Genomic DNA, 512,555 nt, shown 5'->3' with positions numbered 1-512,555 from the left:
CATTCATACATACACATTCATTGCCCATATCTAGATGCATCTCATTTAACAATAACCTTAATTCTTTATGTCCGGACTCAATACAACCTTTCCCTTATTTGAGGCGGTAAAAAAACCCTCAGCACTGGTGCATTAACCTTATTGAGGGCGGCAACAAATTCCTCAGAACTGCAATAACTAACTCTACTTGAAGGCAGCAAAAGCTATTCCTCAGAACTGCAATGACTAACCTTACTTAAGAGTGACAACAAATTCCTCAGAACCGCTCTGCATCTGATCTTGTTCCAAAAACAGTAAGTTTGGATGGTGTAAGTCCCAAAGGGACAAATGGCCCCATGGGCAGTCCTCCTCCGACACTCCAGTAGAGATTTCAAAAGGTCTCTTACCTCTTGATTGGCATCTTGGCGTTTGAAGGGGAACGGTCCGTAGTAGTTGTTGCTGTCTCAGCCAGGCGTTGCCATCAGAGACACGGCACCAAAATTGTGGAAGAAAACAAAGTCCTCACTCTGAGTTTGAAGCAATAAGCCAGAGGCAGCTTTATTACGAGCAATTGTAATTGCACGGGAGGGTCCCTAGGCAGGTCTCCGCCAGATAAACAATTAGGACAAGCATTTATACCTTTTGTTACATGTAGTAATAATCAACAGCTGCATTTTGTTTATACATATTCCTTTCTGACATCTTACTTTTCTCAGCAATTTTCTGCTACAGTCTGCGTTCCTTTCTTATCTAACACAAGGTCACAATAATCTCTCACAGTTTTTTCCCACTCACCCAGGTCCTACATTAAAGTCTCACGTTATTAAATAGAAGAGTTAGGCTGACTCTTGCTCTTCCTGGAAGACTAAGATGGCTGTGCTTTTCTCAACTTGCACAGGTTCAACAAGGACAAGTGCAGACTTCTGCACTTAGGACGGAAGAATCCCATGCACTGCTACAGGCTGGGGACCGACTGGCTAAGCAGCAGTTCTGCAGAAAAGAAACTAGGGATTACAGTGGACGAGAAGCTGAATATGAGTCAACAGTGTGCCCTTGTTGCTAAGAGGGCTAACGGCATATTGGGCTGCATTAGTAGGAGCATTGTCAGCGGATAGAGGGAAGTGGTTATGCCCCTCTATTCAGCACTGGTGAGGCCACATCTAGAGTATTGCATCCAGTTTTGGACCCCCCCCCCCCACTACAGAAAGGATGTTGACAAATTGGAGAGAGTCCAGTAGAGAGTAACAAAAATTTGCGGGTGGGGCACATGACTTATGAGGAGAGGCTGAGGGAACTGGGCTTGTTTAGTTTGCAGAAGAGAAGAGTAAGTGGGGATTTGATATCAGCCTTCAACTACTTGAAGGGTAGTTCCAAATAGGATGGAGCTTGGCTGTTCTCAGTGGTGGCAGATGACAGAACAAGAAGTAATGATCTCAAGTTTCAGTGGGGGAGGTCTAGGTTGAATATTAGGAAAAACTACTTCACTAGGAGGGTGATGAAGCACTGGAATGGGTTACGTAGGGAGGTGGGGAATCTCCATCCTTAGAGGTTTTTAAGGCCTGGCTTGACAAAGCCTTGGCTGGGATGATTTAGTTGGTGTTGGTCCTGCTTTGAGCAAGGGGTTGGACTAGATGATTTCCTGAGGTCTCTTCCAACCCTAATCTTCTATGATTCTAACCCATCACTAAGGGACCAGTATGGTGGCCCACTGAGTTGGGTTCCAACCTGCGGCCGAGGCGATGCACTCAAAAGCTGGATATAAAGAAATCTGGTTCTCTTCCTTCCATAAGCTGCCTGGGGCACCATGTTCTACATTTATTATCATCATCATCGGTGATTCCTCAATTCAAAGATGATCTCTACCACAGATTTACATATGGGTCCTGAGATAACTCACGAGCCCAATCCTGGAACCACAGATCTGCCCGCCGTAGGTATAGACATTTCCTGGAGGGTCAGCTGCCTGCTGGGAGAAAGTTCTTTCTTTTTCCTTCCTTCTCTGTCTCTTTTCAGCTTCCAGGGCAAGGCACTTCTCCTTGAAGCGGACCACTACTTGATGGAGGATGTGGCACCATTGAAATCAGTTGGTGGCTTGCTCCTCCCAGCTTGTGATGTCTACATCAGTTTTCCTGAGATATGCTTTCAGTATGTCTTTGTAGCATTTCCTCTGACCACCATGGGATCTCTGAATGGATGAGCTGAGAGTAGAGGGCTTTTTTTGAGAGGCAAGAGTCTGGCATCTGCACACAATATCCAGCTCAGCAGAGTTGGTGCATGAAGATCGTTGCTTCAATGCTGGTGACATTGGCTTTAGTGAGGATGCTGGTGTTAGTGCGCTTGATGTGAAGGATCTGCCGGAGGCATTGTTGATGGTACCTCTCCAGACTCTTGAAGCGCTGTCGATATGTCACCCAGGTTTTGCATCTATAAAGTCAAGCACTTCTGCTCCCTCGGTAGCCAACTTTCTCAAAACACAAAAATCAACAGTGAGATCCAGCACAGGATCCAGTGCACATGTGCTTGTTTGGGGAAATTGCTCTGATGTGTTTTCATGGACTGTGACCTATGGCAGGACACCAATATCCAGTCTATAAAACATTTATTATAGATGGGTCTGGTAGCACTGCCTGTTATTAAGGTTGCCTGACACTTCCCATTGTAAGACCAACTTTTCCGTTGCGCATCACTTGGACTGCTTGGGCTGAAATTTTCCATGGTGAGAGTCTGCCTCAGGCTGTTTTGTTGTTTGAGCCAAATTGGTTCAGCCATGCCCAGTTTAAAAAAACAATTCTTGAGACTTTTTCTTTGAAAAGCTCTGCACGCTCACCCATGCTTTGGAGCTGGGACTTGAAATTGGCAGGGATGTGGCCTTTGTCCAAATGTGGCCAAGTTATAAGCTCTTGAAAAATTACAGCTTACATATGCTCAAGAGAGACTTGCTTGACGTTAACAGCTAAAATCCCTGAAGAATGTGAATAAATGGTATGGTCATGTAATTAAAGAGTATGTCATAATGCATACTCAGAATGGGTCTGCAAGCAGATTGCACAGACAATCTTAATTCTAGCATTTCGTAACTTCTGAGCAGGAGTGCTGGAACAGCGGGTGCCAGGGGGCCATGGCCCCGTCACTTGTAAGGGAGAGCACGGGTGTGTGTGTGGAGAAGAGTGAGTCGGGGGCGGGGTCTTGGAGGGAAGAAGCAGTGCAGGGCCAGGGCCTTGGAGGAAGGGGCAGTGTGAGGGCAGAGCCTCAGGGGAAAGGGGCAGTGCTAGGACAGGGCCTCGGGGGGAAGGGGTGATGCAGGGGGGCAGGGCCATGGTTCAGGTGGCCCCCCCAATTTTGGCAAGCTTCCACCACTTCTGCTTCTGAGTGCTTGACTTTGCAACCTTACTAATGTTCTTTTAACTCTTTGTGTGTAGTGTAATATAATAAAAGTATCTGAAGGTTTCAGTGTAATTATATGTGTAACCATGCACATCTGTATGTGTGTGGCACTGTGTCCCCCACGTTCTCTCAGCATGGTCTCCCCAGAATGTCCTGTGCTCCCACCAGTGTTCTGTGCCCTCCTGTTTTCACACCTGTATCCACTTGTGTCCCCCAGTGTTGTTTCCCCATCTTACCTTGTGCTCTGTGGCCCATCTCTGGGGCAGCTAGCATCCTGTCCACCCTTAGTGCATGTGTTTTTCCTCCTCTGCCACCTTATGTGCTCTGTGGGTCTTCTCTCCCCAAAAAGGGGTATCTGTCTCCCCACTGTACCTTCTTCACCCCACTGAGATGGGGGACTGGCAGGTGTCCTCTATGCCTTCTCTCTCCAGTGCCCCGGGCTGCTAGGGAAGGGACTCTTCCCTCTTTCTTCCTGTGTGTGCATCCAGGAGAAGGAAGCTGGACTCTTTCTTCTGACTTCCACCAGTCTGCCTCTACCTTTTAGCTGGTGAATGAGCTCTTATCTCTTCTCATCAGCTGTTATGGGCCCCCCTACAGGGTGTTAGGGAGAGTGTTGAGCCTTCTGCACACAGCAGCATTTGGGGAACTGGAACTGTCCTCCCTTTCCCAGGCTTTAGTGTTAGGGAGAGGGATGATGATCCCCATATCCCATATAATTAGGCCTATGAGTGTGAGCTTGGAGTTTCATGAAGGTAACTCATGAGTTTCATGAAGGTAACTCTATTCTCTTTTTCAAGTAATGTGGAGGCACCATAAGTGTGGGAGGAGCTCCACTGACAGTGGATTCAGTCTCCAAAGTGCAGCAGAAAATGATTAGTTGGTTCAAAAGAGAAGTGAGTTCCCATTGGAGGAGCCAGGTATCTGTGCTTGTGTCTCTCTGTCAGGGCAGACTGCTGAGCCCTGATTAGGGGGCGGAGCTAGGCAGAGGAGGGGGCCTATAAAAGCGGCCGCCCAGCCAGGCAGCGGCACAGCTGATCGCAGCGGCCCAGGAGCCGGCCAACAGGGCTGCTAACAGGGGAGTTTGAGTGGGAGTTCCCATTGGAGGAGCCAGGTATCTGTGTTTGTGTCTGTCTTTGTGGTGCTTGTGTCTCTCTGTCGGGGCAGACTGCTGAGCCCTGATTAGGGGGCGGAGCTAGGCGGAGGAGGGGGCCTATAAAAGCGGCCGCCCAGCCAGGCAGCGGCACAGCTGATCGCAGCGGCCCAGGAGCCGGCCAACAGGGCTGCTAACAAGGGAGTTTGAGTGGGAGTTTGCAGGGGGAGGCGGAAGGGGGTGGCACCGCGTGTCCCGTGTCCCCCAGGTAAGAACGCCGAGCGAGGCTGAGCCAGCAGCAGCCATGAGCCAAGCAGCAGAGGATACAATGAGGATGATTGCATGCAGCAGCTGCTGTATGTACATGGTCCTTGAGGGGGACCCAGAACAGTACTATGTATGCATGAAGTGCCGCCTAATAGAGCTGCTGGAGGAAAAGATCCAGGGTCTAGAGCTGCAGGTAGAAATCCTGGTAGAGCATAGAAGGGGGTTCGAGCAGCTGATGGAGCAATGGCAAGCTGTTGCTGAAGGGGAATGCTCAGAGGTACAGGGGGAAGCAGGGGCTAAGGCCAGTGAGGGGGGACTGCCAGATGAGGAATATGGGCAGTGGAAGCATGTGACTGTGAGAAGCAGGCAGGGGAAAAGGAGAGCCAGTGAGGGAGAAATAGAGCTAAGGAACAGGTTTGAAGGTTTGGAGAATGAGGAAGGGGTACAGCAGGTGGTAGCTGACAGCAGGAGGGCAAGGAAAAAGGTGAGGAGCCAGGCCAGTCCGATAGAAAGAGGGGAGGAGTCGATGGAGGCAGCACCAAGTTTGGGCCCAGGGAGGATGCAGGATGGCTTAAGGGGAACCACAAGGGATGGTAGGAATGGAAGGAGCTTGCAACCAGGGGGGACGGAGGATAGGTTAGAGGACCGCACTGTCCCCAGGCAAAGGCAGGTCTATCTGATTGGGGATTCCATACTGAGAAGGTTGGACAGGCCTGTGACCAGGGCCGATCCAGAGAACAGAAGGGTGTGCTATCTACCGGGCGCTAAAATACGGGATGTGGACCTGAGGTTGAAAAGGATCCTAAGAGGGGCAGGTAAGAACCCATCGATCATCCTTCATGTAGGAACGAATGACACGGCTAGATTCTCGCTAGAGAGGATCAAGGGAGACTATGCCAGGTTGGGTAAGACGCTCAAGGAAATCGAGGCTCAGGTGATTTTCAGTGGGATTCTATCTGTCCCTAGGGAAGGGCGCCAAAGGGGTGACAAGATCGTGACGATAAATAGTTGGCTGAGGGAGTGGTGTTACAAGGAGGGCTTTGGGATGTATGGGCACTGGGAGGCTTTTGGGGACAGAGAACTGTTCTCACAGGATGGGCTCCACCTAAGTAGAGAAGGAAGTAGAATTCTAGGAGGGAGACTGGCTCATCGGATTAAACGAGCTTTAAACTAGACATTGGGGGGAGACGGTTGGGAGATGTCCAGGTACTCTCCATGCCAAATTTATACATTGAGAGGCAGAACAACAGGATAACAACTGATATAGCCAGAGGGGGAGGGTTAGGTATAAGGAAGAGGGGGGGGACGGATACTAGACCGACAGGTCATACTGGTAGTATTGTGTCCCTACCAAGTTGGGTGAAAAGGGTGAGAGGAGCCAAACAGCAAAAATTAGGATGTTTATTCACCAATGCGAGAAGCTTAGGTAACAAAATGGAGGAACTGGAGCTCCTGGTCCGAGAATTGAAACCGGATATCGTAGGAATAACTGAAACATGGTGGAACGGTAGCCATGACTGGAGTACAGGTATGGAAGGGTATGTGCTGGTTAGGAAAGACCGAAACAAAGGTAAAGGTGGGGGAGTAGCATTGTATGTCAATAATGAGGTGAAATGTAACGAAATAACTAGCAATGCAAATGATAATACGGAGTCTGTTTGGGCAATGGTGACATTGGGGAAGAAAACTACTAGAGCGTCTCCTGGGATAGTGATTGGGGTGTGCTATAGACCGCCTGGATCTAGCCTGGATTTGGATAGAGAGCTCTTTAATGTTTTTAAGGAGGTAAATACTAATAGGAACTGTGTGATCATGGGAGACTTTAACTTCCCGGATATAGATTGGGAAACAAATGCTAGTAATAATAATAGGGCTCAGCTTTTCCTAGACGTGATAACTGATTAATTCCTTCATCAAGTAGTCGCTGAACCGACGAGGGGGGATGCCATTTTAGATCTGATTTTGGTGAGTAACGAGGACCTTGTTGAGGAAATAGTTGTAGGGGATAACCTTGGCTCGAGTGATCATGAGCTAATTCGGTTCAAAATAAATGGAAGGATAAACAAAATTGCATCTGAGACTAAAGTTTACGATTTCAAAAGGGCTAACTTTACTAAATTAAGGCGACTAGTTAGGGAAGTGGATTGGACTAACATATTTAGGGATCTAAAGGCGGAAGACGCCTGGGGTTACTTCAGGTTGAAGTTGCAGGAGCTGTCAGAGGCCTGTATCCCGAGAAAGGGAAAACGGTTTGTAGGTAGCAGTTTTAGACCGAGCTGGATGAGCAAGCGTCTCAGAGGGGTGATTAAGAAAAAACAGAAAGCGTACAAGGACTGGAAAATGGGAGGGATCAGCAAAGAAACCTACCTTATTGAGGTCAGAGGGTGTAGGGAAGCAGTGAGAAAGGCAAAGAGCCGGGTGGAGATGGACCTAGCGAAGGGGATTAAAACCAATAGCAAAAGGTTTTTTAGCCATATAAATAGGAAGAAAACCAAGAAGGAAGAAGTGGGACCGCTTAAAACTTTAGACGGAGTGGAGATTAGGGATAATCTTGGCATGGAACAATATCTAAACGAATATTTTGCCTCAGTCTTTAATGAGGCTAATGAAGGGCTAAGGAAAAGTGGTAGAGGGACTGATGGGAATGAAGATATGGGGGTAGACATTACGGTATCTGAGGTAGAAGCCAAACTTGAACAGCTTAACGGAAGTAAATCGGGGGGCCCGGGTAATCTTCATCCTAGAATATTAAGGGAATTGGTGAGTGAAATTGCAAGCCCGTTAGCGATGATTTTTAATAAACCTCTAAACTCGGGGGTGGTACCGTTCGACTGGAGATTAGCTAATGTAGTTCCTATATTCAAGAAGGGGAAAAAAAGTGACCCAGGTAACTACAGGCCTGTTAGTTTAACATCTGTAGCATGCAAAATCATGGAAAAAATTATAAAGGAGAGAGTGGTTACGGACCTTGAGGCCGATGGCAACTGGGACAAATTACAGCATGGTTTTATGAAAGGTAGATCGTGTCAGACCAACCTGATCTCCTTCTTTGAGAAAGTAACAGATTTTTTAGACAAGGGAAATGCGGTGGATCTAATATATCTTGATTTCAGTAAGGCGTTTGATACGGTACCGCATGAGGAATTACTGGTTAAATTGGAAAAGATGGGGATCGAAATGAAAATCCAGAGGTGGATAAGGAGCTGGTTAAAGGGGAGACTGCAGAGGGTCGTATTGAAGGGTGATCTGTCGGGTTGGAGGGGGGTTACCAGTGGAGTTCCTCAAGGTTCGGTTTTGGGTCCGATTTTATTTAAACTATTTATCGCTGACCTCGGAACCAAAAGTAGGAGTGGGCTGATAAAGTTTGCGGATGACACCAAGTTGGGAGGTATTGCCAATTTGGAAAAGGATCGGGATATCCTCCAGGGAGATTTGGATGACCTTGTAAACTGGAGTATTAGTAACAGGATGAAATTCAATAATGAGAAGTGTAAGGTTATGCATTTAGGGATGACTAACAAGAATTTTAGTTATAAGCTGGGGACGCACCAGTTGGAAGTAATGGAGGAGGAGAAGGACCTAGGAGTCCTGGTTGATCGTAGGATGACTATGAGTAGGCATTGTGATGTGGCCGTTAAAAAAGCTAATGCGGTCTTGGGATGCATTAGGCGAGGTATTTCTAGTAGAGATAAGGAGGTGCTAGTCCCGTTATATAAGGCGTTGGTGAGACCTCATTTGGAGTATTGTGTGCAATTTTGGTCTCCCATGTTTAAGAAGGATGAATTCAAACTGGAATGAGTACAAAGAAGGGCCACTAGAATGATCTGAGGAATGGAAAGCCTGTCGTATGAAAGGCGACTTGAGGAGCTCAGTTTGTTTTCCTTAACCAAAAGAAGCATAAGAGGAGATATGATTGCACTCTTTAAATATATCAGAGGGATAAATACCAGGGAAGGAGAGGAATTATTTCAGCTCAGTGCTAATGTGGACACGAGGACAAACGGATATAAATTGTCAGTTAGGAAATTTAGGCTTGAAATTAGATGAAGGTTTCTAACCATCAGAGGAGTGCAATTCTGGAACAGCCTACCGAGGGAAACAGTGGGGGCGAAGGACCTCCATGACTTTAAGATTAAGCTGGATAAGTTTATGGAGGGGATGGTATGATAGGATAATGGGTTTAGTCAATAGGTCAATAACGTGCCACACTGGTAATTAGTACAAAGGGTCAATGTTGGGATATTGTTAGCCTTTTCCAGAGGGTCTGGCTGGAGAGTCTTGCCCGCATGCTCGGGGTTCAGCTGATTGCCATATTTGGGGTCGGGAAGGAATTTTCCTCCAGGGTAGATTGGCAGTGGCCCTGTGTTGCGTTGCAGGCGGGCCGGATAAAGCACAACAACCAATATGATTGCAAGCTGAATTGTTTATTATTTACAATTCATCATATTATATAGGCTTTTTCATATTAACAAACGTCAGACACACCAACATTACATTGCTGCTGATTGGTTCTTTGTCTGATACACACACTTTTCACATGCATGGCCCTTTGCTTACTGGTTTCCCATTTCCCATGCAACTTATCTGATTTCAATTAGGCCACCTGGCATTTGCCTTGCTCTGGCAGTTTCCTACTTTTTCATAACAACTTTATTTCATCCCTCTATTCTTGTTGTCCTGCTGCTGTAACTTTCCACCAAGGCAGCATAGGAATAATGTAACCCAACAGCCCTGGAGGTTTTTCGCCTTCCTCCGAAGCATGGGGCAGGGGTCGCTTGCTGGTGGATTATCTGCTACTTGAAGTCTTTAAAGCACGATTTGGAGCATTCAATAGCAGAGTCAAGGGAGAGAATTAGTTCATGAGTGGGTGGATCGGCTTATGTGGCCTGCATCTTGCAGGAGGTCAGACTAGATGATCATAATGGTCCCTTCTGATCTTGAATTCTATGATTCTATGAAAAACAGGTTGATCATCTTACAAAAAAATCATTTAATACTAATGCAGACTAGACACTTTTAGAAAGAAAAGCCTGCAAAAAATAAAACCTTCCTGAAGTCTTTAGAGAATACAGTTTTTGAGCTGAAGTTTTTTATTGTCTAGGTCTCCTAAAGATACACCTCTACCTTGATATAATGCAACCCGATATAACACGAATTTGGATATAATATGGTAAAGCAGTGCTCTGGGGGCGGGGGGGGGGGGCTGTGCACTCCGGTGGATCAAAGCAAGTTCGCTATAATGCAGTTTCACCTATAACGCAGTAAGATTGTTTGGCCCCCGAGGACAGCGTTATATCGAGATAGAGGTGTACTTGACAATAACATTTTTCAGTTTGCTGGATGAAACATATGATCCTCAAACTCTGTGTTTCTGACTTTGGATTTATTAACTGGTCCCTAGATAGTGAAAGTCATGCAAAACATTCATTGCCACAGTAAAAAAAAAAATCTATTGCTGTTTCTCAGTATCAGTAAAAACTAGAGACAACCCGTGACTACTGATATGAGGGGGCAGAGTGAGGGCAGCCGGCTTCAGCAGTGTAACTGAGCATGCGCAGTCCATGTGATGCATCTCCACCTCCACCCCATGAGTCCCTTCTGGTAAAATCATAGATAACAGGAGAGTCACAGACTGCACCAAGCCATGTCAAATTGTGCCCAATGTATCAAGCTGTTCAAATATGCACAAGTAAAATCAACATGTCTGCTGGTAACAAAGTTGTGTCCTTTTACCCTGTACCCTTTTGCAAGGTACTGTTTGCAATAAACAGTAAAACAAACATTTAGATGCCCCTTGTCCTGCCTCAACAGAATCAGATTGCCTACAAACTCAAACAGGAATTGTTCCTCATGGAACAAGATCTACATAGGCTGCAAAAATATAACAACAATGTTGTGTCTTTTGCTTTTTACACAACATACATATGTGAAGGGACAACATGGAAAGATGAGGTCCAAACATCCATGTACACTAATTATATAGAACATGCAAAGCCTAGTTATGTATATACACTGCTGCTTTGAGTGGATTCTGGTGGATTCTGAAACACAGAAGACAATTAGGCCTCTAGAGGACCCACAAACTGTTTAAAGGGATATTACCCAAATCCTATACACTACAAGCTCTTTATATGAAAACAAAGATAAAGGAGGGGTCAGTTCACATAAGCCTCGTTCATTAGTGGAGGAGATGGGTGCTATTAGTGATATCTGCAGCATGCACTTCAGAGTGAAAGGGCTGTAGCCTGAAGAAGAGGACAAGCAGGTGAGGAGGCAAATGCTGAAAGGAAAATGTTAATGGATCAGGGTAAAACAATGAAAGCCTATCCCTGTTATTTCGTAAACTCCAAGGTCTGGAGTTAGTATAATGTTGTCCATTGCATTTGTTTGCAACATCAAACTGTGACAATAGCGAAACTGGTATACCATTTTCAGTTCATTTCAGAGGACACTGGTGGTTTACAACCTGTGGTTTGCAGACCCTGCAGGTCCGCGCACTATGTCTAAAGGGTCCGTGAATGGTTGTTGTTACCATAGAACAGTGGGTCTCAACCTTTCCAGACTACTGTACCCCTTTCAGGAGTCTGATTTATCTTGCGTATCCCAAGTTTCATCTCACTTAACAACTACTTGCTTACAAAATCAGACATAAACATACAGAAGTTTCACAGCACACTATTACTGTAAAATTGCTTACTTTCTCATTTTGTCTGTATGAAATTTTGGTTTATACTGGCTTTGCTAGGTTCTTATGTAGCCTGTTGTGAAACTAGGCAAATATCTAGATGAGTTGATATACCCCCTGGAAGACCTCTGTGTACCCCCAAGAGTATGTGTATCCCTGGTTAAGAACCACTGCCACAGAACAGTGATTTTTTAATCTGCAGTCCACAGACGACAAGAGTCCACAGACTATGTCTAGGATTTCCAAAGGGGTCTGCAAATGAAAAAAGGTTGAAAACCATTGTTTTACACCATGAACTATTATCAGAGGTGAAAGTAAGCCAGTCCGGTCCGGTACAGCATATCTGTAAGAGCTGGTACACAGCTGACCATACCGGCAGGGCCGCTGATGAGGGGGGCCCAAAGGGAGCAGCTTCCCCACGGCCCGGCAATTGAAAAGGGCCTGGGGCTCCTGGCTGCCGCTGCCACTACCACTATCATGGGGCTCCAGTGGCGATTTAAAGGGCCTGGAGCTCTCGGACACCACCACCACGCCGGCAGCCAGAGCCCCGGACCCTTTAAATCGCCACCTAAGCCCCAGGGTAGTGGTGGCCAGGAGCCCAGGGCCCTTAAAATCATTGTGAGAGGCCTGGCAGCACAGGCTAGGCAGCACTGAAGGGCTGGCTGGGGAAGTCACCAGAACCCCTTCCACCCGAGGCCCCACCCTTTCTGGTTGAGCCCTCCCCCGACCTGGCTCAGGACCTCAGCCGCCCTGCATACCAGTAAATCCCTTAAGTTACTTTCACCCCTGACTATTATGTAATTGATGGTTTTTCCTTGAGAGTTGCTGAACTGTATGATGGGGCAGTACCATAGTTGCACCACAGTTAAGATAGCATTGAAGTTACTGAAGCTATTGTTCACCCCTGCACTGTGCACATTTATGGTGTCATTTAAACAAGTAGCAATAATCCATCTCAACAGTCTATCCTAAAAATAACAGAGAAGCACCTAACAACTTAGGTCTGTGTGTCCGGAGAAAGGCCAGGGTTGCTAGTATGTTATTTTAATTACTTGAGATTCCGTTTAAGTTACATACTTAACACTAAGCAGATGGGCCATTGTTATTTAAGCCTGTCAGGCGCAAGATAGATAGATAACTTGAATTTCTTAACAAAAACAGCTGAGACAGAGGAGTGATTGTTTGCTGCAATACTTGCTGTATTTGAATATATCGTTTCCTAGTACACCAGAAAAATATGGTTACATGCACAGATAAAGACTGTATTTTATTATGTTCATTAACAGCTAACATTATCATACAAAGCCAACAGCATTTGATTTTATGGCTGGCCATGTGAAGATTTTGTAACAGAATAAAGAAAATGACTGTCTTTGTCACTACTTTATATTATGAACAGTAATCCACCAGGGCATCTTTTTAAAAAATGTTTTGTATCATAAAAAAGTGTTCTCAGGGCAGAATAAATGGGATATATTAGGTAATATTAATGTAAAATATATAACTCCCACCCCTGATCCCTGAAATATGTGAGTGGTTGAATTAACAGCCTAGCTTGTTACCTAGAAACTGGGTTAATGTTATTCAGATCCACCAAGCCAAATGCTGGATTTAACCCATTCCATCATTTTGTAAAGACAGGCAGAAGTTATGAGAGTCTGTTACTACATGCAATAACCTCATCAGCTGCCATTCTTACAGACTTTTCCCTTCAGTACATCTATGTTTTTGTATATAAGCCCTACTACTTCTTAGACTATGGGTATGGTCTTCCTTAGCAGTTCTGACTAACATAATTTTCCCTTGCTGGTAAGACACAAGCCTTTCCAATATGGCAGATCTACCAATTATGTCACTAGGGGCAAGTGACCCTAAGAAGCCCTCTATGATGTTGTCTGATTAAAATATAGTTAAGCAAACCATTGTTGCTACCACTACCATATAATTGCAGCAAATCTGATACAAAGTACAATACATAATGTGATGGGTTTGGTCACAGAGACCCCCTTGGGGCTGTCACCTGATGTGCTGAGACTACCTCTGAGCCAGTTTTCTCTGCCAGTTTGGGCCTCCAGAACCCTGCCTTGTTGTGCCAGACATGCAAGCTTGCTGCAACATGGACCTAGGGTCTGAGCCACGCCCCCAAAGCAGCAGACTTAAATGAAAACAGCTTAAGAAGTGCTCCTGTCTCCAGAACCCGAACACCCAGCTCCCAATGGGATCAGAACCCCAAAAATATCCATTTTACTATGTATAAAGCTTATACAGGGTACACTCATAAATTGTCCGCCCTCTATAACACAGATAGATATGCATAGCTATTTGCTTTCCCAGGGATAGTTCAGTGGTTTGATCATTAACTTGCTAAACCCAGGATTATGAGTTCAATCCTTAAGGGGGCCATTTGGGGCAAAAATCTGTCTGGGGATTAGTCCCCCTTTGAGCAGGGGGTTAGACTAGATGACCTTCTGAGGTCCCTTCCAACCCTGATATTCTACTCTGAGTTAATTAATAAACAAAAGTGATTTTATTAAGTATAAAAAGTAGGATTAAAGTGGTTTCAAGTAATAACAGACAGAATAAGGTAAGTTACTAAGTAAAATAAATCAAAATACGCAAGGCTATCTTAATGCACTAAGGATCTAGTTACAAATACTAACTTCTCACCCTAGATGTTATCTCAGGTACAATCCTTTTCACACCAACCTTGTAGTTTATGGCCTGGGTCCAGCAATCACTCACATCCCCGTAGTTACAGTCCTTTGTTCCAGTTTCTTTGAGTCATCTCTTTGAAGTGGAGAGGCCATCTCCTGAGCCATCTAAAGACAAAATGGAGAGTCTTTCATGGCCTTTTATATTCTCTTTCTTGGGGGCAGAAACAACTTTGTTCTTCTGTGAAAAATCACAGCAATAAAATGGAGTTTGTAGCAACCTGGGCAAGTCACATGCCCATGAATGATTCAACTTTTTGCAGGCCAACACCATTGTTTACATGTTAGTTTGAAGGTTCCCAGGAAAGCTCAGATGTGGATTGGAGTCTCCCAAAATCCATTGTTAGTTAAATTCTCCCAATTACTTGAATAGCCCTTTCACAATATATTGGCCAAACCTCCCTTATGTGTTTCCTACAGCAAACACTCCAAATACAAGCATAGAGCCAACACTCATAACTTCAGATATAAAAATGATACATGCATACAAATAGGATGAATATATTCAGTAAATAATAACCTTTGCAAAGAAATGTTATATGGCATATCTAGCACAAAGCATATTCCAATTATATCATATTTACACTCATAAGCATATTTCCATAAACATATAGAGTGCAACATCACACATGGCCAGAAAAGGGTTAAACAGCTTGCAGGCTGAATGACCCAAAGCCAACCTTTAAAGTCACGTTAGAAAGGTATGCAAATAGTAATTAGAGCCATTCATGGTAAACAGGCTAGAACTTTGAAATGCAAACCTATATTGTTAGAAGTTAGAAGTGATACTAAATGTGTGTATCTTAGATCCTACCCATGTAAATAGACAGTTCCTGTATGTCACTATAGCTACTAATTCAGAGATCAAAAGGGAATATTAACATTTAGATGATTCATGGGTGAAATAATGTCATTGTCTGTATGTCTCTTTGAAGTTTGTGATAGATTGGCTAATGGATAAATTGCCCTATGTTAATTTATGTAACTAATTACTCGTTGTATTTAGAAAACAGAAGGTTACATCAAAAGCCTATTGTTTACCCAGGACTGCATGGTCAAGTGGATGCTAGAAAACTGTATAAAAGACTGTTGGGTCCTGATTCTATTATTTCAGATCTGCTTGAAGCTTCATACAGGGGAAGCTTAAGCCATAAGGTCTGAGATCCCAGTTCTAAGCTGGAACACCCTGCAATGATATTGTACATTGGACTATAACCTATGAAGTATTTCTGAAAGAATTCTTTGCAACTACAAAGCTCACCATATCTGCTATGAATCTGAACCTCAAGAACTGAACTCATGTCTGTATGCATATTGATCTTTTAACCATACTCGCTCTCTTTTGTTTATAAATAAATTTTAGTTTAGTTAAGAATTGGCTGTATGCGTGTATTTGGGTAAGATCCTAGAATCATAAAATTGGAAGGGACCTCGAGAGTTCATCTAGTCCAGTCCCCTGCACTCAAGGCAGGACTAAGTATTATCTTCTAGACCATCCCTGACAGGAGTTTGTCCAATCTGCTCTTAAAAATCCCCAATGATGGAGATTTCACAACCTCCCTAGGTGCTTAAGTACTCTGACAGTTAGGAAGTTTTTCCTAATGAGCAGGAGAATGCAAGGGGAGGACTCCTGTCTCAGACTGAGAAAGCGGGACAATCAGCGAGTTATCTTAAGTGCCTATACACAAATGCAAGAAGCATGAGAAACAAGCAGGGAGAACTGGAAGTCCTGGCACAGTCAAGGAACTATGATGTGATTGGAATAACAGAGACTTGGTGGGATAACTCACATGACTGGAGTACTGTCATGGATGGATATAAACTGTTCAGGAAGGACAGGCAGGGCAGAAAAGGTGGGAGAGTTGCATTGTATGTAAGAGAGCAGTATGACTGCTCAGAGCTCCAGTATGAAACTGCAGAAAAACCAGAGAGTCTCTGAATTAAGTTTAGAAGTGTGAGCAACAAGGATGATGTTGTGGTGGGAGTCTGCTATAGACCACCAGACCACGGGGATGAGGTGGACGAGGCTTTCTTCTGCCAACTAGCAGAAGTTACAAGATCACAGGCCCTCGTTCTCATGGGAGACTTTAATCACCCTGATATCTGCTGGGAGAGCAATACAGCGGTGCATAGACAATCCAGGAAGTTTTTGGAAAGTGTAGGGGACAATTTCCTGGTGCAAGTGCTGGAGGAACCAACTACGGGCAGAGCTCTTCTTGATCTGCTGCTCACACACAGGGAAGAATTAGTAGGGGAAGCAAAAGTGGATGGGAACCTGGGAGGCAGTGACCATGAGATGGTCGAGTTCAGGATCCTGACAAAAGGAAGAAAGGAGAGCAGCAGAATATGTACCCTGGACTTCAGAAAAGCAGACTTTGACTCCCTCAGGGAACTGATGGGCAGGATCCCCTGGGAAAATAACATGAGGGGGAAAGGAGTCCAGGAAAGTTGGCTGTATTTTAAAGAATCCTTACTGAGATTGCAGGAAAAAAACATCCTGATGTGTAGAAAGAATAGTAAATATGGCAGGCGACCAGCTCGGCTTAACAGTGAAATCCTTGCTGATCTTAAACACAAAAAAGAAGCTTACAAGAAGGTAATAATAATAATTGGAGATATACCAATCTCCTAGAGCTGGAAGGGACCTTGAAAGGTCATCAAGTCCAGCCCCCTGCCTTCATTAGCAGGACCAAATTTTGCCCCAGATCCCTAAGTGGCCTCCTCAAGGATTGAGCTCACAGCCCTGGGTTTAGCAGGCCAATACTTAAACCACTGAGCCATCCCTCCCCCTGAGTGGAAGAGTGGACAAATGACCAGGGAGGAGTATAAAAATATTGCTCAGGCATGCAGGAGTGAAATCAGGAAGGCCAAATCACACTTGGAGTTGCAGCTAGCAAGAGATGATAAGAGTAACAAGAAGAATTTCTTCAGGTATGTTAGCAACAAGAAGAAAGTCAAGGAAAGTGTGGGCCCCTTACTGAATGAGGGAGGGAACCTAGTGACAGAGGATGTGGAAAAAGCTAATGTACTCAATGCTTTTTTGCCTCTGTCTTCACAAACAAGGTCAGCACCCAGACTGCTGCACTGGGCACCACAGTATGGGGAGAAGGTGACCAGCCCTCTGTGGAGAAAGAAGTGGTTCAGGACTATTTAGAAAAATTGTCGAGCACAAGTCCATGGGGCCAGATGAACTGCATCTGAGGGTGCTAAAGGAGTTGGCGAATGTGATTGCAAAGCTATTGCCCATTATCTTTGAAAACTCATGGCGATCGGGGGAGGTCCCAGCCGACTGGAAAAAGGCTAATGTACTGCCCATTTTTAAAAAAGAGAAGAAGCAGGATCTGGGGAACTACAGGCCAGTCAGCCTCACCTCAGTCCCTGGAAAAATCATGGAGCAGGTCCTCAAGGAATCAATTCTGAAGCACTTAGAGGAGAGGAAAGTGATCAGCAACAGTCAGCATGAATTCACCAAGGACAAGTCATGCCTGACTAACCTAATTGCCTTCTATGAGGAGATAACTGGGTCTGTGGATGAGGGCAAAGCAGTGGATGTGTTATTCCTTGACTTTACCAAAGCTTTTGATACGGTCTCCAACAGTATTCTTGCCGGCAAGTTAAAGAAGTATGGGCTGGATGAATGGACTATGAGGTGGATAGAAAGCTGGCTAGATCAACGGGCAGTGATCAACGGCTCCATGTCTAGTTGGCAGCCAGTTTCAAGCAGAGTGCCCCAAGGTTCGGTCCTTGGGCCGGTTTTGTTCAATATCTTCATTAATGATCTGGAGGATGGCATGGACTGCACTCTCAGCAAATTTGCAGATGACACTAAACTGGGAGGAGTGGTAGATACGCTGGAGGGTGAGGATAGGATACAGAGGGACCTAGACAAATTAGAGGATTGGGCCAAAAGAAACCTGATGAGGTTCAACAAGGACAAGTGCAGAGTCCTGCACTTAGGACGGAAGAATCTTATTCACTGTTACAGACTAGGGACCGAATGGCTAGGAAGCAGTTCTGCAGAAAAGGACCCGGGGTTACAGTGGACGAGAAGTTGGATATGAGTCAATGGTGTGCCCTTGTTGCCAAGAAGTTTAACGGCATTTTGGGCTGTATAAGTAGGGGCATTGCCAGCAGATTGAGGGACGTGATCATTCCCCTCTATTTGACATTGGTGAGGCCTCATCTGGAGTACTATGTCCAGTTTTGGGCCCCACACTACAAGAAGTATGTGAAAAAATTGAAAAGAGTCCAGCAGAGGGCAACAAAAATGATTAGGGGGCCAGAGCATGTGACTTATGAGGAGAGGCTGAGGGAGCTGGGATTATTTAGTCTGCAGAAGAGAAGAATGAGAGGGGATTTGATAGCTGTTTTCAACTACCTGAAAGGGGGTTCCAAAGAGGATGGATCTAGACTGTTCTCAGTGGTACCTGATGACAGAACAAGGAGTAATGGTCTCAAGTTGCAGTGGGGGAGGTTTAGGTTAGATATTAGGAAAAACTTTTTCACTAGGAGGGTGGTGAAGCACTGGAATGGGTTACCTAGGGAGGTGGTGGAATCTCCTTCCTTAGAGGTTTTTAAGGTCAGTCTTGACAAAGCCCTGGCTGGGATGATTTAGTTGGGAATTGGTCCTGCTTTGAGCAGGGGGTTGGAGTAGATGACCTCCTGAGGTCCCTTCCAACCCTGATAGTCTATGATTCTATGAATGTCCAACCTAAACCACCCTTGCTGCAATTTAAGGACATTGCTTCTTGTCCTACCCTCAGATGTTAAGAAGAACAATTTTTCTCCCTCCTCCTTTTATGTATCATAGAATCATAGAATGTCAGGGTTGGAAGGGACCTCAGGAGGTCATCTAGTCCAACCCCCTGCTCAGAGCAGGACCAATCCCGAATGTACTTGAAAACTATCATCATATCCCCTCTCAGTCTTCTCTGCTCCAAACGAAACACACCCAATTTTTTCAATCTTATAGACTCATAGACTTCAAGGTCAGAAGAGACCATTATGATAATCCAGTCCGACCTCCTGCACAATGCAGGCCACAGAATCTCACCCACCTACTCCTGTAACAAACCCCTAACCTATGTCTGAATTATTGAAGTCCTCAAATTGTGGTTTGAAGACCTCAAGCTGCAGAGAATCCTCCAGCAAGTGACCCAGGCCCCATGCTGCAGAGGAAGGCGAAAAACCTCCAGGGCCTCTGCCAATCTGCCAGACCCCAAAATTCCTTCCCAGCCCCAAATATGGTGATCAGTTAAACCCTGAGCATGTGGGCAGGACTCATCACAGCACCCAGGAAAGAATTCTCTGTAGTAACTCAGATCCCACCCCATATAACATCCCATCACAGACCACTGGGCATACTTACCTGCTGATAATCAAAGATCAGTTGCCAAATTAATTGCCAAAATTAGGCTATCCCATCATACTATCTCCTCCAAAAACTTATCAAGCTTAGTCTTGAAGCCAGATATGTCTTTTGCCCCCACTACTCCCCTTGGAAAGCTGTTCCAGAACTTCACTCCTCTAATGGTTAGAAACCTTCGTCTAATTTCAAGTCTAAACTTCCTAGTGTCCAGTTTATATCCATTTGTTCTTGTATCCACATTGGTACTAAGCTTAAATAATTCCTCTCCCTCCCTGATATTTATCCCTCTGATATATTTATAAAGAGCAATCCTATCTCCTCTCAGCCTTCTTTTGGTTAGGCTAAACAAGCCAAGCTCTTTGAGTCTCCTTTCATAAGACAGGTTTTCCATTTTTCAGATCATCCTAGTAGCCATTCTCTGTACCTGTTCTAGTTTGAATTCATCCTTCTTAAACATGGGAGACCAGAACTGCACACAATATTCCAGATGAGGTCTCACCAGTGCCTTATATAACGATACTAACACCTCCTTATCTTTGCTGGAAATACCTCGCCTGATGCATCCTAAAATTGCATTAGCTTTTTTAACGGCCATATCACATTGGCGGCTCATAGTCATCCTGTGATCAACCAATACTCCGAGGTCCTTCTCCTCCTCCGTTACTTCCAACTGATGTGTCCCCAATTTATAACTAAAATTCTTGTTATTAATCCCAAAATGCATGACCTTGCACTTTTCACTATTAAATTTCATCCTATTACTATTACTCCAGTTTAAAAGGTCATCCAGATCTTCCTGTATGATATCCCGGTCCTTCTCTGTGTTAGCAATATCTCCCAGCTTTGTGTCATCCGCAAACTTTATTAGCACATTCCTGCTTTTTGTGCCACGGTCAGTAATAAAAAGATTAAATAAGATTGGCCCCAAAACTGATCCCTGAGGAACTCCACTAGTAACCTCCTTCCAACCTAACAGTTCACCTTTCAGTATGACCCGTTGTAGTCTCCTTATCCACCTTTCAATTTTCATACTGATCCCCATCTTTTCCAATTTAACTAATAATTCCCCATGTGGAACCATGTCAAATGCCTTACTGAAATCGAGGTAAATTAGATCCACTGTGTTTCCTTTGTCTAAAAAATCTGTTACCTTCTCAAAGAAGGAGATCAGGTTGGTTTGGCACGATCTACCTTTTGTAAAACCGTGTTGTATTTTGTCCCAATTACCATTGACCTCAATGTCCTTAACTACTTTCTCCTTCAAAATTTTTTCCAAGACCTTGCATACTACAGATGTTAAATTAACAGGCCTATAGTTACTCGGATCACCTTTTTTCCCTTTCTTAAAAATAGGAACTATGTTAGCAATTCTCCAGTCGTACGGTACAACCCTTGAGTTTACTGATTCATTAACAATTCTTGCTAATGGGCTTGCAATTTCATGTGCTAGTTCCTTAGAATCATAGAATCTCAGTGGAGCCTCCAAGCTGGGCAGTTGGGAACAAACCCCTCCCCCCCACAAAAAAACTGCACACCTGGTCGTCGTCGTCATCCACCCTGCTCCCACGTGGCTTCCCTTTGCTTCCCGGCCGTGACTGAAATTTGAGCTTGTATATGTTCCATGCAGGTTCAGGGGTGGCCGAGAAGCCTATCTGCTACTCAGCCTTCTCAGCCACCCCAGAACCTGCCTGAACCATAATAAAGAAAGACATCTGGTAGCATGGAAGGCAGGGAGGGAAAGAAGAAGAGGTATTCAGCGGCGCAGCTGTAGCACCTGTGTGGGAAGGTACCGCACGTGTCTGGATGATATTTAAGGAGATGTGTATATTTACTGGACAATATGTTGTATAGTCTGAATCAAAGCAGGGTTGACAAGCAAGTTTTTTTGACTACACGAAGTATGTATATTCACCAGTTTGCCTTAGTACACATGTAAAAATAAGCATTATAAGCAAACACAATGGAAGCCTGTCCTGAGGATGTGAAGGCAACATGGAGCCAGTACACCAGGGGATAAATCCGGGGGAGGTGGGTCAGTCTGACCTTTTTATTCTTCACTTCTACTTAGCGTATACTCAATGTGCCTCAGGTGACACATGGCCAGGCTCCATAACTGAATTTGGTCAACTGGTTGAATCATTAGCTTCCCCGGCCCGGACTGGGTACTGATAGGAAGTGTGACGTGATAAATGCAGATCCTCCACTAAGAAAGCAAAAAGGACAGTGTCTTTTGCATTCACAAAAGGGGGATCCCAGCCATGTTGGTTAGAGATGCTGGGAAATTGTTTTAGGTGTGATAAACTACTTCAGACTTTTAGCCTGCTAAAGTTCAGTTTAGATTCTAGGAAACATGTTATAATTTATATATATATATATATATAACCATTTATATATCTATATATATAACCATTTCTGTTTCCATCATTATCTTTATTATCTATCTCTTAAAACTTAGCTTTTGATAATAATAACCTTATGATGGTTTTCACGCTATATCTCAGGGCTGTGATGTTATACTGGAGCTGATTCTCAGTTGAGCCAAACAAGCTGGTGTGTGCACTGTTCTTTTGGGAACAACTTACTAGGTCTCTTCTGTGCAGCCTTTCTCAAACTGGGGATCTTGACTCAAAAGGGGGTCACAAGGCTATTGTAGGAGGGTTGTGAGATAAAAAAAATTGTGATAACCTTTAGATCCTTTGCATTTCATTGCAGCGCATAAATAGTTAACCCTAACATGGGGTTACCATATGTACATGACCTTGTTTTTGGTCCAAAGGGTGGCATGGTATAGTATTGCCACTCTTACTTCTGAACTGCTGCTGGTGGCCAGAGAGTTGTGGCTGCTGTACCCTGCCCCTCTTCTCCCCCTTGTGGTGTCCTCTATTCGGTATCTTGAAATATGGTAACCCTATATGTACAGTAATTTGCTATCACTTTTTTGGGGTCAGGGGATCAAGCCTGAAATATTTTCAAAGGGGCTGGACACTGCAGGGGAATACTGCAAGGGGGTTCTGGGACTGAGATGCACCTATTGTTAACCTGCAAGGCAAAGTAGGGCTGGCAGAAACCTGAGGAAACTGTTTGGGTAGGTAATAGGCTGGTGTTGTCAGGAAGCTGACACACCCAGTTAAGCACAAGCAAATCTTCCTCTTGCTGGAGGCAGGGGAGAACAAGGTGACTCACAGTTCTGGGCACCCAGAGAAAGCGTCACAGCCATACTTGATTTTAAATGGAGCCAGAGATTAATTTTTCCCTAAATTCTACTAAGCAGAAAATGACATGGATCTACAGAGTTCTTAGCACAGCTTTCGAAACTCTGCACTCCATCAAGGTTTCATGCAAACATCTCTAAATTAAAAAATAAATAAATACATGTTTTGTTAGACAGAACTGTTCTAAGTATCATAATACAGAGCTTTTAAACTGTTATTCATGGACCACTTGTGGTCCTCAGAGAGCCATCTGGTCATTTGATCATGGCTCTCCTCATATTTAGAAGTCTAAAAATGGCATTAAATACTTCCATAATGTTACTTTTCCATGTCAGCAACTGCTGTAGTTGCCAAAGTGATGTAAGTGAATGAGGAGGAAATCCACATGATCATGAAGATGGTATTATGTGGTCCAGGAGAGTCTTGCTATCAAGATATGGTCCTCCCTATTAAAAAAAAAAGTTTGACAGCCCATCAAAAGAATGAATAGAGAATAGGTCAACTGAGTCTGCTCCTGCTACTACTGAAGGAAATGGCAAAACTCCCATTGGTTTCTTTGGGAGTTGGATCACATCTTTTTTGAGCTAGTGGCAGAAAAAAATATCAGATATTCATTAACAACATCTGTCTTTTTAACAAGTGGGATAAACACAGGATTGGAGTAGTGTCAAATCCATTATAAATGCTGAAGAAATCAACTTCAATGGACAGGTCATGTCTGAAAATAGCCTATTCAGAACATGTGTTTGTTTGCACAGGAACAAGAGAAGCAAAAAAGTGCCAGTGCCAATGTTGGCTAAACAGTAAAGTAAAAGAAGCAGTGAGAGACAAAAAAGCATCCTTTAAAAAGTGGAAGTTAAATCCTAGTGAGGAAAATAGAAAGGAGCATAAACTCTGGCAAATGAAGTGTAAAAATATAATTAGGAAGGCCAAAAAAGAATTTGAAGACCAGCTAGCCAAAGACTCAGAAAGTAATAGCAAAAAAAATAATTAAGTACATCAGAAGCAGGAAGCCGACTAAACAACCAGTGGGGCCACTGGATGATTGAGATTCTAAAGGAGCATTCAAGGATGATAAGGCCATTGCAGAGAAACTAAATGAATTCTTTGCATCTGTCTTCACAACTGAGGATGTGAGGGAGATTCCCAAACCTGAGCCATTCTTTTTAGGTGACAAATCTGAGGAACTGTCCCAGATTGCGGTGTCATTAGAGGAGGTTTTGGAACAAATTGATAAACTAAAGAGTAATAGTCACCAGGACCAGATGGTATTCACCCAAGAGTTCTGAAGGAACTCAAATGCGAAATTGCAGAACTACTAACTGTGCTTTGTAACCTAACATTTAAATCAGCTTCTATACCAAATGACTGGAGGATAGCTAATGTGATACCAATTTTTAAAAAGGGCTCCAGAGGTGATCCTGGAAGTTACAGGCCGGTAAACCTTACATCAGTACCAGGAAAACTGGTTGAAACTATAGTAAAGAACAAAATTCTCAGACACAGAGATGAACATAATTTGTTGGGGAAGAGTCAATATGGTTTTTGTAAAGGTAAATCATGCCTCTCCAATCTACTAGAATTCTTGGATGGGGGTCAACAAGCATGTGGACAAGGGAGATCCAGTGAATATAGTGTACTTAGATTTTCAGAAAGCCTTTGACAGGTCCCTCACCAAAGGCTCTTAAGCAAAGTAAGCTGTCATGGAATAAGAGGAAAGGTCCTCTCATGGAATGGTCATTGGCTAAAAGATAGGAAACAAAGGGTAGGAATAAATGGTCAGGTTTCAGAAAGGGGAGATGTAAATTGTTGTGTCCCCCTGGGGTCTGTACTGGGATCAGTCCTAGTCAATGTATTCATAAATGATCTGGAAAAAGTGGTAAACAGTCAAGTGGCAAAATTTGCAGATGACACAAAACTACTCAAGATAGTTAAGTCCAGAGCAAACTGTAAAGAACTACAAAAGGATCTAAAAAAATGTGATGACTGGGCAGCAAAACGGCAGATGAAATACAATGTTGATAAATGCAAAGTAATGCACATTGGAAAATATAATCCCTACTGACAGGTTTCAGAGTAGCAGCCGTGTTATTCTGTATCTGCAAAAAGAACAGGAGTACTTGTGGCACCTTAGAGTAACAAATTTATTTGAGCATAAGCTTTCGTGGCTACAGCCCACTTCATCGGATGCATAGACTGGAACATACAGCAAGAAGATATTTATACATACAGAGAACACGAAAAGGTGGAAGTAGCCATACCAACTGTAAGAAGCCAATCAACTGAGATGAGCTATCAGCAGGAGAAAAAAAAACTTTTGAAGTGATAATCGAGATGACCCCTAGAAGGTGTGAGGATACTTAACATGGGGAAATAGATTCAAGCAGTGTAATGGCCCAACCATTCCCAGTCTCTGTTCAAACCTAAGTTAATTGTATCTAATTTGCATATTAATTCAAGTTCAGCAGTCTCTCTTTGGAGTCTGTTTTTGAAGTTTTTTTGTTGTAAAATTGCCACCTTCAAGTGGTTACTGTACATATATAATGATGGGGTCTAAATTAGTTGTTAGCACTCAAAGAGATCTTGGAGTCATTGTGGATAGTTCCCTGAAAACATCTACTCAATGTACAGCAGCAGTCAAAAATGCGAACAAAATATTGGGAATCATTAAGAAAGGGATAGATAATAAGACAGAAAATATTACATTGCCTCTGTATAAAGTCATGGTACGCCCACATCTTGAATGCATACAGATGTGGTCACTCCATCTCAAAAAAGGTATATTTGAATTGGAAAAGGTGCAGAAAAGGGCAACAAAATTATTAGGGCTATGAAATGGCTTCCACGTGAGGAGAGATTAATAAGACTGATGACTAAGGGGGGATATGAAAGAGGTCTATAAAAACATGACTAGTGTGGAGAGAGTAAATAAGGAAGTGTTATTTACTCCTTCTCATAACACAAGAACTAGGGGTCACCAAATGAAATTAATAGGCAGCAGGTTTAAAACAAACAAAAGGATTTTTTTTTCACACAATGCAAAGTCAACCTGTGGAATACCTTGCCAGAGGATGTTGTGAAGGCCAAGACTATAACAGGGTTCAAAACAGAACTAGATAAACTCATGGAGGATAGGTCCATCAATGGCTATTAGCTAGGATGGGCAGGGATGGTGTCCCTAGCCTCTGTTTGCTAGAAGCTGGGAATGTTTTTGGAGAGTGTTGGGGACAACTTCCTTGTGCAAGTGCTGGGAGAACAAACTAGGGGATGTGCTTCTCTTGACTTGCTCTTCACAAACAGGGAAGAATTGGTAGAGGAAGTAGAAATGGGTGGCAACCTGGCAGGGGTGGCTCCAGGCCCCAGCACGCCAAGCACGTGCTTGGGGCGGCATACCACGGGGGGCGCTCTGCCGGTCGCTGGGAGGGCAGCAGGCAGGGTGCCTTCGGCAGCATGCCTGCGCAAGGTCCGCTGGTCCCGGGGCTCCAGTGGACCTCCCGCAGGCATGCCTGCGAAGGGTCTGCTGGTCCCGCGGCTCCACCGAAGCTGTGGGACCAGCGGACCCTCCGCAGGCACGCCTGCAGGAGGTCCACCGGAGCCGCAGGACCAGCGAGCGGCAGAGCGCCCCCTGCCACACAACGCCGTGCTTGGGGCAGTGAAATATCTAGAGCCGCCCCTGCAACCTGGGCGGCAATGACCATGAGATAGTCGAGTTCAAGACCCTGACAAAAGGAAGAAAGGAGAGCAGCAGAATATGGACCCTGGACTTCAGAAAAGCAGACTGACTCCCTCAGGGAACTGATGGGCAGGATCCCCTGGGAGGCTAATATGAGGGGGAAAGGAGTCCAAGAGAGCTGGCTGTATTTTAAAGAAGCCTTAGTGAGAGCGCAGGAACAAAGCATCCTGATGTGCAGAAAGAATTGCCTTCCTTGCTACTGGCTAACACCGGCCTGGTGCAGAAAAACATTTGTTGTGGCACAGGTGGGCTGTGGAGTTTTTATAGCATGTTGAGGGGGCCTCCAAAAGGAAAAGGTTGAGAACCCCTGTCCTGGATCACTATCATGTGAACTCCTGGATCACTATAACAGTCATGGAGTCACAGTCAGTCCCTTCAGACCTTCCAGTCTATCTTGCTACCCAGACAAACTGGATTTAGTGATAAATGGTCACTTGCACCCCCCAAAAAATAAAAATCCCACAATATTCAGATTGCTTCCAGTCCCAAGAGACCAGTCAGCCACTTACCTACCCTTGGGGGAATTCTGTGCCAAAAAATTAAAAATTCTGTGCACAATATTTTTAAATTCTGTATATTTTATTTGTCAAAATAACACTATATAAACAAGCCAGTTTCAATTTTTTTGATAATTTATTTCAAAATATCTGTCAGCAAGTATGTCTAACAATACAGACAAAAAAAGTCAGGAATTATTTTTGGCAAATAGACTTCTTATTAGGAATATTGATATAGAACCTGAGTAATTCATTTAAACTACAACACAGAAACATAGTTCTGCACCCCCTAGAAGGAGTGCAAAGGCTTGGGGGAGTCAGGGGTAATGAAGGAGCTGAGAAAAAGGGAGGGAGCCTGGAAATGAACCTGGAGGGTTGTTGGATGTGGGTGGGAGTAGTATGGAACAGTTTCTTTGGGGCCGGATTGTTAGGGAATTGATGAGCCTCCCCCATGCAAAGCTGTCTGACCCTGAGCCTCTCCCATTCAGTCAGGCACATCTGCCACTGTTTCTGTGTGTGTCTGCACCCCCCCATACCCATATAGCCATGGAACCTGCCTCCCCATGTGGTCCTAGAGCCTCCCTAACCCCCTATCTACATGTGGCCCTGGAGGCCCCCTGTCATCCCCATGTGGCCCAGAGCCCCCTTTCCAATTCAGCTCCTGGCTCAATACTATCACCCCACTAGCTCCTGAGCCCACACCCATCTGTACCCCCACTACTCCTTCTGAACTCCAGTCTGTAACCTTCCCAGCAGCCCTGTGTGCCCCACTATGCCTTCTAATCTGGCTCCACTGGCAGGTTGCTGTAATGAATGCAGCCAGCTGCTAGCTGTTACAGCCAGTCAGCCAGCTGGTGGGTGAAAGGCAGAACTGCAACACTTTGTGGGCACAATGTATGTTCTGCAGATAAAAAAAAAATCTACAGCAGACATGAATTCTGTGTGTGCACAATGGTGCAGAATTCCCCCAGGAGTAACTTCCCCAGATTATTGGTATCCTAGATCTTACACCAGATTCAACACCTGTAGCCAATTCTGTAATAAACCATCTAAAGGTTTATTAACTAGGAAAAAGATATGAGAGTTATTTACAGGTTAAAGCAAGGGCAAGGGTAAGGGATAGCTCAGTGGTTTGAGCATTGGCCTGCTTAAACCCAGGGTTGTGAAATCAATCCTTGAGGGGGCAATTTGGGGATTGGTCCTGCTTTGAGCAGGGGGTTGGACTAGATGATCTCTTGAGGTCACTTCTGACCCTAATAATCTATGATTCTATGAAAACACACATGAGTTGCCATCTAAATCCTAAGAGTGACAGAGTTGTAGTTTAAAAAAGAGGAGTCCTTGTTGTAGTAATGTGTCAATTCAAGTGCCTTTCAGGGCAGACCCAAGAGATAATCTCTGGCTTCAGTTTGGTGGCTCTGGCCCTGTGAGAGTCAAACAGAGAAGAGACATAGAAAACTTTCCTTGTGACTCTGTTTTATTTCCTTATTCAGCTTCCAAGTCCACACAATGAGCCTCCTTGCACTCCGCATGTCCAAGGTGCAATAGTACATTAACTAATTCTTTGTATTGTGATGTTCCTTGATGGGCCCATCTGATTTTGATAGTCCTTCTGGATGGGCAGGAGAGGGACGACTTCCATGCCTGGGTTCACAAGTTCAGAGCAAACATTTTCAAGGTTATAAAGCAAAACTTACATATTTTCTTATAGCACGTAATACCAATATTACAAGTGAGATACATAGAATCATAGAATCATAGAATCTCAGGGTTGGAAGGGACCTCAGGAGGTCATCTAGTCCAACCCCCTGCTCAAAGCAGGACCAAACCCAACTAAATCATCCCAGCCAGGGCTTTGTCAAGCCTGACCTTAAAAACCTCTAAGGAAGGAGATTCCACTACCTCCCTAGATAACCCATTCCAGTTCTTCACCACCCTACTAGTGAAAAAGTTTTTCCTAATATCCAACCTAAACCTCCCCCTCTGCAACTTGAGACCATTACTCCTTGTTCTGTCATCTTCTACCACTGAGAACAGTCTAGATCCATCCTCTTTGGAACCCCCTTTCAGGTAGTTGAAAGCAGCTATCAAATCCCCCCTCATTCTTCTCTTCTGCAGACTAAACAATCCCAGTTCCCTCAGCCTCTCCTCATAAGTCATGTGCTCCAGCCCCCTAATCATTTTTGTTGCCCTCCGCTGGACTCTCTCCAATTTAGCCACATCCTTCTTGTAGTGTGGGGCCCAAAACTGGACACAGTACTCCAAATGAGGCCTCACCAGTGCTGAGTAGAGGGGAATGATCACATCCCTCGATCTGCTGGAAATGCCCCTACTTATTCAACCCAAAATGCCATTAGCCTTCTTGGCAACAAGGGCACACTGTTGACTCATATTCAGCTTTTCGTCCACCGTAACCCATAGGTCCTTTTCTGCAGAACTGCTACCCAGCCATTCGGTCCCTAGTCTGTAGCAGTGCATGGGATTCTTCCGTCCTAAGTGCAGGACTCTGCACTTGTCCTTGTTGAACCTCATCATATTTCTTTTGGCCCAATCCTCTAATTTGTCTAGGTCCCTCTGTATCCTATCCCTACCCTCCAGCGTATCAACCACTCCTCCCAGTTTAGTGTCATCTGCAAACTTGCTAAGGGTGCAGTCCACACCATCCTCCAGATCGTTAATGAAGATATTGAACAAAACCAGCCCCAGCACCGACCCTTGGGGCACTCCACTTGATACCGGCTGCCAACTAGACATGGAACCATTGATCACTACCCGTTGAGCCCGACCATCTAGCCAGTTTTCTATCCACCTTACCGTCCATTCATCCAGCCCAGACTTCTTTAACTTGCTGGCAAGAATACTGTGGGAGACTGTATCAAAAGCTTTGCTAAAATCCAGAAATAGTACATCCACTGCTTTCCCCTCATCCACAGAGCCGGTTATCTCGTCATAGAAGGCAATTAGGTTAGTCAGGCATGACTTGCCCTTGGTGAATCCATGCTGACTGTTCCTGATCACTTTCCTCCTTTAAGTGGTTCAGGATTGATTCCTTGAGGACCTGTTCCATGATTTTTCCAGGGACTGAGGTGAGACTGACTGGCCTGTAGTTCCCTGGATCTTCCTTCTTCCCTTTTTTAAAGATGGGCACTACATTAGCTTTTTTCCAGTCATCCGGGACCTCCCCCGATCGCCATGATTTTTCAAAGATAATGGCCAATGGCTCTGCAATCTCATCGGCCAACTCCTTTAGCACCCTCGGATGCAGCGCATCCGGCCCCATGGACTTGTGCTCGTCCAGCTTTCCTAAATAGCCCCGAACTACTTCTTTCTCCACAGAGAGCTGGTCACCTCCTCCCCATACCGTGCTGCAGAGTGCAGCTGTCTGGGAGCTGACCTTGTCTGTGAAGACAGAGGCAAAAAAAGCATTGAGTACACTAGCTTTCTCCACATCCTCTGTCACTAGGTTCCCTCCCTCATTCAGCAAGGGGCCCACACTTTCCTTGACTTTCTTCCTGTTGCTAACATACCTAAAGAAACCCTTCTTGTTACTCCTAACATCTCCGGCTAGCTGCAACTCCAAGTGTGATTTGGCCTTCCTGATTTCACACCTGCATGCCTGAACAATACTTTTATACTCCTCCCTGGTTATTTGTCCAATCTTCCACTTCTTGTAAGCTGTTCTTTTATGTTTAAGACGAGCAAGGATTTCACTGTTAAGCCAAGCTGGTCGCCTGCCATATTTACTTTTCTTCCTACACATCGGGATGGTTTGTTCCTGCAACGTCAATAAGGTTTCTTTGAAATACAGCCAGCTTTCCTTGACTCCTTTCCCCGTCATGTTATTCTCCCAGGGGACCTTGCCCATCAGTTCCCTGAGGGAGTCGAAGTCTGCTTTTCTGAAGTCCAGGGTCTCTGTTCTACTGCTTTCCCTTTTTCCTTGTGTCAGGATCCTGAACTCGACCATCTCATGGTCACTGCCTCCCAGGTTCCCATCCACTATTGCTTCCTCTAGTATTTCTTCCCTGTTTGTGAGCAGTAGGTCAAGAAGAGCTTTTCCCCTAGTTGGTTCCTCCAGCACTTGCACCAGGAAATTGTCCCCTACACTTTCCAGAAACTTCCTAGATTGTCTGTGCACTGCTGTATTGCTCTCCCAGCAGATATCGGGGTGATTAAAGTCACCCATGAGAACCAGGGCCTGTGATCTAGCAACTTCTGTTAGTTGCTGGAAGAAAGCCTCGTCCACCTCATCCCCCTGGTCCGGTGGTCTGTAGCAGACTCCCACCACGACATTACCCTTGTTGTTCATACTTCTAAATTTAATGCAGAGACACTCAGGTTTTTCTGCAGTTTCATACTGGAGCTCTGAGCAGTCATACTGCTCTCTTACATACAACGCAACTCCCCCACCTTTTCTGCCCTGCCTATCCTTCCTGAACAGTTTATATCCATCCATGACAGTACTCCAATCATGTGACTTATCCCACCAAGTCTCTGTTATTCCAATTACATCATAATTCCCTGACTGTGCCAGGACTTCTAGTTCTCCCTGCTTGTTCCCCAGGCTTCTTGCATTAGTGTATAGGCACTTAAGATAAGCCGCTGATTGTCCCGCTTTCTCGGTCTGAGAGAGGAGTCCTCCCCTCTTGTAATCTCTTGCTTGTGCAGCATTACAAGCATTGCATACAATCTAAACACTAAATATATTCTTATAAGACTAATACCTTGTGACTGTGGTTCCTTGATGGGCCACACTGAGAATATCACACTCATGGCAGACGCCAGGAAATAGGGCAGACAGTCCTATTAGGGGGAGGGATAGCTCAGTGGTTTGAGCATTGGCCTGCTAAACCCAGGGTTGTGAATTGAATCCTTGAGGGGGCCGTTTAGGGATCTGGGGCAAAAATCTGTCTGGGGATTGGTCCTGCTTTGAGCAGGGGGTTGGACTAGATGACCTCCTGAGGTCTCTTCCAACCCTGATATTCTGTTCTATGATCCTCAAAACTGATGGTTTATTCTATAATTAGTTTCACCAAGCCAGTGAAAAAACAGCGTGTGTAATACCACACACTGGTTAACAAGAAGCCAAACACGGCCCCCTTTAGGCAATCCAGCCCTTGGCTCCTATCCAGACCAGGGCCGGCTCCAGGCACCAGCTGAGCATACATGAGGTTTACCAATCCCAAAGGACCAGACACTTATCCCCAGGTCAATGAGTCTCAGATCTTGCCCAGTAATCATGTTGATGCCAATCCTTTAGTAACTAAAACTAAAGGTTTAATAATAAAAGAAAGAAGAGAGAGTTACAAATGATTAAAAGATCAATATATATACAGAAGTGACTTCCAGTGTTCCTTGTTCAGGATCACAGCATTGATGGAATAAACAGTAACTGCTGGCTTGTAAAAGTCTCTCTGGAATCATTCCAACAGGTCAGAATCCAAATGCAGTTTAGATGTAAAGTCTGTTAGAGTCTTTCCATGCATTTTCCAGTTTATTCCAAATAAATATGTCTTATGACTTATACTTTCCCTGTTCAAGGTTTAAGCAGACTAGAGATGGCAGGATCAAGCCTGAGGCTTCTCTTTTATAGCTCTTCTAGTAGGCTGACAAGCCTCCTCATAGAAATGGTCACAGCAGGGCCTTTCCCAATCAGGGCCGACTTTAGGAAGTGTGGGGCCCAATTCGAACAGTTTTGACGGGGCCCCGGCAGGGATGACTAAGAAAAAAAACCACCTTTCATTTCTTCCATGTATTATTTACTTTCCATGACCATATAAATAATAACAATTATATATACATACATTACATCATATATTATAAATATCAAATATCAAGTTCATTAAGAGGAACTTTATTGTACACCTCACCTATATGTTTTTAAAACTTTATCTTCCTTGCTTTTTGTTTGACAAAATCTTTCAGTATATTGCCTAACTCTAAGCTTTTCATTACTTCACATTCAATTGACATTCAGTTGACATGATTGCCGAATTGTTTAATCAGTCTTCCTGCATTGTTGATCACAGATATGTTTTAATTAAATTTAGCTTCGAGAAACTCCTCTCTCCTGAGGCTACAGTTACTGGAATAGTCAGGAAGATTCGAATTGCTATAAATAAATTTGGGAATGCTGTTGATCGGTTATTATATGCATTCTATGCATCTGATGAAGTGGGCTGTAGCCCACAAAAGCTTATGCTGAAATAAATTTGTTAGTCTCTAAGGTGCCACAATTACTCCTGTTCTTTTTGTGGATACAGACTAACACGGCTGCTACTCTGAAACCTGGCACACACAGGGTGACCAGATCACAGAAGTAAAATAGGACCCGCCCCCTCCCCGCTCGGCCCCACCATCACACCCCTCTTCACCCCCTAGTCCCCCACTGACTTGCTGCGTCCCTCCTAGTCAGTCCCCCACCCACCACTCGCCTCCTTTCACCTTCTCCCTCCCCTGCCAGAAACGCCCATGCCTGCCCCTAGAACCTCTTTGCCCACTCGCCGCTCTCTCCCGACTCGCCGCTGCACCCCCCCCCCGAGTATATAGCCTCATTCAAAGACCCAGGGGTCACTATATTACTGCACACAGCAGTCAATCAATGCAGTTGTAGATAAATCTCTGCATTATGCATTTTTGTATAACTTTTACATGACTAGAACAGGAGTACTTGTGGCACCTTAGAGACTAACAAATTGTATTGAACCTTGGTAATATGTTATAGCAGGCCCCTAAGGTAGTGTAATTAAGGTAAAAGAAAAATGTCTTTTTGCTAGAAGCAGAATAAGATCTTCCCTCCACTTTGTAATCAATTGCCCTATTGAATGAGGTGTGAATGAGGAAGGCATGGAAGGCAGCACCTCCAGACAGCTGCAACCCTTGGAGAGGGGCTGGGAGCCAGACCAAGGAGAGCTTTGCCCAGGGCTGAGTGGGACGGAGTTTGGGTGCTGGGTGCAGGCTCCGGGCTGGGGCACGGGGTCGGGTGCAGGAAGGGTGGAGGGGTGCAGGCTCTGGGAGGGAGTGCAGAGGGGTGAGTGCAGGCTTTGGGACAGAGTTTGGGGGCTGGAGGGGGGTACTGGGGGGGAAGGGACTGTCATATGGCTTCCTTCCTCCCCCCTCACCATAGCCTCAGTGGGGGATGGAGCTGCCCCTTGCCCAGTGTTTGCAGGAGTGGTGGCTAGGGGGAAACCCAGACAAACTCTGGTTTTACTCTTTTGCTGATGGGTCACTTAAACCCCTTACAAACTCCTTCCCGCCTCTCTCATCCCCCTTTTCTACTGGGCTTGTTTGTTCTTTTCGGTGGAGCCAGATGAAAACCACATACCCCAGCGAGAGCAACAGGCTGGAAGACTAGACTGAACCCACCACCCAGCCTAGTCCATCCCAGAGCCCAGGACTGAGGGCAAATGTCCCCCCACCCCCAGGCCACCTGCTTCCACTCCTGGCCTCTCCCAGCACGGCCAGTGATTCTGTGTGGCTGCATCGGGTGGGATTTCAACCGGACCCCCCACCCCCCTGCTAAATTCACCCCTGTTTTGCAACCACTCTGCACCAAGAGTACCTTCCTTCCCTGCCCTAGAGCTTCTGGATGGCTAGAAAACTGAGCTGGGCATTTGATTGATCTGGAATATTATCATGCTCCCCCCCAAAAAACCTTAATATCCACACAGCTTTGGGGGAGGCTATTCCCCCCCCCAAAAGTTGGTCTATTTTATTGTTGCAGGGCAAATGAAGGAGCCATAGTTTAATGGAAATATTCAGCCCCTACAGTGGTCTTGCAGCAGGGAAAGCAGAGTTGATGGGAAGGGAACTGGTTTGGATAGGAGCCCTAGTCCCCTTCCTTTGCAAAATAATTTGGAAAGGGGAATCAGATCACTCCGTGCCTCAGTTTCCCCTTCTGCAGGGGGTGGGAGAGATAAAAGTCTCAACCTGCCATGTTGCAGACCTTTCGCATTGTCCCCTCTTGATGTATTTGATTTCCTCCTCCAAACTTCCCTCTCTCTCTCACCTGGAATTCACTGCACTAAGTACCGGCTCGGGGCTTTTTTCCTGGGTTACATGATCCCAACTTTAGTTTTGAAACAGACACAGGCAGGCACAAACTCACCCTCAAATAGCAACACCACCGAAAACCACAAAACCGACCCAATATTACAAACCTACCGGGAATCACAGGGTCAAATACTCACCACTGGAAGCCCCAGCAGCTGCTCAGGTGACTGAGGTCCACTGCAGAGATTCCTGTCTCCCACCGGACCAGAAGCTCCCTCGGCGTCTCCTCCAGGTGAGTGTTGGGGGGGAGGGGAGGAGAAGGAAGGCTGCAAAGTACATGTGCCTTCTCCCCCCTTCCCCCTCCTGACCTGAAACACCCACGCTGCTGCCTCTGCCTCAGCCCTCTGCCGGCCAGCATCTCTCGTTGCCTAGCAACAACAGCTGCTGCTTCTGGGAGACGCAGAGCTTTGCTTCTGGGAGAGACACTGCCAGCGTGGGGCCCTCTCAGGCGCGGGGCCCCAATTCGGAGGAATCGGGCAAATCGGCCTAAAGCCGGCCCTGTTCCCAATGAAGAATAGACAGTGCAGATCACCTGTGGATGATTGCTTTAAAGCCAATCTTCTATTTCCTATGCATATACAATTAAACTAGCTACACACATTCACATAAGGCAGGGGTCCCCAACGCGGTGCCCACGGGTGCCATGGTGCTTGCGGGGGCATCTAAATGCACCCACGTCCTGGCCGGCAGTCGAGCATCCGCCAAAATGTCACCGAATTTCGGCGGCATTTTGGCGGCGACGCCTCTCGATGATGCCGCTTGCCGCTGACAAGCAGCGTCATTGAGAGGCGTTGTCACCGAATTTCTGCGGCATTTCGGTGGGCCGCTTGCCGCCGACAAGCGAGGTCATCGAGAGATGTCACCGACAAAATGCCGCAGAAATTCGGCGGCATTTCAGCAGATGCTTGACCGCCGCCACGGTCCTTCGTCTGGCGCCAGCCAGACAAAAAGGTTGGGGACCACTGACATAAGGCAATTAGCCAGCCCTCCATTATAACATAGATAGTTAAGCTGAAGACAATGTAGATAATATCAGTTTCCTGCAGTGTCTTACATCTTTAATCTTAAAGTTAACCCGCACATAGTCACATACATAATTAAGACAATTAGGACATGAAAAGGGAATTAAAATCTACAGATTAATCTGGTACATTGTTAAACTTCTACCCCTGATTTCACCCCGGTGACATTTCCCTGAATTTCAATTTTCACTGGTATGATGGGGGTAGTAACTAACAGTCCAATAGACACAGGTTACCCCTGTACATTTAGCCTGCATTAACTGGCTACGCTTCACTAATTTACTCGAAATGAGGGTGATAGAATCATAGAATATCAGGGTTGGAAGAAATCTCAGGAGGTCATCTAGTCCAACCCCCTGCTCAAAGCAGGACCAATTCCCAACTAAATCATCGCAGCCATGGCTTTGTCAAGCCTGATCTTAAAAACCTCTAAGGAAGGAGATTCCACCACCTCCCTAGGTAACCCATTCCAGTGCTTCACCACCCTCTAAGTGAAAAAGTTTTTCCTAATTTCCAACCTAAACCTCCCCAACTGCAATTTGAGACCATTACTCCTTGTTCTCTCATCAGGTACCACTGAGAACAGTCTAGATCCATCCTCTTTGGAACCCCCTTTCAGGTAGCTGAAAGCAGCTATCAAATACCCCCTCATTCTTCTCTTCTGCAGACTAAATAATCCCAGTTCCCTCAGCCTCTCTTCATAAGTCATGTGCTCCAGCCCCCTAATCATTTTTGTTGCCCTCTGCTGGACTCTTTCCAATTTTTTCACATCCTTCTTGTAGTGTGGGGCCCAAAACTGGACACAGTACTCCAGATGAGGCTTCACCAATGCCGAATAGAGGGGAATGATCACGTCCCTTGGTCTGCTGGCAATGCTCCTACTTATACAGCCCAAAATGCCATTAGCCTTCTTGGCAACAAAGGAACACTGTTGACTCATATCCAACTTCTCGTCCACTGTAACCCCTAGGTTCTTTTCTGCACAACTGCTTCCTAGCCATTCGGTCCCTAGTCTGTAGCAGTGCATGGGATTCTTCCGTCCTAAGTGCAAGACTCTGTACTTGTTCTTGTTGAACCTCATCCGATTTCTTTTGGCCCAATCCTCTAATTTGTCTAGGTCCCTCTGTATCCTATCCTCACCCTCCAGCGTATCTACCACTCCTTCCAGTTTAGTGTCATCTGAAAACTTGCTGAAGGTGCAGTCCATGCCATCCTCCAGATCATTAATGAAGATATTGAACAAAACCAGCCACAGGACCAACCTTTGGGGCACTCCACTTGATACCGTCTGCCAACTAGCCATGGAGCCATTGATCACTACCCATTGAGCCCAACGATTTAGCCAGCTTTCTATCCACCAAGGAATAACACGGCCACTGCTTTCCCCTCATCCACAGAGCCAGTTAGTTATTTTGTCACCATCTGGGCCGAGTCCTTGGGGAGTGGGGTCCTCCCTCTGTCATGCAGCTTCTTTATCTCCATTGGAGCGATCTTCCACGAGACCTCTCTAGGCTGCCGGTCTTCTACCATGACCTCCTCCGGACCTGGAAACTGGTTTCAGCCACCAGGTCTGTGGCGGCTGCCAAGGGGGCAGATCCATAGGTGGCAGGTTCGTATAATTTTTGTTGGTGCCCAAAATGGTGGTGCCCCCCCCCCCGCTCCCACCCTGTAATATAAAATGAAGCTACAACGCGTCAGCACCACAAGATTACAAGAGTCAATTAAAAATGGAAAGTCAGAAGCAGCACTTGCCTGCTTCAATATATGGTATTATATTTTGTTGCACCTGTTGTGACAAAGTGGGAATGTTCTTAATGTTTTCTCTGAATATTGTGTGGGTGCCTCAGTTTCCCCTGCAAGGTGCCAACTGAAGGTGTTGGGGACAAAGAGATCAGGTGGCCTCCTTGTCCAGAAGAGACACAAAGGCTAGAGGAAGGAGTGTCAGTTTGACACTGGCTGGGGAAATGGGGAGAGGCCCAGAACTTGGGTCTAGGCTCCCCACCCTCCAAGATGGACCTGACTAAGGGGTCCTGTTTTCTGTATCTACAAGCTCTGTTTTAGACTGTGATCCTGTCATCTAATAAACCTTCTGTTTTACCGGCTGGCTGAGAGTCACGTCTGACTGCAGAGTTGGGGGACAGGGACCTCTGCTTGCCCCAGGACCTGCCTGGGCACACTGACTGTGGAAAGCGCACAGTGTGGAAGGGCATGCTGAATGCTCCGAGGACAGACTCAGGAAGGTGTAAGCTTCTTGCCCTGCAGACAGTATGCTCAGAGAGAGGAGGCTCCCCCAGAGTCCTGACTGGCTTTGTATGGAGTAGTTCCAAAGCATCCCAGCATCCCCTTCCACACCATGCACTTCCCGGAAGTCCGCACAGGCATTGACACTCTCTCCTCTGACCTTTGTCTCTTTTCCAGGCATTAGGAGGCCACCTGATCTCTTTGTTCTTCACCACCTTCAGTTGGCACCTTGCAGGAGAGTGGCCCAGGCCATCAGTTGCCCGGAAACAGGGTTTCGGACATTCTCTGTGCAGACAGCATCACACTGGCACTCTAGGGCTCTACAACAATCACACACCCTTATCCCACCATCTAGATCCTTGAGAAATGCATAGGGAAAACTGAGGCACCCACACTGTATTCAGAGAAAACATTAAGAACATTCCCACTTTGTAACACCTGTATACTTTAAAGGGTGTAAAATAATCAAGTATTGTGCTAAACACAATGATACGCCAAACTGACCACCAAATTTAAGTTGCACATTTTTCCCCTCAAGTGAGGGCTCTGGGGGGAGGGATAGCTCAGTGGTTTGAGCATTGGCCTGCTAAACCCAGGGTTGTGAGTTCAATCCTTGAGGGGGCCACTTAGGGATCTGGGGCAAAAATTGGTCCTACTAGTGAAGGCAGGGGGCTGGACTTGATGACCTTTCAAGGTCCCTTCCAGTTCTAGGAGACTGGTATATCTCCAATTATTACCTTATTACCTCTGGGGTGGGGCTGGGGATGAGGGGTTCACAGTGCAGGAGGGTGCTCAGGGTTGGGATGCTGGGGGCACAGGCTCTGGGGTGGGGCAGGGCTGGGGATAAGGAACTTGGGATGCAGACAGGCTTCACCAGGGCTAGGGTCAGAGAGGTCTCCCCCTCCTTACTGGCAGCAGCAAGCTCCAGGGGAGGGACCCCTCTTATCCCCCCCCCCCCCCCCCCCGCAGAACACTCACTCTGAACCACGGTCACTGCACATGCTCCTAGGGACTCTCTCAGGTCCAGAAAGCCCATTCACCTCCCCTATGGTGGGTACCGGGGGGGGGGGTTGCCATCACATGTGGCCTCCCCTGCTGCTGCCCCTCACCATAGCCTCACTGGGGATGGGGGATGGGACTGCCCCTTGCCCAGCATGGGGCAGGAGTGGGGACTGCAGGGTGGTGGCTGGGGTGGGGGTGTAGGGTGTCACAAAATTCACCCAAACCCCAGCTGGTCAGGTCTAGGAAGCTCCCCTCCTCCATCTCCCCTGTGGTGGGTGGGTGCTGGGGAGCAGAAGGGGGGGTGAAACTGCCAGCACATGTGGCTTCCTTCCTCCCCTGCTGCAGCCTGCTTCCCCTCACCCTTGTCTCACTGGGGATGGGGCTGCCCCTTGCCCAGCATTGGGCAGGAGTGGAGGCTGCGGGGGGAGGGGGTGGATCACAGGGTCAAACCTCACCGAAGCCCCAGCAGCTGCTCAGGTAAGTGAGGTCCACTCCAGATGTCCATCTCCTGGCCGGAAGTCCCCTTGGCATCTCCTCCATGTGGGTGCAGGGGGAGAGAGCTCCCAAGCACATGTGTGCCTCCCCTACCCCCCTCCTCTCTCCCTCTTCCCCTCCCCTGGTGCTCCAAGAGGCTGCCGGCCGCTGATCTCCATAGCCTTAGGCAGAAGCAGCACAGCAAGGGAGAGAGGCACCGGCTGTTTTCTTTCAGGCAGGGAAGCTCCAAAGCGGGGGAGGGCCCACTCCAGGCAGGGCCAGGGGAGAAACCCAGCTCCAAATATTGGTGGAGCACAGCCCTCAGCCTTGAATATTCCTGGTGCTCGAGCACCTTGAGCCCAAACCTGCCGCCCCTGGGCGGATCTCCTTGCGGAGCCCCTGCGCATACTTCAGAAGGTGAGGGCCACTTTACTGCCCACTGCTCGGGTCTTCCTCGACCGGGTCCTGTGAGAGGGCATGCCCCGCCCACACTTCACCCCAGGTCCTTTGGACCTTTTCATTGGGCCCCTGCCCCATGGACCTGCCAGGACATCCCACTCCTTTACTATGAGCCGTCTGCACAAGTTGCAGCTGGTTCAGTTCCAGACCGTGCCATGAAAACATTTGTACACGCTCATGCTCCACACCCTTCATGTCCTCACCCTCGTGTCTCGCCCTGACATGAAGTGGCGGGACCTTCTGCCACCTCTGGAGAGTGAGGCATCCCAGTGGGCCAGCCTATATTCCACCCTGGTCCTGAGGCCACCAGGGACATCAGCTGGCGGATCCATCATGGAGCCGTGAGCACGGGCATGTACTTGGCGCGGTTCACTCCCCTCCTGGACACCTGCCCCTTTTGCGGTGTGAGGGAGACCCTGGCACACATATACCTTGAGTGTGCCACGTTGCAGCCCCTATTCCAGCTCCTCTTGGATCTATTATTACGTTTTTGGTTGCACTTTTCCCCTCACCTGTTCATCTACGCACTCCCCATCCGTGGCCCCACAAAGTCGAAGGACCTCCTTGTCAACCTCCTCCTAGCCCTGGCCAAAATGGCCATCTACAAAACCAGGGAGAGGAGGTTGGCCGATGGTTTCCTGTGACTGGGGGGCCTATTTCTGCTCCTCTGCCCATTCACGCATACAGGCAGAGTTATTCTGGGTGGCATCCGCTCACTCCCTTGATACCTTTGAGGAGCAGTGGGCACTGTCCGGGGTTCTCTGCTTGGTGTCCTCATCCGGTTCCTTCATTTAGACCTGTCACCTCACTCCCATTCCTGTTATCTCATTAGTTGTCCCCAGCAATTATTTGGTATCACGGATCTGTGGAGGGGAGGTACTTTAGCACTTCCTGGATACCAACAGGACTACTCTGCCATACCCAGCAGGCCAGTGTCTATATCACACAAGATATAGATAAACATTTAGCAACTATTCTTTGATTCTTATCCATACAAAGTGAATGAGTTGGGGAATGATAGCTTAATTAACATTTCTTTGATATCCATTATGATAGACCCAGGCCAGTTGGGAACAACGAAGTAGTCCTATTAGTATCCAGGAAGTGGGCGGGCGAAGCCCGCCCACTGCTAAAGGACCTCCCCCCAGCCTAAGGGGAGGATCCACAGGTCTGGGATACCAACTAATTACATGGGACAACCAATGAAAAAAACAGGATCGGGAGTGAGGTCATAGGGCTAAACGAAGGGACCCTGATGGGGACACCGAGCAGAGAACCCCAGACAACGCCCACTGCTCCTCGAAGGCGTCAAGAGAACCAGTGGACGCCACCCAGAGGAACTCTGCCCGGATGCGTGAACAGACGGAGGAGCGGAAATAGGCCCCACAGTTGCAGGAAATCCCGTCGGCCAACCTCCTCTCCCTGGTTTTATAGATGGCTAGTTTGGCCAGGGCCAAGAGGAGGTTGATAAGGAGATCCCGCAACTTTGTGGGGCCACGGATGGGGAGTGCATACAGGTGAGGGGAAAAGTGCAACCAAAAACGCAATAAGAGATCCAAGAGGAGCCAGAACAGAAGCTGCAACCTGGCACACTCTAAATAAACGTGCGCCAGGGACTCCTTCATGCCGCAAAAGGGACAGGTGTCGGGGACAGGGGTAAACCGCGCCAAGTACACCCCGTGCTCACGGCCCCATGAAGGAGCCGCCAACTGACATCCCTGGCGGGCCTCGGGACCAGGGCAGAGTATAAGCTGGCCCACCGGGGCTCCTCACCCTCGAGAGGTGGCAGGGTGGGTGAGGTAGTGAAGAGTGTGGAGCACGAACGTGTACAGATGTTTCCTTGGCGTGGTCTGGAACAGAACCGGCTGCAGGTCGGGCAGCCGGCTCGCAGTGAAAGGGCGAGGGGGTCGATTGGGTCCACGGGGCAGGCGCCCGATACAAAGGTCCACGGGGCCCGGGGTGGAAGGTGGGCAGGGCGTGCCCTCTCACAGGACCCAGTCGAGGTAGGCCCGAGCAGCGGGCAGTAAAGCGGCCTTCACCTCCAGAAGTACGCACTGGGGAGTACGAGGGCTGGAGAGCCCCATGCGCTGAGCGAGCGTCAGGGGATCCAGCCAGTCTCCCCGGTCATAGTCCAGGAGGTCTCCGACCCTGGTGACTCCTGCCAAGACCAGCCTCTGGCGCACCGTGGGGGACTCCGCCACCTGCACACGGAACTGGGGGTTGTGTAGCAGGGGCTCCGCGAGGAGATCAACCCCCACGGTGGCCGCCACGGACCTGGTCGTCGAAAAGAGCTTCCAGGCCCGGAGGAGGTCTTGGTAGAAGACCGGCAGCCCAGAGAGGTCTCGCAGAAGACCTCTCGGATGGAGATAAAAGAGCTGCCGGTCGTATCGGAGCCCTAGGAAGCGGTGGAGGAAGGCGTGGGCCAATACGCTCCACGACGGATTACCAGCACCATACAGGAGCCTCTGCAGGGCCTGGAGGCGGAAGACGTGGACCTGAGTGCGCAGGCACTTCAGGCTCTGTCCCCCCTCCTCCAGGGGCAGGTGGAGGACCTCTGCAGAGACCCAGTGCGTCCCTGGCCAAAAGAGCTCCAGAACCGCCGTCCAGAGGTTGGCCAGGAAATCCGGGGCCGGGACCAGGGTGTTGAGCCGGTACCAGAGCATGGACAGGACTAGTTGATTCAGCACCAGCGCCCTCCCTCGGAGAGAGAGGCACCGGAGTAGTCCTGCGCATTTCCAGAGCCGCGCCCTCACCCCGCCCTCTAAACCGTGCCAGTTCTCTGGCGGAGACGGATGCGTGGCAGAAAGGTAAACGCCGAGATAGAGCAGCGGACCCGCGCTCCACCGGATGGCCTGAAGCGCGGGTGGGAGGGAGCTCGCCTGCCACCCGTCCCCGACCACCAGGCCAGAGCTCTTGACCCAGTTGATCCGGGCGGAGGAGGCCGCCGAAAAAATGGCCTGGCAAGCCTCCACCCGCGCCAAGTCGCCCGGGTCCTGGACCACGAGGAGCACATCGTCAGCATACGCCGACAGGACCAGCCGCAGCTCCGGCTCCCGGAGCACCAACCCCGTCAGCCTCCGATGGAGGAGACAGAGGAAGGGCTCGATGGCCAGAGCGTACAGCTGACCCGAGAGGGGACACCCCTGCCGCACTCCTCGCCCAAAGCTGACCGGCTCGGTCAGGGCCCAGTTGAGCCTGACCAGACACTCCACGGAAGCGTACAGCACCTGGAGAAAACCCACAAACTGGGGTCCGAAGCCAAACGCTTGCAGAGTGCCCAGGAGATACCCGTGGTCCACCCTGTCGAACGCCTTCTCCTGATTCAGGGACAAGAGGGCGAACAACAGACCATCCCTACACCCTAATTCCAGAAGGTCCCGGACCAGATACAGGTTATCAAAGATCATGTGGCCCGGGACAGTGTAGGTCTGGTCCGGGTGGACCACGTCCGTCAGCATGGACCCTAGCCGCATCAAGATGGCCTTCGCAACGATTTTGTAGTCCGTGCTGAGGAGCGAGATGGGACGCCAATTCTGTAAATCTTGAAGGTCCCCCCTCTTCGGCAGTAAGGCGAGCACGGCTCGCCTGCACGAGAGAGGGAGGACCCCGCCCCACAAAGACTCGGCCCAGACGGTGACTAGGTCTGGGCCGAGGACGTCCCAGAACACGCGGTAGAACTCCACGGTCAGCCCGTCCATGCCCGGAGATTTATTGGTGGGCATGCGACGGAGGGCTTCCGAGAACTCGGCCAGAGTGAGAGGCAGCTCTAGCCGGTCCCGGTCGCCCGCGCTGACCGTCGGGAGTCCGTCCCAGAGCACTTTGCAAGCGTTAGGATCGGTCGGATCTGGGGAGAAAAGAGTCGCGTAGAAGGCCCTGGCCCTCCCGCACATCTCCGCCGGATCCGTGAGGGGGGTGCCGTCCTCCGCCAGGAGGCAGGTGACGTGCTTTTTGGCCCCCCTCCTTTTCTCCAGGGCGTAGAAGAAGCGGGAGCCGCGATCCATCTCCCGAAGGAGGCGGATGCGGGATCGAACAAAGGCACCTCGTGCTCGATGATCTTCGAGGGCCCGGAGCTCCTCCCGCTTCTCCCGGCACGCTCCGCAGAGGGATGGATCCTCGGGGCTGGTGGCCAGATGCCTCTCCAGCTCCAAGACCTCCCATTCCAACTGCTCTATCGCCACATCCCTCCATCGGCTGGCGCCCCAGGTGTAGTCGCGGCAGAAGAGCCGGGTGCACACCTTCCCTAGGTCCCACCACCGCCGCGCCGAGGGAAAGGTGCGCTTCTGCCCTCGCAGGCCAGCCAGAACTCCCGGAAGGACGCCATGAAGCCTGCGCCCTCCAGCAAACTATTATTAAAGTGCCAATAGGCTGGCCCCGGCCTCTCTGCGCAGAGAGAGGTCGTCACGGTGGCAAGGTGGTGATCCGAAAAGGGGGCCGGCCGAACACTGGAGGAGTGGGCTCGTGAAAGGTGGAAACGTGACAGGTAAATGTGGTCCAGCCGGGAGTGGCGCGACCGATGGGCCTCCACCCGGACGAAGGTGAACGTCGAGACTTCGTCCGGGTGGTGGTCGCGCCAGACGTCCACCAGGGAGTGGCGTTCGACGATCTCCCAGAGGACGAACGCGGCGGCCGGGCACTGCTCGGTCCCCGAGCGGTCCCGTTCCTCGACGGTGGTGTTAAAGTCCCCGCCCAGGACCAGGCACTCATGAGGATCCAGGGAGCCGAGGAAGGCGGACGCCTCCTGATAAAAACGCAACCTCTCCGGGCCCAATGTCGGGGCGTAGACGTTGATGAGATTAACCACAAGCCCCTCCATGCGGACCCAGAGGTGCAGCAGGCGTCCCGGCACAGCTTCAGCGACCCCCAGCACCTCGGGCCATAGGTTGGGGGAGAACAGGGTCGCCACTCCTGCCGAGCGAACCGAGAGGTGGCTAAAGTAGACCCTGTCCCCCCACTCCAGCCGCCAGCTAGCTTCAGCGGCCGGATCCGTATGGGTCTCCTGCAGGAAAACCACAGAGTACCCCCCCCCCCCCCGTCCCGAAGGAAGGAGAGCACCTGGCTCCTGCGGAGACCCATCCTACAGCCCCGGGCGTTCAAAGTGGCAAAGATGATCGGGATCCTCGCCGGCAGACATAAGAACATAAGAAAGGCCGTACCGGGTCAGACCAAAGGTCCATCTAGCCCAGTATCTGTCTACCGACAGTGGCCAATGCCAGGTGCCCCTGAGGGAGTGAACCTAACAGGCAATGATCAAGTGATCTCTCTCCTGCCATCCATCTCCATCCTCTGACGAACAGAGGCTAGGGACACCATTCTTACCCATCCTGGCTAATAGCCATTTATGGACTTAGCCACCATGAATTTATCCAGTCCCCTTTTAAACATTGTTATAGTCCTAGCCTTCACAACCTCCTCAGGTAAGCAGTTCCACAAGTTGACTGTGCGCTGCATGAAGAAGAACTTCTTTTTATTTGTTTTAAACCTGCTGCCTATTAATTTCATTTGGTGACCCCTAGTTCTTGTATTATGGGAATAAGTAAATAACTTTTCCTTATCCACTTTCTCAACATCACTCATGATTTTATATACCTCTATCATGTCCCCCCTTAGTCTTCTCTTTTCCAAACTAAAGAGTCCTAGCCTCTTTAATCTTTCCTCATATGGGACCCTCTCTAAACCCCTAATCATTTTAGTTGCTCTTTTCTGAACCTTTTCTAGTGCTAGAATATCTTTTTTTAGGTGAGGAGACCACATCTGTACACAGTATTCAAGATGTGGGCGTACCATGGATTTATATAAGGGCAATAATAGATTCTCAGTCTTATTCTCTATCCCCTTTTTAATGATTCCTAACATCCTGTTTGCTTTTTTGACCGCCTCTGCACACTGCGTGGACATCTTCAGAGAACTATCCACGATAACTCCAAGATCTTTTTCCTGACTCGTTGTAGCTAAATTAGCCCCCATCATGTTGTATGTATAGTTGGGGTTATTTTTTCCAATGTGCATTACTTTACATTTATCCACATTAAATTTAATTTGCCATTTTGTTGCCCAATCACTTAGTTTTGTGAGATCTTTTTGAAGTTCTTCACAATCTGCTTTGGTCTTAACTATCTTGAGTAGTTTAGTATCATCTGCAAACTTTGCCACCTCACTGTTTACCCCTTTCTCCAGATCATTTATGAATAAATTGAATAGGATTGGTCCCAGGACTGACCCTTGGGGAACACCACTAGTTACCCCTCTCCATTCTGAGAATTTACCATTAAGTCCTACCCTTTGTTCCCTGTCCTTTATCCATTCTCAATCCATGAAAGGACCTTTCCTTTTATCCCATGACAGCTTAATTTACGTAAGAGCCTTTGGTGAGGGACCTTGTCAAAGGCTTTCTGGAAATCTAAGTACACTATGTCCACCGGATCCCCCTTGTCCACATGTTTGTTGACCCCTTCAAAGAACTCTAATAGATTAGTAAGACACGATTTCCCTTTACAGAAACCATGTTGACTATTGCTCAAGAGTTTATGTTTTTCTATGTGTCTGACAATTTTATTCTTTACTATTGTTTCAACTAATTTGCCTGGTACCGACGTTAGACTTACCGGTCTGTAATTGCCGGGATCACCCCTAGAGCCCTTTTTAAATATTGGCGTTACATTAGCTAACTTCCAGTCATTGGGTACCGAAGCCGATTTAAAGGACAGGTTACAAACCTTAGTTAATAGTTCCGCAACTTCACATTTGAGTTCTTTCAGAACTCTTGGGTGAATGCCATCTGGTCCCGGTGACTTGTTAATGTTGAGTTTATCAATTAATTCCAAAACCTCCTCTAGTGATACTTCAATCTGTGACAGTTCCTCAGATTTGTCACCTACAAAAGCCAGCTCAGGTTTGGGAATCTCCCTAACATCCTCAGCTGTGAAGACTGAAGCAAAGAATCCATTTAGTTTCTCCGCAATGACTTTATCATCTTTAAGCGCTCCTTTTGTATTTTCATCGTCAAGGGGCCCCACTGGTTGTTTAGCAGGCTTCCTGCTTCTGATGTACTTAAAAAACATTTTGTTATTACCTTTGGAGTTTTTGGCTAGCCATTCTTCAAACTCCTCTTTGGCTTTTCTTATTACACTCTTGCACTTAAATTGGCAGTGTTTGTGCTCCTTTCTATTTGCCTCACTAGGATTTGACTTCCACTTTTTAAAGGAAGTCTTTTTATCTCTCACTGCTTCTTTTACATGGTTGTTAAGCCACGGTGGCTCTTTTTTAGTTCTTTTACTGTTTTTCTTAATTTGGGGTATACATTGAAGTTGGGCCTCTATTATGGTGTCTTTAAAAAGGGCCCACGCAACTTGCAGGGATTTCACTTTAGTCACTGTACCTTGTAACTTTTGTCTAACTAACCCCCTCGCAGCAATCCGTCGGGCCGCGCAGCAATCCGTGACCAACACCGTAGGTGAGTAGAGAGCTACGGAAGAGGCAGACCCGCCGGTAACTTTTGTCTAACTAACCCCCTCGCAGCAATCCGTCGGGCCGCGCAGCAATCCGTGACCAACACCGTAGGTGAGTAGAGAGCTATGGAAGAGGCAGACCCGCCGGTAGGCCGCGGCAGCCTGCTTCCCGGTCCTCTTACCCTCCCCCATGAGGGCCTTTGCGGCCCGGAGCGCTGGAGCGCAAGTTGGACTTTGTTATGGGAGCCACGGAAGTCTTCAAGGAACTCCCGCAGCTCCTCCCTCAGTGCATGGGGGGGCGGGGTAACGGATCGATGACCGTCCCCCAGCGGGGCCCCGTGGCTCACCGAGGCGGGCAGGCAGGGGACAGACCCTCGACGTGGCGTCCGATGGGCTGATGCCACGCGGTCTGCCCCGCTCCCCAGTTCAACAGGGGGCGGCGGAAGGAGAACAGCGGCCCCTGATGGGTCAGGGCAGAGAAAAATAACTAAGTCTGCACCCTGAGGACTATCCCCAGGGGCGGCAATGGCATCACAGGAGGTGGAGGGGACAAGGGTGGGGCCAGGGGTCAGTTGGCCCACACCCAAGAGGGACACCCCCTGGGAATCGGGTCCGGGTAGCGGGGCACCGGCCCTTGCCTCAATGGGCTCGGTGGCTGTCAGTGAGGTGCCACCTGCAGCTGGGCTGATGGAAGACCCCAGGGGACCCTCAGAGGCAGGAGCAGAAGCAGCAGTCAGGGGAAGGGAACCCAGGGACAGGGGGACCGAGGTGAGGTCACACAGATCGAGGCCCGCTAGCAAAGGGTCGTCCTCCCCCTGTGTAACCGGGGTCAGACCCAGGGCCTCGATCTCCTCATAGATGGAGGGGAGATAGCCGTCTGCCACCCTGGGACCCTCCCCTCCAACACCCGAAGCAACGCCCACCTCAGTGCTCACGGGGGCTTCAGATGACAAGCGGGCAAGAGGGGCTCCCTCGGGGGCTTCCTCGAGAAGGGACTCCCGGAGCAGGGGCAGCATCACCGTCCGGTGCTGCCACGTCGTGCCCAGCCGGCACCACAAAACGGGCGTCATCAGGGGGCAAGGCGGAAGGCTCGTCATCGGTATCCCCCTTCCTGCTCTTCCGGGGGGTCTCCGAATCCGAAGAAAGTAACGGGGCCTGAGCCTTCCGCTTGCCCCGCTTCCCCTGCACTAAGGACCAGCCATCCATGGCATCATCCGGGGGCTGGCTAACAGTGGTCAGGGCTGGGGGCAAGGGCGAAGGCTCAGAGTCTCGGGGAAGCAATGGAGGGGCAACAGGAATGAGGGAGGAGTCTCCCTGGGGCGGGCCCTCTCCCACGCCCGGCGGTGACAGGGCCGGCGCCTTGCCGGGCCTCTGGGGTCCCGGATGCTCCTCCGTGCTGGGCCAAGGGGCAGTCCCTCCGGACGTGCCCCATCACCTGGCAGAGGTAGCACCGGGCCTCCCCCGTTGAATAATGCACCCAGTAGCGGGCTCCCTGGTAGGGGACCACAAAGGACCCCTCGAGCGCCTCTCCATCACGCGCCGCCGGCGGCAGTTGAAGCTGCACTTGCCGGCGGAACGAGAGGATGTGACGGAGGGCAGGGTCCTTGCAGCCCAACGGGAGAGGGCTGATGACGGAAATAGGACACCCCAGGGCAGAAAGAGCGGGCAGCAGGGCGGCATTGGGCAGGAAGGGAGGAACGGAGGTCAGGATCAAGTGGACCCCCAGGTCTTCCAAGGGCTCCAGGGGCATGAACACGCCCCCCACCGCTAGACCCGTCTCTACTGCCTCCTGGGCAGCGGCCTCCAATGCCAGGAAGAAGACCACCCTCCCATACATTTTGGAGGCCGCCATGATGGCCGTGGGCCCCACCACCCTCGCCAACGCCCGCACATAGGTCTCCACGTGGGGCGAGGCGGGCACCAGGAGGCAACGGATGCCGTGCTTCCTGGTCAAGGTGGGGAAGGGGCCCCGGCCACTAAAGATGGTAGCGGAAGCGGCGGGTGGAGGAGCAGCGGCAGGCGGGGGGGCCACCGCCACCTGGGCATACGCCCTGGGGGCCGGAGGAGGGACACCTGTGGAGCTGGTAGAGGGAACAGCGGGGAGGGATGCCACGGCCGGAAGCGGGGCCACGACAGTGGGGGTAGTCCCTGCCATGGAGGGCTTGGTCTTTTTAGCGGGGCCCTTACCCTTCTTCCCACCCCGACCTTTCCCACCGGCTGGGGGGGCTCCCCCGAATTGGAAGGGGCGAAGGACATGGCAGCAGCGGACGCCTCCCCGGTACTCGCCGGTGCCGGTGCCCCAGCGGGGGCAGTGGCAGGTAGACCGGCAGCGGCGGTCGAGGTAGAGGCTTGGGGAACGGACATGGGGATTTCCGGAGGAGGGGTGGTGGGAGCATCGCAAGGGGTCTCCCCCACCGCGTCCCCCACCATAACGAGAGCGGGGAGGGGGACAAACAGCGAGGGGAGGGGAGGGAAGGGAAAGGAGGTGATCACCCCTCCCCGCTAGGCTGCAGGCAGGGGAGGAGGGTGCCAGAAAGGGAAGGCTAAAGGGGCGTGGGGAGCAATCGAGGACCGAGGGGTGGGAGGGTGTCAGGTCACCAACCCATAGGGGAATTCCGGCTCCTCTAGTTGCACTAGGGGATCAGGGGGGCTAACAGCATAGGGGGGGTGCAGTGAACAACGGCAAGCTCAAATGGGGAAAGGGCACAAGCGCATGGGAGGGGGCATGGGCACACGAGGAGAGGGGCTAATCAGGGCCGGGGAATCACGGGGGGGGGGGAAGTTGAGCGAGGAATGGGGCAGAGGGACCACAGGGTAGCTGCAGGGCTGGGGCAGGACAATCAGGACCGCAGAGGGAAATGGGTGGGGCAGACAAATGTGGCAAAGGAGAGGGGGCCAGGCCAAGGGAGTGGGGGTGGGGGGTGCGCCCACGGGCACTTGTGCAAAGAGTCAATGGTGGCTGCTGCTGCTGCAGGCCCAAACGATAGAAATGGGCATGGCAAGCCAGGTGAACAGCTCAGTCCCAGAGGCAGGAGATTGAGGTAGAGAGAAAACAGCCAGCGGGGGTGGTGGAGGGGGCAACGATGGTGGTGGGGGCGAAGGGGGACACGGATGGACCGGGGGCAGGCTCCACGCCACACCCCCAGTGTCCCAACAGACACAGTCCAACCCCCCACCACAAGAGCACAGTTTGAAATATACTCAGTCCTGAAGTGCCCACTCCACGGTGGTCTTCAGAGTCTCCATGAGGTCCTCCAGCAGCAGGCAGTCCCCTCCTCCTCCTCTCCCTCCTCGGGGCTCCAGCAGCTCCCCAGCAGCAAACACAGCAGCTCCAGCAGCTCCAGGTGGTGGTCTGGTGGCCAGGCAGGAGGGACCCCGCTCAGAAGATGGTGGTGGTGGCGTCCTCAGCAACAAGGGCTGGAGCTGGGGTCCCTCACTCCCCTCCTCCGGGGAGCAGGCTAGCAGCACCCCCCCCCCAGGGGCTGTAGGTGGAGTAACAGCAGCAACTGGGTGGTGGTGGGGGAAATCTACTAGCCAGCCAGCAAGCAGGTAGCAGAGAAAGGGGGTGGGTGGTGGTGTCTAGCCCAGCCAGGGGAGCAGCCCGAGCAGCAGCAGCAGCGAGGGCCCAGCAGGAACAACAGCAGCAGCAGCTGCTACCTCCTACCCTCTCCCTCCTACCCTCCACAGCAGAGTAGCCCTATTAGTATCCAGGAAGTGGGCGGGCGAAGCCGCCCACTGCTAAAGGACCTCCCCCCAGCCTAAGGGGAGGATCCACAGGTCCGGGACACTAAGTAAATACGTGGGACAACAAATGAAAAAAAAACAGGAGCGGGAGTGAGGTCATAGGGCTAAACGAAGGGAACCAGATGGGGACACCGAGCAGAGAACCCCGGACAACGCCCACTGCTCCTCGAAGGCGTCAAGGGAGCCAGTGGACGCCGCCCAGAGGAACTCCGCCCGGATGCGTGAACGGACGGAGGAGCGGAAATAGGCCCCACAGTCGCAGGAAATCCCGTCGGCCAACCTCCTCTCCCTGGTTTTATAGATGGCCAGTTTGGCCAGGGCCAAGAGGAGGTTGACAAGGAGATCCCGCGACTTAGTGGGGCCACGGATGGGGAGTGCATAGATAAACAGGTGAGGGGAAAAGTGCAACCAAAAACACAATAGGAGATCCAAGAGGAGCCGGAACAGGGGCTGCAACCTGGCACACTCTAAATAAACATGTGCCAGGGTCTCCTTCACGCCGCAAAAGGGGCAGGTGGTGGGGACAGGGGTAAACCGCGTCAAGTACACGCCCGTGCTCACGGCCCCGTGAAGGAGCCGCCAACTGACATCCCCGGTGGGCCTCAGGACTAGGGCAGAATACAGGCCGGCCCACCGAGGCTCCTCACCCTCGAGAGGTGGCAGGAGGTCCCGCCATTTCGTATCGGGGCGGGATGCGAGGGTGAGGTAGTGAAGAGTGTGGATCACGAACGTGTACAGATGTTTTCGTGGCGCGGACTGGAACAGAACCGGCTGCAGATCGGGCAGCCGGCTCGCTGTGAAAGGGCGAGGGGGGTGATTGGATCCATGGGGCAGGGGCCCGATAAAAAGGTCCACAGGGCCCGGGGTGGAAGGTGGGCGGGGCGTGCCCTCTCGCAGGACCCGATCAAGGTAGGCCCGAGCAGCGGGCAGTAAAGCGGCCTTCACCTCCTGAAGTACGCGCCGGGGGGTACGAGGGCTGGAGAGCCCCATGCGCTGAGCGAGTGTCAGGGGATCCAGCCAGTCTCCCCGGTCATAGTCCAGGAGGTCTCTGACCCTGGTGACTCCTGCCAAGACCAGCCTCTGGCGCACCGCGGGGGACTCCGCCACCTGCACACGGAGCTGGGGGTTGTGTAGCAGGGGCTCCGCGAGGAGATCGACCCCCACGGTGGCTGCCACGGACCTGGTCGTTGAAAAGAGCTTCCAGGTCCGGAGGAGGTCTTGGTAGAAGACCGGCAGCCCGGAGAGGTCTCGCGGAAGGCCCCTCGGATCGAGATAAAGGAGCTGCCGGTCGTATCGGAGCCCTAGGAAGCGGCGGAGGAAGGCGTGCGCCAATACGCTCCACGCCGGACTACCCGCACCATACAGGAGTCTCTGCAGGGCCTGGAGGCGGAAGACGCGGACCTGAGTGCGCAGGCACTTCAGGCCCTGCCCCCCCTCCTCTAGGGGCAGATGAAGGACCCCTGCAGAGACCCAGTGCGTTCCTGGCCAGAAGAACTCCAGAACCGCCGTCCGGAGGTTGGCCAGGAAATCCGGGGCCGGGACCAGGGTGTTGAGCCGGTACCAGAGCATGGACAGGACTAATTGATTCAGCACCAGCGCCCTCCCCCGGAGAGAGAGGCACCGGAGTAGTCCTGTCCATTTCCAGAGCCGCGCCCTCACCCCGCCCTCTAAACCATGCCAGTTCTCCGGCGGAGACGGATGCGTGGCAGAAAGGTAAACGCCAAGATAGAGCAGCGGACCCGCACTCCACCGGATGGCCTGAAGCGCGGGTGGGAGGGAGCTCGCCTGCCACCCGTCCCCGACCACCAGGCCAGAGCTCTTGACCCAGTTGACCCGGGCGGAGGAGGCCGCCGAATAAATGGCCTGGCAAGCCTCCACCCGCACCAAGTCGCCCGGGTCCTGGACCACGAGGAGCACATCGTCGGCGTACGCCGACAGGACCAGCCGCAGCTCCGGCTCCCGGAGCACCAACCCCGTCAACCTCTGATGGAGGAGACAGAGGAAGGGCTCGATCGCCAGAGCGTACAGCTGACCCGAGAGGGGACACTCTGTCGTACTCCTCACCCGAAGCTGACCGGCTCGGTCAGGGTCCAGTTGAGCCTGACCAGACACTCCGCGGAAGCGTACAGCACCTGGAGAAAACCCACAAACTGGGGTCCAAAGCCGAACGCTTGCAGAGTGCCCAGGAGATACCCATGGTCCACCCTGTCGAACGCCTTCTCCTGATCCAGGGACAAGAGGGCGAACGACAGACCATCCCTACACCCTAATTCCAGAAGGTCCCGGACCAAATACAAGTTATCAAAGATTGTGCGGCCCGGGACGGTGTAGGTCTGGTCCGGGTGGACCACGTCCGCCAGCACGGACCCTAGCCGCATCGAGATGGCCTTCGCAATGATTTTGTAGTCCGTGCTGAGGAGCGAGATGGGACGCCAGTTCCGTAAATCGCGGAGGTCCCCCCTCTTCGGCAATAAGGCGAGCACGGCTCGCCTGCACGAGAGAGGGAGGACCCCGCCCCGCAAAGACTCGGCCCAGACGGTGACTAGGTCTGGGCCGAGGACGTCCCAGAACACGCGGTAGAACTCCACGGTCAGCCCGTCCATGCCCGGAGATTTATTGGTGGGCATGCGACGGAGGGCTTCCGAGAACTCGGCCAGAGTGAGAGGCAGCTCTAGCCGGTCCCGGTCGCCCGCGCTGACCGTCGGGAGTCCGTCCCAGAGCACTTTGCAAGCGGCAGGATCGGTCGGATCCGGGGAGAAAAGAGCCGCGTAGAAGGCCCTGGCCCTCCCGCATATCTCCACCGGATCCGTGAGGGGGGTGCCGTCCTCCGCCAGGAGGCAGGTGACGTGCTTTTTGGCCCCCCTCCTTTTCTCCAGGGCGTAGAAGAAGCGGGAGCCGCGATCCATCTCCTGAAGGAGGCGGATGCGGGATCGAACAAAGGCACCCCGGGCTCGATGATCCTCGAGGGCCCGGAGCTCCTCCCGCTTCTCCCAGCATGCCCCGCAGAGGGATGGATCCTCGGGGCTGGCGGCCAGACGCCTCTCCAGCTCCAAGACCTCCCGTTCCAACTGCTCTATCGCCGCATTCCTCTGTCGGCTGGCGCCCCGGGTGTAGTCGCGGCAGAAGAGCCGGGCGCGCACCTTCCCCAGGTCCCACCATCGCCGCGCTGAGGGAAAGGCGCGCCTCTGCCCTCGCCAGGCGAGCCAGAACTCCCGGAAGGACGCTACGAAGCCCACGTCCTCCAGCAAACTATTATTAAAGTGCCAATAGGCCGGCCCCGGCCTCTCCGCGCAGAGAGAGGCCGTCATGGTGGCAAGGTGGTGATCCGAAAAAGGGGCCGGCCGGACTCTGGAGGAGAGTGCTCGTGAAAGGTGGAAACGTGACAGGTAAATGCGGTCCAGCCGGGAGTGGCGCGACCGATGGGCCTCCACCCGGACGAAGGTGAACGTCGAGACGTCGTCCGGGTGGTGGTCGCGCCAGACGTCCACCAGGAAGTGCCGTTCGATGATCTCCTGGAGGATGTCCACGGCGGCCGGGCACTGCTCGGTCCCCGAGCGGTCCCGTTCCTCGAGGGTGGTGTTAAAGTCCCCGCGCAGGACCAGGCACTCATGAGGATCCAGGGAGCCGAGGAAGGCGGATGCCTGCTGGTAAAAACGCAACCTCTCCGGGCCCGATGTCGGGGTGTAGACATTGACGAGATTAACCACAAGCCCCTCCATGCAGACCCGGAGGTGCAGCAGGCGGCCCGGCACAGCCTCGGCGACCCCCAGCACCTCGGGCCGTAGGTCGGGGGAGAACAGGGTCGCCACTCCTGCCGAGCGAACCGAGAGGTGGCTAAAGTAGATCGTGTCCCCCCACTCCAGCCGCCAGCTAGCTTCAGCGGCCGGATCCGTATGGGTCTCCTGCAGGAAAACCACAGAGTACCCCCCATCCCGAAGGAAGGAGAGCACCTGGCTCCTGCGGAGACCCATCCTACAGCCCCGGGCGTTTAAAGTGGCAAAGATGATCGGCGCCATGAGGAGTGCTGGGGGGGATCCTCGCCGGCAGACACGCCCACGGCCTCCGTCGGGCCGCGCAGCAATCCGTGACCAAACCCGTAGGTGAGCAGAGAGTCACGGAAAAAGCAGACCCGCCTGTAGTCCGCGGCGGCCTGCTTCCCGGTCCCCTTACCCTCCCCCATGAGGGCCCTCGCGGCCCGGAGGATCAGGTGGAAATCCCCCCACCGCTGGAGCGCAAGATGGACTTTGTTGCGGGAGCCACGGATGTCCTCAAGGAACTCCCGCAGCTCCTCCCTCAGCGCATGGGGGGGCGGGGTAACGGATCGACGACCGTCTCCCAGCGGGGCCCCCGTCACAGCCCCGTGGCCCACCGAGGCGGGCAGGCAGGGGGCAGACCCTCGACGTGGCGCCTGATGGGCTGACGCCACGTGGCCCGCCCCGCTCCCCAGTTCAACAGGGGGCGGCGGAAGGAGAACAGCAGCCCCTGATGGGTCAGGGCAAGGAAAAACAACGAAGGTCGCGCCCTGGGGAGTATCCCCACGGGCGGCAATGACATCACGGGAGGTGAAGGGGACAAGGGTGGGTCCAGGGGTCGGGTGGCCCACACCCAAGAGGGACACCCCCTGGGAATCGGGTCTGGGTAGCGGGGCACCGGCCGTCGCCTCAGTGGGCACGGCGGCCGTCAGTGAGGTGCCACCTGCAGATGGGCTGATGAAAGACCCCAGGGGACCCTCGGAGGCGGGAGCAGAAGCATCAGTCAGGGGTAGGGAACCCGGGGACAGGGGGACCGAGGTGAGGTCGCTCAATTCGAGGCCCGCTAGCAAAGGGTCGTCCTCCCCCTGCGCAACTGGGGTCAGACCCAGGGCCTCGATCTCCTCATAGATGGAGGGGAGATCGCCGTCCGCTACCCCGGGGCCCTCCCCGCCAACACCCGAAGCGACACCCACCTCAGCACTCGCGGGGGCTTCGGATGGCAAGGGGGCAGGAGGGGCTCCCTCGGTGGCTTCTTCGGGAAGGGACCCCGGAGGAGGGGCAGCGTCACCGTCCGGTGCTGCCACGTCGTGCCCAGCCGGCACCACAAAACGGGCGTCGTCACGAGGCAAGGCGGAAGGCTCGTCATCAGAGACCCCCTTCCTGCTCTTCTGGGGGGTCTCCAAATCCGAAAGATGTAACGGGGCCTGAGCCTTCCGCTTGCCCCGCTTCCCCTGTACTAAAGACCAGCCCTCCATGGCATCATCCGGGGGCTGGCTAACAGGGGTCGGGTCTGGGGGCAAGGGCGATGGCTCAGAGACTCGGGGAAGCAATGGAGGGGCAACAGGAACAAGGGAGGCATCTCCCTGGGGCGGGCCCTCTCCCATGCCCGGCGGTATCTCCGCCACACCCTCCTCCACAATGGCGGACCGAGAAGGAGGAGGGGCAGCTTCAGGTGCCGGGCAGCCAGGGGCACTGGCGGTGACAGGGCCGGTGCTTTGCCGGGGCTCGGGGGTCTCGGACGCTCCTCCGTGCCGGGCCAAGGGGCAGTCCCTCCGGACGTGCCCCATCGCCCGGCAGAGGTAGCACCGGGCCTCCCCCGTTGAATAATGCACGCAGTAGCGGGCTCCCTGGTAGGGGACCACAAAGGACCCCTCGAGCGCCTCTCGGTCACGCGCCGATGGCGGCAGTTGAAGCTGCACTTGCCGGCGGAACGAGAGGACGTGACGGAGGGCGGGGTCCTTGCAGCCCAACGGGAGAGGGCTGATGACGGAGATAGGGCGCCCCAGGGCAGAAAGGGCGGGCAGCAGGGCGGCATTGGGCAGGAAGGGAGGGACGGAAGTCAGGAGCAAGCGGACTCCCAGGTCTTCCAAGGGCTCAAGGGGCACGAACACGCCCCCCACCGCCAGACCCCTCTCTACCGCCTCCTGGGCGGCGGCCTCCGACACCAGGAAGAAGACTACCTTCCCGTACATCTTGGAGGCCGCCACGATGGCCGTGGGCCCCACCACCCTCGCCAACGCCCGCACGTAGGTCTCCACGTGGGGCGAGGCAGGCACCAGGAGGCAACGGACGCCGTGCTTCCGGGTCAAGGTGGGGAAGGGCCCCCGGCCGCTATAGATGGAAGCGGAAGCGGCGGTTGGAGGAGCAGCGGCAGGCGGGGGGGCTGCCGCCACCTGGGCATACGCCCTGAGGGCCGGGGGAGGGACACCCGCGGAGCTGGTTGAGGGAACAGCGGGGAGGGATGCCGCGGCCGGTAGTGGGGCCATGGCAGCGGGGGTAGTCCCCGCCATGGAGGGCTTGGTCTTTTTAGCAGGGCCCTTACCCTTCTTCCCACCCCAATCTTTCCCACCGGCTGGGGGGGCTCCCCCCGAATCAGAAGGGGCGAAGGATGTGGCAGCAGCGGACGCTTCCCCGGTACTCGCCGGTGCTGGTGCCCCAGCGGGGGCAGTGGCAGGTAGACCGGCAGCGGCGGTCGAGGTAGAGGCTCGGGGAACGGACATGGGGGTTTCCGGAGGAGGGGTGGTGGGAGCATCGCGAGGGGTCTCCCCCGCCGTGTCCCCCGCCATAACGAGAGCGGGGAGGGGGACAAACAGCGAGGGGAAGGGAGGGAAAGGAGGCGACCACCCCTCCCCGCTAGGCTGCAGGCAGGGGAGGAGGGTGCCAGAAAGGGAAGGCTAAAGGACCGAGGGTAGCAAGCAAGGACCCAGGGGCGGGAGGGTGGCAGGCCACCGACCCAGAGGGGAATTCCGGCTCCTCTAGTTGCACTAGGAGATTAGGGGGGCTAACAGCATAGGGGGGGGTGCAGTGAACAAGGGCAAACTCAAATGGGGGAAGAGCACAAGCGCATGGGAGGGGGCATGGGCGCACGAGGGGAGGGGCCAATCAGGGCTGGGGGATCACAGGGCTGGGGGGGGAAAGTCGAGCTAGGAACAGGGCAGAGGGACCACGGGGCTAGCTGCAGGGCTGGGGCAGGACAGTCAGGGCCACAGAGGAAATGGGTGGGGCAGACAAATGCGGCAAAGGAAAGGGGGCCAGGCCAAGGGGGTGGGGGTGGGGGGTGCGCCCACGGGCACTTGTGCAAAAAAAAAGTCAATGGTGGCTGCTGCTGTTGCAGGCCCAAATGGTGGAAGTGGGCGTGGCAAGCCAGGTGAGCAGCTCAGTCCCAGAGGCAGGAGATTGAGGTAGATGGAAAACAGCCAGCGGGGGTGGTGGAGGGGGCAACAATGGTGGTGGGGGCGAAGGGGGACACGGATGGACCTGGGGCAGGCTCCACGCCACACCCCCGGCGTCCCAACAGACACAGTCCAAACCCCACCACAAGAGCACAGTCTGAAAAATACTCAGTCCTTTAGTGCCCCCTCCACGGTGGTCTGCAGAGTCTCCATGAGGTCCTCCAGCAGCAGGCAGCTCTCTCCTCCTCCTCTCCGCCTCGGGGCTCCAGCAGCTCCCCAGCAGCAAACACAGCAGCTCCAGCAGCTCCAGGCGGTGGTCTGGTGGCCAGGCAGGAGGGACCCCACTCAGAAGATGGCGGTGGTGGAGCCCTCAGTAGCAAGGGCTGGAGCTGGGGTCCCTCACTCCCCTCCTCCGGGAGCAGGCCAGCAGCCCCCCCCCAAGGGGCTGTAGGTGGAGTAACAGCAGCAACTGGGTGGTGGGGGGGGAAATCTACTAGCCAGCCAGCAAGCAGGTAGCAGAGAAAGGGGGAGGGGGTGTCTAGCCCAGCCAGGGGAGCAGCCGGAGCAGCAGCAGCAGCGAGGGCCCAGCAGGAACAACAGCAGCAGCAGCTGCTACCTCCTACCCTCTCCCTCCTACCTTCCACAGCAGAGTAGCAGAAGGGAGGTCTTTTGGCCACTGGAGAAAGAGTTTTCTGTTCCCTGAGTGACCAGAGCAGGGGCTGCTCCAGGCTTATGAGAACACCTGACTCCAATGAACCTGCTAAGAGTTGGGTGAGGCTATTAGCACCTGACTTTAATTGAGGCCCCTCTGATGCTATAAAAAGGCTCAATCTAGTCAGGCCAAAGGGAGCCAGAGGAGAGGAAGTGTGTGTGAGGAACTGGGAGCAAGAGGTGTGCAAGAAGCTGAGAGTGAGTAGGCATACTGCTGGAGGACTGAGAAGTACAAGTGTTATCAGACATCAGGAGGAAGGTCCAGTGGTGAGGACAAAGAAGGTGTTGGGAGGAGGCCATGGGGAAGTAGTCCAGGGAGTTGTAGCTGTTGTGCAACTGTACCGGGAGGCACTCTAGACAGCTGCAGTCCAAAGGGCCCTGGGCTGGAACCCGGAGTAGAGGGTGGTCCCAGGTTCTCCCCAAACCTCCCAATTCCTTATCAAACACAGGAGAAATTGACCTGGACTGTGGCTTCTACCAGAAGGGAAGGTCTCTGGGCTGTTTCCCGACCCACAGGGTGAATCTGTGAGGTTAGCAAATCCATCAACAAGCGCAAGACCTACCAAGGTAGAGGAGGAACTTTGTCACACCATACATAAGTGAATGGTCTTGGTTACAGTCATAATGCCTCCTTTTAAGTTGTTATGGGTCATACACAGATTGTCTGGTCTCCAGTGCCATATACCTTGTGATGCTATACTCCATATTTTTATAAAAATGTGTTTATAAGTGGATATGATGTAACTGGAATATGCTTTATGCAAAAGGTCTCTGGATATGTAAGGTATCATATCAAAAGTATATGATATGTAAGGTATCATTACAAAGCTTATAATCTACTGAGTGTGGTCATCCTATTTGTATGAATGTATCATTCTTGTATCTGAAACTCAGAATATGAAATATAACTCTGAGGTCCCATTGTAATTATGCCAAGTGTGGGCCATGAATGGTGGTTTGGAATTTTGATGGTTCCCATTATCCAGGACAATTGGTTGTAAATGGCTGTGTTTACTTGTAAGACTTCCTGTATACTTGTGTGCCAGTGAGTGGGTAATGAAGTCTCACAGGACATGTGATCATGTCATCTGAACTGGAATCCATCTTTAACCTGGTGGTTTTCCATTGAGAAGAAGGGGTGGGAATCAGAGAGGGACAAAGGATTCCCACTTTGTGCCAAAGCTATTAAAGGAAGTGGAACAAAACAAACGGGGTCCCAGTCATGTGGAATCTCCTGCTTTTCACCTAAGATGCCTGCTGGAACTAACGAGGGCTGCACTAGGGGAAAGGATTGGGCCCAGACTAGGAAGGAGTCTATTCTGTGAAAGAAGCTTACTGGAACTTACTTGGTAACTTACTTTGTTCTCTCTGTTATTACTTGGAACCACTTAAATCCTACTTTTTATTCTTAATAAAATCACTTTTTTATCATTGAACCTAGAGTAAATGATTAATACGGGGGGAGCAAGCAGCTGTGCACATCTTTCTATCAATGTTATAGAGGGCGGACAATTTATGAGTTTACCCTGTATAAGCTTTATACAGAGTAAAACCGATGTATTTGGGGTTTGGATCCCATTGAGAGCTGGGTGCTGGAGACAGGAGCACTTGCTAAGCTGTTTTAGTTAAGTCTGCAGCTTCGAGGGTGTGGTTCAGATCCTGGGTCTGTGTTGCAGCAGGTTTGCATGTCTGTCTCAACAAGGCAGGGTTCTGGAGGTCCAAACTGGCAGAGAAAACAAGGTAGTCTCAGCACATCAGGTAACAGTCCCAAGGGGGTCTCTGACCAAACCTGTTATATACCTATTTTGAGCAAAACTAACATACAGGTGAACTGGTCTGGTCTGCAGCTATGAGCTTGTTAGTTCTTAGCTAATGCCTACAGTTTTGGCAAGAGTTGTCACCTGGTTTGCCAGCATCACAACTGGATCTCTCTGTCGCTGCACAGTAGCTGTTGTAGAAGAGACCTGGGAGAGATGCGTTGCCTTGATCCCCTCACTCCCACTTCCAGCCCTTGAACTTGCAATCCTCCATCCATACAGAGCTCCAGAAGAGGGTCATCTTTGTTAGAAGAAGGGCAGGGGGGAGGGAGGGAAATGATGAAGTGCAGGTGGTGCTCCTCTTTTGCATAGAGAAGAGGGGAAGATGTGGGGATGGTATTTCTCCATATGTGCTTCACCTGGATTGATTAATTCTTGTATCATGAGAAAGAGAGAACATGCAACATGGGGCTGATCAATACAGTTCCCAGTGCTGATTCCCTCTGCAAGGCCAGTTCTGAGAGAGTTTCAAAGTGAATATTGCTGCATTCTTGCAACACCCAAGCATATAGAAACTCCAAGCTTATCTCAGTGCAATACTCCCATAATAGGCACACTTTCCCCCCGCCCATAATTCATAAAAGGAAACCAGACTAAGTAGTAATCTAGTAAATGTGGGTAAAAACCATGATCACATAGTCTCTGCTCTGTGTTGTACTTCACAATTACAAGGAAGCTTGGTATTTTAGCCCTTTGTCTGCACAAAGGTACTGACATTCTTTGCTCTATTAACCAATATATCATGGCTGTCCACAGTGTTTTTTCCACAAAATGATCTGTTTATAGATGGAAGAGATTAGACCCCTAAAATCCATTCCTCTCCACCACAGGGACAGGATCCAGTCCCCTGATGTACAGAAAAGGAAACAAATTGCTGAGATAGTTACATAAACTAGGGACTCAGAAGCATTATAGTCATAGTAAGTGATCTAAGAAATATTTGGTTAAGTACAGATTCTAAAGAGTTATTCCCAGTAGCCCCTGTTAGTCCAGGGGAGGAGCCCTTCGGAACTCTCCAAACCTCAGGGTAGGCAATTTGGCTAGGTCCTGCTCCCACTGAAGTCAGAGAAAGGGTTGCTATTGACTTCAGTAGGAGCAAGATTAGGCCTAGGACAGCAATTAGCTCTGATGAATCAGTATTAAAAATAGACAAACTCATTCAGGCAGTTTTACCTATATCAAAATATTATTTTCTATTACAGAAGGTTAATTCCTAAAAAGACACCAGGATTAGGTAACAAATTAATTTGCTACTTGTATTCACAAACTCTTCCAGATGGTTTAGTTCTCATAACCCACCATAATTTATTAATTGTGAAGTGAGAAAACACATGAATCAGCTTCATGTGCTAGAAGTAGGGCATTGTCATGGCAACAAGATGCAGCATGTTTGCTACTATTTATGTATGGTTTGTTTTGTACTGAACCTTAAATTACTGCTTGAAACAACTGAAATTAGAAATGTCTTGTTTTGAACTCTTCCCCCATTTCAGTATATTTTTTTAAATGCTTAAAAATAAACATGTAAAAGTCTGTGAGGTCTCTCTCAGAAAATGGCTAACTATATGCAGTTAATGAGACTACTCAGAAACAGAGGGCTTGATTCCAATTTCACAGCAATATTCTCCACTGTAACACTAATTCTATGGATTAACACCTGATTTATATTAGTGTGAGATCAGGGTCAGGCCTTCCTTGCAACTTCCGACTGGGGAGGTAGAGGGCGGGGGGGGGGGAAGGTTTTTTCTGAAAGGAATAATGCCATACTATACATCACATAATACATGTTAAGGCAATAAAATATTATACTTTCTTAGGCTCAGTGTGGACATATTTAAAAGTTAAATGATCAAACTAAATTGTAAAGGGTTTTTATTTATTGATTTAAAACAGCTATTCTTATAAGAATTTATTTTCAGATGAAAGCTATATTCCATGCATTTTATGTACCAGTAGTTAATGATTTTCTGGGAGTCAACCTTTACTTTAGTTATTTTTAATTATTCACCCACCTCCTTACAGTGAATGATCTAAACCAGTGGTCTCCAACCTTTTTGAATTTGAGGGCAACTCAGGATCTACTGTGCCCCTTCTCTGTGGCCCCGCCCCTTCCCCAAAGCCCTGTCCCACTCACTCCATCCCTCCACCCCCGTCGCTCGCTGTCCTCCACCCTCACTCACTTTCACCGGGCTGGGGCGGGGGGTTGGGGCTTGGGAGGGGGTGCAGGTTCTGGGCTGGGGCCAAGGGGTTCGCAGTGAGGGAGGAGGCTCTGGCCTGAGCCTGGGGGTTGGGGTGCAGGAGGGAGTACAGGATGCTGGGGCTGGGACAGGAGGTTGGGGTGCAAGAGGGGGTATGGGGTGCTGGCTCTGGGAGGGGGATCAGGGCTGGGGGTTGGGGTGCCTCCCACTGGACAGCACTTACCACGGGTGGATCCTGGGCGGCAGTGCAATGAGGCTAAGGCAGGCTCCTTGCCTGCCCTTGTCCCACACCACTCCCGGAAGGGGTCAACGCGCCTCTGCGGTCCCTGGGAGGGGAGAGGGGGGCACGTGGCTCTGTGTGCTGCGCCTCTTGGCAGACACAACCGCCAAAGCTCCAGTTGGCCACGGTTACCCATTCCCGGCCAATGCGAGCTGCGGGTATGGTGCTTGCAGGCAGGAGCAGCGTGCGGAGATCCCTTCCCCTCCCCCGGGGCTGGCGGGCATGCTGGACGCTTCTGGGAGTGGCGTGGGCCACGGCAGCGGAAGCCCTGCTACACCACCAGAGATCATGATCGACTGGGAGAGTCCCCAGGATCGACCACTGATCTAAACATTGATTTTAAAGATTTTAAAGAACAACTAGGGATTTTAGCTGGTTTGATATTTTTGAGTGCCCAACTTGAGGCATTGTAAAGGGGCCTGATATTCAGCAATTTCTGAAAATTAAGCTGCTTTGAGGTGTCTCAAGTTGGATGCCCCAAAAATGGAGACATCTAAAATCACTAGTCACTTCTGAAAACCTTTAATCTGGAGTCCAACTAGGATATTTTACCACATCCCACACATACTAAAAAAATTTCTGGTTCATAAAAATAGGGCCAATTTCTTGCACTGGTGCAGCTCTGCTGAGGTGTAACTAAGACTAGAATTTAACTCATGACGTATTGTACTGACTTTCTTGGCCACTGCCACTATTCCATAGAACATAAAAATTGGAAATGAAAGAAACCAATAAGGTCATCTAGTCAACCCACCTGATAGTGTGCCCTACAATATATATACTCAAATGTTTTGTTAATTCCCATTATTTTAGATAATTATAATTAGAGTTATCTTAGGAGTCTGTTGTTCAGTCTTATAGAACTCACCATCAGAATGTTTTACCTGATGTTTAATCTACCTTCGTTTCTTATTTTTGTCCTAGGACTCTTACACAGGACCCTCTTGTACCATGCTAAATAATTCCTCTCTTGATTTTGAGCCTGATTGTCCTTTCCTTCCCATGGAAAAATCCACTTTTTGGAAACTTATGGAGATTCCTCCCTGTAGTGAGTCGGTGTGGCTCCCCTCCTGCCTGGCAGAGGGAGCTGCCCTGCCAACACCTCAGTGGGCGGAACTTCCGCCCCCAGTACCCGCCCCCCGGAAGTCAAGGGGCGGGGCAGGAAGTAGAAAAGGCGCACGCCCAAGCTCAGTCAGCACCCAGCCATCGCCGAGAGCAGACGTGCCTGCAGGAGCTCCCGGCTGGGAGCCCTCCTCGGCCCAAGGTAACTGCCCTGCCTGGCCGGAGCTTCCCCTCGCCCACTACCCAGAGGAGCCCGCGGAGCCTACCCGGAGCCCGTACTGGGAGGAGCCCCCAGTATTGCCGAGCGCCCGCTTCGAGGAGGAGCCCCCTCGGCCCTGCTGTTACCCAGAGGAGCCGCCCGAGCAGTCCTGGCCCAACTTCCCAGAGGAGCTGCCGGACCTGCCGCCAAGCCCTCCACCGGAGCCGATGCAGACCGACTGGCCTGAACCGGGTGCGACGGACGAGGTAGGCCTTGAGGGGGAGATGGAGTGTAGCCCGGGGGTAGCCGACCCTTGTCCGGCTGAGGGCACGGATGTGCCCATGTCAGTGTGTTGCGGCCAGGATCCCCACTGACTTCAGCGGGTCCACGCCGCTGCTAGGGCCCCGGGCTGGGACACAGTGGAATGGGTGGGCCTGTGTCCCCCCCTGCCACGCCACTCACGGGTGGCAGTCTCCCCCTCAACCCTGCGCTCCGGCATAGAAGCTTGCACTTGCCTGTTGCTGCTCAGCCCTGCCTGAGGGTCTGGGCTAGAGCTGCTGTTTTGCTGCCCCGCCCTGACTGAGGGCTTGGGCTTTATAGACTTGAACTGCTACTCAGCCCTGCCTGGGGGTCTGAGCTCTGCTTCTTGTTACTGCCCGCCCTGAGCTAGGGCTTGGGCTTACAGACTGAACTGCTGCTCAGCCCTGCCCGAGGGTCTGAGCTCTGCCTCTTGCTGTTGCCCTGCCTTGCTCCAGAGGGCCAGGGCTTATTTGAACTACTGTTGCCCTGCCCTGCTCCAGAGGGCCAGGGCTTATTTGAACTACTGTTGCCCTGCCCTGCTCCAGAGGGCCAGGGCTTATTTGAACTACTGTTGCTCTGCCCTGCTCCAAAGGGCCAGGGCTTATTGAACTGCTATTGCCCCACCCTGCCCCAAAGGGCCGGGGCTTATTGAACCGCTGTTGCCCCGCCCTGCTCCAGAGGGCCAGGGCTTGTTGAACTGGTGTTGCCCCGCCCTGCTCCAAAGGGCCAGGGCTTGTTGAACTGCTGTTGCCCCGCCCTGCTCCAAAGGGCCAGGGCTTATTGAACTGCTGTTGCTCTGCCCTGCTCCAAAGGGCCAGGGCGTATTGAACTACTGTTGCCCACCCTGCTCCAGAGGGCCAGGGCGTATCGAACTGCTGTCGCCCAGCCCCTGCACCAGAGGGCCCAGCGGTTTTAACCTTGTGTCCCGTCACTCCTAGAGACTAGCCGAAGAACAGAATGGAGTCGGTGTGGCTCCCCTCCTGCCTGCTGGAGGGTCGAGCCCCGACCAACCGATTACACTCCCCTCTTTCAATGTAGAGGCATCTAGGTCTTCATAGAATCATAGATTATTAGGGTTGAAAGGGACCTCAGGAGATCATCTAGTCCAACCCCCTGCTCAAAGCAGGGCCAATCCCCAAATCGCCCCCCTCAGCGATTGAGCTCACAACCCTGGGTTTAGCAGGCCAATGCTCAAACCACTGAACTATCCCTCTCTCTTGATCCTTCTGCTCTGTGTCTTCTCCACCCCTTTGCAGCATGTTTAATGTACTTATATGGTCTTCTGCACAACTCTAAGAGAAGTGAGGAGTTTGTGTTGATTGAAATATCATTAATTCTGGTGCAAATTTCATAACAGAAATCCCTCCGGTTAGCTAGGGTGTATACTGCATGATATATTTGCTACCTGGCTCCAATCTCTCCTCCCCCAACACTTCCCTTCCCAGCCTGCACATCTCTAAATTGCATGGTAAGCTCATAGCTCCACAGCATTTTGGAGCAAGCCTCCCAACCTTGAGTTAGTGGGGCTCAAACTTGTGCTTTAAAACCAGCAGTGTAGATAGCACTTTGGACTTGTGGCTGGGGCTGGAGCTCAGGCTCTGAAACCTAGGGAAAGAGGAGGGCTAGCATAGGCTCAAAGGGTGGGGGGTCCATGCCACAAAGCTATTGTTCCTCTTTTCTGCCCTCTCCACCCTTGTTTATCAAACATCTGTAAGTAGAGGGGAGTATTCAACTGATGGTATTTCCATCATTTAAATATTTGTAGATGATGATCATATCCCACTTAGTTATCACTTAGGGTACGTCTACACTACAGGATTATTCCGATTTTACAGAAACCGGTTTTGTAAAACAGATTGTATAAAGTCGAGTGCACGCAGCCACACAACGCACATTAATTCGGTGGTGTGCATCCAGGGTCCGAGGCTAGCGTCGATTTCTGGAGCGTTGCACTGTGGGTATCTAACCCGTAGCTATCCCATAGTTCCTGCAGTCTCCCCCACCCCTTGGAATTCTGGGTTGAGGTACCAGTGCCTGATGGGTCAATAATCATTGTCGCGGGTGGTTCTGGGTACAGCCTCACCCCTCCCTCCGTGAAAGTAGCAGACAACCATTTTGCGCCTTTTTTCCTGGGTGAACTGTGCAGACGCCATAGCACAGCAAGCATGGACCCTGCTCAGCTCAATACCGCAATCTTGGACATTGTAAACACCTCACACATTCTCATGCAGTCTATGCTGAACCAGGACCTGCAAAGCCAGGCGAGGAGGAGGCGGCAACGGCAGCGCGGCGATGAGAGTGATGAGGACATGGACACAGAATTCTCTCAAACCGCGGGCCCCTGCGCTTTGGAGATCCTGATGGTAATGGGGCAGGTTCTAGGCATTGAACGCCGATTTTTGGGCCCAGGAAACAAGCACAGACTGGTGGGACTGCATAGTTTTGCAGGTGTGGGACGATTCGCAGTGGCTGCGAAACTTTCGCATGCGTAAGGGCACTTTCATGGAACTTTGTGACTTGCTTTCCCCTGCCCTGAAATGCCAGAATACCAATATGAGAGCAGCCCTCACAGTGGAGAAGCGAGTGGCAATAGCCCTCTGGAAGCTTGCAATGCCAGACAGCTACCGGTCAGTCGGGAATCAATTTGGAGTGGGCAAATCTACTGTGGGGGCTGCTGTGATGCAAGTAGCCAAAGCAATCATTAAGCTGCTGCTACGAAAGGTTGTGACTCTGGGAAATATGCAGGCCATAGTGGATGGCTTTGCTGCAATGGGATTCCCTAACTGTGGGGGGGCGATAGATGGAACCCATATCCCTATCTTGGCACCAGAGCACCAGGGCACCCAGTACGTAAACCGCAAGGGGTACTTTTCAATGGTGCTGCAAGCACTGGTGGATCACAAGGGACGTTTCACCAACATCCACATGGGATGGCCGGGAAGAGTTCATGACGCTCGTGTCTTCAGAAGCACTACTCTGTTTAAACGGCTGCAGCAAGGGAATTACTTCCCAGACCAGAAAATAACAGTTGGGGATGTTGAAATGCCTGTCGTTATCCTGGGGACCCAGCCTACCCCTTGATGCCATGGCTCATGAAGCCATACACAGGCAGCCTGGACAGTGGTCAGGAGCTGTTCAACTACAGGCTGAGCAAGTGCAGAATGGTGGTAGAATGTGCCTTTGGCCGTTTAAAGGCGCGCTGGCGCACATTACTGACTCGCTCAGACCTCACCCAAACCAATGTCCCCTTTGTTATTGCTGCTTGCTGTGTTCTCCACAATCTCTGAGAGTAAGGGGGAGACCTTTATGGCGGGGTGGGAGGCTGAGGCAAATCACCTGGCTGCTGATTACGCACAGCCAGACACCAGGGAGATTAGAAGAGCACACCAGGAAGCGGTGCGCATCAGAGAAGCTTTGAAAACGAGCTTCATCACTGGCCAGGGTAGGGTGTGACTGCTGTGTTTGTTTCCCCTTGATAACTCCCCACCCCCCTTGATTGACTCATTCCCTGTAAGCAACCCACCCTCCCCCTTCGATTACAGCTTGCTTAAGGAAATAAAGTCACTATCGTTTAAAAATAATGTATTCTTTATTAATTCATTATAAAAAGAGGGAGATAACTGAGAAGGTAGCCCGGGTGTGGTTTGGGAGGAGGATAGGCGGGAAGGAAAAGGACACTAAAAAAAATTCACAGTAATGACAGCCTTTTAGTTGGGCTGTCCATGGGGGTGGAGTGGGCGGGTGCACGGAGCCTTCCCCCACGCGTTCTTACATGTCTGGGTGAGGAGGATGTGGAACATGGTGAGGGTGGTTATACAGGGGCTGCAGCGGCACTCTGTGATCCTGCTGCCGTTCCTGAAGCTCCACCAGACGCCGGAGCATGTCAGTTTGATCACGCAGCAGCCCCAGAGTTGCATCCCGCCACCGCTGATCTTCATGCCGCCACCTCTCATCTCGAGCATCTCTCCTCTCATCTCGAGCATCTCTCCTGTCCTCACGTTGGTCCCTCCTGTCCTCACGGTCACTGGCATCTTTCCTGTACTTTGCTACCACGTCCTTCCACTCATTCAGATGCGCTCTTTCATTGCGGGTCACTTCCATGATTTCGGAAAACATTTCGTCTCGCGTCTTTTTTTTCCACCACCTTATCTGAGATAGCCTTCGGGACGGAGTAGGGATGCTTGAAAAATTTGCAGCTGCATGAGGGAAGGAAAAAAAGGAGAGAAGTATTTTAAAAGATACATTTTAGAGAACAATGGTTATACTCTTTCACAGTGAACAGCACTATTCACCTTACATAGCACATGTGATTTCACTACAAGGTCGCATTTTGCATCTTAATATTGAGTGCCTGTGGCTCTGGTGTTACAGATATCACAGATGCAGGTCCGGGCATCAGATTTCAGCTTGCATGCAGCCATGGTAAGCCACTGTCTTTCGGCTTCTGCAGCCTTCATATATACAGTGCTTTACCCCTCCCCACACCGCATGGCTGGTATCATGAAAGCTCACTGCTAATCTACCCCCTTTCCCCCCCCACCACATGGCTGGTAGCTGGGAAGATCCCTGCTAGCCAAACGTGGAAAAGCTCTTCGCTATTTCGCTCCTCCCCTCCCCCCACTTGGCTATGTGCAAGGAAGGATGTGCAGGCCACGAACCCAGTAGGAAAATGGGCATCTCTGTCCCCTTAATTAAATTCCTGATTTTCAACCAGGTTACCTTGAATATCTCTCTGCTGAGGCTAACACAGCGAGATAAAGAATGGATGTTTCTTGAATGCCAGCAATCACCGGGACCATACGCAGCTATGCTTTGTCATGCAATGATACCCGATTACTTGCTACATGCATGGCGTGGTAAAGTGTCCTACCATGGTGGACGGAACAAGGCCGCCTTGCCCAGAAACCTTCTGCAAAGGCTTTTGGAGTACCTCCAGGAGCGCTTCATGGAGATGTCCCTGGAGGATTTCCGCTCAATCCCCAGACATGTTAACAAACCTTTCCAAGTAACTTTACTGGCCACGAATGCATCCCAAGTCCTCAGGGCAAATCAATCATTAAATAACGCTTGCTTTTAAACCATGTTTTATATTTACAAAGGTACACTCACCAGAGGTCCCTTCCATGGCTTCATTGTCTGGGATAGTGGCTTGGGAGGGCTGGGAGGGTAATTCCGTCTGGGTCAGAAAAAGCTCCTGGCTGTTGGGGCTAACGGAGTGCTGTGTGCTCTGTGCAAGCTCGTCCTCCTCTTCTTCATCGTCATCTTCCCCGTCCGCATAATCCTCAGCCATGGCTGAGATTACAACCCCGGACAGGGGTGGGGTAGTTGTGGCGCAGCCCCTTAAAATTGCATGCAGCTCAGCGTAGAAGCGGCATGTTTTTGGCCCTGCACCGAACCTTCCGTTTGCTTCTTTGGTTTTCTGGTAGGCTTGTCTGAGCTCCTTAACTTTCACACTGCACTGAGTCCCTGCTGTGGCCTTTTTCCATCATAGCCTTGGAAATTCTTTCAAATACTTTTTCATTTAGTCTTTTGGAACGCAGTTCTGTGAGCATTGAATCCTCTCCCCATATAGCGATCAGATCCAGTACCTCCCGTGCAGTCCATGCTGGAGCTCTTTTTCGATTCTCAGGAGACTGCATTGTTACCTGTGCTGATGAGCTCTGCGTGGTCACCTGTGCTGATGAGCTCTCCACGCTGGGCAAGCAGGAAATGAATTTCAAAAGTTTGCAGGGCTTTTCCTGTGTACCTGGCCAGTGCATCCGAGTTCAGATTGCTGTCCAGAGCGGTCACAGTGGTGCACTGTGGGATACCGCCCGGAGGCCAATAACGTTGATTTGCAGCCACACTAACCCTAATCCGATATGGTAATCCTGATATTAGCACTACTCCTCTCGTCGGGGAGAAGTACAGAAACCGGTTTAAAGGGGACTTAATATCGATATAAAGGGCCTCGTAGTGTGGACGGGTGCGGCATTAAAAATCGGTTTAAACGCGTAGTGTAGACCAGGCCTTAGACAATGAACACTGCAATCTTTATTCATCATGAGTATTTAATCAGCCATTAAATCATTGTTGTTCTTTCTGAACTCTCCCCTATGTACTTACAACTTTTCTGGTAATAAGGTGCTCAGAACTGAGTGCAATATTGCACATACCATCCAAGTAGTTTTGTAGATGTTTTGAAGTTGTTTTTGATGTTAGATAACTATACATGTGAGGCTGTTCTAAATTGGTGTGGCTCTGCTGAATTCAGTGGAGCTGTACTGATTTACACCAGTTGAGGATTTGATGTATGGAATCCAAAATGCTGAAAATAGGGCAGGAACTCTCTTTACTAGATGTTTGTACAGCACCTAGCACAATGGGGATCCCAATCTCCACTGCAGCCCCAAGTGCTATTTTAACACAAATACTCTACATTTTGTTGCAGTCCTAGAGGAATTCCATTTCCAATCAGAGATTCACATACATTCACCTCTAGCAGCCACTATTTTGCTTGTAGTTTTCTCTTCTACATCACATAAATAGATTTCTATCATCTCCCAATTATCTTCATCTCCCCCTCATGCACTTTCATTGGTGTATTTTTCCCTTTACATCCTCTCAGAATTACTTTATCAATTCACATGGCTTATTACTCTTTCCCTGCAATTATTTGTTATACTCACTTGTGACTTTTCTTACATAAGACTGTCTTCAGGACAGGATCTGTCTTTTTCAGCATTTCTACTGTACCTAGTACAACGGGGATGTTGGGCCCTACTGCACTGAAAATTAAACATTTTAATTTTATTATTAAAAAGTCAGACTATTTTATTACCCTAGTAAAATTAATGAACAAAGTAATTTTGAACTCAAGACTTATGTCAAGGTACAGTTAATAAATGTTCACTGACTATTACTAAACTGGTGTTGCTGAACTTCATCATAAAGTTAATTAAACAGTGAAAGATGTGGGCAGCCTCAAGCTGCATTGCTTAATTTCTCCATGTTGCCAGATACCCAAGGCAAGCAAGATTTGAGAGTTGTGAACTAAAAGTGTTTGGAGAAGTCAGACATCTAGAAATACTGGTCTTATTTTCAACAATTGTTTGCTCTATGTCAGCCAGAGTCAGCTATAGGCCTGAGCTGGGTCTAGATTTGGATTTCAGATAAGACACAACAAATGAATGTGCCAAACAATCGGAGGATAACATTAGCAAGAGCACATGTGTGATACATGAGGCCGGCTATACATTCAAAATGAGAACTTCAAAATTCAGGCGTGTTCTGATCCAGAGTTTTGGCTCAGATCATTTTAAAGAAGAAGGACAGAACAAAGTTTGCATCCTGATCCAGATGTCCTCTGTCATAGGTCTCCTCCCCCACTTGGAGCTGTTGGGTTCCAAGATGGGGACCTGCATGGACTCCTCTAAACTAAAATTCTAGTTTAGATCCGGTTCTTGCTGCCACCAGTCAGTTTTTAAGTGTCTGACACATTGCCTGTCCCCCAAACTTCCCCTGGGGAACCCAGATTCAAACCCCTTGAATCTCACCAGAGAGAGAGAAACAGCCAGTTCCTCTCCCCGCCTTCCCTCTCTCCAGCCTGCTCCGGAGAGATTACACACCGAGTCAAATCCTTGACTCAACACAAAGAGGGACTCACCTCCCCCTCCCCTTCCCTAGTCCTGGAGAGAGAGACCTTGATTCAAACTCCTTGAATCAAACAAAGAGGGATTCACTTCCCCCCCCCCCGCCTTCCCCTGAAAATCCAAACAAGGGAAGAAATCAATCAAGTTCTAAAAAAGAAAAGATTTTATTAGAGAAAGAAAAAAGTACACTATCTCTGTATTACCAGGATGCAAAAATACAGGGTTTAACTTATAAAAACTGGAGAGACTTCCCCTCCCTCCTCCTCAGAATAATCAGAGTAACAGCAAACAGAAATAAAGAATTTCCTTCAGCAAACACACAATTGCAAATGTAGAAATCAAATTATAAGACTAATCCGCCTTTCTAATTAATACTCACTATTGGATAGTAGGAACTACTCCAGGAGAACTTGGAGACATGTCTGGCCTCTCTTAGATCCAAAGAGAGAACACAGAGCCAACAAGGAACACAGACAAAGGCTTCCCTCCACAGAGATTTGAAATTATCCTGTCCCTTGATTGGTCCTCTGGTCAGGTGTTTCTCAGGTTACTGAGCTTGTTAACCCTTTCCAGGTAAAAGAGACCTTAACCCTGATCTGTTTATTTATGACATCCTCGAAGTTTGGGGGTATTTGGAACCAGGATTAATTGTGGTCTCTCTATTTCCAACAGACATGATGGCATCTGTAAATAGCACCTTAATCCCAGTCTACACTAAGAAATGGGACCATTGCTGTCAGTGGTTTCTGAAAAAGATTGTCATCTATGATCCCATTTCCTAACATGGACTGGGTTTAGAAGGTGCTATGTAAAACAGACAGCTATCATCACAAGTGTCATCACATTACTGGAAATAGAGATGAGCCACAATTAAAATCCTGGATCAGAACACCCCTGAATGTTGACATTCTCAGCTTAGGCATATAGACAGCCTGCTGTATAACTGGTTGTATTATGGTAGTGACCAGAGGCCTGAGGCAATATCAGGGCCCCATTGTTCTAAGCATTGTTGCAAATCTAAGACCAGAGACAATTTCTGCCCCAGAATACCTGCAATCTAAACAGGGAGGAGATATGTCAAAGGAAAAAAAGTATTTGATGTTAATTATACTTCCATTTACCAAAAATGAAACTTTGAGTGGTATGTGTAAATTCAGTGATTGTGAAGAGAGACAGCTTGACAGCTACATTAGACTGAATCCTCTATCCACTGAACAGGAACAGAACTGCTCTGCCAGTGTGCCTCAGCAATAAAGTGGCAGACCATCTCTAGCAGTAAGAAGGTAGTTTAATCTACATGCTAGGGCTGTCAAATGGTTAAAAAAATAATCACAATTACTTGCAAGATTAAAAAATAATCGCGATTAATCGCAGTTTTAATTGCATTGTTTATAATAGAATACCATTTATTTAAATATTTTTGGATGTTTCTACTTTTTCAAATATATTGATTTCAATTACATCACAGAATACAAAGTGTACAGTGCTCACTTTACTATTTTTTATTACAAATATTTGCACTTCAAAATAGAAAAGAAATAGTATTTTTCAATTCACTTCATTCAATCCCTTTATGGTGAAGGTGCAACTTACAAATGTAGAATTGGTTTTGTTTGTGAGTGCAGTTATGTAAAAAATATGTAAAACTTTAGAACCTACAAGTCCACTCAGTCCTACTCAGCCAATCACTAAGACAAACAAGTTTGTTTACATTTTCAGGAGATAATTCCACTACTTTGCCCTCTCCCCCATATCTGCCCAGGAGGTTGTCATGGCCACAGGAAAACCCTCTGGTGGCCACATGCTGCCACAGTAGCTCCATTTGGTAATATTTTCCTTACCAGTGTTTCTCAATCTGCTGAGTTATTCAGTCTCTCAAAATACACATCTTTCAAAGCTGTCATTGTTTTGACCACTTAAATGAATATGTTCCTAACTTGTCGTTCCTAACATGTTATTGTCACTGCTTGAACTAAGCCTCATGCTCTTTAAATTCACAGTATCTGGATTGACAGATTTAATTTTAAGGCAGGTCTACACTATGGGGCTAAGTTGACCTAAGTGATGTAACTCCAGTTACGTGAATAATGTACCTGGAGTCGACTTATTGCAGTGTCAACACCACGCTGGATCAACAGGAGAAACTTTCCTGTCAACTTACCTTATGTTACTCGTTCCTGTGGAGTACCGGAGTCTACTGGAGAGCTATCGGCGGTCGATTTAGTGGTCTTCACTAGATTTAGCGAGTCTTCACTAGACCCACTAAATTGACCGCCAATGGATTGATCACCACACGTCAATCCTCCGGTGTGTGGAGACAAGCCTCAAATGGCTTCTTCATGAACAGAAGGTGGCTAGAATGACTTGCAAAGGATTTTTATTTAAGTGAGGCCTATTTCCTTTTTCCTTCTTTATGATGTATAAAGAAGGCCTGGAGGATTTCCTCATCTTTTGTTTTGTTGGAGAACCACTGGGAGCCATAGGGGATGTTTATTGTGAGTTGGTAAGGCCTTCCTTTATTCAAAATGTTAAAGAGTTATTGACATTAAATAAGTGTTAACACAAACAAACATCTGCCTCCTGTGGTCAGAGTGTACTGACATTGTATTCCAGTCACAAATGCACAGAGCACAATAGACTGCTGTGGTTTGGGACTTAGGGGCCAAGCAACAGGAACAACAGCAATGGTTAGTTCAACAAGTCGTATTGATGCAGCCCCGGGGATCTCTGGAAGCTTCTCCATCAGGGGGCCTAGGCCCAAGACCAGGCGCCCCCCCTGGTACCCATGAAGCTCACAAAGATGGGCCCTCAGGATGACCCAAGGCTTTTTTGACAACATTTTAGTGGGTGATGATAGCTTTACAATGGCCCTGTGACCAGTGGACCATCCTGCTGTCACCCTACCTGACGGGGCCAGTGCGGGCCGCATACCATCTTGGACTACCTCATCATCACCGAGAAGACCTTTTGCCAGAGGTTCTGGGGGAAGAGGTCCCCTCCAGGGGCCCAACTCTGGGTTGTTGCCCAGAAACTATGAGACCTGTGTTGGAGGTGGCTAAAGCCAGAACGGTGGATGGGAGTAGAGGTGGCTGAACTCATCCTGGTGGAGAAGTTTGCCCAAATCCTCCTGAAAGGGGGTAGAGACTGGGTGCTCAGCCATCAACCAGAGTCACTTATCAATACCATGTGATTGATGGAATACTATCTGGCAGCTGAGATAGCTCTAACTCCAGCACCTGAGCTATTGCTTGACTCCAGAGGGACCCCTCGACAGAAAGGGGAAGCCAGCCAGGGGAGACAGACACTAGACAGGGTGCTCCCCAAGGTCCCAACCTATCAGGGACCCAGCTAGCCCTCTAGTCCAGGGCTGGGAGTCCAGGACAATCCCTAGGCCCGCCAACCTCGGCCCAAACATAAAACTTGGGAGCCCCAAGGGTCTTCCCTGCCCAAAAGCCAGGAAGGGCAAGAGGACCAACCAGGTTGCCAGGTGTACAGTTTTCAACCAAACATCCAGTTGAAAAGGGACCCTCCCCAGCCTGGTGAAAATGAGTGCGTGAGGGTGGGGGAGAGCAAGTGACGGAGGGAGAGAGGGAGCAGGGCGGGGCCTCAGAGAAGGGGCAGGTCAAGGATGTTCGGTTTTGTTTGGTTAGAAAATTGGCAACCCTAGGCCAGGCCAAGCACCTGGGGGAAGACATCCCCAGAAGCCCAGCTCCCAATCAGCAGTCCTGGGACTGACCATGGGGGGCCTGTTTCTTTTGTGGGCATCAGGGCCACGATTATCAGGAATGCCCCTATATGGAGTGCTGCTTTGGGCAAGTACGGATGACAGAGAGCCATCCTCGGAAGCACACCTTAGCAAAAGCAACAGTTCCTGTTCAAATAAATGGGACCAATGTAATAGGCCTAGTAGATTCTGGGTGTGGGCAAACCCTGGTCCAGGAAGGCTTGTTCCCCAACCCTGAAGCCTCTGGAGAAACCATCTTCCTGCAGTGCATTCATGGGGACATTAAACCCTATCCTGTGCCTGGGTAGAGGTCACCATAGGGGATTTCCCAAAGGTCCTCATAGAAGGGCTAGCTCCAGCCCTAGCCTACCTCATTATCTTGGATCAGGATTGGGAGCACTTTTCCAACATATTGAGGGGATGTAGACATGCTCCTGGAACCCAGAGGAAGTGCCTGAGGGAACCAGGGCAGGCAAGGAACTCTGGCTTGTGACACTGGCTGGAGTAGGCAAGAAACAGGACGCCAGGGTGGGGTGTGTGACACTGCACCCCATATTCTTCAGTGATATTATTATATGATTATGGCATACTTCTGATGTATTTTATGCAAGATAAGTCATGTGAGATAGCATTGGAAAAGTTATGATTTACTGAATATGATTATCCTATTTGTATGCATGTATCATTTTTGTATCTGATGTTAGGAATATTGACTATGTATCAGTATTACAAATATGTTTACACCTGGGGAACACCCACTAGGCAAAAGACTGTCAGTCTAGATGGCTGGCTGGGAAGGGATCATTTAAGTTAAAGAACCATTAGGAAGAACAAAGGGTCTTAGGAGAAGCTAATCTCCCACTGGGAAGCCTTTCTGAGGCTCTGACTCATGGCTGCTTTGACACTACAGGGTCATGTGAACAGGTCACGTGGTATTGGACTCCATCTTGGAATACCAGTGTTTTTCCACTGACTGGCATGGGAACCAAGCTTTGAGACAAAAGGTTCCAGCCATATGCAAAAGCTATTTAAGACAGGTGAGTGATATCATCAAGGTTCTTCTTTGATTTTCCCATCCAAAGAGTCTCTTGGAAACACCTGAGGAACAAGGACTGAACTGGGGGGAAGTGCTGAACCCAGCTAAAGGGAATTTTAGCCTGTGAAAGGAACACCTGTAAGCAAGTGCAGGTGGCCCCTTAAGAATCTCTTCAGCCTGCTTGAATCATCATTTAGGGTGAGAATTTGCTACTTATATCCAATCTCTTTAGTATATTAAGCTTAGGTTGCGTGTTTTGTTTGTTTGCTAGGTAATCTGCTTTGATCTGTTTTCTATCCCTTATAATCACTTCAAATCTATCTTATGTAGTTAATAAACTTATTTTTGCTTTGTCAAAAACCAGTGTGTGGGAGTCATAACTTGGGACAGAAAGCACATTTCATGAGCTTATGCTGTACAGATCTCTGTGCAGCACAAGATGGTATAATTTTGGGTTTACATTCCAGAGGGTGGTGTGCATTTGAGCAGTTGGGCAGTTCCTTAGCTGTAACCTCCCCATGCAGAGCTGATCACAGCATCTGTATGTACTGCAGCTCAGTGTGTCCCTACCTGTATTTGTGCTGGAGCCTGGGAGAGGACTTGGCTGGCTGGTCACAGCAGTACAGTGTAAGGGAACACAGGATGGTTGGTCAGGGGGGCTCAGTGATACCCCAGTTCCAGGTGGCACCCCAGGAAAAATCTGTCACGGGGGTTCCAGCCAAAAGCAAGTGTTGCCAGAAAGTCCTCCTAATGAGAAGACATTACAAACCCTGCTCCAGGAAGGGGATTTAATGACCCAAGAGACAGATTTTGTGAAGGTCCAGAGGGAGGATGAGACCTTGAGTAGTGCACATGAACAACTCCCAGTGGTTAATGGCAAGGTTGTAGACCCCAACTGGGCTGCGCAGTACCCCCACTTTGAGCTCCAGGAGCAATGACTATATTGGGTGGAAAAAGACCATTGGATAGGGGAAATGTGGTCACAACTCCTCATCCCTCAGCCACATTAACCAGAAATCATGCAACTGGCCCATGCTATCCCCTCTGCAGGCCACCTTGGACAGGAGAAAACTCTGCCCAGATCTTTGACCACTTCTTCTGGCCTGGTGTACATCAAGAAGTTAAAAACTTCTGCAACTCCTGCCCTGAATGCCAGTTAGTTGAGCCCAAAGGTGAGGTGAAAGCCCCCCTCATCCCTCTCCTGGTTATAGATATCACCTTTGAATGAATTGATATAGACTCATAGACTTTAAGGTCAGAAGGAACCATTATGATCATCTAGTCTGACCTCCTGCACAACGCAGGCCACAGAATCTCACCCACCCACTCCTGTAACAAACCCCTAACCTATGTCTGAGTTACTGAAGTCCTCAAATCATGGTTTAAAGACCTCAAGGTGCAGAGAATCCTCCAGCAAGTGACCCAGGCCCCATGCTGCAGAGGAAGGTGAAAAACCTTCAGGGCCTCTGCCAATCTGTCCTGAAGGAAAATTCCTTCCTGACCCCCAATATGGTGATCAGTTAAACCCTGAGCATGTGGGCAAGACTCACCAGCCAGCACCCAGGAAATAATTCTCTACAGTAACTCAGATCCCACCCCATTTAACATCCAATCAGACCATTGGGCATATTTACCTGCTAATAATCAAAGATGAATTAATTGCCAAAATTAGGCTATCCTATCATACTATCCCCTCCATAAACTTATCAAGCTTAGTCTTGAAGCCAGATATGTCTTTTGCCCCCACTTCTCCCCTTGGAAAGATATTCCAGAACTTCACTCCTCTAATGGTTAGAAACCTTCATCTAATTTCAAGTCTAAACTTCCTAGTGTCCAGTTTATATCCATTTGTTCTTGTGTCCACATTGGTACTAAGCTTAAATAATTCCTCTCCCTCCCTGATATTTATCCCTCTGATAGGATTGCTCTTTATAAATATATCTCCCCTCAGCCTTCTTTTGGTTAGGCTAAACAAGCCAAGCTCTTTGAGTCTCCTTTCATAAGACAGGTTTTCCATTCCTCAGATCATCCTAGTACCCCTTCTCTGTACCTGTTCCAGTTTGAATTCATATAGACCTTGTCAACCCTCTGGAAAAAAGTGCCACCAGATACAAACACCTGTTGGTGATAGTCAATTATGCTACTCGCTATTCTGAGGCAATCCCACTACATAACACCAATGCAAAGACTGTTGCCACTGAACTATTGAAAGTCTTTGCTTGAGTAGGAGTTCCCAAGGAGATTCTCACTGACCAAGGCACAAACTTCACATCCTGCTTGATGAAACAGGTCTGTGATCTGAAAATAAAGAGCTTCTGTACCTCAGTTTATCACCCACAAATGGATGGCCTGCTTGAAAGCTTCAATCAAACCCTGAAGCAGATATTGAGAAGGTTTATACCAGAAGAGCTTTTTAATTGGGATCAACTGATCCCCTCTCCACTCCTGTTTGCCATTCGGGAAGTCCCACAATCCTCTACTGGGTTCTCGCCATTCTAGCTCTTGTATGGGAGACGGCCCCGGGGAACCTGGTCTGGGAGATGTGGGAAGAAAAAACTCCAAGAACTCAGAATGTCCTACAATATGTGTTGAGACTCAGGGGGAAACTTGAGACTGTGGGAGTTTTGGCTAAAGAAACCCTCCTCACCACCCAACAGATTCAGGAACGCTCCTATAATAAGGGAGCACAGGTACACACTTTCAGGCCAGGCGATTGGATCCTCCTTCTACTCCCGAGTACAGAGTCTAAACTACTGGCCAAGTGACAGGGGCCCTACGAAATTGTGCACCAAGTTGGGCCAGTCGATTATGAGGTTAGACAGCCTGACAAATGGAAGCCCACCCAAGTCTATCAATTCAACCTGGTGAAGGTGTGGAAAGACTAAGAAAGCCCCATACCTCCCTGAACCAGACCTGGGGCCCCAAATGCCTTATGCCCTGTCACCAGAGGCTATACAGGTGGGGGAACAACTTCATCCTGAACAAAAGGCCCAGCTGCAGAGCCTAGTGAAAGCATTCCCTACAGTGTTTTCCTCCAACCAGGAAGGACCCACCTCACGCACCACCACATCCAGACCTAACCTGGACAGATTGTCCAGGAAAACCACCGGCCACTTCCCTGCAAAGTGCATGAGGCAGTAAAACAGGAAGTCTATGTTGGAGCTTGGGGTCATTGAGGAATCCCACAGTGAGTGGCAAAGCCCTGTCATATAAGTCCCAATGCTGGGTGGCACTATCCAGTTTTGCATCGACTTCAATGTGATCTCCAAATTTGACTACTACCCCATGCCCCATGTGGATGAACTACTAGACCGTTTGGGCAAGGCTCAGTATATCACATTAGACATAACAAAGGGGTATTGGCAAATCCCACTCACACCAGAATCGCAAGAAAAAAACACTTTGCCACTCCATTTGGCCTCCAACAGTTTAGAACTATGCCCTTTGGACTCCAAGGAGCATCCACGATGTTCCAATACCTTATGGACCAGGTTTTGAACTTGTAAGCCACAGCCTATTTAGATGATGTAGTCATCTACAGTTGAACCTGGGAACGACATCTGGCCCAAGTTGCGGCCATGCTTCGCTCCCTGAAGCAGGCTGGACTAACAGCAAACCCTGAAAAATGTAAAACAGGAAAAGAAGAAACCACCTACGTGGGATACATTTTGGGGGAAGGCCAGATACAGCCCCTTATATAGTTCAGGCCCTCAAGGACACCCTGTGCCCTACCACAAAGAAACAGATCAGGAGTTTTCTGGGACTTGCTGGCTATTACCACTGGTTTGTACCAAGGCTCTCGACAATTGCAGCCCCTCTGACAGATCTGGTTACAAACAACAGCCCCAAGAAAGTGCACTGGTCTGAGGCCTGTGAAAAGATCTTTCAAAGATCTGTACAGAACTGGTCCTATTCAGTCCAGCCTTCTCCAAAGAATTCATTTTGCAGACGGATGCTTCTGATGTGGGACTGGGTGCTGTTTTATCTCAGGAAATTAAGGGGGAGGAACACTCTGTGTTTTATTTGAGCTGCAAACTGTTCCCACAAGAATGGGCCCACTCTGTCAGAGATGGAGGGCCTGGCAGTAAAATAGGTCATAGATTCACTCCGATTCTATCTCCTGGAAAACCCATTCAAATTCTTCACCAGACATGCCCCATTAAGATGGCTAAACACCATAAAGGACACAAACACCCGCCTGATGCACTGGTACCTGACTCTCCAGCCCTACGTGTTCCAAATTCAGCATTCAGCCGTGAAAGCCCACCAGAACTCTGACTTCATTTCCAGGGAATGAGGGGAGCAATTGGATGGCCCCAGCTCTTCTGGTTCCATCTTGAGGGGGAGGGTGTGTGATGGGGTGTACAATCCACTTTGGGCAACAAGGGGTTAAAGGATTATTTTGGGCTCAGCCAGCCCCACCCCTCCACACCTGCAGCAAATTCTTCATGTATTGGAGGAATTAAAAGGCAGAGAATGAGCTAATTTGGTGGCAGAGCTGGAGGTGAACAGACCTACAGCTCCAGCAGTACAGAGTAGGGTGACCAGGTGTCCATTTTTTGATTGGAACACCCAGTCGAAAATGGACCCTGGTGGCTCCAGTCAGCACCACTGACCAGGCCATTAAAAGTCCAGTTGGCAGTGCTGCAGAACTAAGGCACACTAGTCCCTACCTGTCCTGGATCCGTGCTGCGCCCCGGGAGCAGCCAGCAGATCTGGCTCCTAGGTAGGGGGGCCATGGGACTCTGCATGCTGCCCCCACCAGAGCACCAGCTCCACACTCCCATTGGCTGGGAACCAGAGCCAATGGGAGCTGTGGGGACAGTGCCTGCGGACAAGAGTAGCACCGCATGCAGTATCACTTGCCATGCCTCTGCCTAGGAGCCGGACCTGCTGGCCACTTCTGGGGCACAGCATGGAGTCAGGAAGCCTGCCTTAACCCCCCGCTGCGCCTCTGACTGAGAGCCAACAGAAGTAAGCCCATGCCCCAGCCCTGAGCTCCCCCAAACCCAGACCCCCCCTCCTGTACCCCAAACCCCTCATCCCTGGCCCCACCCCAGAGCCTGAACCCCCAGATGGACACATCACCCTCCCTGCTTCCCAACCTCCTGCCCCAGCCCAGAGCCCCCTCCCACACCCTGAACCCCTCTGCCCCACCCCCCTGTCTGGAGCCCCCGGCTGCACCCCAAACCCCTCATCCATGGCCCCATCCCAGATCCCACACCCCCAGGCAGAGCCTTCAGCTCCCCTGCACCCCAGCCCTAGCCCACAGCCCCCTCCCGCACCCTGAACCCCTCATTTCTGGCCCCACCCCAGAGCCCACTCCCCCAGTTAGAACCCTCACCCCCTCCTTCACTCCAGCCCAGCGAAAGTGAGTGAGGGTGTGGGAGAGTGAGCCACCGAGGGATGGGGAATGTAGTCAGTAGGGGGCAGGGCCTCAGGGAAGGGATGGGGCAGGGGGTGTGACCTCGGGGAAGGGGCAGGGCTAGGGTGTTTGGTTTTGTGCAATTAGAAAGTTGGCAGCCCTAGTGCAGAGCAGAGGGAAGTCTAAAGGCTCTCACACAGCTGCCCAAAGGGGCCCTCCCTGAGACAACCAGAGAGGGAAGTATCCTCTGGACCTTGGAAACTCCCTCTTACTACTTTTGGTTTGAATTTCCCCACCAGGGGAAGGCCTTGGCCTAAGCTGACACTGACAGGGAGATGGGACACAAGAGAAAGAGGCCCTGGGAGGACAGCCTTAAGCGGCCTTGGTTGCCAGACTACTGGTGGCTCAAAGGGCCCTGGGTCAGAGCCCGGTGGAGTGGGAGGGCCCGGGCTCCCCTTCCGACAACCCCCTAGGCCACGGTCTCCAACTAGACCCCGAGTGAGGACCGTTACAAGGGGCCACACTGAGATTGCTCAGGGCAAATTACAAATAATGGGGGCAGATGATCCCCAGCACAGGTAGTTATTCTAATAATTAGATTCACCAAGCCAACAACAAAACAGTTTCTACAATACCCTTATTGGTTATCCAGAAGCCAGAAAAAACACAGCTCCCGTAAAGCAATCCAGCCTTGGGCTCCCACCTAGACAGCCAAGTCAAATATGATGAGTATTACTGAAAATCTTGTTAATCATATATAAAGTTCTACCAATACCAAAGGATCAAACACATTACCCACCAGGTCAATGAATATTTCAGATCTTACCCAAATACATGCATACAGCCAATTCTTATTAACTAAACTTAGATTTATTAAAAAAGAAAAGAGCATTGGTTAAAAGATCATTATACATACAAATATGAATAAAGTTTGTATGTCATTTTCATAGTAGCGATGGTGAGCTGCTGAGTTACAAAAAGCTGCTTCCAGAATCAATTAATCAGGCTCTAGTCCAGATATGCAGTCCATATATAGAGAGTTTGTTTTAATTCTTCCATGAGAAGTAACAGGGTAATCCAGACTGGACCTGGAGACCCGAGTCTTGTGATTCAAGCTTCCCCTGACCAAGCTTAAGTAGATCTGAAATAACAGGATCAGGTCCTTAGAGTTCTTTTATACATCGCTGGCAGATCATCAATAGCCTCTTGACATTGTTAATCTCTAACAAAATATAGGTAAACACAGAACAATAAAATCATTATCTTCTTCCAATTCTTTAACAATACAGGTCTACATTTCAAAGCACTGGTCTATCTAACATGGCTTTGCTAGCTATTTATAAGGAACAGCCCTAATTGCCATTCACAAACTTTTCTAATATGTCTTTAAAGATTGAATTTGGGTCATTTAATCTGCTGGTTGCTTAACCCTTTTTGGCTCAGTGTCACACTTGGATAATGGTGTGGAGAGTATTCTTACAAAATTTACAAATGACACCTACCTGGGATGGATTGCAAGCAGTTTGGAGGATGGGAATAGAAATCAAGGTAGGTGGAAAATGAAAAAGGAAGAAAACAAATTTCCTAGATTCCTAATTTCTATACAGAATTTTAAATGTTCTTAAGTTTAAGCATTTAGACTAGATATTCTTATAGCAAAGGGCAAAGACCCAAGAAGATGCCATACTCTGACCAAATGGTTTAGATCATCAAATTGACTTTTTGGGGACCTTGGATCTCTAGCAGTCTTCCTGTCTTGATTATTTTAATTTTCATAAAATTTAGCTCACAGAAGTTGGAGATGGGCAATAGCGGGTGGGATAAAGGGGAATAGGAAGAGCTATTAGGTTAACTAGTCCCAATTACTAGTACAGGATGATTCCCTGCTGCAGTGGTTCTCAGATCAGTGCGTGGATTACCCTGGTATACATAACCTGTTCTGGTGACTGACAGAGTGAAATATTTTGAGCTCCAAACTGCAGGATTGGATTTTTTGAGAGAGGGCCCATAAAACAATTTATCTGCTCTGAAGTGGTCTGCAGGAAAAAAACATTTTTGCTTTGCCTTTAATGGCCTCTATCTACTATTTACTGAAACAGAAATAGTCTGTAAAGACTTTCGCTCATGTGACCCCTCACAGAAAAACCCATGGCAGGGGCCTTGAGGGAGTGGAGATAATAGGGAGGAAGGTTTCAAGGTTCACTAATTCCTTCAGCCAGTACTATTTAATATTTTCATTAATTACATGGATAATGGAGTGGAAAACCGTCGAATTGTGGAAGTCAACGCAGGTGGTTTCGGAGAGAAGGCTTTGGATTCTCTGACCATGGGATGGTGTTCCAAGAAGGATTGCGAGGCAGAGACAGGCTCCACCTAACGAAGAGAGGGAAGAGCATCTTCCCAAGCAGGCTGGCTAACCTAGTGAGGAGGGCTTTAAACCAGGTTCACCGGGGAAAGGAGGCTAAAGCCCTGAGGTATGGGAGGAAAATGGGATACCAGGAGGAAGCACGAGCAGGAGAGCACAAGAGGGGAGGACTCCTGCCTCAAACTGAGAAATCAGGACAAGCAGCAAATTATCTTAAGTGCTGTGACAAAGTTCCTCCTCTACCTTGGTGGGTCCTGTGCTTATTGGCAGATTTGCTCGCCTCCCTGTGGGTCAGGAAACAGCCCAGAGACCTTCCTCTCTGGTAGAAGCCACAGTCTAGGTCAATTCCTCCTGTGTTTGATCAGGAGTTGGGAGGTTTGGGGAGAACCCGGACCCACCCTCTACTCCGGGTTCCAGCCCAGGGCCCTGTGGACTGCAGCTGTCTAGAGTGCCTCCTGGTACAGTTGCGCAACAGCTATAACTCCCTGGGCTACTTCCCCATGGCCTCCTCCCAACACCTTCTTTGTCCTCACCACTGGACCTTCCTCCTGATGTCTGATAATGCTTGTACTTCTCAGTCCTCCAGCAGTTTGCCTACTCATGCTCAGCTTCTTGCATGCCTCTTGCTCCCAGTTCCTTGCACACACTTCCTCTCCTCTGGCTCCCTTTGGCCTGACTGGAGTGAGCCCTTTTATAGCATCAGAGTCAGAGCCTTAATTAGAGTCATGTGCATAAAAGCCTCACTCGACTCTTAGCAGGTTAATTGGAGTCAGGTGTTCTCATTAGCCTGGAGCAGCCCCTGCTCTGGTCACTCAGGGAACAGAAAACTGCTTATTCAGTGGCTAGTATATCTCCCTTCTACTACTCTGCTGTTCCCAACTGGCCTGGGTCTATCACAGTGCCTATACACAAATGCAAGAAGCCTGGGAAACAAACAGGGAGAACTGGCAGTCTTGGCACAGTCAAGGAATTGTGATGTGATTGGAATAACAGAGACTTGGTGGGAAAACCAACATGACTGGAGTACTGCCATGAATGGATATAAACTGTTCAGGAAGGACGGGCAGGGCAGAAAAGGTGGGGGAGTTGCATTGTATGTAAGAGAGCAGTATGATTGCTCACAGCTCCAGTATGAAACTGCAGAAAAACCTGAGAGTCTCTGGATTAAGTTTAGAAGTGTGAGCAACAAGAGTGATATCGTGGTGGGAGTCTGCTATAGACCACCAGACCAGGGGGATGAGGTGGACGAGGCTTCCTTCCGGCAACTAACAGAAGTTACTAGATCACAAACCCTAGTTCTCCCATGGGGGACTTCAATCACCCCAATATCTGCTGGGAGAGCAATACAGTGGTGCATAGACAATCCAGGAAGTTTTTGGAAAGTGTAGGGGACAATTTCCTGGTGCAAGTGCTGGAGGAACCAACTAGGGGCAGAGCTCTTCTTGACCTGCTGCTCACAAACAGGGAAGAATTAGTAGGGGAAGCAAAAGTGGATGGGAACCTGGGAGGCAGTGATCATGAGATGGTCGAGTTCAGGATCCTGACACAAGGAAGAAAGGAGAGCAACAGAATACGGACCCTGGACTTCAGAAAAGCAGACTTTGACTCCCTCAGGGAACTGATGGGCAGGATCCCCTGGGAGAATAACATGAGGGGAAAGGAGTCCAGGAGAGCTGGCTGTATTTTAAAGAATCCTTATTGAGGTTGCAAGAACAAATCATCCCGACGTGTAGAAAGAATAGTAAATATGTCAGGCTACCAGCTTGGCTTAACAGTGAAATCCTTGCTGATCTTAAAAACAAAAGAGAAGCTTACAAGAAGTGGAAGATTGGACAAATCACCATGGAGGAGTATAAAAGTATTGCTCAGGCATGCAGGAGTGAAATCAGGAAGGCCAAATCACACTTGGAGTTGCAGCTAGCAAGAGATGATAAGAGTAACAAGAAAGGTTTCTTCAGGTATGTTAGCAACAAGAAGAAAGTCAAGGAAAGTGTGGGCCCCTTACTGAATGAGGGAGGCAACCTAGTGACAGAGGATGTGGAAAAAGCTAATGTACTCAATGCTTTTTTTGCCTCTGTCTTCATGAACAAGATCAGTTCCCAGACTACTGCACTGGGCAGCACAGTATGGGGAGGAGGAGACCAGCTCTCTGTGGAGAAAGAAGTGGTTCAGGATTATTTAGAAAAGCTGGATGAGCACAAGTCCATGGGGCCGGATGCACTGCATCTGAGGGTGCTAAAGGAGTTGGTGGATGTGATTGCAGAGCCATTGGCCATTATCTTTGAAAACTCATGGCAATCGGGGGAGGTCCCAGATGACTGGAAAAAGGCTAATGTAGTGCCCATCTTTAAAAAAGGGAAGAAGAAGGATCCGGGGAACTACAGGCCAGTCAGTCTCACCTCAATTCCTGAAAAAATCATGGAGCAGGTCCTCAAGGAATCAGTTCTGAAGCACTTAGAGGAGATGAAAGTGATCAGGAATAGTCAGCATGGATTCACCAAGCACCAGCAAAACAAGCAGGTGCTTGGGGTGGCAAATTACCAGCGGCGGCATAATGCTGGGGCCCCAGCTCCAACCTGAGGCAGTGTCCTGGGCTGAATCCTGACCGCCCTGTTGTTCTCTGACCAGGTGCCACCGGGGCTGTGTGGCAGGGCAGTGGGAGCCAGCTCAGTGGGGAGCGTGTCCCTGCCGCTCTCCCACGGACAGCGGACAGCCCCCCTCAGGCAGGAGCCAGTCACGGAGCACAGGGGGTGGCGGCGGAACATAGCAGCAGGCGGACTGCTCCTCCAGCGCCGGCTGTGGGCTCCTCCTTGGCTTGTCCCCACCTCTGCCTCCTTCTCCTCCTCCCCCCTGCACTGCCTCTTGCCCAGGGAGGAGGGGAGTGGCAGCCTTGGCTGAGCTGAACTCGTGCTGCTGCGCAGGCCGAGCCCGTGGCCGGCTCGCAGAGGTCCCGGGGAGCAGGAGGCCCGGGCACACTGCCCTGCGATCACCAGCCACCGGCTGCTCTGCCCTGGGCCCTGGCAGCTGAACCCCGCAGCCGCCCCAGCACACTCCACGTGAGAGCTACAGGCGGTGCCCCCCGCCCGGCTGTCTCTGTCCCCGGCCACACCGCAGGTTGACCACCCGGGACTCTGGGGTGTTGCTGAGGCTGCCCCAAGCCAGGTTCCCCGGGGTCCGCTGCCCCTCCAGCCACAGGGGCCCTGGGCCAGTGTGGGCAGGGCCGGTGCAAGGATGTTTCGCGCCGTAGGCGAAACTTCCACCTTGCACCCCCCACTTGCGCCCCCGCCCTGAGGCACCCCCCCGTGGCAGCTCCCCCCATCCTCCCTGAGGCGCCCCCCTTGCGGCAGCTCCACCCTGAGGCACCCCCCGACCCCAGCTCACCCCTGCTCCACGCACGAGCACCCCAAGTGCCCCGAGCACGCCATTGCTGTTTCACTTCTCCCACCTCCCAGGGTTGCGGCGCCTAAGCTGATTGGCGCTGCAAGCCTGGGAGGTGGGAGAAGTGAAGCAGCGCACCCCTGCCCGTGCTATGGGAGGAGGCAGGGCAGGGGTGAGCTGGGGCGGGGAGTTCCCCTGCATGCCACCCCCTCCTTACTTGCTGCAGGTGGCCCTCCCCGCGCTCTCCTGCCCCAGCTCCCTCCGCCTAAATGCCGGCGGCGACTGCGGCGGCCAAAGATCCGGCCGCCGCGGTCACTGCCGAAGAAAATGGCGCCCCCCCAAATCCCAGCACCCTAGGCGACCACCTAGATCGCCTATATGGCCCTGAGTGTGGGAGCCAGGCTGCAGCCCTGCTCTCAGAGCCTCCTCCCCTCCTCGCACTGCATAGCAAGACGTGGGACCATAAGCAGGGCTGCTACAGCCATTTCAGACTGGGATTGGTGCCAGGGGAGTGGAGGTGATTGTGCCCTGGCTGGAGGGACTGGGCAGCCCCCTCTCCCCCTCCCCCAATGCCCGCTGCTTGCTCCTGCCGGCACGGGGCTGTGACACCCAGCTCAGGAGGGCAGCGCCAAGCCCCCGGGCGTGCTCGTGGGGAAGGAGGGACAGGAGGCAGAGCTGTTTGGTGTCATCCACGCAGCTCCAGGCCCCTCTGACTACACAGCAGTGACAGCCAGGCTGGGTAGCCCACCAGCAGCGTGACTTGGTCCAACCTGCACAGACCACATGAGCCCTGAGGTTGGCACAGATGTCCCGCCTATGCCAAGGCCTCCGGCACAGGGGCAGCCCTAGCTCTGCCCAGGCAGACACAGCCCAGCTCACTCCTTGGCTGGCCCAGTGAGTAAATGAGTACACTAGTAGGAAATTGTTTTATTTCACTAACTACAAATTCTCTGTTTTCATTTTTTTTTAAATTCTAAACAGTCAAAAACAAAACAAAACAAAAAATTGCAAAGTGCAAACGTGTAAAAGCCAAAGAAAAAAGGGGAGAGCAGCCAAATTTTTTTTGCTTGGGGCGGCAAAAAACCTAGAGCTGGCCCTGTACCAAGGGCAAGTCACAATGTGATGCTATGACAAAAAAGGCTAATATTTTTGGTGTATTAACAGGAGTGTTGTATATAAGACACGGAAGATAATTGTCGCTATCTACTTAGTACTGTGTCCAGTTTTGGGTGCCACACTTTAAGACACATGTGGAGAAGTTGGAGTGAGTTTAAAGGAGAGCAACAAAAATGGTAAAAGGTTTAGAAAACCTAACCTATCAGGAAATGTTAAAAAATTGGTCTTGAGAAAAGAAGACTGGGGTGGGGAAGGGGGGACAGACACCCAATAACAGTCTTCAATTATGTTAAGGGATGTCATAAAGAGGATGGTGATCAATTGTTTTCCACGTCCACAGAAAGTAGGACAAGTAGCAATCAGCTTGAACTACAGCACGGGAGATTTAGATGAGATATTAGGAAGAATTTTCTAATTATAAGGATAATTAAGTATTGGAATAGACTGAAATAGGGTCACAAAGAGGTTCTGGTATCCCCCTTATTGGAGGATTTTAAGAATAGGTTAGATCAGGGATTGGCAACCTTCATCAACCTCATGGCCTATCAGGGTAATCCAAAGGTAATGCAAATGTCGTGGGCCATAAGACATTTTGTTTACGTTGACTGTCTGCAGGCACAGCCACCCACAGCTCCCAGTGGCCACAGTTCGCGAGCAATGGGAGCTGTGGGAAGCAGCGGCCAGCACATTCCTGCGGACAATCAACATAAACAAAATGTCTCATGACCCACCTTCGGATTACTCTGATGGGCCACGTGCCAAAGGTTGCTGACCCCTAGGTTAGATAAATACCTGTCAAGGATGGTCTAGATATACTTGTTCCTGCCTCAGTGTGCACAAGCCTGTGTGTGTGTGTGTGTGTGTGTGTGTGTGTGTGTGTGTGTGTGTGTGTGTGTGTGTGTGTCCTGGAATGGATGCTCTCTTGATATCTCTTCTGGCCTGTAGCAAGGTCAAGCACTCACCAGCACGGCGCCTCCTGCTGGTTGTCTGGAAATTACCTCTTTTCCAGCGTACGGCGCGCCCTCTGCAGGCCAGCGTCTCACCTGCTGCTGGCCCCATGTCCCTCCCAGAACCTGGTGCCCTTTACCTCAGGGTTCTGCCCCAGTTTGGGGCTGCAAAAAACCTAGAGCCGGCCCTGCACCAAGGGCAAGTCATGACTCACTAATCTAATTGCCTTCTATGACAAGATAACTGGCTCTGTGGATAAGGGGAAAGCAGTGGATGTGTTATTCCTTGACTTTAGCAAAGCTTTTGACACGGTCTCCCACAGTATTCTTGCCAGCAAGTTAAAGAAATATGGGTTGGATGAATGGACTATAGAGTAGATAGAAAGCTGGTTAGATCATCAGGCTCAACAGGTAGTGATCAATGGCTCCATGTCTAATTGGCAGCCGGTATCAAGTAGAGTGCACCAAGGGTCACAAACAATTTAAGACTATCAAGATAACATGATTCCATTTTTTAAAAAGTCTAAAATATTCAGAGTGAAAATATTATTTATATAATATTGCACAGCACGTTACATCATGTTTTGTTGATGTTATCAGATATTACTGGGGCCACTTTAATTTATAATATGCATCCAGTTCTTCTGGGATTTATAAGATTTTGGCAAAAAAGAGATCATGATAATTTGAGTCACTTTCTTCATCTCCATTTACCTGTTAAAGTTTCCTCAAGATTTCCACCAAGTTCTAGGCGAGCAAGAACACCATCAGCATTGGTAATTGTACATGCTACAGCTGTGTAAAGAGATTTTTTTGTTTTAGTAACAACACAGTCAGACACAGGAGGCCTCAACAAGGGCTAGGAAAAATCTCTATTGGAGAAGAGAGTCGGAGTTTTAAAATTAAAGGTTGCCACCTAGTGGTAGGTCCAGGAAGTGACTTTTGGATGTAGATGGGATTTAATAATACATCTTTTTTTGTGTTCCATTTAAGATTTTAAAAATACGTATTGTGACATTTCACTCCATAGTCTTTATGAAAATATGCTTATGATATGAGTATGACATAATTGAAATATACTTTATGCAAGATGGCTCATGTGAGATATCATTGGAAAGGTTATGATTTACTGAATGTGATTATCCAATTTATATGCCTGGATCTGAAGTTAGGAATATTAACTATGTATCTGTATTTCAAATGTGTTACTTTGGGTGTCACCTCCAACCAGCTCTTCAGGTACAACAGTGGAAAAGCCAGACAGGGCTAATGGGCCATTAGCAGAGACAATGGACTTGAAAGAACTTAGTCTTCCTGTGGATGCTCCAGACAGCCTGCAAGAATGGCTGCCACAGCCCTGCAGAGATATTGGCCTGAGTCATCTGCTACTGGACCCACCCATTGGAATGCCACTGGGAGACAAAATGTTCCTGCCATACACAAGAGCTATATAAGGCAGGGGAGTGACATCATCATGGTTCTCCTCTGCCTCCCCACCCTAAGAGACACTCAAAAACACCTGGAAGCAAGAACTGAACTGGGGAGAGAAGGGTTGAGCCCAAGCTGGAAAGGTGTCTAGCTTGTGAGGTCTCAATCTGGAGACCAGTACATCTGCCTTTCAAGACATTCTGTAATCTGCCTGCAACAATATATAGGGTGAGAAATAACTATTTACAAATAACTATTTGTAACCAGTTTTCTTTAGTGAAACAAGCTTAGTTTGCATGTTTGGTTTTATTTGCTTAGTAATCTGCTTTGTTCTGTTTACTATCTCTTTAACTTAAAATCCACCTTTTGTAGTTAATAAACTTATTTCTTGTTTATAATATAACCCAGTTTGTGCAATTCATAAATGGGGGGGGGGGGATAGGAGGCTGTTCATACCTTCCTCCACATTGAGGGAGGAGGAGGATTTCATAATATACCTTTGGATCTGCACTCCGAAGGAGGTGGACGCCTGAGTGCTGGGGCAAGCCCTTAAGCTGAGCCTTCCCAGAACTGATCACAGTGTCTGTTTAATTCTGCAGCTGTGTGTGTGCTGGAAGAGACTTAATAGCCTGGCTCAGCAAGACAGGTAAAAAAGGCTCAGTGGTATCTCAGCACATCAGATGGCATCCTAAGGGGTCCAACCCATCAGACGTATCTTTGCACTTTCATTAAACTTTTCTACAATAATGTGGTCAGAAAAAAACTCTGTTCTTAAATGGTTTTATTCAAGATCCTAAAACGTGGATTTTTAATTCCCTTAAATATTGCCTGCCTAGGTGCTTTATAGAAATTATGTACTGTATGTTACTTAGGCTATGTCTGCATTACAGACCTTACAGTAGCATTGCTGTATCGCTGTAGCTGCACCGCTGCAGCTGCACCACTGTCAGGTCTCCTATGTAGCTGCTCTATGCTGGTTAGAGAGAGCATAATTAAACTTCTCCCAATAAGCAGCATTAGCTATGTCTGCAGGAGATGTTTTCCTGCCAACATAGCACTGTCCACACCAGTGCTTTTGTTGGTGAAACTTATGTCAGTCAGGAGGGTGTTTTTTCACACCCCGTGACCAACAAAAGTTTTGCTGACAAAAGTGCTAGTGTACGCAACATCATATTTACAATTCACTCTTCCACAATACACTTTTCCTTTGATTCCTCTGCTACGCTGAAGAATCTGTGTAGTATCCACTAGATGATGATAATGTTTATATGATGGGAAATTTTTGGAAGATTTTATTTGCCATCACTTGTTTCCATCAACCATTATAATAGTAATTAGCGAACATGCTAGTTCCTTATTTATTAAAATTTCCTTCGCCTATGGGCTGAATTTCATGTTTAAGGGACAAACCTGTGCTGGAGTGGTGTGAAGCTGCTTTGCCCCAAAACCAAGCTGCCAGAGGCAAGAGCTAGTTCAGAAGCACAGGATCTCCATGAAAATGGTCCTGACTATCAGGGATCCACAGCTGAACTCAGACCCATCTTCTTGCCCTCAGCTGATTGAACTAATGAAGCTAGCCTCCTGATGGCACATTCTGAAACCCTGCATCAACCCTGGCTGCTCAATAGTTTTCCATGCTTGCAGCTGTATTCCTGCTTGCTGTCCCCTGGTGCCTGGGTTCTGATTCTGGCTCTGACTCGTGACTCCTTCTTCCTGGCTCTCTGCTCTGGCTCCCTCCCTAGACTTGGGAACTCAGCTCCTGATTTGGGCTCTGGCCACCACTGCTCCAACCACTAGGCAAGCCTCCCACCCTATTAGGCAAAAATGTGAGTGGTCTGATCTATAATACTGGCCTCCCCTTGGGGGCAGGCCCCAATGGTTTCTTCTGTTCACATGGTGGGAGTAAACCCCCATGCCAATAGAATGATTGGTGGTGGGGAAAGCTCTGCATGGAGATTTCCTGTCCCAGATCTCCCTACATATTCTTTTCCATGGGAGGAAATGATGTGGGCCAGCATCATTATCTATCTGATGAGAGTAAATGCTTTCTCAGCACCCTCATGTTCTTTCATAATGCTGATTCAGGCCGTTTAAACAGTTCTTTATTCACTGAATATTTTGCAGATGTCCATTATTTTCCTGTAAGGCCCTAATGGATTGTTTGTACATATTGTTCATTAGCTCTCATATTACAGCTGTATGGTGCTCTTACTTTTTCTCTTTTATATGCAGATTATATGTAAGGTGGGCCATACATGGTGTAAATATATACCTATGCCACTTTCTAAAATAGACTTTGAAGTAAAAAGCCACAATGTTTCCTTTGGAATCATTATGCTCTATGCTGTCTATGACTACTTGGAGCTGATCACCCATTTTTGGATAATAAACATTACATCACAACAGCCACTAAAGAATGACGTTGAAGCAGCTGTTGCAAATGCTCACAGAAGGGCATCTCTTCCTCTTTTTGATGATTCTATTAAGCAAGTTAAGCATGTGAACTGGTTTGAGACTAGACTCCTATGACTGTACTGGAAGTCTATTATAAAATTTATTGAAACATTTTTGCTCCTTTAGCTTTGATTTTGCAAGTGAAATTTATAATTAGACCAGAAGAAAAGGATTTTGGAGTTTCCAGAGCAAAATTATTTGCTATTCAGGGCATGTCTACCCCTACAATTATTGCACAGCAGTAGTATAAGGGGCCTACCATCAATCACGTGTAGGCCCCGCCCTCTGACACCTCAGGCCCCGCCTGCCTGTCACCCTAAGACTGGCCCCCCGGGGGTATTAGATGGACACATGACCAGAAGCAAAAGGTGTCTTGTGATCCCTCTAAGAACTCCTCCCACAGCCCTCTACCAATCAGGATGGGTTTTGGCCGAAGAGGACCTCCCCAAGAGCAGATTTGACCAATCAGGGGGAGTTCCAGGGCGGGGTGACCCACCCAGAAGAGGGTCATGTGACCCCCCTCTAAGAGCTCCCCCTACTGCTCTCTACCAATCAGAGTGCAGCACCACCCCCAGAAGTCTCAGTGCCACGTGGAAGAGGCCATTTTGTTCCAAGAATGCATGTTTTAGAAATCATGGAAATGCTGAGAGGAAACATGGACTCCTTCACCACCCCGTGAGAACTTCAGACTTTGTTTTAGCAACAAGAGCCTTTGACCGCCCATGAAGAAAGCGACACATCAGCAACAGTTTCGAGGAGGAGGAGGAGACGGGTGCAGTTGAGGGGAGCCCTTTGGCCCAGCTGTTGAAGGATATGCCAGAACCCAACTCCTCAGGAGGAAGACCACCCCTATGGAGGAAGGCGACCATGGCTCATGGGAATCACCGGTGGGCAAGGTGAATGGAAAAGACGTCATTCTGGTAAACATTCAATTAAGATGTGACTGTCGAGGATGGGGGTGTAATGGGGTTAGGAACTGAGTCAGGGTTGCACAAATCTAAAAACAAGCAGTGGTGGCTTACGGTTGTTTCTTTTCTGAAAATCTCTCGACAGCTCAACAATGCCTTTCTAGAGGCCCTGGAGGCCCTGGACAGCATTGCATCAGACAGCAAAGACAAACCAGTACAAATAATTGACGAGGACACTGAGGATGACAGCTACATGGATTTAAGGAGGAGGAGGCTTGGCATGGAACTAACTGAGACAGTGCCACGTCATGAGCATAAAAAGTCATGTGTTCTATTCTACGTGTTGCTGTTTATGCTGTCCTTAATCACTGCCTTAGGAAAAAAGCTTTTTGAAGATTGTGAGGGCTGTGTCATAGACGCGCCAGCCCAATGACACCATGACTGTGTGAGTTGTACTTTGGAGGATATAAGCTGCAAGCTCCGAGGCCTGTGTTAATTGTGAAAGTAGAATGAATTATATTGTAAAAGTAGGATGGATTTAAAAAATGCTGTATATACCTTTAAGCAGAAATAAGGAATGTTGAAATACAGGTGTCAAGGAAAAGAAACATTAAGGCATAAACAATGAGTCCGCTTAAGCTAATGGTGGAACATTAACCGGAGAGTGGTAAAAGTTAGTAAGGAAATTAACTATGTATGTCTAGCCTCAGGTAAACTTGTCAGTTCTGCTTTCTTTGTCCTCTTGTTAAGTTTTATCTGTATAATATAAGGTAGTGTGGGTCTTGCATGGCACTCACATTATCTGGGTGTATTAGCAGAGCACTGTGCTAATAAAACAGAGTGGTCTGACAAATTGTGAGTCCTGGGTCTGACTTTGACAGTGCTGACCTGCGTTTGGAAAGCTTATTAAACACTTTTATTGCAATAAGTTATGCTTTGCAATGTCTGTGCCTAACCCAAGAAAATTTAGCACAAAGGGTGACCTTGGTAAATGCTGTGCAATTCAGTTGAGACCCTGACACTGTTTTAAAGAAAATGACCAAACCTGCTTACAGCATTATATTGACCGTCTGGTCCACAAAAAAAGTTTAAAAACCCCGCTTAAGAAAAAGACTATTTGTAAGAAATCTAAAAGGATTAAGTTAGAGAATGGTGAGGGGAGACACATACGATATAAAACGTGGTAGCTGTAAATAAAAATATCTATTGAGAAGGGCTTTGTGACTATCTGTGTTTCTATTAGAAGGTCTGTGTGGCCCTTAAATAAGATAAAAGTTTTGATGGAGCATCTTGGCTTGTTTTCAAGGGGCTATGTGTCTTTTAAATAAAAAAATGTTTTGTGAGAAACTAGATCATCTGTCTATGTGTAAAAGAGACCCATTTACAGCAAAAAAAGCTGAAATGTGTATAGTAGAATCTTGTGCAGAACCCCCACCCCACCAATGTGTTTAAATTAAAAGAAAAAGAAAAAAAAGGCTTCTATATAAAACAGGGATGTTTGAGATGTGTGTTTGAATACCATAGAGCTAGATGTGATTACCCACCGTTGTTTCCATCAGGGTTAAAAGTATTACTGATCAGTAATTAAGTTTGATGAGAGTACACCCACAGTAAGGGAGGTGGGTGAGGATGGTGAGCTGTGATTAATATTAAATTAAATAAAACCTCAGGAGTTCATGGACGCTATTGAACAGTTTAAATATAACCCCAGGAGTTGGTAGAACTCTATAAAACTCTAGAAAATGGTAGATGAAATTTAATGTTGATAAATGCAAAGTAATGCACTTTGGAAAACATAATCCTAACTATACATATACAATGATGGGATCTAAATTAGCTGTTACCACTCAAGAAAGAGATCTTGGAGTCATAGAATCATAGAATACCAGGGTTGGAAGGGACCTCAGGAGGTCATCTTGTCCAACCTCCTGCTCAAAGCAGGACCAATCCCCAACTAAATCATCCCAGCCAGGGCTTTGTCAAGCCTGACCTCTAAGGAAGGAGATTCCACCACGTCCCTAGGTAACCCAATCTGGTGCTTTACCCGCTCCTAGTGAAAAAGTTTTTCCTAATTTCCAACCTAAAACTCCCTCACTGCAACTTGAGACCATTACTCCTTGTTCTGTCATTGTGGATAGTTCTCTGAAATCATCCACTCAATGTGCAGTAGCAGGCAACAAAGCAAACAGAATGTAGGGAAATCATCAAGAAAGGGATAGATAATATGATAGAAAATATCATATTGCCTCTATATAAATCCATGGTACGTCCACACCTTGAATATTGCATGCAGATGTGGTCGCCCCATCTCAAAAAACATATATTGGCATTGGAAAAGGTTCAGAAAAGGGCAACAAAAATTATTAGGGGTATAGAATGGCTTCTGTATGAGGAAAAAGCAGCAAAGAGTCCTGTGGCACCTTATAGACTAACAGATGTATTGGAGCATGAGTATTCAGTATGGAGTATTCACCCACGAAAGCTCATGCTCCAATACGTCTGTTAGTCTATAAGGTGCCACAGGACTCTTTGTTGCTTTTACAGATCCAGACTAACACAGCTGCCCCTCTGATGTATGAGGAGAGATTAATAAGACTGGGACTTTTCAGCTTGGAAAAGAGGCGACTAAGGGGGATATGAGAAAGGTCTATAAAATCATGAGTGGTACAGAGAAAGCAAATAAGGAAGTGTTATTTACTCCTTCTCATAATATAAGAAAAAGGGGCCACCAAATGAAATTAATAGGTAGCAGGTTTAAAACAAACACAAGAAAGTATTTTTCATGCAACTCACTGTCAACCTGTGGAACTCCTTGCCAGAGTGTGTTGTGAAGACCAATACTATAACGGGGTTCAAAAGGGAGCTAGATAGATTCATGGAAGATAGGTTCATCAATGGCTATTAGCCAGCATGGTCAGGAATGGTGTCCCTAGCCTCTGTTTGCCAGAAGCTGCGATTGGATGACAGGGCATGGATCACTTGATGATAACCTGTTTGTTTGTTCCCTTTGGGGCAACTGCCATTGGCCACTGTCAAAGGACAGGATACTGGGCTTGATGGACCTTTGGTCTGACCCAGTATGGTCATTCTTAAGTTTCTTATGTTTCTTACTTGACAGTTTAAATACACCTCTACCCTGATATAACGTGGTCATGGGGAGCCAAAAATCCTTAACGCGTTATAGATGAAATGCCATTAAATCGGGGTAGCAGTGGCAGGGCTGCAGTGGTGATGTAAAGAGCCCAGGGCTCCGGCTGTGAGGAGGCCCAGGCCCTTTAAATTGCTGGCAGAGCCCCGCTGCCACAGCCCTGGGGTAGCAGCAGCAGGGCTCCAGCGGTGACTTACAGGGCCCAGGGCTCCCCACGGCAGATGGCGCCCCGGACCCTTTAAAGCACTGCCCGAGCCTGGCTGCTACCGCGCTATATGCAGACCTGTGTTATATCAGGTCGCGTTATAGCGGGGTAGAGGTGTATAACCCCAGGAGTTTGTAGAACGCTATTGGACAGTTTAAATATAACCCATGATTTGGTTGAACGCTATGGGCCACTCTTTATAGCAACTCAAAGTCATTAAAAATATATTTACAAAAATAAATATCGGTCTAACCCAAAACTGAAATGTTTAAAGGGTTTACAACCCTCCACCATACTTTTATAGAACAAGCATTTGCTGTAAAAACATTTAAAAGCTCTGGGTATTTGTATGGTGTTTACTATGGTTGTGATAAATCCATTTTATTTCAAAACAACCCAAAACTTTAAGCATGAAAGAAACATGTTTAAAAATAAAAAACAAGACATTCATTGATATCAGTAACATTAGGGATTGTTGTATATGGTGATTTACTGTTTAATACTGTAAGAAGGCCCTACAGTGCTGTTTTTTCATTGAAAAAGAAAAATGTATTTTAACTAAAAAAATGAGAGAGAGAGAGAGAGCAGCCCAGTTGTGCAGACAACTTAATTCCCCCACCCCTCAGATCACAAAAGGGAACTTTGGGGAGAGGTGCCTAATTTCCTTAAGTATCTAATAATTCAGAATTGTACGTGATCAAATCCACCTGCTAACTACAGACTCTGAAACAAAGAGTTTGGATGGTATAAAAACCTTAGGTTTTTTGACGACTGTCCTCTTTCAACAGAAACTATCTTGAACAGAATAGCTGCTGGCCTGCAAGACTAGGTATGCTGCTTGTTTTTAACTCTGAAAATATATATTTTATAATGTCACTCTTTGTCCATGCTGTCCTTACTAAATAATGGTACTTATCTTTATTGCAGTGTGATCTGTTTAGTATGGCAATAGCAACTTATAGATGCTTTTCGCCATGGCCAGGTAAAACCCCATTTTTAACTATAGTTATGCATAATACTGTTACATTTAAAAACACCAGATATAACACAGATTGCATAGGGGAATATTGGGGAATAATACTAACTAAAATTTTTGCTTGTTCTTTAATCCAAAGGCCCAAATACACGTTGGGGAAAACAGAATAACCATGTGCCAGCATCCCTTTACTCTGTGGAGGAAGATAACTTTCTGCAATTGGCTTTTAAAAGCGTGTGTGTTTTTTAAAATATTTTTAATTATTTAGTGTTTAAATTGTTATTGGTAATTCAGGGAGCCTATGCTAGAGATAGATGTGGATTTTAAAAAATATTTGGTTGCAAACTGTTGATTTGGTGTGTTTAAAACTGCTGGGAGGGGTTTATGTGTGTGTCATTCAGGGAGCCTATGCTAGAGATAGACATGGGTTTTTTGAAGTATTTGGTTGCAGACTGTTGATTTGGTGTGTAGGGGGCGGGGGTTGTGAGAGAGATTCAGAAAGCCTATGCTAGAGATAAGTGTGTGGGGTTTTACAGTATTTTGTTTCAAAACAGTTTGGTTTTTACTCTGCAAAATGTGATGTGTTTTTAAAATGGGTTGTTTTAAAATTAGTGTTTTAAATTGTTCTTGGTGATTCAGGGGGCTATACAAGACATAGTTATGGTGGGGAATTTTAAAAAGTATTTTATTGCACTTTGTTTTTGGGTGCATGGTGGAAACATGTGCTTGTATTTAAAAAAGTCTAGGTTTATGAGAAACACTAGTGGTAGAAATAAACCAAAACCTGTGTTTGTTGTACAGCCTGAAATGGATTATTTTGTTTTAAAACTATCACTTTTTAAATAGAAAAACACCCTAATGAATATTTTATTTTTCAAGTTTACAAGACAGTTTCATGAGTTTTATAATAATAATGTTATCTGCTCCACAGAAAGGTCAGAACATGAGAGATCCTTAGACCAGAGGGTAAACAAATCAAAAGAAAAAGGAAAGAGACAGCTGAAAAGGAAAATTCACCAGCATCAATGGCTGACAGATGGATGAAGCCCAATAAATATGTTTTGCTTATTGTTTTGGTTATTTTATGAGGTTTTGTATTTTAAGCAAATACATAGGTGTAGGTGAGACAGATGGTAAAGTTAAGTTTTGTAAAATGTTGATCTGATCTAAATTGGAAGATCTCTGTTTTTCTTAATCAGGCAGCTCTCCTGACAATGCTGTAGTCAGAACTACAGGGACACCTCCACCAGAACTGCCAAAGAACCAGAAATCTGCTCTGAGACCTTTAATAATAATAACAACAACAACAACAGCGCCAAGAGCACAGATGAAGCACCAGGGCAGTCCAAAGCATGTATATGTCAAACCCAAGGACAAAACAAAAGACTTTGGTAAAAAGCAACCACGCAAACCAGGGCCAGTGCAAGGATGTTTCGCGCCCTAGGCGAAACTTCCACCTTGCACCCTCCCCCGTCCCCGAGCCCCCGGCCTGAGGCGCCCCCCCACAGCAACTAACCCCCTCCGCCCTGAGCACACCCCCTGAGGCATCTCCCAACCCCCCCACCCTCCACCCTGAGGCACCCCCCCACCCCAGCTCACCCCTGCTCCACCTACACCCTGAGCACACCGTCACTGCTTCACTTCTCCCACCTCCCAGGCTTGCAGTGCCTAAGCTGATTGGCGCCACAAGCCTGGGAGGCAGAAGTGAAGCTGCTCACCCCTGCTCCGCCTCCTCCCCTTCACTTCTCCTGCCTCCCAGGCTTGCGACACCAATCAGCTTAGGCGCCGCAAGCCTGGGAGACGGGAGAAGTGAGCAGCCACGGCGTGCTCAGGGAGGAGGTGGGGCAGGGGTGAGCTGAGGCGGGGAGTTCCCCTGCGTGCTGCGCCACCCCTTACTTGCTGCAGGCGGCCCTCCCCATGCTCCCTGACCCAGCTCCCTCCGCCTAAATGTCGGCGGTGACCGGGGCAGCTGAAAATCCTGCCGCCGTGGTTGCTGCTGAAGAAAATGCCACCCCCCAAATCCTAGTGCTCTAGGAGACTGCCTAGGTCGCCTAAATGGTTGCACCAGCCCTGACACAAACACAACTGCAGTTCCTCAGTGGTCAGCAACACACCAAACCCCGAGAAAACTGTGAGGGAAAACACACACATTCACAAACCCGGAGCATGTGCTTTAGGGGTTGTGAATAAAAAAACAAGGACTGAAAGCACCTGAAATGCTGGGGTATCTCCTTATGAAGTATCTGAAAATTATTATGAACCACTCTCCCAACACAATAAGCTCGGCACAGCTCTTCGGTATTCTAAAAAGATTTAGGAAAAATATGATGCTTCATTCAGAAAGCTGATGGATGCTGTATCCTCAGGGGTGCTAAAAGAAAGGAGGACTGGAAACTACATCAAAAATGCAAAAGCTCTTGTGGCTGACTTTTTGAAAAATACTTCAATTTTTTCAGAGGGTGGCTCTGAGCAGGCGTCGTGGAAAGGGGCCAGGAGAAAGACGCATCCTCAAGGGTACACATCAGCTAAGGCATAAACAAAAGGGGGATAAACGTTTGGGGGATAAACGGACGGCTGCCCAAGAGTTATGGGCCAGGGTCGCTGTAAAATTTTTTTAAAAGGCTAAAGAGGTGATGAGGAGAAAAAAACCAAAAGAGATGTCCCCTATTGGAGGCTCTCAGACTGATGTGTCTGAGAATGGGGAGGCGGAATCTGACCTGCAGGGTGGTGGTGACTCTTAAACAGAGTCTGATTTAGAAAATTCCAAAGAAGGCCCTCTAGATGGTTCCCTCTCTACTCCTGATGATCCTTGTGGTGACCCCTTGGAGTCTGACACTCAAATAGTGTCTGACATAGAAGACGCAGCTCATGGTCCCATAGAGGAACCCCCAAGTAACCCTGAAAATGCAGATGCAGACCCCCCCAAACAAATGTGTATATGGAGTGAGTGAGAAGTTGGCAATGGGAATTACCTAGATTTGGGGGTTTGGTGTATTGTGAGGAATTTTATTTTTTCAATCTTGTCTGAATAAATTCAGATCAGTAGATCGTCAATGCCATACACAGGGGGATAGAGTTAGTTCTCAATGATGTTAACAGTAGGGTAGCCCCTAACTATTACGTTCAGTTACACTTAGAGAGTCGTAATTTAACCAACGCTTTGTTTTCAGTAAGAAGAACTAGGGATGAGCTGTCTGCTGAAGACTTCTTAAATCAGACCTCAAAGCTGTTACAAACTAATAGAGAGATGCATGTCGATGGGATGTCGGAGAAAAACTCAGTTCTCGCTTTTTGTTTGGGTGCAGCAAAATCAAATACTTTATTATTTCTCCAGTAATTACAATGGAGGGAGAGAGTGCCATAGGACACAGGGTCACCCCAGTCCCGGACAGGTCTCTCAACTGGTAAACAATTACAGCAAGCCTTTACACCTTTGTTACAGACAATTTCTAGCAATAATGCAGACGGTAAAAAGCAACAAATACATTTTGTTTATACATAAGCCTTTCTGCTATCTTATTTGTCTCACTCCTAAAAGACGCCAGCCTGCATATTTGCAAGGTCGTAATAACTTTGTACACAGTTCTTGTCCTCTCGCCTCGCACAATCCTTGCTTCTACAAGTCTCACGTCATTAGGGTTACAGTATGGCCTGACTCTTGCTAACTGACTGACATGCATTAAAATCCCCTTCAAATCCTTGTTAATTATTTCCCTGCTTCCACACTCCCCCCTTTTGTACTTCTAGTACAACAAATATTTTCAATCTCTATTTGCATTAATTCGTGGATTTCAGATTCTACATCAGATGTTTCAACCTTAGGGGTTTTGATTGGATGTAATGACAATGCATGATTAGCATGAACATGAAAGGTATTTCTATTATTACATTTTTTCAACAACAACAATATAATCCTAAGCTAACTAACAACACTACAAATAATAACATTCCCATAGGAATAATATAATGGGGCTGTTGTACAATTTTGGTTACAAAGCACAAGACATCATACTTAGTACATAAAGTAGACACTCTATAAGCTTTATGAAAGGCATTCTTTTCAGCTTGATATATATTCTGAAGCATGTGAATTTGCCCTTGCAATTCAGAGATTCTTTAAACCTCTGGTAACAATGAAAGCAAATTTTGAAACTGATCAGGCACTACTCTGGTCCAATTAAAATATACCTGAAATCTAAGAGCTACTTGCAACATTCTATCTGCAGGCCAGTAAATGATATAATTGCCTGCAGCAGTGGTAAGATCAATATGTATATCTTGCAATGTGATGGCTTTAACGTACACACAGCTATCATTAGCTTGAAAAAGTGGGTGTCCCATCAGGGTAGTTCCTTGACCTCCACCCTCTCAGCAAATATTGTCATAAACAGTGACAACTTCCCCTGGCTTCAGTTTATAGATACACTGAGCTGTGGTGGTTCTAACGGCCAAAATGTCCATTGACTCTCTATTCTTATCCAAAATGTCAGGTGTTATTTTAGGGGTACTGTCTATAAATCAGGTAGGTATACCAGGTGGTCTAATTTCCCAGATGTCTTGGTAAATAATTACAGTCCCACATGCATCCTCCCCATGGACCCAGCAGGATTCCGGTATGTGGGAGCCCACACCCACCCTTCCATATGCTTGGAAGGAGCACTGTGAATGTCCACACTTCCATCCAGAAAGTGTCCAAGTATGTCTTCATGACCACAGATCAGATGGTACTCCTGATGCGTCTGTAAGGGCAGTGGGCCAAGTCTGGTCTAGATCCCACTGCAATGCCTTCCCAGCCTCAGTGATATTCAATACCATCTCTATCAGCAACTTCTGGGTCATAGAACTAAGGGTGGAAATGACATGTAACTCACCAACTCCAGCCTGTACTTAAGATAGCTGAGCTTCAAAAATAAGGCTAGTGGCCTTTTCTAGTTGGCCCAATTTCTTATCGTGTTCTTGGCCTTTAAAAATATTCCAAATGGCTTCTACACTATTAGCCCCAGCCCACAGGGATCTGCCCAATTTCCTCTTTTTCCAGGTTCTCTGTTGTGCTAATCTAATGGCAGCCCCTTGTGAGCAATTTGGGTATGTAAAAGTGATCTAAAAACTGGATAAAGGCAATGTCATTTAAAATCCAATTAGGGAGGGCAATACATACTGAAGGATTTATCCAAAACACAGGGCGCAGCCTGTAGAATAAACCCCAAAATCCAATCAATACCACATTCCCAAGCATGGGTCCCACAATTTTTTTTTTTGCCAGCGTGTAATCCTTTGCTTCGTCACCAGGGTCAGTTCTTAATGTTCTTTTCAGTCAGGAATTCCTGGACTTTGGCAATTTCAGTGGAGTGTTTCTTCTTCTCCTTTCCCGAAGCAGTCGTTGTTCAGCATCCTACAGGGGAGATTACCAGGACAACACCCTGTAATGGTTTTGCTTTTTCTAGAAAAGTTCAAAGGCACAGTAGGTCTGTCAGTGGACAAGGGAGAGGTTACACGCACGTCACCTTGTCCTTTTTCCTGCTGTCCAGAAGCACAGTGGAACTAGAAGAAAGAATAGGCTAATCATCAGTAGGAAAATTCTCCTGATGTGGAGGGGTCTTTTTGCAGTGAGAATCCTGGGTCCAAGCAGTCAGTCTGTGGCACTTCACAGTGGTGTTGGTAGTCAACAGGACTTGGAAAGGGCCTTTCCAGCGTGGAGCCAAGGCAGTCTTTCGTTGATGGATCTTTATGGAGACCCAGTCTCCTGGTTCCAACGAGTGGCAGGGTTGCACAGGATCCTTCGGTAGTGCTTCCTTCACCTGTGTATAAAAAGACTTAACACATTTCATTAGTGCCTGACAATACTTAAGCATTGTATTATCCATCAAATGAATGTCCATCTGAGCTCAGGTTAGTGGGGGTGCAGCTTGTAGTCGCATTGGGCGTCCTGTCAAAATTTCATGAGGGCTGAGTCCAGTCTTTCGATTGGGAATGGCTCTCATACTCATCAGTGCCAAAGGAAGGGCATCTGGCCACTTTAAGTTTGTTTCAGCACAAATCTTGGCCAGTTTATTTTTTTTTAAATCCCGTTCTGGCGTTCCACTGTCCCAGAAGACTGTGGGTGATGAGGGCAGTGAGCTGCACATAACTCCTTTACAATCTGTCCAGTAAAATGAGTTCCACGATCACTGTTGATACTCACAGGGATGCCAAAACATGGTACAAAATCTTTAAGCAAAATTTCACAACAGTCCTGACATCTGCTTTCCTGCAGGGAAAAGCTTCAACCCAATTGGTAAATACATCAACTAAAACTAATACATATTCATAACCACAACATTTAGACATTTAAATAAAATCAATCTGAATATTTACAAAAGGTCCCCAAGGAGAAGGGTGGGCTTTTTTTTTAACCTACAAAGGAAACTTTTACTCTTTACTTATACACCTTCTTTTATACCATGAACACATAAACATTACTGTTATACAGTACATTACTCTTATTATTCAATGTATGCCACATATACCCTTTCACTAAAATAACCTCATTACAGAACTTTGGAACAACAAGCCAGGACAAGCACACCCACTTTGAGAAGTTCACTTAATATAACCTCTAGTCCAATAGCTTTCCACCATCCCCAGCCCTCTGGCTAGAAGTCTGAGGTAGCCAGAAGGATCCCCTGTACAATATGGGGAGTGGGTTAACTTTTCATGTCCTTGCTTCCAAAGACTGTCAGTATGCAAATTTTAACAACAATTCTTAATTAAAAGATTTGGCCAATGTAGTTTCTTTCTCTTACTTAAGAAAATGTATTAGACTTTAGTATATCACATTTTTCTGATGTAACCAAACACTTTGTATTCTAAGTTGAACAAAACAAGTATCTGCATTTCAATCCAACACTTCCGCTTGATTTCAAATCAGACCATCTCATGAAAATATTAAACACAACAATTCTGGCCACGAGACAAACACCACAAGACAGAACATAGAACACACAACATAATTTTGACTGTGCCAGTAAATCATGGTACGTTGAATGCTATTCAGCTGGCATTAGTTTTCTTTGATTATCTGAAAGACAAAAACAGAGGTCCACCCCTTCTGGGCAGTCAATCATTGCTTAAAATATACAAATACTCTTGTTGATTTCAGGCAAAATAGAGGAATTACCCCATATGTCCTCGTATGGGTTTCATAGGCAGCCCTGGCTTCAGTGGCCTCTATCTTATCCGTTAGTTAATTTGCATTAACACAGATGCTTTCTGGCTTGCTTTTTTTACTTTTAACTCCTGCTTTTAAAAACTGAAAGAAAACATCACCACTTATAGTGCCTTTAGAGCCTAATAAAATTTTCATTACATAGCACTGTATACATTCTTCAACTGATTTAACAAAATTGTTCATAGCCAAATGATTGCAATCTAATCATTTCTTTGCCTGAATTTATTTACAAACATTTTAAAGACACCAAAAACTTTTCTCTTTAGCATGTTTACAAAGTTCAACTGCTGTTCCCTCCAGCAACTACAGAGTCAACTTTTCACTTTCCTGTAAATCACCTGCGTTGTCTTCCAACAGCCACTTATCAACTCAAATCACCATTCCAAATATCCTCCTGAGTATTTGAAACAGTGGGGGCGAAGGACCTCCATGACTTTAAGATTAAGCTAGATAAGTTTATGGAGGAGATGGTATGATAGGATAACGGGCTTAGTCAATAGGTCAATTAAGTGCCACACTGGTAATTAGTACAATGGGTCAATGATAGGATATTGTTAGCCTTTTTCCAGAGGGTATGGCTGGAGAGTCTTGCCCGCATGCTCGGGGTTCAGCTGACCGCCACATTTGGGGTCGGGAAGGAATTTTCCTCCAGGGTAGATTGGCAGTGGCCCTGGAGGTTTTTCGCCTTCCTCCGAAGCATGGGGCAGGGGTCGCTTGCTTAAGGAGTGGGTGGATCGGCTTATGTGGCCTGCATCTTGCAGGAGGTCAGACTAGATGATCATAATGGTCCCTTCTGACCTCGAATTCTATGATTCTATGATTCTTATATTCACTTACTCCTTCTTTCCACTACACCCTCAAAAGTTTCCAACCTGTTCTCCAATCTCTCTGTCTGTTGCCTGCCTGCCTGGGCCCGATCCTTCTTTTCTCGCTGAGCCGTCCCTTCCATTGGCACCAATTTGCTCCACTACCAGTTTAGCTAGGAGGGTGGGCTTCTCAACTAGCCCTCACCCTTCTGGTCTTTTCCCTAAAACATTTCTACTCACAAGACTACCCGAGTCCTCCCTTGTAAGGCTTGCCACCTGGGCAAAAATACATGGCCATTGGGTAAAGGACATTTACTTAACATATAATCCAAACCACTTTAGGGGGTCTACCCAGAGACCCACCCATTTGTCTGCTGACACTTAAACAGAAAAGAAAATTACACAGAGAGCAGAGAAAATTACAGTCTAAGCCAGATTTTCTACTTCTATTACATTGTCCGTTACAGGGGGCGGGACAGAAAGATCTCAATACAACCTCAGAGCTTCATCGCACACATGGCTTCCACTCTGAGGAATTACTAACGAGAAGTTCAGTTCCGCTCACACACCCAACGCCCAAATGAACAGAGCAGAAAAACAACAGTAACCGGTTAAACAAAACAGAACAAAACCAGATAGTGTTTCCTTATTCTATTAGGGCTTACCTTTAATCATGCTATTCTTAAGATATAACACCAACAGCACCAAACAAAACAAACATAAAATAACAAGGGTAAAACAGATAGATGGTGTAAATTCTGCAGGGCTCCCCCATTCATAATTGCTCACCAAACTGTAACAAATTTCTGTTACCAATTTATCCCTCATGTCAGGTGATCAGACTGACACTGCAGGAGGTTGGGGGAAGAAAACACACCATATAACCAAATTTTAAAGCTTCATTAAAATAATAAAACAACAATGGAGAGTGTTGGGAATGCTCCCACCTCACTCAGGAAAAATATGAATGCTCCAAGCCTTAAGCCACTGTAATACTCACACATGTCCAGCATGGCTACGTCTGTGTATTACGGTCAGAGAAGGGGGAATAGGTGGATGGGAGATTATCCTGTATACAGCTTGTTCAGAATTTCCAACATACTTCTGCTCTTGGGATGGCTGTTCTTTTACACCCTGGAATCTCCTGCAGTGTCTCTTTCAGAGATTCCAGTTCAGGTCAGCTGCCCTGTGGCTTTTCCAGTGTCACCAAGCCATACCAGCTACAGAGTTGCAGAAGCACGCTGTTGGATCTCACTGGAAAGTTAAGCTTTGCAAATGTAATTTCAATTCTGTAACTTGTACTGCCTTTGGTTTGCCTCCGTCTCTATTTTTCCACAACCAGCTGGGGCTGAAAGCAGTTTTTCTTTGCACTTAGCATAGTCTGTGCTGAGTCTTGACCTTGAACATAGAGCAACTTTCCCTTTATCTCTGGGACAAGCTGAATTTCAAATTAACCCGTTCCTAGACAAATTGCTCACACTGTGTCAGAGGCTTTTCTTTGGTGATTAAAAGCTCCTCTGAGATATATGATCTTATCTAGATTGAAGGTACCTTCTAATGGGCATTGTTTAGATGGATTTTCACAAGTGTGAAGATTCCAATCCTCTAAATACCTGCAGGTTTTAGGACCATAAAGTACGTACATGTAATATGCTGGGGTACCCTTAGGGGGTGAGGTGGAATGTTTAGACTGTCCCTCACCCATTTTCCACTTACACACACAGAGAGGGTGCCCTGTCCGCGCTAGCGGCTCAGAAACTAAGGATCTTTCCCTACAGGGCACTCACACAGGAGAGACTCTCAAGGAAGACTACGACTCTCCTACACCTCCCTTCAGCAAAGAGCGTCGGCTAGTCTCTGGGAGACGGCGCCGCTTACTCTGATTGCATCCAGTGAGATAATCAGACTGTCAGTAGCCCACATGGAAAGGAAGGGGAGGGAAGATGGGTTCACATGCTCCTAGACCCAGATAGCTTCCTCGCCGGACTATGCCAGGCCGAGTCAGCCCACCATGGTTCGGATCTCCTAAAGATCCACTAGTTACCGGGCTTGCATTAGAGTAGTCCTGATCATGAGCATTCGCTTCACAGGGTATTCTGGGCGTCTTCCGGTAACAGCCACTCACACTGGTGTACACACACACACACACACCAAGGCCTCTTTTTTTTCCTTTTTAACCTTTTTTTTCTCTTTTTCTTCTTTACCTCTCTTTTTTTTTTTTTTAACCACGATGCATCTTTACCTGGTCCGAACCAATACCATGAGGTGGTATGACAACCCCTCTTGAGGCAGTAAAAACCCCTCAGCACCGGTGCATTCTAATGCATTTACCTATGCATTACCTTATGCATTACCTTGTTGGCCAACTCAGCAGTTCCCAGTACTGCTATAAACTAACCTTATTGGGGCCTTTCCCCAATACCACTCTGCATCTGATCTTGCTGCACAGTCAATAAGTTCAGATGGCGTGAGCCCAACAGAGACAGACGTCCCCACGGACAGTCCTCCTCCGATACCCCAATAGAGATTTCAAAAGGTCTCATACCTCTCATGTGGCGCCATGGGGTTCGAAGGGGAATGATCCGTAGTAGCCATCTGTGGGTCCGTGGGCGTTGCCATCCCGGACAAGCCCCCAAATTGTCGGAGAAAAACTCAGTTCTCGCTTTTTGTTTGGGTGCAGCAAAATCAAATACTTTATTATTTCTCCAGTAATTACAATGGAGGGAGAGAGTGCCATAGGACACAGGGTCACCCCAGTCCCGGACAGGTCTCTCAACTGGTAAACAATTACAGCAAGCCTTTATACCTTTGTTACAGACAATTTCTAGCAATAATGCAGACGGTAAAAAGCAACAAATACATTTTGTTTATACATAAGCCTTTCTGCTATCTTATTTGTCTCACTCCTAAGACGCCAGCCTGCATATTTGCAAGGTCGTAATAACTTTTTACACAGTTCTTGTCCTCTCGCCTAGCACTATCCTTGCTTCTACAAGTCTCACGTCATTAGGGTTACAGTATGGCCTGACTCTTGCTAACTGACTGACATGCATTAAAATCCCCTTCAAATCCTTGTTAATTATTTCCCTGCTTCCACAGGGACATTGTGCCTTATTGTGACAGTTGTAAAAAAACATGGTCAGGGATGGCTGTAGAGTTGTAAATTCTATCCTCAGTAGTCAAATTATCCATAAAAAGAGACAGTTTTTAGTAGACCTGACTTACACCGGTAACAGTCTGTGTTTTGTGGGCGGGCTCTTGGCTGTCATGTCCGACTGTAAACCCACAGATGTGGAATTGTTAGATGGGGCGAGAAAGTTGCATGAGAAACTGGGGTGGTCAGATCAAAAAAAGATTATGCTCAGCAATGTAGCATCCTTTGAACAGCATTTAGGAGTCAACATACAGGTGGTGCTTTATGCGGCGAAAGGTGGGTGTTTTTTTTTAAAAAACAGACAGTGTACCTCAAGACTTTTTTCATCCTGTTGCACAATGGGCTTCTGGATGTGAAAAAGTTGTTCAGTGCAAAAAATTCTTATGAGTTTTGCCACACGTTGTACAGTCACGACCACTCTTGCAGGTATCATTGCCGCCTCTGCGTGAGTGCGATGTGCTCAGAGAGTGTGGGCATGCAGCTGAGGTGTTCTAGCTGTAGAATGTATTGTCGCTCCAAAGAGTGTTTAGACAGACACATTGACTGCACATTGAAAAAACAAGTTGAATGCCTGTCTAAAACTTTATGTGATAAGTATTAGTCTTACAAGGAGAAGGGGCACAGGTGTAAAGGGAGGCGTTGGAAGCAGTGTCAAGGTTTGATTACTGGTGATGTAGACAGCCACCTGCAGTTTATGGATAGCATTAGAAAGCCCAAATCATCAGAAAAGTAATTTTTTTATGATTTTGAATGCATGCAGGAGACAGGGTTGCATGTGCCAAATTACATTTTTGCTATGTCCCTAAAGCCAGAAAGTTTTGCTATGTCCCTAAAGCTGTGAATTTCAGGGCAGTGAGTGTCTTTCTACATTTGCTAAGACCTTTATTGACAAAAATTTCCAGTACTACACATTCCTAGTGCACAATTCTAAAGGTTACGAAGCGTACTTCATCGTTAGATAGTTACTGAAGGAAAAGATGTGCATAGAACTGATAACTCAGGGTAGCAAACTAATGTGTGTGAAAGTTAAGGCCCTGGGCATTCGGTTTATAGACTCTTAAAACTTCTTGCCTATGAAGCTTAGCAAGCTCCCACAGGTGATGGGGTTGGAAGGTTGCAAAGGGTATTTCCCACATTTTTTTTAACACTTTAGAAAACCAAAATTACGTGGGGCCTATGTCCAGTGTGGAGCACTATGGCATAGACAGCAGGATGCCCAGGAAGAAAGCAGAATTTCTTGACTGGTATTGGGACAACAGATATGAGACGTTTGACTTGCAGAAAGAGCTCGTGTATTATTGTCAGCAGGATGTCAACTTTTTGAGACGGGCCTGTATCCTGTACAGAGAACAGATCATGAAAATGACAGACGGGGGATATTGTAGAGAGAGGCCCTCGTAAATTCACAGAGGTAAAATTGTGTATAGATCCTTTCCGGTACATAATGCTGGCATCTATCTGCATGGGTATGTACAGGTTTATGTTTTTGCAGCCTAACACAATAGCTCTTCTCCCTCCAGACAACTATCACAGGCAGAAAAACAGATATTCGACCCCCTCCATTCAGTGGCTGTTGCATACCGCTCACAAAGAATATATACAGATATGGCATGCTTTATGGGTGCCCTACTTTCTAGACAATTACGCCGTCGTTAACAGGGTATGCACAGCCTTTGAGTTTAATGTGTGTTTTTTCCAGGGCTGTGTCACCTGTTATTGTGAAAAAGCACAGAATCCTATGTCAGGGACAACTTTTGGATTTCTTTATTACAAGACGCAGCTCAGGACCGACTATCTGAAAAGACTTGGTTATGTAGTGAGGACCCTCTGGGAGCACAAGTGAGCGGTCATGATAGAAACAGACAGGGAGCTTGCAGATTTCTTAAACAAATTCCAGCTGCCTCAGGCTCTCATGCCTAGGGATACTTTTTTTGCAGGGGAGGACTAACACTATCCACCTATATTACAAACCTAACTCCGGTGAAGAAATCTACTATTATGATTTTACCAGCCTGTACCCTTTCATAAACAAAACCAAAGAATACCCTATCGGACATCCTGATATAGTTCATGACAAATTTGGACCCCTCACAAATTATTTTGGAATTGTGAAAGTTAAAGTGTATCCCCCGTGAGGCCTCTTTTTCCCATTGTTACCTGTCACAGTGGGTGGAAAACTTATGTTCCCACTGTGCCAAACCTGTACAGAAACCAAGCAGTGGGAGACGGGCATCCATACTGACAAAGAGAGGGCCATCCTGGGGACTTGGTGCATGGTGGAATTGAACACGAAGGGGCATGCGGGGTGGCTAAAATCTATGAAATCTGGCATTTTCAAGAAAAAATCTGATAAACATTTTCAGAGTACCTAAAATTACACCACTGCCAAAAACAAGAGTCTTCAGGGTATCCCAGCTGGTGCACAGGTGAAGAAAAACAAAATAAGTAAGTTAACGATTTCTACCGGTAAATTCAGGCAAAGAACAAACCTACCCAATACCAGCATCGTGAGAGACCCTGATGAACTCTTTCAGTACCTGTTTTCTCCCAATTATTAGGTTTCATACTGTGAGTTTATCGATGATGAAACAGCGTGTGTGTCTTGGAAGCATGCAAAAGATCGCTACTCAGTCTCTGGCAATACCAGTGTCTTCATATCCTGTTTTACCACTGTTTATGTCTGCTTAGAACTATACAACCTGCTAGACAGGCTGCAAGAGCAGTGCCCATACCACGACTCAGTGGTATTTGTGAAAAGGGAGGGTGACTGGAACCCTCCTCTGGGGGATTATTTAGGAGACCTCACAAGCGAGATCCCGCCAGATCAACACATCACCGAGTTTGTGTCAGCTGGCCAAAAAACATATGGATACAAGCTGTTGGGAGGAAAGGCCTGTATGAAAGTCAAAGGGATTACCCTGAATGTAGCAAACTATGAAAAGATCAGCTTTGACAGTTTGAAAGATCTAGTTCTGGACTATAGGGAGGCACTGGGAGAGAACATCCCAAAAAAGATAGAGGTGCAGCAGCCCTCTACTGTAAGGAACAAAAATCAGTGGCAAATAGAGACAAAGACCCTTAAAATGCAGAAAGTCATTTACAATAAGAGGGGCCTTGGAGAAGGGTTTAAAACCCTGCCCTATGGCTTTTGAAAATGGATATAAGGTGGAAACACCCCTTTTCTCTAATTCTCGCCTAACAACTACGAGAAAAGTTATTTTATAAAAAATGTGTTGGATAATGCCAAACGAACATTATCTGTTATGCCGAAGAACATTGTGTGGTGTTACAGTTGCCCTTTATCAATTTTGTGGAGGGGCTGCCCGATGCTTTTGATGATGGCCTACTAATAAAGTAAATATTATTATCGTAGACGATCTGATGAACTCTGCTTGTGAAAGTGGTGAAATTGAGAAAGCCTTTACCAAGTACGTGCATCACAGGAACTTGAGCTTTACGTATATAGTTCAGAATGTATTTTGTCAGGGAAAAGAGAGTCACACGATTAACATAAACACAAAGTACATGGTTCTGTTAAAAAACCCCAGAGATAAATTACAAATCGCTATGCTAGCTCAACAAATGTACCCCGACAAAGCGCAATACTTTCTAGAAGCTTTTGAGGATGCTACCAAAAGACCTTATCCTGGTGGTGGATTTAAATGCTTCTACAACAGAAGCTTATAGACTAAGAACCGGTCTTTTCCCTCCAGACTGGCCAGCGGCTTATACTTTGAAAAGAACAACTGCCGGGTATAAAAATAAATGAATTATCAGCAGGCCTTTTTTAACAGCCAGGGTTGCTGACTGAAAACATATCTAGCTACGTGAAGAAAAACCTGGTCCTTTTAAAATTACTTAGCAAATCGTCCCCACAGCAAAGGAAGGCTATGCTGTGTTCAGCCTCTGACGATTTAGTAGCATCCATCTCAGAAATAGAACTCAATACCTTAAAAGGAAATGTACCTTTGACACAGAATCAAGTGTGTGTGCTGAAAAAGAAACACACATTTATAAAATGTGTAATAATAATGTGTGTAATAAAAGGGTTTCACTTAAAAGAAAGAAGCATCTGGTGAAGCAGTCCAAAGGGTTTATCAGACCTCTGTAAAGTTTTGCTATCCCTCAGATAGCGGGGCTTTTGACTAATCAACAATGGAGTATGCAGAAAAAAATGTACCTGGTGCCCAGCCGCCAGTTGGAGCAATTAAGGGCTCCCCCTCCGTTGGAGGAAAATATGAGAAGGACCACAACTCGCTTACTGGATGCTTAAATGAAGTCTGTTCTTCAAAGGACTGACTTATCCGAATACAAAAAGGCTAAACTTTACAGTGCCATGCTTCAAAGGTACCTAACATACATGAAGCAGAGCGATGCGGATAAAGGGAAAATAAGTCTGTTTCTACCGAGTGTGGAGGGGACACATTCATATTGACAAATTTGAACAAGTTTTATTAATCGCCTGATTTAACACGACCTTTTACAGCCACCTGTGAAAATGTACACCATGACCCCTACCATTAGGGAGTCTGAGCTGGTTCATTCTTCCTTTTTGTCCTTTTCCAGATTTTCTTCTTGAGATCTGTGTCTCAAACACAAGCAAAAACAGCTTATGCATGATATATTTACTCCCACAGGGCTACCAATGTGTAAGTTCCAAAAGGTCTCTAGAAAGGCATCGTCGAGCTGTCCAGAGTTTTTCAGAAAAGAAAAGTAGAGGTAAGCCCCCCACTGCTTGTTTTTAGATTTATGCAACCCTGGGTCGGTTACTAACCCCATTACACCCCATCCTTAAGTCTCAACCGTCACTGCTTAATTGTTCATTTACCTGAGCAATGTCTTTTCCATTCACCTTGTCCACCATTGACTCCCATAAGCCATGGTCCCTTCCTCCAGAGGGATGGACAACAAGAGGCCATCACACTTCTTGAGCTGCCTCATAAACGTTTGGGTTTCAGGAATGGGTTCCAGCGTATCCCTCAACATCTGGGCCAAAGAGCTCCCCTCAACTGCTCCCTCCTCCTCCTGTCGCTGATGTAGCACTTCCTTCATTAGTGGTCGAAGGCCCTCGGAGCTAAAACAAAGTCTGAAGTTCTCACAGGGGTGGTGAAGGAGTCCATTTTTCCTCTCAGCATTTCTACAATTTCTAAAACACACATTCTTTGAATGAAATGGCCTCTTCCATGTGGTGCTGGGACTTCCAGGGGAGGTGCTGAACTCTGATTGGAAAAGGGCACTAGGGGAAGCTCTTAGAGGCATCATGTGACCCTCTTCTGGGTGGGTCACCCTGCCCCAGAACTCCCCTCAATTGGTCAAATCCACTCTCAGGGAGATCTTTTGTGGCAGAAACAGATCCTGATTGTAGAGGGCAGTGGGCGGAGTTCTTAGAGGGGGCACACAACCCTCTGCTGACCCAGTCACCCCACCCTAGAACACCCCCCAATTGGTCATATCCACTCTCAGGGCAGTCCTATGGGGGGCAAAACTGATCCTGATTGGTAGAGGGCAGTGGGAGGAGTTCTTAAAGGGGTCACATGACACCCTTTGCTTCCAGTCATGTGTCCATCTTGACCCCAGAAGTAATACTCCAGTGGGGTGGGTTTTAGGGTGACAGGTAGGTGGGGCCTGATGGGTCAGGGGGCGGGGTCTACATTTGATTGATGCTTGGCCCCTTATACTACTCACTGGAAGCTGAGTTGTAAATCTACAGTGCTCCAGTATGTCACACTCACTGACCATGTAGACCCTGCTGCTACATACTCAAAGTTCCTTACTGCACATTGACATACTGCTGATTCACACCTCAGTATGTCAATGCACACTAGGGAATTTCTAGTGCGCAGCAGCAGTTTCCACATAGACAGTCAATGCATGGCATGCTGCAGCACTTGCTGCACAGGCTGTATAAGTATAGACATGCCCCCATGCTACCTTTTACAAAAAAAGATGCAGGCTGTATTCAGTCTGTCCCTTAGGTATTTGTATGCCCCTGCCTCCCCATCACCATAGTATCTGAGCATCTTACAATACTTAGTGTAGTTATTCTCACAACACCTGCTGTGAGGCAGGAAAATATTATTTTTCCCCATCTGAAAAATGGGGCTCTGAGGTACTAAGAAAAATTATGGCAAAGCAGGAAACTAAATGCAGCTCTGCCAAGACCCATGTTAGTGCCCTAATCCCTGGATCATTTTTCCTCTCTGCAGAAGTAGAAGTACAGAGCAATATAAAAGACCTTCCAGTAAATGTATCCCCCATCCCTGAATTTAGGTTGAACTCAACTACCCAATCTAAGCCCATTGACCACACGATCAGGGTGACTTAGTTCCCTCCTTACCCCATGTATAACCTTCTCATACACTCAATTAAAAGTATATTTAGTACATTAAACACTTAACACCATTCCCAAGAATAGAACAGAGACCTTCCAAACAATACAACTTTCAATGCCTTATAAACCTACACTGAGGCAAAGTGAGAAATATGCCAATGAGATCTGTCCACAGGTAAGAGTCTCTTCAATTTGTCCCTTTTCATTAACAAGGGGACCCAGAGGTGTTCCCTACAGGCCTTCCAGTTCTGGGGTTTACAGGGGATATATTAACTCTAACTTATGAAAGTAGGAATCATAAAAAAAAATCACATGCTCATGCTAAATCTCATCCTGACTTTTCTGTATGACAATTCTGCAACATGCAGTGCCTTCTGCAGCCCTTACATAGACTGGAGGACTTAAAAGGACACCCTCAACTTAAAATCTAGTCCATTTCAGAAAGTGGCTTTTGAAATCATTTCAGGTGATACATCTGCCCCTGAGTCCCCCTGACAGTTTTTGTGGTTTTACAATCACATTTTCCTAATTATAAACATGTTTATTCTTTTTATGTCTGAAAGATCCATAAAAGAACAGGGGGGGAAGATTTAGGCCCTGAGCTGTAAGTGCTTGCAGCATCTACAATGAAAACAAACTATATACAAAGTGCTGAACAAAACAGACAAACTGAAAATAGAGATGAATCACTTCACCACCACCTTTGATTTTCAGGTATACCCAGCTGAGGTGTTTCTGTATCACAGTAGGTTTAAAAAAGAGAAGGCAGACAGGAATTAAGCTGAAGGTGTCCCCTTGGCTCCAGATAAGTAGAAAAATATTTTATGGGAATTTGAAATCTACTTCAGAGATGATTTTTAAACAGCAGGAATTTGTTTTATATTTTGAAAAAGTACCCACAAGTCAGTGAACATGCACTCTGCCTTATGAGTATTTTTTTCTTCTTTGTTTTTTCCCCACACATGCCCACCATCATATTCACACTAGAACAGCAGATTGCAATGCTACTGGTAGAAATCACAAAGGAGCTAATGGGGTGTATGAATTGAATAAAACTGGAATCAAAGAACAGCAGTTCAGCTAGTATTGTTTGGATTTCATTCACAAATTACCATCTCCTTTCCTTGCAATAAATTTAAGATCCAGACTAGGGGCAATATCTCACTATGCACCCACTCCCAATAACCACATTGACCATGCATCCGATAAAGTGGGTATTCACCCACGAAAGCTCATGCTCCAATACGTCTGTTAGTCTACAAGGTGCCACAGGACTCTTTGCTGCTTTTACAGATCCAGACTACCACTCTGATACACGGCTACCCCTCTGATACAATAACCACATTGTGGAATTTGGGAAAAGTGCAGACATCTTAGTCTTCCATTAAGAGCAAGAGTCAGGCTAAGTCTTCTATTTAATAACGTGAGTCTTTAATGCAGAGCCTGGACGAGTGGGAAAAACTGTGAGAGGTTATTTTGATCTTGTGTTAGATAAGAATGGAACGCAGACGGTAGCAGAAAATTGCTGAGAAAAGTAAGATATTTGTTTATACATATTCAGGAAGGAATATGTATAAACAAAATGCAGCTGTTGATCATTACTGTAGATAACAAAAGGTATAAAAGCTTGCCCTAATTGTTTATCTAACGGATACCTGCCTTGGGAGGGGGAATCTCTGTCCGTGTGTATTCTCCCATGCATATTGCAATTACTCGCAATAAAGCTGCCTCTGGCTTGTTGCTTTACACTCAGAGTGAGGACTTTGTTTTCCTCCACAACATTAATGAGAATTACGTGCAGGCATGATAAAAAAGGACAGAATATTCTTCTTGGGTAGGAATCAGAAGAGTATAGTCTTACCGGCTTTAACAATATAGATTACCCTGTCCACTAGATGTCTCCATGAGTTTATGAAAGCCACATACAAGAAGCCATAGATATGGTCACTTACTGATTAGGATGTATCCAGCTTCAACTGATAAAACCAGGAAATATCATGATTGACTGAAATAACTTCTTTTTACTTCAGCTTTTGGAGGAACTTCAAATGGTACATAATAGGCAAAACATAAATGAACGAATTCAGTCTTTCAATGCACATTAAGATTAAGAAAATGCCCAAAACTAGGGTTACCAGATAGCAACTGTGAAAAAATGGGACAGGGAGTATGGGGTAATAGGAGCCTATATAAGAAAAAGTCCCCAAAAATGGGACTGTCCCTTTAAAAAACAGACATCTGGTCACCCTACCCAAAAGAAAAAAAATCAAACCAACAGGATGTAGAACCATCTTGAAGTTTCGATGTGTAGTGAACATAGCCTAAAGTCGTGACTGTTTTATTTTTTTAAATGAAGTTGTGGGTAAAAATTAAATACAAATATATGAAGCAATTCTCTAGCATATACATATATACAAGGGCTGCAAATTCAGGTTCCCAGGAAGCCAGATATTGGACATGATTGTGTGGGAAATAGCAGGAGAGTATTAGTATAAACTGATGAAAATCAAAATTTTTCAGCCAAAAACTGCTAAAAGCTGAACAAATTTTTGTTTTCAGCTGAAAACTTTAAAAATGAAACATTTTCTAAGAAAGCAGATACTTTCCATGAGAACTAAGTTTTTTTTAAAAAAAGCTAATTTTCCATTTAAAAAAGTGTCAATGGAAAATTTTTGATCAACTGTACTCATATCACATAACCAGTGTGATAAACTCAGGTCAGACAGCTGCAAGGGAGGGGTAGGAATCAGTCCCAGAGAGTTAAAAGGCCCTCCCCCTTATCAACTGGGAGGCAAGTACAGGTCAATCAGGTTCAGCTGAGAAAGGGTTACCACGGTAGCAAATTAGAATCAGCTGAGGGGGAGCTACCTGAAGTTAATTAGGATCAACTGATTCCAACTTAGGGCTGTCTGAGACCTTTTTAAACCCTTCCCTGGGAGGAAGGAGGGGGCAGAGCAGAGAGAGAAGGAGCCCTGCTGCCAGGAGTGTTGGAGCAGCAAGACAGCAAGCCTTACCAGGAGGAAAGGCAGCACTCTCTCCCACAAGGGAGTAAAAAGACTCTAAACAGGACTGGTGGAGATACGGGGAGCAGCCTTCCCCTGTGTCCCAAGGGGAACCATATTACCCAAGCCTATCTCACCAGGGCTAAAAGCAGCAGAGGCTGGGGAGACTGAGAAGGTGCCTTGCCACACCAGGTATACACCCTATATACACACATAGATTAATTAGAGCACCTGAAGCCAGTCACCTGATAAAACCCTCCTGCTTCAGTCATACAGTTGAAGGAGCTGAAGCAGAGTGGTTTGGTGTTGGAGCAGAGAGCAGTTTGAAGGAGAGCAGTTTGGAGGGAAACAGAGGAGAGTTTGGAAAAGTGCTGTGATGGGCCAGAAGACCAAGACCCTAGGTAAAGGGAAACCCGGCTTGTACAGAGCAGAGGGACTCCACAGGCACAAGGGGTTGGAAGAAACCTGCCCAAGCAGTGAGAGGCCAAGCTGAAGGGCCAGAGAGGGAAGTAGCCCAGGGGAAGGAATCGCTAGTTCAAGTGATTTACTGCTATCCCTAGGGCTCCTGGGCTGGGACCTGGAATAGTGGGCAGGCCCAGGTCCCTCCTTCTCCACTCCCCTTCTCTGGGATACTAGTGGGACAGTTAATACCCCAGATCAGGGGCAAGAAATGGTGCCCTGAACATCCCCACAAGAAGAGAAAGCGCGGGACCCATCATAGTAGTGCCGGCAATTTGCCACAACTGCCAGAATTCCATAAACGACAGTTTGAGAACATCTGGAATAGGATACAGATTGCTCACACTTACTGCAATACCTTAAATCAATTAGGATCTATAACTAGATATATACCTGAGCAAAACTCCAGATAAGAATGATGGATAATAAACAAGTGGCTAATAGCATCAAACCACTTTTCTCACCCTTGATGTTTCAACATGTTTAGTCTACTGCTAGTTAATGGAGATGTGAATTTCTATAGCATCTCTAGCTTACACTGGATTAAGGAATGGGTTCTAAAGGATTCTAAGGGTTAAGGAAGGATGTTCTTTGCAGAGGGAGTGGAGATGACAAGACTTGGCTTCAATCCCTTCTCCATTGCCCCCTTCTAGTAAAACAAAACTCTTCCCACTTCCTTAGCCCTCCCATACCTTAATGGGTGCCAAAATATGCCTCCCTTCTAATGCTCTGATAGGTGCTCAGCGGGAGACTGTCTTTTTGGCTACTGGGCCCTGCTCTTATACATTGCCTGCTTCAGCACAGTTCTTCAGTCCCTAAGTCCGACCTGCCACTATTCTGCGGGTCCTCAACCCAAAAAATGGACAAGATCCAGCAGAAAGGGGAGGTGTTCAGGTTCTATAGTGATTACCATGATACTAATGCCATGAATAGATTGAAAGGGGCAATGGCAGCAGAAGAGAGGTGTGTGTGTGTGGGGAGATGGGATGGAATGAGATTAATTCCAAGTTTGAGTCCCAAGCTACTATATCTCCCAAAGGCCAGAAATCCTCCATCCTTCATGGCATAGGACTCCCTGCTGGCCACACAAAAGTAGCTACACACAGTCACCACAGTTCTCTAAGAAGTTCCATACACTCATATAGCAAGGAGGTGTGGCCCTCCACCAAGACTGACGGAGGAAGCCCTATCTACTCCCTGGTAGGCTAAACCTGGCCATCCACCCCATTGGAAGCAGAGGGGCAGGACAGGAAAGGTTAAAAGGCAGGCCCTGCAGCTCAGTTGGAAGGGAGTTGGTGAAGGAGACGGACATGTCCCAGCCATTGCTGAGCCCAATGCCTGAGGATGGGCCCTGCAGCACCGAGGATCCAGAAGGACTGTCTGGTTGACCAGCTGATGGGAGCACGGAGGAGCTACTGGAACTTCCATGGGCCATTTACCCCAGGGTGACTGAGGAGCCCCATGAACTAAGGGGTCATAGGAAGTAGCCCAGGGACACCAAACAATAGTCTGATTATGTAGCCTGAATAATGGTCAGTGTGTTGCAATGGGATTCCTGCTGACTCAGTGGTGAAGCCCTCCACCATTCTCATGGCCCTGGGCAGGAACCTAGTGGAGTAGGGTGGACCTAGGCCCCCCTATCCCTTGTGGCCACCCCACCCTAGGGTGACTGCACATCTTAGGCAAAGAGGCATGTGTTTGTCTGCCATCTGCCTGGGCACCTTAGACTGCCAGAAGGGCCAGATCCCTATAGCCTGCTTATAACTCCACCTGCCTATGGGGTGCTGTTGCTCTGCCCTGCCTGCGGGCCCAAGCTCCCTAGACTGTTTGGTACTCCACGCTGGCTGAAGGACTGAGCTCGCTAGATTGATTACCATTAGGCCCCTACAGTAGGCTGCAGCTCTATAGACTGCTTACTGCTCGGCCCTGCTGAGAGGGTGGGGGAGTCCAGAGCCCAGAGACTGCTAATTCCCTTAAGCATTCTAGGACAGCCATGCAGTAGGAAGAGGTTGTGGCTCTCTGCAAAGACTGATTGGGCGGGAGGACTACAGGACCTTACAACCTCATATAGGTAACCCATTCCAGTGCTTCACCACCCTCCTAGTGAAAAAGTTTTTCCTACTATCCAACCTAAACCTCCCCCACTGCAACTTGAGACCATTACTCCTTGTTCTCTCATCTGGTACCATTGAGAAAAGTCTAGATCCATCCTCTTTGGAACCCCCTTTCAGGTGGTTGAAAGCAGCTATCAAATCCCCCCTCCTTATTTTCTTCTGCAGACTAAATAATCCCAGTTCCCTCAGCCTCTCTTCATAAATCATGTGCTCCAGCCCCCTAATAATTTTTGTTGCCCTCTGCTGGACTCTTTCCAGTTTTTCCACATCCTTCTTGTAGTGTGGGGCTCAAAACTGTACACAGTACTCCTGATGAGGCCTCACCAATGTCGAATAGAAGGAAATGATCACGTCCCTCGATCTGCTGGCAATGCCCCTACTTATACAGCCCAAAATGCCGTTAGCCTTCTTGGCAACAAGGGCACACTGTTGACTCATAGAATCATAGAATATCAGGGTTGGAAGAGACCTCAGGAGGTCATCTAGTCCAACCCCCTGCTCAAAGCAGGACCAATTCCCGACTAAATCATATCCAGCTTCTTGTCCACTGTAACCCCTAGGTCCTTTTCTGCAGAACTGCTGCCTAGCCACTCGGTCCCTAGTCTGTAGCACTGCATGGGATTCTTCCATCCTAAGTGTAGGACTCTGCACTTGTCCTTGTTGAACCTCATCAGATTTCTTTTGGCCCAATCCTCCAATTTCTCTAGGTCCCTCTGTATCCTATCCCTACCCTCCAGCAATACTACCACTATTCCCAGTTTAGTGTAATCTGAAAACTTGCTGAGGGTGCAATCCACACCAGCCTCCAGATCATTAATGAAGATATTGAACAAAACTAGCCCCAGGACCGACCCTTGGGGCACTCCGCTTGATACCGGCTGCCAACTAGACATGGAGCCATTTATCACTACCCATTGAGCCTGACGATCTAGTCAGCTTTCTATCCACTTTATAGTCCATTCATCCAGCCCATACTTCTTTATCTTGAGGGCAAGAATACTGTGGGAGACCATATCAAAAGATTTGCTAAAGTCCACTGCTTTTTCCTCTTCCACAGAGCCAGTTATCTCATCATAGAAGGCAATTAGGTTAGTCAGGCATGACTTGCCCTTGGTGAATCCATGCTGACTTTGTAATTCAGGGGTGGGAAAACTACAGCCTGTGGGCCACATCCAGCCCATGGGACAGGCCTACCCAGCTCCCGAGCTCCTCGCCTGGGAGGCTAGCCCCCTGCCCTCCCTCCATCCCCCCTCCCGCACTGACTCAGCTTGCTCTCGCTGCTGCCGGTGCAATGCTCTGGGCTGCGGGGCTGTGAGCTCCTGGGGCAGCGCAGCTGCAGAGCCGGCCTGACCCGGTGCTCTGTGCTGCATGGTGGCAGTGGCGGCAGCGTGGCCCAGCTCCAGCTTGGTGGTGTGGCTGTAGCGCCACCAGCCACCGGTGCTCCAGGCTAGGGGGTGCTCCAGGGAGCAGGGGGAGTTGGATAGAGGGCAGAGGAGTTTGGGATGGTGGGCAGGGGACGGGGGTGTGGATGGGGCAGCAGGGGTTCTGGGGGGGTTGGCTGGGGCAGCAGGGGGCAGTCAGGGGCAGGGAGTCCAGGGGCAGTCGGGGACAGGGAGTGGGGTTGTGTGGATGGGGCGGCATCCCAGAGGGGCCATCAGGGAACGAGGGGGGGTTGGATGGGGCAGGAGTCCTGGGCGGGGGGCAGTGGTGGCTGCAGAAGGGAGGTGGGGGCAGGGCCACAACCCCCCTCTCCTAACCAGCCCTCCATACAATTTACAAAATCCGATGTGGCCCTCAGGCCAAAAAGTTTGCCCATCCCTATTGTAATCTACATTTGGCATTTTTCTTACAGGTGGACACTATTGAGAGATGCTCTTACCAGCCTAGTGCAGCTAGTTATCAACTTCCAACTGAAGTGGAACGTTCTGATTTCTATATTCCATTCCTTTTATTCCAGCATTCCATTCCTTTCTTCTGTCACCTCAAAACATTCTGCTTGCTAACATTACATTTTTTCTTTTCAGGTAGAATTGTCCAGTTATTAATCTTTGGGCCAAAAATCAATAAATCTGTTTTGGGATTACAGGAACTCAGTAATAATTCACAGCATCACTCTGTCTGTTTGGCATTAGTGATGTGGGAGACCTAGAAATGTAACAAAGGTTATCACTCACTGATTAAAATTGTTCTATTATCCTCAGGATCTCTAGTTCATTTCCTTCTTTTGAAGCCTGGAGAAAAAGAACTAGCTAACTATCTAAAACTTAGGTTTCAGAGTAGCAGCCGTGTTAGTCTGTATCCGCAAAAAAAAAACAGGAGTACTTGTGGCACCTTAAAGACTAAAATTGATTTTAGCATGAGCTTTCATGAGAAGTGAGCTGCAGCTCCCGAAAGCTCATGATAAAATAAATTTGTTAGTCTTTAAGGTGCCACAAGTACTCCTGTTTTATCTAAAACTTGTAAAGCCAACAAATACATTAAGGAAACAAACCAATGTCATGTCATACACTTGTATCATTAGGATTATACGGAATTAATCTGTTAACAGCTTGGAACCTGAAGAAACTGACAAGTCCTTCCTGCTGTACTATGCTACTACAACTCAGTCTGTCTTCTCTACCACTCAACAGAAGTTTTTGCACTCTAAAGTCACTTCAGTAATCACTTATCAATTTGAATTTACCCCTGAATATTGTCAATTTGAAAATCCGTTTTGCTTGTTAAAACTGTATATCTATAAATGTTAAATTGGACTATATGTAATGCTGAACAATATAATTGTATGGTTCCTATAATTAGGCCAGTCTACTATTGGTTAATAATAATGTTATATTAGTACCAGATGTTAGTCCTGGTTATTTAATTAGCTACAATAAATTATTTTTCTACAAGTATTTTAACATGATTAAGCAAAACAGTGGTTCAAGGGAGAACACTAGATTTATTTATGTGTAAACAAGGGAGTATACCAAAGTTGTTTTGTGCAGGCTAGACCATGGGAGCTGATCATTCCTGGCTTTGGGCAGTGCAGTGTTCCTTGGAGGGAGCTCACAATGTAATTAGGGAGCTTCGCTATTTTGGATTATTACTAGAATTGGTCTGATAACTACTGAGCTGGGTGTGTGCAGGCATGGGTTCATTAACATCTGGAGCAGAGATCCCCATCATGCTGTGCTTCCCTGCTTTTCTGGTCCCAGAGTTCCGTGCGGTTCTTGCCTTGGAATCTCTGTTCTCCATTCTGTATGCTAATGGAGATGCCTCCTTGTCCCAACTTTGATGAAAATGAGACTAGGGGAGTTTCCTTAATATTATCATCCTCATCCCAGGGGTTTAGGTGTGTCTCCCACTGCATTTTCATTGCTTTTTGTAAGTCTTTCTTCTGATGCAGATTTGGTTCAAGCAGAGGTGGGGAATGAAGGTGTCTTTCGTGAGTCAGACAGGCTGGGTACTGTGCCCTGGTTCCCCAAGAACACAGAGCTGCTAGGTAACACTATTTACATCAGGTGCATTTTTAGCCTATCACCCCTTTTAGAACCCAGGCTGGCCTTTCACCACTTTTAGAACTTTAAAATGTGAACAAATACTACTATCGCCAGTTATTGAATTCCAGTAGTTACCAAGACCATCACAGATGTTGATTATTGCACATCTTGATTATTTATGAAGTATTGATTTCTTATAAAACACACCACTAACCTTATTACAATTTAAAAACAGATGAGTAATGATTAGAAATGCTATTTATTTGTTAAAATTACAAAAATATCTGCAAGTTAGACCTTCATATTTAACTTTTAACCAATCTTTTTGTGCAAACTGCATTTCTGATCTCTACTCTCATATTTTATTTAGGCATATGTGGCATTTTTCTAACTCCAATGTTTAAGAAAGCAAGTCAAAGCCACTACTCTCTTTTTGGATCATACAGGCCTCCATTCCCGCTGCTCCCTTCCTATTGTGCAAATATGAAAAAAAAAAATCTCATTATGTACCTTGGAAACTGCTGGGTTTATTTTTTGCCTGGTAACACTTGGCCACATTTTGATACTGTTGCTCACGCTCAGTGAGTAGCACCTTGCTCTACAAGTAGTTCCGCTGTTCTACTTTGCATCTGGTGTAATTGCTGTTGATACTATAGCCACATTGATTGTGAAATAAAGTACTATTCATCATGAGGAAGGGTATCAGAATTTGGCCCATTGTTTGTAGCAGAACTCTTTTTGTTTTCTTGTGGTTTAAATTAATTTCCTATGAGAAATGGGTGGTGAATCTAGTAGTTTTCTATCTCAGTGGGCTTCAGCAGCTTCTTTAGCAGCACCCTCAAAGTGAATCTTCTTTGTATTAATCTATGCAAAGTCTCCCCAAGTCTGGTTTTGTAGGGCCTGATCTAAAGCTCACCATAGTGATCTAAAGCTCACCATTCTGGACTTTAGCAAAGCTTTTGATACAGTTTCCCACAGTATTCTTGCCAGCAAGTTAAAGAAGTATGGGCTGGATGAATGGACGGTAAGGTGGATAGAAAACTGGCTAGACGGTCGGGCTCAACGGGTAGTGATCAATGGTTCCATGTCTAGTTGGCAGCCGGTATCAAGTAGAGTGCACCAAGGGTCGGTTTTATTCAATATCTTCATTAACGATTTGGAGGATGGTGTGGACTGCACCCTCAGCAAGTTTGCAGATGACACTAAACTGGGAGGAGTGGTTGATACGCTGGAGGGTAGGGATAGGATACAGAGGGACCTAGACAAATTAGAGGATTGGGCCAAAAGAAATATGATGAGATTCAACAAGGACAAGTGCAGAGTCCTGCACTTAGGACGGAAGAATCCCATGCACTGCTACAGACTAGGGACTGAATGGCTGGGCATCAGTTCTGCAGAAAAGGACCTAGGGGTTACGGTGGATGAAAAGCTGAATGAGTCAACAGTGTGCCCTTGTTGCCAAGAAGGCTAATGGCATTTTGGGTTGTATAAGTAGGGGTATTTCCAGCAGATCGAGGGATGTGATCATTCACACAGCCTATGAAGAGCTGGGTGATAGGATGCTGGGTTTTTTTGTTTTCAGTTGCTGAATTGCATTAATGAAAGCTAAATGGATATTAAATATTTCCCTGCTTACTTTTCCATGTAAGCAAGTGCAGTCATTACAACAGAGATGTAAGTGATTGTAAATAAGATGGGGAGATGATCCATAAAATAATGTGGCCCAACCTACAAAAAGATTTGAGACGCAGCATCCTGTTCTATTCTAGGTCTACCAGGTGGTAAGTTAATAAAACAATTGTTAGTAAACCTATGCTTCTTTCTTTTTTGCCATGGTGTCTTGTCTTCTCCATTCCTAAATAGAGGCTTAAACCACAAATACGAGCTATTATTTCTAGGATACTGTGACAAAGTGAGGCTGGAGGCTGCAAGAGGGTGCTCCTATTGGGTTCCAGGAGATGGGCGGGCACAAAGGGCTCACAGGGCAGGGGCCCAATGAAAAGGTCCAGAGGGTCTGTGGTATAGCATGAGCAGGGAGCACCCTCGGCGACTGCCACAGACCTGGTTGCCAAAACCAGCTTCCAGGTCTGGAGGTGGTCCTGGTAGAAGACCAGGAGCTCAGAGATGTCTCGTGGAAGACCTCTCAGATGGAGATAAAGGAGCTTCAAGTTGTCTTGGAGCCCTCAGAAGTGGTGCAGGAAGGTGTGCGCCAACATGCTCCATGTGGAACTACTTGTACTATAAAGAAATCTCTGCAGGGCCTGGAGGCAGAAGACATGGACCTGAGTGCAAAGGCAGGTCAGGCCCTGTCCTCCCCTCTCCAAGGGAAGACTCAAGACCCCCACAGAGACCCAGTGCAGTTCTGGTCAAAAGAACTCCAGAACCTCTTGACCCGCCACCCCACATTCAGGGCCAGCCCTGCTGATTCCAGCCTCTGGCCAGTCTGCACTAAGGCAGGAGAGCCAGCCGCAGATTCAGATCCCACCCGCCTCTGGAGAGAGGTGGGAAGGGTCATGAAAGCCTGCGGGGGAGCCCCATCTAAGCTCACCCCTGAACCTCGAATTTTGCAGGGGTCATAGAATCATAGAATCTCCAGGTTGGAAGGGACCTCAGGAGGTCATGTAGGTCCAACCCGCTGCTCAAAGCAGGACCAAACCCAACTAAATCATCTCAGCCAGGGCTTTGTCAAGCCTGACCTTAAAAACCTCTAAGGAAGGAGATTCCACTACCTCCGTAGGTAACCCATTCCAGTTCTTCACCACCCTACTAGTGAAAAAGTTTTTTCCTAATATCCAACCTAAAACTCCCCCTCTGCAACTTGAGACCATTACTCCTTGTTCTGTCATCTTCTACCACTGAGAATAGTCTAGATCCATCCTCTTTGGAACCCCCTTTCAGGTAGTTGAAAGCAGCTATCAAATCCCCCCCCCCCACTCCTGTTTCTTGACCCTGCCTTTGGGTACACTCTTGCTATCACAGCCTCACAAATTAAGTCTACACTGCATAATTTCACTTATCACCCATATTGTGTTATTGCACTGTGATTCACATTCTACTTCCACCTTTCTGATATACTTTGTATTTGCATTAATACTACTGTGTTACATTGTGTATAAGGCCACCAACCACTTAATACATTCTATCTAAGATTGTTGACCATTCTATATAGAAGCTACTATTTTATTTTGCATTTCCTTTTGGTATGTTTTACATTCCACACTGTATCTAGAGTTGTTCCTATATAAAGTTGAGTTGATTAACTGTACTGTATCCCATTGTGCTAAACCCCACTTACTGTACCCCACTGTTAGAACTCCCTACACTGTTCAATAAGAACCCCCCCCCCCACCATCATTGTCTATTGTAAACACCCTATACATCCCATCCCATCATATTTCATTGTTAAATTCTCACCACTTCCTTTTTCCTTTAATAAAGAAATTAATTGGCACCCCACCTGTGTGGTAATTGCTCCCCAAGATCCCATATACCTGCTGGCAGGGACATGGCGTCACGAAATCTAAAAGGATTGTCTTTTAAATAAAAAAAGTTTGTACAGCAAAAGCTGAACTGTGCATAGTAGAATCCAGGGGAAGGGGGTGGGAAGACAGGAGAACAAAAGTGTGTTTAAAACAGGGATGTTTGAGACATGTTTTTGAGTACAAGAGCTGACTCACCCTGTTGAATTGATGGTTTAAGCACACCCTCACTGAAATAACAGTGGTAACTCTGTTGGCTTCAACCAGTTACTCCTGTGGGAATTCTGCACCCCAAAAAAAATAAATTCTGTGCACAGTATTTTAACATTTTGCAAAATTTTATTTGTAAAAATAACATGCCTGTTTCAATTATTTTGGAAGGTATTTTGAAATAAAATTATCAGTAAGTCTGTAACAATATAAAATTCCCCCAGTAGGGAGTTAAAGAAACCCTAATGACAACCCAGTTCCTACTTTTCTGCTCCCTCCCCCTGACAGCCCAGCCCAGATACTCTCAGACGTGCCCCAGAGACCAGCTGTGCCCCCCCCCCGCCCAGATAGTCACACCCCCTTGTTACCCCACTATTTGGACTTAAGGTATCCCAGTACTGGCCCACCTATCCAAATGGAGAGAAAAGTGGTGATCCATTCTAAAGGAATTTCCTGGATATTGCCAGGTATTTTGTCTCTGACCCGCAGAGGACTTCCCAGAGCAGGCTAATCCTGCTAACCCTTGAAAGGACATGGATACAACCTTCCACTCAAAGGATTGTCATACAAGCAATAGTTCTTCGAAAAAAAACATTTTATTTATTTGAGAGAAAATTAGGTGATTACAATATATTTAGTAAAGCAAGAAAGAAAGCAGTACAGTATATAGTAGGCAGTAAGGCACAATTACATTACATTTTAAGATTATACATTCAATTGACCAGAAGACTACACAGACTATGAGACAAATACAATGATGAGAGTTGGTACTGTCCCTGCCAGCAGGTATATGGGATCTTGGGGAGCAATTACCACATGGGTGGGGTGCCAATTAATTTCTTTATTAAAGGAAAAAGGAAGTGGTGAGAATTTAACAATGAAATATGATGGGATGGGGTGTATAGGGTGTTTACAATAGACAATGATGGTGGGGGGTTCTTATTGAACAGTGTAGGGAGTTCTAACAGTGGGGTACAGTAAGTGGGGTTTAGCACAATGGGATGCAGTACAGTTAATCAACTCAACTTTATATAGGAACAACTCTAGATACAGTGTGGAATGTAAAACATACCAAAAGGAAATGCAAAATAAAATAGTAGCTTCTATATAGAATGGTCAACAATCTTAGATAGAATGTATTAAGTGGTTGGTGGCCTTATACACAATGTAACACAATAGTATTAATGCAAATACAAAGTATATCAGAAAGGTGGACGTAGAATTTGAATCACAGTGCAATAATACAATATGGGTGATAAGTGAAATTATGCAGTATAGACTTAATTTGTGAGGCTGTGATAGCAAGAGTGTGCCCAAAGGTTGGGTCAAGAAACAGGAGGAGGGGGGGGAAAATGATAGTGGCAACTGATGAGAGATGTAGCTGCAAGCAGCGAGAGACTCTGAAGCCCTGCGAGGTAAGGACAACAGAGCAGTGCGGGGGGGATTGGGGAAGTTCAGATGGTGATGCAGATGTGGGGGAGAAAGCAGCAAGGGGTTTGGGAAGTTCACAGGGGGAGATTGTAGCAGCAAGAACCTTATCTACCCTCTAACTTAATTAAACTGACATAAAATGACAAGCAGCTTCTACAAAGTAATAAAACAGGTACAGAATACAATCAGGCAATGACTTCTTAAATCTATCTTAACCAATGACTAGGCAAAACAACAAATATCACAATTCTAAGCAAACTACAACAAGCAGCTATATGGAGCAACAAAACAACGAACTATAGCAAGGCAGGTGAGACTTACAAGCTTTATAATGTTAACAAACTATGACTTATTAAACTAAAGAAACAAAATCTATGGTGCACCTTATGCTATGGGGAAGTTACAGAGGGCAGAGTGGTATGTGCCCAGAATACATCTCTCAATGCAGCCCCCAAGGAAGCCAAGGGAGGTGGCTGCAGCAGTGGATACAGCTGAAAACAGTGAGTCCAAGGCAAAGCCCACAGGAGCAGAGCTTAGCAGCAGCACAAACTTACTTTTAGTGGCAGAGTGCCACGGAGTTTAAGAGAGAGGTTTTAAAACACAGACCAAGGTTTAGCTTGAGTCTGTGTGCTGGGGAGACAGAGCCAGCAGCTAAAATAATAAAATAAAAGTACAGAAAGTTTCACAGAGGGATTCTTACCAGCCCCCAAGGCAGCAGCAGAGGCAGAAGCAGGCACAGCAGCAGCATCAGAGGATGCAGAGAGGACTCAATTTGTTCACAATAATCAGGAGATCTCTCAGGCAGCAATTCGTTCTTCGTGGGGGACGGTTCAAAAAACAGGGGTATGCTCAAAAATAAAACAAGAGTGGAGAAAGGACCCCCAGAACCCCCTGGCTGATCAGACCAGGCAGCAATGCAGGAACCTTTCTGAAGTCTGTTCAGAAAATGTCTGTTTATAAAGGCAAACCTAGGCAGCTTCCCACCAGTAACTCTGATTGGTTCCCCTTCTTACAGGGAGGAGAGCAGGCAGGGAAAAACTGCAGGTACATGCCTGGGCAGAGTCCTGTTCTTTTGAGTCACCTATTGCACATGAGGTCTATGACTCATGCCCAGGATCTTAAAAACAGAATAGGTCTTGCAGCTCTGGACATTGCCTACTCTACACCAAGCCCAGGTTTTAACAAGGTGATAACAGGACTAACCCTTTGAACAGGGCAGTGGTCCCACTTAGCACAAGTGGCCATCCCTTTGAGAATGGCAATGGCTCTTGTTAAACAACTTAAGGGGCCTTTCCTTTGAGAAGGGCAGAGGCCCTGGTAAATAACTTAACAGCCAGGGAGGGGCGGCCACAGAGGAGAACAAGAACAAAATGGAGTAAGGGGACAGCTTTAAGAAACAAAATGGAGCTGTAACAGACAGGTACATACTGAACTTTTCATACATATGCATAAGGCCTCTAATACAATAACATTGGATATATTACAATATAACATACAAGTACTCCATTGCATATGCATAAAACAGCGCTACAATATAGCATTAAAGAAACTTTGAACAATTAACAATTACCATTCTGTGAGTAGTGGCCGGCCGCTCACAGGGTGGGGTAGGTCACACTCAAAAGTAGGCATCCAGCTTTATTGACAGACACACACAAGCAGTCTCTTAAAATAGACAAGAAATCAGACTTACACTTCTTCACAACTTCCTCTGAGCATCTCAGTCCTTCTGTTCCGCCAGTCTCTAATCCTATCTTTTTCTTCTATTGCTGCTTCCTGGTTGCTTTCTTGATCTTCTCTTTGTATTCTTCTCTTGATCATCATCATCTTTTTTATTTCTTTCTCTCTAGCTTGCCAACTGACTCCTTATGTTCAGTTTCTGGCCTCCTCTGATTGGTTGATCTTTCATGCTGAATGCTCCCTGAGTGGGTGGCAACCTGGCAGCTCTGCCCTGACATCATAGCTACACTCCTCCTTGCCCTAACCCCTATCTGCAGGTGTTTTGGAGTGAGTTGAGTCACACTTCCTGAACTTTATTCAACCTTTGTTTCTTACTTGTTATTGGTCAATTTAGTCTATGTCCTCCAGCTTTGATGTTTTGTAATAGAAAATCCATGTCCACCATTTTGGATTTTTAGCTCCAAATTATCATTATTTATAGCTTATCTAAAGCATCCAGCCTAAAACTAACTACTGTCCCCTACAAACTAAAGCACTCTGATGCTATCACTTTGTAATGCTAATTAGGAGAGGTAAATTGTTCATGATGTTTCTCCCTCCCTCTCTGACTGTCAGTATTTCTATCCAGGGTGCTGCAATCTATACAGGATTCAAGCAGATGAAAATCTCTGGTAACACCCTTACCCCAGAGGCCAGCTGTGCCCCACCTCCAGCCCAGACATTCACAGACCCTACCCTCCTAGAGCTCAGGGATTCAGAGTGAGAAACAACCTGATACTGGGTCCTGGGCTTGCACGCACGCCAGGTTTCCTGAGCGCTGCCACCTCCTTCCTTTAGAGCTTGTTGGGAACTGCAACTGCTGGGAACCCTCCAGCTCCCTCCCACTGGCCTTGTCTTCTATTTGTGAGCTGGGCTCTGCCAGGTCCAGCGGCCCCTAGTGGTGGCCAACATCTCTGCAGCCCATTTCTCTGGGGAAAAAAAGAAAGTCTGCACACCCAACATTAATTTATGCAAAATTATGCGTTGCACAGTGGTGCAGAATTCCCCCAGGAGTAATCCAGTCTGTAGATCTAGGTCTAGATGTGATTATCCACCCTTGTTTCCATCAGGGTTAAAGGTATTAGAGATAAGAATGCTATGAGTCAGTCTTTCTAGCAACTCAAAGTAATTAAAAGTTTAAAATAATATATTTACAAAAATAAACAAAGATCTAACCCCAAAATGAAATGTTTCCAGGATTTATAAACCTCCACCATACTTTATAAAATAAGCATTTGCTGTAGAACAAACAAACATTTAAAAGCTATGGGTATTTGTTGGGTGTTGGGTTGTGATAATCCATTTCATTTCAAAACAAACCAAAACTTAGAATGAAAGAAATGTTTAAAATTAAATTAACAAACAAACAAAAACCCCTAAGACATTCATTGATATCTGCAAGGTCCCCCCAGTCAGGAGAGAGTATAGTAACATTAAGGATTGTTGTGTGTGGTGATTTTACTGTTTAATACTGTAAGAAAACCCAACAGTGCTCTTGTTTTTTATTTGAAACTGGGAAATGTATTTTAACTAAAAAGTAGGCAAAAGCATCTAAGTTGTGCAGACAATTTAATTTTTACCTCAGATCACAAAAGGGAACATTTTGGGAGGGATGCCTAAATTCCTTACATATCTATTAATTAAGAGTTGTAGTAATCAAATCAACCTACTAACTAAAGACTTTGATGTTTGTTTTAAACAGAGTTAGGATGGTATAAAAAAAAACCTCATTTTTTTGGAGAATGTCCTCATATAACAGAAACTATCTTGAACAGAACAGCTTCTAGCCTGCAAGATGAGGGTTTTGGGTATTCACCTGCTAAACCCTCAGTTATGAGCTCAATCCTTGAGGGGGCTATTTAGGGATCTAGGGCAAAAATCTGTCTGGAGATAAGTCCTGCTTTGAGCAACACTAGATGATCTCCTGAGGTCCCTTCCAACCCTGACATTTTATGAGGTATGTTGCTTGTTTTTAACTCTGAAAATATGTTATATAATGTTACTCTTCATCCATGCTGTCTTTATTAATAATTATGCCTATTTTTATTGCAGCGTGGTCTGTTTAGCATGGAAACAGCAACTTCAAGCTGCATTTCACCAGGGCAAGGTAAATCCCCATTTTTAACTATAGTTGTGCTTAATACTGTTTAATAAAAAACAAACAAACAACTGGTATTAAACAGGTTTTATAGGGGGGTTGATGCATTTAGGGAATAATACTTACTAAAATTTTGCTTGTTCTTTCACCCAAAGGCTCAAATACACATGGGGGAAAATAGAATAACCATGTGTGAGCATCCTTTTACCCTGTGGTGGAAGGTAAATTTCTGCAATTGGTTTTTAAATGTGTGTGTTTTAAAATGGTTTAAAACGGTTTAATGTTTAAATTGTGAATTAGGGGCCTGTGCAAGACATAGTTATGGTGGGGGAGTTAAAAAGTATTTTGTTGGAAAGAAGGCGTGTGTTTAAGCCAACATGAGATCACGCTGAACCATGCTAAGCACCAATGACTAAACTGTTCTAAAATTCTATGTCGGGTAAATTCGGCCAAAGAACAAATCTACCCTGATTAACTCTTTCAGTACCTGGGGTGGTCAGATCGAAAAAAGATTATGTTAGGTGATGTAGCAGTGTTTGGACAGCATTTACAAGTCAATATACAGGTGGTGCTTTATATGGTGAAAGGAGATGTGGGAGGTTTTAAAACAGGGGGCCCAGTATCCTCCAAGACTTTTTTCATCCTGTTGCACAATGAGCATTACTCTTTTCAGAGGGCATAAAATTACACCTCCATCAGAAACAAGAGGCTTCACGATATCCCGGCTTGTGCATGAACGAAGAAAAACAAAATACATATGTTAATGATTTCTACTAGAAAGAAGGCGCGTGTTTATGCCAACATGAGGTCAAGCTGAACTACGCTAAGCACCAATGACTAAACTGTTTTAAAATTCTCTGTGGAGTAAATTCGGCCAACGAACAAATCTATCCTGATGAACTCTTTCAGTATGTGTTCCCCCCAAATTCCAAGGTTTCATCCTGCAATTTTATTGATGATGAAACAGCATGAGTGTCTTGGAAGCATGCACAGAACCACTACTCTGTGTCTGGCAATACCAACATTTTCATAGCTTGTTTCACCACCTCTTACACCAGTTTAGAATGATACAAGCTTCTAGACAGGCTGCAAAGGTGCCTGTACCATGACACAGACTTGGTGATATTCGGGAAAAGGGAGGGGGACTGGAACCAACTATGGGGGATTATTTAGGGGACTTCATAAGCAAGATCCCAGCAGATCAACACATCATGGAGTTTGTGTCAGCCGGTCTGAAAACACCACTGGTACCATGCTGTTGGGAGGAGAGGCCTGTATGAAAGTCAAAGGGATTACCCTGAACATAGCAAACTGTGAAAAGATAAACTTTGACAGTTTGAAAGCTCTAGTCCTGGACTATAGAGCAGACCTGAGAAAGAACACCCCAAAAAAGATAGAGGTGCAGCAGCCCTCTCTTGTAAGTAACAAAAATCAGTGGCAAATAGAAACAAAGGCCCTTAAGAAAACACAGAAAGTCATTTACAAAAAGAGGGTCCTCAGAGCAGGGTTTTAAACCCTGCCCTACTGCTTTTGAAAATGGATACATGGTGGAAACACCCCTTTTCTGTAATTCTCGCAGGGTCTAGCAACTGCAGAAAAAGTTACTTTATAAAAAATGTGTTGGATAATGCTGAGCGAACATTGTCGGTTATGCCTGAGAACATTGTGTGGTATTACAGTTGCTGGCAACCTCTGTATAAAGGACTGCTTGGTAAATATCCCTTTATAAATTTTGTGGAGGGGTTGCCTGATGCTTTTGATGATGACCGGTTGTTTCCTACCAATAAAGTAAATATGATTATCTTAGATGATCTGATGAACTCTGCTTGTGAAAGCAGTGAAATTGAGAAAGCCTTTACCAAGTACGTGCATCACAGGAACCTGAGCATTATGTATATAGGTCAGAATGTATTTTGTCAGGGAAAAAAGAGCCATGTGATTAACCTAAATGCAAAGTACATGGTTCTGTTCAAAAACCTCAGAGATAAATTACAATCACAATGTTCACTTGGCAAATGTACCCCGGCAAGGCGCAATTCTCTCTGGAAGCTTTTGAGGATGCTATCAAAAGACTTTATGGCTACCTGGTGGTGGATTTAAATGCTTCTACAACAGAGGCTTATCGACTAAGAGCCGATCTTTTCCCTCCAGATTGGCCAGCAGTTTATACTTTGAAAAGAACAACAGTCAGGTATAAAAAGAGATGAATTATCAGCAGGTCCTTTTGAACAGCTGGGGCTGCTGACCAAAAACATGTCTAGCTGTGTGAAGAGAAACCTGGTCCTTTTAAAATTACTTAGCAAATCGTCCCCATAGCAAAGGAAGGCTATGCTGTGTTCGGCCTCTGACGATTTAGTAGCAGCCATCTCAGAAATAGCACTCAATACCTTAAAAGGAAAGGTACCTTTGATACAGAATCAAGTGTGCGTGCTGAAAAAGAGACACACATTTATAAAAACTCTGTATAATAAAAGGATCTCTCTTAAAAGAAAGAAGCATCTGGTGAAGCAGTCCAGGGGGTTTATTGGACCTCTGTTAAGTTTTGCTATCCCTCTGATAATGGGGCTTTTGACTAATAATTGAATATGCAGAAAATAATGTACCTTCAGCCAAGCTGCCAGTTGGAGCAGAATGACAGTGACTCGCTTACTGAATGCTGAAATGAAGTCTCCAAAAGACTGACTTAGCCGAATAAAAAAGGCTAAACTTTACGGTGACGTGCTTCAAAGGTACCTAACTTATGTGAGGCAGAGAGATGTGGATAAAGGGAAAATAAGTCTGCTTCTACTGGAACAGAAATGTAGTGTGACTGCCAGACCCGCAGAATCACCAAAGACCTCTGACTCTGTTGCTCAGGAGGTGTTGGATAACGTGAATAAGCGTTATAAGAAAAATGCATTAGTATTGCTAACTAAGCTGAGTCAGGATAAAAATATCTCTTCATGGAATGATAAAGGGGCTTTTGTGTACAAAGGATCAGTGGTTAATGGTTCTAACATGCTCGACTTAGTCAGGGCCACCACCCAGACATGCTCTGTTGCTAGCAGATGCGAACCTAAAGGTTGGGATGTGCTTATGAATACTATGGAGGAACTGAATGTACCATCTTCCATCATGAGCATCATGGCCAACAGAAATCTTTTGGAACATCTGAAGATCTCGACCACTAACACCAGAGTTGATCAAGAAACAACACCATCAACACCTTTTTTGTCTTCTAAAAAATGAAAATTGGCTAAAAGACCCATGGTTCAGTGTGCAATGTTTTTCATGCTCTAAAAATAATTTTAAAACTGTAATGTTTTGCTTTAAATAAACCACTTCTATACTTTAAAAAAAATAATATCTACATGTACTTTCTCTGAATTGGTCATTGTAAAATAAGCAAACAAACAAACAAGCAAAACGCCACCGGACATCAATTGTCTTTAAACCCCTCATCTGGGGTGCTTTATTGAGAAACATGGCTATGAAAGTTGTTGCAAGATACACGTCTGGGTTTGTTGAAACATGTTTTGAGCGAGCCTAGGCATGCCCAAGAATTTACATTTTATATTTTTTACAAAATTCATCACCATCCAGTCATTTTGCACTACGTCGTTAGAATACAATTTTAAAATCTGGTCAAAAGATTGAAACGGTGATGTAAGAAAAACATTCAGTGATAGCCACTGGCGATGGAGCAGGGGTCTTGTAATTGTCTAGTGTGAAACGCAATGTCAATGGCATTTTTGTTTAAAATTTTCATAATGCTTCCATGAAACAACACGCTGTTCGGGGACTGCCTGTATGAGTCAAAAAACTCTCTGTGGTTATTCTCCACCAGGTACAAGGTAAGGTTCACCCAGTTGGTTGAGAGTATATGTGTTGACTACCAAACCTAGGGATCTCCAAGACAACCTGTCATGAGGGAACCAATCGCAAGGGAACACATCTAAGAAATTCTCTTTTGTGTAAGGGTCTGCTGATAAGACAAGCAAGAGCTGTACAGTGTCCATATTCACAGATAGTCAAATAGAACATTTCTCCTCTGATTTGTCTCGATGATGTTGTCAAAAAAACCATACGTGATCATATTGACGGTGACTATCAAAACCTTTGCAAAACGTATTTCTGCTTTCAGGTTCCCAGTTTTAATCAGGGAATCGTGATCGGCTTATTGCTGGTTGGGAGACCAGTCAAAAGAAAAGAAGGTGTAACCCTGTGCAAACACCTCACGGTCGATTAATGGAGAATGATCTTTCATGTGTTTACCAGCTGTCTGTATCAGATTCATGTACTCTCTCAGACAGTGCCCAGCCTCGAAGTCTGGTTGCAGAGGCTTGGCTAGTATCTGTTCACCATTCACATACAAGGCCACAAAATCAGTATCATAATGTTTAAAGTGAAAGGGTTTTTTAATGTAACTTCCGCTAAAGGCATCATGATCCACAAACCCTAGGATGAGCATTTTGGGTAATTCCCAAGAACAGGTTCTCCTGGTTACTGATTCTGCTGCCTGAAGCGATGCTGAAGACTTTCATTCCCCCACGGTCCGCAGGATATTTAGTATTAGTGGTAAGCAGGGCCTCCAGCTGCTCCAGACAGATGCCGGGGCCACCCATACTTTCTTCACAAAAAGGGATGCTGATACAATGTGCAGTGTAAAGCCTTTGTCTGCATCGCTCATTAAGCAGATGTCTTTACTGCATGTCAGTTTAATTTTCACATCCACTCCATTCAACAAAAGTTTTTCTTGAAAAAACAGGTCACTGTACAGATGACCCAATGGCTCTATCGTCTTGCTCAGGGTCTGCCTCACAAACCTGCTTTTCCCACCATCCAGCTCCATTGCTTCATGTTGTCCAGGAGAGTCTTTGTAAAACAGGCCGGCAGAAAATTGTGTGGTGAGGGTGTCATTGCTATAATTGAGTATCAATTCTATAAAGGCCCTCTATGGGTAACAGTTGTTGCTTTGGCTTAGGAGGTGGTCTCCCAATGTCACATCCAACTGACTAAAAATAGGCATCATGGGGAAATTCACAAGGCCTGCTTCACCCTGCTAGTAAGTTCAATTCTATCTCTTTTTACAATCTTGCAACAATGGTGTTGTTTAAATCCATATAATCTATGCCATTCCCTGACATAAAATAGTCAATGGGAGCAGCCTCCTTAATGGCTGATAGAAGCAGCACCTTATTGAAGATGCTTTTCTCAATGCTGGTCTGTGTAGGGGCTATTTGGAACAAGACTAGTTTGGATTTGGTGCACTTTTCAGATCTACAGTGAACAAGTGATTAAAATATGTCTCTTTTACTATGTGGAGAGTGTCTCCTCTTTCGCCCAGTCTTCCTCTTGGTCTTTTGCTTATGGCCAGCCCTGCGCATCAAAGCTGTTTTTTAAAGGGTTTTGGGGGACCCATGAGTCACAGGTCTGATGCATTTCTCTTCTGCCTTTTAATGTACATCAGCCCCCAGCCCTCTTTTGCAGATGCATTCCCAATATTCTCCAGAACAGAGCAGGAGACATGGTCTAGGTCTCTAGTTATGTTATGAGTGGCGGTTTTTACATGGGGTTTAATAATCTCTAGCCCTCTCCTCTTTTTGAATGAGGTTATGGAATATTCTGCCAACACCAGCCCCATACGTCACAGGGGCCCCATGATATCCAGGAAGGGCGTATCCAGCCTGGGCTTTGTAATAGTTGCTGTAGACAGTGGGGTCACTGTAATTTTTCAGGGTCACCATTATTGACTGGGACATAATGCGGTTTATCATAGGTGATGGTGACAAACTCATTGTTCCTTCCTCAGAGGGGACGCAGCGTAACAGGGGAACAGAAAAGTCCCCCACAAACTGGTGTTCTACACTATCCATGTATAGACACAAGGAGTTGAAACACTGTGATGTCTACTGAGAAGGGGATTATTTGAATGCTGTGCTTGTGGTCTGAACCCAGGATATTAGCTAGCTCCCCACCGATAGAAAACGTATAAACAACACCAGTGGATTTAAGTCTAACTTTTCATGACCACCTCAGGCGGTCCAGGATGACAAGCCATGGTACTGTTCATATGATCCAGTAATTCGGGTGTGGACGAGTAATAACTCATTGTAGGATGAAACTCGATGCCTTATTTCCAAAGGTGATTTTGAAAGGGGTGTCTTCATTGATACTTTTCCAGCTGTGTGGATATTGTATTTCCATTAACCCCACCTCCCAGGCACCCGGGAAATCCTAGGACTTAATTATCTGTATTGCAAAGTTTGAACTGGTGTTTTGTGGAAAAGCCCCAGAACTGGCATTGCTGGGCAAAGTGATATAAAAGCCGCCATCACTCTTTTTTTTTTCCTCTCTCTTTGCAGGATGAATCGTTTGCATTCACGTCTAAATGTCACAGAGTTGAGAAGCTTCCACTCTACTGTTAAATTTATTGGGCCCCCAACCATTTCACCATAGCTGCTTTTTTCTTCCTTTTCCTTTCTCTGCTAGAATATTTTCAGTCCCATAAATCCTGTCCTGTTTGGGGTTTATTTTTTGTAATTCTTCAGGGTAAAAAGACCCAGTAACTGTCTCACCCTCCTAATCTTTTAATCAGTATACAGGTCTCTGGTCCCTAGTTAAGCTTCATCCACTATGAATATCTCATCGGTAAACATTTGTTCATAACCTTTTTCAAAAGCTCCTTTGGTTATAGATAGTTGCAAGTGATCACCTTTTCTAAAAGGGGCAAGAATTGGTTTTATTTTAAAACCATCTTTTTAAACCATTTTCCATATCTTCAGAGAATTTGAGAGGTTAACATCAACAGGTCTGGTACATATAGTTCTGTGAAAGCTCAGGTTGTAACTCATTATAAACTCAGGTAACACACTGATGTAGCGAAAGGTGTTGTGGGCTGTAAAATATTTCCACATCCTAGATTTTAAAGTTCTGTTAAATCACTCGGCAACCCTCGCTTTGACTTCATTATTAGTAACAAAATGGTGAATGCCATGTCACTTTCACAATCTGCTTAAAGGCTTATTTAAAAATTCTTTTCCCCGATCAATTTGTAATTTTTGAGGCATGAGACCTTCGCTGAAAATAACTTTAAAGGCCTTGGATACTTCACCATCCATCTTGCCTTTTAGGCCTAAGACCCAGGCATATTTGGATAGAATGTCTATTGCTGTTAAGATGTACTTAAGACCGCTGTTGTGTTTGAAGAACCAGTGCATAGCCACCAAATCTGCCTGCCATTGCACACCTACATCTGAAACAACAGTCTTGTTTCTTTTAAACTGTATTTGAGACAATTTGTGTAAAGTGTAAGCTCCTGATCTGACAGCCAAGCTGTTTTCTATTCAAAATTTCACTATGCTTTTTGCCACTTGAAAAAGGGGGTTAAGCCCTCAGAATCTCCCAACTTCCCCAAGGGGTATTATATATTTTCTTCAACAGAGCCATCTGTGTAGACATGACTGTTACTTGTAACGTCTTTTACTAACACAAGTATGGAGGGGACACGTTCACATTGACAAATTTAAACAAGTTTTATTAATCACCTGGTTTAACATACCAGGTGCCTTTTACAGCTGCCTGTGAAAATGGACGCCATGGCCCCTACCACTAGGGAGTCCGAGCTGGTTCATTCTTCCATTTTTTTTCTTTTCTGGATTTTCCTCTCAAGATCCACATCTCAGACATGAGAAAAAACAGCTGATGCAGGACAGATTTACTCCCACAGGACTACTGATGTGTAAGTTCTCAAAGGTCTCTAGAAAGGCATGGTTGAGCTGTTGAGAGATTTTCAGAAAAGAAACAGCTGTAGGCCCCCACTGCCTGTTTTTTTAGATTTATGCAACCCTGGTTCAGTTCTAACCCCATTATGTCTCATCCTCGACCATCACTTCTTATCGTTCATTTATCTGTGCAATGTCTTCTCCAGTCATCTTGTCCACCAGTGACTCCCAGGAGATGCGGTTGCCTTCCTCCAGGGGGGAAGACAATGAGATTCTGTCAAGCTCATCGGTCTGCCTCATGAGTGCTTGGGTTTCAGGATAGGGTTCCAGCATACCAATCAATGGCTGACCAAAGGGCCCTCTTTGTCGCTGATGTAGCGCTTTCTCCATAGGTGGTCGAAGGCCCTCAGCGCTGAAACAAATTCTGAAGTTCTCACAGGGGGAGGTGAAGAAGTCCATGTTTCCTCTCAGCATTTTCAGGATTTCTGAAACACACATTCTTGAAATGATATGGCCTCTTTCACACTGCGCTGGGACTTGTGAAGGATGGTGGTGCCAGACAGCCAACCATCAAGCTCAGAGACCAGGGGGTTCTGGCCCTAGACCACGTGCTACTCTATTGCGATTGGTACATGTTTCCCTTCTGGGATGGCCTAAAGGGAAACATGTACCAATCTGAAACTGGTTCCGATTGGTAGAGGGCGGTGGGGTGAGTTCTCAGAGGGGTCACACAGCCCTCTTCTGGGCAGGTCACTCCACCCCAGCACATGTCCATTTTTGGTCAAATCTGCTCTCGGGGCAATCCTACGGGGGTGAAACCCACCGGGATTGGTAGAGTGTGGTGGGAGGAATTCTTAGAGGGGTCACATGACCCACTTCTGGAGGGGACACTCCACCCTGGAACTTCTCCCAATTGGTCAAATCCACTCTTGGACTGTTTCTACAGGGATGAAACTCACCCCAATTGGTAGAGAGCAATGGGAGGAATTCTTAGAGGAGCCACATGCAACCCCTTGCTTCTAATCATGTATCCATCTTGACAGCTGGAAGTAATACTCCAGGATGCAGGTGGGTCTTATGATATCAGGTGAGCAGGGCCTGAGGGGCCAAGGGGCAGGGCCAACCTAACATATGGGCAGGGCATGATGGGGTCATGGAGCAGGTCCAATGTTTGATTGATGGTAGGCCCCTTATAGTACTTACTTCTAAAAATATTACAACTTGCACTTAACACCTTTCTTCCAAGGAGCTTTACAAACAATTAATTAGACATCCAGCATCTCTGTGAGGTACTTTTCTCATATTTTTTTTAGTGTGTTGTACTCATTATACTGGGCCAGGACACTCACAGAGAGATTAGATTTGTCTAAAAAGAGATCCTGATGACAAGATACTTAACAGTGCTCTGTTGTATAAATCATGAAGCAAAGGTCAGAGAAGCCATTAATGTGTCAAGGCAGCTGTAATAAAAGACATATCCTGTAGGGACTTCTCACTGAGAAAAGATAGACAGGAAAGAACCTTCCACTTTCTTAATTTTGCAAAATGGTCAAATCCTTCTATGTCTCAGCAGACAACATGCCAGCTACTGAAAGTTGTATAATTAGCAGTCCAGTCTCACTTATCTCATGTCTAGAATTACCATACTTGGGGATGGTGGTAAAATGACATAGCGCTACTGCAGTCTACTCACCAGCGGGAGGCACAGTAGTTCAGAGAAAAGGACTAACTTCAGGAATCAGTTGTGAGAGTGTAGTGCAGGGGAGGGGTAGTAGTGGTACTAGAAGAGACAAGTAGTGTTATTTTTATTTCAATAAATTAAAGCTTGCAATTTTACTGAGAGGATTCTGACTACATACTACTTAGATGGGCAAATAAAAGGGTGATAATAGCAACAACAAACCCAATTGAAATTGTATATGAACAGAAATCACATTTAAAGACAATACAACAGTCAGAATGCCAGCACTAGGAACAGCAGCCTGAACAACAGGTTGCCACCTAAAAGGAGCACAATGATAAGGACTCCCAACACTAGTACTACTCACTCTAAACATGACAATTCACTACCAGATGATCCAGAAGAGACTTAGTTTTCCTCTGTCAAGACATACATTTAGCAGTTTACCCCAAAACACCCAACCCAACCAAACATTTATTTAGAGGCAGTGGGCCAGATCCTCAGCTAGTGTAAATCAGGGTTGCTTAATAGACTTTATTGGAGTTACACTAATTTACAACAAATGAGATCTGGTTCACTGAATCTTAACATACATTTATTTTAATAATCACACTTCAGTTTGCATAGCTGCCATATTATGATAGACTGGATCTTACTTCCTTAAAGATCAGAGACTGTACTGGAAACTGCAACTCAAAATGACTTACAACCTATCAACATCTGTGTAAGGGACTTCCCCACACAACACACACTCTTGTGATTTATCTTTCAGATGTACAATAGATATCTCTATTTTAAATGCCTGAAGCTTTAAGGACATGGTATATTAATAAGGAGGAATGTAAACAAATTAGCACTTTTGACCACTATTGAAGCAAAACAAAATGAGAGAATATACACACCTCAGTTCTCTTCAGAAATCACAACTGTAGCCCCTCCCTCCAACCTTGCTCCTGACAACTGTACAGCATACAAAACGAAAAGCTGAGAATCAATGACAATCAGTTTAGACCCTACCTCCACTACCAAGAGTCCCAAGGATACTTCGGAGGGACCGGAGGCAGTGGCCAGTGGACTCAACCCTGGGGATGAAGTGATGGATGAAGAAGTGGAGCTGGAGGACAATGTGGAGCACACAACAGGGTGTCTGGTGGTGCGGTGAGTTAGGAACTCTTTTTGACTCCGGAAGGGTCTAACCAGTCCCAGCATTCTCGCTTTGGCACACATAATGCAGGAGGAGGAGCTCTGCTAAGTGTTCATTTTGTTTTGATACTGCACAGTGAGAGGAGATTGAGCTCTCATGTACTTTGTTATATGATAGAGAAGGGATAAGGAACAGAAATTAACAAATGAGCTTATGCAGCTATGCAGTGGGGGCATGGCGGAAAAGTTTGTTAATGTACACAGGTATGTCACTGGAATCCTCCATAGTGATCTCTAGGAAACTTTCCTGTAGGTATTCTGTAATCCTCTGCCAAAGATTCCTTGGGAGAACTGCCTTGTTTCTCCCCCTGGTGTAGGAAACTTTGCCACGCCACCAGCAATTATTTCTGAAGGGACCAGAGTGGCACACAGGTGAGAAGCATATGGAGCTGGTCTGAAGCCACTTGCATGCAGGAGATGCACCCTTACATCCTGGTTTACCCTTAGGAAGGAGATATCGGATTTAATTACCCTAGCCTGTGGAAAAGGGTACCAATATTCAGAATAGTGTCCCTAGCGGCTTGTAGTAACTCCCTTCACAAACCACCCATTGTTCCTTCTTGCCAATTTCTACGTGCTTCCCCCTCCCCCCCGGGTGAACTCATCATATTTGGGACTTGTGCTGAACTGTGTGGGAGCCAAGGGATGGGTGAGACAGAGGTGTGTGTAACTTTTGTGATTCACGGCTGTGAGCGCACTCAGAATACTATCTCTGTTCATTGTTTTTTTGGCTTCTGCAGATGTGCCCTTGAGGACCCACTTCTCCACACTGGCGGAGTGCCTCCATCAGATAAGGCAGCAAACCAGGAGAAATAAGAAGGATATGTTCCGCAAAGTGCTGCAGTCAACAGATACAGCACATAGTGAAACAAGAGCATGGAGGGAGACAATTAATGAAAGACTCAGGCTGGATAGCCTGGAAAGGAGACAGGGGCAGGAGCAGGGGTTAAAGTAACTTAAAGGACTTACCAGTACTACAGAGCCCTGCGGAGGGGGAAGGGCCTCAACCGGAAGAGTCGTGGCCTCTATCGGAAGAGGTGGGGCCTTTAAATCCCGGGGCTTTTAAATCAGGATTTAAAGGGCTCGGGGATTCGGCTGAAGCTAGGAGCTGGGCCCTTTAAATCACCCCCAGAGCTATCAGCTGCAGAGGCAGCTGGGAGCCCTGTGGTTTGGGCAGGGGCAAAAGTAATTTACATTTCTTACCCATATGGTCCAATCGCAAGCAACCCACCTCTCCTATGTACTTCATGGATCCCTCCCATTGCATGACATAGATAGAGAAAATAAAGCTACTATTACTACTACCAGTACTATCTGTAATAAAACTTTACTATTGGAATAAGCCTGAAAAAGTGAAACTCACTGTCACATTTTTCTCCGTGTCGTCCCTCCTCCTCCAGCCAGGCTGCCAACACTAGGCTCTGTGCTTTCTCCCTGGCACTCAGCAGCCGCAGGGGCTTCCCTCTAGCTTGCAGCAGGGAGACTGGCTAAGGGAGGGAGAAGCCTGCCTCCTGCATAAGAACAGTTTAAACTCAGCCATTCCCTGCACAGTTCAGTAACATTTCAAAGAGGATCTGCAAGCAGTTTGGACATCACAACCATGATCCTCTGCTGGGGAGGGAACGGGATAGATTTGAACTTGGAAATGGTTCCTGATTTTGATTGTGTTCTTTGTATATAGGAGATCCCCCTCATTCCGGGGGCAGAAAAGAACTGCCCCTGCCATGGTCACACACACCCCCACAACAACAACTGGGAATGAAATTAACAAGGATGCCAGAAATGGCTCCTAACCTTGGGGGGCTGAACTGCATAGGGACAAGCTGAGTTTAAACTGTTCTTATGCAGGCAGCAGCAGCAGGCATCTCAGCCAGTGTCCCTACTGCAAGCTAGAGCCTAGAGGAGAACCCCTGCTGGGGGTGGGGAGGAATGCAGAGCCTTGTCTGCAGCCTGGCTGGAGGAGGGGGAGGGAGGAGACGAGAAACCAATGTGACAGTGAGTTTTCCCCTTCCACCTGATTTTATTAGCTCTGGATTTAAGCTGTGCAGCCAAATGCTTGTATTTGTTGTGTATTGGAGAGATCCCCTCATCCTGGGAGCAGAAAAGGACTGCCCCTGCCATGGTCAAACACACCCTCCCCCCAGATACTGTGAGTGAAATTAACAAGGATGCCAGAAACCACTCCTAACCCCCGGGGGCTGAACCACTCAGGGAACAGCTGAGTTTAAACTATTCTTATGCAAGGGACAGGCTTCTCCCTCCCTCAGGCAGTCTCCTTTTCTTACCGGTCCTCCGTACCCGCCCGTACTGGCTTACTTTCACCTCTGGGCAGGAGTGGATGATAGATAGACAGGAACAGATGATAAAGCTGCTGGAAGGCCAGACAGAGCTGCTCAAGTCCCTCATTACGCTGCTCCTCCTGCAGGCAGTACAGAATGCCATTTCATACCTTCACCAAACTCCCCCACTGCATTCCTTGCATGTTCCTGGTCCCTCACAATACCCTGTGCATTCTATGCCTAGGGAGCGGTTTCACAATGAAAGCTGGAGTTACATCTGTGAGAACCCTAACTAAGAGACTGTTCCTCGTTGCCATGTCCCTTTTGATCAAAAAATTGTGTTTTGTCCTGTTTAATAACTTGAGTCTTTGAAATAAAATGAGTCTTTATTTGTGTCAGACACGTCGGTCAGTGCAAACTTTCAAACACAGTGGCTATAGGCAGGAATATTTGCTTAGTACAATTAACGCGCAAGAAGAAAGCACTACAGGGGTCATTCAAGGCGGCAAGTAAACATTGCCTGGCTATAAAAGTCCAGTGTTCCGAAAGATGCGTGCATCATGCACATTCCTCTCTTCCAGTGGATGTGAGGGAGAAGAGGTAGACTCTGGAGGTGGCCCTTAAGAACTGTTAGCAAAGATCATATATAATTATTTATAGAACCTCACTTGAGCAGCTGCTTCTTTGACTATCTTGTGGGACTCATTAAAAGCATGCTTGATGCTCAAATAAGTTCCTGTGTTTGGTGAGTTGGAGAGAGTGTGTGTACTTTAAAGAAGTTACAGGATTTGGAAAGTAAGATAAAAGATTCAGAACTATTATGGAGTTACTCACTGCTCCCCAGGATCTCTTACAAACTGAAAAAATTATGACAAGAAGCAGAGTAGCCTCTGCTCACTGCAGAGAAAGAAATAAGGAAGTTAAACAGGGAAGAGTTAGAGTGCATTTGAAAAAGGAAGGGAAAAGAGAAGAATAAGAATATTAGATGTTCAAATGGCATGTGATGAAGTTACTTGTCCATAGCTACTAGCCAAATGTAGTATTATAAGGCCAGCTTCTTAGCTGGTTGGCATAGCACCATTTACTTCATTAGTGAAATGCCTACTTACATCAGCTAAACAGCTGGCCCTAAATCTTTAATTGTCTGTCAACTATAATTTACATTAAATGATTGGACATTATTGTTTACTTCATTGTTGTGTGAATCCTATTAAAAGAGGCAACAACACTCAAATTAAGTGTTTTCCAGGTTCACACTCCGGAAGCTTGTTAGATTCCCAGTTGGTTCTGGGAATATGCTGTAGTTGTGACCAAGCACACCTTTTTTCCCTTGTCTGTGCTTTGCAAGAAGGTTATGAGCTTTCCTTTCATATGTGAACATGGGCACAGTTATCCATGCCCTGGTCACCAGAGAGTGGAATGCAGCACTGGACTCTTCATGGTGCAACACCTGAAGCCCATTTGAAAACTTCAGCTAGTGCGGCTTGTGCTGGCGTGCTTGCTAGATGGTGTTTTTCACAGGGACCATCATTATACCTATGTTGTATGTTCTGTGCTGGCTCCAATTTGTTTCCACCTGCAATTCAGTGTTGTTTGTGACCTATAAAGCCATAACTGATTTAGGCCCTGTACTCTGTGCCTGTCTTCATGGCAGTTGAGAGCAGCCAAGACCCTCAAGCTAACAGCCTCCTGGTTTAAACCAGAAATCTAGTTGCATCTGGACCCATGCAAGATGTGGTTATGCTGGCTGGCAAAGGAAAGCACTTGAAGGAGTTTGCAGTCACTGTGTAGTTCTCCTTGGATTTAGGTGCAGACCAGGGCCACCCAGAGGATTCAGGGGACCAGGGGCAAAGCAATTTCGGGGGCCCCTTCCATAAAAAAATTGCAATACTATACAATACTATATTCTTGTGGGGGCCCCTGCAGGGCCCGGCACAAATTGCCCCACTTGCTCCGCGCCCCCCCCCCCCCCGGCGGCCCTGGGAAAAATAAACCTTCTGCATCTCGGCACAAACCCAGTTTTGAGAAAACTTCTTTACAAGGTATCACTGGTTCTCAGCATCAGCTAGTGCTAAAAGGCACTAAAGCTCATTAAAAGGGTTGGACAAATATTTTCCATCAAAACTTTTTCTGGATCGAAAACTAGGGTTTTATAAAAACCGGAAAAAAAATCACGGACAATGTCTACTTTCCTTCAATATTTGTTGTGTTTTTTTAATTGAAAAGCTGAAATTAGTCTGCCAAAACCTGAATATAGTTTGGGGTTTCAGAAGTGTGTGGCCAAATATTTGCTGCTTGCTGTGTTTGATTGTTTAAAGAAACAATAAAAAAATTCTGCTTAAAAAAAATCCAAAACTTTTGAACCACCTTGGCTTGTGATCAAACACCTGAGCCCATCCAGTCAGAGATTTTTCCAGGTTTCTGATACTCTGCTGGCTTCCTTGACTCATATCTGACTCCATAACTTTGGGTTCATTTAGATTAGAACATAAGAACAGCCATACTGGGTCAAACCAAAGGTCCATCCAGCCCAGTATCCTGTCTACCAACAATGGCCAATGCCAAGTGCCCCAGAGGGAGTAAACCTAACAGGTAACGATCAAGTGATCCCTCGCCTGCCATCCATCTCCACCCTCTGACAAACAGAGGCTAGGGACACCATTCCTTACCCATCCTGGCTAATAGCCATTAATGGGTAATGCATTTATCTGTTTCCTAGAGACTGGCTCCATGGGGTCCCTCACAAACTGGAGATGGTTACTGTGGGTTTGTCTTATGTACATACTTCATGAACTGAGCATTTGAGCTTCTTCCAGAATCTGGGATGAGCTTATGTTGTGAAAACTGAAATGCTCAAAATAGCACATGCATGTGAATGGACACAGGGTGCTAAAACTGAATTAACCCAGGGGTTCTCAAACTGGGGGGTCAGGACCCTTCAGGGGGTCACGAGTTTATTACTGGGGGTCACGAGCTGTCAGTCTCCACCTCAAACCCCACTTTGCCTCCAGCATTTATAATAGTGATAAATATATAAAAAAGTGTGTTTAATTTATAAGGTGGGGGTCACACTCAGAGATTTGCTATGTGAAAGGGGTCACCAGTATAAAAGTTTGAGAACCACTGAATTAACCCCTCTGGAGCCTCAGGAAATGTAGGGGAAGGGGGGTCTCCCTTGGTAGGGTTGGGAAGGATATTGCTCTTCTCATGTGATCCCTCCCCCAGTGGCTAATTTTAAATGAAGCTACCGTCCCCTGACATGAATCTCCCTATGGCACTGAAATTAAATATAGACTATAATTTGGTATTTGAGAAGTGAAAGGGATGGTAGCCCTAACGGAAAAGCTAACAGCTTGGCTCTTCTGCAAGCCTCAAACTGCTGAATGAGCTTTAGGGTAGGGAAGGCTGTGCCTCCCAAACAGCCTGGCCCTGCCCGCATCTGACCCTCACCCACTTCCTGCCCCCAGACTGCCCGCCCCCTCTCAGAATCCCCAACCCATCCTGCTCCTCGTCCCCTCACCATCCCCCAGAGACCACACCACCACCACCACCACCCTGGGACCCCACCCCTGCTCCCTGTCCCCTGACTGCCCCAACCCCTATCCACACACCCCTGCCCCCCACTGAGTCCTGACAGACCCCCGGAACGCCCACGATCCAACCCCCCATTCCCTGTCCCCTGACCGCCCCCCCAATCTCTGCCCTCTCCCTGCGCCCTTCCTGTCCCCGGGACTTCCTGCCACTTAGCCAACCCCTCCGGCCCTGGCCCCTTACCCCCAGCTCTCCCCTCAGCCCATCCAGCAGAGTCCCTGGACAGCTGCAGCGTGGCTCCGGCGGGGCCCCTGAGCTCCGCCCTGCTCAGAGCTGCGTGGTAAGGGGGCGGGGCTGTGAGCTCCGCCCTGCTCAGAGCCACGTGGTAAGGCGGCGGGGCTGCGAGCTCCACACTGAGCGGAGGGAACTCAGGCCTCTCTGGAGCTCGCAGCCCCGCCCCCTTACCACGCGGCTCTGAGCGGGGTGGAGCTCAGGGGCCCCGCCGGAGTCACGCTGCAGCTGTCCAGGGACGCTGCTGGATGTGCTGAGGCTCCAGGAGAGGGGCAGAGACGGGGTCGGGTCGGGCTGGGGCCGGGGAGGAAGCGTCAGCCATTCTCATGGGGGCCCCTGCAGAGCCCGGGGCCTCGGGCAAATTGCCCCACTTGCCCCCCCTCTGGGCAGCCCTGGTGCAGACAAACACAGAAAATTCAGAAAATAATTTTGGAGTTCTCCTGGATGGATTACTCTCTGATGCTAAGCTCTCACATACTAGTATCCATGAATAATGCTTTCTGGCATCTGCATTTGGCTAGGAGACTCTCCCATCCTGGTGGACAGTGACCTGGTTTCAATTATACACAGTTTAATCACATCTCTACTGAACTACAGCAACGTGATATACCTGGGCATGAAGCCATCAGCCTTTAGGAAACAAACTATACCAAATGTTGCTGTGAATATCCTCAGCAACACAGGCTACTAAAAGCACGGAGTTGTCCTCCACTCTCTACACTGGCTTCCCATAGAATATTGAGTTAAGTTCAAGGTCTTGGTCCTTAGCTTCAAAGTGACTGATGGCCTCGGCCCAGGAGATCTAAAAGGTTATCTAAAGCTTTTAGATGAGGACAGTAATTGACAGCTCTGTTCCTCAGGCAAAATGGAGACACCCACCACAAGGGGAAAGCTCATCTGTGCAGGAGACAGATCCTTCTCGAAGGCTGGTCCAAGACTGTGGAACGAACTCCCACAGGAACTAAGAACCACCTCAAACCTCAAATCTTCTGTTCCATGGCATGCTTCTTTGACCTGCCATCACTAACATAAATGTTTAGCAGCACTTAACTATAATGAAAAACTTCCAAACCCTACGAAAAACTAATCACACAAAATTTTCCCCCTGGGGAGAGGATGTGTGAGAGAGAATGAACCACTAGTGCCAGATGCTACTTATGTTAATACACTAATGGAAGGTGCTCAGGTACTATGTTGATGACAATGGTATAAAAACCTGAGAAGAATAGATACAGGTTGGGGCTGACAGCAAGGGCATTTTCAGTGCTGGACTTTTCACTAGGAAACTTGCTTTCCTCCCTTGATCTGACAGATTGAGTCTGTTAACCTACGGAGCATGCTACAACCTCTATTCTCTCAGGTTTTCAAGAAGGGTATTGGTTGAGAAGAGTGTAAGTGGGTGGAAATTGCAGCCCCTGTGGGGGTGAGGAAGAAGTTCTACTTCTTATCAGTTTATTATGCAACTGTTGTATTTGTTTTTGTACTCTTCATATACCTGGGAGAGGCCTGTTTTATAAATAATACTATCAATAATGAGGAAAAATAACACATAGCAATATCTCTGCATGTATTATGTCTGGATAATTGGTCTGCACAATGGGCTGCCTGTTGCTTTCTGGGTGGATTTTAAGGTGCTGATTTTAACTTATAAAGCCCTAAATGGCTTGTGACTGGCCTATTTTAGAAGCAATCTTTCCTGTTTGATTCTGTGGCAGCTCTGAAGCTGGGATGCCCTCAGCTAGGAGGAAAAGGAGTTACTGGCTGGATCTACTACATAAGGGTTCCTAAACCTTGTAATTTAATTCCTACAGCATCGTCCAAAATAGCCCTTATCTGTTAAGGTGAAGGGTGTGCTGAGGGTTGGTGTTTTATGAGCCAAGGGCTGTTAATTATGACTGGGATGGGTTTTTGTTCCCTTAAGGGTTTTGTGGGAGCTGCGGGTTTTATCTTTTTTTTTTTATTAGTATGAGTGCTGTGATACAGCATGGCCAAAGGGCAGCAGGAGAGGGTTAGAAGGGAGCCTTATTCCCTGTAAGGGGAAGAAAGTTTGCTATAGATTAACTAGAGCACTTGACGCCAATTAGAGCACCTGAAGCAAATTAGAGCAACTGCAGTCAGTCACATGATAAAAACCCATGCTTCAATCAGACAGTGTGGGAGTAGGAGCAGCAAGAATTGGTGTTGAAGCAGAGGACAGTTTGGAGAAGTGCTGTGGTGGGCTAAGAAGTCCTAGACCTTAGGTAAGGGGCACCTGGCTTGTGCAGAGGGAGGGCAGGAAGCCCCCCACAAGCTGAAGGCCAGGAGAGGGAAGTAGCCCAGGGGAAGGAACCGTCAGTTCAAGTGGTTCATCACTATCCTCAGGGTCCCTGGGCTGGGACCTGGAGTAGAGGGTGGGCCCAGGTCCCTCCTTCTCCACTCCCCTCCTCTAGGACACTAGTGGGGCAATTAATATTCCAATTTAGGGGCAAGAAATGGTGCCCCGAACCCCACCCCCCAAAGAAGAGAAAGCGCGAGACCCATCGTAATAGTGCTGGGAATTTGCCACAGTGCATTTTTTATACATAGCAAGGGCACCTGGAGACCTGGATTAATGTATCTTAAAATCTATTATATAAATATTAAACAAACATACCTGCTCTGTGAAACTTTCTGGGTGTGGCTTGGTAAGAAAGGAAGGATTGTCTAGTGCAGAGATCGGCAACCTTTGGCATGCAGCCCATCAGGGAAATCTGCTGGTGGACCGGGACGGTTTGTTTACCTGCAGCATCTGCAGGTTCGGTTGATCGCAGCTCCCACTGGCCACCGTTCGCCGTCCCAGGCCAATGGGGGCTGCGGGAAGTGGCATCCAGCACATCCCGTGGCCCACGCCACTTCCTGCAGCCCCCATTGGCCTGGAATGGCAAACTGCGGCCAGTGGAAGCTGCGATCGGCCAAACCTGTGGACGCTACAGGTAAACAAACCATCCCAGTCCGCCAGCAGATTTCCCTGATGGGCCGTGTGCCAAAGGTTGCCAATCCCTGGTCTAGTGGTTAGGACACTAGACTTGTGACACCTGGGTTCAATAAATGGGTATAGTAGTACTTCCCTATTTCACAGAGGTGTTTTGAAGACAAAGCCAAAGACTGTGAAGTTCTCATATATGACAGTAGTGGGGACCATTATAAATACCCTACATAGGTAGCAGGAGTTCATATGAGCCTCTTCTATGGTTTCAATTCAAATGGCTTTACTTTCCCTAAGATTTTACTTTGAATTTCAGCTCAAATTGAAACTCAATCAAAAATCACTCCCATTTCACAGTGAATTCCACGTCTTGAAACAGTAAGTCTTCCCAAATTCACTTAAAACTGTGCATTGATTCTCTCAATCATGCCTAAGCCTATAGAACAATTTGGAACTGAGTTCCAAGTTCATTACAAAAACAGAACTCAGGCAAGATTCCTGTAGATTCAGATCTTGTAATCCAAGTTTCACACAACTATATCTCTCTCTCAGCCTGCTGCATATGCAGTGACATAGGTATGGAATCTGCCATAACTATATTGCCAAGCTGAGTCTAAAACAGCCAACAGTCAAGAGTGCTGAGGGAATTGGCTGATGTGATTGCAGAGTCATTGGTCATTATCTTTGAAAACTCGTGGTGAGCGGGGGAAGTCCCAGATGATTGGAAAAAGGCAAATATAGTGCCCATATTTAAAAAAGGGAAGAAGGAGAACCTGGGGAACTACAGACTGGTCAACCTCACCTCAGTGCCTGGAAAAATCATGGAGCAGCTCCTCAAGGAAACCATTTTGAAGCACTTGGAGGAGAGGGAGGTAATCAGGAACAGTCAACATGGATTCACCAAGAGCAAGTCATGCCTGACCAACCTGATTGGCTTCTATGATGAGATAACTCGCTCTGTGGATATGGGGAAAGCGATGGACATGATATATCTTGACTTTAGCAAAGCTTTTGATACAATCTTCCACAGTATTCTTGCCAGCAAGTTAAAAAAGTATGGATTGGATGAATGGACTATAAGGTGGATAGGAAGCTGTCTAGATTGTTGGGCTCAACGGGTAGTGATTAACAGCTCAATGTCTAGTTGGCAGCCGGAATCAAGCAGAGTGCCCTAGGGGTCAGTCCTAGGGCCAGTTTTGTTCAACATCTTTATTAATGATCTGGATGATGGAATAGATTCCACCTTCAGCAAGTTCGCGAATGACACTAAGCTGTGGGAGAGGTAGATACGCTGGAGGGTAGAGATAGGGTGACCTAGAAAAATTGGAGGATTGGGCCAAAAGAAATCTGATGAGGTTCAACAAGGACTGCTACAGGCTGAGGACCAACCGGCTAAGCAGCAGTTCTGTTGAAAAGGACCTGAGGATTACAATGGATGAGAAGCTGGATATGAATCAGCAGTGTGCACTTGTTGCCAAGAAGGCTAACAGCATATTGGGCTGCATTAGTAGGAGCATTGCCAGCAGATAGAGGGAAATGATTATTCTCCTCTATTCGGCACTGGTGAGCCTACATCTGGAGTATTGTGTCCAGTTTCGGGCCACCCACTACAGAAAGGATGTGGACAAATTGGAGAGAGTCCAGCGGAGGGGAACAAAAATTTTCAGGGGACTGGGGCACATGACTTATGAGGAGAGGCTGAGGGAACTGGGTTTATTTAGTCTGCAGAAGAGAAGAGTGAGGGGGGATTTGATAGCGCCTTCAACTACCTGAAGGGGAGTTCCAAAGAGGATGGAGCTCAGCTGTTCTCAGTAGTGGCAAATAGCAGAACAAGGAGCAATGGTCTCAAGTTGCAGTGGTCCAGGTTGGATATTAGGAAACACTATTTCACTAGGAGGGAGGTGAAGTACTGGAACATGTTACCTAGGGAGGTGGTGGAATCTCCATCCTTAGAGGTTTCTAAGGCCCGGCTTGACAAAGCCCTGGCTGGGATGATTTAGTTGGTGCTGGTCCTGCTTTGAGCAGGGGGTTGGACTAGATGACCTCCTGAGGTCTTTTCCAACCCTAATCTTCTATGATTCTATGAACATAGTAAGTGATGTAAACCTATTGAACTATAGAGAAATGTCAAAATGAACACTTAATTTATACATCTATAGGTATTTATACTGGGTGTAACACTGATATCCAAGTGTCTGTCCCTTGATTGTGAATCCACATAGGGAATGTCTACTCTGCAGCCAGGAGCATACATCCCAGCTTGGGTAAATAGACACTTGGTAGCTCTGCTTGAGCTAGCATGCTAAAAATAGCCTTATATCTGGGGGTAGCTTGGACAGCAGGTTGGACTAGCCACCCAAATAAGTACCCCGGGGGTCCAGGTGAGTTTTTACTCAGGTGGCAAGCCTTAACTGCTACCCGTGCTACCCCCATCAACACTGCTATTTTTAGAGTGGTAGCTCGAGCAGACTTAGCAGGTGTCTGTCTACCCAAGCTGGGAAGCACCCTCCCTGCTGTAGTGTGGACATACCCTAACATTGAGGGTATGATTAGTTGGCTCATTGGAAGTAGCCTTAGTTCTGACAATAAATGTGAGAAAAGAAGGAAAAGGGAGAGGGTAGGATAAAGGATGTAATATGCTTAGAGATAGAAGAGGGAAAATAATTAACTGACTTGTACTGGCTAACATTGTGAGAGCTCTTTCTTATAGTCAGTGAAAATATTTTCCATATTCTCACAGTATGTCTGTCAGATGCTTAACTATCCCAAGTTATTTGTCTACAGTTATCCTCATAGGAGTTGTGTAAATTGATCTGTAGGATGATTTTTTAGGAAATACTATGTAGAGACTATCCTTTCATTCTGACAACTGAATTTTTTTGGTCTCAAAAAAGCTATCAACCCTCTCAGGTTAAAGTAGGGAACATTTCACATGAGATTCTGAATGAAGATTCCATATGGTTTTTTTACATCTGACTTTGTCTCTTGCATTCTGACCTTCTGAAAATTCTAGAGTGATTTTTCTTATCGGCTTTCTATATTCCTTATTCTTGGACAAATATGAAATATTGGCTCTTTTAGCTTCTGTGTCTGGAACGTAACAATACATGTACTGCAAGGGTGTGCACTTACAGAGATGGTAAAACACAGGCAGCAGGCACTCAGATCTTGCCATGTCATGAAAATGAGTTTAGCTGAAGTCAAGAAAAGTCTGATACTCTTTCTTAATGTGGAAGCAACAAAGAATCCTGTGGCACCTTATAGACTAACAGACGTTTTGCAGCATGAGCTTTCGTGGGTGAATACCCACTTCTTCTTAATGTGGGGCACTTATGGTAGTGGAAAGCAGATGCAGACTCCCCTCTGGGGTGGGTGAGCAGGAAGCTAGCACGGCCAAAAAAGTGGATATTATTGGCTGAGGATTGGTTTGACCAGGGACACAACAACTGACTTCAGTGGGACTGTTGAACGAAAGGACTGCAAGATTAGGGCTGTATGTAAGAAACCAGCTAACATCTGGTTGGAAACACATTTCATGTAATGCATATTATATAACTGGTTAAAATTTGTCATTCAAAATTTTTTTTAAATGAAAAATGGCCTTTTTACAAAACTGAAAATTTTCATGGAAAAAAAATCAACTGAGTTTTTGATTTCAAGGAAAATTAAAACAAAAAAAATTGGTTTTCAAAACCAAAAATTACAGTTTTTTATATTTTAAGTTCCCTTCCCTCCTTTTCTTTTCCCTCCTTGTAGACGGGTCGGACTCACCCCCAAGGCGGCTCCTGCTGGTGACTCCAGGAATTAGCTCTGTCCAGCACTGGAGCGCCCTCTGCAGGCTGGTGATCCACCTGTTCTCAGGCCCGAGTCTCTCCCTGGACCCCAGTGCCCTTTTACATGGGGTGCTGCCCCTGGCAGTAACCCCTTTCTTTCAGGGTCTCCCCACCCTCAGGGAACCCTCTCCCTCTGTCCCCACTTTGCCTCAGTATTGGCTACTGTCAGTCATTGTCTAGCCCCACACTCTGGGGCAGACTGCAGTATCAGCCTATTCATCACAGGCAAAGGGGTTTGGACCTGCTGCCTTGGCCTACTCCTGGGCTGTCCTCTGCAACCCCCAGTACCCGTTAGCCCTTCGCTAGGCCGCAGCCTGGGGCTTTCTAGGCTGGAGCTCCCCAGCTCCTCAGCCTTTCCCCAGCCCTGCTTCACCCTAGGTACCTTGCCTATAGCCCCTGCAGCCAGGCCCTTCTTCCTTTTCAGGCAGAGGAAGACTGTCCTGGCTTCTAGCTTCCCTGGCCTTCTTATAAGGCCCTTGGCTCAGTTTGGGGGGTGGCCCCAGCTGCAGCCACTTCCCCAATCAGCCCAGCCTAGAGCAGCAGCTCTCAAGCCCTGCCAGGCTGCTTTTTAAACCCCTCAGGGCAGGAGCAGGGGTCACCCTGCTACACTCCTCCATTCTTTTTTCAGGGCAAAATGGAAAAAAAGGCAAGGAAAAAGAGAGAAAAAGGAGGTCCAGGGAGAAAAAGATAAAACAAAGACAGAGAACACAGAAACAAAAAATTGAAATATTCTGTCGGCAATTAAAATCAGAAAATTTATATTTTTAATTAAAAATAAAAGGAAATGACTTTTTTGAAAAAATTTTACAAACATATTTACCATTTTCCAACCAGCTCTAATATTTCATAAATTTTAAAATCTATTTTATTGGACACATCTGAGATTTTGTACAAGTTAACAGAGACAGTTCGAAACAGGGCTTGTTTCCTCTTTTTTTAATATGCCCAGCTAACAGAAAATGAACTTTCAATGCAATTTTAAAGTGCTTAATATGAGAAGGCCACAATATTTTTAACCATTATTTTCAAAATAGTAACTTTTTTCATATAGTCCAGCTTTTGCTATTTTTATATTTATACAAATAAATGTAATAAGAATTCAGTTGCAGCACCGTTAAAGTGTACAGAAAATAAACATAACATTTAATTTATCTATATGTGTTGCCCTTCTTTTGAGTGGTATTAGATGTTAGGGCCCTGCAGACTAGCTTCCCATTGGAGGAAAAATCAGTGAAGCAGTGTGAGTAAATTCTTAGTGCAACTTATTTATCTTAAACTATACCTAGTCCTTGAACAGAGGCAACCTCAAACAGCACGCAGGCAACATCTTTCCGAAATCTCCACCAAAACACTAATGCCTAGTTCCCAGAGAGCAACTGTGCTCCAAAAATTGACTCTAGTTAGAGATATTAGGGGTATGTCTACACTACAAAATTAGGTCAAATTTATAGAAGTTGATTTTTTAGGAAGCGATTTTATATAGTCGATTGTGTGTGTCCCCACTAAACGCATTAAGTTGCATTAAGTCGGCGGAGTGCATCCACAGTACCGAGGCTAGTGTCAACTTTCAGAGCGTTGCACTGTGGGTAGCTATCCCACAGTTCCCACAGTCTCCACCACCCACTGGAATTCTGGGTTGAGCTCCCACTGCCTGATGGGGCAAAAACATTGTTGTGGGTGGTTTTGGGTACATGTTGTCAGTCGCCCCTTCCTCCATGAGAGCAACGGCAGACAATCGTTTCGTGCCTTTTTTCTGTGAAGACGTCATACCACGGCAAGCGTGCAGCCCGCTCAGCTCAGCCACCACTGTTGTGTCCTGGGTGCTGCTGGCAGCAGACAGCACAATAGGACTGAAAACCATCATCATGCTTCTGCTGCCACTCTGCTCTCCTGCTCTGGCAGCAGACGGTGCAGTAGGGCTGCAAACCATCATCATGCTTCCGCTGCCACTCTGCTCTCCTGCAGATGCCATACCACGGCAAGCAAGGAGCCCGCTCAGATCACCACAGCAGTTATGAGCACTGTAAACACCTTGCGCATTATCCTGCAGTATATGCAGCACCAGAACCTGCAAAAGTAGGCAAGGAGGCGATGGCAGCACGGTGACGAGAGTGATGAGGACATGGACACAGACTTCTCTCAAAGCATGGGCCCTGGCAATTTGGACAGCATGGTGGTAAGGGGGCAGGTTCATGCCATGGAACACCGATTCTGGGCTTGGGAAACAAGCACAGACTGGTGGGACCATGGGCGGCAGGTTATATATTTGTGTGGGGCCCGGGCCCCAGCAATATTCAGGGCTGGGCGCCCTGCTCCAGCAATAGTTGGAGCTGGGTCTCTTCCCGCCCCCCCGGTCCTGCCTGGATCGGCCCCAGCCACCGCAGGTCTCCCCCCGCCGCCGCGACCCTGCCTGGAGCAGGTCCCAGCCCCCGCCTGCCACCCCCCTCCGCGTGTTCCCCCCCCCCTCCACCGCGTTGTGTTGCGTCCCTGCCTGACAGAACGCAGCGCGCCTCTCCCCTGCCTGCTGCCCGGAGGGCTCCCAGCAGATTTGCTGTCTGCTGCCGCAGGGTCCTAGTGCCTGCCCTCCGCCAGTACTGGCAAGGCAGGCTGCCCTTACCCTGAGCCTCTCCAACCCCAAACCCTCAGCCCCAGCCAGAGCCCTCATTCCCCCCGCACCCTAATCCTCAGCCCCAGCCCTGAGCCCCCCACAACATGAACCCCTCATCCCCTGCACCCTAATCCTCAGCCCCCGCCAGTGCCCTCATCCCCCCGCACCCTAATCCTCTGCCCCAGCCCTGAGCGCCCCCACATCATGAACCTCTCATCCCCCCACACCCTAATCCTCTGCCCCAGCCCTGAGCGCCCCCACATCATGAACCCCTCATCCACAGCCCTCACCCACAGCCCAACCCTCTTCCCTAGCCCTGAGCCCCCTCCTGCATCATGTACCCCTCATCCTCAGCCCCACAGTCCTCACCCTGCACTCCCTCCTATCCCCAAACTCCCTCCCCCTTCCCACACACCCCTTCCCAACCCCAAACTCCATCCCAAAGCCTGCACCCTTCACCTCCTCCTGCACACCCACCCCCTGCCCCAGCCCAGAGCCTGCACCCAGCACCCTTCCTGCACCCTAATCCCCAGCCCAGGATCTGCACCCCAGACCTCCCCCGCCGAGCCCCCTCCCAGAGCCTTAGGCAGGTGGGGGCGGAGTTGGGGGGGCAGAGTTGGGGGCGGGTTCTGGGCCCCACCAAAATTTTTACAAACTTGCCACCCATGGGTGGGACTGCATAGTGTTGCAGGTCTGGTATGATTCCCAGTGGCTGCGAAACTTTCGCTTGCGTAAGGGCACTTTAATGGAACTTTGTGACTTGCTTTCCCCTGCCCTGAAGCGCAAGAATACCAAGATGAGAGCAGCCCTCACAGTTCACAAGCGAGTGGCGATAGCCCTCTGGAAGCTTGCAACGCCAGACAGCCACCGGTCAGTTGGGAATCATTTTGGAATAGGCAAATCTACTGTGGGAGCTGCTGTGATCCAAGTAGCCAACACAATCACTGAGCTGCTGCTATCAAGGGTAGTGACTCTGGGAAATGTGCAGGTCATAGTGGATGGCTTTGCTGCAATGGGATTCCCTAACTGTAGTGGGGTGATAGACGGAACCCATATCCCTATCTTGGCACCGGAGAACCAAGGCAGCCAGTACATAAACCGAAAGGGGTACTTTTCAATGGTGCTGCAAGCACTGGTGGATCACAAGGGATGTTTCACCAACATCAATGTGGGATGGCCGGGAAAGGTACATGATGCTCACATCTTCAGGAACTCTGGTCTGTCTGAACAGCTGCAGGAAGGGACTTACTTTCCAGACCAGAAAATAACCGTTGGGGATGTTGAAATGCCTATAGTTATCCTTGGGGACCCAGCCTACCCCTTGATGCCATGGCTCATGGTTGTCAGGAGCTGTTCAACTATAGGCTGAGCAAGTGCAGAATGGTGGTAGAATGTGCATTTGGACGTTTAAAAGCACGCTGGCACAGTTTACTGACTTGGTTAGACCTCAGTGAAACCAATATTCCCATTGTTATTACTGCTTGCTTTGTGCTCTACAATATGTGTGAGAGTAAGGAGGAGACGTTTATGATGGGGTGGGAGGTTGAGGCAAATTGCCTGGCCACTGATTACGTGCAGCCCAACACCAGGGCAGTTAGAAGAGCACAGCAGGGCGTGCTGCGCATCAGAGAAGCTTTGAAAGCCAGTTTCATGACTGGCCAGGCTACGGTGTTAAAGTTGTTCGTTTCTCCTTGATGAAAACCCGCCCCTTTGGTTCACTCTACTTCCCTATAAGCCAACCACCCTCCCCTCCCACCTTAGATCACCACTTGCAGAAGCAATAAAGTCACAGTTGTTTCAAACTCATGCATTCTTTATTAATGCATAGGGGGATAACTGCCCCCTATGCATTAATAAAGGGGGGATGGGGGGATAACTGCCAAGGGATAAATAGGGGGATAACTGCCAAGGTAGACCGGGAGGGGTGGTGGAGGAGGGAAGCACCGGGTAGGGTGGTGGAGGAGGGGAGAAGGGAAGGACAAGGCCACACTGCACTTCAAAACTTATTGAATGCCAGCCTTCTGTTGCTTGGGCAGTCCTCTGGGGTGGAGTGGTTAGGTGCCCTGAGGCCCCCCCCTCCCCACATTCTTGGGCATCTGGGTGAGGAGGCTATGGAACTTGGGGAGGAGGGTGGTTGGTTACACAGGGGCTGCAGTGGCGGTCTGTGCTCCTGCTGCCTTTCCTGCACCTCAACCATATGCCGGAGCATATCAGTTTGCTCCTCCAGTAGCCTCAGCATTGCCTCCTGCCTCCTCTCATCATGCTGCCGCCACCGTTCCTCTTGCTACCGCCACGTCTCATCTTGATCCCGCCACCTCTCATCTCGTGCGTCCCTCCTGTCCTCGTGTTCATTTTGTGCCCTCCTGGACTCTGACATTGTTTGCCTCCATGCATTCTGCTGGGCTCTTTCAGTGTGGGAGGACTGCATGAGCTCAGAGAACATTTCATCATGATTAAATTTTTTTCACTTTCTTATCTGCGCTAGCCTCTAGGACGGAGATGATAGTGGTAGCATTGAAACATTTGCAGCTGCGGGTTGGCCATTTAAAAGGAGGGGCTAAGGTTTTCAGGGTTAACGTGCAGCACAAACCCAACTAACCCCCCCCCCCAATTCTCTGGGATGATCACTTCACCCCTCCCCTCACTGCGTGGCTAAGAGAGGGGATGATTTCTTTTCAGCCACAGGCACACAGCCCTGCAGGAACAGCCACCTCTGAATGTCCCTTAATAAAATTCCCCTATTTCAACCTGGTGACCATGAATGATATCACTCTCCTGAGGCTAACACAGAGAGATAAAGAACGGATGTTGCTTGACTGCATTCCAATAGCTTTACTGGCTGCAAATACATCCCAAGTCTTCAGGGCAAATTAATCATTAAACACGCTTGCTTTTAAACCATGGTGAATGTACCTTTGTAAATATAATACAGAGGTGCCTTCTCCGCCTTCAAGGTACGGGAGCCTGGGTTGGGAAGGTAATGTCTCCAGGGTGATAAACAGTTCCTGGCTGTTGGGGAGAACGGTTTCTCTGCTTATCTGCTGTGCGCTATCTTCAACCTCCTCCTCCTCATCATCTTTCTCGTCCCCAAAATCCTCATCCCTGTTGTGTCAGACTCTCTTTCAGAAGTCCACGTACAGGGGTGGGGTAGTTATAGGGGCACCTCCTAGAACTGCATGCAGCTCATGATAGAAGCAGCATGTCTGGGGGTCTGACCCAGAGTGGCCATTTGCCTCTTTGGTTTTTTGGTAGGCTTGCCTGAGCTCCTTAAGTTTCATGCAGCACTGCTGTGGGTCCCTGTTATAGCCTCTGTCCTTCATGCCCTTGGAGATTTTTTCAAATATTTTGGCATTTCGTCTTTTGGAACTGAGTTCTGAGAGCACGGATTCGTCTTCCCATACAGCGATCAGATCCAGTACCTCCTGTTTGGTCCATGCTGGAGCTCTTGCGATTCTGGGACTCCATGGTCACCTCTGCTGACAGGGCCAGCTCCAGCTTTTTTGCTGCCCCAAGTGGCGAAGAAAAAAAAAAGAAAAACCCAATTGAGCTGCTGCCGAAGTGGAAGAGACGGAGTGAAGGACCCGCCGCCGAATTGCTGCTGAAGACTAAAGCAGAGCGCTTGGGCTGCTGCCGAAGTGCTGCCAAAGACCCGGACATGCCGCCCCAATAATGGACAGAGTGCCGCCCCTTTCTATTGGCTGCCTCAGGCACCTGCTTCCTTCGCTGGTGCCTGGAGCCAGCCCTGTCTGCTGATGAGCTCTGCATGGTCACCTGTGCTGATCAGCTTGCCACGCTGGCCAAACAGGAAATAAAATTCAAAGTTCACGGGGCTTTTCCTGTCTACCTGGCCAGTGCATCTGAGTTGAGAGTGCTATCCAAAGCAGTCACAATGGAGCACTCTGGGATAACTCCTGGAGGCCAATACCGTCGAATTGCATCCACACTACCTCCGAATTCGACCCGGTGATGTCGATTTCAGCGCTAATTCCCCTCTCAGGGAGGAGTACAGAAATCGATTTTAAGACCCCTTTAAGTCGACAAAAATGGCTTCGTCGTGTGGAAGGGTGCAGGGTTAAATAGATCTAACGCTGCTAAATTCAACCTAAACTTGTAGTGTAGATCAGAGCTAGGGCAGACAGCAAATTCACTTGCTACTTCCCACAGCTCCCCCATTCTGTAAAAGAAACTGCCTCTGAAAACTGACAGTAATATAGCCTCTCTTCTAGGCTGTACACTGCTAACATCCTACCTAAGACAAAGATCGTATAAAACTGTGTGTAAAAGCACCACCTAGTGGCTCCAACCATAATAATATAAATTGTAAAAACAAATATAACCACCTCACCCAATTTCTTTTTATTTGGTGTCTGGTTTATTTGGTGTTTTTCTGTCCATGGAACTGTCCTGTTTTAACCAATTTCAGTGTAACTTAGGAACAAGTTAGTTAAAAGATAATGTTCCTTTTTTGGTAAGAAACATCCCCTTTGCAAGTGTTTTAGAACAGGAAATCTTTGTGGGTTTTTTGTTTGTTTATTTTTCTGGCTTGCATTTTAAACATTATAATAAGAGTAAGATTTAAAAGCCAATCTCATGATTTTTGAGGTCTGATTCATGATTTTTGAATGCTTGGAGTTGGCAGTACTGTAATTGACTTCAAACCTGACTGAGCCCTCTGGATGCAAATTATAAAATAATGATAATGATGGGATCTGACTTTCTTGAAAGATCACAACACCCCAGCTTTTATAGTCTTGCTTCACTGCTGCAGCTACCTGCTGTTTCTTAAGGAAACAGTGGACTGGAGGTGTCTTCTGCTTTATTTAGGGAATATCAATGAACCTCTGCTTTATTTATTCTCCTAGACCAAATATAGCATATTTTGGTAACTATATTTTTATTCTTTCATAAATTGTAAATGTAATATCTCATTTCCAGAAGATCAATAGTTTTTAACATACATACAGCCTCAATGAGAGTACTACGTATTATTTTGTGTAGTATTGCTTTCTCGTGCTTTTATTAAAAACATAAAATAAGAAATAAACCTGATACTTGGCTTCATTCCTCTCGGTTTCCAGACATTATGCAACTTATATGCCTTCCACACTTTTCTGCATTTCATCATTTTGACAACTGATTTCATGGGAGTTGAAGGTACTCAGTACTGTATAGAATCAGGGTCTTTTGGTGTAAAGAAGGGTGCATGTTGTACACCCCAATTAACATGAACTACAGCCTCACATGAATGAGTTTTTGCATAGATTTTTTAGATCTGGGCATAATAGAGTGAAGCAATCCATTACAGTGAAAACACCTTCTCTGTCACCCCGAGGCTCTAGTAGTCCATGTGGCTCTAATATGACCTTGCTTGGGGAACCTGCTCTTTTACCAGCTTCAGCAGGTGCTGCTGCCACCTCCTGGTGACTTTTTTGGCTGCTACTAGGCCCGGTTTGGGGCTCCTAATAGAAAGTTAGTTGAGCCCTAGTCTACATAGTTGAGTGATGCTGTCATGAGCTGATGCATCCCTCTGGCAGGTCCAATCTGATGTGAGGCAATAGGGCACTCCCTTTAGCTCCACCTGGCTTCTATGGAATAGGTCCTTCCTTTCTGTGCTTTCTGTCTACCCCAAAAGTCATATATTTTCTCTTGATCTCCATCATAGTCAAGGCTATAGTTTTGTTCCCCCTCCCCATTGACTATAACATTAGAGATATTCTGAAAGTGAGATGGCCGATGGTAAAGTTGTGATGAATTTTCCAATGCCAGTACTGATTTCACTTCACTCTTCTGGTGCTCCTGGAAAAGCTCCCTTGTGGGTTGTAATTAGGAAATATGTGGCAACTTGTTTTAAAAACTGCAGGCTAGATGCAATCTGATGGATCAGATCGCTTATTTTGTTTATTGTTATTTTAAGTTCATTCTTTAAACATGTCATAGCTGCTGTGATTTATTTATCCTGATATCTAGCATAAGACTGAACGTGTTTTCCCTGCAGCAGGGGAGATTTGACTAGCTCTAAAACTTTTTTCATGAGAGGTATGGGTGCTTTGCCCAGAGCTTTATTTCCTTCCCTTCAATCCAATAGCACTAGAACATACTGATCCCGTCCTTGCATCAGCCAACAAGATTTCCATAGTCTCTAGTTTACAGCTTTGAACCTGTAAGTAAGGGAGATGATTCTTTTATAAACAGATTGGAAGACTGTTTTGCCTTTTACAGCAGTTTATTTCACTTCTTTTAGGCCCGTTTTCAGACTAATATTTCTTGATGGCCCTTTAGGTGAATATACTTTCAGTCCTTCTTTGGCCTTAGAGACTTAGCTTTGAATTATGTTATGTAATAGCAGTATTTATGTGGCTTTCCCCATGATGAACACTCAATGTATAGAAAATCTTAGCATATAAAAAAGCTGTCATTACATAAATAAGTTATTTAATGTTCAGGAACTTTGGGTTGGTGAGTGAATAGTTTGCATTGAGCTACAACCATTTTTAATTAATTCTAAAATATATATCTTAAACTGTAGACTGGTAGATTATAGCAAGTTATAGTCATCTAAAAAGGATCATGTTGGGAATGCTTTGTGTTATATTATTTTTTTAGAAAAAGACAAACATAAAAGATAAACAGGATAGTTTTATGAGATATCTGCCAACTTAATAGCAACCATAGGAGTTTTCTTTAGATGCTCATGTTGTATCTGTTTTTGAGTCAAAATTATTTTAACAAAGAAGACAAAAATGTACTATTTGGGGAAAAACTGTTTCTATTCATTTTACAGTTGGTACCTTTGAAATGCTGTAGAGCCTACACAGAGCCACTCAGATGAAGTGAAAATAATCCTTTTACCTTTTGTATCAATTGGCAGGGGGCACTGGTACATTCTTTTCTGGTATCTGAAGATTCTTTAAAAGATATAATTGTTTGATTTTTCACTAGTCTGAAACTCCTTGCCTTGATAAATAAAAGAAAATTAGATTTCTTCTTCAACTATTAAAATATTATCCAAGTCTCTAGGAGAGCTACAAAGTTCATGTTACAGTGAAAGTCCTCTAGACCTTGTCCCTTAGGGTACGTCTACACTACAAGACTATTTCGAATTAACTTAATTCGAATTTGTGGAATCGACCTTATGAAGTCGAATTTGTGTATCCACACTAAGGACACTAATTCGACTCTGTGAGTCCACAGTAACGGGGCAAGCGTCGACTTTGGAAGCAGTGCACTGTGAGAAGCTATCCCACAGTTCCCACACTCCCCGCTGCCCATTTGAATTCTGGGATTTCCCCCCAATGCATGCTGGGGGGGAAAATGTGTCGAGGGTGGTTTTGGGTAACTGTCATCATTGAACCGTCAATCACGCCCTCCCTCCCTCCCTCCCTCCCTGAAAGCGCCTGCGGGCAATCTGTTCGTGCACTTTTCTGCTCAGTGACAGCGCGGGCGCCACAGCACTTTGAGCACAGATCCCGCTGCAGTTATGGCCGTTGTCAACTCCTCGCACCTTATTGTCCACCTCTTCCACAGTCAGCTGCTGAGAAATCGGTCTACTTTTCAATGGTGCTGCGAGCACTGCTGGACCATGGGGGACGTTTTACCAACATCAACGTCGGGTGGCCAGGCAAAGTTAATGACGTGCGTGTTTTCAGGAACTCTGGTCTGTTTAGACGCCTGCAGGAAAGTAGTTTCTTCCCGGACCACAAAATAACTCTTGGGGATGTGCAGATGCCTATAGTGATCGTCGGGGACCCAGCCTACCCGCTAATGCCCTGGCTCGTGAAGCTCTGTGCAGGCGCCTTGCACAGCGACAAGGAACTCTTCAAGTACCAGCGAGCAGTGAGCAGCGTGACCTGTGACTGTTCAGTTTCTTTACAGAGAAGCTGAACCTGCCCCTGTTTCTTTACCAAGTGACTGTTGACTAGCATCTGCAGTTACATACCCCGCCCACCCCGCTTCCCCAACTTCCAACACACGTTTAAAAATAAAATACATGTTCCACTGTAACTTTACAAAGGTTTCTTTATTGATGACTTTGCGTTACAGGGTTGAAACTGGGACACGGACTGTGCTGGGTAGGGTGTGCAGTGATGAAAAGACCGCCTGTAAACTCGAGGAATGACAGGCTCCTGCTCCCAGAGCGGTCTGCAGTGCCGGACTGGATGTTTCAACGGAGCCTGCCATCCCTCCTTTTTGGGACTCTGTGTGCGGGGGCTATGTGGCCTTTTGGCGGGGGAGGACGGATACAGATTCCTCTGCTGCGTGGCTCTGTGGTCCAGGACAGGGACCGTTGCATGAGATCTTTAACCCCCTTCCCCCGCTACAAAGTCACGTACCACCCCGCCCACACAGAACCTGCAAACCACCTCCCATACCGACCAGGGTGCGTACTGACTGCAGTGTGTGTGTGACGTGCTGCTGATCCTGCCCCCATGTCTGTACCCTGGTAAAGGTGATTGTCCTGTCAAATTACCAACCCCCTTCCCCCCCTTCAAACACAGTCTCCTCTAAAAGAACATGACAGAAACAGTAATTAACAGAAAAGTATTTTTTATTATCAACTAGACAGTTAGGGGATGAAACTGGGATGGGGGCTTGGGTGAGGCGGGAAGGAAAGGACTTCTCAAAATTTAGGGTATGAGAGCTTTTGGGTACTTGAGCACTCTGCTGGGGTGCAGTGACAGTTTACACGGCCTCTGGCGCCCCTCCTTCTGGTTATTTTGGGTGAGGGGGGTATGGGACTTTGTGGCGGGGGAGGGCGGTTGCAGATACACTGCAGGGGAGCTCTGTCCTCCTGCCTGAGGTCCTGCAGAACATGCACAAGGCGCAGGAGCATGTCCATTTGCTCCCTCATTAGTCCAAGCAGCGTTTGAGTCGCCTGCTTGTCTTCCTCACGCCACCTCTCCTCCCGTTCGCTGTGTGAGCGCTGGTACAGAGAGAGGGTCTCCCTCCACTGGCTCTGCTGGTCTGCCTCGTCGAGCACCCCATAAGTTCAGCAAACATCTCGTCCCGTGTCTTTTTCTTTCACCGCCTAATCTTTGCCAGCCTCTGTGAGGGGGATGCTGTGGCAGGTCTGGAGACAGTCGAAGCTGTGTGATGGGAAAAAGGGAGTGAATTCCTTGCAAAGATAAATTTTTGCGAACAATGAACACAGTGTAGTCTGTCTCTGTGAATTCTGGGTTGAGATCCCAGTGCCTGATGGGGCAAAAACCATTTCCGCGGGTGGTTCTGGGTAAATGTCGTCAGTCATCCCTTCCTCCGGGAAAGCTACAGCAGATAATCATTTCAAGCCCGTTTTCCCTGGATTGCCCTGGCAGACGCCACAGCGTGGAAACCATGGAGCCTGTTTTGCCTTTTGTGCCTGTCACCGTATGTGTACTAGATGCCGCTGACAGAGGCGGTCAAGCAGCGCTACACAGCAGCATGTTCTTGCTTTTGCATGACAGCAGAGATGGTTACCAGCCATACTGTACCATCTACCATACCATAAATTGGTAATAAGATGGGCATGGCTACCAGTCCTTTTGCACTGCACCATTTGCTGCTGTCATAAGTGCCCCTGGCTGCTCTTAGCCAGGCGCAAAAAACAAAATTGGGAATGACTCCCAGAGTCAATCCCTCCTTTTTGGTATCTAAAAATAGAATCAGTCCTGCCTAGAATATGGGCAAGTGTACTAGAGAACCAGTGTATCAGAGAACCAGAGAGCACAGCTGCTCTGTGTCAGATCCTGCATAGATTATGAGCTGTATGCTATTCACAGGGGGTGCTCCTGCAACAACCCCACCTGTTCATTCCATTCTTCCCCAGCCTTCCTGGGCTACCATAGCATTGTCCCCCCACTTGTATGATGAAGTAATACAGAATGCAGGAATAAGACACAGTGACTTGTTAGTGAGAAATGAGTGGAAGGCAGCCTCCAGTTGTTATGATAGTCCAGATAGGACATTAAGGAGTGTGGAGGAGAGGAGCCCAGCATCCTGCTGCTAGTCCAGGGGCAATTGAATCTTTTCTTTACACATGAAGGGTGGGGGCTGATGAAGCTCAGCCCCCTGTTGCTATGACGACGATGGTTATCAGCCATACTGTACCATCTACCAGGAAAAATTAGGGCCAGGCGCTCTTGATCGACCTCACGGATGCTAGTTGGCATGGTTACCAGTCCTTTTGCACTGCCCCATGTGCCAATAGGCTGATGATGACGATGGATATCAGCCATATTGCACCATCAGCCACCCATGGCGGGGGGGGGAGCAAGGATGTTGGTGTTCAGTGCTGCAGCATCCCGTCTATCTTCAGCATTCAGTAAAGATATGGTGACATGTAAAAGCATCAACAGAGGATTGTTTTCCCTTTCACTTCGGGGGGGGTGCGTAAATTGCTGAGCTATGCCCTGACCCACCGCGGACACTGTGTTTGACCCTAGAAGCATTTGGATCTCAGCCAAGAATGCAAATGCTTTTCGGAAACAGCAGGAACTGTGGGATACCTTGCATCCTCAGTCCCCCCTCCCTCCATGAGCATCCATTTGATTCTTTGGCTTTCCGTTACACTCGTCACGCAGCAGCATGCTGACTCTGTGCTATGCCATCTGTCCGGAGTTTTTTTAAAAATACTTTGGCCCAGGCGTAACATTACAGTAATTCCCCTAATTAGATGCCGGAGTCTCCGAGCGAGATCACCCTGAGGACGGTCACTGAAGGAGATAGAGAGCGCATGCTGCGTGAAAGCCAGCACAAACCAGGGCCCTATGCAGCCGTGCTCGGGGAGGCAATGCTCCCTGAGTACCTCATGAAAGCCTGGCGCGGAAAAGTGTGCTACCACGGAGCACCCAATAAGGCAGCTCTCCCCAGGAACCTCCTGCGGAGGCTTTTCGATTACCTCCAGGAGAGCTTCGTGGAGATCTCCCAGGAGGATTTCTGTTCTATCCCCATATATAGAGAGACCTCCTTTTCACATACTTCAGATTCCTGTTATATTAAGAATAAAAGTTTACATGGTTAAAGCACTTACCGACTGCTCCTTCCCCTGATTCAGGGTCCGGGTTAACGGCCGGGGACGGTTGGTGGGGGATCTCCGTGACGGTGATGAAGACATCATGGCTGTCGGGGAAACCAGCGTTGTAAGCGCTGTCGCCTGCCTCGTCCTCCACAAACGCTTCCTCATCTTCCCCGTCGGCGAACATCGCCGAGGAACTGGCCGTCGACACTGTCCCATCGTCAGAGTCCATGGTCACTGGTGGGGCAGTGGTGGCAGACTCCGTAGCGTCCGTTTGCCGCTTTGATTTTTTGGTAGCCTTGTCTGGGGTCCTTGATTTTCACGCGGCGATGCGTTGCATCCCGGCTGTATCCTCTGTCTCTCATGGCTTTGGAGACCTTCTCATAGGTCTTTGCATTCCGTTTTTTGGAGCGCAGCTCCGAAAGCACAGACTCCTCGCCACACACACCGATCAGATCCAAGAGTTTCCGGTCAGTCTATGCTTGGTCCCTCTTTCTATTCAGAGATTACATGAACTCCTCTGCTGGAGAGCTCTTCATCGCTGCCGGTGCTGCTAAGCTCGCCCCGATGTCCAACCACGAAATGAGATTCTAACTGTCCAGACAGGAAAAGGAATTCAAATTTTCCCGGGACTTTTCCTGTGTGGCTGGTCAGAGCATCCAAGCTCGGACTGCTGTCCAGAGCGTCAACAGAGTGGTGCAGTGTGGGATAGCTCCCGGAGCTAGTAAGTTCGATTTGCATCCACACCTAGCCTAATTCGACACAGCCATGTCGAATTTAGCGCTACTCCCCTCGTCGGGGTGGAGTACCAAATTCGAACTAAAGAGCCCTCTAGGTCGAATTAAATGGCTTCCTGGTGTGGACGGGTGCACGGTTAATTCGAATTAACGCTGCTAAATTCGAATTAAAGTCCTAGTGTAGACCAGGCCTTAGATTATTCTTGGGGCATTCCGCACCAAAAAAATTAAAATTCTGCACACACTATTTTAAAATTCTGAAAAATTCTGCAAATTTTATTTGTCTAAATAACACTACATAGTCACACCAGTTTCAATTATTTTGGTAATTTATTTCAAAATACCTGCCAGCAAGTATGTCTGTAACAATACAGACACACAGGAGTAGAGAGTAGAGAGTTAAAGAAACCCTTATGACAACCCAGTTCCTATTTCACTGCCCCCTTCTCTGCCCCCAGAGCCCAGCTGGGGGGGGGGGGGAGAGGGGCAGACACCCACAACCCCTCACCGCCAGAGCCCAGCCATGGTGCACTCCCAGCCAATAAACCCAACCCCCCATAGCCTAGTTTCGGGGGGCCCCGGCCCAGATACCCCCTCTCCCCCAGAGCCCACCAGCCGTGGGGCCCCCCTGGCCAAGACACCTGCACCCTCTATGCCCTGAGCCCAGCCGCCCTCCCCCCCAACCCTAGGGTGACCAGACAGCAAGTGTGAAAAACTGGGCACCTATATAAGACAAAGCCCCAAATATCGGGACTGTCCCTATAAAATCGGGACACCTGGTCACCCGACCCAGCCCAGACAGCCACTTCTCTCCCCCACAGAGCCCAGGGATCCAGAGAGAGAAAGAGAAGGTTACTCACCTTGTACAGTAGCTGAGGTTCTTTGAGATGTGTGTCCCTGTGGGTGCTCCACTTCGGTGTTCGTGCGCCCCTGTGCTAGTAGTCGAAGACTTTTGGTAGCAGTGCCCGGTTAGGTCACACGTGTGGTCCCTGCCTTGCACTGCTGCAGGCAGTTAACCGATGCTGTGCGACTAACCTCCACTCAGTTCCTTCTCTACTGCAGAGACTAATAAGGAAACTCCGAAGTAGAGAGGAGGAAGGAGGGTATTGGAGCACCCACAGGGACACATATCTCGAAGAACCTCAGTTACTGCACAAGGTGAGCAACCTTCTCTTCTGCTTCAAGTGCGGTCCCTGTGGGTGCTCCACTTTATGTGACTTCAGAGCAGTGTCTTCCGATGAAAGGAGGGGCTTCGGACTTGAAGTTGTGACCTCCAATAATACAGAGCATCCGAAGAAGGTATCAGGTGTTGCCTGTTGCTTTAAGGCATAATAATATTGTCTAAAGGTATGGGCTGAGGCCAAGGTAACAACTCTACAAATGTCCATGATAGGTACATTGTGCAGGGAAGCCATGGAGGCTGATAAGGTTCTAGGGGATTCGCTCACATCCCACATATGGGATTGGCAGTCGCATTGATGATAGCAATTATGGATCTACTTGGAAAGTCTTTGTTTATAGATGGTGCTCCTTTGGGAGCATTCAGTGATGGATAGAAACAGTCTGGGTGATTTATGAGATGGTTTAGTCCTGTCTATGTAAGAAGCCAATGCTCTCTCAACACCAAGATTATGAAGTGTGTAATGTGTTCTATCTGGTTTGGGGTGTGGTCTGAGGGAGGCTTTATCCTCAAAGAACACTATGTATGGGGGTTCTGGCATGAAAGCCCACAGTTCTCCCACACATCTGACAGATGTCATTGCCACAAGAAATACTACTTTCATAGAACAGTGTAGCAGCGATTATGTCATCATGGGTTCAAACAGGGAAGAGGTGATGATCCGAAGGACCTGGTTCAGGTCCCATGGTGTAGTAGGCTCACGTAGTTCAGGGTAGGCATTACTGAGTCCTCTGAGGAAACACTGGGTCAGTAGATGGGTAAAAACGGGATGGCAATCCACCTTGGAGTTGAATGTTGTGATAGATGGACTTTTATTGAGCTCCTGGATAGGTCTGACCATTTGAGTTCTAATAGATAACACAGTATAGAGGGTAATGTCCCTGGGATGGAAGTCATCCGTTTTAGTTGACACCAGGCCTTAACTCGTCTCCCCTTCAGGGTCTATGGGTGACAGTTCATTTCTGTTCATCTGTGTAACAGTATATTTTGTACGTCCTCTGAACAGGTTAGCTCAGGTTCCGTGAGCCATGCAGAAGCCATGCTCTGAGATGGAGTTTCTGTGGATGCAGGACATGGCCTGAGTCCTGGGACAGCAGGTGAGACAAAAGTGGAAGTGTGATTCATGGATGTACAGTTATACTGAGAGGGTAAGGATAGCATGGTTTGGCAAGGCCATGCTAGTAGAATTACTGTGGCCCATCCAGCCTGATCTTGTGGATCACTCAGTTCAAGAGAGGAATAGGAGGGAAGGCATAGAGAAGGGGAGCGTTCCACTTGAGGAGGAATGCATCCCCTAACGACTGCACACCGAGATCTGCACCAGAATGAAAATGAGGGTGTTTGGTATTTTGTGCAGTTGTAAAAAGGTCTACTGTGGGGAACCCCCAGTGTTGAAATACATGCAGGAGTACTGTGTTGTCGAGCTCCCTTCACGATCCTGAGAAATTCGACTGCTGAGGTATCTGCTGTGGTGGAGTGGATATTGTGTCAATAGACCATCATCAGGGTTTTATGCCTTGCACACAGAGGTACTGTGAGTATGCTCCCCCTTGTCTGTATATATAATACATACAAACTAAGGCTTCAAATAGCCTTGTCTTTGATGAGTGGCAGGAACTGGGAGGAAGCATTGTGGACAGCTTGAAGTTCCAATAGGTTTATATGTTGAAGGGATTCTGCAGGGGACCAGTGGCCCTATATAGAATGTGGGTGCAGGTGTGCTCCACATCCCAGGAGTGAGGCATTTGTGGTCTGAATGAAGGGTGCCCCCGTTCATATGTTGGTCAGTTTTGCCCATCAGAGAAGGGGGTCCTTTATTTTGCCCGATATCGTGGGATGCTTGTTTATGCTGTGCCTGTGTGGAACAAAGCTGATAGGTAGCCTTCTTTGTAGGCAAAGGATGTTTAATCTGGTGTGTCTGACAGCAAATATTGTGGCTGCCATGTGGTCAAGGAGTTGGGGGCAAGTCTTGGCAGATACCTCTGGGCTGTTTTGCGCAGTGGGTATGAGGGTGGTGAGAGTGAGAGAACATTGTCTCAGTAGTGAGGCTATGGCCTCAATAGAGTTGAGATGGGCCCCAATGAAGTCCAGCTCTTGCACAGTTGTTAGAGTAGGCTGGTCGGTATTTATTAGGAAACGCTGATTCGTGAAGAGGGTTACCACCTGTTCGGTGGCTTGCAGTGCTGCCTCCTGGGTTGACGCTTATAGTGTATGGAGTGACCATCTCGAATCGTTGTGTTTCTGACTAACTTGTTGAATTATCGGAGGTCGAGTACTAGTCTCCATCCACCAGAGTTCTTGTTCGGGGAAGTTGATGGTTGGGATGCAGCAACTTGAGAAGTAGATTGTTGTCCCCTCAGGGCCTGTGTCTGTGACCCTGTGAATCAAATCACCGCTTTTGTTGTGAATACAGTGGACAGTGGTATTGTTGGGATGTAAAGTAATTCCTCTATTTCCTCTTGGTTGGGGGTTATAGGTTTCCAAGGATCGGAGAGTCACTCATGAGTCCATGAGTGAGTGAAGTGAGTCATCTGTCTTTTTGGCAAATAATTTGGGGTGGCAAGTCTTCCACCATGGATTGCACCTCTTCGGGGAAGCCAGAAAGATAGAGCCATGAGGCCCTTCTCAGTACAACCACCACTGACACAGATGTTGCAGCCCTGTCCTCAGAATCAAGTGCTGTGAATTGTTCTTCCTTGTCCTTGGCAATGAAATTAATCAATTCGGATATTTTTGGGTAGTCTGTATTGTTGTATTTTGTTAGTAATGTCACATAGTTGGCTAGGTGGAGGTGAGGTGTAGCCAAGGAGTAAGCCTTATTGCCAAAACTGATCAAGTCTTTTCCAGTTCTTATCATGAGTTGTGTTTCTGGGCTGTTGTTGCATGCCATGTCACTGGACTGCATTTATCACTAAGAAATTAGGCGCTTTGTGAACTCTGCACCTTTTGTTGGTACACACCTCCTGTCAGACCTCCCGCCGGCTGGAGGGGCAGCCACAGGGGTCCGCAGAATGACCCTTACAGGGTCCATCAGTACCTCATTCATGTGAAGGGCAATTTTTTTGTTAAACAAAGTGGATGTATGCAAAAAGTCCACTACCCCATGCTGTATCACGGGGACCTCCTTGAGGGAGAAGTCCAGAGAGAGCCACCCTCTCAAATAAGCCATGGAAGAGTTTGAAATCATCCCCTATATTAGGGAGAGGAGGCATAAAGGCATTGTCCAAAGGTGTCCTCTTTGGACAATGATGGCAAGTGGGTAGGTGATGCCCCTTGTGTGGGGCATATGACTCATGGATTCCAGTATGCCCATTGGGATGGGAGCAGCATAGGGGGTCCCTATATCACTGTAAGTACCTGGGGACAGCATAATATGCCCCAGGAGAGACTCCTGGGTTGACTGACTCCTGATAGATAGGAGCCAGTGAGGGAATAGCTCTCTGTTCTTCCTCCTTCAAATAAGGAGCGAGATAGTGAGTGGTGTTGGGGATGCAGAGAGACTTGGTGCCGAGGGTATCATTCTCGTATCAGTACCGTGGATAGCGGGGTCGGGGCAGAGCCGAATACCAGAACCCTCTGTCTGAGGAACTCCTGCTGTGCTGGTTTGATTGGCCCTTGTGGCTTCCTCCTTGTCAGTGCCAGGGCGGAGGAGAAGGTGGTGCTGTTGGCCGCGCCTCTGTGCATGTCAGGCATGCCTTTGAAGAAGCCACCTTTTGTAGCAGTGCTGTGCCACCATTTGTAGATTGCGGTGCGGAGGCACGGATTTTGATTTCCCCTTATTGCCTGTGTCGGAACCAGCTCTTGTAGAGTCTCTGGCTTTAGCGGTGCCGGTGGTGCTGGGATTTTACCCTACTTCAGCTCCTGGCGCTGACAGCACAACTGGTATTGGATGCCTGCCCGCAGAATGAACATACATCACAGTGCGGAGGCACGGGGTTTTGATTTCCTTGTAGTGCCTGCAACGGAGCCTGCTCTTGTACAGTCTCTGGCTCTAGTGGTGCCAGGGGTTTCCACCACCTCAGCTCCCGGCGCTGGATGCCTGCCCACGAAGCGGCCGTAGATTGTGGTGTGGAGGCACAGGGCTCCAACCTCCCCTCAGTGCCTGCGCTGGAGCTGTCCTCTGCAAAGTCTCTTTCTGTAGCAGTGCTGGAGCTCTCAGCTACCCCTGCTCCTGGCTGCTGACAGCGCAGCTAGTGCTATTATTATCCGCAGGACGGCTTTTTTTTTTTTTTTTTTTTTTTTTTTTTGCCGATTCTTGTGGTGGGGACCCAGGTGCTTCTTCGAGCAATGCCCAGCAGGTCACTCCGACGTGGGGTTGGAGACAGGACCCCTGTCCAAAGCCGCAGTTGGCGAAGTATGTGTGGGGAGAGATCTTTCCATTCTGTGCCGTTCTGGCCATGAGCCTGAGGCAATGCAACACTCTGTGGCATGCCTGCTTCGCCCAGGAGCAAACACCGACTGTGGCTGTCAGGGGCAGGCACTGTGAGCCTGGAGGAAAGGCGCTGAAAGCCTGGGAAACCAGCCATTCCCATGCGGGGGGGCTTTTGCCCCCAAAACAGATGTTTTTCTGAAGTTCCTGGCTGTGAAGATTTTTTTTTTAAACCAAGGAGAAAAGAGAAAAGAAAAGGGAAACAAGCTAAGTAGCTAATAATAAGAAAAGTAAGTAACTGACTGCAACTAATTAACTACAAAGTAGCAAGGCGCTGCTGATTGCTCCAACTCCTAACCAAGGGCGGTAGAGAAGGAACTGAGTGGGGGTTGGTCAGACAGCGTCAGTTAACTGCCTGCAGCAGCGGAAGGCAGGGACCACGCATGTGCGACTCAACTGGGCACTGCTACCAAAAGTCTCCGACTACGAGTGCAGGGGCGTACGAACACCTAAAGTGGAGCACCCTCAGGCAGGGCTGGCTTTAGGAACTGCGGAGCCCGATTCAAATACCCCGCGGCAGTCTGGGTCTTCGGCAGCACTTCGGCAGTGGGGGAGATCCTTCACTTTCTCCGGGTCTTCGCAGCACTGAAGGACCCCCGCTGCCAAAATGCCGCCGAACACCTGGAGCAAGTGAAGGACCCCACGCCGCCAAAGTGCCGCCGAAGACCCGGACTGCCGCCAGATGAGTAAAAAAATTTAAAGGTGCCTAAGGCGCGGGGCCCTCTTAGGCGTGGGCACGGGCCCTCCTAGGCGCGGGGCCTGATCCCCAGCCCAGCCTAAAGCAAGATGGAGATTCAGTTACAGGAGGAGACCTGCTCAGCCTCAGGTTGGAACATGCCCAGTATGGACAGAATCTTGGGAATTTAGCTACTAAAATCTGAGGCAGCTCTATTAAGCATGTGCAAACTGCATTTTTTCAAAAGCTTTTAACTTGGTCACATTTGGTTGGATTTTCCTGGGGATGGCAAAAAAAAGCACATCCCTGACACAAACGTCAAATTTCAAGTCCCGTCTTCAAGGCTTTGGGCACGATGACAGCTTCTCAAAAAGACCAACAGAAATTTTTACAATGGGCAAAGTAATATATTTTTTCTTAGCTTTGGTCTCAGAAAAGGAGGAACCATTTTGAGTGAAAGTTTCCAAAATAAATTCTGGCTGAAGCAATATGGAAAATTTCAGCCTACATGGTTAAAGTTAAGGGCCTTATAATGGGAAGTGCTACAAGTCCCACCTATAATACACACACATACTGATGGTGATGGAGTCTCCTGTTGAATTTGATAGATGAGCTACAGTCACTCATTGTGGGTCCTGAGATGAGACCAAAGACCAATTTCAGTTAGGTAAATTGTAGCAGAATGTGCACTGCTTTTAGCTTTATGCCTTGCACATTTCCACTTGATTGCAGCAATCCGCAAGAGCTCTCAAAGTTTTTCAATCTGAGATGGCAGAGCTGTTGTCATTAAGTTTTATCATGGGCTAAGAGCTCCCAGGTGTTGAGGTTAACACTGCATGATTGGAGGTTGGCCTTGAGAGTGTCTTTGTAACATTTTCTTGGTCTACCTATAAAACAAGTTCCAGCCTGCAATTCTCTATAGAAAAGCCTTTGATATTCTACTGTCAGACATACAGACCACATGACCACACAATCTGAGATATAAATCTTCAATGCCTGTGATGTTGCAGAAATCAAGGACCTCTGCGTTTGGAACAAAATATTGCTATTTAATGCGAAGTATCCACCTTAGACATTGTAGTTGGAACTGGTCTAAGCATTTTATGTGGTGTTGATACACAGTCCACATATTGCAGCGGTAAAAGCAGGGGCGGCTCTAGAGCCCAGCGGGGCAAGCACCCGCCTGGGGCGGCCCTTTCCCAGGGGGGTGGCAGGCTGGGCCGGTGGACCTGCCGCAGTCATGCCTGCGGGAGGTCCACCGGAGCCCCGGGACGACCAGCGGACCAGCGAACCGTCCGCAGCTGCGGGAGGTCCAGCTGAGCCGCGCGACCAGCGGACCCTCCGCAGTCATGCCCGCGGCAGGTCCGCTGCTCCCGCGGCTCGGGGGCGCCTCCCGGGCATGATTGCTTGGGGCGGCCAAATTTGTAGAGCCGCCCCTGGGTAGAAGAGTGTGATGATGACAGTGTTGTGGTAAACATCAATTTTTTTTGCAGTCTGACACTGTGTTCGTTCTGGAGATGACACTGAAATTTTCCAAAGGCATCACTGGCTTCCTCAGTGTGCTTTGTAATGTCATCATCAATCATTGCATCTCATGAAATGACACTGCCTAAGTAGCAAAATTTGTTATTGACCTTGAATAGTACATTGTCGACAATTACAACTGAAATAGTTGCAGTACTTCCTGATTGTGACTAGACCATGACTTCTGTCTTCTTTAGGCTGATTGTTAAGACAAAACATTTTGCTGCACATGCAAACCAGTCAGTGAGCAACTGCATGTCCCTGAAGTTATCAGTGAATAATTGTCTCCATAACTTTTGTCTTTGCACACAGGTGATGCAGATTTAAGACACTTCCATTCATACAGTACTGCATATAAATGCCACAGTCAATGATGCTGAATGCACCTATTAGAACTACTGCAAATATGATACTAAATAATGTTGGAGCATTTGAAGATCTCAACAGGAGTACCATCTGGACCTGCTGTTTTGCTATTTGTCATTTGCTTGACAGCTTTTTGTACTTCTGTTGGTGAAAGAGACAAACTTCGGAGTTTACACAGAGCTCTTATTCAGGTCTAGTTTCTCTCACCAACAGAAGTTGGTCCAATAAAAGATACTACCTCACCTACCTTGTCTCTCTAATATCCTGGGACCAACAGGGCTACAACAATACTGCATGCAGCTTGCCATACATCAGATATGTTCAGTGGAATTGAAAGTTGGTCTTGAATTGGAAGTTATTCAGGATTATGAAGTGCTGCTGCTGCTGAGGTGGACAGCCAATTCAGAACCTTATTAAAGTGTTCATATAACATTTTCAGAATTTGTCCGTGATCGGTTAGCAGCAGTGCCTCATCTGCATTCCAAATTGGGTGGTACCATTAGATTGTGGACTGTACATGGTGTTCAGCTCATCAAAAAAACATCTGGAGTCTTTTTGGTCTGATGCTGTGTGTATTCTTCCTTCTCTATACTTAATCCTAACATTTTCTTGGCCCCACAGTAATGCCAAAGTCACTATAATCATCCTGATACAGACAGTGATTTAAATAGGGGAAGATCTGAGAGATTATGTATAATCTCCTTAGAAAATGGCAGAGGCTGAGGGGAGAGAAAAGGAAGGGGACAACTTGATAAGGGAATTTTTCAAAGCAGGTCAATTTTAAATAACTCCTCCCCTTTGAAACATTCCAGAATACCCAATATTCTTGTATAGGGAGATTTGAGTAAAGTTTTCTATTATTTCTATTTTTTTAAAGTATGAAAGTATTATCTTTTATTAAAACCCTTACTAGAGATTTCAGAGCCATTTTGCACCTGTATTTCTCCAAGTGTTTCATTTTTTCCAAACAATTAATATATTTGGTTGCAAATTAAGCATAGATGATTAAGCAAATACAGCTTTAGATTTAAAATTAATTGAATATGAACTCAATATCACTAACCTTAAACATTAAAAATGAGTCAGGCCCCCAAAAATCATGACTGACTTAAAAATTAGTCTTAAAATTGAGGTTCTTTTTGTTTCCCTTCTGGTTTTTGAACATTCCCTTCATGCTTTCCAACTTTTCTCAATAACCATGAGGGCTAGAAACATTTTTTTTTTAAATGAAAGCTGAGCTTCTCACATGAATCAGGAACTGGGGTTTTAGAAAAACTCCAGATATCCCAAAACTTTATTTTTAAAAATATGTTTTATTTAAAAAAAAATTAGCATACTGAAACAGCTCACTTGATGTAAGAAAAATGTAATGGACCTAATTCTCTTCTCCCATCAGTGAGAATCAGGAGCAGGTCCACTGAATTCAGAGGTCTTGCACACACATAAGTAAAAGAATCAGACCTATTGTTGAGTAATAATAACAAATTAAAGTTGTCAGCATTATAACAATTATAGTAGTAATGCAGATCAGGTTAACAGGATGCATCACTTAAAAAACCAAAAACACCACACTGTGTCATGAATCATAAAGCAACATAGAGGGGAAAAAATTAACACATTCCATCACTGTACAATACTGATTTAAGATACAGCATCCATCATCTTTGCAAGACAATTTTTATAGTGAACATATTTCTGTTGATTTTCTTCTCTGACTTGTTCTGTGGGCATGTAACATTCAAGAAGGATATTTTTACACTCAATTTTTCACTTGCATACTCCTTAGTTTTGTACTGGACAAATATCCCATTAACAAGTATTGGAAGTGGATTACAGAGGTTAATGTTATTTACGTGGAAAAGAATTGAAAGACTGAAGGTAAATCATATGTAGTTAATAGCATGGACTAGATAAGTGGCATTATAAGGCAGCATCACCCATTGAGTCACATGGAATCATAATTTGGATGGAAAAACAAGTGATACAAAGATAAGATTTTGGAAAGTTAAAGAATACTAATGAGAGTATGAAGAGGTTAAATTAACATTTATAAGTATCTAAATTAACATTTATAAATATCTAAAAAGATAGCTAGCCCCTCTACTCCTCAGAGTGACTGTCAGTAACCTGTCTGCCCAAACAAGAATACCATGTACTGGCATGCTGATTTTCTTTTTGACACCGACTCCAACTAGAAAGGCAAATTCTGAATTCACAGAAGAGTTGGTGGCAAGTCTTGTGCTATTTAATGTTTTTTCTAAAGTCCCAGTTCCTGGAGCCATGTCAGTACAAGAAAATCTCAGTTTTCATTTAAAAAAAAAAAAAGGAAGATTCTGACTCCTGTAGTTGTGGTGAAAAGCCTGAAAACATGAGCTGAGTGTATCCCAAAGGAACCAAAAACTAAATATAAAGAACCCCAAATTTATTATTTATTAATATTATATTATGAGTTTTAAACCAATCTTGATTTTTTTGGTTGACTAATTAATTTTGAACACTAGGAGTTGATATGAGTTGGATGAGTGGCTATAACAGTACACTATTTAATCTGGAGTAGTTTTAATAAGTATTTCATGTTGTTTTATTTCATTAATGACCTGTAGAAGCAACACACATTTGCTTATATTTCATACATTACTTCAATGATTAGATCACATGAATGTTCACTACTGTTGATTCACATTTCATGCATATGCATCTGAACTGTCTTCTCCCTCACTCCCTCTGTCCCTCTACAACAAAATATTGAGGACTTGAGATATTAAGACATAGGTGATTAGTAAAGATTAGTACAAGTTATATATAGTACTCTTTTGTTACTGCAGTCAAAACAGGTCAATTCCTGCTATTGAGATCTATTGCATAACACATCTTGCTAGATATCTTTCTCATCTTTGTTGTCTTAATCAGACACTTTTAAAACACCACTTGTATTTTGGATTTTGAGGCCAAGTTGATAAAAACATATGTATACTCCTTCTTTAGGTAGGAAGTACTTTTTTTAGGGCTTTCAGTGTAAGTGTGAGTTTATCTAGAGAGGTCATTTTGAGGAATCAGGTTATTACTATGAGTCACTGTAATTAACAATAACTCTAAACCACCGTGCCTTATTTAAGATTTGTTCTTACCTACTACTTTGCACGTATCTACAGATTTAAAGATGTACAAGGTGTAGGAGTTACGTCATCAAAACATTGTTCTGAGTTTTAACTGTATGATTCCTGGTAACTGATATGGATTACACAGTGTAAATGCATTTGAAAAGGTTTCCTTTTACCAAAGGAAAAAAGCTATAGTACATAATGAGAACTAACATTTAGTCTTTTGACTAGAATTTGTGTCTTTGGAATTTCTAGTGTGCCAGTTTTAACAAGGTTTCAAGGATCAATGTGAGCAGAGAATTTTTGTCTGAGTTCTATGCAAGCAACTCCTTGGAGAGGAGGGTAATCTGTATCATGGTTGTAGCTACTAGAGCAGGGGTAAGCAAACTTTTTGGCCCGAGGGCCATATCTGGAAATAGAAATTGTATGGTGGGCCATGAATGCTCACAAAATTGGGGTTGGGGTGTGGGAGGGGGTGAGGGGTCTGGTTGGGGGTGCGGGCTCTGGGGTAGGGCCAGTAATAAGGAGTTCAGGGTGCAGGCTGGGGCAGAAGAGTAGGGGACAGGAGGGGGCAGGGCTGGGGATAAGGAGTTTGGAGTATAGGAGGGGATCTCGGCTAGAACCAAGGGGTTCGGAGGGTGGGAGGGGGATCAGGGCTGGGGCAGGGAGTTAGGGTGCAGGAAGAGGTGCAGGCTCTGGCTGGGGATGCGGAGTGGGAATGAGGGGTTTTGGGTGCAGGAGGGTGCTCCGGGCTGAGATTGAGGGGTTCAGAGGGCAGGAGAGGGATCAGGGCTGAGGCAGGGGATTGGGGTGTGGGGAGAGTCTCAGGGGTGCAGGCTCTGGGCAGTGCTTACCTCAAGCAGCTCCCGGAAGCAGCGGCATATTCCTTTTCCATTGGAGTGCCGGAGGGGGCCATTGGAGCACGTAGGAGCTGGAGGGGGGGCCATACCGCGGCTTCCGGGAGCCACATTGAGCAGCCCCTGACCTTGCTCCCTGGCTGGAATAGTGGAGGGGGGCAAGCCCCAGACTCCGCTCCCCAGCAAGAGCTCAAGGGCCAGCTTAAAATGGCTGGTGGGCCAGATCCATCCCGCAGGCTGTAGTTTGCCCACCCCTGTACTAGAGGTACAATCCTATTATGGACAATAGTTTTGTTTAATCCTGGGTTCATTTACACACAAGAATCTTATGGAAGCCCCTTCAACAACCACAAATAATAGACCTGCACTGCATTCTCTACTCAGGCAAAATTCCAGATGCATGAATAATAACTGTAGGGTATGGAAGACTCTACTTGAGTGATGTTACAGAGAACAAATTAATTTGTAATAGATCTAATAGGTAATCCACATTTTTCTTATTTGCTTGCAGTGTTATTGTAGCCTGTTGGTCCCAGGATATGAGGGACAAGATGGGTACGGTAATATATTTTATTGGACCCACTGCTGTTGGAATAAAAGAGAAGTTTTGAGCTTCACAGATCTCTTCTTCAGGTCTAGAAAGATGGGGAAAGATAACCAGACTGTCATGGTTAAAAACAAGGTGGGACAGATTGTTAAGCATAAGGGGTTAAGATATGTTGCGGGCTACCTCTTAAAATGAAGTGGGTAATTAACATCTTCAGTCATAAGACAAAGGAAAGTTAGTAGGTTACAAATTGTAATGAAACAATAAAACCAATGTCTTTGTTAAGTCTATGATTTTTATTGTATAGCAGCATTATGAATTTAAGTTCCCAGGCTCATCTTTTGAAAGCGTTGTGCAGGTTTCCTTTGAGGATGAGGACTGAGAAGTCAGCAATGGAGTGATCCCCTTTGTGAAAAGTGTTTGCCACTGGGTGGTAGGGTGTTTTTGTCTTTTATAATTTTTCTGTGAGTTCACTCAAGAGTGTAGTATTTGTCTGGTTTCACCCATGTAGTTGTTATTGGTGCATTTGATACACAGGATTAGGTTCACCATACTGTGATAGGCATGTATAGGACCCACAAAGAGTATCGTGGGGGGTAATAATCATTGTAGCAGTGAAGATATGTCTACTGGTTTGAATCTGTTGTTATGGCAGGGTCTGGTGCCACTTTGAATTGATGTGTCCTGGTCTGTGGGGGGCTTACTTCTGATGATGAGCTTGGTGAGGTTGGGGGATTGGTTGAATGCCAGGAGAGGGAGCTCAGAAAAGATTTCTTTCAGGATGCAGTCCCCATCAAGTATAAGTTGTAATTGCTTGATGATGTGCTGTATGGGTTCCTGAGTGGAGTGATAGTGACTGCACACCTCTAGTTGTCACTTAAGGATTTGGGTTTTTTTTTTTTAAATAGAAGCATGTTCCTTTAGGGTATTTGAGAGGCCTGTTCCATCATGTGATCTACTTCTCTGGTGGAGTGTCCATGTTTGGTGAAGGCAGGTTTAAGTGTGTTAAGTTGAGTATCCCGAACTTTCCCCTCAGAGCAATTTTTGTGGTGTCTGAGTGCCTGGCTGTAGATTACAGAGTTCTTTGTGTATCTGGGGTGGTTACTGGATCTGTGGATCTTGTATACAGTTGGCTGTAAGGTTACATTGCTGAAGCTGATTGTGGCATCCAGGAAGTTGATGCTAGTGTGGGAGTGTTCTAGAGTTTGATGGATGTGTAGTGGTTGTTGAAGTTGTGGTGGAAATCTGTGAGGCAGTGAAGGTAGTCTGTCCAGAGGATGAAAATATTATTGATGTATTGCAGGTATGTCATCCATTGTGTGGTGCATTTTTCCAGCAATTCTTTCTCAAGTCAGCTTCTGAAGAGGTTGCCATATTGGGTCAGACCAAAGGTCCATCTAGCCCTGTATCCTGTCTTCCAACAGTGGCCACTGACAGGTGCCCCAGAGGGAATGAACAGAGCAGGTAATCATCAAGTGAGCCATCCCCTGTCGCCCATTCCCAACTTCTGGCAAACAAAAGCTAGGGACACCAACCCTGCCCACTCTGGCTAATTGATGGACCTATCCTCCATGAATTTATCTAGTTCTTTTTGAACTCTGTTATAATCTTGGCCTTCACAACATCCCATGGCTGTGCCCATGTTTTGGGCAAAGTTAAATGTAAAGTTGTTATGGGTGAGGTTGAAAAGAATGAATTTGGTGATGTGTTTGGGATGGACATGATCTTATAGACATTTGAGGCAGAGAGCAAGATCATCATGGTGCTATTACCTCACCCATCTCATTTCTCATTTAGGAGGCAAATTACCAGGCAAGGTATTAATTTAATAGTTTCTTTTTTTTTTCCTATAGCACCTTGATACAGTCTGCAGTCCTGTCATCTTTAAATACTGGGTGAAATCGTGGTTCCACTGACATCAATAAGAATTTTGCCATTGATTTCCACAGTGCCTGGATTCACCCACTATGATTAAGTGATCAGTATAAACCTACTATTATGTACCATTTCACCTGTCCCCACATCCATTTATTTGAGATGCATCCCCATCCTGGTCAGATAAAACCTAATCCCTTCTCCTCACCTCACACCTTTTGATGCAAATTAATTGAGAATACCATATTTAAATAAATACAGCAGGATTTTTAAACCATCTTCCACTTTTTAGCTATTTGAAGAGAAAAAACTGAAAGCATTAGAGTGTTTTTCCACATCTGAAATGCAGATTTGTTTCACATATTTATATTAAAGCAATTTAATAGATGTAGTAGTTACAAGTTAAGGTTGTATATTTTTAATAAATTAGTAAATAGCTCTAACCATTGAACAGGATTATTTTTGGTAGTGATAAGAAAGCTACAGTTGAATTAAACATGTATAAATAAATATTAAGCATATAAATAATGCATATATATAAATTGCATTTACAAAAACATATGTATCAAGAAGGTTAAGTTTATCACTGTGCAGCATTTCCACCATACCTTGGTAGAAGTCTGTTTTCGCTGTTTAGCATGATATACTTGAAGCTAGTTCAAAACACATAACATATCTATATGTAAAAAGAAAGTTAGTATTTAAGGCATGGTTACCAACCTGTTAACATAATGCCAGAAGTTATTTCACTTCAGTTCTAACCGCTAGGCAAACTATACAATGTGTGACAAGTCCTTTGCCCACCCCTCTTCCTGGGGCTCACTAGCTTCCCCAGTAAAGCTCAGAGAGGCTTCTAGTTCTGCAGCACCCATAGCTTTATTTATACAATGTTCTCCCACCACCAGTGTTATACTATATACAGAGCTTGCAGGCCTGATAATCTCCTCTCCTAAACAGAGAATGCCCTCAGCCTGGAGACTGACCTTCCCCTGGCCATTCCCCCTTCTTCTGGCTGCCAGTCAGCCTTTATAGCCCTTGAATCCTCAGGCCCACACGTGCAGCCAATGCTAAAGGCCAGGCACCAGGCTTCTCCCCAGCCCCAATCTATTTCCCCTTATTGGGGCTGGCTGAGCAGGGGCTAATTAGGTGCCTTTGCACCAGCACCCTACTACACAATAAAGTTTTTTGCTTTTTATATTCAGCTACCATATTAAAAAGTATTTAAAAAAATACTTCCATCTGTTTCTAGAAAACCAAACAAGAACATTCACCAAAGCAAAAAAAGGTACGATCCAAGAGAAAAAAAGTGTCAAAGTTCTCACCAATCTTAATTCTGCCCTGTATACTTCCACCTATCCATCATATATGGGCTGGATCCCATACTGGTATCAACTCCCCTCCCAAATGCAGACCAGAGACAACCTTTATATCTGTCACAATGTGGGTTTCAGTTGTTCCTCTATTTCTACTGATTGATGAACTCTTCAACATCTAGCCACCTTCCCAATACCACCCTCTATGTCTACCCAACTCCTTACTGATGCCTACCCTCAGGATGTGGCCTGGAGATGCCAATTTACTAGTAAACTATATCTGTCATCCTGAAACAAGGTGCAGCAAAGGAGAAAAATGGGTTATAACAAAACCCCACGTTATGATGCTCATGCAAGGAGTTCAGGCTGGTGTGGTCACCTTTGCTGAGAATTTCCTGCCTTTTTCACATTTTAGTATTCAAGCTCAAGTTTTATTCAAGATTTTGCTGTGATTGTGTGGTGGCTCCAATGCTTACAATAAGATGTCAACCATTTAGGAACATGTGGAAAAACAATTTGGTAGTGGCATGACAGCACTAAAATTAAACTTGTGTCACAACTTCTGTTTTAAGTCTTAGGTTCTTTAACACAAGAATTTTATGGAAGCCCCCTGAACAACCATAAATAATATGCCTTGGACTGCATTCATTACTCAGGCAGATTGACTCTTCTAAGTCCTCTAAAATGGACATTCTCAGTTGGATTCCTCTGAAATTTGCTGTGCCTCAACTGGGTGCAATATTGGGTTAGTGACCCAAATTTGGGGTTATTTGAGATAGAGGTTCTGGAGATATAATCCCACCAACATAGCCATTTTTCAAAAAGTTTGTAGGTGGTTGGTTTGGTTTTTTGCATAGAGCTAGAGACCAAATTATTGCTGTGATGTAGGTCAAAATGGTTTCAATCTGTCAAATTTTACATAAGGTAGTGCATGGCACCCACTAAATCTTTTGGGGACCCAAACTGAGAACAGTATTTAAGAAATATATATCTTTTCCACTCTACATGCACCAATACAGAAAAATGCCATTCCCACTATTTTATAGGCTTTAAATTTTGACTCTTGTAAGTGCTCTAAAATCTGAATGGTTACTCAGATTGCTTTGAAATGTGATGTGCCTCATTGGGGGGGCACCGGGTGGTGTTAGTGGCTTGTGATTTCCTTTGTAGGAGGAGGAGGGAGGTTTATCTCTGGTTTTGTAACTTTAAGGTTTTGCCTAGAGGGGAGATCCTCTATGTTCTTGAGTCTTTTGTTATTCTGTAAAATACTTACCATCCCGATTTTATAGAGGTGATTCCTTTACCTTTTAATTAAAATTCTTCTTTTAAGAACCTGATTGATTTTTCATTGTTTTAAGATCCAAGGGTTTGGGTCTGTGTTCACCTGTACCAATTGGTGATGATATATTCTCAAGCCTCCCCAGGAAAGGGGGTGTAGCAGCTTGGGGATTATTCTCAAGCCTGCCCAGAAAAAGAGGTGTAGGGGTTTGGGGGGATATTTGGGGAAGGTAGGGCTCCAAGTGGCCCTCCCTAAATGTTTGTTTAAATCTTGGTGGTGGCAGCGTTACTTAATCCAAGGAATAGGGGAGTTTTTAACCTAAGATGGTAGAAATAAGCGTAGGGGATCTTCATGAAGGTCCCCATATCTGTACCCTAAAGTTCAGAGTGGGGAGGGAACCCTGACAGGCCTAATCCAACTCCCACTAACATCAACCAAAAGACTACCCTTGACATATTGGGAATTGGATCATATCCCATCAAAATAAGTGGATTGAAACACCCAGGAAAAGTCTTCACAATACTAATTGTGGTGCATTAAAAAACAAACTAACCACACACAAACAAAAAAAAAAACAACAACACTTTTTCATTTTTTAGCTTACAACTACAGTTTTAGCTTTGCATTCCTATCTTTGATCCACAATGTCAATTGTTTTTCCTGAGAATATAGAAGAAGTCTGGTTTCATAACACAGGTGTCTACAGTTGCATGAAATTATATGACATTTTCTAGCTCTTGCACCATTCCATCCTAGATTTCAAATTTTTTGTGCCCCAAATTTACAGTTTGGATTAAATAAATTAAATAAAATGGTGATTCATGACAGAATGCTATCTGGTGTCTTCATATGGCTTTAATAAATTCTCTGCAGACAAGCAAAGTATATTATGGATAGTGCATTCTCTCCCACCCCAGAACATTAAAAGAATCTTCTCTAATAGACAACGTTTGCACCTTTGATAGCATTAAAATCTTCATTCAGATCACCTTATACTAGTAGTCCTTTCTTTCCTTATAACCTCCTTTTGTAAAATGAGAAAAGCTCAAATTCCTGAGTGCAAGTATAAGGAATTATCTTCTAATGTAAAAGTCACAAGTTGACTTACACCAGAGCAATGAGATTGGAATACAAATAAGACAGTAACCTGAGGATTCTTGATGTCACTTTTTTTTACATCCTTCCCGTTCTTTCCCAATAGGATATTTTACTTTTTGAGCTCAAAGGAATGGACTGCCTTCTCAGTTGAGATTATCTGAGAATATTACTCCTGGGGGAATTCTGCACCAAAAAATTAAAAATTCTGCACACAATATTTTAAAATTTTGCAAAATTCTGCATATTTTATTTGTCAAAATAACAATATAATCACACCAGTTTCCAATTATTTTTGGTCATTTATTTAAAAATACCTGTCAGCAAGTATGCTTGTAACAATATAGGCAACAAATGTTTTTTGACAAATAGACTCCTTAATAGGCATATTAATACAGAACTGAGTAATAATTTGTTTAAACTTTATTTCCTGCACCCTCCAGAAGCAGTGCAAAGGCTTGGGGGAGTCAGGAGTAACAGAGGAGCTGAGGGAGAGGGAAGTAATGGCTGGGAAGGAGCCTGGATGTGAACTTGGAGGGTTGTTGGGTACGGGTGGGGAAAAAGTACAGAACAGGGTTTTTTGGGGGGCAGGGAGGGATTGTTAGGGAGCTTCTCCCATGCAGACTCTGGCTAACCCCCAGCCCAGGGGTAGGCAACCTATGGCATGGGTGCCGAAGGCGGCACGCGAGCTGAGTTTCAGTGGCACTCACACTGCCTAGGTCCTGGCCACCGGTCCAGGGGGCTCTGCATTTTAATTTAATTTTAAATGAAGCTTCTTAAACATTTTTAAAACCTTATTTACTTTACATACAATAGATTAGTTATATATTATAGATTTATAGAAAGAGACCTTCTAAAAACGTTAACATGTATTACTGGCACGCAAAACCTTAAATTAGGGTGAATAAATGAAGACTCGGCATACCACTTCTGAAAGGTTGCCAACCCCTGCCCTAGCCTCTCCCATTCAGTCAGGCACATCTGCCCCTGTCCCCGTGTGTCCTTGCACTCACAAGTGACCACAATCAAGGCAGTCATTTGAGACGACTTCCCCCAAAACACAAAGGATTTCAAATGGAAATGCATCTTTTTTAAATTTGTGATAGTGCTCAGAATGTCCTTTGTGCTGTCTAAAACATAGTAACTAGTAGCAGGTGTTGCAAATCTCTTTATGCAGAAAGGGATACAGTAGACCAGCAGAGCATGACGGTTGATGGCTGAAATCCTTGTTAATTCAATGTCTTTTTTTTTCTTTTGTTTATATTATAAACATTTAATTATAGGGTACTTAGGTGGCTTGTTCCACAAAGACCACCAAACAGCCTTCAAATAGTGGCTGTTTTGCTACTACTATTGACCTTAGCTGGATTTGAACCAGTGATGTATCAATACCCAAACCTTGTGCAGCATTTTTCCATCAGTAGCAGAGGGGCTGTCTTTCTAAGTTGCTGGGGGTACTTGACCCCTGCCCCAGACCCTGCCCCCACTCCAGCCCCTCCCTGAGCACACCCTGCCCCTGGTCCTCCCCCTGGCACCTCCTGCACACCACTGAACAGCTGATCTGCAGCGGGCAGGAGGTGCTGGGAGGGGCAGGGGAAGAGCTGATGCGGAGGCTGCCAGCGGAGGGAGGTGTTGGGGGGGGGGCTGCCGGTGGGTGCTAGGCACCCACTATTTTTTTTCCCCTGTGGATGCGCCAGCTCGGGAACATTCATGGAGTCAGCTCCTATGATCAGTAGCTCTCAAACTGCTTTACAAAGGAGGTCAGCATCATCATCTCCATGCATCCGATGAAGTGGGCTGTAGCCCACGAAAGCTTATGCTCAAATAAATTTGTTAGTCTCTAAGGAGCCACAAGTACTACTGTTCTTTTTGCGGCTACAGACTAACATGGCTGCTACTCTGAAACCTGTCATGTTACAAGTGATATCCAGAAAGGTTAAATGACTTTCCCAATAAGCCTGTGGCAGAGCCAGGAATAGAATCCAGGTCTCCTGAGTCCCAATCCAGTTCTTAATCCATGAAGCCATACTGCCTAGTATGAAAGATTGTCATTTCCAACATTGTTCTGAGCCAGTCAGTCATCTTGACTAAACATCTCCTATCAAGAGGATCTTTGGGCTGAGTGAACATGGGCTACTGAATTATTTTTTCACCCTCAAAGTGCATCTTCCAGGTGCAGCTAAGATCATCCTTTCCTTTATATTGCTAGTCATATCTAGAATTAGCTGAATCCTGTGCCTCTGGAAAAGTAGTACTTCACTCTTTATATGTAATTAGGTTGGTTTGTCTTTGTTTTGGCAACTCCTTTCCCCAGTTGCCTCTTACGTTCATGAGAGGAAAAGAACTTTTGATCTCAGGCAGTATATGTAAACCTTTCCACTCCTGCTGAACAAAATTTTAACAATTTATTATTCCTGTAACTTACCTGAAAACCTATCTATTTTCCTAAATCTTTGCAAGTCAATTTTTACCTGGCATTGGAGTGTAGTCTTTAGAGGAGTCTTCTGCTGTAACTACATACTCTTGGCTTCTGAAATAAGAAAAAAGGAGAGAGAAAAAAACCTCAAACACATTGTTAAACAAATGGTATGTGTTCATATGAAAATCATATAACAAATCTGGTTTCTCTTCTTAGGTTCTGCCCTAAGAAAAGGTTAGTAGAAACCTGAAGCATAATGTATTTTTTTCTAAATATTTATGACGACTTCCTAGACCAACTGCAAAAAAGCAACAAATCCTGGTGGAAATGATTGCTGAACTTAACTTGTAATCAAAACTACACTTTTAATAATTTTTTACAATCCCAATAGCATCACTGGGATTCAAAGCTATCTTTGGAGAGAGTGTTGTCTCTTGAGAATCCATAAGAGGGGGATGGGGACAGGGACACGAGGCAGGACACTGTGAAGGCTCTTCCATCAGACTACTCCTAGAATAGATTCAATAACTAGCAAGACATTTTTTCTTTATCTTACCACTCTCACAACTGTCACAGAGCCTTCCAGTTCCAACATTCCATCTTTCTTGCATAAAGAATCAAAATAACACTTGAAAACAAGTGTAACAGAGAGGAACAAAATAAAACAGGTTGCTTGGGGAAGAACACAGTGTTTGGAACCACTTTCAATTACTTATATTTCTGCTGCCTGTTCTGTTTAACTCGGAAGAAATTTTGCACTGGAGCTATGCTACCAGAAGGCTTAGGTTGCAAGACAGTAGGGAGACAGCAGTCACTGTGCAGACAACCCTGCAAAGCTACATCAAAACTACAGTAGCATTAGTGAATCTTATTGTGTTCAGGAGATTTGAGTGGTCTACCCCCCTGCTTTTGTCAGGAGGGGGGCAAACTCCACACTCCCTCACCAGAAGACGCTAGCGAAAATCTGTAAGGGGAATGCTATCTCCCCAGAACCCCTTCCACAGGCTTTCCTATAGCTAGGAATTATGTGGATTTTTTACTTTTTTTCCCACAAAACCTCTCAAGACTGGCTTGTATACCTCAGTATAATATGAGGGGTAGAGTCTAATGTGTCTGCTGTTAGAGCACAGTACAAGCACTATCACAAGTTTTAAAATATGCATTTCCATTTGAAATCCTTTGTGTTTTGGGGGAGGTTGTCTCAAATGACTGCCTTGATGGTGATCACTTTGGTGGACATTTCCTTTCCCACCCTTTTTCTGTCTTGCCTATTTGGACTAAGCAGTTTGGGGGCAAGGACCATCTTACTATAGGCAGGTCATCATTACAAACATTCGCCAGCATAGCTATGTCAGGTGGGGGTGCAATGAGTTAGAATTTTTGCTGATACAGCTATGCCAGTCACAAGCTCCTAGCATAGACACGGTTATGCTAACAAAGTATGCTTTTGCCAGTACAGCTAATTTCACATGAGAGCAGGAGAACAAGCTATGCAATCAAAAGCATATGTTTGCTGGTATAGCTGAATGTACACTTATAGCTATGCTGATATACAAGTTTCATTGGTTAAGGGCATGGGGGGAAAACGCCACATCCCTGACTGACAGCTATTCTGATAAAAACACCAGCGTACATGCAGTAATGCTGATAGAAAAGTACTATTATCATTTGGCGAGGTGGTGCTCCTATACCAGCAGAAAAACTCTTTGGGTCAGTGGCCACACTAGGGAGCTATGCTGGCATAGCTACGCCAACACAAACTCTGTAGCTTAGACATGCCTAGAAATGCTTTGCCCATAAAATATATTAATATACTTATACTGGCAAAGCGCTTCTAGCATAGATATGGCCTATCTGTTTTTACAGCAGTTAGTATAGTCAGTTGGGGGTCTCTAGACGTTATTGTAATACAATAATGTAGTAATGACGGAGCCGAGTCGGTCAGTCTGTTTCTGTCCAACGGGGCTGTCCATGTCTATTTATTATAAGTGGTTATATAAATCATGCTATTATACGCATGTACAAACTAAAGCCAACATCTTGCCCCCTCGTCTGGTTGGTGCTTTTGCACTATGTACTCCAGAAATACACACTTTATCAGCGCTAATCTATGTACCTCCTGACCGGAAGTGTGGGGGGAGTGTGGGAACCATTTCAGCCGCTCTAAATCCAGGGGCGGCATTCCAACCCCCTTAGCGCTTAGGAAATGTAACGTTCCTACATCCCCTCCTTTTCTGTTTTATCGACCCGTGCCTGGTCCGCATGTTTCAGGATTTTATAGGCATACATGACGGCTTGGGGTGTAGGCAGGGGTTTGCGCCGAGAGGGTGTAAAACACAGCCCATTTATGTTAGGAATACACTGAGCTAAGCAACAAAAACCAATCAAGCAGGCGGTAACAATCAAAACATATTGCAGAACAGTTCGGACCCATCCCATGGATGGTAGCCACGCCCAAAGGTTATCCCACCATGATGGGTTCCTGTACTGCTGAATGTGTTGTGCCAATTCTTGGAGGTTATCTATGTGTGCTTGAATCCGTTTAGAATTGTCTGTCAGATTAAAACAACACATGTCATATACCTCTTCACAACCCACATGGCTAAGCAATAGCAGATAATCAATTGCTGCTCTATTATCTAATATGGCATTGCGAAGCTCCTCCTGTTCTTGATTCAGCAAGGCTAAGGCAGCAGATGTGTAATTAATATTTTTCGCTAGGGCACATGCCAATCGACTGAGCTGTTGATGATTGGCTACTCCTAACGCAGGGAGACCCACCAAGGAAACGGCCAGAGAAACGTACTCGGCCTGACTGAAAAGGCTGACATGGGCATTGTATTCTGGCCTCATGGTAATTGAGCTTCGCCGGCATCGGGTACGGGTCTCATTAGTGCGGGAATCAGTCAACACTGACCTCGTGGGGAGTATCAATGTGAGCCTACTTAGGCAACATTGAGCTTCTAAAATATTGGCCAAAATATAATTAAAAGTCCTCTGACCACATGTAAAAAACCAACCCTCCGGTAACGCGATGTGCCCGTAATTGCTGGACACATTTTGAAAGCACGTACAATTCCATCCTGGGGTATCCACCCGCAAGCATCCTTTTGGGAGCTTGTGACGTGTGCAATTAACCATCCGTGCACAGGTCAAATTGGCATGATTGGCTACCCGTGGGGTAAAAAGGGACAAGGCACCCGCGGGTTTCACATAAGTGGCTTGGCCCCACAGGCTCATAAAAGAATATTGAATCTCGGTGGCATTCATAAAATTCAACATCCCCAATGCATCTGCAGCATCGCCTGGTGCCTTACATACTGGGACCAGGCAGGTGCCCAGCAGGCCATACATCTCAGGGGCCTGCTGTAAACAAAAGGAAGATTGATTGGCAAGGATCGCAAGTCAAGCCCATATATTATAACGCATGCGGCTATGCAATTCGGGTTCGGCCCCAACCAATGACACACAAAAACAACACAACAATATGGTACAGAATTAGCAATTAAACAAGCAAAAATAGCAACAGTAAAATTTTCGGGGGTAGGCTTGGCCTTGTTATTCTCCAGCATTTGCTGAGCCTGCTGCGCCAGTCGTTTCACCTGCCCCCAGGTAACCTTTGGTGCCATCTTTGTGGCTCGGCACACTGGAAAGGTCTCGGTTAGGGTCAGATTAAAGTTGGGTATCGGGTTCTTGAGGCTTTGATGCCACATCATTGTGCCACGGTCGCACATTCTTGGCAGGGACCCACAACGGACCTGTGGGAGTAAGCACAGCGGCATGCCCTCGTCCCCAGATTATCAATGGAACGGGGTCATACCAATTAGGGTCTGGGCTCTGCCTATATTTAACAGATGGGCATGGGAGCGGGGTTTCCGTCTTAAATGTCATTCAGTGGCTGTAAAATTCTGAAAGATATTTAAAATATTTAGGGTGAACAATACTATCGCTAATTAATTTTGCTTGGCTCCCATGATTGGCCCATCATCCCCCACTATTTTATTTTGCTTTTTGTAGGTACTCTTTAAGTGTATAATAGATCCATTCCACAATGGCTTGACCTGTGGAATTATACAAAATACCAAAAACGTGATTAATTTGCCACTGCGTGCAAAAATCTGCAAATCTGTAAAAAATGTAGGCGGGGCCATTATCGGTTTTTATTTATCGGGGGGGCGGCCCATTACGGCCACCGCAGCAAAAATGTAATTAATTACATGTTTGGCCTATTTGCCCCATTGGGGGGTGGCCCAAATGTAATGAAAGTAGGTATCAATGGTAACATGTAAATATTTCCAGGAAAAAAAAAGCGTAACATCCATTTGCCAAATTTAATTAAATAAAAGGCCGCAGGGATTAACACCCAATTCGGGGCAATAAAAAAAAACTTGCACAATGATTACAAATTAAAACAATACATTGGGCTTAAAGTAGGGGAATCATAAAATGCTTCACTAAAAATTTAGCATTTAGATGAAAAAATATATGACTATCAATGGGATCCGAAAAGAACAGAATGGGTTAACTGAAAAGCCAAAAAAAAAACAACCAAAACACTGACTCAGTCAAGGACACCGCTTAGCAGAAGGGAGGGCTTGGCGAACAGCCAAGAAGAAGCTGCAATGAAAACGGCAGGACTCGGCCAGGCAATAGCAAAATATATTAGCCAAAAAGGGAAGGGAAAAATCACCATCCGGGTCCATGAGTCCCCTTGGTGCTGCTATTTTGGCATAAAAGCCCAAATCTAAACATAAATACTTCCCACATAATCACTATCTATTACCCTGGGAACTATCTAAATGCCATATTTTCCGGCATGGGAATGAGGGAGGATCAGCCCCATCGTGCCCGGGGGCAGGGGTCCAAAAAATTAAATAAAAACCACCACCACCTCCCTGGGAAAAATAAGCTCCCTATCTTTAAAACAAGGAAAAATCATTAAAAAAACAATCTTCAAAACCTATTATCATAAACTAATAATCATATGGGATAAAACTGGAATTTGGGATTCCACACTGCAGGAGTCCCATGGGTTAAATGCATGCATTAATCGCTCTAAAATCATGGAGCGTTCGCCATTCACCAGATTTTACTTGATAACCAAAACAGGCGAATGCCAGGGACTAGTGGATTCTTCCACATGGCCCGCCTGGTATTGTTCCTCACATAAGTGATACAATACAAAAAACTTTTTCTGGGGCAGTGGCCACTATTCCACCCACACAGGGGTACTGGTTAGCCATACAAGGGAAAGGGCAATAAACTCAATCATAAATGGTAAAATATAAACAAAATAAATTAACTAAAAAAGGCTAAGAATAAATTTCTGGCCTCAATCATAAACAGTAAAATGCAATAACAAGTCTCTTCCCCATAGGGATACAGCAATATCCATGATGTAGGGTTTAAGGAAAATCTCCTTTCCCCCTTCTCTCAAAGTTATAGCAATCCATCGGGTGCTTTGTTGAGCAGCCTACAATCTGCCCACTCCCCAAATGGCTGGCACTTCAAACCTGTCCCAGGTGAATGGCCACTGCCAAGCGGAGATGACTGTAACATCAGCTCCAGTATCCTCCAGTCCCTCAAGGGGGATACCGATAAGCGAGCTTCCTCATTAATTCCCACTGGGCATCAGGATTATCTGCCTGCTCTCATATAGCGGCGAACTGTCCTGCTCCATACAATTGCTCGGGAGTATAGGCCCCCCCCCAATGCCTGCCCCTGTTGAAATTCACTATCCCAAATAACATACTGTGCGGGGCTTAAAGGCATCCTACAAAAATCCTTCCAATCTTGGGGGAGCATGCTATATCCATTTGCAGTCCCTTCTAACATGCCTCGGGTAAAGGTGGATTCCAATCCAGACTCGGTAACTGCTCGCTTCGCCTCTCTAAGAACAGAATAGGGGAGGGCTGTGAAATTCACTATGACCTCCCCCTCTGCATTGCCAGGGAGATGTGTTACTGGGAAGGCAGCCAGTAGCTCTGTTATCTCTGTGGAGCTCTGTTCTGTCTCCTTGCTACTTAATTCTCCCTCGCTGCTCAATTCTTCCTCGCTGCTCAATTCTCCCTTCTCCTCCCTGTGTATCAGTGCCTGAAAGGGAGACAGCCGATGATTCAGCTGTGAAGTGCCCTCTGTACCCGGGCATGCATCATGGCAGTCGGGTACCGCCTGAAGCGGCTTGGGAGGCAAGATCCTAGGGTAAGGAGGGGGGACCCAAGGCGCGGGGGTGAGAAGGCTAGCCCTGGAGGACGCTCCAATCCCGATTGTCTCCAGAGCCTCCTTGCATCGCTGCCAAAGCAGGAGCCACTGCACCGCAGCTCTAGGCTCTGCGTGCAGTGTCGCCCCTATTTTTATCCAATCATCTACCAACAATGACCCGCGATCCGGGTACCAAGGACATTGGCAATTAATTTCCATTAACAACTGTTCTAACTGGCTCAGGGAGGCTGGCCCGCCAGCCTGTTTTAAAATAGCACTCAACTCTTTCGCATGAACTTTCTGCCGAGTTGATAAATTCCCCCCCATACTCACGAAATGAAGCTTTTCTAGCGGAGGTCCGTGCACCGGGGGCTGTTCCAGCCGATGAGCAGGGGGTATCACGTCGGGGTCACCAGATGTAGTAATGACGGAGCCGAGTCAGTCAGTCTGTTTCCGTGGAGCCGCCCCCAACGGGGCTGTCCACGTCTATTTATTATAAGTGGTTATATAAATCATGCTATTATACGCATGTACAAACTAAAGCCAACATCTCGCCCCCTCATCTGGTTGGTGCTTTTGAACTATGTACTCCAGAAATACACACCTTATCAGCGCTAATCTATGTACCTCCTGACCGGAAGTGTGGGGGGAGTGTGGGAACCATTTCAGCCGCTCTAAATCCGGGGGCGGCATTCCAACCCCCTTAGCGCTTAGGAAATGTAACGTTCCTACACAATAATAGAAGTATTTTTCCAGTGACTGCAAGAAAGCAGGGAGATGTAACTAAACCCATGCAAAGACAGGTTCACTTTGGTTTAATGCTACAGTAGGGTATGATCGATCTCTGAACAAAACTTGTTTAAGATCACATCTCAGATTTCAGAGCCACAGATGAATAAAGATGGCCATTGCTGGAGGATAGGGTAGATTCCAAGTTTTGTTATTAGAAGAGATACAGCTAAAGTTAAGGTTGTTTTGGTTAAATTAAATGTATATCTCCAAGCTTTCTAATGTTTGGGTGTGTTAAAAATGTGATCTTTAAACAAAAAATTCAGCCTAAGCTTTACTGTTATTCTGGAGAAACTATGGTATTCTTATTTTTTTCCTTTAAGTCACTGATGAACGTTTACTATTTTAATTTAACATTAAGGGTTTTTTTTGCCAGGAATTTATTTAGGTACCTTATAAAGTGTAAAAATTGCTTAGCAACATGAATTTCTGTACAAGCTTGTTTTATCCCCCTCCCAGAATGTGACTCTCTAGCACTGTTCACTCCCACAATCAGTTCTCATTCTCCTCACCACCAACCCAATCCACTTGGTTCCACAAACTATATATATATATATATATATATATATATATATATATATATATATATATATATATATACACACACACACACACATACATACACACACATACACCCCATACAACATACACACACACTGAAACTGCTTATAACAAAAATCCATAGAGGCTGTAATGTATCCTGAAATGGCTTATAACCAAGTTTTGTCAAGTACCCCAACACTGGTCAAAGGCTCCGGTTCTCAGCATGACCAACACATCATCAGTATTTGAGATCCTTATTTGAAAAAAGTATCCTAAGTGTCCACCCTGATTTGCCTTTAAGCTTTTTCAGTAAAGTTCTATGCTAGCCTAGGAATTTGAACCTTCAGACAGATTGATTTCGTTCTGGCAAAATTAGACCATAGATCTGGAGGCTGCCTTTCAGCAACTCATGTCCAAATCTTAAAAGTAGGGCCCTACCAAATTCATGGTCCATTTTGGGTCAATTTCACAGTCATAGGATTTTAAAAATCATAAATATTGTGATTTCAGATATTTAAATCTGAAATTTCATGGTGTTGTAATTGTAGGGGTCCTGACCCAAAAAGGAGTTGTGGGGTTATTGTACAAGGTTATTGTAGGGGGGTTTGCAATACTGCTACCCTTACTTCTGCACTGCTGCTGGCGGCGGAACTGCCAGCAGAGCTGGGTGGCCAGAGCTGCCACCAGCAGAAGAGTAGAAGGATGGCATGGAATGATATTGCCACCCTTACTTCTACACTGCTGCCTTCAGAACTGGGTCCTTGGTCAGCAGCTGCCACTCTCTGGCTGCCCAGCTCTGAATGCAGCACAAAAGTAAGATTGGCAATACTGTGACCCCCTTAAAATAACCTTGTGACTCCGCTGCAACTCCCTTTTGGGTCAGGACCCCAATTTGAGAAACGCTGGTCTCCCCTGTGAAATCTGCATAGTATAGGGTAAAAGCACACAAGATCAGATTTCATGGGGAGAGACCAGATTTCACAGTCAGTAAAGCATTTTTTATGGCCATGAATTTGGTAGGGCCTACTTAAAACCAATGCACTAAAAGTAAAGGAGTATACTGGTAGTGAAGAATTTTAAATAACGAGCTGGGACACTAAGATTTCACAGCTTAGAGCTAGGTTTAAAGGAAAAAGCAGTTATATCAGGGGTCTCAAACTCAAGATGACCATGAGAACCACATGAGGACTAGTACATTGGCCCGAGAGCCACATTACTGACAGCCCCCCACCGCTGCCCTGATCCCCGGCCTCACTCAACCCCTTCCATGAGGCCATGCCCCTGCCCTGCCTCTTCCCACCCCTTCACTGCCCCCATTCCAACCCCTTTCCCAAAATCCCCACCCCAACTCCGCCCCCTCCCTGCCCCTGTGGCAGGGGCTCAGGGCAGGGAGTTGGGGTGTGCGGTGCAGGAGGGGTGAGGGGTGCGGCAGGGGGTTCAGAGCAGTGGGTTGGGGTGTGGGGTGCAGGAGGGGCATGGCAGGGAGATCAGGGCAGAAAGTTGGGGTGTGGGATGCAGGAGAGGTGTGGGGTGCATCAGGGAGTTCAGGGAAGAGGGTTGGGTGCAAGGTACAGCAGGGGGCTCAGGGCAGGGGGTCAGGGCAGTGGGTGGGGTGCAGGTGGGGAGTGGCAGGGGGTCAGGGTGCAGCAAGGGGCTCAGGGCAGGGGGTTCGACTGCAGGAGGGGCTCACGGGGTGGGCTCTGGCCCGCCCCTCCCCCAGGGGCAGGGCAGGCTCCCTGTCTGTCTGCCCTGCCCCTGCACTGCTCCTGGAAGCGGCTGGACATGGGGGAGGAGAGGCGCAGGGGTGTGTGTGTTGCTGTTGCTTCAGGCACCACCCCCAGCATCTCCCATTGGCCGGGAACGGGCCAGAGCTGCTCTAGGTAAACACTGGGGGGAGGGTGGAGGAGCCGCAAGGAGCTTGCGGGCCACAGAAAATAACATGCGGCCCACAGGCTGCGTGTTTGAGACCCCTGAGTTAAATAGGACATCTATAAAATTACAATATTGTATTTAAAGATTTGCAAGTTTGCAAAAGTTATGTTTGTACCTTATATTGTCATTTGAGTTTTAGAATCAAGTGATTATGAAAGCAAGAGTATTCAAATGATTATTTAAAGAAGAGCATTTAAAAAATTTCTCAGAAGCCTTACAACCAAGATTTAAATTTGGTAAAATTCTGCAGACTAGATCAAGGTCCAAACGAAAGCACAGTTTTGTTACAAAGAATTTTTTTCTTCTGAAAACAGTGGAATTATAATCATGCTGGCACGCAGAGCCTTTTTGGAATGGACAAAGTGGACTAGACCCAAATAAGAAACTGGCAATAATTCTGAGTGAAAGTTCTTTTCTCTTCCTACAAATAAAGTTATCTTTCTACAAATAAAATAATGTAATTTATTTCTCATCTCTCTGCTTTCAATGAAAGGGGCAGAGTTAGCATTCTTTTTTCAGGCAAGAGGAAAAACTATACTGATTTGTTGACCACTTCTCAAGGCAACAAAATGGTACAGGCCACAGTATACTGCTCAATAGATGGCATCTTGTTGTCACACAAAGATGTTAAATTAAATTTTACCATTATATTAGGCTAAACCTGAAACACACCAAGAGAAAAAGTCTTTGAATTCAGATTTGATTTTTTTAGAATAACTGTTGTTTCCTAGAGCCTATGCGACCTCCATTTGTTCACCTAGAACAAATTTACTTCAGCCTGGAATGCTTTTGAGTCTTCAGTAACTATTTGCTTACACTTAGCATAGCTAACAGTGTTTGTTATTGAAGCTCAGACATAAAATAGTTGAAGGCTTTGCAGGATCAGGGCCTGAGTAAACAGAAATAACTCAAGTGTTTATACTTAAGCATGCCTGCTTGCAGGATTGAGGCCGTAGTCTTAAGGGAGTAACTTTGGAGACAGCAAATGATTTTCCTCGTATTGCTACCATTTCCACAGGATATGTATATATTATACAAAAGAAAAATAAATGTAACTCATTTCACTGGTTTCTGGTCTGAAGTCCCCTGTTGACTACCAGCCACGACAAGCAGTGATTATTTTAAAAAGTGTAGGTCTGAAACACTGGAACAAGACCAATAATATATTGTTATATTTAGCAAAAGATAATACAAGTGAGAATTTGTAAGAGAGAGATGTACGTTCCTGGGATGGAAGAGTTGCTGAACAGAATCCAGCAATAGGTAGGCATTGAGTGGAAACCAAGGAAACCCCCACCCAAAGCCATTGAGGCCAAGTACACATCTAACAAAAAGTTACCAGGGCACACAATACACACAACAAGGCATTTTAGTCAATCATTTCATGTCTCCCTCCCTACCATTTTATACATTACATTAACTGAAGGTTCTGAACGCTTACTCTCCCACCACACTTCCTCTTTTGTTGCTGCTCCACACTGCTACCAAAAATAGCAGACTCTGTAGAGACTTCAGCTCAGATGCAACTGGAATCGTAACCTGCTCTCTGAAGATTCACATAAACCCAAGCTGCTTAAATAGCTGCTCTCTTCACTTTGTTGCTCCAGGAACTGATTAATCACTTCTCTTCATGAGATCACCAACTATATCTACACTATTATTATTTCCACCCTACATTTTTCCTCCTCCCACAAAGAAATGTATCTAGCCTCCCTTCTTAAATGCAAATCCTTCACCCCTCTCTTCCACCCTCTTCTTCCAGAGGCACACACATCTATGATCTTTTCATAGATATTGCTGCTGTTACCACCAGTTATTCAAGAACTCGTTCTGCTTCCACTAAGAAAGGCATCTGTAACCCTTGTGAATAAACCATTACTGCTTTCAACTCCCCTAAAAAAGCCCCCTTTCCCCTCCTCCTCTCTCCCAAAGCATCATCCTTTGTAACCCAAACCCTTATATCCCGCTTCCGCCAAACACGTCTAGGCCTCTTCTCCCACAGTGTCTGTGCAGAACTCCCCTCATAAACACTAAGCCCCAACAGCTACCACCCAGCCCCCTCTTCTACCCCCCACAACCCCTCGTATCTCCCCTATGGTGTGTGTGTTCCAAATCCTTGGTTTATATCCTGCTTCTGCCTCCAGCCACCCCACCCCGCTCACCCCAGAACCCCCTCCCCACTTTGGCTATGATGAAAGCTGCTAAGTGATTGGCTGCGAGACTGCATCCTCTCTGTGTGGGAGGTGCTGATTGGCGGAGAGCGGCCGCGAGTGGCTGCCTCTCACTGAGTGTCTCAGGCAGTGTCAATGGCTCCTCCTGCCACGGAGCAGCTACAGTCTTGAGGATTGCGGGGCTCCTTTAAGAGAGGGTTTTTGGGGGGGCTGGGGAGGGGGGAAGTGGAGCGAACATCCCCCATAGCGAGCGCCCGGGAGACCCAGGCGGCCCCTGTTCCTCCATAGCGAGCCGGGGAGGAGACGGCAGCAGCGGCGGGACCCGCAACTGGAGACACCCTCCCCGCCGCCGCCGTGAAGCGGCCACCCCCGGGGCTCCCCTATCCCCCCCCGAAGAGGCACCGTTTGTCGGAGGATCAACCCCCCCCCCTCCCCTCCCGCCACCCACACGAGCCGGCAAATGAACTCGGTCCGAGCCGCCAACAGGAGACCCAGGCGAGTGTCCAGGCCGCGCCCGGTGCAGCAGCAGCAGGAGAGAAACAACGCAGCCGCCGCCGGGGAACGGGGTAAGCGAGCCTGGCTGTGGCGCGGAGGGGCCCTGCCCGAGGGGAAGGGGGAGGCCGGGGTGATGCGGCCTCCCTCCCCGCGTCGCCCGGCCATGCAGCGCCAGGAAAAGCCCAGGCTGCTTCACCCTTGGCTCCTGCTCAGGCCGCGCTTTGTTTGGCTTGGGCTCTGCCCCGGCTAGGGCTGCTGGGCCCTACAGCCGAGCGGCGGGGGACTCGGCTCGGCTCTTCCCCCAGTTCCGGGGAGGGTTTCGCCCCCCCCCATGCGGGGGCCGCAGCTGCTCCCCTTTCTCCCCGGGGGAGCCTCTCATTGAGGTCTGTGGGCGATCTGCTAGAGCTGGGAGAAGGAGGGCACAGCGACCCCCGTGATGCAGAGTGAGGGACTAGCCCCCTGGGCCGAGGGGGATCTGCTGTGCCTGGGGACATGAGGAGATAGTAACCAGGCTGCTGGAGTAACCGAGTAACTTGTGTTGACACCGTCTCCTCTTCTCCACCCCTATCGTTTAAATGGTGTCTCAGGGAGACGGCGGCAGCCGCCGCGGCTCCTCTCTCTCTGCCTCTTCCCAGTCTCCTGAGCCGCACAATGTTTGCTGCGCAGTTTGGATTTAGTGCTTTGGTTACACAGCCCCGAAGGGGGAGGGGGACCCATTACAGCGAAGCATTTCAGTGTAACATATCGGCCATTTATTTACCTCCACCTCGCAACTCTTCTCTCCCTTCACCCGATATCCCCTCACCACGTTTGTTCCTCTTGAGAAAAGCTAGTGTCAGGATCCGGGGTGGGAAACGGTAGGTGCTGACCAAATGCATCTGAACCCTGGTTGTTTTGTGTGTGTATGTCGGTCCAGGGCCTAGTGCAAAAATGTTGTCAATTTGAACCTAATCAGGGCAGCACCATTGTCTAAAAGGGCTGAGAATTCACCGAGGTGGGATTCCGCCTCTAATGGAGACGGTAGCAGAAACGCTGGAGCCCAGGTTTTTGTTTTTGGGGTTTTTTTTTTTTTTTTTTTGAGGGAGAATGGTTCCTTGATCACTTAGCTCTGTAACTGTTGCCATATTAATTAGCTGGTTTGTGTGTGTACAGTATTTTCAGGGGGTATATTTTAAAGGAGAGATGGTGGTGGGTTTGAAGGAGACATTTTGCACGTCTTCTCTGGTGGATTGGATTTTAAATTTTTTATGCATTGGCTGTCACACCTCTCGCCTGATAAAGGGAACTGATCTGTGATGCTGTTTTAGATGTACAAATGTCTTTTTAAAATAAAAAAAGGTTTCATTGTGAGCTGAATGTCTTTTGTTTCTGAGTATCTGGGATGTTACATTAGAAGCAAGATGTATTCACAACAGAGATACATTTAGTGTTTTTATGCAATCAAAACACTAAACTGTATACAAATGAAGTAAAGAATTTAAGATGAAATATTTTAAATTCTCTATTTCTCCCTTCTATTCTTTTCCTTCCTCCTTCTCTATGTCCCCACCACCACCACACACATTGGTCAGAACTAGGAATGTTACTCAGACCAGATCGTTGTGTATATAACTAGAGGATGTGATGTCTTATGCCCAATTATGGAGTTTGTGTAAACCTTTACAAATCTTCAGTAATTATATAATTTAAAATTACTTTTCTTATAAACTGATATTTAAAACATTTTTATTTCCTCCTTTTGTGTGACACTTTCATCTCCTATGTTATACATAATGTAAGTTTTTTTTTTTTTTTTAATTCTCCTGGGTTGATTGTTTTTAAAAACAGAATAATTTTGTAAAAGAGAAAAATTACATAGTTATAGGTAAATGGGTATGACTGTTCAACCTTAGGGTTCTGCTAATCATCTCAAACCATACTAATTTGTTAATTATATGAGCAGAAACTTTTTCAGTTAGAATGCCAGGCTGTAAATTAATTAGTCACGTTACATATTTGAGGAGGTCTGTGTACCCTGAAATTCTTGGACTACTTATTTAATGTTGTTTACCACCTACTGATGATGAAGGAAATACACCTCTACCTCGATATAACCCTGTCCTTGGGAGCCAAAAAATCTTACCGCATTATAGGTGAAACCATGTTATATTGAACTTGCTTTGATCCACTTGAGTGCGCAGCCCCGCCCCCCTGCTTTACCCTGCTTTATATCCAAATTCGTGTTATATTGGGTGGCGTTATATCGAGGTAGCGGTGTAGAACAACATCAAGTTTCACTGTTTAACTTTTTTCCCCCTCTTCCACTTTGTAAGTTTGGCTTGATCCCAATCTGATTATAAATTGTTGGATGTTATATCAGTTTTATACTAACATTTAGAGCATCTCTGCCATGCTTGTTTTTTTCGTAGAGGTGTAAACTTCCATGAACATTGGTTCAGGCTCTAACAGGAGCTTTTCCAATGGCTTTCAAGGGAGTTGGACTGGACAGTATTGAGGATAGTCAATAAAGTAAATAAAATATTACAGTATATTAAGGGATTAGAGAAATGTCATTAAATAAATCAGTGGTGTATTTTCATTTTTATTACTACCTTCAGTTTTGGTCATCATCTGAATAAAAGTAATAGAGAAGTGAGCGATGTAAAATTATTAGTAAAAGGCTTTCATCTGAAAAGAAAGATATATAATACTGGGATCTAGTTTAGAAAGAAGAGGAGCAAATGTGATAATATATAAAATAATGAATGGTATTTATTTGTCTTATGCCTTAATATAGAACCAAGCCAATGCATTGTACTGTTTATCTGTACAACTTCTTATTGCTTGAGACAAATGGTGTTGTTTATATAGAGATCAGACCTTTTATATATTGATGCTTTACAGCCACAACAGCAACAACATTTAAACAAACTTGAGTAATAACTAAAGGTTATACCTCCTGCTACAGGAAATGAATGGATTACTAGGTGGAATCAAAAAGAAATCTTTCACCCATGGTACATTATAGGGGTTTGAATGACAAGGGGTTTGCCAATGCTTCGCTGTGTGACTTGACACAACCCAGTATTCTGGTATTTCATATTTGCAGTGTAGTATCATCATATCATCTCCACATTATAAACTATTAGATCACAGAAGCTGGTAACCAGTGGGTTCTTTTGTTTGCAATGTGAAAAGGACATAATCATAAGCAAATGCAAATAAAAAAAAATAAACCTGCTCCAGCATATATAACTGTGTCATATAGCTGTGATGTGGTTAAGGCTATGGTGTAGTTGAATCCTTTCATCTTCCTCTGAAACATGTGGGACAGACTTCTTTCAGAGACAGGATACTGGACTACATGGACTTTTTGTTCCATGCTTAAATATTCCCACATTTCCTGTGTAGTACCATTGTTCACTAATAGAAATAATTGCTATAATTTGTGGAAGAAAACAAGGTTAGACCATATCTAAAAATTCTTGCTCAGTACATAGCTTAAAACTGTTAGCATGAGAAATGACACAGAAGATACGTGCTTTTTCCCCTTGTTTGCAAAAAGCAGCTGTTTTATATATATTCATTCATTCTTTGTGTCCTAGTCCTGCATATGCTACTGGGTGTAATCCCATTGAAACCCAGGGGTTATGTCCAGAACCAAGTTCTTAATGGAATTGAGGATCCTATATTGTAAACTGAAAGTATACCTTGCAAGTTTGTTTGATTTTTGATTCTACCTGTGTCTTTACCAGTGATGATTTCATGTTTTCTTCCAGTTAACTGATAATAAAAAAAGTTAAATGGTGTAGAGCCAATAACATTGGCATAACAAAAGGTGTGTGTTAAAATTGATTTTATTTTGGTGTGTTTGTCTGAACACTCTTATTTTGGAATAAAAGTGGCTAAAGTCAGTTCAGTCACTTTTATTGTGAAATAAGAATGTCCCCACACAAACACACCAAAATAACTGAATCAGTTTCAGTTTGTGTATAGATCAGCTCCGAGATGGCAAGAAATCAGAGAGAAATACTAGAGGTAGAAAGAAATTTAATGTTTTTTCTTGTTCCTTAAAAATCACATCTGGCTAAGAAAAGGTGATATGTTTATACAGGGATCTGTATTCCTTATTCCTCTAAAGGGAAATTTTGAAAAAGTATCTTAAATAAAATAAGTGAAAGTTATACACTCGGTTCTGCAGTACTGCTTTGGGCCCAAATTCTGTGTTGTGAATTGTGGGATGCAGGGTTTGATGCCTAAGTTAGTAAAAATACTGTCATGCTGTTGTTGAAAAATCAAAGGCAAGTTTGTCCATTGTCCATATCAAGACATATCCCTCATCTAGTGGCCACAAAGACATTTTCCATGATTTGAGAATAGTTGGGTCTCATGCCAACACACAGGGTTCCAAGTCTCCCTCATTTTGTGTGTGCGCGTGGTTTTATTTTTATTTTGTGTGTGTGTAATCCCAAACCTTACTTATTTTGGTTCTGGCTTACAAAAGCTTTTATTTTTCATAGTTGCTTAAATTTCCTTTTTTATAGATTAAAAGAGAGAAATCTATGTATCTAAAAGGGTGTCATAAGGAGGTGGGAGAAAACTTGTTCATCTGAGCCTCTAAGGATAGAACAAGAACAAGAAGCAATGGGCTTAAACTGCAGCAAGGGAGGTTTAGGTTGGACACTAGGAAAAAGTTCCTAACTGTCAGGGTGGTTAAACATTGGAATAAATTGCCTAGGGAGGTTGTGGAATCTCCATCTTTGGAGATATTTAACAGTAGGTTAGATAAATGTCTATCAGGGATGGTCTAGACAGTATTTAGTCCTGCCATGAGGGCAGGGGACTGGACTCGATGACCTCTCGAGGTCCCTTCCAGTCCTAGAGTCTATGAATCTATGTTATATATACAGAGACAAGCAAATACATTTCTGTAACATTGCTAAATTTTGTTATGTGATTGCTTTTTATTTTACTTTTTTTAATAAGAAACAAAGCCAAATATATTTGACGTAGGAAAAATAATTCAGTAACATATGATGTATGTGGACTACACATCCACAGTAAGGGCAAAGAATAAGATATACATGTAAATAGGAAAAATATTTTGTTTTGGAATAGGTATTGTAGAGTAAAAGTGATCAAGAAAAAGTAATGTTTATTACCTGTTTGATATTGCCATTACTTAATCTTTTGACATTGTTTGTTACGCTTGTCTCATAATTGTTATACTTCGGCTAGTTTTTAGCTTAAAATCTCCATTGGTAGTGTGAGTGGTGTACGTAGTGGTGTAAATATGCCTGGTGAGTTTATTACTTGCATAGATGATCGGTACATAGCTCAGACATCTTTGTTTTAGTTCTTTACTGATCAGTGAAATTAGTCTCCTATGAATATCAGAGAAAACAATAAGTTAAATAACCTCTGAAACATTGCTTTCCATCATTTTAAAATGTAGCATTTTTTTACAAAATTTTTTAAAAGGAGACTTTTAAAATTTTGTTTTATTAGAGCAAGCTAACAAACATTAAGTGTGCAGTCTGAATATAAGTATTTTAAACTTGCCATATAGGAACCAGTTGTTACTAAATTTTACTACTTTCTGTAGCATGGTGCTGCTGGGCTGGGGTCCCTCCGGATGGTTAACGTCGGTTAATGGTAAGCCTAATGCTTACCGTTTAACCTTTTATATTCCTAATGGGGAGACTAGGATGGAAGACACACTTTTCCAGGCGTAGATTTATTATCCATCAAGTCCAACTGTTGCCTTATGAGGTATTAGCTCATATGATCTATGCTTTGATTCATATTGCTGACTGCAAAGTTGATAGTTAATAAGGCTATTATCATCCATAATTGTTATCAAAGAGGCTCCCAACTTCATTTGTCTGATCCATGCATCTGCTTTATCAGCAGAAATATAGATGAGAGGGGAGGCAGTATTTGCTTCTTGCACAAGAGGTGCCTTGCTCCAAAAACTGACTCACTTTTGTATGTCTACTGTGTGAGAGTCCCAGGATGGAAATACATTTTGAGTAGGTGGAGTATACAAACTACTATTTCAAATTTCCTGCCCAGATTGACCGAGGTCTCACCTCTGATATTGGAGTCAGCAGCGCTTGATGTCTTGGGTGACTTCAACATCTAGGGCAAGAAAAGAAGAGGGATTTCATGGTCATCATGTCTATTGTATGTGTATTCCAAGTGGCTGGTTTCATTTCACTCTGCTCTCTAAAGTGCACGTTTTCTGGCTCTCAGCTTGGGGTGCATATGCGGGGTAGGGACGAGGATTACACTTTTGTCATCATTCATTCACTTGCAGTTTGAAGTTTGTGGCCACTTTTACTACTATTGGGGTGGAGAATGCATTTAATTGGCTTGTCTACAGAATTAATGGGCCTATGTGCATTTCAGTGCTCTCTGTGGAAGACTATATTCAGCATATGTTCCTTTCTGTTGGTTATCATGATTGTATTTTGTCCTTGGCCATTCAAACAATGGCTCTTCAATTTCTTTTTAATATGTAATCCTCATGTGTCACTGTGCTTCGTGCATGCCCTGCACCAGATGAAATGTGGCAGTTGTACCCAAAGTAGCAAAAGCTAATTTTTATGATGATAGTGCTAGTGGATAATGGAAAGGAACATCTTTCTCCTTTCACTTTTACTGTTGGTGAAGACCCAAACCATGGAATTTATTTTCAGGTGGGCAAATCTTGCTGATTTTGAGCTGCTTCTAAGTGTGGAACCTGGAGAAGACAATTTGTCTTCTGTGAGTTTTGGCAAGTTTGGATACCTGTAATGCTAAATGTACTGCCTATACTCTTTTAAAAGAAACAAAACAAAAAAAAATTAGGTTTTGCCTATAATTTATAAACTGGACTTCTCTGTTTCATGGCTGATTAAGATCTAGCTAGAGTGAGGAATTGGGTTCACTGTTGTTTGAGATTATTAGCACCTCTGTCCTAGAGAGCCAGGTGCCAGCTTCTCTTGTGTAGTGACTAGACTTTTGCTCAAGAAACCGTCTCTTGACATTGGTGTTCTTTCCAACCAACGCCCCATCTCTGACCTTTCTCTTTCTGGACAGGTTTATTGAGAAGATTGTGGGGAGGAAACTTTGGCCTCATTTGAAGTCTTCAAGCTGATAGGTGAGGGAAATCAGCTTTTAACTAAATACTGTATGGAGACTGTGCAAGTGAGGTCCATTGTTTTTGTTTTACACTTATCAGTATTCTTTGATACCATTGACTATGAGGCTTTGTTGACTTGCTTGCTGACCGGGTTTAGCATAGGCAAGGTCACATTTCAGTGTCTGTTCCCCATGGGATGATCCCACATTGTAACATTAAGTAATGACTAATTTGACCCAAGGGCTTTCTTTTGCGAATTCTATTCTATCACCCCTTTATAACATGTATATGTGGTAGCAAACGGATATAGTTGGACAATCTAAGTTATGTAGCATTCATTATATGGGTGATGTGTGGCTCTGCATCTGACTCAGACGTCATATTCTCCCACTAGGCAGTGTCTAGTTGAGATAAGTTCTAGAACAGAACATCCTGAACATCCTGATTAGGGATCTGGGGCAAAAATTGGTCCTGCTAGTGAAGGCAGGGGGCTGGACTCGATGACCTTTCAAGGTCCCTTCCAGTTCTAGGAGATTGGTATATCTCCAATTATTACCTTTATTACCTGACAGAAGCTCTATCCAGACAAAATGGGAGTGATTCTGGTTTGTGGAGGAAAGCATCTGGAAGGGGTTGCTAGGGGTGTTTTCTCTTCTGTGTGTTGATCAGATAGTTCACAATTTGGGATTGCCCTGGATTTTCAGATCGTGGTGGTGAAGACGCTTCTCACCCTAAATGCTCTATTTGTGCGCTTATGATCTTTTCTCTAAGATGTGGACCACTCCACAGTTTCCCATGTCTCAATTGTCTCCAGATTGGATATGGGCACTGAATGCTACGTGGGACTACTCTTGATAACAGCTCAAAAGCCATAACTAGTGCAATGTGCATCTGCAAACTTCCTCAGAGGTGCCAGTCATAGGGAGTGTATTCCATCTGTTTGCTGAAGTCTATTAATTTCAGGTTTGCTTCTGGAAGAAACTCAGGTGTTTATAGACCTATAAAGTCATAAATGGTTTGGTCTTTGCTTCGGAAACTGCCTTTGTATGTACTTCCATGACTGCTGAGTTGGTTTACTCATAGTCTGTAGCAGGGGTCAGCAACCTTTGTCTCGTGGCCCATCACAGTATCTGCTGGTGGGCTGCAAGATGTTTTCTTTACGTTGACCATCTGTGGGCACAGCCCCCCGCAGCTCCCAGTGACCAAGGTTCACCGTTCCCAGCCAACGGGAGCTGCGGGAAGCAGCACAGGCCTCAGGGATGTGCTGGGAGCTGCAGGGGGCCATGTCTGCAGGCAGTCAATGTAAACAAAACGTCTCGCGGCCCGCCAGCGGATTACTGTGATGGGCTGCGTGCCAAAGGTTGCCGACCCCTGGTCTGTAGCTTTGAGTGGCTGGAAGCTGGAACTAGGACATTCTTACATAAGAACATAAGAAAGGCCGTACTGGGTCAGACCAAAGGTCCATCTAGCCCAGTATCTGTCTACCGACAGTGGCCAATGCCAGGTGCCCCTGAGGGAGTGAACCTAACAGGCAATGATCAAATGATCTCTCTCCTGCCATCCATCTCCATCCTCTGACGAACAGAGGCTAGGGACACCATTCTTACCCATCCTGGCTAATAGCCATTTATGGACTTAGCCACCATGAATTTATCCAGTCCCCTTTTAAACATTGTTATAGTCCTAGCCTTCACAACCTCCTCAGGTAAGGAGTTCCACAAGTTGACTGTGCGCTGCGTGAAGAAGAACTTCCTTTTATTTGTTTTAAACCTGCTGCCTATTAATTTCATTTGGTGACCCCTAGTTCTTGTATTATGTGAATAAGTAAATAACTTTTCCTTATCCACTTTCTCAACATCACTCATGATTTTATATACCTCTATCATATCCCCCCTTAGTCTTCTCTTTTCCAAACTGAAGAGTCCTAGCCTCTTTAATCTATCCTCATATGGGACCTTCTCTAAACCCCTAATCATTTTAGTTGCTCTTTTCTGAACCTTTTCTAGTGCTAGAATATCTTTTTTTAGGTGAGGAGACCACATCTGTACACAGTATTCGAGATGCGGGCGTACCATGGATTTATATAAGGGCAATAATATATTCTCAGTCTTATTCTCTATCCCCTTTTTAATGATTCCTAACATCCTGTTTGCTTTTTTGACCGCCTCTGCACACTGCGTGGACATCTTCAGAGAACTATCCACGATAACTCCAAGATCTTTTTCCTGACTCGTTGTAGCTAAATTAGCACCCATCATGTTGTATGTATAGTTGGGGTTATTTTTTCCAATGTGCATTACTTTACATTTATCCACATTAAATTTCATTTGCCATTTTGTTGCCCAATCACTTAGTTTTGTGAGATCTTTTTGAAGTTCTTCACAATCTGCTTTGGTCTTAACTATCTTGAGTAGTTTAGTATCATCTGCAAACTTTGCCACCTCACTGTTTACCCCTTTCTCCAGATCATTTATGAATAAATTGAATAGGATTGGTCCTAGGACTGACCCTTGGGAACACCACTAGTTACCCCTCTCCATTCTGAGAATTTACCATTAATTCCTACCCTTTGTTCCCTGTCCTTTAACCAGTTCTCAATCCATGAAAGGACCTTCCCTTTTATCCCATGACAGCTTAATTTACGTAAGAGCCTTTGGTGAGGACCTTGTCAAAGGCTTTCTGGAAATCTAAGTACACTATGTCCACGGATCCCCTTGTCCACATGTTTGCTGACCCCTTCAAAGAACTCTAATAGATTAGTAAGACACGATTTCCCTTTACAGAAACCATGTTGACTATTGCTCAAGAGTTTGTTTTTCTATGTGTCTGACAATTTTATTCTTTACTATTGTTTCAACTAATTTGCCCGGTACCGACGTTAGACTTACCGGTCTGTAATTGCAGGATCACCCCTAGAGCCCTTTTTAAATATTGGCGTTACATTAGCTAACTTCCAGTCATTGGGTACGAAGCCGATTTAAAGGACAGGTTACAAACCTTAGTTAATAGTTCCGCAACTTCACATTTGAGTTCTTTCAGAACTCTTGGGTGAATGCCATCTGGTCCCGTGACTTGTTAATGTTGAGTTTATCAATTAATTCCAAAACCTCCTCTACTGACACTTCAATCTGTGACAGTTCCTCAGATTTGTCACCTACAAAAGCCAGCTCAGGTTTGGGAATCTCCTAACATCCTCAGCCGTGAAGACTGAGGCAAAGAATCCATTTAGTTTCTCATAATGACTTTATCATCTTTAAGCGCTCCTTTTGTATTTTCATCGTCAAGGGGCCCCACTGGTTGTTTAGCAGGCTTCCTGCTTCTGATGTACTTAAAAAACATTTTGTTATTACCTTTGGAGTTTTTGGCTAGCCGTTCTTCAAACTCCTCTTTGGCTTTTCTTATTACACTCTTGCACTTAAGTTGGCAGCGTTTGTGCTCCTTTCTATTTGCCTCACTAGGATTTGACTTCCACTTTTTAAAGGAAGTCTTTTTATCTTTCACTGCTTCTTTTACATGGTGGTTAAGCCACGGTGGCTCTTTTTTAGTTCTTTTACAGTTTTTCTTAATTTGGGGTATACATTGAAGTTGGGCCTCTATTATGGTGTCTTTAAAAAGGGCCACGCAACTTGCAGGGATTTCACTTTAGTCAATGTACCTTTTAACTTTTGTCTAACTAACCCCCTCATTTTTGTATAGTTCCCCCTTTTGAAATTAAAGGCCACAGTGTTGGGCAGTTGGGATGTTCTTCCCACCACAGGGATGTTGAATGCTATTGTATTATGGTCACTATTTCCAAGCGGTCCTGCTATAGTTACCTCTTGGACCAGCTCCTGCACTCCACTCAGGATTAAATCTAGAGTCGCCTCGCCCCTTGTGGGTTCCCGTACCAGCTGCTCCATGAAGCAGTCATTTAAAGTATCGAGAAATTTTATCTCTGCATTTCGTCCTGAAGTGAAATGTTCCCAGTCAATATGGGGATAATTGAAATCCCCCACTATTATTGGGTTCTTAATTTTGATAGCCTCTCTAATTTCCCTTAGCATTTCATCATCACTATTACTGTCCTGGTCAGGTGGTCGATAATAGATCCCTAATGTTATATTTTTACTAGAGCATGAAATTTCTATCCATAGAGACTCTATGGAACCTGTGGATTCGCTTAAGATTTTTACTTCATTTGAATCTACACTTTCTTTAACATATAGTGCCACGCCTCCCCCTGCACAGCCTGTTCTGTCCTTCCGATATATTTTGTACCCCGGAATGATTGTGTCCCATTGATTGCTCTCAGTCCACCAGGTTTCTGTGATGCCTATTATATCAATATCCTCCTTTATCACAAGGCACTCTAGTTCAGCCATCTTATTATTTAGACTTCTGGCATTTGTGTACAAGCACTTTAAAAACTTGTCCCTGTTTATTAGCCTGCCTTTTTCTGATGTGCCAGATTCTTTTTTATGTGACTGTTCATCATCTGATCCGGCCCTTACATTATATTTCTCATTCCTCTGCTCCTGACTATAACCTGGAGATTCTCTATCATCAGACTCTCCCCTAAGAGAAGTCTGTGTCCGATCCACACGCTTCTCTGCAGCAGTCGGCTTTCCCCCATCACCTAGTTTAAAAACTGCTCTACAACCTTTTTAATGTTTAGCGCCAGCAGTCTGGTTCCACTTTGGTTTAGGTGGAGCCCATCTCTCCTGTATAGGCTCCTCCCATCCCAGAAGTTTCCCCAGTGGATAGTCCTTGAGTTAGAAATTCACTTCCCCTCATCGCCCAAAAGAACCATAGTATGTTTTAAAGTATCTGGAATAAAACCTGTCTTTTTTTTGTTTGTTTGTTTGTTGTTTTTTTTGGTCAGGCTTCTCATTGAATGTCATCCTATGGGAATGATGTTTCAACTCTTTGTGTTTTCCATTAATAAATTCTTGTACTTAGAGAAGGCTTATCAGTAGATTTTTAAAATCCTATACATTAGTTAATGTTGGTTATTTCATGTTGTCTTGAAAGACTTTTTACCTATATAAACAAATTGTTTTCACATCAGTTTCTTTTAGAATGTGCTTACTAATAAAGTATAAAAAGTCAGCAGTTTTATGTGTATTTAAAAAAATGCTATGACTAAGACAACATGTATGCTCTCATTTTCAAGGGTGATGAGCAAAGTATGAAAACTTAGATAGTTGTCATGAAAATGGAAATAATGCATTTATGGCCTAATCAAAAGTCCATTCAAGTCAGGTGAAAGAATCCCAATGATTACAGTGATATTTGGATCAGCCCTTAAATGACACACATGGTCAAAACAGCCAATTTCCCATTTCTTCAATTGCTTATCCATTTACTGTACATTTAGCTAAAGCTTTTTTTAAAGTAAAATCTGAATTTTATGAAGTAAAGATCTCAGTAGCTGTTGATGAAACAAACTGTCCTAACAGGTCAGCTTTTTAAATGACAAAGCATGTATTACTTAAATAGCTAGATAATGGAAAATGTCTCTTCATGTAACCAAATATCCACACATCAGTGATTAAACAGTGAGAGTCTTGGGAGAAGAAACTTCCCATGTTAATTTTTTTTTCTTATCACACTAGCCCTGTGAGTACAGCTGGTTGGTTGAATAGTGGTCCTATAGTTATGGCTGAAGAGGCACTTTTCCCAGTCTCTTTATTTTATTTATTTATTTTTATTGTTTAAGGAAAGCTTACCTTCTGCTCAAATTTTTCATGTTTATTCTGAGTTCAACAGTAACTTTCTTTGGAAATCTTGTTATAATTCAGTGTTGTCCAGTTATCTGAGCATGGGCAAGTGATTGTGAGTATTGTTTTTGTGTCTGCAATTTAAGCATCATATTACAACATCAGACTTCGCACATTCTTACTGTAGTCTTCCGAGGAATGTAGACCTCCAGTGTTATGCCTTAGGTGTCTCCAGAGTGGGGCAGAGCCCAACCCCTGCTGGCAGCCCCAGCAACCCAACACCAAGGCAGTGCATCCTGGAGCAACAGAGAGGGGGAGGGGCCGCTACTTCCATCCTCCTCCACAGCGGAGGAGGCTGTGGCTGCAAGAAAAGCCCCTGGTGGCCTCATTTGAGGAATGCTGTTTAATCCATCCATTTAGTAGCAGCAGCAATGGTGAGAACTCATCCCGTCTAAGTCAGTCTCCTAAATGAAGTTTGAATAGCTAAGCTTAATTGGAATTAAATACAGTATTAACATTATTACTCCTGGGGGAATTCTGTGCCTAAAAATTATGCAAAATTATGCAAATTTTATTTGTAAAATAATGCAATATAATCACACCAGTTTCAATTGTTTTGGTAAGTTATTTAAACTACAATACAGAAAAAAAGTCACAATAACTATTCAGAATTTCCTAAACACGTGGAAGTTAACTTACAAATACTTTTGTAACTGATACCCTGCATTCAAGTTATTATCCTGGATTTTCATTTAAATTACATTACGGAACACCAAACAGGAAAAAAAAGTAGAATGTCATTTTAAATTGCTCAGACTTTCACACGTGAAAGTCATACAGTTTTGCTAATCATTGTCCTGGACCTAGCTGGGTACTTTGGGAAGTACTTGTTTCTGATTGTCCTGACATTTTATTGACTGCTTGGTAAAAGTTTTATTTGCCCTCAAAAGTCTTTTTTTTTTTTTAAATGGGTAAGTAAAAATCTACCCCCACTATACCACTTTGGCACAGGAAAAAAGTGAGAAGGTGCATAGATCTTCCTAGCTGATTCCCTTACTGTCATTTATAAGGCTTTACATCACTCTGGCAATATAGGGGCCTTAAAGCTTCTACAGGTTTTTATGCTCCTGGGAGAATTGATTGAGAATGGGAATAGTTAACTAACAATAGAATAATTAACAATGTTAATATACAGACAGGTTGCTACATTTCTGCCTATGTGAATGAGACAGCAACATTAACAAAATGTGGGTTCGTTTTTGTAAAAAAAAAAAAAAAAAAATTTTTGCTTTAATTACAATTTTTTTCAGTAACATGATACTAATATTTAATTGTGGTTTTTTTTCAATTCACAAGAAGTTACATTTTACTAGGCAGGCAGGCTGCTACACTTGTGCCACTTCTGCATAACAAAAAGACCTACCCTCCTCCACGCCCTTTGAGCCACAGTATCAAGAGGCTTGTTGGCCTGCACCCTGATGGTGATCAGTGTCTCCCCTGCAGGCATGCATGCTGAGCTCCCCTCTCCCTGAAGTGATTCGCATCTCTGAAGCTGCTCCAGGCACTCTGGAACAGATGTGCTGCAGGGAAAGAGATGCCTGTCTCTCTCCCTCCTCCCCCCCCACCCCCCGCAGATTTCTTTAGCATTTTTCTGTGGGGGGGGGGGAGACACAAAAATATGCGGGCCATATGAATTCTGTACCCCCGGATGGGTGCAGAATTCTGTCAGAAGTACATTATTAACTACAAGTATTTTTTTTTTATTTTTTTCACCTTGAAGCACCTTCTCCACTTTTTAAAGCAAAAAACAAAACAAATTGAGAATTTCACTCAAGTTTTCTACGGTGAAGTGAGCTTGGTCATACTATACTAATGTTCACCATTATGTAAGTGAGCTGCAGCTCACGAAAGCTCATGCTAAAATAAATTTGTTAGTCTTTAAGGTGCCACAAGTACTCCTGTTTTTTTACAAAATATACAATGACCAGTGAAAATATATTGAACATTTAATAGGAAGTTTATGTTTGCTGTGTGATAAACTCAGGACAGACAGCTGCAAGGGAGCGGTAGGAGTCAGTCCTAGAGGGTTAAAAGGCCCTCCCCCTTATCAACTGGGAGACAACTACAGGTCAATCAGGTTCAGCTGAGAAAGGGTTACCAAGGTAGCAAATTAGAATCAGCTGAGGGGGAGCTACCTGAGGGTAATTAGGATCAGCTGATTCCAACTTGGGGCTGCCTGAGACCTTTTTAAACCCCTCTCTGGGAGGAAGGAGGGGGGAGAGTAGAGAGAGAAGGCAGCAGGGCTCCAGGAGTGCTGGAGCAGCAAGACAGCGAGCCTCACCAGGAGGAGAGGCAGTACTCTCTCCCACAAGGGAGTAAAAATACTTTAAAAAGGACTGGTGGAGAGACGGGGAGCAGACTTCCCCTGTGTCCTAAGAGGGACCACATTAACCAAGCCTGTCTCACCAGGGCTAAAAGCAGCAGAGGCTGGGGAGACTGAGAAGGTGCCTTGCCACACGTGGTGTCAGGGGTGGGATGTGAGTGAGACTTCGTGGCAAACTGTCTCGGGGCAGGGTAAAGCACCCCTCCCCCCCAAAAGGAAGATGTAGTAAAGGCATTGGTGCAGGCCACTGCCGCCCAACAAGAAGCTACCAGGGTGCAGATAGCTGCCCAGCAGGAGGCAGTGCGAATCCAGCAGGAGACAAATCAACTCCTGATGAGCCAGGCGGCTCAGGATCGAGCCACCCTGCATGAGGTGGTGAACCAGCTAAAGGCCCTGACCACCCTAATGCATGGCCCCCATGGGACTCGGCCCCTGCATGCAAGCCACTACTTACAGAAGATGACGATGGATGATGACGTGGAGGCATATCTCCTTGCGTTTGAGAGAACGGCCCGGCGGGAGGCCTGGCCCCAAGACCAGTGGGCCAGTATCCTGGCTCCTTTTCTGGGTGGGGAGGCACAGAGAGCCTATTTTGATATGACAACAGAAGCAGCTTCAGATTACTCCCAGCTAAAGGCGGAGATCCTGGCGAGGTCTGGCGTGACGACAGCTATAAGGGCACAGCGGTTCCATGAGTGGAAATACCAAGTCAACAAAGCCCCGAGGTCCCAGCTGTTTGACCTCATCCATCTAGCCAGGAAGTGGCTGTGCCCCGAGACCCACCGGCCAGAGGAAGTCGTGGAAACTATAGTTGTGGACAGGAACATGAGGGGGCTACCGCCGGACATACGAGGATGGGTCAGTCAAAATGATTCCCTCCTCCTATGATGAGCTAGTTGCCCTCGTAGAGAGACATCTAGCAGTGCAGGAACACTCTCGGATCACTGGGGAAGGGAGGCGCCAGAATAGGAGGCAAGTCTATGTACCAAGGACCTGAGTTGCCGTAGCTCCGGGCCGACCTGTGGCGGGGAGGAAGGAGGCCGAAGAGCGGCCAGAGTGCTCAGAGGGGCTTGGGGACTGGGAGAGAGAGACTCGGGGGGTAAGGCCTCACAGGCCGAAAAATAAGGGGCTGCCCTGAGCAGGGTACCGATGTTATGCATGTGGAGAGATAGGGCATATAGCTGCTCAGTGCCCAAACCTAGAGGAGCCCATGCAATGCGACCTGGGAAACCTAGAAGAGCCATGTGACCTGATAAATCTAGTAGGGGTAGCGATATATCTATGAGGGACTATTAGGGCAGTCAAAATGAATGGTTTAAAGACCACCGCGTTAGTAGACTCAGGAAGTGCAGTCACTCTGGTCTCAGGAAAGCTGGTCGGGTATGATCAACTATCCCGGGCCAAGTGCACAGGAATATCCTGTATCCATGGGGATGTCAATTACTACCCGACGATCCCAGTAAAAATAGAGGTCCTGGGAAACCCCACTAAGGTGATGGTGGGGGTGGTCCCGAAACTCCCTTACCCAGTCCTCATAGGATGAGACTTCCCAGGGTTTGGCAGTCTACTTCCTGGAGGGGAGTCAGAAGAAGATAACACCCCAGAGAGCAATGGGATGGCCTTGATAGTTAGCACCCCCCCGGCCTTCCAAGAATTTGCCCAGGATTTATTCTCGCCCCCTGGGAAGACCAGGAAGACTCGGTGAGAAAGGAGGGCAGATAAGAGGAGGGGAACGAGAATCTTGACCCAGAACCAGAAGCCTATACTCGTAGGGGAGAGAGTTGGCCTGACTGACAAGGGGACTAGACAGGAGGTTGGTGAGCCAGCAGCCGGGCCCAGTTCCCCAGGGACCTCCCTCGAGGGGGAGGGGGAAATAGAACCCCCTGAGTTTGGGCAAATTGGACCTTCACTAGAGAATTTTGGACAGGATCAGGCCAATGATCCAGTATACCATAATATTCGCAAAGAAGTAGTTGAGGTGAATGGGGTCCCTGTGGAAGGAAGAGCCAAGGGCCCAGGGCCGTATTATATGATCAAGTCGGGTTTTCCCCATTCGAACTGTTATATGGTCGCCACCCCCGCGGCATACTGGACATTGCTAAAGAAAGTTGGGAAGAACAGCCGAACCCAGGGAGAAACCTCATTGAGCATGTGTTGCAGATGAAAGACAGGATAGCCCAAGTCACTCCCATAGTGCGGGAACACATGGAGAGGGCACAAGGGGCCCAACAAACATACTACAATCGCCAAGCGACGGTCCGAAAATTCCAGGTGGGAGATCGAGTACTCGTACCCACAGCGGAGAGCAAGCTCCTGGCCAGATGGCAGGGGCCATACGAGATAATAGAAGCCATCGGAGAGGTCGATTACAAAGTCCGACAGCCCGGACGCCGGAAGCTGGAACAAATCTATCATATCAACCTGTTGAAACCGTGGCAAGACAGAGAAGCTCATGTGGTCACTCTAGGGTCACCTCCTCCCGAGAGCAACCCGCCTGGCCAAGTGGGAATATCCCCAGAATTGACCCCTGACCAACGAACTGAGGTGATCAACATGATCAAATGCAACCAGGACGTGTTCTCAGAAAAGCCAGGCAGGACTACTGAGGTTCACCATCACATCCTCTCAGAGCCTGGAGTGAAGGTGAATGTCAAGCCATACCAGATCCCGGAGGCGAAAAGAGAAGAGATCAAGACAGAAGTCAGGAAAATGTTGAAGTTAGGAGTCATTGAAGAGTCTCATAGCCAATGGTCAAGCCCAGTGGTCCTAGTACCTAAACCGGATGGCAGTATGAGGTTTTGCAATGACTTCCGGAAACTGAATGAAGTGTCCCAATTTGATGCGTACCCAATACCCCGGATAGATGAATTAATTGACCGACTGGGGAAAGCACGATTTTTGTCCACCTTGACCTGACTAAGGGTTATTGGCAAATTCCGTTGGCCAAGGCCGACAAAGAAAAGACGGCCTTTTCAACACCAGAGGGACTGTATCAATACACTGTCCTCCCTTTTGGTTTACATGGGGCTCCTGCAACCTTCCAACGGCTCATGGACAAACTGTTGCGTCCACATGGCAGGTATGCAGCCACCTATCTTGATGACGTCATTATACATAGTCCAGATTGGGAGACGCACTTGGGGAAGGTGGAAGCAGTCCTGGACACCTTGAGGAAGGCGGGGCTGACTGCAAATCCCTCCAAATGCGCAATTGGGCTAGCAGAAGCCAAATACCTTGGGTATATAGTGGGGAGAGGCGTGGTGAAGCCCCAACTCAACAAGTTAGAGGCAATACAGAATTGGCCCCGACCTGTCCGGAAGAAACAGGTCAGAGCATTCCTGGGGCTGGTTGGGTACTACAGGCGGTTCACCCCCCACTTCACCACCAGGGCATGCCCGCTAACCGACCTAACGAAAGCCCGTGGCCCAGACATAGTAAGATGGTCTAGCGTGGCTGAGGAGGCTTTTGCAGATCTGCAGACCGCGCTCTGCACCGACCCAGTGCTGGTAGCTCCAGACTGGGAGAAAGAGTTTATCTTGCAAACGGATGCCTCTGAGGTTGGGTTGGGAGCAGTTATTTCACAAATGGTTGGAGCGGAGGAACACCCAGTCCTGTTCCTCAGTAGGAAACTCCTGCCCAGGGAACGTAAATATGCCATAGTAGAGAAGGAATGCCTGGCCGTAAAGTGAGCCATAGAAAGTCTTCGCTATTACTTACTCGGACGGAGGTTTACCCTTGTCACGGACCATGCTCCTCTGAAGTGGATGCACCAAAACAAAGAGAAAAATGCGAGAGTAACAAGGTGGTTCCTGTCACTACAAGCCTTCCACTTCAGAGTACAACATAGGTCCGGACTCAAGCGTGGCAACGCGGATGGCCTTTCAAGGGTGCCCTGTGTCCTAAGGGGGACCACGTTACCCAAGCCTGTCTCACCAGGGCTAAAAGCAGCAGAGGCTGGAGAGACTGAGAAGGTGCCTTGCCACAGCTGCCTAAGTTAATATTGCAGTGGGCGATCTAACTTTTCTACATTTCATGCCTTATTATGGAGTTGCTTATGTCTAGTCCATAGTTAAGGTTGCATAAAAAATTTTCACTTTAACAGGAGCTTTAAACTTTTTTTTTTTTAAAAAGAAACCTAAATATAGAACGTATGCTTTGAATACTTCTAGGATTTTTGTTGGTCGTTTGATAGAAGTTGGGTTAGATTCAGAAAAAATAGTAAGTGTTAATAAATGACCCCTTTAAATCTTTTTACTGGATTGTCTCACCTTGTTTCAGACACCTTTTGGAAGAAATCTAAAATGCTCTATGATCTGTGCTTTTCTTTTCTTACGGTGATTAATACAGAATTGGTTATAAATGAATGGTATTTGTCAGTGTTGTGGTTTTCACTTTCTCCGTAACTGAAAAGAAATGTTCCTATTAAAGGTGACACAAGGTCATTGTAAGCAATGTCAGGAATAGATTCCAAGATTTAAGCCATGGTAGGCTTAAATCATAGCTACTCACCCATAGGCTTTTCAGATAGGATAAACAAAGCACATTCTTTCTCTGTCCAGTATACTCTTTTATTAGAGCCAGGGATAGAACTCAGTTTCCTGATCTCTCCAATATGTGACTGCTGTCCAGCAAACAAATGTGTAAAGCAATGGACTCCCTGCTGCAGCCAGGTTAGAACAGTTTGGGTGGCGTTCTAGCTTGTACCCACTGGTAATGGTTGGGACCTTATGCCATTTGAGGATAGCTGGAGTACAGCAAAATCCATCTATTTTCTCTTCTCATCCTGACATGTCCCTTGCACAAGAGGCGGTGGGGTGGGTAGAAGATGAGTATGCTGACTCCATGTCTGCTGGGGGAATTCTCAACAGGGTGTGGATGGTTTTTCCTTCCTTTGGCGTACCTAAGAATCTGTCTCAAAGTATTGATTGTGGCCTTTGTGAATTAGAGAGTTTGGTCCTGAGGCTATAAAGATTGGACTCCCTGACCCTACAATATGGCATTTTTAAACAACCCACTATCACTCTCCATCCCACATAATTTTGAAAATAACTGGAATTAAAACTTGGTGTGAAGTTACTATGCAAAATTCCATTTTGTCACTTGCCTGCTGCAAGTAGCTCTTCGACAGAGGAAAATATTATTTCAGCCTAAATGTGAACCTTTCTTTTTAGCTTTTATTTGTTTATCAATATTTTGACTGTAACAAATACAATTTTAACAGATGATAAAATGCTTTAAAAAGCATATTTTAAAAATCTACAATATGTGATAGAAACATCTTTGATAAATGATTGCCTCCAAGTGTATTGGCAAGCAGTCCAGAAATTTAAGATTTCACTTTTCATAATCCCCTTCTGTTCAGTTACTTTGGTTACAGCATTTGCCCAAGATCGTACATGAAATTTGGGGCACTCAGGAGTAAAACTTGGATCTTCTGACTCCAGACTGCATGTTTTGACCATGAGACCCTGCTTCCTCTGGATCAGTTAGCAATGACTACATGCTGGCAACAGTCCTGTTTTGGTTGTAACTGGCCCAGTTTTTACAAAAACTTGATCACAGCCAATTTCCTGGGATGCTGGCATCAGCTTTTTAAAAAAATGTAATACTAGCCCCCTGCATCTAAGAACAGCAGTGCTGAGTGGGTGGGAGGCTAGCTGGTGAGAGCGCTACCTCCCTTCCTCATTCCTGCCTCAGACTTTCCTTGTGCTGTTCCTAGCTCAAAACAGAGAGCACAGTGTAGCCCTAGACCAGGGGTGGCCAACCTATGTCTCCGGAGCCACATGCGGCTCTTCAGAAGTTAATATGTGGTTCCTTGCATAGGCACTGACTCCATGGCTGGAGCTACAGGTGCCGACATTCCAATGTGCTGGGGGGTGCTCACTGCTCAACCCATGGCTCTGCCACAGGCCCTGCCCCCACTCCACCCCTTCCTGCCCCCTCCCCAGAGCTTGCCATTCCCTCATTCCTCCCCCCTTCCCCCAGAGCCTCCTGCACACCACGAAACAGATGATCAGGAGGGAGGGGGAGGCGCTGGTGGGTGGGAGGCACTGTGAACAGGGTGGGGGAGCTGTTGGGGGGCTGCTGACGTATTACTCTGGCTCTTTGGCAATGTACATTGGTAAATTCTGGCTCCTTCTCTGGCTCAGGTTGGCCACCCCTGCCCTAGACAGTCACTTCCCACCTGCTCAGCAGAGACATCCTCTTCCCCTATTAGTGCCTCTCTGCTCACACTACAATCTCTCAACTCACACTAGGCTTAGAATGCTTTATAGGAGAACTCAAGAATGACTTCCCTGGAAAATCCTTCACTTTTAGCGAGTTCCTCTTACAACATGTCCTGATGCATTCTGGTAACTGAAGGGTAGGAACTGTATGAGTGGAATCCTGCCTCCATTGTTGGAGATATTAGGATAATTATCACCTCCATCCTCCTTGTTCCTTCCCCCCCGCTTTTTTTTTTGTGCTTTTGTCCCATGCTCTCTCTGTGTCCCTGTGGAGATGGCCTCTCACTTTCTGTTTGTAGGGCTCCTTACTGCAGCTTTTAATGGAGTTTATTCTTCTGTGCTGTGCCTGCTTTTTTTTCCCCTTGTCTCTTCTTTGGGCTGGATCTTTTTCATGCTCTCTCCTCTTTCTGTGATTGTTCAGCACCAGCCTGCACTGGGTCTGCTCCGCTTCTTTGAGAGTGAGGAACTCTCATCTCCCACAGTAGAAGAGTTTTTTTTACATTCTTTTTTTCTTCCTTTCATTTAGGTTGAATTTCGTCACTTTGACACCATGTAGTGTGAGCTGAAAAATGCCAGACTCCAAATGCTTTAGCAGAAAGCTTCTCCAGGTTCTGGTCCCTGATGACAGTGGGAGTAGATGTCTCATATCCTTGAGAGTTTGATCTAGTGTCCATCTTTCCTCCCCTGTCCGTGACAGGCACAATCCTTCACAAGATTGTAAAATCCAGGTCAGCTTGTTAGTTGTGGAGTGGCCCAGGAATCCTTAGTTTGGGGAGCTGCCTAACTTCTTCCTTGATCAATCTCTCTGCATTCCCCCCAAACAAGGCTTTGACCAACAGTTCACGGGGAAACCTGATAATCTGTTTGGCAACCTGATGGCATGTTTTTAGGTAGTTGTGTGTGAAGTAGCAGCAGTTTTCAGAATGGATGCTTTCCGCACTGGTGTACCTGTGATGTCTGCATGATCTGGTAATCTGAGGTAATTTCAGATCATAGAATCATAAAAGATTAGGGTTGGAAGAGACCTCAAGTCATCATCTAGTCCAAACCCCTGCTCAAAGCTGGAGCAACCCCAACTAAATTATCCCAGCCAGGGCTTTGTGAAGTCAGGCCTTAAAAACCTCTAAGGATTGAAATTCCACCATCTCCCTAGGTAACCCATTCCAGTGCTTCACCACCCTCTTAAATGATGCATGGGAGGAGGAGAATCCAAATCTTTAAAATGCAATGTTCTCGCATTTTTGCCACTTTTCAGGGTAAAATATATAAAGATTTGAATGACTAAGTGTCAGCTATTGGGGGGCCTTGAGAAACAACAACAAATGTTGCTCCATGGGTTCCCATCTGGAGACAGTGACCTCCGAGCAGCTCAGAAGCTAAAGCTGAGAACTTTTGGGTGTACACAAAGCTCTTAACTCATTGGGTTACAATTGGGTGTTAAATGCTGTTAACAAATGCTTCTTTCTGAAGAAAAGAGAGTGTCTTGAGAGGTGCCTCCCCTTAAAACTGTCTTTCTAATTGCCGCCATTTTATCTTGGTCTTGGTCTTCACTTAAAACTTTCACCGGCATAGTTATGTTGGTTTTCTCCCCCCACCCCACCCCACCCCACCAAAGGTTAAATAGTGAATAAACTTGTTCCTGTCAAAATGTTTTTTTGTTTCCACTTGATCATAAGGTTTGTCTCATTCTCCTTTGTGCACAAAGGAAACTTTGCATATGGATAATGGCATAGAGAGTACATTTATAAAAGTTTGCAGATGGTACCAAGCATGGAGGTGTTACAAGTGTTGGAGGACAGGATTAAAATTAAAAATTATCTTGACAAACTGGAGAAATGGTCTAAAATAAATAGGATGAAATTGTATAAGGGCAAATGCAAAGTACTTCATTTAGGAAGGAATAATCAATTGCACAAATACAGAATGGGAACTGACTGCCTAAGAAGGACTACTGCAGAAAAGGATCTGGGGATTTTGGTGGATCGCAAACTAAATATGAGTCAACAATGTAATACTGTTGCAAAAAAAGTAAACATTCTGGGATGTATTAGCAGGAGTGTTGTAAGAAAGACAAAAGAAGTCATTCTTCCACTCTACTCAGCACTGATAAGGTCTCAACTGGAATATTGTGTCCAGTTTGGGAAAGCTGTGGACAAAATTGGAGGAAGTCCAGAGGAGAGCAACAAAAATGATTAAAGGTCTAGAAAACATGACCTACAAGAAAAGAGTGGGAAAAAATTGGGTTTGATCTGAAGAAGGGACATAAGTCTTCAAGTTGTTATAAAGAGGAGCACGATAAATTGTTGTCCTATCCTAAGTGGATAAAGAGAAGAACTAAAGGGCTTAAATTGCAGCATGGGAGATTTAGGTTACATTAGGGAAAAATTCCTAACAATAAGGGTAGTTAAGCACTGGAACAAATTACCTAGGGAGATTATGGAATCTCTGTCATAGGAGGTTTTTAGGAACTTGTTAGACAAATACCTGTCTGGGATGGTCTTAGATCAGTGGTGGGCAACCTGCAGCCCATCAGGGTAATCCGCTGGCGGGCCGCCAGACAGTTTTACATTTGCACGGCTGCCCGCAGCTCCCAGTGGCAGTGGTTTGCTGTTCCCGGCCAATGGGAGCTGTGGGAAGTGGTGCGGGGACGTGCTGGCTGCCACTTCCCACAGCTCCCATTGGCCAGGAATGGCGAACCTCGGCCACTGGGAGCTGCGGGCAGCTGTGCAAATGTAAACAAACTGTCTGGCGGCCTGCCACTGGATTACCCTGATTTATATAATCCTTAGTCCTGCCTCAGTGCATGGGACTGGAATAGGTGATCTGTGAAGGTCCCTTTAAGTCCTACATTTCTATGATTCTATACATCTGAAGAGAACTTTGAAAGTTAGAAAATGAAGTGGTTTTTTCGTTTGTGAAGTGTGCATGTTTTGTTTTGGGTTGTTTTGGTTTTTTTTAATTTTCTTTTGATGTGTGAGAGTTCTAGGAAGAAAAGCTTAACAGTTCCTAGAGGTTTTTTTTTTCTTGTTGAGGTGACAACTGGATTAAGGAGGCCAATGTCCTAGATAAACAAGAATTATTCTGTGAGAAGGGTCCCTTTCTTAGGATGAGAGGGGAATGCTTCCCTTCTTAAACTGAACAAGGCAGTCACTTGAGCATCCTCATATACTTTTTCTTGTCTTTTTGAAGTGGTAGATTGGTGGATGCTACTTTTTGCAGGCTGGTCTGGTAATCATCTTCAGTTAATCTGGTTGTCTGTATCTGTTATAAAATTGGATATTAATGCAGAAGTCCCTGATATCTTTACTATTCTCCACCATCCCTCTGCACCAGTAATGTCTTAATTTCTTGTAGTCTCCCTAGAAAACTATATACGGTAATGTTTAGATGGTGGTAGAGTTACGATTTTGAACTAAACTATTTAGTGCTATATATGTTTTAGCCCTAGGTTCATGTGTGTGTGTTTGGATGGGGTTTTTTTTCTTTTGATAACCAGATACAGGGGTATAAACCTTGAAAGGGAATGTCAGATCAGTATGCAGGGGTGGCAATTTTAAAGCCTACTGTGTACTTTATCTTATGGATTAAATGGGCATATTGCTGATCAGTCATGATGGCTTAAATAATACATTTTTGAGTAACCATACTGCATTCTCCTTGGTGAAATAAATTGCTATTTTTTCATAGAAACTTGTATTTAGTGTAACTGTTTTTGCTGTTTTCATACCAATACCAAGCGGTCTTATTCTCAAACAGACTCATGAAAAACTTTAATCAAACAAAAATAAAATTAAGCTGATCTATGTAACCATGACATCTTAAGCATCAGGGTCAAATTTTTCAAATGTCAGCCACCCAATTCAGAAAGTTAGCACTAAACTTGTATCTCCTTCCTTTCTGTTTCTGTGGAGATACAGAATGAGATTTTGAAAACTGTCTAGCCAATTCACATGAATGTTAATGAAAATTGTGTCTTATAGGAATTGGGTATCCAAGTCCCTCTGGCAGCTTTGAAAGGCTCAGCCAGAATAGTAATTTTTTTTGGTAAACTTAAAAAAAAAAAAAGGGGGGGGGGGGAACGGACACACACAGAAAAAAAAACCCTTGAGATACCCTTCTGTCAGATTCCATTAATGAATTTTTAAAGGCTCGTTATGTTATACAGTAGTGTTTTCAGGATTCCTTTAATAATATTTTCTCTCTTCTCCCCCTCCTCCCTACAAACTTGTAGCCTTTTGTCTTTCCTGGTTTGCCCCTCTGCTTTTCATCTTTACCATATATGGTGTCAAAGAAGTGCCACGGCTGCTGCGTGGAAGGGGAGATGTAGGAGATCATTCTGCCTAGCCACTTAAGAGTTGAATAATCTATTACCGCATGCTTCCCCTGCAGTTGAAGCTGAATATTATGCTGCTGGAAAAGATGTGTAGCATGTATTTCCAGCAGCCTCTGAGGGGAGCGACATATCCAGACTAGCCTGCTACTGGAAGGAGGCAGCTTGCTGTCTCAAATCCAAAGACACAGAAGTAGAGGAGAGTTAAATGAAGCTCACTGAATATCCTAACTGAGGGTAGGTGTTCTGGAGCCTCCATCTCTGTGTCTAAAAATGTCTGCAAATGGCATTCCTACTTACCTGTCTCTAAGAGATTTTCACTCTGGGCAATAAGTGGAGGTAACTCAAGGACTAGATGCAGTGCTGGTTTCTCCCAGAGGTGCTGTTAAAGCAGAGAGCAGAGATCTAAAGGAAACTTGTGGATGAGCAGAAAGTGGCAGTGAATATTTGGCCATTTGCCTGTTATGTCCCATGCAGTGGGTGGATGTAGGGCATTGGAGGTAGGTGTGAATATGACAATATCAGCTTCCATGAGTAAGAACTGAAGGTCTGGGATTCAAGAGTTGATGGGTTAGTATAGGCCTGTAACTTAACTTAAAAAAATAAAAATACCCTGACAAACTTATAAGCCAATTGATCTACATTAACAAACTGGTTTTAAATAAGTTTTATTTAAAAATACATCTAGTCAAATTGATGTAAACCTCCAAAGTTGGCACACTTAAAACAGTTTTATCCTGGCTTAAAATTATGTCTGTGTTGGAGGTTTACATTGGTTTAACTAGACTGATTTGAAATAAACTTAATTAAACCAGTGCAACTTTGATAAAGTAGTCTTGCTTAATAAAACACCTTTCACAGTGTGGAGAAGTCTTTTTTTCCTTTGTGAAAGGAAAGCGTACAGGGCTGATCAGTTTGACTTACCATATACAGTACAAACTTTGTTATCTGGCATGTTGGGGGAATGGGGGTGCCTGTAAGTAAAAAATTCCGGTTAACTAAGAGGGAGGGAGTTTGGGTGTGGGAGGGGGCCCGGGGTTGGGGCGAAGGAAGGGTACAGGCTCTGGGAGGGAGTTTAGGTGCAGAAGGGGGCTTAGAGCGCAGGAGGGGGTGCAGGGTGCTGGATCTAGGCGACACTCATCTCGAGCAGCTCCTTGCAAGCTGTAACATGTCCCTACTGCTCCTAAGTGGAGGTGTGGCTAGGCGGCTCTGTGCACTGCCCCCAACCGCCCTGAGCGCTGGCTCCACCTAGGAGCAGCAGGGACAGGTCATCGCTTACAGGGAGCTGTCCAAGGTGAGCGCTGCCCGGATCTGGTACCATGCACCTCCTGCCTCCAGAGCCCATACCCTGCACTCCTGCGCCCCAGCACTGAGCCCCGTCCTGCACCCAAACTCCCTCCCACACCCCCTCCCACACTCCAAACTCCTCCTGGCTGTTCCTTCGCCTATGAGCAGCAGGGGCATGTCGCCAGTTCCGGTGAGCCACGTGGAGCCAGGTAGGGAGCCTGCCAGCCCCACACCAACCGGACTATAAACCAGACTTTCAATGAAGATCAGAAATGCCAGTTTATAGAGCTTTCCAGTTGGTAAAGTGCCGGATAATACAGCTTTTACTGTAGCTTGTGTTTTCAGTTGTATTTGATTCACTCTACTGTAATGTCCTTTGATGCTTTGTATAGTATTGATGTCCCTTTACAGAATGCTTGTGGGTTTGCATAATATTTGAGACACAGAGTGGTCTTAAGTGTTTTTTGTGTGTCCTGATGGCAATATGTACCTCCCTTTGGAACCCAGGAATACCTGTGATCTTTCCCTTCCCTTTGTTGTGTGTTCTTTTTGGCACATAAGAGCCAACAGCTGTGATCAAGTATAAGGTAGAACTTATTAATGTTCCATTGCTAGTACATTAAGGGTACATCTACAGTACAAAATTAATTCAAACTTATTTTATTCGAATTTTCGGAAGCGATTTTATACATTCGGTGTTGTATGTCCCTACTAAAGCGCGTGAATTTGGCGGAGTGCATCCACAGTACTGAGGCTAGCTTTGAATGTCGGAGCAATGCACTGTGGGAAGCTATCCCACAGTTCCCGCAGTCTCTGCCACCCATTGGAATTGTGGGTTAAGCTCCCAGTGCATGATGGGGCAAAAACATTCTCGCAGGTGTTTCTGGGTGTGTGCCGTCACTCGCTCCTCCCTCCGTGAAAGCTACAGCAGACTCCATACTACCAGCAGACGGTGCAGCACCGTGCACCGCCTTTCTTCTGGTACTATGAATCCACCTCGCATGTACTCTCATCTTTTTATCTACTGTTTCATCTAACCATTTCCCGCCTTTTTTCGGCTACCGTGAACTGAGCCGCACAGCTTCCGCCGCTTTTTCCATGTTGTCGGTCCTGGGCTCTCGTGGAAGCTACAGAAGGCAACAATTCCCCGCCGTTTTTCAGCCATCATGAACAGAGCCACACAGCTTCCGCCACAAACTCTGCTCACGTTTCCGCCACAAATTCTGCTCTCGCACTCTTGCAGCTCTAATGAGCTTCCTGACTCTGTGAAAGCTACAGAGGACAACCATTTACCGCCTTTTATCGGCCATCTTGAACCGAACAGCTTGTTTCACACCCTTTTTCCAGGATTAACCGTGCAGGCACCATAGCGCAGCAAGCATGGAGCCAGCTCAGATCTCGGCTGCAGTTTTGACCATTGTAAATACCTCGCTCATTATCCAGCAGTGTGTGCAAAGCCTGCAAAACCGGGTGAGGAAGTGACAACGCAATTACTATACTGATAAGGACATGGACACAGACATTCCTAGAAGCACGGCATGTGGCAATTGGGAGATGATGCTGGCAGTGGGCCTGGTTCATGCCGTGGAACGCCGATTCTGAGCCCAGGAAACAAGCGCAGACTGGTGGGACCACATAGTGTTGCAGGTCTGGGATGATTCCCAGTGACTGCGAAACTTCCGTATGCATAGGGCCACTTTCATGGAACTTTGTGACTTGTTGTCCCCTGCCCTGAAGTGAAAAGACACCAAAATGAGAGCAGCCCTCACAGTTGAGAAGCAAGTGGCCATAGCACTGTGGAAGCTTGCTACGCCTGACAGCTACTGGTCAGTCAGGAATCAGTTTGGAGTGGGCAAATCTACTGTGGGGGCTGCAGTGCTGCAAGTAGTCAACACAATCATTGACCAGCCGCTATCAAGGGTAGTGTCTTTGGGAAATGTGCAGACCATAGTGGATGGCTTTAATGTGCTGGGGTTCCCTAACTGTGGCGGGGCAATAAATGGAACAGATATCCCTATCTTGGCCCCTGCACACCGGGGTGGCCAGTACATAAACCGCAAGAGGTAGGTACTTTTCAATGTTGCTGCAAGCACTGGTGGATCACAAGGGACGTTTCACTGACGTCAACGTGGGATGGCCAGAAAAGGTTTATGACGCTTGCATCTTCAGGAACTCTGATCTGTTTGAACAGCTGCAGGAAGGGACTTACTTCCCAGACCAGAAAATTTCTGTTGAGGATGTTGAAATGCCTGTAGTTATCCTTGGGGACCCAGCCTACACCTTAATGCCATGGCTCATGAAGCCGTACACAGGCACTCTGGACATTAGTAAGGAGCGGTTCAACTATAGGCTGAGCAAGTGCAGAATGGTGGTAGAATGTGCTTTTGGACGGTTAAAAGCGCGCTGGCGCAATTTACTGACTCGGTTAGATCTCAGCACAACCAGTATTCCAATTGTAATTGCTGCTTGTTGTGTGCTCCACAATATGTGTGAGAGTAAGGGGGAGATGTTTATGGTGGGGTGGGAGGTTGAGGCAAATCGCCTGGCCGCTGATTACGTGCAGCCCGACACCAGGGCAGTTAGAAGAGCACAGCAGGGCGCGCTGCGCATCAGAGAAGCTTTGAAAGCCAGTTTCATGACTGGCCAACTGTATGGTGTGACAGTTGTTTGTTTCTCTTTAAGTTACCCGCCCCCTACATATATGAAAGGAAATAAAGTCTAAATTGTTTAAAAACTGTTCTTTATTATTTGTTGCACAACTCATGGAGAGAAATCAGAAGGCAGACTTGGGGAGGAGGGTTAGGGGTGTGGAGGAGGAGGGAAGGAGAAGTTGAGAAACCAAATCAAAAGTTCTCATATGCTAGCTTTCTGCTGCTTGGACGATCCTCTGGGGTTGAGTGTGTGGGTCCCCGTAGCCTCCCCCCTCATGTTCTTGGGTGTCTGGGTGAGAAGGCTATGGAAGTTGGGGAGGAAGGAGGGCGGTTATACAGGGGCTGCAGCGGCAGTCTGTGGTCTTGCTGCCTTTCCTGCATTAGATCCATCATAAAGCGGGGCATGTCAGTTTGCTCCCCCATGAGCTTGACCATAGCATTGTGCCTGCTCTCATCTCATGTGTCCCTCCTCTTTGTGTTCCTGTAATGCTTTACAGGACTCCGCAATTGTTTGCCTCCATGCATTCAGCTGGGCCCTATCAGTGCAGGAGGACTGCATGAGCTCAGCGAACATGTCTTCCCAAGTTTGTTTTTTTCCTGCCTTCTAATCTGGACCAGCCTGTGGGACAGAGTAGATAGGGGCCGTGTTGAAACATTTGCACCTGCGGGAGAAGAAAAAGGGAGGGTAGTATTTTAAAATATACATTTCAGAGAACAAAGGGGACACTTTGGTGTGAGTAAGCCATCACACGCATTAGGGCAACAGAATTCATTCATTTCAATATTTTCAAACTGCTTGGACCCCTTTCCCATAGCAAGCAATGCCTGGTGGGTTTGCCATAAAGGAGGAGCCTGCAGACTCTCTGGGATGATCACTTCACAGAACACCCAACCACCCCCTGCACTCACTGCGTGGCTCCGATGAGGCTCTGAGCAGGGATGAGCCCTTTAAACTATACACGAACAGCCCAGTGTGTCTGGGTTCTTCCTCCCCCACCCCGCGTGGCTCCGATCAGGCTCTCACTCACCAGAAGTACCTTCTCCAGGGTCATGGTCCGGGAGCCCACACTGGGAGTGGGGGGGAGGCTATTGGCTCCAGTGTTAAGCATAATTCCTGGCTAGATGGGAAAACGGATTCCTCACTTGCTGCCTATGCACTGAGCTCCTCCTCCTCTTCGTCCTCCAATGACTCTTCCTCCTTGCTCCGTGCAACTCCCCCCTTGCAGGTGTCCACGGACAGTGGTGGGGTAGTGGTGGCATCACGCCCCATAATTGCATGGAGCTCACGGTAGAAGCAGAAGCTGTGACCCAGAGCGTCTGTTTGCCTCCCTGGCTTTTTGGTATGCTTGCCTGAGCTTCTTGATTTTTGTGCGACACTGCTCTGTGTCCCTGGAGTAGCCTCTTTCTGTCATGGCCCTGGAGAGTTTAGTGTACATATTTGCGTTCCTTTTTTTGGAACGTAGTTCTGCCATAAGACTTGTCTCCCCAACATGCAATGAGATCCAGTACCTTCTGTTTGGACCATGCTGGAGCTCGTCTGTGAATGCGGGACTGCATGATCTCTTGTGATGGTGGACTCCGCATGGTCGCCTGTGATGGAGGACTGTGCTGATGGTCACCTGTGCTGATGGTGATCAAACAGGAAATGAAATTCAAAAGTTCCCGGGGCTTTTCCTGCCCCACCTGACTAGTGCATCGGAGTTGAGAGTGTTGTCCAGAGTGGTCACAAGGGAGCATTCTGGGATAGCTCCCGGAGGCCAGTAACGTTGAATTGTGTCCACAGTACCTTTAACCAGGGATTGTGATCTCGATTTAAGCACTACTCCACTTGCCGAGGTGGAGTACAGAAATCGGATTAAAGAGCCCTTTAAATCGAAAAAGCCGGTTTGGTCATGTGGACAGAATTTTTTTTTTTTTTCCGAATTAACTCTGCTAATACCGAAATAACAGACTAGTGTAGACCAGGCCTAAGTTTAGGATCAGTGTTCGATGTATCAGGGATTGATTTATCGCGTCTCGTCTGGACGCGATAAATCGATCTGCTAATGGACGCCCGTACTCCACCTTGGCAGGAGGAATAATCGGAGTCGACTGGGGAGCTGCGGCAGTCGACTCACCACCGTGAGGACGGCCATGTAAGTCAAACTAAGATACTTTGACTTCAGCTACGCGAATAGCATAGCTGAAGTTGCGTATCTTAGTTCGAACCCCCCGCTAGTGTAGTCTATGCCTTTAACTCTATTATTGCATGGTCTTTGGACAAGAGTTTGAGCAAATTGGAGTAGATAATATGCCATTCTGATGGTCACAGGGTGAGGCTTCCAGGAGAGAGAGAGAGAGAGAGAGAGAGAGAGAGTGTGTGTGTGTACACTTAACTGGGAAATACAGAAAACTCTGTTTATCCTGTGATTTAATTTCAGTGGATAATTGCAGTCTCGTCTATAATCTAGCTAGGGTAAAACTGAGTACACTTTAAATATTCAACTTCCACCCCCCCCCCTTCTTCTCTCCCAAATGCTTTAGCTGTATAAAGCAAACTTTTATTACCTTTAAAATCATGTAGTATGCTATGGAGATTGGAGAAACATGCAAGGACACTTTCTTGTGTCTGAAGACTCTTTGGAGGTCCCTTGAAATGAGTGAAAAACCAACTTCTCTGGCCATGTCAGTTTCATGTGGATAGGTTAGCAGGTTCCGGAAACCTGTTTTGTTGCCTTCTACATACTTCTGTGGGCGGAAGAAGTTCATGACATCTTAGGAGCCTTACTTAAATTACAAGGAATACCTGAACTCTTCTTTGTATTTAATTACTATAAATTTATACTAGTAAATGAGTCATTTAAAAAAGATCTGAAAATAAAAATCTTTAAAAATCAGATGTCTCTTTCTTCATTACAATTAGGGCTGTTGATTAATCGCAGTTAACTCATGCGATTAACTCAAAAATTAATCACGATTAATTACAGTTTTAATCACACTGTTAAACAATAGAATGCCAATTGAAATTTATTAAATATTTTTGGATGTTTTTCTAAATTTTCAAATATATTGATTTCAATTACAGCACAGAATACAAAGCGTACAGTGCTCACTTTATATTACTTTTGTTTATAAATATTTGCACTGTAAAAATGACAAAATAAATAGTATTTTTCAGTTCACATCATACAAATACTGTAGTGCAATCTCTTTATCGTGAAAGTATAATTTACAAACGTGGATTTTTTTTTTCCTGTTTCATAACTGTACTCAAGAACAAAACAGTGTAAAACTTTAGACGGGGTCGGCAACCTATGGCACAACCGCCAAAGCTGATTTACTGTGGCAAGCTGCTGCCTGGGGTCCCGGCCTGAATGGACGGAACCCCGGGCCGGCAGCGAGCTGAGTGGGGCCAGCCACTGGGACCCTGGTTGGCAGGGGCCAGCTAACAGAAACCCAGACCGGTAGCGGGCTGAGTGGCTCAGCCCGCTGCCGGCCTGGGGTCCCACCCGCCGGTCCGCTCAGCCTGCTGCCAGACTGGGGTTCCTTCCACCGGCTCCTCTAAATGTAAAATGTATTACTGGCACGTGAAACCATAAATTACCGCGAATAAATGAAGACATGGCACATCACTTCTTCTTCAAGTGCTTGCTCATATCGATTCCCATTGGGTGTGCGCGCGCCGTGTGCACGTTCGTCGGAAGATTTTTACCCTAGCAACACTCGGTGGGTCGGCTGGGCACCCTTCTGGAGTGGTGCCGCTATGGCACCGGATATATACCCCTGCCAACCCATCCGCCCCTCAGTTCCTTCTTACCACCCGTGTCGGTTGTTGGAACAGTGGAGTGCGGCTTAGCTGACCTCCACTTCCCTAGCTACTCATAGTTCTCTCGTTAATTCTTGTGTATATAGTTCAGATTTATATAGTTGTAGTTAACTTTATTCGTTTGTAGCATAGTTAGTGTATATAGTTCAGAGAGGTTTGGGGATTATCCCCTTCCCCGCACCCGGTGCCGGGGCCTACGCCCAGTTCACCAGGTTTCAAACCGTGCTCGGGCTGCCACAAGCCGATGCTGATAAGAGATCCCCACGACTCCTGTCTTAAGTGCCTCGGGGATCTCACCTAACAGATAAGTGCCGCATTTGTAAGGCCTTTAAGCCGAGAACAAAAAAAGGAGTGGGACTTTCGTCTCAAGCAGCTATACTAAGTCGGACCGCCCGGCACCGATACCTGCTGTGGCACCGACAATATCGGCACTGTCGATTCCGGCCACACAAGAGCCGTCGAGTCCGGTGCCTGAAAGCTCCCCGTGGTTGAGCTCACTATTCTCTCCACGCCGGAGACATTTTCCACGGCGAGGGAGTTGATTGCAATGACAGTGTCTGCGCTGCCTCAACCCCCGGCACCACCGGTGCGGGTTATATAGTCGATCAGCAAGCCTGCCTTGATCATACCACCCTCCGTCGGCACCGCAGAGCGGCACCGTTCACGATCACGGTCCCGCAGATGTTCTCGGTCCCGTCGCCAATCCAGGTCCTGACGCCACTCACAGTTCCGGCACCGTTCTCCATTTCGGTACCGGTCGTACTCGCAGCACCGGTCAGCGTACCGTTTGCCGGCCCGGTACACTCGGCACCGATCCAGCTCCCGGCACCGCTCCAGGCACCGTGACTCCCGTAGCCACTCCCAACGTCGAGTCTCGAGATCTCGGTTGACCTTCCGGCACCGCTCCGGTCGCAGGTCCCGTTCTCGCTCCCGGTACCGGTATGCCTCCCAGTACCGATCCCCGGTGCCACGTCACTCGACGCCAGCTAGAGAGGGAGACTCTGCCCAGGGCTTTTCAGCTCCTCCATGGCCATCCAGACATGCATCAGTGTCGTCCCGCGCGGACAGTTCATACGCGCAGGACTGTGATTCGGATGTGCCCACCAGAGTCTTCCAGGAACCCCAGGCCTATGACCCTGGCCCCCATCAGTGGTCATTCTGGACACCTTGGGCGTACCACCAGGCCAAAGGCGTACCTGTGATCCCATCTCGCTCTGTTCCGTCAGAGCACTGGGTGCCACAGGCACCAGTTAGCCGCCCCCCTCCGACCGGTACGGAGGAAGCCCCGTTTCAGCCACCGGACTCCCAGATCCCACCGGAACAGGAGGTCATCCAGGAGCATGAGCCCACACAGGACCCGCTTGTCCCCGGCCTTTCTTCTTCCTCCTCCCCAGATGAGGCGGTGGCAGGAACGTCCTCCTCGGGCCCTCCTCCAATCGACGGGTGGCACTCAGTATGAACCTCCAAGTGGAGGAAGTCTCGGAGATAGAGGATCCGGTCGTAGACATTCTGTCGGCTGACGCCCCCACCAGAGTGGCCCTACCGTTCATTTGGACGATCCAGGCCAATGCGGATACCATCTGGCAGTCTCCAGCCACTATCCCGCCCGCGGGCAGGGGAGTCGAACACAAGTACATGGTACCCTCCAGGGGGTACGAGTACCTATATGTACATCCTCCCCCCGGCTCCCTTGTCGTCCAGTCCGTCAATGAGAGGGAACGCCATGGCCAGCAGGCACCAGCCCCTAAATCGAAGGAGGCTAGGTGAATGGACTTACTGGGCCGTAAGGTGTACTCGGCAGGGGCCCTGCAACTCTGCGTAGCAAACCAGCAAGCCCTGCTTAGCCGCTACAATTACAACACCTGGGCAGCGGTGGGCAAATTTACGGAGTTGGTTCCTCAGGACTCCCGTCAAGAGTTTGCTGCCCTCCTGGAAGAAGGGAAGAAAGTGGCGAGAACTTCCCTTCAGGCCTCGTTGGATGCAGCTGACTCCACTGCCAGGACTCTGGCCTCGGGTGTTGCCATGAGGCGCATTTCATGGCTCCAGGTGTCCCCCGGAGCTGCAGCATACTATACAGGACTTGCCCTTCGATGGCAAAGGCCTGTTCTCTGAAAAAACTGATCCTAGGCTGCAAAGCCTAAAGGACAGCAGGGTCACTATGTGCTCTCTCGGCATGCACACGCCGGTGACTCAGCGCCAACCTTTCCGTCCCCAGCCTCACCGCCCTTACCCTGCGCCTAGACAAAGACAGGACCCCAAGGGGGCCAAAATCAGGGTCCCTCTAAACCACCAATGGGGCCAAAGCCTAACTTTTGAAGGCATGCCCGAGGACGTTGTACCAGTTATTACCCAGGATCCGTTCCCTCCCTTTTACAATCATCTCTCCTTTTTCCTCTCTGCGTGGTCCCATCTAACCTCAGATTGTTGGGTCCTACGCACGGTGGAACTTGGGTACCGCCTCCAGTTTTCGTCCCCCACCCTCCATCCTCGTCCCTCTGTAGGGACTCCTCTCACAAGCAATTCCTCTTGCAAGAGGTGCGGACGCTCCTCACCATCGGAGCTATAGAGCAGGTACCAAAGGACGAAAGGGGCAAGGGGCTCTACTCCCACTATTTCCTAATCCCCAAGGCGAAGGGAGATCTCAGACCTATCCTAGTCCTGCGGGAACTCAAGTTCATGATAAAGCTGAAGTTCCGCATGGTATCCATGGGGACTGTCATCCCATCCTTGGATCCCGGAGACTGGTATGCCGCCCTCGATATGAAGGGCACGTATTTTCACATCACCATTTATCCTCCACACAGAAGGTACCTCCGGTTTGTGGCCAACCGTCGTCATTTCCAGTTTACGGTTCTTCAGTTTGGCCTCTCTACAGCCTCAAGAGTATTCAAAGTGCATGGCTGTAGTCGCCGCCTCCCTCCGCCGCCGTCGGATACATGTTTTTCCGTATCTAGACGATTGGCTCATTCGAGGGACCTCCGAGGCCCAAGTTGCCAGTCATGTGGGCATCGTCAAGGACCTATTCCTGCGTCTAGGCCTGATGGTCAATATAGAGAAATCCACTCTGATTCCCACACAGAGAATAGAATTCATCGGGGCCATCCTGGACTCCAATCTCGCCAGAGCCTGCTTACCTCAGCCTCGGTTTCAGGCGATGGTAACAATTATACAAGGTCTATGGAACTTCCCGACAACTTCGGCTCGCACTTGCCTAGGTCTCCTGGGTCACATGGCTGCCTGCATGTTTGTAACCAAACATGCCAGGCTTCGCCTCCGTCCACTCCAATCGTGGCTCACCTCGGTGTACCACCCGGGCAGAGACAGCATAGACATGATCGTCTCGATCCCCCTGAGCATCCTAGGCTCCCTTGACTGGTGGTCGACGCCCTCCCTGGTGTGTGCAGGGATGCTGTTCCATCCACCTCACCCCTCGGTGTCCCTGATGACGGACGCCTCATCTCTCGTCTGGGGTGCTCACCTTGGTCAGTTTCGCACTCAGGGCCTTTGGTCAGCTCAAGAGCTGGCCTTGCACATCAATGTCCGAGAGCTGAGAGCAGTCCGCCATGCGTGCCAGGCGTTTCAGCAGCACCTACAAGGCCGTTGTGTCTCAGTGTTCACAGACAACACAACGGCCATGTATTGCATAAACAAGCAGGGAGGAGCACGGTCCTCCCCTCTTTGCAGGAAGCTATCCAGCTCTGGGACTTCTGCATATCCCAATCGATAGACCTGGTAGCGTCCTTTCTCCCAGGGGTCCGGAACACTCTGGCAGCTCGCCTCAGCAGATCCTTCCTGTCTCACGAGTGGTCGATTCATCCGGACGTTATCCATTCCGTTTTCCGGAAGTGGGGCTTTCCCCGTATAGACCTCTTCGCTTCTTGCGAGAACAGGAAGTGCCAGACGTTCTGCTCATTCCAAGGCCTCTCCCCGGGCTCGATCTTGGATGCTTTTCTGATGCCGTGGACGAGCCATCTGCTGTACATTTTTTCCACCGTTCCCGCTGGTTCACAGGGTCCTGATAAAACTCCGCAAGGACAGAGCGCATCTGATCATGATCGCTCCAGCGTGGGCCAGGCAGCACTGGTACACCATGTTGCTAGACCTGTCGATAGCCAACCCGATTCCCCTGCCTCTTTGCCCAGACCTCATAACGCAGGATCATGGCAGACTTCACCACCCAGACCTGCAATCCCTGCACCTCACAGCATGGCTGCTGCGTGGCTAAACTGATCCGAGTTACGTTGCTCTGCCTCGGTACAACAGGTTCTCCTGGGTGGTAGGAAACCTTCCACTTGGTTAACATATCTGGCCAAGTGGAAGCATTTCTCCTGCTGGTGCGAAATGCACAATGTTACTCCCACCGAGGTCCCGATACATTCCATCTTGGACTACCTCTGGTCTCTCAAACAGCAGGGCCTGGCGGTGTCATCATTGAGGGTACACTTGGCAGCCATCTCTACCTTCCACCCAGGGGAGAGTGGCCGCTCCGTATTCTTGCACCCTATGGTTTCTAGGTTCCTCAAGGGCTTGGAGCGCTTATACCCCCCAAGTTCGCCACCCCGCCCAAATCTGGGTCCTCAACCTGGTTCTAACCAGACTTGTGACTGTCCCATTCGAGCCTCTGGCAACCTGCTCGCTGCTATACCTGTCCTGGAAGACATTGCATCGGCCAGGCGAGTCTCTGATCTTCAGGCTCTCACGGTGGACCCACCGTATACTGTGTTTCACAAGGACAAGGTGCAGTTGTGACCACATCCGGCCTTCCTCCCTAAGGTGGTGTCGGCCTTTCATATCAACCAGGATATCTTCCTTCCGGTCTTCTTTCCAAAGCCACACTCATCGCGACCGGAGCAACAATTGCACTCCCTAGACGTCTGTAGGGCACTCGCATTTTATATCGAGCGGACAAAACCCTTTTGTAATGCCCCAACTCTTCGTTGTACTGGCAGACCGAACGAAGGGCCTACCTGTCTCCTCCTAGAGGATTTCATCTTGGGTGACGTTGTGCATCCGCACCTGCTGTGACTTGGCCCATGTTCCATCGAGCCACCTCACTGCACATTCCACCAGGACTCAGGCTTCTTCTGCTACCTTCCTGGCTCACGTACCCTTCCAGGAGATATGTCGCGCAGCTACCTGGTCCTCGGTCCACACCTTTGCCTCACATTATGCACTGGTCCAACAGTCCAGAGATGATGCAGCCTTTGGGTCAGCAGTTTTGCATTCTGCAACATCTCACTCTGACCCCACCGCCTACGTAAGGCTTGGGAATCACCTAATTGGAATCGATATGAGCAAGCACTCGAAGAAGAAAAGACGGTTACTCGCATTTGTAACTGTTGTTCTTCGAGATGTGTTGCTCATATCCATTCCAAACCCGCCCTCCTTCCCCACTGTCGGAGTAGCCGGCAAGAAGGAACTTGAGGGGTGGATGGGTCGGGAGGGGTATATAGCCGGTGCCATAGTGGCGCCACTCCAGGGGGCGCCCAGCCGACCCACCGAGTGTTGCTATGGTAAAAATCTTCCGACGAACGTGCACGCAGTGCGTGCACACCCAATTGGAATGGATGTGAGCAACACATCTCGAAGAACAACAGTTACAAAGGTGAGTAACCGTCTTTTCTGAAAGGTTGCTGACCCCTGCTTTAGAGCCTACAAATCCACTCAGTCCTACTCAGCCAGTTGCTAAGAGAAACAAGTTTGTTTACATTTATGGGAGATAATACTGCCCGCTTCTTATTTACAACGTCTCCTGAAAGTGAGAACAGGTGTTCACATGATACTTTTGTAGCCAGCATTGCAAGGTATTTACATGCCAGATATGCTAAACATTCATATGCCTCTTCATGCTTCGACCACCATTCCAGAGGACATGCTGCTGATGCTCATTTAAAAAAAAATGCACTAATTACATTTGTGACTGAACTCTTGGAGGAGAATTGTATGTCTGCTGTTCCACGGTTTTACCCACTTTCTGTCATATATTTTGTGTTGTGGGAGTCTCGGATGATGACCCAGCATATGTTGTTTAATTTAAAAACACTTTCACTGCAGATTTGACAAAATGCAAAGAAGGTTCCAATATCAGATTTCTAAAGATAGCTACAGCACTTGACCCAAGGTTTAAGAATGTGAAGTACACTTCCAAAGTCTGAGAGGGACGAGATGCGGAGCATGCTTTCAGAAGTCTGAAAAGAGCAACATTCTGATACAGAAATTACAGTTCGCTCAGATGTGATCATCTGACTCAGATAATGAAAATGAATATGCGTCAGTCCGCACTGCTTTGGATCATTATCGAGCAGAATCCGTCATCAGCATGGACGTGTCCCCTCTGGAATGGTGGTTGAAGCACGAAGGGACATACGAATCTTTAGCGCATCTGGCACGTAAATACCTTGCGACGCCGGCTACAACAATACCATGCGAAGGCCTGTTCTCACTTTCAGGTGACACTGTAAACAAGCGGACAGCATTATCTCCTGCAAATGTAACCAAACTGACTGCAGTAGGACTGAGTGGACTTGTAGGCTCTAAAGCAGTGGTCCCCAACCTTTTTCATCTGGTGAAATTTTATTTTTGAATGCAGTTAATTTTTTGTACAGAATTCTACATTTCTAAGTTCAACTTTCATGATAAAGAGATTGCACTACAGTATTTGTTTTAGGTGAATTGAAAAATACTGTTTCTTTTGTTTAACAGTACAAATATTTTTGTAATAAAAATAAAGTGAGCATTGTATACTTTGTATTCTGTGTTGTAATTGAAATCGATATATTTGAAAATGTAGAAAACATCCAAAAATATTTAAATGAATGGTATTCTATTGTTTAACAGTGCGTTTAGTCATGATTAATTTTTTTAATAGCTTGACAGCCCTAATTATAATGTATAAGGAGAAACTGAAAAGTAGGGAGGTTTGTTATGTTTATTTTTAATCTTAGGAATGCCAAGTCCAACCTTGCCTGGAGGTAGCGGGGGCTCTCACAAGATGTGTATAGTTAGCTCTCACACATTAATTGAAGCAGGAGGGCTTATAACACAGACTTCCTTTCTCCAAAATATTGGTTAGCCATTGAAGTTAACCCTGGAATTTTTTTTATATGTAGTCTGACTGAGGTTTCATTGGCTATATTACATGTTGCACTGGTTTAACTAAAATCTGTTTTGGATGAGCTGTTTCAACCCCCTACATGGCCTTCTTTAAAGTGATGTAAAACTGACTTATATTGAGGTTTAAATCAACTTAAATGTCCACACAGGGGTTTGCACTGGCTTACTTAAATCAATCTAAAATAAGTTTTTATTTAGATTGTGCAACTTGTAATCAAGACATGGCCTCTAAATCCTTTCCCCTCTGAATAGTTCATCTTTCATTGTCTTGACCATTTAATTAGTTCTAGTGCTCAGAGACTTCTAGGCTAAATGTATAATTTAAAAAAACAAGCGAAATTTTTTAACTCTTCAGATCTTGTTTATACATCATAAAGAAACAACTAAACAAAAAAGCACAAGATCAGATTTGTTTAATATCCTTTACATCTTATCTTTAAGATAATTTTTTATTCATAGTACTGAAGATTTAAACTACTTTAAAATAATAAATATAATTTTAATATAATTAAAATGATTTTACTGCAGTCATTCCAAATACTATCACTTGTTTGGGCTGAGTAAAATATATATTTTTTTCTATAGCATCACTGGTAAGAGAGCAAATTTCTGTGCTTGAGCTAATAGATTTGCGTGTTGGCTTTGCAATGCCTTGTTTAAAACAAATTTTAGGATTTTAATTGCACAAAAGTCCAGAAATTCAAATTTTAGCTCAGGGAGAATCTTAACTTTGCCCCAGTGTGTGTGTGTATTACAGTAAGATCTTTTATTACATGGTCATGCAACACACAATAAATAAAATTGTTTATTATGAAAGAACATACAATTCAGCATATTTAATCTCATTAGAGTAATATAGAAAAAGTGTGTTGTATTACTGTATATTGAAGCTGCTGTCTAATCTTTCATCTCTTATACAATAGTGGGTAGTAAGACTCTATTGTAATTCACAGGAAGGAAGAGTTATGTTTGCTGTGAAAACCTTAATGTTGGATTTCCTAATTTCTACAAGGTTAGTGCATAGTTCAGGTTGATATTTCAAGTGCTTTTTGTATGCTATTTTCTTATTCTAAAATGGCAAAATTTAAAAAGGAGAAAGTGTGTTTGGAGGCAGAGTAGGTAGGGAAATGGCAGTAGTTTATTCAGATTAGTATTTCATAATAAAATGAGCCTACACTAGGCTTTGGAATTTTTAAAATTCAGTCTTGCTTGAATGCACTGAATCTTGGGCTATTTTTAATTGAGTTCATGGTTAAGATGCACCCAATGGAAAAATAGGTTTAGCATAATTTTCTAAAACAATTCTGGGGTAGAATTTTGTCATGCTTTTTCTCAGCCTACGGTTGATGGGTGTTTTTCTAATATAAAAAAAACACAGTCATTTGAGACTAGGACAATCAAATATATTTACTTATGGCTAAACCTCACCCAAAGTTCATCCCCTAGAATTTCCTCCAAACCAATACGAGCAACACTCTACACCAGGGGAAAAGAAATTGCACATGCTAGATGTGTCTGGGACTTTGGTTCAGTCCTGTCGATGTATTCAAACTGTTTCTCCATCTATTTCTGGCTACTCTTAAGTTCAGACCATCTCTTCACAGAGAATTATCAAAATGGATAACAGGATGTATCTTGCTCTGTTATCAGCTGGTTGGTGTACCTTTCCCACAGAATGTTAAGCTCAGTTCACCAGAGCTCAAGTGGCATGCTCTGCCTGCTTCAGGCCTTTGCGGATATCAGAAAACTGCAAAGCAGTGACATGAAGTAACCCACTAACCTTTGTTAAGCACTGCTTTTTGGACTTAGCAGCCATATTTAATGCCAAGTTCAGAAGAGTAGTTCTTCAACTGCTGTTTTGATTGTTGTAGCTGACACTCATTCCCACCATTCTGAAGAGATGCTGCTTGCCAGTCACCTACAGTGGAATCCACACTGACACATACTCTAAGGACAATTACTTACTCTGTAGTAACTGTGGTTCTTCAAGATGATGATGTCAGTGTAGATCAGGGGTCTCAAATACGCGGCGGCCCACGGAGCTCTTCCCTGCGGCCTGCCAAGCTCCCTGCGTGCCCCCCCCCAGTTACTTCCTGTCGCTGCCAAACTCCCCTCACCCCCACCCCGAGTTATTTTATATGGCAGCTAAGCTCCCTGCGTGCTGCTCCCCAATGTTTGGGGCCAGGTCTTTCCCCTGGCCTCGCCTGCCACCCCCACGCGCCTCCCCCGAGTGTCCCCCGGCCTCACTTGCTGCCCCCTCACCGCCCCGAAGCCCCCTCACCACCCCGGAGCCTGCAGCTCATGGAGACTCCGCCCGGCTCTGCCAGCTTCCGGCATCACCTGCTGCCGCAGGGTCCTAGTGCCCCCCCTTCACTAGGGCCAGGACTCTCCAATGCCCCAAACCCTTCATCTCCAGCCCCACAGCCCTCACCCCTGCACTCCCTCCTATCCCCAAACTCCATCTCAGAGCCTGCACCCCCACCCCCTGCCCCAGCCTGGAGCCTGCACCCAGTACCCAAACTCCATCCCAGAGTCTGCACCCTGCACCCCAGACCCCCTCCCCCACCCAAACTCCCTCCCAGAGCCTTAGGCAGGTGGGGGCAGAGTTTGGGGGAGGGCACGTTCTGGGCACCACCAAAAGTTCTACAAACCTGCCACCCCTGGAAGAGGCAGAGCAAGAGTGGAGTGGTGGTGCAGCCCAGTGGGGGGGGGGGGCTTTACTGAGTGTTTATATTTCATTAAAACCGCTTGGAAATGACTTCATTGGAAAAAAAAGACCACTCATGGAAGAAAAGAGAGTTTTTCAGAGGTAAAATATAAAATTCAGTGCCTTATTTGCTGTTCCCAAGGAGTATAACGTGTGTCGGCACTACAACACGATGCACCGTGAAACATATGATGCATTCACTGGAATAATCCGAGAGGAAAAAGTTCAGCAACTTAAAGCAGCATTTGCGAAGCAAAGCAATTTCTTTTCAGGGATTAACAAGTCTAGCGAAGATTCAGTAAGAGCAAGTTTTGTGATAAGCGAAATGATAGCTGAATCATCATGACCTTTTACAGAAGCCTTATTCGTAAAAGAATGTCTTATGAAGGCCAGCGAAATTTTATGTCCTGATAGGAAGAAAGTTTTTGAAGACATAAGCTTGTCTGCCAGTACAGTTGCCTGCAGTATAACAGATTTAGCTGATAATGTGCAAAAACAATTGATTCAAATGGCAAAAGACTTTGAAGCATTTTCAGTTGCTCTTGATGAGAGTACAGATGTATCAGATACCGCACAGTGTGCAGTGTTCATTAGAGGTGTGGCAATTTGAATATAAATGAAGAATTGCTAGACTTAATGCCATTGAAGGGTACCACAACGGGACGTGACATATTTCAAGGACTGGAAGAGTGCATAGAAAAAGCTGCGCTGCCATGGAACAAACTCGTATCTTTGGCTACGGACGGTGCACCATCAGTGTGCTCTGAAAATGTTGGTGTGGTTGGATTACTGAAGACCAAACTGAAAAGTCTCAATATACCAGGAATTAGCTTCACCAGTATACATTGTATTTTGCACCAAGAAGCCCTGTGTAGTAAAAGTCTACAAATGAAGGAAGTCATGGATGTAGTTGTTAAAACTGTTAATTTTATACGTGCACGAGGGCTGAATCACAGACAGTTCACTTCTTTTCTAGCAAGTATGGACAGTGAATATGGGGAACTTCTGTATCACGCTCAAGTTAGATGGCTGATTTGTGGAAGCGTTTTTTTGTACTTAGAGAGGAGATTGATTCCTTCATGAAAATGAAAAACAAGGAGGTTCCACAGCTTGCTGATTCCACTTTTATCTGCAGCCTTGCTTTTCTAACAGATGTAACTGATCACCTGAATGCACTGAACTTGAAACTTCAGGGTAGAAAACACGTGATAACACAGAGGTATGACACTGTTAAGTCATTCAAAGTCAAGCTTACTTTGTGGGGGAAACAGCCTACTGCTGGCAATTTGGTTCATTTCTCGACTCTGAATTCCTTAGGTAAAGTTGAACCCAAATCCTTGAAAGAATATTCAGAGATCATTCCTAACTTACACAAACAGTTTGATGTGCGGTTTAAAGATTTCAAGGCACTTGAACCACATTTTTCAAATTTTTCCACACCATTTGCTGTTGAAATTGACTATGTTGCAGAGGAAATGCAGATGGAGTTAGTGGAGCTTCAGTATGACACCATTTTGAAGCAGAAGTATACAGATGTTGGAATTCCAGAATTCTACAGGTTTCTTTCATAAGAAAGATTTCCCATGTTACTCTCTGCTTCTGCAAGGATAATGGCAATGTTTGGAAGTACATATTAATGTGAACAGTTTTTCTCTTCCATGAAGATTAACAAATCCGTGTTAAGGTTAAGGCTTATTGATGAACATTTGAAAGCAACGCTGATACTGGTTTCATCTCAGGATATCAAACCTAATATTAATGCTCTGGTTGATGCAAAATGCTGCCAGCTAAGTGGCCAAAAATGAAATGACTGTCAAAAATAGCATTGACTTTTCACATTACAGTTAAAGAAGTTGTTAAAAAAAAAAGTTGTTAAATTGACTTTTAATAGCATACTATATTTTAATACTATACTACATTACTCTTCTCTTTTTTTTTCTGCCTACTTCCAGGCGCTTCCCGCCGCCAAACAGCTGTTGGTGGCGCTTAGCACTTTCCAGGAGGGAGGGGGGGGGAGTGGAGTGCCGTGCACTCAGGGGAGGAGGTGGAGAAGAGATGGGGCGGGAGGGGGGGCCTCATGGAAGGGGTGGAGTGGGGGCGGGGCCAGGGGCAGCGGGGGGGAGGTGTCAGTGATGCGGCCCTTGGGCCAATGCACTAGTCCTCATGTGGCCCTAGTGGTCATTTGAGTTTTAGATCCCTGGTGTAGATCTACCAATCCACTGCTGCTTTTTGGAGTTCTCAGCTATCACAGGTTTTGAATTGAGAGAACTGAGAGAGAGTCACAGCTGCTTCTCCCTTTATGCTTGCATAGGAGAGCAGGAGGAGGCAGAGTGAATGCAAGCCCAGGATCCTGCTTTTCAAAAGACTCTGATCTCACACAAGAGGTGCATGCATGCCTATAGTTAGATCCACACTGACTACAACATCTCATTGAACTACGGTTACTGTAGAGAAAGTTTACACTTTCTCCAGACTCAGAAAAAATGGTAACAATGGCTGTGAACTCTTTCTCTCTTCCCCCTCATTCATTTTATTGTGGTGAGAGTCATCATTAGGCACTAGTGTTGAGTTAGCATTAAATAGTTAGTTGCTGATCATTTTAGTGGATGGAAGAGGGAAGAAAGCTAACAGGCTGTGGGCTTGAATTGGGGGGTTGCTGCCGGGAAGTAAAGAAGAGACATAGAGAAAGGAGGATGGAGAAGCTAGAAAGAAAAAGGAAATAGTAATTGTCCTAAAAGTGAGAGTATTTCCCTACTAAGAGATGTTGAATGTAGCAGTAAGATACCAGACTTTCTAGTGATTGTTTACTTACTGCATAAAGGCCACATTCTCTTAATATTCATTCAAAAATCCCATTGACATCAATGAGAGTTCCTTTTTGGTTGGAGGAAAATATATAATATGACATTCATACACTGGCTCATGGACAATAATTGAAAATGGAATTCAGATTTCTCCACATAATGCGCTTGACCTTCCTGCACTAGCTGACTTGTTGCTTCCAGCTCAAGTATACGAGTCTCCCAAGGTAGACCTGCTATTATACCAGAGCTTGAAAACCCTGCTGTTCCTGGTAAGTGCCATCAGCTTCTGCAGACTCAGTTTTACTTAGGCCTGGTCTACACTATAAACTTAGGTTGACAGAAGCTGCCTTACATAGACCTAATAATGTATGTGTTTATACCTCTAGGTCTCTTCTGCCGACCTAATTTGCCTGCTATGTCTGCTTAATTACTCCACCTCCACGAGAGGTGTAGGGCGTAATTTTATGTTGGTGTCGTTGGGTTGACATAAAGGGAGAATAGATGCAGAGTTGTATAAATCGACTGAATTGGCCTCCAGGAAGTATCCCACAATGCTTTGCTGTGACTGCTCTGGTGATCGTTTTCAACTCTGCTGCACAGCAACCAGTTACACAGGAAACAGTCCCTCCTGTTAAAGATCCAGGAACTTGTGAATTCTCATTTTCTGTTTGATCAGCCTGGAGAGCTTACCAGCCCAGCTAATCATGGTGACTCAGTGCCCAAAACATGCTCCAGCCTGGAGTAAACAGGAGGTGGTGGATCTTATTGGTCTGTGAGAACTAAAGTGCAGGCCTGTGCACCAGCCAGAGAAATGTTAATATCTACAAGAAGATCATGTAGGACATTGAGGAAAAGGGCTACAGCAGAGACATGCAGTAGTGCCATGTGAAAATCAATGAACTTTGGCAGGCATACTAGAAGACAAGGGAGGCAGTTGTACTGCATTCTGCACTGCAGACATGATGCTTCTACAGTGAGCTGCATGCGATTCTAAGCTGGGACCCCACTACTACCCCCAAAAGTAGAGTGGATACCTCAGAGGAGTCTGAGTATCGGGCTGCCTGAGTCAACAACAAGGAGAAAGTTTTGGACAAGGAAGAGGAGGAGGAGAATGGGGAGACTGGCGAGTGGGGGATCCATTCTCCCTGAGAGCCAGGAGCTGTTTTTAACCCCGGAGCAGTCCAGACAGTCACACGACAGCATCGTGGCCGAGTGTGATGCCGGGAAAGGCACCTCTGGTGAGTGTGCAATTCCAGTCAAACTGTAGGGGTTATATGCTCTTATGTATAGCTGAAGAAAAAGTGAGATACAGTGAGTATCTGCCTCCCAGTGGTCGCTCCAGCTATGCAGACTATTTATGTGCACAGAGATGACCCGGGAATCCTCCATGGAGATCTCCAGGAAACTTTCATGGAGGTACACCTCTACCCCAATATAACGCTGTCTTTGGGAGGCAAAAAATCTTACCGCGTTATAGGTGAAACTGCATTATATTGAACTTGCTTTGATCCACCAGAGTGCGCAGCCCTGCCCCCCCGGAGCACTGTTTTACCACGTTATATCCGAATTCGTGTTATATCTGGTCGCATTATATCGGGGTAGAGGTGTACTCTGCAATCCTTTTCAGAAGGCTTCTGGGGAGGGCTGCCGTATTTCTTCTACCACAGTAGGACACTTTCCCATGCCACTCCAGTATTATTTCTGCTGGCATCATTGTGGTACACAGCATAGCAGGATAAGCACCAGGTCGTACCCAGATGCTTTCAGCATCTGCTCCCTTGCTGCCTCTGTTACCCTCAGGAGACTGATATCACATAGGGTCACCTAGGGAGATGGTGGTAGTTTTCATTACAAGTGCTCATACCGCAAACAATAGAGCATGTGATCCTCCACCCATCATGATTTCTGGGTCCCTCTCAAACACAATTTCCCTAACATGCCAGTGGTTTGAGTGGCAGGGATCGGCGTTGACCTAGGAATCTGCAAGCCCTGGACAACCGCTACCAGCAGCGTTAAGGGAAGGGGGAGTGTCCTGTCTTCTCTCGCAGCCACATCCTCTCTTCTCCCTATTCTCCCTCAGAGCCTCCTGGGACAAAGATCAGACTTTGGGAGGTTCAACACTGGTCCCCAGTCTCTGTGCACTATCAGTGTTGCTAAGGGAAGGGGGCATTGCACACCTGTGCTTCCAATACGGGTTGCTTGCATGTTGCATTACAGTACCTGTCGCCCATATCCCTGGGCCATACTCACCATGGCTGGAACAGCAAACTGGTTCATTGAATAGCTGGGAATACTGATTATGTTCTGGATTTCACTTCAGTGGAATAAGGGGAGTGATTTTTAAATACTAACTGTATGCTAGACCTAGGGTATACACTGACAATGGTTGCCTTGTGCTTTGCATGCCTTACTGTGGAAAGCTTGGCCTTCAGCGAATCTTCACACCAACGGAGAGACTTTCCCAGATTAGAAGATGAAAAAAGAAAACACATCATGTTCAATGAGATAATGAATGCCCTGGAGATAAGAGCCTGGAGGATTTCATTCTCTGAAAAATTGGACATGGACATGGAGAACAGGAGAGCATCCCAGGAGCATGAGCGTGCCATGCAGGATGAGATGCTGCGGATTATGAAGGACCTATCATACATGTTGAGGCATCCAGTTGAACTTCAGAAGAGACAGCAGAACAGCCTGCAAACATTGCTATATTCCCACTCCTCCCCCAAACGTTCCAGGAGGAGGGGTGGGGAAAAGAGCAATATCCCTTCCACACAACACGAGGGTCGGGTACGAAGAACAAAAGCCAGCGATCTGATGACCTTTGATGGGCAAGACTGCTGTGCTTTTACAGACAAGCTGACTTGGTTTCTCCCTTCCCAATTTTATTACACTGTTTGTCTAAGGTTAAATTCTTTTCCTGGTCTTTCAGTTTCTTTGTGTTTGTGCAATAAAAGTAAATGTTTTGAGATTGAAATAGTCTTTTATTTATTCCAAGCATAAGGGTCATTACTGAAATGGGTTTTCAAAGCATCCCGCAGTTGCAGAGCTCCTCACTGGGCTCTTCTTATTGCTGCTCAAAATTAGCAGACAGCCTCTCTGCCTCCACACCCCACTCCTGTGGAAACTTCTCTCCCTTTGCCTCACAGATGTTATGGAGCATGCATCGCATAGCGATAACAATGGTGATATTGCTTTCACTGAGGTCTAACCTAGTAAGCAAACTGTGCCCGTGACCCTTTAAACATCCAAAGGCACATTCCACCACAGTCCTGCACTTGCTCAGCCTATTGTTTAATGGCACCTTACTGCTATCCAGGTGTCCAGTGTACAGCTTCATGAGCCGTGGGAGCAAGGGGTAGGCTGGGTCTCCTTGGATCACAATTGGCATTTCAACGTGGTTATTTTGTGATCTGGAAAGAAAGTCCCTTCTTGCAGCCTTCTGAACAGATCTGTGTTCCTAAAGATGTGCACATCATGCACCTTTCCTGACCATCCCACGTTGATGTCAGTGAAATGCTTCCTGTGATCCACCAGCGCTTGCAACACCAGCTGTTTGAATGATATTGCAATGTTCCACACGGCAGCTTCTGTCTCATCTCTGGAAATGCTGCAAGATAAGATGCAAGGTGTTTCTAATGCTCACAACAATAGTGCACAGCTGAGTGGGATCTGTGCTTCTTGGACTATGGTGTATGCCCGGCTAAGCCAGCCTTTTGAAAAAAGGCGTGAAAAAGTACAGGGTGTTTGCTGCTGAAATCAGGGTATGTAGGGAGGGAGGAAACTGCATCATGGGAGGTCAAAGCCATGTTCCTATTTCCCAATGCAACAATGTTTTGGTCCCATGAGGCATTGCAAGTCCTTCCCAAAAACCTCTGCAGTTAGTTGCACTGTGGGATATCTACCAACAGTGCACTGCTCTCTTCATCAATGCAAGAGCTGCTAGTGAAGAGGCAGTCCACTGACACAATAAGCATGGTGTGGACATGCACAACTGACTGAATTACTGTGGCAGCTGGATGTCGACTTAAGTTGACTTAACTTTGTAGCGTAGACATGCCCTTGGAAAAAGTAAGTCTGCAGGCTGACAACCGTGGTGTTACTGCGTCTGCCTATAACTTTGCCAAATTATAGCAGAGTGAAATTGACGAGATTCTGGTCAGCTTCACTATTATTAAGAACTTTATTGGCAGCAATGAAACTGAGAAGAATTGAAACATTTCACTCTGCTGTCTCTTGGCAGAGCTTTGAGCGGCACTGGAGGCATGTATTGGAGCTTTGCACTAGGGAAGAGGACTCATTGAGGTGATTGTAGGGTATTCCCTTATATTGATGTGTCCATTTATTGCCTCTCACGGACTCTGTCATGGCCGGGATGCCTCTGTGCTGTCCTACTCTTTATTCTCCATCTTCCAGGTCTTTTTACACAGACTCCATATCCTTTTGCTCATCCAATCACCGCACCCCTTCTTCTGGTCTGGGTTTATTCAGATAAACTTAAAAGTAAAACTCAGTCTTGAACCAAATCCATTCATTTTATCCTGTTTTGGGGTCATTTCCTGGCCTTTCCTGCCTCTCTGCTGGATCCTGCTCACTCCTAGCAGCTTCTTATTTCCCTGAGTATCTCCCCACTCAGTGCAGCTTCCAGCTGCTCTTCATTGGTGAATCACTTGATTCCTGTCAGGTGTGGCTCATTATGTAATCAGGGTTGGCTAGCCCCAGCTTCTCCAGTCTTTGGAGCAAGCCACCCTGTTACAGCCTCCGTTCAGCAGCCAAAAAGCAGCCGTAGGGGCTGGGAGAATCTGGAATGAGAGAGGTGGGTGACAGGAAGAGAGAATGCTACTTCTTTCATCAAGGAGCCAGAGAAGGGCTTGATTTTCTGGTGGAGGGGTATGTGTGGAGCATCAAATATTGGGTAACTATTAGCAAGAGTCTGATATTAGCAAGAGAAGGTAGGTTAGGTAATACCTTTTATTAGACTAACTTGTGTTTGGTGAGAGAAACAAGCTTTTGAGCTCCACAGAGCTATTCTTCAGGTCTGGGAAAGGTACTAAGAGTGTATTTAGCTGTGACATGGGATTTAGAGGCAGCATTCTCCCTTTTTCCAACTGCTTTTGGGGCATAGTTGGCTTCTCACATGTTCATGGTCCCAAGGCAGAGGCAAGTCCCTTTACTTTCAGTCTACAGCTAGTAGGTTTAGAGACTGGCAGGTATCTGCTTACATTTCCAAATTAATGGGGATGTTGATGGGGGGGGGGGGGGGGTGAGTGGGAGAGATTTAATTTATTATCTCCCATTCTGTGTCTGTGCATATTCCATGCAAAATAACTACATTAAAAATCATTAAGGTTGCAAAGTCAAGCTGTGAAGAGTTAGGAAATGCCAGAATAAAAGCTACCCATGCAATTCTAATTCAGCTCCAATGTAAATATGCATGTGATGAGAAATCATTAATTACATTACTGCATACTATGTGTTCTGAACCGTTGCCTTATTCAGTGTACCAAGTGTTCAGTATTTCTTTTTATCTCTATCGTTCATCATATGGCTCTATGCCTTATTTACTGCACATCATCTTAACCCTGCTCTGAATGAGCCCTTTATTTCTTCAGAGGCTTTTCTGTGGTACTCATCATTGTATCTGAATGCTTCATGGTTACAAATTAGCCCAGAGGATACATTAATTAATAAGATAGGGAAATCTTAACCCTATTTTAGAGAGAGAGAACAGAGTATTAGGAAGATGAAGGACTATTTTTTCAAAGATAGCCACTAATTTTGGGTACTGGTAGTTAGAATTAACTATTGGCATGGACAGCCATCTCTAAAATGTGCTTGTTACTGGAATAGCTTAGCTGAACGTTCAACCAAGTAAAGCACACTAACCATGAGGAAGAACTTTTGTATATCTGGGAACCAAGTTCAGCACCAAACTAGGCAGAGTAATTCCAATTCAGGACAGACAACCTAAAAGTATAATAATAGATCATTCTGTGTTGTCATCAGGTACCCCTCCTCAGTGGAAGTTGAATTCTAGGCACTTGAAGAAACAGCTAGTCCTGCCCCAGTCTGTTGTACTTTCTCTGTGGTGGTTGTTGAAACATAACCAATTTAAAAGCAAGCATGCTGGAACATAGGGGGAGGGATAGCTCAGTGGTTTGAGCATTGGCCTGCTAAACCCAGGTTTGTGTGTTTAATCCTTGAGGGGGCCATTTGGGGATTGAGTTGGGGATTGGTCCTGCTTTGAGCAGGTGGTTGGACTAGATGACCTCCTGAGGTCCCTTCCAACCCTGATATTCTGTGATTCTATGATCTTCCTTCCAATGGCTCACCATCCTTTGGAATCCTCTACAAGGATCTCAGTCACTTGTCAAAAAGGAAGATTATAGCCATCAGTCATTCTGTGCTTCCACCACAAATTTAAAAATGCCTGATTTGAGGATATAGTTGGACAATGCAGACTCCATCCTAAATCTAAATAAACTAAAAGAAAGTATATGACCAAGGAAAATCGGCTGTTGATAGGACAGTATGGGCAGAGAAATGTAGACTCTTAACCTAGCCAGAGCACACAACACATATTATGTGTACCTTGTATTACTGTTAGTTTGCATTATATCTTCCACCCCCGCCCCCAATTCCATTACACTATTGTGTCTTGTCATAAGCCATGACTATAAGCTCTTTAATGCAAGGATCATCTCTTTTCTACATGTTTGAACTGTGATTAGCACAATTGAGTCTCTCAGTAGATGTTACTATATTATAAAAAGTACTGGAATGATTAAGCAGTCCCAGATATGCTTGGGAGTTTAGAAAACTAAAAGCGGATTAAATTATGACAAGATTACTCAGTGGAGGTGATCATAAATAGAGATGATGGCTACAAAGGCTAGTGAGGAAAAAAGAAAAAAAATTAGGTATTTCAGCAGGACCAGAAAGAAGATTAAAGAAGCACATGTACCATTTAAAAACTATTATAGTGCAATATGTAGATGAATTAGCTGTGAGAACAATCTTAAGTAGGCTTGGTGGAATTTCATTTTTATTATTTTTATAATTATGACTGATAATATTGGTCTATTTTTAATTTTTTTCAATTTGTATCGATTTAAGTTTTCACAGTTGCAGGATATTATGGGAGAGTCAGGCAATTATTTGACAGTAGATGTTGAGATTCAAAAAGTTAAAGCTTTATAACCATTAAAACACAAACTGTCAGTCAATATAACGTCAAAACATACAAAGTAAATCTCCTTAAATCAAACTCAAAGTTATCAAGCAACATTTTTCTTTTTTTGTCTATCTGTAAATTTCAGTTGTTGTCAATGGAAATATTTTTGTTGGTTTGTGTGTATACAGTGAAACCAACATTTAATTATGAAAATCTAATCCTTCCAAGCCTACAGCCGTCCATACTGTTTGCATACCTAATTTTTAATGTAAAAAACCAAGTAGAACAGTCCCCTTCTCCTCTTTGGAAAAGACTTTCAGAATGCCTTTATTCATCATAAAGAAGTTTAAAATGTGGGCTTGTGACTTTTTTTTTTTAAATCACTTTGCAGGTCTCCTTTAACATAGACTTTAATTTTTTTAAGATATAGTTAAGAAAAAGTGAAGGGTCCATTCTGACCTCAGCTAAAAATGAATGATTATTAATTTATCCCTCAGCATTCAGTTTTAAGGAAAGTCTTAATGCTACTTACACTGAATTCTTCCTTGTTATAAAAGGCTTATTGCTTGTAAGCCTAGTAGTGGAAGTAGAGTGTTGCACTTCTATGCAGTATGTTCTTGGCTTTGTAACGCTTTGCTCCCCTGGCCAGCAGCATCTGGGAGTGGCAGACAGCAGGGATTCTGCACAAAAGGCTCTGTCCAGCCTTTTAGACTAGAATGGTGATGCTGTGGGAACTGGGTCTTGCGAATAGGAGGCAAGGTGCCAAACTTGTTTGTGTTTTTTTTATGACTGCATATCAATAACTTCAATTAATGCTTAAAATATTTAGCATTGTTGTATGTAGTGTTGTTGTAGCCATGCTAGTCCCAGGATATTAACGAGGTGGATAAGGTAATATCTTTTATTGGACCAATTTCTCTTCTGTTCTGGGACACCAAGTATGTTTCCCAGGTCTGAAGAAGAGCTTTGTGTAAGCTCAAAAGTGTCTCTCTCTCACCAACAGAAGTTGGCTAGTAAAAGATATTATCTTGCCAACCTTGTCTCTAAACTATTTAGCTACTCCTGGGGGAATTTTGCACCACTGTACAATGTAGAATGTTGCAGAAATTAACATTGTGCAGGCAGAATTTCCTTTCCCCCACAGAAATGGGCTGCAGTGCTGCTAGCTGCCACTAGGGGCCACTGGACTCAGCAGAGCCCAGCTTGCACATAGAAGACACTGCTGCGGGGAGGGAGAGGGAGCTAGAGGGTTCCTGGGAGCTGCAGTTCCCAGCATGCCCTGAGGGAGGGAGAGGGCAGCGTGCAGGAAATTCTGTGCAAGCCTGAGACCAAGCATCAGGCTGTTTCTCCCTGTAGATCAGTGGTCCCCAACCTTTTTCATCTGGCGGGCGCCAGACGAAGGACCGTGGCATTTCGGTGGCCTTTCGGCGGATGCTCAACCACCAGCCAGGACGCGGGCGCATTTAGATGCCCCCGCGGGCACCGTGTTGGGAAACCCTGCTCTAGATCCCTGGGCTTGCGGGAGGAGGGTGGAAGTGGAGGGCGAGTGTCTGGGCAAGGGGGGCCTCACAGATGGGCTCTAGGGGGGAGGAGGTTCAGGTGCATTGGCTGGGGAGATGGCCCTGCAGGTGGGACCGGTGGGCGGGGGAGGGGTTGTGGGTGTCCGGCCCCCCTGGCTGGTCTCTGGGGGAGGAATGGGGGAGAAACAGGATTGGTTATCCTAAGGGTTTCTTTAACTCTCTACTCCTGGGAGAATTTTTGTGTGTGTCCATATTGTTACAGACATACTTCTTGTTAGGTATTTTAAAATAAATTAGCAAAATAATTGAAACTGGTGTAATTGTGTAGTGTTGTTTTGATCAATAAAATTTGCAGAATTTTATAATATTGTGCGCAAAATGTTTAATTTTTTGGTGCAGAATGCCCCCAGGAGTATATTTAACTCACCAATATCAAACACTTCACATTACCTTGTATTTGACTTCCTGCTGGCAAAATGTGGTTTGTTCTATAGATATTCCTGTGTTGTTATTTAACAAATATATTGGCTTTGTCTGTTTTAGAAAATGTTATCTGCTTTACAGCCATTGTAAAGCATCAATAGGTATGTCTACACATCACAATAAGCCTGGGCTCTGACTCAGATTTGAGCCCAAGGCCGCAGCCGTCCACATATAAATCAGTCTGACTCTGGTCACCAAGCACTCGAGACCTGTGACCTAGTATCCTGCTAGGAAGGGTGCATCAGAATCTAAATCCTGCTATGACTTGGGTCCAGGGCCTGTCAGTTCTGCCTTATGGACGCAGCTCAAGCAGAACGTCTGCATAGAGCAGAATGGACGTGCTTGTGCAGCTGTGAGACCTGGGTCCAGCAGTTGTAAACCCAGTGTTATAGTGCACTGTGGACTCTCAGGTACAGGCTTGGAAACACCGAGTCTACAAGCTTGGGTCCTACAGACATGGATCTGCAATACCCTACATAAGCATGTTTTTATAATGAGGAACAGGCACTTTCACGTGGTGCTATGAGATGGTGAGGTACAGGCTTCTGAAATATCCTTGACAGCATGTGTGTTAGCTAGCTTCATGAAAATCTGAACCGCATATTTTGATGCTGCTAAAGATGCAGTTGGTTTTGGGGAGTGGTGAGAGATTATTAGCACACCAAATGTACTAATTCTCTTCCCTACATCCCTTTCTCCTCCCTATCCTCTACCCTGAAAAAGAAAACCAGCCTTAGTACTATCAAGACGTCATTATGAAGTGACTTCAGTTATGGCTTAAGTGACTAGGGAGGGGGCCAAGGAATACTAGGTTGCTGATAATTGTTATAGCATCCTTCGAATACTGGTAAAGTTGGCATTTCAGAGCTCTGCAGGAATGAGGAGCTGTATATTCGTTAGAACTCAACAACCCTTGAACTTTGGGAATACTAAAGCTACAGGAGCGTTTGATTATTAATTATTTGAGCATTGCCTGTTCCAGTACTTGTATGTTATTTGGGACGTCCTTTTGAGCAGCTAATTCTCCAAGTGTGGAAAGCCTTTGTGTGTGGCATTTTTTTTAAAAAAGGGAAATTACTTGCCTTGTAATTTTAAAGATGTCTTTATAAAGGATTATCCCCTACCCACCTCCTTTGTGCCATTAGCAATATAGCTTTTTAAGGTGAGTGTTCTGGGTTACCTCTGGAGCCATTTTACTTATATTAACACACTTCAATTTTTTTTTCTAGAATCTTTCTAATATCTACAAGCATCCATTAGTTTAATGGGGGGTCTTAATTCCTTTCAACAACAGGAAGTGGCTTGAATGTCCAGGGGTCTCTAAACTGCATGCACAGTTGTGCAGAACCTTTGAACCAACCAAAAGGTGCCTCAGAGGGTAAAATCACTGAACAGCTAGCAGAACTTCTTTGCATAATTTTTTCTGGAGGCACAGAACCCAAGAGGCATGGAATTACTTGGCAAATAATTTTTCTGGACCTTCCTGTATAATACAGAGGAAAAAACTACCTACACTTTGAACATACTTTCTGAGCATGAACAGTGGGCATCTAAGATTCCAGCAAAGACTAATGAAACCTCACTCTCTTGACGTTACTGAACCAGAGCCTACTGGTCAAGTTAGAAAGGAAATAACATGGATTGCTGTACTCAGGCTGCAGGTGGGACAATTTGCATTAAGAAGATTGCAAAAGTTAAGATTCAAACTCTACTGTGTTTCACATACAGCATATATTACTTTCTGTTCCTGCTCAGTCTCCCTGTTTGCAATCCCCACTGTTTTAATTTCTTCAGGTCCCTTTTGAAGTTTAATTCTGCCCTTGTGTGCATTTGTTCCATATCCAATCTGATGGTGTCTGCATATTTGATCATGTCTGAATTTATATCAAAGGAGCAGCAAACAAAGTCACATATTAAGCAAACATGCATACATAAAGAAGTGTATTTTTATATCTGTTTTTTTTTTCAATCTAAGGAATCCTTAGTATTTTTAGATTAAAAAAAAAGCAGACAGGACAACAGAACTAAATTGCAAGGGACTTGGAGAGAGTGGAGCAGTTGGGAATGTTCAAGAACAAGGGGAAAAGTGAGTACTAATTATAGAATGGAAGCAGTCACTCCATAGTTAAGATTTTCCATGATAAACCTTTTAAAAAAAATACCCCACTCTTTCCCCACAATTTCTCTAAAAATAAACCAATACCACTAAAATCCAACATGCCACATCTAATTTTGGGGTGGATTTTTTTGGAGGGGGGGGAAGTCAGAGAAAGTTTAATAGTAGTGGATGGAGTTTAAAATATTTTCCTATTGACTGAACTGAACATTTTCTCAGTTGTATTTGGAAGGAGAATGAAGGGGAGTTGTAGGGACCAGAGAGCATAAAGGTTAAGGTGCATATAGATTTGGAGAAGTATGAATGATGGATGCAATCTGGGACGGGTAGTACAGGGAGCCAAGAGTGAGATGGTGTGTGGGTGAAGGAGAAAAGGAGATGGACAGAGAAAGATAGTCTTTATCCATGTTACACTGGTTTCTTGATATAAATTTTTAAGCATTTAGTTTTCAATTTAGGTAAAAGATCGCCAAACTTTAGAATGTCTGCAAATGAATAATTGAGACCCAGCCAGTACCTTTGTCTTGTAATCCACCACTCACTCACTATCAACCAACCTGATTTACATTGCCCCTCAAAGTAGGTTGCCACCTAAAACTGGTAGAAATAATACTTTAAGTTGAAAATAACAAGTTGTTTGATCATAAAATCCCACATCCTAGTCAAGGGATCCATGGTATTCTAAAACTAGCAAATACTACAGCATTGCTTATTACAAAAAAAGAGGCATGTTAGTTGCTACACAGTATAGTTAATGTACTGTGTTAATGATAGCTGCTTTCAACTACCTGAAAGGGGGTTCCAAAGAGGATGGATCTAGTGGTAGAAGATGACAGAACAAGGAGTAATGGTCTCAAGTTGCAGAGGGGGAGGTTTAGGTTGGATATTAGGAAAAACTTTTTCACTAGTAGGGTGGTGAAGAACTGGAATGGGTTACCTAGGGAGGTAGTGGAATCTCCTTCCTTAGAGGTTTTTAAGGTCAGGCTTGACAAAGCCCTGGCTGGGATGATTTAGTTGGGTTTGGTCCTGCTTTGAGCAGGGAGTTGGACTAGATGACCTCCTGAGGTCCCTTCCAACCCTGAGATTCTATGATTCTACTCAAGGCCCCATAAATAAGGCTGCGAGTTTGTCACGGAAGTCACGGACTTCCGAAGCGGCCGGTGCACCTGGTGGACTGGCCACTGCTCCCCCCCACCCCCACCCCCTCACAGCAGAGTTCGGGTGTGGGAGGGACAGGGGTTTGGGGCATGGGACAGGGTGAGGTAGGCTTTGGGTGGCCCCTCCCTGAGGGGCTCCCTGGAAGCGGCGACATCCGCCTCGCTTAGCTGCTAGGTTGGAGGCATGGCTAGGCAGCTCTGCAGGCTGCCTCCACCCAGAGCACTGGCTTCACAGCTCCCATTGGCTGGGAACTGCGGCCAATGGAAGCTGCGGGAGCGGTGCCTGCAGGCAGAGGCAGCACACAGAGCTGCCTGGACATGCCTCGGCCTGGCAGCTGAGCGAGAGGGGGATGTCGCCACTTCCAGGTAAGCGCTGCCCATAGCCCTCCTCAACCCGTCCTGTGCCTCTGCCCCCTCCCACACCCAAGCTCTGCTGCTGTTGCAGGGAGGGGGGAGGCGTGGAGCCAGGTAGGGAGCCCACCAACCCTCCCCTCCCCCCACACCAGCAGGTGTCCCAGGCCACACGCTGCCACTTGCCCCCCCACCAAGCAGCTGGGCTGCCCTCCCCCAGCACCTATGAGGCCCCCAGGCAGCCCCCCAAAGTTTTATTCACTGGTATTTTTAGTAAAAGTCATGGACAGGTCACGGGCCGTGAATTTTTCTTTATTGCCCATAACCTCTCTGTGACTTTTACTAAAAATACCCATGACTAAACGTAGCCTTACCCGTAAACTCTGCTGTAAGCTTAGATGTAAATTCTGTGACATGGTCCTTGGATACCGTGGCATTTTGATGTAACAAGCTGAAATTTTGCAGCAGCTTAAATTTTTTAATGACTTTTATTGAACTTAATATGAAACCGTAAACCTTTTTATTTTGATCTTAAATCCAGAAGTTTAATTTTGATCCCCTATTTTAACTTTTCACTGTTCTATACATTTCTGTAACTGCAATGCATAACTGCATTGCCAAAGTTGTTGGGAAAGATTTGTCTTAAACTGTTTATATAGCACTTAGTGTAATAGCATCCTGGTCCAATTATAAAGTAGGTACTACTAGAATAATAATCATGGAACGGTGGGGGCTAAGCAGATTAAACTGGATGTTTCTGCTTAAATTGTCAGCAGTGAAAATAGTTAAAGATAACAATTTAAGTGTCAGGATTAAGGTTTCAAACTTATTAAGATAATTTATGGGGGCATTTCATGCTGCATATTTCAGAATCCTAGGAGCCAGAAAAAAAAAATTACAGTAAAAATGTGTTTTCGAGTGCTTGTCATGTCTATTCCATTCTAGGTGTGTGCACAGTTGTTGAAGACTTTTGCCTTAGTGGTATCTATAGGGTTGGCTATGGTGCCCCCTGGAGTGCCGCGCTCATGCGTTGGTATATCAGGCACCGCCGGCCCTATGCCCTCTCAGTTCCTTCTTATTGCCTGTGGTGGTTGGTCAGAGTACCTCCATTGCTTTGCAAGTGGTCAGCTGTTTTCTTACTCTTCGAACCTCATGTTCCAGCAGTAAATAGTTTGTTTTATTGTAGATTAGTTAGTAAGTAGCTGTTAAGTACTGTAGTCAGTCAGTTAGGGTCCTGGCAGGAACTTTGCCCCAGGCAGGGCATGCACAGGTCTCCAGATTTTAAGCCCTGCTCTGACTGCAACAGGCCTATGCCTGTTAGTGACCTGCATGGTAGCTGTCTGAAATGCCTGGCGGAATCCCACGTTAAAGAAAAGTGTTGCATCTGTAAGAACTTTTGTCCCAGGACACAGAAAGAATTCGCTTCAGGGCCTTCCTCATGGAGGCCGCTCTTCACCCAGACTCTGAGCTGGCCCAGCCAGACTCAACTGCCAGCACTTCGGCCTCAGTGCATAGCGCCCCCCGGCACCAGGCTCTACTCGACACTGATCCCCATCATCGGCGCCCAAGATGAAGACGAAGAGGAGGGATCTGGCACCAAGCAAGTCAGATCAAGGGGCATCAGGCAAAGGACTGTGCTCGGGCTGCCCACTGACGTTGGAGCCACAAGGGGGCACATCCCCGAGGGGACCTCCTACCCCCCTATGGGATCTGCCACCGACTCCGGGGAGTGGTAGAGGACCCAGATTGATGGTGCAATCAACGCCTTCTCAGCTCCCGGCGCCCAGAGAGCAAAGGACTTTCCCACCACAGCCAGCACTTTGTGCAGCAATGAACCGGCAAGCCAGCCATGAAAGCCTCCCAGAAGGTGAGTGAGCACCACCAGTCTCAGCAGCTGATGCAGAGCCCTTTGTTGCCACGCCCCTGGTCTCTGCATCAGCCCAGGTCACCCGTTCTTCACTACAGATTGCTGGCACCGTGTTCCTGGTCTCCGCTGTCACCCAGTCTTGGCCAGAGGGAAGTTTTGGTTGCCATACAATCAGCACCAGTCACCTTCGCACCAGTGGTCACTGTCACAGAGACCTCGGGGACTCTCCCCAACATGGCACTGCTCCCTCTACTCCTGACACCAGTCTGACTATTCGAGACACCAGTCTCCCTTGGTAGGATCATCGCCTGCATCCGATTCTGCTATGATCAGGCAAAGGTGCCTCCACTGGCTATTGTAACCGCCCACTGAACTAGATAGAGCACAAGCCTCAGTGCTGGCCTTCCTGGCCCATGTGCCAATTTCTGATCTCCATAGGGATGCCACCTGGTCGTCCATCCATACGTTCATGTCTCACTATGCGGTTACCCAGCAAGCCCAAGACGATGCTGACTTTGGTAGAGCAGTGTTACAAGCTATGCATCTGTGAATTCTGCGCCCACTTCCAGAGATCCTGCTTGTGAGTCACTTAGAATGGAATCAATATGAGCAAGCACTCGAAGAAGAAAAAACCTACTGGGACACTTCTGAGAGTACCAATTCAGGACAGATTGCTGAGAGCAGGACAGTTACAGCTCAAGGCTGGGGTTCCTTTGCACACCAAGGCAAACCAAAGCAACCAGAAAGAGAGAACATTGGTTTTACCTCACTGGCTAATAAGTCACACAAGCAATTCCCGTAGACACTCCTGTTTCCCAGTATTCCCACCAGTGCCACTCGTTATGGGGACGAATGGTTATGAAAACCAATACCCCAGTAAAAGAAAAAGGTTCTCACGATCCCAAAGGACCAAGCCCCAGACCCAGGTCAATATACAGGTCAGATCTTATCCACAAATCACGCTGTTGCCAATCCTTTAGAATCTAAAATCTAAAGGTTTATTCATAAAAGGAAAAAGATATAGATGAGAGCTAGAATTGGTTAAATGGAATCAATTACATATAGTAATGGCAAAGTTCTTGGTTCAGTCTTGTAGCAGGCTTTTAGAATAAACTGCAGGTTCAGATCAAGTGTCTGGAATACAGCCACAAATTTGGATGGGTCATTCAGTCCTTTGTTCAGAGCTTCAGTTTGTAGCAAAGTCCCTCCAGAAGTAAGAAGCAGGATTGAAGACAAGAGGGAGGAGATGCACCTGCCTTTTTATATACTTTTTCTTGTGGCTGGAAACCCCTTGGTTCTCCTGTGCAAGATCACAGCAAGATGGAGTTTGGAGCCACATGGGCAAGTCACATGTCCATGCATGACTCAGTTTTTTACAGGCCGACGCCATTGTTTACATGTTAGTTTGAAAGTTCCCAAGAAAGCTCAGATGTGGATTGGCGTCTCCCAAAGTCCATTGTCAGTTAAGTGATTCTTGATTGGGCACTTACTGAGAATAGTCCCTTCTCAAGAAGCTGACCAAATGCTTCACTGAGGTCGCTTAGAATCAAAACACATTGATATGCAAGTACATAGCCAATATTCATAACTTCAACTACAAAAATGATACACCCATACAGATATTATAATCAGCAAATCATAACCTTTCCATAGACACCTGACACAACAACCTTTGTACAGTATTTGCTGCAAATATATAACAGTGGTTGCAACAATGATCTATACGGTCAGAGGTTATATCAGGAACGTCACACCTACCTTTTGTAACTGTTGTTCTTTGAGATGTGTTGCTCATGTCCATTCCATTACCCGCCCTCCTGCCCCTCTGTTGGAGTTGCCAGCAAGAAGGAACTGAGAGGGCGTAGGGCCGGCAGCGCCTGATATACTGATGCATGAGCGTAGCACTCAAGGGAGTGCCACAGCCAAGCCTACGGATACTGCTAAGGCAAAAGTCTCCCAACAACTGTGCACATGGGTGTGCACACACCTAGAATGTAATGGACATGAGCAACACATCTCAAAGAACAACAGTTATGAAAGGTAGGTAATTGTTTTATTCCAGGACTCTTCAGAAATGTATGCCTGAAAGTAGGAGCCCAAGGCCATATTTAGGCACGTAAATAAGTGTTCATATATTTTCAAAAGAGCTGAGCAGTCAGCAGCTACTTTTGACCTCATACAAGATTCTGCAGCACAATTCTGTAGCAAGCTGTGACTTGTGTGGAAAAGTCAGCAGAATTGTAGGCTTCCTGGAGTCCTGAATGTGATTTTAAAATTGTAAATTTCTGAGGTCTACATACACTTACATCCACAACATATAAACATATCAATTCATGATCCAAATAGATGAAAATAATAATGAAATATTCTTCTACCCCAACATATTTAAAATATGGAAATTTACAGAACTCTTTCAGAACATCATGTATCATTTGTTTCTTTCAAAATATTTATGCACATTTATTAATCAATAGTTTACACTCAACATCACATTTCTATAAGAGAAGAAACCAAATGAGGAAAATTTTAAAGTTGGATGGACATTGTAAATTGGATAGGATTAGATTATATGGCAGACGGGGTATTGGATGGGTTGCCTGACTGTTCACTTCCAACGTTCCGATGTTTAGGTTTTTAAAAAAGTATGGAATATTAGTATGCAAAACATAATATTGTTAAAAAGGGTTACGGTTGAAAAACAAAGTTTCTTTTTCTTTGTGATTGATGCAAAATCCTATGCTAAGAGAGAGGAAGTAAACCACACGGAGGCAAAATTGGGGGAATATAACTAAACAACTGAACTTGTTTCCATCATAGATAGTTATTTGCATGTAGTGGATATTTTCCTAATATGATTTCTTGTATCCAAACACTGTAGCTGCTGCACAGAATGTATGGGATTAGGAAGGAGGTCTATTCCAGAATATGGAAAAATATTGATTAGTACTTATAAATTATGTCTTCATGAAGCTTATGACATAAAAAAGCTTATGACATAAAAGCTTCTTCGCAGCTTAAATGTCGTCCATTCTGGAAATGTGTATTGATGGAATTGGACAGTGATATTTGTGTAACTTGTATTCAAATTTTTTAAATTTGAATACAAGTTCTTATTCTACTAGGTCTAACACATAACGGAATGGAAAGCATGAGCTACACTCTTTAAAGATTTATGTTCACATTTAAAAAGAATCCTAGCCCTGGTCTACACTACGGGGTTAGGTCAAATTTAGCCGCCTTAGGTCGATTTAAAAATGACTGCATCCACATAACCAACCCTGTGCATTCTTGTTGGTTTTAATTACCTTAATACATATTCTTCACAACTTGGAGATAGATGTAGGTTTCATTTTTAGAAGGTACACACTATACATTTTTAAAGTGATTTATTTTGAAAACTTTTCAGATTAATTTTACAGCTATATCAGAAAATGAATGATTGTTTGGTTATTTCATTTACCAAAGGTAATTGAAGCAGATATTTATAAAGTCATTGGGAGGTGAACTATCTCCAATTCAACAGATTAATCATTAATATTTGGAGGATTTTCTTGCCATCCTGTATTAGGAGGAGAACATTACCAGACAGACATTTAAATTGTTTTATTAAACTAAAACAACGTTATGCATTCTGAATTTTTTTCTTCAACCGCAAACATACAATAGTTTAACAAAACAAGCATATGAATTTTTGAATTTAGTTAAAAGTTTTTTAAAATCTGGTTTGTTTTTGTTAAAATTGTTTTTAACTAAAATATCTAAATGAAATATTTAAAAAAATAATAATTAATCCACTATGTCTATCAGGTCTACATGAGAAACTTAAAATATTGGCTTCTGCAGCTAACTCAGCCGTCTTCACCTTCATTTTCCTGTTTGTTCATAATCTGGAAAAGAAAAACAAGCCTGCTTTTTCAGGTCCCAAATGATTTCTCAGTTTGGAATGAATTAGTCCAAAGGAAGAAAATATTCTTTCTATACTGGCAGAAGAAGCTACTGCTCTTAAAAGTGAGATTAGCACTTCAGCAGTCTCTGAATCCAAGTGCTTAAGTGACTTCCACCAGTTCACTGGTGTGCCTTTCTTTAAAACATCAGCAAATATATATTTCTTGAATGGTTCACCCTTAGCTCTGACGTTTATTATAGTTGGCATTATGGAGGGATGATTGCTGGATGTCCATGTCATAGCCAGCTCCTCTTCTTCAGCAGTTAAGGTTTGACCCTGGTACTGAGTATTGAAAATATTTGCAAGAAAATGAGCTGGAGATAGTGCTTGTCCCATTTGGTTTTTTTAATGCTTGTAATTTGTCTGTCATTGCATATTTCTCTTTTTAAGGTCTCTATTTAAGAATTTCAAGAGCATCAGCAATAAAACAGCTATTTCCCTGCATTTTGTTCAAGGCTACAGAAATAGGCTTCAGGGTACTCAGCATGTGTTCAACATTTCTCTTAAGCCCAATGTTGAGAACTTTGCCTGTGACAGTGCCATCTATTTTTTCACAATTTTGTTCACAAACTGTCATCAGATTAGGCCAGTTCTTGAGATAATGCTCAAAACAGTCCACTACTGAGTTCCATTGCATGTCTTCTGGGAGGGTTAGCTTGGTTCCTCCTACTTTTTTCAGAGCAGCTGCTGCAAAGTGGTTCTTACGGAAGCATTTTGCAGTTTCAACATTAGCCTTTATTTCTGGAACACTGAAGTCTTTGGCTAGGAAGTGCATCAAATGAGCACTGCAACTGTATGTTATTAGCTTGCTAGTCTCTTCACTCTCTTCTAAATAATTCCTTCTCATATTGGATACATTTGCAGCATTGTCTGTGACCAAGCTGCATACTAGACATGTGAATTTTTTTTCACAGTTTGTTATAGCTCTTACTGATACTTCTTGTAAGTATTCTGCCGTGTGCACATTTCCTGATGTAGCAATTGTTTCTGTAAGGAAGACATTCCCTTCTTCTGTTGTCACACAAGCACATACAACAGGATCATTGTGGACATTGCTCTGCCCATCAAGACTCAGGTTAACAATTTTACCCTCTAGACCTTTGCACACTGCTCAATTTCTCTTTCATACACTTTATCCAGCAATTTGCCTGCGACATCTGCTCTGTTGGGCGGACTGTATCCTGGTCTTAATGACTGAACCATGTTAATGAAGTGTGGATTCTCAGTCATATGGAAAGGAGAGTTTGTTGCATAAACAAACCGGACAATTTTTTCCTCAATTACCTCTTTTTGTAATCTGCTGGTTCTTATCACAAACTTTATCTGTAGTTACAGGTTTCAGAGGGGTAGCCGTGTTAGTCTGTATCAGCAAAAACAACAAGGAGTCCTTGTGGCACCTTAGAGACTAACGTTTATTAATAAAATAAAATAAAATAAATTTGTTAATCTCTAAGGTGCCACAAGGGCTCCTCGTTGTTTTATCTATGGTTCTTTCTGAATGATGGAGATTTTTTTTTCTTTTTGCTACAGGTGGTGATATACTGTGGCTATGTGACATACATGATGTGACTGAAACACTATCTTTGGCAGATCACTATCATTTTCTATAGTTTCAGAGTTATCTTGAAGGTGGTTAGTCTTCAGAATCCTGTATGTTGAGGTTGGATTCTGCTAAACAAAATATGTCAATGCAGTTATTTAATTATTATTACCATACTACTCATTTAGTATTACTCATTGCATTGCAGTACTACTTTAAAGGTGAAATTGTAAAAGGAAGATCTGCCTATTTCAGCTATTTATATTTTATCTCAACTGCATCTAAAATGATAGTACCATAGAGTAACAACTATGTTTTTTGCTCAAATATGAGAATTCAAGAATAGTCCAGAACATAAGAACATAAGAAAGGCAGTACCGGGTCAGACCAAAGGTCCATCTAGCCCAGTATCTGTCTACCGACAGTGGCCAATGCCAGGTGCCCCTGAGGGAGTGAACCTAACAGGCAATGATCAAGTGATCTCTCTCCTGCCATCCATCTCCATCCTCTGACGAACAGAGGCTAGGGACACCATTCTTACCCATCCTGGCTAATAGCCATTTATGGACTTAGCCACCATGAATTTATCCAGTCCCCTTTTAAACATTGTTATAGTCCTAGCCTTCACAACCTCCTCAGGTAAGGAGTTCCACAAGTTGACTGTGCGCTGCGTGAAGAAGAACTTCCTTTTATTTGTTTTAAACCTGCTGCCGATTAATTTCATTTGTTGACCCCTAGTTCTTGTATTATGGGAATAAGTAAATAACTTTTCCTTATCCACTTTCTCAACATCACTCATGATTTTATATACCTCTATCATGTCCCCTGTAGCAGGGTGGACCCTGCTCCAGGGGTTTAAGGGGTTAAAAGTGGCCTGACAGAGCTGGGCTGATTGGGAAAGTGGCTGCAGCTGGAGGCCACGCCCCAAACTGAAGCCCTGGGGCTTATAAGAAGCAGGGAAGCCAGAGCCCAGACAGTCTCTCTCTGGCTTCAGAGAGGGATGGGCCTGGCTGCTTATGAGCAGAGGTAAAGTACCTGGGTGAAGCAGGGCTGGGAACAGGCTGAGGAGCTAGGGAAGCTCCAGCCTGGAAAGCCCCAGGCTGCGGCCTAGCAAAGGGCCAAAGGTACTGGGGGTTGCAGAGGGCAGCCCAGGGGTAGGACAAAGCAGCAGGTCCAAATCCCTTTTGCCTGTGATGAGTGGGCTGATACTGCAGTCTGCCCCAGGGTGTGGGGCTAGACCATGACTTTCAGTGGCCACTACTGAGGCAAAGTGGGGATAGTAGGGTGGGGGTTCCCCTGGGAGGGGGAGACCCAATTATAGGAAAAGGGGCACCGGGTCCAGGGAGGGACACGGGGCCTGCGAACAGGGGGATCACCAGCCTGCCGAGGGCGCTCCAGGGCTGGACTGAGTGAAATTCCGGGACCAACCAGCAGGAGGCGCGGCAGGGGTGAGTACCGCCCGTTTACATCCCCCCTTAGTCTTCTCTTTTCCAAACTGAAGAGTCCTAGCCTCTTTAATCTTTCCTCATATGGGACCCTCTCTAAACCCCTAATCATTTTAGTTGCTCTTTTCTGAACCTTTTCTAGTGCTAGAATATCTTTTTTGAGGTGAGGAGACCACATCTGTACACAGTATTCGAGATGTGGGCGTACCATGGATTTATATAAGGGCAATAATATATTCTCAGTCTTATTTTCTATCCCCTTTTTAATGATTCCTAACATCCTGTTTGCTTTTTTGACCGCCTCTGCACACTGCGTGGACATCTTCAGAGAACTATCCACGATAACTCCAAGATCTTTTTCCTGACTCGTTGTAGCTAAATTAGCCCCCATCATGTTGTATGTATAGTTGGGGTTATTTTTTCCAATGTGCATTACTTTACATTTATCCACATTAAATTTCATTTGCCATTTTGTTGCCCAATCACTTCGTTTTGTGAGATCTTTTTGAAGTTCTTCACAATCTGCTTTGGTCTTAACTATCTTGAGTAGTTTAGTATCATCTGCAAACTTTGCCACCTCACTGTTTACCCCTTTCTCCAGATCATTTATGAATAAATTGAATAGGATTGGTCCTAGGACTGACCCTTGGGGAACACCACTAGTTACCCCTCTCCATTCTGAGAATTTACCATTAATTCCTACCCTTTGTTCCCTGTCCTTTAACCAGTTCTCAATCCATGAAAGGACCTTTCCTTTTATCCCATGACAGCTTAATTTACGTAAGAGCCTTTGGTGAGGGACCTTGTCAAAGGCTTTCTGGAAATCTAAGTACACTATGTCCACCGGATCCCCCTTGTCCACATGTTTGTTGACCCCTTCAAAGAACTCTAATAGATTAGTAAGACACGATTTCCCTTTACAGAAACCATGTTGACTATTGCTCAAGAGTTTGTTTTTCTATGTGTCCGACAATTTTATTCTTTACTATTGTTTCAACTAATTTGCCCAGTACCGACGTTAGACTTACCGGTCTGTAATTGCCGGGATCAGCCCTAGAGCCCTTTTTAAATATTGGTGTTACATTAGCTAACTTCCAGTCATTGGGTACCGAAGCCGATTTAAAGGACAGGTTACAAACCTTAGTTAATAGTTCCGCAACTTCACATTTGAGTTCTTTCAGAACTCTTGGGTGAATGCCATCTGGTCCCGGTCTTGGGGAAGACAGGCAGTCCTTTAGAAAGAAGCATGAAAGAAAAAAGTTGACCAACCTGAAGATCCTGCATGTTCAGACATGTTCCTCTCATCATCTTCAACACAACTTCCTGCTGAGAAGGAACATTTCTCATGATGTTGTTTCATTGAGGCAACCAGGCCTTGCATTGCTTTGTTGCACTGTTTGCATTTTGCACGCATGCCTGTCTTACCCACAGGTAGAGGAACTTCATTAAAATATTCCCAAACTGGGTCTCTTTTACAGCCTGCTGCCATTGTTGGTTTTCCCTTCTAGTGAGAGAATGGTATGTAGATCTCAAATCAATGAAGGCTACACTCAGAAAGACCTCAAGACTTTAGGAATATACTGCACAAATAGTTTCACTTTTGTTTCTACTGCCTGTCTCTCTCCCTTCTCACATTCATCTCCAGTCTTCTTCTCTTGGTCCAGATCTATTCCACCCTCAACCATCTTCTGTTCATTGAACTTTTTGAAACTTTGCACTTTTAGAGAGAGGTAAGGGATTGACTCTGTGTACACAAATTTGCAGAGGGACAATAGGATTGAGGTCTTATTTCTCAACTCTGTATAAATTAATTAATGGAGATATCCTATCTCCTAGAACTGGAAGGGACCTTGGAAGGTCATTGAGTCCAGCCCCCTGCCTTCACTAGCAGGACCAAGTACTGATTTTGCCCTAGATCCCTAAGTGGCTCCCTCAAGGATTGAGCTCACAACCCTGGGTTTAGCAGGCCAAATGCTCAAACCACTGAGCTATCCCTCCCCCCTTGCTGTTAACAAGCACGTTATCTCTGGAGACACAAATCCAGTTTGAGAACTGCAAAACTAAGCATCTGTGGTGGTATCTTCTAGACTGAGCACCGAGTCCCATTGGGTAGATAGAAAGAATAATTTAAATAATCTATACAGAAGCCCCTGGAACCCCTTAAGATCGGGTCCCTAATCCATGAACTATTGGAACTCATGTAGAAAACTTTTATTAAACATTACATGAATATATTGTCTCATACTATAGAATTAGAATTTTTAATCCCTATTCCATGAGGAGATATCTTTGAGCTATAATGTATCTTAATTAAAACTCTCTCTAGATAGGATTTTTTTCATAAAATGCTTTTTGAGGGAAAAAAACCTATTTAAATAAAAAAATTTAAAAACCGGATTTTTTTTAATCATTGATTTTTATCCACCCTGATTGCAATTAATCACAGTTCTAATCACACTGTTAAACAATAGAATGCCAATTGAAATTAATTAAATATTTTTGGATGTTTTTCTACATTTTCAAATATATTGATCTGTTACCCGCAAAAAATCCAGAGCACTCTGCTTATACCCTACCGAGGGCTCAAGGCACGACCTGGTCAATTTCAGGCATCCCCACCCTTTCCCTTCCAAGGGTTCAAGGTGTAAGGCACCTATCCTTACCCACGGGGCTCAGGAAGAAATCTGGTCAATGTACATACCCGCCCTTTCCCTTGGGACTCGGGGTTCTAGAGGACTGTGGAATCTTTTCCCAGTGAAAGAGCCTTACACTGCTGTGCTCTAAACATCTATTTATTAGGAACACACACACAATACATATGCTGAGCAAATCTCTTATGCTCACCACTCCTAATATACAGACAAAATTCACCCAATGGCCAGTCAGGATCCTCTTGTCTGGGGGTTCCAACAGTGCCTCTGCACATCACAGTCATGCAGAGGGTTCAGAGTTCTAGCAACTTGATATTCAGTTCCAGTCTGGAGGTGATTCCCAAAGAGCATTGTTTTTTTGTTACATTATATAGGTAAAACTAGCTACCTCCTTTAACTTCACTAAACCTATCACATTGTTCAGTACCCCAGGTAACAAACTTTAACCAATCACACACTGGCACCTATGTTTTCTCGTCCCTGCTCATCTCTTTTTATATTTTATCTCTCATGCCCAAATTGTTACTTATTTATGACCTTTTTTTGTGCAGATGGTCAGCATAAATTCACTGGTCAGAGCTTATCTTATCTATTTTACCAATTCTTGGGGTCTTTCTGTTTCTCCCCTAAACTTCCCAGCACCTGGGTGTCTCTACTTTAAAACTCTTGGTGTTATGACTCTTGTTAGGGGCATTCCTGAGGTGGAGCATTTTTTCCCTCTTAATTTAGTGGTGAAATCCCTGAGTTTCACCCAAGACTGGTTTAGTATGCGGTAAATTAAATCTCAGGCCTATAGATTTTAATTACAACACAGAATATGAAGTGTTACTCCTGGGGGAATTTTGCACCACTGCGCATGCACAGAATTCATATCGCCTGCAGATTTTTTTTTGCTTCCCCGTAGAAAAATGACTTTCTGACAGGGAAGTAAAGGGAAGCTGCAAAAACAGTCACACACCACTCCCTAGCAGTGCAGGTATGTCATTTCAGACAGCTGGAAGAGAGGTAAATCACCGCGGGGCAGGGGACACCCCAGACAGTGGCTGCTACCCTGAGCCGGAATCAGCTGCTAGTCCCGGCTAGGCTGGAGGCAGGAGAGGATGGGGCTTCCTTTTCCTCTGCAGGGAGTTGTTGGGGCTGTTTCAGACCCACCCCCAGGAACCTTCCCCAGCTGCAGGAAGCTCAGCATCCTCCCCTGCTTTCTGCCCCCATGGCTCTCAGCTGTATGTGTGTGGGGGGGAAATCACTGTAGGGAGAGCTGCTCCCCCATCCATCCAACCCCCGTGCATTCAGACCTTCCATACCCAGACACCCTTGCCAAGCCTCACTGGGTACATCCAGAACTCCCCTAGCCCTCCATACCTGAACCTCAACCCGCTCACCCTCAACCCCTGCATCTGGCGTCCCCCTGCACCCAGACTCCCTGCTTCTGGACCCCCACCGCTGAACCCAGACCACCCTCTACTGAGCTCCCTCCACTCAAACCCCCACCCTGATGCCCCACCTTGAGCCCCCACATCATTAACCCCCAACACTACACCCAGACCCCCACCCCACCAATCCCCATTTCCCCAACACTCAGACACCCCCACTGAGGCCTCCACACCCAGACCCCTCCACTGAGCCTCAGCCACCTTCACCTGGAAGCCTCTGTAGAGTACCATTGCCCCTGCACCTGGAACCCCCCTCAATGAGCCTCTGTGCATCCAGATCCCTCCATACCTAGAGCCTCTACTGAACTGCCTGCTCCCAGATTGTCCCACACAGAATCCTCTCATCCCATACCTGTATCCCCCCATACTGAGCCCCTCCATTCTGCCTAGCTGAGCTGGCCTGCCCCATACCTGGTGCAGAGGGGCAGGGCCCCAGGGTGTTTCTGGGGCAGGCCCAGGCCTTGTGGTGTGTCAGGGTTGGGTGCAGCCTCACCGCTGAGTCCATGTTCTGTAGGGTGATCTCCCACCTTTGTGCAGCCAGTGGCCTGTGTGCCCCACTGCCACGCTGGAACCTCTGCATTTATTTATTGACAAATAAAACTTGTAGAATTTTGCAGAATTTGTAATTTTTTGGCTCAGAATGCCCTCAAGTGTAAAAGTGTACAGTGCTCACTTTATATTATTATTTTTTATTACAAATATTTGCACTGTAAAAATGGTAAAAGAAATATTTTTCAATTCACCTCATATTAGTGCTATAGTTACGGCCATACCAAATTCATGGTCATGAAAAACGCATTACGGACCGTGAAATCTGGTCTCTTGTGTTCTTTTACTCTATACTATGTAGATTTCATGGGGGAGACTAGTGTTCCTTAAATTGGGGGTTCTCACCCAAAAGGGAGTTGGAGGAGGGTCACAAGGTTATTGTAGGGTGGCCACGGTATTGCCACCCTTACTTCTGTGCTGCTTTCAGAGCTGGGTGGCTGGAGAGTGGCAGCTGGTGGCTGGGTGCCCAGTTCTGAAGGCGGCGCCCCATCAGCAGCAGTGCAGAAGTAAGGCTGGCAATACCATACCATACCATGCAATTCTTACTTCTGTGCTGCTGCTGGTGGTGGCTCTGCCTTCAGAGCTGGGCTCCGGGCCAGCATTTGCCACTCTCCAGCTGCCTAGTTCTGAAGACAGCGTAGAACGCAACCACCCCCTACAATAACCTTTTGACCCCTCCCCCCCACAACTCCTTTTTGGGTGAAGACCCCTATAATTACAATGCTACGAAATTTCAGATTTAATTATCTGAAATCATGAAATTTACGATTTTTAAAATCCTATGACTGAAAATGACCAAAATGGTCCGGGCCCTAACTATAGTGCAGTTTCTTTGTCATGAAAGTGCAACTTACAAATGTAATTTTTTTTGTTACATAACTGAACTAAAAAACATTGTAAAACTTTAGAGCCTACAAGTGCACTCAGTCCAACTTCTTTTTCAGCCAGTCATTAAAACAAACAAGTTTGTTTACATTTACAGGAGATAATGCTGCCCACTTCTTATTTACAATGACACCCGAAAGTGAGAACAGGCATTCGCATGGCACTTTTGTAGCCAGTATTGCAAGGTATTTATGTGCCAGATGTGCCAAACATTCTGGAGGCTAATTAATTAAGATGAGCTATTATCAGCAGGAGGAGAAAAAAACATTTTAGACAGTTGACAAGAAGGTGTGAGGATACTTAACATGAGGATATAGATACAACATATGTAATGACCCAGCCACTCCCAGTCTCTATTCAAACCCAGGTTAATGGTATCTAGTTTGCATATTAATTCAAGCTCAGCAGTTTCTCATTGGAGTCTGTTTTTGAAGCTTTTCTGTTGCAAAATTGCCACCTTTAAGTCTCTTACTGAGTGACCAGAGAGGTTGAAGTGTTCTACTGGTTTTTGAATGTTATGATTCCTGATGTCAGATTTGTGTCCATTTATTCTTTTGTGTAGAGACTGTCCCATTTGGCCAACGTACATGGCAGAGGGGCATTGCTGGCACATGATGGCATATATCACATTGGTAGATGTGCAGGTGAACGAGCCCCCAATGGCGTGGCTTATGTGATTAGGTCCTATGATGGTGTCATTTGAATAAATATGTGGACAGAGTTGGCATCACGCTTCGTTGCAAGGATAGGTTCCTGGGTTAGTGTTTTTGTTGTGTGGTGTGAGTATTTGCTTCAGGTTGGGGGGCTGTCTGTGAGCAAGAACTGGTGTGTCTCCCAAGATCTGTGAGAGTGAGGGATCATCTTTCAGGATAGGTTGTAGATCTTTGATGATGCGCTGGAGAGGTTTTAGTTGGGGGCTGAAGGTGACGGCCAGTGGTGTTCTGTTATTTTCTTTGTTGGGCCTGTCCTGTAGTAGATGGCTTCTGGGTACTCTTCTGGCTCTGTCAATCTGTTTTTTCACTTCAGCAGGTGGGTATTGTAGTTTTCAGAATGCTTGATAGAGATCTTGTAGGTGTTTGTCTCTGTCTGAGGGATTGGAGCAAATGCGGTTGTATCTTAGAGGTTGGCTATAGACAATGGATCGTGTGGTGTGTCCTGGATGGAAGCTGGAGGCATGTAGGTAAATATAGCATGGTGTTTGTGACCATCGCTTATTAGTACAGTAATGGCCAGGAAATGGACTGCTTGTGTGGAATGGTTGACTGTTATCAAGTATCCTCACAGTCATCTTTTCTCTAGAGTAAACATGCCCGGTTTTTTTAACCTTTATAGGTTAGGTTTTCTAAACCTTTCATCATTTTTTGTTGCTCTTCTCTGAACAGTCCAGATTGTCCATATCTTAAGTAAAATATGATGCCCAAAACTGGACACAGTATTTCATCTGAGATTTCACCAGTGCTGAGTAGAATGGGACAGTACCTCCCATGTCTCACGTGCTACACTCACGTTAATGTATCCCAGAACAATATTAGCCTTTTTGCAAGTGCATCACAATTTTGGCTCACATTCAATTTGTGATCTGCAATAAATCTGAGGCCCTTTTCTGCTATACTACTGCTTAGCCAATTATTCCACGTTTTGTGTTTTTGCATTTGATGTGGTTAATCCTCCCCTTTTCAAAGAAAGGCATACTGTCTATGAACTGGATAGACACACAGAAAAAAGATACAACACATCATATTGGCTGCTTGTTGTTCTGCCTGCACCACCATAAGATCATCCAGCCACATTTGCACCACTAGACATTGCCTCCCAGTGCTTCTTGTCCCTGTTCAGAATCTGCCTGTTCTTGCTGCCTCTTTTACCTTTGTGGATCTGGAGTTGATAGATTACCTCAAAAAGTTCTCTAGAGAAGCCAAAGCCACTGTATGCTAAGAAGCCTATAATGAGAGGCCTAAAAATGCTAACAAGAAAAAGCATATTTTCCCAGAGGCTTCTAAGGAAGAAGCAGCAATTTCTTTATCATCTAATCAGAGTTACCTACACATGTGTAGGACATTCACTAAGAAGTTTTAGTGGGAAGATTTTTGGAAAGCTGTTTCACTTGCAAATAGTTAGTTTGTTTTCTCAGCTCCATCTGTTTGCCAAACAAGTATCAAAACTTTGGATTAAGGCTGTCATGCTTTGACATACTAACTTTTTCCCACTACCCATTAGATCTGTGATTTCCTCACTACATGCATCAAAAAATTCACCTTCTGGGGAAGAAACTCACCATTCTGGAGGACCTCAGAAAAGGTGGACTCAAACCATGCAATTCCACAGTCAGATCCCAATTTGGTCACCGTAATTACAGATGCCAGTCACATCTGACCTAGAGCCAATATGAAGCAGATGTCTCTGCATGGCAAGTAATGAGATGGTTGTGGTTCCAAGAGACATAGAATTCCAGTATTCCCTAGTGTTAGTAAATTCCTGTATCTGCCATAAAATTAGAGGCTCTTTGCAGTTGTGGCTTGTAGCAAAGAAGTCTGTTGCTGGAGTTCTCCATTTCCTGCAAATTTGGTGAAATATTTGTGAACTGAGACTCCCTTTCATGGGAGGTACGCTGGAACAGCACTGAAAGTCTTTAGTAATGAAGAGATTCCCAACTATATAGATTGCTCTGATAGCTAATGGATTCTTTTCTGTCCATTTCAGAGTGAGTGATGCCTCACTGAGTGAGGTTACATGTTTCCCCTTGATTGTTGAGATAAGCCACCACTGCTGCAAACATATGAGGGCTGTATTCTGTAAAATTTGAGTGTAAGAGTAGCAGGTGAATTGTTTTCATTTCTAGTCTGTAGATGTGAAGGTATTTCTCAACGTCTGTATCTTCTTGTATCTTAGGAATGTACAAAAGGAGAGATTAAAAAGACTGGGACTTTTCATCTTGGAAAAGAGATGACTAAGGGCTAGTCTACACTTATGAGCCGGGTCGACGCGGTGAGTTCGACTTCTCGGAGTTCTAACTATCGCGTCTAATCTGGACGCGCTAGTTCGAACTCCGGAAGCGATAGTTCGAACTCCGGTACTCCACCACTGCAAAAGGCGGTGGCGGAGTCGACCTTGGAGCCGCGGACTTCGATTCCGCGGCGTCTGGACGGGTGAGTAGTTCGAACTAGGGTACTTCGAATTCAGCTACGCTATTCACGTAGCTGAATTTGCGTACCCTAGTTCGACCCCGCTTCTTAGTGTGGACCAGCCCTAAGAGAGGTTATGATAGAGGTCTGTAAAATCTTGAATGGTGTGGAGAATGTGAATAAAGAAGTATTATTTACCCCTTCATATAACACAAGAACCAGGAATCACCCAATGAAATTAATAGGTAGCAGGTTTAAAACAACAAAAGGAAGTACTTCTTCACACAATGCAGTCAGCCTGTGGAACTCATTGCCAGGGGATGTTGTGAAGGCCAAAACAATATCTGGGTTCAAAAAAGAGTTAGATAAGTTTATGGAGGCTAGATTCATTATTGGCTATTCGTCATTGGCTGTGGGTGTCTCTAAGCCTCTGATTGCCTCATGCTGTGACTGGACGACAGCGGATGTATCACTTGATCGCCCTGTTCTGTTCATTCCCTTTGAAGCATCTGGCATTGGTCACTGTTGGAAGACAGGATACTTGGCTAGATGGACCATTGATCTGATCCAGTATGGCCATTCTTATGATAAAATAAACTGTTTCTCATAGCTGAAGAGTGAAGGCGAAGCTTGGTTGCTGAGAAACTTTTACACACTATATATGATTAAACCATGGAAATTGTTGCCACAGGAAGGTGAGACAAAGAATTTAACAAGATTAAAAAAGGGATAGGTTATTTACATGTAATTCAAGACTGTCCTAAATTATTCTAATTAGGGCTGTTTGTGATTGATCGTGTGATTAAAAAAATTAATTGTGATTAATCAAACTGCTAAACGTTAATAGAATACATTTATTTAAATACTTTTTGGATGTTTTCTACATATTCAAATATATTGATTTCAGTTACAACACAGAATAGAAAGTGCACAGTGCTCATTTTCTATTTATTTTTATTACAAATATTTGCACTGTGTAAAAAACAAGAGTATTTTCAGTTCACCTAATATAAGTACTGTAATTAAATCTCTTTATCAAGAAAGGTGAACTTATACATGTAGAATTATGTACAAAAAAAAGCTCTCAAAAACAAAACAATGTAAAACTTTAGAGCCTACAAGTCCACTCAGTCCTACTTCAGTCAACTGCTCAGACAAACAAGTTTGGTTACATTTGCAGGAGATAGTGCTGCCTGCTTCTTATTTATAGTGTCACCTGAAAGTGAGAACAGGTTTTCTCATGGCACTGTTGTAACCAGCATCGCAAGAATTTATGTGCCAGATGCACTAAAGATTCATATGTCCCTTCATGCTTCAACCACCATTCCAGAGGATATGCATCCATGCTGATGACGGGTTCTGCTCGATAACGATCTAAAGCAGATGCATGTTCATTTTCATCATCTGAGTCAGATGTCACCAGCAAAAGGTTGATTTTCTTTTTTGGTGGTTTGGGTTCTGTAGTTTCTGCATCTGAGTGTTGCTCTTTTAAAACTTCTGAAAGCATGCTCTATACCTTGTCCCTCTCAGATTTTGGACATTACTTCAGATTCTTAAATCTTGGGTCGAGTGCTGTAGCTATCTTTAGAAATCTCACATTGGTACCTTCTTTGCATTTTGTCAAACACACAATGACAGTGTTCTTAAATCAAACAACATGTACTGGGTCATCATCCAAGACTGCTATAACATGAAAAATATGGCAGAATACGGGTAAAACAGAGCAGGGGACATACAATTCTCCCCCAAGGAGTTCAGTCACAAATTTAATTAACGCACAATTTTTTTTTTAACAAATATCATCAGCATGGAAGCATGTCTTCTGGAATGATGGCTGAAGTATGAAGGGGCATACAAATGTTTAGCATATCTGGCATGTAAATACCTTGTAACTCTGGCCACAAAAGTGCCATGTGAACATCTCAGGTGACATAGTAAATAAAAAGTGGGCAGCATTATCTCCTATAAATGTAAACAAACTTGTTTGTTTTAGCAATTGGCTGAACAAGAATTTGGACTGAGTGGACTTGTAGGCTCTAAAGTTTTACATTGTTTTGTTTTTGAGTGCAATAACAACAACAAAATATATATTTGTAAGTTACACTTTCATGATAAAGATTGCACTACAGATGCTCCCCGGGTTACGCAAGACCCAACTGAGGCAAATTCACACTTACAGAAAAAGTTCCATAAGCCAGAAATAGGATTTTCGAGTTAAGGAATTTTTTGCGTAACATACGGGTATACGTTTCCGACTTATGCAAAATTCAAGTTATGCAAGGCTTTCTGGAATGGAACAATTGTATAAGTCAGGGGGCATCTGTACAGTATCTGTATGAGGTGAATTGAAAAATACTATTTCTTTTATCATTTTTACAGTGCAAATATTTGTAATAAAAATAATATTAAGTGAGCACTGTACACTTTGTATTCTATGTTGTAATAGAAATCAATATATTTGAAAATGTAGAAGAACATCCAAAACTATTTAATAAATTTCAGTTGGTATTCTATTGTTTAACAGTGCAATTAATCATGATAAATTTTTTTTAATCACAATTAATTTTTTATTCTAATTCTAATTAATGACATTTACAATTTTAGAAGAGATAGTAAACCTTATGTTTCAGGTCTAACTATTAGAGATTAGTATGAGATCTGTGTAGGGGCATGTGTAGTATGAGATCTATGACAGGACAGCCTCTCTCAGGACTTGCTGGTCTCTAGTCAGTAAAAGCCCAGCAGAAGGGGGTCAGGGAAGTTGAAGTGCTCTCAATAGAAGAGATTTGCAAAGCAGCCACCAGGAAGTTAATCCACTCATTTACTAAGCACTATAGGGTATACTTCAGTGTCTCAGCTAGTCCAAATATTAGCCTAATATTTCTGAGGGCATTAATTCAGGAATCCATTTTTTAAAAAAATATTAAGGGGGATATTTTTTCCTCTCACTGTTTTAGCTCATTGGCATTGTAGTGTAAAGCCTACTAGTATGGATTATTGGAGCTGCATGCTTTAAAAAAGGGAATTTTTCCCTGTCTGTAAAATGGGTTTGAGTAGCTCCAGTATTCATATACCCACACAGTTATTTTGTATTCTTCATGTAAAGTGGTTCTGTCAGCATTTCAGTAGAATTAAGCTTTCTTGGTTACTGTGTGCACTAGTAGCAATGACTTTCTGTGATGAAGACTTGGATTTGTCTGTTTGCCTGAAAATCACCTGCTGAAAGTGAAGACCCATTAGTATGCATTATTGCAGCTGATCTAACAGAAAACCATTGTATAGATAAAGTAAATCATGTCTTTCATCTGTCTCTTTGGTATCTAAGGGTTAGTTCTGTAAGAACTGTGTAACTGTGGGCAGACTAAAATTAACAAGACCTATTTTTCCAATTAAATCTATGAATAGTCAGACATTAAGTGTGCAAAATTTGATGGGGATGAGGACTTGTTGGAGTATCTTAGCGAGTGTTTTGTATGTGTGTGAAATCATAGTTATACTTGCACACTTTCCTAAAGTTCTGTTTCATCCCTTTCCTCCTGCCTATAAAGCTGGATTGGTCACTTTTGGAATTTGATACCTCTCCTGAATATCAGAAATTTCCAGTGTACACTTTTGGGTCATGAAAAGTGGTATATTTCTTCCTAGTATCTCTCCTGTGGGATTTCTTGGTTCATATTTGTCAATTCCTTTCTGACAGTCACTTTTTAATGTAAGCTTTACTCCTGGTGAGAAGGACTCCCTATATATATTTTTTTCAGTGACTACTGGGAACTGATCTCCCTAAGGTGGAGGCAGTAGGACTGAAGCCCAAAGCCTGAGCCCCACTGCCCTTGGGAAGGTGGGGAATTCACTGTCTGCCTTCTCCTTCAGCATTGTACCCCAGGTGTCTCTAGAGGGGGGCAGGGCTCAACTGCTGCTGGCAGTCCTAGCAATCAACACCAAGGCAGTGCATCCGGGAGCAACAGGCAGTCAGAGAGGCTGCCACCCCCGCACCCCACCCCTCAATCACAGCCCAGGAGGCTGTGGCTGCAAGAAAAGAAAAGGCCCTGTTTCAGAGCAGATGGTCTGACCTCGTGCACAAGGCAGGTCACAGAATCTCACCCACCCACTCCTGTATCAAACCCCTAACCTATGTCTGAGCTATTGAAGTCCTCAAATCGTGGTTTAAAGACTTCAAGGGGCAGAGAATCCTCCAGCAAATGGCCCATGCCCCACGCTGCAGAAGAAGGCGAAAAACCTCCAGGGCCTCCTGCAATGTGCCCTGGAGGAAAATTCCTTCCTGACCTCATATGACGATCAGCTAAACCCTGAGCATGTGGGCAAGACTCATCAGCCAGACTCCCAGGAAAGAATTGTCTGTAGTAACTCAGATCCTACCCCATCTAACATCCTATCACAGGCCATTGGGCATATTTACCACTAATGGTCAAAGATCAATTAATTGCCAAAATTAGGCTATCCCATCATACCATCACCTCCATAAACTTATCAAGCTTAGTCTTGAAGCCAGATATGTTTTTGCCCCCACTGCTCCCCTTGGAAGGCTGTTCCAGAACTTCACTCCTCTAATGGTTAGAAACCTTTGTCTAATTTCAAGTCTAAACTTCCTGATGGCCAGTTTATATCCATTTGTTCTTGTGTCCACATTGGTGGTTCTTCACACAGTGCACAGTCAACTTGTGGAACTCCTTGCCTGAAGAGGTTGTGAAGGCTAGGACTATAACAGGGTTTAAAAGAGAACTGGATAAATTCATGGAAGTTGAGTCCATTAATGGCTATTAGCCAGGATGGGTAAGGAATGGTGTCCCTAGCCTCTGTTTGTCAGAGGGTGGTGATGGATAGCAGGAGAGAGATCACTTGATCATTACCTGTTAAGTTCACTCCCTCTGGGGCACCTGGCATTGGCCACTGTCGGTAGACAGGATACTGGGCTTGATGGTCCTTTAGTCTGACCCAGTACGGCCATTCTTATGTTCTTCTTATGTACTGAGCTTAAATAATTCCTCTCCCTCCCTGGTATTTATTCCTCTGATATATTTATAGAGAGCAATCATATTTTGAATGAATAGCTTTGACTAGCCCATCTCTATTATAATGAAAATTATTAGTATTTAACAAGACTTGTGGAGAGGGAGCGTGAATCCAGGATGAAGTTGAGAACCAAAGGCTTATGGTTGATCCTCCTTTCACTGATAAAATAATGTGCCTACTTTCCAGATTTTTCACTAAGGTCCCCAAATTCCTCTTGAACCAGTTCAACAATTGTCTAGACCTTTTCCCTAGACTTTACAGTTTATGCAGGAAAACTAAGGTACATATTGAGCTATTACCTGGACAAGTTTCTATAAGTATTCACAGTTGATTGTGATATTTGCTGGTCTTGTGGTTGGAGTACAGGACTAGTAATCAGACTAGTGGCATATTTTTTTTTCTTTCAGGGATGTTAAACACCTCTTGACTTACATTGGAATTGTACCAATACAGTCTTATGGCTTACTTTTTGTAACCACTTTTGAGATGTCTGATAAGAGCTGCCATTGTTAGCGGTAATAATAAAATAATGTTAGACTCTCAAAGATCAATATTTTTTAACTTTTTCTTTCTTTTTAATAACAAAACAATAGCAATTTGTTTTTGTGAGATTATATTGATCTTTTTTCTTATTACATAATATACTTAGTGTAAGAAATACAAAGGCATCTTGTACAAATAATCTGAGACAGAGAAATGCTAAGTATTTATAATTTTCAGAATTCTGCTCTTGTGTTCACGGGATAAAACTGATGATTACAAATGGCATATGCTTCAAGAGATGTGCTTCAGAGCATAAATGATATTCTGTTGAAACAAGTGGATATGGTGTGACAGACCCAAACCAGTGGGGTACAGGAGTCTGGTCGAGGGCAAATATACTGGTCACTGGATGAGTAGTTTTCTGTTCCCTGAGTGACCACAGCAAGGGCTGCACTAGAGTAATCAGGAACCTGCTAGAACCAATTAAGGCAGACAGGCTGATTAGAACACCTGCAGCCAATCAAGGCAGGCTAATCAAGGCACCTGGGTTTAAAAAGGAGCTCACTCCAGTCAGGCCAGGGCCAGAGGAGAGGAAGTGTGTGTGAGGAGCTGGGAGCAAGAGGCACAAGGAGCTGAGAGTGAGAGGGTGTGCTGCTGGAGGACTAAGGAGTACAAGCGTTATCAGACACCAGGAGGAAGGTCCTGTGGTGAGAATAAAGAAGGTGTTCGGAGGAGGCCATGGGGAAGTAGCCAAGGGAGTTGTAACTGTCATGCAGCTGTTACAGGAGGCACCATAGACAGCTGCAATCCACAGGGCCCTGGGCTGGAACCCGGAGTAGAGGGTGGGTCCGGGTTCCCACCAAACCTCCCGGCTCCTGATCAGATAAAGGAGGAGATGACCCAGACTGTGGGTTCCACCAGAGGGGAAGATAACTAAGGTGTGCAAATCTGCCAATAAGTGCAGGGGACCCACCAAGGTAGAGGAGGAACTTTGTCACAATGGGTATCGTCATAGGATAATCTAAATTGTAGTCAACATTTTTATTATAATGCACTTTTCTCTTGTTGTCAGATACTAATTAATACTTATTGATAACTACTTAACATGAAATAGAGGCTCTCAAAGAATATCTTTAGTCACCAGTTTTGCCTCTCTTGTTAAATCTGAGTTGCGTTTTGCACTTAAACAGAGGATGAATCCCTGCTTTAAGCTATTTGGGGTAGAGACTGTCTCTCATTACGTTTGTGTATAACACTTAGCACAATGGATTCCCAGTTTCAATGGGGTCTCTAAGCACTAATGTAATACAAATATAATAAATAATACTACTGTGTTGTGTGAATGAAGAATAAGGTATCTCCTCTGCAAAAGTTCATCATTTACTCTTGGAGTATAGAGTTAGTTTGTGAGAATTTACAAGTAAATAAGTTAAAGCTAATATTAACTCAAACTTTAAATGGGGTCTTAAAAATAAATAAATAAAATTAGCATTGTAATGCTTATTTTTGGTTCCAAATTTCAGGAATGGAATAACTTTGATATTTCAAACTTCCCATATAGTTAAAATTAATTGAAATCACATGCCTAGGTTATATTTGAAGAAATTAAGTTGTAATACTGATTGTGTGTATTTTTTATAAATATAGACTATAGCGGTCAGTAGTTGAGGTCACTCTTAACTAGGGCTTTTATGACATCAGAATTAACTCAACCAATTGTTAACCTTCCTCTGTGGCTAATTTGGCTTGTTTCCTGCTACTGACACATTATAATCAATAGAATTGAGACACTGGACTTGTTTGAAGAGTTCTTATTAGTAGGTTATTGTAATCCCAATTGTGTTGGCTCTTCAAAAGTTCCTAGGCCACAGATTTGCTTGGCAATCAGTTCTTGAAAGGTTCCATATAGTTCTGCTGACTTTGCTCCAGAGCCAGTCCGGCAGTACTACAAGTAGGGAGGCATAGGGGAAGCTTAGTAAAGAGCACAGTAAGGGCCTGTAGTGAGGCCGAGTGGCCTCCCTCCAAGCCGGAGAGCGAGGGACCATTACACTCCCCTGGGAGGGCGGAGCCTAGATTGCCCCACCAGCCTCGTCAGAAGTAATGGGGCGTGGCCAGACGTATAAAAGGCTGGCCCTGCAGCACAGTTGCAGGAGAGCCTGTGGAGGGGAAGGACACTCTGCCGCATCCCCCAGAGGAACCCTCACTGAGCAGTGCCCAATCCATAGACTCCGACGAGGGCTGGCCCGGAGTGCCTGCTGCCATCTACCCCGAGTAGCTGTAGAGGCCTGGAGGCTAGAGGTACCGAATACCGGAGTGGCAGGAAGTGGCCATGGGCCAGCCCCAAAGTAGCTGGCTGCAGAGCCAGGGGTGGCCCAGTCGGCATGTTGCGGCTGGATCCCCGCTGATGCAAGGGCAGCCGATTCTGCCCCTGCCAGGGCCCTGGGCTGGGACACGGTGGAGTAGGGTGGGCCTGTGTCCCCCTGCCACCCCACCCCGGGGTAGCTGACCCCCTACACTGTGAAAGGAGGCTCTAGCTCTGAAGAGGAGCTTCCCTTAGCACTCACCTGTAGACTAGTTTGCCTGAGCCCTGCCCAGACCAAAGCCAGCCCTGAAAGACTGTTTGCTTGCTGGCACCCTGAGCCTACTCAGGTCCAGCTCACCTGTGACTGTTTTGCTTGCTGGCTGCTTGAGCCCCGCCCAGGCCAAAGCCCGCCGTGAGACTGTTGCTTTCTGGTAGCCTGTGCCTCTCCAAGCCCAGGACCCAGTTCCCCTGAAAGGACTGTTTGTTTGCTGGCTGAACCCAGCCCTGAGACTGTTTTGCTTGTGGGCTGGCTCGACTCACCTAGATACTGTATTGGTTTGCTGGCTGCCTGAGCTCCACCTCGGCCACAGCCAGCCTGAATAGACTCGATTTAAGGGCTGACTGCTTGAGTCACCCAAACCCAGGCAAAAGCCTAACAGGGACTATTAATCACGCAGCCCTATTGCGGGCTCTTGCCTGTCTTGCAGACTCTGGTCCTGGCCCGACAGGACTAGCCTGAGTGGCCTCCCTCCGAGCGGGAGAGCGAGGGACCGTTACACGACCCTTAAAAACAGTGATGATGGGACCCAGGGTATTGGGGTCCTTCCATCCAAACTAGCTCTCCCCTTCACGCAGCGCCAGACTCCCTAACAAGGCCCTTTCCCCAAAGACCTACAGTTCCTCCAGGCCTACACAGATCTCTGCTATTCCTCTTACCGACATCATCTCATTCAACTCTCCTCTTTCTGATTGTATTTAGATCTTAAATTGCTCTAATAAAAGTATAGCGTATGTACACGTGAATCTTACTTTGCACTTAAGATCTTTTCGGTGAAAGTTTTAACCCAAAAATCCAAGATGTCGTTCCTTTGTATAGCCTAGCCACCTCTTTTTCCATCATTATGTAATGTAGATTATTTGATCTGTAGCCCGAAGGATTAACCTGCTGGTCTATATAAATATGTCTTTCTTATACATTTGAGTATTTGATGTAATAGGCTTATAGATTTATATTAAAAATAAATTTGGCTGTAATGCAAGAGACCTACAGGTCAAAACCCTGTATGTTAAGCTAAGGCAAAGTTAGCACATTTTGGGACCCTTACTCAGAAAAGTAATAATAGACAAAACACCCATGCAGATGTCTAGAGACCTTTTGCCTAAACCAATGAATAATGGAAGATGGGAAAGGGGATTTTTCAAAGTGGTATGACAAATGTAACAAGTACACCACAAATGCGTACTTACCCGTCATCCATGCGTACATACATACTAGCCTATGGGGTAAGTGTACCCTAACATTTCTGTGGGGGAAGGATGAAATTTGGGCATAAGAGGAAGGATTTCCGACCAATGCCCTATAAAAAGGTGAGGCAGCGCGCCATTAGGGAGGCAATCTACCCACCTATCTACTCCCGTCTATTCTTCATTGCCTCCACCTTTAGCAACATATCGATGCTACCCATCTACGACGGCTATTAACTATTAATAGGCCGTACTTTATTTCTTTCAAACTGTAAGCTTAAGGTAACTAGGCTAAACCTATGTTTTATTTAGTTTAAGGCTTACAGAGTTAGGTTAAAGAGTAAGAAACTTTAACAGCTCTGCATTTAGCTTCCTCTGCCAGAGGTGTGAAAACAGTACTGCCACAGGCGTGGTCTCATATCTTCCAACACCAGGTTATTAAAACAGTGTGTGAGTATTAACCACGTTTGCAGCTTATAATATTGTATTATCATGTCTATCTCTTGAATAACAGTAGTACAAGTTTCAGAGTAGCAGCCGTGTTAGTCTGTATCCGCAAAAAAAAACAGGAGTACTTGTGGCACCTTAAAGACTAACAAATTTATTTAAGCATGAGCTTTCGTGAGCTACAGCTCACTTCTTCGGATGCATAGAATGGAACACACAGACAGGGGATATTTATACATACAGAGAACATGAAAAGGTGGAAGTATGCGTACCAACAGGCAGAGTCTAATCAATTGAGTTTGCATATTAATTCAAGTTCAGCAGTTTCTCTTTGGAGTCTGTTTTTGAAGTTTTTTTGTTGCAACAAAGAGAAACTGCTGAACTTGAATTAATATGCAAACTAGATACTATTAACTGTGGCTTAAACAAAGACTGGGAATGGTTGGGTCATTACACCAATTGAATCTATTTCCCTATGTTAAGTTCTCCTCACACCTTCTATGGGCCATCTTAATTATCACTTCAAAAAGTTTTTTTCCTCCTGCTAATGATAGCTCATCTCAATTGATTAGACTCTGCCTGTTGGTATGCATACTTCCACCTTTTCATGTTCTCTGTATGTATAAATATCCCCTGTCTGTGTGTTCCATTCTATGCATCCGAAGAAGTGAGCTGTAGCTCACGAAAGCTCATGCTTAAATAAATTTGTGAGTCTTTAAGGTGCCACAAGTATTCCTGTGTTTTTTTTTTAGTAGTACAAGTGTAACTCTGTAATTGTAACTGTTTTACCATTTGCTTACTATTTCATTGATTTTAATAAAAGGTCTTTATGGCTATATCTGTTTCAGTGTAAGCTTCCTGTCATACCCCCGAAGGTCCTTTTATAAACTCCGTGAAGCCTGATTCAGGACGAACTGTTATCTTCTGATCAAACAAGTTGGCGAGCCTAAACCCTTACGAATTAATATCTGCAATAATCATTAATATTAATTAATTAAAAGTAATTAAAATAAATTAAGTGGATAAATTAAATCAACATTAGTAACACACCCCAAATCAGGCTACAGATCATATAGAAGGTTTTTAAAGTCTTTCATTAACTTTTATGAATCTCACTTTTGGAAATATATATACATCTTCTAATTCTAAAGTATTCTGAGACATGCTCTCTTCCTCCAAATAATCGTGGTAGAGGAAGATAGTTACTTATAAAGAAAGGGAGTATGTCCTTGCCTCTGTCTTTGCACTAGACACTTTTTTTTTTTAGTGGTGTCATCCTAATATTTTAATTTTACTTAAACTTCTGTTTTCTCTTGCAGCAATGACAGCATCTTTTTATCCTAAGTGACTATTACTGGTTTACTTTAAGAACCAGACTGGGATTATCCATGAAAATCTTCCCCCCTCTCTCTAGCTGTAGGAAGAGCAAACTGCTGAGTTGGGAGTTTTTTCCAATTGTTTCTTTCTGTCTCCCTGATTCTTTTTTCTGTTTATTATAGTACTTTGGAAGCACTGCATTAATCAGTGACACAAATTCTGCAGCAGTTACAGCCTCATTGTTTAGAGCAGGGGTGGCCAACCTGCAGCTCTTCAGAGGTTAATATGTGGTTCCTTACCTAGGCACTGATTCTGGTACTGGAGCTACAGATGCTGACTTTCCAATGTGCTGGTGGGTGCTCACTGCTCAACCCCCCTGCTCTGCCCCGAGCCCTTCCCCCAAGGCCCTTCCCTTGAGCCTGCCATGTCCTCACTCCTCCCCCCACCTCCCCCATAGCTTCCTGCACACGTGAAACAGCTGATCGCAGTGCGTGGGTGGGGGGAAGGGGGAGTAGGCGCTGATTGGGGGCTGCTGGCAGGCGGGAGGCACCGGGGAGCGGATGCGGGGCTGCTGACATATTACTGTGGCTCTTTAGCAATGTACATTGGTAAATTCTGGCTCCTTCTCAGGCTCAGGTTGGCCACCCCTCGTTTAGAGAGCCACACCTAGTTTCATTTTATTTATGTGTGTTGCCTGTGTGTCTACCTTTCTCACCATTTATGGCATTTTATAGATGAAACAATTAACATCTTTTGGTGCAGGTGGCGTGATGATCAGAAATGTCAAGTAACATAACAGTGATCCCAGATTACTTCCGACCTTTACATATCCTGCAGAACAAAATTTTTGAGACTGTAAAGTTCTCGGCTTAAGTGGGGTTACAGCTTCTATTTATGAAGAACCAAGGGCATTTATTCTGTAGTTTGAGACATGGGCATTATTACAGGGTTTGGTTGTTGAATCCCCTTTGGCTGCTCGATGAGTTAATTCTATTACCAGAAGATGGTGACAGATGAAGAAATTAAGATATTAAGGCTGCATCTACACTAATAAATTTTGTGGCTGTAATTCACCATTGGTGGTAACATAAACTGGATTCTAGGCTACAGGAGGCTGGTAAAGCCTAAGTCTCAGAATCGGGCCCTACTGGGATTCACAAACCCCCTGTTTAGCTGCCACCTGTAGGCACCTAAAGTCATTTGATGCCTACATTTTTGCAGTAAAAGTTCCCTAGTCACCTATGTTTCTGCCTGCGTGCATACACACTGTAACCCCACTGCAGTGCACAAACTGGGGGAAGATAGGTGTTCCTCCTCCTAACTTGCTTTTGGGTCCTGATCAGGTAAGTGTACTCAGAGCTTGCCTAGCGTATGGGGCCTCTGTAGATGAGCTTACACAAAACAGCCTGAGGGGTCTGAGGAGGACTTCCCTCATAACTTTTAGCTCAGTGGTTAGGGTTCTCACCTGTGATGTGGGAGACCCCTAGTTCCATTTCCCCTTCAACTGAGGCAGAGAGGGCATTTAAACAGGGATTTTCCACTTCTCAGGTGAGTGCCTTAGCCACTGGGCTATGGGATATTCTGATGTGGGTCTCCTTTAATCTCTCCTGTTGAAGCTGAATGAGGATAAATAATGAAAGAATCATTGGGCCAAAGAGCGAGAGAGAGAGAGAGCAAGCATCAGAATGACGCTATAGCCTAGTTAGAGCACTCACCTGGAAGTAGAAAGCCATGATCCAGTCCCCTGTTTCAATAACTTTTAAACATTATTTATCCATGTTGGAATATCTTCAGCAGAAGAGGTTGATGGAACCTCTTCTCCCCCCCCCCCCCCCATCAGAATATCCCATAGCCCACCTGAAAGGTGGCAGATCCCTGTTTAAATGCCTTCTCCCACTCACGTGGAGGAGGGATTGAACTCTTGTCAATGGGCTAAATATTATGAGGGAGCTCCCCACACCTCGGCTTCTTGCAAAAACATCATAGGCTCCTAATGCCAAGAGCGAGTTTGCAGCTGAGAATCCCAGGCAGAGTGAGGTGCCTCCCCTGCAGCCTGGACTCAGGCACCTATCTTTGTGAGAGGGGGAGGGCTTAGCACACACTCCTCACCTTGGACTCTCCCATTGGCTAGCTTAGGTGGGGACCTGACTGGTATGCTGGATTTTGTGATCCCATTTTGACGCACCGTTCATTGTACAGGAAGCCTGAACGTCTTACCTAGTCTTTGTGAATTGCAGTGATATTCTAGACGCCTAAAAGTTAGGTTTGGAAGTGCTCAACTTCATCGTGAATCTAATCCTTAGTCTCTTTGCACCTCAGTTCCCCATCTGTAAAATTGGGATATTAGCACTTTCTTGCCTCACGGGGGTGTTGTGAAGATAAATACGTTGGAGATTGTGAGGTGCTCATATACTATGGTAATGAGTGCCATATAAGTAGCTGAGAAGCTTGCTGGTTTTTTTTTATTTTTTAAATCCTGTTTTCTTATAGAGCTCAGTCCATTTCACATATCCTCCAGCATATCTGTGACCTAACAGTTTTTCAGTAAGGCTTGTAGGGTGAGAAGTGATGGTTTACATAATGGATAGAGAAATAATAATGGGGCGAGAACGTCAGAAGTATATGGGTTTTTTTAGAATTTTCTTTCACATTAGCTGCTGCTGTTTGAAGTAACTTTGCTTACAAAAGTATGCATTACCCTCTCTATATTATTCATATATTTTATAATTTTTTTAATGTTTTTGAAATAATGATATTAAAATCTTGAACTGTGAAGGATGGCTTTTGTTTTGTATTATTTTTATTCTTAGATTAAGTGCACTGACCACAGACTATTTAGCATATCTTACACTTGAACAAAAAAATTGGGGTTTCCTCAGTAGATCTCTTCCGCACAACCTCCATCACTCACTTTTATTCCATATTTCAAGTTTAAAATGGTTTAGAATGAGAGAGAACAGATATACAAAGGTGAGTCCAAAAATCTTTCCTCAGTTAAGCAAAAAGTGTGTTTTCTGAGGAGGCCTATGTAAGAGATACAGGTTTCTTTATTAATTAAGAAAGAAGCATCAAGTTTATACTTTGACTTCCACATGTATTTGTTCTTGTAGTTTTGTTTAATGTGTGTGGTACAATGTCGTGAATAAATGATTTAATTACTGAAGTATTAAAACAGATTATTCCTTTCTCATTGCATTAAGTGTATTCCTGTCAGTACATTTTCATGAGGTAATAGCTTGAAATAAAACATAGCAATAAAACAAAAGCCCTACAAATGAAATTTATCATACCATTGTTCTTGGTTTTATTAAGGGGTTGTAGGGAGCACACACTTATTACCATCATCTTCTTTGTGTCTTTAGCCAAATAAACAAAAAACAAAGCAACTTTTTTTCCTCTTTAGGTAATGTGTAATGCTATGCTAGTTTTCCCCCTCTGTAGTAAAGAGCTAGCACATTGAGATGCACCATCCCTGAAATGCTTAGGGAACCCAGCCTTAAATTTTGTGGTAAATATGATGACGAAGTAGATGCCTTCTTGATACCTTATGGTTAACTTAAAACTTTTGTATCTTTCACTGTAAAGGTAGTGGTAAGCAGAAGTAAAAAGCACTGACACTTAAAAGTTGACTCTTCATTAGCACAGTTAATAATTTATTTGTAGATAAAGTTAAAGTAAGCCCTAGTATAAAGGACACATCATAGAATTTGTAGCATAAATATTGTGTAAATACAAAGAAAGAAATGGGTTAATGTGTAGAAAACAATTGAAAATAAAAATATATAGAGCATACATGAAGATGAACTTGTGCATGCACTTCTAGCAAATGGATTATTGTGGCATCTTTCTGGCAGCACGTGCTTAGAAAAGCAAGTCATTAATGCTTCTTTTGTACCAGGAAAATACCCAAACTTCCTGCACGCTTTTTTAATGAATTTTTGAAGTTTATATAATTGAAATTACTGAATTTCCTTTTGACCTTTCGATAGATGATGATGTACCTGCAGATATGGTTGCAGAAGAATCGGGTCCTGGTGCACAAAATAGTCCATACCAGCTTCGTAGAAAAACTCTTCTACCTAAAAGAACAGCTTGCCCTACAAAGAGCAGTATGGAGGTAATATTTTTTTTATAAAGTATATTTTGTTTTCAGGAATAGGTGGCTAACATGTACACTTTTGCAAGTGCCATAATGTCTTAACTAATTCTTATTTATGTGGTTAAAGGGTGCCTCCACTTCAGCTACCGAGAACTTTGGTCATCGAGCTAAACGTGCTAGAGTATCTGGAAAATGCCAGGATTTATCAGGTAATATTTTCTGGGGAAGGGGAAGATTGGAGAAAAAACGTTTTGACTACAGCAGGGGTTCTCAAATTTCATTGCACTGTGTCCCCCTTTGGACAACAAAAATTACTACACTACCCTAGGAGTAGGAGGCCAAAGCCTGAGCCCCACTGCTGCAGGCGGGGGGGTCTGAAGCCGAAGCCCAAGGACTTCAGCCCCAGGCAGGGGGCCTGTAACCTGAGCCCTGTCACCCAGGGTTGAAGCCCTCGGGCTTCGGCCATGGGCAGTGGGGCTTGGGCTTTGGCCCCAGGTCCCACCAAGTCTAACAGCAGCCCTAGTGACCCCAATAAAACAGGGTCACAACCCACTTTGGGGTCCCAACTCATACTTTGAGAACCACTGGACTACAGTGTACAGTGTTGCAAAAGAGTTGTGCTCCACCCCACCCCTCCCCCGATAGATAAATAGAAGAAAATGAAGTGAGAGGAAAAAACAAGTTTCTGATTGTTTGAACTTAAATTTTGGAAGCTTATAGGTATTCAGATCTGACTTTTAAAGGTATAAAGACTCACTGATTAAAACCTTGCTGCCCGAGAAAACAGGTGCCTGTGGCGAGGGCTGGGCTTTACTGGTGGTGCTACTTAGTGGTTAGGTCATTGGGTCCCAGTGCTTCTCAATTACTGGCATCCCTCGCCGGGCATCACTCCAACAGTATGGTGGTTTATCTTCCTCTAGATAGCAACTTGGCCTTCTGGCCATATCGCTATCTTTTCCCCCTTCCGAACTAAAAAATTCAATAACCCCACAATAGAAAGGATCTTCAGCTCACCTCCAGACCTCTGTGGATTGGTACACCCTTAACTTGAGACTTACAATGTCTCTAACCTCTCCTTTCCTCCAAGTTTATGCCCCCTCCCCAAAAATGGCAGTTGTTAGGTAGCCTGGACCTCCATCTCCACCAGGCTCCAACCAAGGTCCTATGAGAGGCAGTGATAGCAAACACCCTGGAGTGCTTCGGGACTGCCTTCCTGTGCCACATCTTAATACTTGCTTCCCCACAAGGCCTTAAAATTCTTCACTTAAAATCCAACAGAAAATAACAAAAACAACGGAATCTTCAGCACACCTGGGCTCAGCTGGTAGCCACCTTCTTTACAGCATAGCCCCAGCTTCAAACTGGCCTAGGTTCCTGCATTTCACTCCCACTGCCTGATGCCATTGCACTCTCTGTCTGCCTAGGGTTTCAGGCAGGTTGCAGTCCTTGATCGGCCTCCATCTCCAGTCAGGCTTCCCTCAGCCAAAGAAAGAAGTTTCCAGCTACCTCTCTCCTGGGTCTTTTCTCTGGCCCCTTCTCTGAAGGCTGGGGTAGCTGCCATTGTAAGCCTGTTCCTTGCGGCCAGGACCTCGGCTGTACCCTTATTCAGGAGCCCCCAATATAAGTGTGTCCTCCTTTACTGTCATGCCCTGTTTCCCGAACCTCTGAGATGCCTAGCTCCCTTTTAAGCTCCTCCTCCAGCTGGAACAGGCTCTGCAGGTACAGCAGAACCGAATCACCTGCGCCCAGAACTCCTCCTTAACCTCTTCTATCCTAGGGTTGAGTTTATACACTGCATCACAGTGGCAAAGATGTCTCTCCATACTCCTCACTCAGTTGATGTTAAATGGTGGTTCTGCTGGTGCGGAATAGAGTCAAGGATTTTTGAAAGAAACAGAATTTTGACAAAGACAGGAGAAGAATCAACTGCCAAGTGGATTTTCTTTCTCGCAGCTGGAGCCATATCCTTCCACACACCCACCATGGCCTCTCTCCCCATCTTTCACGGCTTCTCCAGATACTGGATTCTGTAATGTCATTCTCTTTTAGTGGATCTTTCCTGCACTTCAGTGTGACCATATGCCCTGCTTTTCATGCTGTTGTATCCACCCATCATGTCACAGCTCTTTGTGGTGCTCATTTTGCATTAAGAATTTGAAGGCTGCCGTTTCTCCTTTGTGGGCAGTGCCTCAAAACAGAGGAACACAACAATGCTTGTGTATCTCTCTCTTATCCCATCCATTTCCACACTCCCATGCATGTAGTCTGTCATCTGTGTTCCTCTTCATTCTTTCTCAGCATCTTCCCTTTCCTATTACTCTTACCACCATCTTCTTACCTACTTGCTATCTCTCATTAAATTCCCCTTCTCCTGTTTTGTCAGCAAGATCTGACCATTTTATCTCTGATTCCTTCCACTTCTTATCAAAACTTGGTTCTTTTTCACTGACTCAGCATCTGTTGCCTTTCTCCCCTATGGTTCTCTTTATCCTCACTCTCCAAATCTGAAGGTCATGGAGTTGGCACCAGGCTGCTCCTTCACCCATTCTGTAACTTATAGCTCCCCCCCCCTTTTTTTTTTTGTTGGAAGGCCACTCTATTTGGTTTGTCTCTGAGTGAGTTTTATCTGCCGACCCCCAGCTCTGACATTGATGAGTAGCTTTATAATAATAATAATAAATAATTATTATTAATAAATTTTTCCACCTCCATCTTCTACCCTTGAGGTTGTCTAGAATAACTTTCACAACTACTTATGCAGTTTCTTTTGTTAACTTTATTTGATATCTAACTTTGTACCAATTCCTCTACTCTCTTTTTGACTTGGTTTTTGTGTCTGTCTCTCACCATCTCCTAGTTATTCTTCAACCTTGTTTGCTCTTCCACACAGCTTTTGTGATATTCATTACACCAACCTTTCTGACCTCTGTACTGCTCTTAGACAGCTCCTTGTTCCATGCTGTAAGCTTTACTTCTGGTTATATTTTTTTCAACTGATTTCCTCTGTTGTACTCTACACCATATCTATCCCTTTAATCCCCAAGCTTGATTCTGTGTCCCCTTTTTTTTACCACTGCTGTCACAGTGCTTGCATCTTTGGAAAAAGAATTGAGATTATGCAGATAGCTCCAGCATGGAATTGCTTCACAGATGCTCACTGTAAGAATTGCAAACCATGGTTTATGGGCCCCTAGACTGTTTCATAGCAGTAATCTTAGTAGACAAGTACACGCCAGCTACAGATCAGACTTTCCAAACTATGACTAAAAAGGCCTGTCCCTGAACCCACTCAGTCTGCCAGCCAAGATGCTCTCATTCTCTTCCTTGTTCAATTTTTTGTTCCATATTCTAATTTTGTAATAGGGGTGTGTGTCTCTGTGTGTGTTGTGGGGTTTTATTTTGTTTTAACAGAGTAAAAATAATGGAAGATATTAGTGATGGGGAGTAAGGTGTTTCTGGGATGCCATTGTGGGAAATAGTGTGGTGTCACTGAGGACCAATTATCATAGGGAACCAAGAGATGGGGTGAGGTCTCAGGACCACTGGTGCAGATGGTGGTGGTGTGGATAAAGGCATGGGGGTGAAGACCATAGGGGACCTTGAGAATGTATCTCTGAAGATAGTCACTGTCACTACATGGATTTTCCAAATAGAGAGACAGCGAAAATATAGCACTGATTATAGTGTCTTCAAAATTAATGGCAACCACATACGGTATCTGAAAAAAACACATAGCCTAGGAACTGGTTCTTAATTTTAACATCTATTCCAGACTTTTTACTCATGTGTAAAACGAGTTTACCATTTCAAAATTTTAACATCTATCTCTGTACAGTATCTAATTGTGTGTCAATCTTATTTTGACAATTTGAGTTAGTTTTCTAATCTCTGAAACCCTCTCATTTAGTTGTCTTTATCTGGACAACACTATTTCCACTCTGTGAAAGAAAGTATATTATTAACATATGAAAACCTTGATGAAAAGTGTAATGTTCATATTAACATTCCAAATGAATGTCCTAATTGCTTTACTAAAATAAAAATTCAATGTATATGAAACACCCACATAAAATAATTCAGTTTACAAAATGACAGTCTTGTATAGTGCTTGTTTGAAATACTCAAATGGCATTTAATTTCCAAATAAAAATAGAAAGATTTCCTTTCACTATATTCTAAATATTTACTTACTTAACCTGGAACAATCTGTAGGAAAATACACACCACTTCTACCATGATCTGTTGCTCTCTTCTTTCACCTGCTCCTCCTTGTCACCTTAAATCCGCTGCTTAAGTCATCTGACTTCCACTTCTCTCCTTGCTTGCCATGTCACCTTTTTCATCTTCCACTTTAGCTGTAAATGTTTGTACCTCTCCCATGATGTACCCTCCTACCCCATTTTAACTGCTTTTGGAACATTAGATGACTGCCTTTAATCTTGTGCTTCCTCAGCCAACTTTTCCTGCTCAAAAGGCTCTGGAACTGCTGTAGATGCTAAAATATGCTACAGAGTACTGTATCACATAGTATTGGTTACTACTGTTCTATTACTTGAATGTATATGTACTCAGATGAATATGCAGACGCAAAAAATAATTTACACAGTAACTTGCCTTTCTTTCTCTTCCAAAACTGTGTTTTCAGCCTCCTATATTTGTTGACTTGTTTATAGTATAGTGATGGGTTTAGAAAATATGTTTGTCATATATCTGCATCTAACCCTCTCCTCCCAATTAATTTTAATAATTTCCACTTGGGTATATACTGATGTTTTGCTTTCCTCAGTTGTGTAGTCTCCAGCTTTCCCCTTACAAAAAGGCTTCCGTACAAGACATAGTGCTACACATCAGGATTGAGAGACCATTACACTTTTGAGCTATATGTATGAGGGCTGTAAATCCTTTCAATCCCTCATCCCTCATTTTTGGTCATACTAATTCCTGTCTTCAATCAACTGTTAAACTAACAATAAATATGAATCAACTCTGTACACATAATACACAAGGGGGGAAAGAGAGAGAGCTTTAAAGCACAGCAAAGACTTTACCATTGGTTAAGTCTTCATGTCTGCTGTGATCCAGTCAATTAGTCATATTAAGAAACATTTAAGAAAATGTTTACTTTTTAAATATTACAAATTTTACCATTTACTGTGTTAAATAAAGAGAAGAAGGTGTGGAGAGAGCAGAGTGGTTTTCTCCTTCTCCAGTCTCCCACATTTTTTTTCCCTCTCCCCCCATCCACTAGTCTACTGTCCCTTATGGTTATACCAATTACTTGAAAAGCTGTCAATTTTATTTTTATTATTATGTATAAAATACATACATACTTTCATTTACAAAGGAAAGAAATGGTGTGTTAGCAGTGGGCAGGGTGGGGACAGAAGAAGATCGTGAGGAGTTAGTGAACTGGTAGAGAGGTATGAGAGTAAAGAATAGTATGTGTGTTGCTCAATCTCCCCTCCCCCCCATAGACAGACAGACTGTGACCATTCTCTCTCATAGTTGCCATGTTTGTGTGGCTCCATGTGACATTTTATATAAATTATTTAATGAGCTGATTTACCTATGTTCAAAAAATAGCATATGACTATAAACTTTTTTGTATGGTCCATACACCCTTCCCTGAGCAGTGGTGAGGGTAGGACATGGAACTGCACAAAAACTTGGCAGCTGGGATCAAGGGTTCAGTGGTAGCAGTGAGGAGTGCTTGTGTGATTGGGATTGCTCAACTAAATAGGTGGTTGCTAGGGTATGTGGGACGCTTGGATCGGTGGGTCCTGGAGAGTGTCTGGAGGTAGTTGGGAAACTGGGTATTATTTTGGTGTCTGGGGTTATTGGATTGTTGGGAGTAGGTTCATGAGTACTGTTTGAGTGGGTGGATGGATGGGGCCTGGCCGTGGGATGCTCTTAGGTAAGGTAGGGTGCTGGTATGTTTGGGAGTGCTCAGGTAGGTGGGTGGATGCTATCTGGTGATGAGGGTGGGGTCTCTTTGGGGGGCAGGGCTCTGAGTTCTCTTTGGGGTTCTGGCTGGTGGTTTAGGCTTTGGCAGGGAACCAGGGTCTCTCTGGGAGTATGAGATCTGTCTGGGAGTCTGGGGTCTGGTTCAGGGGCAGGGTGAGCTGAGGACTAGTATTGAGCCCCTCGTATCTTCTGTGTTCTCCAGTCACCTACCTGCTGCCGCCACCTCTGCCTGTATTGCTGCTGCGTCTTTTCCGCTTGAATCCTGCAGGAGCAGCAACTAAAAGGCAGACAGACTTGTGGCCTGTTTGCCTGAATCCAGTTTCCACAGCTGCCTGTAGTGGCCTCTGGTGGAATTGTAGATCCTGCCTGCAGCTCAGCCAAATATGTGACATTTAGGTTGAGCTGTGGGAGTGCAGACTGGGCTCCCTAATACATGAGTGTCACAAGATGTGTGACAGTTGGTAACCTTGCTCATTGTCAGTCTCCATAGTGAGGCCTTTCCAGTCTCCATAGCAACTGAAGACAGACTCTATCTTTGGCTCTGAAAATGGGTTTAGGACTGGCTCTCAGGAAGAATTTCCCAAATGTCTCTGCCTTCAGATCTGGACAGATGGCAGATTTCAGGTCTTCCTTTTTAGCAGCTTTTCACAGGATTTCAAAAAGAGTGTTAACTAAATATCTGTTTCTGTATCATTGGCTTCTAGGTTTCTTAAAACTTTCAGTTGGTTTTCTGAGAAGGTCGGTAACTTCCCTCCCCACATCCAAAATGTCAGACAGATGGCTCGGGTAAGCAGCTTCCCTTGCTCTTAGTTGGTAGGTTCCTGGAGGCAAAGGTGAAGCTCCCAGCCAGCACATTGGCATTTTCCACAGTGAGGTGTTTGATGAAGCTGTAAGGAAACTCAGGTCTTGGCCAGTGTATAGGCAAAGGTCCATGTTACTATGATTGAGCAGGCTGAAGGGAAGTGCTCTTATCTGAGACCAGGTCAAGAAGTAGTAGCATGGATTCAAGGATTAGGTTTCATTTGTTTGCATGTCCCCTGAAAAGGCTGCCTGCCTCCCCTCAAGCATGGGAGTCCCATTTCCACAGTTTGCACACCCAGCCAAGAAAGTCTCAGTAGAGCTCCCTGACTCCATAGTATCAAAGAGAGAAGAAATCCCTACTCCCAGCCACCACATAGGTGAGGTTCATGCTGAGGTGGTGGAGAGGTCTGCAGTGGTGACCCTACACCATGGAAGCTTTTATACTTTTTGGTAGCTAAGGTACTTCAGCGCCTCTGGCAGCCCCATAGATATTGGTCACTCATCTGTCTTCAGTTGCTCTGGTTCACTTGTTCTCTGTGGTTGGTTCACACTCAGCTAAGAGTAAGTAGTAGAAAGCAGGGAGTTGCACAGTTCAAATCCCCTTCCATTAGGAATGATCCTCTTTCCTCTCCCCACCTCCATGAGTCCCACAGGAGGCTACTCTTTTTTTGGGAGACATGTTGGGAACACACATCTCCAGCCTCTATCCTTATAGTCACCCAGGTAATGCTCCCTTTCTCTCACAGGGGTTCTCCCTTCACTCAGGAGTTTGATCCAGGGCACAGCAAAAGAAGATGTTGCTCATAGTGAGCCCTTAAAGGGGCAGCAAATTTTTTAGTCATCCCCTAAAATAGGCTATCCTGTTGGCCTCAAAACTTCTGTTGAAGTCTTAAAAACCTGTGGAAATAGTCTCCCCTCAAAGATCCTCTAAAGTTAAGGGAAATTTCTGAATCTGCTGTTTGGAACAAGATATCTGACTTTCAGCTAGTTTTTCTAGAATTAAGCACAAAAGGAGAACTAACTCTACAGGCTCCTGTGTTTATAGACAAACAAGCAAGCAATGGGAGGAAAAAAATAACATTCTTGCTAATTTGAAGATCTGTAAATACTCCTCAACTGCTTCATGGGGACATGATTAAGGAGGAGTGAGAATTCCCCAACAGACAAATGAAGAAATTTTATATGCACCCAAAATACTACAAGGACTTCATCACCCTGCCTAAGGTTGCACCTGCTTACTAGCCCTTAATAAAGGGCATTGAGGAAATATCATAGTCAAACAGATTCTGAATGGAAATACTGAAATCTATCATTATGGCATTATCCTCCCAAGAACTGCATATCTTTAATAGATGGCCAAGAGGTTTCTCTTGACACTTTGATCAGGAAGAGTTATTGAAGATACCTTAGTTTCTGATACAACAGGAAACTTTCAATACTCCTCCTCTTTGGGCTTCTCTACATAGGAAAGTTATACTGGTGCAAGATTCAAATATAAGCTAAGGTGTGATTTATACCACTATGTTTATACTGGTTTAATCTCCTTTGTGAACACTCTTGCTGCAGAAGCAGCAAAGAATCCTGTGGCACCTTATAGACTAACAGACGTTTTGCAGCATGAGCTTTCGTGGGTGAATACCCACTTCTTCGGATGCAAGCCGAAGAAGTGGGTATTCACCCACGAAAGCTCATGCTGCAAAACGTCTGTTAGTCTATAAGGTGCCACAGGATTCTTTGCTGCTTCTACAGAACCAGACTAACACGGGCTACCCCTCTGATACTCTTACTGCAGTATGAGAAGGCCACTTTATTTGATTTAGCTTATTTATTGGGAAGGCATTTAAATAAAATCCCCAAAAGCCATTTGTATGGTGGAATAAGTATGTCCACACAGGGGTTTATATCTGTTTAATTATACTGTTATAACTAGTAGAAGTTTCCTGTGTAGGTAAGCCTTTTGACCCATAACTTCCACATGGGTATTCATAAAGACTCTAAACATCCTTCCCCTTTCAAAGAAAGAGATATATGTCTACTCTTGTCCTGATGAGTTCACCAGGACCATTTCACAGTCAGTGCTACGCAGGATGTAGTAGCCAGTGCCATCTGCCTTCAGCTTTAAGTGAATGAGTAGAAGAGCCAGTTTTGTAGTCCTCACAAAATGCCAGCATCTATGGGTTCTGGTTGCCATTCCAGAATATAGTATTTCTGATTTGTCAAGCATTTGAACATCTTTCCCAGTTATTGAATTATTGACTCTGCTCCTGAGCTTGTAGTCTCCTGCACAGATACTCTGCACAATTTCTGCTGCACATCCAGCCTGCAATTTTAGCAAATTGATATATAAAGATCTTGGTCTAGAGCCGGGACTTCATCTCTTGAGTAGTTGCTCTTAAGGATTTAGCAGCAGCTACCTGATCTTGGGTTCAGAGAGACTGGCCATCAGTACAGATACCAGATTTTATGTAAATGGAGCACATCTGGACTCATGTGACTCATGGGATGTGGCCCAAAGAGGAGTATATCCTTTTTTGGAGACCCAATCAACTTCCAGATCATTGCATTTTAAGTAGAAAGCCCACCGAGGAACCTACTTGAGTCCAGGTCTAGTTGGAAAACCAAAAGTTCTTTGAGTGATGGTCCCTGTGTGGATTACAATCATAGGTACACATGCACCAGAATTGGAATTGTTCACAGTAGTGTCTGTTGTCCTGCACATGCATCGTGCATTGACTGCGTGGCATATCCAAGGTTTAAAAAAGCCATGCAGGTCAACCCCTCTCCAGTTCCTTCTTACCCCATATGGCCAGAGTCCGAACCCCCGTTCCTCTGTGCTCTTAGCTTGCATTGAGTACTGTACTTCTCCTGTTATTGCTGTATATAGTTCTTTGTAGTATAGTTGTCCATACTTGTTTTTCCCCATCTGTTAGTTTGTTAGTAATCCATTAGCTAGATTAGAAATGGGAATCAAAGACTTTCCCCTTGGTGGGACTCTTCCCTGGCTAGGGGACTATGCGCAGGCAAGCCAGGTTTAAGTACTGTGCTTCTTGCCCTCACTAGTTCTCTGTCGCTGCATGCAGTGACAATCTGCCACTACTTCTTGCCCCAAACCCGAGAGGCTCGTGTGAGCTTTGCCTCCATAAGTTCCTGATGGATGCGACAATGCGCCCTCATGCACCACAGGATCCGCACCGGTGTCCAGCCCCACTCCTGATCCATCCCACCTGGCACTGGTGGCACCACCAAATCCACCCAAGCAGCATTGTGTGCATACGAAGCACACACGGGGACAAGGGTGGCTCGCCAATGGGCCGCCCCCAAGCACATTTCCTCTCTAAGCCGTACCAGTTTGAGTGAGAAGTTGCACACCGACAATGTCAAGAAGTCTCAGAGCATAAGTCCAGGTACCGTGCTCCAGCAGCGTTGACCTTGGCCCCAGTGACCGCTCCGCAGTCTTTGCCTCTGCTACTATCCATTATGCTAAGACTGTCTGGTCTCTCCTGCTTGGTTCTGTGCATGTTAGGATGCCTGTCCCCCTTGACTCCCACGGCTGAACTGATGTTGCCATTAGCTGGCTCCCTGCCGGTTACCATTGGTCCTCCGTTCCCGCTTGAGGAACCTCTCCTATTGATGGACTGTCTTCCATTGGCTCCTGTAGACATGCGGACTCACCCCTGCAGCGCTTCCTGCTGGTCTGTTAAAAAATTAGCTCATTCCAGCTCTGGAGCGCCCTCTGCAGGCCGGTGTTCCACCTGTCCTCTGGCCCCCGTGTCCCTCCCTGGACCCAGTGCCGTTTTATCTGGGGTGCTGCCCCCTGGCAGTAGCCCCTCAGTCTTAGGTTCTCCCCCTCCCAGGGGAACCCCCACCCACTATCCCCACCTTGCTTCAGTGTATGGCTACTGCCAGTCATCATCTAGCTCCCACGCCCTGGGGCACACTGCAGTATCAGCCTACGCCTCACTGGCAAGGTTGGGTTTGAACCTGCTGCCTTTGGGTACCCTGTCTCTAGCTCCCTGCAGCCAGGCCCATCTCTCTCTACAGGCAGAGGGAGACTGCCTGGGCCTCTGGATCACTGCCTCTTATAGGGGCCAGCTGGGCCTGATTGGGGTGTGGCCCAGCTGCAGCCACTTCCCAATCAGCCCAGCTTAGCAGCTACCAGCCACAACCTTCCCTCGGGGCTGTTTTAAGCCCTTCAGGGCAGGAGTAGGGTAACCACCCTGCTACAGCTCCCATCCTCAGACAGTCCCATTGCTTCTGACAGCTCCGCCTCTGTTAGGCCCATCCTTAGACTTGGACTGGCGCTCTGATGCGGATCCTGCCTTTTCGCCAGCCCATTCTTGCAGCCCAGACAGCAGCCCTATCCACCAGCTTAAGGGCGATTCGCCGACACGAGGGGACCACCGGTTCTGAGTGACCCCTCTGCCTGGCCCTGTTGGGCAGCTTGGGGCCTGTACCAGCATGTGCCACCACCATCTAAGGAACTTATTTGAGTGCCACTGACAGTGTCGTAACCGCTGGCCCCACAGGTCCCTCTTCCTCACCTGACAATGCACTTAACCCTCCCTTTCTCTCGCCACTGGATAACCATACTCAATATCAAGCCCTCCTTTGTCATATACCAACTGCCCTCAACCTTCCTGTGGAGAACATCCAGGACCCTCAGGACCAATTCCTGGATATTCTTCAGTCTCCATGTCCTGCTCATACTGCCTTACCCATCCCTAATGCTATCCTTCAGCCTGCACAGGCAGTCTGGCACACACCAGCTTTCTGTGCACCTACTCTAAAGTGGGCTAAACACCGCTACTTTGTGCAGGCCAAGGATATAGATTTTTCTCTTCCAACACCCACCTCCATATTCCCTGGTGGTCCAGGTGGCCACAAAGCGCACTTGCCAGCAACACCTTCGCTCCACCCCTACCCCCGACCAGGCAGCCAAAAAAATTAACCTTATCGGCCATAAGGTTTACTCCTCTGCAGGCCTCCAATTCCGTATTGCCAGTTACCAAGCTATCCTGGCCAAGTATGATTCCCGTTCACATACCAGACTGATGGTGTTTTTCGACTTCCTTCTCCCTGACACACAACAGGATTTCCAGTTGCTCATAGACAAAGTTGCGCTTCAACCTGCAGTAGACCCTGCCAATACTGCCTCCCAATCGCTGGCCTCTGGGGTGGTGCTCCACTGTGACTCATGGCTACAGTCCAGGGGCTTCCCGAAGGAGGTCCGAACTACCCTGGAAGACTTTCCCTTCAGTAACCGTAGACTTTTCACTGACAAGACCGACAAGTCCCATCACTCCTTAAAAAACTCCCGAGCCACCGTCTGATCCCTGGGCCTCTATGCCCCCTACCTTACCCATAGGCTAAACCAATCTTCCGCCCCCGCTCAACTTACTGACGTTACCCCCAGTGCCAGTCTGAGCAACACCAATGCCATCCATGCTCTCAACACCTGCGGCAGTCTACCAGCTCTAGCTCTGCTGCCTCCACGTTCACCCACCATTGCTCTAGACAAAACTTTTGACTCCTTCGCAGAGAAACGCATACCTTCCTCTGCTCCACCGGTTGCACCCCACGTCATCTTTGGCTGCCGCCTTGCCCTCTTCACCTGCAGATGGGGCAAGATTACCACCAAGTGATCGGTGCAGGATGTCATCTGCCAGTGCTACCTGATCAAGGTTTTTTCCTTCCTTCCTCACTACCCTCCCCGTGTTTGTCCCTCAGACCCCTCCCAATACCACTTTCTCCAACAGGAAGTGGACGCCCTCCTCTACAAAGGTGCTATAGCACCCATGCCATAACACTATCACTGCTGTGACTTTTACTTCCCCTATTTCCTTACAGCGAAGAAAGGGGGTAGTATCCACCCTATCCTGGACCTCTGCTTGCTCAACAGATTTATCTGCAAGTTTCACTTCCAGATGGTCATGCTCCCCCTGACACTCACGTGTCTTCCTGATGAAGCATGATTCGCGGCTCTTGATATGAAGTATGCCTATTTTCATATCAACATTCATCCCACCCACTTCAAATTCCACTGCTTCGTGGTAGGCAATTCTCACTACCAGTTCCAAGTCCTTCACTTTGCTATCACCGCTGCCTTCTGGGTCTTTACCAAGATGTTTGCCATTGTGGCGGCCTATATTTGCCACCTGGGACGTTCCCTCCTTTCCCTACCTCAAAGAGTGGCTCCTCGTTGCACCTTCCCTCACTCATCTCCTTGCCACTGTTCAAACCCTGTGTGCCTTGCTTGGCGAACTTGGCATTTGCATCAATAAAGAAAAATCAGTACTTTACCCCTACTTGCAACCTCATCATTATAGGGGCGCACCTTGACTCTGTCACAACTCGTGCCTTCCTACCATCAGACCATTTTTCTGCCCTCATTGCTCTCATTGTGAGGCTTCACTGTTGACCATGCATGCTCCTCTGACGGTGCCTCTTGCTCCTTGGCCATGAGGCAGCCTGCACCTCAGTTACACCCTTCACCCACCTTCATATGCACTGCCTGCAACGATGGCTCTGCTTGACTTGCAATCAGCAGACGGACCCTCTCACCAAACCGGTCCTTCTCACCCTTTCCATCCTCACCTCCCTCACTTGGTGGCGCAACCCATTCTCCGTCGAGTGCGTATCTCTTTGATGCCTCCAGTGCCACACACCACCGATGCCTCCATGGTAGGCTGGCGAGCACATGTGGGAGGCCACACGGCCCATAGCTTCTAGTTGCCCAGGGAAGCGAGAATGCACATCAGTGTCCTTGAACTCCATGCTGTTTGCCTGGCCTGCCAAGCACTCCTACCATGTCCAGCTGCCCTCCAACACCATGGTGATGGTTGGATCTAGACTGTTCAGTGGTAGAAGATGACAGAACAAGGAGTAATGGTCTCAAGTTGCAGAGGGGGAGGTTTAGGTTGGACATTAGGAAAAACTTTTTCACTAGTAGGGTGGTGAAGAACTGGAATGGGTTACCTAGGGAGGTGGTGGAATCTCCTTCCTTAGAGGTTTTTAAGGTCAGGCTTGACAAAGCCCTGGCTGGGATGATTTAGTTGGGTTTGGTCCTGCTTTGAGCAGGGGGTTGGACTAGATGACCTCCTGAGGTCCCTTCCAACCTTGAGATTCTATGATTCTATATGTCAACAAGCAGTGTGTGCGGAGGCCATCCTCCTTTGGCATTGGTGCCTCAAACATGAGAACTCTCCACACCATGCACCTTCCCAGTGCAAGCAACTCTCTTGCAGATACTCCTTCCATGCCAACCATGAGTGGGAACTCCACAACTCCATGTTCCGTTCTGTCTTTTGCTGGCGAGGCACACCTTTCTGGGATCTCTTCGACACTGCGAACAATCACAAACTACCTCTCTTCTGCTCATGGGGAGCCCTAGGCCCAAGCTTGCAAGGATGCCCTTCTCCCTTGGACCACCGAACTCCCCTGTGCCTTCCCACCCATTCCCCTGCTTCTGCAAGTCCTATGTAAAATACACCAGGATCAGGTGACTGTCCTCCATGTGACCCCTACTTGGCCTCGCCAGTACTGGTTTATGGACCACCTTCTCTGAGTCTGCCTCCAATCTGGCTTTCCAACCTTCCTAATGTCCTGACGCAGGACCATGGCCGTATCCGACACCCCAACCTTGGCCCTCTTCACCTCATGGCCTAGTATTTGGATAGGGCTGATGGTGGTATGCTCCGCTCCTGTGCACGACGTCCTGGCACACAGCCGGCGCCCATCCACTGGAGCTTCCTGTGAAGCCGAATGATGCCACTTCACCCTTTGGTCACATGACCACGGCTCCTCCCTGGATGACATCTATTGTGAGACAATACGGCCTCGCACGCTCCTCAGTTCATGGCCACCTGGCGGCACTCAGTGCCTTCCTCCTTCCAGTGGATGGCTTCTCTGTTTTCACTCACCCAACTGCTGCCTGTTTCCTCTGTGGCCTTCTAAATGTCTTTCCCTCAGTCCACAAGCCCATCCCCTCCCTGGTACCTTAACTTGGTCCTCTCTGCCCTCGCTCTCTGCTGCTCTTTGAACCCCTCGCCACGTGCTCCGTCGCCACTTTTCCATGAATGTCATCTTCTTAGTGGCCATTACCTCTGTATGTTGCGTCAGCGAACTGGTGGCCGTGATGGCAGAGCCTCCCTTTACTGTCTTTCACAAAGATAAGGTCTCCTTCTGCTTCAACCCCAAATTTCTCCCCAAGGTGGCATCCCTGTTCCATCCACCTTTTACCCCAAGCTACACACCTCCACAAGGCACTCCACTCCCTGGACACATGTAGGGCACTTGCATTTTACCTTCAACGCACCCGCCCCTTTCACACTTTCTCTTGCCTCTTCGTTGTCATTGCTGACTGCTGTCAAGGCTGCTGTCAAGGCTCCTCACAACATATTTCCCGCTGGATCTGCCACTGTATTACTGACTGCTTTACTTTCTCTCATGTTCCTCCACCAACAAGGGTCACGGCTCGTTCCCCGCGGTCTCATGCCACCATGTCAGCCTTCCTTGCGGACATTCCATGGCAGGACATTTGTCGTGTGGCCACTTGATCATCTGTCCATACCTTTGTCACACATCGCCCCTGCCGAAAGGCAGGCACTGTCATCGGACAAGCTGTTTTACACACAGTGACTGCTGTTGAGCCCTTGCACCCACCTCCACTCTGAACACTGCTTGCTACGCTCCCACGATTGGCATCCACGTAAGGCCCATCACTTGAAGAAGAGAATGTTACTTACTCTAACTGAAGGTTCTTCGGGATGTGTTGTCCCTATCTGGATTCCAACACCCGTCCTCAGTTACCTCCACGGCGTGCTCCTGTGTAAGAGGGAACTGGAGCAGCGTCGACCTGCATGGCTTCTTAAAGCCTCAGATGCGCCACATGGTGAACGCACAGATACTACTATGAACAGACCTGGTGTATGGCACACATGCGCACCCACAATTGGAATCCGGATAGGGACTACACAATTGAAGAAACTCCAGTTACGGTAAGTAACCTTCTCTTACTACGAGAGGAAGACGCACCCAGAAGTGGCAGATCGGGTCATCTTATCTCAAAAGTGGTCTCTTATATGCCCATTTCTCCCCCTAAGCCATTGAAGGTGAGATTAGTAAAGAAGATTTCAAAGGAACAGGCCAGAATGATCCTGGTTACCTTCTGCTTGACCTTAATCTTGGTACTTAGACCTGATTCAGACATAACTGGATCTTTGTCTCAAGATACCAGCATGAAAGAACATAAAGTAATGGGCATATTCTACATCAAGATCACATGCTGTTAAAATGGTCGGCTAGGATACTAAGAAATAACTTGTCATTCATTTTTAATGAGTAGGTGATAAACATCCTCCTAGCATCTCAGTGGAGACTTGTTGATGTCTGGGACTCGCTTGAATGAGGTTAACATATTGGTGTTAAAAGGGGTGCATCAGGACAAAGTCAGACAAAGTAAAGCACATTCTAGTGTTTCTACTCAAGGCTAATACTTAGGAAAGATAAATCTGCAGTTGTAAGAAGTCAAGGAACCTCTCTGATCACCGTCACAGTAAGGTTCCTCCAGACCACCATTCTCATTCAGTCCCTCAGTAATACACAGGTTTTTGTTGAGATCTTGACTTGTGTGCTACAAGCCTTCCTAAACCATCTTTCTAGCTTTTACAGACAGTATGTTCATACCAGCATGGATAAAAATGAATTATTAAAAATAAATGGGAGTTTATTTAAATTGTTTTTTAATGATTTAAAATTAAATTTGAAATTATGACTACTTATGTTAAGGCCTAAACTTATGATCTTTTATACTTACAATCTAGAAATCTATTACAATTATTTAAATTAAATAAAATTAATGTTAAGCAGTATTTATTTGTTTGCCAAAGGTTTTAGAAAAGTTAAACCACTGAACAGGTGGAAGTAACTGGGTAAGCACCTGTTTGTAGAAGTGCTAAATCTGATTTTTAACAACAGTTGCCTCTTTTGCAGGTGTAGAGAGAATACTTCAAATTTCTTTTATTCAGCCAGTTCAGTTCAATGACTAGTTCATTAAAAGTAAAGAAATTGATTGGAAGTTGAAAAAACAGGAAAGCTTGTTTTCCTCTTCCAATCTCTGAACAAAAATGAAATGTGAGAGGGTGAAATCAGAAACAATCACTTTAATTCACTAACTGCAGATGATAATAAATAAATCAATTTTCAGTAAATCAAAATAAATCAATTTTGAATGCAAAATGTTTATCAAACACTTTTTTCTTATGAATCCAGCACATTTTAGGTAATTTTATTTAATAAAATAAAAATACGCAAATGTTGTTTTTATGCATTTTTATTGAATTCAGTCAAATTAGTTTCCATCAAAGTAGAACATCACACAAATCACAAATAAAAAATAATCCTCCAGTAAATAAGCATATCATTCACCATTCTCAAACAAATAGCAAAAAGAACCAAATTTAATGTCCGTAGTTGCAAATCAACAAATCAACCTATGAGAATCAGCTTTTTTTTTCATGGTTACCAACCTATGAGAATCAGCTTTTTTAAAAGAAAATAATTAAAAAGTACAAATGTGAAACAAGATTAAAATTGATTATTTAAATCAAAGCTTCCTGCTTGCTGATTTAATCATGATAAAAATCAGTGATTTATATCATTTTGATTTAAATCAATCCACTCTGGTCTGTGCCTCTTCTCACTGAAAGTAACTTACCTGCTTACTACATCTGTAACCAGAGGGATTTTGGAGCTCTCTATGAAACCTCAGTTGTATAGTTATCAAAGTATGGTAATTCTTCAAACTGACCTGGCCTTTTTTCTCAATGTCACCATAATCTTCCTGCTATGAGAGAAAGTGGTACTGTTGTCATTCTGGCTAAGACCAAACATCATACTGAAGTATAATATCATAAGTTTGATAGGACCATCAAAAGGATGTGTATATAGCAAAGGCATTCAAAGTCTTAAGTACAGCTTTTGCCAAGTGTATTACTGCTCACTTTTTTAAAGGAGTGATGATCATTGTGAGTGGAGACATCACACACGTCTTGCAGTGAGAAATGAAAGGTCACTGTGTCATGTTCCACCCATGCCTTCTCAAAACACCATGGAATTGACCACCACCTCTGGAGATACAGTAACTCCTCACTTAACCTTGTTGTTACATCGATGATTTATTAGAGAACATGCTTGTTTAAAGTTACACAGTGCACCCTTATAACATTGTTTGGCAGCCACCTGCTTAGTCCATTGCTTGCAGGAAGAGTAGCCCATTGGAGCTAGCTGGTGGGGGCTTGGAACCAGGGTGGGCTCGCAGCCCCACATCCGCTCTCCTAAGTTTCCTGTGCGGTAGCTGCCCAGCAGGCTATCAAGTGCCGGGAAGTTCAGGTATCCCTATCCCCACTGCCGTGTGCTACTCCTGCCCTCTGCCTTGGAGCTGCTCCCAGGAGCCTCCTGCTTGCTGTGCAGGGGTTGGAGGGGGAAGAGGGGTGCTGATGTCAGGGTGTCTCCTCCCCTGCTCTTGCCCCCCACTCCTGTACCCCATCTCCACCGAGAGCGGTGGGGGGGGGAGACACACATGACAGGGCTCTGGAAGAAGGGAGGTTGCTGGCAGCAGCTGCTGTCTCAACTTGCTAATATACTTAAAAAGGCAGTGTACTTAGAATGGGTTCAGCATACTTTCAAGGGCAATGCGTGTGTGTCTCTTACACGCGCATGCTCTCTCTCTCTCACACACACACATGCACACACACACACCCCCCGGCACTTTGGAAAGTGGAGGAGTGGTGCACTCCAATGGGATAGCGTGGGGTCATCATCACGTTCAGTTTCTGCAGGGAATGTTTGCAGCCACTGCCATGCATCTATTCTGTCTCCTTCCTCCATTCATGCTGCCTTGTAGAGTGTGAGGCTACATTAATAACGTGTTAGTTCAGGGGTTCTCAGACTTTTGTACTGGTGACCCCTTTCACACAGCAAGCCTCTGAGAGCGACACCCCCCCTTATACATTAAAAACCCTTTTAAATATATTTAATACCATTATAAATGCTGGATACAAAGCAGGTTTGGTGTTGTCAGGCTGACAGCTCGCAACCCCCCATGTAATAACCTCATGACCCCCTGAGGGTCCTAACCCCCAGTTTGAGAACCCTTAGTTCATCATTTAGCAGCAAGGCATTCCCTGGGAAATATCCCACTCCCTTCCATTCTCTGACCACCACCTCAACCATAAGCGAGGAGTTACTGTATTGACTCCTCCCTGCCTCCATAGAGGTGATATCACCTTTGTGAATCAACAACAAAGACTGCCTGATATGGAGGGGACAGAGAAGAAAAAATTCTGTCTCACCATTAATTTTCTTTCTAGAATTGTACATGTCAGCCAGCCTGACCCTCTCTGAGAGGATTGAGTTATGACCAGAATCTTTCTGGCTTTTGCTGGCTTGTTAAATAATTTTAAAGGGACATGTGTTCCTCTAAGAACCTTCCTAAATTTCTCAATCCTTAAATTTGTTGTGGAGGCTCTGCAGCAAATGATTTGAGTTGAATAATATGTGTATAGGTTTATTTATTGAAACTTTGGAAGCTGTTGTTCTGTACAGTTCTTCCTGAGAAGTAATCCTGAACACAATCTGAGCCAAAGAACTGGTCTGACTTCACTGACTAAGGAGATGGGGAATATCCCCACTGTGAAGAGTCTGTCAAGGAAAATGCACTAATGGAAAATGTTTCCATTCTAAAATGTATGGAGAAAGAGAGTGCAAAGTATGAGGGGTGGAGTACAGTACTAGCTATAGTCCCCTTTTCTCCACCTTGATGTCCTAGCTTAATCCCTAGTATATTTTTTAAAGGTAACATTTGAAATGATCAACTTTAATTCTTAGTTACCTTTTTCCCACATTAAAATAGAGATCAGGGCAAGGACATTGAGGGGAAAAGGGGGCAGAGCACATTGGTGTCATTGCTTGATAGCGATCTCCCATGTCCCCAACACCGTTCACATCTTTTCTAGTGTCAATGTGGAAAAACAAGGACTTTTTATTAATGGCGTTTTCTGGCAATTAACCCTTCTGAGAAAATTGTCCTGTGCTTGGGAGTTTGATGGTATTTTGTCTCTGGGATTTGGAGTTCTTGATTGCTTTCTATTCTGAGATATGTGCCAAAAATTTAATGTCAGAGAATAAATTTAAAACAGCATTTAAGAGTTTTATTGAATGTTTCTATATAAAGGCATGTATAATAACTTAAGTATAATAATATGCAAATAAATTGGTTGCTCTAATCAAAAGGTTGAGGGAAGAAGTTTAAAAGTAGGATTTGAAGGATGTCTAAATCAGTGTTTCTCAAACTTTTGTATTGGTGACCCCCTTTCACATAGCAAACCTATGAGTGCGACCCTCCCCCTCCCCCCCAATAAATTAAAAACACTTTTTTTTTTTTTTTTTTTTTGTAAAAAGAACAGGAGTACTTGTGGCACCTTAGAGACTAACAAATTTATTTGACCATAAGCTTTCGTGGGCTACAGCCCACTTCTTCGGATGCATGGAATGGAACATATATTGAGGAGATATATATATACACATACAGAAAAGGTGGGAGTTGCCCTACCAGCTCTAAGAGGCCAATTAAGTAAGGGGGAAAAAAAACTTTTGAAGTGATAATCAAGATAGCCCAGTACAGACAGTTTGATAAGAAGTGTGAGAATACTTACAAGGGGAGATAGATTCAATGTTTGTAATGGCTCAGCCATTCCCAGTCCCTATTTAAACCTTTTTTTTTGTGTTTAACACTATTATAAATGGTAGAGGCTGACCGCTTGTGACCCCCCATGTAATAACCTTGTGACCCCCTGAAACGTCACGACCCCCAGTTTGAGAACCCCTGGTCTAAATTAATCTTAATTATTGAGTTACAGACAGTGCCTCCATATTATGCCGATTATTCATGCTTGCCTCTGCATGTAGATTAAATTTAGTCAATGAAATTTACTGTTTAAATAAACTGCCAGATTCAGGCTGCAGAGGATGTGATGTTTAGTATTGTGTGAGCTTAAACAGCTTTTCTCCTTCAATTTGTAGTACTAATCATGTGTAAAAAACACTAATCATTAGAATAGTAGGAAAAGTCAGTGATTGCTTTAAATCAGAAACTGGGTAGGTTAAATGCATCAATAATTTGATGTACATTAATATTTTAATAGCAGCACCTGCAGAACAATATCTTCAGGAGAAACTGCCAGATGAAGTGGTTCTAAAGATCTTTTCCTACTTGCTGGAGCAAGATCTTTGTAGAGCAGCTTGTGTGTGTAAACGCTTCAGTGAGCTGGCTAATGATCCAATTTTGTGGTAAGTGAAAAGCTATTCCTCATTATCTTGAGATATATTGTATGTGCTGCACAAAATGCCAAGTACAATAGAAAAATTAAAATACTGGTTAGGAATTATAATTAGTTTAAATTAAAACAAATGCTTGTGTTTTAATATGCTTATCTTATATCAGTTTTATCTGTTACAAGCAGATATGCATAAGCATATCAGTTATATGCAGTTAAAAATAGTAAAACTTTTCCCCCTAGAATTATATGTTTAGTAATGTTATCTGAAAGTTCAATTACTTATCTTTTAGTACCTTCCTCCCTCTTAAAGTTTGTGTGGGAATTGTATAGCTTGATCCAAGATAGCAAACTCTTCCTTAAGTGTCAAGGAAGATCCTGCACTATGATTTTTATTTGTTTGGATTTTCAAAAAGAATATAGGTGTTGGGTATGCGGACTTTTTCTCTTTCTAGGGTTATTGAGATCCTGAAAACATCTTATTTAATTGAGAACCAATATTCCAGATTAGAAAAAAATTGAACTTGAATATCTAGGAAGACACGATTAGGTTTATCTCTGTTTGTTTCTTTATGGCTTGTAGACTCCTCTGTGTTAACCCCAAATACTTTTGTTTTGCTTGTAACCTTTAGCTGGACCTCAAGGTGGTTATTCTTGATACTTAGGTTTTGTAAGTGGGTTTTTAAAATCTAGCAATAGCCTGAGTTTTCAAATGTATTTCCTTTCTTTTTGTTTTTAATAAAATTTACGTTTTTTAAGAACAGGATTGGATTTTGTCCTAAGAGGTTTGTGCACATGATGGTTACTTAGCTGATGGCAACAGCTGATTTCCTTTCTCAGCTCTTCCCCGGAAGGGGCGTGAAGGGGCTTCAGGGTACCCCACAGGAAGGAATTCCCAAATGCACCTTCCTGGGTTCTGAAGGGGGTTTTTGCACTTGGGTGGTGGGAGCATCTACGCATCCAAGGTCAGAGAGAAGCGGTAACCTTGGGAGTTTAATACAAGCCTGGAGTGGCCAGTATTAATTTTTAAAATCCTTGCAAGCCCCCACCTTCTGCACTCAGAGTGCCAGAGTGGGGAATCAGCCTTGACAGATGCAATTTTAATTCTTCAAATAACGTCCCTATGAGTGCTCCACTTTAGGTGCTTGTGCGTCCCTGTGCTTGTAATCAGAGACTTGTGGTACCAGTGCCCGGTTGGGTTGCACATGTGTGATCCCCATCTCATGCCACTTCAGGTGCTGTGCGACCAATACACACACACACACACCCCTCCGCCCCCAGTTCCTTCTCTACCGCCTTTGGCTTGAGTCGGAGCATTTAGCAGCGCCGCAGAGCTTAGTCTTCCTAGCATAGCCCTTATCCTTTACTTTCTTTCCCCTTTTCTTTTTGGAAGAAACAAACAGGGAGAGAAATAATGTGTTACTCTTCCCTTACTTGGAATTTCAGGTTTCCATTAACCGTTAGTGTAGGACCCCTGATAAGGAGGGGAAACATTCCCATCAGGGGCATGCCCGGTTCACTGAGTTTCAAAAGCGGCCTAACCTGCAGGCTCTCAATACCTATGTCAGACGGGCACTTGCAGTGTGTTTGGCTTAGGCAAGACACACATACCCCAAAAGTGCTTGCACTGCTAGAAGTTAAAAGCCTGGATCAGAAAGGTCAGAGACTTGCTGCTCAAACTGCTCCTGATGGAGAAGTCTCTCCGTCCGGCATCTGAGCCAGAAGCTCGGACCCCTCCTGGACAGAGGTCACCAACAGCAGCCTCTGACAGAGGCTCTTCTTCCTCTGTGGCTCACACTACAGACCTTAAAAGATGGCTAAAAGATGTGCTCCATCCTCACCAGATTGGGAACCGACCAAGAAACGGCAGTCCCCAAACAGAGAGACACCATCGGTACCGACTGCACTGGCAGTCTTTGCAGTCAAGGTTCCTAGACCCTCCAGTACCTTGGTACCACGAGAGCTAAAGACTCCAAAAGAGCTAGCTCTGACATAGGCAATGAGGGGAAACTGAAAATCCATGCCGTGGCACCATCGGAGCCGACTAGATACCCAGCACCAAGCACATCGAGACAACTAATGACTATGCTGTCACTTACCGTTGGCACAACACACTCGATGCAGCCACCCATACTGACAGTGACCTCACAGACATCAGCATTGACCCTTTCGGTACTACAGCAGTTACTGCAAAAGGACCTCCTGGTCTCCTCGACACCAGAATCCCCCATTCTCTGCACCAGCGTCACTCCAACATAGTCAGTACCTACTCACCTTGCCGCTCTGCTCCTCCATTCTCAATTGATGAAGAAGAGAGGATGAAGGGGAAATGTATTTTCCACACTATTTTTCCCCCTATCCATGAACTGACCAAACTGGATCCCCCCATCACAAAGGGGATATTATACTGGGGCTAAAGAACACCACTAGTTTGGACACCCTGGGATGACACTCATGTCTACTCCACCACACTGGCTTTATGGGAACCCTTGGATGGCATATCCTCCACACTATTGCAAGCCTCCCAGCCCACCCAGGGAAAGCACATGACAGTCTTCCATACCATCGGTATCAGGACCATCTGAAACTCCAGAGGAGATGCCTAGACAACCAGAGGAGACCTCTGACTTAGAGATGGAACCAGCAACCCACCTATCCTCATCATTCCCATCATCATTGTTACCCCATCCCCCCGCCCAATGTGGGCGACCAATGATTTTATACATTTTCAGGACCTCTACAGGAGGGTCACAGAATCCTTTGACATCGTATCCCTGGGGAATTATTAGTTAAATTGGAAAAGATGGGGATCAGTATGAAAATTGAAAGGTGGATAAGGAACTGGTTAAAGGGGAGACTACAACGGGTCATACTGAAAGGTGAACTGTCAGGCTGGAAGGAGGTTACTAGTGGAGTTCCTCAGGGATCAGTTTTGGGACCAATCTTATTTAACCTTTTTATTACTGACCTTGGCACAAAAAGCGGGAATGTGCTAATAAAGTTTGCGGATGACACAAAGCTGGGAGGTATTGCTAACACAGAGAAGGACCGGGATATCATACAGGAAGATCTGGATGACCTTGTAAACTGGAGTAATAGTAATAGGATGAAATTTAATAGTGAAAAGTGCAAGGTCATGCATTTCGGGATTAATAACAAGTATTTTAGTTATAAATTGGGGACACATCAGTTGGAAGTAATGGAGGAGGAGAAGGACCTCGGAGTATTGGTTGATCACAGGATGACTATGAGCCGCCAATGTGATATGGCCGTTAAAAAAGCTAATGCCGTTTTAGGATGCATCAGGCGAGGTATTTCCAGTAAAGATAAGGAGGTGTTAGTACCGTTGTACAAGGCACTGGTGAGACCTCATCTGGAATACTGTGTGCAGTTCTGGTCTCCTATGTTTAAGAAGGATGAATTCAAACTGGAACAGGTTCAGAGACGGGCTACTAGGATGATCCGAGGAATGGAAAACCTGTCTTATGAAAGGAGACTGAAAGAGCTTGGCTTGTTTAGCCTAACCAAAAGAAGGTTGAGGGGGGATATGATTGCTCATTATAAATATATCAGAGGGATTAATATCAGGGAGGGAGAGGAATTATTTAAGCTTAGTACCAATGTGGACACAAGAACAAATGGATATAAGCTGGACACTAGGAAGCTTAGACTTGAAATTAGACAAAGGTTTCTAACCATTAGAGGAGTGAAGTTCTGGAACAGCCTTCCAAGGGGAGTAGTGGGGGCAAAAGACATATCTGGCTTCAAGACTATGCTTGATAAGTTTATGGAGGGAATGATATGATGGGATAGCCTAATTTTGGCAATTAATTTAGCAATTGATTATTGGTTATCAGCAGGTAAGTATGCCCAGTGGTCTGTGATGGGATGTTAGATGGGTTGAGATCTGAGTTACTGGTGAGTCTTGCCCACATGCTCAGGGTTTAACTGATCGCCATATTTGGGGTCGCGAAGGAATTTTCCTCCAGGGCAGATTGGCAGAGGCCCTGGAGGTTTTTCGCCTTCCTCTGCAGCATGGGGCACGGGTCACTTGCTGGAGGATTCTCTGCAGCTTGAGGTCTTCAAACCACAGACTTCAATAACTCAGACATAGGTTAGGGGTTTGTTATAGAAGTGGATGGGTGAGATTCTGTGGCCTGCGTTGTGCAGGAGGTCAGACTAGATGATCATAATGGTCCCTTCTGACCTTAAAGTCTATGAGTAACAACATAAGTTCCTCGCCATCTTCCAAAATAGCTTTGCCCATGAATGATGCAATCATGGAACCCATTATGTTCACTTGGCAGACTCCAGCAATGATCCCTCCCTCCTGCAATAGATCTGACAGAAAATATTATATGCACAGGCAACAGAATTTCTCTTTTCTCCCTATGCCCAATTCTTTGGTGGTGGACGCTGTTAACAAGAGGGGCAGACAATCTTACCCTCAAAACACCCCGTACAACAACGATTGGAAGAGGCTCTGCCTCTTTGGCTGAAAGGCCTACTCGGTGACACACCACCTTTGGATTGGCAATTACGAAGCAAAGCTGGCAAAATATGACCACACAAACTATGGGAAGTTCTCCAAATTTATTGAATTCCTGCTGGAGGAGAAAAAAGAACAGTTCAGAGGGCTCATCTCCTAGGGACAGCTGATCTCCAGGCTGGCATTACAGGCTGCTTTGGACTCAGCAGATACTGCTGCGCAATCTACAAATACTGCAGTAGTCATGAGACAAGTTTCTTGGTTGTCTTTCTCTGGTTTCCTGAGGGAGGTGCAATCAGTTGTGGAAGATCTGCCGTTTGATGGGCCTAAGCTCTTTGCGACTGAGATAGATGGGTATCTGCATAGGCTCAAGGACTCGAGGGCAACACTGAAGTCCCTGGTCATCTATACTCCTAGGACAAAGAGATGACAAGGAAAGTATAATGGCCCACACCATATTCACAAACACACAGGCAATACGAGCCACAAGGTCGAAAACAGCAGCCCACAAAGAGATGACAATCTCTACCTCCATCTACCACGTCTCACCAGCCTTATTCCAGACAGCAAGTTTGAGATGTTGGTTGAGAGTCCAAGACCCTCCGCATCTTTCAGTGCTGGAACTTCCTTCTATCTCTCAGCCATTCAGAGATCATTTGACTCCCTACTACTCAGTTTGGCAATCCACCACTACAGACAGATGGGTATTGGAGATAATTGAGGTTGGATACTCCATCCCATTTACTTCCACCCGCCCTCTCCCTCCATCTTCAGGGACCCTCTCACGAAGACCTACTGTGACAAGAGCAACAGAGTCCTGTGGCACCTTATAGACTAACAGATGAGACTGTGACAAGAGGTAACCCACCTTCATCTGTCTAGGAGCAGTAGAACCAGTACCAACAAAACACAGAGGGAAGAGTTTCTATTCAAATTACTTCCTCTCACAAAAAAAAACAGGAGGGTGGAGACCCATTCTCGATCTCTGATGGCTCAACAAATTTGAGACACCAACATTTCAAGATGGTCACAGTGGCCACCATAATTCCAGCACTAGAAAGGGGGAACTGTTTCTTGGCCCTCGACCTCCTGGATGCAAACTTCCATGTAACAATTCACCCATCACATTGGAGGTTTCTTCAATTCGCTCTAGGACCAGATAACTTCCAATACAAGATTCTACCCTTCAGACTGTCCACTGCTTCCCAAGTTTTCTCAAAGGTACTCGCAGTATTCACATTGTACCTATGCAGGAAAAGAATCATATTTCCGTATCTGGACGATTACCTACTGAAAGCGCCAAATCGAGCAGCAACAATAGAGGCCACTGAACAAATGGTAGCTCTCTTTACACAATTAGGTCTCCAGATAAACACTCAACAATCAACCCTCACACCAGTACATTGAAACCTACCTCAGTTCACCTGAGGCAACGGCCTCTCTACCAAGGCAACAGTTCCTAACTCTAACAAAGCTATCTTCCACAATACTAAAAAGTCCTCAGACAAAAGCCGGGACTTGTCTACAATTATAAGGCCACATGGCTGCAACGACTTTCGTTGTCCAGCATGCAAGAGTCCACATGCGGACCTTGCAGGCATGGCTCTGCACACAGTACTCCCTAACAAGGCACAGCATAAACAGACGCCTCACAATGCCAAGCACAGTAAAAGACTCTCTCTCCGAGACCAGGGAGCACATCTGAATTCTCATTTTGCCCAGGGCCGCTGGTCCCCAACCGAAGCCCTGCTACACATAAATCTCCTGGAATTACAAGCCGTTCACAACGTGTGCGTCCAATTTTTACCCATGATCAAGCAGAAAACCTTCCTCCAGATCATTAATCAAGATATTGAACAAAACCGGCCCCAGGACCAACCCTTGGGGCACTCCGCTTGATGCTGGCTACTAATTAGACATAGAGCCATTGATCACTACCTCTTGAGCCCAGCGATCTAGCCAGCTTTCTATCCACCTTATAGTCCATTCATCCAGTGCATACTTCTTTAACTTGCCAGCAAGAATACTGTGGGAGACCGTATCAAAAGCTTTGCTAAAGTCAAGAAAAACACGTCCACCGCTTTCACCTCGTCCACAGAGTCAGTTATCTTGTCATACAACGCAGTTAGGTTAGTCAGGCATGATTTGTCCTTGGTGAATCCATGCTGATTGTTCCTGATCACTTTTCTCTCCCATAAGTGCTTCAGAATTGATTCCTTGAGGACCTGCTCCATGATTTTTCCAGGGACTTAGGTGAGGCTGACTGGCCTGTAGTTCCCCGGGTCGTCCTCCTTCCCTTTTTTAAAGATGGGCACTACAGTAACCTTTATCCAGTCATCCGGGACCTCCCCCGATTGCCATGAGTTTTCAAAGATAATGGGCAATGGCTTTGCAATCACATTCACCAACTCCTTTAGCACCCTCAGATGCAGTGCATCCGGCCCCATGGACTTGTGCTCGACAATTTTTCTAAATAGTCCTGAACCACTTTTTTCTGCACAGAAGGCTGGTCACCTTCTCCCCATGCTGTGCTGCCCAGTGCAGCAGTCTGGGAGCTGACCTTGTTTGTGAAGACAGAGGCAAAAAAGCATTGAGTACATTAGCTTTTTCCACATCCTCTGTCACTAGGTTGCCTCCCTCATTCAGTAAGGGGCCCACACTTTCCTTGACTTTCTTCTTGTTGCTAACATACCTGAAGAAACCCTTCTTGTTACTCTTATCTCTTGCTAGCTGCAACTACAAGTGTGATTTGGCCTTTCTGATTTCACTCCTGCATGCCTGAGCAATATTTTTATACTCCTCCCTGGTCATTTGTCCAATCTTCCACTTCTTGTAAGCTTCTTTTTTGCGTTTAAGATCAGCAAGGATTTCACTGTTAAGCCAAGCTGGTTGCCTGCCATATTTACTGTTCTTTTTACACATCGGGATGGTTTGTTCCTGCAACCTCAATAACAATTCTTTAAAATACAGCCAGCTCTCCTGGACTCCTTGCCGCCTCATGCTATTCTCCCAGGGGATCCTGCCCATCAGTTCCCTGAGGGAGTCAAAGTCTGCTTTTTCTGAAGTCCAGGGTCCGTATTTTGCTGCTCTCCTTTCTTCCTTGTGTCAGGATCCTGAACTCAACCATCTCATGGTCACTGCCTCCGAGGTTCCCATCCACTTTTGCTTCCCCTACTAATTCTTCCTTGTTTGTGTGCAGCAGGTCAAGAAGAGCTCTGCCCCTCGTTGGTTTCTCCAGCACTTGCACCAGGAAATTGTCCCCTACACTGTCCAAAAACTTCCTGGATTGTCTGTGCACCGCTGCAATGCTCTCCTAGCAGATATTAGGGTGATTGAAGTCTCCCATAAGAATCAGGGACTGTGATCTAGTAACTTCTGTTAGTTGCCGGAAGAAAGCCTCATCCCCCTGTCTGGTGGCCTATAGCAGACTCCTACCATGACATCACCCTTGTTGCTCACACTTCTAAATCTAATCCAGAGACTCTCAGGTTTAGAGTCATACTGCTCTCTTGCATACAGTGCAACTCCCCGACCTTTTCTGCTGTACCTGTCCTTCCTGAATAGTTTATATCCATCCATGATAGTACTCCAGTCATGTGAGTTATCCCACCAAGTCTCTGTTGTTCCAATCACATCATAATTCCTTGACTGTGCCAGGACTTGCAGTTCTTCCTGCTTGTTTCCCAGGCTTCTTGCATTTGTGTATAGGCACTTAAGATTACTCGCTGATCGTCCTGCTTTCTCAGTCTTGCGCTCTCCTGCTTGTGCTTCCTCCTGGTATCCCACTTACCTCAGGGCTTTGGTCTCCTTCCCCCAGTGAACCTAGTTTAAAGCCCTCCTCACTAGGTTAGCCAGCCTGCTTGCGAAGATGCTCTTCCCTCTCTTAGTTAGGTGGAGCCTGTCTCTGCCTAGCACTCCTCCTTCTTGGAACACCGTACCATAGTCAAAGAATCCAAAGCCTTCTCTCCAACACCACCTGCGTAGCCATTAGTTGATTTCCATGATTCGATGGTCTGTACCTGGGCCTTTTCCTTCCACAGGGAGGATGGACGATGGACTTAGGCCTCAAACTCCTTTATCCTTCTTCCCAGAGCCACATAGCCTGCAGTGATCTGCTCAGGGTCATTCTTGGCAGTATCATTGGTGCCCACGTGGAGAAGTAAGAAGGGGTAGCGATCCAAGGGCTTGATGAGTCTCGGCAGTCTCTCCATCACATCATGAATCCCAGCTCCTGAGAAGCAGCACGCTTCTCGGTTTTCCCCGTTGGGATGGCAAATAGATGATTCAGTCCCCCTGAGGAGGGAGTCCCCGACCACCACCACCCGCCTCCTTCTCTTGGGAGTGATGGTCATGGAACCCCTATCCCTAGGACAATGCATCTTATGCCTTCCAATCGGTGGAGTCTCCTTCTGCTCCCTTCCCTCAGATGCATCATCTAGTCCACTCTCCGCATTAGTACCTGTGGAGAGAACATGAAAACGGTTGCTGATCTGTATCTGCATTGCTGGTACATGGACGCTCCTATTTCTTCTTCTGGATGTCACATGCTGCCAATTTCCCTCACCATCCTTCTGTCCCTGCTGCGCAGTCTGCTCTGATTCTTCAGAATGTTGTGCCCGTAAAAGTATACCCTGACGTCTGTCCAGGAAATCTTCATTTTCTCTTATGCAACGCAGGGTTGATAACTTGTTTCTCCAGACCTCGAACCTTCTCTTCCAATATGGAGACTACCTTGCACTTTGTACAGACGAAGTTGCTTCTGTCCTGTGGAAGAAAGACAAACATGGCGTATCCTATGCAGGTCACAACAGCCGATCGCTCACTGTCCATATCACCTTTCTTCTAAGAGCTTTCTTAGCTGTTTCAGCAACTACTCAGAGGAGCCTGCAAGTTGAACACCTCAGTGGGCTTTCCCCCGGCGAACTCCTAGTCAAACTTCCTCTGTTAGCCTCTCCGCTGTTCGCCACTCAGCTGGTTTGCAGCTGATTGCCTTTTTATAACAGTCAGGCCCACTCAAGGCCCACCTGGAACAAAGCACTCCCAATTCACACTTTTCAAACAATCAAGCACACAGTCAAATTGACAAACTGACAAACTGTCCCCGCAACAGACACTCAGAGATGACCTGCTCCAAAGAAGTGCAGAACCTTTTACTGAATAGTCGCAGAGCAACTAGATCTGTCACACACGTCTACACAAATTCATGGTATCAAAAGAGGCAGATCATATTGATCTCGTCTCACTTACCTATTATTCTGGACTATCTACTTCAACTCAAGGAATCAGGACTTTCAGTGAGTTCAGTCAAGGTACACCTCTCTACCATCACAGCATTCCACCACAAAATGGATAGCATATCCATTTTTGCGCATCCCATCACCAAGTGCTTTTTCAAGGGCCTCAACAACATCTACCCTACCATTGGACCTCAATTTAGTGTTCTGGAGAATCACCAGACACCCCTTCAAGCCGTTAGCTACATGTTCTCTCCTTCACCTTTCAATGCAGGTGGTCTTCCTTGTTGCCATTACTTCCGCAAGGCGGATAGTAATACTTGGGGCCCTCATGACTGATCCACCCTACACAATATTCTCCAGAGATAAAATTACCCTCAGGCCGCATCCTAAGTTCCTACCTAAGGTCATCATTTCACCTCAACCAACCCATTCACCTGCGAACATTCTACCTGAAACTACATAGGGACAGATGGGAAGCTATACTCCATACCCTTGATTTATGCAGGGCCCTGGCCTTTTACCAGGACCAGCTCTAGGCACCAGCAAAGCAAGCACATGCTTGGGGCGGCACAATTCCAGGGGCAGCACTCCAGCCATTCTTTTTTGTTTGTTTGTTTGATTTTGTTTGGGCAGTTGCACTCTTGGAGCTTGGGGCAGCTTGGAGCCAGCCCTGCCTTTTACATAGACATAACAAGGTCGTTCCTCAGGACTCTGAAACTGTTTGTCTCAAACTGTTACTGTCAATATAACCTGCAACCCGCAACGGGGATTTGCACATACTCTACCAGGGAAATATCAACCTGGATAGCTTTTCTAAACAGTGTTCCCATTACTGACATCTGTAGAGCTTCAACCTGGGCATCAGCCCATACGTTTATGCAACATTATGCATTAGAACAACATATAACATCTAATGTAATGTTTGGGTTCACTGTACTGTCATCTGCCATGACTTCGACTCCAAAGCCCCTTCCTTCCACTGGAGGGCACTGCTATGAAGTCACCTAAAGTGGAGCACCCACAGGGACAGCACTGGAAAAAGAAGAGTAAGTTATTCACCTTGTGCAGTAACATAGGTTCTTCAAGATGTGTGTCCCTGTGGGTGCTCCACTACCTTCTATCCTCCCCTCTACTTTGGAGTTGCATACTAAATGCTCTTCAGTAGAGAAGGAACAGAGGGCGGGCTGGTCACCCAGCGCCAGATCACTGCTTAAAGTGTTACAAGACGGGGACGACGCATGTGCGACCAAACCAGGCACTGCTACCACAAGTCTCCGATTACAAGCACAGAGGCGCACAAGCACCTAAAGTGGAGCATCCACAGGGACACACATCTCGAAGAACCTATGTTGCTGCACAAGGTGAGTATCTTTCTCTTTGCACTACCAAATGCAGCGCGTCGTGTACTCATGCACTAGGATATTTGGAAGCTGTTTTTGGGGTGTGGTGGTGAACATCAATAAAAAGAATAGCAACATTTTAAGAAAGGTTATGCTGCTCTGTCCTTTCTGTCCTTATGTTAGCACACACTTCAGCTCTATTCAGCAGAGCACGTAACCACATCCTTTAATCTCTCTATTTAGAAAAGCATGTAATGTGCTTAATATTATGCATGTACCTAAGTCCTTTGCTGACTTGAGCCTTTAAATGTGCACCAAATGCATGTTACAAAATGCAGCAGTATCTCTTCTCTTCAGTCTTCAACCAGAATTGTTTTAACTTAAAGCCACTTTTACTCATTAATTTTATAAGCACCATTAAAATATTTTTGGTTTTAAAACTTTGGGTTGAGATCTTTGAAAATACTTAATATTGGCCAAACTCTGAAATCTATGGAGTTTTACCATTGACTTTAATGAAAGTAAAGTAAACAATGAATGCTTTTGAAAATTCCTCCCTTAAGGTTTTAAATAGGTTTGTTGTAATTGTGATACACCTGACTTATAATTTTGTGCCATTTAAATACATTTTTAATTTTCTGTTCTGATTGTTTTTTGTGAAAACACTTTTGTTTAGGAAACGACTATATATGGAAGTATTTGAATATACACGTCCAATGATGCATCCAGAACCTGGTAAATTCTATCAGATTAATCCAGAAGAATATGAACACCCAAATCCCTGGAAAGAAAGCTTTCAGCAGCTGGTATGAATGTTGTTTTTTCACATCCCCAGAAAGATTACATATTGTAATTTAAAGACAATTTGCATAGGTGAAGTACCAGATTTCAGTAACTAAGCCAATATGTGCAGGATTCCCTCAACAGCCAGACAGAGAGAGACTAGTTGCATGCTGTTTTTCTTAAAATCTTGAAAGAAAAAAAAAGTTGTGCATTGTTTTTTTGTTTGGTTGGGTTTTTGGGGGGGGGGAAGAGTGGGAGTCCCTTTTTTGTATTGCTCCTCTTAGCTTGTTTATGCTGGGCAGTCAGTACACGGGCAAAGTTACTGAAATGTTGAGGGAATTTTACATTTGCAAGTCACCTTTGAAAACACGGTATTCCTGTCAAGCTTTGATGGTGATGTAGAAGGTTTGCAGTTTTATGGTGCACTATTATAATAAATCATGATTTAAAAAATCATTGTACCTGTCTGAAAAAGGTGCCTGTATCTGAGTAACTTTTCTTTGACCACTCTTCGCAGAAATTTGACTTCCTGTGATGGAGCTTCTGGTGAGCTTGCCAGCTCAATGTTTCTGGGCTTGAATTGAAGTTCTTGTTATCGTGTTCGTCATTGATTCTATGGAGCTTTGTCATAGCCCTTGGCTATGTATTCTTGTTGTCATAATGGAACTGACTCATTAATATTTGGTGCACTTTCCTTAGTAAGCTCAGAATACATTGACAGTAGCATTTGGTCTTGAACGAGAGGACATTCTAGCTTATATGCCAGGAGTTTAGCAGCAAATCATCTTTTAAGGCCAATGATGGGAATTCTAATCCAAAATATAAGAATGGGTGGGCACCACACTTTCCAAAATGTGTGTAAAGGAGTAATAAAGTAAGATATTGAGTTCAGTTTATTAATATTTATAATAGTATTCACGTTCTAAGATTGGGTTTGGCTATAAGTATGGGGCTAATGGTTAGCCCAGAAAAATCAGGTGCAAAGCTGCAAGGAAGTTGAAAGATTTGTTAAAATAAAATCTCCACCCCACTTTGGTAATGTGACAGGTGGCCACAGAATGAAAATGGGGGGTGGGAAAAGCTACCATTTTGATAAGATGAGAATTCTGCTCCCTTTTTCTGACTTTCGCCTTACGCAATCAAGCGCTTTTTAAAAGAAAGGATTGTGTGTTTTTTTTTCCTTTTTTTTTTTTTAATCCAATCCTTGGATGTTTAAGTAGAGGAATACCATGTAAAAGTGAGGAGGTGATATTGCCATTGTATACAGGACTGGTCAGATCATTACTGAAATGCTGTGTCCAGTTCTGATGTCCACAATTTAAAAAGGATGTTGAAAAATTGGAAAGGGCTTGAAAAAGAGTTACGAGAATAATCTGAGGTCTGGGAAAATGTGCCGTAGATTGAGGGACTAAAGAAGCTCAGTATCTTTTGTTTATCCTAGGGAAGATTAGTAAGAAGTTACTTGATCGCAATGTGCAAGTACTTGCATGGGGAAAAATATTTCTGATATCTGAAGGCTCTTTAATCTAGCAAACAAAGTAATAACATCCAGTGGCTGGAAACTGAACCTAGACAAATTCAAACCTAAAATAAGGCACACATTTTTCACAGAGAGGGAGATTAACTATTGAAACAACTTACCTATGGATTCTCCATCACTTGAAGTCTTTAAATCAAGATTTAATGTTTTGTAAAAGATATAACTTCTGATTGAGCTGGAGTATGAGTTTGATGCAGGAATGACTTAAAATTCTATGCAGGAGGTCAGATAAAATAGTCATGATGGTCCTTTCTCATCTTAAAAATTCTGATTCTTTTACTGCTTGCTTAATGGTTGATATCAGTATTAACATTACAACTTCTTCCTTGGTCCTAATTAACACTTTAAAAATACTTGGTGGAAATTGCAACTCATGGAGTCCAGATGTATAATGAACACATTTTCAAAATATAAATTGTTACAGAACCTATCAAACTATTACAACTATACCCTTTTGCTGATTTACTTTCTAAAATGTTTATATATACATGTGTATATATACACGTATACAACAAGCTTGTTTAGTTATAGGTTTATCTTGAAATATTTTCTCTATTTCAGTACAAAGGAGCACATGTAAAGCCAGGCTTTGCTGAACACTTCTACAGTAACCCTGCAAGATATAAAGGAAGAGAAAACATGTTGGTATGTTTCTGAATCACTTTATATGAATATTTGTATACCTTTCTCATCATTATTTTTTTTGCTAAACTCATGTTTGTATTTTGTTTTTTAGTACTATGACACCATTGAGGATGCCCTCGGTGGGGTTCAGGAAGCTCATTTTGATGGACTTATCTTTGTTCACTCTGGTATATATACTGATGAATGGATATATATCGAATCTCCAATCACTATGATTGGTGCAGGTATTTAATTTGAAATCTTTATCTCAATGTGTAACTTTTCTTGTCTCTTAATAGCTGTGTTACAAAAAATCTTAGAATATCAAGTAGCATGTATAAAGATTTTTCTGTATCAGTCCAGTCATCATATGTATCTTCTGTGGCAAGAGTGTGTGTCACTAATAGAGACAACTGGGGTATGTCCTATCCTCTTTCAACCAGACAAGAAGCCACCGATCAGAATGAAGCAATTTACACTCTTGGCACACTGTCTTTTTCTACTTTCTACAAGTAGGCTCTGCAGTTTTCTTCTTGCCTCACTTCAGAAAGCAGCTGATGGTTCTGACAGAGGTGCTGTCTCTGTTTATTAGTTATTGCTATAGCTGGTTGTCTTTATAATGGAGAAAAAACAAGAGAGACTTAAAAAAAATTACTTTTGAAATATTGCCTGCTCTTCACTGCAGCTGAGATGCTCAATCCTCTTTCATGGGACCTGTTTATATGCAGAGCTTCACTGTGTCTGTAGAGCAGACTCCATCAGTTTTTTTTTGCGATCAGCTGTTGACCATAATGGAAGAAGCCCAAACAATTTGTGCAACACATTAGGGGCCCCTCCTAGAGTCATCTCTTTTGCCAGACCATAGATTCATCCTGGAGAAGGTGCCTGTACTCTAACGCAAGAAGCCTGGGAAACAAGCACGAAGAATTGGAAGTCATGGCACAGTCAAGGAACTATGATGTGATTGGAATAACAGAGACTTGCTGGGGTAACTCACATGACTGGAGTACTGTCATGTATGGGTATAAACTGTTCAGGAAGGACAGGCGGGGGAGAAAAGGTGGAGGAGTTGCACTGTATGCAAGAGAGCAGTATGACTGCTCAGAGCTCCAGTATGAAACTGGAGAAAAGTCTGTTGAGAGTCTTTGGGTTAAGTTTAGAGGCAAGAGCAACAAGGGTGGTGTCGTGATGGGCTTCTGCTATAGACCATCAGACCAGGAGGATGAGGTAGACGAGGCTTTCTTCAGAGAGAAGTTTCCAGATCACAGGCCCTGGTTCTCATGGGGGACTTTAATCACCTTGACATCTTCTGGGAGAGCAATACAGCAGCGCACAGACAATCCAGGAAGTTTTTGGAGAGTGTTGGGGACAACTCCCTGGTGCAAGTGCTGGAGGAACCAACTAGGGGCCATGCTGCTCTTGACCTGCTGCTCACAAACAGGGAAGAATTGGTAGGGGAAGTAGAAGTGGGTGGCAACCTGGGCAGCAGTGACCATGAGGTGGTAGAGTTCAGGATCCTGACAAAAGGAAGAAAGGAGAGCAGCAGAATACAGACTCTGGTCAGAAAAGCAGACTCTGACTTCCACAGGGAACTGATGGGCAGGATCCCTTGGGAGGCTAATTTGGGGGGGAGGGGGGGCCAGGAGTCCAGAAGAGCTGGTTGTATTTTAAAGAAGCTGTATTGAGGGCGCAGGAACAAACCATCCCTTTGTGCAGAAAGAATAGCAAATATGGAAGCAGACCAGCTTGGCTTAACAGTGAAATCTTTGGTGAACTTAAACACAAAAAGGAAGCTTACAAGAAGTTGAAACTTGGACAGATGACTAGGGAGTATAAAAATATTGCTTGAGCATGCAGGGATGTAATCAGAAAAGCCAAAGCACAATTGGAGTTGCAGCTAGCAATGGATGTGAAGGGTAACAAAAAGGGTTGCTACAAGTATGTTAGCAACAAGAAGGTGATCAAGGAATGGCAACTGAATTGGGAAAGCAACCTAGTGACAGATGATGTGGAAAAAGCAAAAGTCATAGAATCATAGAAAATTAGGGTTGGAAGAGACCTCAGGAGGCCATCTAGTTCAACCCCCTGCCAGGCCTTAAAAACTTCTAAGGATGGAGATTCCACCACTTCCCTAAGTAACCCATTCCAGTGCTTCACCACCCTCCTAGTGAAATAGTTTTTCCTAATATCCAACCTAGACCACCCCCACTGCAACTTGGGACCATTGCTCCTTGTTCTGTCATCTGCCACTACTGAGAACAGCTGAGCTCCATCCTCTTTGGATCCCCATTTCAGGTAGTTGAAGGCTGCTATCAAATCCCCCCTCACTCTTCTCCTCTGCAGACTAAATAAGCCCAGGTCCCTCAGCCTCTCCTCAATGCTTATTTTGCCTCAGTCTTCATGGACAAGGTCAGCTCCCAAGACTGTTGCACTGGGCTGCACAGTATGAGGAGGAGGTGTGCAGCTCTCAGTGAAAGAACAAGTTAAGGACTATTTAGAAAAGTTGGACATGCACAAGTCCATGGGGCCGGATGCCCCTGAGGGAGTTGGCTGATTTGATTGCAGAGCCATTAGCCATTATTGGCCATTATCTTTGAAAACTCTTGGAGATTGGGGGAATCCCGGATGATTGGAAAAAGGCAAATATAGTCCCCATCTTTGAAAAAGGGAAGAAGGAGAATCCGGGGAACTACAGACTGGTCAGCCTCACCTCAGTCCCTAGAAAAGTCATGGAGCATGTCGCCAAGGTGGCAGTTACTAGATCTAAGCTGATAATCCCTAAACTTATTTATCTCATGCAGGTCCCCACAATTGTACCCTAAAGTTCAGAGTGGGGGTGACACCTTGACAACCTTAAAGGAGGGAAACAGATCAGATAGATAGATCATGGAAGATTAGGGTTGGGAAAGACCTCAGGAACAACCCCAACTAAATCATCCCAGCCAGGGCTTTGTCAAGCCAAGCCTTAAAAAACTCTAAGGATGGAGATTCTACCACCTCCCTAGGTAACCCATTCCAGTGCTTCACCACCCTCCTAGTGAAATAGTGTTCCTAATATCCAACCTAGACCTCCCCCACTGCAACTTGAGACCATTGCTTCTCATTCTGTCATCTGCCACCACTGAGAACAGCCTAGCTCCCTCTTTGGAGCCCCCCTTCAAGTAGTTGAATGCTGCTATCAAATCCTCCCTCTTCTTTTCTGCAGACTAAATAAACCCAGTTCCCTCAGCCTCTCCTCAAAAGTCATGTGCCCCAGCCCCCTAATCATTTTTGTTGCCCTCCACTGGACTCTCTCCAATTTGTCTACATCCTTTCTGTAGTGGGGGGACCAAAAACCTGGGACCCAATACTGCAGGTGTGGCCTCCCCAGTGCCGAATAGAGAGCAATAATCACTTTCCTCGATCTGTTGGCAATGGTTCTACTAATACAGCCAAAATGCCGTTGGCCTTCTTGGCAACAATGGCACACTGCTGACTCATATCCAGCTTCTCGTCCACTGTAATCCCCAGGTACTTTTCTGCAGAACTGCTGCTTAGCCAGTCAGTCCCCAGCCTGAAGCGGTGCATGAGATTTTTCCTTCCTAAGTGCAGGACTTTGCACTTGTTCTTGTTGAACCTCATCAGATTTCTTTTGGCCCAATCCTCCAATTTGTCTAGTTCACTCTGGACCCTATCCGTACCCTCCAGCATATCTACCTCTCCCCCCATCTTAGTGTCATCTGCAAACTTGCTGAAGGTGCAATTCATACCATCATCCAGATCATTAATAAAGATGCTGAACAAAACCGGTCCCAGGACCGACCCCTGGGGCACTCTGCTTGATACTGGCTGCCAACTACACATCGAGCCGTTGATCAAAGCCATTGCTCGAGCCCGACAATCTAGCCAGCTTTCTGTCCACCTTATAGTCCATTCATCCAATCCATACTTCTTTAACTTGCTGGCAAGAATACTGTGGGAGACCATATCAAAAGCTTTGCTAAAGTCAAGATATCTCACATCCACCACTTCCCCCATATCCACAGAGCCAGTTATCTCATCATAGAAGGCAATCAGGTTGGTCAGGCATGACTTGCCCTTGGTGAATCCATGTTGACTGTTCCTGATCTGCTTCACCAACTCTATTTAGAGTAGCACAGCAGCAGGAACTACTGCAGCTGAAGTACCACTACTGTGATAGTGGTTCAAGGGTAGTGGTCCTTGCTTCTCCATAGACAGCGGGAGGATTCCTTCTCCTGCTGATGTACCAAGCACAGCTGTATGGGCATGATTCAGGGGAAATGATTAAGAAGTAGCTCTCTCCTGTTTACTTAGCAATGCCATTGTATTGTAGAACTACAAAGAATACTAAAGTGCTTCATTTCTTTCTTTCTTTGTAATATTCCCTCAGGTTAGTTGTTTTGATGCAAATCTGGGTGGATATTCTTAGGGTTAGTCTAAACATATTTTTGTACTGCTATAAGTTTATTGGATTGATATAGTTAGTGGTACAACCCTCTGGAGTGGATGTAGTTTTACTGCTATAAAGGTGCTTATCAGTATGGTTTAGTCTCAAAAGTTTCTAAAAATGATATAGTTATAGCAATATAAAAATGGTGTAGATAAGCCCTTATTTCTGAATAAGAGTGTTCCATACAGACTTGTACCAAAATAACTAAAAGTGTGAATGAATTATAACTGGTTTAGTTATTTCAGTTCCAGTTTGTGGTGACATAAAATTGGCTCTTTTGTTTACTACTGTTTCTTGAGCACCAATATCACTGAGGTCAACACAGCTTTAAGAATATTTTTTTAAAACTTGTGCTCCCTCTGCTGGCTCTTCAGCATTAGCATGCAAGCACTTTTTGTCTAGACCAGGGTTCAGCAACCTTTCAGAAGTGCTGTGCAGTCTCTTCATTTATTCTCTCTAATTTAAGGTTTCGCGTACCAGTAATGCATTTTAACATTTTTAGAAGGTCTCTTTCTCTAAGTCTATAATATATAACTAAACTATTGTTATATGTAAAGTAAATAAGATGTTTAAAATGTTTAAGAAGCTTCTTTTAAAAATTAAATTAAAATGCAGCCCTCCCCTGACTGGTGGCCAGGACCTGGGCAGTGTGAGTGCCGCTGAAAATCAGCTTGCGGGCCGCCTTCGGCACCCGTGCCATAGGTTGCCTAGACTCAGTATAAAGATTGCTGAAGAACCTTGCTCTTCATCAGATTTCAAGTTACTGCATCTTGTAGATGATCAATTTTAAAACATTATTTTAACACTTATTTTGAAAAGCTTAACACTTATTTATTCTGAACTGTAGTTCAGTTTTAAACTGTAATAAACTTTTAGTATATTAAGTATAAAAAATAGACTTTCCTACAGCACTCTGTATGTAAGTGGTGAGAAATGAGCAGATACCACTTTTTTGGTTTTATGAAAGTTGTAAAGAACATGCATGAATTAGCAAGGATCCACTATGTGATGGTGTACTGAATTTATGTATTAAGTCTTAATAAAAAGATTTAGAATCCAGACCATATACAGCACCAGGTTGTAACTGTTTTACAATAGTAGAAGTTTGAGCCCAAATATGTTACAGTCTCTCTAATTTTTTATTAGAAAATTTAAATGGTATTTTGTAATCAGTTTTATTTTCCTACGCACTATATTGAATTATCTATTTCTGGTTTGTTTTAATGGGGAACAATTTCCTAGTAGTTAGGGAATTGGAAGTCAGAATACCTGGGCCAAGTCTGCACTAGAAAAGGTTTGCTGGTATATATTTAATACTAGTATTAGGTGTGGCTTTTACACCAGTAAAAAAGTGCTTCCCTGAACAACATAAGCTATACTAGCAAAGGCACTTTTATGCCAGTATAACTGCATCTAAACTAAGGCCACATCTATCCTACAGATTTCTGCTGGTGTAGCTAGGTCATGGATCCTCTTTGCACCTATGACTGAGGCAGCTGTACTGGCAGAAGGTGGTAAACAACTATACTGGCAAAACTGCATTGTTACTAGAATAGCTTATTTTGCTCATGGGGAGTGGTTTCACTATGCCAGCGCAAAGCACAGCTTTGCTGGTATTGCTGTGTCCACATTAGGAGCACTTTTCCAGTATAGTATACTAATATTCCTATATGGTAAAGTGCTCCTAATGTAAATATGCCTGAGAATCCGCATCTTTTTTTTCACTTGTAGAACTTGAAATTGCATCGTGTTTGTTTTCAGTTTTCATAGGAAAAGAGTAAACTTTTAAAATAACTTCTTGTTTACAGCACCTGGAAAAGTAGCAGATAAAGTCATAATAGAAAACACTAGGGATTCCACCTTCGTTTTTATGGAGGGGTCTGAAGATGCATACGTTGGGTATATGACAATCAGGGTAAGCAACCTTAGTAGAACTTCAAATAATTTCCAAAATTTTGCTTTTTTTAAAAATATCAAAACATTAAATTTTATTCTTTTAGTTCAATCCTGATGACAAATCTGCTCAACACCACAATGCACACCACTGCTTAGAGATTACCGTGAACTGCAGCCCAATAATAGATCACTGTATCATTCGAAGTACCTGTACAGGTTAGTGTCCTCTTCACTGTTAAATTAATTCTAAACACTGTTACTGAAATAGTAACAATTTTGAAATAGTAGCAAATACTGAATAATTGCAGAGAACAGATTTTTTTTTCGTCCATATGCAGCACAAAACTTAGTCATGAACATTTTTCCCTCTCATTATTATATTTGGCTAGAACCTGTCCTTTTGGATGCAGACCTTGCTATAGTTTATCTATACTTTAGTCGCTTTGAAATTGATATTATTACCATGCATTCTGTAAAGCTATGCCTGAAGATCATTTAGGCCTTGTCTACACTACAAGACTATTTCGAATCAACTTAGTTCGAATTTGTGGATTCGACCTTATGAAGTCGAATTTGTGTATCCATACTAAATACACTAATTCGAATTTCTGAGTCCACATTCACGGGGCCAGCGTCGACTTTGGAAGCAGTGCACTGTGGGAAGCTATCCCACAGTTCCCGCAGTCCCCGCTGCCCATTGGAATGCTGGGTAGAGCCCCCAATGCCTGCTGGGGGAAAAAATGTGTCGAGGGTGGTTTTGGGTAACTGTCGTCATTGAACCATCAATCACGCCCTCCTTCCCTCCCTCCCTGAAAGCGCCTGCGGGCAATCTGTTCGTGCACTTTTCTGGTCAGTGACAGCGTGGACGCCACAGCACTGCAAGCATGGAGCCCGCTGCGATCCTCGCCGTTTTCTCCTCCTCACACTTTATCGTCCACCTCTTCCACATTCAGCTGCTGAGAAATTGGGCTACTTTTCAATGGTTCTGCAAGCACTGGGGGACCATAGGGGACGTTTTACCAACATGAACGTCGGATGGCCGGGCAAGGTTCCTGATGCGTGTGTTCTCAGGAACTGTGGGCTGCTCAGACGCCTGCTGGAAGGTAGTTTCTTCCCGTACCACGAAATAACTGTTGTGGATGTGCATTTGCCTATAGTGATCCTCGGTGACCCAGCCTGCCCACTAATGCACTTGCTCATGAAGCCCTATACAGGCGCCTGGGACAGCGACAAGGAACTGTTTAAATACCAGCGAGTAGCGAGCAGCGTGACCTGTGACTGTTCTGTTTCTTTACAGAGAAGCTGAACCTGCCCCGGGTTCTTTCCCCAGTTACTGTTGACTCTCCTCTTCGGTTAAATACCCCGTTCTCCCCGTTTCCCCCACTTCCAAGACACGTGTAAAAATAAAATACATGTCACACTGTTACTGAGGAGAGGTTTCTTTATTCATGACTTTTCGTTAAAGGGTTGAAACTGGAACGCAGACTGTGGTGGGTAGGGTGTGCGCTGATGTAAAGACCGCCTCTAAACTCAAGGAATAACAGGCTCCTGCTCCTACAGCGGTCCGCAGTGCCGGACTGCTTGTTTCAACGGAGCCTGCCATCCCTCCTTTTTGGGATTCTGTGTGCGGGGGGCTATGTGGCCTTGTGGCGGAGGAGGACGGATACAGATTCCTCTGCTGCGTGACTCAGCGGTCCAGGACAAGGACCGCTGTATAAGATCTGTAACCGCCCTCCCCCGCTAAAAAGTCACATCCCCACCGCCCACACAGAACCTGGAAACCACCTCCCATACCGACCACGGTGCCTACTGACTGCACTGTGTGTGTGACCCGCTGCTGATCCGGCCCCCGTGTCTGTACCCTGGGAAAGGTGCCTGTCCTATGCAATTAGCAACGCACTTCCCCACGCACCCCATTCAAACAAAGTCTTCAGTGAAAAAACATGACGGAAACAGTACTTAAGTAATAAAAATACTTTGCTGTTAAGTACACAGTTATGGGATGGGACTGGGATTGGGACTTGTTTGAGTCCGGAAGGGAAGGACTTATGCAAACGTAGGGTATGAGAGTTTTTGGTTACTTGAGCACTCTGCTGGGGTGCAGTGACAGTATTCACGGCCCAGGGCGGGCATCCTCCTGGTTATTTAGGGTGCGGGGGGTATGTGACTTTGTGGCGGGGGAGGGCGGTTGCAGAGATACTGCTGGGGGCTCTGTCCTGCAGCGGTCCTGCAGAACATACACAAGTCGCCGGAGCGTGTCCGTTTGCTCCTTCACTAGAACAAGCATTGCTTGAGTCGCCTGCTTGTGTTCCTCACGCCACCTCTCCTCCCATTCGCTGTGTGAGCGCTGGTACAGAGAGACTTTCTCCCTCCACTGCCTCTGCTGGTCCGCCTCGGCTAGGTAGCAGCCCACACATTCATCGAAAATCGTGTCCCTTGTCTTTTTCTTTCGCCGCCTAATCTTCGCCAGCCTCTGCGAGGGGGATGCTGTGGAAGGTCTGGAGTCAGTGGAAGCTGTGAGATGGGAAACAGTTAGTGAATTCCTTGCAAAGATACTTTTTTGCGAACAATTAACTGAGTCTAGGCTGTCTCTGTGAATTTTTGGTTGAGACCCCTGTGCCTGCTGTTGCACAAATCATTTGCGCGGTGGATTCTGGGTAAATGTCGCCAGTCATTCCTTCCTCCGGGAAAGCAACGGCAGACAATCATTTCGAGCACGTTTTCCATGAAATGCCCTGGCACACGCCATAGCGTGGCAACAATGGACCCTATTTTGCCTTTTGTGTATGTCACCGTATGTGTACTAGATGCCGCTGACAGAGGCGGACCAGCAGCGCTACACAGCAGCATGCTTTTGCTTTTGCATGACAGCAGCGATGGTTACCAGGCATACTGCACCGTCTACCATACCATGAACTGGTAAGAAGACGGTAATAAGATGGTCATGGTTACCTGTCCTTTTGCACTGCGCCATTTGGTGCTGTCATAAGTGCCCCTGGCCGATCAGCCAGGGGCGCAAAGGCAAAATTTGGGAATGACTCCCCGAGTCAATCCCTCCTTTTTGGGTATCTAAAAATAGAATCAGTCCTGCCTAGAATATGGGCAACTGGACTAGAGAACCACTGTATCATAGAACCAGAGAGCACAGCTGCTCTCTGTCCAATCATGCATAAATTTTGAGCTGAATGCTATTCACAGGGTGTGCTCCTGAAACAACCCCAGCTGTTCATCCCGTTCTTCCCCCAGCCTTCCTGGGGTCCAATACCATTGTCCCCCCACTTGTGTGATGAAGTAATATAGAATGCATGAATAAGACACAGGTAGTCGTTTGTGAGAAATGAGTGGAAGGAAGCCTCCAGCTGCAATGATAGTCCAGAGATGACATTAAGGGGTGTGGAGGAGGGAGCCAATCATCCCTCTGCTAGTCCAGGGGCAATTGAATCTTTTCTTTACAATGAAGGGTGGGGGCTGATGGAGCTCAGCCCCCTGTTGCAATGATGAGGACGGTTACCAGCCATACTGCACCATCTACCATGAAATATTAGGAACAGGCGACCTTGATCGACCGGTCCCAAGCAAGCTGGTATGGTGGTTGTTATGGTTACCAGTCCTTTTGCACTGCCCCATGTGCCAATAGGCTGATGATGAGGACGGGTAGCAGTCCTGTTGTACCATCAGCCACCCATGGCGGGGTGGGAGGAAGGATGTTGTTGTTGAGTGCTGCAGCAGCGCGTCTATCTGCAGCATTCACTACAGATACGGTGACATGTAAAAGAGTCAACAGAGGATTGTTTTCCCTTAAACTTCTGGGGGTCGGGGGGGGGGGGTGCGTAAATTGCCGAGCTATGCCCCGACCCACCGCGGACACTGTGTTTGACCCTAGAAGCATTTGGAGATCAGCCAAGAATGCAAATGCTTTTCGGAGACAGCAGGAACTGTGGGATACCTTGCGTCCTCGTTCCCCCCTCCCTCCATGAGCGTCCATTTGATTCTTTGGCTTTCCGTTACGCTCGTCACGCAGCTGCGTGCTGAGTCTGTGCTATGCCGTCTGTCCGTTTATTTATTAAAAATACTTTGGACCAGGCGTAACGTAACAGTTCTTCCCCTACTTAGATGCTGGAGTCTCCGAGCGAGATAACCCTGAGGACGGGCACTGAAGGAGATAGAGAGCGCATGCTGCGTGAAATGTAGCACGAACCACGGACCTATGCAGCCGTGCTCTGGGAGGCAGTGCTCCCTGAATACCGCATGAAATCCTCGCGCGGAAAAGTGTGCTATCATGGAGCACCCAATAAGGCAGCTCTCCCCAGGAACCTCCTGCTGATGCTTATCGATGAACGGCAGGAGAGCTTTGTGGAGTTCTCCCAGGAGGATTTCTGTTCTATCACCATATATACAGAGACCTCCTTTTCACACACTTCAGATTCCTGTTATATTAAGAATAAAAGTTAACATGGTTAAAGCACTTACCGACTGCTCCTACCCCTGATTCAGGATCCAGGTTCCTGGCCGGGGAGGGTTGGTAGGGGATCTCCGTGACGGTGATGAAGAGATCCTGGCTGTCGGGGAAAGCAGTATTGTAAGCGCTGTCGCCTGCCTCGTCCTCCACAAACCCTTCCTCATCTTCCCCGTCCGTGAACATCGTCGAGGAACTGTCCGTCGACACTGTCCCATCATCAGAGTCCATGGTCACTGGTGGGGCAGTGGTGGCAGGCTCCGTAGCATCCGTTGGCCGCTTTGATTTTTTGGTAGGCTTGTCTGGGGTCCTTGATTTTCACGCAGCACTGCGTTGCATGACGGCTGTATCCTCTCTCTGTATCATGGCTTTGGAGACCTTCTCATAGGTCTTTGCATTCCGTTTGTTGGAGCGCAGCTCCGAAAGCACAGACTCCTCGCCCCCCACACCGATCAGATCGAAGAGTTCCCAGTCAGTCTATGCCGGGTCCCTCTTTCTATTCAGAGATTACATGAACTCCTCTGCTGGAGAGCTCTGCATTGCTGCCGGTGCTGCTGAGCTCGCCCCGATGTCCAACCACAAAATGAGATTCTAACTGTCCAGAAAGGAAAAGGAATTCAAATTTTCCCGGGTCATTTCCTGTGTGGCTGGTCAGAGAATCAAAGCTCAGACTGCTGTCCAGAGGGTCAACAGAGTGGTGCACTGTGGGATAGCTCCCGGAGCTACTAAGTTCGATTTCCATCCACACCTAGCCTAATTCGAACTAGCCATGTCGAATTTAGCGTTACTCCACCTGCTGGGGTGGAGTACCAAATTCGAACTAAAGAGCCCTCTAGTTCGAATTTAATGGCTTCCTGGTGTGGACGGTTGAGCGGTTTAGTTCGAATTAACGCTGCTAAATTCGATTTAAAGTCCTAGTGTAGACCAGGCCTTAGAAACTACAGCTGGTACAGAGTGCCCTGGTCTGTTTGGATGATGATATTTCATGTTGGGAGTGCATAACAGTTATTATTGATGTCTGCTTACCAGATATCATGGATGAGATCCTGGCCCTACTGAAGATTAGTGGAAGGGTGTCTCTGGAGAGGGGCCCCTTACTCTGGAACCTGCTCTTCTTCCCCATTATTTAGACAATGCAATACTCTGTTGATGATCTTGGCATGATACAAAATATTTGATTGCTCCAGGCCCTTGAAGATAGTAGATTACTGAGGGTGTAAATACACTCAAGTGGGAGAGTAGTTAGCATTCTTGAGAGAGTGTAGAGAGCTTTGTTGTATCTTTTTGTTTTTCTTCTGCATATTGTTCAGTGAGGGGGTGAAAAGGTGGATGAACTATTTTTTTATTATCTTAAATAAATATACAAAATATTGCCCATTCTGCCAGTGACATGCTGTTTGTGTGACTTTTGACATGTGACTTAAACTCTCTCTGCCTCAGCTTCCATATCTGCAAAATGGGGATGGTGTAATAGTTTCCTGTCTGGGCAAAGTACTTTTCATTGCTTTAATAAAAGGCATTAAATGAATGCTACATTTTTAAAATATCCATTTTACATGCCATTGCATACTGTATGTTTTCTTGTAAGAGTAGGGCCAAACTATCTATAAATACACTACACTTTGAATCTTTGATAACTGTACACTTTTCTTCCAGTGGGCTCTGCAGTATGTGTTAGTGGCCAGGGAGCTTGTCCCACTATCAAACACTGTAACATCAGCGACTGTGAAAATGTTGGACTTTATATTACAGATCATGCACAGGTATTTTCTATTTCTAATTTCCCCCCCTAACTTTTGTAGAACTATTTATTACTGTTAATTTTTGATTTTTACTTACTTTTTGCCAGGGAATATATGAGGACAACGAGATCTCCAATAATGCATTAGCAGGAATTTGGGTTAAAAACCATGGAAACCCCATTATCAGACGGAATCACATTCATCATGGACGTGATGTTGGTGTTTTCACATTTGACCATGGCATGGTAATGTACATTTTTGTTTTGAAGAGAGATTACTGTACACTACTGTACATCTGTAGCTCTCAAATATCACTGCACAATAGTTTTGAAGAAATGTTTTTTATTTGTGACCAGTTATTTTTAAAATCTCTAATGTTCCTTCCCCCAACTCTCCTCATAATACAAAATTGTTTACCTTAGTTTTAAAAACAAATGTAGCTAAAAAGTGAAAAACAATCAGAACAAAGCATAGCAAAGGACCACTTCACAGTAGGTTGGCAACACAAATGGATTAGATTCAGGATTCAAAATAATGAAAAATCACTGCTGTAACAAAATGTTGTAAATGTTTAGGTGCACACTTTCACTATTTGCTCTTAAATAAATAAAATAAGGTTTTTTTACATTAATTCTGTATCTTATGAAAGTACCTGAAAGATTTAAAAGTGTAGTAAAATGTAGCATGAAAACAATCGGATTTAATGTTGCATCTCTGCAACAGAATATACCAAACCTTTTTTAGTAGAGGGTCCTGAGTAATATGCAGGATGCTGGCTCTTTTGTCGTGGAATTGGTGGTGTAATCCACCCATTATCACAGAATTGTGCTTCAGAATTGAAGCTTTCCTTTAGAAGAAAAAGTTTCTTACGCCTAGGTATTGCAAAGAAAACCTTAAAAATATGAACTGAATGAAAACTGATGCAATGGTTTTGTCTTGATTCTGCACAGACCTTGAAACACTAACTGGAGTGTAAACTACCCTGAATAATCCCAATGGGTTATTATCTCTGAAATACAGATATGACATTATACATGTCTACACGGTTAATTGTTTTATTACTGATCATATTAGCAGAAATATCCTGCTGGAGTGCAACATTCCCAAAGCATAACCCATGCATGCTTGAGTGCCAAAAGTCTCAACTTCACCCAGTTGCCAAAACCAGCAGTAGTTCTTCGAGTGATTGCTCATGTGTATTCCACAGTAGGTGTGCGTGCTTGCCACGTGCACCAGTGCCGGAAGTTTTTCCCTTAGCAGTACCCATAGTGGGGGAGCACCGCTGTGACCCCTAGAGTGGCGCCTCTATATTGCGCTATAAGGGGAGTTGCGCAGTCCCCCACCCTCAGTTCTTTCTTGCCACCAGTGAAGGTAGTCGGAACTTTGTGCTCCAGCTCTGTTGTAGCACTTCTAGCCTTAGTAGTACAAATCTTCTTCGTAGATTGCTTCTCTAGTTAGTTGCCGGGCTCGGGCATGCCCCATGCCCCAGGCTTCAAGTCGTGCAACTCCTGTCACAGTTCTATACCCAGGAGTGACTCACACTCTGTGTCTTCGCTGTCTGGGCGAGACTCACGTAAGTGAGCATTGTAAAATCTGCAGATCATTCAAGCCTCAAACGAAGTGTGAAAGAGATATCCAACTCCAGGCCCTGCTAATGGAGTTGGCATTAGCCCCGGCACTGGCACGCCTACCCGACTCGGCGCCGGGCACCGCATCATTGGTGCGGTGCGAGGCTCCATCCACCAGTTGGCACCGCTCCCCCACCAAGAAGCAAGGGAAGACTCAGCGGCGCCAAGAGAAGGACAGGGATGAGGCCAGACCCGAGTTGGGCAGCCCACGATCTCCCTCGGTTACCAGACCTCTGACTCGTGCTGAGCGGACTAGTCCAGTCCCGTCCGCGCATGCCTCTCCTGTGGTGAGAGTGCTGTCAACGCCGGAGGCAACACAGGCATCCTCGCCCTTCTGTTGCCGGGTGCGCCGCCTGAGACGGGCCCCTGATCCTGAGGGAAGCCACCGCTGGGAGCTCATCAACCCTCCCCGGTCCGGCATAGCCTCCTGCTCCGAGGACAAGATACCTACCTGTTCCGAGGGGCCATCCCGGAGCCCGCACCAGACTTACACTCCGTTAGCTGATTGGTCTGAGATGGAGTCTCAAGGGTCCTCCACTACCCACAGAGGTCGCAGGCACCGAGACAAGAGGCGTCAACGCTCCTCTTCCCACCGAAGTGATAGGAGCAGGTCTCGACGCCATCGGCACCAACACTCAGATCCTGCCTCTGGAAATTTCCACTACATTCATCCGACGACGTGGGTATTCACCCACGAAAGCTCATGCTCCAATACGTTTGTTAGTCTATAAGATGCCACAGAACTCATTGCCACTTTTTCAGATTCGAGTGTTCGCTCCGAGAGACGTCATGCTCGGAATGCCCTTCGACCATCATCAGCACCAGGCGTCGTAACCATGGTCGCTGGGGGGAATCTAGAAGCAGCACCTCCGATGGGTACACGTTTTCATCATTGAGGGGCCGGCTTCGGCACCCAGACACCCACTCCTGGGCCGTGCCTCCCACCATAATCAAGTGGCTTGGCTCGGTCCCCAAGTGGGTCAGTGGCAAGGGGCGCCTTGGCAAGGGCAGTGGTGACAGTGGACACCATGGCCCCAATTACCTGCACCAGCGAGACCCCATTCAGTGGCTGGGGCATCACAGGTACACTCTAAGACCCCGCCTCGGCACCGGGAAAAGTCAACTGATACCGAACCAGTGGCACCGCACCCGGGTTTGGACTTGGGGGTTGAACCACTGGTACCGCCCGATGCCCTGGGGGCAGAACCGGTCCCCTCACCGGCACCAGAGGAATCCATAGTGGCGCCACCACCCGCCCTACAGGAAGATTTTAAGGCTCACCAAGAGCTCCTTAATCGAGTGGCCTTGAATCTCCAGCTTCAGGATGAGGAGATGGAGGAGCCGTCGGACACCCTGTTCAACGTGTTTTCGTCCTCAGCACCGGGCCTGTGGCCTTACCTCTCCACCAGGGGGTGGCCAACATATCGACTTCGCTTTGGCGAACCCCGGCCTTCTTGACACCTATTTCTAAAAAGGCGGAGAGAAAGTATTTCTTGCCAACAAAGGGGCACGAATACTTGTACTCCCATCCGGCACCCAACTCTCTGGTGGTAGATTCTGTAAACCACCGAGAGAGGCATGGTCAACCCGCGCCTACCCCCCCAAGGATAAAGACATCAGGAGACTGGATACCTTTGGCAGGAAGGTTTATTCATTGGCGAGCTTACAGCTCAGGGTGGTAAATCACCAAGCCCTACTGAGCCAGTATGATTTTAACTTATCGGGGTCCCTGCCAAAGTTTGAACCTCTTCTCCAGGAAAGGGACAAGAGGGACTTCAGAGCTTTGGTCGACGAAGGAGCGGTGGCGGCGAAAGCGGTTCTTCAAGCGGCTTCGGACGCGGCAGATACAGCGGCCCGTTCAATGGCCTCGGCCATTTCCATGTGCAGGGTGTCGTGGCTCTCACTGTCGGGGCTGTCCGCGGAGTCCCAGTCCCTCATGCAGGACCTGCCCTTCGACGGGAAGGCCCTGTTTGCGGATCAAACAGACATCCGTCTGCATGGGATGAAAGACTCCCGCACCACCCTGCAAACTCTGGGCCTATATGTCCCGCCAGCAAAGGACAAACCCAGGCCACAGACCTCTGCCCCTCCAGCTAGAGGCAGATATGAGCCCCTGCCTAAGAGGCTGAGGGAGCAGAGACGCAGGTCCTAGTGCCAGTCCCGCTCGGCCCTGCAACCTGGCCCCTCAAAGGACAAGAGGCAGGGGAAGAGGCGCTTTTGACTCTCTGCGGGAGGCCACTGGGCCTGTTCCCAGGGAAGCCCCCCAGTTAATAAAGTTTGTGTTCTGCAACCGTTTATCTGCCTTCTGAGTGCAATGGTCCCATATAATGTCAGACCAGTGGGTCCTCAGCACCATTTCCAAGGGCTACATGTTGCAGTTCGCTTCACTCCCCTCCTCATCCCCGTCCCTGGGGACCCAGACCACACCCTCCTTTTAGACCAGAAGGTGACGCGCCTCCTCACACTGGGCGCAGTGGAGAAGGTACCTCAGGAATTCCAGGGCAGAGGGTTTTACTCCTGGTATTTCCTGATTCCGAAGGCAAAAGGCAGGCTCAGGCCCATCCTTGACCTGTGGAACCTCAACCAATTTATGGTCCATTACAAGTTCCATATAGTTTCCCTGACCTGTATTATTCCATCCCTAGACCCAGGGGATTGATTCGCAGCCCTGGACCTCCAGGATGCGTATTTCCACATCCATATTTTCGAGGGTCACAGGCGCTTCCTCCACTTCCGGGTAGGGCAGGACCACTACCAGGACCGTAAATTGGTAGTGGTCCCGCCCTGCCCATGCCAGGCTCAGAATGAGGCCCCTCCAACTCTGGCTGGCCTCCCAATATTCCCAGGCCAAGGACGACCTGCACACGGTGGTCACGTCACCTCCCAACATAGTGGCTGACCTGCAGTAGTGGTCCCTCCCAAACAACATGTTACAAGGGATTCCCTTCGGAGAGACCCCTCCCTCACTAGATCTGGTGTCGGATGCCTCGGACCTGGGTTGGGAAGCCCATACGGGGAGCTTCCAAACCCAGGGCAGATGGTTGACCTCGGAATTGTCCCTGCTCATAAAAGTCAGGGAACTCAGGGCAGTACGCCTGGCATTCATAGCTTTCAGCCCGCCCCTACGGGGAAAGATGGTCAGAGTCCTCCCGGACAATACGGCCGCAATGTATTACATCAACAGGCAAGGGGGTGTCGAAGAAAAACTCAGTTCTCACTTTTTTGTTTGGATGCAGCAAAATCAAATACTTTATTATTTCTCCAGTAATTACCATGGAGGGAGAGAGTGCCATAGGACACAGGGTCCTGGACAGGTCTCTCAACTGGTAAAACAATCACAGCAAGCCTTTATACCTTTTACAGACAATTTCTAGCAATAATATAGACAGTAAAAAGCAACAACTACATTTTGTTTATACATAGCAAAAAGGCTTATCTTATTTGTCTCAATCCTAAGAAAAGCAAGCCTGCATTTTGGTTAGTGATTGCAAGGTCATAATAACTTTGTACACAGTTCCTGTCCTGTCGCCTCGCACTATCTTTGCTCCTACAAGTCTTACGTCATTAAGGTTACAGTATGGCCTGACTCTTGCTAACTAACATTCATTAAGATCTCTTCAAATCCTTGTTAATTATTTACTGGCTTCCACACTCCCCCCTTTTGTACTTCTAGTACAACAAACAAATTCAAATCTCAATTCGCATGAAACCATGGACTTCAGATTCCACAGCAAACATGTCAACCATCATGGGACGTAATGACAATGCATAATTAGCATGAACATGAAAGGTATTGCCATTCTTACAATATTTACAACAACAACAACAATAATAATATAATCCTAAATTAACTAACAACATTACAAACAATAACAATCCCATAGGAATAATATAATGGGGCTGTTGTACAATTGCGAACACAAAGCACAAAACATCATACCTAGTACATAAAGTAAACACTCTATAAGCTGTATGATAGGCATTCCTTCCATCTTGATATATATTCTAAAGCATAAGAATTTGCCCTTGCAATTCAGAGATTCTTTGAACCTTTGGTAACAATAAAAGCAAATTTTGAAACTGATCAGGCACCATTCTAGTCCAATCAAAATATACCTAAAATCTAAGAGCTACTTGCAATATTCTATCTGCATTCTATCTGCAGGCCAGTAAATGATATAATCGCCTGCAGCAGTGGTAAAATCAATATGTATATCTTGTAAAGTGGTGGCATTAACGCACACACAGCTACCATTAGGTTGAAAAAAATTGGGTGTCCCGTCAGGGTAGTTCCTTGACCTCCACCCCCTCAACAAATATTGTCATAAACAGTGACAACTTCTCCTAGCTTCAGTTTATAGATACACTGAGCTGTGGTGGTTCTAACGGCCAAAATGTCCATTGACTCTCTATTCTTATCCAAAATGTCAGGTGTCATTCTAGGGGTACTGTCTAGAAATCAGTTGGAGATACCAGGTGGTCTAATTTCCCCAGATGTCTCGGTAAACAATTACAGTCCCACAGGCATCCTCCCCATGGACCCAACAGGATTCGGTATGTGGGAGCCCACACCCACACTAACCGGTCCATATGCTTGGAAGGAGCACTGGGAATGTCCACACTTCCATCCAGAAAGTGTCCAAGTATGTCTTCATGACCACAGATCAGATGGTACTCCTGACGTCTGTAAGGGCAGTGGGCCAAGTCTAGTCTAGATCCCACTGCAATGCCTTCCCAGCCTCAGTGATATTCAATACCAGCTCTGTCAATAACTTCTGGGTCATAGAACTAAGGGTGGAAATTACATGTAACTCAGCAACTCCAGCCTGTACTGAAGATAGCTGAGCTTCAAAAATAAGACTAGTGGCCTTTTCTAGTTGCCCCAATTTCTTATCATGTTCTTGGCCTGGAAGAATAGTCCAAATGGCTACTACACTATTGGCCAGATGAAATAACCCAGCCCACAGGGATCTGGTCAATTCCCTTTTTGTCCAGAGGAAATAACCCAGGCCTTTTTGTTGTGCTAATCTAATAGTAGCCCCCTGTGAGCAATCTGGGTATGTAGAAAACTGGATAAGGGCAATGTCGGGTAAAATCCAATTAGGGAGGGCAATACATACTGAAGGATTTATCCAGAACACAGGGCGCAGCCTGTAGAATAAACCCCAAAATCCAATTAATACCACAGTCCTAAGCATGGGTCCCACAAAGTTCTTCCTGCCAGTATGTAATTCTTCGTTTCTTCACCAGGGTCAGTTCTCAGTGTCCGTTTCAGTCAGGAATTCCTGGACTTTGGCAATGTCAGTGGAATGAGTGCTTCTTCTTCTTTCCCAAAACAATCAAGGTTTAGCATCCTACAGGGGAGAGGTTTCCAGCACATATCACCCTGTAATAGCTGTGCTCTTTTCTAGAAAAGTCTAAAGGCACAGTTGGTCTGTCAGTGGTCAAGGGAGCTTTTTCCCTGCTGTCCAGAAGCACAGTAGAACTAGAAGAAAGAATAGGCTAATTATCAATAGGAAAATTCTCCTGATGTGGAGGGGTCTTTTTTCAGTGAGAATCCTGGGTCCAAGCAGTCAGTTTGTGGCACTTCACAGCGATGTCGGTAGTCAGCAGGACTTGGAAAGGGCCTTTCCAGCATGGAGCCAAGGCAGTCTTTCGCTGATGGATCTTTATGTAGACCCAGGCTCCTGGTTCCAACGAGTGGTAAGGTTGCACAGGATCCTTTGGTAGTGCTTCCATCACCTGTGTATAAAAAGACTTAACACATTTCATTAGTGCCCGACAATATTTAAGCATTATGTTATCCAGCAAATGAATGTCCATCTGAGCTGGGGTTAGCGGGGGTGCAGTTGGCAGTCAGCATTGGGTGTCCTGTCAAATTTCATGAGGGCTGAGTCCAGTCGTTCGATTGGGAATGGCTCTCATACACCTCAGTGCCAAAAGAAGGGCATCCGGCCACCTTAAATTCGTTTCAGCACAAATCTGGGCCAGTTTATTCTTTAAAATCCCGGTCTGGCGTTCCACCGTCCCAGCAGATTCTGGGTGGTGAGGGCAGTGAGTTGCACATAACTCCTGTACAATCTGTCCAGTAAAAATGAATTCCACGATCACTGTTGATAGTCACAGGGATGCCAAAACGTGGTACAAAATCTGTAAGCAAAGACATTTACTGTCCTGCAGGGAAAAGCTTCAACCCAAGTGGTAAATACATCAACTAAAACTAATACATATTCATAACCACAACATGTAGACATTTAAATAAAATCAATCTGAATATTTACAAAAGGTCCCCAAGGAGGAGAGTGGGCTGGCCGCTGCACACCAATCTCGTGTAACTGCAACAACCATTCCCCCCCCCTTCCCTTGGTAAGCAGCCAAGCGGTGTCCTTGACTGGGGCCAGCGCATGTTAGCCATTCTCTACTTGGCTTTTTTTTTTTTTCATTTAATCTACAAAGGAAACTTTTACTCTTCAATTATACACCTTTTTCATACCATGAACACATAAACAGTACTGTTATACAGTACAGATGTATTATCATTCAATGTATGCCACATATACCCTTTCACTAAAATAACCTTATTACAGAACTTTGGAAGAACAAGCCAGGACAAGCACACCCACTTTGAGAAGTTCACTTAATATAACTTCTAGTCCAATAGCTATCCACCATCCCCAGCCCTCTGGCTAAAAGTCTGAGGTAGCCAGAAGGATCCCTCGTACAATATGGGGAGTGGGTTAACTTTTCATGTCCTTGCGTCCAAAGACTGTCAGTATGCAAATTTTAACAACAATTCTCAATTAAAAGATTTGGCCAATGTAGTTTCTTTCCCTTACTGAAGAAAATGTATTAGACTTTAGTATATCACATTTTTCTGATATAACTAAACACTTTGTACTCTAAGTTGAACAAAACAAGTATCTGCATTGCAATGCAACATTTTCGCTTGATGTCAAATCAGACCATCTCATGAAAATATTAAACACAACAATTCTTTGGCAAAACACCACAAAACAAAACATAGAACACACAACATAATTGTGACTGCCAGTAAATCATAGTATGTTGAATGCTGTGTAGCTGGCATTAATGTTCTTTGATTATCTGAAAGACAAAAACAGAGGTCCACCCCTTCGGGGCAGTTAAATACTTAAAATATACAAATACTCTTGTTGATTCTAGGCAAAACAGAGGAATTACCCCATATTTTCTCGTATGTGCTTCTTAGACAGCCCTGGTTCAGCGGCCTCTACCTTATCAGTTAGTTAATTTGCATTAACACAGATGCTCTCCGGCTTGTTTTTTTTTCTTTTAACTCCTGCTTTTAAACACTGAAAGAAAACATCACTACTTATAGTGCCTGTAGGGCCTAATAAAATGTCATTACATAGCACTGTATACATTCTTCAACTGATTTAACAAAATTGTTCATAGCCAAATGAGTGCAATCTAATAATTTCTTTGCCTGAATTCATTCACAAACATGTCAAAGACACCAAAAAACTGTTCTCTTCAGCTTTTTCACAAAGTTCAAGTGCTGTGCCCCCCAGCAAACACAGAGTCAATTTCTCATTTTCCCTTAAAAATCAATTGCTTTCTCCTTCCAACAGCCACTTTACCAATGCATATCACCATTCCAAATATCCTTCTGAGTATTTGAAATCCTCATGCTTATATTCAGTTACTCCTTCTTTCCACTACACCCTCAAAAGTTTCCAAATCTCTCTGTCTGTCGCCCGCCTGCCTGGGCCCGATCCTTTTTTCCTCACTGAATCGTCCCGTCCATGGACATGAGCTTGTTCCACAACCAGTTCTTAGCTAGGAGGGTGGGCTACTCAACTAGCCCCCCACCCTTCTGGTCTTGTCCCCAAAACATTTCTACTCACAAGACTACCTGAGTCCTTCCTAGTAAGGCTTGCCACCTGGGCAAAAATACATGGCCATTCACTTAACACATAATCCAAACCCCTTTGGGGGTCTACCCAGAGACCCATCCATTTGTCTGCTGACACTTAAACAGAAAAGAAAATTACACAAAAAACAAAGAAAATTACAGTCTAAGCCAAATTTTTCTACTTCTATTATATTGTCCGCTACGGGGGGGGCGGGACTGTAAAATTTCAGGACAACCTCAGAGCTTCATCGCACACATGGCTTCCACCCTGAGGAATTACGAACGAGAAGTTCAGTTCCGCTCACACCTAACGCCCAAATGAACAGAGCAGAAAAACATCAGTAACCGGTTAAACAAAACAGAGCCAAAGCTAAATAATGCACCAAAACCAAATAGTGTTTCCTTATTCTATTAGAGCTCACCTATAATCATGCTATTCTTAACACAAAACACCAACAGTACCAAACAAAGCAAACATAAACTAACAAGGGTAAAACAGATAGATGGTGTAAATTCTACAGTGCTTTCCAATTCTCTATTGCTCACCAAACTGTGACAAATTTCTGTTACCAATTATCCCTTATGTCAGGTGATCAAACTGACATAGCATATAATCAAATTTTAAAGCTTCATTAAAATAATAAAACAACAATGGAGAGTGTTGGGAATGCTCCCACATCACTCGGGAAAAATATGAATGCCCCAAGCCTTAAGCCACTTTAATACTTACACATATCCAGACTGGCATGTCTGTGTATAATGTTCAGAGAAGGGAAATAGGTGGACGGGAGATTATCCTGTATACAGCTTGTCCAGCATTTCCAACATGCTGCCACTCTTGGGATGGCTGTTCTTTTACACCCTGGAATCTCCTGCGGCGTCTCTTTCAGAGATTCCAGTTCAGGTCAGCTGCCTGTCCGGCTTCAGGGTTGCAAAAACTGTTGGATCTCACTGAACTGTTAAGTTTTTGAAATGCAATCTCAGTTTTGTAACTTATACTGCTTTTTTGGTTTACCTTTTTTTTTTTTTATTTTCCACAATCAGCTGGGGCTGAAGCAGTTTTACTTAGCACTTAGCATAGTCCACACTAATTCATGACCTTGAAGACAAAACAACTTCTCCCTTATCTCAGGGCTAAGCCGAATTTCAAATTAACCCGTTCCTAGACAAATTGCTCACACTGTAACAGAGGTTTTCCTTTGTGATTAAAGCTCCACTGAGATATATGATCTTATCTAGATTGAAGGTACCTTCTAATGGGCATTGTTTAAATGAATTTTCACGCGTATACAGATTCCAATCATTTAAATACCTGCAGGTTTTAGGACCATAATGTACGTACATGTAATATGCTGGGGTACCCTTAGGGGGTAAGGTGGAATATTTAGACAGTCCCTTACCCATTTTCCACTCACACAGGAGAGACTCACAAGGAAAGGGGAGGGAAGATGGGTTCACACACTCCTAGACTCAGGCAGCTTCCTCGCCGGACTATGCCAGGCTGAGTCAGCCCACCGTGGGTCGGATCTCCTAAAGATCCCTGGGGTACCCTTTTTCTTTTTCTTTTTAACCTTTTTTTTTTTTAACCCTTTTTCAACCTTTTTTTCTTTTTTTTTTTTTTTTTTTTTTTTTTTTTTTACCATGATGCATCTTTACCTGGTCCGGACCAATACCATGAGGCGGTATGACAACACTTCTTGAGGCGGTAAAAACCCCTCAGCACCGGTGCATTCTAATGCATTTACCTATGCATTACCTTATGCATTACCTTATGCATTTCCTTGGCCAACTCAGCAGTTCCCAGTACTGCAATAAACTAACCTTATTGGGGCCTCTCCCCAATACCACTTTGCATCTGATCCTGCTGCACAGTCAATAAGTTCAGATGGCGTGAGCCCAACAGAGAGACAGACGTCCTCACGGAAAGTCCTCCTCCGATACCCCAATAGAGATTTCAAAAGGTCTCATACCTCTCATGTGGCGCCATGGGGTTCGAAGGGGAATGATCCATAGTAGTTGTCTGTGGGTCCGTGGGCGTTGCCATCCCGGACGAGCCCCCAAATTGTCGAAGAAAAACTCAGTTCTCACTTTTTTGTTTGGATGCAGCAAAATCAAATACTTTATTATTTCTCCAGTAATTACCATGGAGGGAGAGAGTGCCATAGGACACAGGGTCCTGGACAGGTCTCTCAACTGGTAAAACAATCACAGCAAGCCTTTATACCTTTTACAGACAATTTCTAGCAATAATATAGACAGTAAAAAGCAACAACTACATTTTGTTTATACATAGCAAAAAGGCTTATCTTATTTGTCTCAATCCTAAGAAAAGCAAGCCTGCATTTTGGTTAGTGATTGCAAGGTCATAATAACTTTGTACACAGTTCCTGTCCTGTCGCCTCGCACTATCTTTGCTCCTACAAGTCTTACGTCATTAAGGTTACAGTATGGCCTGACTCTTGCTAACTAACATTCATTAAGATCTCTTCAAATCCTTGTTAATTATTTACTGGCTTCCACAGGGGCATGCGCTCTTCGGCCTTGTGCTAGGAAGCCCTGGACCTATGGGAATTCTGCATAGCCCATGATATCTCTCTGAGGGCTTTTCACCTACCCGGCACTCACAATACGCGAGCCGATCACCTCGCAGGGTTTTCTCCCACCAATACAAGTGGTCACTCCACTGGGAGGTCACCCGGCAATTCTTCCGAGTGGGGAGCTCCCCAGGTAGATCTCTTTGCTGCTGCCCATAATTGTCTCTGCCCCTAGTTCTGCTCCAGGGCAGGGGGGGCAATCTCTGATGCGTTCCTGATTCGGTGATCGGGCCACCTATTCAATGCCTTTCCGCCATTTCCCCTGATAGGCAAGGTCTTACAGAAAGTGAAGGCAGACAAGTCGAGGGTTATCCTCATAGCCCCGGATTGGGCCCAACAATATTGGTACAGAACCCTCCTAGCGGCCCCATCTCCTCTCCCAGGACGCGGGATGCCTCCTCCATCCCAACCTGGCCACGCTTCATCTGATAGCGTGGCTGCTCCATGGTTAGACGAGGAGGAAGGGAGGTGTTCGGAGGATGTCAGGCAAGTTCTGCTGGAAAGCAGAAAGCCGTCCACACGACGACCTACCTGGCCAAATGGTCTAGGTTCTCTAGGTGGGCAAGAGAAAGGGGTACTTCCCCATCATCCGCATCGCTCCAACTCATGCTCGATTACCTCCTGTCCCTTAGGATCCAGGGGCTAGCTCCCACCTCGGTCAGGGTACACTTAGCAGCCATTTCGGCTTTCCACCCTCCGGTGCATGGTCACTCGGTATTTTCCCATCACATGACATCCCGGTTTATGAAAGGACTGGATCGGGCATTCCCTTACGCCAGGCCCCCGGTCCCCCTATGGGACCTGAACCTAGTGCTCTCCTGCCTCATGGATCCCCCTTTTGAACCCTTGGCCACGTGTTCCTGGTCCCACTTACCATGGAAGGTAGCGTTCCTGGTGGCGATCACCTCAGCCTGCCATGTCTCGGAGCTTAGAGCCCTAACTTCGGAACCCCCGTATACAGTCTTCCACAGGGATAAGGTCCAGCTTTGCCCACACACTGCTTTTCTGCCGAAGGTGGTCTCGAGTTTTCATATGGATCAGGACATTTTCCTTCCTATACTCTGTCCCAAACCCCATTTCTCCAATGAAGAACGACGCCTACGCATGCTAGATGTGCGTAGGGCGCTGGCCTTTTACCTAAACCGAACCAGGCCATTCCGGAAATCCCCGCAACTTTTCATTGTATCGGCCGAACCGCATGACGGGGCAACCGGTTTCTACCCAGCGACTTTCCTGCTGGATCACCTCATGCATACACACGTGTTACAACCTGGCAGGGATTGTCCTGCCGCCTATCATGAAGGCGCATTCTACAAGAGTTCAGGCCTCGTCGGCTGCCTATGTAGCTCACATCCCTATTCAGGACATTTGTAGAGCTGCCACGTGGTCCTCTGTCCACACCTTTTCATCGCACTATGCGATCATCTCCCAAACACGCAATGACTCCAGGTTTGGTAGTGTGGTACTCCGTCCCGGAAACCCTTCAACTCCTACCCACCTCCACCAGATATAGCTTGGAGTCACCTACTGTGGAATACACATGAGCAATCATTCTAAGAAGAAAGGACAGTTACCTGTTCCGTAACTGGCGTTCTTCGAGATGTGTTGCTCAGGTATATTCCGCATCCTGCCCTCCTTCCCCTCTATCGGAGTTGTCTGGCAAGAAGGAACTGGGCGGGGGGGGTGAGCAGCTCCCCTTATAGCGCGATATAGAGGTGCCACTCTAGGGGTTGCAGCGGTGCTCCCCCACTATGGGTATTGCTAAGGGAAAAACTTGCGAGCATGCACACCTACTGTGGAGTACACCTGAGCAACACATCTCGAAGAATGCCAGTTACAGAAGAGGTAACTGTCCTTTTCCTCCAACCACTTCTCTCACGCACTTATGTATATAAATATGTGCAGTACATTGACTGAAATTGTGGAGAGAGAATAAGGTGAATTTAATGTATTATGAAACTAAACATGAGGGCTACTTCACTAATTGTATTATTCAATTTTAATATTTAATATAAATAAAAGTGTACTAACCTGTGTAATTTGGAACAGAAAGTGGACTTGCTATCTTTTCTGAAAGTCAGTTTCATACTTCAATGCTGGAATGCTGTTCAGTGATGGGTGTGTGATATCATGAGCAGAGAGTATCATTGGATGTCACATAGGGACTGCTCTTCAAGCCTTTAAAAATGATAAAATGGCTCCTTACCTAAGTTTTATTTAGGGTGCTGAGTATTTATCTGAAAATAAATATATAAAAAACAGATCATCCATAGCAGTTTTCTTATCTATTTAATGTGCTCATGGTGTTGCTGCAAGGTTTAGAGGTTTTATAAAGATGTCCATGATGATGCACTGTTTTGATTTCTTACATTGAAAAAAAAGAAACACACCAGTCTTGTCTCTGTTGTTTGCTTATAATGCAGTAAGACATATATAACTATCCTCTCTAAGTGGGAGGAAGAAATAGGTCAAACTGAGACCGATGAATCATAATGTCCCAGTTTTAGTATTGTAATGTTCTTAATCATAAAATCCTTCCCGCATCTTACAGGCTCTTTTTGGCTAACAATATTCTCTTTGGGGTTTTTTGTGCTGGTAACTGGGTAACATCACTGGACAAAATCTCTTTTTGGTAACACTTTTTATATACAACTACTAAGCATGTCTAAGTACAAACAAAACCTAAAATACATTTTCTGTGTAGCCTTCGTCTTCAACTTCTCTCATTCTTTGATATATTTTTTTCACCCTTTCTGACACATTTGCATTTTAAAAATCCAGAGATAGTATGTTCCAGTACTGAATTCCTACCCTATATGTACTCTGTTCCTTTTGAGTTTTTCCAAATTTCTGCGCTTGAGTGCTATCTGCAAAAGATTCTACAGTGCTTTCTTTGTCAGATTTCTTGTTCTCAGGCCATTCTTTGTGTTTCAGCAATCATGGGCTCTTTAATCTCTTGTCACTGGTGTGGCAATTTTCCAACATTTGTATAAGTGCTATGGCACCGATTCAGATCTGCCAGTGCCAAACGTTTAACAAGAAGCATTTAAAAATTTGGTATGTTGTTGACAGTCTTAGATGTTGTGCATTGGACACTGTTACTAGGTGCCTGACATGAGTTGCCGCAGCCATCTACCATAAACCATATATTTACTCAGTGCATGAAAAGATATTTTCATTTACCAAGAGAATAAGTTTTCATAATTCTCTAATTTAAAAGCTTTGGCAACAGGCTGTCAGTTTTGTGTCCCCCCCCCCCCCCCATGCAATATATAGTAATACTTCCTACCCTGATGAATGCTCTGTGTCTGTATGCACACTGAGAAACAGTGTGGTAGCATGGGACTTACTGGGTAATATCAGGAATTTTGCAGCTCATTTTTTAAATAAAAAATAAAATAGAGAGCTTATTTAAATTAAAAAATAGCTATAAAAACCTTTTTGTTATGTTGCACAGTGTCAATATTCAGTAGTGTAATCAAAATTCATTTTGACTGTCAAATCAGAGGTCTGATCTTGTTAAACCCTCACAATTGAGCTTAGTCCCATTGACTTCAAATTATGGCATAAAATGTTAGTCTTTAAGGTGCCACAAGTACTCCTGTTCTTTTTACGGATACAGACTAACACGGCTGCTACTCTGAAACTTGTACTGAAGTGGAGAGGATTCCAAAATTTTGTGAGGCAGATTTTATATTTGCACTTCTTTTTAAGCTACCAATCAGATTAGCTATAGTTGTTATCTGAATTCCTGATATCAATTCAATTAATCTTCACCTCATTTAACCAGTTTGTAACCAGTTTGCTTTTTTTCCTTCTTGCTCTCCTCATATTTTGTTTCTTATCCATTCTTCTTTTCTAGTCCTTTCTTTATAGTATTCCCACATTGTTGTTCTATTTGGTTTGTTGCACTCATTCTGTTCCCTTCATGCTGGTGCTTCTACTGCTGCCTGTAGCACTTTCTGCAGCAACAGAGTGAAGCTGGCTCTTGATAAATTGAAGAAGTCATTCCTGTTTCTCTATTCTCATCATATATTCCCAACAGAAATTAGCAGATTGTTGGGTGTTTCTGCATGCAGCTATTTGGGTGAGTCAGAGGAGTAAAACTGATTAGGTTCATGTTCATTCTGATTTGCTGAGTAAATGTTGTGAGCAGCTGGGGCACTTGGTGTGTTCCTTTTAGGAGAGTAGCAGACACAACCAATTTGGTTGGCTTGCACATCATAAATCATTTAAAAGTTAATTATGTCTACTCTATGATGAGGTATGGTGTGGAGCTGACAAATGGTACTGTTACCATGGAAATGCGGATAAACAATGACATCAACATGTTAAAATGACGACCACTGAAATATTTTGATTAATTTTTGTTAGTTGAACGACATGTATTATTTCAGGACAAAAAACTGGATTTGTTTGTGACAAAGCATTGGAAGAACAATCTAAAAAGTAAAACAAAATCTACTAATAAATTTGTACCGGTATCACTGAAATGTAATAGTGCTGGTGACATTTCTAGTCAACATCATTATCATCTTATTCTTCATTATGATGTCTGTCAAGAGTTTCTGGGTTATCACATATCAGGGGGTAGCCGTGTTAGTCTGTAGCCCATTTTTCATTGCCTTGGCATGTACCCAGTTATGTGCAAGGAGGATTGTTCTGACTACAGACACAGTTGATTATGCAGTGACCCTACTGGTACAGGCACAAATAAGGTCTTGTAGAAGCTCAGATGCCATTGGAAGAATACAGGAGGTGGTTCATCATCCACATTTTTCCATCCATGTTGCAATGGTGGTCCAATATATGGTTTACCTATGAGCAAAGACATCCAAATCTTTGTTTGCCAAGATGTTCTTTTGATAACGTTCTTCAAAACTGTCCCACCTCGTGAAAGTTTGGTCAGTGACTTGTCCTTTCTAGACTAGCCTAGATTGAGGCACAAGCGATCCAGGTCTCTTTAGTCCTTTTTTGTCCTCAGTCTGGTCGTGCAGCAGCAGTGCTACCAACTTTCTTGTTGCAGAAGTTGCAGGGTGTGTGTCACTTTCTCCTGATTTGGCAAGATCTCTGAAATGGTAAGCTCCCTTTGTTTTGACAACATTAAATGTAGTTTTTCCCCAATTTCAAATAGGCATAACACAGTCACATTCTATTAATGCGTATACAGCAGAAAATATGTTTCAGAAGTCAGGAGTGAGGGTGTAACAAATTGTATGTACAGATATGAAGCAACACTTGTCAGTTGTGCTGGTAATGCTGCTAATTTCAAGCCACGCATTAGCCATGTGCTCAGTTTTTTGGAAAATGACCAGCAAGGACAAAAACAGCTGTATCAAGTGAGCTAATCACTACGGTTCCTTTGACATCAAGAGACCCATATATTCATATTAGTGCGTGCAGAAGCATCCTCACGTTGGCTTCCTCTTGAGTACTGTACAAGTTTTGGGCTTCTTCAGCACATCTACTAGTGACAGACTTTGCTACTTCACTGTTGGAAAAGCCTCCAGCAAGGAGGAGTGTTTGTGTTGGGTGTGCTCCTACAATCTCAGGTGCATTTTGACCCATGTATTCACAGAAGACTTTTATAAGTGATTGTTGGATGCCACATTTAGAAACTTTTTCTATGGAGGCACAGGGCATCCACGACCCGCTGGTATTTCTTATACCCAACCTAGATCCTGTCTGGTGCTGTCTTTCTGCAGTTTTCACAGTTGTCATCTGTCAAAGACCAAAGATTACAGAATTAGCTTTGTCAACTCCATTAGGGACTGCCTCAGTACTCAGCAACCAATTTTATCGAATGTGTGGAATTTGTCTCCAGCCATCATTTGTGTGAAACCTATGATATCTCTCGTACACTGTGGTTTCTTTGTTGCATGCTCTTAGCTCATGGATTCATTCAGCTTGAGCTTCCAGTTCATGTCCAAAATCAGCTTTGTCTGTTCTTTCCATTGTTCCATCAGCTTGGAAGAGGGAAATAGGCACAGATCCTATTGGGTAACTAACAACCATCACCTCTGAAACATCATCTCTGTATCTTGCTAAGGACAGAAAACAATATCTGGGCTAATAGCTGCTGTGATTCTCCCTCCCTTGCCAGACTTAAATTTGGTGGCCTTGACCATAGAGTCATAAAAGATTAGGGTTGGAAGAGACCTCAGGAGGTCATCTAGTCCAACCTCTGCTCAAAGCAGGACCAACACCAACTAAATCATCCCAGCCAGGGCTTTGTCAAGCTGGGCCTTAAAATCCTCTAAGGATGGAGATTCCACCACCTCCCTAAGTAACCCATTCCAGTGCTTCACCACCCTCCTAGTGAAATAGTTTTTCCTAATATCCAAACTAGACCTCCCCCACTGCAACTTGGGACCACTGGAGTATTAGTAATAGGATGAAAATCAATAGTGAGAAGTGTAAGGTTATGCATTTACGGATGACTAACAGGAATTTTAGTTATAAGCTGGGGACGCACCAGTTGGAAGTAACGGAAGAGGAGAAGGACCTCGGAGTCCTGGTTGATCGCAGGATGACTATGAGTCGGCAATGTGATGTGGCCGTTAAAAAAGCTAATGCGGTCTTGGGATGCATTAGGCGAGGTATTTCTAGTAGAGATAAGGAGGTGCTAGTCCCATTATACAAGGCGTTGGTGACACCTCATTTGGAGTACTGTGTGCAGTTTTGGTCTCCCATGTTTAAGAAGGATGAATTCAAACTGGAACGGGTACAAAGAAGGGCCACTAGAATGATCCAAGGAATGGAAAGCCTGTCGTATGAAAGGAGACTTGAGGAGCTCGGTTTGTTTTCCTTAACCAAAAGAAGGTTGAGAGGAGATATGATTGCTCTCTTTAAATATATCCGAGGGATAAATACCAGGGAGGGAGAGGAATTATTTCAGCTCAGTACTAATGTGGACACGAGAACAAATGGATATAAATTGGCAGTCGGGAAGTTTAGGCTTGAAATTAGACGAAGGTTTCTAACCATCAGGGGAGTGAAATTCTGGAACAGCCTACCGAGGGAAACTGGGGGCGAAGGACCTCTCTGGCTTTAAGATTAAGCTTGATAAGTTTATGGAGGGAATGGTTTGATAGGATAACGTGATTTAGTCAATAGGTCAATAACGTGCCACCACTGGTAATTAGTACCAAGGGTCAATGTTGGGATATTGAAAGTCTTTTTCCTGAGTGTCTGGCTGGAGAGTCTTGCCCACATGCTCGGGGTTCAGCTGATCGCCATATTTGGGGTCGGGAAGGAATTTTCCTCCAGGGTAGATTGGCAGTGGCCCTGGAGGTTTTTCGCCTTCCTCCGCAGCATGGGGCAGGGGTCGCTTGCTGGAGGATTATCTGCTACTTGAAGTCTTTAAATCAGGATTTGGGGACTTCAACAGCTGAGTCAAGGGAGAGAATTATTTCAGGAGTGGGTGGGTCAGCTTTTGTGGCCTGCATCTTGCGGGAGGTCAGACTAGATGATCATAATGGTCCCTTCTGATCTTAAGTTCTATGATTCTATGATTCCTTGTTCTGTCATCTGCCACCACTGAGAACAGCCGAGCTCCATCTTCTTTGGAACCCCCCTTCAGGTAGTTGAAGGCTGCTAGCAAATCCCCTCTGACTTTTTTTTTTCCCCGCAGACTACATAAGCTCAGTTCCCTCAGCCTCTCCTCATAAGTCATGTGCCCCAGCCCCCTAATCGTTTTTGTTGCCCTCCACTGGACTCTCTCCAATTTGTCCACATCCTTTCTGTAATGGGGGGGGGGGCAAAACTGGATGCAGTACTCCAGATGTGGCCTCACCAGTGCCGAATAGAGGGGAATAATCACTTCCCTCGATCTGCTGACAGTGCTCTTACTAATGCAGCCCAATATGCCATTAGTCTTCTTGGCAACAAGGGCACACTTCTGACTCTCATCCAGCTTCTCGTCCACTGTTATACCCCTCTGCAGAACTGCCGCTTAGCCAGTGGGTCCACAGCCTTTTAGCAGTGCATGGGATTCTTCCGTCTTAAGTGCAGGACTCTGCACTTGTCCTTGTTGAACCTCATCAGATTTCTTTTGGCCCAATCCTCCAATTTGTCTAGATCACTCTGGACCCTATTCCCACTCTCTAGCATATCTACCTGTCCCCCCAGCTTAGTGTCATCTGCGAACTTGCTGAGGGGGCAATCCATTCTATGTCAGCAAATGTTTTGATGCCAGATATCTGAAGAAGCTTTGTGTCCCATCAGAATCAAGTGCACCTCTCACAAATCTCTTCATTTGTTCTTCACCAACATTTGCTGTTTCAGTTGAGACTCCTGTACATCTGATGTTACATGCAGTCCAGTGGACATGTTGATAAGCTCCTCTGGATGTGATTACGGATCAGATGGGTTTGTTATATTGTTGACATAATTGGTAATGTGCTCTTCATCCCTCTTCAGTGCAGAGGCAAGGGCTTCTTTCGGTCATAGATTTTGCTTATTCATAACATGAAATTGTGTAATATCCAACACGTAATATTGACCTGTGCATAAGTGTCACTGAATCAGAAAGCTACTTTCTAGAATATTGCAAAAGCTAGCACTGACAATTACAGCTAGCAATAGACAATTACAAATTAAAACTTTCTACCAGGCAGACAAGCTGCTACACTGTATGTACAAACAATTACCAATTGAGAAGCATTACATTAGGAATTCATATACATTTATGTCTACCCACGATGCAGTACAAATTATGGGCATGCAATCTTCTGGTACTGCTGCACAGCCTTCAGTGAGAGACTGATCTAGTCAGCAAATTTCACTTGGAAAATCTAGAAAACTATTATAATCACTTGTGAGATACTTTGACAATTAAGAAAATGCCATTTGAAAACATTTCATGTTAGTATATTACAAAACCTTGATATTCACCACATACTCAACAGCTTCATCATCTCGGGTGGGGGGGAGGAATATTTGCCTATGCAAATCCAATAAAAATCTTTTAATAGATTGTTTGGTAGCTTTGACTAGTAAACACCACAATAAGGTGTTGAAATTAATGTAAACAGTAAAAACTATAGCCACAGTCATGTTGCCTGGCTATACTGGAAGAAGGACAGGAAACACTGAATGTGGTTTAATTAGGCCACAACTTTATTATTGAGTGTTTGGAAGTATCCCAGATAAAAGTATACAGTACAAGTAACTCTATGATCATTTCAATATTTACCCAAAGGGCTTCTGTCAGCCCCTTCATCCTGGTCCCTAGCCAACCCACTGCTGGACCTTACCATTCCTCCCTGCCAAATGAGAGTTAAGGTGGGCTGTGGGGGGGAGGCTCCCTCCTCTGCCAGTCATAGGAGCCCGAAACCCTTTCCCACCCCATTTCCACTCTTTTAACAAACATCTCCTTTAAATCCTTTATAAAACCAATTATCTGATCACTGAATCCCTTCTCTATGGAGTGTCAGAGTACCTGCACTGGACATCCACTCCACACTTACAGAATGAGTTGTGATATCATAACCTAACTAAGCCCCCCTTACCCTCCCACCAACCCACTGTGGGGAAGGCCATTCTGCCTTGGCCAATCTGGCGGTTAGGGAAAAATTCCTTCCCAGCCTCCCAAGAAAGGAACAGCTAGCGCAGTGCGCCCACAGCAGAACCTTACCAAACCTGGTATTTCACCACTTTCAAGGTGGGTAGAGTGAGTGGTGCTCTGCCTAGTCTGGCTGAAAGAAAACAGAGAGAGAGAGAGAGAGAGATGTCCCTGTGGGTGCTGCTCTCCGGGTGTTGGTGCACCACTGCGCCTTCACTCAGAGATTTTGACAGCAGTACTCATACCGGTTGTGCATGTGCAGAGCCTGCCCCCACGCGTTGAGTGTGTTTTAATAATACACATGCACGACTGGTCTCCTCAGTTCCTTCTCTGCTGTCCCCGGCCTGAGACGGAGCTCAGCAGACTCGTTAGAGAATTTTCTCTCCCTTTGTTTAAAATAATTTCCTTGTTAGTTTAGTTTCCCAGTATTAGTTAAATACCACTTCCCCTATCTTTTTCTCAAAAAAACAAACACCAAAAACTAAACAAAAAAACCTTCTTTGTTCTTATCAGCGGCAGCCACTTCCGACGTCTGGCTCCCCAGGCTTTAAGCACTGCTCTACCTGCCATAATGCCATTCCTCTCTCAGATGGCCACTCAAAATGTATAAAATGTTTGGAGGAATCCCACATCCCCCCCAGAATGTGCCCACATGCAGAAGTCCTTAGGACCAGCCTCAGACCCGGGCGCCGACTCCGTTGCACACCGCAGCACCCCCTCTCCCCCCCACCTCCAAAAAGGAGAAGAAATCTTCAAAAAAATGGCAGGAAGTAGTGGGTTATAATATTTCCTTACCTCGATGACTGTCTCCTCAAAGCCTCAACGCTTGACGAAACTCTTCAATACACACAGCTGACCGTCGCCTGCTTCCTGTCCCTCAGCCTACAAATAAACAAATCCACCTCATCTCCTACCCAACAACTGGAGTTCATAGGAGCACATCTCGATTCCCAGAAGGGAATAGCATCTCTCCCGCTCAACCATTTCAACACTCCTGGTCACAAAACTTCGCAGCAGTCCTCAGGTCACTGCTCGGGACTGCCTACAACTTTTAGGTCACATGGGCTCATGTACTTTTGTGGTCAGGAATGTATGCCTATACATGAAGTGCTTCCAAGCTTGGTTGGCCATAGTTTACAGACTGAACATACACGCTTTAAACAAGCTTCTATCCATACCCTTCAGAGTCTAGGTCTCCCTCCTATGGTGGATAGTTTCCTCCAACCTCCGCTCAGGAGTCCCTTTTCTCCAGGATGCTCCATCCATTTTAATGACTACTGATGCATCCCTCGCAGGATGGGGAGCACACATGTCCCACCATACAGTTCAGGGGCTATGGCCTCCCTACACATAAATGTCCTAGAACTTAGAGCCATACACAACGCATGATGTCACTTCCTCCCATTCATTCAGAACCACCATGTTTGAATAATGACAGACAACATTGCCTGCATGTTCTATGTAAACAGACAAGGAGGAGCTCGATCTCACTCACTCTGCACAGAAGCTACGAACCTCTGGAATTGGTGCCTTGCGCACAACGTCTGGATATCAGCCACCTATCTACCCAGGGCCCAGAATACCACTGCGGACAAACTAAGCAGACGATTTCCTTGAGATCACAAATGGGAGATAAACGAGACGGTCATACGCAACATATTCCGCATTTGGGGCTACCCAACACTGGACCTCTTCGCAACTGTGAAGAACAAGAAATGTCCCGAATTTTGCTCCAGAGCAGGACTTGGCAAACATTCCCTAGGAGATGTGCTCATGATCTCATGGCATCAAGACTTACTGTATGCATTTCCCCTGACACCACTTCTCCACAGGGTTCTGACAAAAAGTCAAACAGATCATGCCATGGTAATTCTGATTGCCTTGTCGTGGCCAGACAACCATGGTATCTGTTCCTCACCAGAATGTCAGTTCGCCCACCAATTCCATTGCCCCGCACTCCGAATCTCCTGTCACAGCAACATGGCCGATTTCTCCACCCCAACCTATCCATGCTTCACATCAAAGCTTGATTCCTACATGGTTCTCACAAAATGAACTAGCATGGTCTGAACAGGTTCAAAGAGTACTCTTACACAGCAGAACACAATCTACTCGCACCACCTATCTCCGAAAGTGGAAGCGATTCAGACAATGGTGCTCGACCAAACAAATTCCTCCCACTTTCACACCTCTTCCGTTAATACTTGACTACCTATTCAACCTTAAGCAATCCGGCCTTTCTTTCAGCTCCATCAAAGTCCATTTAGCTGCTATTACAGCTTTTCACCACAAGATCGACGATACCTCTGTTTTAGCCCATCCAGTCACCAAGCATTTTCTCAAAAGGCTACAATCCCTATACCTGGACATTAAACCCCCTACCCATCCATGGGACCTTCACTTAGTATTAACCTGCTTGACTCAATTACCTTTCAAGCCACTAGCCACGTGCTCTCTCTTACACCTCTCCATGAAAACAGCATTCTTAGTGGCAATCACCTCCGCCAGACGTGCAGGAGAAATAGCAGCTCTCATGGCGGACCCACCCTACAAAATATTTTTTAAGGACAAAGTTATCCCCCGACTACACCCCAATTTTCTTCCAAAAGTGCATTTATCTTTTCAGATCAATGAACCCCTACCAACCTTCTTTCCCAGACCGCATGCAAACTCCTTTGGATACACGATGCATATGCAGGGCTCTGTCTTGTTATTTGGATAGAACCAAGCCCTTTAGGAACTCTTCCAGACTTTATCTCCATTGCAGAGCGATCCAAAGAGACACCTATTTCTACCCAGAGATTTTCCAATTGGATCTCCAATCGTATCAGACTGTGCTATCAAATACAGAATGCAACTTCTCCAGCCTTCATCAGAACTCACTCCACTAGATCTGTAGCTATCTCCGTGGCTTTTCTACGCAAAGTTCCTCTGGCTGACAGTAAAGCGGCTACTTGGACTTCTGAACATACATTTGTTAAGCATTACTTACTCAAGGCCCTCTCACTGATACACGATTGGGCAGCACTGTATTATCCACCGTATTTCTACCAGATCCAAAGTTCCTACCTCCTTGAGATACACTGCTTTTAAGTCACCTGGAGTGGAGCACCCACAGGGACATCTCTCAAATAAGAAGAGGCGGTTACTCACCTGTGCAGTAACTGACGTTCTTCAAGTTGAATGTCCCTGTGGGAGCTCCACTACCCACCCTCCTCCCCTCTACTTCGGAGATGGGATAGCCTCCATTGTAGAGAAGGAACTGAGGAGACCGGTTGCGCACACGTATTATTAAAGCACACTCAAGGCGTGGGGGCAGGCTCAGCGCGTGCGCGATCAGTACAAGTACTGCTGTCGAAATCTCCAAGCGAAGGCGCAGTGATGCACCAACACCTGGAGTGGAGCACCCACAGGGACACTCATCTCAAAGAACATAAGTTACTGCACAGGTGAGTAACCTCCTCTTCTCTTGCCTGACTTGCACCTATGTACTTTCCACCCTCTTTTTGTCAATGTGGCAGTGCTGACCTGCTCTGCATCTGCATCTGCAGCAGTGTTCGTGCCCCTGCCCTTAAAGAGGTATACTCCTCTTCAAGACACTTTCTTATTTTGTGTACCATTGTTTCACCTCGCCTACAGGCTTACAGCACCACTTGACAGTTCCATATTATATCTTATGTGACAAAGTTTCTCCTCTACCTTGGTGGGTCCTGTGCTTATTGACAGATTTGCACACCTTAGTGATCTTCCCCTCTGGTGGAACCTACAGTCTGGGTCAACTCCTCCTGTGTCTGATCATGCTTGTACTCCTTAGTTCTCCGGCAGCACACCCTCTCACTCTCAGCTCCTTGTGCCTCTTGCTCCCAGCTCCTCTCACGCCCCCCACAAACTGAAGTGAACTCCTTTTTAAACCCAGGTGCCCTGATTAGCCTGCCTTGATTGGCTGCAGGTGTTCTAATCAGCCTGTCTGCCTTAATTGGTTCTAGCAGGTTCCTGATTACTCTGGTGCAGCCACTGCTCTGGTCACTCAGGGAACAGAAAACTACTCATCCAGTGACCAGTATATTTGCCCTCTACCAGACTCCTGTACCCCACTGTCCTGGGTCTGTCACATATCCCTCCCCCCTGCTCAAGACCAAAGGGTTGGGCAGCTTGGGATGCCAGACATTGCACACGTGACAAGCCATCGGCATTGCCATGACAGCTCCCTACTCTGTGTTGCACACGGAATTGGAAAGGTTGGAGGGATAAGAACCACCTGGTCACCCTTGTGTTCTTCTCCTTGTTCCACTGCATCCATTGAAGAGGGGCATGGTCGGTCACGAGGACAAATCTGCGCCCGAGCAAGTAGTAGCGCAATGCTTCCATGGCCCATTTTACGGCGAGGCACTCCCTCTCCACTGCATATTTTTGTTCCCTCGGAAGGAGTTTCCTACTGAGGTAGAGAATTGGGTGTTCCTCCTCCTCGACCATCTGTGTTAGAATGGCCCCCAACCCTAATACCGATGCATCTGTCTGCAGGATAAATTCCTTGGTGAAATCAGGGGCTATCAGTACGGGGTTACTGCAGAGGGCAGTCCGTAGGTCTGTGAATGCTTCCTCTGCTGTGTCAGACCATCTCACCAGATCAGGTCCACGGGCTTTCACTAGGTCTTTCAAGGGGCTTGCCCTCGTGGCAAAGTGGGGGATAAATCGTCGGTAATACCCCACTACACCTAGGAATGCCCGGACTTGTTTCTTACGACTTGGTCGGGGCCAATTTTGGATGGCCTCCAACTTATTCACTTGGAGTTTTACCAGACCTTTTCCCACAATGTAGCCAAGATATTTGGCCTCTGTAAACCCTACAGCGCACTTGGCAGGGTTTGCTGTAAGGCCAGCTCGCCTGAAGGTATCAAGGACTGCCTCCACCTTCTCTAGGTGGGTTTCCCAGTCTGGGGTATGAATGACCACATTGTCCAAGTAGGCAGCAGCATAACTGTTATGCGGGCGTAATAGCTTGTCCATGAGGTGCTGGAAAGTAGCTGGGGCCCCATGTAGTCCAAAAGGGAGGACAGTATATTGAAAAAGACCCTCTGGTGTAGAGAACGCAGTCTTTTCCTTTGCATCTTCCGCAAGGGGAATCTGCCAGTACCCCTTTGTCAAGTCTAGGGTAGTCAAGTACCGGGCATTACCCAGACGGTCCACCAGCTCATCTATGCGAGGTATGGGGTACGCGTTGAACTGGGATACTTCGTTTAGTCGCCGGACGTTGTTGCAAAACCTTGTGGTGCCATCAGGTTTGGGCACTAGCACGATTGGGCTGGACCACTGACTGTGGGATTCTTCGATGATCCCCAACTCCAGCACTTTTTTACTTCTGCTTTTATTTCCTCCCTTTTGGCTGCTGGCACCCGATAGGGCCTCACTGTTATTCTGGCCCCAGGGTTCGTGACGATGTGCTGATATGTCTCGGTTGTTCAACCCGGTTTTGTTGAGAACACATCTTGGTTTCGGAAGATCATCTCACACACCTCATTCTTCTGGTCTGGTGTTAAATCGGGAGACACTCTCACCTGTTAGGAAGACTCGTTTTCCTGGGTTAGGTCTTTTTGGACAGTTATGCATGCCTCTTGTGCATGCCAGGGTTTCAGAAGGTTGATGTGATAAATCTGTTCTTGTTTTCGGCATCCTGGCTGCCACACCTTGTAGGTTACTTCCCCCACGGGTTCAACCACCTCATAGGGCCCCTGCCATTGGGCCAGAAGCTTGCTTTCTGCTGTGGGTACCAACACCATCACCCGATCCCCTGGTTGGAACTGTCGGACTTTTGCCTGGCAATTGTAATGGGTTCTCTGGGCCTCCTGTACCTTTTCCAAATGTTCCCGTACAATAGGGATGACCCGGGCTATCCGGTCTCGCATCTGCATTACATGTTCTATTATATTTCTCCCCTCATTGGGTTCCTCTTCCCAAATCTCTTTGGCAATATCTAGTATGCCACAGGGGTGATGCCCGTATAATAACTCAAAGGGGGAAAACCCAGTTGAAGCCTGAGGTACCTCCCGGATAGCGAACATAAGGTAGGGCAGTAGGGTGTCCCAATCCTTCCCATCCCGACTTACCACCTTCCTTATCATAGCCTTGAGGGTTCGGTTAAACCTTTCTACCAACCCATCAGTCTGCGGATGGTAGACTGAAGTTCTCAGGGTATGTATATGGAGCAGCGTACAGAGGTCCTTCATTAGCTTTGACATAAATGGGGTTCCTTGGTCTGTTAATATCTCCTTTGGTAGCCCCACTCGGGCAAAGATCGCCACCAGCTCTTTGGCTATCGTTTTAGAGGCTGTGTTCCGCAGGGGGACGGCTTCTGGGTAGCAAGTAGCATAGTCCAAAACAACAAGTATATATTGGTGGCCCCGAGCCGTCTTCTCCAGAGCTCCCACTAGGTTCATGGCTATTCGCTCAAAGGGGAACTCTATGATGGGAAGGGGTACTAAAGGTGCCCTCAGGTGGGGACGGGGACTGTGCAGCTGACACTCCAGGCAGGACGCACAGTATCTCCGCACTTCTTCATGTACTCCAGGCCAGAAGAACCGTCGTAGGACTCGTGCCAGGGTCTTCTCTATCCCCAAATGCCCCCCAAAAAGATGACTATGAGCAAGACTTAATACAGCGTTCTGGTGTTTTTGAGGTACTAGGAGCTGCTGTACCTTCTGCCCCACGTACTGGTGCAATAAGAGATTCTTCGTCATTATGAAGTAGGGTCCTGGTCCCTGGGTTTTCCCTTCCACGGGGACCCCATCTATTTCAGTCACCTCCTTTCTAATGTTGTCGTATCTTGGGTCTTCGGCCTGGTCCCATCCAAAATTTCCTCTCCCGGGCTAATCTGCCCAAGATCTAGGGGCCCAGTCTCTGTTGCCTCTACTGGTTCAGAAGCGTTAGGGTGGGTGTCAGACTCGGGTGCTTCTCCCTCCTGGGTGGCCTCCTTTTCAGCTGCTCGGGTCCGCCTACCTACGAGAGCGACCCTCTGGCTTTGAGTCAGTATTCGGGTTCCCAAGGCCTTAACTGCCCTCCTTTCCCTTTTCGACTTTCTACCCTGTCTGGGAATGGAAAGTAAATCTGGGGATATTTCAGAGAAGACTGGGGGTTGACAGTCTACTGTGGACGCCTCACTAGCTTCAGGGTTCCCCTCTTTCTTCAATCCTCCTTCTGGGAGTAAGTCTCCAAACCCTGGGAAGTCCCTCCCTATGAGCACCGGGTATGGGAGTTTAGGGACTACACCTGCTGCTACCTCAGTAGTGTTACCCTGAATCTCAATTTTTACTGGGATGGTGGGGTAATAACCAATTGTCCCATGGATGCATGTTATCCCCGTATTCTTAGCCCACAGCAGCTGACTACACTTCACGAGCTTCCCGAGACAAGCGTGATAGCACTCCCCGAATCAACCAGTGCTGTGGTCTCTACCCCATTTAGCTTTACTGGTCTGGTGTACATATGTGGGGTTAGTGAGACCCCCACAAGGTGGATTAGGGAGCATGGGTCTGCCCAGTTCCCCAGGTTACACTGCATCGGCTCCTCAGCATTGGGACACTGTGCAGCTATATGTCCCCACTCCCCGCAGGCATAACATCTGTATGTAGGCATTCCTCAGTCTCTTGGTTTGGGCAGTCTACCATCACGATCCTCTTCTCCCTCAGTGCTCCGAATCTTTGTGGCTTCTGGTGGGCCTTCAGCCTCTCTCTTTTTCCACCTGTGATCTCCTGGTTGCCCAGTCACCCGAGCTCTAGGGCTTGGTGCTGCTAGTTTAACCCGGGGTGCCTCTTCCTTAACTGGTCGGGTCAGCTCCCTCGCTGTCCTTTGCCTCTCTACCAGTGCGACAACCTCATCATAGGCGGAGGGTTCATTCTGGCTTACCCAGGCACGAAGGTCTGGCAGTAGCCCCATCATGTATCGTTCGATGACCAGAACCTCTAGTATCTCTTCCGGACTCCGGGATTCCGTTCGCAACCACTTTCGTGTGAGATGGATGAGGTCATACAATTGGGTTTTGTTTTCCTGGTACCTCCACTTGTGATACCGCTGGGCCCGCACTGCAGTTGTTACTCCAGATTTGGCCTGGATCTCTGCTTTCAGCTGGGGGTAGTCTGCTTCAGCCTCTTGAGGCAGATCATAGTAGGCCTTCTGGGCCTCCCCACACAGGAATGGGGCGAGGATGCCAGACCACTGATCTCGAGGCCAGGCCTCCTGTAAGGCTGTCCTCTCAAAGGCCAGAAGGTATGCCTCTATATCATCCTCCCATGTCATTTTCTGCAGCCAATGGCTGGCCCGTATGATCTGCATCCCATCATGACCGCGGTTCAGCTCTGTAAGGGTCTTTACCTGGTTTATCAGTTCCCGCAACATAGCTCGGTCTTGAGGAGCCTGGTCCATCAGCAGGCAATTAGTCTCTTGCTGCAGCCGCACTGCTTCTTGTTGGGCGGCTGCCTGGACACAGGTAGCCTCCTGCTGGGCTGCCATAGCTTGTATCAGTGCCCACACTAAGTCATCCATTGTGGTGGGGGAAAAAAAAGAAACCCTCTCCTTTTTTTTTTTATCACCCTCCTTCTGCCACGCTGTGCACACCAGATCCCACCCTGACACCAGTTGTGACAAAGTTCCTCCTCTACCTTGGTGGGTCCTGCGCTTATTGGCAGATTTGCTCACCTTAGTGATCTTCCCCTCTAGTGGAACCCACAGTCTGGGTCAGCTCCTCCTGTGTCTGATCACGCTTGTATTCCTTAGTCCTCCAGCAGCACACCCTCTCACTCTCAGTTCCTTGTGCCTCTTGCTCCCAGCTCCTCACACGCCCCCCACAAACTGAAGTGAACTCCTTTTTAAACCCAGGTGCCCTGATTAGCCTGCCTTGATTGGCTGCAGGTGTTCTAATCAGCCTGTCTGCCTTAATTGGTTCCAGCAGGTTCCTGATTACTCTAGTGCAGCCCCTGCTCTGGTCACTCAGGAAACAGAAAACTACTCATCCAGTGACCAGTATATTTGCCCTCTACCAGACTCCTGTACCCCACTGGCCTGGGTCTGTCACACTCATTTAAGTGTACGTAAAATAAGATTTCAAATGATATATGATATGGGTGTGTGTAGGATGGGTAAATTCAACTCCAAAAATATACTTTTTTTGGAGAATTGCTGCATGCCTATTTGGGTAACTTGAGAAATGCAGGAGGGGTAGGGATGTGAGCATCCTGTTGTGAACTTCAGTTCTCATAACTCTTAGATTAAAATGCAGAATTACCAATTTCTAATTTAATCTAATCTCTCTGAATTTACTTGTCTCTTTTTAGAAGTTATTACATAATCTACTGTTCAATTTCTGGAAATTTATCTCCCTGTTATATAAATACCTACAAATTAAAGTTCCTCGAGTAGTGTCCCTATGGGTGCTCCACTGTAGGTATGATTGGGCCCTGCGCTTCTGATTGGAGAACTTCAGTAGCAGTGCCCGTTAGGCCCGCCATCCGCTGTCTCTCCTTGTGATGAGTCTAGTCTAGTCAGTACGCACAGGCTAATCCTCCTCTCCTCCCCCCCGCCCCGCTCCTTCTCAACCACCCCTTGCTAGAAACAGAGCTATTCATAGTCCATTAGAATCATTACTTTCTATTTGCATTTCTATAGTTAGTCTCTTAGTATAGTTGTATTTTTTCTTTACCCTGTTTTTTTCTCTTAAAATAAATAAAAACTTTATCCTCCTTTCCCTCCTGCTTTTTCTTCTTCATTGGGGAGTCTTCCCCCTACAAGGAGTGCCCAGTTCACTGGGCTTCAAGAAGTGCCTCACTTGCAAGGAGGCAATTCTGGTTGCAGACAAGCACTCCCAGTGCATTCACTGCCTTGGGGAAGGCCACGTCCAGCAGAAGTGTGGTCTCTGCCAGCAACTCAGGCCACATTCATGTAAGGACAGAGAGCTCCGACAGATGATTATCTTCATGGAGGCGGCTCTCAGGACGCAGTCACCTGGCAGATGTGAGTCTTCCCCATAGCCCTCTACATCTAAAGGCTGTAGGTTGAAGAAACAAACTGCTGGCCCTTCTCACAAGTCATTGAAGAAGGTGGGAAGCCCTGATAGTGAGCCCCAAGATAGCTCTAAGCAGTCCTTATCACGCTTAGTGTCATCGGCACCGAGACCTTCTCAGTCTGGTACCCACAGCTCACTGAAACCGACAGCAGAAGGTACCATTGACATGCCCATGGACACCGAGTCATCGGCATTGAGAGACAGGAGTAAGCATTCCACTAAAAAGGCACTCCTGGTACACAGGTCTGTATTGGTACCATCATTGACACCTCATCTGGCATAAAAGCGACGGATATGGACAAGATCCCAGCACTGCCATTGGCGCTGAGCCAGTCAGTACCAGTGGAATTCTGCCACTCCAGACACCTCCACATATTGGACATATCCGAGTCCTCATGTCTCTGTACCAGGACCTCTGGACCAAGTCTCTGCCTAGCATGGGAATCATCCCGGCTGCCATACCACGCTCCCCCGCTCTCTAGCGAGGATTCAGACAGTAAGTCAGAGGAGGTGGCATCACAGTACTCCTCCCAGGCTCCATATGGTGCCCAATATCAACAGGGCCCTAGAATGTACCCTCAGATGGCCCCACCATCACCATCCTGGTATGGCCACTCATGGACACCACCGTCGGGCTCTATGCCGCCACCACCCCAGTGGCTGTATTGGGACCCTTGGGCAGCATATTGTCAGCATGCCCCTCGAGCTTTGAGCCTCACCCAAGAAGTGTCAAGAGACACCCCCTCAGCTTGCAGCCTCCAGAGCTTCGGCGCCTCCAGAAAACATCATAGAAGAACATAAAGGCGGTGCTGAGGAAAAAGTTACCCCAAGGACCGTATCCTCCTCCTCCATGGATGAAGCCATCATGATGAAGCCTACCATCTCTAGCTGATGACTTTTTGTCTCTTCTAGGATTTGGCAAAGAGAGTTGCAAACACTCTCCAAATACCACTGGAAGAAGTCAAGGACACCCACCATCGTCTCCTTGATGTGCTCCATTCACCCTCTTCCTCAAAGATCAAACTTCCTATTAATGAAGACATTGTGGACCCGTCAAGAACTGTCTGGCAAACCCCAGTGTTGGTAGTGCCTACCTGCAAGCAGGCAGACAAAAAATACTATGTCCCAGCTACAGAATCTGAATTCTCTTCTCCCACCCTCCATCCAACTCCATAGCAGTGGATGCCATCAACTCCTGTGGCCTGGCCATCAACACCAGATAAGGTCCATTTCCTACTATACGAACTAGAAGTGCCTGGACTTTTTTGCAGGGTGGATTTGATTTAAATCAATTTGATTTAAATCACTAGTCAGGAAGACTCGATTTAATCATGGATTTCTACATAAAAGTGCATTCTTGTTGGTTGATTGTTACAACCTTAATACATATTCTTCACAACTCAGAGCTAGATGTAGGTTTCATTTTTTGAAGGTACACACTATACATTTTTAAGTGATTAATCTGAAAAGTTTTCAAAATAAGTTTTACAACTATATCAGAAAATGAATGATTGTTTGGTTATATCATTTACCAAAGGTAATTGGAGCAGATAGTTCACCTCCCAATGACTTCATAAATATATCTCCAATTCAACAGGTTAGTCATTAATATTTGGAGGATTTTTTTGCCATGCTGTATTAGGAGGAGAACATCACCAGACCTACATTTAAATTGTTTTATTTAACTAAAACAACATGTATTCTGGATTTTTTTCTTCAACAGCAAACATAATATTTTAACAAAACGAGCATATGAATTTTTGAATTTAGTTAAACATTCAAGTTTTTAAAATCTGGTTTGTTTTTGTTAAAATTGTTTTTAACTAAAATAGTTAAATGAAATATTTAAAAAAAAATTAATCCACTCTGTCCCCCCAGGTCAACATGAGAAACTTAAAATATTGGCTTCTGCAGCTACCTCAGTCGCCTTCACCTTTATTTTCCTGTTTGTTCATAATCTGGAAAAGAAAAACAAGCTTTTCTGCTTTTTCAGGTTCCAAACGATTTCTCAGTTTGGAATGAATTAGTCCAAAGGAAGAAAATATTCTTTCTACACTGGCAGAAGAAGGTACTGCTGTTAAAAGTGAGATTACTACTTCAGCAGTCTCTGAATCCCAGTGCTTAAGTGACTTCCACCTGTTCACTGGTGGGACTTTCTTTAAAACATCATCAGCAAATATATATTTCTTGAATGATTCACCCTTAGCTCTGAAGTTTATTAGAGTTGGCATTATGGAGGGATGATTGCTGGATGTCCATGTCATAGCCAACTCCTCTTCTTCAGCAGTTAAGGTTTGAACCTGGTACCGAGTATTGAGAATATTTGCAAGAAAATGAGCTGGAGAGAGTGCTTGTCCCATTCGTTTTTTTTAAAGCTTGTGATTTAAGTCTGTCATTGCATGTTTTTCTTTTTAAGGTCTCACTCAGTTCCTTCCAAATTTCAATAGTGTCAGCAATAAGACAGCTATTTCCCTGCATTTTGTTCAAGGCTACTGAAATAGGCTTCAGGGTACTCAGCATGTGTTCAACATTTCTCTTAAGCCCAATGTTGAGAACTTTGGCTGTGACAGTGCCATCTATTTTTTCACGATTTTGTTCACAAACTGTCATCAGATTAGGCCAGTTCTTGATATAGTGCTCAAAACAGTCCACTACTAAGTTTCATCTCACGTCTTCTGGGAGAGTTAGCTTGGTTCCTCCTACTTTTTTCAGAGCAGCTGCTGCAAAGTGGTTGCAGAAGCATTTTGCAGTTTCAACAACATTAGCCTTTATTTCTGGAACACTGAAGTCTTTGGCTAGGAAGTGCATCAAATGAGCACTGCAACTGTATGTTATTAGCTTGCTAGTCTCTTCACTCTCTTCTAAATAATTCCTTCTCATATTGGATACATTTACAGTATTGTCTGTGACCAAGCTGTGGTACTAGACATTTTAAATTTTTTTCACAGTTTGTTATAGCTCTTACTGATACGTCTTCTAAGTATTCTGCTGTGTGCGCATTTCCTGATGTATCAGTTGTTTCTGTAAGGAAGATATTCCCTTCTTCTGTTGTCACACAAGCACATACAACAGGATCATTGTGGACATTGCTCCGCCCATCAAGATTCAGGTTAACAATTTCACCATCTAGACCTTTTGCACACTGCTCAATTTCTCTTTCATACACTTTATCCAGCAATTTGCCTGCGACATCTGCTCTGTTGGGCAGACTGTATCCTGGTCTTAATGACTGAACCATGTTAATGAAGTATGGATTCTCAATCATACGGAAAGGAGAGTTTGTTTCACAAACGGAGCAATTTTTTCATCCGTTACCTCTTTTTGAAACCTACTGGTTATTATCACAAACTTATCTGTGGTTGTTTCTGGATGATGGAGATTTTTTTTTGCTACAGGTGATGATGTACTGTGGCTGAGACATACATGATGTGGCTGAAACAGTATAATTGGCAGATGACTCTGAACTATAGAAAATGATGGTGATCTTGAAGGTCTTCAGAATCCTGTATGTTGAGGATGGATTCTCCTAAACAAAATAAGTCAATGCAGTTATTTAATTATTATTACCATACTGCTCATTTAGTATTACTCATTACATTCACTGACACTCAGTACTACTTTAAAGGTGAAATTGTAAAAGGAAGATCTGCCTATTTCAGTGATTTATCTTTTATCACAACTACATCGAAAATGGGTCTCTTTTATGGCCTGCTGCCATTATAGGTTTTCCCTTCTAGTGAGAGAACGGTATGGTAGATCTCAAATCAGTGAAGGCTACACTCAGAAAGACCTCAAGACTTCTGGAATATGCTGCTCAAACAGTTTCACTTTTGTTTCTGCTGCCTGTCCCTCTCTTCACATTTATCTCCAGACTTCTTCTCCTTGTCCAGATCTATTACGCCCCCAACAATCTTCTATTCATTGAACTTTTTGAAACTTTGCACTTTTAGAGAGAAGTAAGGGATTGACTCTGTGTACACAAATTTGCAGAGGGACAATAGGGTTGAGGTCTGTTATTTCTCATCTCTATATATTTATTTATTTACATTTTTGCTGTTAACAAGCATATTATCTCTGGAGACACAAATCCACAGTTTGAGAACTACAAAACTAAGCATCTTTGATGATATCTTCTAGACTGAGCACTGAGTCCCACTGGGTAGATAGAAAGATTAACCTAAATAATCTATACAGAAGCCCCTGGAACACCATAAGATTGGGTCCCTAATCCATGAACAATTAGAACTCATTTAGAAAACTTTTCTTAAACATTACATGAATATATTGTCTCATACTATAGAATTAGAATGTATAATCCCTATTCCATGGGGAGATATCTTTGAGCTATAATGTATCTTAATTAAAACTATCTTTAGATAGGTTTCTTCCTCAAAAAGCATTTTATCAAAAAAAATCTGTTTTGTTTTGTTTCTAATTTATTTATTTATTTTTAAAAAATCATTGATTTTTATCCATCCTGCCTTTTTGGAAGAAAAGCATACTCTGCCACTCTTCAGTTCTGTATCACCAACTACTAAGGGGGGCAGGGGGGGATAGCTCAGTGGTTTGAGCATTGGCCTGTTAAACCCAGAGTTGTGAGTTCAGTCCTTGAGGGGGCCACTTAGGGATCTAGGGCAAAAATCAGTACTTGGTCCTGCTAGTGGAGGCAGGGGGCTGGACTCAATGACCTTTCAAGGTCCCTTCCAGTTCTAGGAGATAGGTATATCTCCAATTATTTTATTTTTTAAGCCCTGATGATGAAATACGATTATATAAATTATTCAAAACTGAATGACTTAATGTGACCCCAGCAGCTGTTCAATAATGACCAAAGACAGTGCTACAGTCTGCCCTCAACGCAGCCAACGTAGCAGTTAGGTCCATCTCCATGGTGGTAGTGATGCATCAAGCACCATGGCGCTGTCTGTTGAGCTTCCCAAAGGAGGTACAGTAGACAGTTGAAGACATTCCTTTTGAGGGCACAAAGCTCTTTGCGGAAAAGACTGATGCCTCCCTTCACACCCTGAAGACTCTCCATTTAATGGGCATCAACACACCAGGACAGAAAAGGAGGTTCAATACCCAATCCTAGCAAAGACCACATACATCCCAGTATCCCACTCAATGCCACTACGAGTAGCAGAGAAAGAAAAGTAGATTTTTCTAGGCATAAATCATCTGGCCCACATTCTTTCTTATCCTAGCCTGTATGTCCAAACATGGACTGGTCGAGGCATCTATAGACCACTCCCCCCAACCACTACAGCTGACCAACACTATACATCCATTTGGCCACTGATTGGCAGCATTCCGCAGTTCCTGGGAATGCATAACATTGGACCGGCAGGTCCTCAAGATTGTTCACACTAGGTACTCCATGCATTTTATCGCCTTACTCTCTCCACAACACTCTTCCCCGTTCGTCTTCAGGGACTCTTCTCACAAGAGTTTACTACTATGACAAGAGAGAGATCACCTCCTCCAGTTAAGCGCCTTAGAACTGATACCTCAACATCTGTGAGGCAAACGGTTCTACTCTGGGTATTAGAAATACCAAAAGAGGAAGGGAGGCTGGAGACCCATACTATACCTCAGAGCTCTCAACAAGTTTGTCAAAGCTCAAAAATTCAAGATGGCCACTCTAGCAACAATCGTTCCAGTGTTGGAACAGGGAGACTGGTTTTCAGCCCTCGACCATTAGGGCGCCTACTTTCATATCTCAATCCTATTGTCTCCCAGGCAATTTTACCAACACACAGTGCTCTAGTTCGGAGTATCATCTGCCTTTAGAGTATTTTCCAAGGTTTTCTCAGAAGCAGTTGTGCACTTATGCTCCCAAGGTGTCATGATTTACTTTATCTGGACAATTGCCTTCTCAGAGCCCCATCTCTCCTAGAGGCTCACCAAAACTCACCAAAGCTACAATACGCCTGTTTACAGAATTGGGCCTACAGATCAATGCCCAGAATTCAACCCTTGTTCCAGTACAGCGCCTGGAATTCATAGGCGCAGACCTCAACTCGCTATAGGCCAGAGCTGTTCTACCTCAACACAGACTTCTTTCCCTGGTCACACTCAAAGAGACTGCAGATATCAGCCAGACACTGTCTCCAACTCTTGGGTCATATGGCAGCAAGCACAGCAGTAATAGCACATGCCAGGTTTCATATGCAATTCCTTCAGATGTGGTTCAGCTCAGTTTACAGTCCCAAAATGGACAGGTTAGAGAAACCCCAGTCACTACTATCCAGGATCAAAAACTCCTTACCCAGGCCAATATTCGCAGAGGGATTCCCTTCTCGCAACCTCATCCATCATTGCGTCTCACCACTGATGCATCACTCAGAGTGTGGTGCACGTCTAAATGATCTCACCAGGCAAGGCAAGCAGTCACCCGCAGAGATGTCTTGTCAATCAATCTCCTCAAACTCGGGGGAGTCAGGAATGCCTGCACCTGCTTCCTACCATTGTTCAAAAGATCATACATAAAAGTTCTAACGGACAACATAGCCTTCATATACTAGATAAATCAACAAGAGGGAGCTAGGACACACCCTCCCTTTGTATGGAAGCGATGAGACTATGGAACTGGTGTATCTTCTATGACGTCACATTGCCAGTAGCCTACCTCCCGGGCACACAAAACTACATAGTGGACAGTTTCAGTCAAACATTCCCACACAAACATGAATGGGCCCTAGACCCAGTAGCAATTCATAATCTATTCAGGCAGTGAGGGACACCAACCACAGACTTGTTTGCCACTTACCTGAACAAGAAACCTCCACACTACTGCTCCAGAGCAGGAATAGGACAACACTCCTTGAGTGATGCTCTCCTCTTCTCCCCCTCCCCCCCGGACAGGAACCTCCTTTTATGCCTTTCCTTCTTTTCCCCTACTATCAAAGGTCCTGCTGAAAATAAAAAAATAAAATAAAATAAAAAGATGGTGCACACAGGGAGTTTCCTTGATTCACTCTGAAGAACTCTGATCCTTAGTCCTTGAAACCTATTTTAAATGTTTACAAGAGGCAGTCTTTTCAGTTTATGATTTTATCACTGGCCTTGGGACCAAAGAAGGCTGAGACCACACTGCCCATGCCTGGAGCATCTTTTTTGAAGGTTTAATGAGCTCGATGACCTGGCTGTTTGCAAGCCACATAATACTGATGGCTTGCTTACCAAAGACCTTGTTTCAGATTTTTCACCCTATTGTATTAACACTTCTTGGACTTTATTTTTCCCTGGCAAGTGCATAGTAGTCCACTGGATCAGACAAACTCTGCAAGACAGATGCTGATATACCCGATTGTGTTTTGCCCAGTTCAGATAGGTATAGATGCTCTTCTTCGAGTGCTTGCACATGTTGATTTTATTTTAGGTGTGTACATGCTCAGGTGCAGTTGTTAGAGATTTCTGCCTTAGCAGTATCCATAGGGCCAGCTGTAGTGCCCTCTGGAGTGGCACTCCCATGTGGCAGTATATCAGGCACCACTGGCCCTGCGCCCTCTCAGTTACTTCTTACCGCCCATGACAGTTAGTTGGAGCACCTTGTCTTGTTTTGCAAGAGCAGCAGTGGTTTATCCATTGACTTATTTAGTTGTTGTTGTACATAGTTTCATAGTTAATAGTGTTAGTCAGGGGAGTCCCAGTTGGGAGTTTGCCCTGAGCGGGGCATGCATCCCTCCCCCAGCTTCAAGCTGTGTGCATCATGCAGCAGGCTCTGCCAATTAGCAATCTGCATGACAGCTGTCTTAAGTGTGTGGGAGAAAGCCACAGGAAAGACAGGTGCTGCATCTGTAAAAACTTTGGCCCGCGGACTCAGAAGGATGGTGTTATTAATGGAGGCCACTCTTCATCCGGTGTCAGAACCCTCCACCACAGCACCCACACCCAGCACTTTGACCTCAGCACGCAGCACACTGCCAAAGAAGAGGCAAAAGAAAAGAAGCCCCGAAGGACAGAGGGGCCTTGGGCAAAGGACCTGTGTTAGGCCATGCGCCCGCTATGGGGCTTCACAGGAGTACCACAGAGGTCGGACCCCCCCAGCCTGGACAGGGACCCACCCGCCCCCCACGCCAGGCAGCGGCAGGGGTTCCCAGCCAGTGATGGGGACTTCAGTGCCCGAAGCAGTCCCAGTGGCTATGGAGCACAGCCGACCAGCTCCACAGGTGCCATGCCAGGTGACCAATAAGGCTCTCCTCATGCCACCAAAGGGGAAAGCCACCAGGGTGCTGCAGCATAGACTGGCAGAACACCCCAGGTCGCCGGACTGCAGGCGCAAGTCCCCATAGCTGCGACCTCAGGACCCAGAACTGCAGCCTAGCTCGCCGGCCAGAAAGCCTAGATCTCCATTGAGATCCCTTCCTACTAGGCAAGGACTCTGGACTCGTGGTGCCACTCCTCGGTACTGACGACCGTCTGGCCATAGGTCACCTAGACACCAATGACCCTCTCCCAGAAGGTCTCTTTGTCGTTGGTCTCCGTCCCAGAGGGCTCATTCAGGATCTCGGTGTCGTTCATGGTCACCCAGTACCATTCCTCCAGCAGGCAGTACTACTCCCTGTCCCCCCAGTGATCACTTACCGGGGTCAGTAGGCAAACCCAGGCCCCAACGGCCCCGCCGTGGTCACCGAAGGGACAGTGGTCAGGGTTGGACCGCGATTTCAGCCCATCACCGAGAAGGGGCAATTCCCCACCAATGCGGGAGACCGAGGTGGCACCAGATACGGTGCCAACGCAGCAGGGCCTTTGGCTGCCTCCCTCCTCCCCCCCGTGGCCGTATTGGAACCCATGGGTAGTGCCGGTGATGCCTGTCCAGTACGCCCCGCTCTCTCTGGCCGCATCAGACAAACCGGACGAGGTACCACCGGTACTGCAATTGGAACATGGCACAAGGCAGAGGCTGAGCCCGTGCACCGTACCCCAGCACCAAGGGAGCCCTCCTCTGACAAGGGAAGGGAGGACACCATCCCTCAGGTGATACAATCATCCTCATCATCCCCGGACGAGGCAGTGGCTGGACCCTCCCATACCAGCAGTTCCTCAGATAATTTTAAGGAGCACCAGGTCCTCACTAAACGGGTGACTGAATACCTTGGCCTGTTTATTGAGGAGGTCGCTGAGGAGGCAGACGACCTCTTCAATGTCATCTCGACCACCATACTGGCAAAGATTGCATTGGCCGTCCACCCAGGGGTGCTCAAAATAGCCAAATCGGTGTGGCAAATCCCCTCCTCTATTCCGCTGACATCGAATTCAGCAGAAAAGAAATACTATGTCCCTGCAAAGGGCTTCAAGTATCTATATGCTCATCACACACACACACACACACACACACACACGTACACGTACAGGTACAGGTACACACACACACACACAGGTACAGGTACAGGTCCTGATGGACAACATGGCTATGGTTGTGTCCATGGTGAATGAAAGGGACAGACCAGGCCACCCCAGTGGAACGCCAAAGAATAAAAAGGCCAAAAGACTGGACTTCTTTGGCAGCAAAGTTTATTCAACGACCAGCTTACAGTTTAGGGTCCTTAACCACCAGGCCTTGTTGGGACGTTATAACTTTAACCTGTGGGACTCACTTTATAAGTTCACTGAGGCCCGCCCGCAGGATCATGCCCAAAGGTTTGCCACGTTGGTGAGCAAAGGCCTGGGGAGTCTTCCAGATGGCCTGAGATGCGACGGACTCGGCTGCCAGTGTGATCACGTTGGCAGTGGCCATGAGATGCAGCTCCTGGTTGCAGGCTTCTGAGCTGTCCCTGGAGAGGCAGGCCACGATCCAGGACCCCCCATTTGAGGGTTTGGGGCTTTTTTCTGAGCTGACTGACTCTAGGCTCCATGGGCTCAAGGACTCCTGAGCCATCCTCCACTCCCAGGGCTTACACAATTCTCAGCAGTCCAGGAAGCTGTTCTGACCTCCACCTCTTTGTCCTCCGACACAGTCTAAGTCCTGGGGGGCTCCCAGGTCTGGCTCCTACAGGAGAAAGGACAAGGGTAAAGGGCCTAAGAGATGCTATCTGTCCTCCTCCCACTCGGCTGAAGTCAGGGAGGCCAGAAGCAGCCATTTTGAGGGTGGCACCCCAGCCAATGTACTAGATACAACCCTCCCTTTCCTCAATCTCCGCCCTTTCTGATCGGCCTTGTCCCGTGTCATCTCAGACCGCTGGGTGCTCGACACAGTTTCTTTGGGCTACACCCTTCTTTAAGGGCCTAAAGCCTTTACCCACATATTAGGCACCCTGTCCCTCCGTGGGACTTGAATCTGGCTCTATCGCAGCTCACAGGTCCTCCCTTCGAGCCTTTGGCTTCCTGCTCTCCCCTTCTCCTCTCCTGGACGGTCATGTTCCTGGTCGTGGTGACGTCTGCCTGCTGGGTATCCAAGATTTGGGCACTCACCTCAGAGCTGTCGTAGATGGTCTTCTACAAGGAAAAGGTCCAGCTAAGGCCACACCTGGCTTTTCTTCTTAAGGTCATCTCTCAGTTCCATTTGAGCCAGGACATTTACTTACCAGTCTTCTTTCTGAAGCCGCATAAATCAGAGGAGGAGCGCAGGCTACATGTCCTGGATGTCAGGAGGGCCCTAGCCTTCTCCATTAACAGGACCAAGCCATTCCATAAGTCAATGCAATTATTCATCATTATGGCTGACAGGATGAAAGGTCGCTCTGTATCAACTCAAAGAATTTCTTCTTGGATCACTGCCTGTATTTGCTTCTGCTATGACCAAGCAAAGGCGCCACCCGTGGCGATTTTCACCGCCCACTCCGCTAGGGCGTAGGCCTCTTCGGCAGCCTTTCTGGCCCATGTGTCTATCCAGGACATCTGTAGAGCAGCCACCTGGTCGTCTGTACGCACCTTTACATCCCACTATGCACTGACCCAGCAGGCCTCGGACGAAGCTGGCTTCGATAGGGCAGTACTGGAAGATGATAAGCTGTAAACTCCAAGCCCACCTCTATGGATAATGCTTGTGAGTCACCTAAAATGGAATCGACATGAGCAAGCACTCAAAGAAGAAAAAACAGTTACTTTTTTGTAATTGTTGTTCTTTGAGGTATGTTGCTCAGGTCCATTCCATTTCCTGCCCTTCTCCCCCTCTGGCGAAGTTGCCGGCAAGAAGGAACTGAGAGGGCACAGGGCCGGCGGTGCCTGATATACCGCCGCATGGGAGCGCCACTCCAAAGGGTGCCATAGCTAGCCCTATGAATATCACTAAGGCAGAAATCTCTGACAACTGTGCACGTGGGCACGCACACACCTAAAATGGAATGGACATGAGCAACACATTTTGAAGAACAGTTACAAAAAGGTAGGTAATCGTTTTTTCTTTTTTCTTCTTCAGGTAATGCACTGTGTCTTGATTTCTTCCTTGGACTTTGCATGTTGGGTATGATTTTCTATACTAGAGAAGTAGTAAATGCAGTTTTTCTATAGCTCACAGTGTTCAGGTATCAGGACAATGATGTTCTGTACCTAACGCGCCCTTCTTCCCCCCCCCCCCCCCCCCAAAAAAAAAGCATTGGGAATTTAAAACCAGTCCACATCTTGATATTTCCAAGTACAGGAGAGCTAACTTATCAAGGATAGAATCATCAGAGATTCGGGCATACAAAGTAATGGTTCCATGATCATGTGTACATGTGCACTGTGGGATATCTAACTCCGCAGAGAAAGGGGAGGGAGGAATAGCTTTTTTAGGCATAGCGACATGGTTAGAGATGCCCATTTAGCAAAATAAGTATACTTACAGGCTTACATTAATGACCATATTCCAGCCTTGGCAGCTAGCAGGGGCTGCATATTGTAAAGATTCACTGGTAATTAGTGATTAGCTGCTGAGATTAGGTCACATGTTATACAGATTATAGGTACTGTTGTGTGTTGGACTTCTTGGACATTATATTCAGGCACAGCCAAGAAGGTGGTGGGATTAAGGTAGCTTCAAGCCACGATTTGTGTTTGGTGCTGGGCTGTTGAGGGATGGTGGAGTCCAGCAGCAGCAGCATCAATAAGAGAATCTTCATAGTACTGTGCGCAGTAGCCCAGCCCCAGCAAATCCCTCCCAGCTGGCCTGTCTCCCCTAGCATGTTCCCTACAGTTGGGGCATGTGAGGATTTCAGCATAAGGCCAGTATGGCATCCTTATGCAGTGCCTGTGCTGTGGGGGTTCTCCATCAGATAGCTATGGCGCTTTTCTAGGCTCACTCTTTTGCCACAACAGAGTATGGGGATTGACCTGCTTGGATGAATCCCTTCCTATATTCTTATACTTGATTGTTGCATACTCCTTTTTCAGGCAAGCAACCTTTCAAAGGAATAACAAAAGTTGATTATTTTTTCAGAGACTGTACAATCTTACATTTCTGTAAAAACCCTGCATGAAAGCATCCAAGATAACTTAGTACCTAAAACCATATTGAATAAAAACTTAACTTTTGAAAAGTCTTAGTCGTTTCATTTTTCTTTGAAAGGCACTCTAGAAGAAGTAAAAACCCAGTAGCTGAGACTTCAGTTTGGTAGTTAAGAGCAGTATTTTTGCTGTTCTTAAGAAAGATGTTAGGTGGTGCTTTGATGGGGAAGGTATAGTCGTTAAACAGAAGAGGAATGCTTAGTCAATATGTTGCTTAACATGGAACAAATAAAACTGTAAAATGTGAGTGCTGAATGCTGAAAACATAGTACTTGTAAATCTTGCAGCAACTTTCTGAACCATCAGCAAATGCCACAAAACTGTTATGAAACCAGCAAGTGGAGATTGATTTATTGATTTGATTGATTTTCAGTAAGCAGTCCTTGAAGGTTCCCCTTTCTTGCATCAAGCTTTGCTTCACAAGTTCTTACGTGGATAAAGAGAAGAACAATCAACCACATTAAAACTGGCTTCAAAGGACAAAGCTGAATTTATTACATGCCAGAATTCTTGGTGCTGTTGAAAGGAGCAGTCAGAATATTACTTGTGAATTTCCTTTACATTGAAATAAACATCTGTTTTCAAAGCATGGGCCTCCTAGTAGTGTATTATTTAGCTCTCAACTTGTATTATAAGAAAATAACTTTATTCAGTGATGGCTGATGCCCAGAATAGGTGGAAAGGCTGGATATCACACCCTGAGAGAAATTACTTCTCTCTCTTTTATTCTGATCTCCCAAATAGAATTAGTCAGTGAAGTAAACAATTTGGGGGTCTTCCTCTTCCCTAAGTAAATTCTGCCCCACCATAGCTCTTGGGCATCTCCTGAAAATGAGTAGGCAGCACCTTCGTTCTGCTCCCTGTCTCCTTACCTCACCTGAAAAAAAGTCAGCTTCCACGGCTCTGCTCCCATTGTTTCGAATAGAAGTGAGGCCAAGCTACTCTTAGGAAAGATGGTGGCTCTGTGTTATGTTAAGCAGAGTGGAGCTCTGTGGAGAATAGAGGAATAAAGACAGTGGCCATTTTTGCTCACTCAGGGCATCTTGTTGCTTCAGTCGGGCTGAGAACAGTGAGAGATGGGAGCCATTTTGCGAGAGACCAGTTCTTCGAGTGCTTGCACATGTCCATTCCGATTTAGGTGTGTGCGTGCCGTGAGCACAGCTGTCAGGAATTTTTTCCCCTAGTGGTATTCACTGGCTCCTTATCTTCAAGGTCAGATTCCCAATCTGACTTTTCAAGACACTGACACCATCTGGGGGCTACACGCCAATCCCTGCACCCATCTTTGACTTCGGGAGCACCAGGAGCAATGATGCCCCAGAATACCTGGCCCGTGGGGACTGACACCCTTACAGTGGCCCTTTTGGAACCCATGGGGGTTTCCCCTAGGTCAAGCCACTAGCGTGAGGCGCTCCTTCCCCATGCATTCGGGGACTACAGCAGCACTGGTGGCGCACTGAGAGACTCCACAACCCATTGCTGGAGCTTGTCCCAGCACAGGCCCAGCACTGACCCTCAGCTACACCCCAGTACCAAAGCCAGCACTGGGACCACTATCAGCCACCAGGACCCGAGCTCCTCAGGAGGAGGTTATATTGGATGCTATGGCAGCGCATGCCTCCTTCTCTTCCCTTGAGCATCAGCTCATTCTCTGGTGGTCTTCTCCACAAGATGACCTAAGAGCCCACCAGCACTTATTGAAGCAAGTGGTCTTTAACCTAGGTCTGCAAGCTGACGTTGTCAAGGAGCCATCTGGTGGATTCCTAGAGGATCTTCACCAAATGCATTGCAGTGGTAGCAGCTTTTTTCAAGAGAAGAGGAGTCCATGTATTCCCATACCTCGATGACTGGCTCATCAAGGGCAGGTCTCAAGTCCAAGTGCAGTTATAAGAACATAAGAATGGCCATATTGAGTCAGACCAAAAGTCCATCTAACCCAATATCCTGTCTTCCGACAGTGGCCAATGCCAGGTGCCCCAGAGGGGAATGAACAGAAAGGTAATCATCAAGTGATCCATTCCCTGGTGCTCATTCCCAGATTCCAGCAAACAGAGGCTAGGGACACCATCCCTGCCCCTTCTGGCTAATAACCATTGATGGATTTATCCTCCATGCATTTATCTAGTTCTTTTTTTTCACCCTGTTATAGTCTTGGGCTTCACAACATCCTCTGGCAAAGAGGGTAACTGTGAGTTGTGTGAAGAAATACTTCCTTTTGTTTGTTTTAAATCTGCTGCCTATTAATTTCATTTGGTGATCCCTAGTTCTTGTATTATGAGGAGTAAATAACACTTCCTTACTTATTCCGCACCAGTCATAATTTTATAGACCTTAATCATCTCTCCCTTAGTCATCTCTTTTCCAAGCTGAAAAGTCAGTCATATTAATCTCTCCTCATACAGAAGTTGTTCCATACCCCTAATCATTTTTGTTATCCTTTTCTGAACCTTTTCCAAGTCCAATATATCTTTTTTGATGTGGAGCAACCACATCTGCATGCAGTGTTCAAGATGTGGGTGTACCATGGATTTATATAGAGGCAATATGATATTTTCTGTCTTCTTATCTATCCCTTTCTCAATGATTTCCAACATTTTGTTCGCTTTTTTGTCTGCCACTGCACATTGAATGGATGTTTTCAGAGAACTATCCACAATGGCTCTAAGATCTCTTTCTTGAGTGGGAATGGCTAATTTAGACCCCATCATTTTATATGTATAGTTGGGATTACATTTTCCAATGTGCATTACTCTGCATTTATCAACACTGAATTTCATCTGCCATTTTGTTGCCCAGTCACCTAGTTTTGAGCGATCCTTCTGTAGCTCTTTGCAGTTTTATTTGGACTTAACTGGTGTTCCTGCCCTGCCCCCTGGTTAAAAGTTGATGGGTGCTAAAGGGCTTAGGGAGCAAAGCCTCATTAAGACGCTCTCAGCCTTGTCTAGCAGGCCGCTAGGCTCAGCACACACACTGTCAGCATGCAGTCCCCCAAGCAAACAGACCATATGGTATTTTTAAGTCAAGCACCAAGCGCACCTCTCTCTCTCTCTCTCTCTCTCTCTCTAGGCAACAAACTTACCCCCAGGGTCACATAATCGCTCCTCCTTCGCAAAACTCCTCAGTGAGCCGTTCCCGTTCACTAGCTCCTCTGGTTGCCTAGGAGTTGGACATTGCCGTCATCCAATTGACTTTCCAGGCATTGGGCCTTCTAATCAATGTACAAAAGTTGACCCTAATACCGATTCAGAGAATAGAATTCATCAAGGCGGTCCTTAACTCCCATCTGGCAAATGCTCTTCTTCTGGAAGATCGCTTTCAGGCAATATCGGAGTTAGTACACTGCATACAGGCTCACCCAATCACAATGATCAGACTCTGATTGAGCCTTCTTAGCCACATGGCTTCGTGCATGTATGTGGTTCATCATACAAGGCTGAGACTCAAACTTCTCCAAGCCTGGCTCACCACAGTGTATTCCCCCTCCAAGCACCACCTGGATAGGGTTGTCACAGTGCCTGCTCATATCCTCGGCTCCCTGTCATGGTGGTTGGCTCACCGAGTACTTTGCAAGGGGATTCCCTTCACAAACCCCAGCCATCAGCATACCTGGGGTTTGTGAAGGGAATCCCCTTGCAAAGTACTCGGTGATCCAACCACCATGACAGGGAGCCGAGCATACCAGCACACCTCAGCACTGGGCTGGGGAGCTCCCCTGGAGATGTTCAGGACCCAAGGTTGCTATCACTCTACATCAATGTCAGAGAACTCAGGGCCGTCCGACTAGCATGCCAGGTGTTTTGGCCCCACATTGGGAACATGACAGTCTCGATTCTCCTGGGCAATACATCAGCCATGTATTACATCAACAGACAGGGCAGATCCCGTTCTCCCCCTCCCCCCCCCCCCCCGCCATGTCGGGAGGCAGTCCGTCTGTGGGAGTTTTGCATTGCACACTGTGATACAGCATGGCCAGAGGGCAGCAGGAGAATGATAGATGGGAGATACGTAAGCCCCAGGATGATGAGAGCCTTATTCCTTGTAGAGGGAAGAGAGGCTGCTACAGTTTAATTAGAGCACCTGAAGCCAGTCACCTGATAAAATCCCCCTGCTTGAATCAGACAGTTGGAGGAGTTGAACCAGAGTGGTTTGGTGTTGGAGCAGAGAGCAATTTGGAGGAGTTGAAGCACAGAGTAGTTGTGGTGTTGGAACAGAGAGCAGTTTGGAGGGAAGCAGAGGAGAGTTTGGAAAAGTGCTGTGGCGGGCCAGAAGACCAAGACCCTAGGTAAAAGGAAACCCAGCTTGTACAGAGCAGAGGGACTCCACAGACACAAAGGGTTGGGAGAAACCTTGCCCAAGCAGAGAGAGGACAGGACGCCCCACAAGCTGAAGGGCCGGAGAGGGAAGTAGCCCAGGGGAAGGAATCATTAGTTCAAGTACTTTGCTGCTATCCCTAGGGCCCCTGGGTTGGGACCCAGAGTAGAGGGCGGGCCCAGGTCCCTCCCTCTCCACCCCCCTTCTCTGGGATACTAGTGGGACAGTTAATACCCCAGGTCAGGGGCAAGAAATGGCACCCTGAACACCCCCACAAGAAGAGAAAGTGCGGGACCCATCATAGTAGTGCCGGCAATTTGCCACAGCACTCAATCGAGATCAAGGCTTCATACCTGCCAGGGGTACAGAACCAGTTTGCAGACCGCCTCAGCAGGTCCTTCTCCACTGATCACGAGTGGTCCCTACGCCCAGATGTTACAATGAGCATTTTCCACAAGTGGTGTTTACCCCACATAGATCTGTTCGCTACATGTTCCAACAGGAAGAGCCAGCAGTTCTGCTCCCTGAGGGGTCAAGCCCAGGCTCCATGACGGATGCCTTTCTGATGAAGTGATCTCATTACCTTTTCTGTGCCTTTCCACCCATCCTGCTGATCCACAAGGTGCTGACAAAGATTAAGCAGGACCGGGCTCGGGTCATACTAATAGCTCCAGCTTGGCCCAGGCAACACTTGTACACCTAACTCGTTCATCTCTCTCTCAAGACCTCAATCAAGCTCCTTCTGTACCCAGACCTGATCTCTCAAGACCATGGTTGGCTGCTCCACCTGAACCTCAGCACTCTACACCTGATGGGCTGGAATCTGTGTGGCTGAACCTCAACGAACAGGCTTGTTTGGAGCAGGTCCACAAAATTCTCCTGGGCAGCAGGAAGCCTTCCACGAGGACAGCTTATCGTGCAAAGTGAAAGCGGTTCTCCCTCTGGTCATCCGAACATGGAGTCCTGCCAGTGCAATCTTCGCTCCATCTCATCTTGGATTACCTCTTATCTTTGAAACAGCAGGGCCTGGCCCTTTCCTCTATAAAGGTCCACCTGGTGGCCATTTCATTATTCCACCTGACAGTCAACAGTAGGTCAGTATTGTCTCATGAAATGGTACTTCGCTTCCTCAAAGGTCTGAAGGGGACATTCCCTCAGATGAGGGAACCTCTCCCCTCATGTGACTTGAACCTTGTCCTCTAGAAACTCATGGGGCCACCCTTCAAGCCACTGGCGACATGTTCTCTGCTACATCTTTCGTAGAAGACAACCTTTCTGGTGTCAATTGCATTGGCCAGGAGAGTGTCAAAGATTCGAGCCCTCATGGCAGAGCTTCCCTATATAGTCTTCTTTAAGGACAAGGTACAGCTTTTGCCGCACCCAAAATTCCTCCTGAAGGTCGTGTCCCAATTTCACTACAACTAACCAATTTTTCTGCTAATCTTTTTCCCTGAACCTCATGCAAGTAGGGAAGAACAACGCCTGCATTACTTGGACATCAGACGTGCTCTGGCATTTTATATTGTATGGACCATACCGTTCTGTAGGTCACCACAGCTCTTCATAGCAATAGCTGACAGAATTAAAGGGTTTCCCAACTCTGCCCAAAGGATCTCATCTTGGAACACATCTTGCATGCAAACATGCTACGATCTCCTGGGCGTTCCCCCTCTGTTGAATTTGACTGTCTACTCCACGAGGTCTCCAGCCTCTGCAGCGACCTGGTTCTCAATGCACTTTGCTATCACACAGGAGGCCAGAGACAACCCCCACTTTGGCCGAGCAGTACTACAGTTGGCTTATCCTTGAACTCTGAGCCCACCACCAAGTCTACTGCTTGCTAGTCACCCAAACTGGAATGGACACGTGCAAGCACTCGAAGAAGAAAAAATGGTTACCTACCTTTCTGTAACTATTGTTCTTGTGCCCCTCGCCACAGGGCTGAAACCCCGAGCACTAGTTGCAGTGTCAGAATGGGGCAGTCCTGGGGGCAGCTCCACCCCCTTCCCCTCCCAGCCCCCGAGGCAACACCCCCTGGCCAGGTTGGAGGCAGGAAGCCAGAGTTAGACAGTGTGGGCAGCTGCTGCTCTGGCTGGTGTTATGGAGCAGGCATTCCCCTACCTGCAGCTGGTGCCCGGGATTGCGGCTGCTCCTTAGCTCACACAGTGGGGAGCAGTGACCACAGGGAAGCCCTCCTGGCACACAGCCCCTACCTGGTCCCCTCCCTGCATCCTGAACTACCCTCCTGCCTGCACACAGCCCCTAGCTATCCCCTCCTTGTACCCTGAGCAGTTTTCAAACTTTTTGAGCTGAACCCCCACCACACACAATCCAGACAGGCTGGGTGGCCTGCTGAGGTGAATCGGGGTGGAGGTGGTGCTGCCTTCCTGGACTGTGCTGTGCAGAGCTGGCCCAACCCCTACTGGTCCCTGCCCCCCCCCAAAATAGAAGTCAAACTATGCCTATGCCCATGCCCAAAGCCCCCCACCCCAGCCTGGAGCCCTGTGTCCCTACCCACCCACTCACCCATTCCCCTGCTGGGCCCTGGAGTTTTTATTGCATGTTGAGGGGGGGCCTCAGAAAGGAAAAGGTTGAGAACCCCTACCTTATTGGCCTGGGTGAGCCCCAAAACGTCACACCCCATAAAGGGACTGTGTTTCAGTCAGTACCTGCCATTGAAAGGCAGCCCTTTTTAGGGTGTCTGAAGTTGGACATCCCAAGTCATTAGTCACTCTTGGAAATGTTGGCTATTTTCTTGGGAAGGGTGTCATTTAGGTCTTCAAACTTTACCTTGATTACCCGAAATTGTGAAAGAAGATTAAAGCATGGGTTTTTTTTCAGTTTATATTGAAAACATTGATCAAGGCAGTTTATGAACTGGGGGTGGGGAATTCTGAAAACCAGTCTAAAAAGGAAATGAAGTAAATGAGTAATTTTTCTCCACTAAAATGCAGTAAGAAAATACTAGTAATTGGAGGGTGACAGTAGGGAAAATAGTACAAATATTCTTTCCCTTTGCTTATGCCATTTTAGTGAGTTGGTTGGTTTGCTTTTATAATTGTAGCCAGGGGCGGCTCCAGGCCCCAGTACACCAAGTGCATGCTTGGGGCGGCATGCCACGGAGGGCGCTCTGCCGGTCGCCGGGAGGGCGGCAGGCGGCTCCGGTGGACCTCCTGCAGGCACGCCTGCGGGAGGTCCACCTGAGCCGCGGGACCAGCGGACCCTCCGCAGGCACTTCTGTGGGAGGTCCACCGGAGCCGCAGGACCGGCGACCGCCAGAGCGCCCCCCACGGCGTGCCGCCATGCTTGGGGCGGCGAAATGGCTAGAGCCGCCCCTGATTGCAGCCGTGCATGGAGCTAGATTCTAAGGATTTTTCTCACTAACTTGAGTAGCCTACTCTTTAATTGTTTCTCATTAGTACTCAACTTTCATTTTAAGATTTGCAGGCATCTCATGGAGAATCATTTGAAAAACACTTAAGATGTGTTAAATTTTTTATTATTGCTACTGGGGATGTTTTCATGAAAAAAAATCCTTTTCTTTAAAAGATGTTTGTTTGACTTTTTCTCACATGAAGTAATAATGTGTCAGTTTAACATCACAGTTATTTGCTCTGGAAATGATTGAAACCATAAACAAGAATATATGACTTTAGGGAATAAGCAGTAGGAGCAGATCCTGTTTCTTCACAGATCACTAATAATAAATAAGGACCAAGAAAAAGGCCTGAAAAGAAGACATATAAACGAACTTTTGTTTTGGAAACGGAATGCTGCTTGAATGCTCCTCTTCTCCCCTCCCCTCCCCCAATTTTCCATGTGGAATAATTTGCTCTTTTAGATTGAATTTTTTTTTTTTTGGTTAAGCACCCAGTTTCCTTTAATTAACTCCCTTTGGTGCTTTCCTGGATTCGGTCTTTCAGGTGCAATTTTGAAAAGACTTATAGGCAGTAACTTTAATTTTATTAGACTTCACTGTGACTGCTCAAAATAATCACTTATCAGAATCAGCACCTAAACTAGTTCTTATTTTGGTTTTGATTGCAGTGTATTTGGGAAACACAAGTAAAGTCTTAAGTTATTTTTTTATGTTGTTCAATTTGATAAACTAACAAAATACAGATTCAATAGAGCAATTTCTTAAAATAGCAATTTTGGTATGTGTTTTTTAAACTTGACTCTCAGCAATATTAGTGTAAGACAATTCCAAATAAGCAGCACTAGAATACTGAAAGTAAACACACAAATTCCTTAATAGATAGAAATACAAAGAAATATTTTCTCAATTAATAAGGTTTTCTATATTTGTTTCATTTTACTTACTTGGAAGATGCTTATGCTACAGTGATGATGGCTATGTAATTACCTAGATCTATAGCAATGGTACTTTTTGTAGACATGGCTATCTTTTTTTTTTTTTCCTTTTTAGATTCCCAAGTTTTAGGGAGAGCATTTTATAACTACAATCTTTTCTCATATTTTTAAGAAGATTTTCTTACAGAAAACTTTGTGTGTTGTTTTTGTAGGGTTATTTTGAAAGCTGCAACATACATAGAAACAGGATAGCTGGCTTTGAGGTCAAAGCTTATGCCAACCCTACAGTAGTTCGGTGTGAAATCCATCACGGTCAGACTGGAGGAATCTATGTTCATGAAAAAGGAAGAGGACAATTCATAGAGAATAAAATCTATGCAAACAATTTTGCAGGTGTTTGGATTACCTCAAACAGTGACCCAACAATAAGGTTGGTTTGTTTCTTTAGTGGTTGGGTGTTTAGTTGGTGCTTGTTTGTAGGAATGTTTTAGGGAGAAAGGGAAAATGTGTGCCATATTACTTCAGTTTTTTAATAACATTAACATTCCTACATATATAAAAATGACATGGATGTGTCAGGGTGCAATGGAATTATATTTTTAATTTGCATGCATACAGTACATTTTTAGAAGTATATAGTTTCTTAAAATTCTGCAATCCTGACACTATTCTAGATTTCAAAACCTGATGAGTTTTACATATATTTGTACATTTTCTCTATATGTTTAGATTATTTGTAACTTACTTTCATAGTTTTGTAACGTGTGGTTTTGTTCCTTAGGGGCAATGCAATTTTTAATGGGAATCAAGGTGGAGTTTACATCTTTGGTGATGGGAGAGGCCTTATTGAAGGAAATGACATTTATGGTAAATTTATACATTTACCTTATTGCATCTTGGACTTTTTATATTTTGTGTGCCAAATTTTCCTAAAGTATGACCCCTTTCAACAGGTAATGCATTAGCAGGAATTCAGATTCGAACAAACAGTTGTCCCATTGTTCGACACAACAAGATTCATGATGGCCAACATGGTGGAATTTATGTGGTGAGTACTAACTACGTATAGAGAGTCTAGGCGTGCAGATTCTGCTAGGTAGTATTTTCTGTGAGTGTTACGGAAGTGTAATGCCTTGTATACAGACTTTAAAGTTTAAGTAAACATTTAAAGTTTCCTTTTCTGATTTGTTATACTCTGAAGTAGTTTCTTGCATTCTACAGATAGATTCACCTAATTACAAATAATCTTGTTTTAATTTTGACAAATATAGCTAGAATATTTCTTTTAAATTCAAGACATTGCCCTACAGTGTAATTTTAAAAGGGCTAGCTAGCAAAATATCATCAAATTTAAAAAAAAAAAAAAAAGTTTTCACCTTACATCAGTTTTTGGTAATAATTTGACATCATGTACACTTAAAATCTAGAAACCTGGAGCATTTCACAGTTATCACTAGACTGACAAAATTCAGATCTCCCCACCCACAAGCTGGCAGGTGTCACTAAAAGTACGCAGAGAAGTTAGAAGTCAAGACTAGAATCTAAGTCTCTAGCATGTGAAACCAAGGGTTATATAACATGAACTGAAGCTCTCAGACTAGAATTGTATAATTATTTGCCTTACTATCTGACCCTCAGAGTCTAATGTTGCTTTAATTTTAAACACAAATGCACCAGTAAAGATTGTTATATGCCTTAAGTAAGAAACATGACAATTTATATAACTTATTTTATTTTTAATAGACAATGCTGGATGTAAGATTAGAACCTGGTTACCTAGCACACACAGTTGAGTGCAGAACTCCACTAGCAAAGCCCAGCAGAGATTTCTAAACTTCAGTACAAACCCTTGAAATCTCCAGTAGTAAATCAGATGTAAAACGAGAAATTCCTTAATCTGTTTTTACACTTAAAATGTTCAGAAATATAAAATCTCATGAATAGTACAAAACAATTTTTAAAATGGTAGTAACTTGAGAACTTTGGGAGACTTCTACCATAAGAACGGACATCACACCTGGACAAAGCGATTTTTTTTCTTCCCTACAAAAAGAAAAAAGCCATAAAGCCAATATTTGCAAGAGACAACTTTATTTAACCTTTGACTTATCTTGCTTGTATTTAGCATGAAAAAGGACAAGGAGTTATTGAAGAAAATGAAGTTTACAGTAATACTTTGGCTGGAGTCTGGGTGACAACAGGAAGTACTCCAGTACTGAGGAGAAATAGAATACATAGTGGGAAACAGGTGGGTTTTGTTTTGCATGATAGAAATACTGTTTTCACACTTCTTCCTTACTTCTAATTAAATTTATTTTATTTTTAATGTCAGGTTGGTGTTTATTTTTATGACAATGGACATGGAGTGTTGGAGGACAATGACATCTATAATCACATGTACTCAGGGGTTCAAATAAGGTAATATGTGTTTTTCATTTTACATCTAAAAAGAGATTTTATTGTATTAGCCTTATTTTTCTCTTTACTCCTCCTTATCATTCGGTTCCTAAAATTTACCCTGGGGTGTCCTTTTAAATCTAGTGTTCTTAGTTTCACTCAAGGGGAGGAATTCTTGTCAGGAGAACCTGGATACTGACTTTTATCTCCAGTTTCTTTCTCTGTTCATAATAGTGTGAAGCTTAAATCTATTTGTTTCCAAGTAAGCAGTCAATGATTTCTAAAGGCTTGCAAGCAATGTCTTTTATATTTTTACATGGAGTCTGATGTGTAAACCTACAGAATGCTGATGTGATTGATGTACTATTTTCCCCCCATCTTCAGATGCATTTTAAATGTTCAGTTTTAGGAAACCTTTTTTAATAATTCATTTCCTTGTGGTTATCTGTAGAACTGGAAGCAACCCCAAAATTAGGCGCAACAAAATCTGGGGGGGTCAGAATGGTGGTATTCTTGTTTATAATTCTGGTAAGTCTATTCTTTCATTTTTTCAGACCTTAAGATGCTTTGCAACATGGTTATTAGAAAGACAGTTATGTTGAATATTTTTTTTTATAGGGCTTGGATTTATAGAAGACAATGAAATTTTTGATAATGCAATGGCTGGCGTATGGATTAAGACAGACAGTAATCCTACGCTAAGAAGAAATAAAATCCATGATGGAAGAGATGGGGGCATCTGTATATTTAATGGTGGCAGAGGTAGCATTCTTTCCTCATTAGAATACACTAAAGATATTGGATTATAACCTAATTTCAGATTAAGATATTGTTCTTTTAAATTGCTCTTTAGAAATTTGATTATTTTTCTTTATGAAGTAGTAAAATATTTATTTAAAACGTACTAATGCTTTTTAATGTCATCAGTTAAATCTGTAATACTAAACTGTAATAGGCAAAGGAGTAATTCACCTCATCCAGGAAGCCTATTCCAGACTGCTTCTATAAGGCTAGACTTCTTCCTTATTACCTGTGATCTACATTTGTAACTTTTTTGCCATTTAACTGAAGGAAAAAAGGTCTGATGTAACCATCAAATTGAAGATCCCAGATCTTGGATTTGTGGGGGCTTTGTTTTTGTTTTGAAATGTATGGTTTTTATCAATACCAAAGATCTGGAAAGAGCCAGACTTACCCTACTACCCATTAAAAGGAAAATATCTTATTAAGAAATTAGATGGGTAGTCTTTCATTGTGGATTATAAACTTTAATTTTAGGTTATGTAGTTTTAAGTTGAGCTGCACTGCAGCGGCAAAGTACCAGTCAAAAAATTATGCTCTCCTTTGAGACTACCAAATGCTGCTGTAGAAGAAAGAGCAGAGCACAAAGTCTGACGGATTTGGTTTTCTTAAATATAGAGTAGCCTTTAGGCCAGTGGCTCTCAACCTTTCCAGACTACTGTACCCCTTTCAGGAGTCTTTGTCTTGCGTACCCCAAAGTTTCACCTCATTTAAAAAGCTACTTGCTTACAAAATCAGACATAAAAAATACAAGTGTCATAGCACACTATTACTGAAAAACTGCTTGCTTTCTTATTTTTACCATATAATTATAAAATAAATAAATTGGAATATAAATATTGTACTTACATTTCAGAGTATTAGTATATAGAGCCGTATAAACAAGTCATTATATGAAATTTTATTTTGTACTGACTTGGCTACTGCTTTTTATGTAGCTTGTTGTAAAGCTACACAAAAATCTAGATGAGTTGATGTACCTCCTAGAAGACCTCTGTGTACCCCCAGGGGTACGTGTACACCTGGTTGAGAACCACTAGTCTAGGTGTATTACTTACAAGCTTATTGTGGGTCATAGGTCCCATGTTTTCCCCATCTGTACTGAAAATCCTTGTTTTATTAAATATCCTTAGATGCATATAAATTGAGAATAACTTTCTAAGGCTGATGTGTATTATCTCCAACATCTGTTAATCCTTTCATCCTGGGAATACCCATCACTGACATTGAAACCATTGATACTATGAATAAAATATCATACAGATTTCTTATAAAGAGAAACACAATGATGCTTAGCCTCAAATCTGGTGCTTGTTGGTTCTGTTGTAGGTCTCCTTGAAGAGAATGATATTTTTAGGAATGCTCAAGCTGGTGTTCTCATCAGCACCAACAGTCACCCTGTGTTAAGGAAAAACCGAATATTTGATGGCTTTGCTGCAGGTTTGTATTCTTTAAATCATATTTTGAAGGGTTAGAGCAGGGGTCTCAAACATGCGGCCCACAGGGTTATTTTCTGCGGCTCGCGAGCTCCTCGCGGGCCCCCCACCCTCCCCCAGTGTTTACTTGCAGTGGCTCTGGCCCGACCCGCACCAGGGTCAAGGCAGGCTCCCTGCCTGCCTCACAGCCAATGGGAGCTGCTGGGGGTGGTGCCTGAAGCAACAGCCACACTCACCCCTGTGCCCCTCCTTCCCCAGGTTCCAGCCACTTCCCGGAATGGCACGGGGGCAAGGCAGGCAGGGAGCCTTCCCTGCCCCCCATGCGCATCGTGCCGGAGCCCACCCCCCGAACCACTCTTGCAGCCGAAACCCCTGCCCTGAGCCCCCCTGCTGCACCCACACCCCTCCTGCACCCCAATCCCCTGCCCTGAAACCCCTGTTGTACCACGCACCCTCACTCCCTGCCCTGAGCCCCTGCCACACCCCACACCCCTCCTGCGCCCCCTGGGGACAGGGAGGGGGTCGAGTTGGGGTGGGGATTTCGGGGAAGTGGTTGGAATGGGGGCACGGAAGAAGTGGGGCAGGGGCGGGGCTTCATTGAAGGGGTGGAATGGGAGCGGGGCCGAGGGCAGCGGCAGGGGGGTGTCAGTAAATGTGGCCCTCGGGCCAATGTACTAGTCCTCATGTGGCCCTCGTTGTCATTTAAGTTTGAGACCCCTGGGTTAGAGCTTACAGATTTTAGTTCAGTATTATGACAGGCAAGAGTCCCTTTTCTACAGCTAGGATTATTATTCATTTGAACAGTCAGAGATATTCTACAGTTATATTCTAGAAATCATTTGGGATTTTAGAATTGCCAAAATGCCAGTTTTGCAACATTCTCTGAACTTGTCAGGAAATAATGCAGTTTCTATCTCATCACACAGCAGATTTGCTAGTAACTGTTCACAATTTTCTTTTGAAAGTCAATCAGGGTGTAAATGTTACTGACTTGGTGAGAGTTGATTTGAATTTTCTATCACTAATCCTGTTTTAGAGCAAGGAAAATTTTAGCAACATACTTCTGAGATTCTGGAATCACTTTGCATGGAAGGCATCAAAAGTATTGAAATCTGTATTTTTTTATGGAATCAGTTGAATAGGAATACTAAGCCTTATTGTAATAATGGTGACTTTCATACACTGCTGCTTGTTAGAAATTGTGCTATAATAGTTCTTTAGTCCTAATCAATTGAAATTGCATGCTTGAGTTTTCTCCATTTGTCTTTCAGAAAAAGCAAGCTTCTGTGAAGACCTTTAAAAGGTCTTGCTTCTGTGTAGTGCTGGGGAGCTGCCAAAATGAGTTCTGGCCAAGTGACCTGAAGGAGTGATTTCTGAAAATCTTGGGCTTAATCAACAGACTTTTTGGGTGCCCAACTTGACACTTTTAAAAGAGCGTATCTTTTCAGAAAGTGTACAGTTCCTGAAAACCAGGTCAAGATGGGCACCTAAAAACATCACATCACTTTTGAAAATCTTGGCCAGTTGTACTGCTCTGTTATCTGAGAAACTAGTGGTTTGATTATTAGTTGCTAATTGGAAAACATGAAATCGGCTTTACCTCTATGAAGAGATGCAGTGGGAATGTTTGGACTTTAGCTCAGTCAGTCACAGCACAATTTCTAGATATTAGTCATTTTGCCAATGACTGTCTGACAGATAGTAGGAAATACTAAGTGCTTTAATTGTAAATCTGGCTGCTGAAAAAGGTATAAAATGCACACTAAGGCTTTGATTCTCTGCCTCACCTTCCCCAAATACAGGTATTGAAATAACAAATCATGCAACTGCAACATTAGAAGGCAATCAGATTTTCAACAACCGTTTTGGAGGCTTATTTCTAGCATCTGGTGTCAATGTAACAATGAAAGGTGTGTGGATTTTACATTGCATATTTGTTTGTTTGACATTTCTTAAAGATGAATGGCATGCTGGAGACTTCAGTATTGTAGAATTTGTCATATCCCAGTGTCTCATTTTTGGCAGTATTACACTTTAAATTGCCCTGAACCTAAAAACTTCATCTAAAAAAGTTGAGCTTTGTTCAGAGTTAAGCCAATAGCTGGAACACCTTTAAAGCACTGCAGATTCCAAGGGAATAAAATGAAAACTGTTGTTTGTATCTAAATTTTCCCTGGCAGAATGTAGCCTTTTCCACTGACCACTTCATCAGTTAATCCAGGGTTGGCCAACCTGAGCCTGAGAAGGAGCCCAAATTTACCAATGTATATTGCCAAAGAGCCACAGTAATATGTCAGCAGCCCCCCATCCACTCCCCCCGCTCCCAGCACCTCCCACCCAGTGGCAGCCCCGCTGATCAGCACCTCTCCCTCCCTCCCCACGCTTCCGGTCAGCTGTTTTGTGGCATGCAGGAGGCTCTGGGGGGAGGGGGAGAAGTGAGGGCACAGCAGGCTCAAGGGGGGGGAGGGGAGGGCCAGGGGTTAAGCAGTGAGCACCCCCACCCAGGCACACTGGAAAGTTGGCGGTAGTAGCTCCAGCCCTGGAGTCAGTGCCTATACAAGGAGCCACATATTAACTTCTGAAGAGCCACATATGGCTCCAGAGCCACAGGTTTGGCCACTCGAGTTAATCCTTCTTCAGCCTGTTTTGATAGTGGTTAATTCTTTCTGGTTGGGAATTTGAAAGACCATACTAAATTCTTGTAATCAGAGCTCTTTGCTACATGAGTGAAAACAAGTAGCCAGTACGGTTCAGAAACTTACTTTACAAGTCTGTTAAAGCAAGTTGCTATGAACCAAACACTAGTGAGGCACCACTTTGCAAGTGGATTATAAAGCTAATTGTGAGACAACAGACTTGGGTACCAAGGTTCTTAGGGTCTGTGCTTGGTTCTAGGAGGAAAGTCTGGCCTACTGCTAAGAACAATGGGTATAGATAGACTGAGTGGATGAGACCTGTGTTCTATTCCCAGTTCTGCTGGAAGTAACCTTTTACAACGTGTTACCTTATTTGAAAAATTAGGGGAAATAATACTGTCATGCGTCCTAGAATATAGGTGTGAAACCTTGGTCAATAAGGGCTATGGCTACTACTGAAAGAAGTAAGACCAGAGCTGCTTGGTGTTTCTCTGTCTCACTTTCAATGAGGATTTCAGTTCTGCTGTGCATTCCCTGAGGGATGCAGAAGCAGCCCTATCAATTGGCCTACTAATCTGACAGCAACCCTGACCTGGAATCTAGAAGGGATGGCTCAGTTGTTTACCTATCAGGAATACTTAAACTCTAGAACTATAGCCTAAAATTCTGACATAGAGAACTCAACCTGTTCCTGTAGTTCCATTACTCCTAGGGGAATTCTGCGCATATTTTTAATTTTTTGCACAGAAAAAAGCTTCTGCCAGTAAATTGCTGCAGTTCTGCCTTTTGCCCATCAGAGGGTGCTATGGCACTAGAACAGAGCAGCAGCTTTTGGCCAGCTAGGAAAGAGAAAGAGCCTGCCTTCTTCACAGTGCTTATCAGGCCAGGTCAGGAGCCGGGGAGATAGACAGCGTTGGGCTGCTTGGGGGGGGGGGGGGGGGGGACCGGCACACAGGGGGTCATAAGGGCTAGTGGGGGAGGACAGACTGGGGTAGGGGCTGAATGGGAGTGGAGGTGCAGGGCCAGAGACACACAGGGACAGGAGGGCTAAAAACACATGAGGGTGCAGGGACACCTGGAGTCAGAGGCAGATGTATCTGTCTGAATGGGAGAGGCTAGGGGTCAGCCAGGGTCTGCATGGGGGAAGCTCCCTAACAATCCCTCTCTGCCCCCCCCCCAAAAACCTTGTTCTGTACTTTCCCCCCTCATACCCAACAGATTCTCACCCAGGCTCCTTCCCAGCAATTACTTGCCTCTCCCTCAGCTCCTCCATTACCCCAACTCCCCCAAACCTTTGCACTGCTTTTGAGGGATGCAGGAAATACGGTTCTGTATTGTAATTTAAATGAATTATTACTCAGTTCTGTATTAATATGTCTAGTAAGGAATCTATTTGTCGAAACATTTCCTTAATCATTTTTGTCGTCTGTACTGTTACAGACATACTTGCTGACAGGTATTTTGAAATAAATGTAATTAATTGAAACTGTCAAAATAACACAATATAATCACACCAAACAAAATGTGCAGAATTTGAAAATACTGTGTGCAGAAGAATTCCCCCAGGAGTATTCCATGCATGGGAGGGGAGTGGTGAGACCTAAAAGGAATGTTTTAATTATCTAATAGTTTACCCTTTTATTACAGATAACAAAATAATGAACAATCAAGATGCCATAGAAAAGGCTGTCAGTAGAGGCCAATGTCTGTATAAGATATCAAGTTACACCAGCTACCCAATGCATGACTTCTACAGGTAACAAATTTATAAACAGTTGTAGGTCATGAAAGGTAAGCATCCCTCTAGCATATAAGTGATTAAATAGAAAGCTGTCTAGTGTAAATGATGAACCAACTTAGATCTATTTTCTAGAGTCTGCAAGTTAAGTACTCAGATGTAATATAAAAATGATTGGTTTTTGATTAAGAACATTACTTCTACAAGGAGGTTGGTATTTTTGTGCGCGTAACATTGCCAATTACAGATGTGCCTGTAACCACCTGTCCATTTTCAAATCATGCCTAATGTGCTACATTTTACTTTAGATGTCACACTTGTAACACCACAGATCGTAATGCCATATGTGTGAACTGCATTAAGAAGTGCCATCAAGGACATGATGTAGAATTTATTAGACACGATAGGTATGTTAACAAGAATGAATACTTTGGCTGAGCAGTTTTACCATTCAAACTTAAAGCAAGTTTAATTCTCCTACTGAAGATAATTTTTTTCTTCTAGGTTTTTCTGTGACTGTGGTGCTGGAACACTGTCTAATCCCTGTACGCTAGCTGGAGAGCCTACACATGATACAGATACACTATATGACTCTGCTCCACCTATAGAATCTAATACATTGCAGCACAACTAAATTCCTTTCAGAAAAAAAAAAGTCCTGCCATTCTAATATCATAACTGTTAAACTTTTTTTTGGAGGAAATTATACTTGCCCATTTCTGCAGAAAGAGACTGTATTAAAAATGGATGTGTAAGGTGTTGACACTATGGAGCTCAACCTACCAAAAAGAAAGTGGCAATATGTTGACTCAGGATAACAGAACTGGGCGTTTTAGCATTACTGTGTAAACAAAGACTCTTGAAGGGACAGAAGTGAAGAAAATAAGCTGCAATTTTGTACAGATACCAACTTCTGAAAAGCTGGTGTTTTTACAAGTAGCATTGAAATGCAGTCCAATTTGCAGTAGTACTATTCTGTAGACAAGCAGCATTCCTTGTTGCTGCTGTTATGGACATGGGTACCAATTGCTTTTGTAACATGGTAAAATGTGAGCTAGCACTTCTGCATTTCTTTTGATTTTTTTTAACATTTACTCAGATTGAAAAATATGATTTTAAATGCTTTACTCATGTAGTTTGTTTTTAATTTCAAGCAAAAAAAATCTTATTGTACTTGAATGTGTCCTGTTTTGTTAGCACACCTAGACTTGCTGTAACTGTACTCATGTCCCAGTATGTACGTTCTTTCTATGAAAGAGAAAACACTAATCTTAAATTATATCCAGCAATTTTTCTGGTATCCTTTGAAAAAGTTAAAATCTCCTTCCCTGCCCCAGCAATAGTCTGTCCTCAAATCACCCTAACAAAAAGCAAGTGTTTTAATGAGACTTCCTAGCATAAATAATGCACTATAAAACAAAGTACCCATGTAATTAAGTTTTGTGAATGAAAGTTTTACTATGTTTTAAAGTACACATTAGAAAGTCTCCTCAAAACAAGCTTGTATTTTACTCTGTTCATAGTTTTTTTTTGAACAGTCTGGACATTACCTATATCAACAACAGGAAATCACAGCAATTTCCTGCTATAATGAAGCTGAGACAAGTATATATACAGCTCAATACAGTTTCATAGCTTTTTCCATTTATGTGTATTGGTGACAGTGGGTAATCAACAGCCTGAAAGTGTATGCATGTACCATAACATCTAGACTTAATATATTGTGGAGTATTCAATAACCATTATGTAGAGGGTAGGTAAGAATTAAAAGGGTTTAATTTCCTAGGAAAGAAAATGGAAAAAATGGTCATTTTTAAAAAATAAAGTTTATTAGATCATAATGTTGTCTGCATGCCATCTTTGTGAGAAAACCACCACTCTAACACTTGTTACTGTATCTTACAGATTATTGATTACAGTCATCAGTTTAGGAACAGCTTTATCTCCTGCTGCATTCTCTGCCACCAGGCAAAGGTGCCTAAAGGGGAGGGAAAAAAAATAGTCCACATTGCTAAGTAACATTTATGTTTAGTAAAAGAGGTCTAGTAAGTTCTTCACTAAGTAATATGTTTTCTAGGTAAATCAGTCTCCACCTTTTTAAGGACGGATCAGGAGTTTTTTCTGGCAGGCAGTTAATCAAAATAAGGGGCTAACCCTCCTTTACCTTCAGTTTTACCACTTAACTTAGACATTAAAAAACCATTCTTCAAAAATAGACTAAGGATGTCTTTTATTAGACACTTTTATTCAGACCCTTGATGGGTTTCATATGAATTTATAAAGGATAGTCTTATGATTTTAAACATATTACTGTTTCTCTGAAGTCATGTAGCACCTAACAATTGCTGAGGCATTACAAGATAAGTGAACTGTGAGAAAATGTCTAGCTCCCCCTAGGAGCCAAAATGAAAACTTCTTTTCCCCTCCCCCCCTTTCTGTTGTGTTCTAGCATAGCCACTTAACCCCTTCTCTACATGGCACAGCACCTGAGTTTTTGGGTTGTTGTTTTTTTTTTTAAATAAATTCAGGAAATAACTTACCTAAACAGTCTCAGTGAAACTGTAACTTTCTCAAAGTCCCGTGCTTTTCTGTGACCTTTCTGAATAACTTCCTCTGGAATATTAGCAAGCCTTGCTGCATTGAAACCATAGCTTTTAGGACAAGCTCCTCTAATGAATTTATAGAGGAATGTAATAGTTTCCTGGCTTGGATCTTCACTCTCATTTTCAACCATACATGCCTTAAAAAAAAAAATTAAAAAAAAAAAATCATAAAAGCAGTTTATCCAACACTTTTAGATTAGTGTACATAGAACATTTCTTTCAGGACACCCTTTTTGATTACAGGTAGAAAACTGAGGCTCTATGCACCCTGTGGAACATGGCCTACCAATAAAAACCCCACTTCCCAAAGTGATGCAAATACCTTTCCTTGAAGTTCAACAGTTTGTACATACCATATGGCCCAGTCGCACAGCAGTACTGTGTGAATAGTCTTCTACTAATGAATAATAGTGTGTGGAAAAAAGTGTGCGACACTTTATATTTTCTGCAAGTTCTTTAACAACTGCACTTGCTATAGCTGTACCATCAAAAGTAGCTGTGCCTCTACCTGCAAGAGAATAAGATAATCCTTCACACATCCAAAGTGGAATTAACTTGTGTTAGCAAAATATGAGTTCAACCCTGCATTTAAAGAGATAACTTAAGCCAGATTCAAGTTACTGTACATCTTATTGAAATAGAGCCCCCTAAATTACTAACAGCTTGTCTACTCAGGAAAGTTAGCGCAAAACAGCTACGGTGGAATTTATAGCACAACCTCTCTTGGAAGCTTATTCTAGAATTTATCTATCCTTATCCTTAAGTTAGATATTCAGAAAAATCCTTCTAAATCTCTCTTGCTGCAGAATAAGCCCACTACTACTTGTCCTACCTTCAGTGGACATGTAGAACAATTGATCACTGTCCTCTTAACATAGCTGAAGACTTATCAGGTCCCTCAGTCATCTTTTCTCAAGACTAAGAAAGCTGAGTTTCCTAACCTCCTCTCATAGGCCAATTTTTCTAAACTTTTCATCATTTTTGTTTCTCTTCTGGACTCCAGCTGAAGCCTCACTAGTATGGAGTACAGTGGGAGAATTACCTCACATCTTCAATATAAACACTCCTATTAATGAACTCCAGAATATTAGCTTCCCCTCCCCACTGTTGACTCATTCAATTTCTGATCCACTATAACCCCAAAATCCTTTTCAGCTGTACTATCACATAGCCAGCTATTTCCCATTTTGTAATTGGACATTTGAGTTTTCCTTCCTAACTGTAGTGCTTTGCATGTGTCTTTAATGAATTTTACCTTGCTGATTTCATACCAATTCTCTAAATTGTCAAAGTCAATTAACTCTGTCCTCCAAAGTGCTAGCAACCCTTCCCAAGTTGGTGTCATCTGCAAATTTCATAAGCATACTCTTCTCTCAAAAGTCATTAATGAAAATACTGAATTAATACTCAACCCAGGACTGACCCCTGTGGGTCTTCACTAGATACATCCTCCCAGTTTGACAGCAAACCATTAACACTGAGTACAGCCTTTCAACCAAAAGTGTACCCTCTGATAATTCAATCTAGTCACATTTCCCTAGAGTTCTTACTACAATCAAGATATCATGTCTACAGCTTCCCCACCTGTAATGCTTTCAAAGGAAATTAGATTGGTTTGGCATGCTTTGTTCTTGACAAATCCATGCTGGCTATTTCTTATAACCTATTATCCTTTAGGTGCTTACAAATTATTTTATAATTAGTTCCAGTAGCTTTTTAGATATCAAAGTCAGTCTGACTGGTCTATAATTTCCCAGGTTCTCTTTGTTCCCTTTTTTAAAGATAAGGATTTTTGCCCTTTTCCAGTCTCTGGGACCTCACTTGTCCTCCAGGCGTTCTTAAAGAAAAGTGCTAAGGGTTCCAAGATTGCTTCAGCTAGTTCCTCAAAGTACCACCTATGATGAATATCACCAGGCTCTCCTGAATTGAATACATCTAATTTATCTAAATACTCTAACCTATTCTTTATATATTTTGGCTTATGTTTCTTCCCCACTGTTAATACTAATTGTGTTGAGTATGTGGTCACCATTAACCTTTTTCATGAAGACAAACAAAATAGACTTATTAAACAAATCAATCTTTGTCAAGTTATTAGCTCTTCCCCTCTAAGGAGAGGACCTAAGTTTTCCTTCATCTTTCTCTTATTCCTGATGTATTTATTACCATCTCAGATTTGCAACCAATACTTCCCTTGCTGGTCAGACTCAAGTCTAAAATGGCTATTTTCCCCCCCCCCCCCCCCCATTATTTCCTCCACTTTCTGGAACAAAATGTCCCCAATAATTTCCAATAAGTTCTTGAAATGTGTGTGCTGCTATATTAATTTTGCAACAGATGTAGTTAAAGTCCCCCATAAGTACCAAGTCTTGTGTTTTGGATATTTGTTCTAGAAATGCCTCTTCCTCCTAGTCTTGATTTGGTGGTCTAGAGTAGACCCCTACCATGATATCCATTTTTTTTTAACCCCCCGTCAGACTTAACTGGTCTATTCTCACCCCCTTCTGGATCTCAAAACAAGTGATATAAATTTTTGATAAATAATGCAACACCACCTCTTTCTCCCCCCCCCCCCCCCAATCTGGATTCCTGAACAAGCTTATGCTCCTCTATACCAATATTCCAGTCATGAGATTTATCCACAAAGTCTGATGTCAACTAATTAAATTTATGTACTAATACTTCCAGTTTTCCCTGTTTATTCCCCATGCTTATTAAACGAGCCTGAATACCTAGTTCATCCACAAGCACAAGGGAATGCTCTGTTGCATGCCGGAGTATGCTGGAAGTCTCACTCAGCTCAACAAAAAAGGTACTCTCTCCTAAAAAGGACAAAAACAAAAGCTTCATTCAAAGCGTATAGAAGTTTTGCAAAGGTAGGCATGTACAGCATACAGTTCAACAATAGAACATTTATTAGCTTGCTGGAAGTTTCAGTTTAGTCTGTGACCAGAGCTTTAGCAAGAAAATCTCCCTAGGAAAAAGCGGAGCTTTAAAAAAAAAAAAAAAAGACATTCAAACTATCAGGTATGGGGAACAAGCATAACTGAGTGAAAACTAGTAATACTAAAAAACAACCCTGTTTGTACACTAGTCCTAATGTAAAAAAGCAAGCAGGAAAAAACCAACGTTCTTTCTCTGGTAGAAGAATAACTGGTGAAATAGTGACAAGAACCAATAAATTGAGAAAATGATGGAAGGGGATATTAGACTGTCCATTTACTAACATTTTTGGAAAATAAAGCCTTTGTTACAGATTTCAATTTAAGACGATAAAATTCAAACGTCCTAAAGATTCTCCAATGAAGTAAGAGAAAACTAGGCTTGAAATTTCTGCTATTTCTACAAACACAATACAAGCAGAAGTAACATATTTCAGATCTTTACATATCACAAAATGCAAGGCCCTTTTCTCAATGGGACTCACACCTGAGTAGAATTCTGAACTGACAAAACACAAAGTTCCATACATGCAAGACAGCAGACTTTGCAGCAGTTATTTTTAAATGATCAAATTAAACCAGATATGAACTTAACTTTCCCCCGCTAGAGAGAAATCCCACAATGTATTTAATTTAACCAGTAACTCTTCTCAGGTTTCAGTAAAACTTTGAGAAGGAGGAAGTTTTTGGAGACAGAGCAGAATTATCCTGAGGAATTTTGAACACTTGCTGCTTCTTTCAAGGAACTCTTCAGTCCTATGAATTCTCCTTCCACTGACTGACATAAAACTGTTCTCTCTCCTGCCACTGAAATGTTTAAATGATGCTGATGTTGACAGTCATATTTCCAAAACAAGCTCTCATGCATTATCCAAATATTGCTTCTCAGATGACTACTGTATGCATTAATTCCATTTGTGTATGTGGTATTCTAAGATGTGTGGCAGATTGAGGGACCAGTGTTAAATGCCATGATTTCTCTAGACCACATCTTTATACAGATGGAGGACATTTTTGCAAGAACTTTTCATTAACAGAAATAAATAAGGAACATTCTAGAGCTAAAAATCCAGCCCAAGATAGAGTGTGTGTGTGTGTGTGTGTGTTTGTATATAATATAGCAAGCCCCCGACCCCTAGCAGATGGAGCAGAGCCTCCTGCCTCAACCAAGCTTCACAATCATTATTGGTGAGTCCAGTATTAAAGTGTTTAAAATTATTTAAAACTTATAATGTGTATGTATATAATGTCTTTTGTCTGATTAAAAAAAAATTCCCTGGAACCTAAGCCCCCCTATTTACATTAATTCTTATGGGAAAATTGAATTTGCTTAAATAGTTTTGCTTAAAGTTGCATTTTTCAAGAACATAACTAGGCCATTAAGTGAGGAGTTACTGTATATGCTTATGAATCCGTAAGTCCTCATGTCTCCACCTCCCTGACACTTACACCTCTGCCCTACAGTCAGCTACCATGCAATCAACCTCTTCCATGCTGGCTTTCTTCTTTTTCCCTAAATAGATGGCTAAGATAAAATATTCCAAGAAATTTGAGCTCTACTTTTCTACATTCTCTGAGTTATGTGGACTCAGGGTTCTTGATGCATTTTGACATCAGCCACACTGTTTTGGATATTTGTGAGACAGATGATGTTCCTATAACAGAGCCTTACACCACAAAAGTCTAAGTAGTAGCTGACTTTCTCTGTTCCAAAGTACTTGGAAAAGGGTATTCTAAGGAGACCTGCCATCAGCTGTTTAACTTCCAGAAAGCTACCTCAAAATTTGTCTCCCAATGGGGAATCCAATTTCAAGGGTAATCAAGAGCGTTATCCTGGTCTCCCATCAGACATAATAGACAAGCATGCGGAATACCCAGACACAACTGAGGTCCTGTTTCTGCCCTGAAAACCACAGCTCAGGGTTAACTTTCCCCCACGAGACAGGTAAGTGAAGAACTGCAACTGGCTACCCCCTTTAATACAGGATGACATACACAGCTTCAGCCTCAGACTTGATCCACTAGCAACGGATCAGAATTGTACTCAAATGTCTAGAAAACCACCCAGTGAATTATTTGAATCTACTCAAGTACTTTTACCCACCTACTCAGTTCTACATTTGTACAATTTTAGGAACTCACCTGACATAATTTTGTCTGAGGCACCTAGTCTTGTAAATACTCTATCAATAGGAGTAAGCCTGCAAGCTTCAGCAGGTACATAGCATCCCAACTGAGCCATTATTGCCAAAAGGCCAGCCTGCAGAACAAAAAGAAAAAGCATACTACTGTCCAACTTTTCTCCTTCCACATGCTTCACTTGGTAATTTAGTTCCACAGCAAAAACAAAGGAATCAAAGTACATCTTCCCCCACTCTTGGGCCCATACTAGCTAGGACTACAAGCTAAGTAGGACTGAACCTAGCTAATAATTGGACAGATATCTTTGAAAAAACTAAAGACTGCAGGAATTGGTGTTGGCAATTCAGTACTCCCTCCCCCACATAACTCCAAAGTTCATATTTAATCAATATCCCATTATGCCAACAGAGGTAGTGGGTTATGAAAAGCACCCTCTATCCAATGAAATGAAGTCCTGAGCCCACCTGCATGTATTAAAGAACCTCTGCCACTTCCTGAGAACAAGAGTATATGTCTTGTTTCTCTGACTAAATTCTTATTGGTAGGTTACATCCTTCTTATGTAAATACTTGCTGTATTTTCAACCACAGAGTATTTTTCACTTTACAGCCCAAACTGCTGACGTATTACTGTGGGCTGTCAAGCTGTGACTACACTCCAACCTTGAGATTTCAATAGTGCATTTAATAACTCCTTGATGTAATGTTCTTTAGTGCCCTGGAACAAAACATGTTTTAAGTAACCATATTTCATAGTCACCTGTCTCATTAGTGTAGATTTGCCACCCATGTTTGGGCCAGTTACTAAAACACAGTAGGCTTCACTATTGCTGTCTTCATCTTCATTCTTGGAACCTATCACAATATCATTAGGAATAAAATCATCCCCAAAAAATGTTTTTGTAATGCATGGATGGCGTGAACCTTTAAGCTCCAAGAAGGGTGGAGTATTCTGTTCTGGCAGTAGAATTACAGGTCGGCAGAATGGTCCATCACCACCTTGACTATAGTTAGCGAGGCACATCAAGACATCTACAAAAGTTAGAAAAATTCCAATTAATTGTAATTATCCCCCATTCCTGGATTTCTCATTGTGCACATACAAAAAAAAAAGTTACTCACCTCATAACTGTTGTTCTTTGAGATGTGTTGCTCATATCTATTCCAATCAGGTGTGTGCGTCATTTGGAAGACATGTGCAGTGGCACCCAAAGACAGATAGGAGAGGGATAGCTCAATGGCTGAGCATTGGCCTGCTAAACCCAGGGTTGTGAGTTAAATCCTTGAGGGGGCCATTTAGGGATCTGAGGCAAAAATCTGGGGATTGGTCTTGCTTTGAGCAGGAGATTGGACTAGATGACCTCCTGAGGTCCCCTCCAACCCTGATATTCTATGATTCTAAGTGCAGTAGGTATTCCAGGATAAGCAATATGGGCGCCTGCAGTGGGGATGTGCAGCTCTGAGTGCACCAGATTGTGAATCTTTTCCACTTGGCCAGGTAGACAGCCCTGGGGGAGGGTTTCCTGCTACCAAGCTGGACCTTCCTAACCTGCTTGGAGCACATGAGTTCCATGGGGTTTAGCCATGAAGCTTCCAAGCCATGGAGGTTGGGGTGGTGAAAGCAACTGTGGTCCTGGGTAATCAGGTCTAAGACCAGGGGCAATGCAATAGGGGTGTCCACCAACAGCTCCAGTAGCATGGTACCAGTGTTGGCGAGGCCACGCTGGCGCCACCAGTCTGACCGCCTTATCTCTGCAGCTCTTGAGCAGGACCTTGTGGAGGAGACATGCATCTGCAAGAGAGCTTGGACTGTGATTCCAGAAGGAGCAGAATCGTGGACATTTCCTGTTGCCTGGCATGGCAAGGAGGTCGATCTGGGAAACTTTCCACCTCTGGAAAACTGTGTATCACATCCAGACGGATGGACCACTCATGGTTGTGGAAGGATCTGCTGAGGTAGTCCGCCAGCTCGTTCTGGGAACCTGGGAGGTAGGATGCTTCCAGGTGAATGGAGTGTGCTATGCAGAACTCCCACAGCTTGAAGACTTCCAGACACAGGAGATTGGAACTGGCTCCACCCTGCTTATTTATGTAAAACATTGCAGTTGTTTTGTCCGTCATGACTCTCATGCACTGCCCTTGCAGATTAGCTTGGAAGGTTTGGCATGTTCATCAGACCGCCCTCGACTCCTTGATGTTGATATGGAGTGAGAGCTTGTCTTGAGACCAGAGGGCCTGTGTTTGAAGGCCCCCAGGTGTGTGCCCCACCCCAGCGCTGATGCGTCCACTACTAGAGACAAAGAGGGCTGTGGGAAGGGAATTCCGTCGCACACCTCCTGCGGGTTGAGCCATCAGCCAAGGGACTCTAGAGCTTGCACTGGAAGGGTGACCACTGAGTCCAGGCTGTCACGCCAGGCTGACAGTAGGTAAATGCTAGCCAAGCTTCAAGAAATCTGAGCTGCAGCCTGGTCTGCTGTATGTGCATGCCACCATGTGGCCGAGTAGCCTCAGACAACCCCTTGTTGTGGTAGTAGGGTACCATCCGAGGCCTTGTATGATGTCTGTCATGGCTTGGAAACGAGCCTCCAATAGGAACGCCCTAGCATGGCCGGAGTCCAACACCGCACCTATGAACTCTATCCTTTGAGTTGGTAACAGAGTCCACTTGTTCTTGTTGAGAAGCCCCAGCCTGTCGAAGGTGTCTCTCACGAAGCGGACCTGAGCTTCCACTTGGTCCCTGGACTGCCCCTGAGCAGCTAGTCATCAAAGTAAGGGTATATCTGCACCTGGCTCCAACGCAGGAAGGTGGCCACAACCGATAGGCACTTGAACACTCAAGGGGCCATGGACAGACTGAAAGGGAGGACAACCTCCACACAGCCGAATCTGCAGCGTCCAGTGAGGCCTGTAAGGAGGTCCATGCCACTGCCCTCACCAAAAATTGCCCCAAACCCTCCCTGGACTCCGTGGGCATTAGTTCCTTAAACTTTAACATGGAGTTCCTGGAGTTAAACTTATATCTGCCAACCAACAGGCAATCCTGAGTTGGAGCTCCCTGGTAGAGTAAACCTTTCAGGTGAAAAGGTCTAACCATTTGGAGTCCTTGGACTTGGGGTAGGGCCCAGCTGCCCCGCCTCTCATGCTCATTCACTGCCACCACCACCAACGAGCAGGGCTGGGGATGCATGTATAAGTACTTGTACCCCTTTGAGGGGACAAAATACTTCAACTCCCTTTGAGGGCGGAGGAATAGAGGCAGGGGTCTGCCACAGGGTCTTCATGTTAGCCTGCATGGTCTTAATGAGGGGTAATGCCAATCTTGATGGTATTTTTGGGGCTAGGATGTCCACCATGGGGTCCTCTGGGTCAACCACCCCCTCAGCCTACAACACCATGTTGCACGATACCCTGTGCGGAAGGTCCTGGTGTGACCAGCTGTCTTTTGGGTGGCCCCAAGTTGGAGGTCCCCACAACCGCCTCATCCAGGGATGACGATGCTAGTGAGGGCACCAGATCCTCTTGGCCCTCCAGGTCCCTGGGAACATGAGGCTATGCAAGATGTTCCATGCTGACTGCCCCAGGGTCAGCATCAGTGGTGGGAGCAGGATTGGGGGGTGGTTGTGAGGTCTGTACTGGCATCACCTTGGAACCCCTAGGGGCAGAATGACTTGCCGATGCTTTGGGTACCCGTGGCTCCGACACCGAGTGAGAGCCCTTGGAATGGGTGTCCTGGGCCCAGTGTCCATAATGGCCATTGCACAGGCCTTTGCCACTGTGCGTGCCACAGCCCCGCACCCACATGCTGCCATTGATGGTGCAATCTATGTTGGCTGTGCCTAGAGTAATGGGACTCCACCTCCAAATCAGATGACGAGGACCTGGAACGCAAAGGCCAGGGCAATGCTGGGAGGCTAGGGAGCAGTGCCGCGACATCGAATTGTGCCAGGAGCAGCACCATGATGGGGCATGGTGCTGTCTGGTTGGTGCCAGGGAACGGTGCCACAGACATCGAGACAATCTCCGCATCAGCATCGTGGGCTTGTCTCTAGACCGGAAGCTTATCCCAACCAGCTGGGGACTGTGGTGATTAAGTCCCTCGCAGTCTCAGTGGTGTCCGGGATGGACGGCAACTCTATGTCCTCCACCTCACACTCCTGGCTGGTGCTCGTGGACTCTCCTGGACTTGACAGCCCCCCTTCTGAGGCCAAAGTCGATGGTGCCATCTCCTGGGTCACCAGCGCTGGGTGCTCCTCTCTGGGATACACACCAATGGCTCTTTCCAAGGTGGCCATCCTCGGCACAGGCAAGTACCCCCGTCCAACTTTCGGTGCCGTTTCTGTAACACCAGGGAGTGGGAGCGGTGCCGCATCACCTCTGATGGCTGCAGTTTTGGGGAGCGTTGGTGCAGAGGGTCTCAATGCCCAGAGTCCTTCCTTGGTACCGCTTCACGTACAGAGGCCAGAGCACTCTGCACAGAGGTGCTCAGCACTGGATCCCGCCTGCCCAAGGCTGCCTGGGGACGAAGAGCCACCTCCATCAGGAGCTGTTTTAGGTAAAAGTTCTGCGCCTTCTTCATCCTGGGACAAAACCCCTTGTAGATCGTGCAGCGGTCCATTTGGTGTCTTAAGACAAGAGTCTTTGAGGTCGCCCGTTGGCATGGGCTCATGGCAGGATCTGCAGGGTTTGAATCCTTAGGGCTGAGGCAGAACGTGCCCCGAATCCCCAAGAGAAACAGAAAAGGAGCACCCCCACTCCTACCCTACTAACAAACTATAAAACTATTACAACTCTGACACTATGCTAGAAGGACTACAAGAGCGCTTGTAAGAGCAAGCCCCCACAATTCCAACGACTGTCACTGGCGGTAAGAAGGAACTGAGGAAGTGCTGGGTCAGCAGGGTTATATATTCACCGCCATGATGGCACCACTGCCAGGGGCTCTACAGCTGACTCAACGAGTGCTGCTAGGGGAAAAACTTTGACGACTGCACACATGGTGCGCACACACCTAATTGGAATAGATATGAACAATCACTTGAACAAGATGATCCTTCCTTCTCCTGAGGAGATTACCTTGCTGAACCTTTAATACATTAGTAGCACTCATGCTTTCTGAAGTGGAGACCATATGTAGAGATTTTATATTTCTCACCCAGTTGATTTTATTGGATTTTATTTGGTCATAAGTAATTTTCTCCACTGGACATCACTTTAAATAGAAGCCTTCAACATCTGCCTTTTGCTTCGGTTAGAAGGCAAAAACTCAAGTACACAAGCAATATATATTTGTATTTAGTGCATCTTGCATAGCTTTCCCCTGGGTTCTAACAGAAAACTAAGAAGAAAAATGGCTTCTACAACAATGGCAAAAAGGGACTCCCCACAAGATTCAGTTATTGCTTGAAATTTATTAGAATAAAGTTAGACATAATCAAATCAATGTTATTTCAGTCTAATGCATCTCACAGCTGGAGTTGCCACAGCTCTAACTTCAATGCATGGTCACAACAACTGTGTACTTCTTCAGCGTAAAACCTATCCTAAGCTTTCCATTGCCCCACATGAGAGAATCCTACTTTTTGGCAAGGGGCAGCTGAGCCGGGACCACATCCCAAGAATTATTGATCCCTAGTATCAGTATGCATCAAGCCACATATTTTAGGTGTCTGAAAAATGGGTTTTGGTGACTAGGCACCCACATTTTAAATATTTAGACCCAACTGCCTTGCAGCTTTATCCACCTCAGCATCTTCTGGGAAGAAACCAACTGTTTCATGTTCAGGGTGTGGCTGGCTGGACCCTTCTTCCAAACCACCCAGTCCCAGACAATATTACTGGCCTGCCTGCCCTCCCTTTCCCACAGCAGTCCCACTATGCTTTATTTCTCTCCAGAGCAAAGATATCCCAGAGTGCTCCATGCTAACAGAGCACTCCCAACAGGCACAGCAGTACTTCTAGTTCTGCAGATGTGGAAGGTGAACACAGCAGATAATTTCTGGGAGAAGAGTTAACAGCAGGTTTGAGGATTACTGGCCTATCTTGCAACCCCCAACCCTCCTCTTCAAGAGAGAAAAGGAAGTAAGGAAGGTAGGTGGTTAAGTCATTCAGGAGTAAAAGGCTTCCTACAATAAAACAGTGAAGGGGGAAAGAGGAGGAAGATTGTTGGGCCTTTCCTGGCTCGAGTTTTACTTCCACGATAGACTTTTTTAATGGCTTCAGATTTTATGTACTTTCATTAGGAATCTTTTGCATAGTAATGTTTGTTCTCCAGGAGTGATTAAAACATACAAGCAGCTGATCTGCACTTAAGATTCCTAAATTTGCTGACTGACCATTTATATTGAACTTGGACTTAACTGGCAATGCACACCTCCAAGTGCAATATGGGAAGAAGGAACTTGTAAAACAGTAGGGCCTGGTGCTGTTTAGTTGCAACTGAGAAAAAGTCAGGTGGCTACTTCTCATTTTCATGCCGAGGTGAAATGCACTGGTCTAACACTGCACTCAGGATTTTTAAGAGCAGGTTAGCAGCCGCCCCTCAGCAGTTTTAGCTTGTCCATACCAGATTTCTGGGTTTTCATTACTATCAGATAACAGGATATTTTTATTAGCGTGATAAGCAATTAAAAAAATACACAGCTTACCTAATACAGCAAAGCATTCCACTGCTGTTTGCCAGTCTTTGCTATTTTTATCAAAATTGTGGAACAGTCTCCTCATACAGTCTTTCAGCGCTACATCTCTCCGTTCTTCGGCATTGACCATCTCCGCCAGCATCTTCTCTATCTCCTTGGTCCAGTAACGTTTATAACCCTTTCTGGTGGACTTCAATTCATATTCCTCAGGCAAATTGTGAGATATTGCATTTTCTGGGATTTCCATTTGGTAGCGGTTTTTGCCTGCTCCCCAATACAGCATGGCTTTGAATCCAAGCCGTTTGCGTTGTTTATCCAAATACTCCCGAAGATTCTCTTCAATGTCTATAATATCCTTTAGTGCTTTATCATAATCGGGGTCAAACCCAGCCTTCGGAGTAATCACTCCAGTCTTTCGAGCCTCATTATGGTCAAAAGCAGTATCCCATCTTTTAAGTTCTGTACTCAAGTCTGGGAAACAGCCCTCTGGATTTTTAGACTTCAGGGTGACTAACTGCTTAAGTATTTTAGATTTGAAATCAGCAGCAATTTCTTCCATAATCCCTATGGTCTCAAGCATTACTTTAAATCCTTCCAGTGCAGACAAAAAGTCAGTGATTTTTTTTTTGCTGTATCTGGTTTCTTCATAAAAGATAGCCCTGTTGTCTGGATGAGTCTCACTTTTAAGTGGTGATCCAATACTGTGAATTTTGCTTAGGAGCCTTTCAAGGTCTGGAAGTTTCTTCAGAAGTTCACTAACCTCAAACATTTTATCAGGAACTGCCAGAAGATCTTCAACTGCATCCAAACGATCATTGATAGAATGGGGATTACAGAGGGGCGCACATATCCACTGTTTCAGGAGTCGCTTTCCAAAAGGGGTACAACAAACGTCAATCCTTTCCAGTAATGTGCCTTCTGTGGTGCCAGTAGTTCCATTCTGCAGGATTTCCAAGTTCGCTAGCGTCACCCCATCCAGCACCATCCGCTGATTAGTTTTAGCGACGAAACTGCTTGATCCTTTAGCTTTTGCAACATCAACGTCCACAGGAACATACTCTTCAAAGTTTGCCAGAGATAAGAGCTCCTGGTCAATAAGGCATTTCTTGAGGTAGAAGATGCATCCACCAAGAGCTGACAAAGCTAACTCACAGTTTTCACCAGGAGTAAGACCCAGAGAGTCACTTTCTGAGGTCATGGATTTGATCACAGGAGGCAGAATAAACCTATTATCAACATTCTGCTTATCCTCAAAGTATCCTTCTTCAATTATAGTTTTCAGTGTTTTAGATGCATTCCAGAACTGGGAGCCAGAGATCAAGCCTTCTTGCATGGAAGAAGAGAGTGAGCCTTTTAATATCTTGTGTGTGTCTGCAGACAGATTTCCCTTCTCAAACAGGATCTGCACAGGAGTGTAGTGTGCCACCAAAGTTCTAAACCTTGAGCAGTGGCGGTCATCTGGAAACTGGCCTGCATAAAATTTTCCTACTGATGTGTCAACAAAACAGACACCATATGCACGGTGGTGGCCAGAAGAGTCTTCAACTTTTTCTTTTACACTGAGAAGGTATTTATTAAGGTTTTCAGAAGGGTCTCCATCCAGAACACTGTAGGTCTGTGTCCCTTTGGTAATTATCCTGCATATTTCTCTGCGTACAACCCTATCAAACTTTGTTGGGTGGGACAGGGATCTGCAGCGTGCCTCCATCATCTCAGGAGTCTCTGTCTGCTCAACCCGAACTACTTTGTAACCCTTCTGTACCAGAACATCAGAGAATCTGCCAAATGCAATTTCTGGAAAACCTGAATGAGCCCAAATACCTTTCATAAATATCAGTCCCAGCTCATTTACACCAGTGACTGCATCCATATGATACAACTCATAGAACTTCCCAACTTTGTAGAAGATTACAGCATCAAAGTTCTGAGACTTCAGCTGCCACCACTTCCGCATTCCTGGGGTACACTTGTTAAGGTAGTCCTCTGGCACATGGAGGGTACATGGGTCATAATGAGGATCACTTTGTCGTCTTCTACATCCATCTCTCTTTTTCCCTTCCTGAAGCCATTCAAGTTTATCATGTTCCCATACAGAAGAATTGCTAACATTTGGCTGAGACTCAAAGTTTTCAGGTGCTGCAAAAGAGGTCAGCCTTGATTTGGTTTCTAATGAAACAGGTACTGCTCTTTTAGGTGTTTCAGAAAGGTCATTTTCCAAGCTATTCCTCTTAGCAGGTTTGCGGTCAGTTTCTCTCTTTCGTTTAGAAGGAGCTTTCACAGGACTATCTACATCCATCTTTGTGTCTGTCTCAGAACTGGCAGATTCACCTTCGCCCATTCCACTGCTTGCTTCATCACTGCTTGCTTCATCTTTAGCATCTGGCTTAAACTCTTCATCTGAACCTTCATTGTCACTGTCAGAGTCCACCACTCTTCGTTTTTTGGCTTTCCCACCACTTCTCCACCTGCTTACCAGCAGCTTTTTTTTTTTCTCCTCCTCCTCACTATCATAATCTTCACTGTTGCCCGAAGCACTTTCACTAACCTGTTGGAAAGCAAAAGGCAAATTGCTTGATCAGCTACAAGGATAAAACAGAAGAGGGCAATCATCAAGTGATCCATTCTGTCATCCAGTCCCAGCATTTGGAATTCAGAGGCTTAGGGACACCCAGAGCATAAGGTGGCATCCCTGACAATCTTGGCTAATAGCCATTGATAGACCGATCCACCATGAATTTGCTTAACTAACTTATGCTTTTGACCTTCACAACACCCCCTAGCAGGGAGTTCAACAGATTGATTGTGTGTTGTGTGAAGTACTTCCTTTTGTTTTACACCTGCTGCCTGTTAATTTCATTAGGTGACTCTTGCTTCTTGTGTTATGTGAAGGGGTTAAAAAAAACAAACACACACACACACCTCCCTAGTCACTTTCTTCATCCACACCATTCATGATTTTATAGACCTGTCTTATCACCCTTTTGTCATTTCATTTCCAAGCTGAACAATGCCAGTCTTTTTAATTTTTCCTCATATGGAAGCTGTTCCATACCATTAATCATTTTTGTTGCCCTTCTCTCTTTTTTTCCAATTCTAATACATCTTTTTTGAGATGGGGCAACCAGCACCACATGCACTATTCAAGGTGCAGGTGGATCATGGATGTATATAGCGGCATTATATTTATTGTCTGTTTTATTATTTATCCTTTTCCTGATGGTTCTGCACACTGAGTAGATGTGCTCAGAGAACTATCCATGACTCTAAGATCTTTATTGAGTGATAACAGCTAATTTAGACCCCCATCATTTTGTATGTATAGTTGGGATTATATTTTCCCATGTGCATTGCTTTGCATTTATCAACACTGAATTTCATCTGCCATTTTGTTCACTCAGTTTTGTGAGAGCCCTTTGTAACTCTGAGCAGTCAGCTTTAGACTTAACTATCCTAAGTAATTTTGTATAGTATGCAAATTTTGTCACTTTCCTGTTTACTCCCTTTTCCAGATCATTTATGAATATGGTGAGCAGCACTGGTCCCAGGACAGATCTTTGGGGGACAGCTGCTTTTTACCTCTCTCCATTTTGAAAACTGACCATTTATTCCTACCTTTGTTTCCTGTCTTCGAACCAGTTACTGAACCACGAGAGGACCTTCCCTCTTATCCCATGGCTGCTTACTTTGCTTAAGAGCCTCTGATATGGGACCTTCTCAAAGGCTTTCTGAAAAATCAAAACACCCTGTATCGACTGGATCACGTTTGTCCATATGCTTGTTGACACCCTCAAAGAATATTAATAGACAGGTGAGGCATGATTTCCCTTTACAAAAGCAGTGTTGACTCTTTCCCCACATTTCAGGGTTTATATGGGTCTCTGATAATTCTGTCCTTTACTATACTTTCAACCAATTTTCTTGGTACTGAAGTTAGGCTTATTGGCATGTAATTGCCAGAATCACCTCTGGAGACATTTTTTAAAATGGGTGTTATACTAGCTATCATCCAGTCATCTGGTACAGAGTCGGATTTAAGTGGTAGGTTACATACCACAGTTAGTACTTCTGCAATTTCATATTTGAGTTCCTTTAGAACTCTTGTGTGAATACCATATGATCCTGATGACTTATTACTGTTTACTTTATCAGACATGTTCCAAACCACCTCCAGTGACAATCAGGGACCGTTCCTCAGATTTGTCACCTAAAAGAAGCCTTGGGTGTGGGGGATCTCCCCTTTATCCTCTGCAGTGAATTAACTTCTCTACAATGGCCTAGTCTTCTGTGAGTGCTTCTTTCATACCTTGATCAGCCAGTGGCCGGACTGTTTGGCAAGCTTCCTGCTTCTGATGTACTTAGAAAAAAAAATTGTTAGTTTAAGTCTTTTGCTAGTTCCTCTTCAAATTCTTTTTTGGCCTGCCTAATTAAACTTTTACGCTTGATTTACTAGAGTTTGTGTCTTTCTATTCTCCTCAATGGAAGCTAATGTCCAGTTTTTAAAGGATGCCTTTTTGCCTCTAACCACTTTTTTACTCCATCTTTTAGCCATGGCAGCATTTTTTGGTCCTCGTTTGACAAAATGAATTTTCCATTTTGACCATTTTTTTGGTATTAATAGGAGAAGATGGAATTCAATAATTTATTTAAATGAACTTTATAGTGTTAAGAGATGCCAAACTAAACTGATACAATCTGATTTTCTATGGCGTATACTGGACTCTTGTACTTTTGCATCAACAACAAATTTTTCCATGCTTAAAAGGCCTTCAATCCCAGACTATACAGTCAAAATTATACAATGATCTCTGTAGGGACTTACGCAAATCCCTGCATAAATACAGGCAGAACCAACAAACACTGATGAATTTGATCTCTCCAACACCTTGCCTTCCTCCTGCCTATATATTTAAGGATCAATCACAATTAGAAATCTAGTTCTTGTTTATTCCATTTTTCAAAAACAACTATGGAGAAATGAGAAGAAATGATCCAGTTCAGTGGTTTAAGGTACCAGGCCAGGCCTCTGGTTCGATTCCCTGCTCCGCTACAGACTTGTGATCTTGGGCAAGTCACAATCTCTCTGCCTCCATTTCCCTATCTGTAAAATTGGGGTTACGGCACTTCCCTACCTCACACAGAGGTGGTGTAAGGATAAATACCTAAAGGACTGTGAGACGATCAAATCCTATGATGGGGGCTATACAAATACATAAGACAGACAGAACTGGTAGACTTATGACACTGAAGAGAGAGAACAAGTTTAAAATGTATTAACTGAGGGGAAAGGGCATCGCTGAGTCAGACTGGACCTACTTTCAATGGCTACAATTACATTATTTGGTCTGAAGCCACTCAGAAGAGAAACATAACCATGCTTAGCACATACAGCTACTGCTTAGCAGTTGCACAGAAATAGTGATGGAGGAGTAAAGATCTGAACCAGTTCCCTTCCCCCACAGCCCCAACTGTCCAGAGGGCTGAGCAGGGACAAAATTGAGACTCCCTGCTTGGATTTCATTTTGGCAGTCCAGCTGCAAGGTGGGATCTTCCCACACATGGAGGCTGCTTGAAGTTGTGCAATCCAGTTGCAGTTTAAGACTATAAAACTCACCAGTCAAACCAAACACCACACTGGATCTTAGTGAATCAGCAACTTTAGACAAGGTCACACATCAATTAATAATAGCTATGACAAGTTTAGTCCCATTTCCTAGAAGCCTCTGCAAAATTAACATTAAGTGGACACCCTCTTAAAAACCTAGTCAATTTCAAAACATTGAAATAGAAGTAGTTTCAGGAACACCACCTGCTCAATAGTTCCCTTGCCAATTTTGATTTTCACTACATTTTAAGACTTTCTTCCCTGTTGCTGTCTCAATCACACATAGCAAGAGAAATGTGAAATGTGAAACAAAAACTAAAGTAAGACTACTTTTTAGAATCACAAAAACAGAGCTGAAAGGGACCTCAAAGTTATGTCACACAGCTTAGAGCTGTGATTTCCAGCACAAGTAGACAGGGTCACGCTAGCTCAGGTTGAGCTAGTGTGCTAAAGATAGTGTGGATGTTGCAGCACTGATGGCAGCCTGGGCTAGCCACCACATTCCAAACCCACCTCACCCCTCTCCCCTGGCAGCTAATAGCACTGATGATGGCACGAGCAACATCCAACGCTGCTACTGTTAGCTCAGCTTGAGCTAGTATGCTATCACAGGTCTGTCTTACTCAGACTGGCAATTACACTTCTCTGCTGCATTGTAAATAATACATAAGCATGGCAGGGTATAAGTATACTTGGACCCTCCTTGACATCTGTTTATCTAACCTGTTCTTAAAAGCCTCCAGTGTCAGGGATCCCACAACCCATTTCCTTTATTCTTTCACTTACGTTGCAGTTAACTGGAAACTATGTTGATGCTGTCGCTTTAACAATCTAATGATGCAGGTCTATTTCTTGTGCTGAGTCTGTAGCTACTATATTGGCTCTGATTAGAAGTATAAGCCAAAATTTGCAAACAAAAAATGCATGTTTGTAGTTAGCTTCTGAAATTCATGTTTAAGTGCCTGATTTTAAACACTCCCTTTTTTAAATCTTGGCCCTAGTTTGTGGTCAGATGTACTTTTGTCTGCACTCTACCACACAAACACTGAACATTAAACTCAATTTTCTTCTCACCAAGTTTTCAGTTACTGAAAATTCAGAGCTTAATCAAAACCACTAGAACATGTTATAAGTAACTATCCCTTACAAGATGCACATTGTAGTGGAATTTTGATTTACCTCCGACTGCTAATTTGTATTTACTATTAATGCCACCTGATGTAATTAGTGCAGTCCACTTGTAGCACATTTCAACAGCTAAAATAGCCAGGAATAATTATAGGCTAGATCAGTGGTTCTCAAACTTCTTTTTCTGCAGACCACTTAATGATCTTTCCAAATGTTGTTTGTACCATTAGCTAGCTATTGTAAAGTGCTTTGGATAAAAGCGCTATATAAAAAAACCTAATAAACTTTTGTTGTTCTACAAATAAAAGCACACAAAAAAATTATTTTAATATCAGTAGTCCGACCTTCCTAATGCAATGGATGTGCCCTCTCTCCCCTGCCGCAGCAGCCCCTGAGCTGGGGCAGGGAAGGGGGGGGGGGTCTCTCCCCAGCAGCCACAGCCCTGGAGCTGGGGAAAGTCACCTCTTTCTCTGGTTGCTGCAGCCCTGTACATCCCAAATTCCCCCCAAGGCTACGACCTCACCTTAAATGTGCCTATTCTCCAGGGTCCAGGCACCTAATTAATGCAGGTGTGGCTCCACTAATCAGGTGAGTGGCCCTTCATTTTCTCCTGTGCAGCCGCCCAGGCACGCACCTTAGAGGGAATTGTCAGTGGGCCACCTGAATGGAGCTCGCGGACCACAGTTTGAGAACCTCAGGGATCTAGCCCATGGTCCATGACTGTAGATCTCTTCAACTAAAAGATCTTATATCCCACTAATTTCTCCAACATAACCACCTTCACACTTCAAAAATATAACAAATTTATCATGGCCAGATGAAATGCTATATAAGAGCTATCATTCGCAGAAAGCTTCAAAGGTGGGTAAATATTACCCTCATTTTACAAATAGGGATATGGAAGCACAGACTGGGTAAGTGAAACTACAAGTTACACAGGAAGTCAATGGCAGAACAGAAAACAAACCCAAGTCTTAAGACTTCCAGTCTAGTGCCCTATCCACCACAACCTGCTCTCAAGACAGCCAGCCTTAGCAGTGTAGTGTAGTGGATAGAGCACACGAGTAGGGCTCAGGAGTCCCTGGATTCTAGTCCTTGCTCAGTCACTAGCCAACTGAGTGAGTTTGAGGAAGGAAGAGAGAGGTGAAGTAACTTGCCCAGTTTCCCCATCTGTAAAATATGCATAATGATAATGACCTCCTTTGTAAAGTACTGAAATCAACTGGTGAAAGATTCCATATAAAACTAGGTATTATTAAATATGGGAAGGCCTGCACGAAAACCTTTTTGCTGTCTCCTCACCACAACCATCCACCATAACCCCAGCATTATTATTCATAGGGCTGGGAAAGTTGAGTTCTTTTAAAAAAAAAGAAACAAACCACATCCCTAACTCATTTTATATAAATGAGTGTGTCTCCACCTATCTCCAATAGAAGGGGCTAGATCCCCCAAATTCCTGCTAAAGTGGAGCCCGGCTGATTGTTCCTGTTTTTTCAAGTTTATTTTTGTGAAGAACACACCTAGGAGGCTTTATGTTTGGTGTTTTTCTTGAAGAAAAATGAAAGTGTGACTGAATGTAAAAGAAAAATCTTTGAAATCTGTTAAGGAAACCAAAATGAACATGGGATGAGAGGTAAAGTATTTTCATGGATTACAAACTGGCCAGGAGACATGAGTATGAACAAACACCCAATTTTCCATGACAAGTTTGTCAGTGAGGGTGCCCCACATTTCTACAATTAAGACCAATGTTTCATATGGATAGTTTGTTCCATAACTGCTCACTCACTATGCTGTTTCTTGTACATTACTCTGAAGAGTAAGCTGAGACACTGGTCTGATACAATATGACAATTCATCTCTTTCCTACGCTTCTACATTCTTCAACAGTAACAATATGCAGGAATACTATTATTTAGCTATTAACAGGTTTCATTAGAACCCAAATTGAATCAGGAGTCTATTTCTGGATTACAACAAAAGGGGTTATTGAGAAAGGAAACGATAAAATGGCAACATAACAGGGCTCTTTTTCCCAGTTCTAACACCGCCTCTGCAATGACATCACAGAAAACAGAAAAAAAAAAAGTTACCTCCATCTCTTCCTCATCTTCAGTATCTGAAGGTTCATTGCACACTGCAAGCTCAAGCCGCTTAGTTTTATCTTTGCGCATAGCATCATCTGCCATTTCCATTGCTCTTTTAATTTCAGGCTTTGAACTATAAAACATACCTCCCCTCTGCGTTTCCCTAACCGCTGAGCCTACAAAACATGCAAATAATATGTCAGAACCTGAAGCAAAGTCTAGCCTGAGGCCAGTCATCGCTGTAGATACTCACTCTCCACATTATCTCTAGTATTATCCAGCATTTTTGAATCACAAATCCAATGTGAGACTGATTTTATTATTCCATCTGACTGATTTTAAACATGTAAACTTATTTGTTCAGCATGAAGAAGTGGGGGCAAGAGAATTAGTTTGTATATCTGTCCAGTAAAATGTGTACCCAGTGCAAGAACTCTGGATGAGTCTCACATTTCTACAACTGATTAGTCTTGGTCTGAACATTTATCCAATTATAAGAAAACTATTTTCTGGATTTAGCATTTGCAATTAAATTCTATATCTGACAGTACCCATCATGGTTGAAAAAAAAGTGACAACATTTTACACTGGCAGCATGAGAGCTCAAAGTGAGACCATGATCTGGGTACGGGACCTACTCAAATAGAACCTTATGCCCTTTCTGTGGATCACTTTAAAGAACTTGGGTTGAAGTTAGTAATCCAGCTTCTACCCACTGGCTTTTCAATTAGAACAGTGGTTCCCAAACTGTGGGGCATACACCCCTAGAGAGGCATAGAGGAACATCCGGGGGTGCACTCAAAAAACAAAACAATGAAAAACTTTAGAGCCTACAAGTCCATTCAGTCCGACTTCTCATTCAGCCAACCGCTAAGACAAACAAGTTTGTTTACATTTATGAGAGCTAATGCTGCCCACCTGTTATTTACAATGTCACCACAAAGTGAGAACAGGCATTCTCATGGGACTTTTGTAGCCAGCATTGCAAGGTATCTACATGCCAGATATGCTAAACATTCATATACCCCTTCATGTTTCGGCCACCATTCCAGAAGACATGCTTCCATGCAGATGACACTCATTAAAAAAATAATACATTAATTAAGTTTGTGACTGAACAACTTGGGGGAGAATTGTATGTCTCCGGCTCTATTTTACCCGCATTCTCCCATATATATTTCATGTTATAGTAGTCTCGGATGATGACTCAGCACATGTTGTTCATTTTAAGAACACTTTCTCTGCAGATATTTGACAAAACGCAAAGAAGGTACCACTGTAAGATTTCTAAAGATGCTACAGCTCTCGACCCAAGGTTTAAGAATCTGAAGGGCCTTCCAAAATCTGAGAGAGATGAGGTGTGGAGCATGCTTTCAAAAGTCAGAAAAGAGACTCCCATGCAGAAACTACAGAACCCAAACCACTAAAAAAGAAAATCAACCTTCTGCTGGTGGCATCTGACTACGATGATGAAAATGACCATGCGTCGGTCCGCACTGCTCTGAATTATCAAGCAGAACCTGTCATCAGCATGGATGCATGTCCTCTGGAATGGTGGTTTAAGCATGAAGGAACATATGAATCTTTAGCACATCTGGCATGTAAATATCTTGCAACGCCGGCTACAACAGTGCCATGAGAACACTTGTTCTCACTTTCAGGTGACATTGTAAATAATAAGTGGGCAGCATTATCTCCTGAAAATATAAACAAACTTGTTTGTCTGAGCAATTGGCTGAACAAGAAGTAGGACTGATTGGACTTGCAGGCTCTAAAATTTTTACTTTATTTTTGAATGCAGTTTTTTGGGTACATAGTTCTACTGAGCACTGTACACTTCGTATTGTGTTGTAATTGAAATCAATAAATTTGAAAATGTAGACAACATCCAAAAATATTTAAATTAATGGTATTCTATTATTAACGCTGCAATTGATCGCGATTAATTTTTTAATCGCTGGACAGTCCTAAATATAACATACAAACACTTTATCAAGAATCAACAAATCTATATCTTGTCCCAATAAACCTTATGACAGCAGTGATTTACTCTAACCTATTTTGACACTGTAATTTTGGTATCAGAATAAAACCAACAGTCCTTGGTACAAGTCCTTTATCAGTTTGCCAGTCAAGGTTAATATGCGAGTTACAGACTATGGGAATTGGTTGTGCTAAATCAGTGAAACAATTCAGAACTTGGATAGTTGCTTAATTATTCAAAGCAGGTACTTATCTGTACCTGAGAGGTAAATTTATCAGTAGTTATGCCTTTCCATTCATGCACACTCAACTACATTGCACCTCCCTGAAGTTTATACACCCATAATAAAAAAAATGAAAATTGCCCAATTATTTAACATATAATTGTTGGCGTGAAATGCATCTACATCTTCTGTATGTAATTTTTTACTATATCTTCCCCATAGAAAATAAATTCAAGAGTCAAATACAGAGTTAGAAAATATTAGCATTTTTCAATTTACATGCATATGGGAGTAAAATAAGGTAAGTCGTTAACAGCTTTTAAAATAAAATTATAAAAAAAATTAAACAAGTTAATCATGCCAAACAATAGAATACCATGTATTTAAATATTTTTGGATGTTTTCTACATTTTCAAATATACTGACTTCAATTACAACACAATACAAAGTGTACAGTGCTCACTTTATTTTTTATTACAAATATTTGCACTGTAAAAAAAATAGTATTTTTCAATTCACCTAATACAAGTATTGTTGTGCAATCTCTTTATCATGAAAGTTGAACTTACAAATGTAGAACTATATACAAAAAATAACTAATTTGGTTTTATTTTTCAATGCAACTTTAGAGCCTACAAACTCCACTTAGTTATATTTCTTGTTCTGTAAAATGCAAACAAACTTGTTTGAGCGATTGGCTATAGATAATGCTGCCTGCTTCTTGTTCACAGTGTCACCTGAAAGTGAGAACAGGTGTTCTCATGGCACTGTTGTAGCCAGTGTTGCAATACATGTACATGCCAGATGTGGGTAAAGCAGAGCAGGGGACATTGAACTCTTTGTGGGAGAATTGTGTCACAATTTAATTAACGCATTTTTTTAAATGAGTGTCATCAGCATGGAAGCATGTCCCCTGGAATGGTGGCCGAAGCATGAAGGGGCATACAACTGTTTAGCATATCTGGCATGTAGATACCTTGTAGGGTGACCAAATCTCCCGATTTTATAGGGAGAGTCCCGATATTCAGGGTTTTTTCTTATATAGGCGCCTATTACCACCCACCCCCATCCCAATTTTTCATGCTTTCTATCTGGTCACTCTAATACCTTGCAATGCTAGCTACAAAAGTGCCATGCAAATGCCTGTTCTCACTTTCTGGTGACATTGTAAAAATGCTGCCCGCTGCTGCTGCTTCATCTCCTGTAAATGTAAACAAACTTGTTTGTCTTAGCAATTGGCTGCACAAGAAGTAGGACTGAGTGGACTTGTAGGCACTGAAGTTTTACATGGTTTTGGTTTTGAGTGCAGTTATGTAACAAAAACACTGCATCTGTAAGTTGCACTTTCACAACAAAGAGATTGCACTACAGTGCAGGAAATCCTCAGACTTACAACACAATTGGTTCCTGAAAAATTGCGTCATAAGTCGAAACATTGTAATAGGAACTGCAATCCACTCCATTGCGGGACACGATGTCAAAGTGAAAACCAGTGGTAAGAAGTCAAATCAGGATGTCAATTCAGAACCATCGTAAGTGCTGTTCATCCTAAATCGAACATTGTAAAGTCGAGGACTGCCTGTACTTGTATGATGTGCATTGAAAAGTACTATTTTTTTATTTTTACAGTGCAAATATTTGTAATAAAATACACACTTTGATTTTGATTACAGCACAGAATACAGTACACATGAAAATGTAGACAAAAATCCAAAATAATTAAATAGAATACCAATTTTTAAAGAGTTCGATTAAACCTGTGATTAATCAAGATTAATTTTTGAGTTAACTGTAATTAATCGATAGCCTTAGTTATATTCATTCTTTGAAACAATATAAACACTATAATTTAATCTGTTCTGTAATTTCTATTACCACCATAAAACTTTAATACAATGTATGAATTTAGAAGAATCTAAGCTGTACTTAGCTAAACCAGCCAAAATCTTAAGGATCACCAGAACTGATATGGTTAACTTAAATTATTTAATCAATGTGTGTCTAAGCCTACATCCAGTCTATTGTTCTCAGACAAATAGGAATCCTTGAGACCTCCCAAGGTCCCCCAGCAAAATCAGGAAAGACCAGGCTTGACATTCCTGACATTTCTAGGGTAATAAAAACAAACAGAAAATCTTTACAAAATATATACTTTGTATGTCCTTTTTTTTGCTTATTCTGGATAAACCCATTTTTTTGTTTAAAACCCTTTAAAAGCAAAGAGTTTCTGTTCAATGGAAAACAGAATTTTCCCCACACAGGAAAATCAGCAGAAGTGTTTATTCCTTTAGACCAAACTGCCTCTCTCCAGATCCCTTTTCAAATATTTAAGTTACACCTCTTACCTTTATATGGCTTTAAGTATTTAATGCTAACCCAGCCCCTTGTTGGGCTGTCATCAAAAAATTGTACATGTACACGAGAGGATTTTCCTTTCGCTCTGACTAGTGTTCCTTCAGTTGGGTGGTTGTATACAAGACATGGCCACCAGGGGTACCCTTCCATCTTGGCCCAAACCAAATCACCAGGTGAATAATCACAGGAGACACTGCAAACACAAAGAAACAGAACTTGATTAAAAGGTAAAAAGCCCCCAGTCTTTAAGTCAGTCCCTTCATAAAAGTTATAGCACTACTTCTAAGTCAAACTATTTATCAGAAGCTACTAGAGAGACTGGGTTGGTCTCAGCAGGTCTTGGTTGCTCTTGGGTTAACAGTTATATTCTACATGCAAACACTTTTACTGAACAACACCTGGTTCTTACACTCCCAAATCTCTCTAAAAATCCAGTAGATTATCTATGGGGTGTAAAAATACAGGACATAATTTAGCTAACAGGGAAAAATCTTCAGAAACAGATTTTCAAGAGCAATTAGCAGACGCAATTAAGAACAGATTTTTAACAGAACTCAGTTCTCACTAAGATACCTAAGGGAAGTGACTAGAACTTTCAAAAAACCTCAGCAGCTAACAGAAATAGGACTGTTGGATGCTGAGGACTTGGAAAAAAAATTGGAAAAATAACAGCCTGGTTTTCAAATCAGCAAAAGCTGGAATCCAGTGATTTAGCCTAGATTTTATAGCACATATTAAGACATCAGTCAAACAAGCAACAATATTCAAGATTAACTAAATACTAATTGATTCACCATCGTTTCTTTATCCTAGACGAAAAATTGTTTCTTCACAAATGGCTATTCACTGTTTCTTTGAACATGATTTTCACAAAGGGCTGAAAGAAATTATTTCAAAGCCGTTTTAAGTCCTTCCCCCAAAAGACAGTTTTATTCCATCTACAATAGCAGTTTATTTCCAGTACTGTATAATTACTAGCAACAAGCCGGTTTCAATGAAAATGGACTTTCTGTATTAAAAAAAGACACATACTTTATCTGAAAGTGGTGAGATTACATAAAAGGTTTGTGTACCCCACTGTAAATTTGTACATTACAGTAACTCCTCGCTTAACATTGTAGTTATGTTCCTGAAAAAATGCGACTTTAAGCAAAACAATGTTAAGCGAATCCAATTTCTTCATAAGAATTAGTGTAAATGGTGGGGGTTAGTTTCCAGGGAAATTTTTTTCACCAGACAAAAAACTATATATTATATAGATATACAAACAGTATACATTTTAAAAACAAACAATTTAATACTGTTCACAACTATGATGATTGTGAAGGTTGGTTGAGGTGGTGAAGTTAGAGGGTGGAAGAGGGAGGGATATTTCACAGGGAATGCCTTGCTGCTAAATGATGAACTCCCTGAGCCCTCAAGGGTTAACACAGGGCTGCTCTTCCTGCAAGCAGCGGACTTAGCATGTTCCCTAATTGATCAGCAAGGTAACAATGGTAACCGGAATGACTTTAAGTGAGGAGTTACTGGGAGGAGTTGCTAGCATTTAGAAGACAGAATTAGAATCTAGAGAATTATCTTTAACATTTTAATACTTATACATAAAAAATTGTTTAAAACACTAAGATCGCAACGTTAAGCACTCAAACGTTTGGAAATGCCAGTATTACGGTTGCAATTTCAAATCAGCCCCTTGTATGCATGTATTATGATACAGTAATTAAAATGATCACATTTTATTTCGACAGCACCCTCGTCTCATTCAGCATACAGGATGGATGGTGCTCACTGAATAGGAGACCAGATAGCAACTGTGAAAAAACAGGATGGGGGTGGGGGGTAATGGGGTAATAGAAAAAGTCCCCCAAAACAGGACTGTCCCTTTAAAAACAGGACACCTGGTCACCCTAAATAAGCAGCTATTCAGTATTTTGTTTTCTCCTTATTCAGTGTGTGTATAGGACAGGTCTACACTACAAACTTACATTGGTGAAATTACGTTGCTTGGCGCTGTGAAAAATCCACCTAGCCCCCAGTGTAGGCAGTGCTATGTCAACAGGAGAGCTTCTCCTGCCAACATGACTATTGTCTCTCAAGGAGATGGATTAACTACAGCTGACAGAAACTCTCCTGTCCATAGGGTCTTCACTAAAGTGCTGCAGCACTGTAGTGTATGTAGATCAGAGGTTCTCAATCTTTTTCTTTCGCCCCCCCCCCCCCCACACACACCATGCGATAAGAACTCCACGGCCCACCTGTGCCACAATAACTGGTTATCTGCATATAAAAGCCAGGGCCCGCGTTAAGGGGTAGCAAGCAGGGCAACTGCCTGGGGCCCCCACAAAGCTACACTGCTCAGGCTTCAGGGCTCGGTGAGTCGAATGCTGTTCCTGCTTTTAGGCCACTCTGAAACCTGCTTGAGGCACCTAGGGGATCCCAGACCCCTGTTTGAGAACCACTGGTGTAGATAAGCCCTTAGTTACTGCACACTATTCAAACCCTGCTCTGAACACCATATTATTAACTTTTTCATGGGTTTTTCTATGGCTAGGGTGACCAGATGTCCCATTTTTAAAGGGACAGTCCCGTTTGGGGGGACTTTTTCTTATATAGGCGCCTATTAGGCCCCACCCCCAGCCCGTTTTTTCACAGTTGCTTTCTGGTCATGCTATCTATGGCGCTTATCACTACGGTATTCATCTTCACAATCTCGCTGTGAGATGAGGGGGTGTTTACAGATGGAGGGGAGGGGAAGCCACAGAATGTGAATGTGTATAAGACTTTACAGCCGGCAAGTACCTCCGGGAGCCTGCCCCACCCCAGCACTCGGGAGAGGCCACAGGACGGGCTCCATCTGGTGGGAGTGCTGAGAGAAAGCACAGAAACCGAGCCCCTTTCGCGCCATCCTCCCAGCGCCAACCGGCCCAGCGCCCCCGGCCTGCCACTGTCCCCGGCACCTCGTGCCCCCAACCACCAACAGGCCTCGGCACCCACACACACCCGCCTGCCCGGTTACCTGGGGGCCAGGGCGGCCTTGGTTCTCCCCTTCCTCGCCCTCTGGGCCTCGACTCCGCCGGATCGTCCCGTCTCCTCCGCGCCGCCGCCGGGAGCCAGGGCTGCCTCATCCCCGGCTGCCTCGCTGGATTCCCAGCCCCTCCGCCTCGCTGCGGCCGGAGGAGAAGGAGCCTGGGTCGGACCAACGCCTGGCGCCCGGGCCTTGGGGAAGAAGCGGAGCAGGGTGCTTTGCCGAGACATGGCTGCGGCGGGAATCAACGACCTACCGCCCAATCCGGGCAGAGCGCGAAACCCACCACCGTCGGCCCCGCCTCTGCTGGGGGTGGAGTGACCCGGAGGGGCTGGGCCGCAGGCAGCGCCTGCCCAGAGCTGTCACTACCCCCCATCCAGCGCCGACCTAGGCCCGCCCCTAACATTTAAACTGGTATTATTATACGCCACTTTAATAATCTGGCTAATTCTTCACTGCGTAGCCCCCCTCGTTGTACAGCCTTATACCGGCTGCACTGTGGCATCCTGACTTGCACCCTATCAACACGCACCAGCTTCAATGCAAAGCGGCGCCCTGCACCCTTCACATACTACCCACTTCCCTGTAGCTCTATTATCTGCTAATCAATTGCACAACCGGTGCAGGAAGGTGGGTCTAAATTATGGTTCTAACAAGGTCCCTAGATTTCTGCAGCACAGTGGATTGGAGTAGACTGGGTGCAGTAGAGTGGAGTTCCTGCAGCAGTTTCACATAAATTTTAAAAATGAAGACTTTTATTGCTTTAAGTATGATAGTGGCTACTATAGTGTTCCCTGTGCTATTTAATTTTTTAGTAAATTCAATTTATTTTATGCTATCTTTGCATAAACCTGGACTGCAGTGACAATGTGATTTGCACAAATGTCCAGTCTTGACACCCAGGATTTGTTTTCAGGTAGTTGCTGAGCTTGAGAAGCTGGGATTTTGAAATAGGGATCTACTCTAAAACATGACTCCAGAAATAGCATTGATTTCTAGAGAAAATAGCTTAATTTAAATAGTGTCTTCCCAAGAGAGAAGCTGTTTGATTTTAAGTGCTCAAGAGTCATCAGATAGCAATAGCTACTAAAGTAAGTGAGATAAACTTTCTGAAAGACAAATGATGTACTAAAAAGACAAAGCATTGGTATGGAAAGTTGCCCATTAATAAAAAGAGACTGAAGACTGATTATATTTTTTATATTTCTTAATTCATTTTTTTTGGTAATGCCCTGAGGTAAAGAATATTCATTATCTTAAAGCTAACAATGCTGACTTGATCATTGTATGTCAGGAAATGTTAGCCTGCCACAGAATAACAGTAGCTCCTGTAGTTCCTCAAAAAGAAGCCATATATATGTATGTTATAGATTTTGGCTATTGATGTGCATTTTGGGCGAAATCATTAAACAATTTGTAAGCACCTAGAGGATAACAGAGTGATAAGTAATAGCCAACATGGATTTGTCAAGAACAACTCATGCCAATCCAACCTAATTTCCTTTTATGGTAGGTTACTGGCCTGGTGGTTAGGGGGAAAGCTGTAGATGTGATGTATCTAGAATTTACTAAGGCTTTTGGTGCAGTTCTACTTGACATTCTTATAAATAAACTAGTGAAATGTGGTCTAGACAAAATTACAATAAGGTAGATGCAAAACTGGTTGAAAGACAGTACTCAAAGAATAGTTTATCAATGGTACACTGCCCAATTTGGAGGACATATCTAGTGGGTCCCACAGGGGTCTGAGCTGGGTCTGATACTATTCAGTGTTTTCATGAGTGACTTGTAGAACAGAGTGGAGAGTATCCTAATAAACTTTGTGGATGATACCAAGCTGGGAGGAGTTGATAGCATTTAAAGGACAGAATTAGAATTCAAAACAACCTTGACTAATTGGTCTGAAATCAACATGGTGAAATAGAATAAAGACAAATGCAAAGTACTTCACTTAGGAAGTAAAAATCAAATGCACAACTACAACATGGGAAATAACTAGTTAGCATAGTACTGCTAAAAGGGATCTGGGGGTTATAGTGGAGTACAAATTGAATATTAGTCAACAATGTGATGCAGTTGTAAAAAAGGCTAAGATCATTCTGGAGTGTATTAACAGAAGGCTAAGATCATTCTGGAGTGTATTAACAGAAGTGTCATATGTAAGGTCATATGCCCCTGGAAATTTCCACTACATGCATCCGACGAAGTGGGTATTCACCCACGAAAGCTCATGCTCCAAAACGTCTGTTAGTCTATAAGGTGCCACAGGACTCTTTGCTGCTTTTACAGATCCAGACTAACACGGCTACCCCTCTGATACTTGACACCATGCAAGAAACTGCATTTAGCCGTATGGAGTGGAAATCCATCAACCTCATGAAGAAACTTGCACAAATGTAGACAGATATCATTTTCCTTTCCAAATGCAAATGGATGGACATCATACCAAATGGACTAAAGGTAAAAAATCCACTGCTATCTACATACTACACAGACCACAGTGAGAGATTATGCCATACTCTATCAAAGAAACTGAGGAACCACCTGATCAGCATCCTATACAGCAAACAGGAAAACATCAAAAAAGAGCTCTCCAACCTGGAGACTCTCATAAATAACCAAACTTCCATACAAACGGACTTCACTAAAATAAGACAGGAGATCTACATTACTCACTTCACCTCTCTACAAAGGAAAAAGGACTGTAAGCTGTCTAAACTCCTACCTGCCACATGGGGCCACAACCGTGGTACCCCTAACTCACCCAGCAATATCGTCAATCTATCCAATCACATACTCAGCCCAGAAGAAAAGTCTGTCCTATCTCGGGGACTCTCTTTCTGCCCTGCCACCCCCACTAACATGATACAGTTCTGTGGCGATCTGGAAGCTTACTTTTGCCGTCTCTGACTCAAAGAATACTTTCGGGATAACACTGAACAGCCCACTGATACACAGTTACCCTCCCACCAACAGCACAAGAAGAAAAACTCCACATGGACTCCTCCTGAGTGACAGTCTGGACCTATACAGGCAGAAATTGTGGAAAAACAACATCGCTTGCCTCATAACCTAAGTCGTGCAGAACGCAATGCCATCCACAGCCTCAGAAACCACCCTGACATTATAATCAAAGAGGCTGATAAAGGAGGTGCTGTTGTCATCATGAACAGGTCTGACTACGAAAAGGAGGCCGCCAGACAACTCTCCAATACCAAATTCTACAGGACACTTCCCTCAAATCCCACTGAGGAATACACTAAGAAACTGCACCATCTACTCAGGACACTCCCTACACTAACACTGGAACAAATCAACATACCCTTAGAGCCCCAACCAGGGTTATTCTGTCTACTACCCAAGATCCACAAACCCGGAAATCCTGGACGCCCCATCATCTCGGGCATTGGCACTCTCACTGAAGGACTGTCTGGATATGTGGACTCTCTACTCAGACCCTATGCCACCAGCACTCCCAGCTATCTCCGTGACACCACTGATTTCCTGAGGAAACTACAATGCATTGGTGACCTTCCAGAAAACACCATCCTAGCCACCATGGATGTAGAGGCTCTCTACACAAACATCCCACACACAGATGGAATACAAGCTGTCAGGAACAGTATCCCTAATGATGCCACAGCACAACTGGTTGCTGAGCTCTGTGCCTTTATCCTCACACACAACTATTTCAAATTTGATGACAATATATACCTCCAGAAGAGTGGCACCGCTATGGGTACCCGCATGGCCCCACAATATGCCAGTATTTTTATGGCTGACCTGGAACAACGCTTCCTCAGTTCTCGTCCATGCACGCCCCTTCTCTACCTACGCTACATTGATGGCATCTTCATCATCTGGACCCATGGGAAGGAGACTCTGGAAAAATTCCACCACGATTTCAACAGCTTCCATCCCACCATCAACCTCAGCCTGGACCAATCAACACGGGAGGTCCACTTCCTAGACACCACGGTGCAAATAAGTGATGGTCACATTAACACCACCCTATACCTTAAACCTACCCACCGCTATGCCTACCTTCATGCCTCCAGCTTCCATCCCGGGCACACCACACGATCCATTGTCTACAGCCTAGCACTGAGGTACAACCGCATCTGCTCTAACCCCTCGGACAGAGACCAACACCTACAAAATCTCCACCAAGCATTCTCAAAACTACAATACCCGCACGAGGAAATAAGGAAACAGATCAACAGAGCCAGACATGTACCCAGAAGCCTCCTACTGCAAGACAAACCCAAGAAAGAAACCAACAGGACTCCACTGGCCATCACATACAGTCCCCAGCTAAAACCCCTCCAACACATTGTCAGGGATCTACAACCCATCCTGGACAATGATCCCACACTTTCACAGGCCTTGGGTGGCAGGCCAGTCCTCGCCCACAGACAACCTGCCAACCTGAAGCATATTCTCACCAGTAACTGCACACTGCACCATAGTAACTCTAACTCAGGAACCAATCCATGCAACAAACCTCAATGCCAACTCTGCCCACGTATCTACACCAGCGACACCATCACAGGACCTAACCAGATCAGCCACACCATCACCGGTTCATTCACCTGCACGTCCACCAATGTAATATACGCCATCATATGCCAGCAATGCCCCTCTGCTATGTACATTGGCCAAACTGGACAGTCTCTATGGAAAAGGATAAATGGACACAAATCAGATATTAGGAATGGCAATATACAAAAACCTGTAGGAGAACACTTCAACCTCCCTGGCCACACAACAGCAGATCTTAAGGTGGCCATCCTGCAGCAAAAAAACTTCAGGACCAGACTTCAAAGAGAAACTGCTGAGCTTCAGTTCACCTGCAAATTTGACACCATCAGCTCAGGATTAAACAAAGACTGTGAATGGCTTGCCAACTACAAAACCAGTTTCTCCTCCCTTGGTTTTCACACCTCAGCTGCTAGAAGAGGGCCTCATCCTCCCTGATTGAACTAACCTCGTTATCTCTAGCCTGCTTCTTGCTTGCATATATATACCTGCCCCTGGAAGTTTCCACTACGTGCATCCAACAAAGTGGGTATTCACCCATGAAAGCCCATGCTCCAAAACATCTGTTAGTCTATAAAGTGCCACAGGACTCTTTGCTGCTTTTACAGATCCAGATTAACACGGCTACCCCTCTGATATGTAAGGTTGGTGTAAAATGAAAAATGAAAAGTTCTGTCAAGGGGAGGCAGCAGGGAAAGGATTGGTGAGGGGAGCTGCTGCTTCCCTCCAGCCAGGGCCTTTCCCCACTGCTGGAGCCTTCCCCTGTGGTGGGGTCAGGGAAAGGCTCCAGCAGCAGAGAGGCAGTAGGACATTACACTGCTAAAAATAGCAGTGTAGATAGAGGGAGCTTGGGTGAATAAAAAGCTTCATACCCACAGGGTTCAGGTTTGTCTTTACTTGCCTAAGCAGTGCCTCACCATCTATGCTGCTATTTATACCTGGTCTGGGGGGCATGTAGTATATGTATATGCTGCCAGAAGGAGTGTGCAATGTAGATGTCTGTAGAGACACAGCAGGTAATTGTCCTGCTGTACTCAGCACTGGTGAGGCCTCAGCTGGAGTACTGTGTTCAGTTCTGGGCACTACACTTTAAGAAAGATATGGACAAATTGGATACAGTCAAGTGCAGAGCAACACACATTTTAGAAAACCTGGCCTATGAGGAAAGATTCAAAAAGTTGGATATGTTTAGACTTGAGAGAAGAAAACTGTGAGATGCCTGATAACAGTCTTCAATTACGTTAAGGGCCGTTATAAAGAAGATGATGATCAATTGATGTCCATGTCCACTGATGGTAGGACAAGAAGTAAAGGGCTTAATCTGTGGCAAGGGAGATTTAGGGAAAACTTTCTAACTATGTGGATAGTGAAGCACTGGAATAGGCTTCTAAGAGAGGCAATGAAGTCCCCGACATTGGCGGTTTTTAAGAATGGTTTAGGCACTTGTCAGGGATGGTCTAGCTATATTTGATCATGCCTCATCAGGGGGCTGAAATAGATGACCTCTTGAAGTCCCTTCCAACTCCTTATTTCCATGATTCTACAATTCTGTGAGACTATGCTGCCTCAAACCCATTGAAGATAGTGGATAGTGAGGGTACTCAGCATCTTCCAAGAGATAGTCAGACTCCAGTTTGGCAGAGCATTTCAGGTGCTTAAATCCATCCTTGTTCAACTAGACATTTAAGCACATGCTGTATTAGGGTTTCAGTACTGTAATTTTTGTGGCAATAATTTTAACACCCCTCAGGGTATAACCTGGACTGTGGAACCGCTGTGTCCCATTTTACTCTCTGGATCAGGATGCCTCTCACACTGCTCTGCTAGTAACAAGCAGCCCTTTCAGGCTTCGCTTTCACATAGCCATTAGCATTTAAAGTCAGACCCAAAGTTACATGCAGGCTCTCACAATCTCTTATGCACTATACACAGGGAGACACCAGCAGATCCCACTTTGTACTGTTTTGTTCATTGGATTGTAATAGCATTGCCAGCTACAATTGGTCAGTTACATGTACGAAATCATTCAGAGAGAGACTGATGTTGAAACAACAGAATTTATTGATGATATGCTGAGCATGTAAAACAAATTGCATCAAGCCAAGAAACAGCATTTAATCCACATCTAACTTGTATGCATTCTGTTAATCAAAACATGTATTATTATTTTATTTATTTATTTGTATGACTGAAGCACCAGTAAGCCCTAGTCATAGGCCAGGAATCCATTGTGCTGGGTGCTGTACAAACATAGAACAAAAAGTTGGTCCCTGCCCAACATTATTATCTAAAGTAGCAGCACCTGGTGACTTGTAATAATGCAACTACCTTCTTGTTATAATAAAGGGAAAAAATAACATTAAATTTACTACTAAAAATAGACCTCTTTTTTTAACCAAATATTTCAGCACATTGACATTTGACTTCAAACTACATTATTCAAATGTTGACTTTATAGCAGATGTAGGTTCTACTGGAACACCTGGTTGAAAAGGGACCCTGGAGGCTCCGGTCAGGCCATTAAAAGTCCAGTTAGTAGCACAGTGGGGCTGTCAGGCTCCACATGGCTCCTGAGAAGCAGCTGGCATGTCTGGTTCCTGGGCGAAAGGGTGGCTAGGGGGCTCAATGCACTGCCCCCACCCACAGGTGCAACCCCAAGCACCAGCTCTGCAGTTCCCATTCTCCGGGAACCATGGCCAATGGGAGCTGCAGGGGAAGTGCCTGTGCATGGAGGCAGTACACAGAGCCACCTGGCCACCTCTCCTCCTAGAAGCCAGAGGGACATGTTGCTGCTTCTCAGGAGCCACCTGAGGTCAGTGCCACCTCAAGCCCACACCCCAGCCCTGAGCCCCCTCCTGCACCCAAACTCCCGGAGTCTGCACCCCGCACCCCAAACCCCTGTCCCAGTCCTGAACCCTCTCTTGCACCCCAAAGCCCTCATCTCCAGCCCCAACCCAGAGCCCACACCCCCAGCTGGAGCCCTCATCTCATCCCACACCCCAACTCCTTGCCCCAGTCTGGTGAAAATGAGTGAATGAGTGAGGGTGGGGGAGAGCAAGCAACAGAAGAGGGGGGATGGAGTGATTGGGGGACAGGAGGCCTCAGGGAAGGGGTGGGGCAGGAGTCAGGGCAAGGTGTTCAGTTTTCTGCAATTAGAAAGTTAGCAACCCCAAGCAGATGTTCAAACATTAATTCTCTTTGATAGTTTTGCAACATGCCCCTCAAGGCTGATAGTCAATGTCAGTGGCTTTCAGTTTCTGCATAGATTCTGACAACAAAACTTTAGATGTGATCATAGTGTTGTAAAGTCTGTTTGCTGAACAAAAAATGTCTCACTTTAGCTGAGGCCAAGAAGTTAGGTACAGCATCACAAATGGTGGCGAATGTGACCTAAAAGCAACATGTGCCTACTTATTCCAACAAGCAGATCATCTCAGCAATGTATGATTTGTGCCTAATTTGTGTGGACAGTTACAACAAATGAACATATATATGTGCTGTTGCCACAGTGCAGGCAGATGGCCAGTTAGTTATATTTAACTGATCACTTGTGAGCACAGTTACAGGGATTTATGTATGCAGTTGTGGTATGTGAATGCAGAAACACAAACTATGAAGGAGTATTCTATGTGTGGTAGGTGCTTTTCTGTGCTTGCAGTAAAGAGTCCTGTGGCACCTTATAGACTAACAGACGTTTTGGAGCATGAGCTTTCGTGGGTGAATACCCACTTCGTCGGATACAAGTGCTTGCTTTGTGTTGTGAACTCTTTTTTGAATAAGCAGCTTGAGGATCTGTGGTCTTTCTGAAAAGACATATTTGTGCTGCCTCTCTTTAAATAGATTACCAGGCTTTTTTTCCCTGAAGTAGGACTTTGTTCTCTAGTGTCCCCTGTTGTTTATAGCAAGGACAGTGAATCTGGGGATAGCTCAGTGGTTTGAGCATTGACCTGCTAAACCAAGGGTTGAGAGTTCAATCCTTGAGGGGGCCACTTAGGGATCTGGGGTAAAAATCAGTATTTGGTCCTGCTAGTGAAGGCTGGGGGCTGGACTCCCTGACCTTTCAAGGTCCCTTCCAGTTTTAGGAGATTGGTATATCTCCAATTATTACCTTTCTCCTGGTTCCTGCTTGGGCCTTGCAGTGCAAATGAGCAAGGGAGAGTGTGCAACAGAGGGGTGAGGGATGGAGTGAGCAGGGGGCAAGGCTTCAAGGCAGGGGTGGGGTCTCAGGGGAAGAGGCAGGTCAGGGCAAGGGTGTTTGGTTTTCTGCAATTAAAAAGTTGGCAACTCTAAGCCCCCACTGGTTCCTTCTGTGCCCCCATTCCTATTTCTTCTCTTTCATTCTGGGAGACAAGTCATCCAGGGTGTCAACATTTTAAACCACATTGGGAGGATGGGCAGAGCTGAAATGGGGATATTAATGGTTGCCATCAAGCAGTTCTTTGTATATACTGTAGATAATTACATAGGTGGCTAAAAATGCTGAGACTGCTAACCAGATGCAAGGGGCTCAGTGTGCCCTTTTGGTTTTTCTAATTTTTAACAGTCAACAGGGTTCTGCCCACTGATGCCTAGAACATTCTCTGAAATTTTAGAATTGATCAGATGCTGTGTTCAGAAATTATCATGTGACAAACAGAAATGTGACTGAGTTGTATGTAAGACCACACAAGCTTGGTCAAACAAATCTTAATGTGATACTTAGCATGGTATGTTTTATGGACTCTCTAAGTTGTGACAGCATAAACCAGAAAGATTTATTCAAATATATAAAAAGCACATTGGGCAGTGACGTACAGGAAATACATGCAAAAGTCTGAAAGAATTAAAACTAGCCTTTTTGCAAAAATTCTATTCAAACTGTCATGCTGAGCCAGTTAATGACCCATAATTAAATTTGCCTATGGTTAGCCACTAACATTTGAAAAATATAAGTGTGTGAAACTGACAAAACTTTTAGGAATCCAGCACTAATGCTACAGTTAAGCAAAATTAGAAACCATGAGTCAGCACTTGAAATCTTTTGTCAATCCAAGTGTTTTACAATATCAATTTTAAATATGGAAAATGTGTAATTAACCCAAAGTGTATCTGGAAGGTGAAGTGCTTTAAATAATCAGGCCAAATTCAACTGGCAAATATGCCAGCATAAATCCAGAGCAGCTCCAGCAACTCCAGTAGAGCTATTCCAGATTTTTGCTGGCATATCAGACAATAGAATTTAGATTATATTTAATCCTTGCCAAAGGCCATATAAAAGCTAGCATCCCAACTCTTTCAAAAAGCACCATGAAATCTTGGACAGGGTGATGTATTTTAAAAGCATATTTTAAATGAGAGCTGAGTGTCTCCTGGCAACTGGTCTGAAGCTTTCATTCTGCTTTACTTGTGTGTGTGTGTGTGTGTGTGTGTATATATATATATATATATATATATATATGTGTGTGTGTGTGTGTGTGTGTTACGGCCTCAAAAGGCCCGAGGTACTCTGCAAGGACGAGACCGACTCCATGCTGAGAGTAATTGCACGGTATCCTTTTTAATGAAGGATACCGTGACACACCCGCAACGGGGACTCCGCTCGTTGCTGTCACTAAGGCGGGGAACCCAACGCCCTACAACTTGGCCTGGTTCGAAGTCCGGAGACCAATATAAACCGGGCTCCTATTTATCTCGCTAGCAGCAGAGCAGCACAAAACATAGCAAGGCAAAACTACCCGCCCTCTGGGACCGCCTCCCGTGGCCCACCGCCAGGGGCTTTCCCACAGAGCGGTCTCAACCGGTCATGCTTCGTTGAGGCTGGTGCACTGTGACCTATAGTAACCGGAGCTGAGAAAGCGAACTCAGGGAAATGCCTAGCTGGGCCGTGACAATTTCTTCCGCCGATCCCTGCTCTCCTACAATCCTTCCCTCGCTTTCTCAAGCGACTCCAGGGACCACGAAGGCCTCCCAAGGGCATGCGCTATACAGCAACAGCGTCGGCCACACAGGCAACACAAATAAAAGCAAACAAGGCCAAACAAACACATAATGCCAAGCACTAGGCCCTGAACAATATGGGCGGTCCATCCACGCAACGAAGACAGCCAGGACCACAGCCAGGTATCCCCCTGTTGTTGGCGGATGCCTTCCGCCAGACGCCGGAGGCGCTCTAGGTCATCAGTAATGATGGATCCTGCATCTGTAATATTAAAACAACACATGCCAACAAAATCTGAACAGGGATGGCTATGTCGCAATAGCAAATAATCAATAGCCATACAATTCTGCAACACTCCCGGCGAACTTCTCCTAGTTCCTGGGTTAACAGAGCAAGAACAGTAGAGGTCAAATTAAGGGCTTTGGCCACAACACAAGCAAGGTGTGCCACGGCATGGTAATTATGTGCCACCGTGCCCGGGAGGCCAATCAAGGTGAAGGTAAGGGCTGCAGCCTCTCGTTCCGAAAACATATTCACCTCTGCTTTACAAGTAGAATCCAGGGGAATGCTCTCCCGCCGGTAACGGTACTGGCCCTTGGCGCCCCCCGATGGATGGGGGAAAAGAAGAGGGGCCACTCGACCAATGGCACAGGGATCCCCGGAACTATTGGCAGGAACATAGGTAAATGCAGTGCGGCCACACAACAAAAACCATCCTATAGGCAATTTCATATGCCCATATGCAAAGGATACTTCGCTCTTGTGGCGACACAATAACTCACCATTGGTATGATCCACTGCCACATGCCAGGCATTAACAAAATACACACACGTGCCTGCGGCCGTCACATTGGCCAGGCGAAAGGAATACATGCTCGCATCCAAGGTATATTTGGCAGCTCCGGGACCTAGGGCATACAATTCTTTGTACGATAAATCTTTGGAGATTGCGAACAGCCATGAGTGCTGTTGCAACACTGCCAAATCAGTACAAACACCAATAAAACAGGTTTCCATAAGGGCCCCTACGGCATACACACGGGGGAGGCAAAAGGTTGTCGCATTCACGGCACTCTGCGCTAGTGTCACCCAGGCATTCACTGGCCACACACCGCCTTGCGCGGCGCCTCCCCTTACAAGGAGCGCTGTGATAAGTGTGATAGTGAAACCATTCGGGGATAATCCTCTCCTTCTGACAGAATGTAAGTCCAGCCATCCCCCGTCGCCAGGACCACGGCGGCTTGTGGATCGCGTTGCGGTATCGTCCACCATACGCTCGCTAGAACATGCCATGCCGTATCGCTCGGGGCTTGCGGCTCCAAACCTGCAGGAGGTAATGGGATAAGTTTACATAACACCTCCCCTTGCTCCCATTGCACAGGCTCCGTGCCCACATTTGCACATGTAAGAAGACTCAGCGAGCGAGCTGTACTCAGCCAATACGGGGGGTAGCTCTGCACGCCCCCGAGGGTTGGCGACACATAAAAGAGGCAGGGGGGGTCGCACCACAGCTGCGACTGGGAAGACCAGGGGGTCACCACCTGTCCCACCGGCACCGTGCAGGGGCAAGGGGCATGCAACACCACCACACCTTGGGCGGGATCTATAACTCCCGGTGTATGCTGGAGCTCCACCCGCAGAGTCATCGGCATCTGGGGGGCCACCGTCAATCGCTGAAAGGGTGTCTGGCCTCCGCCCAGCAGGCGGCTATTAAGCAGCCAAACAGCCTGCTCTAAACCCCCCGTCCAGCCTCGCAGTGTGTGGGTGGGCGTCAGACGGCGGATCTGGTCTTTTAAAAGCCCGTTAAGGCGCTCAATAAGGCCACTTGCAGTTGGCGCATATGGGAGGTGGTAATGCCAGTCCACGCCAACGTCAGCGGCCCAGGTACGAACGGCCTGGGCTGTAAAGTGGGTCCCCTGATCGCTTTGCAATGAGCGAGGGGTCCCGTAGCGGGAACACAACTGCTGCAATGCAGTCAGCGTGATTGTCGCCGTCGCAGATGCGCTTGGGTGTACAAATAGCACTCTGGTGTAGGTATCCACCGCCGTCAGGGCGTATTGCCAGCGCCGCTCCTGGAGTAGTGGGCCTATATAATCCACTTGCCAGTCCTGACAGGGGCCAGTGGCTCGATATATTTGGCCGGCCGGCCCCAGGAGAGCAAGGGGTGCCACGCGAGAACACACTGAACAGCTCGCGCGGGCGGTGCGACACGCGGCCAGCGGCAGGGAAACACCTTGCCGCCATGCCGCGTATCGTGTCGCACAGGCCCCACGATGGCCCCCCTCGACATGATAGCGCTCCGCCACCTGGACTGCTTCACTACGAGTCATTTCGTCTGCCGCTGCATTCCAATGGGCCTCCGTGGTTTCAGCCTTGGTATGGGCATCTACATGTCGTACGGCCAGAGGGGCTCGCTTGGCGTAGTCCAGAAGCTGCTGCCAGAGTGCCTCCCCCCACAAGGGCCGGCCGGCTAGTTCCCATCCCTTCGCCTCCCAGGCCGTCACCCAGGTGCGGAGGCCCTTGTAGAGCGCCCAGCTGTCGGTGTATAGGTACGTGCGTGGTGGGGACCCTTCAATGGCCAGGGTAGCCGCCCTCAACTCCGCCCACTGGCTGGAGCCGGCCGTCCCCCATGCCATAGCCACAACATCCGTGTACGGGGCAAATGCGATAGCCCTCCATTGCCGGGTCCCCTGGGCGGTGTAGGCTGCTGACCCATCCGTAAACCACGCATAGCATTGTTCCTCAGCAGGCAGCTGGTCCACCGGTGGGGCTTCCGTTACTGGCGAGGGGGGTGCCGGGTCCGCCACAGGGGGCAAGTCATCCGTGAGGGAGGGTACATGTTCAAAGGTAACAGCCCCCAGCAATACAGCATGGGGGGTGGAAATTGTGGGCCGGCCGAGCAACATGCGCTGCTGCAAATAATGCTGCCACTTAAAATGAGTGGAGCTCTGTGCGACTCCGGTTTGCACTTGGCCGGGGTCCTCCTGCACCCAACGCCCCAGAGGAATGGGCGTCCGCACTACCACTGGCGTGGGGCCGGTTATGCGCTCTGTATCTTGTAGCGCCCACACAACAGCTAAAATCTGCTTCTCCAGCGGGGTGTAGCCGGGCTCTGCCCCTTTTAGGGTTCGGGACCAGAAACCTATGGTTCCTTCTGCTGGCTCCCTACCGGCTGCCATAGCCCCCAGGAGGCCACATCTGCCACGGTGGTGACTTCCAATTCAAAGGGGACCCCCGGCAAGGGAGCATGGAGCCGGGCGTGCGTCAACAGCGCATCCTTACACAGATCAAACACGGTCTGGTGACTGCGCTCCCAGTGCCATGGGGCCGCCTTACGTACGAGGGTCTGCAGGGGTCGCATCAAAAAGGCAAGATGGGGAATAAAGGCCCGCCAAAACCCCAAAAGGCCAAGGAAAGCCTGTAGTTCCTTCTTGGTCTGAGGAACGGGGTAGCTCTGTACTGTTTGCCGCACCTTCTGGGGAATTTGCCGCTCCGGTCCTGCCCACATGATCCCCCAAAACAGAACGGTCTGAGCTGGACCCTGTATTTTTTGTGGATTCAGGGTCCAGCCCCGCCCCTCTAGGCCGGTGGCAACGGCGTGCAGGGCATCGGCTACCACCTCCCGGGAGGGGCCAGAGACCATAACATCATCAATGTAGTGGTAACTACGGGTCAGAGGGGGTAATTGTACTCGGGCTAGATCCGCACTGACCAACTGGTGGCATATTGTTGGGCAGTGCTTCCATCCTTGGGGCAATACACAAAAGGTATACTGTCGCGCTTGCTACGAAAAGGCAAACTGTTCCTGACTACTGGGGGCAATAGCAATTGAAAAGAAGGCATTGGCGAGATCCAAAACGGCATGCCATGGCTGGGCAGCTGTTGCTATGTGCTCTATCACGGTCACTATGTCTGGCACAACAACCGCCAACGGGGGAGTCACTTTATTGAGCTCTCTATAATCCACTGTCATGCGCCACGTTCCATCCGGTTTCCGCACCGGCCAGATGGGGCTATTGTAGGGGCTCAAGGTAGGTCTAATAATCTTAGCTTCCAGCAGGGCGCTGACCGTTTGGGTGATTTCCTCCTCCCCTCCCGGGAGGCGGTACTGTTTCTTGAAAACCACGGCGGCCGGGGGCGGCAACACCACCGGCTCCCAGCGAGGGGCGCCCCGCAGGATGGTCAACAGTCTCACTTCTCGCACTCGCGCTGCGCTCACATACCGGGGGTGGCCAAAGTCAAATAGGCCATACTGTGTATCCACGGAGCGGCCTTGCAGGACATCAATGCCCAAAATGTATTCCCTAATAGACGCGGCTAGAATCGTGGCTCGGAATGGAGGTGCCTTTCCCATGGTTAGCGTAACGGTAACCTCATACGCCTGGATTTCGGCTCCACCGAGGCCCCTCACCAGGGCCGCACGGCCATGGGCCTGTGCCGAATGCAGGATGGTGACCTCAGCCCCCGTATTGATTAGCGCTAATACATGCTGCACACCGCCCCTCGGCCAACGAATCGTGAGGGGTACATAGGGGCGTCGGTCCCCCGCCTCCCTCCCAGGTGCGACGGCTGCCACACACGGGGTGGAGGACCCGCCCCCCCCCTCAGTAAGGCCGCGGCAGCCGCCACTCCACTGGCAGGGCAAGCGGTTCGCCTGCCCCGCTGCGCTCCACCTCCTTTTTCCCCTCGGCCTCAGCGCTTCTCTTCGAGGGGGGCAGCTGCATCCAACGTTTGTATAGTTCCACAGTCGGTCTCCCGTTGATATCATCGCGGGGAACACCAGCCCGCAACAGGTCTTGCCACAATGTCTTCCGGGGTCCCCACACTTCCCCTTTCTCCTGCCCCCCTCCGGCTGGGTCCTTTCCTTGCTGACCTTTGGAAGCTCGAACGGCCCGGGGCCGTGTCCCTGCCAAGACGGTCTCTAATTGCATAAAGGTGATAGCCAATTCGCCTACTCGCCCGTCTGTGGCCATGACGACTGCAAGGAGGGAGGGCTTTAACTCATCTGGGGCCAAACGTAGGAGGGTGGTTTTGGTTGATTTAGACACCGGGATGTCATCGGGTCCCTCCGTGCCCCCCATCCCGATGGCCCAGGCCATTCCCAACTGCCTGAGGGCCCAGACCCCCTCAGCCATGGTTTTCCAGGGTGCAACTAGGGCCTCCAGCTCCCCCACTGACGGGTAGGCCACGTCAACCGCCACCGCCAACCAGTGGTACAGGGACGGAGCTTCGAGGTCGGTCCCGTTCTCCTGGGAGTGCGGGGGATTGGACAGCTGCGCACGTACCTGCGAATCTTGAGACAGAACTCCCAGCTGCTGCAGCTCCATTCGGAGGAGTAGGACAGTGTTCCCCGCGCTGTCCCACACTCTGACCAGCCAGCCCAAGACGTTTTCGCCCGGCTCTTGTCGAAACGTCTTCACAATTTCCTGCAACTCCGTCGTCTTGTACGTCCGAACGATGGGTGGCTGCAGCTGGTCGCCTTCCGCCCGCAACTCCCGCACAGGGCGGGCACGGGCTACCACGAGCTTCGGTTCAGCCTCCTCCCCTTCTGAGGAGGAGGATGAATCCCATATATTGCCATCCCAGGCCGCGGGGTCCCAAAAAGGGGCCGCGGTCACCGCCCGCACCTGTGCCATGGTTACCGGCCGGCGCCCCAGCTTGAGGCGCCGCTTGTTTGCTACGCGGGCAACCAACACTTCACAGCGCCTCGTTAACTCTTGGACGCGTTCCGCCTGGGAGGTAACAACCTCCTGGGCTACAGCATGAGCTTCAACCAGCGCCGTGCACTCAGACGTTTTCCCCTCCAGGGCCCGCTGCAAGCGGAGCACCTCCTCGTCCTGGGCCCGGAGCGCGGTGAGGAGGAGCCATCCCAGCTCCCCCATTGCCCGCCGCTCTGTCCCAGACCGCCGGTTCGCCCGCAGCCGCTGCAACCCCTCGAGCAACCGCTCGGGTGTAATCCCAGCCGACTTCTGGAACTCCGGCCAGTCGGCTGGAGCCGCCCAGCCTGCCAAAATCCATGCTACCGGCCCCCAGCGCTCCGACTGGGGCCACCCGGGTATGCGCTGTAGGGACAGCAACGGCTTCCCTACCTCCCCTACCTTCGGCCAAAACGGCATCGTCTCGCAGAGTACCCTGCTCGCTGCGCCAAATGTTACGGCCTCAAAAGGCCCGAGGTACTCTGCAAGGACGAGACCGACTCCATGCTGAGAGTAATTGGTTTTTAATGAAGGATACCGTGACACACCCGCAACGGGGACTCCGCTCGTTGCTGTCACTAAGGCGGGGAACCCAATGCCCTACAACTTGGCCTGGTTCGAAGTCCGGAGACCAATATAAACCGGGCTCCTATTTATCTCGCTAGCAGCAGAGCAGCACAAAACATAGCAAGGCAAAACTACCCGCCCTCTGGGACCGCCTCCCGTGGCCCACCGCCAGGGGCTTTCCCACATAGCGGTCTCAACCGGTTATGCTTGGTTGAGGCTGGTGCACTGTGACCTATAGTAACCGGAGCTGAGAAAGCGAACTCAGGGAAATGCCTAGCTGGGCCGTGACAATTTCTTCCGCCGATCCCTGCTCTCCTACTATATATATAGCATATATAGTATATACATATTAATATATATTAATATATATATTAATTATAAATAATTAATATTAATATATATAATTATTTGTAATAATTAAATATTCTTACATGTCCTCTGCATTCTTAGCACCATTATTTTTATTGCTACAAAGACAAGACACTTGCATTTCTTGAATTATCACGTCCACATGAACTATCACTGTGCTATAGTTACACTTCCTTCTACCTTGTCCCTTTGGGAATCACTGTGTAATGTACTTTAATATTTACCTGATTAGACTTTTGTAGTTCTTCAATTTATGATTTACATTGCTGTCAAAAATACGTTTTTCATACTGTTTGAAATCAAATTTGTTTACAATAAGCCCTTGGTATCCAGAGACATCAACCCTTTTATTTAAAGTTTTGTTTTTGTGTTTGTATTAACATGTGTTTGTTCTCCAAGTTGTTTAGTGGGGCTTGGCTGCTGATTTTGTTTTACATATTAATTGCATTATTTTGAATAAACAAATATAGAGGGCTTAATCTTGTTCTTGGATAAGCATGCACATCCAAGAGCTGAATTTGTGGAATTACGTGGACTGTGTAAAGAGACTGGCTTTATCATACCTAAAGTATCCTTTTAACCTGAACCATAACTCGATAAAGTTACATTTATATTGTAAACCCTTGCCTGTCATGGTGGAGGCTTTCAACTGAGACAGATAAAAGCAATATTTGAGCTTTCAGTGTGTGGAACTGAACTGTGTTTTCACCATGTTCCCAGACAATGGAACACCTTTACTAAAATGGCAAACTGTAGCACAAAAAATACTATTTGTTTCTGTCTGCAAAAACAACCCTGGATTGTTATATTGTAACTCCTGCCAAGTAGGAATTCCCATGCAGATACAACTTCTTGGCTCCTTGGAGCTAAGATCAAAGTGTAGTGTCTGTTCTTATCAGTTTAATATCTGATATGTCCTTTATTTGAGGACTATATATTAAATTGATTTTTGAAACAGGGGGATGGAACAGGAGCTTGCTCTGTCTGCCCCATGCATTGACCTGGTATTGCAGTGCCTCCAGGATTGGTGCAGCTCCTTTTGGGGAGAATCTTCTGGTTAGAAAAACACAAAGGGTACGTCTACACTACAGGATTATTCTGATTTTACAGAAACTGGTTTTTTAAAACAGATTGTATAAAGTCGAGTGCACACGGCCACACAACGCACATTAATTCGGCGGTGTGCGTCCATGTACCGAGGCTAGCGTCGATTTCCGGAGCGTTGCACTGTGGGTAGCTATCCCATAGCTATCCCATAGTTCCTGCAGTCTCCCCCGCCCATTGGAATTCTGGGTTGAGATCCCAGTGCCTGATGGGGCAAAAAACATTGTTGCGGGTGCTTCTGGGTACAGCCTCACCCCTCCCTCCGTGAAAGCAGCAGCAGCCAACCGTTTCGCGCCTTTTTTCCTGGGTGAACTGTGCAGACACCATAGCACAGCAAGCATGGACCCTGCTCAGCTCAAGACAGCAATCATGGACGTTTTAAAAACCTCGCGCATTCTTGTGCACTCAATGCTGAACCGGGACCTGCAAAGCCAGGCGAGGAGGAGGCGGCTACGGCAACGCGGCCACGAGAGTGATGAGGACATGGACACAGAATTCTGTCAAACTGTGGGCCCCTGTGCTTTGGAGATCCTGCTGGTAATGGGGCAGGTTCTAGCCATTGAACGTAGATTTTGGGCCCGGGAAACAAGCACAGACTGGTGGGACCGCATACGGTAGATTTGCAGGTATGGGATGATTCGCAGTGGCTGCGAAACTTTTGCATGCGGAAGGGCACTTTCATGGAACTTTGTGACTTGCTTTCCCCTGCCCTGAAGCGCCAGAATACAAAGATGAGAGCAGCCCTCACAGTTGAGAAGCGAGTGGCAATAGCCCTCTGGAAGCTTGCAATGCCAGACAGCTACCGGTCAGTCAGGAATCAATTTGGAGTGGGCAAATCTACTGTGGGGGCTGCTGTGATGCAAGTAGCCAAAGCAATCACTAAGCAGCTGCTGCTACGAAAGGTAGTGACTCTGGGAAATGTGTAGGTCATAGTGGATGGCTTTGCTGCAATGGGATTCCCTAACTGTGGTGGGGCGATAGATGGAACCCATATCCCTATCTTGGCACCGGAGCACCAGGGCACCCACTACGTTAACCACAAGGGGTACTTTTCAATGGTGCTGCAAGCACTGGTGGATCAAAAGGGACGTTTCACCAACATCCACGTGGGATGGCCAGGAAGGGTTCATGATGCTCGCGTCTTCAGGAACACTACTCTGTTTAAATGGCTGCAGCAAGGGAATTACTTCCCAGACCAGAAAATAACAGTTGGGGATGTTGAAATGCCTGTCGTTATCCTGGGGGACCCAGCCTACCCCTTGATGCCATGGCTCATGAAGCCATACACAGGCAGCCTGGACAGTAGTCAGGAGCTGTTCAACTACAGGCTGAGCAAGTGCAGAATGGTGGTAGAATGTGCATTTGGACGTTTAAAGGCGTGCTGGCGCACATTACTGACTCGCTCAGACCTCACCCAAACCAATGTCCCCATTGTTATTGCTGCTTGCTGTGTGCTCCACAATCTCTGTGAGAGGAAGGGGGAGACCTTTATGGCGGGATGGGAGGCTGAGGCAAATCACCTGGCCGCTGATTACGCACAGCCAGACACCAGGGAGATTAGAAGAGCACACCAGGAAGCGGTGCGCATTAGAGAAGCTTTGAAAACCAGTTTCATCACTGGCCACGGTACAGTCTGACTGTTGTGTTTCTTTCTCCTTGATGAAACCCTCCCCGCCTTGATTGACTCATTCACTGTAAGACACCCACCCCCACCTTTGATCACAGCTTGCTTTCTAAGGAAATAAAGTCACTCTCATTTAAAAATCATGTATTCTTTATTACTTAATTATAAAAAGAGGGAGAGAACTGACAAGGTAGCCTGGGTGGGGTTTCGGAGGAGAATAGTAGGGAAGTAAAAGGACACTATAAAAATGTCATAATTTCATAATAATGAGAGCCTTTTGGTTGGGCTGTCCACTGGGGTGGAGTGGGTGGGTGCACGGAGCTTACCCCCATGAGTTCTTACTCGTCTGGCGGGTGAGGAGGCTAAGGAACATGGTGAGGGGGGAGGGGGGTTATACAGGGGCTGCAGCGGCACTCTGTGATCCTGCTGCATTCCTGAAACTCCACCATACGCCGGAGCATGTCAGTTTGATCACGCAGCAGCCCTAGAATTGCATCCTGCCACCACTGATCTTCCTGCCGCCACCTCTCATCTCGAGCATCTCTCCTCTCATCTCGAGCGTCTCTCCTGTCCTCACGTTCATCCCTCCTATCCTCATGTTGGTCCCTCCTGTCCTCACGGTCACTGGCATCTTTCCTGTACTTTGCTACCACGTCCTTCCACTCATTCAGATGCGCTCTTTCATTGTGGGTCACTTCCATGATTTCCGAAAACATTTCTTCTCGCATCTTTTTTTTCCGCCGCCTTATCTGAGATAGCCTTCGGGATGGAGGAGGGATGCTTGAAAAATTTGCAGCTGCATGAGGGAGGGAAAAAAGGGAGAGAAGTATTTAAAAAGATACATTTTAGAGAACAATGGTTATACTCTTTCACGATGAACAACATTATTCACCTTACATAGCACATGTGTTTTCACTACAAGGTCACATTTTGCTTCTTAATATTGAGTACCTGCGGCTTTGGTGTTACAGATCACAGACGCAGGTCCGGGCATCAGAATTCTGCTTGCATGCGGCCATGGTAAGCCATTGTCTTTCGTCTTCTGCAGCCTTCATCTATCCAGCGCCCTCCTTTCCCAAATAGCGAGCAAAGCCCATCAAGTGCTGCTTCTTTCCTGTTAACATGCAGCAGAAACCACCCTGTGGCTGGTATGATGGAGGATCACTGCTATCCAAACGTGGAAAAAAGCAGCGCCAATCGCACCCCACCCCTTCCCCCCGCTTGGCTACCTGCAGGGAAGGATTTCTTTTAAGCAACAGACAAACAGCCCAGTAGGAATGGCCATCTCTGTCCCCTTACTTAAATTCCTGAATTACTTACTTAAATTCTCTGTCCCCTTACTTAAATTCCAGGTTACCATGAACAACATCACTCTCCTGAGGATAACACAGTGAGATAAAGAACGGATGTTGCTTGAATGCCAGCAAACACCGGGACCATACGCAGCTAGGCTTTGTCATGCAATGATACCAGATTACTTGCTACATGCATGGCGTGGTCAAGTGTCCTACCATGGAGGACGGAATAAAGCAGCGCTGCCCAGAAACCTTCTGCAAAGGCTTTTGGAGTATCTCCAGGAGAGTTTCATGGAGATGTCCCTGGAGGATTTCCACTCCATCCCCAGACATGTTAACAGACTTTTCCAGTAACTGTACTGGCCGCGAATGCATCCCAAGTCCTCAGGCCAAATTAATCATTAAAAAACGCTTGCTTTTAAACCATGTCTTATATTTACAAGGTACACTCACCAGAGGTCCCTTCCATGGCTTCATTGTCTGGGATAGTGGCTTGGGAGGGCTGGGAGGGTAATTCCGTCAGGGTGAGAAAAAGCTCCTGGCTGTTGGGGAGAACGGAGTACTGTGTGCTCTCTACAAGCTCGTCCTCCTCTTCCTCCTCATCTTCCCCATCCGCAGAATCCTCAGCCATGGCTGCGATTACCACCCCCACCTCAGAATCCACGGACAGGGGTGGGATAGTGGTGGCGGACCCCCCTAGAATTGCATGCAGCTCAGCGTAGAAGCGGTATGTTTTTGGCCCTGCCCCAGACCTTCCATTTGCTTCTTTGGTTTTCTGGTAGGCTTGTCTGAGCTCCTTAACTTTCACACGGCACTGTACTGAGTCCCTGGTGTGGCCTCTCTGCATCATGGCCTTGGAAATTTTTTCAAATGTTTTTTCATTTAGTCTTTTGGAACGGAGTTCTGTTAGCACGGAATCCTCTCCCCATACAGCAATCAGATCCAGTACCTCCCATGCGGTCCATGCTGGAGCTCTTTTTCGCTTCTCAGACTGCATAGTTACCTGTGCTGATGAGCTCTGCGTGGTCACCTGTGCTGATCAGCTCTCCACGCTGGCCAAACAGGAAATGAAATTCAAAAGTTCGCGGGGCTTTTCCTGTCTACCTGGCCAGTGCATCTGAGTTCAGATGGCTTTCCAGAGCAGTCACAATGGTGCACTGTGGGATAGCTCCTGGAGGCCAATACCGTCGATTTGCGGCCACACTAACCCTAATCCGACATGGCAATACCGATTTCAGCGCTACTCCTCTCGTCGGGGAGGAGTACAGAAACCGGTTTAAAGAGCCTTTTATATCTATATAAAGGGCCTCGTGTGGACGGATGCAGGGTTAAATTGGTTTAACGCTGCTAAATTCGGTTTAAATGTGTAGTGTAGATCAGGCCAAAGAGTTTAACTGTGACAATGCTTCCTTAAAGCAGATTTTTTGAAGTACTTGAAAAATCTGAAGTCTCTAGCGCTTTGGTTTCTTTGTGACAAAATATTGTTACAATTTCTTGGGAGTGTTTTGTGAGTCTATAACTTCTATAGAAGTTCTTTGTCTTGCTAGAGAATTATTTAAGAAGCTGGGATCCTTCTTTCTGCTGTGAGTCTTTTCAACAGTATGAGGGACAAATGCTTTCCACACTCTGGGTCTGGTGGGGAGATGGTTGGTTGTTTTTTTTTGTTTGGTTGGTTTTTGGGGGGGTGGGAGGCAGTTGGTAATATTTGAGGTCACACATAAAAAAAATTGCCGGGGGAAGTATAGCTCAGTGGTTTGCACATTGGCCTGCTAAACCCAGAGTTATATGTTCAATCCTTGAGGCAATCTAGGGGCAAAAATCTGTCTGGAAATTGGTCCTGCTTTGAGTAGCAGGTTGGACTAGATAAACTTCTGAGGTCCCTTCCAACCCTGATATTCCATGAACCTTAAACATGTCTGCATGGATTCTTGTGTCTCCCAGACAAATTCAAGCTCCTCCACCAGTTACTTTTTGACTTGAATAAGGTGGCACAGCTTCAACAGGGGAGCAGGGCTGCCCAGAGGGGGGGCAAATGGGGCAATTTTCCCCAGGCCCTGGGCCCTGCAGGGGCCCCCACAAGAGTTTTTTGGGGCCCCCAGAGCAGAGTCCTTCACTTGCCCTGGAAAACTCTTGCGGGGCCCAGGCCCCTGGAACTTCCTCCGCTCCGGGTCTTCGGCGGCAATTTGGCTGCGGGGGATCCTTCTGCCCCAGGACCCGCTGCCAAAGTGCCCCGAAGACCGGCAGTGGGGGGTCCTTCCGCCCCAGGACCCGCTGCTGAAATGCTAGGTCTTTGGCGGCAATTTGGCGGCAGGGGCCCTGCACCACCAAAGACCCCAGGCCCCCTGAATCCTCTGGGTGGCCCTGCAGGGGAGACTGGGAGATCCACACCAGAATAGCCAATAATCTGGTGGTTAGATCATTCTCCTAAGAAGGGAAGAGACCCAGGTCCAAATCCTGGCCCTAGAGCAGGGATTCTAACCTGGGTCTCCCATGTCCCACATGAATGCTGTAATCACCAGGTGAAAGGCTTTAGGGGTGGGCAGCACAACGTTCTGTTTTCTGACTGATGCTTAAGGCCCCTTGGGAATGTAGCCTTAAAACATTTTTGACTAAAACTATTCAATGAATTTGTCAATTTTTAATAGTTACAGGTTGAATGAAACTGAAATCTTCCATTCAGTTGAATCTTTAGGCAAACAAACTATCTGAAAAACTTCACTCAATCTTTGCTGCCTACATCAAAAGGATGGTGCACTGTAGTTTTCCTCTATGGTGAAATAAGAGCCCAGAGGAGGCTTGCAGATCAGTGTGGTGACTCTCCATTATACCTGGACCTTCTTTTTGGACTCTTTAGATCTAGTTTACCTCATGCTCTGAGGACAGCCTTTCAGTTAATAGAGGCAGTGTTGTAATGATTTTAAAGATGTTCTCAGGTTTGATGGTTGTAATTGTTTAATAGATGATTTCATTCAAATATTCATGTCTTACATTACAGCCTCACACATTATTCACTGGACTAACCAACTGACTTTTGTGGTGTCTCTGGAAGGATGAAACCTGTAGCTTACATAAAAGATAGCTAGTATGAAAAGCAGATGCTTGAGAGTATGTACTCAGTTGTTAATTTGCTATGGTGTTTGTTATCTCAGATAGTCTGGAAAAAATTGTTCTTCCCTTAAAAAAAAAGAAGGAATAACTTTGTTTGAAGGCAACAGCCATTTCTCAGCTACTTTGGGGCTTTTTTCCCCAAGAAAATCTATGATCTTCCATGTCTACTGTTCTGGAATCCTCCACAACTGAAACAAATATGTTTCCTTGCTTATATACACAGCTGTTCTGGAGACTTTGAAATACTTTTGTCTCATTGGCAGGTCTATTAAGAAATAGAATGGTGGGGCAAACTGTTTTCAGTTGCATTGATGCAAATCCAGCGTAATTCCATCAAAATCAAATGAAGAAACTGTGGATTTACATTATTCAGAATAGAAACTGGACTGGTAAATGTACTGCTATTAGAATGTTGGAACATGCACAAAAACCTATATAAATAAGGACTTTCATAAGCAGTTGCCCTGAAGGTTTATAGTTAGCTGGAAAAAAACCCAGCTGCTTTACTTGATTAATATTGTGTTCCTTCCAGGGAGTTGACCCCCACAGAATGAGAAGAGCAGTCAAACGTATGGTACTTTATGCTATGTAGGCTTTAATTTGAGCAAAGACTGATCTGGCACTTTGTCATCGACTGTGGAGTGTTGTTAGCTTGTAACAAAATCCTGTGGTTGGTACAGTTTGTTTAAAACTATTGCAGCCATGAAGAAGGCCAAGGGAGCAATTTTTAATTAACAAACAGTAGAAAGGGATGAAATTGTAAATGTTCTGAATGGGGAACTCCTGGTATGTTGCATGACTTAGTAAGCCCTCTTAGATTTAGACTTAGTAAGCCCTCTTAGCAGTCCCAGATCAGTGACCAAATGGAGGCTAACATACTGCTGCCTGAATGACAAACAGTAGGACTGCCAACCTAGGAGTTAAATCTGAAGAGAAACCTAGATAAACCCATGAGATCTATTGGCAGCCTGGAATACAGACAGACCTCATTCCTAGTTTACATTCTCCCATCTTGCATGCACACACTGTGGCTCCCTTGCTGGCAGCATTGTGCCCTAAAAGATCAGGAAATGTACAGAAAAATAATCCAGGGGTGAGTATGGTTGAAAAATCTATATTTTTCCAGCAAGTGCTTTTTTACAAATGCAGGTGATCCTGCGCTCACTGAAATCAATGGACGATGTCTGGCCATTGATTCAATGTGACCAAAATTGAACTCTTCTTGATCAATATATTACTTTTCAGGAATGCTGTAGCTTCTTCATTTGCAAACTGACAACCATCCCAAATTCCTCTGCTGCTTGACTTGTGTTTTGCTGATCTTAATAAGTATAACTTGATATGTTTTATAGTGTTTAATATTTAAGAGTCCTAAGCAGACCAGGGGGGAGTGATAGGTCAGTGGTTTGAGTATTGACTTGCTAAATCCAGGGTTATGAGTTCAATCCTTGAGGGGGCCACTCAGGGATCTGGGGCAAAGAATCAGTACTTGGTCCTACTAGTGAAGGCAGGGGGCTGAACTTGATGACTTTTCAGGGTCCCTTCCAGCTCTATGAGATAGGTATATCTCCATATATTATATTTTTAGTTGGGAATTGGTTCTGCTTTGAGCAGGGAGTTGGACTAGATGACTTCCTGAGGTCCCTTCCAACCCTGATATTCTATAATGCCAGAAGGGACCAATGTGATGAGAACACAAGAATGGCCATTGTGGGTCAGACAGTGGTTCACCTAGCCCAGTATCCTGTCTCTCACAGTGCTCAATGCCAGATGTGTAGGCCTGAGACATGATCAACCCCCCCTCACCCCCCACCTAGCTTTGGCTGAAACTCAGGGAGTTCAACACTAAAATTGAGTGTAGGGGGAGGGAGGATGTTCTGCTGCTGATAAAGCACCCCCACCTCAGGGGTGTCCCTAACAACAGTTATAACTACCAAGTTTGTAGAGACACCCAGGCACTGGGAAATTAGGGAGGATACAGAAAGAGACTCAACAAATAAGATAAGCTCTGACCAGCATTTTATGCTGACCATTTGCACAAACAGAGGTCACAATTAAGTTATAATTTGAGCATGAAAAATAAAATGTAAAAACCTTGGGGAGGAAGGAGGACACATAGGTGCCAGTATGTAATTGTTTTTTTTTATTATTTAGGGGTGTGGTATAATGTGATATGTTTAGTAAATGTGAAGGCAGTAGCCAATTTTATCTATATCTCTGTGTGCGAAGATTCAGCTCAGGGATTTATCCAGCACTCATGTGCACACCTCCTTTGGGGTGTAAACCCAAAATAATATTGTCTTGCACTGTATAGAGACATCTGCACAACACAAGCTCATAAAAATTGACCCCTCCCTCAAAGTGGAGAGATATATACACAGTTTTTGCCCACCCCCCAGATATGAATTGCACAACCTGGGTTTTGAAATGAAAAGAAATAAGTTTATTAATTTTAAGTGATTATAATGGATAGCAAACAGAACAAAGCAGATTACTGAGCAAAGAAAACAAAACATGCAAACTAAGCTTAATACATTCAAGAAACAGGTTACAAAATGTAATTTCTCACCCTCAATGTTGTTTTAGGCAAGTTGCAGTGTTTCTGTAGCTTAGAGTTCCAGTTATTTCTCTTTACAGACTGGACCCCTGTCTCAGCCTGGATTCAACCCTGCCTTTTAGCAGTCTTCCTTCCTGGGCAGGCAATGGAGGAGAGTCCTGCTTGATTTACTCCCCAGCCTTAAATAGAATTTACATAAGGTGGGAACCCTTTGTTTCCAATGGGAAAATACCAGCAGTGTCCAAGGTGGTACTCCATGCCAGGTGACATAATCAGATGACCCTGCAGTGTCAAAGCAACAACCCAGGAAGCTTCTCAGGACAGTGGGAGATTAGTATCTTCAAAGTTCTGTTGTCCTTCTTAAATGGCTCATTCGGGCTGATTGCCTACTGTCTGATGGGCGTTCCCCCAAATACACACACAGTTGTAATTGTTACATAGTCAATATTCCTAACCTCCCAAGTTTGCATCAGTACGGCACCCAATCCATGTCAGATGCATCAGTACATCATTCAAAAGTCTTATCAAAGTCAGGGCTAGCCAGCATATGTTTAGAGCACAACTGTGTAAGGCTCTTTCACTAGGAAAATGTTCCTCAGATCCCCCATGGGGAAGGGTGGGTACTTAAATTGACTAAGTTTCTCCCTGAGCCCTGTGGGAAAGGGTAGGTGCCTTATGCCCCAAACCCTCAGAAGGGAAAGGGTGGGGATACCTAAATTGACTGGGTCACACCTTGAGCCCTCAGTAGGCTGGGTGCCCTAAATTGAGCAGATGACAGGACTGGAATTGCTATTTTCAACAGCCATTGCCCTTTTTGTTTGTTTGTTTTTTGTTTTTTAGTTTTATTTGTTTAAAAGGAAGACAGTGATATTGCATTGGCAAATTCCCCATAGAAAGAAAGAGTGGAACAAAAGAATAATAAAGACACCTCAACTTTTCTTAATTTATGTAGGACAGTCTTATAATATGAATCCAGACATCCTCCAGTCACACAAGCTGAAAATTGTTGTACTTTACTGCAGTTCTGTAACCATATGGGAACCAGTCCTGTCTGTGTTCTGTGCACATCCAAAATTCCTGCTGAATGACCAGCCCTGGGAGCAAGTTACCAGTGATCCAGAGCTGGGACAGCAGGAGGGTACAGGTTGGGGGGAGGGCCCAGTGCTGGGGCGGCAGGGGGTGGGGGAGGGCAGTGGTGGGGGGGAAAGGGTGGAAAGGGGGGACCCCAGCGCTGGGGAAGTAGTGGGGGTCAGAACCCAGGGCTGGGGAAGCAGGGGCAGGGAGCCCAGGGCTGGGTTTGGTTGAGCAGCCAAATTTTTTTTTGCTTGGGGCAGCAAAAAAACTAGACCCAGCCCTCATCTCTGTATCTTTTGAAGTGGGACAACCAAAACTGCATGCAATATTTAAGGTATGAGTGTACCATGGATTTATATAGAGGCATTATGATATTTTCTGTTTTATTACTATCCCTTTTAAATCCTGTAAACTTTTTTGACTGCTGATGCACATTGAGCAAGTATTTTCAGAGAACTATCCGTGATGACTCCAAGATCTTTCTTGAGCAGTAACAGCTAACTTAGACTAGATCATTTTGTATTTGTTTTGCTGTTAGGTTTTTGCATCCTTAGCTAGTTGCTTTCAAATTCTTTCTAGTCTGGCCATCTACATAACACAGGTCATAGAACTTCCCTGAATTAATCCTGTTTGAATTAGAGCAGGTATTTTAGAAAAACATTAATCTTGATTTTTAAAGGCTTCCAGCAATGGGGGAGGGATAGCTCAGTGGTTTGAGCATTGGCCTGCTAAACCCAGGGTTGTGAACTCAATCCTTGAGGGGGCCATTTAGGGTACCAGGGTAAAAATCTGTCTGGGGATTGGTCCTGCTTTGAGCAGGCGGTTGGATTAGATGATCTCCTGAGGTCCCGTCCAGTCTTGATATTCTATGATTCTATATAGTATCACAAGTTTGTATAGCAGTTATCAAGGCAGGCAATGTATATAATAACTTTGCTGCATTAGGTTAGCAAATCAGTTTTGCATGACTGGTGTTCTCATAATAACAGGTAACACAGTTGAAGGGAAAGGTGGCTGGCAATGAATGACTAGGTGTGATCCTAAGAGCCTTTAATGCCCACTGTCATAGGGTACACTGTCTCTCATCAGACGCAACCAAGTCACTACACTCAACACTCTGACATGGTATTTACCCAACAGGTATCATATGCAAGCTAATAACACAACTGGTTATTAATATAATTTAAAATGTGTTAACATTATATGTGAAATCATGAATTTCCTCTGTACAATGTTACTAAAACATGTTTAAGACCAGACAACCTAGCCTAGATAAAGGGTGATCAACAAGTATGTCATAAACAAATGTTTCTATTGACTTCACTTGGCTTTGGATTGGATCCTGAAGGAGATGGTGCTTGCAATTATGCTTGAAATATTTGAAATTTTTCTTTTTCCAATAGCATGCAAGTAGTTTCTTCCAAATTCTGAATTTTTCTTCCCAAACCTATTAACTTAGGCTAGAGTATGACCAGTCCTAGGCTGAGTTCTGCACAGTTGGACTCCTGTATCCAAGAGGATTGGATCTGGACTCACCAGGGAATTGGTGACGGAGTCTCTCAAGGCTACCCAGGGAGGGGAAGGTTTTGGGGGGAAAGGGAGTGATCCAGACACTGAGAATTCTGGATGGTGGCAGCGATACCAGATCTAAGCTGGTAATTAAGCTTAGAAGTGTCCATGCAGGTCCCCACATCTGTACCCTAAAGTTCAGAGTGGGGGTGAGACTTATGACAGCAGCCATCCCCATCCCCCTTGTGGAGGGAAACACAGTTTTCACTCTTATGTTGTTTGCAACATGTCAGAGGCAGTTTATTCTCAAGCAATTGCAAGGGGGAGAGTGTGCATGGAAGGGATTCCCCTTCCTAGGCAGGTCTCTGCCAGATAAACAATTAGGGCAAGCATTTATACCTTTTGTTGCATATGATAATGATTGACAGCTACGTCTTAGAATATCAGGGTTGGAGGGGACCTCAGAAGGTCATCTAGTCCAACCCCCTGCTCAAAGCAGGATCAATCCTCAGACAGATTTTTGCCCCATATCCCAAAGCGGGCCTCTCAAGGATTGAGTTCACAACCCTGGGTTTAGCAGGCTAATGCTCAAACCACTGAGCTATCCCTCCCCCTGTTTATATATATATTCCTTCTTGATAGCTTACTTTTCTCAAAGTTCCTGCTACAGTCTGCGTTCCATTCTTATCTAACACAAGGTCAAACAGCATCTCTTACAGTTTTCCCACTCGCTTAGGCTTTGCCTTGAAGTCTCGCGCTATTAGAGTTAGAGTTAGCCTGATTCTTCCTCTATTCTGATTGAAAACTCAGATGTCTACATCCAAATTCCCTTTATCCCTTTTTCCACTTTCACACTCCCTCCTTTTGTGCTTTCAGCACAACTATCAGTCTTAAACTTCCATTTTTATCAACCCTTGTATTTCTGATTCTGGATTAAATGATTTAGCCTCATGGGTTTTGGTTGGATGCAATGACAATGCATGGTTAGTATGAACATAGAAGGTGTTATTATTATTATATCCTTTACAACAACAATAACCTAATCCTAAACTGAACAACAACAATAAAAGCATTGTAATAATATGATGGGGTTGTTGTACAGTCTTAGTCACAAAACACAATACGTCATAATTAGTACATGAAGTACACACTCTATACTTTTCAATTTGATATAGATTTTGGAGCATATGAATTTGCCCTTGTAATTCAGAGTTTTTCTGGACCTCTGGTAGGAGTGAAAGCAAATTTTGGAACCGATCAGGTACTAAGACAGTCCAATTAAAGGGTATCTGAAGCTTAAGGGCTGATTGTAAAATTTTATCTGCAGGCCAATAAATAATATAATTGCCTGCAGCAGTGGTGAGATTAAAATGTGTCTTGTAAAGTGGTGGCCTTAACATACACACGGTTGTCATTAGCTTGGAAAAGCAGGTGTCCTGTCAGGGTAGTTCTTTGTCCCATACCCTCCCAACAAACGTTGTCATGAACAGTGACAACTTCCCCAGGCTTCAGTTTATGTACACACTGAAGCTGTGGGGGTTCTAACAGCCAGAGTGTCCATTGACTCCTATCCCTGTCCAAATATCGGGTGTTATTCCAGGAGCACTAATTATAAATCGGCTAGGCCAGGGATTGGCAACCTTTCAGACGTGGTGTGCCAAGTCTTCATTTATTCACTCTAATTTAAGGTTTCACTTGCCGGTAATACATTTTAACATTTTTAGAAGGTCTCTCTCAATAACTCTATAAACTATTGTTGTATGTAAAATAAACAAGTTTTTTTAAATGTTTAAGAAGCTTCATTTAAAATTAAATTAAAATGCAGATCTTATCAGTTTAATGCAGTGGTTCTTAACCTGGGGTGCACACACCCCCTGGCACAGGGCCGGTGCAAGGATATTTTGCCCCCTAGGCGAAACTTCCACCTTGCACCCCCCACCCCCTTGCACATCAGTTCATTGAGGGGCAAATCCCAACAAGCCTTTATAGACTCCAGAGGCCAGCCTGCCCAGGAGCCAGCCATGCCCAGGGGCTGCTCCCCAGACCAAGGTCACCCCTCCCCGCCCCCTGAACTCCCCTGGAGGGTGCACAGCCCCCCCCCACGAGCCCTCCCCATCCCACTCCGGTGGCCCCCGCCCCAAGTCCACTCACTGGCTTTGCTGGGCTTGGGTCACTGCAGAAGCTCAGCAGGGAGGAGCCGCCTTCCGGAGGCACCAGAGAGCCAGAGCATCTGCTTGCGGCAGCAGCGAGCTCCACCCATGGAGAAGCCGGCGCAGTGCAGGGGGGCAGCAGCCCTGCAAAGGCGGCAGTGCCACTAGTGGGGAGCAGCCGCGCTCCCCTGCCCCTCCTGCCCAGGCTGTGGCCCGGTGCCCCCCTGGGGGCTCCTGCAGGCTGCAGTGGATGTATGCGGGTGCCAGCCCCCATGCGCCCCCCCCGGGTTCCCCCCTCACTTAGGGTTACCATATTTCAACAATCAAAAAAGAGGGGAGAGCCCTGCCCTAGCCCTGCCCTCATCCACTCCCTCCCACTTCCCACCCCGACTGCCCCTCTCAGAACCCCCAACCCTCCCCCCGCTCCTTGTCCCCTGACTGCCCCCTCCTGGGATCCCTGCCCCTAACTGCCCCATAGAACCCCACTCCCTATCTAAGCCTTCCTGCTCCTTGTCCCCTGACTGCCCCCTCCTGAGACCCCCATCCTAACTGCCCCCCTAGGACCCTACCCCCTACCTGTCCCCTGACTGCCCCAACCCTTATCCACACCCCCACCCCCAGACAGATCTCCAGGACTCCCGACCCATCCAACCATCTCCCTGCTCCTTGACTTCCCCTTGGGACTCCCCTTACCATGCCCATGCCGGTCAGACGCTGGCTCCACATGGAGGCAAAACATGCTGCCGGGCTGCTGCGCACATAGCCCCTCCCCCACAGAGTGCTGAGGCAGCGGGAGGTGGGGAGCTGCGGGAGGGGCAGCGGCTGCTCACACTTATGGGAGCCACAGAACCTGAGCACGATGAGCAGTGAGCTGGAGAGTGTGCCTGCAGCAGATGCATGCGGGCGGCAGTCTCCATGCGCCCCCTGGCTCCCCCCTTGCCACGCTCAGGCTCTGCAGCTCCCAGGAGTGTGAGCCGCCACTGCCGCCCCTTCCACAGCAGGCTCAGGGCCCCGCGCCCCAGCGACTCATACTCCCAGGAGCCACAGAACCTGAGAGTGGTGAGGGGGAAGCCGGGGGTGCACTTGCTGTCGGTCTGGGGTCCTGGCCGCTGGCCCCGCTCAGCCTCCTGCCAGCCTGGGTTTCTGTTCACTCAGACAGCAGTGGGCTGAGCGGGGCCGGCGGCCGGGACCCCAGCTGGCATCCGTGTGCCAGGCAAAATCAGCTGGCGTGCCACCTTTGGCACACATGCCATAGGTTGCTGACCCCTGGGCTAGGCATACCACGTGATTCGATTTCCCAAATATCACAGTGAATTATCCAATCCCCAGCAGGATTCGGTATGTGGGAGCCCACATCCCTCTAACTGGCCTGTATGCTTGGAAAGAGCACTGTGAGCATCTGCACTTCCACCCTGAAAATCTCCAAGTATGTCTCCATGGCCACAGATCAGATGGCATTCCTGAAGCACTAGTAAGGGCTGTGGGCCAAGCCTGATGCTGAAGATCACTCTGAATGGCCATGAGATGGTCATTCAGAAAATCCTGAATTTCTGAACATGCCAGATCCCACTGCAATTCCTTTCCTGCCTCAGTGATATTCAATACCATCTCTGTCAACAACTTCTGGGTCATTGAACTAAGGGCAGAAATACCATGTAATTCACCAACCCCAGCCTGTACCTGGGTTAACTGTGCTCCAATAATAAGACCAGTGGCCTTTTCCAGTTGCTCTAATTTCTCATCATGTTGTTGGCCTTTGTAAATATTCCAAATTGTTGCTGCACCGTTGGCACCATCCCATAGGGATCACTAAGGTCTTGGCCATTGGGTTTCATCAGAGTATATGGTATTGTCTGTATTAGGATGTGTTACAGGGGTGGTAGTGGTAGTGAGGATAATGGTGGGGGCAGTGGTCGTGGAAGGAAGGTGCCTTTGGGATTTGTCATCTGAAAGCCAATTAGGGAGGGCTATACATTCTGAAGGTACTTGTCCAAAAGCACAAAGCCCAGTCCCTGGAATAAACCCAAACCATCACTCAGTACCACAGTCCCAAGCGCGGTTCCCTGCCAGCTTACGATACTCTGTCTCTTCCACCAGGGCCAATTCTTAATGTCTTTTGTAGTCAAGAATCCTTGTACTTTGGCGGTTTCAGCAGAACGAACATACCTTCTTCTTCTTTCCTGGAATAGTCGTGGTTCAGCATTATACAGAGGAGAGTTTACCAGCATGTCATCCTGTAATAACTGGGTTCCTCAAGCAGATGGTGACTTTATGGTGGTGCTGTCAGTGGACAAGGGAGAGGTTACCAGCACTTCACCTTGTCCTTTTCTCCTGCTGTCCAGAAAGAGGAAAAGAAGTACCAGAAGGAGGAACAGGCTGATCAGCAGTCAGAGGGTCATCTCAAGGTCATTCCAATATTCTGTTGCTGGCAATATTATTCCAATATTATATTGCTGACCCTCCTCCCTCAGTGAGTCTCCAGGAAAGGCAGATCAGCACTGTATGTGGCCAACACTGTTGCAAGCATCGCAAAGCATTTTGGGGAGAGTCGAAGGTGTGTGAGTGGAAAGTGGAAGTTTCCTTTGCAGGTACAAGAGGCCGAGGGGGAAGAGAAGAAGAAGAAAGGAGCAGAGAACAAATGAATTCAACACTGCAGCTAGCAAACTCAGTCCGAAAATAAGATGATGGCTCCTGCCCAAGGACATTGCTCATAGCCGAGACTTGGCTGACAGCTGAGAAAGACGGGGGCTTGAATGTGCCTGAAAGAAATCCAGCTGCACAGGCCTGCAAAATATCAAGGCCAGCAGGAAGTAAAACAGCAGATCTAAGACTACAGAGATGGAAAACTACCAGGCAAATTAAAATTAGGTGCATACCAATCTCATTAACTGCAGCAATCATCCCCCCATTGCTCACGTGTGCCATCCAGTGGTGCACGCGAGCAAATAGGGCAAGAGCACCTGAGGAGCAACCAGGCAGCTGTCCAGGGAGCGCCAAAGGGTGCACCCAGCAGCACTCCAAGAACATTTCTCAGCTTTTGGCGCAGCCTCTGTCACATATATTGAAACCTTAGTATTTCCTGATAGTATCCAAACCACTTTGTATTCCAAGTTTGATAAAACTATCTGCATTTAGCTTCCATTTGGTTTTGAACTAGGCTGTCTGGTAAAAAATTAAACACAACAATTCTAGGCACAAGACAAAACACCACAAGAACACAGAACACAATGTCTATTTCCTTGACATTCCTTTCATACATTTTGGGTGGTTAAATTCCAATAGACACCCTGTGTGTTTTTTCTAATCTGACTAAAATGTTCATAGCCAAATTATTTTAATTAAATAGTCTCTTTGCCTGGATTTATTTACAAACATTTATTTGGAAAAAGGTCCATTTTTCCTTCAGAATGGCTGCAGAAACCAAGAATGCTTTTTCTTTTTAGTGTTTTTACAAAATCCAACTGATAATTCCCTCCAGCAACTACAGAGTTAACTTCTTACTTTTTTTCTTAAATCACTTGCTTATTTTTCCAAAACGACACCCCAATCTACTCAGATTTTACCATTCAAATTATTGTTCCAGGGGTTTAAATTCCCCATGTCTATACATATTGCTTTCCCTTAGTCCTGCCACCATGCCCCTCAGGGCTTCCAACCGGTTTTCCATATTTTTTTCTTCTCTGCCTGTCTGCTTGTCTGGGCCTGATCCTTTTTTCCTTGCTGCACCGTCCCTTTCCATGGGCACAGGCTTTGTTCTACTTCCAATTTAGCAAGGAGGGTGGCCTTCTCAGCTAACCTCCACCCCTCCTGGTCCTGTTCTTAAACATTCTCACTCACAAAGCTACCTGAATCCTCCCCCATGAGGCTTACCACCTGGACAGAATGCACAGCCAACTGGCATTTTTAACTGTTCAGTTTTCTCTAGCTGTCAGATACACATCTCTTCCCTTTTGCCCAACTCCTCTAATTGCCCGGTACTGCTACGACCGGGGGTAGACACACCTGCAATTCTTTTTCTCGTACTCACAAACTGCTGCCTGGGCTGGCCAGGCCCTGGGGTAGGAGAGACAGAGAGAGAGGTGCACAGGATTGTCCAGAGGAATGCTGCAAAAAAAAATCTCCAACTTGCTTCCACTCTTGTGTTTTTTGCCCTGGGGTCTCTTGGGGTGTTCCTTTCAGAGACCTTTGCTCAGTATTCCAGTGCAGGCCAGCTGCCTATGGCTTCTTCAGTGTCTCCAAACCAGACCGGCTCCAGGGTCACAAAGGTAGACTGTTGGGTCTCACTGGGCGGCCAATCTTTACAAATGTAATCTCAGTCCTGTAACTTGTGTTGTAACATACACTGCTAGTACTTACAATGCAATGAAATATTAATGTTTAGAATATCCAGATTTTTAGAATGATAGCTCACAAGGCATACTTTGTACAAAACATATCATAATCAGTTCTTTGGTGAAGATGGGGGGGTGCCAGGGTGTTGCTTTGGGGCACAGTGTCACAGGTACAGCTAGCCCAGTATGCTGTCTTCTGACAGCAACCAATACCAGGTGCTTCAGATGGCATGAACAGATCAAGTAATCGTCAAGTGATTCATTGCCCATTCGCAGCTTCTGGCAACAGAGGCTAGGGACACTTCAGATAATGGTTTTGCATCCTTCCTCATCGTGGCTAATAGCCATGGATGGACCTATCCTCCATTAACTTATCCAATTCTATTTTGAACCCTACATGTGTCTTGGCCATCACAATATCCTCTGGCAAAGAGTTCTACAGATTAACTGTGCATTGTGTGAAGAAATAGTTCCTTTTGTTTGTTTTAAACCTGCTGCTTATTAAGTTCATTGGGTGACACCCCGCCCCCAGTTCTTGTGTTATGAGTTAAATAACACTTAGGAACATAAGACCGGCCATACTGGGTCAGACCAAAGGTCCATCTAGCCCCGTATCCTGTTTTCCGATAGTGGTCAATGCCAGGTGCCCCAGACGGAATGAACACAGCAGGTAATCATCAAGTGATGCATCTCCTGTGGCCCATTCCCAGCTTCTGGCACACAGAGGCTAAGTACACCATCCCTGCCCATCCTGGCTTATTTACTTCCAATCACACCAGTCATGATTTTATAGACCTTTATCATCTTCCTCCCTTAGTGGTCTCTTTTCCAAGGGGAAAAGTCTCAGTCTTATTAATCTCTCCTCAGATGGAAGCTCGTATTCTTCGAGTGTTTGCTCATGTCCATTCCCATGTAGGTGTCTGCGCACCATGTGCACTGTCGCCGGAAGGCTTTTCACTCAGTGGTATCCATTGGGTCAGCTCTGGCACCTCCTGGAGTCGTGCCCTTATGGCGCTGTATATAGGGGCCTGCCAATCCACTGCCTCCTCAGTTCTTTCTTTCAGCCTGTGATGGCCGCTGGAATGTCTCTTTCTTGCTCTGCAAGGACTTCCCAGTGCCCTTTTGGCTTTCTCCTGTAAAAGGTTTAAGAAAACAGTAGCACTTATAGTAGTAGTTGTCAGTCATAGAGTAGGACCCTGCTTCACGACCTCCACCCCTACACCAGGGGTCTGCTCGGTCTCCGGGATTCAAGCTCTGTGACGTTTGCCACAAGTCTGTGCCTCACATCTTAGGGTGAAGCCCACCTTTGTGACGGGTGCAAGTTTTGTAATCCATTCAAACCCTGGACCCAGAATAAAAAGCACCAAAAACTTAAATTCCTTTTAATGGGGGCTCTACCTCAGAGCAGGGGCATACTGACTACTTCTTTCAGGAGTGTGCAGACCTCTGTGAGGGACCAGCACCACAGCCCTTCCTTTCCAACACCGAGGAGGACTCCTCATCAGTGTCCCGGGACTCACAGCACCGCCAGAGTCCACCGGAGCAGAGGAGATCTGCACATGCGGACACAACACACCAGTCCCATTTACCAGTACCATGAAAGAAACAATGCAAGACAGCTCAGGGGCGTTTCCTTACCCCAAAACCTGTGGACCGAAGGACACCGGCAGAACGACACCAATGCAGGGCAGCTCAGGCACAGCAGCTTCCAGTGTGGAACCATTGACTCCAGCCCCAGGGAGGAAGATGTTGGAGTCCAAAGCCATTGGACTAATATCCGGGGGAGAGCCACAGGAGCGCAGGACTGGCACTCCCAGCTATGCCAAGGCATGCCAGGCAGCGAGGGACTTGTCAATCCCTACCAGTACCACTATCGCCGACAAATCACGACTGGACACTGGATGCCAAAAAGCTGGATGTATTTGGTAGGAAGAGCTATGACACAGGAGGGCTCCAGCTTTGTATCATTAATCAGCAGGCGCTCCTTAGCTGATACGATTTTAACTCCTGAGGTGAGATGGCTAAATTTTGAAAAAATGTTGCCCCGGGAAGCCATGGGCAAGTTCTCAGCTTTGGTCAAGGAGGGCAGGGCAGTGGCAAAGGTGTCTCTGCAGGAGGCTCTGGACACGGCTGACTCAAATGCATGGACCACGGCGTTGGCGTTAGTTATGAGATGGTGCTTATGGCTGCAAGCCTCAGGCCTCCCTCATGAGGTGCAGCAAAGAATTAAAGACCTGCCATGTGAAGACAAGGCGCTATTGTCCAAACCAACAGACGCCAACTTACAAAGCTTGAAGGACTCTAGGGCCACACTGAAGTCTTTGGAACTGCACACCCCAGGCCCATTTTGGATTTTACTAAGAAAGACCCAACTTTTGTAGGCAAAATCTCTTTTTTGTCTGAAAAGCTGATTTTCTGTGCTGAAAGACTTTGTTGATGTTTTTCATCACAAACACTTTATCACAAGGCCATTTGCAAGTATGGTTCCTATGCCAGGACACATGAAGTTAGAGTTGGGGAAGGGCAGGGCTCCCAACCCTAGAGTTCATATGGGTAGGGATCCCCAGCCTGGTGTTAGGGTTCCTAGATTTAGGGTTCCTAAGTGAAGCCCCCCCCACCGCCCTACAATTAGGTTTCCTAAGGATAGGGCTCCAGGCCCTAGGGGGTAAGGTAGGCCCCTTGGCATTAGGGTTAGGATTCATGTGGGCTTGCGTTAATCCCCAGATGGCTGGAAGCAGGCCTTCGAGCTCCCTGGCTGAAGGAGGGGGAGGTGAACCTTGAAGAAGGGAGCTGAGCCCCCCACCCCACCCCAAAGGGAGGGGAATTGGATTGCGAGACAACTACCCTGATTGCCCTGGGAATTGACTCTGTGACCTCGGTGTTGCGAATCCATGGCTTGAGCAAACATCCGGAGGGCTGGAGGCAGGCCTTTGTGCAGCTAGCATAAACCTATCCTAAAGCCAAGTGGCCTATGTATAGGAAGAATTACAATGGCGGGAACCATACCCATCGGAACCCTAACCATGAATATAAAGGGCGTACCCATCAGAACCCTAAACCTAGGGCCGTGAGTGAGACCCATAGAAATCCTAACACAAACTCCTAATGTCAAACCGATAGAAATCGAAACCCTCTCTCCAAGTGGCCTAAATACTGGAACCTTAACCAGTACAAGTGGCTTTCCCGTAGGAAGCCTATCCCTAGGGCACGGGGCCCACTCGAGAGGTGCCCTAACCTTAGGATGGGGAGTGCTACAGATAGGAATCCTAACCTTACCTCCATGTGGCCTTCCCATAAGAACCCTAACTCTAGAACGGGAAGCCCTACTCATAGGAATCCTAACCCTAGAGCAGGGAGCCCTAACCACAGGAACAGTAAGCCTAGGACGTCGTTCCCTATGCACATGAGCCCCAGCCCTAGGGACCTTACCTTTCTCTTTGTTTGCAATTTTCCCAAACCAAGCTCTTCTAAATGATTGGAACAACATTGTAATGGCAATAAGATGGCGATTCCATGAGAAATCTCTCACATGCAGTAATCAGCAATTTCTTGTCTCAGTTTGTAATTTTCATGAACCGATTTCTTCCAGATGATGAGGGCAGTATCGTAATGGCTTTAATATGAAGTTTCCATGACAAATTTGTCGCAAGCACTGCTCAGGAATAACGTTCTCCTTGTTTGTAATTTTCAGGAACAGATTGCTTTCAAAGGATCGGTAGAGAACAGGGATGTGGGCAGGGTGACGAAGTGGGGGATTTTCTTGTTTTTTCTGTGTTTTCCAGTGGTTTGCATGCAGAGGGAGTTGGACTCAGTTTCCCTGAGTGTTATGGGTTTACCGAGGTGAGGGGAGAGGGAGTTTGTTGTTCCAGAGGGCCAGAGAGGGAACTTGGGACCCCGGCCAATGGCCTGGAGGATGGAGATGCCAGCGACTGGTGACCTGGTGACCCGGAGACGCAGCTGAGGAGTGGGCACAATCTGTGAGTCTGTGACAACGTGGCAGCAGAGGATGGTTCTCAACGGGGAATCAGTGGTGGAGTATGTACTGGCTTTCCGGGAAAAGCTCGTGGAGCTCATGGGCTTGGCTAGGGGAATCCTAGCAAGGGCCCAGAGGAAACAGAAGGTCTGGTATGACCGCTCAGCACGGGCCCGCTCCTATGCTACCAGGGACCAGGTGATGCTCCTCATCCCCATGAGTAAGAACAAACTGCCTGGGACGGCCCCTTCAAAGTCATCAGACAGGTAAACGAGGTGAACTATGTAGTGGAACTGTCCAACCGGGCTCACAGCCATGTCAACATGATGAAACCGTACTGGGACAGGGAGAAGTTGGTGCTGGCTGTGTGTGGGCAGTGGGAGGAGAAGGGAGAGGATTCCCCTGGTAGGACTCCTCCCTGAGGCTGGGGCTAACCCCTCGCTGGAATCAATTCCCCTCTCTGACCAGCTAACCCCTGCCCAGCAGGCGGAGATCAGAGAGGTGCTGCATTCACACCAGCAGCTGTTCTCCAACCGGCCTGGGCTCACTAACCTGGCTGTCCACCAGGTGGAGACGGGAACCAACCCTCCCATCAGGTGTTCCCCATTCAGGGTCACTGGGAAAACTGCCCAGGACCTGGAGAGAGAGGTCGGGGATATGCTGGCTTTAGGGGTAATCCAGCCATCTGCGAGCCCCTGGGCCTTGCCTGTGGTGCTGGTCTCCAAGAAGGACGGGTCGATTCGGTTCTGTGTGGACTATCGGAAGCTCAGTGCCATCACTGTGTCCGATGCCTACCCCATGCCTAGGACCGATGAGATCCTAGACAAGTTGAGGGGCGCCTGGTACCTCACTACCATGGATCTTACCAAAGGCTACTGGCAGGTGCCTTTGGACCCGGAGGCCAGGGCAAAGTCTGCCTTCACCACCCCAGTAGGGCTCTTCGAGTTCCTGGTCCTGCCTTTCGGTCACAAGGGAGCACCTGCCACCTTCCAGCGCCTGGTGGATCAGTTGCTACGGGGGATGGAGCACTTTGCTCTGGCGTATATTGACGATATCTGTGTCTTTAGCCAGACCTGGGAGGAACATGTGTCCCAGGTGAAGAGGGTGCTGGGTTGCCTCCAGGATGTAGGACTGACCATAAAAGCTGAAAAGTGAAAGGTGGGGATGGCGGAGGTTTCATACCTGGGCCACAAGGTGGGGGGCGGCCACCTGAAGCCAGAGCAGGCCAAGGTGGAAGCAATCCAGGATTGGCCTGCTCACCTGACTAAGAAGCAGGTCCAGGCTTTCATTGGGATGGCGGGGCACTACCGGAGGTTTGGGCCCCACTTTAGCTCCCTGGCAGGTCCCCTCACGGAGCTGTGTAGGGAGGGAAAGCCGAACAATGTGGTCTGGACCGAGCAGTGCCAGAGGGCTCTCTGTGCGCTGAAGGGGGCACTTATCCAGGGCCCAGTGCTGGTAAACCCGGATTTTAACAAACCCTTCCTGGTGTCCACCGACGCCTCGGACACAGGGCTGGGGGCAGTGCTGATGCAAACTGACACTCGGGGGGAAAGACACCTCATTGTGTACCTGAGCAAGAAGCTGCTGCCCTATGCGGCCATAGAGAAGGAATGCCTGGCCCTGGGGTGGGCCCTCAAAAAACTGCAGCCGTATCTATTTGGGTGGCACATCACCGTGTACACTGACCACTCACCCCTGATGTGGCTACATTCAATGAAAGGGGCTAATGCCAAGCTGCTGAGATGGAGCCTGCTCTTCCAGGGGTATGACATGGAGGTGGTCCATGTGCAGGGGAGGGCCCATGTTATAGCCGATGCCTTATTGCGGGGCGGGGGCCCTGAACTTCCCCAGGTCACTGGCTAAGTGACCCTGCTCAGTTCAGCCATGAAGGGGGGAGAGATCTGATGAAGTGGGGGGTTTTCTTGGTTTTTCTGTGTTTTCCAGTGGGTTGCATGCAGAGGGAGTGGGACTCAGTTTCCCTGGGTGTTATGGGTTTAACGAGGTGAGGAGAAAGGGAGTTTGTTGTTCCAGAGGACCGGAGAGGGAACTTGGGACCCCGGCCGATGGCCTGGAGGATGGAGACCCCAGCGACTGGTGACCTGGTGACCCAGAGACACAGCTGAGGAGTCACAGCCGGTTCTGGCCAGTGGGAAGACAATGGGCTGTGAAGAGAGAACCCCGGTGACCTGACCAGCCAGTTCCAGCCAGAGGAGGGAGGAGAGGAGAAGAGAGGAGCCCCAGGCCTTCCTGCTTACGACCCTGTTTACCTGGAGAGAAGACAATGGACAGAGGCAGGGCTTGGGGCCGGGGATATCGGCGGCCCAACTGGGAAGCACGGGGGCTCTGGGCTGGGGGGGGGGGTGGGGAGCAAGCAGAGCCCACCTGATACAGGGAGACTGGGATGTGCTGGGATGAGGGAGGCCAGGCTTGAGGCCCTGAGGGTTTCCTGTGCTGTGTTCAACTCTCAATAAACCCTCCTGAGCTATTGAAAAATCTCAACCTGTTTAGCTTATCAAAAGAAGATTGAAAGGTGACTTCATTGAAATGTTGAAGTGCCTTAATGGAGAGAAAATAGTGGGTATTAAAGGGTTCTTAAATGTAGCAGAGAAAAGTATAACAAGACCCAATGGCAGGTGAAAAGAGACAAATTCATATTACAAATGAGGCACAACTATTCAACAGCGAGGATGATTCACCACAGGAACAAGCTACCAAGGAAAGTGGTGGATTCTCCATCTCTTAATGTCATTTAATGAAGACTAGATGCCTTTGTGGAATGCGTTTGCCCGAAAAGTAGCTAGTGTGGTATGCAGGAAGCCTGTGATATGCAGGGGGTTAGAATAGATACTCTACAGGACTCTTCTGGCCATAAAGTCTACTAATTCTGGAAAAACTGAGTGTCGCATTGGGAGCAGCCTCTGATGTTTACCGTCTAGCCGGCTTGCTTCCTAGAGTGAACACTCATTGAGTGGGGTGATCCACGGGGAGTAGCTCAAACCTTGAAAGTGTCTGGCCAGCGTCAGGACATTAGCACTTCAGGGGAGGGGTGGGTGTGGCAGTGACATCACAAAGGCCTTTTTCAGGACCTCAGGCTATTGGTCAAAGGTGGTGGGGAGGTGGTGACCTCACAGAGAGATGCTGACAGCAGCTAGGAAGGACAGGGACGCAGGGCCAGGGAAACCTTGGTGACCCCTGTGCAGGGGCGGCTCTAGAAATTAGGCTGCCCCAGGCAGCGCGGTGTGCTGCGCCGACCTTCCTCGGTCCCGCGGCGGGTCCCCTCTTCCCGCGGCTCCGGTTGAGCTCCCGCGGCAGGTCCACCGGACCCCGGGATGAGCGGACCTGCCGCAGGCATGACTGCGGGAGCTCCACCGGAGCCGCGGGAACAGCGAACCTCCCGCGGGCTCCGCTTGAGCTGCCGCAGTCATGCCTGCGGGAGGTCCAGCCGAGCCGTGGGACGAGCCCCCCTCCGCAGTCATGCCTGCGGCAGGTCCGGTCGTCCCGCGGCTCCGGTGGACCTCCCGCAGGCATGACTGCGGCAAGTCCACCGGCCCAGCCTGCCGCCCCCTAGATTTGGCCGCCCTAGGCAACAGCTTGGTTTGCTGGTGCCTAGAGCCACCCCTGCCCCTGTGGCTTTGCTTCAGCAAGTCTCCTTCTTGAGGTCTCTCTTTGAGGATTTGAAGAGTATTAGGGTTCACGTACGTCTTTCCTTTTACTGATGTTACTAGAAACAAGCCGTCCCTATTTAGACGGTAAAAGCCTCTGAGAGGTTTGGAACCTGTTCAGTCTGAGCCATCTGGTGCCAGCTAAATTCTAGGCATGGAAAACACTAGTTTAAGGTGGCAGAATTCTATTTCCCACCTAGGATTTTGTCCCTAAGAATGACTGGGGACATTAGGGTTTTGGGGGTTTTTTTTGGTCTTTTTGTTTTACCTTTTCCTCCATCCCTCCTAGCTTTCTCTTCATCTCTTACTTCTTTTGTCTTTTCCCCTGTTCTCCTTCCGCCACCAGGAGGTGTGTGTGTGTGTGTGAGTGTGCTGCAGGGGGTGCTCTGCATCTCACATTGTGGGAGGGCCACCCAAAAATGTGGGGCTGAAATAGTGCTCGGACAGTGATCCCCACAGGTGACCTGGGCCATCCTTTGGGCTCTCTGGTGAGAACCCTCAGCCTTTCGCCCCTGAGTCTTTACCCTGATTGGCTGAGCAGGAGGTTATTGACAGGGAAGAGACTCAGGTCCTTGTTGTTCTCTTTTAAGACCAATCAGTCATAACTAGTCATATGGTTGATGAATTTTGCTGCTTCTCTGCATTAATTGTCTCTGAGCAGTTCATGAACTGTTGTTGGTCTGGAGCTCATTTGAGAGCACTTTATTCAGGTCATTCAGTGCATGAAATTCAAGATCTGATGGGTAGTTTGAAAGTCAGGACTCTTGGGTCTTATTCCCAACTCTGCCACTGACTGGCTGTGTGACGACTTAAGACAAGTCCTTTCTCAGCCTAAGCTTCTCCCCCTTCCAAGTAGGGATAAGAAGCCGCTCCCACCTACCTCATGGTGGGTGGAGGATGGGGAATCCATTGGAGAGTGTCACTAGGAGTAGTGCATAATATGAGGTGTCCTATCCCATTTACTCAGATCAGGCTGCCTTGACCCCAGACTCACGCCTGCTCCCCGCTCGCTTCCAGGATGTCCAGACCCCTTAGGATGTTCAGGAAGAAGGCTCTGCAGGTGGTCCCAGAGCCTGAGGGGAGCAGCTGCCATCTTCTCCAGGAGCAGAGCAGCCCCTCCGTCCCCGCTGGTGGGGAAGGAGCTCCCGGCAGGGACGGGCGGTGGAAGTGCCCAGGCTTCTGGCAGAGGAAACCCACTCACGGCACAGGTGCTGCAGTGAGAGAGGCACTGGGCAGATTGAAATGGAGCTGGACCGGGATGCGGCTGGGCAGGCAGGACCCAGCCCAGAAGGGGAGCCGGACAGGGTGGCTCTGGGGCTCTGGCTCCGGGGCCCCAAGAGCCCAGCCCTGATTCCCAGCAGGAGGCGTCGCCCTCCCCAGGGCAGGAGGTGGAGGATCCCTGTCCCAGCACCAGCAGCTTGGGCCTCTCCCCAGGGGACAGCAGTAGCGCCTGAGACTCAGGCAGCAGCAAGACCGATGGGCGCCGCTGCTTTGTTCCAGGTGAGGGGCCAGGCTGGGCTCAGGGAGGGGTGAGAAGGGAGCTGTGAACACCCTGAGCCCAGGCACTCGACCAGTGCTATGGGGGTGGGTCCCCAGCCCAGGTGTCTGGCCTGAGCCAGGTGAACCCCACTGACAGTAGATGCTGCCACTTTGGTCCTTGATGCTCCAATTGGGTGGGGGGAGGGGAAGGCACCTCCTAGGGAGTCCAGGACAGTGTGTGGGGGCCTCTTTGCTATGGGCTCCTGAAGAAGTTGGGGGCCGAAGGCATCCCTGGGGGGGGGGAGTGTGGGCCCCAATCTGTCCTGGGCCCTGGGGGTGGGAAGGGGGCACATTGCCCCACCATGCTCCTGTCCTTCCCCCAGTGGCAGCAGGCGTCACCCTGTCCCCTTCTTTCCCTGGTGCAGGGACCCCCAGGGACTCAGAGAACGAGGAGGAGGAATGTGTGGATGTGGCCACCGAGGAGGCTGCTCTCACCAGCCGGGGTCTCCTCCCCCCACAGACACTGTCCCAGTTCCTGACCTCCTTGTGTAGGAGTTGTGGGTGATTTGGGCAATGTTGTGGGTCCCCACTAGCCCCCATTCAGGCCTGAGTCCTGCAGCTGGTGTGGGTGGGGCAGGGAGGTCCCTGGCTAACTGGCTCTCTCTCCCCTAACCCCAGTCTTAGTGGGTGCAGGATGAGGCCCCGCAGCTCATGTTCCTGCCCGCCGACCACCCCCGCATGTCTCGCTGCACAGCAGAGAGGGCAGGACACATTGGAGCCGCACTGCTGCAAGGCAGCTGTGGTGGAGAGGACTGTGGTGAGTGAGAGACGGCGCCCAGCAGCTGGAGGGAGGACAGAGACCTGAGAGGGGCTGGGGTCTCCCCGGGCCAATGGATGGGGCTGGCTGGTGCTGGAGGGGCAGCTGAGGGCAGGGATTGCTGGGGCTGAAGATTGGGGAGAAGAGACGGGGAAATTCTGAGATTGGTCACCAGTGGGCAGGAATCGGAGATGCTGGAGGCAGGTGGGGGGATCCTGCTGGCTGTGTGGTTTGCTGGCTGTGTAATCTCCTCACTGGGAAGTGTCAGTGATGACCCAAATCTCACACGCTCCTTTGTCTCCTTTGGGTCTCAGAGGAGCTCATTGAGGAGCTGCCTGATAACTCTCCACCCAGCGGCGTCTCGCTAACTCCCTGATTGCTGTGGGCAACCTCAGGTACCGAGACCCTCCTGCCCTGTTCCCCTAACCCCGGTGCTGCTCAGGCCCAGGGCTGGGAGTCACTGCCCCTCCCGCTCCCAGGTCACCTCCCAAGGGTGGCTCCTGTGGTAGAGGTGGTGGGAAGGTTCACTCTCTCCTGGCTGGGCGGTTCTTTTCACTCCAGTAACATAGCAATGGCTTTGGGGAGAATCTCACGCCCAGGATCAGATACAGGAAGGGCAGCAGGGTCCAGGGAACAGGTGATATTCCTGCCCTGCCACTGTCTGCCTGGGAAACCTTGGCCTTGTCATTCCCTGGCTCGGTGCCTCAGTTTCCATTCTCGCCAGCCTCTGCCTAGTTCCCTGCAGTTTTACGGCCGTGTTGGTGCCAGTTCCACCCCCACACTGCACAGTCCTATACCGGCTCCTCTCTCTTGCTAGCACCATGATACCTGCCCTTGAGCCAGAGCTGGAGACCCACCTGCTTTGAGCTGCCCTGCATGCCATCTTCACCCTGGGCACGCAGAAGGGCACCACCCAAGTCCAGGTAGATCATGCTTAAATCATGGATTGAAGAGCCAGCTGTCATCCTGCCATGAATCCTGGCTAATTTCCTGCAGTGGGATGTGAATGAGAGAGGCCGGGATATGTGTTTGGGGGGGGGCTCACCAGTGCTTCACAGAGTCCTCTCTTCCCATCCTGTGGCAGGTGTAGACCCACTTTCCCTAACTCTGACCCATGGTTTTCCCTTGCTTTGCAGGATCTGCATAGGGTCTTGCCAGACCTCCTGGATGCCATGCTGGGGAACCTGCTGGCAGAGTCCCCAGACACCGACAGGCTCCACTACATCTTGGAGGTGAGCCCGATGAGAGGGGTGGGGCAATTTTACCTTAACTCTTAGATCCAGTCTGTCCTCCTAGCTGGGTCCCCAATGGCCCGTCCTCGGTCAGGGCAGTCAGTGAAATGCAGTGCCAGGCCCTTCCTCCTTGAAGGACAGAGGAAGGAGCTGGGACTTCAAGCCAGAGCTCTGCCTGGTTCTGTTGCGCACTAACCACAGGGCCCCTGGCTGGCTTGGGGAGTGAGAGTCTGAACCCCTCCTGTGAGATGCAGAAGATGGTCCTCAGAGAAGAGTCACAGGCTCCTTCCTAGAGAAACAGAAGGACCCCAGAGAATCAGCCCTTCTCTCTGACGGGCCCTGAGATTCCTGGGGGGATTGTGCTCACACTCAGTCCCTTCACCCAGCCAAGGATTTGAGAGCCAGGGAGGGGTGAAGGGTCTGTTTCCTTCCTGGTGAGCTGTTCAGGAATCAGAAGTTCAGGGAGGATGGGACCAGCCCCGACACCAAACACTGTTCCAGATTAGAGAGACAATGACAAGTTGTGACCTGCAGAATACAAGCATCATCCTGGGGACAACAAAAAAGCTCTGCAATCAATGAATTCCACCCTGCGCAGAATGTCTCATCCCCCTGGAGATTGGGGAGAAGGGGGGGATGTCATTAGCACAACACGTGCACCTGCCCATTCATCCTGAGCTGCCTCCTTTCTCCACAGCACATTAACTACTGGATCGTGTACAGGCTGTCGCAGGAGAGAGCCAGGGCCATTAGGAGCAGCACGGCCCTGCTCAGATTCACCATCACCTTCCCTGAGTTTGACGTAAGTGACCTCTGACCCCAGCTTCCTGACTCCAGGCGTAGGTGGGCTGGCTCCAACTGGCTGTAGGATCTGCTGCTGCAGGGGCTGTGGGTTAAGAGTGTTCCTCTTGGGGAGGCAGAGGCAGAGCAGAGCATGAGCTTGGCTTGAGTCAAGTTCTTCTTGTCCTGGTTAAGTGGTGACTGGGCTTTTAAGGGGACCATGCTCCAGGTTCATGCTTTCCTGGGGAAGCAAGTCCTCCTGGAAGGTGTCATGGATTCACAGATCGTGCCCACTCCTGTCCCCGTGTGGTCCGTGGGCGGGGGGTGCCTCTTTCAGTGAGACAGCCCTTCTCGGGGGTCCACTCTCTCTTGGGGTCAGGCCCCTCCATCTCCTGGAGCCGCACCTCTCTGAGCCTTAGCACGTCTGTCTCTCGCAGTGGGCCCCTCAGGGAGTCCACGCTCTCTGGACCTTGTGGGCCTCCTCACCCCTGAAGAGATTAATGCAACCCTGTTCTCTAAACCAGAGTGACTCTCAGCCGGTATAAAACAGGAGGGTTTATTGAGAGTTGAACACAGCACAGGAAACCCTCAGGGCCTCAAGCCTGGCCTCCCTCAGCCCAGCACATCCCAGTCTCTCTGTATCCGGGTGGGCTCTGCTTGCTCCCCACCCCCCCCAGCCCAGAGCCCCCGTGCTTCCCAGTTGGGCCGCCGATATCCCCGGCCCCAAGCCCTGCCTCTGTCCATTGTCTTCTCTCCAAGTAAACAGGGTCGTAAGCAGGAAGGCCTGGGGCTCCTCTCCTCTCCTCTCAGCCCTCCTCTGGCTGGAACTGGCTGGTCAGGTCACCGGGGTCCTCTCTTCACAGCCCATTGTCTTCCCACTGGCCAGAACCGGCTGTGACTCCTCAGCTGTGTCTCTGGGTCACCAGGTCACCAGTCGCTGGGGTCTCCATCCTCCAGGCCATCGGCCGGGGTCCCAAGTTCCCTCTCCGGTCCTCTGGAACAACAAACTCCCTTTCTCCTCACCTCGTTAAACCCATAACACCCAGGGAAACTGAGTCCCACTCCCTCTGCATGCAACCCACTGGAAAAAACAGAAAAAACAAGAAAACCCCCCACTTCATCAGATCTCTCCCCCCTTCATGGCTGAACTGAGCAGGGTCACTTAGCCAGTGACCTGGGGAAGTTCAGGGCCCCCGCCCCGCAATAAGGCATCGGCTATAACATGGACCCTCCCCTGCACATGGACCACCTCCATGTCATACCCCTGGAAGAGCAGGCTCCATCTCAGCAGCTTGGCATTAGCCCCTTTCATTGAATGTAGCCACATCAGGGGTGAGTGGTCAGTGTACACGGTGATGTGCCGCCCAAATAGATACGGCTGCAGTTTTTTGAGGGCCCACCCCAGGGCCAGGCATTCCTTCTCTATGGTCGCATAGGGCAGCAGCTTCTTGCTCAGGTACACAATGAGGTGTCTTTCCCCCCTGAGTGTCAGTTTGCATCAGCACCGCCCCCAGCCCTGTGTCCGAGGCGTCGGTGGACACCAGGAAGGGTTTGTTAAAATCCGGGTTTACCAGCACTGGGCCCTGGATAAGTGCCCCCTTCAGCGCACAGAGAGCCCTCTGGCACTGCTCGGTCCAGTCCACCTTGTTCGGCTTTCCCTCCCTACACAGCTCCGTGAGGGGACCTGCCAGGGAGCTAAAGTGGGGCCCAAACATCCGGTAGTGCCCCGCCATCCCAATGAAAGCCTGGACCTGCTTCTTAGTCAGGTGAGCAGGCCAATCCTGGATTGCCTCCACCTTGGCCTGCTCTGGCTTCAGGTGGCCGCCCCCCACCTTGTGGCCCAGGTATGAAACCTCCGCCATCCCCACCTTTCACTTTTCAGCTTTTATGGTCAGTCCTACATCCTGGAGGCAACCCAGCACCCTCTTCACCTGGGACACACGTTCCTCCCAGGTCTGGCTAAAGACACAGATATCGTCAATATACGCCAGAGCAAAGTGCTCCATCCCCCGTAGCAACTGATCCACCAGGCGCTGGAAGGTGGCAGGTGCTCCCTTGTGACCGAAAGGCAGGACCAGGAACTCGAAGAGCCCTACTGGGGTGGTGAAGGCAGACTTTGCCCTGGCCTCCGGGTCCAAAGGCACCTGCCAGTAGCCTTTGGTAAGATCCATGGTAGTGAGGTACCAGGCGCCCCTCAACTTGTCTAGGATCTCATCGGTCCTAGGCATGGGGTAGGCATCGGACACAGTGATGGCACTGAGCTTCCGATAGTCCACACAGAACCGAATCGACCCGTCCTTCTTGGAGACCAGCACCACAGGCAAGGCCCAGGGGCTCGCAGATGGCTGGATTACCCCTAAAGCCAGCATATCCCCGACCTCTCTCCAGGTCCTGGGCAGTTTTCCCAGTGACCCTGAATGGGGAACACCTGATGGGAGGGTTGGTTCCCGTCTCCACCTGGTGGACAGCCAGGTTAGTGAGCCCAGGCCGGTTGGAGAACAGCTGCTGGTGTGAATGCAGCACCTCTCTGATTTCCGCCTGCTGGGCAGGGGTTAGCTGGTCAGAGAGGGGAATTGATTCCAGCGAGGGGTTAGCCCCAGCCTCAGGGAGGAGTCCTACCAGGGGAATCCTCTCCCTTCTCCTCCCACTGCCCACACACAGCCAGCACCAACTTCTCCCTGTCCCAGTACGGTTTCATCATGTTGACATGGCTGTGAGCCCGGTTGGACAGTTCCACTACATAGTTCACCTCGTTTACCTGTCTGATGACTTTGAAGGGGCCGTCCCAGGCAGTTTGTTCTTACTCATGGGGATGAGGAGCATCACCTGGTCCCTGGTAGCATAGGAGCGGGCCCGTGCTGAGCGGTCATACCAGACCTTCTGTTTCCTCTGGGCCCTTGCTAGGATTCCCCTAGCCAAGCCCATGAGCTCCACGAGCTTTTCCCGGAAAGCCAGTACATACTCCACCACTGATTCCCCGTTGAGAGAGGCCTTTCCCTCCCACTCGGCCCTCATCAAGTCCAGGGGTCCCCTCACCCTCCTCCCATACAGCAACTCGAAAGGGGAGAACCCTGTGGATTCCTGGGGCACTTCCCTATATGCGAACAGCAGGTGGGGTAAATACTTGTCCCAGTCCTGTGGCTGCTGGTCCATAAAGGTTTTCAGCATCCTCTTTAGGGTCCCATTGAATCTCTCCACCAGCCCGTTGGACTGAGGGTGGTAGGCTGAGGCACATGTGTGTCAGACCCCACACTTCTCCCACAAGCACTGGAGCAGGGTTGACATGAAGTAAAGACCCCTGGTCTGTAAGGACCTTCTTGGGGAACCCCATTCTGAAGATGGTCAGCAGTGCATCTGCCACTGTGTCTGCCTCGATAGAGGGTAAGGCCACCGCCTCGGGGTAGCATGTAGGGAAATCCACTACCACCAGGATGTATTTCTTCCCTGCCCGGGTCACCCTGCTGAGGGGCCCCACTATGTCCACGGCCTCCTTCTGGGAAAGCTCCTCTATGATGGGCAAAGGTCTCAGCGGTGTTTTATCCTTGTCCCGGGCCTTCCCGACCCTCAGGCAGGGGTCACAGGACCTGCAATACTGTCGGACGGCCTCAAAGGCCAGTAAGAGTGCTGCAGCAGCCTTTGCCTGGTGCGCCAGATGCCCTGATGCCCGAAAGGGGGATATCATGGGCCAAGTACAACAGTCTGTGGCGGTACCTCTGGGGAACCACCAACTGCCTCCCACCCGTCCAAGGTTCAGTTTGCCCTGAACCAGCCCATTCCTGGTACAGGCATCCCTTCCCCCACAGGAATCGCTCCCGGCGGTCCTCCCCCAGCAACCCTGCACCACCGTGGCCTGCCAGGGCCCTCAGTTTCTCCAAGGAGGGATCCACCTGCAGCTCCATTTGGAATTCAGCTGCTGGGTCGGCGACTACAGCCCTGGCTGGTGGTGCCTCAGTTTCCCCACCCTGGGACGGAGGCTCCGGCCCAGCCCTGTTAAGCCCTACCCTTGGTGCTTCGGTCCCCCACGTCGGGAGGTCCCGGGACCCTTGCTGGCTCTGACTCCGCGTAAGGACCAGGGCGCTCCGAGTGCCATCCGGCCAGTTCTCCAAGTCATTACTCATTAGCACCTCGGTAGGCAGGTGATCGTCTACCTCGACCTCTTTGGGTCCTTCCTTAGCCCCTCATTTCAGGTGTATCCTCGCTACAGGCACTGTGACGGGGGGCCCGAACACTCCCCTCAGGGTCATGTAGGCATCGGGCACTAGCTGGTCTGGGTCCACCACCTTGGACTGCACCAGTGTCACCTCCGCGCCCGTGTCCCAGAACCCCTGGATGCTTCTTCCCCCCACCTCAATAGGGGTGATGTGGCGATTGTCCCCCAGGCCCTGTCCCATGCTCACCTGGCGGATTGAGTATGGGCGCTCTGGACCTGGGGCCCCGCCTTCCCCTGCTGGCCTGGCTTGGCGGTCCCCTCCCCCTGGCACAGCTCTCTCGACTGCAGCCCCCTGGCCCGGCAGTGCCCCCTCTCAGTGGGCTTCCACCCAGTTAACACCCCACAGGTTCTGCTTGGCCGCCATGTCCTTCATCTTCAGGCACTGGGCCACCTTGTGCCCCTTTTGGCCATAGTAATTACATTTCAGGTCCCCCAAGTCCCATGCGGTGGGGGGCTTGGCCCACCCCGGCATTCCTGGCCACCCCTGAGCTGGGCTTCCTGGAGTCCCCACCTTTGAGAGTTCTCTGGGTGACTCCCCTTCTGAGCCCCCAATGTGGGCCTTCCTCCTGCCCCTGATCTGCTGTCCACAAACTCATCTGCCAGTGCCCGTGCACTGCGCAGGTCCTTGGGCTTCCGGTCCACAAGCCACATCTTAAGGTCTGGCGGGCAGATATCATACAGCTGCTCCAACCCCACCAGGTTATACACGTCCTCTGTGGTGGTGGCACCTGCGCCCTTCCCCCACTTGCGGAGATATTCCCCCAGCAGATTGGCAACCTCCTTGTAAGTGACACCTGAGGTCTTGCGTACACCCCAGAATTGTTTCCTGTACGCCTCAGGGGTCAGTTCAAACTTCAGCAGCAATGCCTGTTTGAACAGGTCACAGTCCCCCGTCTCAACACCATCCATTTGGCTGAATGCCTCTATGGCCTTGGGACCCAGCTGGGGGGAGCGGGGGTCAGACAGCGCAGCCTGTTTGCGGCGGTCAGTCTGGTTCAGATCACAGGCCTTCTCAAAGGCTGTGAGATAGGCATCAAGATTTCCCCCCCCCTTAAACGGGGGCAGCAGTTTGGTGTCTAGAGTCCCCCCAACACTGGAATCTTGGGGCCCTTCCCCACTTACTCCCCAGCAGGCTCTCTTGGCCCGCTGCTCCTCCAGCTACAGGCCCTCTCGTTCTCTCTCTCTCTGTCCACCAGCCTCTCTTCCTCCAGCGCTAGCTCCTTTGCTTTCAGCTCCCGCTCTAGTTTCCACAGCTTCTCTAGGGAGGAACCTGACTGGGGTCTCCCTGTGCTGAGACGGGAGTTGGGTCTGACACCCTCCCGGTCGCTACACAGACTGCCTCCACGGCTACTCCCCGGCTCACCGGGCACCCCGGGAGCCCCCCCTGGGGTCAGGAGACTGTTCCTCAGACTGGTCATTCTCTACAAGCTGAGCAATCAGCTGCTCCTTAGTGAGCCTCCCCACGCTCAGCCCTCTCTCCCTGCACAGACGTGCCAGGTTGCTCCTATGGAGCTGGTTCTAAGCCATTTCCTGTCTGGTTCTGTTCAATCCCCTCGTTCTATTGCTGGCAGCCACTCACTGCCAAGCACCTGCGCCTGCAGCCAAATGTCTACAGGGTGCATCTACGAACCATCCTCTGCTGCCACGTTGTCACAGACTCACAGATTGTGCCCACTCCTCAGCTGTGTCTCCGGGTCACCAGGTCACCAGTCGCTGGGATCTCCATCCTCCAGGCCATTGGCTGGGGTCCCAAGTTCCCTCTCTGGTCCTCTGGAACAACAAACTCCCTCTCCCCTCACCTCGGTAAACCCATAACACTCAGGGAAACTGAGTCCAACTCCCTCTGCATGCAAACCACTGGAAAACACAGAAAAAACAAGAAAATCCCCCACTTCGTCACCCTGCCCACATCCCTGTTCTCTACCGATCCTTTGAAAGCAATCTGTTCCTGAAAATTACAAACAAGGAGAACGTTATTCCTGAGCAGTGCTTGCGACAAATTTATCATGGAAACTTCATATTAAAGCCATTACGATACTGCCCTCATCATCTGGAAGAAATCGGTTCATGAAAATTACAAACTGAGACAAGAAATTGCTGATTACTGCATGTGAGAGATTTCTCATGGAATCGCCATCTTATTGCCATTACAATGTTGTTCCAATCATTTAGAAGAGCTTGGTTTGGGAAAATTGCAAACAAAGAGAAAGGTAAGGTCCCTAGGGCTGGGGCTCATGTGCATAGGGAACGACGTCCTAGGCTTACTGTTCCTGTGGTTAGGGCTCCCTGCTCTAGGGTTAGGATTCCTATGAGTAGGGCTTCCCGTTCTAGAGTTAGGGTTCTTATGGGAAGGCCACATGGAGGTAAGGTTAGGATTCCTATCTGTAGCACTCCCCATCCTAAGGTTAGGGCACCTCTCGAGTGGGCCCCGTGCCCTAGGGATAGGCTTCCTACGGGAAAGCCACTTGTACTGGTTAAGGTTCCAGTATTTAGGCCACTTGGAGAGAGGGTTTCGATTTCTATGGGTATGACATTAGGAGTTTGGGTTAGGATTTCTATGGGTCTCACTCACGGCCCTAGGTTTAGGGTTCTGATGGGTACGCCCTTTATATTCATGGTTAGGGTTCCGATGGGTAAGGTTCCCGCCATTGTAATTCTTCCTATACATAGGCCACTTGGCTTTAGGATAGGGTTATGCTAGCTGCACAAAGGCTTGCCTCCAGCTCTCCGGAAGTTTGCTCAAGCCATGGGTTCACAACACCGAGGTCACGGAGTCAATTCCCAGGGCAATCTGGGTTGTTGTCTCGCAATCCATTTCCCCTCCCTTGGGGGTGGGGTGGGGGGGCTCAGCTCCCTTCTTCAAGGTTCACCTCCCCCTCCTTCAGCCAGGGAGCTCGAAGGCCTGCTTCCAGCCATCTGGGGATTAGCGCAAGCCCACATGAATCCTAACCCTAACGCCAAGGGGCCTACCTTACCCCCTAGGGCCTGGAGCCCTAACCTTAGGAAACCTAATTGTAGGGCGGTGGGGGGGCTTCACTTAGGAACCCTAAATCTAGGAACCCTAACACCAGGCTGGGGATCCCTACCCATATGAACTCTAGGGTTGGGAGCCCTGCCCTTCCCCAACTCTAACTTCATGTGTCCTGGCATAGGAACCATACTTGCAAGTGGCCTTGTGATAAAGTGTTTGTGATGAAAAACATCAACAAAGTCTTTCAGCACAGAAAATCAGCTTTTCAGACAAAAAAGAGATTTTGCCTACAAAAGTTTGGTCTTTCTTAGTAAAAATCCAAAATGGGCCTGGGGTGTGCAGTTCCAAAGACTTCAGTGTGGCCCTAGAGTCCTTCAAGCTTTGTAAGTTGGCGTCTGTTGGTTTGGACAATAGCGCCTTGTCTTCACATTCTTTGCTGCACCTCATGAGGGAGGCCTGAAGCTTGCAGCCATAAGCACCATCTCATAACTAACGCCAACGCCGTGGTCCATGCATTTGAGTCAGCCGTGTCCAGAGCCTCCTGCAGAGACACCTTTGCCACTGCCCTGCCCTCCTTGACCAAAGCTGAGAACTTGCCCATGGCTTCCCGGGGCAACATTTTTTCAAAATTTAGCCATCTCACCTCAGGAGTTAAAATCGTATCAGCTAAGGAGCGCCTGCTGATTAGTGATACAAAGCTGGAGCCCTCCTGTGTCATAGCTCTTCCTACCAAATACGTCCAGCTTTTTGGCATCCAGTGTCCAGTTGTGATTTGTCAGCGATAGTGGTACTGGTAGGGATTGACAAGTCCCTCGCTGCCTGGCATGCCTTGGCATAGCTGGGAGTGCCAGTCCTGCGCTCCTGTGGCCCTCCCCCGGATATTAGTCCAATGGCTTTGGACTCAACATCTTCCTCCCTGGGGCTGGAGTCAATGGTTCCACACTGGAAGCTGCTGTGCCTGAGCTGCCCTGCATTGGTGTCGTTCTGCCGGTGTCCTTCGGTCCACAGGTTTTGGGGTAAGGAAACGCCCCTGAGCTGTCTTGCATTGTTTCTTTCATGGTACTGGTAAATGGGACTGGTGTGTTGTGTCCGCATGTGCAGATCTCCTCTGCTCCGGTGGACTCTGGCGGTGCTGTGAGTCCCGGGACACTGATGAGGAGTCCTCCTCGGTGTTGGAAAGGAAGGGCTGTGGTGCTGGTCCCTCACAGAGGTCTGCACACTCCTGAAAGAAGCAGCGGTGCTCGGTGCTGAGTCAGTATGCCCCTGCTCTGAGGTAGAGCCCCCATTAAAAGGAATTTAAGTTTTTGGTGCTTTTTATTCTGGGTCCAGGGTTTGAATGGATTACAAAACTTGCACTGGTCACAAAGGTAGGCTTCACCCTAAGATGTGAGGCACAGACTTGTGGCAAACCTCACACAGCTTGAATCCCGGAGACTGAGCAGACCCCTGGTGTAGGGGTGGAGGTCGTGAAGCAGGGTCCTACTCTATGACTGACAACTACTACTATAAGTGTCTCCTCATCCCCGAAGGGGTTGATGCAACCCTGTTCTCTAGACCGGAGTGACTCTCAGCCAGTATAAAACAGGAGGGTTTATTGAGAGTTGAGCACAGCACAGGAAACTCTCAGGGCCTCGAGCTTGGCCTCCTCAGCCCAGCACATCTCAGTCTCCCTGCATCCAGGTGGGCTCTGCTTGCTTCCCCCTCCAGCCCAGAGCCCCCCTGCTTCCCAGCTGGGCCTCCGATATCCCCAGCACCAAACCCCGCCTCTGTCCATTGTCTTCTCTCCAGGTAAACAGGGTCGTGAGCAGGAAGGCCTGGGTCTCCTCTCCTCTCAGCCTTCCTCTGGCCCCCTCTGGCTGGAACTGGCTGGTCAGGTCACTGGGGGTCCTTTCTTCGCAGCCCATTGTCGTCCCACTGGCCAGAACTGGCTGTGACTCTGCAGCTGTGTCTCCGGGTCACCAGGTCAGCAGTCACTGGGTTCTCCATCCTCCAGGCCATCGGCCAGGGTCCCAAGTTCCCTCTCTGGTCCTCTGGAACAACAAACTCCCTCTCCCCTCACCTTGTTAAACCCATAACACCCAGGGAAACTGAGTCCAACTCCCTGTGCATGCAACCCACTGGAAAACACAGAAAAAAACAAGAAAACCCCTCACTTCATCACCCTGCCCACATCCCTGTTCTCCAGGCTCCCTTGGGGGCAGAGGAAATTAAGAATCTAACTCTAGCTTCTATCCTCTAGCATTTCCCGCAGAGTGGCCGAGGGGGATAAAGAGAGTCCTGGCCCAGAGGGGACTGGGAGCTGACAGAAAAATGCTGATGGAGTCCCCGCTCCCTCTCCCGTCCATTAGAACTCAGCAGAATTCCCCAGGATGGGTCACTATGTGGCACAGCTGGCTCTGTTCACAGCTGGCAGGCCAGGGAGGGGGTTTACCGGCTCTACCAGCTGCTGCTGCACCAGACAGGTAAGGAACCCAGCTGGGAAGTGGCACCCGATAGAAGAGTGAGACTGGGACCCCAGGAAATTTCTCTCAGACTGACCCTGGCTGGAGGATGAGTTTCCGTCTGTCTCTTTCTCTGTTCTACACCCCTCCCCTGCAACTGTGTTGGTTCAGGCACGCAGCAAGGACTCTGCCCACTGTACAGCCACCAATGGGATTGGAAGGACACAAGCACTGCAACCAGAAGGCCAAATGCGTGTGTGTGTCTCTCTTTCCCAGGGCTGCCCATCCATGAGGCCAAAGACCTGTGGTGCTGGGACAGCAGGCTCCTGGGCTACAGGAACACAGCCAGGATAGGGAAAGTAAGGACATTCTGCCAGGGCATGAGACAGCTCAGGGAGTGGGGGTGGCTGGGTCCCCTGCAGTGGCTGCCTCCTGTGGCCTGGTGGCCTGGTGGGGAATGAGAGTGAGAGCAGGTGATCCTGGGACGGGAGATGAATTCACCTCCATGAGCAGGAGGGAACCAGCTCATCCCCGGAGCAGCTCCAACACAGCTCTTTAGCAAGGCTAACTAATGACACGCATTACCTCATCACACACACATGTTCTTAGGGCAGGGTGCTTTCACTCTTGGGAAGAACAGACGAGTCCCCTAAGTGCCCTAGTATCCATGTCAACCAAGCCACCACTTGGAGAAAATGGGAGGATTCAGTCAGCAGGGGCTGCTGATATGCCCCATTCACCAGGGCTGCCATCCTGTGGCTTCAGCATTAGTGTCTGGGATGACTTTGGGCAAGAACTCAACCTCCCCGCAACCCACTTCACTGCTGCCAGAATCCCTCCATTCCCCCTTCTACAGCCCCCTCCCTGCCCAACCTGGGTTGGGGTGGAGGAGAGGGTTCTGAGAACTTGAGCTGTGGTTTGGAGGTGGAACAGCTGTCAAGGGCACTGAGGGGGAGGTGGCAGGAGCTCACCCTACAAGGAGGGGGGGATGGCACTGGGGGTTACTAGAAAGGACAAGATGAGTCCATTCTGGGGGTCAGGAGGTGAATCCATCCCTCAGAGATGGGCAGGTGCTGGGTGGAAATGCTGCTGGTTCCAGGTGCCCTTAATTCCCCCTGATTCCTCGGGGCGTTTGAGTCTCTGTCAGGTTCTTGTTCCCTTGCAGCAGGAGGCCGTCACGGCCATCATCCGGATCTGGCGCCAGATGCTTGAGGCACTGCAGGGGCTGTGCCTCTGAGGTCATCAGCAACTCCCGTCTGCCCCCTGCTGCTCTGGCTCACTGTAAATGGGGAGCTAGTGGAAGGGGAAATGGAGCCCACTGGCACTCACTAAAAGGGAAAGTGGTGGATTCTTCATCTCTTGATGTCATTTAATGAAGACTAGACGCCTTTGTGGAATGTGTTTGCCCAAAAAAGTAGGTATTGTGGTATGCAGGAGGCCTGTGATATGCAGGGGGTTAGAATAGATGCTCTAAAGGTCTCTTCTGGCCATAAAGTCTACTAATTTTGGAAAAACTGAGTGTAGCATTGGGAGCAGCCTCTGATGTTTTACTGTTTTAGCCAGCTTGCTTTCTATTCTTATTGTCACTAACAGCTCTGCCCCAAATGCTCATAAAAGAAATCAAACTTCTTTGCTGCGCCTCGGGAGGGAGACCTGAGGCTTGCATCTCACAACTGCCAAATTATCAGGACAGTATCGTTACATCTCTACAAAGAAGATGCCCTGATTTTTTTCACAAATCCACCGCTCAGTTATAAATCTTGATTTGTTTGTAAATTATTCTGGTAATTTATTTCTTAATATCTGCCAGCAAGTTTCTTGTAATTTTGTTATAAATATATTCCTTACTAGGCGTATTGCACAAAACTTTGAGTAGTTCATTTAAATTACAATACAAAACTGTATTTCATGCACCCATCAGAAGCAATGCAAAGGCTTGGGAGTGTCAGGGATAATGGAGGAACTGAGGGAGAGGGAAGGAGCCTGGAGTGAACCTGGAGGGTTCTTGGGTGTGGGTGGGAGAAGTGTGGAACAGGTTTTTTTTTGGGGGGGGGGGCAGGATTGTTAGGGAATTGCGGAGCCTTCCCCATCCAGCCCCTGGCTGATCCCAAGCCTCTCCCATTCAGTCAAACACATCTCCCCCTGTCTCCGCACACACATCCCTAGCCTTATGAGTCCCTGCAGCCTCCTTCCCATGTGGCCATGCACCCCCACTCCCATTCAGCCCCTGGCTCAGTGCTGTCACACTAGCTCCTGAGCCCATGCCCCAGTCTGTCGTTCTGCCCCCCACTAGCCCTTCAGAACCCGTCTGTAACACCCCACCCCCACAGAAGCCATGTGCTCCCCACTCTGTCCTAACCTGACTCTGTGAACAAGGTTCTATGATGAACCTCTACACTTGGAGAAATTCTGTGCCACTGCACGCACACAGAATTTTTTTTCCCCACAGAAAATATCGTGTCCCAGAAGTGATGGCATTCCACCTCTTTCCCACCGGAGGCCACTATGGCACTAGACCAGCCTGCTGAATTCATGTTGTTAGCTGTTCTGGCACCACAGCGGCCTCTGGTGGGAAAAAGGAAGAACTGCAGACTAACCCTATCCATCTCCCCCCTAATGTTCAGTATAGGATTGTAATTTTTTGAAAAATGAAGCTGCAGTTAGCCTCTTAGAATTGGTGCTTGGAAACATTTCCCAGGTCAGCGTCAGCTAAAAGCCATTGGGAGTCTCTATTGATCCTTTGGACTCAATCTGTTCCTGAAAATTACAAACAAGGAGAATGTTCTTCCTGAGCAGTGCTTGCGATAAACTTATCCTGGAAAGTTCATATTAAAGCCATCTGGACAAAAAAGAGATTGTTTTGAATACAAAAGTTGGGTCTTTCCTTGTAAAATGTAAAATGGGCCTAGGGTGTGCAGTTCCAAAGACTTCAGCGTGGCCCTAGAGGCCTTCAAGCTGTGTAAGCTGGCGTCCGTTGGTGTGGCCAGAAGCGCCCTCCCTTCACATGGCAAGTCTTGAATTCTTTGCTGCGCAGCGGAAGGGAGACCTGAGGCTTGCAGCCATAAGCAGCAGCTCGTACCTAACGCCAACACCGTAGTCCATGCAGCTGAGATAGCCGCGTCCAGAGCCACCTGCAGAGACTCCTTTGCCACTGCCCTGCCCTCCTGGAAGCCCAATGGCTTTAAGGCGACGAAAACATGAACAATTTGTCACAAGCACCAACCAGTGAGAACTTTCTCTTTTATTCTCATTTTCACTAACCGATCTTCCCCAGTTGCTCAGAACAGATTGCTTTATAATGGAGGGTCTCCAAGGCATTATCACCCGCCATGATCAGTGATGAGTTTTGCTTTGGTTTCAATTTTCCACTACTGAGCTCTGCCAAATTCTCACAACAGAATCGTAACGTCTTTACAAGGAAGATGCCCTGAATAATTTCACAAAACCACCGATTAGTAATGAGTCTTGCTTTGTTTGTAATCTTCAGGAAGGAAGCTATCCCCTAATTTTCTGGAGAGACTCCTAATTGCTTTAAAATGAAGAATCTCCGAGACATTTGTCACCCACCGTGATCAGTCATGACTTTTGCTTCCTTTCTAATTATCACTAAGCGACCTAGCCCTATTGCTCAGGACAGAATCCGAAGTGATTTGAAATAGGTTTCCATGACACTTGTTCAACCGTAATGAGTTTTGCTCTGTTTCCAATTTTTCACAAACCTCTCTCTTCCAAAGGACTAGGACCCAAGCCGAATAGCTTTAAAAGGAAAATTGGAGGAGAATTTTTGTCACAGGCCGTGACCAGCAATTATTTCCCTTTTGCTATTGGCTTTTAAAAATTTGTTTGTGAGAAAGATGAAAAATGAAAGACCTTCTGAAACGTAATTTTCTGTTTTTCTCGGTCAGTCATCTTCCTTTTAAAAATAATTCTGTAGGGGGTTTCCTGGCCCTTTCCTTATCATGGAATTACAGGGTTTTGAGGAGCTTGTCTTTTTTTCATACTTTTATTACTAAGGCTAAATGTTCCGTAATACAGCTAGCGTGAGCGAAGGTCTCCGCTGAGGCTAATGAATGATGAAAACTAACCCCTCTGTGTGAAATCATGGCCCCAGTGAAGTGGATTTAAAAATTCGCCCTTTGGCTCATTTCCTGCCCCCAAATTCTCTGCCCCCTCCCCGCGTGTCTCTCCCCTTTTCGGGGACCTGCTCTCTACCGAGAGTCACCAGGAAGGAAACCGAAATTCTTCCGGAGGAGCGTATCATGAGAAATTTGTCTCTAGCCTCGATCACGAATGAATTTCGAAGTCCGACTGAGTTGGGTCTTCACCCACGAACGCTGTCGCCAATAACTCATTGTCGCGTTTCTCAGTTTTGTCATTTTCGTTAAGCAATCGCTACCAAACCACCAGGAGAGCTTTTTCATGGCTTTTAGATGACGATTCCATGAGAAATTTGTCACTAGGCGAGATCAAGAATGAATTGCTCAAGTTGTTGGTCTTCCAAACGGCTATGGCATTCGAAGGACGAGTCCACGAACAATTTTGTTCTTAGCACGGCTCAGGAAAGAATTTCTCTTTTTTAACATTTTTCACGAACCGATCACTACCAACTAGCAGGAGGGAAACGGAAAGTCTAGCACTAGCGTTATAGAGCAATTGAACGGTCATTTTAACAAGTTTCACGACCCGATCTCTAGCAGACCAGCAGGGGAGACGCCTAATGGCTTTGAAAGGAAGATTGTTTGGATATGGTGAGTCTAGTTCCAGCCCTCCTTCGCAGAAGCCCTGAAACAGGCTGAGCTGAAAGATATGACTTCACCCAATTTGTCGCGCTAATAGCCTGGAACAGACACGGTTCTAACAACACTGCAGACAATAAACTTTAAGACCTTTTCCTGAAACAGCATTAACCTTTTGAAAAGTAATTTTGTGCTTTTGTAGTTCCATTATCCGCCTATTAAAAAGAATCCTGTACGTTTCCTGGCCTTTTTCTTACCATGGAATTAAAGCTTGTCTTGTTTCACGCGTTCATTACATATTCCCAACATGTTCCGTACTACAGATAGCGTGAGCTAAGGACACCGATGAGGCTAAAGGGATGATGAAAACTAACCCCTATGTGTGAAATCATGGCTCCAGTGAAGTCGATGTCAAAATTCGGCCTTTGGCTTATTTCCTACCTCCAAATTTTCTGGTTTCTCTCTCCCTTTTTGGGACCTGCTCTCTACCGAGCGTCACCTGGAGGGGAACTCGAAAACTTTCGCAGGAGCATACCATGAGACATTTGTCTCTAGCCCTGATCAGGAATGAATTTCGAAGTCTGAGTGGGTGAATACGCTTGCCACGGGACTCATTTGCGCTTTTCTCAGTGTGGTCATTTTCGAGACGCGATCGCTAACAAACCACCAGGAGAGATTTCTCATGGCTTTTACATGAAGACTCCACGAGTCACTAGCACTGATGAGGCATGAATTTCGCATTTGGTAACTTTATCACACCAAACCAGCTCTACCAAACCAGCAGCAGCTAATCCTAACGAGTGTTAGAGTAACATTCCGTGAGACGTCTGTCACTAGCCAGGTGGTGGGGCTGAGCTGGGCTAGATGGAAAATCTGGGGGAATACGTCAGAGGTGGGAGAGCGGAGCCGGGCAGTGTGCGGCACCTGTCTCCTCTGCGTGCGGCCGCCCCTTCCACCGCTTGCAGCCCTTGGGCGCTGCCTAGCAAGGGGCCCTGCTCCGGGATCAGCAGAGCCGTTGGGAAGCACAGGCCAGAGTGGGTCAGTCGGGGGTTGCTGTGTGGCAGACTTGGACCTTCCACCTGCCCTGGGCAGTGAACCCCAATGTGTGGCGACATGGCCTGTGGTCTTCTTTTGGGCACCCCCAGCTCCTTGCTCGGGCTCACTTCTGCACTGCTGCTGGCGTAGGGCTGCCAGGTCTCCACTGGAAAACGGTACCTGCAGTGTCCAATCAGTAGTACTGGAGTAAACCTCCACAATCGGGCAGGAAGAGCAGCTGCTGCTGGAGCAGCACTAAGGAACTGCCCCGCTCAGTCAGAGAGCGGTACCGGTGGGCTGCACCCGGGGGAGGGAGCCTGAAGTGTAAAACATTTGAGGAGCAGGGCGTGTGGCCAGGTCACTTCCGAGACCCCTTCCCAGCTTCCTCTGTTGCCCGCTCCTGGATCACGGCTCTCCCTCCCACATCCTGCCCCAGTCACCCACATCCTGGCCCTGGGAGAACACATTGTACCTCCTGTGTTCTGCCTTAGTCAACCCCCACACACACCCCGACCCTGGGAGAACAGCTATGCCTCCCGCTTCCTGCCTCTAACCTCCTGCTCCAGTTCCCCACTACCTGACCTGGGAGAGTAGCTGTACCTCCTTTTTGCTTCTGTACCTACCTTTTTGCTTATTAATTAACCCAGAGTATGTATTAATACCTGGGGCGGGGGCAAACAGCTTTGCATAGCTATCAGTGTTATAGAGGGTGAACAATTTATGAGTTTACCCTGTATAAGCGTTATATGGGGTAAAATGGATTTTTGGGGGGTTTGGACCCCATTGGGAGTCTTCTGAGTGTTAAAGACAGGAACACTTCTGTAAGTTGCTTTCAGGTTAAGTCTGCAGCTTTGGGGCATGTGGTTCAGACCCTGGGTCTGTGTTGGAGCACAGACAGGATGCTGGCTCAACAAGACAGGATGCTGGCGTAGTCTTGGCACAACAGGTGGCAGTTCCCAGATATATTTCCGACCGGGTCGTCTTGCTGAGAGGTCCCACTATGTCCATGGCCACCTTCTGGAAAGGTTCTTCTATGATGGGTAAAGGCTTCAAAGCCGCTTTCCCGCCCACGCCTTGTCCCGGGCCTTCCCCACCCTCTGGCAGGGGTCACAGGATTGGCAGTACTGTCGGACATGGGTACCCCAGGCCAGTAAAAGTTCTCTAGCAGCCTCGGCCTGGTGCGCTGGATCCCTTGGTGCCCTGCGAGAGGGATGACATGAACCAGGTACATGGCATGGTTTATCAGAAGTTTCGCCACAAGCTACTGTACCTGCCCATGACATCCCTCTTGCAGGGCACCAGGGAATCCGGCGCACCTGGCAGAGGCTGCTACAGAACTTTTACTGGCCTGGGGGTCTTTATCCATGTCCGACAATATTGCCAATCCTGTGACCCCTGCCAGAGGGTGGGGAAGGCCCGGGATAAAGGGAAAGCGGCTCTGAGCCTTTACCCATCATAGAAGAACCTTTCCAGAAGGTGGCTATGGACATCGTGGGACCTCTCAGCAAGACAACCCGGTTGGGGAAGAACTACATTCTGGTCGTCGTAGATTTCGCCGAGGCGGTGTCCTTGTCCTCTATCAAAGCAGACACTGCGGCAGATGCGCTTTTGACCATTTTCAGCAGAGTGGGGTTCCCCAAGGAAGTCTTAACGGACCAGGGGTCCAACTTCATGTCGGCCCTGCTCCGGTGCTTGTGGGAGAAATGCGGGGTCCGGCACAACTGGGCCTCAGCGTATCACCCAACGGGCTGGTGGTAAGGTTCAACGGGACGCTAAAGATGATGCTAAAAACATTTATGAACCAGCACCCGCAGGACTGGGACAAGTACTTACCTCACCTGCTGTTCACATACAGGGAGGTACCCCAGGAATGTACCGGGTTTTCGCATTTTGAACTTTTGTATGGCAGGCGGGTAAGGGGGGGGGGGGGCTAGACCTGATGAGAGATTAATGGGAGGGGAAGGCTACTCCCGATGGAGAGTCGGTGGTGGAGTATGTCCTGACCTTCCGGGAAAGACTTGCCGAGCTCATGGGCCTGGCCAGGGAGAAACTGGCCCGAGCCCAGAGGCAGCAGAAGGTCTGGTATGAGCGCAAGGCACAGGCCCGTGCCTTTGCCACCAGGGATCAGGTGATGGGTCTCATCCCCATGAGCAAGAACAAACGCCAGGCTGCCTGGGAAGGGCCCTTCAAGGTTATCAAGCAACTAAATGACGTAAACTATGTGGTGGAGCTGTCGAACCGGGCGAACCACCACCGGGTGTACCATGTGAATATGATGAAGCCATATTATGACAGGGGACATGTGGTGTTGGCCGTGTGTGGACATTGGGAGGAGCAGGGAGATGACCCTTTAGTGGATCTATTCCCTGGGACAAAAGTTGGTTCCCCCTGGAAGCAATTCCCCTCTCTGATCAACTGACCTTGGCCCAGCACGCTGAGATCAGCAGGGTGCTGCATCTATACCGACAGCTGTTTTCCAACCAGCCTGGACGCACTAATTTGACTGTCCACTGGGTGGAGACCGGGTCACATCCTCCTATAAGATGTTCCCCTTTCCTGACACCTTCCAGCGCCTGGTGGGTCAGCTACTGAAGGGGATGGAGATTTTTCCATGGCGTATACTGACGACATATGTGTCTTTAGCCACACCTGGGGTGACCACGTGTCCCAGGTTAAACAAGTGCTGGACCGACTCCGAGAGGCTGGGTAAAGTGCAAGGTTGGGCTGGCTGAAGTATCTTATCTGGGCCATCGGGTGGGGAGCGGCTGCCTAAAGCGAGAACCAGCCAAAGTGGAGGTGATCAGAGACTGACCCTCTCCCCAAACCAAAAACAAAGCTCCAAGCCTTTATTGGGATGGCGGGGAACTATCGAAGTTCCGTGTCCCAGTTTTGCACCATAGCTGCCCTCATCACTGGTCTGTACAAGAAAGGGAAGCCAGACATGGTGGTCTGGACCGAGGAGTGTCAGGAGGATCTCCGGGCGCTGAGGAGGCCCTGGTTAGTGGCCCAGTTCTGGCAAAACCAGACTTTGACAAGCCCTTTACTGGGAGAAGTGTTAATGCAGGAGGATAAAAAGAGGGAGAGACATCGTGTACCTGAGGAAGAAGTTGCTACGCCGGGAGCAGAAATACGCGGCCATCGAGAAGGAATGCCTGGTCATGGTGTGGGTCCAAAAGAAACTAGAATCATATCTCTCTGGGCGACACTTCACCGTGTACAACGACCACTCTCCCCTAACCTAGCTGCATCAGATGAAAGAAGCCAATGCCATGCTCCTGAGGTGGAGCTCCTGTATCCTGTATCCTCACGCCCAGGATCGGATACAGGAAGGGCAGCAGGGTCCAGGGAACAGGTGCTATTCCTGCCCTGCCACTGTCTGCCTGGGAAACCTTGGCCTTGTCATTCCCTGGCTCGGTGCCTCAGTTTCCATTCTCGCCAGCCTCTGCCTAGTTCCCTGCAGTTTCGCGGCCGTGTTGGTGCCAGTTCCACCCCCACACTGCAAAGTCCTATACCGGCTCCTCTCTCTTGCTAGCACCATGATACCTGCCCTTGAGCCAGAGCTGGAGACCCACCTGATTTGAGCTGCCCTGCATACCGTCTTCACCCTGGGCACGCAGAAGGACACCACCCAAGTCCAGGTAGATCATGCTAAAGTCATGGATTGAAGAGCCAGCTGTCATCCTGCCATGAATCCTGGCTAATTTCCTGCAGTGGGATGTGAATGAGAGAGGCCGGGATATGTGTTTGGGGGGGGGGGCTCACCAGTGCTTCACAGAGTCCTCTCTTCCCATCCTGTGGCAGGTGTAGACCCACTTTCCCTAACTGTGACCCATAGCTTTCCCTTGCTTTGCAGGATCTGCATAGGGTCTTGCCAGACCTCCTGGATGCCATGCTGGGGAACCTGCTGGCAGAGTCCCCTGACACGGACAGGCGCCACTACATCTTGGAGGCGAGCCCGATGAGAGGGGTGGGGGCAATTTTACCTTAGCTCTTAGATCCAGTCTGTCCTCCTAGCTGGAAAGAGGAAGGAGCTGGGACTTCAAGCCAGAGCTCTGCCTGGTTCTGTTGCGCACTAACCACAGAGCCCCTGGCTGGCTTGGGGAGTGAGTCTGAACCCCACCTGAGAACTGCAGAAGATGTTCCTCAGAGAAGAGTCACAGGCTCCTTCCTAGAGAAACAGAAGGACCCCAGAGAATCAACCCTTCTCTCTGACGGGCCCTGAGATTCCTGGGGTTATTGTGCTCACACTCAGTCCCTTCACCCAGCCAGTAAAAACGTAAGGTAGGCACTTGAAAAGAGCTAATGAAGAATTATTAAGCCCACATCAGTGCTAGACACGACTGTCTCCTTGAACCAACCTCCAATTTCTATTTGAAAGCACTGGTTGCTATTTGGCAGAGTTCCTTTCGTGAAAATTCCTAAAAAGCAGACGTTCAGTGCAAAACACTGCTAGACAACAGTTTCTCCTGGAACCATCTTACAAATGCTATTCAGTTGCATTGCTGGCCATAAGACTAAACTGCGTGTGTGAAACTGGGAAATATGAGAAATTCGTTCAGGATTTGGTAGAGATTCCTTTCGTGAACATTGCTAAACATGAGCCAGTCATTGCAGCTCACTGATAGGTACGAATTTCTCTTTCAAATAGCAAGGAAATAGCATTAGGTTGCAGTGTTAAGCCCTTCGTTAGAGCTCCTTCCATGAAAATAGCAAAACATGACCCTTTCGAGCCTTATCTCTGCGAGCGAGGAAAAGCTAATGGACTCGTCCGTCTTCTGCAATTCTGATACACTGCTGAGAATTTGGCAGTTATATGTTGTGAAAACAGCGAAACATGAGAAATTCACTGCGGATTATTGGGAAGCACGAAATCCTCCTTTCCCCATCCTAAAATTGCTATTTGGATCACAGCTAGCAACGTGACCGAGCTACGCTGTGAAAACAGCTATACCTGAGCAATTCATTCGAAAGCACTCGTAGGCATGAATTTCACCTGGATACGCGCTAAAAATGCTATTCGGTTCCACTGCTGGCTATTTGGAAGAGCTCCGTTTGTGAACATTCCTAAAAAGGAGACGTTCAGTGCAAACAACTGCTAGGCAACACTTTCTCCTAGACCCATCTTACAAATGCTATTCCGATGCATTGATGGCAATTTGGCAGAGATCCGTTTGGGAAAACAGCGAACTGTGAGAAAGTCATTGCGGAATATTGGTAGTCATGAATTTCTCCTAGACCCATTTTACAAATGCTATTCAGAGGTACTGCTGTCAATTTGACAGAGGTACTATTTCAACGAAGGTTTCAAAGCAGCTAAACATGAAACAGAGGAAAGTGTTGCCTAGCACTGAACGTCTCCTTTTTAGCAATTTTCACAAAAGGACCTCTGCCAAATAGCCACCAGTGCTTTCGAATAGCAATAAGAGGTTGGTTCAAGGGGAAAGTCGTGTCTAGCACTAATGTGGGCTTAATATTTCTTCATTAGCGCTTTTCAGTGCCTAGATTACATTTTGACTGAATTTCTGATGTTTAGCTATTTTCACAAACGGATCTCTGACAAATGGGCAAGCTTGTAATCGAATAGCATTTTTAGGGTTGTTCCAGGAGCAATTCCTGCCTACGAGTGATTTGGAATGAATTGTTCATGTGTAGCTGTTTTCAACCGTATCTCGGTCATGTTGTTGCTGTGCATCCGAATAGCAAGTTTAGGATGGGAACAAGAGGAATTCTTGCTTTCCAATGGTGTGGAATTCTTTCTCATGTTTAGCTGCTTTGAAACCTTCGTCCAAATCGTACATCTGTCAAATTGACAGCAGTGCATCGGAATAGCATTTGTAAGATGGGTCTAGGAGAAAGTGTTGCCTAGCAGTTGTTTGCACTGAACTTCTCCTTTTTAGGAATTTTCACAAACGGAGCTCTTCCAAATAGCCAGCAGTGGAACTGAATAGCATTTTCATCGTGTTTCCAGGAGCAATTCATGCCTACGAGTGAATTCGAATGAATTGCTCAGGTATAGCTGTTTTCACAGTGTAGCTCGGTCAAGTTGCTAGCTGTGCATCCGAATAACAAGTTTAGGATGGGAGCAGGAGGAGTTCGTGCTTCCCAATAATCCGCAGTGAAAGTCTCATGTTTAGCACTTTTCACAACGTATAACTGCCAAATTCTCAGCAGTGTATCAGAATTGCAGAACGAGGACGATTCCATTAGACTTTCCTCGCTCACAGCGAAAAGGGTCATGTTTTGCTATTTTTACTGAAATAGCTCTAACAAAGGGCTTAACTGTGCAACCGAATGCTATTTTGTGGCTATTTCAAAGAGAAATTCGTACCTGTCTTTGAGCTGCAATGACTGGCTCATGTTTAGCAATGTTCACGAAAGGAATCTCTACCAAATGTCCAGCAGGGAGGCTAGTGGCTTGTGAAAGACGATTCTCAGAGAAATCTGTGCCTAGCAATGAACCTTAATGAATGTCTCATATATATCAATTTTCACACTCGCAGATTAGTCCTATGGCCAGCAATGCAACCGAATAGCATTTGTAAAATGGTTCCAGGAGAAAGTGTTGCCTAGAAGTGCTTTGAACTGAACGTCTCCTTTTTAGCAATTTTCACGAAAGGAACTTTGCCATTTTCATTAGCTATTTTCAAAAACGGATCTCTGCCAAATGGGCAGGAGTGTAATCGAATAGCATTCTTAGGGTGGTTCCAGGAGCAATTCATGTCTACGAGTGAATTCGAATGAATTGCTAAGGTATAGCTGTTTTCACAGTGTAGGTCGGTCAAGTTGCTAGCTGTGCATCCGAATAGCAATTTTTAGGATAGGAAAAGAAGGAATACTTGCTTTCCAATGGTGTGGAATTCTTTCACATGTTTAGCTGCCTTGAAACCTTCGTACAAATCGTACATATGTCAAATTGACAGCACTGCATCGTAATAGCATTTGTAAGATAGGTCTAGTCTTATGGCCAGAAATGCAACCGAATAGCATTTGTAAAATGGTTCCAGGAGAAAGTGTTGCCTACAGTTGTTTGCACTGAACGTCTCCTTTTTAGGAATTTTCACTAACGGAACTCTGCAAATAGCCACCAGTGCTTTCGAATAGTAATTGGAGGTTGGTTCAAGGGGAAAGTCGTGTCTAGCACTGATGTGGGCTTAATAATTCTTCATTAGCTCTTTTCAAGTGCCTAGCTTACATTTTGACTGGCTGGGTGAAGGGACAGAGTGTGAGCACAATCCCCCCAGGAATCTCAGGGCCCGTCAGAGAGAAGGGCTGATTCTCTGGGGTCCTTCTATTTCTCTAGGCAGGAGCCTGTGACTCTTCTCTGAGGACCATCTTCTGCATCTCACAGGAGGGGTTCAGACTCTCACTCCCCAAGCCAGCCAGGGGCCCTGTGGTTAGTGCGCAACAGAACCAGGCAGAGCTCTGGCTTGAAGTCCCAGCTCCTTCCTCTGTCCTTCAAGGAGGAAGGGCCTGGCACTGCATTTCACTGACTGCCCTGACCGAGGACGGGCCATTGGGGACCCAGCTAGGAGGACAGACTGGATCTAAGAGTTAAGGTAAAATTGCCCCCACCCCTCTCATCGGGCTCGCCTCCAAGATGTAGTGGAGCCTGTCGGTGTCTGTGGACTCTGCCAGCAGGTTCCCCAGCATGGCATCCAGGAGGTCTGGCAAGACCCTATGCAGATCCTGCAAAGCAAGGGAAAGCCATGGGTCAGAGTTAGGGAAAGTGGGTCTACACCTGCCACAGGATGGGAAGAGAGGAAATTAGCCAGGATTCATGGCAGGATGACAGCTGGCTCTTCAATCCATGACTTTAGCATGATCTACCTGGACTTGGGTGGTGTCCTTCTGCGTGCCCAGGGTGAAGACGGTATGCAGGGCAGCTCAAAGCAGGTGGGTCTCCAGCTCTGGCTCAAGGGCAGGTATCATGGTGCTAGCAAGAGAGAGAGCCGGTATAGGACTGTGCAGTGGGGGTGGAACTGGCACCAACACGGCCGTAAAACTGCAGGGAACTAGGCAGAGGCTGGCGAGAATGGAAACTGAGGCACCGAGCCAGGGAATGACAAGAACAAGGTATCCCAGGCAGACAGAGGCAGGGCAGGAATAGCACCTGTTCCCTGAACCCTGCTGCCCTTCCTGTATCCGATCCTGGGCGTGAGATTCTCCCCAAAGCCATTGCTATGTTACTGGAGTCAAAAGAATCGCCCAGCCAGGAGAGAGTGAACCTTCCCACCACCTCTACCACAGGAGCCACCCTTGGGAAGTGATCTGGGAGCGGGAGGGCAGTGACTCCCAGCCCTGGGCCTGAGCAGCACCGGAGTTAGGGAACCGGGTAGGAGGGTCTCGGTACCTGAGGTTGCCCAAAGCAATCAGGGAGTTAGCGAGACGCCCCTGGGTGGAGAGTTATCAGGCAGCTCCTCAACGAGCTCCTCTGAGACCCAAAGGAGACAAAAGAGGGTGTGAGATTCGGGGCTCACTGACACGTCCCAGTGAGGAGATTACACAGCCAGCAACCCACACAGCCAGCAGGATCCCCAACCTGCCTCCAGCACCCCCGAGTCTTGCCCACTGGTGACCAATCTCAGAATTTCCCCAATCTTCAGCCCCAGCAATCCCTGCCCTCAGCTGCCCCTCCAGCACCAGCCATCCCCCATCCATTGGCCCGGGGAGACCCCAGCCCCTCTCAGGTCTCTGTCCTCCCTCCAGCTGCTGGGCGCCGTCTCTCGCTCACCACAGTCCTCTCCACCAGAGCTGCTTTGCAGCAGTGCGGCTCCAACGTGTCCTGCCCTCTCTGCCCTCCTCTGGCTGGAACTGCCTGGTCAGGTCACCGGGGTCCTCTCTTCACAGCCCATTGTCTTCCCACTGGCGAGAACCGGCTGAGACTCCTCAGCTGCGTCTCTGGGTCACCAGTCGCTGGGGTCTCCATCCTCCAGGCCATCGGCAGGGTCCCAAGTTCCCTCTCCGGTCCTCTGGAACAACAAACTCCCTTTCTCCTCACCTCGTTAAACCCATAACACCCAGGGAAACTGAGTCCCACTCCCTCTGCATGCAACCCACTGGAAAACACAGAAAAACCAAGAAAACCCCCCACTTCATCAGCTATCTTCCCCCTTCATGGCTGAACTGAGCAGGGTCACTTAGCCAGTGGCCTTCCTTGGCCCCCCCCACTTCAAGTGTACCCTCACCACGGGCACCTAGAATGGGGTACCGCCCATGCCCGTCAGGGTCAGGTAGGTGTCGGACACCATTCGATCTGAGGCCACCACCTCGGACCAGGCCAGCGTCACCTCTGCGCCCATGGGCCAGTACTCAGTGACCTTCCTCCCATCTACCTCCAGGGGAACAAGGCACTCTCTCTGGAGGGGCAGCCACGCGCCCACCCTGTAAACCAAAACCCGGAGTCTGGCGCATCCAGCCCCCCCAGAGGAGCTGACCTGGGGACCTCTTCCCTCCTTCACAGGTGGTACGCTGCCAGCCCCCTTTTCCTGGGACTGTTGCCCCTCATCTGACTGGGTCCTTACTCAGTCAACCCTCTGTGGGTTGGGTCTGCTCGGTCTGTCCCTGAGCTTGGGGCATTGGGCCCGTATGTGGCCTCGTTGGCCACAGTGATAGCAGCCCATGTCTCTTTGGGTCCCCTCGAGAGGCTGGATGTTCCCCTTTGGTGGTTCTCCATAGGCCCCCGCTGGGAGGTCCCATGGTGAATTTCTCTCTGCGTTGAGGCAGGCCTGCTTCTTTGAGACTCCTCCCTGCCCAACTGTCCACAAATTGGTCGGCCAGCAGGCCTGCGTGCTGTGGGTTCTCCGGCTTCTGGTCCATCAACCACAGCCTCAGGTCGGATGGGCACTGCTCGTACAGGTGCTCCAGCATGAATAGGTCGAGCAGGTCCTCTTTCGTTTGGGTCCCAGCTGTCCACTTGCAGGCATACCCCTTCGCCCGGTTGACCAGTTGTAGGTACGTGACCTCACGGGTTTTACGCTGACTCTGGAACCTTTTCCGGTACATCTCAGGAATCAGCCCAAACTTGCGGAGCAGGGCCTTTTTGAACAGTTCATAGTCCCCTGCCTCCGCCCCTTTCATTCGGCTGTCCACCTCCATGGCTGTGGAGTCCAGTAAGCGGGTGAGAAACGGGATCCTGTCTGCAGGGTCAACCCTGTGCAGCTCGCAGGCATTCTTAAAGGCCGTCAGGAACCTATCTATGTCCCCCCCATCCTTTCGCCTGGCCAGGAGGTACTTATCAAAGCTCTTTGTAATCTTGGGTCCCCCTCATTCACCGCAGCCGGGGCCCCGCTGCTCCTCAGTCAGGCCAGTTCCAGCTCATGCTTACGCTGGTTCTCCTTCTCCTCCAGCTCACACTAGCGCTGGTTCTCCTCGTGTTTATGCTTGTTCACCCACTACTTCATTTCTTGCCTCCTTAACTCGAGCTCTTCCCGTCTCAGCTCCCTGTCATGTTCCATCCATATCCGTTCCAGGGACGGGGAGCTCCGCCGGGATGATCCCCTGCTGGCCGCGGGGTCAGGGTGCCATTCACTGGGCTTCCCCCAACCCCTCCCCTAGGTATAGGTGGGCAGGGTCTCGGGGTGTCCTCGGCAGCCGTCTGGCCCCTCCCAGCCATGTCAGGCCCCGGGGCCCAGGCTGCGTCGGCTGGGTGGCTTCCCTCAGGGACCAAGCTAGAGTCACCCAAGCGATCCTTCTCCTCCAGCTGGGTAATTAGCTGTTCTTTGGTGGACCTCCCAATGCGCAGCCCCCTCTGCTTACACAGCTCCACCAGGTCTTTCTTAAGGCGCTTAGCATCTTCCTGCTGGCCACTCTCCAACCTGTGCTCTCAGTTTCCCACCGGTTCCAGGGAGACCCCTTGTGCACCAGCCCTTTTTCAGGTCACCCCCTCTCTGCCAGGGTCGAACTGCAGACTCCTCCGCCCCTGGGACTGCTCCTGCAATCCCCCGGGTGACCCTGTTACTGCAAAGTCCTTTGCTCTGGTCACACACTCCCAGGAGTTAATCGCCTCCTGAAACCGTCGCTCTCTGTCTCTTCAGACCGCCTGGGCCCCATCAATTCCCCTTCATTTTGCTGCTCCCCTGTCACTTACTGCACGAAGTGCTGTCCACAGGGTGCAGTAGATCCCACCACTGCCAGGAGAAGTCACGGAGTATGGGGGAGTCCGGCCTTGCACCCCTCTTCCTGGGACTCACAGTCACTTTCAGCCAGCCAGTAAAACAGAAGGTTTATTGGACAACAAGAATGCAGGGTTACAGCACAACTTGGAGGCACAACCAGGACCCCTCAATCAAGTCCTTCTGGGGGTTCAGGAAGCGTAGTTCCCAGTTTGGGATTCCCTGAATTCCAACCACCCAGCTCAAAACCGAAACTGAACTAACCTAACTCCCTCCAGCCGGCCTCTTACTTTGTCCAGCTTCCCGGTCAAAGGTGCTGACACCTCTCCCCGCTGCCTAGCTCAGGTTACAGGCTGAGCACCTGTCCCACACCTAAAGTCCTCACGGGTTCTTCCATCCCCCATACAGACAGTCCCTACTCCATCACAGTTTGTTCTCCCCATTGTACAGGGTGGGAAACCAAGACAGAGTTGGGACCTGTCTACCTTCAGGTCTCTAGTGCATTTGTAAGCTGCTGACTCCCACATGTTGTTCAGAGCCTATGGACATCACAGCTGTCTTTGTTCTGTGCTTATCCCGTATGTACCAACAGCGCTGGGTGGTACTCACTGTGCTGCGGTACTAAGGGTCTGAAGAAGTTCTCACGACGATTTTTTTTTAAATAATGTTTATCAATGACTTGATCACAATCACTGCTGCCAAGATTGGTGGGTGACAAAATGCTGGCAGAGTGGTAATTACTGATGAGGAAAGGGAAGTGATA

At 46.2% G+C, this 512,555-nt stretch overlaps 4 protein-coding genes, 2 long non-coding RNA genes and 1 other non-coding gene across 12 annotated transcripts; 2 read left to right on the top strand and 5 right to left on the bottom strand.

Moving 5' to 3' along the window:
* Positions 1-79,849: 79,849 nt before the first annotated feature.
* On the bottom strand, positions 79,850-83,512 carry LOC120400743. Its single transcript, XR_005596035.1, has 3 exons — positions 83,465-83,512; positions 80,944-81,082; positions 79,850-79,997 (listed from the first exon to the last, which is right to left on the bottom strand). It is a non-coding gene; the product is annotated as an uncharacterized LOC120400743 (long non-coding RNA).
* A 31,549-nt stretch (positions 83,513-115,061) lies between these two features.
* LOC120401627 lies at positions 115,062-124,731 on the bottom strand. Its single transcript, XR_005596604.1, has 3 exons — positions 124,707-124,731; positions 119,205-119,294; positions 115,062-116,067 (listed from the first exon to the last, which is right to left on the bottom strand). It is a non-coding gene; the product is annotated as an uncharacterized LOC120401627 (long non-coding RNA).
* A 60,688-nt stretch (positions 124,732-185,419) lies between these two features.
* LOC120401474 (syncytin-B-like) lies at positions 185,420-205,078 on the bottom strand. 3 transcript variants are annotated; one of them, XR_005596470.1, is made up of 3 exons: positions 200,242-200,630; positions 193,760-193,818; positions 185,420-187,156 (listed from the first exon to the last, which is right to left on the bottom strand). XR_005596470.1 is itself a non-coding variant. In XM_039531528.1 (3 exons), the coding sequence occupies exon 3, from the start codon at positions 197,059-197,061 to the stop codon at positions 195,925-195,927; it is 1,137 nt and encodes a 378-aa protein (XP_039387462.1). In that variant the 5' UTR covers positions 197,062-197,465; positions 200,242-200,394; positions 204,614-205,078; the 3' UTR covers positions 195,611-195,924. The 3 variants fall into 3 exon arrangements, 1 of the variants encoding a protein (XP_039387462.1); XR_005596469.1 differs by lacking the exon at positions 185,420-187,156 and adding an exon at positions 193,113-193,670 and having other exon boundaries at positions 200,242-200,621; XM_039531528.1 differs by lacking the exons at positions 185,420-187,156; positions 193,760-193,818 and adding exons at positions 195,611-197,465; positions 204,614-205,078 and having other exon boundaries at positions 200,242-200,394.
* A 391-nt stretch (positions 205,079-205,469) lies between these two features.
* Positions 205,470-408,618, top strand: FBXO11 (F-box protein 11). 4 transcript variants are annotated; one of them, XM_039528828.1, is made up of 23 exons: positions 205,470-205,909; positions 297,222-297,349; positions 297,459-297,540; positions 318,301-318,442; positions 330,172-330,301; positions 332,380-332,463; positions 332,555-332,687; positions 338,701-338,807; positions 338,893-339,004; positions 344,901-345,007; positions 345,094-345,231; positions 397,982-398,199; positions 398,551-398,636; positions 398,723-398,817; positions 399,895-400,017; positions 400,102-400,187; positions 400,618-400,694; positions 400,785-400,928; positions 402,297-402,407; positions 404,206-404,313; positions 406,687-406,795; positions 407,086-407,184; positions 407,282-408,618. In XM_039528828.1, exons 1-23 carry the CDS (start codon positions 205,804-205,806, stop codon positions 407,409-407,411), a joined length of 2,655 nt encoding a protein of 884 aa, XP_039384762.1. In that variant the 5' UTR covers positions 205,470-205,803; the 3' UTR covers positions 407,412-408,618. The 4 variants fall into 4 exon arrangements, with proteins under 4 accessions (XP_039384762.1, XP_039384761.1, XP_039384765.1 ...); XM_039528827.1 differs by having other exon boundaries at positions 318,298-318,442; XM_039528831.1 differs by lacking the exon at positions 205,470-205,909 and adding an exon at positions 206,554-206,695 and having other exon boundaries at positions 318,298-318,442.
* Positions 408,585-437,871, bottom strand: MSH6 (mutS homolog 6). The gene is made up of 10 exons (XM_039528826.1): positions 437,497-437,871; positions 434,471-434,673; positions 429,925-430,094; positions 421,108-423,643; positions 415,224-415,495; positions 414,465-414,582; positions 412,113-412,202; positions 409,734-409,888; positions 409,318-409,517; positions 408,585-408,755 (listed from the first exon to the last, which is right to left on the bottom strand). Exons 1-10 carry the CDS (start codon positions 437,733-437,735, stop codon positions 408,677-408,679), a joined length of 4,062 nt encoding a protein of 1,353 aa, XP_039384760.1. The 5' UTR covers positions 437,736-437,871; the 3' UTR covers positions 408,585-408,676.
* A 9,789-nt stretch (positions 437,872-447,660) lies between these two features.
* On the bottom strand, positions 447,661-454,077 carry LOC120400526. The gene is made up of 4 exons (XM_039529176.1): positions 453,441-454,077; positions 453,247-453,328; positions 448,499-449,285; positions 447,661-448,222 (listed from the first exon to the last, which is right to left on the bottom strand). Exons 1-4 carry the CDS (start codon positions 454,075-454,077, stop codon positions 448,193-448,195), a joined length of 1,536 nt encoding a protein of 511 aa, XP_039385110.1. The 3' UTR covers positions 447,661-448,192.
* Positions 454,078-455,437: 1,360 nt separating this feature from the next.
* LOC120402452 lies at positions 455,438-455,631 on the top strand. The gene has a single exon (XR_005597242.1). It is a non-coding gene; the product is annotated as a U2 spliceosomal RNA (small nuclear RNA).
* Positions 455,632-512,555: the final 56,924 nt, after the last annotated feature.

The sequence above is a fragment of the Mauremys reevesii genome, linkage group 3 (assembly GCF_016161935.1).
Source record: "Mauremys reevesii isolate NIE-2019 linkage group 3, ASM1616193v1, whole genome shotgun sequence".
Taxonomy (NCBI): domain Eukaryota; kingdom Metazoa; phylum Chordata; order Testudines; family Geoemydidae; genus Mauremys; species Mauremys reevesii.
The sequence above is the reverse complement of the archived record's forward strand: the minus strand, read 5'-3'. Positions and strand labels throughout refer to the sequence as shown.

What these genes read in the sequence shown, in the direction of transcription:
- LOC120400526 (XM_039529176.1), bottom strand. Translation starts at nt 454,077, where the DNA reads ATGCCGTTTTGGCCGAAGGTAGGGGAGGTAGGGAAGCCGTTGCTGTCC. An exon ending in GCGGGAGTTGCGGGCGGAAG is followed by an intron (nt 453,329 to 453,440) that starts GCGACCAGCTGC and finishes CTGGCTGGTCAG; the next exon opens with AGTGTGGGACAGCGCGGGGA. An exon ending in TTCTGTCTCAAGATTCGCAG is followed by an intron (nt 449,286 to 453,246) that starts GTACGTGCGCAG and finishes TACCTCCTGCAG; the next exon opens with GTTTGGAGCCGCAAGCCCCG.
- LOC120401474 (XM_039531528.1), bottom strand. Translation starts at nt 197,061, where the DNA reads ATGTATGGCCTGCTGGGCACCTGCCTGGTCCCAGTATGTAAGGCACCA.
- MSH6 (XM_039528826.1), bottom strand. Translation starts at nt 437,735, where the DNA reads ATGTCTCGGCAAAGCACCCTGCTCCGCTTCTTCCCCAAGGCCCGGGCG. An exon ending in AAGGCCGCCCTGGCCCCCAG is followed by an intron (nt 434,674 to 437,496) that starts GTAACCGGGCAG and finishes TTGTGTTTGCAG; the next exon opens with TGTCTCCTGTGATTATTCAC. An exon ending in GTTTCACTGAGACTGTTTAG is followed by an intron (nt 408,756 to 409,317) that starts GTAAGTTATTTC and finishes CCTCCCCTTTAG; the next exon opens with GCACCTTTGCCTGGTGGCAG.
- FBXO11 (XM_039528827.1), top strand. Translation starts at nt 205,804, where the DNA reads ATGAACTCGGTCCGAGCCGCCAACAGGAGACCCAGGCGAGTGTCCAGG. An exon ending in ATATTACAGATCATGCACAG is followed by an intron (nt 345,008 to 345,093) that starts GTATTTTCTATT and finishes ACTTTTTGCCAG; the next exon opens with GGAATATATGAGGACAACGA. An exon ending in GAATTTATTAGACACGATAG is followed by an intron (nt 407,185 to 407,281) that starts GTATGTTAACAA and finishes TTTTTCTTCTAG; the next exon opens with GTTTTTCTGTGACTGTGGTG.